The sequence below is a fragment of the Felis catus genome, chromosome A1 (genome assembly GCF_018350175.1).
Source record: "Felis catus isolate Fca126 chromosome A1, F.catus_Fca126_mat1.0, whole genome shotgun sequence".
Lineage (NCBI taxonomy): Eukaryota > Metazoa > Chordata > Mammalia > Carnivora > Felidae > Felis > Felis catus.
In genome coordinates this window covers 95,360,391-95,937,106 of record NC_058368.1, presented here as the reverse complement: position 1 = coordinate 95,937,106, position 576,716 = coordinate 95,360,391, and the positions used below count along the sequence as shown (strand labels likewise).

Below are 576,716 nucleotides of genomic sequence, written 5' to 3'. Positions count from 1 at the left end.
ACATTCCTCAGGAAGTTCTTTATCAAATCAATCATGGGCTTTTCTCCCAGCTGCTTGATCTATATTGTGAGTTCAGTTTCTTGCATTGTATGTCTTACCCAGAGAATTAAATTCTCCTGCTTTTCTGTAATTAGGCACAAAAGAGTAATTCTAATATTTATATTTGCCATAGAATATGAGGCATATTTAAGAATTTTTATGGGGAAGTCATTAAGAACACCCATTTTTACGATTAAGGGAAAAGGCAGTTCCAGGATTTTACATTGTACCTAGAGTGAATTCACAGCAACCTAGCTGAATTCATTTTATAAAGTTTATTGTTTTACATGGTTTCGTGTGAATGAAACACTCACTTATGATTAGTCTACTTCCAATAATTAACATTAAGAATCATCAAAATGTGAAGTACCAATCCATAAAAAATTCACTCAGTAAACAATTTTCAGGCACTATAGAAGAATTTATTTACTTCCAAGTACCTGTCTAACAATGCCTTATTATTTTAAGTATCTTCAGCAATTTATATTTCTTATAATTAACATTATTCCCAATTATGTCTAATTTGTTTTTCCTTTTTCTAAGTAAGTTCTTTATTTTGAGAGAGAGAGAGAGAGACTGAGAAAGCACAGGAGGGGAAGAGAGAGAAAATCCCAAGCAATCTCCAAGCTGTCAGTGCAGGGCCTGATGTGGGGCTTGAACTCATGAACCGTGAGATCATGACCTGAGCGGAAATCAAGAGTTGGAGGCTTAACCGACTGAGCCACTCAGGCGCCCCAGTATGTCTAAGTGTAATAAGGTTTCACTCTTTCTGTTTGTTTTTAACTTTAGCAGTGTATATCTAAGCAAATACCATAGAATACATTTAAAAGAGTTCCCTCGCTATGGCCCTGGAACAAACGCAAAAGTCCTATTTTTCCCGGAGTTGATTGTAGGCAGAATATATTAAGCAATCAATTATTTAGCTGGAAAACATAAACATTTTAGTTTCTTTGGCTTTGGTTAATGCCCCTGTGTTCTTTAACATGCCTGTCTAAAATTGTCCCAGCGAATCTCAAATCTGCACAAAGAAGTGCATACTGAGTGCTGTTCAGCCAAAAGAGACAAATCCAGTAGACAAAATTTGGGTAGAGATTTCTGACTGACTGTTCAAAATAAGCATTCTAAGGGTGCCTGGGTGGCTCAGTCGGTTGAGCATCCGTCTTCGGCTCAGGTCATGATCTCACGGTTGGTGGGTTCAAGCCCTGTATCGGGCTCTGTGCTGACAGCTCAGAGACTGGAGCCTGCTTCAGATTCTGTGTCTCCCTCGCTGCCCCTCCCCTGCTTGTGCTCTGTCTCTCTCTGTCAAAAATAAACATTAAAAAAAATTCAAATTGGGCATTCCAGTCACAGTGTGCTTTGGACACCTAACCTCAGGATGCTCCCTGACTCCAGCATTCTGTGGCAAAGAGCTGGGCGTAGGAGTAAGCTGACATTATGATGCCTCAGCTGCATTCTGTATTTCGCCCTCAACCCTGGGGTTTCTCTGCCACCACTTCACGTCATGTCCTAAAAACATGGTCAGCCATTCTGATGCACATGCCTAACATGACTACCCTTGCCAAGATGATAAAGCAAAACCATGACGCAGGCCGAAGAGTCTATGAAAACATGACATGCACAATATACAAGGAAAGACCCACCGACTTTAAGGTTAATTGGATGATTTACGGTATTTCCTGGGCAAAAAACAATGAGCAGATAGGTTAAGGCTTTATGCAGACCCTGTTAAATCCCTTTTAGTCTAAAAAAAACTGGCATGTACCTCACTGAAATTTCTATTTCCCAAGTGGTTTTTCAAAGGAAGAAAGAAGAGTGAAACCAATTAGAAGGAAGGAACGCTACCAGCATCTTTCCAAAAAGAATTTGCCTGCTCATTTCAATGTGGACACAGAAGAGTAAAAGTTTTCACTTACTTAATGGCTGTTGATTCACTTTGCCATCAGTGAAACAAAAACCTCTTTTGCATGGCCTCAGAGACATCTTATTAATGGGAATTAGCATCTGACCCCTACTAACATTCCCACAACACTATATCCAGCAGATCAAAATATTCAGGCTCTGGTTTTTTTTTGTTTGTTTGTTTTGTTTTGTTTTTACTATGTAACTAGCCCCCAAAGAAGTTGATTTCAGACCTCCGAAGTAACATATGATTTTTATAAGTCGAACACACAGACACGAATACACTTCCCAGCCTTTACACACAAAGGCCCTAATGCTTTCCTGCCGATTATGTTCTCCATGCTCCTCATGAAGGACACTGTTCTGTCTGTAGACTTGAAGGAACCATGAAGCCAACGCCGTGTGCCTGGATTTCACTTTCTTGTAGTGAAGGGGGTAGATTTGTGACTCAAAAGCCTTCCTACTGTGATACTGCTAAAGTCCGGAAGACATATGCTTAGAAAGATAATGGATTCAGGACAAGCAAGAAAAATCTGCAAGGGTAAATATTAAGCCAAAATAACAACTATGAACTTGAATCAGAGAAGGCACCTGTGGTGAGTATGTGATACGTATCTGGTATGTGATGGCCCTAGACACTAATACCTAGAGTGATGCTGAGAGGAGAGCCAAAGTCTTGGGAATGCCACAAAGTGAAGGAGCTATATATAAAATACCTGAATTGGGGCGCCTGGGTGGCTCAGTCGGTTAAGTGTCCGACTTCAACTCAGGTCATGATCTCACGGTTCGTGAGTTCGAGCCCCCCGTCAGGCTCTGTGCCATCGGCTCAGAGCCTGGAGCCTGCTTTGGATTCTGTGTCTCCCTCTCTCTCTGCCCCTCCTCCGCTTGCACTCTCTCTCCTTCTCAAGAATAAATAAAATAAAATAAAATAAAATAAAATAAAATAAAATAAAATAAAATAAAATAAAATAAAATAAAATCAAAATAAAATAAAACCTGAATTACAATGGAAACCCTAAGGCGATTACGGAAGCACCCCATGTTATTAGCAAATTCTGGGCTTCAGCAACAACAAATTAAATTCTCCCCCTACATCAGAACCACAGTCTTATCACAAATTAAGTTCAACCAAATAAAGAAAAACATTTTAATCACAAGAAAACCTATAAAATAGGATAACATGAAGGAAAGTCGGCAGAAACTAAAAGACAACAACTTTAGATCTCCAAGGACTTGAGATAATAGAATTAGAAATTATGAAATAATGTAAAGTGTTCAAGGTTAAAAAATGCAATTTTTAAGAGAATAATTAATAAGAAACTATTACAAGAGTGATTTGGAAAAGAAGTATAATTCTAGAATACAAATTCACAATCCATGGGTAGGTAACAAAACGGTCACAGGCTATCAGAGAACTGTAAGACAGGTCTGAAGGACATACCTACATCATAGTTCAGGCACAGGGAACAGAAAATTTAAACAAGAGAAGTGAGGGATAAATGGGAAGTTCACCTTCTAGTTGTAATTCTAGAAGGAAGAGATAGAGACTGGAGCAGGCTAATGGTCTCTGTGGAAAATAGAATGAAACTTTATTGAAAGATATATATATATTTTTTAAGTTTTTTTTTTAATGTTTATTTATTTCAAGAGAGAGAGCAGAGCAAGGGAGAGGCACAGAGAGAGGGAGACACAGAATCCCAAGCAGGCTCCAGGCTCTGAGCTGTCAGCACGGAGAGACAGGGGGCTCAAACCCACAAACAGTGAGATCATGACCTGAGCTGAAGTCGGATGCTCAATCAACTGAGCCACCCAGGCGCCCCTACTGAGAGATATTTAAAAGACTGAAGTTAGGTGGGGAAATATACCCTATTTATGCACTGGAAGTCTCTTTATTCGAAATCTCTACTGGACCACAATCTAAAATTTATTCCTTAACATGAATCATAGTAGAGTTTGAACACCATGTAATAGAAAGTCTTGCCGATGTGCACCAGAGAAGATATTCACAAAAGGATTGTTCACATAAGGGGGGAAACAAACAAACAAAAAAAACTAGCAACAATGCATAGCCAAGGGTATGGATAACATTTTACCATTGTCATGGTGGCATTTATTAAGGAATAAGAAGAAAGAATTGTGGCAACATAAAACAATGTGGATAGATCTGAGAAACAGAATGAAGGAAAATGGAATCAAAAGTGGATAACATAACGTTTGGTATTTTTATAAACATTTTTATAAATTCAACAAGAAAACTAGATGCCACATTGTTTAGTAGCATTAAACACATAATAATAGCATTAAAAACAACAAAGAAAGGATATGGGTAATGTTGAGAGTAGTGGTTAATTCCAGCAGAGAACCTAGGAGATGCATTTAGGAACAAATATCAATATTCCTGCCATTTTATAATTAATAAGTTTGATAGTGAGCTTATAGCTAATACTTAGGGGCACCTGGCTGGCTTACTTGGAAGAGCATGTGACTCTGGATGTGAGGGCTGTGAGTTCGAGCTCCACGTTGGGAGTAGAGGTTACTGAAAAAAATATATAGTTAGCGTTTAATGCTAAACCTTAAAGTTTACCTAGAGGTTATACACATTACTTCCAATCTATCATATATTACCTTGGAAGTGTATCTTGCAGTTTACAGATATTTCTAAGATTGTTCACTCAAATCTATTCCCTTTATACAAAATTCCAAAAAGCGATGTATTCAGGATCCTAAACCACAACCAATCAGAAGGTAAAAGAAAAAGCTGTTAAGCATGAGCCAAAGTCAAATGCTTAACCAACTGTGCCACCCAAGTGCCCTGTGGAGTGATTTAATATCAAAAGAAATGAGTCAGCAACTTCCAGGCTTTAACACCACCGTGGGGTATACTAATCGAATTCCTTCGGGCAATCATGAGTCATGATGCTCAGAGGACACGGTTACACTAGCAGAGAAAGAGGTGGAACCTATGGAACGAAATCTCAACTCAACTTGATCAAGTAAATGTCATCCCCTCAGTGTCTAGAAGGGATGCCCCCTTCAGACTACACAGAGTAATACTGCCTGCTTCACTTGGGTCACCTGCCGGGTTCCTGAAGGCATTTGTATTTTTGATCCACAGATTAGCAACTCTTACAAAGTTAGCAACAGTCTGTTTTGCTGGTATGGAGAGAGAAAAGAGCGCTGTCTGTGGGCAGTGGCCTTCGACAGGTGGATGGAGGGAGACGGAGGGTTGTCCCCGAATGGGCAGTGGAATTCAACAGGTGGATGGAGAGAGACGGAGGGGTGTCCCCAAAAGAGAAAGCAGTGTGAGTAAAGTCAAACTCGTCACTTCTCATTCTCAACCCCCCACGGTCCTAATGGCTTGTTCTTTATTTGGGACGTTGTCTTTCTGTGTTTCCAATAGCACCACAAGGAGTTAGCGCCAGGTTCCCTGGCAGAGTGAACATGTGGCTCAAGTATCTGTGGTGCCTTTTACATCCTTTTTGGCAGCGTTCCTAGTTTCTGACTTTGCATTTATCTCTAGTCTTGGGGAGCATGGGGTATCATCTTACACCTCTTCCACAGCTGACGCTCATCCGGTTGTATTCTGTACAAATTGCCTGGGGCACCAAAATCAAATCTCTTCCTAAATCCTTCCACTGCACCAACCAAAAATTAATTAATTCAACAATTAATGGTGACCACCACATTTCTATGCCTTCCATGCAATTAAACGCAGCTAGTTATTAACAGGAGAGTAATTGAATTATTCAGCTAAAACAAACCACCCTGAATGGCGAATGACTCATTTATTATTGAGTAATTCTCTCAAGGACTTTCCATAAGGTTTCTGAAAGAATATAGAGACGAGATGTTCTTGAGGGCTCTTTTCCCAAACATGGGCAAAATTGCAAAGTTTTATCATTTATTTATTTATATATTATTTATTTATTATTTTTTACTTTAGGAAGAGAGAGAGCATGCAAGGGAGAGGGACAAAGGGAGAGAAAGAATACTAAGCAGACTCCAGTCCAGCGTGGAGCCCAATGTGGGATTGGATCCCATGACTCTGGGATCATGACCTGAGCTGAAATCAAGAATTGGATGCTCAACCGAGCCACCCAGGTACCCCTTTTTTTCCCCTTAAGTTTATTTATTTATTTTTGAGAGAGAGAGAGAGAGAGAGAGAGAGAGAGAGAGAGAGAGAACACGCATGAGGGGGAGGGGCAGAGAGAGAGGGAAAGAGAGAGAATCTGAAGCAGGCTCCACACTGTCAGCCCAGAGCCTGACGTGGGGCTCGACCTCACAAACTGCGATATCAGGTGCCCCAAAGTTTTATCATTTAAACCATAAAACACTAAATATATTTTTATTGCTTTTATAACATTAGGTTATAATTAGTTAACATTGACTCAATTAGGTAACAGTTACAAGGGTACTTGGCAAATTATACCATGGTGTTGTAATACACCACATTCATACAAATAACGTGAATTTCTTTTTTCTCACGTAGTACCAATGTATCAATGATCCTGAGTCAGGGGATGTGGGTCTCAGTGCTTGCTTTGCCATTAGGTAGATCATCAAGTTCAGCTACCTTGGTTGGTCTAGACCATTTGTTATTTTTTGTCCCATCACTAAGCAGAAATACAGTATTACAGTGTTTAAGAGGTAAATAGGACTCCTTGTCCTGCTACTGACAACCTGTGGGTTGTTAACTTCGTTGGGCCTCAGTTTTTCCACTCACGAAATGGGAGTCACATTAGGAACATCAACTTTCAAGAGTTCTCGAGATGGCTGAAATGAGATTTGCAAAGCCCTTAACACACGGTCTACCTAGAACATTGTAAACGGTTATAACTTTGTCTTTCATGAACTGAGGGGACTCCTCAAGAAATACATACGTGAAACAAGAGACTTAACTATTTTTTTAATCTTCCATGTTTCTTTAGGTTTGATGATTTTACACCTATCATCTTGATTTTCACCAATTTCTCTCTAAATCTTGTCTAAGACATAGATACGGATGCAAAATAGTAAAGTGTATAAAATGTGTCATGTGACTCTAGAAACAAGATACCATAGTTGAGGATAACGTTTCAATACTTACACTGTAGAAGAGAGAGGTCTCTAGCATAAATCCCTTTAGATCTTAGCTTAGTTTATTTCGGGCTGAGTCACATTTCTAATGGTCTGGATAAAATGCCTGCTCTAAAATGGCTAGGGCGAGCCTTGTTCCTAAAAAAGCAGGAGTGATATGGCAATGGTACACATAAGTGGTAGCTTTTGCTTCAAAGTGTTTCTAGAGTTTTCATGCCATGAATAAATAATTGAGGTACTGCACATAACTGATCTTCTAACCAAGGTCCTTGTAGGCCATGGGGAAGGGCTTAGCTTTCTTTTCTATTTTCTGTGAGTTTCATATAAATATCATTTTATGACAAATATGGTTTGGGTTACTAACAGAAAGGATATAGTTCCCTATTTGCCCTGAGAAAACACGGAGTGGAGCCAGAGATGTACATCTGAGAAGAGAAAGCTTCCAGGGGCCTATTAGGGAGTTTCCATCCAGATGCCAAAATTCCTTAAGGGAAACTAACGTGATCTGATGACGCTCAGCATGCACAGTTTCTTGTTTGGGGTTAGCGAGTGTGCTAAGAGATCATCGAGAGGCATGAAAAATAGGGGTGGAGAGGAATATTGGAGGGTGAAAACAGAGCTCATTCACTGTGTAAACAGGAGGGAGGGGGGTTGAGGTTCACGGGCCAGAAGGGGTCGGCAGCCAAAATATTCACAACTTCGCTGCAATCCGGTCCCTTAGCGCAAGTGTGTCGACTCCTCAGTTCCCTCTGTTACTTGGAACTCGTTAACATTGACAAAATTTACGTCATACGCTGGAATCAAAACAGGGTTCTGCACATTTGTCTAAAGGCTGCTCAACATAATCCCTGCTTGTTTGCGCATAGTCCATAAAGAAGTCAATACAGCCCTGTAATTTATTGAGATGTCAACTCCACAAACGTGGTTGGAGCCTGGAAAGCCAGGCTCCAGCCTCTCTCTCTCTCTCTCTGTCTCTCTCTCTCTCTCTCTCTCTCTCTCGCTCGCGTTTTTTAAAGATGCATTGACCTCATGCAGGGAACACTTCAAGGAGTTTTGTCTGGATGATCAATACATTTCTATATTTATAAGCCTAATCAGAGCCCATCTGCTTTTCTGCTCAAGTGCTGCTCAATGAGAGAGTCACAGAATCAAAATTATAAACTTTATTGCATCGATTTTTTTGTTCTACTTGCTAGTCAGACCACAAAAATAATTAAATATCTTCGTTTTAATAACTACAACTTGACACAAAATCATTTCTTTGGGAAATATCTCCCTCACGCCAGGACTATGGCATCTGAAACTCCCCATCCTGCCATTTCTCATTCTAATTATTAGACTTGAACAGGCCCGAGACTTGTTTTAAACGCTCTTGTCTCAAAACTTAACAGCTGTTCCCCGGGCCATATATAGAAAACCAGTCAGCTGCCTCGAAGTGACCTGGATGGTGCAGTCACTGAGAGCCAGACCTCCACCAGAGAGACTCTAGCTTCACATTATAAATCCTGCAGGGTCATCTATAAATACGTGCATTTCACCACATTTCACCTGCTGTTGTTTTGCTGAGCCAAGGGCCTGCCGCCCTTATTCATGTAGCAGCAAGCACCTTTGGAACTTTAAACCACATTTTTTTTTTCCTCGCGAAGTGGGGAGAGCAGAGGTAGTGAAGGTTTAACTGGCTCCATCAAAGCGCCGGCAGGGAGTTCAGAAAAGAGAAAAATGAGGATGGCCGGCATGGAGGAAACGTAACAAGAGATGGCGTCTAGCAATGCAGAGGACAGGCTGCCCGCCCTTTAATTTGCTGATGTGTTGAACCGCGACTTCGTTGTATAGAGCATGGCTAATGATTTCACTTCCCACAGGCCCGTGCAAGTTTATGACGTCGTTTATAGAAAGGATTGGGGGGGTGGGGGGTGGGGCATGTACCCCAATCAATTCTACCACTGCCTCCGCTGCTGGGCATTTTTTTCTATCCAGGCAGTTTTTCCATTTAAGGAGATGAATTAGATCTGAAGACACCTAAATGCTTAGCATTTTCACTCTATGAGTATGCTCTCAGGCTAATTTAGGCCATATGGTGTCTTCACTTTGGCAATAAATATGCCCTTCCTGACTTTTGGGCTTTCTCAGCTATGGGATTTCTGAATTACAACCTGCACTTCTACCTGGCCTTCCTGAACTCTTCAAAGGCACATTCATTTTCTCATGGCCAAATTACCAGACTGGAAGATCAGAAGAGTAGGTGTTAAAACTCAGTGTCTTGATTTTCATCTTTAATAGGCCAAAAAAGTCCTGTGTGCTCTATGACTTCATTGAAGCATCTTTCTCATTTTAGTGGAAATGGCAAAGCAGCTGTTTCCATCTCAAAATTCTCAAAGATTTCCCTCCATATTTTTCTAGCGGACATTCTTTGTGTCTTACGTTACACCGACACGTAAAAATTGTTTTTTAGTACCATATATCAAATTGTAAGCAAACTTATGAATGGCAACCAACCTCATAAAGCTAGAAATTAAGTGTCAACTTTCCAGACGCTGAAAAATATCTCATTCATTTTTCTTTAGAGAATGCCTGTGTTTTTTTGCAAAAATCTCCCCCCACAGTCAGTCTTCGAGGCTCTGAGATGACAAAATAAAGTAAAATCCAACAATGGCATACCACAGCAGTGAATTTCCAGTAAATGTAGCTAAAACTCTAATTAGGAGGACCCGGCTATATCTAGCTAGCTTAGATTTTGAAGCTTCCTATGCAACAGCATCGTCACAAATGAAGGACATTATTTCAGACAGGTGGTTTTTTGAAGCAAACACTCAAGATGTGGCACTGTGTGAACATGGATGGCGACAAAGTTGGGACCTTGGAAGTAATGAGGAGTGTGGATGGTCATTTAGGCCAAAATATACATTTTATTTTCTCTACATACTCTTCACTACTGCAGTGCTTGATTAGCCTATAAGAGGCTATCTGCCATCTTCTAAAGCAGTGCACTTCATATTGAGATCACTGTCAATGTTCTACGTAACACCAATCTAGGATCTACCTCATGGCACTGAGTTATTGGTCCCAGGCACCACACAAACTTCTTGGAGCTAAGTTTACTTCAGTTTCTTGTGAGCAGAAAAACATACTTGCCTCAATTTTGTACGTACGTCCCTAGGTTTCAGACTCAGAAGAATCGTTGGGTTTGGAGAAATACATGTGTGAAGGGGATATACACAGCAGTGGGAGTTGGGGGTCCCCTAAATTAATGAGTTCTCAAAGATAAAGTGTCTCATGGGAATGCAAAATGTCATACTGTCACACTGGAGAATGCTATGTGAGGCAGAAATAAGTATATTTGTATCACTTAATCATCCTGTACATGATACATTTTTATATTAGAAATTTCAAATAGCTTCACTAGGCAAACTGTCTCCATACTTCGTCAGTTTCAATGCTGTTGTAATTTGATGTGTCAATTGCTGGGATGAATCCACATATCCATCTACTCTGTTTGTATCTACTCTTTCATATACATACACAGACGCACGTGAATATATATAAAGAAAACCATACATACATACACACACACACACGTGATATGAAAAAAACAGTAATTCCAGTATTTTTTTTTTAAAGTGCAGAGTCCAATGCAGGGCTTGAATTGACGACCCTAATACCAAGACCTGAGCTGAGATCAAGAGTTGGATGACCAATTGAGTCACCCAGGAGCCCTTCGTTTTATTTTTTAGTTTATTTATTTTTGAGAGAGAGAGAGAGAGAGAGAGAGAGAAAGAGACAGGGAGGAAAGGAGGGAGAATATGTGCTGGGGAGGAGGAGAGAAAGAGAGAGACAGAGAATCCAAAGTAGACTCCTGGCTCTGAGCTCTGAACTGTCAGCACAGAACCTGATGTGAGGCTCAAACTCAGGGACCATGAGATCATGACCTGACCTGAAGTTGGACACTCAACCGACTGAGCCACCCAGGCGTCCCTAATATTTCTAAGAGTAGAGTTTTTCTAGAAAGAGTGTATATATTATACATAATACCTAACACTGGAATAGTGGAATAATACTTTTTCTTTCAGCTGAAAATGTAGCATATATCATTCTCCATGTTCAAAATCCTTAGTCAACTCTTAATATGTAATTGATGGTTAAATCTTAATTGTATTATTTATCATTTTTGTCTGACTTCTCCTGTATTAGAAGATGTTCCTTTAAGCTGCTATAACAATGAGAACAAAGACGATAGCAGCTCAAATACGATCTAAGTATATTTCTCTTTTATGTTAGCAGTATGGCCAGCTCAGTCTGGAAGGATGACTCTGCTTCATGAGGTCATTCAGGGCCCAGGCTCCTTCTATCTTGTTACTCTGTCATAACCTACAGTATATTGCCCTTATCCACATATCGACTGTCTCAACAATACCACATCTCCACTCTTAATTCCAAGGATGGAAAAGGAAAGAAGTGGAGTGCATGGTGTTTTATTTTCAGGGGCATGACCTAGGAACTGAGCACATCAATTTTATTCACATACCATGGTGTTTCAGTACACACAGCGACATATGAACCACATTTCATCTGATGGCCACATTCAGCTGTGGCGTTCGCTAGGAAAAGAAGTTTCTCCTCTGTGGGCCATTGAGTCAGCAAAAGCTGGTGGTGTGAGTGAAGGAAGAAAGGGAGTTTTATTATTTAAATCAAGAGGAGATCATTGTAATGGGGAGAGGTCACAAGCTCTTCCTTTATTCCTGTGGAACAATTAGATTAATTCTAATTTCCTATACTGTTGATAACCGTCCTAAAGCCAGAATTTGTCTCTTTGATTAAAGCACTAATTATATCCAAACCACAATAGAAAATTTAAGATCATGACAAGAACTTTTTTTTTTAAACAAGAAAAAAACATCCATGCTGAAATGAATTATTTTGACCAAACTTTTGTGTACATCCGTCGTCTGTTAATGGTTTCCTTAGGACAAAACTTCAGAAGCGCAATTGATGTGTCAAAGAGAACGTGCTGTTTAGGCCTTTGGTATATGTTACCAAAATTTCCTCCAAAACTCCATATGAATTTATACTCCAATCAAAAATGCACTAGGATGTGTTTGTTTCGATCTCTTTGTAAAGAATTTTATTGAGGTGTAATTTATATGCTATAAAAGTCACCCATTGACATTTATATTTTCAATGACTTTTCGTAGATTTATGCAGTTATGTAACCATCATCGTAATAGTAGAACATTTCCATCACCCTGAAAGATTCACTGCTGGCCATTTGCAGTCAACCCTAGCTCACACCCCCAATCCTGGGCAAACATTGCTTTCTGTCTCTTAGAGATTTGCCCTTTTTAGAAATTTCATATGAATGGAATCATCCAATACCTAGTTTTGTGTGTCTGGTTTCTTTCACTATCGTATAATGTTTTTGAGACCTATCTCTGTCATAGCATGTCTGCAATCTGTTCATTACTATTGCTAAATAGCATTCCATTGTATAAATATGATGCATTTGCTTGCCACTTCACCAGCTGATGGGTATTTGCATTGCTACCAGCTTTTTTTTTTTTGCAATCATGAATAATAAATATCTATGAACATTTTTGGTTTGGTTTGGTCTTTGCGTGGACAGAGGTTTTGACTGTTCCTCTCAATCTTGGTAGAACCACATCAATGCCTGGTTTCAAATGTGAGAATACGCACACTCGCCTGTGATATGGAAAGAAAACCGAATGACTCCAATATTTCTAAGAGTAATGGATTCTTTTGAGAAAGGGTGTTTATTCAAAGTGATGGTTCACCTTCCAAAGCCATTTCTCTACCATACATTTTTCCTGATTTTGTGCTCAGAAGAGGGAAATCTATTGTTTAGATGGAGAAGAGATGGCATCATCTTTCCTAAATTCTGGGCACACACTCCATCATTCAACAATGTGTAAGGAAACATCATATGCTGATTTATATGCACAACTTGCATTTTTTTTTATATTTAAAGTTCATATAAGCATCCAACAAATGTTGATTAGTCATCTACAATGTACCAGACGCTATGGTCAGAACTAAAGGAACAAAACAGAACAGAATATGGCCCTTGTCTACATGAAGCTTTACAAACAAAGGAGACAATTACAGTACACAGCTATTTATAAAAGGATACTTACTATTTACAAAACACACACAAAACACACACACACAAAACTAGTTTTAAAACACTACCTCTACAGTGAAAAAAAAATACAACTTTCAGAGATCTGGAAACCATTGCCAGAAGAAGGAATATCCAAGCTGAGACCCAAAGAAAAGGAGAGTAATCTGAGGAAGACGATGCAAAAACCAGTGGGACAATGGATGGGAGGGAATAACTTATGCAAAGGCCTTGAGTACTAAGAACACAGTTTCTTTGGAGAAATATAGGTAATTTTAATGAGCTAAGCAGAGCTTTTCAAAGGGCAGTAACAACAGAAGAGCTGGAGCAAAATCATGAAAGGATTCGTAAACCACATCAAAGGATTCATAAGCCATAACTGAAGCCCTGTAAGCTACATCTACTTTTACTCAACTCACCAGTGTCCTCTATGTTCATCTCCATTCACATCATCAGGCTCAGCTAAAGCCTAAGGAAACTATTCCTGGGCCTTGAAACTGTGAAGGTTCATGATCTAGGGAATCACTGTTTCACAGTACCCTGAAAACTTTCTTTAGAACTCAAGAGAGTTAGACACAAATAGCGTGTCTGCCTCCCCTGTGAGTATGTAAAATCTTGAAGGCAGTGTATTGCCTGTGCTGGGTCTACCCCCAATGTCAGAAACATCCCACGTGGTCACTTGATTATAGAAAGCCTCTTAATAATAAGTATGTGTTGAATCAGTAAAGGATGGATTTGCTGTTTATCATATAGATATTGAACAGGTCCTGATGACGTTCAGGCATATTTTTGCATTGAGGAGGTCACTGTTTTGTGGAGAATGGCCTGAAGAGAGATGGGAAGACTGGATACAGGAGGACAAGGTAATAGGAGGGACTAGTTGTTCAGAGCCAGACAATGTCCTTAAGTGCTTCCTGTTTAATATACCTCTTAATTATTACAGCTCTGTAAAGTAGATCCTGTCGGTAATCTCCTTTATGTCAGAAAGTAAGACTCAGAGTAGTAAAGAAATTGCCTAAAATCACATAGTTATTATGTAAGCAGTCGAGCCAGGATTCAGATCCTGGAACACTGATTCTACACATTATACTTTTAATCACTATGCTCTACTGCCTCTAATAACTCAGATCAATAGTGAACTAGACCCGAGTTAAGAGATCTTTCCTGTGAAAGTTCTAGACACACAGAAAAGAGCAAAACTTCTGCACTGATAGAGAACATGGTGGATTCAAGTCTCAAAACACAGAGCTGGCTACCTTGGGAGCCCACAAAGCGTCACAAGAACTAGAGTATGATCAGGCTGAAAAGGAGACAAGACAGAATGCGTAGGCTCCTTCCTGTGAATCAGGGTCAAGAGTCAGTCTTCATCTCCAGTGGGAACCTAACGAGGGATTTTTAGCATGACAGTTTAACAACCCAGTGTGAAGTTGAACAAGACCACTGTGAATGAAAATTGGTGAAAGGATTGGGGGGGCAGTAGGAGAAAATGGCACCAGTAAAGATACACAGATCAGCTAGAAGTTGTTCCAATTATCCAGAAAAAGAATGGTGACATCCTGGACAGTAATTGTGGTGGTATAGGTGGAAATAAGTGGATAGATCTGAAAATATTTAGAGGAAATATTTAGATACAAATAGCAATAGGTCACTGTAAAGAGTAGGAGGAGATGTATTTGACTACCCAATAATGTGGGGCGCCTGGGTGGCGCAGTCGGTTAAGCGTCCGACTTCAGCCAGGTCACGATCTCGCGGTCCGTGAGTTCGAGCCCCGCGTCAGGCTCTGGGCTGATGGCTCGGAGCCTGGAGCCTGTTTCCGATTCTGTGTCTCCCTCTCTCTCTGCCCCTCCCCCGTTCATGCTCTGTCTCTCTCTGTCCCCCAAAAAAAATAAACGTTGAAAAAAAAAATTGACTACCCAATAATGCATATCTCAGAAAACAAGACCATTTCTATTTTTGTTATTAAAACATGTGCTTAATGTTTATTTTTTTAGAGAGAGTGAGACAGAGCAGGGGTGGGGGAGTGGCAGTGAGAGAGAGGGAGACAGAGAATCCGAAGCAGGCTCCGGGCTTTCAGCTGTCAGCACAGAGCCCAACGTGGGGCTTGAACCCACGAACCACAAGATCATGACCTGAGCCAAAGTCAGATGCTGAACCAAGTGACCCACCTAGGTGCCCCAAACCACTTCTATTTTTTATGCAAGAGAGGGAGAATGCTTTGATACAGAGGCAAGCAAGAATGTTGCAGTAGATGATTGAAACTGTGTTGGATTTTATTTACTCTGTGAAACAGAGAACAGGTCATCTGCTGACAGTGAAGGAAAGATAAGGTTCAAGGTAAATCAGAAGGGCCAAGAACAGGAATACAATTGTCTTATAATGTGTTTAACACACACATAACCTGCTTTATGATGATGGGGTAAGAAAATAACAGATATATCCTAAAGGATAAACCATTCTACATGCCATTCTTGGAGGAACGTTTATATGCATATTTTGCACTAAATTTCAAATAATAAAGTGACAATAAAAATGCCAACAGGGCTTTGATATTAGATCCAGAAAAATGAAACCTAAATTCGCATGGAAAGTTAAAGATGTAAAACAAAAAAGTACTTTATTGGATTTTAAAACATATTATAAAGCAATAGTAAATAAAGTATGAATAGATTAAAAGAGAACAAAGAGTACAGAAGAGGTTATATAGATGCATTTATATGTTAATACATATGTATGTGAATTTAATATATGTTTGAGAGCAATTTTTCCAGGAAATGGTGAAAAATAATTGTTTGGTAAATGTTTGTTTTTTGTTTTTTTTTTTAGTAGCTGCATGGTTAATGGTGACTTTGGAAAATGAATATATTGAACTACTCACTCTTTTACCCCTTATGCTGAAATAAATCCAGAATGAATGACAAATATAAATGCATGCAAAAATTGTATGTGGACCCAAAATAAAGAAAATTAGAAATATTTTGGAGAATGGATGATTTTCTAAGTATGATATAAAACCCAAATGGCATGAAAGTTTAATCAATTTGATCATGTAAAACTAAAAAATACCTGAGCGGCAAAATAAAACCATAAAATGTATCAAAAGAAAACCAGTAAAACTGAGAAAAAAAAATTATCATACAGGGACGCCTGGCTGCCTTAGTCAGTAGAACATGCCGCCCTCAATCTTGGGGTATAGAGCTCATACCCCATGTTGAGTATAGAGCTTACTTAAAAAACAAAACAAAAACAAAAACAAAATAACATACATATTATCATTGGATATTAGATAAAGCTTAATATATAAAAAGCTACATGAAAATAATACATCCAAAAAATAATAAGCAGTGCACAAAAATGGATAAAGGACACTGAACAGAGTTTTACTTAAAACGTTAATAATTATGAAATGTAAGAAAAGGTATATGATGTCACTCATACACATCATAATGGAAATGAATTTAAAATTACATTATGTGTTTACCGGTAAGATTGTATTGGAAAATGGACACATCTATTATTTTTTTTTAATTTTTTTAACGTTTATTCATTTTTGAGAGACAGAGACAGAGAATAAGCGGGGAAGGGGCAGAGAGAGGGAGACACAGAATCTGAAGCCGGCTCCCGGCTCTGGCTCTGAGCTGTCAGCACAGAGCCCGACGTGGGACTCGAACTCACAAACTGCAAGATCCTGACCTGAGCCAAAGTCAGATACTCAACCGACTGAGCCACCCAGGCGCCTCTGGAAACATCTATTATTGATGAGAATTTAATTTAATATGCAATTTCAATGGAGAGGAATTTGGCAATATCATAATTTTAAGTGTATATATTCTACCTTTTAGGTTTAATTTTAAAATACGTTTTTGCGCTTGAATACACATACACACCCATGATACATAAATGTGTTCATTGTGGCACGTTATAACAGTTTTGTTTTGTTATGTAGTAAAACACTGGAAACAAGCTAAGTGTCCATCATCAGATAACTGGCTAAAAATTTATGGCATATTTCCAGAGTAGAATACTAAAAAGCTACTTTACACTGAGACAGATACCAAAAAAGCTGCAAGGGTTTTCAAGTGAAATCATCTTGCATATATTGTCTTCTCATATGTGTAATGATTTTGTCCACACCTATCATCTCTATCTATCTATCTATCTATCTATCTATCTATCTATCTATCATCTTTGTAAATGAAGGAGTCATTTTTGGAAATGAATACAAAAAAAATTGTTAGTGTTTACTGCCAGGGGAAAAAAATGAATACTTGAGAGATAGAGGTAGAAGACAGAATTCCATTTCCTTACAAACTTTATTCTATTTTTAAAATACGTTGGACCAATTATCAAAGCTGACTTTGCTCTCTGCAAGACATTTTAACAATAAGCAAATCCCAAATCCAAAACATGAAATTGTAAATATTCAGCTGCAAAACTTGTGCACATAGCATGATGTTTGGCTGCCAACGAGGCAGTGTCAGTTAAGGTACAGAGCACAGGGTTTTGAATCATTGTTTTGATAAGATATCTGCAGAAAAAAAGAGGGTGCAATTAAGTTAGAATAATTTAAAAATGTTTAATGAAGAGGTACTTTATAAAGCTGTTGTCAAGATGGAATATCTTAGTATCAGTGAAGTACTCGATAGTTAGAAAGAGAAGGCCTAAGTTACCTCCCTCAGCTTACAAGGGGAAGGGGAGAAAGTGTTGTCAGAAAATGGAGACAGGGGACTGCATGGAGAAGGCCCTTCATTAGGAGGTAAAACCATTTATCAAGTAGCACAGCAAAACCACAGCAACTGTTCAGGGAGGGAGCTGGGAGAATAACCTCCTCACTTTCTTCCTTCCTTCTGGCCTCTTATTAGGGTTTCCTGTCGACTAAGGCAGGACAAAGAAGTTCACTGATACAGCTAGCCTCCTGTGGCACCAAGAAGGACAGAGAGAAATGGAGAGTGAACCCAGAAGGGTAAGTGGATGATAATCTGCACAAAAGTAAAAATGGTTAGGGTCCAAATGAGAGACAGCAACCTCATGAGTCATTTGAACAAGAAATGTGATATAAAGAAGTGTTAACCAGCTAAAATGTGGTTAACTACTAAAGTGAGTAAAAGAAGATTCTACAGGGTACAGAAATGGCTAAAGCAAAGGTTAGAAGATACACTTGCAATGAACAAGCAGAATTTGTAAATAGACAATACCATTTACATTAGCACCCCCAAAATTGGAACACTTAGGTATAAATCTAACAAAATATGTATAAGATCTATATGAAGAAACCAAAAAATTCAACGAGTGAAATAGAGAACAAACAACTAAGTGGAGAAAGAGTCCATGTTCATGGATAGGAAGACACAGCTTTGTCAGGACGTCAGTCCTTGGCAACATGATCTACAGATTCTACGCCACCAATCAAAATTCCATCGAGCTATTTTGTGGATATTAACATAAGGATTTTAAAGTTATACAGAAAAACCAAAGATTCAGAATAGCCAACACAATACTGAAGGAGAGAGAAGCACAAAGTTGGAGGGCTGATAACTATACAAATTTAAGACTTACTATAAAGTGAGAGTCATCAAGACAGTGTGCTATGGGCAAGAAAAAAGACAAATAGCTCAATGGGACAGAACAGTCTGGATACAGACCCACATAAACACAGACAATAGATCTTTGACACAGAAACAAAGGAAATACAATGAAGCAAAGATTCTCTCTTTTTAAACAAATGGTCGTGGAATAACTGGACATCCACATTTGAAAACATGGATGTTCAGATTCTTCACCTTTCACAAAAATGAACTCCACATGGATGATAGACCTAGAAGTAAAACATAAAAATATAGAACACTTGGAAAAAATAATAGCGGAGAAGAATTACTGAGTATCCGTGGGTCTAGTGAGGAGGTCTTACATACAAGGCCGAAAACACAATCCAGAAAAGAAATCATTGAAAAGCTAAACATCATTAACGTTACCAAAAACTTCCACCGTGTGAAAGACAACACTAAGAGAACGAGTCGACAAGCCACAGACGGGGAGAAACTATGTGCAAAAGATCTGTCTGGTGAAGGATTGTTGCCCAAAATAAAGAGCTAGGAAAACTCAGCAATAAGGAAACACCCTAATTAAGATAGGAGCTAAACATCTCGTAAGACTTCTCACCAAAAAAGATCTACTAATGGCAAATAAGCATATGAAAAGAGGCTTCACCTCATTTGTCATTAGGGAGACGCAAATTAACGCAACGATGAGCTACCCCTATGTACCTAGGAGAATGGCCACAGTCTGAAACAGGGACAATACCAAATGTGGAGATGACAGGGAACAACAAGAACTCTCTTTGCTGGTGGGAGGGCAAAGTGCTACAGTCACATTAGAAGGCAGTTTGGTGGTCTCTTACAGAGAAACACACAACCTTGCCACATGATCCAATAACCATGTTCCATGGGCATTACTCAAAGGGGTTTAAAACTTACATTCTGAGGAAAAAAAAACTGCATGTAGTTGGGGTGTGTGTGTGTGTGTGTGCACGCGCGCACACACACACACACATTCACACACACACATATATATATGACAGCTTTTTCCATAAATATGACAGCTTTCTCCATAATTGCCACCACTTGGAAGCAACCAAGGTGTCCTTCAGCAGGTGAATGGATAAACTGTTATACATCCAGACAATGGAATATTTGCCACTACTAAAAAAAAAAAAAAAAAAAAAAAAAGGAAAAAAAAGATCTAACAAGCTATGAAAACACATGGAAGAATCTTACATGCATATTGCTATGGCATATGAAGTAAAAGAAGCCAGTTTGAAATGGCTCCATATAACAACTCTAGAACATTCTGGAAAATGTAAAACTATAGAGACAGTTCAAAGATCAGTGATTGCTGGGTTGGAGGGGATGAATAGGCAGAGCACAGAGGACTTTAGGGCACTGAAAATATTCCGTATGATATTATAATGATGGATACATGCCCTTATACATGTATCCAAATCCAGAGAATGCAAACCAAGGATGAACTCTAATGTCAGCTGTGGACTTTGGGTGATTATGATGTGGCAGTGTAGACTCATGAAGTGTAACAAATGTACTGCCCCAGTGACTGATGTTGATAGTGAGGGAGACTACGGGTGGTGGATGGCAGAGGCTATATGGGAAATCTCTGTACCTTCCTATCAATTTTGTTGTGAAACTAAAACCTAAAAAAAACCTGAAAAACAAAAAAACAATTAAGAGTCAGGCCCAAGCAGTCTGACCTGCCCAAAGGCCTCCAGAAAGAAATGGTAAAAGTTGAAGAGACATACTTAATTCATTGTAGGGGGAGATCAGTTAGTATGTCTCATATGTACAGGACATATATACTATAGAAAACTAGACAGGTGATGAAAGTCTAAATAAAGAATCCAAGCAGTAACACGACTAAATGAATACATGAATGAATGAATAAACAAATGAATGAACAAACAATTCTAAGCGCCCAAGGCTGACATTCAGGCCTCTTTGAGAAAGTGTGGCTGCCATGGGAACAAGAAGTTTGTCTAGAGCAAATAGATTTTCACAGACCACATGGGCCCGAGCAGGTCCATGAGGGCACAGAAGGTGGGTACTACCTTCCTATAGCAGCTCCTACACCAAAAATGACACACTGAAGTAGAAAGGGAATCCCACCCTTGTGGCATCCCTCCCACGGCCTAAATTGACAGAGCTAACATTTAGCCAGATGGCAAAGAAGAAATGTATACAAGGGTCCAGCAACCGTGTCAGAAGCATGGGAAAGAAGGTAGATTTGAATGTGAGAGGTAATAAATTGATAACTTGCATGCGTAGAATAACCCTCATACGAAAAATTTACCAACTATCCTTGAATTATGGAGAGCCACATAAACATTTTGTAAACATTATCTCACTTATTTCTCCTGAAAACAGTGTAATTGCGATTGTTGTACACATTTTAAAGATGAATTAAAAAAATAGTACCCTGCTAGTGTTCTGGTGAAAATTCAGAGATGTTGTACCTAAAATGCACAACAGGCTACCTAGAATATACATGATCAATGAGTGGGGAAGGGAGGAGCCAAGAGAGGGATGGAGACAAAAATGGAAATCACATTATCCAATTTCGTATTTGTATGTTTTACTTTAATTTTTTATATTTGTTCATAAGTTATCTTTAATTGCCTATGCGTCATGGTGACAAATTCAGACCAATTCTTTACATAAGACCCACACGTATTAGGGGCCAGAGAGAGATGATACAATGGAGGCCCAAAGGCAATGTAATAATATGTTTAAAGTGCCATATATAGATATATAGATATATAGATATATACACACACACGAATATATATATATATATATATATATATATATATATATATATATATGTATATATATTTGGATTCAATGAAACTGTATTCAATGAAAGTGTCTTTCAAAAATGAAACTAAAATAAAGACATACTTCAAGAAATATTTACGGAATTTGTGACAAGGCTTGCTCCCTAAGAAAATTAAAGGAAAATAGTGCAAGATGAAAACTCAGATTTAATACAGGAAATATAGAGCATCAGAAATGGTAAATGTGTGGATATTCTTATCTTAATTACTTTGAAAAACACTTACCATATAAAACAAAAACTGTAATGTGAGGCTTGAGGTTTATAAAACCCCCTGAGGAAAAAACATGAGGGGAAAATACTTTATATTGTCACAACTTTCTTACATTTTCAATGAAATGCAACAATATTTACTCTAAGCAGAGTTACAAGATACTAATCTTAGTATTCTAAGTCCCAGAGCAGCATTATATGCAGAATAATAAGAGCTAAAAAATTAAAATTGAATAGCAGAAATTATTCAAGCAAAATACAAGATGGCAGGAAAGAAGTAACCAAGGAACAGAACCAGAATGAACAAATATGAAGCAATTTCAAAACAGTAGACCCAAACCAAAGTATATCAAAAATTATATTAAGAAAAAAGTCCTCAAATTAAAAGGCAGATATTGTCAGAATGGACCTAAGAGTAAGCAACAACTATACATTTCTAGAAGAAATATATTTTCCACAAGTTAAATTTAAAGACCCAGATAAGCTGAAAGTAAAATCATCAGGGAACAAAACCCCACTATTCATTCACTAAATATATGAAATCTCGCGTGAAGAAATTTTTCATTAAAGAAAAGGTAGGTTTCAAGCCAATAAATATTATTGGAGATAAACACGGCAATTTGGGAATGCCACAAAAGTAAGTTTATCACGAAGATCGCAACTATTAATGCATGTGCGCTTAATGATACAGCTTCAGGATACATAAAGCAAAATTGGGTAATATTACAGAGAAAGAAAGACAAATGAACAATCACCCTGGAAATTTCAGTTACTGACAGAATGTAAGAATATATCCTGTTTGAACCACAATATCAATCACTTTGACCTAATGGATTTTTATCAAATGCCCACACTCAACAACTACAGAATAGATATTCTTTTCAAGTGCACATGAAACATTCATCACGTTAGACCACATGCAAGGCCATAAAAATAAATGCCAATACATTTCAAATGATGAAAATATTATAATGTTCTCAGACCAAAATAAAGTTAAATTGGAAATCAGTCATGATATGTTATTTAAAAATTTTCCAATACTTAAAATTTCAATAGCAGACTTCTTAAAAAACTCATAAATCAGAATAAAGTCATTCCAAAAGGAATGATAATAAAAATATAGAGGGTGCAGCTACAACCAAACTTACAAAGAAAATTATGACCTTTAATGCTTAAGTTTCTCCTGAGTAAGCAGAGAAAAGAGAGCAAATTAATCTCAAAGTAAATATAAAGAAAATAATGATAAAAGTAGAAATCAATAAAATGAAAATGCACACAAGAAGAATATTAACAAAGCTAAAAATCAGTTCTTTGTGAAGATTAATAAAATTAATAGGCTTCTAGCAAAATTGAACTGATAAAAGCAAGTAAAAATGCAAATTGCTAATATCGTGTATTAAAGGACACATATTAGTTAGATCATTAATTAAAAGAATAATAAGAGTATTATGAATAATTTATGCTAATGAATATGATAGCTTATAGAAAATGCAAAAAATGTCCTTGAAAACACAATTAATAAAAAACTGATACTAGAGGGAATACAAAACTGAAATATCAACTAAATGAAATTGCATTTCCATGTAGAAAACTCTTGAACTAGATGGCGGCACAATCTCACACTACATTTTCAGAAACTAGAAGAGGAAGTAACAGTCATTGGCTGATTTCCTAAGGCTAGTATAAACTTAACTTCAGAGTCTGACAAGGACATTATCCCTCATGAACAGTGACTCAAAAACTCTTAGTAAATATTAGCAAATTGAGTCAAACGATATGTAAAGGAGGTAATACATCACTAAAAAGTGAGTTGTATTCCAGGAAAGCAAGGGTGGCCCACCTTTTCACAATCAATCCCTATTATTCACTATGTTGACAGAATACAAGGAAATGACATCATCTGGCCATCTCAAAAAATGCTGAGCAAATAATCTGATAAAATTCAATACCTATGCTATTAGTTCTGCTTTAAGATCTTTTTCTCAGAAGTTACTACGAGAAACAGCTAAAAAAATAAATAAATAAAATGAAAGAGGACAGTGATTTTTCCAAACTCATCATTGTTTTCCTATTGAGTTTACCCAGTTTTTGTTTTTTTTTTTCAATTTGGTTTATTTTACTTTTCAGAGTTAGGGTTGTCCATAGTTCTATTCTCTCTAAAATTTTAGGAGTATTGGAGCTTACTCCTCAGAGCAAGGTTTTGATGGTTCCTTCAAAGGTTGTGTCTAGTAACCCCAGCAGTTGGGTAACCTTGGTTTGGGCATATTTTGAATTTTTTTTTTACCCCCTGAGAGTCTTGGCATTTTTTGTGGTCTAGTAACTTTGTATTGGATCTTGGACATCTTGAAGTGTTCTTTGACCCTGTTTCCCATGTGTTCCATCCAAGGTCCACTCTGATGTTCTCAAAGATTTTGGTGTGCTGTTGAGGGTCAGACTCTTGCATGTGCAGTTTGGATGGAGCCCAAGAGTTCCTATCTCATCAACTTTTGGGGTTCAGCTTCTTGAGGTGCCTACTCTCTGCGATCTTCCCAATACTCTCTGGCTCTCCAAGTGCCCCTTTCTGACCATCTACCTAGAGAAGGAGGACTTTACTTTCCTTGCTCTGATGCAAACTTCCAGTAACTATGCCTGCTTCTGAGGCCAAGGGATAGAAGGAGGATTAATGAAGTTATCACTCCATCACCACCAACCTTCAGTAGACCATTCATCTGGTGAGGGGAGTCTCGTCCCTCTGAGTTTTAGTTGCTTGCCTGGCGACGACAGTCATTGCTGCCATAATAGAATTATTGCCTTAAAACTGAGGATGGTCTGGGAGCTGGGGCAGGGGAAATAAAATATACGGACAACTTTTCCCCATTTTCTCTCTTCATAAGCCTCTCTTGATGCCAAGATCAGCAAGAAAGGGCTTCTCTTAGAGCAATTTGTGTCTGCACTCTGTGCACAATTCCAGAATTCAGGTTCCTTTTATATCCAGGATGGGAGGTATGGTAAGAAAACAAAAACAAAAGCAAACAAAACAGAAACAGGAAACTCACCACCAGAGCAATCCCACTTGAAACTCTGGTTTCCTCTCCCCTTTTGCCTGCTATTATTTATTTTTCAAAGTCTTCAGGAAGCCATCCCACACATTCTATACAGGGGAAAGACGTGACCTACAGAACATTGGATGTGCTTTTCCCATCTTAAAAGCAAACACATCTCGTAGCCATATTCCAAAACAAAATCAATACATTTCAAAGTTTCAGATGGTAAAAAAAAAAATTGTATTAAGATTTAAAATTTCTACAGGTGGTCTTGTTTACCATTATGTTTGATTTCCAAGATGTATATATTTTGTATTTATATACTTTTTTATTAAAGTGATGCTTTTTGAGTATTAATCAAGTGAAGCATCTAATTAGGGTTAAGTAATCTCTCTCTCTCTCTCTCTCTCTCTCTCTCTCTCTCTCTCTCTCTCTCTCTCTCTGGATAAGAAAGCTCCACATTAGACTCTGATCAGGACTCATTTATTTTGCTGTGATAGTTTAGTCACTCAATATTTTAGGCTTAAATTTTGGAGATACCTGAAAGAGTTCTCTTTGCCTTTTATAGCAGGTATTTTTGAAGCAGGTTGAATTCCATCAAATGCCATTGGAAATATATTGGTATAAAAGTGGCAGACATGACTCTGAGACAGAGATAAGGAATGTGAGAACCTTAAGCTTTTTGAGTTCCTCTGGTCACCATCCTGTCTTTCACCATAGAGATCAGCAGTGAAAAGCTTGACTGGAAAGTTCTGGAGTGAATTTCATCGGGGGCAGCTATGTGGGTGGGGTTGAGGTTGGGTGTCTGGATAGGTTTTGTCCATCAGTGCTGCAAAACTCAGCTCAGAACTTCCTGAAAGGCAAGTGGGCATGATGGCAAACTGTGACAGAATAGAAATCAAGCTGAGCATTTGTAGCAAGAAAAGGAGAGAAACTAGAGACAGCCTGACAAGAAGGCCTGGGGCTTGCCAGGTAGAAAGATCTCTGTGAGGTTCACTCACCAGTCAATGGTCTAGAAATATATGGTCCTTTCTTAAAATATGTAATTCCATGGGGCACCTGGGTGGCTCAGTCGGTTAAGCACCCGATTTTGGCTCAGGTCATGATCTCACAGTTCGTGAGTTCGAGCCCCACATTGGGCTCTGTGCTGACAGCTCAGAGCCTGGAGCCTGCTTCAGATTCTGTGTCTCCCTCACTTTCTTCCCCTCCCCCACTCATGCTCTGTCTCTTTCTCTCAAAAATAAACATTAATTTTTTTTTTTTAGTTTAACTTCATGGTACTAAAAAAGAAGACACTTTAGCATATAGAAGAACAGAAAATAGGAGGAAAAATCACTTGCTTTTCACTTCACTGGTTTAAAAGTTAACTTATTTTAAACCAACATTATAACACTAGGTTTCTTCTACCGTCTTATTTTAGCTCAAGCATGGTTCTTCCGATGAAAGCTAAAGCCATACAAAATCAAGGGTGGTTTTGACTTTCATAAAACACTAATATATTTTACTTGCAAAGTCAGTGTTTAAAATGACACCTGAGGGGCGCCTGGGTGGCGCAGTCGGTTAAGCGCCCGACTTCAGCCAGGTCACGATCTTGCGGTCCGTGAGTTCGAGCCCCGCGTCAGGCTCTGGGCTGATGGCTCGGAGCCTGGAGCCTGTTTCCGATTCTGTGTCTCCCTCTCTCTCTGGCCCTCCCCCGTTCATGCTCTGTCTCTCTCTGTCCCAAAAATAAAAAATAAAAAAATAAAAATAAAAAAAAAAATAAAATGACACCTGAAACCACTCTATCAGCTTATTGGCTAATTTTAGAGAAAGACACGAAGATCCTTGTTTCTTTCTGAAAAGCCTTCAGTCTGGAGAGTAAACTCATATTTTGATTTTTTAGAGGAGGGCTTTCTTTCTTTCTGTACAATGAACACAATTTTGTTCTTTTGCAAAGCCCTTTGATATTTGTCCAGCCTCTCAAAATGTCCCGAGTGCCCAGTGCCCATCTTAACCATCCTTCCTAAGCTGCATTACCATTCTGTGAATGTTATATAAGGTCTCCTTTCTTCCACCACGTTTTTAATCCGAGGCACCTGGTGGCTCAGCAGATTAAGTGTCTGACTTCCGCTCAGGTCATGATCTCAGTTTGTGAGTTCGAGTCCGTGCTGACAGCTCGGAGCCTGGAGCCTGCTTCAGATTCTGTGTCTTCCTCTCTCTCTGCCCCTCCCCTGCCCGTGCTCTGTGTCTATCTCAAAAAGAAATAACATCAAAAAAATAATCATTTACTCCTTGATATTAGAAAAGATGATATCTTAGTGGTTAATTTTCTAATCTATTACTTTACTGAAATCTGTGTTAAATTCTCTAATGGGCTCAATTATGTGCCCTAAACTTCTTATGTTAAAGTCCTAATCCCCAGTACTTAAGAATGTGACTGTATTTAGGGATAGGTCCTCTAAAAAAGTAATTAGGATTTAAAAATATCATAGGGGCACCTGGGTGGTTCAGTCAATTAAACAGCTCAGGTTGCTTTGTGGGTTCGAGCCCTGTGACCAGCTCTGTGCAGATAGCTATGAGCCTGGAGCCTGCTTGGGTTTCTTTGTGGGTCTCTCCCTCTGCCCCTTCCCCGCTAATGTTCTTTCTTTCTCTCTCTCTCTCTTTCTCTCTCTCAAAAATAAACACTAATTTTTTTTAATATCATAATGGTGAGCTCTAATCCAACATGACTTGTGTTATAAGAAGAGGTGTTTAGGACGGAGACAGAGGGAAAACCATGGGGAGACATTGGAAGAAGGTGGCCATCTACAAACCAAAGATAGAAGTTTCCCAAGATAGCCCTCTGACATCTTGAGGTCAGACTCTTAGTCTCCAAAAATGTGCAGAAATTAAGTTCTGTTTTCAAGCTTCCCGGTATGTGGTACTTTGTCTGGACAGACCCTTGTAGAGTAAAACTGTGACAGTTTTTAATGGAGTTTCTTTGATGTCTAGGCTTTGCATCATACCATCTACAAATTCTTTCCAATTTTTATTCTCTTAGTTATTCTACTGATCTAATTATATTGGCAGTAATTTCAGAACAATGCTAAATAAATGTGATATTAGTGTTTACCCTAGTATTCACTCTGCCTTTATGGGACTCATCTAAACTATTGCAAAAATAATTGAACAGTAATTGAAAGAAATAAAATACAACCATAAAACAACATCAGAGCAGATAGGATTCAGGGGAGGTACATCCACAGCCTAACGCTTTTATAAAGGGTATTCTTGGACAAATTTTTAAATGTCATCGTTAATGATTATCCTACTTTCATTTCTTATCTCTTCTAGGGTTAAGCTGAGTAATGTTATGATTGTCAGTATTCCTTGCATAGAGATGATAAATCTTTTCATTTATAATCCATTTCCTTTTACCCTTTGTCTACGATTATTCTTTGTAAACATTTTTGCTTAAATTTGACTTTTGAATATATTCCCTATTGAATCAGCCATTAATCAATCTCCTTCCCTCCCTCCCTCTCTCTCTCTCTCTCTCTCTCACACCTCAAATAGCCAGCTTTTAAAGTGTCATAAATGATTAGAGTTTTTCTATTTTCCAGTTTATTTTGCATTATTTTACATTATTGCTAATATTAAGAAATTTAGGCTTCTCTGTGTCTTAACTACAACATTTTGCAAATACTTTTTTGAATTTTCAAATTTTGCAAATAAGTTTCACGTATACTTACAGAAGTTGTATCTTCTATTTTCAAAGTAGCACCTTTGATATGTGGTTTTTAGATGCATTTGAAAAAATTTACATCTCTTATCTTCCACATCCTTATTAATTCCACACATCTATTTAATGGTATCTAGCATTTCTTCAAATAATAGCTTTGTTTCTAAGTGTGATGGCCTGTAGTCACAGGAATTTTATTTCAAATCCAAGCTCTATCACTTAAGAGTGCTACTAACCCAAGCAAGTTACTTACTTTCTCGAGCCTCAATTTTCTCACTTATAAAACAGCACAAAACTTTGCTAAGCATCAAGAATCACATACATAAAACTTGGCTCCAAGTTAATGGCAACTGTAATTACTATTTTGTCCATGTGATCCGCCAGTGAACCATAGTGGCATACTAGAATTTTCATTATCTTTTTTTTTTTAATTGTTCATAAGTCACTTTATTTCTAACTGTTTTGCTTTGTGACTTATTACTGCCTTGGTTTGAATAAAGTCAGTGATGTATTTGCGGATCAATTATGCTTTTTCCACGTAATTTGATCCTGTATCATTTACACCATTTTTCCTTACTTACAACATGTGTGATACTACCTCTACCTGCTTTTCTTGCCCTCACATTTATCGGACATGTAATTATCCCAAATTGAGGATTTTTAAAAGGTTTTTTAATGTTTATTTATTTCTGAGACAGAGAGAGACAGAGGATGAGTGGGGGAGGGGCAGAGAGAGAGGGAGACACAGAATACGAAGCAGGCTCCAGGCTCAGAGCTGTCAGCACAGAGCCCAACGAGGGGCTCGAACTCACGAACCCTGAGATCGTGACCTGAGCCGAAGTTGGCCCTCTAATAAATTCTAACTTCATAAACGAGCAATGTCTTGCAACAAGGGTAGTACGTGATGCCGAACATCACATGATCACAACTGAGCCAATGGTTCTTGAAACTCACTTTGATGTGCAAGTGCTTGCCTACAATACACATAGGCACAATTACTGCAACCCGTCATTGCTACACAGCTGCCATCGCCGTAACATATTTGTCTCAAGGGGCTTTTTGTTTTTTTTTTGATCCTATGGCTCAGTTACCTGTTATCATAGACATGAGTTGTGTGAAGTCATATTTTAACTCATTATTTGGAGTTTGGTGATCAATGAAGCTACTGAAACCAAAGATGAATCAAGGTGAATTTTATGGAAAAAAAAAAAGTTCCCTTGGCAACTTTAAGAATATGTTGTGTCATTTTGAAATTATTTGCCATATCGAAATTGAATCGAGATTACCCAAAGGCATGTTGTTTTCTTGTTCTTTAGTTTTGGTGGGCTTGGAGTAGAATGGGGAGATGCTTATGTAATAGGAACAGAGTATATTCAGCTGGGAAGAGACACTTGAATGCATATGGTCCAAAACTTTGCAGTGTCATATTCCTTCAGAGAATGCTATGTGCTTGCCCAGAGGCTGAAAGATAATGGGCATGTTTTTAACACAATCTTTTCTTGTGCACTGTCCTCGTTAATTATGTAACAAGAATTCTTCATTTATTCTTGAAAGGCTCTGCTCACTGGATTTTTGAATTTTCAAAGTCCCCCCCAAAACTTGAAGGTTTGAATACCTGATCCTTCACTTATGTGATTTTAATTAGTCACTGACTCCACGGTAAATATTTATCAGTTTTGTAAACCTTTTGTTGGATTGCCACCATTAAACAGCCTCTGACTGTTGTATTTTTTTAATTGTTTATTTATTTATTTTGAGAAAGAGAGAGCACGTACACGCAAGAGGGTGTGGGGCAAGAGAGAGGGGGAGAGAGAATCCCACATAGGCTCCACACTCAGCACAGAGCCCTGTGCAGGGCTCAGTCTCAAGACCACCAGATCACGACCTGAGCTGAAATCAAAAGCCAGACACTTAACCTACGCTTAACCGAATGAGCCATCCAGGCACCCCCCCCCACCCCGCTCCCCACACGACTGTTGTATTGATGTAAAGATAATATGGGCTGATTGAATTGTTTTCCAGGACATTTATTTTAAGATGTGAAGGTTAATGTCCAGTTGCTGTTCAGATAAAATTCTCTCTATAATTAAAATCAGCATATGCCCCCACATAAATCAGAAGAGATTTTATTTTAGTAAAATTAGATTTGGTTTCGAGGGACAGGATTTTTTTTTCCTCAGTGATGATTACGAGCGGTAGGCAAATTAATATCTGAATGTTACTTGTACAAATTAAAGTAATACTTAACCAATGGGGCTATGAATTTGATCGCTTTACTATTGCAAACATTTGGTGAATTTTAAAAAGACACTAAGGAATAAATGAAAGATCAACCATCAGTGTTCTCCAATCTAATATGTACTACTCTTTCACTAGAGCGTTTAAGTTAGTAAAGTGGAACTTAAATCAGACTAAATCAGACACTATATCAATTACCAGATTAGCTATTCTTTTCCTTTCCTCTTCCTTGGTCACTTATCAATGCTGTATCATAGACACGGATTAAAATTATTTTATGAAATGACTTCAGACATCTGTGTCAGTTCAAATGAGAGAAAGTGGCTTTGAAGCATGTTTCTCATTTAATCTTGTATTTTCAAACCTATTTTTATAGAGGCTTGAAGAAATAGAACATGTGCCGAGTTTAATTGTAGATGCCTTATTTGGAGAGTCTGAAATGCACAACTGCCCTTCATGAGTTTCTAGAGACATTCCTGTCGAACAGGTGAAGGTCAGCTACACATCCTGTCTGTTCTCTTCATGAATGGAGCTAAATGTGGGAAAGCTGCCATTGAGAGGGCTTGTCTTATTTCTCCTTCAAACGTTCAGTTTTACTATCTATACACTGTTTAGATAGTATTTTAATACTTAAGTAGTTTTTCATTAGCAAAAAGTATGTGTATGTTCACCTTTCCTTAATAAACGTTCTGAATAAAAAATTACTATGTAATTAAGTAATTTAAACTGTTATTTTTCTGAGTTGTTATAATTTGTCCTGCAAAAGATTACAACCACGTTACTCCGTAAATGATTACCTTAAGGCAATGGAATAGGCGTCCGTGTATAGATTTCAGAACATTGTTCACGAAGGTAGGATCCTAAGGTTCTTATGAGTTAATGTACACAGAAGTGTTTCATCTACTATATGCTCTAATATGGCAATGCTTTTAAGATTTTAGTTACCAATGTCCACCTTTTATCAAATCTATTTTCTGCAACATTTTTTTTCTTAAAAAAAAAAGTACCTAGAAATAAGAAATAAATCTACTTAAAATACCCTCTTTTTAAAAAAATTTTTTAAAGCAAATAGTGTCTCAATTCCCGGCTCCACTGAAACAGCTCTTACCCCAGTCAACAGTGATCTCCATCTCGCTAAACCTCACGAGTCCACATTGTACTTGAATTTTAAGTACCATCAACATAATAGACCAATTCGTAAAAGAATACCTTTGGCGTTTATTATTTCCCCATCCCTGTGTACCACTCCTTCCATATCTACTTTGTAAACATTTGGTTTGTGTAATAAACATTAACATTCTTCAAATTTCTGTCCTAAAGCCTCTCCTCATGCTATTCTTTTTCCCTCCACTGTCTTGTTTATGTACATGACTTAGGTGAACCATATACAGGTAATTCACAAATGTATATCTAAGTCCACCACCTATCTTCTTTGAGGCACATACTTTTCTACCTATTTGCATTTTGACATCTACTCTTTGATGTCTCAGAGGAGATCCAAAGTCAACAGGTCCCAAAGTGAACTTACAGTCTTCAAACACTGATTCTTTGCTAATGTTCAATATCTCAGAAAAAGTCACTGCTTTCAACTCAGTCCTTCAATCAGAAACCTGAGAGTTTGAATTTGCTTCTACTGCACCCTTACATTCAGTCTATTAGCGAACTCTGTAATTTTCATGATAGATGGATAGATAGATACAGATATATAGAGAGATATATATAGATATAGAGAGATAGATATAAATACAGATCTAGATCTAGATACATGTAAACACACACACACACACACACACACGTGTGTGGACATACACTCCTTAAATCTGAAACATTGGCAGAGTTGATTTCAGAATACACATTAAACAACACTGTTGACTTAACTCTCTCAAAAACAATTGAATGATTACACAAGATTCAAGAGAAGTAAGTTAAGTTGCCAGGCTACCAGATGGGGTATTTAATGCTGAGGTTCCCACCAACTTTGACATTCTTAAATAGTTTACTGATTTTAGACCACAGATTTCTGTGTTCATTTTAAAAGATAGTTTGTCACTGCCACGTAGTATTCCACTGCGTATATAAACCACAGTTTCTTTATTCATTCATCAGCTGAGGGACATTTAGCCTCTTTCCATAATTTGGCTATTGTTGAAAGTGCTACTATAAACATTGGGGTACAAGTGCCCCTATGCATCAGCACTCTTGTATCCCTTGGGTAAATTCCTAGCAGTTGGGATGAGCACTGGGTGTTGTATGGAAACCAATTTAACAATAAATTCCGTATTAAAAAATTAAAATAAAATAAAATAAAATAAAATGTATGGTAAAAAAAAGACAGTTTGTTTCTTTTTAAATATTTAAACACTAATCTTTTAGCCATTTCAGGATAGGCTAGGTGGTGACTGGTTAACCAACTCTAAAATCTCAGTGGTTCAAAATAATAGAGGTTATTTTCAATTTCTACTACATGTCTATTTTAGGTGGGTGAGGATGCTGTTGTGCACCATTCCTATCTTAGAGCCAAGCAGAAGCCAGACATGACTGGATACGATGTCAGAAAGAAAGAAAATCCCGGATTAACAATAAGAGGAAAACCGTTTATCAGCCATATAACATTCTGTCCAAGAAGCAACACATGTCATTCCTGTTCACAACTCATTGGACAAAACTAGGAACATGCCCATCCCCATCACAGGAAGGCCAGGAAGGTGCCTAGTAAGCAATGAGCTGGGAATATTTGTTAACAGTACTAATGACTTTCACATTACTCAAAAAGAACTATTATTTTAAAATATGACTTAAGAGCAAAAGCTGAAACTTTAAATTCTTTGGATGTACCCATTATGGGTAATCCTGCTGATACCCAAACAATTTGTGTACCTGGAATATGGTATTGTGGAAGATAATTTCTACTTTTTCAATTTAATTATAACTTTTAATGATACTTCTATTTTCTTAGTTTTTCAAATAGTAATTTGATTCAATCCATTACTAACTCATCAACCATTTAGACTTATAGTTATGATTATATGAGTACTCAATTACCAGGGCCCACTCATGAGGGAGACTTCATGAAAAGCAGAGCTCATCCAAAAAAACAGACATGTCTTCTTTGGGCTCTGGTCAACCCTTTAGAAGACAGAAAGTCCTACTTCTTTGGGACTAAGCTTTCTTGGAATTCTCCAGTTCTAACTAGTCTGCTTTTATCCATTCTCTTTATTTTTTAAATTTTTTTGAAGCTTCATTTGCCCTTTTCAATGAGTACCTAACACAAGAACTCTATTTCCTCACTGAAGTATTCTTTTCTTAAAAATTGAACAAATCTACGAGAAGAAATGATGCTCATCATTTCAAAAGTAGTTTAGCTGTATTCAAATTTCCCATCCCCTGAGGATAACAAGGAGCAACTAAGTCGAGTATATACCGTTTCTGGCAAAGTCCTAGTGAGACTATGGCTGCATTCATCAGTAACTTGGTTTCCAAACTGTGTCAGAAAAAATTTCCTTTCCATTCAACATCAAGGACCCTTCTCTCCAGCCATGGGAAAGTTTCCTGACAAGAAGATTTTTAATGCTGTCTTTACGTGGAACATTGAGTTACTACAATTCCATTAACAGAATACGGTATGCCTGATTGGCCAAGGCTACAGGAACTTTAGTTAAATTCTTCACCAGGGAAAAAGAAGAACTCAAATCCTTTTCCCATAGCTGTAGCTGAATCATATAATACAACTTGGCAAGTGTAGATGACATCCCATTATAGTATGTCTGGGTTGGAAGCCCTGTAATAAACTGTCATTAGCCCCTTATGTCAATCTGGAAAAGTCCCTGCACGTATAATTCTTTTTAATGAAAGGAAATAACTGTAAATATAGGTGCAAAATTATAAATGTCCAACTTCGGGAGCAATATTATATTTAACTTGACATAAGTGCTTTTACACAAGGCGCGTACCCATTTCCTAAGGCCTGGTAACTATCAATGAGGTCATCAGAAGCTTTTATAAAATGAACCTGGATGTATTTCTTTCTGCGTTGTATATCCTCAAGACATGTTATTTGGAGAGCTACTAAGTTTGACTGATAATCCTAACGGAAAAGGTAAGATTTTCTCCTGGGAATATTCCGAAATAAATTATTTTGGTAAATAAAATGGTAGCCAGAAACAATGGGTTAACAGCTGAGACATAAGAATGTAGTCCATTACCAATGATCAATCACTAACTGGCATGCACAGACTTTATATATAATGTTTGGGTTCTTGCTTTCTTCCTGTTTCTCATGGGTTAAAAAAAAAAACCAGCTTACAAGTCAGTTGTCAAAGGGATTTGGTTCTAAAATAGCAGAGGAAACAATAAGAGTGTCTTCTCTGTTGTATGCTAATAACTACTAATAAAGTGATTATTTGCTATGGGTCTTTCATAGAAATATATAATCATTATTTTGTTCTTATAGATCATCAAGACAGTTATGTGAAAGATTTCATCTCATAGTATGATACAACAGTAAAAAGCAGAGTGGGGAAAATCATACATTTGAAATCCTATGTCTCTAGTTATGTTTGAAAAGTATTACAACTCTGTGAAAACCCTGATTACTGACTCAGATTCTAGGGAGGTCTTGTTATTATTTACTGTCAACATCTGTCTAATCAGAGGATAAAGGCAGAGTGATTTATGCCTTTAGGTAAAATTCTCCTTAAACCCACTATTTCTGTTTCCATTTTCAATGGCTTAGGGCACTGCCCTGGTTTCTGATTTCTTAAAGAAAATACAACAACAACAAAAAAAAAATGTTTACTTATTTTTGAGAGAGAGACAGAGTGCAAGGTGGGGAGGGGTAGAGGGAGAAGGAGACACAGAATCTGAAACAGGCTCTGGGCTCTGAGCTGTCCATAAAGCCCAACGCAGGGTTCAAACCCACAGACCATGAGATCATGACCTGAGCCCAAGTCGGACACTTAACCGACAGCCACCCAAGCGCCCCCGCACCCCCCAACCCCCAGTTTCTGATTTCTTAAAGACTGACAATCTCAAGCTGAAACTCATCTTTTCTGGGCCTCTGTCAGCACCGTGCAAACCTACTATGCCTTATAAACAGTACTCAAGAGGCTTCTATGAGAAACTCTGCTATGGAGCCCATTCTACCCACATGCCCAAATTCTGAGAGCTCTCGCAGCTGCTGACACCATAGACAGCCACTGCATGAGCTTCACAGGTGCTGTGTGTGATATACAAACTCATTATTATTTTTCTTATGAAAATATTATCAGCAATACAATTGCAAAATATTTACAATAGATAGATACGATGGATAGATCTGTATGTCACCTGGAAAGGTCATCAAATCCTCAAAGAGCATTGTATTATTGAAAGAGTTCTTAATGTATTTTTTTACATTTGGGGGATGACTTAGAATGGGACCATTATTGGGGTGCCTGAGTGGCTCTGTCGGTTAAGCATCCAACTTCAGCTCAGGTCATGATCTCACGGTTCGTGAGTTCAAGCCCCACATCAGGCTCTGTGCTAACAGCTCAGAGCCTGGAGCCTGCTTTTGATTCTATATCTCCCTCTCTCTCTCTGCCCTTCCCCCACTCATGCTCTGTCTCTCTCTGGCTCGAAAATAAATAAACATTAAAAAAAAAGAAATTTAAAGAATGGGACCATTATTGTTAACATTTTCTCCAAACGTAACTCTTAACTCTACCATTTATTAACAGTTATACAGACGGTAGAATCCAGAACACTGATTCTAATGTGCGACTCCACATATGGATATTGCAGGAAAATTAGAGACTAAAATGACAACAGACTGAAAGGAGAACATCTATCAATCAGCCATGGAATATAATTTGGGGCTTACATTTTGCCCCCTCCCCCTATAATTAAATGGTGAGTTCAGTCATGCCAACAACAAGTTGTTATCTAATAGTGAACAACTTTTTTCTTGTGCACTGTAACAGATCTTTTAGCAAAAGCAGGCCTATTACCTGAGTTATCTCAGTAATTGTCTGAACAATGTGATTTGTCCATGGAACCCAAGCCAAAACATGGAAATAAGCCTGTGAGGCGTGAGGGACCTTACCCTGCCCATAAGCACAGAGGTTTGGTGCCTACTGCCAAAAAAGGAACAGACAACTGAAGATCTTTATAACAAGTGTCCACCCCACTCTGTAGAGGACTAAGTATCACTGTGTCCAACGTCGGGAATACGAGCAAAGAGCTTTGGGCTCGCTTCTAGCATCATTCTTTCATTTATTCATTTGACAGTTTCTTATCTCACACGTGCTGTAGGAGTCACGCATGCTCTATACAAGGCATGAATGGTATGTAAAGAAAAGATAGAGACTTGGTCTTAAAAGCATTTCCAGGGATTTCAGTAAAGAACTGAGAGGTCAGAAGATAGAGGAATTCACTCAGAAAAGTTTGAGCAAAGGCAAGGCTGGAGTTCAGATGGCCACAGAGAGTCATGCTCAAAGGGCTAGTAAGACAGGGTCGACTGCGGGCAAGTGAAAACCAGGATTTTTTTGTCGTTGTTCATTCCTCCACGCACCCCCAACTCCACCCTTTTTGATGGCAAAGTAACCATGCAGTAAAAATTTGGGAGTTCAAAGGGTGAATAGTTAAAGAATTTTCTGAAAAAATTCTCCCTCTTTTTATTCATGGAAAGATATGTGAACCACAATCATCTGAGGAAATTTGGATTTCTCCATTGTTGTGTTTTGCTTTTGTTTTTGTTTTCAGAAGCCACAGTTTGCAAACATTACAGTTCCATTATTTTTTCTGTGGAGAAATCTCTACAAAGCTTCTCTTTGTAAGTTACTATTTCCTACTCTTTTTCTAGGAATCAAATTAAATTTCAATAAATTATTTTTAAGACTACATGATAAATTCTGATTTTTATGTTATTATGTTGGGCAGGAAAGAAGGGGAAGGTCAGAGTTTCAGTGAAATTTTTCAGTTGTACATCACTATCTCTATTATGGTTCTATAACTGATTATATATCTGAATACATGTTTTTTAATTCACCAAACACTTAGTGAACACCTACTATGTGCCAGTACTAGTCTAAATGCTAAGGATAAAAAAGTAAGAAAAAACAAAAAACAATTCCTTCCTCATGAAGTTCACATTCTTGAATTGGGGAAAGGATAAGGACATAGAAAATGCAAATGAATAAGTAATGCATAATGTACCATATATTTGATCTTGATGATGAGAAAGATTGAGTAACTATTGCAGAATTAAGAAAGTTGCATGGATTCCTTAGTGTGAAGAAAGAAAATATTACTGCTGAAAACATTCAGCTGGTCGTATGAGTTTAGTAAGCTGATTATGTTTAGGAGCACCTGGGTGGTTCAGTAGGTTAAGCATCTGACTTTAGCTCAGGTCATGATCTAAAGTTTGGGAGTTTGATCCCTGCATCAGGCTCTGCACTGAGAGCATGGAGCCTGCTTGGGATCCTCTCTCTTCTCTCCTTCTCTGCCCCTCCCCAACATGTGCATGTTCTCTCCCTCTCTCTCTCAAAATAAATAAATAAACTAAAAAAAAATCACCTATATATAACATTATCATTCAAAATTTACCATGATGGCAAATAAAGAGAGTTTTTTTCATTAATTTTAAGATACTGAAATGTTGCATATTAAATTGAAAGAAGACAACAGTAAATACAGGTCAAAATGAATTAAAATAGTTGTATAAATGAGTTTTACAGTTACTAGAAATCTTAAGAATCATATAGCCCAAACTACTCTTTTTGTATATCCAAAATCAAATACATAAGCAAATAACACAAAAACAAAACCTAAGATCCATACATCATCAGAACAAGGGGACATTAAGAAAGCATTAAAATTAGAGATCATAAAAAGAATTACACACCCTGACCAAGTGAGATTTAACTCAGGTATGCAGGACTCGTTCAAGAAAGTTGATTAATAGAATCCATCACATTAACAGGCTGAAAAAACACCAAATGACCATGTAAATAAAGGCGTAAAGCATTAGACAAAATCCAATGTCCATTCATGATAAACATTCTCAATAACCTTAAAGGGAAAATACCTCAACTTGATAATAAATATCTATAAAAAACTTATAGCTAACATTACACTTAATAGTCAGAAACTCAAAGCTTTCTAAGATCAGGTAAATGGCAAGGATATCTCATCTCACAACTCCTTCCCAATATCATACTAGAGGTACCATCTGATGCAGTAAATAAGAAAAGGAGATACAAGGTATACAGATTGGGAAGAGAAAATAGAAAACTGTCTTTGTTGACAGATGACACGATCATCTATGTAGAAAATTTTTAAAAATCAACAAAACTTCAGGAAGTAATATGTGATCGTAGGAAAGTTGTAGGATATAAGGTTAATGTACAAGTCAATCACTTCCCCATATGCTAGCAATGACCAAGTTGGATTTGTAATTAAAACACAATATAAATTACCATAGCATTTTAACAAATGAAATACTTGGGCACAATCTAACAAAATATAATCTATACCAGGAAAATATGATCTGTAGGAGGAAAACTACAAAAATCTGATGAGTGAAAATAAGTAACTAAATAAATGGAGAGATATTCTATGTTTATAAATAGGAAGGCTCTTGGCCAGTTCTTGTCAACATGATCTATAGATTCAAGACAATCTTAATCAAATTCCACTACTGGCACCCGGGTGGCTCAGTTGGTTGGGGATCTGACTCTTGGTTTCGCCTCAGGACATGATCTCACAGTTTGGTGAGTTTGAGTCCCCTGCATCAGGCTCCATGCTGACAGTGGAGGCTCCATGCCTCCTTGGGATTTTCTGTCTCCCTCTCTCTCTCTCTGCCCCTCCCCGACTCATGCTGTCTCTGTCTCTCTCAAAAAAAATAAATAAAACTTAAAAACAATTTCATGAAGTTATTTTGTGGATATTGGTAAAATGATACTAAAGTTTATACAGGGAGACAAAAGCTTCATAATTGCCAACACAATATTAAAGAAGAAAAGAGTTGGGGTGCCTGGGTGGCTCAGCCGGTTAAGCATCCGACTTCAGCTCAGGTCATGATCTCCCATTTCATGGGTTCAAACCTCATGTCAGGCTCTGTGCTGACAACTCAGACCCTGGAGCGTGCTTCAGGTTCTGTGTCTCCCTCTCTCTCCACACCTCTCCTGCTTTCACTGTCTCTGTCTCTGAAAAATGAATAAATGCTAAAAAAAAAAAAAAATTAAAGAAGAAAAGAGCTGAAGGACTTAGACTACCCAATGTCAAGACTTACTTGTAGTACTGAAGATAGTGTGGTATTTGCAAAAGAATAGATACATAAAGGAATAAAACAGTCCAGAAATAGATGCACATAAAGATAGACAACTAATCTTTGACAAAGGAGCAAATGTGATACAATAGAGCAAAGACAGTCTCTTTAACAGATGGTGTGGAAACAACTGGACATTCAAATGCAAAAAAAAGAAAGCAAAAAGGAAAGAAAAAAAATATATATATATATACAGACCTTGCCCCCTCAGATAAATTAACTCAACATGGATCACAGGCATAAATGTCAAATGCCAAACTGTAAACTTCCTAGAAGATGACATAGGAGAAAATCTAAATGACCATAGGCATAGTGATAGCCTTTAAAAACAGCACCAAAGGCATGATACATAAAATAAATACCTGAAAAGCTGAATTTCCGTAAAATTAAAATGTTTTGCTCTGCACAAGACGACATCAACAGAATAAGACAAGGGCAAGTACCTTAACAGACAAGGGCCAAATACCTTAATGGACATTTTACCAAAAAAGATATAAAGATGGCAAATATGAATAGAAAAGGATATTCCACACCATATGCTGCCAGAGAAATGCAAAATAACACAGTTATGAGATACTACCATACGTCTATTAGCATGGCCACAATCTGAAACAATGACAACACCAAATGTGTGAAAGATGTGGAGCGAAAGGAATTTACTAGTAGGAACGCAAAATGGTACAGACCCTTAGGAAGACAGTTCTTGCACAACTAAGCACGCTCTTTATACAAAGGAAATCGGGATGCCTGGGTGGTTCAGTTGATTAAGCGTCAGAGTTAGGTTTAGGGTGTTATCTCAAAGTTCATGAGTTCGAGCCCTGCATCAAGCTCTCTGCTGTCAACACAGACCCCACTTTGGATTCTCTGTCCCCCTCTCTCTCTGCCCACCCCCTCTCACATATGCACTCACTCTCTCTCAAAAATAAACATTAAAAAAAAGAATATAAAGGAAATCTAAGCCCTGAATCTAGCACTTAACTCATTTATATCTCAGGGCTGAATGTATAAAGTAGAACTATAAAAAAAATTACCAAAAAAATAATAATGGCTACAATTTACTGGGCTCCTGCTGTGTGCCAGTCACTATACAGGACTTTGCTACAATTCTGTGATCCACATATTTTGTCCCCATTTTTACAGATGATAAAACTAAGGCTCTGACAGGGTTATGTTGTCTTAGGTGAACATCTAGTGAGTGGACTGTCCAGATCCAGATCCATGACTGCCTGAAGCCAACACTTGTGTCCTCTTGAGTTCTAGATCAAAATTCATTTGAGTGAAGGCCACTCCATCTCCTCTCCCATGTTGATTTCTGCCTCAAATTCATAAATTACACATAAAAAAATTTAAACAACGACGCCTAAGCACATGAATAAAAATTTACACGATTCAAAGTAGGAAGCTGTGTGCCAGAAGAAAAAAATGTAGAGAAAGTAGACAGAAAAGCACATGAGAAAAAGTACACATATAAATGTGAGTGGAGAAGCATTATGAAATTAAGCAGAAAGGGGAACAGAAAAGGATCATGACGTGAAGAGGGTAATCAGCCTTAAATATGTGTTTCTGGAAGGCAGAAGTAAAAAAGGAAAAGCTTGAGTTTACTATATGAAAGGGGAAAGGTAAGTTGGGGAAAACAGAACAGCAAGCTAAAAGGTGCTGTATTTTAAGAGATACCTGTAAAATGAAAAATACAAAGGGAAGAGGAAAATACAAGGTGGAGAAGAAAGGAGCTAACAAAAAAATGTGTTGGCAAATACCACCAGAAAGACTCAGAATAGACAAAAAATGAAATGTAGTGAGTATAGTTGATTGGATGTAATTTTTAAGATGTCCATAGTGATTGAACACGTGTATGGAATTTTTTAATAAAATAAGTTAAATATGAGAAGCGGACCTAATAATAATAATAATAATAATAATAATAATAATGGGGTTGCTATTTTATACTGGGGCTAGGATGTTTTTGATGAGCAAAACATCCACGGAAGGAATTACACCCTGACAATACTAAATTGTTAACACAATTCAACACCCGATGTTTATTGAATACTTTTCTAAAATTGGCTTATTTTAAGTTTTCCATATTTGTCGACATATTATTGTATGCAGTATTGTGAAAACAGTATGAATCTTTAAATTTATCTGTTTTGGATGTCTTTATATCCCATACAACTGTTTTTTTCTTCTCTCACTGACATAATCGATTAGGAAATTGAAACAAGAAAAATAGTTTAAAAATGAACTATTTATTATTGCAGCAAGAAGAGTTAATAAAGACAGGCAGATGATAGGTGCATGAAGTCTATACACTCTGGAAGCCTGTGTAGATATACTTTAAGAATCTCTACACTCAAGGTAGAAGGCACAGAAGACCACTCTTGAGGAGAGGCTGAGATATTGCTGGGAGAACAGAGGCACTAAGGTAGCAAAGATAATTCTAGTAACTACCAGTGGCACCTCACTTCTGGAGCATGTGCTAGGGTTTAACTTCAGATCTATGATGTTCCTCCTTCTTTTTTTAATCTATTATTGAATTTTTATAGAAGGAGAGGGAGATAGAATTACCTTCAAATAAGTATGGTTGTAACTATTTTGGTGTCTCGGCAAAAATTCTGGAAATGAAACCAAACAACGGGAACACAAAAGAAACATGTCCTCAAGGGGTCTTTGAGTTCCACACCCACAAACCGCCACCATGTGTTAGTCAACTTCCACAACCCGAAAATTTTCAAGGAATATCATTACTATTTGCCACTGAGACATTCTCTGTCCAAGTTAAACGCTGTGCTGAGTAGCTCTACAAAACTATTACGTGGTTTTTATTACCATTATTTCATTAAAAGAAAACATCAACCAAGTGAGTAACTTGCCTGAATCTACCCAAGCAGCAAATTTCACAGCTAGGAATAAATCTAGATACTAATAACTACGGCTGTGTCTTTCAGTTTCCTGAAGCAGACTGTGGGGAAGGGGAGTCCATAATTTTAAGGCCATCCTGATGCACAACCAAGACAAGTGATCGCTACCTTATACCTGCAGTGCACACAAATGTACCTACGGTAACCTAGAGATTTGAGTCATCACCAAAACGATTATGTCTGTTATGTCTAGAAGACAAAAATGAAATGAAACAAAAATCCTCCTTATTAGTTGGGTCCTGAACTCCAGTCAGCCTCTCTGTCAACACCGCTGAAGAACTCAGTTTGTAATTCGTTTGGCCCACCCACACGGTGTCTCCTGAAGCTCAGTCTGAGGTAGATGAGACTCCAGGGAACAGTTAGATAAGAGCCCATTCTCCTCTTGGGGAAATACGCATTTCTCTCCTCCCATCTATTCATTTAAATGCCTCTGTCTTCAGGGCACTTGGGTGGTTCAGCCGGTCAAGCCTCTGACCTTGGCTCAGGTCATGATCTCGCAGTTTGTGGATTGGAGCCCAGCGTCAGGTTCTGTGCTGGTAGATCAGAGCCTGGAGCCTGCTTCAGATTGTGTGTCTTTCTCTGTCTCTGTCTCTGTCCCAAAACTAAATACACATTAAAAAAAGCTAAATGCCTCTGTCTTCAAATCAGAGGCATTAAAGCAATAAACTAGCAGAAAAGAATATCCATTTGAAACCATAATGGGTTGTAATATAAAGAATAAATACAAGGGAGGAATGCGCGTTGTAAGAGTGGAGAGAAGACCCACATTAAATGCAGTTATTTTACAAGGAATTGCAAGTGCACGTCTTGCAACATCGACCTGCACTGCCCTCCTCTTCCTTCGCGTGGCGTCTACGCTTTCGTAAAGCATCTCTAAACCTATCTCTCATTTTGCGCCATAACTGAGAAGTGAATAGCTTCTCAGTGTGTGAGAAATTCTGCCTTATTGGAAAAAAAAAATCATCCGAAAAAGGATCGAAAGAAAATTATAGCAAACCGCCAAAGAGCGAAGATACATTTGGGTTAGAGGGGGAGGAACACATGTGAGTACATAATGAAAGAGAATTCAAGTCAATGATCAGGGCAAATACGCAATTCCAGAGTCAGAAGAAAATGTCGTTTCCTCGAGGTGGTTGAGTACTTTTACTCAAGAGATGCAGTCACCTGTACCGAGGTTAGTGAAACAATAATGAAAGTTAACAACTCCTGTAGGGAGGCACTGTGTTGGATATTTGCATACATTTAATGTTTGCAATAATTCCCTAAAGTAAGTACAACTCCCATTTTCCGGAGGAGGAAACGAAGACTCTGAGAAGTTATTTGTTTTCAATAGCCCATTAACAGGAGCAGAACTAAGACCAGAACCAATTAGACATGCAGGGGCAGAGACATATCAAACCAACAAAGATGTCAGACTCATGGAGGAGTTACCAGAAGAAAGGTAGTGGGTGGAGAGAAGAGAAGCATATTTCATTCGGTGTTCAATAGCACCTGCTGAGCATCTACTGTGTCTCAGGCTCTTGGTAGAAATGATCCCTTTCGGGTCACTAATCTTGATCTAGAATACACTGAGTTAGACACACGGATATGTCAGGGATGCCCTGTAATCCAATCTTTCACCATGATCTAAACACTGTTTTAAATGATGAATGATTTAAAAGACAGGGCAATCTCAGAAGTAGAAACAAAAATTCAAAAGTGGTGGAATTGAATTCAAGATGGAAAAAGAAAAATAGTTTTAGAATTAAAGACTCTGCTAGGAAACATACAGAACTGCTAAGCATAATGGATAATGACTTAAAAAAAACAGAAGGCAAATAGAAATTGTTAAAATCAAAGAGAAATGCAAAGAGATACATCAAAAATATGAGAAAAGACAGCAGATGTAGGAAAAGGACAAAAATGACCCAAAATACATAGATTTGGCATTTCCTAAAAAAGAAGTCTAAATCAGAGAACAAAAAAGTACTAAAAGTTTTAATGGTAAGAAAATGCTCCTGGGATTTTTTTTTTTTTTTAAGGTTTATTCATTTTTCAGAGACAGACAGAGCATGAGCAGGGGAGGGGCAGAGAGAGAGGGAGACACAGAATCCGAAACAGTCTCCAGGCTCTGAGCTGAAGTCGGACGCTTAACCGACTGAGCCACCCAGACACCCCAATGCTCCTGAGATTTTTAAAAAAACACTTGTAACTAGAAATTAAGGAATACAACACCAATGCAGAAAAACAAACCCAAAACTGCCAAGAGTGAGTCATATTCAAGTCAAACTACTGGAATTTAAAGAAAAGGTTCTCTGGACACCCAACAAAAACATGAAAACTCCAGGAAAAGAAATGGGTTCATCTTCAGACTTTTCAGTAATGGTATTTTATATCAATAATACACTTAATACCTATGAAAAGGAAATGTGAGCCTAGGATTTGATCCAGCCACAGTGATTTTCAAGTATAAGGTCTTCAGATAAACCTTTATAACAATCCAAAGCTTAGGACCTTCTGTTCCTGTTAGAACGTGGTAAAGAACTAGAAAATGAACTTCATTAAATTTTTTAAGTTTACTTATGTTGTGAGAGAGAGAGCAAGGGAGGGACAGAGAGAAGGGTGTAAAGAGAGAATCCCAAGCAGGTTTTGCGCTGTTAGCACAGAGCCCAACACGGAGCTTGATCCCACACACTGCAAGATCATGACCTGGGCCAAAGTCAAAAGTGGGACGTTTAACTGACTGAGCCAGCCAGACACCCTAGACAATGAACTTTAGACAGGAGAATAAATGGAGAAACTACAACAAGAAGCCTGGTGATGAGCGCTTAATGTATATTTGCCTATAGGATTGTGAAAAAATATGGTTTTAAGAGACAGCTTATAACATTCAACAGCTATATGTTCTGACAACAGGCATAGAGCAATCTATCCAAAACAGGAGGGGATGAAAAATAAGACATTAAATAAAGACTGGGAAGTTTTTACCAACTGCCTTGTAAGTATTAGCTGAAAATAAAAGGATAGTATTTCAAATAATTTGGGGGAGTGATTAGAAGAAAGTTCTATTCTCCAGGAGAAAAGACTTTCCCAGGGCCTATACCCACCTGGGGGAAGAGAATTCCTGTGACAGTAGTATTTCTCTGGTCTCCTTTCTAGTGTAAGAAAGAAGGAAACACAAACACACAAGCAGTCAAGGAGGACTCAATAATTTAAAAAAATAAATGAATTGAGAATGCTATAGCCAGCAAGGTAGGAAGCAGCATGAAAAAAAAAAGGAAAGAAAAAAAAAACAAAACTATACCACTAGAAAACCAATTTTGAAAAGTCGCAACACTGAGACACATGGCCATTCAAAAATTGAGATGCAATAAAAAAAAACCATAGAATGCTCCCCAAATTGGATTTACAGCACATAGGAGCTATGGGAAGTATATTAGCCATAGTTTTCCAGAGAAATAGAACCAAATATATAAATACGTGTGTGTGTATATATATACACACATATATATTTAAATACATGTATAATATATAAATAATATATTATTTATATATTCTTTATATATATAATATATATTTATTTATATATTATATATAATTTATTTATATACTTATATATTTATTTATATTTATATATTTATATATTTATATATTATTTATATATTATATATAAATGTATAAATTAATTAATAAATTATATAAAATATTAACAAATTATATAAATATGTATCTATAAATATATTATATATATATTTATATATAAATATGCATACATATAAAATACATATTTTTATTTATATATAAATAAAAATAAATATTTATATGTATTTTTATATATGCATTTATATAAAAATATAAATGCATATTTATGTATAAGTATTTATACATATAAATATGTATATATACATATATATGTACATAAATATGTATATGCATATAAATATGTGTAAGTATTTATACATAAATATGCACTTATATTTATATATAAATGCATACATAAAACTATTTATATATACATATTTATTTATATATTTACATAATTTATTAATATTTATATAATTTATTAATTTATACATTATATAAATTATATTTATATATATATATAAACAATGTGTGTGTATATACACATAGGTATATATGTATATAGAGATCACGAGAGACTGACTCATGTGATCATGAGACTGAGAAGTCCCACCATCTGCCATCTACAGGCTGGAAACCCAGGAAAGCTGGTGGTGTAATGCAATCTGAGTGCAAAGGCCCAAGAACTATGGTAGCCAATGGTGTAAATCCCAGTCCAGGGGCAGAAGAGAAGATGAGGTACCCCAGCTCAACCAGTGGGGCAGGAGAAAAGGGGTGAATTCTTCCTCCCTCTGCCTTTTGTTCTGAAGGCCCTCAGTGGATTGAGTGACAACACACATTGAGCAGGATAACCTAACAGTCCATTGATTCAAATGCTGATCTCGTCTGGACACCCATACGTACACCCAGAAATAATGTTTACTCTGGGCCACTCAGAGCCAGTCAAGTTGACACATAAACTTAACCATCACAGAAAAATAAATCAACCACAACAGAAGCTCTCGGCAACATCTGTGTATGTTTCCATAAATGTTAAAACTATCCTAAAATTAGGGGCGCCTGGGTGGCTCTATTGGTTAAGCACATGGCTTCGGCTCAGGACACAACCTCATGGTTCCTGAATTCAAGTTCTGCATCAGGCTGTGAGCTCAGAGTCCACTTTGGATCCTCTGTCCTCCTTTCTCTGCCCCTCCTTTGCTCATTCTTTCTCTCAAGAATAAATACATGTTAAAAAAAATTAAATTAAAAAAACTGCTAAAATTAAGTTTTTTTAAAAAAGAACTCAGAAACATGTCAATTAAAATGCATGGGTTTTAATTTGATTCTGTTATTTTAAAGACCGTTACATTTATAAGGTAATTATAATTGTGAACCCTTATTGGCTGTTTGATGTTATTTAGTACTATTCATTGATCTTTGGGGGATAAGATAGTATTTTGTTTACGTTTTAAAAAGAGAATACATTTGTTATGGCAGTACCAACTGAAATATTTGTTGGTGAAATAATTTAATGTCAGATCTTGCTGTGCACGAGGAGCGAGGGAGATGGAGGGAGGTGAGGCTAGGGGTGAAGCAGTCTGCAGAACATTCCAGTTGCTTGCTTGTACTGGGCCACAGTTGCACGGGGTCCAGGGGACTGTTCTGCTGACTTCTGTGTATGGTAGACATTTATCAAAATGAAAGGTTAAAAAGATCTCCAAAGGAAACACGCATCACTCCGTAACTAGTTGTAAGGAATTAAGAGTAAACAGAATAAAAAACAGATGGACTAAATTGCCAAGGTAAAAATGAACACTTGAGCAAAAACACTCAAATGTTCATAAATCTGGATTCTGCGGTATATAATAATTTCACTCTCCTGAGCAACCAAATAAGATTTCGTTAACAGACCGTCTGGGTGCTGACCTTAACACCGGACCTTGCATTCCCATCTAATTAAGGCACTAAGATAAAAAAAACAAACAAACAACAAAGAACAACAACAAAAAACAAACAACAACAACAAAAAAAAAACAGAAATATGTAAGGATAAAAAAGAAACAGGCTGCCCAAACTTATACTGAATTACAATAGTAGACAGCAAGCAGCAGCTAGATGCACATGCTCGATGCAAAGTGAGGCAGTCCCAGGGTCGGCATTTGGAGGGCGGTCAACCATAGCCTGTCAGGTCCAGAACTTTCTGCCTCTTCAGAAGCATTGTAAATAGTTACGAAAGGGCAGATTTAAAAACAAAAAAAATTAATGTTTATTTATTTTTGAGCAAGACGGAGTGTGAATGTGGGAAGGGCAGAGAGAGAGGGAGACACAGAATCCCAAGCAGGCTTCAGGCTCTGAGCTGTCAGCACAGAGCCCCACATGGGGCTTGAACTCACGAACCATGAGATCATGACCTGAGCTGACGTCAGACGCCCAACTGACTGAGCCACCCAGGTGCCCCAGGAAAGGGCAGATTTTTTTTAAAGAAGAAGACCTGAAAAATAAATTTTAAGAAGTCAAGAATAAAACTTGTAACGCAGGTAAGATCAAAGTTTGAATGAGTCAAACACAAAATTCTATCTTCTCTTTTTGCCCCATCAGCAGTGCCACCCTTTAATTTTTTTTTTTTAATGTTTATTCATTTTTGAGAGAGAGAGAGAGAGAGAATAGGGGAGGAGCAGAAAGAGAGGGAGACAGAATCAGAAGCAGGCTCTAGGCTCTGAGCTGTCAGCACAGAGCCCTATGTGGGGCTCAAACTCACAAACCGCGAGATCATGACCTGAGCTGAAGTTGGGCACTTAACTGACTGAGCCACCCAGGTGCCCCAGCAGCACCACCCTTTAAAGACAGGTGACACTTAGGAACTTGACTATGAAACTAGAGATGGATGGACACATTGCATGCAGGCTCACACACAAAATAAAACTCAAGAAGATCTCATATCCAAGGGATGCATGTTGAGAGAGAAATGATTTAAAAATTTGAGGGGAGGGGTGCCTACGTGGCTTAGACAGTTAAGTGACAGAGTTGGGCTCAGGCTGTGATCTCCTGAGTTTGAGTCCTCCCATCGGGCTCTTTGCAGTCAGCACAGAGCCTGCTTGGGATCCTCTGTCCCCTACTTTCTCTCAAAAATAGATAGATAGATGATAGATAGATAGATAGATAGATAGATAGATAGATAGATAGAGATAGAGATAAAAGAAATTTGGGGGGGAAATGTCTAGAAAACACTAAAGAACACTTTGAGGTAAAAATGAAACTCAAGTTGTTGAGTTAAACTAGTTTAAAACCATTCTGGCTTTAGGCTTTCTACAGGTCATTAACATCTACCAGTTCAAGTCACTTCAGATTAGGCATTCCAACAGTGAGGTTCACATTTTCTCACTTCAAAAAAAAAAGAAGAAGAAGAAGAAGAAGAAGAAGAAGAAGAAGAAGAAGAAGAAGAAGAAGAAGAAGAAGAAGAAAAATGTGAGACAAAAAAAAAAAAAAGGAGCAGGAGGATTCAAATATGGCATTTCAATGCTAAACTATGGTAACACAGGACAAGATACATAAGGTGCTAGGGGAAGACAATGGATGGAAATCCTGTGGCTCTAGAGATGTCACCCCCCCCCCTCTAGAATTTTCAGCTTTGTGGAGATTAGTAAAGGTGGAAGCTGTGTAAAATTGTCAACCATGTGGCACACAGGGGACAAGCCTCTGTCTACTCGTCACGCGGAGTCCAGACAGAGCGATCATTTGCCAATTCTGAGTTGGGGTTTTTGAAGGGAGACATCTCCATGTCCGAGGGGAAACTGGCAGCTCTTAAAGTGATTTATTCTACTGAGATGTTTGGGCAAAGTCTGTAATTTAAATTCATCTGTCACCTATGTTCTATTTTGTTCTGCATTAGAGTATATCCACATAGATTTCTCTGCTGTGTGCTATTATTTATGACTAGGGAAGAATGTGACCACAAGTTCTGATAACCAAAACTGCTTCCAGCCTGAGTTTTCGATCTCAAAAAAAAAATGTATAAATTTGTGGCCAAACGTACAGCAATGGGCAGAGGTCAATGTGAGCTGGGGAGGTTAAGGGAACAGTTTTCTGAAACATCTGGGAATCCAAGATACACTCATAAACATTATTGTGATATAAATCACAGGAATTTATATTATTAGAAAGACACAGGGAGATCTATTTGTGAGTGTCTGGAAAATAATGAAGCAAACAGGAAACAGAATATGGAGAAAGAGGTGAAATTATTTCTTCCATGTTGATTTTGTTGCCATGAGTCTCCATTATCACGTGAAAAAAAATGCACTTGATGTAATGGATTTGGCGATTGCTAAAGTTTGTAACACACTGCACCTCAAGGCATCTTACTGAACACTTAACTCTAATTGGCTTGAAAATGAACAAGAACATCTCATAGAAAGCATAAGCTTGGTCTCGATGAGATAAACTCAGAATGCTGATCAAATCAAGGTACCACTGTGGAGACACAAAATCACTATTTGGTTGATTTTTTCCTTTCACAGAGTCTCTCCTGAGTCTATAAGCTGTCCACATGAGTGGTATTTCCTACCAACTTTAATAAAAAGGTCTTGGAATAAGAGGGAGTATGCAGCTTAATTGTACATAGTAGAGGTCGTCAGAAGGTCCCTCTACTGTGGCGATGCTGAATTTCATAAGGAAGCAAACAGCATGTGCATTTGCAGACAAGGGTAGGAAAGAAAACTCATGCCCAAAATGGCTTATAGACATCATCAGGATAAGTATTCCTCCTTATGTGAGACGTGTCAAAAAGACCTAGGAGTGGAAATAACAGCTCTCCTGTCTTCTCTTCATACATGACAAAATCCAATGTATTTCTAAATTCAAAGATATCTATAATCAAGTATCTGAAATGGCTGAGAATGCCAAAAATCATAGCTGCTTAGAGCATCAGGATTTAGTCCATCTACTAGCGAAGAAATGGAGGAAATAAGAAATGTATCTGAAAGGAGGGAGAAAGCGACATGAGTCCAGTTGACTGAGAAGACTTTTCTAGTTGAAGAAGGGAGCTATACCCTATGAATATTCATGGTCCATAGCACCAAACCCTTTTCTCTTCTTGTGAGCAAGATGCCTAGAGAAAGGGAAGATTTGCCTTCATCCAGTGCAGGCTTACTGAGAACAGTTCAAAAGAGAATGTGGCAAAGGAAGCAAAGTAAGACGCAATTTTTTGGATTGCAATGTGAGAAGGTTTAACAGACATATAACTTCTCTAATAAGGGCAAAAGGGAAATATGGTCAACAGTTAAGCTCCCCTGAAAGGGTTTCTGATACTACTTTGTATTTTTTTAGCATCATAAAAACAAATGAGGGAATAGTAAAAGCTCTATATGGAGTAACTTGCTCTATTTCCTACTCTGAAAGTTAAGCCATAAATAACAATTTTATAATCTACCTCCAGTGTTCCCTGTCTGACTTTATGAAAAAGGTCATAAACTGGCAACTCATGGGTAAGTCGGATCCATGAGGTATGCCACCAAAATTTTGTTTTAGATGATAAATTTTATGGGAATATTTGCAAATTGAGGGGGAAAACATGAATTTTTGTCTTTTCTCTGGCAGAAAGACTAGCAATCTTAGGTACGGCAAAATCGGTTGGACCTGAGTCGCCACAGCCAGCTTTTCATGAAGCAGCCCTGTTTATTTTTCAACATTTCCTGGGTCACTTTTTCCTTCTATTTCTACTGCCTGCCACATAGGTATTGCCATCTTGAGCAACACAACATCATATCCTTAGAGATGTATTATATTCATTAAGTAGTAAATAATTTTTCACTGATATTTGACATGTAATTTTTCACTTTTTAAAGGTTTATTTATTTTTGAGAAAGAGAAAGAGAGAGTGAGCAGGGGAGTGGTGGAGAGACGGAGACACAATCTCAAGGAGGCTCCATGCCTTAAGTACAGAGCCCTATGCAGGACTCGATCTCACAAAACTGTGAGATCATGACCTGAGCCAAAACCAAGAGTCAGATGCTTAACCAGTTGAGCCACTCAGGTGCCGTTGATATGTAATATTTTAAGTAGGTTCTACTTGCATGGAAAGAGGAAATTAGCCACTTAGTTTTCCCAGCGGTCCACATACTACTGGCTGAAGACATTATCTGAATGCATCCACTCGACCTGGAGGTTTAGTGCCACCTAGCAAAAGGCATCTGGGTTCCATTGTCTTTCTAAAATTTAAAAAAGAACAGAAATACCTCATTTAACCAATCAACAAGCCGAATAGCATACTCCTCTCATGGTAGCAATGGGCATAAATCCCCCCCTATGACACCTGCTACTTAAGCTACTCTGCCTGACCAAATTTCCAGTCATTTCTTTTCCTTATGAAACATGAACTTCTTTAAATCCTAAAAGACATCAACAACGAAGCGTTTCCAGTCCAAGGGTAAGACTTTGACAAGAGGCAGAACATGCCCAGAGAATTTAAAGCCGGTGGGTGTAAAAGGACAACAGCCGGGACAGTTAAGTAAGATTCTGAGGATCCATTTTAACAGGAATGTTCTCTAGTTTCTGCTCTGAGATGCAATTGAGCCCTACTCCTCATAGGCCATGAGTCTACACATGGTCTACCTGGCTATGTTTCCTTCCTAGGATGACCTCATGCCCCACTGCTCTGCCTCGCAAAACCCCTCCTGTCCACTCCAAGACTAACCATAACAGAGGAGAAGACCGAGGGAAAGAGACTGATTTGGGTTTCTGTTTCAAGCTGCTGGTGTTTGAACCTCCTGCATTCACTTCTGAGATCACTCAAAGGAGCTTAACTATAAAACAAATCAGTCACTGAGGCTGCCAGAGGGCAATCATAAAAAACTTCAACTGGCTTGATTTCAGGAGCTCCCCGGGGCAATTTTCCATAAGGCTGGGGGCGGGGGGTGGGGGGTGGGGGTGGGGGTCGGGTAACAGGACAGGTGTGACAGAATCACTAGCTAGAAGTTGCCTGTGAAGCTCTGGCCAGGGATTTCAATCAAGCACCCGTGGCGCCCTCCCCGTTTCTGGCCCAAATGCCCTAATTAGGCACTAACAAAGAGCAAGTTGAGCAAATACATCAGTAAAAGGGCTCCCCTGGGAAAGAGGTAAGTTCTGACTGATGCAAGCCCTGGAGCTGTTGAAGTCAAACACTCGGGTACACTCAGCAAGGATTCCTGGAGGAAATGAGGTCTCGCTGGGTATGTGGGAGGGCTGCCAAAGGAATCAAGGCATCAGGTTATTCCAAAGACTCCAGAGGACTGTTGTCTCTGCTCTGCCAGAGGGCCAGGAATTGCTGAGAGCATCACCAGTGACCGGGGGCACTCAGAGGCGGTTTGATAGGGGAAAGAATGAAATCACCCATCATGCAACACCTCTGCTCATTTAAGACCAAGTACAAAATACAGTAACTGGGAAAGTAATGTAACAATGTTCATGAATGCAACTTCAAGTATTATATGTATTTTTTTGTTGTTACAATGAAGTTTTTTTGGTTTTTTTGTTTGCTGTTTTTTTTTTTTTTTTTTTTTTTTTTTTCCATTTGTTCTCACAACATGGCTTCCTATCTTTGGGAAAATACTGTTTTTTGTTAGCCATATATATATATATATATATTTTTTTTTTAGGTTTATTTTTATTTATTTATTTATTTATTTATTTGGAGAAAGGGAGAGAGAGAGAGAGTGGGCAGAGGGGGGAGCAACAGAATCTCTAGCAGGCTCCACACCGCCAGCGCAGAGGCTGATATGGGGCTTAAATTCATGAACCAGGAGATCACGACCCAAGCCAAAGTCAAGAGTTGGATGCTTAACAGACTGAGCCATCTGGGAGCCCCCATAAATATTTTAATATGTAATGAACAGTAACTTTACGGCAAAATCCATTTTTCCTTGTCCAGAGATTTTTCAAGAAATTATTCAATTATCTAATGCTGACTGGAAACATAAAATGTGCTGTATACTTAAAGGGTGGATAAAAGGAGGTATTAGGAAAACTCAAAAGATTTTCTTACAGCAAAACCAATTTGAGTCAAACTTTCCTTTAGGCACTAACCTGTTTGGCTAATTTTTTCTTACTTTGAATTCCTACAATTAATTTGGTCATTACTTGATATTTATAGAGTACTTCGAAATTTCCTAGTGTTTAATACCATTACTTAGTTTTTCTTTACAACATTCCCAAAAGGTGTAAGCAGTAAAATCTTCTCAGGAACAGAACAGGAAATTCTAAACTTCCAGCAGAAAATATATTTTTATAAGGCATTTTGGGTGGTGAACTGAGTAAGGAAGTCAGATGCTTACTCATTTAACCAACTTAATTTCAAATTAATTCTGCCAACATTTATTTGAACTCAGCTGTGACAATAATCTTCCAGGGTTTAATTATGATTAATTACAGCCAATCCTGGCAAGGAACTAGAGTTTAATATAGGGGTCTTAAGATCAAGTCTCAAGTTGGAAGTACCTGGAAAGGTCAGCAATTCCAGAACAGCTCCAAAAGGCAGGCCATCTCCAACAGATGGAAATTGATTTTAAAGTTCTCCCAATACCTCCTTTTTTCAAACCTGTTCCGCTTAAGTCTTTTGGTATAGAAATTTTACTTTCCTAAGTCCAATCAAAATCCAGGCTTAAAGAATAAACCCACTTCATCTGGCTCATACCTCACTGGAAAGAGCGAAATTTGGTTACAAACTACATCAACTTCAGAAAACAATACTGCTGGGGTGCCTGGGTGGCTCAGATGATTAAGTGTCCGACTTTGGCTCAGGTCATGATCTCATGGTTTGAGTTTGGGCCCACCGTCAGGATCTGTGCTGACAGCTCAGAGCCTGGAGACTGCTTCAGATTCTGTGTCTCCTTCTCTCTCTGCACCTTCCCCATTCATGTGCTGTCTCTATCTCAAGAAATAAATACACATCAGAAAAAAAAAATTTTTAAGCAATATTGCCATGTTCCACAATGACTTACTTTTTCAAGTAAGAGAGATGCTTGTTCCTTAAACCCTATGACCTTATTTGAGCATTTTCCTTTCCACTTCCAGGCTCAATTGGGAAGGATTAGAATAGTTTCTAGATCTCATGCCACAGCATAGTCTCTAAAAATTATGGTAACAGTGATAGACAGAAGTTCGATAAATTCTGAGCCCAATAAAAATCACAAAGGCAACATGACAATGGAATTGATTTCAAGAGGCATTTCATGAGAGTCTGTCTACTCTGTGCTTAAAAATGGGCAGTGTGTTATTTACATCCAAAAAAACAAGTAGCTTTTTTTTACAAGAAGATTGAAATAGAGATAAAAGCACATTTAAAGATTCCAAAAAGCACACAATCACAAGAAAAATGCAAACTGTGTAGTTTAGACAAAATCAAGAGACATGTCAATGTGAAATAAGAAATATCCTAACACAAGAGGTAGGACTTGAAATGAAACTTGCAACAGTTATCTCTATAAGAAAAGAAAAAGAAATCACATTCTCAATAAAGGAAGCAACAATTCAAGTAATTACTTGATTAGAATGGCCTATTCTTAGGTTAATGATGGAAAATGTCTACATGGACGAGTTGTTCACACAGTGAGGTAAAGATTAAAACTGAACGACTTAGGGCAAATTATCCTCCGATCTCATGAAAAGAAGGTCTTTGTTCCGTGTGTAAATTCCGATCTGATTTTGAGACTGATTTAAAAACACAAGACAATGAAGAATGATGTGGAAGGTCAGTAATCTAGCGCATAATAAAGACACCAACAGATCTACTGAGAAACAGAGAAGAGATAAGGTGAAAAGGTGGTTTGATGGAAGAATATTTGAAGACACAAGAGAGGAAATTCAGATTAAAGGAAATCCATTAAAGGTAAGTTTTTTAATAAAGAGAAAGGGAGGTAAAGGTTACCACGATGAAGGAATTCTTATTATAGAACAAATATTCCATTTCTCCAACTATTGTAGAACGGACACCTTACGATCCTCCCTAAGATTTCTTGACTTCTTCCCTCTCAGCTACTCTACAAATTCTTCCTGGTTTGGCTTCTATGTCAATGACTTCAACTCTTTCAAGCACGTGTACTTATTAAAACAAGTATGGGCCTCACATCGACTTTTCTGTTGTTGGACTCTGCTGACTGTTGTCTGTAGCTATTTCATAGACCATTCCTCATATCCACTGCATCAAAACCCTAATCCACCATTTTGCTCCAATCCAGACCCTCCACAGCCCAGCACTACGTCCTCCAGTGTAAGACTATCAAATGATATGTCATTATTTTCTCACCAGCTTCCTTACAGCAGCCTCTCACTTCATTTCTCTGCTTCCAACTTCTATCACTAATGTATATTTAAACCATCTGCTTGACAAAGACACTCATTGTTACAAATATGTAATGTGTTTTTTTTTACTGTAGGAAACATCCAAATTATATTGCATAATATCCAAGACATCATTATTTTTTTTCCAGTCTTTCTTTTCAGACACTGTCCAACCCTGGTGTCTTTCCACTTCCAGAATATGTGTTCATTCCAATATGGAGCTGTGGCTATAGCTATCAGACCATATCTGAAAATCCTCCTCAATTCTGTTCCCTTGGAAAATTTTGTATTGCTTTTAAAATAAGCTAGGAAAACATATGTTCCTATGACCACACACCCATAATTAATCAGTATCCCCTCCAAATGACCATTATACTTACATACAGTTCTATTGGTAATTTATGAGTAACTGCTCTATTTATCATTCTACTGGAAGCTTATCTGACTATAAGATAAGCTGGCTCACAGGTTTCAGACACATGCGTGCTCAAAAAATGTTATAAGATTTTACTTGTGGCCTTTCCTGTAACCTAAAGAAAGATGTTAATTGCCTGAGACAGTACTTTCTAAAGTACAAATTTTAAGTACTTGTCCATTTTTTTAAATGAATCTATGTACATTTTTTTTGCTTGTGAGACCCTTTCTGTTCTTCCATTCATACTCTGTATGATGCCAGTCCATTAGGCACAAACACACACACACACACACACACACACACACACACAATTGAGCACCATTGTGGTGGTATAAACATAGCAGCTGCTCTATACATGCTGTTTACATAAATTTCTACTATAGCTAGTTAATACAATGACACCAGAAAGAACATGTGCATAAAGCAGAGACTCCGACATAGGCCAGGGATTTTAAGAAAAGTGGACGTTATGGTTCAGGCACTCGAGTCAGACAGAACAACAGAGATCTAACTTTTAAAGACTCGCATACCTCATATGGCTGTTATAAAGATTAAATAAAACAGTGCATCCAGAAAAAGCTGGCATGTAACTATATGCCTAACCCGATTGTTACTCTGATTGTAATTGCGTTATCTATAAACTGTGGAAGACACCAGAGAGAGCCTGGGCTGGAGAACCAGACAGAATCTAAGTTGAAATATCTGCCAGCTGTGTGACCTGGACGATTATTGAACTTCACGAAACCTCCCTGCATTTTTCTTAACTGTATCTATAATCAACATTAGATACAACCTCATCATTTTAAAATGAGATCTATATTGCAACCATCATGAAAACTGGCATACAGAGAATACCAAATAAAGATGGTTCTTTTCTCTTTCTCTCAGGTATAAAGCCTACCTTTCACTATTTTTAATAGTGTAAGTTTTGAAAGATGTAATAGATTCTCTGCTAATTACATCAGAATTTAAGAGCTTGTTTACATTTAATAATAAATGTAAGTATCTCAGTATTAGCTCTGGTGAGAAGCCCTTTGCTAAAAGGGTGTTTAAGTTCTGATTGTTCTCTAATCAACAATAAACAGGAATGTCCATTTAGGGGACACAGAATTCTGCATTACAATCAGAGATTTTAAAGTAAAGCCTCTGTGGTTATATGTAAGTGGCTCAAAAGCCCGTAAGATTCCAACAATCCCAACAAAATTAAAAACAAAACAAAACAAGACAAAACAAAACCATGGATCCCTATTATCACCAAACTGCTAATGTATGTCCAATACTATCTAGACGTAATTTCAAGAGAGTCTCATCTTGCAAACAAAAAATCTTCATTGTTTTAATCCTATTCTTGAAAATGTAGACATATAGCCCTGGTATTTTTCACCAATTTTGAAAGAATAGAGAGACAAATGTGGAACATTAGGAGCAGCGAAAAAAAGGGAAAGGGAACTATCCTTTTATTAAACTTTACTTGCTTTTACCCAGGTGCTGTTAATTGGCATGACCTACATATTTCTAGTTATCACATTATTCACCGTTGAGCTAAAGCAATACTAACTATACACTTTTTTTTTATGACTTCAAGAATACAGAATGTCTTAAATAATGGACCATATTGCACCTTCTCTCAATGGAATCAGTGTTCCAGGAAGACTTAACAGTGACTTTTTTTTTAAATTCTTTTAAATGTTTTTATTCATTTTTGAAAGACAAAGAGATACAGAGCACTAATGGGGGAGGGGCAGAGAGAGAGAGAGAGAGAGAGAGAGAGAGAGAGAGAGAGAGAGAGAGAGAGAGAATCTGAAGCAGGCTCCAGGCTCCAAGCTGTCCGCACAGAGCCCGACACGGGGCTCAAACCCATGAGCTATGAGATTCTGCCCGGAGCCCAAGTTGGATGCTTAACTGACTGAGCCACCCAGGCACCCTGTGACTTTTTTTTATTAACCAAGTCTGAGGGCATGTAAATATGGAATTGTTAGACAATCTTTCCAGACAGGCTTGACAGAGACCTTTCTCACTCTCGCTGATTCTTCCTTCCCTTAACTCAGGTCAACTGATGATTTTAAGTGAAAAAGGGCATCACGTTTTCCATTTTCCCCATCAGAACCCACTTCCCTCTGTGTCTCCTCTCCTTCAAAGCTCGTTTATTACAGTTGGAAAAATGAGTTTCATTTGTGACCTAATTTGGAGAAAAATGAGTTTGAGTAATCAGCATCTTCCTGTGAAGTGTCAGTGTGGGAGCGAAGTCTCCCTGTGGTAGTTTGTGGGTTCTGATCTCTAAGTACCCGCTAAGCTTCCTAAACGCACCAACTGTATGCCGCAATGCATTGATTTTAAAGTGTTCTGCCAAGTTTTACAGAGGAACCATTTAATGTATCAATAATATTGCTTTTCTCACAAGCTCTAATTTTTGTGAAGTTCAATCAGATTCTGTTTCTCCTAGGAGTATTGAGTATTATTGCATGGGTATGACTGCCATGCTATCGATCTAAGGGATACCATTTATGGTCTAACTGCAAATTCTCGTCCTCTTACGGTTTAAGCTATTGTCTTCGTCTTTGGATTTCAACAGTGTGACTAAGATAGGTCGACTTGTGATCAGATAATGAGTGATCAGAAACTACCTTAAATACTTTGAACTGGTAAGTCTCCCGGGCTTTGTTAAGAGCTTCTCTATGTAGACACATCTTCAATGACCCATCAGGCAGTGGGCAATTCTGCCTTAGCCTTCACTTCCTGCTTGCTCAGAGCTTCAAGGTCAGCCTGAGGGGAAAGATTAGTGTCCTTTTCAAGTCTTTTCCTGGGCATGAGGACAACTGTGCCTTTTCAAGTGTCTCTTAGAATTCCCCAGTATGTGTCAGAAGAACTTTCCCAAGTCCCCTATGAACACTTCATTTGCCAATTTTTCCGTGAAGTTTTGGTCAGCTTCTTATTAGTACCAACGAGTATCACTGCCTTAGGTATCCGCAATATTAACTGATTTCTGCTGATTGGTCTTCACAAACACCCTAAGGACATGGTTGAAGAAAGAATATGGCCACTTGCACAGATCAAGTACTGCGTCAGGTGAAACAGAGATAACAGGGAACTGCCACACAAGTCAAATGGAGACAATTCTCCAGAGTTGAGGCTTTCTAAGTTTGAGCTTCAAACTTGTTCTTTCCCTTCAGTGGCTGCCAGACTACTGGTTTTCACATTGTGTTTGCAAAGCCTTTGCTTTCAAAGGCAAGGTGCATATTGGAAGGGGGTACTGGGCAAAATGTATGTTAAAACAGCACAAAGTTTTCTAGTCTTACTGAGTGAGATTCCACTCTTTTTCTTGAATAAATCCTCCTTGGATTGTTGTGAGCCTGTATTTAATTTCCAGAGTCGCAAAAGCATTAATTTTGACAATATTTGCTACTCCTCATTTTTTAAAAATTTTATTTAAATCCAAGCTAGTTAATATATAGTGTAGTAATTGCTTCAGGAGAATTTAGTGATTCATCACTTACATATAACACCCAGTGCTCATCCCAACAAGCGCCCTCCTTAGTACCCATCACCCATTTTCCCATCCCCCCACCAACACCCCTCCAGCAACCCTCAGTTTGTTCTCTATATTTAAGAGTATCTTATGCTTTGCCTGTCTGTTTTTATCTTATTTTCCCTTCTCTTCCCCTATGTTCATCTGTTTTTTTTTCTTAAATTCCACATACAAGTGAAATCATATGATATTTATCTTTCTCTGACCGACTTATTTTGCTTAGCATTAAACACACTCTAGTTCCATCCACATCATTGCAAATGGCAAAATTTCATTCTTTTTGATCAAAAAAAAAACCACATTCCCCATTGTATATATATAACACGTCTTCTTTATCCATTCATCAGTCAATGGACATTGGGCCCTTTCTATACTTTGGCTATGGTCGATTGCACTGCTATAAACACTATGTTGTGTGTGCCCCTTCGACTCAGCATTTTTGTATCTTTTAGATAAATACCCATAGTGCAATTGCTGGATCATAGGGTAGCTCAATTTTAATTTTTTGAGGAACCTCCACACTGTTCTCCAGAGTGGCTGCACCCGTTTGCATTCCCATCACCAGTCTAAGAGGGTTCCCCTTTCTCCACATCCTTGCCAACAGCTATTGTTTCCTGACTGGTCAATTTTAGCCATTCTGACTGGTGGGACATGATATCTCACTGCTGTTTTGATTTGTATTTCCCTGATGATGAGTGAGGTTGAACATCTTTTCATGTGTCTTTTTAGCCATCTGGATGTCTTCTCTGGAAAAGCATCTGTACATGTCCATTACTTCACTGGATGATTTGAGTTTTTGGTGTTGAGTTTGATAAGCTCTTTATAGATTTTGGATACTAACCCTTTATCTGATATGTCATTTGCAAATATCTTCTCCCATTATGTTGGTTGCCTTTTAGTTTTGTTGTTTCCTGCACTGTGCTGAAGCTTTTTATCTTGATTATGTCCCAATACATCAAGTTCGCTTTAGTTTCCTGGTCTCCAGACACACGTCTAGTAAGAAGTCACTCCGTCTGAGGTCAAAAGGTTACTGTTTGTTTTCTCCTCAAGGATTTTGATGGCTTCCTGTCTTACATTAATGTCTGTCATCCATTTTGAGTTTATTTTTGTGTCTGGTGTAAGAAAGTGGTCCAGGTTCATTCTTCTGCATGTCGCTGTCCAGTTTTCCCAGCACCACTTGCTGAAGAGACTGTCTTTATTCCATTGGATATTCTTTCCTGCTTTGTTGAAAATTAGTTGGCCATTCATTTGTGGGTCTTTCTGGGTTCTCTATTCTGTCTCATTGACTTATGTGTCCATTTTTGTGCCAGTACCATAGTGTTTTGATGACTGCAGGTTTGTAATACAGCTTCAAGTCCTGAATTGCGACACCTCTAGCTTTGGTTTTCTTTTTCAACATTACTTTGCCTATTTGGGGTCTTTTCTGGTTCCATACAAATTTTAGAAATGTTTGTTTTAGCTCTGTGAAGACTGCCAGTGTTATTTTGATAGGGATTGCACTGAATATGTAGATTGCTTTGGGTAGTACTGACCTTTTAATAATATTTGTTCTCCCAATCCAGGAGCATGGAATGTTTTTATCATTTTTTGGTGTGTGTCTTCTTCAATTTCTTTCATAAGTTTTCTATAGTTTTCAGGGTATAGATTTTTCACTTCTTTGATTAGGTTTATTCCTAGGTATTTTATGGGTTTTGGTGCCATTGTGAATGGGATTGATTCCTTGATTTCTCTTTCTGCTGCTTCACTATTGGTGTATAAAAATGCAACCAATTTCTGTACATTGATTTTATATCCTGCAAGCTACCCCTTATTTTTATATTCAAGGTGTGTTTGGGGGACTCTTTTCTCTACAGTCAGAAGTACATCACCATAAATATTAAATTTTTGGCTTTGGGTTTAATGTGTTTCTTCTTTCCTACCTCAAATATTCATGAGAACCTTCTCAACTGTCCTTAGCTTTATGGTCTGGATAAAAAATAAAAAATAAAAGCAAAAAGAAGACATCCCTCAAGTTGCTTATAATCTCATCACGAGTCTCCATGAGGGGTGCTGTTGGCTGCAAAAATATGCCTTAGAAGTTGTGAAAACATAGAAGCAGTAGTGATGTTAATCATCTGTCCCAGGGGTGCCAGGGTGACTCAGTCTGCTAAACCCTCGACTCCTGATTTTGGCTCAGGTCATGATCTCATGGTTTGTGAGATCAAGCCCCACTTCAGGCTCTGTACTATCACCATAGAGCCTTCTTGGGATTCCCTCTCTCTCTCACTCTCTCTCTCTCTCTGCCCCTCACCTGCTCATGAGCGCTCTCTCTCTCTCTCTCTCTCTCTCTCTCTCTCTCTCTCTCTCTCTCTCAAAATATAAATTTCAAAAAATGAAGCAAACAAAAAAAAGTCATCTTTCCCATTTCACATTTTAAGGACGTGAACAGAATGGATTCCATTTTTTTCTGTCCTAATCACCACAAACTGCCAAAGCTGTTAGTAGAAAATGGTATTTCTTTCTCAACCAAATGATTATTCCTCTCCATCTTTCAATCCCAATTTTATTTTATTTTTTTTCAACATTTTTATTTATTTTTGGGACAGAGAGAGACAGAGCATGAACGAGGGAGGGGCAGAGAGAGAGGGAGACACAGAATCAGAAACAGGCTCCAGGCTCCGAGCCATCAGCCCAGAGCCCGACGCGGGGCTCGAACTCCCGGACCGCGAGATCGTGACCTGGCTGAAGTCGGACGCTTAACCGACTGCGCCACCCAGGCGCCCCTCAATCCCAATTTTAAAAGAGGTCAGCACTGTAACACGTTTTCCTAAATGCTATAGACAAATCAACTGTGTTAGAATACATGGAACGTAGATATTACTGGAAAACAATGTAATTTTGCTTATGAATTTATAACCTGCAAAATATTTAGGATTATATGCACAAAAAGAAGAAAGATATGATAAAAATATCCTAATTATATAGGAATTCAACTATTTATACTTGTGGAGTTTACCTCAAGTGATTATAGTCATAACAACGGACTCAGGAAAGAATATGTATGGCTAACTCATGAGTTTGGAATGTGAAGGACGCCTTCATTCTAATGCATGACAGCCATATTGCCCAAAGCAAGCCTTCCCCAAATTCTTCAGCCAGAGTCATGATACCACGGCCCTTTACTCATGTTTCTTGTACCACTTACATAGTACTTAATGTATTTTGTCTCCTTATCTACCTGTCTTTCCCACTAGATTATGCTCACTTCTGAAAAGACACACTTCCATTCTCTATCTTCCACATCAAAAATAGACACACAGTATTTCTCTAACAATTGTTTCTCGAATGGATGGATGAAATAATGATTGAATTTACCTTTCACTCTGCTTGGGCAAATGCAGACTGAGAATGGATATGATCTCACGAACTTCATTCTGCAGGTGGGTGGATCTACACAAAAGATGGGGTTTATTAAAGTTCAGGGGGGAAGCTGAACTCAGCAACGTGAGATAAAGTGACAGCTAAAATTAAAAAATACCGGGAATTTGTTGCTTTAGATAAATGCACGTACCAAAATTATGCCTGGTAGAGTCTGGGAATGAATACATTGTTCACATCAGGTAACTTAACTCTCACCTATGCAAAAATAGGGAGTCCGGAAAAGAGGTATGGATTATGAATGATCTTATTCTCTGTCCTGATGTCACGACACTGGTGTTTTTTTTTTTTTTAATTTTTTTTAATGTTTATTTATTTTTGAGAGAGACAGAGACAGAATGCCAGTGGGTTGGGGCAGAGACAGAGAGGCACATAATCTGAAGCAGGCTCCCGGCTCCAAGCTGTCAGCACAAAGCCTGAAGCAGGGCTCGAACTCAGGAGCTGTGAGATCATGACCTGAGCCGAAGTCAGATGCTCAACCGACTGAGCCACTTAGGCCCCCCTTGTTTTGTTTTTTAAAGTTTATTTATTTTGAGAGAAAGTGAGAGCACATGTGCATGTGAGTGGGGAAGGGGCAGAGAGAGGGAGAGAGAGAATCCCAAGCAAGCTCCACACTGTAATCAGGGAGCCCCATGTGGGGCTCAATCTCAGAAACCCTGATATCATGACCTGAGCTCAAATCCAAGGTTGGAGGCTTAATCAATGAGCCACCCAGGTGCCTGTTTTGTTTTATCTTTAAAGTAGGTTCTATATCCTACAAAGGGCTTGAACTCACAACCCTGAGATAAAGAGTCGCATTCTCTACACAATGAGCCAGCCATGTGCCCCAGGCCATTTGCTTTTGTACTAAAGAGGAACAAGAGTTATTTTCCAGGGATGCTACATAACTGCTTATGACTGGTTTTAAATTTGGTGTTATGAAACTTAACACCAAAAAAATTTTTAAAAATAATAAAAGAACACAAAGTTTGCTAGTCTTACTGGATGAACACAATCCATGAGCAAAAACAAGGCCAAAGGATTTCATTTGTTGTGAATTAGCTACTGAGAAACTTCTCTGTTCATTTCCACAATTTAGCATAATAAAAGAGATCTATCCCAAAGTAAGGAAAGCACACATAAAACATATGAAGTTAGATGTAACAGATATTGTAGAGATACAACGAAATGAAGAGCTTTTTAAAAAGGCTTTTCTAATTAAGAACAGAATTATTCTTTAATGAGCACACCTTAATTAATTTAACTAATGAATTAAACTCACTTTCACACCTGAGGACGAATTGAAACTACAGTATTTTCACTTCTGTGATAAGAATAGTCCTTTAAGAAATTAAAGTTTCTGGTGAAAAATCCATGAGGACTGTACATTCATAAAGCTAAATCACATTATATTATCTATATGTTTCACCTATTATTTCAAAAATATGCCACATCATCTATTTTGAGCCCTAGGCTGCCTCATTAAAACTAGATAGTTATAAATTATTTGATATTGCTTGGGGAACACTCTCCAACCCTTGCTGGCTATTAAATACTATCAAATTGTTTTATTATTATTTTTAGGTCACGAACATTCTGTCTTCAGTCACTCAGTTGTTTTTACTTTAATGTCATCCAATAACTACAGGGGCTCAAGGGGAAAAGTAAGTCCCAAAAGTGTTCTCTGTTGCTCTTTATGCACATTTTGATGAAGAGATAGAGAGAGAGAGTTTGTTGCTTTGCCCTCAGTTAAAACAGCCCTAATTTCTCCTTCAGTGAGGGCTTACAGTCTGTGTGCTTAGCGCATACATGTTTGCACAATTCCTGGAAATGGTAAAGACAGTTGTGCATGTAGTGATGACTAACACTTTGGTACTAACACAGCAAAGTATGAAATCAGAACACGTTCATTTGTTTTTTTGGGTTTTTTTTTTAATCTTTTTTTAACGTTTATTTATTTTTGAGACAGAGAGAGACAGAGCATGAACGGGGGAGGGGCAGAGAGAGAGGGAGACACAGAATCGGAAGCAGGCTCCAGGCTCTGAGCTATCAGCCCAGAGCCCGACGCGGGGCTCGAATCCACCGTCTGTGAGATCGTGACCTGAGCTGAAGTCGGACGCTTAACCGACTGAGCCCCCGAGGCGCCCCAGAACACGTTCATTTGTAATCCATGTTGTCTTATGACCACAGAGGTCCAGCCACAAAATGCTTATCCTTAATTTCCTTCAGCGCCTTGTTTCATTTCAGAGCTATGCTAGAATGCTTTTATCCTTTGATTTCGTTTCTAAATTTTCTCCCCAACGTCTCTCTGAACATAAACGGATGCAAAGTGTCATGTGATCAACCAGTATCTAAAGAAAGCTAAGGCAAAACACAATGTGGTTAGCAGCGTTAAACTACAAATTAGGGAATATCAAAATTAAAGTTTTGCTAAAATGCCATTTGCTGCTTTGAAGTTTTCATTCTTTCCTGACTAAAAATATCTAAATACTTCTTCCCTAATTATCTAAATGATGTTATCTACAGCTGAGATCACCCACACTATACCAGAGCACTCTAGAGAAACACTTTCCTTTAGATAAGGGAGGCACACAGAAGCATGAGAGAAACAGAGTAGGGAAGTGGGAAAAAAAATAACTTCAGGGAACCAGAATAATGAATTTTGGAGTAGTAAATTTTTGTTCTTTATGCTCGTATTGTGCGAAAGTATAATGAGTAACAAAAAATTACTTTTCCAGAAATGCAAGTTTTGAAACACTAATAAGTTAGGCAGACATATTAGCTCTAGTGCATTATATTCTTTCACTTATCTTTTCTTACATACAGAAAACAAACTGATGGTTGCTGGAGGGGAGGTGGTGGGGGGAGGGGCATCAAGGAAGGCACTTGTTGGGATGAGCACTGGGTGTTGTATATAAGTGATGAATCACTAAATTCTAAACCTGAAAATAATATTATGCTGTCAATTAATTTAAATTTAAATAAATAAATATTTTTAAGAGGAAGAAAAACTATAAAAAAAAAGTTATATGCCAGGAACAGAACCCTTCCCTGTACGAACACAACCACCTTTGAGACAATCATGTACCTTTAGGGGACACCTGGAAACAAAGATACAGTCAAGGATTCATGCTACTTAATTATTGCTGTATGTACCTGTAAGCCTGAGGTCAAAATGAAACTTTGAAACATGGAAGAACGGAAATTAATGCAGCCTGTCTGTTTATTACCTGTGTGTGTGTGTGTGTGTGTGTGTGTGTGTGTGTGTGTGCGCGCACACGTGAAGTGTATACACATGTATACAAGAGAGAAAGAGACAGGGAAAGAGAGAAAATGGAATTTCTGAATACTGGGCATCTTAGGTGCAAGTAGCTTTATGTATCTGCCTGCTTATACAGAAAGTAAGAAGCAAATGTATACACTTGGAAAAACAAAATGGAGTGGCTTTCCTAAAACAAGGGACAAGTGTGGAAATTGAGAGTGTTAGAAGAAGCTTTTGCAAAATACAAAGATGTGTCATCTTCCAATTTGTATAAGAGAATTTGCCTTCTCCCCCAGCCCCGAATTTTACTGTGAACCAAGCAAGAAAGTGTATGTAACTTAGCCAGAATAATTTATCTTTCCATTTCTGTTACAGCTTATACTCTTTACCAAAGTCTATTTATCCCTATTCTGTCACCTCTGCACTGATTTCTCTCATTGGAACAAGAACACACCTGATTAGGGAGCAGATATCTTGTCCCTGGGTGGTTGTTTTATTTTTACTTAACTATCATATTTCAGAAAAGAGGTTAAATTTGATAATGAGACAAGTGCACTTCAGTTAAATAGCACTTTAGTTAGATGTATGCACTGGTCTCTTTCACTTCGTACAAAGCTAAGTGTCACGTTCCATATACAAAACCAAAATGATGCCATTACCCAAATCAACTGAGAGATTAACAGGAAACAGCTCTGGCCTCCAACACAAAATCCTCATCAGCTAACAAACCTTGGAAAGCTCCCTTAACTGCTCCCATGTTCATGTTTTTCATCTGTGACACAAGTTTGATAATGCTGACCTCTCAGGATTGCTATGGATGGTGGGCTACACTGGGTTATGGTCACCATGGAAATACTCAACAGTATTTTAATATTGTGATTCACAGTGGCATAGCTTGAGGTAATGATTTCAACTTGGACCCAAGAAGGGAAGGACTCTTCTTGTCCAAAAGGATTGTAAAAACTCCCAACCTTAGGGCCCTCAAGACACACTGGGAGATCACTTTAAAGACTCCAGTGTTGGGATCCATTATTGAATTTAGGAAACAATGGAGTTTTGGTATTGCAGGGCTATTCTTACCTCTAAGTTTATTGATCTAATCAGATGGTCTTAAGGACAGAATGATGTAAGAATAAATGTCTTCTAAATTAGGAGAAAGATAAAACACTCAAGATCTAATGAATGTAAGTTAAATAACTATTGAAGCAAAGACAAAGAATTATTTATGATTTGGAATTTCTTTCCAGAAAGCAAAAAAAAAAAAAAAAAAAAAACCCATCTCATAGTAAAAAATGAAGGAATAAGACAGATACCCTGAGGCTGTATAAACTATACATAATATAGATCTGACCTTCGTCAAATTTAAAAAGTGGTTGTGGAATACAAGGTGGTCAAAGTCAAGTGCCTACTGCATGATGAAAACACATACAGTGGTCTGGAAGGTGAAACATAAGCTTATAAGTAAAAAAGGAAGTTCCATTACCAGAGAGCTAGAAGATATTTTTAATTCCCTAAATGGAGTACCTACTACAAGTAAGAGTTGAGAAGTCTAATGCCATCATAGGAAGGAGGCAGCTATCAGGGCAAGAGAAGAGAGCTGAATAGTTATTCCCCCTATTGGCTTGAGGACCAGAGAAATGCGGTAGGTACCTGTTCTTCATTCAACCTCTACTACCCCCATCACCTCTTCAAAAGTAAAGTGAGCTGTCTGTCAACCATAAAATATCTGTCCTGGAATGTGCACTAGGTATCTAGGTATCACACAGGTAAAGGCACCGTCTGACATACACAATTTTTTTAAGCAAGATAGGAATTGATATTTCACATTTTGGTTTTAAAGTGCACCGGCAGTGTCTTTTAAGTAAATTTTTGAGAATTTTATTTAATGTTTATTTATTTTTGAGAGAGAGAGAGACAGAGAGACAGAGTGCAAGCAGGGGAGGGGCAGAGAGAGAGAGAGAGAGAGGGGGGGAGACACAGAATCCAAAGGGGGCTTGAGGCTCTGAGCTGTCAGCACAGATCCCAATACGGGGCTCGAACTCACAGACTACAAGATCATGATCTGAGCCAAAGTCAAACACTTAACTCACTGAGCCACTCAGGAGCCCTGAGAAGTAAAAAACAAAAAAACAAAAAAACAAAAAAAAAAACACATGTAAGACAAATTATGTCATTTATATAATCAAATATTTGAGGATATCTAATAACTTAAACACATGCATCATATTGATTTGAACTTTAAGTAAGAAGAGTAGCTATTGATTATATTTCCCTCCAACACTGAAAAGTTTTAAAGGTAAAAAAGAAAATGCATCAAAATATAATTTGGATTTTGCTGAACACAAAGCTTTTAAGAAATGTGTGTGAAGTTTCATGAATCCTGAAATTTTCTCCACTCCTAAGAAGAAAGAGTTGAGTCAATGCTAAAAAAGCAATCCCTTCCAAGAGCACCATGCAGATAAATGTTAGAGTCTTAGAAATAATGATGTTAATTTACAAAATGATACTATGGCCTTATAATCTGTCATCATAGCTTTCCCCCTTAAGACAAAAGAAGGCATTTGTGTGTGCAAAACAGAGAGATAAGAGACAAGGTAACCTGCCGCTATGCATCTGTGAGATTTATGCCGGCAGAAAGAAATGGAGCTTTGGAGAACCAGTCCAGAGGCAGACATGCATCACTGACTGAAAATGATTTTGGGGTGGGATGGAAAATGATCCACGGACAGGATAGCAAGAGCTTTCTGACAGAGCTATTACTAAACGTAGAGAACCCTTCTGCACTCTTTAAATTTGAGTTTCTTCATTATGCATAGCAAAATCCAAAATGCTTCATCACATTAAAGATTCATTCTAGAGGGCTTAAATGGTGCCAGGGAAAGGGTGCTTTATGGGTTTATGTACAATGTTTTGACGACTGTACCATTATTTTGGCTTATGAGAATGCACTTTTAAACTAATCCAGAAAGTTGACCTTTTGTGGCTCATTGCGTGTGTGTGTCTGCTTTGAAATAACTTATATGTATCCTGTTTCCTTAGTTAATTGTAATGTTGGTCCACTGCAGTAATAAAACTGTTATATATTGAGTATCTGGGATGGACCACTCTGCAGTGTTATATTATAACTGTTTATAACTTTGTAATGCCTTCATAAATGTGATTCATTACACTAATAAACATGCAAGACAATGGCAGCGTCTTGCTGTTTCTTTGCCCAAGTTGCTTGGGCCTTGATACTCAGACATGACTTTCACCTCCACCTTGAACAGAATCTTTGAACATCTGTGATTTGGTTTCACAGACTAATTTTAGTTTGTATTTTCCCCAACATTATAGAATCTCATAAAAAAGATTATAATAGGATGCATTAGAATTGCTTGTAATTAAGGAAAAATATCTCTTATGGGAGAATATAGACAGATCAAAAGGTGAGAAAGCAGGACCTCCATTTTTTAAAAGCTTTTTACAAAACAGAAATTTATACTGCAGGAAAGAAGACTGATAGTGAATTACTTGCTTTTCAATAAACACGGGGTGTTGGGAGAGGCCGGGTCGAGGAGAGAGCATTTTTACTCTATTTCCAGTAGAGACAGAAATTAAAGAAATGAAATCAAATTGTAGAGTTGTTTTTGTGTGTGTAAGAGAAGAAGGGCATAGTTTCTGCTTCTGTGTTTATGATTACTTGGACTGTTAAAAGCACTACATAAAAAGACACTCTGCAAACATTCTGTGGAAATGTCTAAAAATAAACTAGAGTTCCATTAATAAAAAATTACCTAGCAATTTTTTCCCCTAAAGGAGAGAATAACTGAATGGTCTGTGTCTGATTTCAATAGTCTGTTTTGTGGGGATTTGCAGCTTCCCAAAATCCTGTGTTAAGGTTTTAATGTCCCCAGTTAGTGCCAACCAGTTACAAGAACACATATGAAAAAAGAAAGGAAGATATTGGGACTCATCCACATTCACAAATGAAATTAACCCACAATGTAGTCTTAGCCCTGGGCATTTAAGACTGCTGAGCTGTACCCTTGTCGCATACAACATCTGTCACGTCTATATAGTGGTACGGGGTGAAGTTACACAGGACATCCTAATTTGTCTGCAGTCTAGTCTACTTGACCAGCCTTGATATTCTACTCTGTTTCTATCAATTTCAAATTTAGGGTTTGGACCATACTTCTTATAGTTGCCAGGTGGGGTCCTGCCTAATCATATTGACTATCATAAATCCAATAGTCAGATGTCCTGACATTTTTTTATTTGTGAAACAATGATAAAACTTGCCTTGCACAGTTTTTCTGAAAGATAAATGAAGTTTTATGAAATAAAGCATATAGAGCTGAAATATAGAAGATGCTCTAATCATTGGCTGTTTCCTCCCTGTACTTCCAAACACCATCACAGACCCCACTTAGTCATTGACAATTGCTAAAGAACACTACAGCCCTCTGAACTTAGATATTAGGTCATTTGGTCACTACTGAGGTTCATTTAGTCCTTCCAATTTCAGCTGTTCTTAGTTTTCTCAAACACTTCCGCATAAGCCTGCCACTGAGGTTTCAGGGTGCAATACAACTGAATCAGACTAAGCTAACATTATTCTATAATAATAAAAACATGCACAAAGTTCTGAGTCCAATTAACGTGTGAAAGAATGAGCAAGACCGGCATTACATGAAATGATAAAAGTTGTCCAGTCTATAAAGTAGTAACAGCATGGTGTTGTGGTGTTTTGCCATTTGTAGTTATGACTATATCACAAAAATTGCAAAGAGGATGGGATGCTAAGTCAAACTGTACTGGGTAAGGTTCTTACACTGGTGAGAAATGACATTAAATTATTTCCGAACAGACTACACTTCTTTAAGTATGCATATTCTAGTTGGTAGGGCAACCATTGGCAAAGATAAATGAAATGAAGACGTAAAACCGGGACCCCCAAAAAAAGAAATAAAATAGAATACTTAAAAATATGTGATCAATACAAAAAAAAAAAAAAGCAGGTGGAAATCTCTGGAACAAAGAAGAAATTGTACAGATAAAGACAAATAGCCAGATGGTAGACTTAAACTAAACAATACCGATATTTAACATTAAATGTAAATGGGTTAAATATTCCAAACAGGAAACAGACATTTTTAGAATCAATTATTAAGAGCAATCAAGAAAGACCTAACTAGGGCACCTGGGTGACTCAGTTGGTTGAGTGTCTGACTCTTGATTTCAGCATACAAGCATGTAAAAAAAGTGGAATCATATTATCAACCAACTTAACTTAATAAAAATTATAGAACACTATACTTAGCTGCAGAGCATACATTACTTTCAAGTGTACTTGCAACATACATCAAGGGAGACACTATGGCAGGTCACAGATGTCTCCACATACTTCAAAGAATTTAAATCATAAAGCATACCTAAGCATACAACTAGAAATCAAGAACAACAACAAAATAATCCTTACTTATTTCTAAATTAGGAAACTTAAATCTACATAAACCTATAGTCAAAGAAGAAAGAATGAAAGCATTTAGAAAATATGTTCAGGTGAATAAAAATGAAAGCACAACATAAAATTTGTAGGATGTAAATATAGTAATGGTTATCTTTAAAGGTTTGTGCTAGAAAATCAGTATCTAAAATTAGTAATGTAAGCTAAGGATTGACAAACTTTTTCTTTAAAGACAAGTATTTTAGGCTTACAGAAAATGGTCTATATAACAACTATTTAACTCTGGCATTGTATAAACAATAGAAAAACATACATCTGGCCTGTGGGTTGTAATCTGTGGACGATGATCTAATCTCCCATGTAAAGAAGTTAGGAAAGAAAAAAAAAAAAAAGAAGCAATATCCACAGGAAGTAGAAGAGGATAAATAATGAGTAGAAAATAAAATAAATCAATAAAAATAAAATAACTGAGTAAATCAACAAAACCCAAAATTTGGTTCTTTATATTGTTTAATGTAATTGGTCAACTTAGCAAAATGATCCCGATATAGAGAAAATATTAACTACCAACAACTGAAATGAAAAATTGGTCATTACTACAGATCTTACAGTCACTGAAATGAAAAAGGTATTGACACTTATTTAAAAAAACACAAAAGAAGTAGGAACTAATTAAATTTGTAATAGAAAATTTTCCTCACAAAGATAACTATGGGCACATAGATGAGCATAGTATCTCCTGGGAATACTATTAAACAACTAGTGAACAAATAATGCCAGTATTACACAAACTTTTTCAGAAAGTGGAGGTGGGGAACAGAACACTACAAAACTCATTTTATGAAGTCAGAATAACACAAAAACCAAAGCTGGACCAGGACATTTGAAGAGAAAAAAATTGACAGACCAATATCCCTCATCAATATAGAAAATTCCTTACAAAGTCTAAGAAAATCAAATTTAGCAATACATAAAATGAGATAATAAATCATGGCTAGTAGAGTGTATCCAGAAATGCAAACTTGATCTGCTATTTAAATATCAATAAGTATAATTCATCACATTAATAAAGGAGATAAACTATGCTATCATGTCAGTGGGTATAGAAAAAGTTATTTGACAAAATCTAACACCCATTTGTAATAAAATCACTCAGGCATCTACCAATAGAAGGAAATTTCCTGAATGTGATGAGTACCTGTGAAAAACCTACAACTAACATGTTTAATGGTGAACATGAATACCTTTGCCATAAGGCTATAATCAGGATGACATAAACGTGTCTATTTTCACTTTCTATTGAGTTTTGTGCTAGAGATTTTATTGAGTGAAGTAATTTAAAAAATAAATAAAATGTATAAAGTTTGAAAAAGGAGACATAAAACTCTACTTGCTGAAAACATGCTTGTGATAAAGATCTGAAGGAATCTACAAAAACACTAAACCCAATAAATGAATTCAGAAAGGCCTCAGGATATGAATTCAGCATACAAAATTCTCTTGGAATGCAATGGCAACAAAAATGGGAGAAAATGAAATTAAAAATAAATATCACAGGAGAGGCACCTGGGTGGCTCAGTCGGTTAAACGTGTGACTTTGGCTCAGGTCATGATCTCGTGGTACATGAGTTCTAGCCCCGCGACAGGCTCTGTGCTGACAGCTCAGGGCCTGGCTGAAGCCTGTTTCCGATTCTGTGTCTCCCTCGCTCTCCTCCCCTCACCCACTTTCTGCCTCCCCCTCTCTCTCTCTGTCTCTCACAAATAAAATAGACACTGAAAAAAATGTTTAACAAATAAAAATAAATATCACAGAAACATATAAACCACTTAGAAACAAGTTTAGTAACATGTTAAGAACTCTACACTAGGGGTGCCTGGGTGGCTCAGTCGGTTAAACCTGTGACTTTGGCTCAGGTCATGATCTCACGGTCTGTGAGTTTAAGCCCCGCGTCAGGCTCTGTGCTGACAGCTCAGAGCCTGGAGCCTGCTTCAGATTCTGTGTCTCCCTCTCTCTCTGCCCCTCCCCAACTTGTGCTCTGTCTTTCTAGGTCTCTCAAAAAATAAATAAATGTAATAAAAAATTTAAAAAAAAGAACTCTACACTAAAAACCACTGAACATTGCTGTGAGAATTCAAAGAAAAAAGCAAAAAGAGAGAGATACGACATTTATGTGTAGGGATAAGCAGTATTTTAAATATGGAAATTCTATTTCAATTATTTTTATAAAATAAATGCTTTATCAACCAAACTGCTGTCTGGTTTGGTGTTTGTTTTTGTTTTGTTTTGTTTTGTTTTGTTTTGTTTTGTTTTGTTTTGTTTTCAGGGTGGGAGAGGGAGTAGAAATCAACAAGCTAATAACATTTATATGGAAATATAAAGTATCCAAATTGTCAAAACTCTCCTGGAAAACAAGTACAATTTTGGAGGAATTAAATGACCTGATTTTAAGTCTTACCGTAACACTTAAGCTTTAATGAGTCTGCTGTTAATGTAAATATAAGCAAAAGGAACAAGAGAACACAAGAGAGAGTCCAGAAATGGATTCACACAAACATGGTCAAGTACTACTTCACTTAAGAGTCAAAGGAATCTAAAAGCTTTATGACCATCACTTCAATAGCAACCCATGCCTCACACCATAAACCAAATACTTAAGCATAAAACCTAAAAATATAAAGCTCCTGGAAACAAGCGGGAGAGTATCTTGGCAACACTGTTGTAAATAGACAAAGACTTCCTGAATAAATGCAAAAAACACTAACCTTGAAAGACAACACAGTTAATAATTTAGACTTCATCACAATTAAAAAAAGAAAAAAAAACCCGTAGCTCCTCAAGGAGGTAAACCATTGAATGTACGAGGATCTGCTTCCAGCGATTATCTGCACTAACAACTAGCTAAGTTTGGGGTTTCCTGGACACAAAGACGTGAGAAAAACAATCTATTTGGTAGATAGTATCAGGAAACACGAGAGAGAAAGTAGGGAAATACAATGAGCAAATAAGAGAGTCAATAACGGTTGGGCTGTATCATTAATGCAAGAGCTCGGGGCGCCTGGGTGGCGCAGTCGGTTAAGCGTCCGACTTCAGCCAGGTCACGATCTCGCGGTCCGTGAGTTCGAGCCCCGCGTCAGGCTCCGGGCTGACGGCTCGGAGCCTGGAGCCTGTTTCCGATTCTGTGTCTCCCTCTCACTCTGCCCCTCCCCCGTTCATGCTCTGTCTCTCTCTGTCCCAAAAATAAATAAAAAACGTTGAAAAAAAAAATTAAAAAAATAATAATAATAAATAAATAAGAAAAAAAAAAAAGAATGCAAGAGCTCAATCTCACTGCAATATACCGGGGCAGCATTTAAAATGCCCCTTAGAGATGTCCCAGCTGAGTGACAAAGAAATGATGCTATTCATCCCATGACAATGGGACTCATTGGCTGGAAAGTGTTCCCCGGGATATGAACTCCTGACACTTCCCTGCTTGAGTTGTACTTGTTCCCTCCATCACAAAAAAAGCTCTGAAGAGAAGAGTAGAGCAGTAGAAGTATAGATTCCGAAAAATAATTCCCCTACAGCCCTTTTAGGACTAAAACCTCCTATAAGGCATCAGGGAACAACATGAGATAGAAGCAGAGTTCAGAAGCCAAGGGTGGGAGGCCCCACAGGGTGAAATTTGAAGACTCATGTAGGGATGCTGGCTGTTTGCTTTGTTCCTTCCGCCTTAACGGCTTCCCTGTGTACTCTTCCTCCTCCTACAGAACTCCTGTTACTCAAAACTCACTTTACAAATCTTCCCTCATCATTTCCCAGCACATCACATCCCCAGAAAAAGCACACTTGACATCTTACACGTGGCCTTCAAAGTATCCCTCCCAACTGAAATTAACGACACAATAATATAATTTATTATTCACTTTTGTCTCATAATGAAACATTATTCCTATAAATGTGGGGAATTTTATGCATTTTTTGTTTTATATTTTATATTTATATATGCATATATATATATATATGTTTATACATTAGAAGTTTATACTTTTTTACTTTCCATGGCTTTATCTTTAACCCTTAACACTATGCCTAAAACAGACTAGGCATACAACACATATTTGTTCAACTCATGCATTAATAAAGTGACTAAGAACTACGGAATATTTCAGATTACCTAAGAATGGGTTTCCTTTGTAAATTATGTAAAAGAGATAGCTATCTAAGGACAGCTACTTGCCCAAGGAAACGAACAGACCATGGAATGAATAGACCATTAAGATGTCCATCTTAACAAGTGACAAGGAGAATTCTAATAGGAAACACGTGGACAGAGGTAAAACGTGCACAAACACAAGGAAAATCTACTGATGTTAAACTATACATGTAAGGAATTTGAACAAACTGAAACAAAAACAACAAAACATTCGAAGAGGACTGCATAAGATCCTCAGCACATATAAAATGGACCATTGTTAACTTGAAATGAGAGTAAATGCCATGATACTATATAGAGAAAACCCTGAAGACTCCACCGAGTCAAGTACCAGAATAAGTGAATTTAGTCAAGTTGTAGGATACAAAAATCAAAACGCAGAAATGTGTTGTGTTTCATACACTAAAATGAACTAGAGAACTTAAGGAAACAATTCTGGGGTGCCTGGGTGGCTCAGGTGATTAAAATCCAACTTCTGATTTCAATTCAGGTTATGATCTCATGGTTCATGAGTTCTAGACCCATGTCGAGCTCTGTGCTGATAATGCAGAGCCTGCTTGGGATTCTCTCTCTCCCTCTCTGCCTTTCTCTCTCTCTCTCTCTCTCTCTCTCTCTCTCTCTCTCTCTCTCTCTCTCTCTCACACACACACACACACACACACACACACACACACACACACAAAATAACAAACTTTAAGAGAAAAAGAAGGGGCGCCTGGGTGGCTCAGTCAGTTAAGCGTCCGACTTCGGCTCAGGTCATGATCTCACAGTCCGTGAGTTCGAGCCCCAAGTCGGGCTCTCTGCTGACAGAGCCTGGAGCCTGTTTCCGATTCTGTGTCTCCCTCTCTCTCTGACCCTCCCCCATTCATGTTCTGTCTCTCTCTGTCTCAAAAATAAATAAACATTAAAAAAAAAGAGAGAAAAAGAAAACAATTCCATTTACAATTGCATCAAAAAGAATAAAATATTTAGGAATGAATTATTATTCTGAAGTCTTTTTATTTATCTCTTGATTTGTAAGGTCCATCTCACAACAAAGGGAAGCAGAAATATGGATTATGCTTGATTTTTATTTTCTCCTTTATACACACACACACACACACACACACACACACACATTATCTATAGGGACCCACATAGTATTTGCACAAAAATAATTAAAAAGCAGACACAGCTTATTTACAACAGGAATAAACCATTGTTTATGTCTCTGTGTGCTCATTTCAGTGAACCCGAGTCCTAGGCCACAGCGTTTGCCTTTTGATAGTAGGCAGGTCGCTACTGTGCGTCTAGGTCAAAGTCTGTAGAGAAGTTTTGAGAACTGAATCTTTAGATGAATTATCTACAGAGCACTTCATACACGGAAGTTTGTCAGTCATTTAAAATCCAAGGTAATTTTATTTATTGCGGCACAAAACTAGAGTCTAAGAAGCAAAGTCCAAGAGGGGGGATGAGTGGCCATGAAGAAGTTAAACATACAACAAAGATAAAAAGAAATGTGGTGGCTCCTGGGTGGTTCAGTCAGCTGAGCGTCCGACCTCGGCTCAGGTCATGATCTCACGGTTTGTGGGTTCAAGCCCTGCATCGGGCTCGGTGTTGACAGCTCCCTCTCTTTTTCCTGCCCCTCCCCAATGTGTGCTCTTTCTCCCACAAAAATAAACATTTGTTTTAAGAGTGGAGGAGGAAAAAAGAATAAAAATAAAATGTCACCAAAACAACCACAAAAGCCTTGTCCTTTTCGACTAAATTTGTCAGACAGGGTTACTGAACGCCTTTTCCGTAGTCCTTGTCACTATCTTTATGAAACATCTTTTGACGTTTTCCATCTGAGTCACCCTTTTATGCATGTGCTGGACACGGTCAATGTTGCCCTTTGTCAACAGAGAATTATCCAGATATGGTAGTGACCAACGCAAAGTACCCTAAAGTGCATGTTTGCCTTGGTCTGGACATACATTTTTACAACTGCTGTCCAGATTGTATTAACTCTGAGAAGTTGCATGTGTATTTCTGCCTCACAGTGAGTTTGCAATCAATTTAACTCTAGAGCTATAGCCCAACTAATAAAAATCAGATAAGTTCAGATATTTCTTACATATACTTCTATAACTGATTTTTCAAATTAATTTTACGCATATCAACTTCACAATGTATCTCTGAGATTTCATTATAACCTATCAAGTTAGTGCAATTCTGGGTAATAATACTGCATTGCCTACAGTCTGCCAAATGAGTAAAGCATTTTACTTTTTACATGTCATTTACTACCTTTACCGTAATTAACTCCGTATTTATTTACTCGTTAGAAACTCTACAAGGCTAAGCAATTTAACAGTGACCACACAGGGAATAAATAGCAATGCTAGCAAATGAACTTGGGTCTATCAGATTCAAAAAAACGCTTTTTCTTTCAAAGCATTGTACGGGTTTACAATGCAGTAGAATATTACTTCCTTCTCTCAACATTCTTCTTTTTTTCAGATCATTACCCGAGTTATTTATAAACTAGTTAAGCATGGCAGGTGCCAAGGACAGAGCTCTGTGGCATGTCACCAGAGAACTCTTCTTTTGTGTGCCGGCAATGACCCATTAGTCAATACGCTGAGAACAGTAATTCCACTGGCCACAAGCTGACCTAATTTTGCCAAAGCCCAATCCATACATCATCATCATGTTTACAAGAAGACCTTGAGAGACTTTGTCAAAAAGCTTGCTGAAACGTGAAACATTATGTCTACCTGCAGCATTTCCCAAATTGTGTTACTCTTAGAAAATGTGGGTCACCACTATTTAAGAGATTGTACTCAGTTTTTGTCCTTCAAGACTCGTCAAAGTCCTTACCGTGTTAGGGTCCATCGTTCCTCTAAAAGACTGTATGTCCGCTATAATGTCCTTTGCCAGAGCATTTCTCCCTTTTGGCAAGCGTGTACTGGATCTATTATAAGGAAAATGTCTTACGGAATATACTCTGCTCATATATATGATCACTGGCTCTGTGATCAGTTTCAGTTTGAAGTCTCTGAGACAATGTGAACTCCAGTCAGTTTGGCCTCACTTTATACATCGTTGATGACCTGATTTAAATATAAACATATGCAAACACACATATATGAGTGTCTAACACACACACACACACACACACACACACACACACACACTCATACCGTTAATGCATTCCAGAATTCTGGTAGACACTGCATCAAATTAATCGTGTTTGTTTCCTTCAGGGTGCTCCACAGGTGGGCTGCTTTTGTGTGCCCATTCTCATTTCCGTGCGTTGAAGCTACACGTGAAAAGTGGCAAGCACCCGCCAAGGCTTCAGTGTCAAGTACCCTCCTAAGGACAGCACGTAATAATAAGTCCATGCATCTCCACTCTCTCGAAGTAGCCAGACCACTCAGTAACATATCTTGCTTACTTGGTTTCAGATCCTTCTCACTACTTCAGCAAAATAACTCTGAGAAATAGTCTTCTGTGCCTCTTACTTCCTATAGATTTTCTCCAGTATTTTATGTGCATGTATGATTTATTATTGCTGCCTTCAGATTCATTTTGGATTTTCCTTCAGTATTTCTCCTAGTCTTCGTTTGAGCTATTTGCTTTCCAGAATCAGGGTTGCCTGTGAAATATTAGTCGCGAAGTAACAAAACAGAAATGTCTCTGAGCTACTTATCTCTTACCTGGGCACGGGGGGGAGGGAGAGAACATCAGTTCATGGCAGTGGAAAGAAAGTGCACTGGACACATCTTCTTCCTTTTCACAGGTCCTCTCAAACCATCCTTTATTCTAATTATTGCTATACTAGTTGCACTCACAAAGTTGTACCCTTACCACTAAGCACCTGCGCATCTTGCTTCCTTCTCAGGGCTTCTATCAGTTCACCACAGGACACCCCTGTGGGAACTCTCATGGTGGTCACGTATGCAAAGCTGGGAAGAGAGAGGGAGTTACACACAGGTGACTCCTGACCTACGGGGCACAAGAGCTAATGGATGAATGTTCTTCCTTTATGTTCCTTACTGTTCTGAGGCTCATTCTACATGTCAGAAGGTCCCAACAAGATCAAGCCCCAGTTGCCCACAGTGGGAGTGATTATACACCTTTCTCTTTTTTTAACGTTTTAATGTTTATTTATTTTTGAGAGAGAGAGGGAGACAGAGTGTGAGCAGAGGAGGGACAGAGAGAGAGGGAGACACAGAATCGGAAGCAGGCTCCGGGCTCTGAGCTGTCAGCACAGAGCCCGACGCGGGGCTCGAACTCACCTGAACTGAAGTCGGACTCTTAACCGACTGAGACGCTCTGGCGCCCCAATTGTACATCTTTCTAAAATCACATTCCCCTTCTCTGAAATTACTTTTTACTCCCTTTAGCCTCTTACTTCTGCTCCCTGGGGCTGCCTCACAAATTAACTACCTGGAGGCAAGCCCTGGTCTTTAGCTCTGTCATGGGGAAACCCCAGGCTAGGACAGGAAGCACCATGGCCCTCATGTTTTGTACTATGTGACATTCATTTTTGGCTCTTTTTTTCCAGTAGGAAGTTTTCTTGCCAAAATGGGATTTCAATTCAACCTCAAATGTCCCAATATTCAGTGACCCTTCTGCGCTCATACAGAAGATGCAGCTGTCAACTAGTGTACAAATATAGACAAAGAGGACACTGCGTACTCAAAAGAACAAGATAAAAGCCCAGGATCACAGCTATTACCCAGCGGAGGGCGGGGGACACAGTTTAGAAGAGCAAATCCCCAGAGAGAAATCAATTGATAAACTGTGGGCTGCAATATCACCTTCATCACTTTTATCAGTGCATTAAATCCCGAAGCACCTGTCCCGGTGCATTTTGGGTGGGACAAGTCATTGTGGCACATTGCCCGGGGATGTAGGTTGAGACACAATCCTTCCCTTAGCCACATGGGCCAGGGAACTGGTTGCAAATATTTCTTCTAAACCCGTTCTAGACAAATGCATACAAGTGTCCTTCAGAGCTATTCGCAGAAACCCCTTTCCATCCTTCGTCCTCCTCTAAAATCTAAAATTCGAGCACCCGCCTACCAATCACAACACAGAGTTCGTAACATGGGTCCATGCTACTGATCTATCTTTACCGGGGCGTTTTGGGGTGTAGGTAATAGAAGAATCAACTTACGCGGAATTCATGAGTAAGAAAGTGTTTTATCTCCTGCAAACATAAAAAACGCACACAAAACACAACAAAACAAAACTCAAGGACTTGAGTACCGTGGGTTCTAAGCCGCTAGGTGATGGTGACAAGGGCCCAGGGTCTTTCTGTCTCCAGGCTGTCAGCTACTTCTTTACCCAATTTGCAAGGAAGCTGCCATTGTCCCCGCTCTCATTTTCATACTGCCGACGTTCGTTTGCGGCAAGGGTACCCTGGGACTTTTCTTAGGAGTATGGGTTCTTTATGTCAAAACTCTGGTTTCTCGGTAGCAAGAATTTGGTCATGTGACCCCGACGACACATATTGCTGGCAACAGAAATTAAGTCCTCATGGCTAACTTAGACGAAGAGTCCAAGCTGGCCTCAGTGTCGAGGAGTCAACCACAGTGTCGAGAACACAGATTTTACTTGATATATTAGAATCAAAAGCTCTTAGATCCAGAGTAAACAAAACCGGATAAAGAGCCCCCTTAACCAAATGAAGCTTGTTTGCTGCACACACAGCAACACAAAATTATTTTCACGCCACAGGAAAACCTGGTTCAGAAACATTTCTAGCACAATCCCCCCAGATCAAAGCCTTCGCTGCAAGACCCAGATCATTATCTGAACACTGAGCATAATGAGGTCACTATAAACAACACTTCTTTTTGTTTTTATTGGCTTCCATGTCACAAAGTTACCCACTAGAGAAGTTCTTTGAAGTTCAAAAGAGGACAAATCAATAGCTGATGTAAGGAACCTGTCTCATACCTTTTTCAAATATATCCCCATATAATTTGTGTATTCATGCATCTGATTGGCAATTGTGAAGGTTCTGTCCAGAAGTCCGGTCATGGGGTTGAGGTCAGGCCCAACATGAGTGAACACTTATTAATAGGCCAGTTGCAACTCATACGGTGAGGAAGCTCTCACATTTTTCTGGGGGCTTCTCTCCAGCTTGAATCTTCTGTCATTTTGACAATGGAATCTCATTTGCAAGGCAAGGATAAAAAAGACAAATCTACATCTTGACATCTTCTGACGTCTCTCTGGAGGTGATGAATCCCTGTTTTGGGTAAGGCTCAAAATAATTGAGCAAGTGAAAGTAAATGAGAGAACGGTTTTCACGGGAGCTTTAGTCTTCACAGTCTGTCAAAGCATCTTGTCAGGTTACAAAACAATGATTTAAATCCCAAATGCAACTCGTCTTGCACCCAGGTGAGGTAGTTACACATGCGTGCTCAAGACACATGCAAGTAACAGAAGTATTCTCTCAGGTCATGGAATACGCCATGTTGTATCCTCATAGTGGTAAACGATATGAAAGAAACAGACATGTTCAGAAGTCCAAATCGCTATAGCACAGAAAATACAAAATCACTACATTTATATTATTATTTGAAACAAATTTGATTGACATTCTAGAAAAAAAAAATTGACCTAGAGACTAGTCTGAGTTCCAATCATGCTGCAGATCAGCCAAGAAGACAGGGCATTTGTCTTCAGAGGTTTTAAATCTTTTTCATTTATAATCCGTGTTAATGATTGATTATGTGTCTGTGCTTATGGAATGACCCTTTTCCACGTCAACTCAAAACTAGCTATACCGAGAAGTGAACTTCCGTCAATCTCCGCTGACTGGTATGATAGTTAGTAAACAAAAATTTTATTTTTGACTGAACTCCCTAGAATATGTATGCTCTACTTGTATTTCCCCCTTGAAAACAAAAGTAAGTGTACCATTGATCCGCACTGGTTGAAAAGAAACAGCTACCGTAAAGGCCGCCTTCCATTGGCTTCAATCTTTCACTTAAATTTTATTGACCACTTATTTCTAAACACTGGAGAAAGAGTAATAAACAAGATGGAAAAAGTTCACTGGGCCCAGGAGAACCTACACTCTGGTGGTTGAATTCACTCATAGAAGTTTTGTGAATGGAGACCCTGATCCAAGTGTCCGGGCTCACTGGGGGCGGTGGAGAACTCAATTGGTTGACAACGAAAATTGTTCTCCTGCCTCCAGAATTAACACTGACTGATCAACTCCCAAACTGATGTTTATAGTGAGAAGGTGCACTGGATTGTTACTTTGCAGTTCTTAGAAACTCTCTTTCCCATTGTCTCCCTCTTGGAAACATAGTCAGCTATGCATCCTCAAAACTTCGTTCAGTAATTTGTGGTATTCTACAAAGTACTAGTTAAGAACAGGAAGTCTCAGTACTCAAAATGACACATTTACATAAATGTTGTCACCAATTAATTGCCCTATCTTCATTTAGTCAATGAAGAGAAGGTAAACATCTCTCAGAAGCCTAAAAGCAGCAAAGACAGGTGGATGATAAGGAGCTGGGTTTCATAGAATCTCATCTCTGCTAATTGTCACTGAAAAATGTTTGTTTAACCAGGAATTCAAATCATCCTCCTCATTTAAAGAGAACTACAAGGGGCACCTGGGTGACTCAGTCAGTGGAGTGTCTGACTCTTGGTTTTGGCTCAGGTCATGATCCCATGCTCCTGGATCTAGCCCCGTGTTGGGGTCTGCTTAAGATTCTCTCTCTCTCCCCTCGGTCCCTCTCCCCTGCTTCACTTGCTCTCGCTAAAAAAAATAATAATAGTAATTAAAAATAACTTAGAAAATAAAATTTAAAGAAAACTAGAAATGTGTGCTCTTATTCTTTGCATTGGCTAATAGTGACAAATCCAGGGGCAGTGCAATAAACTTTTGATACTTATTCAATGAGTATTTATTGAGCAGCTACTATGGATAGACATTTTTCCAGGTGCCTGGGATATGGTGATAGGCAAAATAAGACTCTGGAGAAGCTTACGTTCATTTAACACCCTCGCAACCTCTTGAAATGGGTGCCATTATTAATCTCATTTCTTAGAAGATAGTATAATTGGATTTAAAGGTTAATTAATTTGCCTGATGTCATACAGCCATTAAGTTCAAAGACAGGCTGTGAATCCAGGTCCCTATGAGTCTAAAGCTTGAATCTCTAATTACTTTAAATATAAAACCCAATGCATAATACATTCCAGTTGACCACAGACTATCACAATGTCCTTAATCTTAAAGATTATCAAATATAAAGACTAAAAAATACGGAGTTGAATATGTTAAAAAGAATTAGCTTCAGCAAACCAGCTACTTCTTTCTTGAATCCCCATCTCAAAAGCTTACAGCCACAGTAACAAACGTTACAGGCACTATGAAATAAACAGTAAGTGGAGAGGGCTAGGGAGTCAGGAAAACTTCACGTCTGCTTTTTTCTTGCTGCTTTCTACACGGGTGATGTTGAGCAATTACCTAATGCCTCCAAGTTGTGGTTTACTATAAAACGGTGTAGACAATACTACCTACCAAAGCAAGCGGTTATGCCCCTCAGGAAATGAGGCTGTATGTCCACAGCTTAGCACAAGGCCTGACCCAGAGTTCACACTCCAAAGAACTTTGACCTGACTCTTTGTACTCCTAGGTTTGCAAGTAACACATAAGGCAGAAGAACTGCCCATGTTACAGATAAAGGTACCCGGTGCATTTAGCGAGGTTAAACCGTGGTTTTTCATAGCTCTTGTTTTTTTCACAGCCTTAGAAGTTTCACAGGCACATACTCTTGAGAGAAGAGATTTGAGGTCTTCATCTTAAAGACACCTAATTACTTGTCTCATGCTTAATTTATAGGCACAGAAGAGCATGCATTTGCATTACAGGATAGGTACCAAAATTTGTAGAAAATGACCTGAAACTAAAAACACTTTTAACATGAAACTAGTTACACTTCTGATAAATAATGCATTGAAGAAAATTTCAAGTGATAATTTCTTGCTTTTAAACTTAAAAAATAAACCTGATGGTCAGCTTTTTAGCTTTAAAAGGGTGATTCTTTGTATGTGTGTATGGTTTATGTATATATGCATATGTGAGTATGTACGTGTGTGTGTGTGTGTGTGTGTGTGTGTGTGTGTGTATACATAAAATCTCCAGATGTGTCTAGTAATCTCAGAGTGTGGACAGTTTAAGTATATACCAATTGGAAAGCCATAACAAACAAAATTGATGTGTTTGAATTCATAGAAAATCGAAGTCACATGTGAAAAAACAATGGCAACAAACTTTAAAACATACTACAAACCAAAAGGAGAATACTACCACATGTGATATACAAAATTATTTCTATTCTATATAGGTAGGTTTCAAATCAGCAAAGAAAAAGTTATTTCTATCCTATATAGGTAGGTCCCAAATCAGTAAGGAAAAATGACAAATTCTTAGGGAAAAGAATGGGCATTGGATGTAAAAGACATTTCCTATGAGAAAAAACCAAACCACAAATGGCACTGATGTATTTGAAAAATGTTCACATTTACTCACAACTGAAAAACTGCAAACCAAAACCAAAGGTTATTTTTTTTTACTACTGTGATCAGCATCCATCAAAAAGCAAATTAACACCCAGCATTGGCAAAGTGTGGGGAAAGAGGCATTCACTGTTCTTAGGAATATAAATATCTGTAGCCGCTCTGGAGAGAAACTCAACAAAATATTAAGCAAATATATACCACAATACTAAAATCAAGTATCTTTTTAATTAGTATTTCTACTTCTGGATTTTATTTTATAGACATGCAAACTATAGACACAAAATATTTCCATGAAAACTTTTATCATTGTTTATGGAAGCCAAAGACTAGAATCTGCATAGACAGCCATCAAGATTAGACAGGCAAACCAGATTATAAGAGAGCCAGACAATAGTTTAAAAGGTAGATCTATTTATATAGGCTATGATGGAATTATCTCCAAAATATATTAAGAGGAAAAAAAGCCAGCAAGACAGAGAAACTCCTTTACCATAGTAAGCTCCCATGGGGGTAAAAAAGAAGATATATTTGACAGCCAAAGAGAAAAGAGATTTATTTTTCAAGTTTGTGTATTCATTGCATTTTTATTTTTAAGTTGTGAAAATGTATATAACTGGGTACTGCTCAAAGAAGAATGTTAAATCTAAATAGAACAAAGATGATTGAAGAGAGAGTAAGGTTCACAGATACCTCTTTACTATGCGTTCTAGAGAAAGTTCTAAAAAAGATGAACATGAATAATAATCACATAATAAAAATTTCCCAAACCAAAGATCCCAATCTTCACAATGAAAAGACCAAGATCGATGACAAAAATTGCACCACTTAGAATTTGGCATTTCAGAAAACATATGTTAAAAGAATAGGTTCAAAATATTTCAGAGAAAGAGCAGTAAAAATGGTTATTCACCAAGAACTAAAACTGACTTTAGTATGGATACTCTTACCTGCCTTTCTAGTTTCTAAGTATTAAGAATTGAATCCCTCAAAGCTCTGGGCAGAAAGCTAATTATTGACTTGCGATTCTATACCCAGCCAAAATATCATTAAGTCTGAGGGCCAAGTAGGGAAGTAAGGAATTTGTCAGACATGAACAGACTCAGCAATGTTATTTCCTATATATTCTTCCTTTAAGATTCACTCGATGATGGGGGCACCCGGGTGGCTCAGTTAGTCAAGGGTCCGACTTTGGCTCAGATCATGATCTCATGGTACCTGGGTTCAAGCCCTACCTTCGGCTCTGTGCTGACCCAGGGAAGCCTTCTTGGGAGTCTCTCTCTCTCTCCTTCTCTCTCTGCCCCTCCTCCACTTGCACTTTCTCTCTCTTTCAAAAATATATAAATATGTCTTTAAAAAATTCATTCAATGATGTACTTTTGGAGAAAACAATGAAAATAGCACATGTAATTCAAAGAAGAATATTAGCAACACTGGAAACCAAAGAAAATAGTCATGAATAATGGCTATCCAACCACCAAAAAAGAAATCTCCCCAAATTTGGACACAAGTCACAGATTTCCAATCAACTGGAAATTATTGATTATCAATCAATACAAATGATTACACTGAGCAGATGCTATAAGACGTTGAAATATTTTGGTGATAGTAGAGTAATAGTTTATTCTGTTCCTCTGAACTAATATTTGACTCCTAAGATTATTCTTGTATTATGTTCTGTAGTAGAGTAATAGTTTATTCTGTTCCTCTGAACTAATATTTGACTCCTAAGATTATTCTTGTATTATGTTCTGTCTTTGAAACTACTACCTCCTATTCTTAATATTGTATTTCATCATTTTAAAACACATTGTAATGTATCATATTCAATACTGCCCATGGAGTGTTTATTCAATTTAGTAAGCACTTAGCTTGTTACACATATAAGATTACAAGAATGAAAGGGAAAATTCATTTTTTATAAGTGACTTCATGCAGAGCTGTCAAAAACAAACAAACAAACAAAAAAAAAAAAAAAAAAACAAAGAAACAAACACCTAATAGTAAAATCTCCAAGAGGCGGTATAAATAGCAACAGAAACAAAGAGTTGTGCTTTCAATAGCATGTGTCTTGAAAAACCTCATTAATTCCAGAAAACATTCCCCAAGTCTTTATTAATTGGAAAGTGCTTGAAAGCAAGGTGTTTGAAGAAACATGCCACAGTATACTGTGTGAATTCAATTTGAATTAAGAGAAAAAAAAAAACTTGTCTTTGCAGAGACTTAAAAAGGTGTAATCACTGGCATGCTGCTGCAGTCAACCCAACTGACACAGAAGCAGATAAAACATCACGTTGTCATCTGCTTCAGGCTTCAACTCCACTGATGTTTAGAGAAAGAAAATGTTCAATGTGTAGAACTATCTGATGATATCACACTGCTGCACAGAAGTTCTGATAGAAAGAAAACAGTTTGAGTCTCCAGACTCACCATTTGATTCTCACATCCCTCTTTCTTCCCATCTCCAAAGACCTACCCATTTTATTACATTTAAGTTAAAGGCAAATTTAGACTAAAATGGATTCCCATTACCCATGTAAGATCTACGGTTACATACATTAGTTGAGAATAATAATTGAACCTTCTATGAACTTGTGAGCAGCGACATAAATCAATACAGACATAAACATTTCTTGCCCAGAAAAAAAAATCCAGATTATTCTTTAGCTACTGATGAGCAGGAGCATTTGCTTCACCAAGGGAAAGGTCATGAAATTGTGTTAAGACACTAAGCTATGAGCTGAGGAATCTGCTTAGATGGTCTATAGCGCTACCTCTGTCCTGTGGGTAAAAAACTCAACCTATAGATGTTGGACTTAGTGTAGCCAGCTCACAACTTGCCTCCTTTCTTACTCCAGCCCTCAGGAGGGAGACTGTTGCTTACTGATTAACCAAGGCAGCAAATATTTATTGGGATGAGTTAGAGAATGGGATTTACCAGGAGCAAAAGGAAGTATATTAGGGCAGATACCTCTTCTCTCTCTCTCTCTCTCTCTCTCTCTCTCTCTCTCTCTCTTTAAAGTTTATTTATTTATTCTGGGGCACCTGGGTGGCTCAGTCGATTGAATGTCTGACTTCAGCTCAGGTCATGATCTCACAACTCATGGGTTCAAGCCCCATGTCAAGCTCTGTGCTGACAATGCTTAGCCTGGAGCCTGGTTTGGTTTCTGTGTCTCCCTCTCTCTCTCTCAAAAAAAAAAAATAAATAAATGTTAAACAAAATTGAAGTTTATTTATTTTGAGAGAGACAGAAAACACAAGCAGGGGAGGGGCGGGGGTGGGGATGGGTACAGAGGATCTGAATCAGGCTTTGTGCTGAAAGCAGAGTGCCTGATGTGGGGCTTGAACTAACCGTGAGATCATGACCTGAACCGTGAGATCACGACCTGAGCCAAAGTCACTTAAAGGACGGAGTCACCAAGGTGGCCCTGTCTCTCTGTATGCATTTTCTTTCATGAGTCTGGAGAGGCAAGATAGGGCAGCCCTTGGAATCGAAGATCAGTGTGTTAGGGGCCTGGGGTCGTCCCTATTACGTTTCTCTGGCCTCTAGCAATTTTTCCCCTGATTGACAAGACAAGCTACATCTCAGGCCTTTTTGTCAAACTGAGGGGACCAGGCTATTCATAGGTGATCTGATCTAACGCTTTCCTCGACAGACTCAAACTCACTTATTTTTGCCTCACGTAGTCTAGACTGGACATCCTTCGCCACCAAAGCCTTGAGGCCTAAGACAGGAAAGTAAAAAAGGGTGCTCCAACTAATATGGCTATAAATCTAAGCAAATTTGTTTTGTAGATATTCCCACCTGCTACCAAAGAGAGTGCAGTGAGGTTTGAAGTCAAAATGCTTGCTAGTAGTTAAGTGTTCCTCTGTCCGACCTTGTCCCCTATGAATACACATTCTTTAAGAAATCGAGAGGGCAGGAAAGAAAAGAGCTCCTTACAGATGGAGTGGTCCTCATTCACAGCTTGTTAGCTCTGCTTCTGTAATTAAATACGCATTGCAACAGCTTTGGAACTCAGAGCAGAGTGAGTTTTTTTTCTTTTGTTTTTTCTTCCGGATCACATATCCCATATTAGAATTTTAGGTAATATACCCATCTAAAAACTGGGTCTCTCTCCTTATCACATGCTCCTAGAACCAAGATCACTTTGAAAACAAAGTTATTTTCATATAGGTACAGTACAACAAGGTGTGTAAGGTGACACTCAAAAACCAGAGAAATTAACATGTGGGTGGACACAAAAAGAGAACTTTGTGGAATTGATGTGAAACATACAAACAAAATGACTTTTGTAGGATACCCCATGGGAGAGAATGGAGTCTGCTGCAAAAGCAAACATTGGAGAGCTTTTGGCTAACATCTATTGAGGTGGACACATATACACCATTTGGTACATTAGAGAGCTTCATTCTGAACCCCTGGCCACATAAAAGCAAAGAAATGCAATGCCAATTAATATGGACAGATAACACTGATTCATTCGTGGAAAAAATCACCTACAAAAATGAATTTTGAGGAGTTTGAAGTCTTACTCAAAAGCTTATTTTGGGGGCAGCTGGCTGACTCAAGTGGGTAGAGTGTGTGACTCTTGATCTCAAGGTTGTGAGTTCAAGCCCCATACTGGGTGTGGAGCCTACTTAAAAATAAAATCTTTGGGACGCCTGGGTGGCGCAGTCGGTTAAGCGTCCGACTTCAGCCAGGTCACGATCTCGCGGTCCGGGAGTTCGAGCCCCGCGTCGGGCTCTGGGCTGATGGCTCAGAGCCTGGAGCCTGTTTCTGATTCTGTGTCTCCCTCTCCCTCTGCCCCTCCCCCGTTCATGCTCTGTCTTTCTCTGTCCCAAAAATAAATAAACGTTGGAAAAAAAATTTAAAAATAAAATCTTTAGTAAAAAGCATATTTTCTCTCAGAGAATGAGGTTTAAATCATGTCACTATCGTTCAAAAATCCACAATCTTTCTCGTCATATTATATTTAGATGGAAATAGCCCTTTTTTAGCCAGTCATATTCTTACAAAGATCTCTAAATAGTTTAAAAATAGCATCCCAATTCCCTTGGGTATTAATTTATTCCTAATATTAAATATACATCCATGGCTTTGGGAATTACACTGCAATTTCATAAAATGTCTTCCTATAAGAGTTACCCCTGGGAGTTAAGGCCTCAAAATCCCTTTCATGATTGGTCCCCTGATAAGCTCCACCTTGTCACAAAATTCTGCTGTCACAAGGAGATGTGAGGATTCCCTACTGATACAGCACCTGTCCTCCCACAGACCCAGCACCAGAATGCAAGAAATAGCACTGGTCTGTTTCAGGTAATCTTTAGTGATTGATTCCCTTCATGTTTGTTTGTTTTTTAATGTTTTTTTATATTTGAGAGAGAGAGACAAACAGTGTGTGAGCAGGAGAGGGGCAGAAAAAGAACAAATTTTTGGCAGGCTCCATGCTCTGAACTATCAGCACAGGGCCTGATGTGGGGCTTGAACTCATGAACCGTGAGCTCATGACCTGAGACCAAGCTGGATGCTTAACCAACTGAGCTACCCAGGCACCCTGATTCCCTTCAAGTTTAACCAGGGAGAAAGGACAGGGCCACTACTCTTCAGAACCTGGATGGGCTGAGTGATAAAAATCATCTTCATTTTTTGCTTATTCTCGGCTTTCATGCATCACATTGGATGAGATTCACATTGGCGTCAGGAGCCAAATTACCTCTATTAATATCTCATTATGAAAAGCCTCAGAATAAAACTGAATGAATGTGAATTATGCCTGATATACACTAATATTTGAAATGCACTAGATTATATCTTTTATTTTCCTATTGGTTGTTTCTTTTTTTTTAATTCTTTTTTTTTCCTGATTGTGTAATTTGACAGAGCTCTTTGTGGGTGAGGTATTAGTGCACCATGAAAAACATATATTATGGATAAGAACTGTCATTCTGCCCCACCCCGTTCCCATTTATAACTGCTCACGAGATACCCAACTTCACCTTATAAACTGTGCTATGTCTCTGTGCTTAAAGACACAGGCAGATACAACGCAAAGTTTTAAATCCTGTCCAGCTTCATTTAAGGCAAAGCTTCCCACTAACATTAAAGAAATCAAAAATTATTACTGTTTATCACCATTATTTAGTTGTAAAAAGAAAGAGCAGTGCGATTCTGTAGAAACGAAAAAACAATTTCCAAGGGATTTAAGTCACTGATGTTCGATAGTGACTTTCCTGGCTTGAAAATCATGTAAAGAGGGGTGCATGGGTGACGTTGAGCGTCCAACTCTTGATTTCAGCTCAGGTCACGATCTCAAGGCACATGGGATCAAACCCCCCGCGTTCGGCTCTGTGCTGACAGTGTGGAGGCTGCTCACGATTCTCTCCTTCTACCCCTTTCCCCTGCCCCCTCGTGCTCTTTTTCTCTCTCAGAAAAAGAAAAAAAAAAAAAACAGTATAGAAAAATTTCTACTTAGAAGAGAGGTCAACCCTATGATTTCACATGTATGTGGAATCTCAAAAAATAAATAACCAAATAAAAAAGCGGGGGAAGAAAACCCATAAATACAGAGTACACATTGGTGGTTGCCAAAGGGAAACAGTGGGAGCATGGGCGAGATAGGTAAAGGCAATGAAAAGGGGGTAAACTTCCAGTTATAAAGTAAGCAAGTCACGGGAATATAAAGTTCAGCATGGGAAATGCAGTCGATGATATTGTAAGAGCATTGTATGGCGACAGCTGGTAGCTACACTTGTGCGGAGCACAGCACGATGTACAGAACTTTTGAACGGCTACACTGGACACCGGACAGTGATGTAACGTTGTGTGTCAACTAAGCTTCAATAAGAAATAAACAAATAAGTACACCTTCAGGGAGAAACCAGTAAACGCATGTTCATAGTGGGAGGTTTCAACTGTTGATAGACCGAATTAAAAGAAAAAAAAATCATCCAACTACAGAAGAAGGAGGAAGAACAGGAGGAGAAGAGATCACATAAGGTTGAAAAAATTAACTGCCAGTGGTCTAGCTTAAATGCTCTCGTTAAAAATCTACTTCGTGTCCATTTCTAAATACATTCACATCACTGATTAAAATGCAGTACCTGCCTGTTTACACAAAAGTCTGAAACCAAGTGTTCATGGAACTTTATTCACATTAGCTCAAAGCAGGAATCAAGGCGCACCCGGGTGGCTCAGTCGGCGAAGCGCCCGACTTCGGCTCAGGTCATGATCTCAGGGTTTATGGGATGGAGCCCCGCGTCGGGCTCTGCACTGACATTGCAGAGCCTGCTTGGGATTCTCTCTCTCTCCCTCTCTGCCCCTCCCCAACTCACACTTTCTCTGCCGCCCAAAAATGAATAAATAAACTGAAAAAAAACCAGGATGGCAGAGGCCAGGATTAGGAAAGAGCGAAAAGCTTAAGGGGGCAGAAAGCAACTGTTTGTGGTGATGGCGTTGCTTCAGGACTTAGCTGTAATGATCACACAATTCTGAACATGCATGAAAACTCATCAAGCTGTATATTGACACTGGTCCAGTGTGTTGTGTTAAACTATATTTCAATACGGCTGCTTTCGAACATTCAGTCCATATCTATCGAGGTGAAAAAAGACTAAATCAACTAGATAGCGCTGAAAAGGAGGTTAAAAAAAATGGGTAATAAATATGGGCACATTAGCTCCTAAAGGAGCTTGGGCCAAAAGTCACGAGAACAAGGTAAAATGTCAGTTCCACCACAGCCAGGGTGTGCAAAGAGGGATGAAGGACAGCATCTAATCTTTAGAATTTCTGTAAAACTTCAAGCAGTTAAATCTGTAATGAAGAACACTGGTACGTAGCAAGCACGCAAAAAACAGTAACTATTTTATAATCACCAAGGGCAAGTATTTAAGTCAGTGTTGACAGTGTTAACATGCCTTCTTAATTAGCTTTCCTAATATTTGAGGTTAGTCCCAACCTCTGCTTCTTAGCCAAGGATCCCAGTTCATCCAAATGACTCCTTTCAAAGTTTCTGCCATATTTATTGCTTGCTTTCCACGGGCCAGGCACTGTGCAGAGTGCCAGAGATAAAGTATTAAACGCACCCCATGTGGTCTCCTACCCTCATGAGGAGGCAGACATGAAACAAACACATAATGAAATATTTAAGTTCCAGTCATGAAAGGTGCCACCAACTAGAAGAATATGGCATTGTACTACATAATACTGACGGACCAAATTTAGACCAGGGCTACATGGAAGTTTTCCTGTAGAATACCTGAGGTCACACCTAAATCATCAAGAGTTGAGAAAAAGCATTCTATGCATTTTAGGTAGAGACAACAGCAAACACCCTGCAGTATTTAAAAAAAGAAATAAAAGGCTGAAGTGGGGCATCTGGGCGGCTCAGTTGGTTAAGCAACTGATTCTTTTTCTTTTTTTTTTAACGTTCATTTATTTTTGAGACAGAGAGAGACAGAGCATGAATGGGGGAGGGGCAGAAAGAGAGGGAGACACAGAATCCAAAGCAGGCTCCAGGCTCTGAGCCATCAGCCCAGAGCCCAACGTGGGGCTCGAACTCACAGACCGCGAGATCGTGACCCGGGCTGAAGTCGGACGCTCAACCGACTGAGCCACCCAAGTGCCCCAATTAAGCAACTGATTCTTGATGTTGGTTCGGGTCATGATTGCGGGGTCATGAGATTGGGCCCCACATCAGGCTCTGCGCTGACCGCACAGAGCCTGCTTGGGATTCTGTCTGCTTGCGCTCCCCAACCCCCCCCCCCGCCTCTCTCACTCCTTCCCCCCAAAAAAATAAACTTAACAACAACAACAACAACAAAAGATTGAAGAAGCTGAGGAACTAGAAAACAAAAGGACACAATGAGGGTGTCTCACGGGTCATGAGAAAAGAGAAGAGAACAGCAGAAGGAGATAAGCTTAAAGGGGGGGGGGGATATTCGCAGATGGCAGACAGGCTGGTGGGCCATTAATATCATCCTGAAAGTAGAGTTCTGCTTCAGAAAATAGTAGCTAGTATCTATCAAGGCGGTTTCTGTGTAGCCAACAATATTCCAAATGCTTCACTAGAGTTATTTCACTTAATCCTTACAATAGCCCTATGTGGGTAGGTATTTATTATCCTGCCCGTGTTTTAACACAGTCAACTGAGTTTCAGTAATTTGCTGAAGGACCGCAGGTGAGACCAAAACAGCAAAGAGAGGAATGTCTAGCTTCAGGACCCACCCACTTCACCACTGTGCTATGTGGCTTTTCGTTACGTTATACTGTTTCTCAGTTTACGGCTAAAGCATGTTGTCACAGGGTCTATGTTATGAATTGAGACGTTCACCCCATCTGCTGTGGGAAGAGCGCATTCTAGATGAGTAAGGTTGAATGCAGGGAGAACAGTTAGAGAGAATAGTTGCAGAGCCAAGATCAGCTTCATTGGCATGTGAATTGAGCCGGTGCCCCAGACCCCACGCTTACAACTATGCCACTTTTGGTTTGACTCTGTCCTAAGGGTCTCGAAAATCTAAATCTATGAAACAAGGAGCCCTGCATTTTCATTTTGCACCTAACCTCGTAAATGACATAGCTGGCCCCAGCAGTATTCTATTCTAAGAGATTTGAACGGCTTGGGTTTTTAGATTAATTTACTCACATTTGATGACGAGGACGCTGTGTTGCCCTGAGCAATATCCTTCCTTGGGAGCTGAAGAGAATTGCCATTTATTAAGCACTGAGCCAGGCAGGATCCTAGGGCTTTACATACATGATTCAATTAATCTGCACCACCACTTTATGCAGCAGATTCTATTATCAGCATTTTGTGAAATGACAAAACTATGACTCAGAGAGGTTAGAAAGTAATGCTTGTAGATGAAACAGCTAAAGCTATCATTTCAAATCCATTCTACTTAAACCAGATCTTTCTCTAAGCTCCTAGTTTGTATTGCCCACCCTACAATTCTACTGCCCTGCTCTGCCTAGCAGTTGGAGCGCTTTCCTACTGCCGGCAGCTCCAGCACCAAATGTTTATTCCCAACAGTTAGTGGAAACTGCCCTCCCAGAAAAAAAGCCAGTGCCGTGCCTGTCCCCTACGAGTAGGACCAGGACTGACCATTTCCCAAGCCCCAATCACCTGGAAATCAACACATGTCTTTTCTTCACGTTTCTTGTTTAGATATTGACAAAGCTCCATGAAAAGTCCCCACGCATTTGCCAATTTTTTTTTTTTTTTGCAAACCTTCAAATATGTGAGCTCACTGCACCCGGTGGGTGATGCTATGGTAAGGCTGTTGACAACCACACAGCCTTTTTGTTTGCTCATGTTATCTGCTCCCTTAAAAACTCTGTGGATGTTGGAACCCTGCTTCATGGAATCACACACCATCTCATCTTCCGGGATCAGAGAGTTTACCCAGAGCCAGGATAATGCTTAATTTCTACTCCAATTCTCCTGAATATCAGATAAAAGTTCACGTGGTTTAGTTGTACTATCCCCGTGGCAAGCACAGCAGGGCAGCAGGGACAGGGGCACAAAAAAAAAAAAAAAAAAAAAAAAAAAAAATTAGCCTTGATGGGAATGCTGAAGGTTTTCCTTCCTAATGCAAATGTCTCTGCCAAACCTAAAAGTAAAATGGGATCTATTCACTGGGCAACTTTTGGAATGCAGTCACCTACTAAAATGAAGCCAAAATAAAATTGTTACGATCATATTTCTAAAAGCCAATTTTAATGACAAGAAAGCAACTAATTAATCAATGTGGTTTGCTGACCATTTCTGGTTAACCATACAGAATCGAAATCAGTGTCGTAGCTCTTAATTACATGGAAGAATATTCGATATGTGTTCCAATTACTAATGAGAATTTGTTTTTCACAATCTCCATTTCCATTCTGTTACATGCCTCAAAGGAGAAAACCCATTTCTATTACACAATTTTGAATACTGGGGAAGCAGAAGACAAAAACCAAAAACCCAAAACAAAGTTCTATCTTTTGCCGAGAGTAAATTAAAGATGCATCATTTCCCCGTTTACTGGATATTTATTGCTGAGGCCAGATACCCACTTACACGTACAACTTTCTGCCCTTTTCAAGGGCGGAAGTCTCATGGTAACATAGTCGCTTCGTTCATTCAGGGCAGAAAGCTGGTGGCTGTTAAGGGCACCGTACCTAACAGCATTCAAAGTGAGCACTCACCTTTCTGCACGGCTCAGAATGGAATTCAACTTGACACTTTTCATTTCCATGAAGTTGACAGCTTAAGCCTGTTGTAAAGTTTTCTGGAACTTCATGTTCCATCAGAGACACCAATGCCAGCTGGATAACATTAAGTGGGATGCTTTACCAAAAATAGGGTTTTCTTCGTAGTTTATGGTATATTCAGCAATTAACACTGAGGAGAAAGTTTTCCTTTGACTAATAAATATCCTTTATTAGTCCCCAGTTGTACTTTTTTTTTTTTTCCAGACTACTGTAATCATTACCTGGGTGAAAGGAATGAGTCATAGGGGCGCCTGGGTGGCTCAGTCGGTTAAGCGTCCGACTTCGGCTCAGGTCACGATCTCGCGGTATGTGAGTTCGAGCCCCGCGTCGGGCTCTGTGCTGACTGCTCAGAGCCTGGAGCCTGTTTCAGGTTCTGTGTCTCCCTCTCTCTCTGACCCTCCCCCGTTCATGCTCTGTCTCTCTCTGTCTCAAAAATAAATAAACGTTAAAAACAATTTTTTTTAAATATAAAAAAAAAAAAGGAATGAGTCATAAAGATACCCACATTCATCGTCACAAGCCCGAAGTGATGTTAGGATAGCTTACTATTCAACAGAAGAGAAAAAAAAAAATTGAACTGATTTTCTGGAAAAGTAAATAAATTCTGATGGGGTTTGGAACCTGTACTTGGTAAAACAGGAAATTTATCAGAAAATACCAGAGCTGCTAATCCATATTAGCTGCTCCATAAATGACAGATCATCTAAAGGTGTGAAACTTCAGTCTTTGATCCAAAGTCAATAGTCTTTTGATGGATCAGTTACAAAGCCCTGGCTAAACATCTATGTACAGCTTCTTGACTTGTGTCTTTTTCCCTTTGCTTGTTTGTTTTGTTTCTTAAATTCCACATAAGTGAGATCATATGGTGTTTATCCTTCTCTGACTTATTTCACTTAGCATTACACTCTCCAGCTGCATCCACGCTGTTGCAAATGGCAAGATTTCACTTGCTATGGCTGAGTAATATTCCATTGTGTATGTATCTACTTACATATACACTGCCTCTTCTTTATCCAATCATCAAATAATGGACACTTGGGCTGCTTCCAGATCCTGGTTATTATAAATAATGTTGCCATAAACACAGGGGCGTTTCCTTTGAGTAAATATGCATGTATCTCTTTGAATAAGTGTTCTTGTGTTCTTTGGGTGAATACCCAGCAGTGCGATTGCTAGATGGTGGGTAGTTCTGTTGTTTTTTTGTTTTGTTTTAACTCTTTGAGGAACCTCCATATTGTTTTCTACAGACTCTTCATTGTAGAGAACAAACTGAGGGTTACCAGAGGGGAGGTGGGTGGGGGATGGGTAAAATAGGTGATGGGGAGGGAGGGCACTTTTTGTGATGAGCACCAGGTGATGCATGGAATTGTGGAATCACTATATTGTACACCTAAAACTAATATTACACTGTACGTTAACTAACTGGAATGACAATAAAAACTTTAAAACAATTGTTACATAAAAATCTATGTACAGCTTTTAACCATATAATTTATCATCTAAACAGAGGTACTTTTAAAAATAAAAGGAGGGACACCTGGGTGGCTTAGTCAGTTAAGCATCTGACTCTTGATCTCAGCTCAGGTCATGAACTCAAGGTTCATGAGTTCAAGCTCCGTATTGGGATCTGTGCTGACAGCATAGAGTCTGCTTGAGATTCTCTCTCCCTCTCTCTCTGCCCTTCCCTGCTCATGCTCTTTTTCTCTCAAAATAAATAAACTTTAAAAAAAAACACTTTCGGGGCACCTGGGTGGCTCAGTTGGTTAAGCGTCCGACTTTGGCTCAGGTCATGATCTCACGGTTCGTGGGTTCAAGCCTTGCGTTGGGCTCTGTGTTGACAGCTCAGAGCCTGGAGCCTGCTTTGGATTCTGTGTCTCCCTCTCTCTGCTCCTCCCCCACTCATGGTCTGTCTCTCTCTGTCTCAAAAATAAAATAAACCATAAAAAATTAAAAAAAAAAACACAAGTTAAAGGAGGGGTTAATAAATATGCCAAGACATCAGGAATAAAACATGATCATCATGGATAAACCAGGAATATACACTTGAACTACAGATGACATTTGCCCTCAGCACACATCCAATTTAAGGCAGAGCACTCAAGAACAAATAAACACAGTAGGCATGTGACCAGGATACTGGAAAATTTAAATCCAATCAATATAAAACTGCATATAAACAACACAGAGATTTTGCTGTTAGAAGCAGAACTATGAGCTAGGGCAGAAAAAGGTGCTATTAGGCACGTCATCTTTGCTAAAATGAAGAAGATCTAGAAAACGACGGGGGTGGGGGGGGGCAAAAAACGATCTAGGACCATAACCTAGGAGAAACAGCTGAAAAGCCTGAGGAGGTTGAGCCAGGAAAGAGAGTAGATAGCAGTGGGTCATGAAAACTATTTGGAAATTCTTTGTGGATGGTCATGAACAAGAGAGTTACACCTATTTCTTGTGCTTCCAGAGGTCAAAGCTAGGATTAAGGCTTGAAAAAAAAAAGGGAAATGGATCTTTAGCTTAATAATATGTGTGTGTGTGTCTATATATATGTGTGTATATATATATATATATATATATATATATATATATACACACACGTATATATGTATATATATGTATATGTGTATGCATATATATATATATATGTGTATATATATATATATATATATATATATATATATATATATATATCCATCCATCCCTTTGGACAAGGGAGAGTGCTCAATGACAGAAAAGGCTGTCACATTAAGTTAGTGAGTTCCCTGGCACTAGCAGTACACAAGTAGAAAGTGGACAGTCACTTATCATGTTTCCAGAACAGGTAATATACACAAGGCACTATGATAAACAGCTAAGGAGCAACATCCTACCTAAAATTCTCAATAATCTTACATGGTGGTCACTCTTATAATCATCTCTGTCTTATAAACGAGGAAACCAAAACATGTCCAAAGACATAAATCTGGTATATACGACACGGAGTTGAACTACATTGATTTCCAAATTTTCCTCTGTAGTTAAGGTAATTTTCAAAGCCTGGCTTAAGTTGTCTTCCACAATAGCCAAGTATTCCAGATAAGGACAAGTCCAGAGACGGCATGACAACCAACATGCCGCTTGAGTTTTCTCTAATTATCTCAACTCTAACCCTCTCTGTGAGCTGACTTCCTTCCAAGATACTGTAGTAATTCCAGTCACCATACCCAGTAATAAGAGCATACGAAAGCAGAGAAGAGATCTTGAGTGTTTCTTCCTGAAAGGTGGAAAATCTTTCCAGAAGCCTGTAGATTTCCCTTCATACCTCATTGGCCACAACTCTCATGTGATGTCTCCAGCCAATCACTGGCAAGGGGAATGAAACCATCATTTTCAAATTCTATCAATTAGGACTTATCCTTGATTCAAATAGGGAAAACATGAGCACAACAAAACAAAAACAAAAAGAAACCCAAAAAACACCTTTCTGTTAATAAGGAGAAAAGCGTCCAATGGATATTAGTCGGATACTTAAGAGACTATGATCTTTCTACTCAAATTGGGTTTCAGAGAACATCATTATCTACAGCACCTAGGAACATGGTTAGAAATGCAGAAATCCAGGCTCCACCCCATCCCGCCAAATAAATATCTGTGCTTATGTGCTTAGTAATGTGATGTTTAGAGTTTGAAAAGGTCTTCCCTTCAGTGCCTGCCATAGGTGGCCCTGGATGGTGCAATTTTATCACAACATCATACCAAGTAGTAAAATTACAGTGATTTTTTTTTTCAACATTTATTTTTGGGACAGAGAGAGACAGAGCATGAACGGGGGAGGGGCAGAGAGAGAGGGAGACACAGAATCGGAAACAGGCTCCAGGCCCTGAGCCATCAGCCCAGAGCCAGACGCGGGGCTCGAACTCACGGACCGCGAGATCGTGACCTGGCTGAAGTCGGATGCTTAACCGACTGCGCCACCCAGGCGCCCCATACAGTGATTAAACACAGACTGAACTTGGGTCCTGGAGGTGAATTCTGAAGGAAAAAGCATCCCGTCCTGAACTCAGACCAATCACGTGGATCCTGAATTTCTGGTCTCTTCATGTGGCTACAGGAAGGCTACTATCATACGAGTTACCAAGGGGATTCATGAAGACTGTGTATATGGGTGTATGTCTGTACATATAGTTTCATACTTCAGTTGGTATGCAACACCAGAGTGCTCTTTTTGAAGAGTCACACGATCACAAATAGATATGGCAAAGCCACAGCCTTTAATGACTAGAGATGGAGCAAAAGCTTTAGAAATAATTGGGCTTTGAGGGGAAGGAGGGAGAAAGTGGTGATTTCTGTATTTGTATGTGCGGTTGACTCATTGGAATATTACCACAATTTTGAGACAGCTGATATGCCAAAGATAACATGGCTCCACAGAGCTTTTTATGAGATGACACAGTAATGAAATGGTTGCATCACGGCCAAAGGTTATTATCTAAGCAGCCGCTTCTTTACGAAGGCTGCATGATCTGTGGCCAAAGGGTTATGAAAGGAAAAGGAATATTTTTTTTTACTTGTGATAGTATTGGTTCGTTTTATCTAGAAATTAGTTTTTTGCCTTGTGTGCCTTTACTGTGCAGGTCTTTTGGAACCTTTGCCTAGAAATGGGTGAAGGAGCTCGACCAGGTGGCTGAAGTCTGAATACAGAGAGCTAAGCTCTACTTAGGGTTTACTTTTCATCCTGAATATTAGATCTAGATATCCTTCCTTTGGGCGACATAGCACTAGAGGCACCTGTGATTTAATAAATATACTGCATCCTCAAAGATACCACCCCATCATTTCAAAAATCTTTCCTCTGAGCCCTTCAGCTGTATCTTCAGGGGGCCCCTCCAGCATTCTATGTGGCTGGTTGCCTCTTAAAAGCTAATGGCCCACTTTCAACCTCCGTCAGTGTTAAGTAGGTCCTCTAGACAGAGGCTAGAGTCTATGAATCCATGCCTGTATGGATGAGGCCCACAAGCTATCAGACAGTGATGGTGGCCGAAGTTTTGCAGGCAGAAAAGACAATTCCAGAGTTGAAACAGTTATCTTTCTCTGTAAGGATGAGCAGCTGGCCCTTCTAGAATCCCCCAATGGGGTCAATTCTACTAAGTGTCCAGTTGGTCTACCCAAAAACTGGTGCCATCTTGGAGGTTCAGTGTTTGTTTTGTTTTGCATTATTGACAAACTGACATTCCAAGAAAGTAGGAACAGGAACAGCCTTTCTAAGGAAGAGAAAATGCTGTGTGGCCTTTCCATAGCTTCGATCTGTGCCACTACAGCCAAGATATTCATGTTCCCATCATGCCAATTATGGGGTAGGCAATGGCAAATTCCACATGATGTCAACTGGTTGAGTTATTCAATGTGCCTGCCAATAAAGTGAGATACGAAATTCTTCACATTTTGTGCCCCATCTATATGTCTATCCACATTCCATGCCTGCTTATCACTAATCTTCCGGTTCTTTATCTTCTAGGTTAGAAAGCCAGGAATACTAAATATTCTCACCTTCAGCCACCTCTCCTTTTACACAAAGTGTATAACCTAGTGCACTGCTCATAGCATTACTGCTGGGAGTATTTCTTGTCCCTCCATGGTCTTTCAAGATCACTCCTACATGTGGCTATAATGTAGATAATGTCCATCTTTGGCTTGCACAGAGGAACTCAGCTTAACTACCTATAAACTAATGTTAGACATTTCTAACATTGATCATACAGCATTTCCCACATGGCTGTAGTTGAAAGCAAGGTGAGGAGCACTCTTAGTAGGTGGCATGCAGATCTGGCCATGACCTCTGATCTTGCGGGGACTTAGCCTTCGATGTAAAAATCTCCATCTTACAATGGACCGATTGATATTGGACCCATCCAAAGTTTTAGCTTAGTGGGTCCAATGTAATGGAGATCATAGTAAAAAGTTATAGATGCAGGCTCACTTTGTGCCCATGGTTAAGCATTTCATCTCCACCAGAGCTCAGTAAAGACAAGAGCTATTCCTGAAAGTGCATGTAATTATTCGCTTTGAATGGCATCTTCTTATCCCAGGATTCCAGGACCTGTATTGTGAGTGTCCTACTAATGCTTGCCACCAGAGACCCCACCATTTACACTTTTTTTAATGTTTACTTATTTTTGAGAGATAGAGAGAGAATAAGAGTAGGTATGAGTGGGGCGAGGGGCAGAGAGAGAGGGAGGGGGAGAGAGAGAGAATCCCAAGCAGGCTCTGCACTGACAGTGCAGAGCTTGACACAGGGCTTGATCTCACCAACCGTAAGATCATGACCTGAGCCAAAATCATGAATCGGACGCTTAACCGACAGAGCTACCTGGGAACCCCTGACCAATTACACCTTTAAGACCATAGTGCCTGGTGGATCACATACCTGAGTGGCCAGGAATGCTTCACCACAGGCTGGAATTACTGCAGTTCCCTTTCCTGATCCAGGCTCCACACAAGGCTGACAGCCTTCCAGATCACCTGCTATTAAGAGCTCTAGAGCCCAAAGAGGCATGCCAAGCATTACAAGGCTTTTGTTTGGGGTAGAGGGTTTAAGATGTAGCAATGTATCTTTTACTTTGGAGATGATGTCTAATTACACTCTTGAACAATGGACTGCTATCAATTTCACTACTTTGGATGTTCCTTGAATCTTCATAAAATTCATGTTTCATCCTTTGGGAGGGCATGTGTCTTAACAATGCTTCCAGCTCTCCAGTCATGTCTTGCTCGTTTTGTCCCATCAGAATGACATCACCAATGTGATAATGCATCTGTATAACTTTTGGTGGGATATACATGCAGTCCAGATATACTGAGATGATATTGTAACAAAGAGCAGGAGACCCAACATACTTCTGAGGTAAACTCATCAGTGAATACTGGTGTTTGTTTTATATCATTACAAATGGATACTGATCCCCTTGTAGCCGGAAAGGAAAAGAATGCATGTATTACATCTATGTTGACAAAGAATGTATCCAAGATACAATTAATATGCTCAACAGATAAGATCTATACTCTGAAAACTATAAGACACTGATGAAAGAAATTGCAGATGACACATATAAATGCAAAGATATATTACACTCAAGGTTTCAAAAAACACTGTTGACATGTCCATACTACCCAAAGCAATCTACAGATTCAATGTACTCCCTATCAAAATATCAATAGTATTTTTTAAAGAACTAGAATACATAATCCTAAAATTTGTATGGAACCACAAAGACCCTGAATAGCCAAAGAAATCTTCAAAAAGAACAAAGCAGAAGGTATTATAGTCCCAGATTTCAAACAACACTACAAAGCTATAGTAATTAAAACAGTATGGGGATGGTACTGGCACAAAAACAGACATATAGATCAACTGGAACTTAATAGAAAGCCTATGTGTTCATTTAATCTATGACGAAGGAAGCAAGAATATACAATGGAGAAAACAGACTCTTCAATAAATGGTCTTGGGAAAACTGGATACACACGTAAGAAAGAAACAAAGAAAAAAGAGAAAGAAAGAAAGAAAGAAAGAGAAACAAACAAACAAACAAACAAACAAACTGGACCACTTTTTAAAAACATACCCAAAAATAAATTAAGTGGATTAAGCCCCCCATTTAAGACCTGAAACCATAAAACTCCTAAAAGAAAACATCAGTAGTAATATCTTGGACATCGGTCTTAGCAATATTCTTCTAGATCTGTCTTCAAAGACAATGTAAGTGTCCATCCACAGATGAATGGATTGGGAACATGTGGTGTATACATTCACTATTACCCAGCCATAAAAAAAGAATGAGGCCTTGCCTTTTGTGACAACATCCATGTTGTAACACCTACGTGAGGTATTGTGCTAATGATTATACGTGGCATCTCAAAAACAAAACAAATACAAACAGATTCATAAACACAGAGAACAAACTGATGCTTGCCAGAGAAGAGTGATATGGGGGATAAGAGAAATAAGTAAAGGGGATTAAGACACACAAACTTCCAATTATAAAAATAAATGAGCCACGGGGATGAAAAGTACAGCAGAGAGAACACAGTCCGTCATAGTGTCATAAATTCATATGATGACAGATGGTAACTACATTTACGACTGTGAGCATTTCATAATGTACACAGTTGTGGAATCATTACATTGTACACCTGAAACAAATACATTATTATATATCAACTGTACTTCGACTTAAAAAAAAAAAAAAAGAAACACAAGATTTGATCCAGAAGTTCTTTTAATGTCTGCTACTCAAGTAGCATCTGATTGTAGCAGTCATCTACAATCACTCTCCAGAGTACAGCAGATTCCAAAGCTGTCAGACTGCCTAATTAAACAGACATGTGATACGGACCACTGCTCTACAGTGTTTAGGTCTTTAGCTGTGGCATTAATCTCTGCCATCCCCTCTCGGATTTCATACTGTTTTCTGCTTACTCTATCATCCAGGGAAGATAGTTGGAGAGGTTTCCAGTTGGCCATCCTCATAATAATAGCTGCGCTTCCACAGACTAGAGGCAGAATTGTTGATCTCAATGCCAGAGCCATCACTTTTAATTATGCACTTAGGGATTACAGAAATGACCACTGGATGATGCATCTGTAGACCCAGGGTAGTCACAGTGAGCCAGATCTCCATGTATCATCTGGCTCCTTGATGCCTCTGCTCTAACAGGAGGGCTGTGGTGATGGTTGGTTCTGTAGGTACCACTGCCTACTCAGAATCTATGTCCAAAAGTCCTAGAAATGTCTGTATTTAGGTGCCCTGTCCTCCATGGTGTATTCACATGAGTAAATGATTATAGATCTCTTTGAAAAAAATTGAGGAGGTCATTACAGAATATACTTACTATGATGTTGGCAAAGTTCTCCCTCCTTAAAGACTTCTCAAGGTAGAGGCTCCTGGGTGGCACAGTCAGTTGAGTATTCAACTGGTGATTTAGGCTCAGGTTAGGACGTCACACCTCGTGAGTTCAGGCCCTGCGTCGGGCTCTACCCTGACTGCACGTAGCCTGCTTGGGATTCTCTCTTTTCCTCTCTCTCTCTGCCCCTCCCCCACTTGTGCGCGCGCTCCCTCTCTCTCTCTCTCTCTCTCTCTCTCTCTCAAATTAATTAAATAAACATGAAAAAATATGTAAGAGTTCTCAGGGTACATACTGTTTCACATCTAATAACTTAAGCAATGGATTCTGACTTTTGATTGAGGTGACCACTCTCCAACTTTTGCTCCTCAATTCACGCCTCCTTTTAACATTGTATCGCTTAAGCAGAACTTCAGACACCATGCTCTTTAAGATATTATTATCTATTAACCATTTGACAATACCTGACTGGTCACGTTCCCTTGACCTGCCCTCCTATTCTTACAGTCCTATATTAATTGTGGACTCATCACTTCAAGAAGTTAAACACTGCTGCCTGGCCATTCTTACTTCAAGGCCACATCAATCCATGAATAATAATAAGCCTACTTCTGTGACTACATCTTTTACTATCAGCCTTAACAAACAGGGCATTCCCACAGACCCATCCAACTTCTTAGGGATGGCCGTACCCTTCACACAACACATTTCTAGCAGCCTTGGTGAATCTTGTGTTCTCTGGGTCCCGTTATAGAAGGAACATCATGATACTCTGGCCTTACATACTATAACCATTCCAGTGTGCCCACTTTTCTTCTTATTCCTTCCTTTTCTAGGGCAACTCAGTTATTTCCACTTCATCAGCAGTGAGACACTGCTGATTCCAGGCTGCTAAGAGCCAATCCACTGTTCTGTTTGCCCCCTCCCCCGGGATTCTTGCTGGGACATTAAATCCAGAGTCCCAGGACAGTGGTCCCAAACTAAAAGTTCTTGTTCATGCAGAATTACATCCCTGCCCCTTGATCAACCATATTCAAAACCTAACCCCGGTTGTATTCTCCAGGTGCCAGCAGGCATGTGCCAACTACTCCTTGCGATTTTTTAGGTATATAAAGACTCCTTCCTCCCTTATAAAGCTCAGCCGATCCCCAGCAAGGTTTTGTTTCAATGTAACCTTAAATATCATCATCAGAACCAGGAGAGAAGGTGGAGGCAGTTCCTGAGGCGCGGGGGGGTGGGGGGTGTTTATTGCTTTATGGGGAAACAGATTTCTGTAAACTTGATTACTCAAATGTGTTATTATACCTGCCGCAGCATTCGCCTCCACTGTGACATTTTCCTGGGTCATTATTGGAAAATCCTTATTAACTGAACTATGCCATCTACCCATGCCCCATCACACATGCAGGTTGACACCCTCTTCACCTGCCAGGTGGTAAGTGAGCCCATCCTACATTCCCACCCGATTATCTGTTTCCTCAGGCCACTTGGTAATACTTATGTTAATCTACATGAAGCAAAATGGCCAGGAAGGTGGAGAGAGCCACAGAGCATGATGTGTGACTAAGTCAAGAAGAGGAGAGAAAAGTTTGGGTAAAAGAGACTTAGAGTGGTGAGTAGTCTAAGTAATATCTGGTAAGACCATTCAGGACCAAAGTCAGCTGCCAATAGGCTCCCATGTAACTCATGAATGGGCCTGTCTTTGCAGTCCTGCCACGCTCAATCCCTCTCTGGCCACACCCCATGGGAAACATGCCCTTGACCAGAATGTGAAGGTGGATTTCACAGTATAGCACCTGGGTTCAGCCAGCTTTAGGAGTGTGCAGACCTATGGCGGTGTCCCACAGGGAACTGCTCTTGTGTAAGTGCTCTGCTACTGTAGTGAAGTTCTTTTTTTAATTCTTTTTATTATTTTTGTGTTTTAAAGAGAGATAAAGAAAGTGAGGGAGAGGGGCAGAGAGAGAGAGAGACAGGGAGACAGAGAGAGAGAGAGAGAGAGAGAGAGATTGAGGATCCAAGCTGAGCATGGAGTCCAATGGGGGGTTCAATCCCACAACCCCAGAATCACCACCTGAGCTGAAATCAAGAGTTGGATGCTCAACCCACTGAGCCATCCAGGGGACCCACTGTGCCCCACTCTACTGAAATTCTTAAATTTATCTTTAAACTTGTGTTCTGTAAGGATAATGGGGCATGCTAATAGACGAAGCACACCTAATATTCGCGTCAGCCACTCCTTGCGGCCCTGTTCGCGTACAGAGCTCGAGATGTCCCAGCAGCACAGGATTCTGGGAGACCCATAAGGCACAGGCATTCAAGCAAAACTCAAAACCAGTCCAAGGTGAATGTGTTAGGTCTATGACTCGGTAAGCAGGGTTGCTGACAGAGGCCAAGAGGTCGTAAACCAGAACTGGCTTCAAATCAGAGAGAAGGCAGTGTGCTCCAAGAGACGTGAACGATCACAAAACCACAACATAGTTACTTTACTATTCTGTATTACATAATCCCTGATGCTGAAAATGACCTAGAAAGAAAGGAAAAGACAGAGCCATCCATAGTTTGTTCTCCTCTCACTCTTTCCTTACTCATTAGTAAGCTGAAGGTAGAGAATGTTGGTAAAATGTATCAAGAAGTGACAGAAAAACATCTGAGTTACTTTGTGAAGTTTTCATTTCACTGGGAAGACAAAATCCATATGCATGTACAATCTACGAAACAGAATTGTGTAATTCAGGGATCCTCCACATAAGTTAGACGCTCATATGTTTGCACCAAAAACTGGCATTCCACAACATAAAGAACGGTAAGATTCAAGCCAGTAATTTAAAATTTTACATATTCCTTTACTTAGGACAACATTAAGTATCAAATTCAAAAAAAGAATCATGAACAGTCGAGAAAGATTCAAGAACACAAATGTCTATTTCAGCACCCTTCTTGATACCTTTTTTTCTCGCCTTTGGAACCAGGGGCTGCAGATTTTTTTTTGTTTTGAAACAGGCCTTTCAAGTCATAGAGCCAGTCCTGCCTGGGATCTGTGCTCCCTGGAGTTGGAGACCCACAGATTGCAATGTACTTGTTTCCACATGGGTTTTGGTGTAAGGAAAATCCAGGTTGCAAACCTAAGACATCCGAATCACAAGTGTTTGTTTAGCTCACCAATCCCTATGTCCTCTCAGTAAAGATGCCGCCTTCACTCGCTCACTCTCTTTTTTTTTTTCTGTCAAAGCATATTCAAAACTCCTAGGGGGACACTCTTTGCTAACGTTCCACATCCTGAACCAGTGTAACTGACAGATGGTGATGATCACATGTGTCAATCATACTTGGCAAGGGGGTCCACTCTATCACTGCATCGAAGAGTGGCTCACCTGCTCAAGGACGTGGTGTATATTTTCCCTCAGAGTAGATGTTACAACGTTGGGCTCCATAGTCAGAGGGGGGAGGGTGCAGTTCGACTCCACCCTATGGCCTGATGCACTGCTTACCCTCTAAAAGGTTCATTTTCTTGATCTATAAAATGGGACTAATAAGAAGCAATTTGCTAGGGGAAAGAGATGCTTATCAAGATGGAATTAGCATATTTGTCAGTGTTATCTATTATTATCATTCCCTCTCCAGGACTGCTGGTAACACAAATTCTTCAGAAAGCAAAATTCATTTCCCCAGCCCTAAATCTATGAAAACTCACCTTTCTGTTGAAAGACTCTTATTTCTTGGACAATGAAGCTAATGACACATTTAATCTCTCGCACCACTGCCTGCCCAACTCAGCCTTTGCCCAATACATTTTTTTGAAAATGGTCTATTCCCTCCAAGTAAATTCATCAGAACTATTTTCTCTTTCTAGTTCAACAAAGGTTAAATTAGAAGACAACTCAGTTGCTGATCTTTGGGAGATGGAATCTAAACAGAAGAGAACAAAACACAGGCCACTCTCCTGGCCTTTGCCATTATCCTGATGATAAATTATCCAGTGGTCTCTTGGAAATGCACCAATCATTCTCACTGGGCATTTCTTCCCTTTAGAAGTGCTGAGGTTTCACTACAGTCTAAGATCTTTAGAGCGAGGAATAAGTTTCATAGGCTGGTACCTTCAATGACTCTTCCTCAATTCAGTGCTATTCCCAACTATAACTTAAGCTGCATTTTGTCAAAAAACAAGAACAAAACTGTGGTCTTGGGCAACTTGGGCAATACCCAAGGACATTGCTGAGAGTTCTAGTCTGGCATAATACAGTAAACAATATAAATTTTAATGAATGAATGATAAATGATTTTTTTTCATTTTTTTCAACATTTATTCATTTTTCAGAGACAGAGACAGAGAGTGAGTGGGGAAAGGGGAAAGAGAGGAGGGAGATACAGAATCCAAAGCAGGCTCCAGGCTCCTAGCTGTCAGCACAGAGCCTGACACGGGGCTCAAACTCATGGACTGTGTGATCATGACCTGAGCAGAAGCCCGACATCCAACTAAGTGAGTCACACAGGTGCCCCTAAATGAATTTAAAAAGTAAAGAAAGAAAATACTCCTAGAAAAAAACATAGGTAATAATCTCTTTGATGTTGGCCAAAGAAACATTTTTCTACATCTGTCTCCTGAGGCAGGAGGGAAAAAAAGCAAAATTAAACTACTGGGACCATATCAAAATAAAAAAGCATTTGCACAGAGAAAGAAACCATCAACAAACAAAAAGGCAACCTACTAAGTGGGATGAAATATTTCCAAATGATATAGCTGAGGAAAGGCTAATATCCAAAATATATAAAGAACTTATACAACTCAACACCAAAAACAATCCAATTTAACAAAAAAATGGGCAGAGGACCTGAATAGACAATTTACAAAGAAGACATCCAGATGGCCAACAGACCCATGAAAAGATGCTCAGCATCACTAAACACCAGGGAAATGAAAATCAAAATCACAATAAGATTTCACCTTAAACCTGTCAGAATGACTAAAATCGAAATGACAAGAGATGGCAAGTGTAGTGAAGATATGAGGAAAAAGAAACCCTCATGTACTGTTGGTGGGAACGCAAGTTGGTATGGCCACTGTGGAAAACAGGATGAAGATTCTTCAAAAAATCAGAAATACGCTATGATCTAGGAATTCCACTACTGGGTTATGACCCAAAGATGAGAATACTAATTTAAAAAGATACACACACATCTTTAAAAAGATAAACACACATGTTTATTGCAGGGTTACTTACAATAACTAAGATATGGAAACAACCCAAGTATCGATCCACAAACAAATAGATAAGATGCGATACACACACACACACACACACACACACACACGGAATCCTGCTCAGCCTTGAAAAAGAAAGAGATCATGCCACTTGCAACAATATGGATGGAGCTAAAGAGTATTGTGCTAAGGTGAAATAAGTCAGTCAGATAAAGACAGATACCCTATGACTTGACTCATCCATGGAACTTAAGAAACAAAACAAAGGGGCAGCTGAGTGGCTCAGTCAGTTAAGTGTCCTACTCTCGACTTCAGCTCAGGTCATGATCTCACAGTTTGTGGGATCGAGCCCCCTGTTGGAGTCTGCACTGGCAATGCAGAGCCTGCTTGGACTTCTTTCTCTCTTCCCCTTTCTCTGCTCTTCCCCTGCTCATACACTGACTCTCTCTCTCTCTCAAAATAAATTAATTTTAAAAAAGAGAGAGAAAAAAAAGAGAGAGAAACTAACAAAGACTGTTAAACACAGAGAACAAACTGGTGGTTCCTAGAGGAGACGTAGGCAGATGGGTGAGATAAAGGGGATTAAGAGTACACTTAACATGATGAACAGTGAGTGATATAAAGAATTGTTGAACTGTTATACTGTATGCCTAAAACTAATGTAATACTTTACGTTAATTGTACGTCAGTAAGAAAGAAAAAAGCAAATTTAAAAAAGGAAAGAAGGATTTTTAAAAAATGAGGTCTCAACTACTCCATCCTCTGAAAATTCAAACCTCTTTAATAACTGATTTATGTTTTTTTGACTTTTCCATGTGTCACCCCAAATCACAGGCATGTATACACAAGGGAAGACCACTGGAACACATGATTCTGCCTAGGCTGCATCATTCTTACTGAACCTCTTCAAAAACACAAAGACAAGAAAAGACAGCTTTATAGTCTAATTAGTTGTGCTCTTAATGTAATAATTTTGAATTATGGTTCTGTAATGAAGTCAGGTGAGTGTCTGAGAAATTGCTGAATTTCTTCAAATGGAAAACACTACAATACATTCCCTATTAGCACATTCCCTCACTCCAACCAATTATACTCCGGGGAAAAACATGGGCACATATATCATAGCAAAGGGCACAGAATATGTACAGCGACTTTAGGTAAGAACAAAGGAAGATAAGGGGCACTTAGCAAAAATCTGCAATGCCACCTCAGTAGTTCACAGTACCGATAATGAACTGGCTATGAAAAATAGTCAGGAAGCAATTTACAACAAAATATCAAATATCTTTTTTTTATATATAATAACAAGTAATCCTTCTCTATCATATCACTTTTCTTGAGTGCTAAAAAGCTGTAAAAATTGGAGGAAGCAATCTATCAACCAATTAAATGATTTTTTCCCACTTTGTTGTAACTTTTAAAGATCTATAAAATGCCTTAAAAGTGATAGAAGACAAACCTTAAAAGAGCAAATATAGTAATTGAGCTGATCAGACAAATGTAGTAGCAGAGAGAATACAGTCAACTATAGGAGCTTAGTTTTTTGTTTTTTTTTTTTTTTCCTTTCTTCACAACACATAAGAGAGCAACACATAAAGCTGTAACATCCCACATTGTTCCTGGGTCTTAATTAATTAATTAATAGAAGGTTTTTTTCATTGGGAGGGCTCAATGCTTCCACTTTCCCACAATCATGTTACTTATCTAGGCTATTTTGGGGTGTGTGTGTGTGTGTGTGTGTGTGTGTGTGTGTGTGTTTTCCTTTATATTGGGTCACATAGCTAGTCTTATGCAGGTTTTAGAGAAATTATAATTCCTTATAAAAATATCTGGTCTTTACTAATTCCTTATTATTTTAATTTGGGTCAGTGGGCCACGGGCAATTAACTATTTTTGCAAGTGATTGAATATTTTTAAGATTCCATTTGGCATTTTGTGTCCCTTGAAAGAAAACTAAAATTGGACACAAAGCAGAAAAATAAAGGAATGGCATGCTTAATTATAAGCTTAAAAAAAAAAAGCAATTCAGGGGGAAAAAATCCACACAGGGTTTTTGCCTCTATCAGCTATGCAAATGTATACTGTGGCAGTTTTTAACTGGGTCATAACTAATGTGCATCAAAAAGGAAAAGAAAAGAAAGGAATAGAAAAGAAAAAACAAAAGTCAAACTTGGATTGGAACTCCAAACATTATCTAAAATACTCATTCCAGAACACAAATACTTTCATCTTAAGGGAAAAAAATCACCATTTTTTTTTCTAAATTAAGCAAACTTAAACCAAATACAAATTTCTATTCCATACCAAGCAAACAATTCATTCCCTTTTGTTCACTATGGAGATTTACACACTGCCTCAGTTTGGCATAATGTGACAGAAAGTGACTGTACTTGGAGAGAGTGTTTTTTTTTTTTTTTAATTTTTTAATGTTTATTTACCTTTGAGAGAAAGAGAGAAAGAGAAAGAGGGAGGGAGGAGGAGGGGCAGAGAGGGAGACACAGAATCTGAAGCAAGTTCCAGGCTCTGAGCTGTCAGCACAGAGCTCCGTGTGGGGCTTGAACCTACGAATGGTGAGATCATGACCTGAGCCAAATTCGGATGCTTAACTGACTGAGCCACCCAGGCAGTCACTTGGAGAGAGTGTTTTTTAAAGGGATAATTAAACTGAAATGAGTTTCTTAGAGTGGGCCTTCATCTGATACGGTCGCTGTCCTTATAAGAAGAGATATGGACACACACACAGGGCAAAGCCCATGTGAAGACACAGGGAGGAAAAATGATCATTTACAAGCCAAGGAGAGAATCTTCAGAGAAATCAACCCTGCCAATGCCTTGATCTCAGCCTCTACCCTTGGAGATTGTGAGAAATACTTTTTTGTTGCTTACCTCACTCAGTTTCCGGTACTTTGTCATGGGAGCCCTAGCAGACTAACACAGGCTCCTATCCTGACAATCTCCAGGGATGAGATGAGATAGAAATGAGTAATAAGCATTTGTTCTGTACAGAAGGACACAGACATAATGCTGAGAAAAGTTGCCCTTTGGCTTTTCTACACAGAGAAGCGTAGCACAAACCCTTTATGATTTACTGTGAGAGGAAGAAAATACAGCCATTCCTTTACTCCCAGCTGTTGAGACACAACCTAGTAGAACATCCCATCCCAAGGCTTTAGCCCTTTGCCTATCTTGTAAATCAAGTGCTGAGGCACTATCACCAATATGGAGCAAGTCTGTAAGAGTATACTGGAGAAAGTTTCTTGTCAAATGCCAATGCGGCGTCCCAAAGGGTTTTCAGGATGAAGATCAAAACTTCCCAGGGAACAGAAGAATGCATGCCATTTGACATGGATTAATTTCTTCATATTTGATTATAAAGGCTCTGAGATAACAGGTATTTTTTTTTTAAGTTCATTGATTTTATTTTTGACAGAGACAGGGAGTAAGAACAAGGGGCGGGTGGGAACAGAGAGAGAGGGAGAGAGAGAATCCTAGGCAGGCTCAGCACCGTCAGCACAAAGCCTGATGTGGGTGGGGCTCGAACTCACAAACCGGGAGATCATGGTCTGAACCGAAATCAAGAGTTGGATGTTTAGCTGACTGAGCTACCGAGGTGCCCCATAACCTGGTGTTTTTGAAGTACCATTTCCCTGAGTAGAGAGTTCTAACTCAAAAGCCTAATCTTTGCAGTAACCTTGAATATCAATACATTAAGAATTTAGGACAATATTCAGCTTAGAAGAGGTTACATGTAATCTTTGTTTCCTGCTTGGTAGTTAAAAGAAGTTCATAGTTTTATATAACTGTATCATGATATATTCTCAATGATGGCAAAAAGTGTTCTGTAGCTAATCAAAAATGTTTCAGCGGAGGTGCGTCTAAGCACTTGAGCAGTGAGGGATGTTGAGTGGCCGGCATGCAGGGGGATGTTGGAAAAAAGGAAACAAAGCATCAATAGGTACCAAAATATTTTTTTTCATGTACCACTGAAGACCTGTAGCTGGTCAGTTTATTGATTTTGTCAATACAGTTCTGTGATACTCAATATGGGCAGAAAAGAAATGAACTTTAAAAATGCCTTTGCTTGGCTAACAGAAAACCTGGAACCATTTATCTTGTGTCCACAAGACAGTGCGGTCAGTAGGACACAGGCAATACCTGCCACTTGAGAACTAAGAGCAACAAATGGGAAGGCTGAAATTGACAAGGCTGTAACTCACAAGTGTCCAAACCCTGCCCTCAGATACTGTTGGGCAGTTCCCACTGGGGCTCTAGCTGGGAAGTCAATTGAATTGCAGTTGCCTGAAAGGAGCTCTTGGTCTACTGGGAGCAACTATTCTCTGTTGAAATGTGGACAAGGAGTTTTAGCTGATAATCAGACACTCACAGTAACCATCTGGATAAAAACACAAGTGTTCTCTCTCCATTACAACCAGCCTCAGACCTAGGAACATATATAGAGAGGTAACTAAACTAATATGGCATCTTGAGCCTCCATTTTCAATGAGTGAGACAGCACAGAGCCTGCATGAGAGCCTCACTTACTATTCCAGTCAGCGATGGGAGACTTGCAAAGACAGCATGCTCAGTGTGTGAGAATGTGAGCCCTCTGACCCTTGTCACCCAAGAGAAAGGGAAGGACCTGTGTAAGAGATCATGATTACAAAATGAATTATTACGGAGAAAAGTCAATCCCAAATAACCATCTTGTTCAAAACATCTTCTATGGCTCTGTGGCCAGAAGTGGTCCCACAAAATGTCATAGGTATGGAAAGTCTTTAAAAAACAGAGGGGTGGGAGTGAACTCATCCTTCACTTAGGCCATCAGACAATATTAATGATAATCCACCATTTCCACATTTCTACGTTACAGGTGCCCTGGTAAATTATAATAAAGGTCAAAGAGATGATCTTGGAGTTGAAACCTGAATGAAAAACACAAATGAAATCACAAACCCAGATTTCTGTCCCTTTGCGCTACAGGAACCCTGGAAGAGAGGGTGATGGGTATGGACAGGTTTGGGGCAAGATAAATGTTACTCAGACATCTCATAAAAAGCAGGACATAATCAGAGGAAAGAAAGCAAAGTGATATCCTAGGAGACAAATTTGTATGGAGAAGAAATAGCCGAATGTCATTGGCAATTTAACCAGTGAATTTTCTCACAGCAAAACTTCCTCCAGTGCATGAAAAGAAAGAAACACAAGGAGATCACATCACTATTTGGGATTAACAAGGAAGGCAATGGAAGGCTATCCAAGATTTCTTACTATCAAGTGACCTGGTGAAAATAAAGCTTATGGAAGCTAATTGTTTTCCAGAATGAAACTGTATGCATATTAGCATAATATTCCTTAGTTCAAATCTTTTGATTTCTTTTTGTGATAATCTGTACACTCTACCATGTAAATCATCATTTTCTTTTTTTTAAATCATCATTTTCACATCTTGTTGTTGGCACAGTTGAGCCCACATCCTCAGAATCTTGAATCAGGATACGGCCACATACCCTTATAGTAGAAGACATGCTTTCTGCATGTACTTTATTTTGCCTGGTCTCCATGTTTACCCCATAATGAGCCAAATATACAGAACATCCTGAATAATTAGTTGTCATGATAAAACTGTCAATAGTGATACTCAGGTGGTGAATATCTGCTTTGGTGAATTACCTGTGGACAAAAAAAAAAATTATCCACTTACTACAAACACTATAGTTGATTAAACCCTCCCCCAAAATGGATTAGGGAGTCACACTTGGAAGTACTTTGCATGGAGCTAGAGATTGCATTTGGCAGTGTCTCTGAATTCAAAATGAAGAAGCATTTGACATCCTTAATGAAATTTTATGTTGTGGCTTCCAGTATTTAAAGTGCAGAAATTTTGTACCGGATTTCATTTTAAGAGAAAAGAAAGAGAAGGCAAACGGGGGGAGGAGGGAAGCAGTAAGCAAAAGATGTATTTTAAACTTATAGGAATTCACAGAACATCTCCAGAACAGATGATATGAGTTTGTTACTCTCCCAACCCACCCAAAAGCTATCATTTGTCAATAATACTTATGGTTATGGTGAATTCTCTCAATCACGACCACTTAGATATACTGGTGAAGCAAAACAAAGTATCCTAAGCCAAGTTATCTGAATGAAAGAATGTTTTTTCATTGAAAGATAACGCAAAAAAGAAAAAAAAAATAACCAGTATTTGCATCTTATTAAAGGCTGTATCGAGTTGGAAACTGACCCATAAAACTCTACTTTGATGACTTCATAATGAGTAATCATGGAAAGAAAAGTGGAAAGAAAAGAAAATTTAGGAAAACTATTTTTGAAATGGTTTCACAGAAAGTACAATTATTATTTCCTAATTGTATCCTTTTATCCTGGCATCTGAGTTTCCAATTTAAATGATCTCTACTTTCTTTGAATAACCACAGTGACTTTTTCAGTGACATGAACCTTATTATTATTTTTTGTCTCTGTCATACATGGCTAAAAGCATTTGGGGAAGAGGAATACATACTGAATCAAGTCAGTTTATTTCATCCAGTGTCTTATATATAGTCGCCTCTCATTGTTGATAATAAAAGATTACATGATGTTCAAATGAATTAGTTTTATCATCTAAAAATATTTATGTTTCACATAAAGTATTTCACTATAAAGTGTTTCAATAAAATATAAGCCTACATTTAGAAGTAATACCTTCAGAAATGCTACACAATTTTAAATTTCTTTCATATTTAGAATTTTGTTCCATCCTAAATTCAAGTTCATGTTTGCAAGTACTGTCATAGAGATAGGTAAGTAATTTCCAGGTTTTCTAATGAAGTTTCCAAGACTAAAGACATTGACTATTAGCAGTTTCAAGTTTATTTATATTTGAGAGAGAGAGAGAGAGAGAGAGAGAGAGAGAGAGAGAGAGAGACAACAGAGAGTGACCAGGTAAGGGTAAGAGAGAGAGGGAGAGACAATTTCAAGCAGACTCCACAGAACTAGCATGGAGCCCAATGTGGGGCTTGAACTCACGAACTGTGAGATCATGACCTGAGCAGAACCAAGAGTCAGACGCTAAACCCATTGAGCCACCCAGGCATCCCTACTACTAGCAGTTTTAAAAAGCCAACTAACACATGAAGAAACAATTTTTCTGAAATAGACCTTTACTTCTCTTTAGTCATATATGCATCAACTATATATATATATATATATATATATATATATATATGCATCAAATATGTGTGTGTGTGTATATATATATATATATATATATATATATAGTTATAAAAGAAACATCTGCCTTGGAATAGTAGAAATAAAAAATAAAATAAAAATAAAGCACTTTCAGAAATAAAGTTGACTTCTGTAAGTGCCATTCATTATGCAGAGGTATTTCAGCTATGGCTTGATGAGAGTTAATTGTTCGATACTATTTAGTACAAAGGCAGTGGAAGAAAAGGCATCTAATTGATGCATTAGGAGTCATTCCCAACTCCAGAAGTTGCAGGAGGCACTTTTAACAGCCATCATTTTCTTTATAGGGGATCTGCTCAGAACAAAATGAAATAGTCACTGTTTGTTCTATCACACATTTATTTAGCAAAAGCCATTATCACCCGTCCCAAGCTCACACCTTTACAGAGTAAGAGATATATAAAGCAACAAGGTTTTGAATAAGCAGCTCTTATTTCATTAAGTGCTCTTGGTTTTTGCCTTGAGACCTTCTCAATTTAGGATTTTCTTTCTCTGCGGTATACAAATGGCCCTTCTATATTCATTATTATGCATTGTTCACCTACAATGATGGAGAAATCAATGGATTCTTTCTTTTTTCCCTTTCCTGAATAATCTTCCTTTGGGGTTTCACCCTAATAATTAGTTTTGGGGGAAATGAATGAATAGAATTAGAGCACTGTGATTCTGTGGAGTAAAAATACGCCGAATTTCTACCATAAACATCTACCTCTATAATTTTATCCAACCGTTGAAAAAACAATCCCGGGTCTGGAATCTAGTATTTCATCTTACATTTCTTTCCTTTTTTTTTTTTTTTTCCGTGCCCCTCCTTTTAAGCCTTGGGGGGAAAATGGGAATGTATTCTGAAGAAAAATTTCTTTTTCATTGCTAAGAATGGCAAATAGAAAATGACAGTCTGTTAAATGAGAACAAAACTCTTATCAAGGTTAATTGTATTTTTAAGTAATGCGCAAAAAGCAGCTTGCCCTAAAGGAGGTATTTTTTCTCTAACAGTAATAACAAACAAAATAACTGTGTGTATAAAATCTGCCCTTGGAAAAGAGGACTGGACCCTAGTCAAAGTGCTCTGATGCCCCAGATTCTAGAATGTTCTGAGGTAAAATTTAAGAGTAGAATACGAAATCAGAGCTCCTTTTTCTGTATCATTTGCTCCCCCTAACCTACCCATCTAAAGCTTGTGAAAATAAGCACAGAGTTTATGAAAAAAATCAAAGTCTCTGCCATACAGTTCAAACTCTGGTCCAGCCAGAAATTGAGGAAGTTGAATAATCTCTCCTAATCTCAGGTTCCTCTTCTAGAAAAGCAGTTATATGGAAGGACTTTATAAGAATTTATTATAGTACAAAGACTTTAAATATTGACCTAATTAAAAAAAACCAGAAAAATAAATTATAATGCATATATATATCCAGACATGTTCAATCCTAAATATTCCTACAAATTACAAAAATCTTATTGGCCAACCCCATTCAATGATCCTTTCTTTATTAATTTATTCATTCATTTGAGAAATATTGACTATCCAATTTGTACCAGATTACATGATACAGTCACAAAAATAAACTAATTCCTGTCCTTCCTTGAACTTCCAGCTTAACAGAGAAGGCAGATAGTAATTAATTACCGAAAAACTGGGGGCACCTGGGTGGCTCAGTCCATTAAGCATCTAACTCTTGGTTTTGGCTCAGGTCATGATCTCATGGTCTGTAAGTTCCAGGCCCACATAGGGCTCTAGGCTAACAGCGCAGAGCCTGCTTGGGAGTCTCCCTCTCTCCCTCTCTCTGTGCCCCTCCCCTGTGAGCTCTCTGTCTCTCTCAAAATAAGTAAATACATTTAAACAAATTAGATGAATATTATGATAGGGCAAAATGTTTCCCTGGGGATACATATTGACAATGATAGCATTCATTGAGTATGGTATCTTCCACTAATAGTCAATAATGAAATACTCATCTATTCTGATAAACCTTTATGGAAAATTAGGGAAATTCATATAACAAATAATAGCCGCATAGCTTTTCCTCCCCACATATACCTAATGTCTCTGACAATTGCCATGGAAAATATTCAAAACCAACCTGAAATCTCACTTTATTCATGTTTTAGCCACCTCTGCAATATAATTTACTCAACTATACATTAAAGAGAGAAGTTCAACAGTGTGTCCTTCTAAGGGAAACAAGATGATGTTTGGTTAAAAAAAAAAAAATCCAGAATCTGTAATGTTAACCTTTACCTTAACCTTTAACCTTAGTACTTAAGCTTAATTTCCAGAATGCTTTCCTCATTTAGAGGATTTGTTTTGCTTTTTTTTTTCCAGTTATTTTATTTTACCAAGAGTACTGTTATAAATGGCAAAGAAAATGCATTAAGTTGTTCAATTACTTTTTCGCCCAACTTTGTCATAGTTTACCCAAATATAAGTTGTTTTTGCATTCGCTATAAATACCTTTTTATGCCTCACTCATCTCTGTTGTTTACATTGTCTCTTAAGATCTATGGCCTCAAAATAATTCAAATCGATGACCCCTCAAAACATGTAGAGGAAGGACATAGCTATCACATTCTCAAGGGAGCAAGAACTGTGTAACAACCAACTAAGCTTTGACATTCAAAAATATCCCTTACTTTTATCTTACACCTAAAAAATGGAAGTCTGGATGCATCCAGGCTCATATGTTGTTACTGTCCTCATTGTTTTCTCTTTTCTCCTTTATCTGCTGAATGTTACACACGACAGGATGGTAATGTGAAGTCGGTAGGAAGAATTGGTCATAGAAATCCCAACTGAAGAAGTGCTCATGTGTCTAAACTTAGTTGCAAAATAAATGCAGAGGAAGGGATGAAAAGATACATGCACGAGGCATTGTGCTGTGATTAAATTGGTGCCTTGCTAGACACACCTATTTTGGTTTGTAGAAAGGTGCACCTTGAAAAAGCAGTTGCAGAGGGGCGCCTGGGTGGCTCAGGTGGTTAAGCGTCCCACTTTGGCTCAGGTCATGATCTTGCAGTCTGGGGGTTCAAGCCCTGCATCGGGCTGAGTGCGCTGACAGCTCAGAGCCTGGAGCCTGTTTCTGATTCTGTGTCTCCCTCTCTTTCTGCCCCTCCCCCGCTCACACTCCATCTCTCTGTCTCTCTCTCAAAAATAAGTAACCATTAAAAAAAACAGTTGCAGAAATGCTTCCATAAGGTTTTGCATTCTTTCTTGATCTTACCAGCTTTCTTACACATAAAAGTACAAGGGAGGAGCAGGAGGGTAGGCAATTTATTATTTTTCTAAAAGATGCAGCAACAGAAAGAAAAAAAAATCCTTCCAGGTAAAACCTGAGAGTTAACCTGGTTTCCTTTTAGTCGTGTTCCATCCTTGCCTTTATGCGGACAACAGGTTTGCAAATGATTCCAATTTTTAGCCAGAATTTAAATCACAAGTAGTCCATTCACTGAGAAAAGAAACATAAAGGTACAGGAGAATGAACTACCCAACTTTTGCTGGAAGAAACTATTCCTTCGGAAACTAAATTGAATTACTGGTGCATTCTCAACTAGGATTACATAAAATTGTGCATGGGAAGGGTCCAATTCTTGCCAAGACAAAGATGACCTTTGAAATGCATCGTTTCTTTTGTCTACAAAGTAGAATTTGCTTAACGTTATTAAGAGAAAAAGAATTTTTATATGTGAATTATTTATCTTTATAGAAGAGTACTGAACAATTATCAGTAACTTCCACTCAACCATTGTTGCCGATCTCCAAAGGGCAGAGCACTGACCTCATCATTAAAATGCAAAGATAATATGGACAACCTCAAGGAGTTTTTGGGTTAGTAGCAGAGCTTAAAGGACTACCAAGCTATCAAATTCATGAAGAATGTGCACATGAAAATGCATACTTCACAATGGGCAGTTTTAAGTAAGACTTGTCGTTCATTTGGAAGACAGATAGTCAACAATAGTGACGGCAATGATTTTGTAACACTGAATATTCCGTGTGTCTTGGGTAGTGTTGGCTAGGAACTGGCCTCCCAGAACAAAACAGGATAGCTGACTTGGGGGTTTGATTAGGCTGATGGAAGCACGTAGACAGGGAGGCAGCCCAGTGGGTAGGCTAGGGGGACAAGGTATCAGAAGTCCCCTGGGAAAGACTTCTGAAGATTCTTCAGGAGTAAGTGACAATAATACAGTTTGAACTGACTTAGCCAGTTCTGTTGTAATTTACTGAAGACGTATCTATCGGCTTGCATAACTGAAAACTGCAGGCAAGACCAGACTCTCATGAATCGATTTCCCACTTTCCTCCAGGCTCCACACTCCTTTGGGTTAGCTTCTTTTACGGGCAAGCTCAGGGCAGTGGCAGCAACGGACTGTCACATCTCTGAATTTATCATCTATCAGTTTAATAATCCAAAAGAGAAACTTCTTTCTCTAAGTCATCTGGCAATTAAAAATTGGTAAGTCAGAGCACTAGCTGTGACATTCCCCTCTCAGAACCAATCTGTGTGTATCCATTAGGAATTACATTGAGCTGCTATAATGACAATGATTAAAATAATTCTGAAGTTTATTTCTCCCTCACATAAAAGATCAAAGACATGTAGTCTAGGATCAGTATGCAAACTCTCCAAGGATTGGAGAGGGTGACACCAAACTGTCACTATTTGTATCTGACAAAAATTATCTGACTAGAAAACTCAACCTACTCTACAGAGAAATCTTTGTTAGTAATATAATTGGCAAGATTGCTAAATATAAAAGCACTATATAGCCATCAATTGGCTCCTATACAGAGCTGCATGGAGTGATAAAATCTTATTAAATGAAACATAAAATCTTATTACATTTATCATTTTTCTCTAGCAAGAGACATATAAGGCACTAAACAAAATATAAGTGATTTGACTAGTATGAATAGAAAAATTACAAAATTTTTACCTAAGTATGTTTAAACATTAAGAAGATATAGGTGTTCAGGGTGCCTGGGTGGTCCCGTCTGTTGGGCGTGTGACTTCAGCATCATAGTCTCATGGTCCCTGAGTTCGAGCCCCACGGTGGGCTCTGTATTGACACCTCAGAACCTAGAGAGTACTTTGGATTCTGTGTCTCCCTCCCTCTTCCCTCTCTCTGTCACTCACACTCTGTCTTTCAAAAGTGAAAAAATGTTAAAATTTTTTTTTAATTATTTTTAACGTTTATTTATTTATTTATTTATTTATTTTTAATTTTTTTTTTCAACGTTTATTTATTTTTGGGACAGAGAGAGACAGAGCATGAACGGGTTAGGGGCAGAGAGAGAGGGAGACACAGAATCGGAAACAGGCTCCAGGCTCTGAGCCATCAGCCCAGAGCCTGACGCGGGGCTCGAACTCCCGGACCGCGAGATCGTGACCTGGCTGAAGTCGGACGCTTAACCGCCCCAACGTTTATTTATTTTTGAGACAGAGAGAGACAGAGCATGAATGGGGGGGGGAGGGTCAGAGAGAGAGGGAGACACAGAATCGGAAGCAGGCTCCAGGCTCCGAGCTGTTAGCACAGAGCCCGACGCGGGTCTCGAACCCGTGAACCACAAGACCATGACCTGAGCCGAAGTCGGACACTTAGCCGACTGAGCCACCCAGGCGCCCCTAAAAAAGAAAAAAAATTTAAAAGAAGATTCAGACGTTCACGGATAAAAAGATTCAATACATAAAGGTGTCACTATGGTCCAAATTAACCTAACTTAAATGGAGTTCCAATCAAAATCCCCAACAGGGATTTTTTTTTTCCAAGAAATTAAAAAAAAAAAAATGTGTATATAGGAAAGCAAAGAGACCGGAATTTTTTTTCAAGGAATCAGTCGAGAAAATGTATATGGAAAAGCTAACAGGCAAGAATAGGTAAATCACCAACTATGTGTCTTTTAGATATGAGGCTGTCATGAAACTAAAGTGAGTAAGAAATACGGTTGTTGGCATAGAGATAGGGAAGTTGACCAATGAAACAGAAAATAGACACAGGTAAATCTATTTTAAAAATGTACAATGAAAATCATGGGCAAAAGAGACAGACTACTCAATAAAATATACTAGGTAAAATGGTCATTCATAGAGAAAATATTAAATTGTTTTTTAGTGCGTAAGATAAGGATACAAGAATTCATCCTAAATAAATAATAGGTCTGAGTATATGGTTAAAAAAACTCGAAAAGTTTTAGAAGGGAATGTCTTTATGGCATTAATATTGGGAAGTGTTTCTAAAAAAAGACTTAAAGATGAGAGGACAGGGATATACGCTGATAAATTAGATGCTACATCAAATTTTAATTCTTCTGTGCATGGAAAAGCACTGAGACAATGTTGAACCTCAGTCAGTCACTAGAAGGGTGTTTGCGAGTTGAGTAAATGCCAACGGATTATGACCTAAAACATATAAAGAACTGTATAAAATCTGAAAGAAAATGACAAATTATTCAACAGAAAAACCAACAACAGATATAAATGGTCATTCCGCAGAATAAGAATAGACATACAAAAAAAATTAGCACCAGTTTTCCAAGAAATACCGATTCACAGCATAATAAAATGCAATTTTGTGCCCAACACATTTTGAAATCCATTAGAAACCGAACAGTAAGAAATGCACATAAATGAGGAACCTCTTACACACACTAGTAGAGTGCAAATTGCTGGGGTCAAGGCGGAGGATTATCTGGAAGCATAATGAAAAGTGGAAGATGATTTAGCAATTTAATCCTATGTACACATTCTAGATAAATCCCTACATAACATAGGCCAAAGTGTTATATGAACTCATGCATACCCAAAGTGTTTGTAACAGCAAAGAAAGAGAAGAAGAAATAACATCAACTTTTATGGACAGAAGGATTTATATATATTATAGTATATTCATATATTTTACCACAGTGCAAATTAATAGACTCGATCTGTGTGTTTCCACATAGATCTTTCTTAAATAACTTGATATGTAGTGATAAAGCAAACGACAGGATATATGATATTATACCACACACACACACAATTTTATTATAGTCTAATAGTACTCTATTTATTAAGAACATACATAAATTTGGCAGAATTACAAGGCTAAGGGAATGATGGACCGTAAGTGAGGACAGCATTTATGTCTCGGTAGAAGGAAGAGAAAGGAGTCGGGAAACAATATTTAGGACATTTCAGCCCATATTTGCAATATCTTCTATACCCTTTTATCTGCATGGTTGCTACTAGGTATTCGATTCATCATTGGGAATACACTTTTATATCTGATATATTTTCATAGATTTAGAAAGGTATCATGAACCAGTTGCTGATTTTCTGAAGAAAATTAAGAAAGAGGTATGTAGGGGTACCTGGGTGGCTCAGTCGGTTGAGCGTCCGACTTCGGCTCAGGTCATGATCTCACAGTCCCTGAGTTCGAGCCCCGCATCAGGCTCTGTGCTGACAGCTCAGAGACTGGAGCCTGCTTCCGATTCTGTGTCTCCCTCTCTCTCTGTCCCTCCCGCACTTGCACTCTGTCTCTGTCTCTCAAAAATGAATAAACGTTAAGAAAATTTTGGGAGGTGGGGGGGGCGCCTGGGTGTCTCAGTCAATTGAGCGACCGACTTCAGCTCAGGTCATGATCTCACTGTGAGTTCGAGCCCCGCATCAGGCTCTGTGCTGAGAGCTCAGAGCCTGGAGCCTGCTTCTGATTCTGTGTCTCCCTCTCTCTCTGTCCTGCCCCCACTCCTGCTGTGTCTCTCTGTGTCTCAGAAATATACATTAAAAATTTTTTTTAATTTTTTTTAAAAGAATGAGGTATGTAAGTAGACAAAGCAAAATGTAGAGACAGAGGTCTAAATCAGAGGTCTTCAAACTCTAAATCAGAGGTCTTCAGGGGCGCCTGGGTGGCGCAGTCGGTTAAGCGTCCGACTTCAGCCAGGTCACGATCTCGCAGTCCGGGAGTTCGAGCCCCGCGTCAGGCTCAGGGCTGATGGCTCAGAGCCTGGAGCCTGTTTCCGATTCTGTGTCTCCCTCTCTCTCTCTGCCCCTCCCCCGTTCATGCTCTGTCTCTCTCTGTCCCAAAAATAAATAAACGTTGAAAAAAAAAAATAAAATAAAAATAAATAAAATAAATAAATAAATCAGAGGTCTTCAAACTCTAAATCAGAGGTCTTCAAACTCTCAGGCCAAATCCAGCCCACGACCTGTTTTGTTTTGTTTTTTAATAAAGTTTTGCTGGAACACAACCATACTTATTGGTTTATTTGTTGTCTAAGGCTGCTTCTGTGCTACAACAGAAAAGCTGAGTATTTGTGAAAGAGATTATATGACCACCAAAGCCTAACGTGGCCCTTTAGAGGGAAAGAAGTGTGGCACTTCACAGGGAAAGTTTGCTACTGCTCCAAATGGTTGGTGAATACATTTTAGAGGGCTCCTGGGTGGCTTAGTTGGTTCAATTTCTGATTCTTTTTTTTTAGCTCAGGTCATGATCTCAAGGTCATGAGATGGAAGCCCACGTCTGGCTCAGCACTGAATGTGGGATCTGCTTGGGATTCTCTCTCTCCCTCCCTCCTCTCTCTCTCTCTCTCTCTCTCTCTCTCTCTCTCTCTCTCTCTGCTCTTCCCCCACTCACTCACTCTCTCTCAAATATAAACATTTTATATTCCTTTTTTATTTTTTTGTTTATTTTTTTTGAGAGAGAGAGAGTGCCAGCAGGGGAGGGGCAGAGAGAGAGGGAGACACAGAATCCAAAGCAGGTTCCAGGCTCCCTGACAGAGCCTGAAGCAGGGCTCAAACTTGTTAAGCATGAGATCGTGACCTGAGACAAAGTCTGACGCTCAACCGACTGAGCCAGCCAGGTGCCCCAATAAACACTTAAAAAAATAGTAATAATAATAAGACATTTTGGTTTACTGTATACCTATTTAACTTAGGCAGTTCAAATATGTCATCTCAATCATCACTATTTGAGAGAATATTATCTCCTTATCACAGGTGAAGTAATGCCATTTAGAGAATTTAAGTAAATAGCTCAATCTTTCCAAATATTAAGAGACAAAAATAGGTTTCTCTGCCTCAAAGTCACATACTGATTTCAACCCTGCAGAAAATGCAGAAATTGATTACAGAGCGCTTGGTTTTTCAGACTACACTTTTTAAATCTGTTCAAGTAGAGGGTGTTGGATCGATGAGTGGAAAAGAATAAGAAGATGCAATTTATACAGCATCTAAAGTTATAAAGAACCACACATTTTGCCCCCAGTGGTTAGGGGTAAAAAGTTTCCTCAGAAAGGAAATTACACAAACACATCCACGTTCCACCTTTTTGCCATTTCTTATACTAGAACACTGTGTTAACTCAAAAAACCAATTGCGGGACACTAAGAACTAGGTAACTCTGTTGAAGATCTGTTTCACAGAAATCACTGACAAAATGTCTGAAAATCACTGACATACATCGAGATTTTTTAACGTTTAGTTATTTGCGTGAGAGAGAGAACACGCGCAAGCAAGCTGGGGAGGGCAGAGATACAAGGAGAGAGAGAATCCCAAGCAGGTTCCCCGTTGTCAGAGCAGAGGCCGATGCGGGGCTCAAACTCACGAACTGTGAGATCATGACCTCAGCCAGAATCAAGAGTCAGATGCTTAACAAACTGAGCCACCCAGTTACCCATAAATTGAGATTTTTATAATGAAGTTAAGAGATTATACATATATATTATACATATGTATATTATATATGTATAATATATATGTATATATGTATATATATGTACATATATATGTATATATGTATATATATGTACATATATATGTATATATATGTATACTCTCTTAACTTCATTATAAATATAATCTCTTAAACTTCATAATCTCTTAAATTTCATTATAAATATATAAATTCATTATAAATATATAAATTCATTATAAATATAAATACATAAATTCATTATAAATATATAAACTTCATATATATATATATTTATATATATATATATCCCTAATAGACTAGAAATGGCTTGAGGATTGCTACTATGTATATATTCAATACAAATACAATTCCAAGGAATTAATTAATCATATTTAATCAGAGCTGTTCAACCAGTACTTTGAAAAGCACTATGCTTACTACTAAGAGTCTTATCCTAGCTCAGAGGAAGTAGAAAGACAGACTTAGCAAAATCATGGGGGCCTCAAGAAAACATACCAACCGCTCAGAGACTATCTAAAGGGCCAGCCAAGAGGAAGGTATAAAGGAAAGCACAAGAATGATGCAGGCTAGTGATGAGCTCAGTTTAACTATGGGCCTTCACACCTGAAAGCATTGGGATAGGTATACGAAGTTGGTGGGGCGGGGGGGGGCAGGGGGGCCACAAAGGGAAGGAATACATGAAATCTTGGAGATAGAGGAATTTGAAGTGATAATACTGCTCAGGCTGAAGTAAATTTGTCTATGCTCTCATATTTGTATTATATTTCCATTTGGCCTGTGTATTTCTAAACAGAGACCGATCCTCATCACAGGCAAGAAGATAGAAGACACATAAAGTCTCAAAATGAGTCAGATGCTTGAGGCCACCCAAGCTCTTGCTGCTGTATCATAAGAGGGATGGGATTTGAGAGAATCCCAGATTGCACTGTAGGAGAAAATCCCTCAGCATCTTTGTACGGTGCCCTACAATGAAGACCTTTCTCATGCAAAGCCTCTCCTTCCTGCTGTTGTTGAAGAGCACAGAATCAGGGTCAATTATTCCTGACATTACTATCTTTGACACACAGGTTCTGGAAAAACACCAAATTAGCAGACATTACAATTCCTGCAACATGGTTGGTACTCCATTCTTTCTTGGGTATGTACGAGAAAACACGTACTTAAGTTTAGCCCCCAAAACAATTCCTTTAGATGGGCCTTTAGTGAAGAATGTGTGGGAAAACAAAATCTAATTCGGCCAAAGTGATTCCTAAAGATGTTGGCTTTGGACACCCTAGGGAGTTCTATGGTGATGTCCAGACTTTTAGTCATTAAGTACAGTGTGACTTATGCTTCTGGGACATTAAGATATTGAGCTATTACAATTTATTACACAATTTCTTTGATTTCAAAAAAACTCTACATAAAGAAAAGGTCACAGAGCAATCAGTAGCTATATGACCTTCAAATAGTCAATTTACTTGATTGGGCATTGGTTTCTTAATCTGGAAAATGAAGGGATTATAGATGATCTACATTTGCAATATTTTGTTTCTATGAATGGAATAAACTTGTTAATAATGCAAATAGAGCTCAGTACAATTACAAAAAAAGTGTAAAACTTCCGTAATGTAAAATCACCTCAGCCTAGTCCCTCAGGGGGAACTATTGGTTTGTCATTTAATTGCAGTGGCACACAGGGTACACATATTTCAAAGTCTGATTCCGAAGGGCTTTGGGGCAATGTTATGCTAATGTGTGCTCCAGGCATCAAAACCCTTCAAGGGATTATCTTAGAGAAATAGGAGATTTAAATAAAATGTAGAAATAACATTACTTGAAGTGGAAAAGGACTAGGATGTGGGGAAAAAAATACCTTAGGTAGAATTAATTTAACTGTGGGCAAAATCTGCACAAGAGGATAAGAGAAGAGGGCGTAGTGTGGCCCATGACAAAGAATTAATTCTCGTGAATGGTGAAAGAGTTGGCCAAGTACATTTGAATGTACTCTTTCCAAGAGAAAAGGGGTGAAATAAAATTCCAATAAGCATAAGCATTAAAGACTTACTTTTAAAGTATTTTTTAAATATTTATTTTTGAGAGAGCGCCTCCCCTGCTGGAGGAGAGGAGGGGGGCAGAGGATCTGAAGCAGACTCCAAGCTCACAGCAGGAAACCTGATGCAGGGCTCAAACTCACAAACCAGGAGATCATGATCTGAGCCGAAGTCAGAAGCTCAACCAACTGAGCCCCCCAGACGCCCCGAGCATTAAAGATTTATTACATAAAACTACGTTTATTCATAAAACCAACATGCTTTGTATTATGAATTTTGACATATACTTTATCCGGACTATGATTACTAATTTAATAGCTAAATTCACTTTTAAATGTTTTCATGTTATTCCAACCATCTCTAAGAGTCACCTCATTTAAGTTTCCGAAACAAAATTTTGTGAATGCAGAAATCATCCCGTTATTATGAACGTCCACCTTGGTGGACCAACAGCCTAATTCTGAAGATGCCTCACTCTAGGCATCTGAGTGCCCTGAGATTGTAGCCCAAGACCTGCCGAGCAAGCCAGAGAACTGGCTGCTGCTATACATCCTTTAAAAGTGAAAGAGCACATCCAGCCAAAATAGGTATTTCTTCCCAGGCATCAAAGAGACTTTTTCCAAAATGACTTGCTTGCACAAGGCAGTCTTTGAAACTTTAAAAAAAAAAAAAAAAAAAAAAAAAAAAAAAAAAACACACACACACACACACAACAAATCTGCATTAGCCGTGGACCTTATGCAAATTCTACATTCTTCCTGAATTTCCACTGTTTCATTCTGTCAGATAAATGCTGCTTTGTGCCCTGATTCACTTTCTACCCTTGCAGCCTGTCCTCCCAGGATCCAGACCTCCTCTGGGCTATATCCACAGGACCCATTGCCTTCAGACTCTGGCTGGGCACCGCAAAAGGGAAGCTGGTGTACAAGAGGAGAGACTCACGAAGCCAGTGATGTCAGCATCTCTAATTCCCTAATGTCCACTCATCGAGGGCAGCTACGTTACCCAAAATGCTCTTTCTGACACGGCTTTCTCCCTGTTCTGGCAGCTGCTTATTTCCTTCATGCCCTCAGATCAAAGGGAGGTAAGCATTTCCTCTGCTATCTTCAGATCCCAATCGCTGCACCAAATGCAGTTTCCCCATCCCCATAACTGTACAAATACTTCCTCTGTAAAGAAACCCTCTTGAATTTGCCCAGTGTGTGAGAGCCACTGTTTCCTGGTCCTGCACCTCATCTGAAAAGGAGATAGTATCAATAACCATCTCCTAAGGTTGTTAGGAGGATGCCACAACAAAGTACCGGTGATACAGTCTTCAGTTAGTGGCCTTTGATCTCTAGAGAATCAACCATAAGATGAAATTAGACTGAAGTGTTAATGCTTTCTTTGGAGAGGGGTCGTCTCAAGCCACAAAAAGGGGTGGGGGGGGGGGGAAATGGTCCGGAAAAGATGGGAAGTGACTGAGAGATGACGCGTTACCTCACTGGCCGTTTCGTGACAAGGTACAAAGACACAGAGTCAATATTTGGCAGGTCACCCAGTCACACACACAAAAAGTCTCCTCACAGGATATATGGAAGAACTGTATCTTGAGCCATCTGATAGAAGATGGAAAGAATGCATTTTCTCTCTCATCTTCCATTAGTCAACTTGGTCTCAGATAGTATTTAAGTCCCCAGGACTTCAGTTCATACCATCAGCCGCACTAGTGGCTGCTTGGGAAGCAAAATTTCAGGCCCTCTGGTGTGGCTTTCATCCACATCCAGAAAGAGCAAATCAGGAGTTATCACGTCATTGGAGATAGCAGTTGAATCAAAACAAAAAAAAAAAAAGATGAGTCACTGAAAATCTGCGAAGGTACAGAAGATCTACCTGGTTCTTGGATAAGGCCATCATTATCATCATCATCATCATCATCACTATCCATATCTTAGATGCTAATCCTTGCCTTTCTGCCATGCTGCCTTCCTTAGATGGCCTCATGTCACAGCCCTTACTATACAGGTGAACCTAGAAAAGACAGCATACCATGTGATCCCACACAAGTAATGGCTAAGCGGAGAGAGAAGGTAGGAAGAGGCATGACTTGGGGCATCTGAGCAGAATTCTGTCTCCTATGGATTTTGAACTAGAACAGGGGAAGAGTGACTTAAAAAAATGATGGTAGATACCTGGGAAGTTACAAAAGAAATGAACAGGGACTAACTGAACTGAAAGTCAGATGAAAAGCTGAGACATTGAGACAGCGCTCTGAGAAATGGTAGGGATGCTGGTCCACACTCTATGTCACACACAAGGTACAATCTACCCTTATGCAGAAGCAGAGAGGTCACAAGTATCCATACAGAGCTGCTTTGCAAAACGTAACAAGTGAAGCAAATTTTTAGTGAGAAGCAGAGACAAAAGGCCACCAGCTCTGCAAGGAAAGGAGAAGGTAGGCTTGCATCCATCTGTTCTGTGTTACCCAACTGTGTTCTGTCTTCTATGCTTGGATTTTTGGAAGACCTCATGGTATCCCATGTAAGAGTCAAGACGTTTTTAGATTTTTAAGTGACAGACTCTACACAAATACACTTAAACAAAAATGAACAAAAGTAACCTATTGACTCATAAGCTTTGAATGTCTATAGAGTATTTGTCCTCAGGTATGGAATGATCCAGGAATTCAATGATATAATTAGGAAATATATATATATATATATATATATATATATATATATATATATATATATATGTATATATCCACCCCCCCCCCACCTTGGCTCTCCTCTCTCCTGCTAGATTTCATTCCCCGCTGTATTTCTCTGCAGTGTGGCAGCAATGATAATCCTTTATGACCTTCATTGATACTGATCCCTTGAAGAATAACCTTAAATTTCAACAACGTCCACAACAATCCCTCAAAGAATTCTGACTGGCCTGTTTTTGAATCACTTTGCCACGCTGGATTCCATTCATGATTCTAGAGGCCTGGAATACTCTGAGCTGCCTAGTGTAATTGTCAAACACATTAGTACAAAAAAAATGAAGCTATGTGATGGTCAGCCCCATCGTATAAGGAATGGAAAGCTCTAAAACAATTGAAAGATGCTCAACAAACCAAGAAGGTTACAGATTCCCACCACATTCCTCTCTTCTGTTTGGGGGAATCAAATTATCCCAGATCAAGGGATCTTGCCCTTTTTTGTAGCCCCTAACATCTTCAGTCCTGAGAAGCAAACCAACAAACACAAAAGTGAGAAACAAGACATTTCTGAGCATCGAGTAATTTCCAAGTCCACTGCAGGATTTGACAGATACGTTAATAAGCAGATACAAGATTGAAATACGATGCGGGAAGTATGAGGGTAAGGCACATAGGAGATACAGAAACATTACCCAGGACATTGAGGTTTCCACTAATTCCTTTAGTGAACTTGCTTTCAGATGTATGCCATCAATGCCAACTAACACTACAGGTTTTTTAGGATTACATTTTGAGAAGAACCACAACAAACGTGGATGAGCCCATGATGAGACCCACGATATGCATTAATTCCCCAGGAAGATGGTGGATGTTGACAAGAGATAAATATTTGGGAGAAGAGAAAGGTGAGGGAAAGTTTTGGGGACACCTCCTTGATCTTTGCCAGCAGGCCAGATACCCCTGAGATCCGTCCTTATTTCTGTTAAGCAGCATCCTCTTAACAACCAAGGCAGAGATTGAGCAAATGTGAGAGAGATCATGGTATATTTCCATTACCTTGACTGCAGTCTCTCATGGCAGTAGCTGTTTTTATGGACTGTGCTCCCTCAGGCTCTCTGGATTTTTCTGGAAAACAGAAAGACAAATAGGTTCTTTTCTGCATAGTCTTAAGTCTTCCTTCTTCTCCGCTGCTGTTAGCTCTTTGTTGTTTGTTGTTGTTTGTGTAATGTTTATTTGTTTTTGAGAGAGAGGGAGAGAGGGAGAGAGTGGGAGCAGGGGAGGGGCAGAGCTGGAGGGAGACACAGAATCTGAAGCAGGCTCCAAGCTCTGAGCTGTCAGCACAGAGCCTGACACAAGGCTCAAACCCATGAACCGTGAGATCATGACCTGAGCCAAAGTCAGACGCCCAACCGACTGAGCCGCCCAGGTGCTCCTAGCTTTTGGCCCTTTGTATCTTCAGCTTCCCAAGTCAACTTTGCCAAAGGATATTTAAATTCTTTTAAAAATTCGGTGACACAAATCAGAATTTTAACTCTCCTGTCTATTACGAATGTATACTGAAATTGCTTAATAAGCCTGATGTTGGAGGCAGTAACAACTCTTTCTACGTTCATAAGTTTAACATAATATGGCTAATTTCATAATAGATAGTTTTATGGGCATTTTGCAGGCACATGATAGACATCAGTAAAACCTAGTTTCCTCCTGTTCTTGAGAATTATTTAACTTACAGTGTACATGTGAATCTGGGAGTGTGCCTGGGTATGCATTTATTACACAACTTTAATTCTAAAATGGCCGTGCTTTATTTTTTGGAAAGCCAAGCATTTTCCTGTTTCTTTTGATAAGTCTGTTTGGTTTTGAGGGGAAAAGAAATGCACAGAGAAGAAAGCAATCTCATCGCCTGATAATATTTTAGAAAACACAGACGTCTCTTTGTGCATACGTATCACATTATATCACAATTTAATAATGGGTCATTTTAACAAGAGGATTGTTTTTGTGTCTTAGCAGGCAAGAATTAAATTCTACACTCGGATTTAATTTAAGCCGGTACTTGCATTTCATGTCCAAATAATCCTTGAAAGGACCACGAGCTGTACATTCTATTTCATTCTTATCTCTATTTGAAAAATGATGTTTAATTTCTCCACAGAAGCACTACAGTGCATTGAAAGGCCTATGGCTAATACAGAAAGCCATTTGGTGGGAATACAAAAGTTGTCAGATAAACGTCAATTTATGACTCTATCAACATTCGATCTGTCCAGAAAGTGTGCACTGATTGAGTCAGTTTTGACAGATAAAGAGGACTCACTGAATATCCATTCCTGAGAAATATCCTTCATCAATATTTACATTTCTCTTGACAGCCAAATCGTTGCAAGCCTAGGCTGGGTAAATACAGGCTGCATCTGGCCAAAGTACAGTCATAGGCTTCCATTTCTCTAAAACTCCAAATATTTTGGGTGAGAATATGGGCCTATTTCTACAGACTTCCTGGACTTCAGACCTCAGTTACACTAATATAAACAGGGGAGGGGGGAAAAATGCATGACACTGATTTTAAGGCCTGGGTGCATTCATAGGCAGCTAACTTGTTACAGAAAAGGAACAAAGGGTGGTTTGAATTCCCATCCCCTCCCCCATTTTCCCCCCTTCTTCATTTTCTATTCTGCTGTAAGCAGTCACTAAAAATATACCTGGTCAATAAGGGGCAGGTAAAATTGGAGGGGTTGCTATAGGAACACACGAAGTGATGCAGAGAAATAACCACTCTCACTTATCCTGTGTTTTCATGTTGTGTTTCCATTGTAGTTAAATTCCACTTCAAAAGACATTCCTTAAGAAAGAGGCTACTTGAAATGCAGAAGACTTTCTGGGAGGATTTTATGTACTCCCTTTAAAAATAATAAATCCTGTACCCAAGTAGAGCTACAAGCAGAAAACTGGTATTTCTTCTATTCATTCCATTCGATTTTCAGTGCATTTTGAGGAGCCTCATTTTTACGCAATCGGAGACCAGGGAATGCATTTTAATAGCGATGAAAGCATGAATGATGAGTGCTCCCCGCTGAAGCTCTTGGCCCCTCCCCCTCCCCCTACTGCTGTCTCCCCTTTTGGCAGGCTGCACCTATGTTCCAACCCTGAGACCCTCCGCATTCCCAATTCGGTTGAATTATCCCCCTCGGACACTGTGCTCTCCTCAAATCTTGTGTTTTTGTTTTTGTTTTTCCAGAGGTGACATCCTCCTACTGCCTTTGTGCTGACCCTCATTGGAGAAGTCCAGCATACTCACTGGAGACATTTCGGACTGAGAACGCAAATAATTTCACATTGCCCACCCCCATGGCTGAAAGGACAGGGTCACGGCTACCACAGCTGCATAAAAACCTTCTGGAAGGAGGGCTGTGGAGGAAGCTTTCTGCACAACTCCAAGTCTTCTATCAGAGGGAGAGCTGAGCTCCACCAAAGCCTTGCCCATAGCTGTACCTTTTCATATCCCCAACTCCTAAGCTCGGTTAATTTTCTTCCCTCCCCTCCAAAGCTGTGGGTGTAGCCCACAGGCAATTTGTTCTCAAAACCAGGGACCGAGAACAGTTTCTAGGCCACTGATCAAAAAGTCCCATAGATCAGGACTGCTCAGGAAACAAGATCTTTCGCAAAACCACATCAACGGCATGGTGAGACGCTAGCTTCCCTTCCTTCTCTAGCAAGTTGGAGACAAATGTCAATTGTTGATTCTTTCCTTATTAAAACAAACAAACAAAAAGGTTCTATGGTTGACAGGGTAGAAACTGTGGTTCATCGGACAGTCGCCTTACTCCATTTAGTATAGATGAGAAAGTGGTTTTCACCTGGAGCATTTGGTGAAGCATTGGGTTTGAGGAAGGAAAGGAAAGGAAAGGAAAATGAACACCTCCAAATATAAAAGCCACACCAAGAAATTTTTGAAATACATCGAATGACTTAGATCAGTAATATTTATGCAAATTACCAAACAAGCACAAACTACTCACGGTTGGGGGGGGGGGGTGGAGGTGTCAAACACTCAAAACTTTTAGTACCAGTTAACCCTGCCAGATTATTGACATGCATGATGGCTCTTCAAGAGTCTGTAATCACGAGCATATTTCCGTGTGGCTGAGAGGGGGCAGAAAGTGAGCAAAGTAATTTCTCCACCACTGGTTTCTGACCAAACAGCAAAACAGTAAAACTCAAGACTCTCTTTATCAAATCTCCAGGGCCTGCTCCACCAAAGCACCTAGCATGCATTATATCGTTGCCACCTTTTTGATGAGAGTGTACATGATAGCTCTAGAATGTATTTTTAAAGCTTTTTCCCAGACTGAAGGAAAGGGTTTATCAAATCCTCGGACTGAGAAAGAACGTTTTCTGAAACTACAAATGTCTAAATTACCAACACTTCCTCCTCAAGCCCCACAAGAAAACGCATCACCAGGTAAGACAAAAACGTACCATTCCAGAAATGATTTCTAATGTTTGTAAGATGCTGTTTTAAGCGGAGTCATCCTTTTGTTTCAAATTGATGTTGGGGAGAGCTGGACTGGATGAGGACATTTGAGCCTTCCAAGAAAATGGGACCATTTATAAATGATACCGTTCATCTCCAGATCTGTTAGCTGGAGGGCAATGCTGTATGTTTAGCTTAGAACATGAATTTTAATCACCCTATAAAATAAAGTTTGCAGACTTATCTAAATTGCAGTGGATACTTTTCCAATACAACCTATCTTGTCCTTTTTCCAATACAACCTATCTTGTCCTTTTAACTATGCTGAATCTGTCTCATCGCAAAAGACACACGTTTGTTTGTCTTCATAGGAGCATTATTACTTAAAAAAATTTTAATGTTTATTTACTTTGAGAGAGACAGAGAGACAGAGCACGAGAGGGGAAGGGTCAGAGAGAGAAGGAGACAACAGAATCCGAAGCAGGCTCCAGGCACCAAGCTGTCAGCACAGAGCCCGATGTGGGGCTTGAACTCACGAACCCCAAGATCATGACCTGAGCAAAAGTCAGACGCTTAACTGACTGAGCCACCCAGAGTGCCCCGGATGCTGGAGCATTAGCATTTTTAACCTGCATCAGCGCCCACACAGAAAAGGAACTGATTTTAGAATTACCAAATTGGCTTATGTACACGCACAATTATTTACTAATTACAATTTTTTCTTGAGGGCATTCCACTCGGGACTCAACTGTAGGATTTGCAGTCAGTCCCATTTAGGCCAAAAGATATGTTCAGTTCCTCGAGCACTGAGGTACCTTTCGTGTTACCCCTGAGAAACGAAAGACAACTCTGTACGGGTTTCACGCACAGTCTGTCAATAACTACATGTTGTCTCACCTGCCTGTGTTCAGAACCAATTCAGAGTCATGAGAGTCAGACAGATGTAAATGTCCCAATCACCTCTCTACATTATTAAACTGACACTGGCCTCTGTGGCTTAGCTAAACAAGTAGGATTCACCCTTGAAGTACATAGACTCATCCATTCCGGTCCCTGGCTAGTTAGACGGACTCCGGGCCCCACAGCAGGAGCAGGGCATTGACGTTTAGAACCTCCAACACGGAGGCTCAGAGAATAAGGTGGGCATTCCGATGTCAGTGGGCTCCCCCAAAGAAGAAGAGACTCTGAAGAGATTATGATCAACCTCCCCCTCTCCATCCAAGTTCCAATCAGACCATGTCTTCAGAGAGCGGAGTCAATGGCTCAAAAGGCCAGCTGCAGTACTCTTCCTGTGCCCCTTCCAGAAGGAAGCATGGAGCCAAGGGAAAAGGGACCCCCTCCACCCCAGTGCCCGCCTCTCCTCACCTAGTATGCTGCAGAAGCAAGTGTTATAAATGAAAATTCAACCAGCAGAAATAAGTAATTTGCCTTGGTAAGTTCTTAATTTAATATGGAGAAGTGATTGAAATAATAGGGAAACTTCACTCATTATTTTTTTAATGTTTATTTATTTTTGAGGGAGAGAGAGAGAGAGAGAGAGCGCATGAGGGGGAGAGGTAGAGAGAGAGGAGACGCAGAATCCGAAGCAGGCTCCAGGCTCTGAGCTGTCAGCACAAGAGCCGGAGTCAGGGCTTGAACTCACAAACCACTAGATCATGACCGGAGCCGAAGTCAGGTGCTTAACCAACTGAGCCAACCAGGTGCCCTGTCATTAATTTCTAATATTAAGCCATATTTCCACTAGCATGAATCCTTTGATATTGGCTTTACCTATATAATAACAAGCAAACTGGTGTAGGATTTTTAAATTTTCATAGTCTTGATAATCATTTTTGTCTCAGCTAAAAAGCCACATATACACACACATACTATTGAGTTTCTCAGCCCTTTGTGTATTTATCACTGTTTTCAAAAAAAAAAAAATCCTTCCCAATTATCTCACCCCAATACAGTATAGCAAAATTTGCTTTGTTTACATTGAGTATATCGTGTCTGTATAATATCTACCATGCATTACCTCCTTATGCACAAAGGCCCTGGGGTCTTTTTTAGGCTGTGCCAGTATCTTTGAGCCTAATATTTTGATAAAAACTAAAGCTTAGATGAATTATATTTAATACACTGTGCAGAATAAAAATACTTAGAACCCTGCAATATCCTTTTGGTCTTTGACTTCCAAATGCTTGGGGTGAGCTAAAAATTGTGGATATAAAGAAAAGATAACATCCCGGAGGGTGTTCTTCATGAGTTTCAACCATTCTCACATCGGGGTGCCTGGGTAGCTCAGTCGGTTGAGCGCCTGACTTCAGCTCAGGCCATGATCGAACGGTTTGTGAGTTCGAGCCCATGTCAGGCTCTGTGCTGGCAGCTTGGAGCCTGGAGCCTGCTTATTATTCTATGTCTCCCTTTCTGTCCACCCTTCCCCTGCTTGTGCTCTCTCTCTCACTAGCTCTCAAAAATAAATAAATAAAGAATTAAAAAAAAACACTTTCACATCAACACAGAATAACCATACTACAGGAGAAGTGCACCGTCATAATCTCTCACAGGTGCTGCATCCAAAGTTATCTTGTGTCAGTCCGATGAGTGATTAACTTGCACAGAATAAGCAATTAACTCTTCCCTTGCATCATGTGCCATTGGAAAATAATCATCGGACACTTCATGCCAGGTGCTGGGGGACACAAGACAAATAACCCAGGGACTTTAAGGTGTGTATGCATTAGCAAGGAAGGTCAGCTTACACAGTCATCCCCAAGTCTTTCTCATAAGAGAGAAGCCTACTGTGCTCTCCGTTAAATGGAGACATGGAGGTTTCTGAGAGAACAAAGATCATACAGGGCATTCCAGAAAAACGATCCTGGAACAAGTAACAGGTTAACCCTATGTTGAAGAAAGAGTTGTATTTAGATCAACAGGGAGGAGCGCAGGAGTCATCCAAGCAGGAATGTAGAGGAGAATTCTGGAAGCCTAAGGATGAGATGGAAATGAACCTGGCTTCCCCAGAAGTTAGAGCATCAGACTAAGAGCCTAAGTGATATTCTTTTAAGTGGGCATATTCCCTAGGAGACAGGAGTTAAGGATTAAGAGGACTGAAGCTGGCAAGGGCTTCTGCCTTGTTCCTCCTTCCAAGAGGAATATACATTTTCTCACAGGTGCTGCAAAATAAAACCTAGTGCTCCATCTTTGGGAAGACTTCCCCAAAGGCCCAACTTCATTTCAAGATCAACGGTCAATGGATGGAGAAAGGCAGGCAAAGTGGGAACATTTTCATACTGGCTTCCAAATCCCACTGGCCCAAAGTCCTCTGCACGTGACACTAACTCCCCCCCACACTTCCAGGCTGGACTTGTGCAAGTGTGGACACCCAAAGGGCTCCCACTGAAGCATCGACAGTAAAGCCCCTGGCCAATTATCTTTAATGTTAACTTCTTAGGAAGCTTCCTCTAATGAAATGAGCAAGTGACTGGGAGATGAAGTTGAGAAAAGTGGACTCGAAACAGCAATGTATGTGGTCATGCTTTTGTAATCAATTCAGCAAAGAGGTCACATGGGCACGGACCATGGCCGTCACAATGGGGTTGGTAAAGTGCTGGGCCAGGGATCAGGGGACTGGGGTTCTGGTCCATATGCCGCTCATGAGTCACGCTCAGAGCTCAGACATGTGAAATCACTTCTCTGGGCCTCAATATTCTTGCCTATAAAATGATATCACTGAACCTGTCCCGCTTACCTCATCAAGTTAAGAGACAAAAGACATGTTGGAAATTCTTTAGAAAAACCTGAGAGATCACTGTAATCAGCAGAATGTAGGAACAAGGACAGTCGCATTATCCTTTACTGGTGCTTCATCTAGGCTTAGAGACACTGCAAGTCAAAAACCAGGAAGAAAACTTAGGTTTATCTTCCCAGCTTCATGTAAATAGGGTCCGCTTATTGGAAAAAATTCGGTAGAGTTGAGGCAATTACCTAGATGATTAGACATTCCAACAAATAAAACGAGTCACAATGGAACCAACAGATTTCTGTGGAGAAGGAACAATATTGTTCTCAACTGAGCTCACCAGATTGCTTACAAGAAATAACTTCCCTCAATTCTAAGCTCTCAGTCATAGCTTGCTTTGTAAGCACAAAGCATCTTAATTTGTCACTGCAGAAATTTAATAACTATTGCTTTGTCTCCACTAGCAAAACTAATTTTTTTAAATAAGATAATTATCTAGAAAATAAAATCTTTAAAACCGCATTAGATGAATTCATCTTAATTTTAGGCAAAAAAATAAAAGATAAAATAAAGATCCTGTACCTAGACTATCAAGATAATTACTTCAGTGTGTATTTTACAAACAAGCACACATCTCCCTGTAGCTCCATTAGCTACCTCAAATCACTAAGGCCATAATGTCATAGCTCTGTCATTAAACTGCCCCTACTACCCTCTGTTCCAATCTTACCTGCAGCCCACCTCACCTTCAGGCAATGGAAGCAACACAGATTATGAGTGGAATTTTAAGGAACCAATAATCCCAGTAGCTTTTTCTCTGGTTTTAGCATCTAGAGGATATAGGACTCAGTCTGTAAAGAAAATGGCAGAAAAGCCTTCGATGTGTGTGGGGGAGGGGGACTTTAAAAAGTCGAACATTCTAAGTTCCTGCTGGTAAGTCAGAATCAAGTGACGTCTGTCCTTCTGGTTCCACTAACTTGTTGTGACCTTAAGCAAGTAACAAAGCTTACCTGAGCCCTAGTTGCAGCAAGTATTAATAAATACATTAGTCTGAATGTTCTAGAAGATATTCTCTAGCTCTGATACTCAGTGGTTACTGACCCAGCAATATGAAATGGTTTCCTTATGAACATGACCTGTGATAGTTAAGGTTTAACTGGTCAAACCTGGTATTATCAAACATCATAGAAACAGCAGGAACCACAACTAAAGGAGTCCATGCTGCAGTGGACAAACCTTACCTCTGTTGATTGCTTAATTTATCTAAGTTTGAGTCTGGTACTCTGAGTTGCAGATATAACATTTGTAATGAAAACAGTACAGCTGATATTATCGAAGTCAGATGCAGCAGAGCAACCGGGAGGCTCAACCAGTTAAGCACCTGACTTCAGCTCAGGTCACGATCTCCTGGTTCATGAGTTCGAGCCTGGCATCGGGCTCTGTGCTGACAGCTCAGAGCTTGGAGCCTGCTTTGGATTCTGTGTCTCCCTCTTTCCTCTGCCCCTCCCCACTTACTCTCTGTCTCTCTCTGTCTCTCTGTCTCAAAAATAAATATTAAAAAAAAAAATCAGACGTGGTAACTATATGCCCCGTCTCCATTTCCCAGTGCAAAATAATTCGATACATGCAGGGCTACGCAGCTTTGGCATGTTTTCTAGAACTACTTCCATTTCCTCCAAGTCTTTTTCTACCTTCCGGTATGGGGTAGTCCAAGCCAATCACAGGATTCTCATATTCAGCTCAGCCTCCACGTCAAGGACGTAGCGAAGTCTATTCTTGTGCCAAAGTTCTGCCAGTTCTCTTTACACTATTTCCTATCTCACCCCACTTTATCATCTCACTCACCTTCTCTGGATTCTTTGGCGGTCTGGGCTGAAGCCTCTCGATTTAGTCTTTAGCGAATACTCATGTTTAAACACACAAGCACGCACAACACCCAACTATGTGTCTTGCCTCGCTTCAGAAACACAGGGCGACTCGTGAAGAAACACGTAGGATAGAAAAATGAAATATGTTCTCAGTCTGCAAGAAAGTTGAGGCAATGAAAAAGTAAGGGTAATAAATGTGAAGGTGCCAGGAGATAAGTTAACAACATTTATGCCATAAAATCCTATGCACATAGTAAAGGGAGAGCTCAAATTTGTTACTCCCTTTCTATCTGTCAGCAGGAAGAGGAAATATGACTAGTTATGTAATTTAGTGTGTTCATAAGATAAAGATATACCAATCGCTCTGAAGAAGCACAGAGAAATACCTCTTCCAGACTCCTACAAGAAAGCTACTCTGTCATGTGCTGAACCAGCAACTTCATCCTTCTAGGAAATAAGCCACAGAGCTCCATAGTTTGGTTTCTGATGACATCCTTCAATATAAGCTGATGACAAGCCTAAGGGGCAATACCACAAAAGCAAGAGTACAGGATGTTGATAAAGATGTGGTCATCTGGTTGAATCCAATGACAGATCTTACATCACTGAGAATATTGTGTCTCTCAACCAAATTTTTTCATGGCTATCGTGGGGCCGTGCGGTCAAGGTCATCTCCTCCAAAGTGTATCTGAATTGCAGGGCGATGGTTAAGTGACCAGCCACATGCTTTAGCAGCTCGCCAAGGCAGGGCCAGAATGGCCATTCTTCCATGAAAAGTGAGTTGGTTGACAAAAGCAATTGCCTACACAAGAGGGCCAAGCCACACACGTTCTGAGGTGATTCAGGGGAGACCCCAGTGGGTCTCTTCCCAGACAGCTGTTACCACAACACACAAATGACAGGGCAGGAGAGGGCCTCAAATGCTATGCCACAAAATGCAACAGTGTTCAAGTCTTTCAAAATCCTAAGGCAACTTCGGGGCACCTGGGTGGTGCAGTTAAGCGTCCAACTCTTGAGCTCGGCCCAGGTCATGACCTCACGGTTCTTGAGGTCGAGCCCTGCCTCTGCACCATCAGCGCAGAGCCTGTTTGAAATTCTGTCTCTCCCTCTCTCTGCCCCTCCTCTGCTTGTGCTCTCTCTGTCTCAAAATAAGTAAGTAAACTTAATAAAATTTTTTTTAAATCCTAAAGCAACTTCAGCAGTCTACCTTGCCCATTAAATAATAAATCAAATATCTACAAAGCATCCATTTGAGGTCTAGAGCCTCTTGAGGGGTAATTTCCTGCTATGCCCTAGAAAGATAAAATTGCCACAAGCTGGTCCGTAGTCATCAACTGGATGAAATAACCTGTCACCGAGCAGTGTTATTATTTATAGACCAGTTAGAAACTGGATGCCTGTTGAAACAAACGTGAGACCTCAGTTTTGGAAGAGGTGATATGTGATCCCTTTGACTATGAAGACCATTTCCAGTCTGGTATTACAACCTTTCCATCTCTACAGACGAAAAGGCTTGGCTTCCAATATTTTAGAGTATGTGTCTGGGGTGGGGGGTGGGGGATGGTGAGGGCATCATCTTTTTTGTAAATATTAAGTTGTTTATTCTGACAGGCCTAAACTGGGAAAACACCTAAACTTCTTTATTTATTTATTTATTTTATTTTTAATTTTGAGAGAGAGAGAGAACTTGAGCAGGGGACAGACAGAGAGAAAGAGGGAGACACAGAATGTGAAGCAGGCTCCAGGCTCTGAGCTGTCAGCACAGAGCCCGACGCGGGGCTCGAACTCACGGACCACGAGATCATGACTGAGCCGAAGTCGGACACTCAACCGACTGAGCCATCCAGGCGCCCCAACCCTAAACTTCTTAATTCAGTTTCACCTTTACATTCTTCCACAACTACAACAGTTTGGCATACATTGTGCACTGTCAACAAATACTTACTGAATGATAAATTTGTGCCCAAATAAGACATTAACTCACTCCACTGAAAATAATTATTAGATAAGAGTCTTTCTAGATTAATGATACTTTTTTTTTTAATTTTTAGTTATTGAGAGGGAGAGGGAGGGAGGGGCAGAGAGAGAAGAGAGAGGATCTCAAGCAGGCTCTGTCTTGTCAGTGTGGACCCAGATGCGGGGCTCCAACTCACAAGCCCACAAGATCATGCCCTGGGCCAAAATCAAGAGTCAGAGGCTCAACTGACTGAGCCCCCCAGGCACCCCTTGGATACATGTGATTCAGGACTCCAGGTGTGAAAAAACACTGCAGTCCAAGCTAATGCAAGTTTTCAACGAACATCATCAACCCAAGGTCTTTGCCCCGATCTAGTTTTATTCCTGACTGAAAGACTATGGAAGTCAACAAGAGCTGTGAACAATCACATAAATACAAACAACTACTCAAGTTGGTAAGGTATAAAACAGTCAATAATGGAACGCCGTGTTCAACAATGCTTCTTTTGTAGAAACTTGCCTGAAAAACTCAAGCCTGTGGCGTATCAAGTAAGTGTTTCAGAAGGCATAGATGTGAAGCTAGGAAGTCTGTAATTTTGGATACATAAAGGTATACCCAACTAAGAAGGAAGCTTAGCTACATTCAGGATTGATAAGCAAGTATTACAAAAATCCAGCAAAAAGGTTGCGTGGGAACCATACATTTCAGGGCATGAACAGACCTTTCAGCCAAATTCGAATGTCTTGCGTAGATTTATTGTTCCCAAGATTTTATTTTGTTTTGTTTTGCTTCTTAATTTAATTCTCAAATAGCCTCTGGGGTTATCTAATGGTTCTAATATAAACACTGTTAGGGCAGAAACCGGAATGCCTTTCAATTTTAGGGGCCAGATACAAAGATCTGGCAATGCTATTAGTTATAGGTGGTTCTTTATAAGAAGGGAACGGGTGTCTTTGGAAAGGTGACTCTCAGGCAATGAATTTTCCAGTACAGCAATTGTAAGAAAGTAAACTTTTCTGCCTGGTGACATCAATGCGTTCAAATGATTATTGAGCTTCTATTAAATTTCACCAACTCTGATGGGTGTGGAGAATGCAAAGGTAAATTCACCCAAGTCTCTGTTATCAAAAGCTCACATTCTGTGGGTGCCTGGGTGGCTCAGTAGGTTAAGCTTCTCACTTCAGTTCAGGTGATGATCTCACAGATCGTGGATTCGAGAAACACATCAGGCCCTGCACTGACAGTGCAGAGCCTTTCTGGGATTCTATCTTTTCTCGAGCTCTTTCTCACTCTAAATAAATAAATGAACAAATGAACAACAACAAAAAAAGCTCACCTTTTGTGACTCAGTTGTCATAACAATGATAGAAGCACAGGGAGAAAGGGACAAAATATCATAGAATATCTCTGGAAGAGGTGACGCCTCAATTAACTCTTAAAGGGTAATTAAGAGTTAGGTGGGGGAACAGGAAGACAATGCAAGGATTTCAGGCAGGAAACAGATGAACCCAGTGAGGAACCACAGGGAAAAGCCATAGAACTCCATCAGTGTTACATGATGGGAACATAACTTGAGAGTAAATGAGTTGTATGACTGGAGGCTGGAAAGTCACAAAGGGGTCAGATCAGAGAGTAGTTTTTCTTCTAAACCTTTGAAGTGTTAGAGCCAGCCAATGGAATTCTCCATGGAACGGGGAATCACTGCAAGGACAATATACTGGGAATGAAGCCTATTTTAATCAGGAAAGAATGACTTATGAGTATTCTTTTCATTTAAGGAATGTTGGCCCCAAGAGAGGGAGATAATTAAGCCAAAAGGATTTTATGGCTAAAATGTACGATTACATCAGAAAAACATTGACCCTTAGCGGAATATGACAGAATCATAAAGTGGGATGATCACTCTTGGTTCTCATTCCTAGTCCCCTAAGATAAATGAATACGTAGCTACAATAAATGGTTATCAGTCACCTTTTTTCTAGGACTTCTTAGATCCGATGGAAAAAAAAATCAGTAGCCTACGATGAGAGTAATTTTATTTCAAGGATGATGGAGTCGAACCTAGAAAAAAAGAAATTGCTTCTCATAGCCCTTGCATGACCTTTAGGCGTCTGAAATGTGCCAGAGACAATACGTTAGGATTATATGACTTTCTAGCCTCTTCCATTCCTGTGGCTTTGAAACTGTGTACTTCAGCTGCATCCTGGGCTACTACCCCACTAGTTTTCCTGCCTTTTTCAACATTTCTAGTCCCATTAGAACTAAAAACATCTTACATTGAAGAATATCTTTCCACAGAACCATTCATTTTTAGAGGAAATTAGGTGGAGACAACCCACAATTAGAGAAGCAATAGGTATGCATTAAAGGGCATTTGTCCTCCAGATTTATGCTTCACTCATGAATGACCTCATCACAGAAAGAAATTAGCATAATTTATATCAATAATTTGCTTCTGTGATGTGTGAAGAAAAGAATACCCCACAATAAATTAAAGATGCCTTTATGACTGCGTTTTATCAGCTTATTTACCCTTATTTACATTTAGAAATGCAATGTCCTATTAATAGAGTTATGAAAATGGTCCCACGGGCTGCAGGCCTCCTCATTTATGGTCTAATAGGAATAGTCACGTGTAATCGGGTTGAGTGGGAACGTTTTGCTGAGTTTGACTTGTTCATCACGATGCTGCACTGATGGCTGAAAGCCACTTCTAATTTTCTGGTTTTCCAGATGTGAGCTCAGCCTAAGCAGAGATGCTGTCTTTTGTGCAAACTAGTCAATCACTTGGCCCAACTCATTTGATTTGCCTTTTACAGTGACCTTTTGACTTGTAATCATCCACATTCTCTTCATGCTTTATTTCATTTTACTTTATGGGGAGAGCATTTTAGAATGTGTGTCATGAAAAGAGCTACATAAATATTAATGTATTGATGGTGTTAGGGCTTTTCAAACCTATATTTCACTTCCTGGGTTTTAAGAGCTCCAAAATTTACTGACCGCACAGAAAATACAGGTATAATGGACTTAGTGAAATGCCCCAAATGTGATAAAATGTATGAATTATTAATCCCACGAAAGTCAGTATGGTCCGGTGTAAATGCCAAATTTTCTGAACCAATCTTGGATGGATGGATGGATGGATGGATGGATGGATGGATTTATTTATTTACTTATTTTACTAACAGAGATAAAAATTTGGGATGGCACATCAATCTAATGAGTACTGTAATTTGGGGAGTTTCAAGTTAATTTATAAATAAATACAATAAAGTAAACAAAAGCATAAACTAGGACCTAACATAGAGTGATTAAGAAAACATTGTAACTTAAGGTTACATAGTCCTAACTCAATTCCTCTGGCTGTGCTGTCTTACTCCAAATCCTACATGGGGCTATGAGGGTAAAAGTCAACAGATTAACAATTGCTTTACAAGCTGTAAAGCTTCTCCCAAACAAACATTTCAGATAAAAAAAATCACCTTCATGGAACTCTTTACTTGTTATAACATACAGGCAAATTTAAGGAATGGAAAGGTCTGTACAAGGGTTCTATTTAAATACAGAATTATGGGGGGCACCTGGGTGGCTCAGTTGGTTAAGTGTTGGACTCTTGATTTCAGCTCAGGTTATGATCTCACAGTTCGTGGGTTCAAGCCCCTTGTCAGGCTCTGCGCAGTCAGCACAGAGGTTATGATCTCAGCACAGAGGTTATGATCTCACAGTTCGTGGGTTCAAGCCCCTTGTCAGGCTCTGTGCTGACTGCGCAGAGCCTGCTTGGGATTCTCTGTCTCCCTCTCTCTCTGTCCTTCCCTGCACATGCTCTCTTCCTCTCTCTCTCTCTCTCTCTCCAAAAAATAAAGAAATAAACAGTTAAATAAATAAATACACAATTTTTATATTTAACTATATCAATCTGCACAAAACGGACAATTCACTCAGGGCCTTCACTGTATAGCTAGTGAGAGGGCCAAGTCCATGGGGAAGACAGGAGATAAACCAACTATTCCTTCTTCTTGAAACGTTTGCCAAGTACGGACAAGAGAGATCGCTTTATATGAGGCAACGGAAGGGACGCAACACAAGAATAGAGATTCTACTCTAAGCGTGGCGGAGACGAAGCAAATATGAAAATGCACACCTAGAAAACAGGAAAAGGTTAATATTCTCCAAGGCAGTAATATACACTGCATGAGCTTCAAGGTAAGTCATGGAAGTTTCCTGATGTAGGGTCTTCTAGACTATGGGTTGATGGAAATGATATTCATGCATTACTGAAGAAGAACCTGAACGGTACACTAGACAGGACAATACAGGAAGAGGAAACAGAAGTCTGAGAAGTAGCGAGACACATTTGAGAGGCCAAAGTGACCTGTCCCACGTATATAAAGGACTGAATAAGGCTTTCATTTTTGCCTCACAAGGGTGGGCTACTCATGTGTTGGATGTGGCACCTGCTTGGGATTCTCTCCCTCTCTGTCTCTCTCCCTCCCTCCCTCCCTCTACCCCTTCCCCCTCGTGCTCTGTCTTTCTCTAAAAATAAATAAATAAGCTTAAAAATTATAAAATAAATAAATAAGGATACCCCAAAGAAAAAAAAACTATATCCTTAGCACCCTAAAAATAATTATTTCAACCAACGATAGCATGATGTTTCATGGTGAAAGAAGACTATTCTATTCAAGTCAAGAAAAAAAACAAATAGGTGCACCTGGGTGCCTCAGTTGGTTAAGTGACCGACTCTTGATTTCAGCTCAGGCCATGATCTCACAGTTCATTGCTTCAAGCCCCCTCACTGGGCTCTGTGCTGACAGTGGGGAGCCCGCTTGGGATTCTCTCTCTCCCTCTCTCTCTCTCTCCTCCTGCTTGTGAACTTTCTCTCTCTCCCTCTCCCTCTCTCTCTTAAAATAAATAGACTTCAAAAAAAGAAGGAAAAAAGAAAAAACACATAAATAACAACAAAGGGTAAAGCAGTTCTAACCCTCCCACCACCACCACCCCCCTTGTTACCACAATTAGCAAGCACCAATCCAGCAGTACGAACTTCCCAGGCACCTGACACTTGTTTCAGTTCCCCAGAATCTGATGACACACAGCTGACAGGACCGCCAGAGCCAGTTCCTGGCTTAGCTAGTCCTCCTGACCAATAGGAAACAGGCAAATGACCTTGGCAGGAGCACGCCGTGCACAGAACCAAGGAAAGTGGAAAAGAATGCAAGGAGTGGAAAATGAAGCAGCGAGCCACAGCAGGCTGGCCACTCTCAGCCGTGAGGTGCTGTGCCAAGCTCTTGGTGATACTGACGTTTCAAGCCATGGCGTTCCCATCCAGCGGCAGCAAGAGGCTCTCACCAAGAGGATTGCATGACATGATTTTGCTTTGGCTCTATGCTGGCAGTCCTCTGCTCGTCTTCCATTTAATTGGCTGTCTAAACCCCTCCTCGGATTCATGGAACCATGATCGGTAGCTTCTGCTTGACCCAAGAACCCTGACTGATACAGGTAGCCGGCGCTAACTGACAAGAGAAAATGTTGCAGTTGACGAATAGCGAATTGGAGGACACAGACTTCTAAGATGATACAATTGCCTACCTAACCAACTTAGACGTCAACTGAAAAAAACATGAGAAAAAAATAGGAGTTATTAAAATGTCACCATATTCATATCCAAAAATCGACCACATGAGCACTAATAGAAAGTAATACCTCATTTACAAGGTCACACCCCCCCACACACACACACAAAATACAACACACTGAAATGAAGATAGCAACGTGTAAAGAGACGTGGAGAAAAGTAGAAAATACACTAAATGACAAATTCTATTTAAATAAATGGAGACATCATGTGTTCTTGGCTAGGGAGACTATAAAAGCTGTAATTCACTCCAAACTAATATGTAAATGAAATGTGATTAAAATTAAATAACATAGGGCAAAACGTTACCAAGTTCCCAGGTGAATAACAGGAAATTTTGAAAACAGCTCTGAGGAAAAAAAGGCTGGTGACAAGGGACTAATCCTGCTAGATATTCAAATATCGACAAATATTAAAACATTCGATGTATTAACATATTAAACCCATATGATATCAGCATATTAAAACACTTTGGAGCAGGGCGCCTGGGTGGCTCAGTCGGTTGAGCGGCCGACTTCGGCTCAGGTCGCGATCTCACGGTCCCTGAGTTCAAGCCCCGCGTCGGGCTCTGTGCTGACAGCTCGGAGCCTGGAGCCTGTTTCGGATTCTGTGTCTCCCTCTCTCTGACCCTCCCCCGTTCATGCTCTGTCTCTCTCTGTCTCAAAAATAAATAAACGTTAAAAAAAATTTTTTTTTAAATAAAAAAAAATAAAACACTTTGGAGCTCTAGAAGTAAAAAGTGGTTCAGTATACCCTAAGAGAGACCAAGATGTATTCTAATAAATATGGGACTTGGGTCAACTATAATGATGGTACTGCAAACCACTGGGTAAATGTAGGACAGAGAATAACTACTCATTGCTATCTGGATAATAGGCTGCCATAATGAGCTGTGTAAACAGCATCTTTTCCTCAATTTCTTTAATGTTTATTTATTTTTGAGAGAGAGAGAGGGAGAGAGAGAGCAAGTGGGGGAGGGGCAGAGAGAGAGGGAGACACAGAATCCTAAGCAGGCTCCAGGCTCCCAGCTGTCAGCACAGAGCCTGACGCAGGGCTCGAACCCATGAACGCTGAGATCATGACCTGAGCCTAAATCAAGAGTTGGACACTTAGCTGACTGAACCACCCAGGTGCCCCCCTCCACAACATTTTTTAACTCATCTTGGCAACAAAGATAAACAAGTGGGACTGTAGCAAACTTGTAAAAAGCTTCTGCACAACAAAGGAAACTGTCAATCAACTGAAAAGGCAATCAGTAGAATGGCGTTTGCAAACCATATATTTGATAATGAATTAATATCTAAAATAAAGAAAGAACTCACACATTTTGATGGCAAATAAAACCCTGCAGATACTCCAATTAAAAATGGGCAAAGGACCTTAACAGCTATTTTTTTCCAACAAGACATACAAACGGCCAAAAGTATGTAAAAAGGTGCTCGACATCACTAATCACCAGGGAAATGCAAATCAAAACCACAATGAGTTATCACCCCATACTTGTTAGGATGTCTATTATGAAAAAAGAGATAAGTAATCTCCTGTTATTAGAGCTCACCTTAATGACTTCATTTTACCTTAATTACTTTCTTTTAAGAGAGAGCAAGAGAGGGAAAGAAAGAGAGTGCACAGGTGTGTGAGTGGGGAGGGCAGAGGGAAGGGAAACTCTTAAGCAGCCTCTACACTAATGTGGGGCTCAGTCTCACAACTGTGAAATCATGACCTGAGCCAAAATCAGGAGTCAGACATTTAAGTAACTAAGCCACCCAGATGTCCTTTTAATTACTTCTTTTAAAGGTCCTATCACCAAATATTCTGAAGCCTGGGCAGGGAGGTGGGGGGGGGGGGGGGGTTTACAATTTCAACACATGAATTTTGGAAGGACCCAGTTCAGCCCATAACAAGTTACCCAAGTGGGAACAGACCAGCAGCGACCTCAAACTTCTATTCAGAATCACAAATTCTGCAGTTGAGATTTGACTATCTATATTTTCAAAAATACTCAAGGTGATTCTGAAGTATGATAGTTTTTTTTATAAATATTTATTTATTTTGAGAGAGACAGATAGTGTGTGTGTTCACACAGACACAAGCAGAGAAGAGGGCCAGATAGAGAGGGAGAGAGAGAAAGTCTCCAGCAGGCTCCACACTCTCAGCATGGAGCCCGACACAGGTCTTGGTCCCACGACTCTGGAATCATGACCTGAGCTGAAATCAAGAGTTGGACTCTTAACCGACTGGGCCACCCAGGTGCCCCAGAAGTATGATAAAGTTTGAAAAACACGGTCTTAGACTGAAACAATGTGTTCAAGAACTAAAATGAGAAAAGTAAAGTGAGAGTTTGTATTGGGATGAAGAGCATCCCCTCAAAATTCCATGTGCACCCAGAATGTCAGACTTCAACCTTGTATGAAAATAAGGTCTTTGCAGATACAGTTAAATCAAGATGAGGTCATACTCGATTAGGGTGGGTCCTATCCAGTGACTGGTGTTTTAGATGAGAAAAAATAAAGGCACAGGCAGACACACCGCAAGAGTGGCATGGGAAGGAAGGACGCAGAGATTAGAGTGGTATCTCTACAAGCCAAGAACATCAAGGATTGTCTGGAAATCATCAGAAGCTGGAACCAACAACTATAAGGATGCTGTAGGGAAGGCAAAGCCCAGCCAACAACTTCATTTCAGATGTCTAGACCCCTGATTTCTGTTGGCTTAGGCCTCCAAGTTTATGGCTTGTTATGGTGGCCCTGGGGAACGAATAGGGAGTTCTATTAAAAACTGAGTTGATTTAATATTTTTGAATAAAGGTTTTTTTTTCCTAAATGGATTACAGGTCTGTTTATCACCTTGATTGTGGAGATGGTTTCATGGGTACATGCCTATGTCTAAACTCATCAAATCATATACACTGAATATGTCCAGTTTTTTGGTATATCCATTATATTGCAGTGTACCTCAGCTTTTTTAATCTGTAAAATAAGTATCTTACATATACAATAAAAACAATACAATAAGTTGTATTGTAAAACCAAATACAATAAAAAGATTAATTGAGAAGCTGGAAAAAAAATATCAGCAATGCTTTATGACATTGCTCAATTTCTTTAGTTGACAAAAAGCCCATAAAAATGAGTAAGGGAAATATGGATAACACCAAAAGGGGGAAAGATAGTGAAAATTAGAGAAGACATTTTACAGGACAAAGATAAACGTAAGCCAAAAAATGTTTTAAAATGTGGTCCATGGCATTATTACACGAAACTAAAATAAGATGATTCTTTTCAACCATCAGAATGACACATTAAGTTACAATGTTTAAGGCTAACAAGTTGTACAAAAACAGGCAATTTTCTGCGTTCTGGGTGGAAATTAAATTGTACACTTTTGGTAAAGCAATTTGACAATATCTATTAGATGTTAACAGGCACGCAGCATCACACCCAATTACATACACAATTATTTCAAGATAGAAGTGAAAGGATATTCCTCACAGCATATTTTGCCAAGGAAAAAGACAAAAAGCTACAGACAACCTAAAAATGTATGATATATGTAAATCATATAAACCACATATATGATACTAATCTATTATGAAATATCTGAACTAAAGAAAAAATATGCAGACATTTAAAAGATTGAGGTACATTTCTATTTATTAATATGGGAGGTGTTTGTTTAATTATTTTTTTCTAAGAATTTATTTGGAAGTAATCTCTACAACCAACATGGGACCTGAACTCACAACCCCGAGATCAAGAGTTGCATGCTTCACCGCCTGAGCCAATCAAGTGAGTGCTCCAACATGGAAAATTTCTGGCATTTTCTTTTTTCTTTTTTTTAAATAAGTTTATTTATTTATTTAGTGTGAGAAAGAGACAGAGAAAGAGAGCAGGGGAGAGGCAGTGAGAGAGGGAGAGAGAATCCCAAGCAGGGTCCATACTGTCAGCACAGAGCCCAACATGGGGCTCCAACCCATGAACTCCAAGATCATGATCTGAGCCAAAACCAAGAGTCGGACCAACCAATTGAGCCATCCAGGTGCCGTGTGGTATTTTAATAAACATAAACATTCAGGAGCAGAAAAATGAAGCTTGTTTACTTATTTTTCAAATTCACAAATATTTTTTTTTTCCTAGAAGGGATTATAAGGAATGATTACCAGTGGGTATCTTTGTAAAGGGGGCTTCAGGGTGTAAGAAAAGAGGCCTCTCTCTTCACATATCACCCCTCTGTATGGTTTACCTATTCTTAGCATAGGTATTTAGAGATATACATAAAAACAGGCATAAATATCATGCCAATTTATATCACTTGGACGGGGACATTGGGTTTTTTTTTTAAATGTTTTTTTATTGTAGTTTTCTGTGCTGAAACCACTCACTCTTTAAAGTTTCAAAAAAGGCAGGCGACAATTAACTTTCCACTTAAATGATTTACACACTGGGAAAAACAAAAACAATATGCACATCTTTCCTACTACGCTTCTTTGCACTCATGAGCACACGCTGAGTGTTATAACACAGAAGCCTGGGATTTTAACTCCTCCTTAGCTGGGCCCTCCTTCCTAAGTTTTGGCCATCACCAAGTAATCAACCGGTCTCTGGTGGGTCCTTCCACATCACCACTCATTGAGATGACAGCACTTAAGCTGAAGAAATAGGACTTCCACCTAAAACTCTGTTTTAAAAACTGACTTTATAAATCAAGGGACAAGAACACTGCATGACATAAATAGTCAGCAGCCCCGACACCTGTCTGAGAATTTAGAAAGATCCACTCTGTAATGCTGCGGTTGGTGACCTATGACAGCCAACAACTCTGGGTAATTTGGTTTCCTGACCCTTCAGATTTGGTCCTTCTCATCATTCACTCGAATGCCTCCGCCAGGCAAGGCGGGAAGACAAGTGAGGAAGGATGGATGTTTAGAGAATTCAAGGTTAACAGTTTACTCCATATCAGTCGTGACAGAGGGTGGGTAAGAGCTCAAGTTGTGGGGTGGAAGGCAGGGGGGTTTGGCTTTTTTTAATATATTGGCCATTAAAAAATATTACACTGGAGGGGTACCTGGATGACTCAGTCGGTTAAGTGTCCTACATTGTATTTTGGCTCAGGTGACGATCTCACGGTTCATGAGATTGAGCCCCACATCAGCCTCTATGCTGACAGCAGGGAATCTCCTTGAGATTCTCTCTCTCTCTCTCTGCCCCTCCCCCACTTGGGTTCTTGGCCTCTCAAAGTAAATAAACTTTTAAAAATATACTGTAAACATACGTGGAATCCAGGTTTTTACTGTATCAGCTATGATAAATGGAAGAGACACCATGAACAAGTCACAAGGATCAGGCATACAAATTTCATTGTAGGTGATTGCAGCTTTGGGACAAAAGTAATTACCTTAAAAGGAACGGACATGCACATTTCAGTGAAGTGAGATATAAATTATGTGCCATGTTTTTTTTTTTTTCCATCCTGGACCCACTTCCACTCTGTAAAGCACATTTTAACTTTTGATTCAGATTATTTGAGACCAAAACCAGTAAGAGTCAGCGAGATAGAAAATAAACCTGGTCCCGTAGTTCAACAAGCGGGTTGGCTTTTTCACTGATAAGTGAGTCATGGTTACATATAAGGTGCTCTAGGAATGATCTGGACAAGGTAAAGGTGGGTACCTTTCCTAATACCAGTTTCCCTGCTTGCTTACATATATGCCTTGTGACCCCTGGTGATATTGTGCTCCTAAAGGAGGTGAGGTCCTGATAATCCACTTTCTTTAGAAAAGTCATTGTGTTTTTGCAGAACTAGCAACGTGAAATACTGGAAACAAAAAGTCTTTATAAAATGAGTTTTAATTTATACAGCTAAATGCTTAAAAAGCAGAAAAGACTTACTTGTTTTTACCTGTTTCTCAAATACATTTTTTAAATGTTTGTTTATTTTTGAGAGAGAGACAGAAAGACAGAGCACAAGCAGGGGAGGGGCAGAGAGAGAGGGAGACACAGAATCCAAAGCAGGCTTTAGGCTCTGAGCTATCAGCACATAGCCTGATGTGGGGCTCAAACTTACAAACTGTGAGATCGTGACCTGAGCCAAAGTCTGACGCTTAACCAACTGAGCCACCCAGGTGCCCCTCATATACATTCTTTCAGACATTAAAGGGACCTATTAGGGGCGACTAGGTGGCTCCAGTAGGTTGAGTGCCTGACTCCTGATTTCAATGCAGGTCATGATCTTGCAATTCCTGGGATTAAGTCTTGCATTGGAGTCCACGCTGACAGTGTGGAGCTTGCTTGGGATTCTCTCTCTCCTTCTCTCTTTGCCCCTCACCCACTGAATGAACGAACGAATGAACGAACGAATGAACGAATGAACAAATGAATATTTTGGGTCAGGGCTATCACATTATCTAAGTAGAACTGCAGAGTGAGGTGCTGTGTGCCCACTGAGTTACCCAAACACACACCATGTGTTCCCTGGAGCAGGTCTATGAACCCCTCTCAACTGGTATGTGAACTCTTATGGGTCTGTACATCACTTTTATAAGTTATCCAGAGGTGTTCTTGATACCTAAACTGATTGAAAAATGCAGTCCTATGGAACACACAAACCCCTATATTGTTTTTAGAGCCTTTAAACACATGAAGCCTGGCCATGCTCATCAGTCAGTCACAGGACAGACCCGAGCGATGGTAACCCACCAAGTAAGCTCTCCAAGGATACAGTTTGTGTTTAGAATGAACAGTGTGATCATCTACATGGGGGGTAAATGAAACCCCCATTTTACGTCCAGTTCGCTGTGAGGCTATTTGCGGATGAGGTCCTAGTCTTGCCCTACTCACAGGGCTTACTCAAGAACATGGTCACTAAACATACTGTCATCAACCTGACCATTTATGTTTCCTTCTTATTTTACCTTTTGCTTTCCTTCTTAGTTTTCTTTAAGTCTCACAAACAGCAACTACTCTGAACATCTAAGCCATGAAGCCTGTCTTAATTCTACTTAGGAGAATCTCAATTGCGCTTTTGATAAAGGGAGGGAAATTGAAGTGTAACTGTACTTAAGTTTATAATACCTTCATATTTGTAGCCAGATTCAAGTCTCTCTTATACAAGGGGTAAAGTGGGTTCAAAATTGTTTAAAGGAAAAACAAAAAAAAAAAAAACATTGTTGAAAGAAAACAGTTATCAAATGCTAAAGAGGCAGGGGATATATAAAAGTCAGTCATGTGGGTATTTCCCCCCGATTATACTTACATGGGTGTAATTGGAAAAGACACTGAAAAATAAACCGTTTGTCTTATTGTTACGACAGTGCATCATGAAGAAAATATTTGTGGGTTGGCTCCAAAAGGTTTGGGGGTTATTAATAAATTTTTTCTTCTCTGTAATAAAAACTTGGAATCATCATTCAAGATGTTATGGAATCTGAGAGTATATTCAAAAGTTTTCTCTGCGGGTCTGTTACAGAAAAAAATTGGAGAACTCCGTCTATTCAGGTTTAAATTATGCATGTTTTGACTCTTTGGGGCATAGGAGGCAAATTACAGATCCTGGTCAAGACACTCCTTCTGGGGTGGGGCTGCCTGTTTCTATGATTGTCTATATAGTCCTAAAAAAAGGAGGACATCTTTCCCAATAAAAGATTTTAAGTATACAATTTACAGCTTTGAGTATAAAATGCCCCCAAAATAATGTGGATAGACAAAGGATCTGAAAGTCCCTTCTGATTAGAGGCCATAAAATACGAACAAGCTATTTAAATACCATCTAAGAAGAAAAACCAGAAACAGACTAAATTTTCTTCTGGTGCAAATGTTCAGTCTTCCACACACATCTGGAGAGAAAAAAATAAGGCATCTGAACCAAAAACATGGTAGAAGTAGATTCCAATAAATTGTACCCTCTTCTCGGACACATAGGCCTCATCTTCCACTTCTTGGATGCATCTGGTTTAGGAAGAACACATATCTGATTTGTCTTCTGAAGATACCTTCATCTGTCTTGGCTTCGCCTCAGCTCCTTTTCCACTTGACGATCATTGCGGAGGAAAATTGTGTATTCACCCAATCATCACTCATACCTGTCTATTCATATTCTTTCCAATTAAAACAGCTTAAAAAATGATTTAAAACAACCATCAGTATATTGATCACCTAGCTAGCAGTCTGTGAGATAAAATTCCAGTTCCCTCTTATCAAAGTCCACCATTTCTGAGGATGTGCCTTTTTATCTTAAATCTAGCACTGTTTTGTGGAGAGGTAATACATTCCAGTTAAGTAGACACCCATGCAGAATATAAGGTTTAATAATCTCCCTCAACAGGTAATCAACCTGAATGGGCAGAATAAGACAATGTGAGTCCGATCTCCAGAATTTATAAACAATAAAAACATAACCAAAATCAGTCTCATTATTTTTGCTGTGCATCAGACTTTTTAAATATCAGTGACAAGATGCTCTTTCTTTTTTTTTAATTTATTTTTTACATTTATTAATTTTTGAGAGACAGAGAGAGACAGAGTGTGAGCAGGGGAGGGGTGGGGAGAGAGGGAGGCACAGAATCTGAAGCAGGCTCCAGGATCTGAGCTGTCAGCACAGAGCCCAACGTGGGGCTTGAACGCACGAACCGTGAGATCATGACCTGAGCTGAAGTTGGATGCTTAACCGACTGAGCCACCCAGGCGCCCCAAGATGCTCTTTCTCAAAAAGACATTTTGTTAGTCCAAGTTCTAAGTGATTGTTTTGATTACCACTGAGCTTTTGTAATATTCATATAGCTTTCAAACTGGTACATTTTCATCACTCACCCTTTGGAGAAAAGTGTGTGACACATAGGAGTCTATTTGGACAACCCCTCTTATCCTGTAAGCTCTGACAGATGACAGATGTGGACTCAGGTACACACATTTGTACATGGCAGGTAAATGTGTCATGATTCAAAACGGCTCAACCTTGTGTTGACAAGTTGGTACACAAGGTGACAATTACCATCTACACCTCTGTGACATTACATAGTCCTGTATTTACACAGCTGATTCTAAATAAAAATTATTGCAACACGGATGAAGATGAAGAAGCTGAACTTGACTATGCCAGTTCTGACCTCGTAACACTTAGGGTTTTAATTATGTTTACAATTTGAAATTGCAAAAAACCGGGGGGGAAGAGGGAAAGGGGAAGACTAGGCAAATCCTGATCTCCCTCCCTCCCACAGACACACCAAGGCTGCAACTACACATGGGGCAACCCTTTCCAAAAACAGCCTGAAGGCCAGTAGAATAGCTACTCCAATAAAACACACAAAGAAGGTCAGGAAGTGAGAGGGGTAATACGGGCTCTGAGAGAACACTTGACGAGTAAGGAATTCAAACCCCACATCAGACATCCCCTACTCTGGGGATCTGCACCAGGAACATGAGCCCCACCCCCAACATATGTAACATCTGGTTTTGAAAATCAGGAGCACTTAACTCCAGGAGAGCTAGAGGGTGAGAGGAGACCCAGCCTCTCCTCTTAAAGGACCCTCTCATAAACACACTTGCTCCAAGACTCGGCAAGGAGCCAACAGTTTGAAAAGCACCCAAGGGGTGGGGGGGAGGCAGTGGTATGTGAAGGAGGTTTATGAACTAATTTTAAGGCATATGCAAAAGGCCAGGGATCTGTAGGAACTTGCTCTGGGAAGAGAAGCACAGGAAGGCACCTTTTTCCTTGATCTTCAGCAAACTATCTTTCCTGGGGGCCAGGTTGGACACTCTCCATCTACCCAACCAGCATCTCTTGCCTGGCTATGGCAATCCATCTCCTGGAGACCCAGCCCAGCCGATCCACCTACCCTGGCAGGTGCCCTTGCAAAGGACCTAGTACACCATTACATCCAGCAGGTTGTATTGGCACCTCCAGCCCTGGTAAGAAGAGACCAACACCACCCACCAGTGTGCCTATGATAGTCATGGCCCATTTATCACAGGAAGGTACATTCAGCCCACACGGGGTTCATCCTCGGGGCACGCGGTTCTGGGGACCAGAATTCTGGGAACCGGGGAGATTGTGCTTGTGGGCTCCATAGGTCTCACAGAGGCAGGCAAAATGAGGAGACAAAGGACGATGTTTCAAACAAAAGAAGAAGACAAAACCTCAGAAAGAGAACAAAAGGTAGCTAAGCAATCTATCTCGGAAAAAAATCCAAAGGGAGAGTCCTAAAGCCAGTCCTCCAACTTGGGAGAAGAAGAGAGGTACACAGTGGGAAGTTCAACAAAGAGATGGAAAATACTGAAAAGGACCAGTCAGAGCTGAAGAAAGCAGTAACTGAAATCAACAGCACTACAGGGCATCAACAGCAGATGAGAGGCTGTGGAAGAAGGGATCAGGGATCTGGAAGACAGCAGGAGAAATCATAAAAGCTAAGCAGCAAAAAGAAAAAAAAAGAATCAACAACATTCACACTGTAGGAGTCACAGAAGGAGAAGTGAGACAGAAAGGGGCAGAAAACTTTCTAGTCTCAGGAAAAAATCAGGTGTTCAGGTCCAGAAAGCACAGAGAGCTTCGAATAACATAAACCCAAAATGGTCCACGTCAAGACACATAATGAAAATGGAAAAAATTAAACAGAGAATCTTAAAAGCAGCAAGCAACAAGCAAATAGTTACAGAGAAGAGAAACCCTAGAAAACTATCGGCTGTCTTTTCTGCAGAAACTCCGAAGGGAGTCGCATGATGCATTCAGAATGCTGAAGGAAACAAACCCACAACCAAGAATACTTTACCCAGGGGCACCTGGGTGACTCTGTCGGTTAGGCATCAGACTTCCACTCAGGCCATGATTTCATGGTTCATGAGTTCAAACCCCACACTGGGTTCACTGCAGTCAGCACAGAACCCACTTCAGATCTTCTGTCCCCGTCTCTGTCCCTCCCTGGTTCACACTCTCTCAAAAATAAATAAACATTAAAAAAAAAGAATACTCTACCCGACTAGATGATCATTCAAAATTGATGAAGAGTTTCCCACAGAAACAAAATGATTTCATCACCACTAAACTGGCCTTAATAGAAATGTGAAAAGAGGGGTGCCTGGGTGGCTCAGTCGGTTAAGCATCCAACTCTTGATTTGATTTAAAAAAAAAAAGAAAGAAGGGGCGCCTGGGTGGCTCATTCGGTTAAGCGTCCGACTTCGGCTCAGATCACGATCTCACGGTCTGTGAGTTCGAGCCCCGCATTGGGCTCTGTGCTGACAGCTCAGAGCCTGGAGCCCGTTTCAGATTCTGTGTCTCCCTCTCTCTCTGCCCCTCCTGTGTTCATGCTCTGTCTCTTTCTGTCTCAAAAATAAATAAGTGTTATATAAAAAAAAAGAAATGTGAAAGGAACATATTCAGGTGGAAAAGATAAGACCATAAGTAGAAGAGAATTAGGAAAGAAAAAATTTCTCTTTCAAACACATAGTAAAGGTAATAGATAAATCACTTATAAAGCCAGTAAAGTTAAAAGACAAAAGTAGTAAAATCAACTGTATCTGGGAGTTAGTTAAGGGATGTACAAAATAAAAATGATGTCAAATATGACATCATCTGCATAAAATGAGGAGAAAGAATTAAAGACAATACTTTTACAGTGTGAAATTGAGCAACCACCAACTTAAAAGAGACTATTATAGGGGTGCCTGGATGGCTCAGTCAGTTATGTATCCAAATCTTGATTTTGGTTCAGGTTATGCTCCCAGGGTCATGGGATCGAGCCCCATGTCGGGCTCTGCACTGACTGAGCAAGGAGCCGGCTTAAGATTCTCTCTCTCAACCTCTCCCTCTGCCCCTCTTCCCCACTCACTTTCTCTCTCTCTAAAATTAAAAAAAAAAATTATAAAAAAAGAATGCTGCATACATAGGCTTTTGTATGGCAACCATAAACCAAAAAGTGTTAATAGATACAAAAGTACAAAAAATAAAGAGAAAGGAATCCAAATATAACACTCAGGAGAAAGTATTCAAGTAATAAGGACAGAGAATAACAGATAAGACAAGAACTACAATAAAACAATCAGAAAACAGTTAACAAACTGGCAGTAAGTACAAGCCTATCAATAATTACTTCAAATGTAAATGGACCAAATGCTAAAGACATAGGGTGATGGAACAGATTAAAAAACAAGACTGATGTATATCATAACTAGAAAAGACTTACTTCAGACTTAGTAAGGAAATTCAAAGAACGGAAAAAGATACTCCATACAGATGGAAACGAAAAAAAAAATAAATAAAGCTGGGGTAGTGATACTGACATAAGAAAAAAAGAGAGTTTAAAATAAAGAGTGTAACAAAAGATTAAAAAGGGCATTACATAATGAAGAAGGATGAATTCAGTGAGAAAATAAAACATAGGAAAATACAACACATACAGCAAGTGTTAACAAAGGGAGATAACGAAACCAATAGAATAATAGTAGAGGACTTTGACATCCCACTTATATCGACGGACATATCGTCCCGACAGAAAACCAGTACAGAAAGTGTAGCTTTGAATGAAACATTAGACCAGATGGACTTAACAGACATATAGAGAACATTCCACCAAAAACAGCAGAATACACATTCTTTCCCAGCGCACACGGGACATTCCCCAGAACAGATCACATGTTAGGCCACAAGACAAGTCTTCATAAATTTAAGAAGACTGAAATCATATCAAGCATCTTTTATGACCACAAATGAATGAAACTAGAAATCAATTGTAAGGAAAAAAGCACTGGAAAAAACACAAACAGGTGGAAGCTAACCCCTACGCTAGTAAGAAGAAAAAGGCCAATGAAGAAATCAAAAAATACCTTCACACAATGGAAAATGGACATAAACTGGTCAAAATTTGGGGGAAGCAGCAGAAGCATTTGTAAGAGGAAAGTACATGGCGATAGAGGTCTACGTCAACAAACAAGCAAAGTCTCAAATAAACAACCTACCCTTACACCTTAAGGAATTAGAACAAGAAAAACAAACAAAGTTAGTCAAAGGAAGGAAATAATAAAGAGCAGAATGCAAATAAATGAAGCAGAGAATCAAAAAAAAAAAAAAAACAGAAAAGATGAATGAAACTAAGAGCTGGTTCTCTGAAAACACAAACAAAATTGATAAGCCCTTAGCCAACTATTCAAGAGGAAAAGAGAGAGAAGCCAAAATCAGAAATCAAAGAGGAGTTCACAACTGACACCACAGAATAACAAAGGATTATAAAAGACTACAACTGGCCCTTGAACAATTGGGGGGCTAAGGGTGCCAACTCCCTGCATTGTCGAAAATTCACGTATAACTTGCGACTCCCCCAGAACTTAAGTACTAACAACCAGAACTGCAAGGGGTCACTTTGTACTGCAATATGCAATTTACTGAAGATACAAACTGCTCGGGTGGAAATGATTAGCGTCACGTGACGCTTTAAGTGCATATTTACAATTTGAGCTCACCGTTATAGCAAACACGAGACAGGAGTTAGCTGCAAAATTATTAGAGCAGTATAGTATGCTCTCCAATTAATTTTATGCAATGATAATTTAATACTGCATCTCTACTTTGTTTACATTTTTCTCAACAGTGAATGGAGTCATGTACAATATGTAAGAATTTATGTGCATCATTTTGATAAATTAAAAATTTTATACTATACTTGGGTATACTGTACAGGAGAAAATAGTAAACTATATATATATTAATGCATTCATGACATACTCAACCTTTTCTTAGTTTTTACAAGTATTTATAAGCTAGTTTATCAGCCATTTTTTTCAAATTGTCATAAAAGTCCAAAAAGCTTCCAGCTTATTTATTGAAAAACATCCACATATAGGTGAATCCCCATAGTTCAAACTGCTGTTTTTCAAGGGTCAAATGTACTATGAAAAATTATATGCCACAAAATTGGACAACCTAGAAGAAATGGATAAATTCCTACCAAGATATAATCTTCTAAGAGTGAATCACAAAGAAATAGAAAATCTGACCAAATTACTAATAATAAAATGGAGTCAGTATCAAAGCACGCCCAACAAACAAAAAGATAGAATGAGATGGCTTTACCGATGAAATCTACCAAACATTGTTTAAAAAGTCAATATCTATCCTTCTCAAACTATTTCACAAAATAGAAGAGGAAGAAGTACTTCCACAATTTTTAATGTTTATTTATTTTTGAAAGTAAGAGTGAGCGAGGGAGGTGCAGAAGGAGGGGGACAGAGGGTCTGAAGCTGGCTCTGCACTGACAGCAGAAAGCCGGAAGCGGGGCCCAAACTCACGAACCTTGAGATCATGACCTGAGCTGAAGTTGGATGCTCACTCGACTGAGCATCTCAGGCACCCCAGGAGTACTTCCCAAATTGTCCTACAAGGTTACATTACTCTGATGCCAAAACCAGAGAAAGACACTACGAAAACTGAAAATTATAAGCCAATATTCCTGATGAACTCAGATCCAAAAATCCTCAACAAAATATTAGCAAACCAAACTCAAAAATACATCTGAAAGATCATTCACCCCAATAACATTGGATTAATTCTAGAAATGCAAGGATGGGTCACCATCTGCAAGTCAATCAATATGATACACATCAACAAAATGCAGGATAAAAACCGTATTATCATCACAGTAGATGCAGAGCAAGCATTTGACAAAATTCAACACCAGATGATAAAGGCTCTCAACTGATTGAATTTAGAGGGAATATACCTTAACATAATAAAGGTCAAAAAATAGGCACGTGGGTGACTCCGTCAGCTAAATGTCCAACTTCACCTCAGGTCATGATCTCACGGTTCACAAGTTCAAGCCCCACATCCTGTTCTGTGCTGACAGAGGCTGGAGCTCAGAGCCTGGAGCCTGCTTTGGATTCTGTGTCTCCCTCTCTCTCTGCCCCTCCCCCGCTCGCGCACGCACGCACGTGCTTGCTCTCTCTCTTTCAAAAATAAACATTGAAAAATTAAAAACAAAATAAATGAAGGTTAAAAAGGAAATTAACATCATATTAGAACTGATAAATGAATTCAGTCAAGTTGCAGGACGTAAAATCAATATACAGACATGGGCTGCATTTCTATATACTAATAATGAAGTAAGAGTAGAAGAAATGAAGAAAATGATCTCATTTATAACCGCATCAACAGGAGTATGACAGCTAGGAATAAATTTAACCAAGGAAGCCAAACACCTATACTTTGAAAACTATACAAATCTGATGAAAGAAAGTGAATACAATGCAAATGGAAAGATATTCCACACTAATGGATTAGAAGAATTCATAATGTCCATACTATCCACAACAATTCACAAATTTGATACAATCCCCAGCAAAATACTAATAGCATTTGTCACAGAACTAGAACAAATAACCTTACTTTGTATGGATCCACAAAAGACCCCTAAGAGCCAAAACAATCTTGAGAAAGCACAAAGCAGAGAGCGTCACACTATCTGATTTCAAACTGTACTACAAAGCTACAGTAGGCAAAACAATATGATACTGACACAAAAAAAGACACAGAGACCAACAGAACAGAAAGCCCAAGAATAAACCCATGCTTATATGATTAACTAACGTATGGCAAAGGAGGAGAGAATATACAATGGGGAAAACATAGAATCTTCAATAAATGGTGTTGGGAAAACTGGACAGTGACGTGCCAAAGAATGAAAATAGACAACTTTCTAACACCATACACAAAAATAAACTCAAAATGGATTAAGCACCTATATCTAAAACCTGAAATCATAAAACTCCTAAAAGAAAACAGACATCACTCTCATTATTTTTTGGATACTTCTTCTCGGGCAAGACACACAAAAGCAAAAATGAACAACTGGGACTATGCCAAACTAAAAAGGTTTTGTACAGCAAAGAAAAACATCAACAAACTAAAAAGGCAACCTACTGAGTGTGAGAAGATATTTGCCAATGACAGATCCAATAAGGGGTTAATATCCAAACTACGTTAAAAAATCCTAAACTCAATACCAAAAAACCACAAACAATCCAACTGAAAAAAAGAGGAGAGACATTATATAAATCCTTCAGTGCTCTGAGGAATACAATATTAGATTGATCATGAGAATCACAAGATAGTTAGCTTATTATCTACTACTTTTATATGAATATGGGAATAGACATTTCTCCAAAGAAGATATACAGACGACCAACAGAAGCTTGAAAAGATGCTCAATATCATTAATCACCAGGCAAATACAAATCAAAACCACAATGAGAGATTACCTCACCCCACTCAGAATGACGAGTACCAAAAAGACAAAAAATAACAAGTGTTGGCAAAGATGGGGAGAAAAAGGAACCCCCATGCCCTACTGCTAAGAATGTAAGATGGCACAGCCACTATGTAAAACAGTATGGGGTTTTCTCAAAAAATTAACAAAAAAAATACCTTATAATCCAGTAATCCCACTTCTGGGTACCCCACACCCCTGCCCCCAAAAGAAACACTAGAAACACTAATTCAAAAATATATAGACACCTCCATGTTCACTGCAACATTATTTATAACAGCCAAGGTATGAAAGCACTCTTAGTGTCCATCAAGAAATAAATGGATAAAGTTGTGTTTGGTTGATTTTACTTTATTCTTTCTTTCTTTATTATGGAAAACTACTCGGCCATTAAAAAGAATAAAATTTTACTGTTAGCAGCAGCATGGATGGACCCAGCAGAGGGTATTATGCTAAGTGAAATAAATCAAACAGAGAAAGACAAATGCCATACGATTTCACTTAAATGTGGAATCTAAACAAGAAACAACTGAAACAAAACACACATAGTCATAAACACAGAGAACAAATTGGCGGTTGCTACAAGGGAGGGGGATAGGGGATTGGACAAAGTAAAGGTGATTAAGAGAGACTTCAACTTGTAAGATAAATAAGACAGGCATGAAAAATACAGCATAGGGAATATAGTCAATAGTATTGTAATAACTTCATATTTTGCCAGATGGCATTGTGGTTAGCATTTTGTTATGTAAATAAAAGTTGAATCAGTGTTTTGTACATTTGAAATGAATGTGATATTGTATGTCAACTATACTTCAATGAAAATTAAATAGTAAACTAGACTATAAACTGTGAAATGCAATACTTTTCTTTAAAATGGCAAATTTTATTTCACACATTAAAAATTTTACATAAATTCACTAATACTTATAAAGTTGAAAATCATCCTTCTCTAATTGTAAATTCAAAAATTAAAAAAAAATAACGTTTATTTATTTTTGAGAGAGACAGAGAGAGACAGAGCTTGAGTGGGGGAGGGGCAGAGAGAGAGGGAGACACGGAATCTGAAACAGGCTCCAGGCTCTGCGTGAGCACAGAGCCTGACTCGGGGCTTGAACCAGGAGATTATGACCTGAGCTGAAGTCGGACGCTTACCCGCTTAACCCTTAACCAACTGAGACAACCAGGTGCCCCCTAAATTCGAAAATTTGAAAATGAATCCACGAAATTTCTGTAATATTGATTATAACATGATTATAAAAATATTTCCAGACAAATCAAGGTTATTGTTGGCATATATGTTAATCATGACACTGGTTGTAAATTTAATCCCATATTCATTATAAAAGTGGTAGATCATAACCTAAGTATCTTGTAATTCTCATGATCAATCTAATATTGTATTCGTCAAAGTACTGAAGGATTTACATAATGTAAAATAGCAAAACTAAAACTAAAACTCTCGGTTTCCCATAATCTGTGCACTTAGGCATTTTTGAGATGAACAGTTCTTCCGAGGCTGTTGAGTTTGGAGAGGTCAACTTTTGAGAATATTTGGCTTAGGGAGGCATATCTGGAGAATTTTACTCCTCTGGGCCATGCACACACACACACACACACACACACACACACACACGCACACCCCGCCCAGACAGAATGATACAAGCTTCCCAGACCCACGTGTTTTAGAGTCCCACCTTTGGTCAGCTCTAACACAATGAATAAAAGGATTCTGTTTTGTATCTGCTTCAACTTCTTTTAAGTTGGACTTTTAGCTCTCATCTCTTGGTTATCTGCATTTTTCTTCTGTCCTGCAGCATCTACACCCTTAACGCCCTAAAGTTATCTCAGTGGTCACTGATACAAATTTGAAAGTGAAAGGAGGTCAAGTGCCCACTGCATAAAAGTCCATGCAAGTCTATCTACCCAGATGTATACAGACTATCCAGCCAAATAATTCTTGAGTCAACAGTTTATGTCAAACTGAGAAAGCTCTAGCAATCTCTCTTTACGGCAAAAAGCACAAAGGTCATTTTGCCCTTTGAAGCTATTTTATCAAAGATGGCGCTCTTCTGCTGTCAGTGACCAGATTTCTCATCTACTTCTATCAACCCCAGGAAATAAGAAAACTACATGTATCAAGGTTAGACGCTTTCTGATGTGACGTTTCTGCACAACATCTCAAGGGATTGTCACACTGCCATTTAAACCGTGTTTTATATAATATATAATCTGCTGTTAGTAATGGGATATGAGATAAGAACATCTACTTTGTTTGTCGCTAGAGCTTATCACTCCAAATAGGGTCATCCATAGTTCTTCTCCAAAGTACGCATGCAAGATATTCTGCTAAAACGTGGGCGATCTGACCAAAGCCCTTTTAAAATTGGGCATGTTCACGCCCAAGTAAAACACTTACAAGAGAATGTTTGGCCTTTGAAACCTGTTAAAATTCCATTACTGCCAAGAATGTGATGGATGGGGATAATTGGCTATTGTATTCACCATGGATGCTGTAGGCTGTATTCTGGAATGTTACAGAAGCAAGTCTTCTCAGCATATTTGACATAATTGAGCAATCTTCTCAATGAGCAGTTCTAAAAAAAGTAGGCCACAAATCAACACAATAAAAAACATGTTTAAAATAATTTCTGGTTCTCTCATTGTTAAATCTCTTCATTCTCCACCAGTTTTAGACCATGATGTGTGTGTGTGTGTGTGTGTGTTTCTTTTGAGCCCGAATAGGAAAAAAAAACCTCTCTCTTCTCAAGAAACTGATGTTTCAATCATTTAAAGCTCTTGATTTGCTCAATTTCTATTTATCACTGATTTGGGAAACTGAGTAAGCAAAATATACTTCACTGGATTTTGAGGACATTATTCCAGAAAACACTGACATTTTCCTATGACCACCTGTCATCATATTTTCCTTAATTAAACCCCAAGTATCTATAAATGACCTTTGTAAAATTTTTTTACGCTTATTTATTTATTTTTGAGAGACAGAGAGAGACACAACACAAGCAGGGGATGGGCAGAAAGAGAAGGGGACACAGAATCCGAAGCAGGCTCCAGGCTCTGAGCCTTCAGCATAGAGCCCGACACGGGGCTCGGATTCACAAACCGCAAGATCACAACCTGAGCCAAAGTCAGACACTCAACCAACTGAGCCACCCAGGCACCCCTGTAAATTATCTTTTTAAATAATACTAACATGATCTCTCTTTGTCAAAGTTAGGGTGGTATTTTTTTCATTAGAAGCAAGTAGTTAATTCAAACATCCATTAAACTACAGTTGGCAAACTACAGTTCATGGGCTACTCTGGCCCACCTTCTATATGTGTAAATAAAGTTTTATTAGAACACAGCCACTGCCAATTGTTGATGTATTGTCTTTGGCTGCTTTCTGAACGCAAAGGCAGAGGTGAGTAATTATGACAGAGACCATGCAACACCTAAAATATTTAAAAGTGGCCTTTACAGAAAATGTTTGCCAACCCTTATGTTAAACAGGTATTTATTGAAAACCCATCTTATACTAAGCACTATAAGGGGCACTGAATATACAACTGCGATATAAGTTCCCTAAAATTTATAATTAGACCCTGATGTATATGGTGACAGAAAACATAGAAATAATAAGGATACACATTCGATATATTATCAGAGGGACAATACAAGATCAGAAGAGGATGGCATTCTCCATTAATGAGAAAGGTATTGAAGAAACCTATTAAGTATTCTTGAGCAGAGAAATAAAAGGCACAAAAACTTTAACCTACTCTTTACTTCTTAGGACTCCAGGTTATTATTGTCCTCAAGGACCACATGACTAGAGAAACAATCTATCAATATTCTACCAGGGGATCATATTTCAAAGTGGTATCTGACAAAGGAGTGAAAAGAATCAATTTTTTGTGGGATTCTCTAAGGTTTTTGTTTTACCTGATGATTATTTTATATATTTCTTCTACAGTGGTAAATCAGAATATCCGATTTTCCTCTGAACTGCGAAGGTTAAGCACAGAGATGAGCACGACATCGTCAACATTTATGTACAATTTATTTTTATTTGGTTTCTTTGAAACAATGACACTTACAGTTTATGTGGCTATGTCCAGATAACCCTTTTCCATGACAGGAAGTTGGTCACCTTGTAACTGGGCTGAACCTAACTCCTTTAGACCTTGACTTTAATATTCACCCATACAGTTAAATTAAGCAAGGCATCACAGTCTACTTTCAGAAATATACATGTGAAATATACATAAATGGCTCAAGTGTGTCTAAGGGGATACCATATATTCTAAATACTGTTTTCACAGTTTCTTTTCTAACCTCTAATGTATCCCCAAGAAAGGCTTCCTTTTCAACCTGAGATATTCTTTTCTACATTGCATAAATTGCTGTAGGGACTCGTCAACACACAGGAGCACTTAACTTTATTGGTCTTAATAAGGCTTCGTTTTCATTTTATTATTTATTTCTTTAATCCTGATTCGTTTTGATATTCAATGAAGCTTTCATTAAAACCTTCCAAGAGGTCAAGAGGTCTACTATTTACGCAAGTGTTATTTGATGTTAATAACAATCATTAAATAATAGTTTAATTGTAACTTCATTATACCCTCCCCTCCCCTCCTCCAAAACTATTGTGAAGTGATTTACAATAAAAACATGGCTACAAGATGTCTGCAAGCAATTATGAGAAGACTGAAGGCAGGGATTCATAAATAACAGGGAAGAGAAGGAGATAGCCAATGTCTGCACACATTTTTAGCAAGCAAATTAGCTACACATTGGTGAATAAGTTCATCAGAGGAAAACGATGAAAATATAATTTCAGATTTAATGAAGACATATTGTTTCTATAATCAAAAAGTTATTTGTAATTATTTTGAAATAATACAAGGCTTGTGATGGAGTTCATAATACATTATGTAGCACACAGTCGGTAGGTCTTTAAATATTTGTCAAACAAAAAGAAAGATTGGTGTGATGCTGGTATTGATGGAGCCTAGTGTGTAAGTTAAACACTAGTTGACTTGTCTATGGTTGACTCATGAAGACATAATGTTGACAATGTGATCTTGTGTCAATTTTATTTCAAACTTCATATTTCCTATTTCAAAATTATGTGGTCCTTTTTGTTTTCATTACCATAGGATTATATTCTTTTATTTTCTCAATTATCTTAAACTGATTATGTCTTCATAAGAAATCCATGAGAGGGGGCACCTAGGTGGCTCAGCTGGTTAATTGTCTGACTTCAGCTCAGGTCATGATCTCACAGTTCATGAGTTCAAGCCCTGTGTCAGGCTCTGTGATGACAGCTCAGAGCCTGGAGCCTGCTTCAGACTCTGTGTCTCCCTCTCTCTCTCTCTGCCCTCCCCTTCTTGCACTCTCTCTCTCTGAATAAATAACCATCAAAAAAATTTTTTAAGTAAAGAAATACATGAGAGGGTCAGTTAAATCAACATCAAGGTACTAAATAAAGATCTCCGTAAGTAAATTAACGGCCTCACCTTCATGCAATCTGTTGAGACATACGCACCCAGTTTCTGGGGTCCCTCTCTTTCTTACATTTCCCTAACTTTAACATAAGAGATAGTGCAAGGATGTGAACTCAATTTATAATATAATTCAACCACCTGCAGTGCCAGATTCTGTGTTTGGATTTTTTGAAATCTCAAACCTGTAAGTAAAGGGAGAAGGTATTTTCAGTGAAGTCATCGAAGCTTCAAACACAATTTATTGCCTAATTTAGTTGGTTTACCCCTTGCTATTAATGGAATCATAAAAATGTGTTCTCTTATAGCTTGTTTTTATAGCTCAATATTCTACTTTAAGATTTATTCTTATTGATGCAATGGTATTGATATCATTTTTATTTATAATATTCCATTGTATAGATACCTAGCATTTATTTATGCATCTGATTATAGACATGTGGAGTATTTTGCTTAGTTTTGCCACTTTGATGAACGGTGTTACCAGTAGCTTCTGACTGTAGTGTTCTTTACTAAAAGTTTCTCTAGTGTAGAGCTATGTGAACTGAGATTGGAGAACTATTAATGGAGTAAGAAATCAAATGATTACTACATAACCAAAGTCTTATGCAAACAGTAGAGGCTGAAAAAACATTCAAGCAGTAGAGGCAATATGAGTAATGATTGTTTCCTTGCTTCTTCTCTCCATGCATGTGTGTGTACATGGTCACAATGTAAAACTCACAAGGGGATTTGAAGAAGCTCTACATAAAATATATAGCTGAGCATGTAATTGCACGACTTGTGTGAAATGAACGCATTAATGTATACTTCCAATAACCAGTGTAAATAGTCTCCATTTCTCCGCATCCTCACCAATACGTGTCAGAATTACATTTTGGGCATCGAGATTATACTGGCAACATAGAATGCACCTGGGGTATTCACTCCATTTATACTTTTGGAAGAATTAGTAATAACTTGTTTTTAAGATCTTTACATTCTTTGTTGCTTTATTGGAAGTTTTAAATGATGCATATGGAATTTCCTTTTTTTGGGGGGGTGGGAATCAGCGTTGATAAAATGTTATGTTCTTCTAGGAATGTATGCGTTTCATCCATGTTTTCAAATTTATTGACCTACAAATTTTCATGAAAGCATTCATAACTTCCACTTTTTCTTTTCTTTGTAACTTCTGCATCCTCTTTACCTACTAATTTCTCATTTTTTTACATATGAATCCTTTTTCTCTTTGAGTCATCTTTCTGGAGCTATGTCTGTTTTATTAGCTTTTTAAATAACCAGCTTCTGCTATGTTGAACCTATTTCATTACTGGTTTATATTTCATTAAGTTCCTCTTTTATTTTTATTTCCTGATGGTACGTACCCACGCCCATGCAAAGTTTACAGAGCTTGGTGGCTCTGACAACATTCAACTTACGGCGAGCAGTTTGGCTCACCTGAAGGTGGATATAACAAAACCCAGATAGTCAAAACAGCGATTCTAAGGAGAAGCAGCCAGAAACGAGAAGAAATAATAAAAATAGAGGTATACAGAACCTATCAGCGTTAAAAATTTCAAAGAACATTGAGTAAGTTGAGACACTATTTTTAAAAGGGTTGCACACTAATATTGAGTGAATATATATAGTGTATTTGGTTCATAAAATGGGGAGTGGTCTTACAGTGCACAAAGTTCTCATGACCAATGAAGATTTGGTTCAACTTGGTATTACATCTGCTGTTAATAGTAGACTAGGAAACTGGGATGAGCTTCTCACTAAGCATAACTATAAAAGTTGGGCACAACTGAAACCACTTTATTTACAGCTTCAGAAAACTACCAAGTTTGCAAAGAATGACTGGCCCAGAACTAGGAAAGCTTCCAGCTGAAGAACATGAGCCATGCTTTCAAGGTCACTCTTGCCCCTGCTTCTGAGATACGGAGAGTCTAGATGTCACTTTTCAATCACGGCTGTACAAGACCAAGAGGAAAGACATTTGAGTCTAGGGCCTGTGAGAGATGAGGGGCTACTAAAACTTCTTCTCTTTAGGTGGGAGACCACCAGGGTTGTCCCTATAATTAAAGAACAACCAAATGTAAGGGACACCTGGGTGGCTCAGTCGGTTAAGTGTCTGACTCTTGATTTTGGCTCAGATCATGATCTCATCGTTCATGAGATTGAGTGCCACATCAGGCTCTGTGCTGACATCTCAAAGCCTGCTTGATATTCTCTCTCTCTCTCTCTCTCTCTCTCTCTCTGTCCCTCCCCTGCTTGCTGTTGCGCTCTCTCTCTCTCTCTCTCTGTCTTTCTCTCTCAAAATAAATAAATAAACTTTACAAAAAAATAACCAAATGTAGACAGGTATTTGTAAGCACTACAGCTCAGGTCAAATAATTTCAATTCCTAAATTTTAATTAAGTAATTCCAGCATACTAGGATTCCCAGTTAAATGGAGCAAACAGACATTATTTACAGTGGAAGATAATACTGTCCTGAGCTTTAAATTATTTCTACCAACAATTTTGAAAATAAAGTATCTGGCACAGAGTGATATCACCAACTTTGAAAAATAAAGCCAGCAAAAATAGGAGACCATATAAACAGTCCCATATGGGAATATAATTATAGGAATTGTCTTACAGGCTTAACTTAAAAAAAAATTAATGTTTTTATTTATTTTTGAAACAGAGTACTAGTGAGGTAGGGGCAAATAGAGAGGGAGATGCAGAATCCAAAACAGACTCCAGGCTCTGAGCTGTCAGCTTGGAGCCAGATGCGGGGCTTAAACTTGTAAACTAAGAGATCATGACCTGATTCAAAGTCAAATGCTTAACCAACTGAGTCACCCAGGTGCCCCTGACAGACTTTAAAATAGCTTCTCTATGCAAAAAGACAAGAGACACTCATGCAAATGCTTTGGTAAAAAACAACCATCCAATGATACACTAAAAATAAATGCAAGAGCCTAAATTAAGAATTCAGGAGAGGAGTTTAATAGTTGATTAAGCACAGTTGAAGAGAGAATTAGCACACTGAAAAATTAGTTAGAAGAAACTATCTAGCATAATGAATGAAGAACAGGACACTGGAAACTGCCAAAGAAAAAAATGAAATACTTACAGCGTAATAGTGACAAAGTTTTAAATATATGTAACTTGTGGAAAAATGAAGGAGAAATAATGGAGAAGTTCCCCATCAGGAAACAGTGGCTGAGAACTTTCTAAAACTCTCTCTAACTCATGATTGGACCTTACTTCACACATTCAAAAGGCCTCAGGAACCACCAGCATCCACATACATCCTAGAATAACTGCTGAAAACACAACAGAGTACCAGAGTTTAAAAAATCCAGAGTATGGAAATCAATTTCAAGAGACCTTTAAGGGGCAACAGCCTATTTCCCAAAAGAAACCATCCATGTTTGAAGACAATAAAATATATCCTTAAACTGCTGCACCCGTCCCTATCCTGCTGTTTCAAAAACTATAAAATGGTGAGTTAATTTTTTTTCATCTTTATTTATTTTTGAGAGAGAGACAGAGTGTGAGCAGGGGAGGAGCAGAGACAGAGGGAGACACAGAATCCGAAGCAGGCTCCAGGCTCCGAGCTGTCAGCACAGAGCCGGACGTGGGGCTTGAACTCACAGACCGTGAGATCATGACCTGAGCCAAAGTCAGACGGACGCTCAATCGGCTGAGCCACTGAGGTGCCCCTGAGTTAATTTTATCTAAAGACTGAAAGACAATTTGTTTAGAAGGGGTCTTTGGTTATAGACCAAACCCTGTGTTCTCCAGGATTTAAAGCAACCACCGTATCTCTGAAGCCTGCTTGTTTTGTTAATATCTGCATTCTGGACACAAGACCTATGAGCAGGCTGTATTTATTCACACCACATAGGGCAATCAATGTTTCCCTTCATTATCAATAATGCAGCGGACTTAGCTATGTCTCCGCAAGACCAGTGATAGACGACAAGCCTAAGCTCCACCTGAAGGCATGTCTGGTCTCAGTACTAAGGGAGTTGTAGAAAGAAGGGTACTAGCCACATGGAATAAAAAGAGAAAACATGTGCAAGTGACCATGGTATTTCATGTGATTTCACTCATGTGGAACTGAGGAAGCAACACAAATGAACATAGGGGAAGGGAAGGAAAAAGAAGGTAAAAACAGAGAGGGAGGCAAACCATAAGAAACTCTTAGAGACGGGGAATAAACTGAGGGTTGCTGGAGTGGAGCAGGGTAGAGGGAATGGGCTAGATTGGTGATGGGTATTAAGAAGGACACTTGGGATGAGCACTGGGTGTTATGCGTAAGTGATGAATCACTAAATTCTACTCCTGAAACCATTATTACACTATATGTTAACTAACTTGTACTTAAATAAAATTAAGGCACACTGGGGGGCTCAGTCAGTTAAGTGTCCAACTTCAACTCAGGTCATGATCTCATGGTTCGTGGGTTCAAGCCCCATGTTGGGCTCTGTGCTGACAGCTCGGAGCCTGGAGCCTGCTTCGGATTCTGTGTCTCCCTCTCTCTCTGTCCCTCCTGTCTGTCAAAAATAAACATTTAAAAAATATAAAGGGGCGCCTGGGTGGCCCAGTCAGTTAAGCGTCCGACTTCAGCTCAGGTCACGATCTCGCGGTCCGTGAGTTCGAGCCCCGCGTCGGGCTCTGGGCTGATGGCTCAGAGCCTGGAGCCTGCCTCTGATTCTGTGTCTCCCTCTCTCTCTGCCCCTCCCCCGTTCATGCTCCGTCTCTCTCTATCTCAAAAATAAATAAACGTTAAAAAAAATTTAAAAAAATGTTAAAAAATATATAAACATTCAAAACATTAAATAAAATTTAAAAAGAAAAAAATAAAGTCACCATGGTATTTCGACACAGAAATTTCGCTTAGTTGCATGATTTAGTAAGAAAACCAAAATGACTTAGTGGAACACTTAAATTACAGAGTATTTTTAGTGAAATGGCCTTACTATGTGGTCAATATACAATAAAACGGCTGCCACATAGAGATGTGACAGGTCTCTTAAAGAAAACAAATCAATCATTTATCATTAACATGCTAGACATGGATGGCTGACTGATTCTGAGTCCTAAAAGCTTTGTCCATTACCTACTTTCTTGGGAATGTGTTGATACTAGTAAGTTGCTTGACAAACTTTTCATGTTTTGAGTAAAATTTTTAATTTGGGCCCACATATTTCAACAGAAATAACACTCATGATCAGTAATATACAAATAAATGTATTTATGCTATCACATCAAAACTGCTTGAAATGCATCCCTTTGTCTAACAAATTCTGTGTTCAAGCTACTGACAAACAACTTCCTTCAATGTAGTCATTTGCATACCCCTAAAAATAGAAATAGAGCACAATACAGCAGCAGGCAGATATTCTTGGCTAAGAGGTCTTGTTTTTATTTTGAAAAATCCATTTTTCTCTAGTGGCTTGCTGTTTATACCATAGGACAATTTTATCCCCTGGAATAATCCATATTTCCCTATTGACTCTCTAGGCAGGTGACCCAACTCCTTTGGAAAAAAAAAAAAATGCTTTTAAATGATGGCCAACTTGTCCCTGTAGCAGGGATCACAGCTAACACTCATTGAGGAGAAACACTGCCAAATATTTCAAACTTCCGAGGACACCTAAAACATACTGTTCAGTGCTTTCTTGGAACACCTTGATGAATACTTGATTTCACTGTAAAGAAGCTGCTTGCAGTGTCTGATCTGGAAACAAAGAATGATTGCCCAGGGCTCAGTCTTGAAAGAGATTTTTTTTTGTCTAATCCACTCAGCGAAATTGTCACGGAAGCACTCAGAAATTAATCTGGGAGGTTTCTTGGGTTTTTTGCGTGTGTGTGTGTGTTGTTGTGTTTTTTGTTTTGTTGTGTTGCGTTGTGTTTTTGCAGGACAGCGAGCAAACATCAACATATTCCTCGTTTACCATCCTCCTAAAATTGCTGTCATAATGCAATTATGTAAATGAGGGCTTGCAATCACACTGGGCATTTGTTCCGGTTTTGAGGCAAATCCTTATTAGATCAGCGCAGTTTAAAGAAAACAAGAACTCACCACCAACAGGATTCAGAGAACGTGAAAGAGCATGAGAAATTCCCATTGGAACTGTTCCCAACGTGTTGCATAAATAGAGGTAGGGCTCCTTGAAGCTTTCCTCCTCCCCCCCCCCCCCCCCCTCCACTTTCTGAGAAAGAAGCAGGCTTAGTTTGAGGAACGAAGCACGGCTGGGCCAATCACGACCACCTCCTCTAGCCTGAGATCTGGTGTGCGGTTCCCCACCCCCCCTTTTATACCCACCAGCTTTCTCTCGCCTTCTCCTGCCCCTCATACCCCTCCACAAAGGATTCCCAGCAGAGAGCAGCTGGCGTCCCATACTGGCTGCTTTCCCCAGATTCGGGGGGGGGGGGGGGTCTTTCACAGGAAATCAATGGCTACTTATTTTCCCCGGTACCGCGGTTTTATGTGGGGACTGACACGGCCCCAACCATACCGATCCGTTCTGCAGAGCTATTTCCATTCAGATGTGCCTCTTTACAAATAGCGGAAATTAGTGCAGGGCCGGTGTCAAACCGCTTGTCACATCTTGTTTTCAATCTGTGGAAATCACGTTTATAGTGTCCTATTCAGAAACCTAGCCTCCCTTGGATCAACACAATGCATTTCAGGAGTTCTATCAGGCGATAAATGCAGAACTTCACATTGCTATTAAAAAATCATCAAAATGATTAGGCTTTTGAGGGTTTTTTTTTTTGTTGTTTCTTTCTTTTCTTTCTTTTTTTTTTTTCCAGGAACGTAGTTGCATGGAATTTGTTGTCTTAATTGCACAACGTCATTTATTCCCGGCCATTCCTCTCTCTGCTGAGTTAAAGCGTTCCTAGTTCATTTGTCACTATTAGAGCTGCATAGTGTGCATGCGTTCTGGTGATTTAGTCGCGATGAATAAATGACTAACCAAGTAGTGCAAACATGAATACAGTCAATACCACACCATGCACCCTGCTAGTATCCCCAAGCCTTCAAACAAATGATAATTAACACGTACTGAATACAGACCATGTGGCAAGACCACTAAATGCCAACGACTCAGGGAAACCTCACAACAAACTTTTGACGCAGTTACTATTATGATGCCCATTTTAGAGAGGAGGGCACTGAGGCTTAAAGTGATGAAGTAATTTGCTCCCAGAGTCACAGTGTGTTAGGGGCTGAGCCAGATGGTGTAACTAACTGCAGAGCCCACAAAGTAACCTCTGCGCAAAACACAGTTGGCCTGGCTTCAGGGTCACTTATATTCAACGGGTGCCGGACCTATGTACCCAGAACGCAAAGCACAGCCTAGATGTGAGCCTGCTTTTACCATCGACCATCGTCCATGAAGAGAAATGTAAAGGAAAACCTGGTGCCTCTGTTTAGTCCCTTAGATGCTGCCGTGTGGGGTCTGGCAAGAGAAAATGGCAGGTTTTATAACAGGGCGCTCACCTGTGAGGGAGGAGGGGGTCAGTTCAGGCTTGAAGTAAGACAGAGAGAAAACCAACATACTCCCCATAACAGGGCAAAGCAGCAGTGTGCATGGCGACAACCCCGCTGGGATCAAGGGTGCAGATAACAAAGATATGCCTACCACGTGCAATGGTCCCATGGAACCCCAGCCAGGCAGCGCTCCTGGATGCTGCCAGCTCCACTGTCACCCATGACGATACTCAGATTGTTAGGCTGAAGAGGGCTGACTGCTTTGTAATCTAAGGCTTGCCTTCGCATCCAATGTGACACAATTTTCCTTTCTTTTCTTTTTTCATTGTTTTAATGTTTCGTTTCTTTTTGAGATAGAGACAAAGCGTAAACAGGGGAGGGGCAGCGAGGGAGACACAGAATCCGAAGCGGGGTCCAGGCTCTGAGCTGTCAGCACGGAGCCCAACATGGGGCTCGAACTCATGAACTGAGAAATCAATGACCTGAGCCGAAGTTGGATGCTTAACCGACTGAGCCCCTCAGGTGCACCATTTTTCCTTTTTTTTTTTTTTAATTAAAAATACTTAAAGAATAAAAAAGTAGTATTAGGAAAGAATATTACCTTTCTGACAGAGGTTTTGTTTTTGTTTTGTTTTTGTTTATTTGTTGTTGTTGTTGTTGTTGTTGTTGTTTTCCCCTGGTGCGGGGAATGGCAGTGAAGAAGGTATTACAGACAAACCAGCGGCCTCCCATCATCTCCTCCTTTTCTCCTCTGAGACAAATATCTCCATCAACAATGTCAATAACTACTACTTTGTATACAAACTAAATTGGTATACTTTCACTGCATATGTATCTAGAAACATTGTACACAACTGTTTCAGGGGTGCCTGGGTGGCTCAGTCAGTTGAATGTCCGACTTCAGCTCAGGTCATGATCTCCTTGTTCGTGAGTTCGAGCCCCAAGTCAGGCTCTGTGCTGACAGCTCAGAGCCTGGAGCCTGCTTCCGATTCTGTGTCTCCCTCTCTGTCTCTGTCCCTCCCAGGCTCACCCTCTGTGTCTCTCTCTCAAAAACAAAGATTAAAAAAAAATTTCTTTAAACTGTTTCACATGGTGTGTGAAAATTACAAATGCTTTCATACTATACTAAAAATGTACTTACAAAATGTAGCACTATAAAGTGTACCTACTTTATGTTTTGGAAATCTAGGTTGACTATTACAGATACATTCTAGAACACTTACTATAACTGCGGTATATGAGATCCTGCTTAAGGAATCTACCATAATTTATCACTTTGTTTGCTGAAGGATATTTGTATGCTTTCCAAGTTTCTCTATTGTAAACACTACATTGTAGCTCTCTGTACATGTCTCCTTGTACAAAGGTATCGAAGCTTCTTTGGGGAATATCTTTAAGAATGCAAATGCCCTATGGTGAGGTATGTGCATGTTCAACTTCAGTGTATTTGCCATATTGTTTCCCCAAGTAGCTGGAACAACGTATACAACTTCCAAGAGTTATTAAAAGTTGTTTCCCAGAGCCTTTTCAACATGCATTATTGCAATTAAAAAAAAACTGCCAATGAAAAAATATTATCTTATAGATTTCATTTTAATTTTCAGAATTACCAGTGAGGTTAAAAATATTTTACTATAGGGGCACCTGGGTGACTCAGTCGGGTGAGCGTCCGACTTCAGCTCAGGTCACGATGTTGTATTCATGAGTTCGAGCCCCGCGTTGGGCTCTGTGCTGACAGCTCAGACCCTGGAGCCTGCTTCAGATTCTCTTTCTGCCTCCCTCTCTCTGCCCCTCCCCTGATCGTGCTCTGTCTCTCTGTCTCTCAAAACTAAATAAACACTAAAAAAAAATTAAAACAAAATATTTTACTGTAATTCTAGCCATCCACTTTAAATCTTCTGCCCATTTTTGTAAGTTAAGTTGTGGAAATTCTTGACACTAATTTATCATCATTTATACCCACATCAAATTCATTCTCTCAATCAGTTGTCTTTTTGTCTCATTTGTGGAAATTTGATACTTATTTAGTGTCATTTATACCCACAGCAAATACATTGTCTGAATCAGTTGTCTTGTTTTCTTTTTAATGTCGCCTCTTAATTATATGAACATTTCAAATTAAAATGTAGTGTATGCCATAAATGGTTTCCTTTTTGATATGTGTTTTTTCTACATCTAAGACATTCTTGTGGCCATGATGGAAATCTCTTCCTAGATCCTGAGTGCATCTGTGACTGTTTTGCATTACTACTCTATTTCACTTTAATAAGGTGATTAGTAAGAAAAATATGATCTTTGAAAATCTCATAATTATGAAATTAGTTTTTGGAAATTACAAAAAAAAAAAGCCACCCCAAGAAAACTCTGTAAATCCGTGTATGCATAGGCTCAAAGACAAGTAAACTTTGTTCTAGCCCCAGAATTCATAAAGATAAGTTGGCTCTGAGAGGACCTGTAAAGCCCATCCCAAGTACTCTGCTTTCCATTATGCCTGCCTGTAAGGGTAGAAACTCAAAGTCGTTGTTCCCTTAGTCTATTTGCACGGTCACAAAGCTGGGCACTCAATTGTCACATCATTATTTCATAGGAGTATGAGTTTATTGGTTTTGTCTCTGGGGCTGAGACAGCAACACCCACAGTAATCATAAACCAGTCAAGTGGGAGCCAATAAAGTGGGTCCTACCTCCAGGGTTCGCACTAACAAGCTAAGTGACCTTGAGCGAGTCTGCTAACCCCTTTTTAAAGTCCTAATTGTACCTTGCCCTGACGAAGGAGCTGTCCACAGGAACAAAATAAATGTCTTGAAAAATTCTAGGCCATAAGCAAAGTCCTAACATAACTATTTGATTCATCAGTACCTTTTATTTCTCTTCTTTACATCAAGATAGATTTTAAGTTACAACACCCATACATGTACTTGTATATATATAAAGATTATCAAGTGTCTCAATCTCTCATGAATAAAGATTACGTACTATATATATAGTAGATATAACTGTTATATTTAACAGTCTGCTTACCATTCTAACCGTTAACATTTATTTATACATAGTCTGTTTTGGCTTTCTGACTTCTCACTTCACTTTTTTCCACTGAATGCCATCAATATTTCTTCCATTTTCCCTTTTTAGCAGCTCACATGGCTACCAACCAAAAATGAATCTATTTGACTTACACTTTCTTAAAATCACTCCCAGCAACAACATACTAAATACTCATTTTCTCTGACCAACTGTGAATTTTTCAACGTGTATAATTGGGAAAAGTTCCATTTGCCTAGATTTTTATGGTTCATTCTCTTACAGAGAATGGTAAAGTATATAAAAGAAGAAGGTTCAGGAAGAAAAAAAAAATGCCCTATCAAAAGTAATCATTTGGTTTCTTTCACTGAGAATCCTCAGGAATATCCCAAATGCAGTTTCCTAAAACGCCATGGGTTGGTCTTCACTGCAGTAACAGAATAAACCAGATAAATCTCCTATGTCATAAATCTCCTAACTCTGATTACCATGATGGTTTTATTGTTAAAAATCTCTTCCCAGAAGGTTCATTTATTCGTGTCCATCTTTCCCTGAATAAAGAAAACGTTCGGTTGTAGGGAATTTTGAGGGAAAGCATGCCTTTTCCTCCTGCAGAAGCTGAAATATTTTATATGTCACATGTTTTCATGGAACTCTGTGTGCAGAGACCAAAGAAATGTGCAACAAAGACCAAAGATACCAAATCCCTTCTAAGAAGCCAATTAACTTGCTCAGTGAGTTAAGCAATTGACATATCCTGTTTGCTTTCAGGACCCAATAGTGACTTAACAAGATAATTTACCAAAGGGCATAAAAAGGACAGCATTTGTTTGATTCGTCCTTATCACATCAACAACTATGGTAACTGGCACATGACAGGGTTTGCCAAATGAGAAGGTATTCAAGGTCGAACACCACCTGAGCTGTAGGCAAAGCAAAGCATGATGGTTCTAAAATTGAAGGACCAGGCATAATCAAGATTGGCTACTGGAAGAAAAGATAACCGGAATATTAATCTCTAGTGAAAATGATTTGGATCTGGAATTTTCATCCCATTATTTAATCCAATATGAGGAGAAAAAAATTATTAGACATACAAGGACCCAGGAAACTTACTACCCAAACCCCCCACCTTTTTTTTAATGTTGGTTTATTTTTGAGAGAGAGAGAGAGAGAGAGAGAGAGAGAGAGAGCGCACAAGAGGGGAGGGTCAGAGAGAGAGGGAAACACAGAATCCTAGGCAGGCTGGAGGCTCTGAGCTGTCAGCACAGAGCCTGACATGGGGCTCAAACCCACGAACCGTGAGATCATGACCTGAGCCGAAATCGGACGCTTAACTGACTGAACCCCCTGGGCGCCCCCAAAAACCCTTTCTAAAGCAATTTCATAAGAATGTTTTGCAGCAAAATCAAGAAGGAAAGAGGAAGACACACAATGAGCTTAAAAGGTAAAACAGAAACTCTCAGAAATAAAAAAGACAACTAATCTCAGGATGTGGGCTGTGCATCACATCAGTAAATAAAATCTCAATTTAGAAGAGAAAGCCATAGATTATCTAGAATAATGTATAACAGGTTAAGAGCCAGATTCTCCTTTAAATTTATGTTAATAATCATTCTTCATTAACCAAAGCAAGTCTTTGGCAAAGGAGTGAGTATCTATCACTTTAAATCACTTACACTACTTTATAACTAAGAATATTTATGCAATCATAATATTATGTTGGTTCTTGACCTCAGTATTACACTCAAACTATACAAGCAAAGCTTGGAACACTCAATTTTGTGTGTCTGTGTGCATTACAAACGTAGATTATCTCAGGGCACCTGGGTGGCTCAGTTCGGTAAGCGTCCGACTTTGGTTCAGGTCACGATCTCACGGATCATGGGTTTGAGTCCCGTGTCAGGCTCTAAATTGACAGCTAGGAGCCTGGAGCCTGCTTCAGATTCTGTGCCTCCCTTTCTCTCTGCCCCTCCCCTGCTCACACTCTGTCTCTATCTCTCAAAAATAAGCAAACATTAAAAAAACTAACATAAAAACAAATGTAGATTTATCTAAAACAGTAATATGGTGTGTATCAGGTTTGTGAGATACCGAAGGAAGAGAAGTGGAAGGAAATGGAGGGGCATATATTTTCTCATCAAATATAGGAATAAGTAAGGGATATCTTGAGCAAATAAAATTATTATTACATTAGAATATTAGATTACTTGATGACGACAGTATTTTTAAAGCGATATGACACATAACTTGAGAGGGGTGGGAAGAGTGAACCAAACATATAATTATTATATGTCAGAGTCTATAACTACTATTTGAATTTGGTAAGTCAAGAAGTATATGGAAAGGGGATCAACAATTGTGGAGGAGGCCAACCTCGCTAGACATATTATAAACAAAGAACAATGTTAGACAACAGAAGACACCAAAGGATTTGTTTTGTATTATCCCAGTGAGTACTGTTTCAATTTCCATCATCCCTTATACTATTATACTTTTATAATTAAAAATATAGACAGCAAAAAAGCTTTTTTTAACGTATATATTTTAAGAAACTCTGGTCTATACCAAATGTTGTTCTTCAATGCTACCCAATAAAGTTTCCTACATATTCTAGGTCCACACTGCCCCCCATTACCACGAGCCAGAAGTGGCTACTGCGTACTTGAAATGCGGCTAGTGTGATGGAGGACGGACATTTTTAATCCATGAATCTTAATTTCAAAGTCAATAGCTACATGTGTCTCATGTCTAGCATATTGGTCAGTGCAGCTCTAGAGAAACAATTCCCAATCTTTTACCATGAAATTTACCTTTTTTTTTTTCCTCCACAAACCCCACCTCCGCCCCACCGTGCTTTAAAGGATTTTACCCACCACATTTCAGTAGTAACTTACTTGTTGACCACTCTTAACCACAAACGCACAACTGCTAATTTGGAGCTTTGCAGATGCTGGAGCTCTGTCACGTCACCAAGCCTAACCAAAACCAAAGCATCTGGATGTTTCAGAGGGTAGGAGTTTATTCCTAATGGGGATGCAATTTTTAATTTCCTTTTTTTTTTTTAAATAGTCAAGCAATTCACAAAGCCTCTGCTAGGGTTACAAGAGTCCCAAAGGACCTGGCCATTTCTGCTGGATCTTAATGTTCTTCTGAAATCCTATCAATCTGTTCTCTTTCGGGTCCCGGATGGAATTATGAAGGATGGTGAATCAATAATGGACCTCCACATCCTCTTTCCAGCTGTAAAATCCTGTTTCTCCTTGGAGAGCTCAGCTGTTCTTTGACTGATGTCCCAGAAATCAATGCAGTCCTCTAAGGCACCAGGACCTGCTCCGCCTTGAGGCACAGTGGTCATTAGCAGGTCTCAGACACTGCCAACAGCGAGCAGCGAAGATGCTGGAGAGAGCAGAGTTACCTCTTATTCCAACGCCAGACCCGTCCCAAGGAAGCATCCCCCATGTTCAGTTCCACTGTGAAGGCAAAAAATTGCTATGCTTTCTTCTCTTACAGTTGCCACTAAGGGGAACAAGGCATTCTCCAGAGCAAATTTCCCTGCCTTTCCATTCGCATTCAGCTCTGTGCAGTCACTGAGAGGTCACTTCAGTAAAACTAATAAACAGAATGCAGAGCAAGTAAGAGTAACGTGCCCACACAGCCTTGCTGTCACGTGGGGTAGGGGTAGCTCAGCTTCAGCGAGCCAGGAACTGAACCTATGTCCATCTATGGCCGATACTATTAAAAGTCGCTATATAATGCAAAAGTGAAGGGCACGGTTTATTGTTTCAACGCTTGTGCACTGATGGAGGCAGGAGTTGGAGAAGGGCTCCTTTTTCAACCCAGGTCCATGCAAGTGGCACCGTCTAAAAGCAGGTTTACAATGAGAAGGATAGGATGCTCAGGACCTAGTGAGAGGTGATGGGAGCTCATGGTTGTGGCCCAGGCATATGTATACCCATCTCTAAAGCAATTACTATGGCGCCTGGGTGGCTCAGTCAGTCAACGTCCGACTTCAGCTCAGGTCACGATCTCACGGTTGTGAGTTCAAGCCCCGTGTCAGGCTCTGTGCTGACAGCTCAGAGCCTGAAACCTGCTTCATGTTCTGTGTCTCCTTTTCTCTCTGCCCGTCTCCTGCCCGCTCTCTGTTTCTCCCTCTCAAAGTTAAATAAACACTAAAAAAATAAAAAAGATAAAGGAATTATTTAAAAAGCATTGATTTTTACTTGAAAAAAATAGGGAATCATTTACTGTGACTTGAGATTGTAAACAATGCTTTTGTGGTCAAGGCAGAGAAGGGGAAAAATAAGCACGATTCTCAACACTAATAAACAACAGATGCCGTCCTTATCATTTCTCTATTATGACATTTGTACTATTTTAGTATAATTGTAAGGTAATCATTTCCTTATATCCTTATCATTCTATTAGACTAGGAGGTGTTTAAAAATAGAAATTCTGTCTTCTAATTTTTATGCTCCTAGCATCAAGTTTAGTCTATGGCATCGAGTGAATTCTTTTCTCTTTTTTCTTGAAGTGTATTTATGTTGAGAGACAGAGAGAGTACACAGGAGTGGGAGGAGAGGCAGAGACGGAGGGAGAGAGAGAATCCCATGCAGGCTCCATGCTGGCAGCGCAGAGCCAGAAGAGGGCTCCATCTCACGAACCCTGAGATCATGACTTCAGCCAAATTCAAGGGGCCATGGCTCAACTGACTTAGCCACCCAGGTGCCCCCTGGCATTGAGTAAATTGTTATTAATTTGTTTAAGTATTTGTTCAAAGAATAAGTGACTAATAATCTGTGGCCTTTGTACGCAAAATGCTTAAGAACATTTTATTCTTAAAGCTGGAGACCACATTTTATTATCTTTTATTCCTTACTAACCTGAAGGGACCCCCTTCTCCATTAGCACTGATTCCACTGCCCTTCACCCTGATCCAGCCCTACATCCTACAGATTTCTGTCGCTCAAACAGTATGATCATCTCTCCTTTCATTTCTATTTTCAGGGACACTCAGTCCACACAGCTTCAGCCTATTTCTTGAGGGTTATTATAAGGATTTCTACCTGGTTTCTATCACCAAATTTGCTTGTGTTTTAGCCCAACCTATCAGACTAGTGTCTCTGGTCACTAATCAAGGTAGAGGTGACAATGAATCTCAGTGATGAGAAGGATAATTTAGTCCATTGCCACATTAAAATGAGGGAACTTTGTCCCCATTTGAACACTCTCAATTATTTTAGACATACTGCGTATCAAAAGGAGGGATAGTGCCGATGAATCATTAAATATGAAAATATTATAGTATGAAAACATAAACATTGCTTGAAATAACGATACAGTATTATTTCTGAGGTGATGCAACTATATTTGTATCCTCCTTTAAGGCAGTTCAATTTTATGACCCTAAATACACTGGACAATTCCTGAAGGGAAGGATCTATCTCATGTTCATTTGGTTCCTTTATTGTGCCTGGAACACATTAGATGTTCACTCTACATGAAACTCTTTATTACTTGATAGGAAAAAAATGGGAATCCAACAAAGGTAGTAGGCAACACACTTGACTACAGCTACGGTTTAATTTGGGATACTATCTCCGGTATTCACAGCCTTAATATCAGTGAAGCCATTTTTTCCCCCCTAAACTGAAGACCTGTGTATTGGAAATGCACCTGGTGGTAGTCATGGAACTTAAACTTTGTTTTATCGTAGCTACACCTAATCCATTCTGCTTCTTGTTAACAAGACTACAGCTGTATCAAAAACAAGTTATTTGCTGGAAATGGTGAGGGGTCCGCAAAAGTCAGAAGGGAGTGGATTTTTACGTAGTATTGCCTTACAGAACCTAAGTAATTCCCATTTGAGCCCCAAGATCATGAGGCTGTAAAAAAAAAATGTTTAAAAAAAGGGAAGAAGCAGCACAGTGGAGGGGAGAGTGGGGGAATGGAGAACACTGACCTGAACTTCCTGTTTGCTAAACAGCTGTAAAAATAGATGGTATTTCCATAGAACTGTTGCTGTAAATAAATGTGCCTATCAACCAGCATAGAGAGCCAGCCGTAAAATATCGAGCACCAAATCAAGTTCCAATTTCCATCTAATAAAATAGCTATGTCCCTACTTTTTCATGGACTGTTGTTTTTGTTTGTTTTCATTGGACTCAAATATCAAATTATAAAATGACACACACTAAAGAGTCTGACGCTCACCGCTACACAATCTACCCATCTCCATGATACAGAGTCTCTGGAGAATTCTTCCACCGTTTCTGTATTCAAATACATACCAAAAAAACCCCACATATTTCTATTTTCCCCCTTCCTTACCAAAAGGAAGCATTGATTCTGTACCATTCTGCTTTTTTTTTCATGTAACAATTTTTTTTTCAGACATCTTTTTACATAATACATAAATAGCTCCTTCAATCTTTTTCTGGCCACATAGTATTCTACTGCATATGCATGTATATAAATTATTTAACCAGAGCTCATCAGTGACTATTTAGGACATTTTCAACATTTTCCCAGCGCAAGTGAGATAATTAATAATACAGAATATATCTCATTTTGTACATATGCAGGTATAAATGTGGGATACGTTCCCAGGCAACTAAGGAAGCAATCTAAAGCATTGAAAAAGAGTAAAAATTAAGACAGGTTTCGTATTTCTACTCAGCAACTGACAATGACAGAATACAGTGGGAACAGTCTTGTCACCCAAGATAATTATACTCAGCCAACATGTTTTTAAGTACAGTGGCAACAGGCTGAAAATCTCAAATACATGCTACTTTGAATCCTTCCTGGAACCACCATTTGCACATGAAATCAAATCAATAACTTAGGAGTAAGAAAAACAAACAAACATTGAAAACTTGAAAGGTGAGATCTAAATATTTTTAAACATGAAACTAATCACAGGGCACCTGGGTGGCTCAGTTGGTTAAGCGTCTGACTTTGGCTCAGGTCACGATCTCACCTTCAGTTCGAGCCCCGAGTCAGGCTCTGTGCTAACCACTCTGTGCTAACCACCTGGAGCCTGTTTCCAATTCTATGTCTCCCTCTCTCTCTGCCCCTCTCCGCCTCTCTCTCTCTCTCTCTCTCTCTCTCTCTCTCTCTCTCTCTCTCTCTCTCTCTCTCAAAAATAAATAAACATTAAAAAAATAAACATGAAACTAATGGAAATACTAAATGTTATATGAGTTACAGTTAACAGCACAATATAAATACAGATTATATATATATAATCAAAATGATAAGATGAATGATGGCAGTAGTCTGGGAAGGTAGTTTGGGGTTCTGATCCTTATATTTTCATATCAAGGCATCAATCAGAATTGTGTAGGGGTGCCTGGGTAGCTGTCGGTTAAGCATCCAACTGTTGATTCAGCTAACAGTTTCATGAGTTCAAGCCCCACATCAGACTCTGCCCTGACAGTGTGGAACCTGTTTGGGACTCTCTCGCTCTCCCTCTCTCTCTGCCCCGCCACCACTCGCACTGTCTCTCTCAAAATAAATAAGACAGAGAAAAAAAAAAAGAATTGTCTCAAGTTTATATGTAGGAGTTTTGAAAACCTGAGGATTCTAATTTCAATGTTGCTTTTCCTAATCACTTTCTTTTGGTTAGAATAATCTTTCAAAAAGTTAAACCCTATGGTAAATACTTATTTGAAATATAGTAGTTCCTTGAATCCCCTTTGTTTTTCCATTATTTAAAACAAAAAACTATGCAACAATTTTATTACAGATTATATCTAAATATTAGGTTTTAATAGCATCAACTTATGATCCTGTATGGTAAAAGCAAAAAATACCACAAAGCAAAAAAATCTCTCTACTTATCTATTTACATTATGCACATACACAAAAAAGTTCGATGTCTGGTATTAAGATGACATAATATAAACAATGGTTAGTTGTGAGTGTTGGCATGTGGTTATTTATTTATTATTTATTTATTTATTTATTTTTCAACGTTTATTTATTTTTGGGACAGAGAGAGACGGAGCATAAACGGGGGAGGGGCAGAGAGAGAGGGAGACACAGAATCGGAAACAGGCTCCAGGCTCTGAGCCATCAGCCCAGAGCCTGACGCGGGGCTCGAACTCACGGACCGCGAGATCGTGACCTGGCTGAAGTCGGACGCTTAACCGACTGCGCCACCCAGGCGCCCCTATTTTTATTTTTTTAGCTGGTTTGTTGCCTATTTCCTTTCTATGTACTTTCTTGGGTTGCTGGAGCCCTTTATAAAAGGCAAGGATTTTTTTTTAAGTGTCATTTTAAAAATATAATGTATTAAGTGCATATCTTAAGTAATATAAGGGAAGTATATGCACTGTAACCTTTCCAATAATTATAGTGGTTACAAATGAATAGCTCATTAGGGAATTGTTAAGTAAAGAAAGCATTATTAAGCAAATTGAACACCATACAAAACTTACATGATAATTTTGAGGCACATGGGTTAGCAAGGAACAATGTTCACATACAATGTTAAATGAAAAAAAAAGTCAGAAAAAATATAGGTGCATAGGCGCATTATAATGCAACTACTTAAAATATATCAATAGTGAATATATATGAATTAAAAGTTATCTTTTAATGTTTATTTATATGAGAGAGAGAGAGCGCGCGCACAAGCAGGGGAGGTGCAGAGAGAGAGGGAGAGACAGAATCCGCAGCAGGCTCCAGGCTCTGATCTATCAGCTCAGAGCCTGACACAGGTCTCAAACCCATGATCATGACCTGAGCTGAAGTTGGACGGCAAGTGACGGAGCCACCCAGGTGCCCCTGGAAGTTATTTTGAAATGGGGTAGTGGTGATGTGGTTGTCTGTTTTCTTCTTTCTAATGTTTCGTTATTTGGCTAGTAGTTTATTGTGGGGTTTTGTTTTTTTATTTTTCAGAATAAAAAAGCACTTATAGCACTATTCAAATGCCTGAACTATCCCGACCATCGCCTATGGCTTTCCCAGAATTAACGATATGAATTTATGTAGCTACCTCCAGTCGAACAGTTCTGATGTAAATGAATCCAACAAGGCAGCTCTGAAATCATTTAGCGCAGGTCAGGTGTTTGCTCAAAGGAATCCACAAGCCCCTTTTACTTTCCATGTAACTTATGAACATAGCATCCTAGAGACTAAGAGCACATGAAAAATCCTCACCGAGATCCGTCCCTAAACTTCATATGGACAACGCTGGAAATGTGAGAATGTGTGCTTTTGATTCGGAATCGATTCTAATTTTCGACTTTTTATTGAGACTTTTTAAGCAACCTGATATTTGAGAATGTAATTAATCGAGATGGATCCTTCACTGAAGATATTGAAAAAGCATGGCTGATTTTAAATGACTCTCTATTTTCTAGATTACAGTCAGTAGACAGGAGAGGGAGAAATCTTCGCCTTTCTATCACCTGCATGGCGCTCACACCACACACAGGCTGCCTAGCGGGTCATTTTCTACTCAGCTTTGAATCTTGAATTGTTTGGTTAAGATTGAATGCAACCTATTATTTCCCATAAAACAGTGAGGCTGTTAGCTCCATACTATACTTGCTTTTTTGTGTGTGTTTGTTTCATCTCTGGTGTGTGGGTTTTTCTTTCACAAGCAAAAACAATTCTTCCAATGGTGCTTTTTGAACAATGGAAGTTATTGACTTTGTTCTCCCTTTGCCGGTTACTGTACAATAAAAGGTTGCTGAGACATTTACTCTGCCCTCTGTGGACCCCCCCAGGCAATGTGTAGATACCTGTCATAATACTTGAGGCTTTCTGGCTGGCAGCTTGATACCCATAAAGACCATAAGCTCTAACTTGTTACATTTGAGAATAAAAATGGGACTGAACGTAACTGCTATGCACCCATTATATTTACCTTTACAAGGGCGAAAAGGAGAAAGCCAAGAGACTGGCTAAAATGTGTTATCAACACTAGCACATCCGTGTCGGGTGTCCCCAAAGGGCCCTGTTATTCCAGAACCCTGGCAGAAGTGAGAAATGGAACCACATCAGATGTTTTTCTTTAGTGGACTGCCTTCGGGCTATATTCCTATAGAATTTAGCAAATGAAAAATAGCATTTTTCAACAAGCCCTTTGTGTCCCACTCTCCGGCTTCACAAAGACCGCATTGATAAGCCACACCAGCACAGGGGGAGGGGGAAGGAGGGCAGGGAATGGGTGGGAAATCTTATACTCCACATTTCAAAGAAAACTTCTCCGTGTTTGCTCTGTTTAAACCATTGCCTTATTTTTAAAAATTAGCAAGCTCAGCCCTGGCAGATACCAACTTTTTACATCATGGAATTTGACTGCCATCTTTCCACATGAGAAAGAGCAGGATTTTCAAAAGCAATTTTCACAGAATGAAACACGGGCATGCATGAGGGAGGAATCTAAAACTATTTTATGTAACATGGGAAAAGATGCTGGTGGTAAGGTAAATTTTGATGATGATTTCCCGGAATATTTAAAGGGGAAATCCTGGCTTTTTATTGGCACACTACTGAGAAGTCAAACCTTCTGGACTTCTGATTCTTTTTTTTTTTCTTAACATGTATTTATTTTTGAGAGACAGAGAGACAGAGCTTGAAGTGGGGAAGGGGCAAAGAGAGGGAGACACAGAATCTGAAGCAGGCTCCAGGCTGTGAAGGGTCAGCATAGAGCCCGACACGGGGCTCGAACTCACAAACCGTGAGCTAAAGTCGGACGTTTAACCGACTGAGCCACTCAAATGCCCCAAGCCTATCTGGCCATGTGAACTATAGAACTATAAACTCATAAATGTCTATTGTTTTAAGCTGCTAAGTTTGTGATAATTGCATGGTACTAGCAAACAGCCATAAGTAATATCCTTTTCTCCTTCCAGAAGCATCCTAAGGGGAGACATTGAGGTATCCACAGCCTTATCCTCAGCACCTAGCAGAGTGGCTGGGGTACAAAGGAGATGCTCAGGGACAATCTGCTGAATGAATGAGCTCAGGAAAGCGGTTCCTGAAGGCTGCCAAGTAACTCTGTCATTCATTGTACGAGTGAAGAAGAAAGTTCATTCAAATGGCCGTGGTTCGAGTATCCAAATACTCAAGGTAGACTTCAAAAGGTTGCTGGCCGTTCGAACAGAAAGCTCTGTGAGACCGGAACCAAAGTAACAGCAAACGTAAATAATCAGGATTTCACACACAAACACGCCTTGCATTCCACTTTCAGCAGAAAGAGAAAGACATAAAGACTTACCTGGTTTCAATCAATCAGAGAAACCAACCCTAAACTATCACAGCTGCATCAGTAAGACGGACAGCCAAGTGCAGTCGTTGAAAATCATTCCAGCCAGACTGGGAAACTTGGTTTCTATGCTAAGCCCTGTCCCCAGTGAGGTCAATAATTCAGGTAAACTTTAAGTGCCTGACGATGTATGTCTTTAAAAAAATGAGGAAGGGGTGCCTGGGTGGCTCAGTCATTTGAGCCTCCGACTGTGGCTCAGGTCATGATCTCACAGCTCGTGGGTTCTAGCCCCACATTGGGTTCCGTGCTGACAGCTCGGAGCTTGGATCCTGCTTCGGATTCTGTGTCTCCCTCTCTCTCTCTCTGCCCTCCCCCACTTGCACATGTGCTCGCTCTCTCTCTCTCTCTCTCTCTCTCTCTCTAATATGAATAAACATTTAAAAATTTTTTTAATCAAAAATGAGGAAGATCATGAACACTGCCTTGTGGAGTCAGACAGCATGTTTCTCTAGCCTAGGGCCTGCTCACATTAAGCAGCACTGATACCCCAGGCTGTCCAAGTCACCGGACTTGTTCCATTTGGCCAGGGCCACGTGCTTACAAGTTCTTTGCTTTCCAACTATAGCCCTTCCATCACCAGATGGGCCACTCCAATAAGTTTACTAACAATGCAGAATCCTAGGCCCCCGCACCAAACTACTGAATCCGAATCTCAAATTTTAACCAGATCCCTGGGCGACTGTGCACACGTTCCAATTTGAAAAGTGTTAATGAATTCGTCCAGGGGCCTTCTACTTTCCATTCTATTCCACCTAGCCAAGCCACATGAATTCATTTGAAGGGCCCAAGTAGATACTTTATTTTGTAATGCCCTAAAGGAGGTTTTGAAATTAATCAGACCTAGGGAGGACATTTGTTGACAATGACACACCGTGTCATTAGCATTTTATATAGCCTCAGTGAACTCTGTATCCTTGCCTAGAAAATGGGGATAACAAAAACCGCAAAGTACAGCCAATGTGGCAATTAAACCAAACTACTCAGGGGCGCCTGGGTGGCTCAGGCAGTTAAGCGTCTCACTTCCGCTCACGTCATGATCTCAAAGTGCATGAGTTTGAGCCCCGTGTCAGCTCTGTGCTGACAGCTCAGAGCCTGGAGACTGCTTTGGATTCTGTCTCCCTCTCTCTCTGTCCCCACCCCTGCTCTTGCTCTGTCTCTGGTTCTCAAAATAAGTAAACAGTGAAGCAATTTAATTATTCGTATAGAGAACTGACCGTAGAATCTGTCATATAGAATGTTCTCAATAGGTGGTAAATGACTGTCACCACCACCACTGTCATCATTATGATTGTTATCCAGTGAGAGGCAGTCACTACCATCAAACACGTAATAGGGCCCTTATCATCAAATGAATTCTGATTATATTCATCCAGAATATTCCTGACACAGTCTAGATAATACTGAGTTGTACTATCATTTGGGTTCACACAGAGAAATTACTTGACTCATAAAAAAGCCTTTTCTTATCCTCAGGGACACTACAGAGATTTTTACATGAGGTATGTGACAGCTTCTTCGAAGAGATCCCAGTTGCTGGAGGATATATTTAGGAACAAATCAAATGGCTCTTTGTTAAGGACGAGGCAACAAGTTTGGAAAAAGTGACATCTCCACTGGGTTCATATGGAGAATAGCTTTTGGTCATAAAGACAACATTCCAAATTGAGAGAAACCCCAGTGAATTAGTCACTGAGGAAAAATTCCTCTATGAGGAATGATTTCAGCCAGTAATTCTGGACAAGAAAATGACAATAAGGTTCTTGATATACAATGTGATATCATTAGCTACAGTTAGCTCACATACTGCTGATTACTTCAGTGAATTCATACACAATAATTCTGCCTCCTGGAGGATATAAATGAAAAACAGATACACATGTTCAAATAATTCCTTCCACTCCATCTACTGATGCTGCTTTACAGAGAGTCGTTTGCTCACGGGAATTCAAAGGCAAAGGAGCTGTATAAAGCAGGTATCTCTGTCTCAAGTTTCAGAACGTGATGGAGTTGACAATATTTAGTTCCAGACACTAATGTCCATGGAAGTCCATAGTAATTAAGTGTCATTTTAAAATCAATCGTGATCAACGACCTCGTCCATTCTTCTCATGTGACACTTCATCGGCTTGTTTAGCAGAACTGGTATTACATCTGCTATTGTCATTTGGTATCCCAACCAGTCGTGAGCTAGCTATGAAAAGCTCATAAATACTTCTCTCCACTGCCAAACACAGGAGTCTCAGGACTGGGAGCAGAGTGAGTCTTTCAGATCAACAAATCAATCACGGGAAGGCTCTGAACTTGAGTAAACCATTTCTACCCAGCCGCAGGCCAACAGCAAGTCAGGAAGGAAAGTCAACTAAGTGGGGGAACCCAGAGCCAAAAGGCGAAAGCAGCAAAAAAATACCTGCCAAGGACACTCCAGGTCTGAAACCCCCAACTAAAATCGGAACTCTGGGTTCTGTCTTCATGGCAAGGATTTCTATGCCTCCTGAAGGCCCGCTGTGGCAGACTAAAGGCAAGCTTATTCATCAAACCCAAAAAATGAGTAATAGACCCAAAATTGAGAGCCATTTTCTTGTCATTTTTCGATCTTCTGTTGAGGGCAAACTCAAAAGGCATTCATTTCCCTTACTTCTTTGTATCACAGTAGAATCCGAGCCCACCGAACATCAAGCACTTCTTTGCCACATTTATCCAACTATCTGAAACCTCACAATGGATGACAAAGCTACTATGTGTCGTCCCTCTCTAAGGAAGAGCTTCACACACCTGAACAGCTAGAACGGCCCTTTATTTCTGATGGTGGGCCCATCACAGATGTCACTTAATAGAAACCATCTCAGTTCTGGTGTACATTGCCGCCATTATAAAAGACCACCCTCAGAGAGAGGACCCTTTTACACTCCCATGGTTTCATCGCCAATATTTTAGAAGGGGATCCAAGTTGGAGGTTAAGAGTCGGTGGGGGAGGAGTGGGAGGGAGTAAGGCAAGTGGCTTCACCCAAGACTTTTCAGTTCACAACAATCAAAATACTACTCAAACTGGGGCGCCTGGGTGGCTCAGTCAGTTAAGCATCCAACCAACTCCTGATTTCAGCTCAGATCATGTTCTCGTCGTTTATGGGAATGAGCCCCACGTCAGGATCTGCATTGACAGTGTGGAGCCTGCTCTCTCTGCCCCTCCCCTGCTCGCTCACTCTCTCAAAATAAATACACCTAAAAAAAAAAAAAAGCAAACAAAAAGAAAAGAAAAAGAAAAAACCACTACCCAAACCAAAATTATCTCATTTTATTCCTGATCTTGTAATAGTTTTTCTAAAGAAAGCTTGCAATGATCTGTGGCTCTTGTCCTTTGTAGGCGGGAGCATTTAGATGCACAGAGAAAAATGGAATCTCTGTGCCAAGAAGCTCTTATCACTTCTCAAAGTGCTCCCTCCCTTCCTCAGTCTCTCCCAGCCCCTTCTCGCTGTGCCTGATGTACACCACTCTACTCAGTGTGCGTGTGTGCACAACACAGCTCCCTATGCGTCTGCCCCCAGACACCTGCTTGCAGCCCCTCTCTCCTACTGCCTCGAGTCTCCATTTCTCAAGTCAACTGCCCAGAGCATCAGCGTGCATTAGACAATGAAGGAAAAGTCCCTGGACTAAAACCCCTGGGGGGGTGAGCAAGAAGTTGGAATGGTAACTTGAAAAATATTTCCCAGAACAGACTCCTCTCACTAAATACAATTGCTGTCAGTATACTCCGTTTTCCTTATCTTTTGTTGCTGTAAACTTGAACAGACCACGGGCTTTAAGCAGCACACTTGTTATAATTTCCGTCTGCCCGTCACACTACAGTTTCCATTTTCATCCCTTTGGCGATCTTTTTTTTTCCCCCCATTAAGTGGGCCCCATTCTCTTGGCTCTATTTCTTCTTCTTCTCCCTTCCCCCTTCCCTCCTCCTGCGCACTCCTCCTTTTCTCCCATCTCTTCCTCCCCCTTTTCTTTCCGTGAATTGCAACACAGTTCTTCATGCTTGGCAGGCCTGCACACAGCTTGATGTACCACTTGATGTCTGAATCGTGTCTTAGCTTTCCACTTGGCCGGCAACTAAGTGTATCTACATTCTCCTACTCTTTTATTCCAAATTACATGTTTTTACTAATTATTAGAGCAGAGGATGCAGATGATCCTTTATGCATGTGTGATATATTTTATGCATGCGCTAGCTACAGGAGACAGTGAATTCTTACGATTTGTAGCAGTTCTGTTCTGTAAAGTCACAGGGAACCCTGAAACGTGGCTCCCAAGGGAAATACGGAGGTTCCTGGAAGGCTGCGGTCACAATATCTTCATCTCACCAAATGATCAAGGCCTAACCTTGTTTTACATGCATTTAAAGACACCTGATTTCATATATATTGGTGATGCATTAACAACTTACTCCTGACCAAAGCACTCTAACTGACGAATGTAGGAAGTATTTTCTCCCTAAGGTACATCACAGCCTCCTTTTTTTTTTAAGTTTATTTAAGATAGAGTATGTGCACGTGCATGCAGGTGCATGCATGCATGCACATGGGCACAAGCAGGAAAAGGGCAGAGAGAGAGGAAGAGAGAGCGAGAATTCCAAGCAAGCTGCACACTGTCAGTGTGAAGCCTGATGTGGGGCTCAAACTCACCAACAACGAGATCACGACCTGCACTGAATCAAGAGTCGGACACCTAACCGACTGAGCCAGCCAAGCACCCTGGCCCTTCTTGAGCTTAGAAACACAAGACACACATCAGCATTACACATACACTGTTTTAAACAGTAAAAACACCACCACCAACAACAAAAATATCACAGAAATGTAAAAACAGCAGCACTAAATAGATGATGAATAGGACGTTATGTATAGCGTCAGAGGAGGTGAAGGAGCTGTTCCAGTGTGTTGGAGCTCAAATAGGAAGGCGAGTCACGTGATTCAAACTTACTGCCAGTCTGCACCTGTCCAGGAATGAGCACCAAAGAAGTACCAGCATTGATTTGGGCTGAAAAATAAAGTTTAGCCAGTATGTAAATTTACAAACGCAGAATCCACAAATGATGAGGAACAACTGTGGTATCTTGTGGACAGAGTGTACCTATGCCTGAAACAGACACGGTGCTATGTCTGTGTCACTTGACATTGTGGCTCATCAGATTGTGGATCAGCGCGAAGTGAGGGGTGAATAGATGAATCATTACTTGTGTTGCATCCCCTTAATTAAGGGCTGTTGGTGAAAAATTGAGACGGATTTTAGCCTATTTTTTTGCAACAGGGTGGCTACCATTTTTGTACCGCAGGGATCTAGTCCTTGTTGCTGCATTTGCTGTTATTTTTCTCCCAAAGAGAGAAGAAGCAGTGAAGGATTGATTCCGAAACATACATTACTGGAAGCAGAAGGCAGGCGGGTGGGGGGGTGGTCTTGAAACAAGAAAGACCAAAAGTGTTGGGTCAAGTGAGCCCCCGAGGCACGCAGAAGAGTGGTCTAGGAGTGTTTATTGTAGGAAAGGAGGCAAACTAGTGAGTTCTAACAGATGGAAAGAAGGAGTGTCAAATCTAGTGAAATCATTACAGGGCAGTCAGGTAACAGAGAGTTTTGAGTTAGATGAAATCAGCACAGCAGAAGTTTTTGCAGAGCTTTTAACTAAGGCCATATGCGGAGCATAATGTTAAGGGACGTTCCCATTCCCGGCCAGATGCATGAATGCAGAGAAGACCAGAGACCAGACTTGACCACCAGAAGTCTACAGCAGTAACCAAGAGAGGTCAAGAGGGGGAAATCAAGTAACAGAGCAAGTTTTAAGAGGCATTTTGAATGCATTTCTGAATGAAAGAGGTAGATGACGAACCTGAATACAAATTAAAAAAAAATAATAATAAAATTAAAATTAAATAGAAAAGCGGTAGATGAAAAAGATTAATTGAAAATGAACTTTTAAAAAGATTTTTTAATGTTTATTTATATTTGAGAGACAGAGCACAAGCACGAGTTGGGGAGGGACAGAGAGAGAATGCCAAGAAGGCTCTGCACTGTCAGGGCAGAGCCCGAGGGGGAGCTCGATCTGATGAGCCTGAGCTGAGATCAAGAGTCAGACACTGTGCCGACTGAGCCATCCAGGCGCCCTGAAAATGACTCGTAAGTTTGGAGTTAGTTCAACAGGAAAATGGTCACACTATTCAAAGAATGAGGGGAAAGTGAAAGGATTTGAGCGGCAAAGGATTCCAGAAGTAATCTCATTCACAGTTGGATTCAATGTAGCATCCACGAGCGAGGAGTTTCTTCGCTCTCATTTCAGGAAAATGAAGACTTTTTTCCCCCACAAAGCAATCGGTGTGGAGTAGACAGGCTTAATTATCATTCAGCGCTTCTTTATTTAAATCTTTTCTTTCACAAGTTTTACCCACTTGCACTGCTACATTCACTTGGAGGAGAATGGCAAAGTAAGTCTTCCTTCTTTTCCAAGTGTCACTCATGTATATAAACCCGTGAAGTCAGTCATCAAGAATATCCTTGGGGGACGCCTGGGCGGCTCAGCCAGTTAAGCTTTGTGTTAGGTCATGATCTCATGGTTTGTGAGTTTGAGCCCGGAACTGGGCTTTGCAATGACAGTGTAGAGCCTGCCTGGGATTCTCTCTCCCCATCTCGTTCTGTCCCTCCTCCTCTAATTAAATAAATACACTTAAAAAAAAGAATATCCTTACTCTTCTGTTCCCAAGGTAAATATTCCTCCTTTTCACTTGTTCCTGTCACTATATAGGCTCTAAATCCTCATCTTTCTGGATTCTCTCCTCTGTGTCTCTCAGGTTTAGGGTTACCATTAATCTGTTTTGGTTAGAAATTAACTTAAGTGGAAAGATACACAATGACAAGTGTGGGGTACAGCAGGATTGCCTCAGCTCTCAAACACAAAGATATTTAACATTTAAGCCCCTCAGATATCTACCAACAGAGAGACTGAATCCAATCCCATCTACATTCACCCTGTCCTTAAGCAATTGGCCTTTAGGACCCAACTCTGGAACAGGACAGAGGAAAAGTGGACCAAGCAAAACAAATGGAGAGATAATAGAAAAGAGGCAGAGCTAGAATAGTCAAGGACCAAAAAATTAAGTGAAATGAATTTCAAAATGAAAGACTGTATAAGCACATCAAAGGCTTAAAAAAAATTGGGGCGCCTGGGTGGCTCAGTCGGTTGGGTGTCCGACTTCGGCTCAGGTCATGATCTCGCGGTTCGTGGGTTCGAGCCCCGCGTCAGGCTCTGTGCTGACAGCTCAGATCCTGGAGCCTGCTTCCGATTCTGTGTCTCCCTCTCTCTCTGCCCCTTCCCTACTCGCACCCTGTCTCTCTCTGTCTCAAAAATAAATAAACATTAAAAGAATTAAAAAAAAATTGAATGTGAAGGCTTAAGAACATCCTTTATATTTGGCAGTAAAATGGTCTGCTCTTGTAGTGCCTGGGTGGCTCAGTCGGTTAAGCATTTGACTCTTGATTTTGACTCGGGTCATGATATCATGGTCATGGGAACGAGCCTCGTGTCAGGCTCTGTGCTGAGCATGGAACCTGGCCTGGGATTCTCTCTCTCCCTCTCTTTCTCTCTCTGCCCCTCCCCTTACTTGTGCTTTCTCTCAAAATTAATAAACATTAAGAAAAAACAGTGTGCTCTTGAAGATAGCAAGTTTGGAACCATACTAGGGACAGAGTTAGATTTCAGGGATTGGGAAGAGGTTAGTAGGGAAGGTGATCCAAATCCAGGAATCACACAACATGGGTATCAAAGAAAATAGGAAAATCCAACAGTCAGTAGAGTGTTACACGTGTTCACGTAAGTCATGTCCTCTAACTTCATATTTTTTTCTAATTATGTTAGGGCATTCCAGATCCCAAATCTCTGATACAAGTGAATCAAAAATAAAAATGTCCCTCAGGGAGCCATATAATTATTCCTGGATAAAAAATCAAAATGTCATTAATTATGTTTTCAGTGAATGAGAAAGAGCAAATGAATTTTTACTACAAATTACCTAGCGAATTCACAATGAACTGTGGTTTCGATTATAAAACACCTTTTCTGATATAAATAAATAAATAAATAAATAAATAAATAAATAAATAAATAAAACACCTTTTCTGAAACTTAAGAAATGACAGAGACATCATCACCCATTTGGGTCAGTTATTTAAAAATTTTCCCTAAAATGTGCACCTGTTATATAATGATAGCATTTCCCCATCAATTTTGGGCTTGCATTTTCAAAGTCAAATTAAGGAACAGAACTTAGCTGTCCATCTTGCCTCGTTATCGATGCTGTTTTGGTGCTTTTCTGTTCTAAACATATATGCTAATATCAATTGCATAAAGGGTCAGAAACCACAAAAAGCTTACGTTAATATTGCCAGAACTATGTCTCTTTAAACAGGACTCTGTCTCTTTAAACACAGCTCAAAAATTAAAATGTCCCGGTCACCCTTTTTTCTCATCAATTACTCAAGATAAAATATGAGAATTTTCAATGGGGATCTTTATGTACTTCTGTTGAGAATACAAAGTTGTAAAACTGTACCGGGGAGCAACGTGATGGAACATAGGTCAGGTGCATTCATAAAGAGCCTCTGTTCGATCATTCTACCCCAGTGTTACCCGACAGCAAAGCTCACAATTCCGTCACGGGTTGTGCATGAATACTTTTGCTTCAGGGTTGTCTTAACAGCAGGGAATCACGGGTAACCTAGGTATTCAGCTCTGGAAGACTGGGTATGTAAAACAAGGTGGTTGTGTACAATATAGATTACCACGGAACAGTAAGAAGGAAAGACACAGCAATGTTTATGAGTATGAATACGTTTCAAAAATACTGTTAGATAAGAATGTAAAAAAATAAACTTAGTATAAGGAATGAAATCTGCACCTAAGAAAGTAAAACATATACATATATAAATCATTATGGGTGTATCTCTCAAGGCTATGGCGAGTGTGGTGGAAACTGAAGTAGGATGGGAAATGAAAGAAAAACTAATAGAGTAAAACCAAGTATCAGGAGTTGAGAAGTCTGATGAAATTCATGCTCCAACTGGTTACAATTTTACAAATTTAGAAGTCACTGTGGGGGGACAAAATGTTGAGTGATATGCAAAAACAGGAACGGACAGAAGATGAAAATACGTAACAAAATAATCTATTTGTTTTATTACCCTATAAAATATTTAGAGTAACTTTTAGGAACACAGAAACATTATATATTATGTATATAATAAGTTACGAATAAGCAAATGTATTATTAATTCAAACAATATTTACCTTGGCAACCAGTCAAGAAATGTATCCTTCTCTATGCCTGGATTGTGCAGTTATTGTCAACCATTTAAGATAAAGAGGAAACGATCAGCTTTTGATTTTAAATAGCTGATTATACCTGGTTATAGCTGATTATGCCAATTATTGAGACTAAAGTGTAGGAACTAAACCCCTAACACCATTCATACTTATAATACACGGTGAGGCCCGTGCCTGGCAACGTTAGTATTTTTCAGTATCTACTATGGGGACCTTTGTGTTCATAATCTCACTTTATCCTCCTAACAATCCTATGAAATAGTTACTGTTAGAAGCAATTCAGGGGCCCCTGGGTGGCTCAGAGGGTCAAGCATCTAACTTTGGCTCAGTCGTGATCTCACAGTTCGTGAATTCAAGCCCTGCATCAGGCTCTCTGCTATCAGCAGCAAGCAGCCAGCTTTGGATCTTCTGTCTGTCTCTCTCTGCCTCTCCCCTATGCTGGCTCATGTGCACACGTGCTTTCTCTCTAAAAAAAGTAAGTGTTGAAAAAGGAAGGAAGGAAGGATGGACGGATCTGGGTTAGGGACTCAGGAGCAGGGATAAGAGTAATGAGTCCTCTCCCGTGCCTTTTCTTTCCACTTTCCTTTATGACTTCTGCCTTCCCCTTTGCTTCCCATTCTTCCCTCTCTTAATCCCCTGGCCTCATGGCTTAAAATTGGGAGCCCAATCTACCTACTCTGAACCGTTTCTGTTTACTGTCATCAACAACCAGCGCGGCCCATCCAAACTGGTAGTCGAAGTGTCAAAACAAATGGATCCATTGCCCACGCCCCAGCTCACACGATCGGGCGAATGAATAATTGAGCAGCGGTAAGAGTGTCCGTTTTATGGAAACCTGCTTGCTTTGGCTCCTATAAAAGCCTCAAAGATAATCCAACAATTTGGCAAAGTTACAAAAAATATATATGGAGGAAAGTAACTTCAAGGATGGGTGACATTATGAAAGTCTAGGGTTGCATTAAGGAAAATACACGCTGTGGGGCACCTGGGTGGCTCAGTCAGTTAAACGTCTGACTTCGGTTCAGATCATGATCTCCCAGTTCTTGAGTTCTAGCCCCGCATCAGGCTCTCTGCGGTCAGCACGGAGCCTGCTTCAGATCCTCTGCACCCCCCGCCCCCCACCTCTCACATTCTCTCTCTCAAAAATAAACATTATTTTTTTTTTTAATTTTAAAATAAGCAGTTTAAATAAAGAGAAAATGAGCATTGTGGGGGTGGGAAAGTTTCCAACTATAACAATGGCAACGTAGCTATCAAACCCTGGTGTGTAAGAGCCTCCATGGTATTATACTGCCCTTGTGATTGACTGCTTCTATACTGATTCAATTCCTTTTGAATCCTTATCATTTTTGGTCCTTAATTCAATGGCCAATGGAGCCAGCGCCTTTGCCCTTCCAGAACAGTCCCCTCCATTAAGCCAGCACTCTTGAGACCAAACACCCTACTCTCTCCAACATTTTCTACAGAGAAAACACCCACGAGCTAGCCAAGTTTAACTTTTTGAAAACTACTTGACATTCTTCACCAACAGACTTCTGAAACATAGCAGCAAGAGCACTGTGGCCAAGACCAGGATCACAGCACTTAGATCACTAAAACACATTTCATTAGCAGGGATATAAAGTACGTCACCAAGATTTACACAGGCTCTTTCTCCACAATCAGGAAATTGCATTTCCTTGCTTAGAACAGTTACAACCACTGATAAGATTTTTTTTTTCCCCTCAGTACCTCAACTCCTGCTTTGTTGTTCACATTCAATTAGCCGGAATCAGGTAAATCCATTTGAGATCAGGGCTGGGGTGCATGTAAGCCCAAGCTGCTATCACTTTTTCTGTCAACTTTTAATGGTGCTACGAATTGCCTCTAGACCTACCTTTGCCGTTCCATAGCTTTGGGAATGAATGCATTTTTCTTACACTACATGTTCTATTTTTCTGACATGGGTCTAGTCCTTTCATGGGTTCAAGAGTTTGGTGCCATTACAGTGTCTGTAATATAAACTGGCCAGAGCAGGAGAGAACACTCTGTTAGAGAATTAGAACCATGAGCATGCTGGAAAAATTCCGGGTGGCATATGGCAATCCAAAGGAAATGATCTTCCAGAAAGAAGACTCTGTATTAGCTCAAGTAAAAGAGAATCGGTCATCTGGGTGCATCATCAAGCTTTCCAATAAAAGGATCAGGACTAAGAGCCAGTATCAACACAACCGTGCTGGAACAGAGCTCTCCAAATCTAGGCTCTGGCTGGATAATCTTTCGAGGGCCATTTGCTTATGGCTACCAATTATTTCATTAGTTCTTTTCTTTGACTTCCTTTTTAACTTCTTGCAGCTTAAGGCTATTTGTTTCCCAGGATCTGGGCAGCACCTTTGGAAAAAAAGATAAATACCTTCTCAACAGTTTTACAGCCAGGGCTGGATCAGAGGCTGTAAAAATGCAGGAGAGACGTGGAACGTTGAGCTCACCCAACTTTCTTTGCCGAAGTCCAGATGGAAAACAAAGAAATGCAAAAATAATCCAGGTCAGGGCCTCGTCCACAGTCCCCCTTAAAGAAAAATGATTTCTTTGCAAAGGAAATTTAATGCTATCAACTTATTTCAGAGCCAGTGGCCCAGTAGAATAGCTTTTAAACCTCCATCATCACTGTTTAGTTAAGGTACTGGTATTAAAATTAACAACAAGAGGGCTGCCTGGCTGGCTCTGTCAGGTGAGCGTCCCGCTTCGGCTCAAGTCATGATCTCTCAGTCCATGAGTTCGAGCCCCGCGTCGGGTTCTGTGCTGACCGTGTGGAGCCTGGAGCCCGCTTCCAATTCTGTGTCTCCTTCTCCTTCTGTCCCTTCCCTGCTCAGACTCTGTCTCTCTTTCGCTCTCTTGAAAGTAAATAAATGTTAAAATTTTTTTTTAATTAACAAGAAAACCGTAACAGAATCAGGAAATCTTACTCATTTAACATCTATGTATCTATCTATCTATCTATCTATCTATCCATCCACACACACACACACACACACACACACACACACACACATAATGCAGTGTATAATGTAATTGTATATTGTATAATATAGAAGATATATGTAATGTATACACATATAAAAATATATGCAATCTAATATATATAGATAAATATATATGTAAAAATATAATTAATCAGGAAAATCAAGCAAGAACAATCATGACTAACATTTGTACAAGTTGGCATATCTATTTCTGTATTAATATAGAAAGCATGGATAATACCTAGGAATTGAATAAACATCTTAACTTAGAAATGATTAATATTTTGTTACCAAGATTTTATTCTGGAAAGGAGGGTTATATTGAGGGTAATAGTTTGCATAGTTGAGTTTGCTTTGTGCAAAGAATTCAGGATTTATAAAACCTGAAAGTCAAACATAGGTATTAACAGACTATACTCTGTAAGGTCCGCAGGAACAGTATAAAACTTTAAATAGTATTTTAATGGAAAAACTTGGTAACAATAGGGCTTCTTTTTCTTGTTTATCATCAATCAATTCTCTTTGTTGCTTTAAAACTTTATCTTTAATTAAAATCATACTTATCACACTGATAACCTTGAGAAAAAATAATTCTAAAAGAACTTTAAGCAAGAATTATGCTTAATTGGCCATATATACATACAGATACAGCCAGTGGTCCCAATACAACTTAAAGACATCCAGCCCTGCCTGAGTATTTCGGAGAACTGTCTTCACTCCTATGGCAGAGACTGCCAGTTGTTTCTACTTTCTTTCTCCTCTTTTTCCTTTAAAAATAGAATGCCAAAACTTTAGCAGGCGTGTGACCACTCCAATAAAAACTGTATGGCCTGAGCTCCTTTAGAGTCTCCGGTTGCCATGTAACTAAGTTTTGGCCAACAGAGGGTAGAAGGGATAACAGTGTGGAAGCAGGGCGTCCAATCTCTGTGTAGCGTCATGACCAAAAAGAGGGTGTATCTTCTCACCCTTTCCTTGATTGCACTAATTAGACTGCACACAACATGGTTGCAGCTAGGGTAGCAGTCTACGTACACAGACTCTTCTTTCTATTGGAGCATTAAAAAAAATCTCATTGAAACACAAAATTATGCTGGTTTGGGTCATCTGGTAAAATCTAAATCATAGCAAATGTGTATCTTAGATGATGAGAAATTACTAAGAGATTCAAGGTGTTTCCCCCCAATCTACCAGACTGTCACTAGCACCCAGAAGGAATGAATCATTCTACAGAATCTGACCCTCACTTTCTCTGATCATGACATGTGCAAGCAAAATGCAGGAGTCCCAATCATTATGCAGCATCATCCTCACTTCCGCCACCAGCCCCATCACCGTGTTGCCAATGCCCAAATTCTCTCCCGCTTAACCGACTTATTAGGCCGAATTATGATTAAATGGTTATTGCATTTGTTCTCTTTTAAAGTATTGGAAGTACACAGCACAGCCCTAGCTGAGTCCTTCTTTGCCGGTTCCCTGCTTCCCTTAGCCTTTTGTACTTATTCTACCCTTCCTTCCCATTATAAGAAAATGGTAGAGCTAGAAGAATCCACAGATTCTAGATTACAAATCAACTTGGCCGACAATGATTTAGAGACAAAATCAACCTGGAAAGGTCAAATTAGCCAAGTCCATAAAGTAAACGTTCACCGTTTAGAGTAGAAGATAGCTCTCAGGGGGTCCTTGGGGTGGCTCAGTTGAGGGTCCCATATCGGGTCATGTGATGATCTTGTGGTTCATGATTTCGAGCCCTGCGTTGAGCTCTGCGCTGACAGCTTCGGATTCTGTGTCTACCTCTCTCTCTGCTCCTCCTCTGCTCACACTCTCTCTCTCAAAAATAAATAAACATTAACAAAAAAAAAGGACAGCTCTCAAGAGCCAGACAACTACTACCTTCCTTTCACTAGATGGCTGCCCATTTTTCTATGTCCTGCCCTCCTCTCTCTATGTCCTTCTGTAATTCTGTCTTGTGACAGAAAAGGAGTAATGGTAGAAAGACAATAGAGTATACATGTGGGACAGGAGCCATCTGTAAAATGTTTTCCTAGACTTTTTTTGGCATTTTTATTATCCTCTTAAATGAATCTCTTCAAAGAATTAGACTTCCGTTTTTGACAAACTGACTTTTGTCAGGCTGTTTTCCCAGAATTCTTTAGGATGTATTCTACCAGAGTAGAGTGCCATCTTTTCCAAGCCCCACCCGACGCCGCCTATACTCCCAGTGTCAGTAACTAGTACCATATCCAAGAGAGAAATCCAAGCATTATGCTTTACTTCCCTCTGTGGCTTGTCCTTCGCATCCAATTAATTAACAACTGCTATCAATTCTACTGCATTAATATTCCTTGAATTCACTCTGTTACCTTTATCACTGTTCCTGTTCACACAGACCTTCCTTAGATTATGAAAACAAGTTTCTAACTGGCCGCCAGTCTCCAGTCCTGTCCCTATTCAATGCCTTCTGTATCTTACAGCTAGAGGGATCATTCTAAAATCCAAATCTGGGGAAGGGGGGCAGTGCCTGGGTGGCCCAGTTGGTTGAGCATGTAACTCTTGATCTTGGGGCTCTAAGTTGGAGTATTACATTAGTTGTAGAGATTACTTAAAAATAAGTTCTTTAAAATAAAATAAAATAAAATAAAATAAAATAAAATAAAATAAAATAAAATAAAATAAAATAAAATAAAATAAAAAATAAAAATAAATGCCAATCTGGCCATAGTGATATTAATTTCCTCTGTCAGTGACCTCAACTTTAGGGTATCAATTTTCAGTAGGACATCCAAACCTCCAAATGGTCCAGCCATGGATGGAACTCGAGTTATACCTCTTAGTCCATTTCTCTCCCACTCGGCAGCTCTCTGTGCCATTTCTAGCTCCTTCAATGGGACATGCATACTTTTCACTTATGTTATTTCCTCTGGGCTTAAGATCATCAGTAATCAACTCTTTAAGAATGATCTCTCAAGTCTCCAGTTTAAAACTGATACCCATTCCGTGCACTGCTATGATGACATCACCGTAAGGTCATACAAGAGAAAGAAATGTTCCAACTCTTATCTTCCCTGGTGAAGTCTTCAAGAAGAGATGTTTTTTTCATCTTTTGATTACGATTACATACCAAATGTATGAGCTGAGTATTCAAGAGAAATTGTGTAAATTAAAATAAAATGAATACATTAACAAAGGCCATGATTTGTGCGTCCGGCCATGCTACTATTTATGATTAAATGCTTTTCAATTTTGACCTTGCTTTTAACTAACAAGTTCAGGTTAAGCTACCTGTCTATAGCCTACTCATCTCACGCCACCCCTTCCCCACACTACCTGCACATAAACACACATGCTCATAATGAGACAGAAAACAAATGAATAAAGCCCGACTCTGACATCTTGCCTGGAGCTTTCCTTCCTCTAGCTGCTACCACAGACTTGTCTTCTCATGATGAGAGTGGTTCCAAGTAGACGGGTTACCCTAACAGTCAAACTTACCTGTCCTATTTTCCATCCTTATAGTGCATATCTCTAGCCCTCCCCAAATGAGAGCATGATGAATTAACTCATGCCAACAAAGTTACTGTCCAAATCGTGAACACAGATTTATCTGAACATCTCCCCACTCTATCCCAGACCTAATTTAAAGGGAAGAAACTAGGTGGAAATGGAGGGGTAGGACACAATTAGGCATTTTCTCCAGATGGCATCTGGGCACAGTGTTACTAGAACTACAGTAGATACAAAGGCCAATTATATTAAAATATATCCAATCACAAGATAAAAAAAAAAAAGAGAAACAAGTTTGCCAAAGAGTGTGAAAATTTTTAGGCTGATAATTGATTACAGAGGCATTCTGAGTTTCATTATAGCAAGAGAATGTTATGTAGAAATGTTCGTTTTTCCCATTCTTCGGCTGCTGAAATGCATGCATCCCATTGATCCCTTTGAAACTGCTGGGTATAGACTCCTAAACTACCTATTAATCTCCAACAAAAGGAAACATTAACAAATGACAAAAAAGTCTTTAAGAATTCCAGCTGTCTCCCTTCTGTCTAAAGTACATCTACAATGTGCTAATGTGACCCTATTAGAAAGATATAATGAGTAACTGAAGCTAGAAATTAACTGCCTCCTTCTGAAAACTATAGATTTTAAAGAAGTGCGTGTTGCTGATTTATGTTATTACCAGGATACCTCAATACATCTTAAAATATATATATATATATATACACATATATATACATATATATACACATATATATATACATATATACATACATACATACATATATATATGTATATATATATATATATAATTTTTCTCATGGGAAGTGGTGTTTGTAACTAACTTCACAGACCCCAGTTCAAGTGATTCTCGCCTCAGTGTGCATGGGTCACATTATCATCGCTAGCAGAAGCACCATTGTCAAAGAGTCCATTGGTTTCCTATGCCTGAGTGTAAACCATACATATGATACTCTGTAGGTTAACTAATCCGCATTTTCTACTTTGCAAACTACTTAACACATTTCTAGGCACTAAACTATGGCAACTATCAGGGAAGACCTTGAATGCTGGGAGAAGATCTTACATTAGAGACCCACAGGGATCATTGGTAAGGGTAAGTGTTCATCATGACAGGCATGATAAGAATTTTTCATGGAGCAGTGAGAAACTGCAAGAGGAGGCCAGGACAGACATAGAATCAGGGAGTCTGTCACCATGGGAAACCCAGGGACCGTTAATTAGATTCACTGCCTGGGGACTTTTACTCCAGTAGCCACACCTCTCTGTGAAGGTACTACGCTGAAGTATTTCACTATTAACAACAACAAACGAATCACTCCTATGCAACCCACTTAACAACCTTTCTATAGATTAATTGTTGAGGGCAATTTAATTTTCATGAGCAAGTGATTGAGCTGGTCACAAAACAGAAGAGAAATAGGGTCATGTATTTTTACATGATTCAAAGTTTTACTTTTAAAACAGCAAATAGATATCTCACTTAGTCTAACCAGTTCTCATTCCGTAATATTTTTATGGGCATAGCTAAAGATGACCTTTAAAATCATGTTACTATTAAGTTCAAATATGGCACTCTACTGAAATTGATGGTCATGGTGTTAATACAGTGTGAAATGGAACACAGAATCTACCCAAATTTGCCCTTTATCAAAAGCAATACAGCATTTGGACACTGATCAAACCTGTAGGTGAGATATTCAGTCATATGCTATTATTAAACATAATTTACTGCAATGAACTATTTCACACTTGTAACCATTTCAAATAATGGGCACAGGTATTTTTTCTTACATCCTCTGAGCAGATCAATTTTATTACCCTTGATATATAAATAGCATCTATTTTATGAAATACAGAAAGAATAATTTGTGATGTAATGAGTTATTAAGACTTTCGGCTCTAATTGTTTGAGTGTCTTTTTTTTTCTTTTTGGATCATGTGAAGTAAAAGATTTGGCACCTGCATTATTTTTTTTAGTTTCAAGTTTTTGCTTAAATTCAAGTCAGTTAACACACCGTGTAGTATGAGTTTCAGGTTTAGAATTTAGTGATTCATCACTTATATACACTACCCAGGGCTCACTGGCACCTGCATTGTATTTTATTATTTTATTTTATTTTATTTTATTTTATTTTATTTTATTTTATTTTATTTTATTTTATTTTTTTGACAGAAAGCGTGAGCCAGGGAGAGAGGCAAAGAGGGGAGAGGAGAGAGGGGAGAGAAGAGAAAGAGAGAGAGAAAGAATCTGAAGAAGACTCCATGCTTAGCATAGAGCCAAACACGGGGCTCAATCTCATGACCCTGTGATCATGACCTGAGCCCAAATCAAGAGTTGGATGCTTAGTTGACTGAGCCACCCAGGCACCCCTCTGGCACTGCCTGCATGGCTCAGCCAGTTAAGCGTTTGACTCTTGATTTCAGCCCAGGTCATCATCTCTCTGTCCCTAGATCGAGCCCCACATTAGGCTCTGTGCTGACAGCATGGAGCCTGCTTGAGATTCTCTCTTCCTCTTCATCTCTTTCTGCCCTGCCCCTGTGCTCACTCTTACTCTCTCTCAAAAATAAGTAAATAAACATTGAAAAAAATAAAAATAAACAAAACCAAAACAACATAGCTATGTATCCTCAAATGTAGTTATTATAGTGTATCAGTGGGTCTGAAGAAACCACTCACAATTGGATGCAAACTGGCAGGAGAGGTTAGCGAGAGTTCTAACAACTCTAATATTCTTTCTTAATTATAAAGCATCATAAGTTTTAACAAGTTTTAGTCATTAGGAACTATTTCTGGAAATCATTACTAAATACTAATTGCAGCCTAATGGTTCTTCCTAAATACAGAAGGCATGAAGTACATGTGCATACTTGATTTTCCGTGAACAAAGAAATTCAGCACTCACCATGAGAGTCAGAGCTTAAAATAAAACTGACAATTAAAGGACACTGGTGGGGGGGGGGCAATCTAATCTAATGAAAACATTCGAACAAATAGTATTACTACCCTCAGAGTCTAATCCTTGTTTTTATAGTGCCCTTGAGCAACCCAATTTTGAATCTTTGGGCATTACTACCTATCCATATGTATCTATGAATAGACTGGGCTTCGAGATTGTATACACATGTAATCCTATGTAATAGCTCTTTTTTAGCTTGCAGAATAGACATCGAAATGTAGGAGTATCTATTTCGTAATAAAAATGTACTTATAAAGCACTGTATTAATCTGAAGGATAATTCTATAGCTGTTTCCAAAAATTGGGGGGAGGTCACAAAGGGTGACGTTCCCCTTGACAACGTCACAGACACTTTGAAACCCCTTCCAGAGTTTAAATATAATTTCAAAGGGTTTACAGATGTACTGACACGCAGCCCAGGCTCCCACGCCATCCAGATTGGTAAATACTATTGTACTGAAAGCTAAACTCTTATGGGCATTTTCCTTTTTTGTTTGTGTCAGGTAATATTTGTACACTTTACTTACACCAGTTATAAATAGATCATTTGGCACATTTTGATGCATGTATACAACTAAGTAATCCAAACTGCTTCAAGATGGAAGCATTACCGTCACCCCAGAAAGTTCCCTCATCCTTTTTCCAAGTCGGTCTGTTTTACTCCCTGACCCGCACCAGAAACAACCACAATTCTGACTGTTTTCTCACCAAGATTAGCATTGCTTGTAGTGAAGCTTCATATAAATGGAACTATACAGTATGTCCTCTTTTATGTAAGGCTTTCTCTACGCATAATGTTTTTGAGACCCAGCCATATTTTTCCCTGAATCTATTCAGTCTTCTTTACTGCTGAACTGTGTTCCAGGATATGCATTTATCACCCATTGATGAAGCCCTGAGCTGTTTACTGATTTTGGCGGCTATGAATACAGCTGCTGTGAACATTCTTGGAGAAATTGTTTTGTGGGTACAAGCACTTATCACTCTTAGAAAAATACTGAAGAACGGAACTGCATGATAAGCTACACGTATACTTATCTTTTTTTTTAATTTTTTTAAGTTTATTTATTTTGAGAGAGGGAGACAGAGAGAGACCACACATGTGCACGTGGGAGTGAAAAGGAAAACGAGAGGGAGAGAGAATCCTAAGCCTGCTCCTCACTGGGAGCACAGAGCCTGATGCAGGGCTCGAACTCATGAGCTGTGAGATCATGACCCGAGCTGAAGTCAAGAGTTGGAGGCTCAGCCGACTGAGCCACCCAGGTGCCCCTGTATTTAGTTTTGTAAGTTACTGGCAGACTGTTTTGCCTAGTCATATTATTTTACACCCCTACAAACAACCTACATAATTCTGCTTGCTTCACATCCTCTCCAATACGCGGTGTGGTCTTTAGTCGTACACATTTGATGGATATGGTAATTAGTGGTCTCTCATGGTTTTGACTTGCACTTCCCCGAAGATGAATGAAGATCGATGTCCTCACATGTTTTTTGGCCATCTGCACGTGTTCCTTGGCGAAGTGTTCTGGTCGCTTGCCCAATTTTATTGGGTCGTATGGCCTTGTGTTACTGAATTATAGGCATTTTTAACATGCACTGAACACCAGTCATTTTCAGCACGACGTTTTGCCCATGTGTGGACTGAGTTGCCATTTTCTCAATTTTGTACTTTGGCAAGAAGTTTTACATTTGTGATGGATTCTAATTTATTGAATTTTTCTTTTGTGATTACTGTTCAAAAAAATTTTACCTACACATAATTCCTAAAGATATTCTACTAGCTTTTGTTTGTTTGTTTGTTCGTGTGTGTGTGTTCATATAGGTCAATGATCTATTCCCAATTAATCGTGTGTGCCAGAGAGGTAGGAGTTGAGGACCATTTACTCCATTTATTCATATCCAGTTGTTCCAGAACCATTGGGTAAGAAGATTCTCCACTGGATTTCTTTGCTCTCTTCATTAAAACTGGACCAGATCAATGGGGGTCTATTTCTGAGCTCTCTAGTCTCACATATGGAGCTATCTGTACATCCTCAGGCCAGTACCTTACCTTTTGGTAATGTGGCTTCATGGTAACTCTTGGATTTAGGTAGTGATGGTCCTCAAATTTCATTTTGCATTTTCAAGACTGTTTTACATGTTCTAGTTCCTTATGTTTTTTTAGTAAGTTGTAAAATTAGCCTGCCCATTTCTACAAAAGAAGAAGAAGAGGAAGAGGAAGAGGAAGAGGAAGAGGAAGAGGAAGAAGAAGAAGAGGAGGAGGAGGAGGAGGAGAGGGAGGAGGAGGAGGAGGAAGTCGCCTAGATGGAACTGGGTCCAGTCCTTACAACAATTTGCAAAATGTCATAACCATCTCACCAACATGCCTACCTAACGTTTGAAACATTCTTTAAAAAGCCATTACCAATATGTCCCGTTTATCATCAGGGGCGCCTGGGTGGCTCAGTCGGTTGAGCGTCCGACTTTGGCTCATGTCATGATCTCACAGTCTGTGAGTTCAAGCCCTGCATCGGGCTCTGGGCTGACAGCTCAGAGCCTGGAGCCTGCTTCCGATTCTGTGTCTCCCTCTCTCTCTGCCCCTCCCCCACTCATGCTCTGTCTCTCTCTGTCTCAGAAATAAATACATATTAAAAAAAATTTATCATCAAACTGTAGGTCCGCTTTGATCTAGTCTGGATTCCATATTGACCTCTACTATCCTGGCCTTTAATGGCTTTCTCTCTCCCTGCTTTTTTAGGGACTGGTACCAGAGATGTAACCAAGACTAAAACAAATGCCCAGCCTGGTTCTGAGACTGCTAACTGTATAGGTTTCCAGAGAGTGTTTTGAAATAACTCATTAACTAAGGCCATGTTCTTCTCCTGCAGAAACGTCCACTGCCTCTTGATTATATTTCCTAAGACACCAGATCGACTTTCAAAAAAAAAAAAAATGTTTACTATTTTTTATACCTTAATTGACAAAATTATGCTTTCCCCTTCGGAGGTCTTAATTGTTGTTGTTCTTTCCTGAATGATCTTTAAGGAAGATTGCAATTAGTAATATTGAAAGCAAAATTGACTAAAGTGTTCAATTCCCCTTGAAGAAGCAAACAGCTCGTTCCCACTTAATTCAGATAAAAGCCTTACTATCTGACCTCCCCCATACATTTGTACCAAAACACAGCTTTTTTTCTAATTAATTCGGAAAGAAAGAAAGAACAGACATTACACATAGACATTCCCTTAGAATTATCTGATTTATGTATTGAAAAGTAGGGAGAGCAAACATTTTTGGCTTCTTGATGATCAGCTGCTCCTAAGGAAGTGGCCATTTAATGAACACCAAAAAAATAACTCTAATAATTTCAAGATTCACAGACACATCTGGAGCTCACTTTCAGTTTAGTGTTACTGGGATAAGAAAGGTTTGCTGCTGTGACCCCATGAGGTGATAAGGGTAACATAGGCTTTTCAAAATGCAATTCCCATTCACCATCAGCCATCTTTTTAGATATTTTGACACTCTTCCTAAAAATAGCAAGTAGCCAAAAGCACAACCTCACACCTACGGAGTTTATTTATCACACTTTCCAATAAATCTGAGCAGTCCATCTAAGCCAGACACTGGGCTAGACTCTGAGGTTTAAAAAATAGAAACATACATGTTGGGGTCCCTGGGTGGCTCAGTTGGTTGAGCGTCCAACTTTGACTCAGGTCACAATCTCATGGTCTGTGAGTTTGAGCCCCATATCGGGCTCCATGCTGACAGCACAGAGCCTGCTTGGAATTCTCTCTCTCCTTCTCTCTTTCTGCCCCTTCCCCACTCACTCTATCTCTTTCTCAAAATAAATAGATAAACTTAAAAAAAAATTAAATAGATTCTCTCCTTCCCTCTGCCCCTCTTCCCCACTCACATTCTCACTCTTTGAAATAAACATAATGATAATTAATGAATTTAAAAACCACATGTTCACTGCCTTCATGGAGTTTACGTTATTCAGAAAGAGACAAACAATAAGCAAGTCAATAAAGAAAAACAACCACTCTAATAACTGCTTTGAAGGAAGTAGCAAGAGAAGTAGAGGTGGACAAAGACGTTAGTGGGTGGGCAACAGGTTAGGCAGGGAAGGAGTATTTGGAGAGAAAAAAATGACACGGGAGCTGTAAATCTACAGGAGATATGTCTGACCACGAGGGTACCTTCGGGAAGCCAATTCTTGTATTGTGTATTCTTCTTAGTTTGAATGAACATTTCAAGAGTCTGCTTTGAAAAACTTCAAGGTTCCTGACAGTGGTAAAGTCTGGGGAGTGGGGGGCGAGCGGGGTAGAATGATTATAGGGAACAAGGAAGTTTTTTGCCTTGAAGCTAAACTATGAAGCCCTGTGGCCTTTTCTCCAGCCACAAGCATCCATAGAACCCGCATGAGACACCCTGTGCTAGGTCGGTGTGCAGGAAAGTGGGTCATTTCCATCCACCTGAAGTCAGAGAGACATGACATGGTGTTTCCAGTTCACAACTCCCATTGTGTGAGTGTTATACAAAGCGACGTCCGCCAGCAACTCGAATGAGTCTCAAGGATCTTATTCGGATGGTGCTGTTAAGTGGCTTATGCAATGAACAAACAGGGAGATTGAGCGGAAAACACAAGCAGATGATAAATCCTATTTCAAATCTCTTCCAAACAATGATGCAAATCAAAATGCAGACTCACTGATCTGACTTCAGAGTACAAAGGGACGGACTCACTTAAAAATGATAAATTTAATAACAACCCATGGTAATGGGTTTTCATGCTTAATACATTACCCGGCTTTCATACTTTATAGAGAAATAAACTGGAGAATAATTCTCTTTGCATTTTTATTTATTTTAGCTCAGAATAATGAATTTTTATGTAGCTGAATGCTGGCCTGGACATGTATACATTTTAGTTGTATTATCATCTTGTTACAAAAAGCAAGATGGCAAGGTTTTGGAGACAGAGCAGATATAGAGATTTCCAAGCATCATAAATATATATTCACTTTCTAGTTTATATTTAATACAGTCACAGTCTGCAAAGTCTGTTTTCCCTTTAATTACATTAGATGTTAGGTAGATTCATCTTAACCTTGAGGCAATCCTCACTCTGATTTTTTTTTTTTTAATCATGACATGCTCACAAAAATAGTATCCTATATGCCAGTACTTTATAAACTCAAATTAAGGTGAGAGATCCTTAGGCCACCCGGGTGGCTCAGTCAGTTAAGCATCCAACTCTTGATTTCAGCTCAGGTCATGATCTCACAGTCATGGGATCAAGCCCCGCACCAGGCTCCACGTTGATCGTGGAGCCTGCTTGAGATTCTCTATCTCTCCCTCTCACTCTGCCCCTCCCTTGCTCCTGTGCTCGCTCGCTCTCTCTCTCCATTTCTCTCAAAAATAAATAAACTTAAAAAAAAAGATTAGAGATCCATACTGGGTCTTAAGTTACTCACAACTAAGTAATGACTTGGTAATATTTTGGGGATAAGAAAAAGGGAGCATAGAAATTGATTAATGTAACTTATTATTCCACCGTCTACACATCTTTGTCTTTTGATTTAATGGTATTAAAACATTAAAATTAACGTTTCCAATTCACAAGACGGTGGCTGCTGCTGGCAGATCTAATGAGAAATTCACGAAGCACTCCAAAAGCTAAGAGTCAATGTCCTGGCTAACATTTCTACATGCCTGTAGAGCTGAAAAGTTATACTGTGTGGACAAGAAAAGCTAAGTAAGGGGGGGAGGTGAACTCTCAGTGCTGGCCCAGCCTCCTGTGAAAGATAAAGGATAGTTAAGCTACGAGAATGCTCTCCAACAGCAGTGTTACCCCAAGTTCTATACCTGGAACCATGTGTTGCCAGTTCGTGATATTAAGGAGCTTGTGTCAGAATATAAGTCAACACTATTTCTGAGCATTTTGTTCAGCTGCTATTTTTTCCACAGCCTAAGTGTGTCAGTGAAGGAAGCAGTGGACTGGTTTAGATCCTGGTGTAGGCTCATCATCTCATTATTAAATAATAATCTCTGTCCACAGACCACACTTTTCATAGCATTGGTCTATAGGAAAACACAAAATGAGTGGGGTGTAGACTGGTGGCTACAATGCAGAAGCCTATGCATCGGGAACATTCTCATGTATGAACTACACTCGCTCTAGGCAGGAGTTAATAAGGTTGGGACTATCTCTGGATCTTCGAAGACATCAAACCTAAGTCCCAAGAGAAATAGAACTGATGTAACGCTGAGGGACACAACCCCTGCGATGACAGGTTATCAGGAAAGAGCAAGTCCATGTCTCTGGTGCCCACACATGCATGCATGTACACACATAACCACGGACAGGCACACATACAGCAACAAAAAATATACACACGGCCACAGACAAAAAGTCTTCAAGTTCCCAAAAGATAGATCTCCACCAATTCTATAGTTGGGAGCAGCAGAAAAAACTTCATCCAGAACCAGGCACTGTTGGTAGGGTTGTTAGTTGAGGCTTCGACCCACCCACTTCAGTATGAGAACCCGAGCTTGCCAGCAAAGCCCAGATCTGATGACGGGGGCCCTGGACTCCTTCCTGCGACCCTCAGAGCCAAGAGGCAGTTGGAGGTGATGGATGCCTTGAGGAACCAGGAGCTCGTCAGGAAGGAAAGTGGAGTGGAGTTTTTCCTCAACAGAGGGAAGACAGAGGTGGTTTATCAACAGCCACCAACATGAGGCACTTGGGCAGGTGGGGATTGAAGGCTATGAGAGCTGCTGTGCTGATGGGAAAAGCCAGACTAGGAGAGAGGCTGGCTCCATGGTGGAAGCAAAGTCGACAACGTGTAACTTGGGCTTCTCCATAGCTTTTGCAAATAATCTCATGTCGTTAAGGACAGACAGGTGTTTAGTTGAGGATGAAGCACAGGATGAAGCAATTTTGAGCCCTCTATTTTCTATCTCAAACTTCACTGAAGTCTGGTGGCTTCCCTAGTTTATACTGCACATATTCCCAGATAATTTTCTCTCTTCCTTAGGCTACCCTTTGAAGCTCTGATTATATTTACTATCAAAGGGGAATCACTAAAGAGACTCAAGAAAAAGGCTGAGTTTAAGTAATCAACTTCGCAAGACTGTTTAGGCTTTATTACAAACAATGGTCTCTAGGAATGAGATGGGTCTGATGTGAGAGAGACAAAGTGAGGGCACTCATCCAAAATAGGAGTTAGTCTTACCAAATGGGATTAAGGAAGTCAGCATTCAATTCAATTATGTAAAGTCCCTAATTATCATATTGGTGGCATTAACTTATTGCATAATTCTAAAAGAAATTAGATGAAAATTACATTTTTCTTCTCATCCTCATACTTGCTTTTCATCTACATTCCTTTCCCCAACCAAAGAGAGAGAGAGAGAGAGAGAGACATTCAAAATATCCTAAACTGATTAGGTTCCGGTTGGTTCCTCCATATTGCTCCTAATATTTTCCCTTTCAGGAAAGACCTGCCCAAAATTACCCTCATAATTACCCTGATTCGAGGGACATATTCTTACAGAGCACCAGGGGAAGAAATATTTCCCATAAACAATCTCACTCTGGCCTCAAACTCATCCCATTAGCTCTGAAGGATGAGGCAACTAATTATACAAGAGGCTGTTGCCAGAATTTTCGACATGCTATAAACCCGCTAAATGTAGAGACTGACAAACTGAATAATAAATTATTTCTCTACTTCACATATGGCCTGTGCTTGTGTTGCCAAATATTTCAAAACAATAGTGCAGTGCAAACTCAAATAGACCAGTAGCACACGGGTTCTTCTGGGTAAATGGAACTGAGGATGCCACAGATTGGAATCATCAGGCTCGGTAGTGCTCCATTCCCAGGGCTGTTTCAGGTCCATGGTGAGAGGTAGTCCTAACCCGATTTCTACCTGGAAAGGGGCTTAAGATGTGTCATGTCTGCAAGGGCAGTCAGATGTTTAATTGTGTCCCTACACTTTACCACACTGGTTTTTATTTTTGATCAGTTGAACTTGAAGGCTAAAGAAATGAGCATTGAGGTCTATTTCCTGCCTCTCAACTAATTTTTATAAATCTGTCATTCCCCGTGTTTTGTTCTAAGTTAAAAACAAAAGTCACCCTATTTGCTATAAAGGCAGCATTGCACTCCCGGATCTTCTAAACCAACCAACCAACCAACTCATTAAAAAGATCATGAGTCATAGAGACACCATCAAAGGTCTTGCTGAAAGAACAATGAACTAGTGACAAAAAAGTGTTTGTTGTAGTTGGGGTGACTTCTTCTTTGAAGGAAGCATTTTCTATTATTGGGAAGGGTTATTATTACTATAGACCATAAATGGGAATTAGCAATTCAACAATAAAATATTTACAGTGTTCTCAAAAAGGACAAATGTCTTCGGGTGAAAAGAATGATAAATACGTATCTAAAGGAACTAGAGTATCATTTTAAGCGTATTCCGAAATGTTCAGATGAGCGGAAACAATCATAACTCAAGGTGAATCAACATTTTTAGAGACAGCTCATTTTTCTGAGTATGTGCGGTGCTGAGTTTGGAGATTTTCACTCACACCAAATGGTCATGTGGTTGCCTGTGATGTCAGAGAGCTGGGGTTCTACTAAGGTTAGTCGGGAAGAGAGACAGTGTACCCCTAGGGGAAATTGTAACACGAGATCAAAATAACTGTAGACCTCCAGGTCTGGTTCAGCTTGGGCTGAGATTGACAGATTTATCACCTTTCTAGTGTCATCACCTCCTGTATCGTGGAATTCTTTTGAATACCTTTAGCAACAGCGAACACAACAGCTTACAAGGCCATCTCGCCGTAGTCAGTCATCAATCAAGTTGTTTCTAAATTACATCAACACAGGGAGTCGAGTCAAAATCTCTACTCTCGTTTGCCTGAGGTCAGTATCTTTCCAGATTCTCTGTGATTATTTATTATCTATGTGGGTGTGAGGATATGAATTTTCTTCTTGAATTATGCATTTTATTATGGGAAAACATCCCTCGTTCTTGTTTATTAAAATTCCCATCAGTAAAAGAGAAGAACCTATGAGGTTGTTTTGTTTGTGGTCAAAGGTTGAGCATTTGTTTGTAAAATTAATTAGGTTCATTGTCACCACCTAGAAGGGGTGCAAAAGTCTTCTCAAAAGGCAGCAGTCTTGGGAATTAAGACCCTTTCAGTGGCTGGATTATAGATACCCTGGCTTTTATATTTTCCTCTTATAAAAAGCCTATCGGTTTGATTTGTTTTGTTCAGTTACTGCTGCTTAAAATACCATCTCGAAAGGTAATCCCCAGAATGGTGCTTTTATTGTCTGAAACTCGGGAAAACAGTAATATGATCTCCCAGCCTGTGTGTGCAGCAAGAGCTAGGTCATCTTCTTGAGGTTGAAGGTCATTTTCTCTTTATGTTAAATCCCTGTCTCTAAATGGAGAAGAAAGGCACAGAAACGAAACGGAGGCTTTGACCCATAGAGACAACCTCTGCAGTTAACCAGGGGACCCGACTCTGCTTAAACTGAGAAGGCAGACATCAATCACATTCTGCTTCTTCCCTAGAACATTTTTAAGCATAAAGAGAAAGCTAGGAAGGAAAGGGAACAATAGAGGCAGAGATAAAGATCCTGCAGAAACATGAAACTTGGTCAAACAGGGGCCAATGTGAGCCGAGTTTGCCTTCCCATCCCAGGAAGAGCGGTGTTGCTGGTCCATTCTAAGGATACAAAACCCAAGGGTGTGACATAAAGGAGAGACATCTGACAGCAACATTTGAAATGAAGCAGTGAATCCAAACAGGGAGTGCAGAAAAGGCTCATTTAGGAGAGGGGAGGGATCGTCAGCTAGATCGTCAACACGGATTTTCCGAGGTACGACAATTAACTTGAGAGCAGAAAATGTTGGAGATTGGCCAAACAGGATCACCAGGGCCTCCTGAACAGAGCATGTGTGCCTCAGCCAACATTAATTTGGAGAACAGTATTATGGGTTTGGTTTGGTTAAAAACATTAGTATGTCTACTCTGTACATAACAGTAGTATAGTATTTTGCGTGTTGGACATAAAGAAGAAAAATGTGTGGCCACTACCCTGGGGAAGTGACATGCCCAGGACGACCCGACCACATACAGTTAATTTCAACTTGACGTGCTCTGTGCAGAAACAGCACCAGGATGGGACTTCAGGTCAGACCACGGGATCAAGAATGATTTCCTAGAAGAGATAATGCTGGAATTGTCTTTTTCTTCAGATCAAAGCTCAGCACTAGTTAGCTGTGTGCTACAGGGCAACTCACATAAATCCCCGTGAGCATGTTTCCTCATTAATTAAAAATGGGCGCAATACAACCAATCTCTCAGGTTTGTTATGAGGATTAAGAGATTAAACACATAAAGTGCTTTGCATGATGTAAATGTTCAATACATGTTTTCCTTCCCGCTGCCTGTAAAATGCTAGTGTCAGGAGCCTGGAGTACAAATGGACTCTGTTGTCATTCTATAAATGGTCACGAAGATGATACAACTGGCCCAGAGTGATGCCAGCCAGTCACAGAACCCAGCCTCTCACTCCTAGCCTGGAACCGTCTCTACAATACCCACCACATCATAATGAACATGGACAACTGCCTGTGATAACAAGTGCTCCAGAGGGAAGCATCTGTGCGGTAAAATGGAGACACTAGGAAAAAGAAGATAGATCATAAAATAAGTAGATAGGTAGGTAGGTAGGTAAACAGTCTGTGAAACAGCTGGGCAATGCATTTTATTTATGTATTTTTTTTAATGTTTTATTTATTTTTTTTTTTGAGAGAGAGAGAGAGCAGGGGAGGGGCAGAGAGAAAGGAAGACACAGAACCCAAAGCAGGCTCCAGGATCCGAGCTGTTAGCACAGAGCCCGACGCGGGGCTCAAACCCCTGAACCACGAAATCATGACCTGAGCCGAAGACAGACGCTCAGCTGACTGAGCCACCCAGGCACCACAGCAATACATTTTAAAACTAACATAATGGAAACTTATGATAGAAATAACAAGCAGACTTCAAATTTACATTTATTTGTTAAGTTTTTTTATTTTGAGAAAAAGCGTGAGAGGGGGAGAGGGAGAGAGAATCCCAAGCAAACTCTATGTGTCAGTGCAGAGCCCGACACAGGGCTAGAACTCACGAACTGTGAGATCACAACCTGAGCTGAAACCAAGATTCAGATGCTTACCTGACCGAGCCACCCAGGAGCCCCTAGAATCTTGCACTTAAAACAACACAAACCAATGATGTCAAGATTTAACCAAAGGTCGTGTCAAACAAGCTTAGATACGGACACAACTGGTAGCAAGAGACAAAGGACAAACTCAAATTTAAAAATCTATGTTCTTTGAAGCTTCTTTAAATTGCTTAGATGTAAAGTAGAACGTCAAAATTTCCATCTTTAAAAAGCTTTTAAAAAATGTAAAAGCAATGACTCTACTTTTTGGGAGCATCTGTAAGTGGTGCTCTCATTCAGAGCCTGTCAGTCTAGATACCATTTGCATTTGGGGCTGGATAGTTCTTGGAATTCTTTGTCATGGAAGCTGCGATGTAGGATGTCCACCCATAAATGTCATAGCAACTCCAGAGCTGGAACAACTAAGCGTGTTTCCAAGCACTACCCGATGTCCCCTGTGGGACAAAATCAACCTGGCTGACAATCACTGATTTACAGGAAAGTTTTATCCACTGTAGGAACTGATCCTTTCAGGTCCAGACCATTTCCAGGCTTAGAAAAACTCTGCACTTGAGATGCCTGGGTGGCTCAGTCGGTTAAGCGTCCGACTTCAGCACAGGTCATAATCTCACAGCTTGTGGGTTCGTGTCCCTCATCGGGCTCTGTGCTGACAGCTCAGAGCCTGGAGCCTGCTTGGGATTCTGTGTCTCCCTCTCTCTCTGGCCCTCTCCCACTCACACTCACTCTTTCTCTTTCTGAAAGAAAGAAAGAAAGAAAGAAGGAAAGGAAAGGAAAGGAAAGGAAAGGAAAGGAAAGGAAAGGAAAGGAAAGGAAAGGAAAGGAAAGGAAAGGAAAGGAAAGGAAAAGTCTGCATTTTGAGGCACTCAATCTCCTATCTGAACAGCCCTCATCATTTGCCACAGTATTTTATGGAGTTGGAATCTGTTCTTTCCTCTTTTCCCACCAACCAGGTACAATTTTCCCTCTTAAGAGATGTGCAAACCTTTTCATCCCTTTTCTGCTTTCAATTATTTGTGGATGCCCACCACATACACTTTCATTGTCTCTTCTCCACCTTCAAATTTCTCAATCCCTTTTTTTTTAACACCATTCCTAGGTTTCTCATCTTTGTCCTCAGCTTCCAGGTGCTTTGTAATCGGTGGGTCCCCCTCCTATCAGTGTTACTTCCCTTCCAGGTAAGAAAATTGTGAAGCAGGGTGGTCACTGGATTTGTTCAAGTTCACATCAGTAGCGAGTGCAAAGGCTGGGACCAGGGCCGTGTCTCCTAATTCCTGGTGGAGAATCCCTTCACCCACACTCCGCTGCTTGCACTGCTCAACCTAAGCACTGGTTCTGGCTTCCTCAGCCAGAGGTTACTCCGAAACCAATGTGACATTGGACAGGTAGAAATGGCACCCATCTTCCTTTAAGATTCTCTCTGAATGGTAAACACCTAGTACCTGGGTCAAGTTGCATCAATAAAGTACATAAAGCCAATCACATAAACTATTCCTCAAGTTCCTCACCTCTACATTAGATACAGCTGTGGCACCAGGATCTCAGTGTGGCAGTGAAAACTAAGATCAATGTTAAATAAAGGTTATTACTTAATTCTAATTACGGATCTAAAATATTCTTTTTCAAATTTCGTCTCAGCCACTACACTGTGTGCCATGGGCATACCATGAATGACTGAAGGGTCAGAATGAACACGATATATTCAAATAAGTCCAAGGTGACTGGAAGCCAAGATTTCCCTGATGCACACACCCGGTGGAACTCAAGTCTTTCCCTTAAAAGGTTGTCAAAGAGAAGCAAGGAATTTAGGCAAATTTTTAATACAACGGGAACCATGTGTCCCCTAGCAGCCATTTCTACTGTTGTTATTTTCTCAATCCCAAGTGTGTAGGGTGGGAAGGGTAAGTCACAATCTCCCCCAAACGAGAGAACAAGGACAAGCAGCCTGTGCTCGCAATCACTTCATTTTATCTCCGACTTGGGAATCTTCTTTATGAGACTGTCTGGATTCACCAAGTATGGCACTATTTCTGAGGATCGCTGATAGCTGTTTTTAAACCTGTTTGCTTCGTTTCAAATTTTCACACACTTACACAGAAGCTTCTCCAGGGTCACCGTCTCCTCTGCAGTCCTTGTCATAGGGAAATATTTTTGTTCCCTACCGGGATTGAATTGGTTGATGCATGATTTTTTTTTTTAATGCTTATTCATTTTTGAGAGAGAAAGACCGAGCACGAATGGGGGAGGAGCAGAGAGAGAAAGAGGGAGACATAGAATCCGAAGCAGGCTCCAGGCGCTGAGCTGTCGGCACAGAGACCGACGCGGGGCTCGAAATTATCAACTGTGAGATCACGACCAGAATATGCAGGAACCTCTTAAGACACCCTGGGCCCAAGGGCCTTGAGAATTTTTTCTCAAGGTTTCTTTCTCTGTGTTTTGGTACACTGTCTTATTTTAAAGCCTCCAACGCGCCGCGAAGGCAGTCCTTGATTCCTCCAGCTTGGGTTATCAACAGCATGCTTTCTGATGGCCCCTGGAAAGCAGCAGCGTGACCGCCGCATACCGGCACCGCAACAGGACGTGTGTCTGGAGGCACGTGACACAATCAAGAGACAGACACATCAAAGGACTAGACGTGCACAAGTTTCACTGCCCCTTTGAGAACCCCCTTCTGACTTGCATTGATCCCCCATTTCTGGAGTGTTGGCAGGAGGCAGGGTCTTGACTCCCTATTTATCTCTGACAGCTGTGACACAGACGTGTGGCCTGGAATCAACCAAGGAGGAGCTCCTGATCAGTACTTAGGACTAGAGAGCCTGCTGCAAATATAGAAATCGTTCACAGGAAAAGCAACAGAGCGGAGAAGTCAGCCATGGGGATGAACGACGTCCGAGGGCAGCGAAGCCACGTGTGTCACTTAAAACAGTCTTGCCTAACGGGGCGCCTAGGTGGCTCAGGCGGTTGAGCGTCCGACTTCAGCTCAGGTCATGGTCTTGCAGTTCGTGAGTTCGAGCTCCGCGTCGGGCTCTGGGCTAACAAGCAGCTCAGAGTCTGGTGCCTGCTTCGGATTCTGTGTGTCTCTCTTTCTCTCCCCCTCCCCTGCTCATGCTCTGCCTCTCTCTGTCTCTCGAAAATAAATAAATGCTAAAACAATCTTTCCTGGGACCTGACCCTGGCAGTGTTTTTCAGCTGTATAGAAACGCTCAATCTTGCTACCAGCCTCCTTCTCTCATCTTCTGTGAATTTTGTGAATGTTTCAATATCGTTCCAATAAAGACCCACCTCCAGCCGGCTGTGGGTACTTGATCAAGTCATCAACCCATCCTCATTAACGAACTGGGACAGTAACAGTGTACCTACCCGTGAAATTCACCCTAAGAATGAAACGAGACGCTTCTAAAGTGCTAGGCACAGTGTCTGAGACACAGTACCTACTAAATGTTACCTGCGGTCATTTTTAAAAAAATATTTTTTATTACTCAAGCCCTCAATTTTTATTTACATACACAGGGTTTTTCTTTTGTCAACAGACGTCAACAAAAAGCTATTGAGAGAGATCATGCACCCCTTAAACGTAGTCATACATCCAGTTACACAATAAACATTGATTTGAGAAGCATCAGGCTTTACAAGCACATACCAAAGTAAGCAAGAGACACCACAGTTCCTTTCCTCCAGGCAAAATTAGGTGTCAATTCAAAAAATCTCACCTATTGATGCAGGGCTGAGAAGCGAAAAGAAAAAGAAAAAAGAAAAGCAGGAGTCCTCAGAGAACAAAGCAGAGAGATCAGACTTAAGCAGGTCAGAAAGGGCATCCACAAGGCAGAGAGGAATCATTGAGCTGGGATCCCAAGAAGGAATGAATAAACCAGCAAGGATGGAAAAGCAGGGCGTGCCAGGCCCAAAGACCTCACGGCCACAGGCCTGGTGCTAAGAGGGAACGTGGCATGTGTGAGGACAAGGAAGCACCAAGGGGACAGCGGTGATGCAGAGGGCTGGCAGGGGACAGGGTCCTGCAGGTGAGGTCAGTGTAGTTGAAATATCCCAAGAGCTATAAGAAAGCCTTGAAGGAGCCAAGCAGTTTTGCTTTGAGTTTTGCCTCTGGGAGGAGTGTGGGTGGCTCAGTCGGTTAAGCGAACTGTTGATTTCAGCCCGGGTCATAATCTCACAGTTCGTGAGTTTGAGCCCTGCGTCGGGTTTTCTACTATCAGTGCACAGCCTGCTTTGGATTCTCTCCCTCTCTGTTCCTCCCTCTCCCCTCTCTCTCAAAAATAAACAAACATTAAACAAATGATAAAGTTTAGGGGTGCCTGGGCGGCTCAGTCGGTTAAATGTCCATCTTCAGCTTAGTCGTGATCTCGCGGCTCGTGGGTTCAAGCCCCGCGTCCGGCTCTGTGCTGACAGCTCAGAGCCTGAAGCCTGCTTCGGTTCTGTGCCTCCCTCTCTCTCTGCCCCTCCGCCACTGGAGCTCAGTCTCTTGTCTCTCAAAAATCAAGGTTAAAAAAAAATAAAAAAGAAATAATCAAATAATAAAAAAATAACAAAGGTGAAAAAAGAAAAAAAGAAAAGAATTGTGCCCTCTGGCTACCGTCAGAAAAAATAGATTGGAGGGAAAAACAAATGGCTGCAAGAGGACGACTTAGGAGGCGAGGAAAGGGTTCCAGTTGTAAGCTAGCCAGCTGAATTAGGGACAGGGTGTGGAGAGAGAGAGAGAACTGGAATTCACGATGTGAAGTTGACCAGAATTCTGGGCAGGCTGATCATAAGGAGCGAAGGAAGGTGAGAGGAGAATGTTCATCTCTCCCCCCAGGATTTCCCGTTTTCAGAATGGAGGACTGCTGTGCTTGAGGACGGAAGCCAGTACATTTTACGCTCAGGTACTCGTGAGATAACAAGGCTCCTAAGACATTAATGTGTTGCATGCTTTAGCATTGACCTAGTATGTTCGTATTCATTTTCTATTGTATCCTTCCAGAGCCACAAGAGAGCAAGATAAAGGGCCTGTGTCTAGATGGCAAAGCTAGTATGTTAGGGAAAGGCGATGAAAGCCTCAAGTCTGTGCCCCCGGGTCCAGGCATGTTCTGTTACACACATCTGACATTTGCCCCCACGAATGCCTCAAAGCATCTTAACAGACGACTGGGGCAGTTTCTCCTCTGGCCATGTTTGGCTTTCCACCAAGTGGATTATATTCACTGAGCATCCGTGTTATCTGAAATTCACCAGATTTCCTGATACCAGAGAGAGCCTCGGCAGATTCCAAGTTCTGTATTCCCCCTGCTAAATGAAGAGAAAGAAAGAACTCGCAAAGTACATAACCCCCAAACAGCAGTTTTTGCAATGAGTCCTAACCCACCGTCTTCCTTTAAATACCATAAAGATCACTGTCCACCAGGGCAGCAAGTAACACAACAGACTTTGGGATCAGAGCAATCTCCATCGATTCCAGCTTTGCCACTTACTAGTAGCTGAATGACGCACAGCTATTGGGAGTTTTCCTTTCAGCTGGAAAAATGAGAACTCTAGCAGCCATCTCTTAAGCGTATTTTAAGGATTAAGTTTGATTATACACGCATAGCTCGTTACACTGGCTGCCAAAGACCGAAGTCTCAAGAGATGGCAGCTGAAGTGAGGGCTGACATCTTTTGTGGGAAACCAGCGTTTAGTCAAAACCTGAATGTCACATGGACAAAGGACAAGGAAGGGGAGAGAACATATCTAGTCATTTTGAAAGAATTTGAGGCGGGGGGGGGGGGGGTTTCAGGATCAGTTATGAGACAGAGAAAGAGGCCCAGGAATTTGTGAGGGAACCAGAGTTACCTGATAGGGTCTCCCCTTTCTTCACGTACCAATTATTACTCAGGGCTCTTGTGGAGACACAGAGCCAGAATCCCCAGTCTGTGTAAAAGAATGCAATTCACCACAATGTAACCTCTAAACTGAACCGCCTACATAGAGACCAAAAGATGATCTGGGGTAGGTCTCACTTTTTTTATAATTACACCATGTCAACCTAGGCTTCCCTATCTGTGTGGAAGAGACATGGCCTTCAGAACTTTAAAGAACCTGGAACCACCACTGTCTTTTTTTTGTTTTTAATGTTTATTTATTTCTTTTGAGAGGTGGTGCGACAGAGAGAGATTGAGGGAGAAAGAATCCCGAGCAGGCCCCACACTGTCAGCGTGGAACCCAATGTGGGGCTCGAACTCCCAAACCGTGAGATCATGACCTGAGCTGAAACCAAGAGTTGGACACTGAACCAACGGAGCCACCCAAGTGTCCCTCAACATTCGTGGCATTTTTAATCTACTGATTAGTAATCTCAAAGACTCTGGCACAACAATCTATCCTGTCACTGATGGAATTAATTCATCAATGGAGAAGTAAAAACCTGTATTCTCACTTGTCTGTTATATTCATTATCTAGAAAGTAGGTGGATGCAAAAGCACATAAAACTATAATATTAAGTTTTCTTTAATCATTCAGGATCCAAGCTTTCAAGATTTATTCATGAATTCATTTCCACAAAATATTTAATGAGCATAAAGACACCAGGAATTGTGCTAATACCAATTAACACAAATTGTGATAATACAGAAGAGTAAGACATTCTTTTTCCCATCAAGGAGCTCCCAATCTAGCAGATAAAATAGAGACTTGGAAATGATTAGTTACAATACAACTCATCTGAAATTTTGCTTTTGGTTTTTTCTATGTCTGACTCTGTGCTCTCCAACTACCTTGTGAGCACTTTGTAAATAAATGAGTTAAGAGTAACTTCATCTCCAGGGTGCCTGGGTGGCTCAGTTGGTTAAGCATCCCACTTTGGTTCAGGTCATGATCTCGTGTCCTTGAGTTCTAGCCCCACATCAGGTTCTGGTCTAACAGCTCAGAGCCTGGAGACTGCTTCGGATTCTGTCTCTCTCTCTCTCTCTCTCTCTGCCCCTCCCCCAATCATGCTCGCTCGCTCTCTCTCTCTCTCTCTCTCTGTCTCTCAAAAATAAATAAATGTTAAAAAAATAATAAAGAAAAAAAAAGAGTAACTTTATCTCATCCTTTAGCTCCCGCTATCTATTCTAGGCTAATGGTTTCCAAACCTAGGTCTCCCGATTGAAAAAATAATAAAAGCAATCCCCCAAGCTTGAAGCAATGTGAGAACAGGAAACATTTTTTTGTCTCTCCAAAGTTCCACAGAGTACAGCCCATACAGCGTATTCTCAATACAAGGGTAGTGAATGAATACATCCATTAATAAATGAAACGCAGTGATTGGGGCACCAGGGGAAAACAATGCATAATGGGTCTAAGACTTCAGGACCACAGACTATAAGGTCTAAGAAGTTTTGTCGGGGTTAGAGCCCATTGACTCCAGGGTTATTTCTACTAAGTTGATTTGCTGGTGCCTTTCTAGATATTGGCAAAAAAAAAAAAAAATCACCAAAACACCACTGTCCTCTCCACATCTAGACAATGCACCACCATTTCTACCCACTGAGTAAAACGTGTGGCCAACAGCCTGGAGGAGGGGGTCTTGTCACCTGGTGCCTCCTAACGCAAATAGAGGATAGTTATCTGTGGAAACTAGACAAAATGTATGGTACTAAAAATTTGCCTTTTAATATGGAATAATTTCTCTAGCATCCAACTAGCTCACTCAATAGAGCATGAGACTCTTACTATTGGGTAATTCCTTTACATCACTAAAAATATATATATGGGGTGCCTGGATGGTTCAGTCATTTAGGGGTCAGACTGACTCCGATCATGATCTCACAGTTCTTGAGTTCGAGGCCCACGTCGGCTTTCTGCTGTCAGCTCAGAGCCCACTTTGGGTCCTGCACACCTCTTTCTATCCCTACCCTGCTCATGTTCTTTCTCTTCTCTCTTTCTCTCTCTCTTTCTCTCAACAATAAGCATTAAAAAAATTTAAAATAAAGGGACGCCTGGGTGGCTCAGTCGGTTAAGCATCTGACTTTGGCTCAGGTCATGATCTCACAGTTCGTGGGTTCGAGCCCCGCGTCAGGCTCTGTGCTGACAGCTCGGGGCCTGGAGCCTGCTTCAGATTCTGTGTCCCCCTCTCTCTCTGCCCCTCCCCTGCTCATGCTCTGTCTCTCTCTGTCTCAAAAATAAATAAAAACATTAAATTTTTTTTAAATTTAAAATACACACACACACACACACACACACACACACACACACACATTTGGGCCATATTGAGCCTGGCCTAATTTTCCATCTTGAAGGGAAAAGAAAATGGTCACCTTTTCAAACCAAGAGAGGCAGAAAGCAGACGTGAGACCCAACTTTATACTGTCAACGTTAAGTCTTTTCTGTCTATTATACTGCTTGTGACACTGAGGACAGTCTCCTTAATATAATGAAGATGAAAACAATCAATGAATACAAGAAGGAATACAGGAAGGAGCCCTGGGTGTTTGAGCCAAGTTTCGCACAGGAGGTCACTTCTCCAGTACATGAGAGCAAATTTTAACTCCCGATACCATCAGGCTCACTAAAATAAGAGCAGATCTTTTTCCGGCTATCTTGGTTTTCTGTGTTGAGGAGATTACGCATAAAACCACCATGGATACAAGAAAAGTTCCATTCCAAGTTGTCATGTGTACTGGGTGCTTAATTTTTCTGATAGTAGATGTATTAGAGTAGCCTGAAGCCAACGTTCATTTTCAAGCCCAGGGGCAAACTCAAATACACCTTCTGTGTGGTCCTGCCCTTTTTGCCCTAGATAAAAATAAATTCTACCTGCTCCAGTTACATCAGATACAGATGGCACCTTTCCTTAACCCAGGCTGCACAGAACAATCACCTAATGAGGTTTTAAAGATTGCTTTATAATAATTGATATATTGTAATATGTCATATATATTATAGGTTATTTATATATTATTATATTACATCGTATTATATTATTACTGTGATAAAAATATAATAATTATTGCCTGGGCCCCATCCCAGACAAATGAAATTAGATTCTCACAGAATAGGACCTAGTCACAGTTTTGGTTTTTTTTTTGTTCTTTTGTTTTTTTTTTTTAATGCTTCCTGGGGCTTCCAATCTGTGGTCTGCATTAAGAACCACTAAACTCATCTACACCTCCTGGCCAGCCTGGATGTAGGTGCTAAGCGATGCTTCTCACCCTTCAGTGAGGGCACAGATACCCAGGGATCTTGTTAGAATGCAGATTCTGAGTCTGTAGGTCTGCGCTCCAGCCTGAGGTTCTGTTGTGCTAACGAGCTCTACATGGTGCTAATGACATCGCCGGTGGGTTTACAAGCCACACTTGGAGGAGCTAGGTGCTGGCCCACCCATGGCCTTCTGCAAGCAGCCAAGGAAGGAACAGTCTCCGCAAAGACATCATTAGGGGGACATATGGCCGGCACATACTGAAATGCAGGGCCATTTCAGCTGTTAGAGAATGAAAGCCTTTTGTCCAGATTGCAAAAGAGCCGTAGCTGTGAGCTCCCCACTCCAGTTAGCCTGCACCTTCTCTGAGGAAGCTTGACATGCCGCTATCAATTCAGCAACTCAAATGCTCACACCTGGCACGTGAGGGGACCTCGAGGACTCTGCTTCACCAGTGATGGCTTCTCTTCCATTCTGACTGGCCAGGGCTTTTGCTCAGTTGGCTACTGAATCTCTCAAACAGCACTCTTGAGCACCATACCAAGATATAACCCCTAGATGGGTCAGATGCAGAAAACTGTCCAACTGCTGTCTTGAAGTCGTGTTAAGTTGAAAGATGACCCACGAGTCACTAACGTGGGTGATTTCTCATAAAAGAAGACATGAGATCAGGAAGGCCCCGGGACAAAAGACAGGTTAGGTGAAACAAAACATGAGTTGGGGTGAGAAAAGGATCTAAGAAATATGCAAAAATAACAGAGATGCATTATAGAAGCTCATAATGAACAAGTAGACTGAACCAAAGGAAAATCTTGGTTTTGTTAGAGGTTCCGGGGAACTGAAAATAATAGAAAAGACTTGCTTTGCTATCCTCAACATAAATCAGAGGCCCACTAAAAAATTATGACAGATGATTCATAACCTATTATTATAAGGCTTTGCCTTGCTTTGAAAAGTAAGTCATTACAAAACACCATAAGTACTGCAATACTCAGTTCCTATAAATCAAAGCAGAATATTTAAACATATGTTATGTTGATAATCATGTTCATCTATTTAAAAAAAACAATTTTCCACATTAGTGATAAAACTCAGTGTCTCTAATGTGTAGAGATGGGTAGCTCAGTTGGTTGAGTGGCCGATTCTTGATTGTGGCTCAGGTCATGATCTCACTGGTCATGAGATCAAGCCCCGCATTGGGTTCCATGCTCGGCATGGAGTCTGCTTGAGAATTTTAAGAGAAATTGGACAAACTCCTCGATTTTTACTTTCTCTATCTGTTCTTCTCCGTCCAATCAAGAAAGAAATTGTTAACAGCAAGAAAACATGAAGCTAATGAAAGATGTGTGCCTGTGTTCTTACAAGATGTATCTGAGGACAAAAATTTTGAGATTCCTTGACAATTCTACAAGGCCACTTTAATAGAATAAACCTACTTTATAGGTCCCCTGTCCTAATGCTGAGTATTCTTGCCAGTTTTAATCTCTAATGTACCTATGGGACCGCTAAGTCACCACAACATATTATGTGCAAGTTGTGTGTTTGGTTATTTTTTTTTAATGTTTATCTGAGAGAGAAAGAGAGAGCGAGTGAGAGCACACAAGTGGGGAAGGGACAGAGAGAGAGAGAGAATTCCAAGCAGGCTCCGTGCTGTCAGAGAAGAGCCCAATGTGGGACTTGAACTCACCAACTGTGAGATCATGACCTGAGCTAAAATCAAGAGTCAGACGGTCAACCGACTGAGCCACCCAGGTGCCCCAGAAGGTTGTGGGTTATTAAAACAGATTGAAATCTCAGAGGCCTTAGCGTTGATAATGTCCACTTGCAGCCAGTACCCTAACACTCCCAAGCGTAAAGCCTTAACAACTGCATCTGCCATATGCATTCTTCTGACTCATCTTTGTTTTACTTACATGTACCTCAGGGTGTACTTTCTCTCCACTTTCTGAAGCACGGCAGAATTGCCAATGTGATTTCTGACTCCACTGTTCCCATTTCCTTTGCATCTCAATCAAATACCGTGTTTTTTTTAATGGCATTGACAAAGGAGGCTTTTGAAGCTCAGAAACACATACGGCCAATGATCTGTAACCCAAAAACTATTTTCCACATCTTTCTCCCGTCTCCTGCAATGGGCATCCCTCCACCACCCCCCCCCCCTTTGCTAGCCCTTCTAATATCAGGACCTGAAAATCCCTCCTACCATATGTCAGAGATATTTGATCTTTTTCTGTCTAAGCCTGCGGTAGGGCTTATGGTTCACACTGTGTGCTATGTCTGATTCCTCCTTAGGGGAGTCTGATTTCACATTCTAACCGCCCTAAATAGACTTCAGAAAGTGGGCCTCCTTCCTAGACTCAGAAAAGAACCACCACGAGGAATAAAAATACACGAGCAGTGTCCCCGTAAGTAACAGACATGGATCTCTAGGTGGCCAGCTCTGCTCTTAGACCAATGCTACAGCACTTCTACTGCATGTGTGATAACCAGCCTCAAATACGAGCGAAATACAGTATCAGTCTTGCCAAGCGTGGACAGATGGGGCCCAGAAGCAGGTATTTCCAGCCAGCCCTCTGCTTCTTGTAGACAGACATTTCTGCGAAGCCTAAAAATGGGAAGCGTTTCTAGCAAAGCTAATAGCAAAATGTTTTTTAACAATGGAATGCAGCAGAAAAAAACAAATTCCTTCTGTTTGATTGAGGATCCAGATTCCAAAGACATACAACATCCGTGCAACATGTCAAATGGTCATTTTCTTTTTTCCCCTCCACTTGGCTGATGACTGATGTCTCCTCTTGTGGGGGTAGGGGTGGGGGGGACTGGCAGGTGGTGTCCCTCCTACTGCCATGTGCAATGAATGACCCCGTGATGGCAGATGAGATCTTTGTGGAAACTGGTGAAGTGTTCTTGCTAGGCCTTCGCCCTCGCAGAGGTGAATTTAACCATATCTTGCCATCTTGAAATTGTACCTCACGGGACATCTAGTGAATAAAATCCCTTTCGTGCACATCAGGAAGCCCAACTACCTCCCTGTGCAAATTTTAAAGGGTATATTTTCATCCCCAGGCAGAAGAAATAGACTGACCAAGGTAGTATTCAGGATAGACCAGGGATGTACAAGAGAAAAGGCCTCCATTCAAGCCAAAGGGCTCTCTGCCAGCACAGAGATGAGAACATGTCAGAGATAATAAAGAAAATAGCTGGGTCTTAAGGACAGATGGTTAAGTATAATTATGGGGGGGGGGAGGGGCAGGGGGAGGTGGGTACTGGAGAGGCTAGTTGGACCTGCCCTCAACTAGGCTTTTGGAGGCAAGGTCACTTTGCACCCTACCTCCTTCTTCCTCCCCTTCCCTTCCCCCTCACCAGCCACCCCTTCAGCACTGACAGGGGCAAAATATATGACCAGGCATTTTCACGTAGATGAGGCTTCTGTTGTTCACAAAGAAGAGACAGCAAAGAAGGAAGGCACATGACTGACCCTTCCTCGGAGAACTCTTGCATTATGTATTCTTGATCTGTGTCTTAGAAGTTTTACCTGTTATAATAAAATAACCTTTTTCACAGTAAACAAGAAGAAATGAGAAATGAGCTGACCGTGCTGCAAAGCTACCCTCTCTAGTCACCCTGAATGTGGCCCCTGGGGAGCCAGAAGTAACAAGAGCAACATCAATGCTCAGCATTTTCTGTCTTAATTGGTGTTGAACCTCCTCCCTTTGTCCAAGTTACATCTCTTGGAGAAGCGATGGATGTCAGAGCAATGTGTCCAATCCCCTTACCCATGGGGTCCAACTGGGGTAAAATGTTGGAAAGTAAGTAAAGTGAAATTCCTGGATATAAGAAATGATTTAGAAGAGCAGAGAGATCAAGAAGAAATGGAAAAGTAAGAGATACTGTGCCTGATCCCTGTCACACACACAGATCAAAGGAACGAGACTTTATACGGACTCCCCCAGAGGGACATACAGGCACGTTTGAAGCCAAAATACACCTGCATTACTGTATTGTTTTTCTGTTTGCTACACTCTCACCTTAAGACCTCCTTTGGTGGGTACAGGTGGTGATAACAAAGGAAATTTTGGTGGGTCAAGAGATGACTCTATCACATCAATCTCCAGTTCTTGAATTGCCATGTCAGTTACTGAATATTATAAAGCAATTGGCATTTGTAATGCGATACAGCATCCCCAACATCTCTAGGAAGACATTGGGCTGTCCCGTAAATGAGGTATTCTAATTCCTTTGACAGTTTTCTCTCTCATCGTATCATAACCGGATGAACCTGTTACATGCTGTATTCTTAAACTCTGGATTATATAATGAAATATATATATCTGCTCTCTATTTGCCAGAAAAAAATATAGGAGGACTTGCGACTCCAAGGACAGAACCAGGTCATTCTAGGCAAGTGGTCACTTGGTGCAGCCTCTTGAAAAACATTCCTCTAGCCTTCCTCCTTGGCGATCATTCCCTGGGACTGACTGTGGTTTCACACAGCATTCTGCGCTCACATTTTTGGCCTAGTATTTGCCATGGGCTTAACATGGCAAGTCCAGACAATGCACAGATATATACAGCAAGGGTCAGATTAAAATGGCTTTGGAGACCAGGCAAGCAACATAAATATGTGAAGCAAGTCAGCTGGTGAGGGTCCTTCCAGCTCTTGGATAACATGCAAAGCCTCAGGGCTTCGAATTTCAATTCAGCAACCCAAGTGACCATGTACAGATGAATGGATAAAGAAAATGTGGTATGTACACACAAGGGGGATTACTCAGCCATAAAAAGAATGAGATCTTGGGGCACCTGGGTGGCTCAGTCGGTTAAGTGTCCGACTTTGGCTCAGGTCAGAATCTCATGGCTCATGGGTTCGAGCCCCATGTTGGGCTCTGTACTGACAGCTCAGAGCCTGAAGCCTGCTTCAGATTCTGTCGTCTGTCTGTCTCTCTCTCTCTCTCTCTCTCTCCCCCTCCCTCCCTCTCTCTCCCCAAAATAAACAAACATTAAAAAAAATGTTTTTAAAAGAATGAGATCTTACCATTTGTAAGAACAATGGATGGACCTAGGGGTATTATGCTAAGTGAAATAAGTCAGAGCAAGATGAATACTATGTGATTTCACTTGTACATAAAATCTAAAATGCAAATTAACAAAAGAACAGACACAGATGCAAAAATACATAGAACAAAATGGTGGTTATAAGATGGGGAATACAGGTACGAGGGATTAAGATGCATACAATTCCCGTTCTAAACACATAAATCATGGGGATTGAAAAGTACAGTGTCATGAATACAGTCAGTGACATTAGAATAACACTGTACAGGGGCGCCTGGGTGGCACAGTCGGTTAAGCATCCGACTTCAGCCAGGTCACGATCTCGCGGTCCGTGAGTTCGAGCCCCACGTCGGGCTCTGGGCTGATGGCTCGGAGCCTGGAGCCTGTTTCCGATTCTGTGTCTCCCTCTCTCTCTGCCCCTCCCCCGTTCATGCTCTGTCTCTCTCTGTCCCAAAAATAAATAAAAACGTTGAAAAGAAAATTAAAAAAAAAAAAAAAAAGAATAACATTGTACAGTGACAGATGGTAACTATACTTATCCTGGTGAGCATTCCTAATGTACGGAATTGTTGAATCACTGGGTTGTACCCCTGACCTAATTGAACATCGTATGCCAAGTAAACTTCCATTAAAATGTCAAAAGTAACAAAATACTGAAAGAAGTATTTTGCTCTCACATGAAAGCACTGAAAATGAGCCAAATCTTAAAAAAAAAAAAAAAAAAGTGACACAGCAGCGACATCACTTTTGCCCAAACTGTGTCTAAGAAGCCACAAACTATCAATCCCAGCAAAATAACGGGGATCTCCTTCACGTCCCCGCCCACAACTGCACATTACATCATTTCAGAACATTATCTGTTCACTCTGTATATGTCCACATGATGTGTGTGTCTATGCTACCTCTGTGTTTGCCCAGACAACATTAGGCCGCTCAAAAGATATCAGGCATTAAGAAATAAATAGCAGGACAGCATTTAAGAGAGCGTTCGCATGGAGAAAACGAACTGATTAAGACTTAAGTAGGTTGGCAAATATCACAATGACTCTGGGCATTAAATATGGACATATGTAGGAACTAGAGCTTGAATCAGACATATGTGCCCCCAAAAGGCAGCAGCAAGCTGTTGGGGAAGGTGGCTCAGATGCTGGCGTGCCTTTCGGTGGGGCAGAGAATTTTGGACAGAGTCAGGCCAACGAAAGCGAATGGACTCTTTCTAAAAGAGAAATTCATCATGGCGCAAAGGCCCTAAGATGAGAGAGAATCACTGATTTTCTGTTCTAGGACGACAGCGCATCGAAGTAAGAGAAGGAGAGAGCAAAGCAAATTCTGATGTTAAATCAAGACGACGGAATTGAATTTATGAGCAAGAAAGACAGAAACTTTAGAAGTGGATGCTTTCCGAAAAGAAGTAAATCCTAAGGAAAAGCCAAACTATTCAACAGCTCAAGAGCGGGTGGCTTCAGACAATCTTAGATACTCTTTAAATCATATGCCTTATGAATATTCAGATATATATACTCCAACCCCATATAAAAAAGTTATTTTTTTCCATTTCCACAGGAAGCTCTTTCTCTCTCTCTCTCTCTCTCTCTCTCTCTCTCTCTCTTTCTCTCCCCCTCCCTTTCCAAGAAACATATGCTGATATCCACTAATAAAAAGAGTTCACTGTTCCCAAAGCATGTCAGCCATGGAGCTGGGCTTAATAGAGATCTTCCTACTGGTTCCCCATCAGAGGCAAAGGAGGCATATGGAAAGATCTGAATCTACTCCCTGCACTGAAAAAATCCATAGAGTTCTAGTAAATGGCAGGCTCATTGCAATCCTTATACCGGAGAGCTTTAGTCTTCCTTTAGATACGTGGGGGGAGAAAATCATCTTCTTCACCTTTGCCCTAACTATCCCAAGATTAACATGTCGGAACCTCCCCGGAAGCAAAGGGCTGATCCGGTTTTGTCTCCAACCCCTGCTTGGGAGGGCTGTTTCCAGTACCTCCTAAAGCTCGGGTTAATCTGTAATTGAGTCTAGAGCCATTTTGTAACTTCATAGGTTGGGCTGCCTTTAAAGTGATCCATGAATCCATGTTTGAACCATGAACCTTAAATGTTGTACGTCTGCATTCTAATCTAAAGCAGCTTTAAATACCGCAGCTGGCGGCAGCCTGTACTTTACAACGCCTGCCAACGAAGCCAGTCACTGGTGTGTTCACAGCCATGGAATTATTGCTGCTTCTAACAACTGAATTCACGGCGCTTCTTAACTTCAAGCTGATTGGTTTACTTGGCTGCCCTCATGTTTATTTCTTTCCTAGCTCTTGTTGTATTTATTTGACAGCCTCTTCTTTGGCATTTGCTCCAAGGAGCCAACAAGTCAGCATGCAGAATTTCATAGGCTCATTCTGACTTTCTGTAGAGCATCAATATAAAAGGCAAACTGCATCTGGGTAGTATTTAGAACTGTGATATGTCACTTAAGGACAGGGAATTAAGTTAGGGTAATCACTCAGCTCTAACACACTTGGCTGTGTTTAGGTAGCGAAGCACAAAACACAAGGCATTTTGGTCCTCGCGACTCTCTCTTCTCTCCTTATCTTTTCCTCTCGTTGCTTTCCATGGTTAACTAGACTCCGTGTTGCCCTAATAGGCAAATCATCTCACAGATCTGTTCTCCCTTCCATCTCCGTTTCCTCTTGTTACACAAAGAGCTCCCTCCCTGCGTTGTTTCTTCTCCAATATATCCCACACGATTCCGTCCAACTCATTTTCCCAACCTCTGTTTTGAAATCCTCTGCTTGAGAACTTCCAGGGGCTCCTGACTTGCCCGCAAAGCAGCTCCTTCCACAGTCTTCCCCATCCCACCAAGCAGGTCCCATCCGTGTTGAGATACGTTCCAGCTGCACCCAGACCCTGACTCTTGGCTCACTTTGTCTTCAATTCCTTTTTTTTTTTTTTTGCTAATTCAGTGCAGCCTCACTTCAAGGATGAGCTCACCTCATCTTCTTCTCCCAAGGGTCTCCAAGATCTTCAGAGATAAGTATATGAGCCAAGAGTCTCTCTCGTATTCATGTTCAATAACATTATCTAAGCACGTTGTACACTGTACCTCGTGTAGGCATCACAAAATACCTATGAGGAAAGCACTATCCACCACCATACTAGATGGATGAGGAAACTGCCTTATTTGCATGATTAACTCACTTGTCCATTGTTATATGGCTATTAGGTGGGGGAGCCAGTGTTTAAGCCTCATGTCTTCATTTTACCACCTTCCTCCTCAAGCTTTCTTAGAGATGCCCCTAGTTCACTAACTTGGCCAGTTTCCACTTGTTTATAATTTGCATAGAATTTCCATTACCTTGTACTCAGCCCTTTAAAGGCTGATACCATTTCTGACTGCCTTACCTGTAAAAAGTAGGTGGGATAGGGGCACCTGGGTGGCTCAGTCGGTTAAGCGTCCGACTTCAGTTCAGGTCATGATCTCGCAGTTCATGAGTTCGAGCCCCGCATCGGGCTCTGGGCTGACATCTCGGAGCCTGGAACCTGCTTCCGATTCCGTGTCTCCCTCTCTCTTTACCTCTCCCCATGCTTGCGTGCTGTCTCTCAAAAATAAACATTAGAAATTTTTTTAATTAAAAAAAAAAAGGAGTAGGTGGATGGATAGGTATTTGTACCATACTCTCCACCCAAGACATCTAGTTTTCTTGAGTGCATAGGACAATTACCTCACAACTCCTTGGCATTTTGGCAGGACTAATTGAGGCCAGTAACATAAGAGAGGAAGTGATTATTCTTCTACATGGATTATTTTAAGAAGTAGAATGCAGTTCACCACTGCCTCTCTTTCCCTTTGCTGTCATCTTTGGAGAAGATGCACACAAAGGCCATTCCAGGAGCCTGGGTCCTAGAGCAAAGACCACACAGAGGAGAGTACCCAGTGGACCCATGCGAGACCAAAGAGAAAACACCAAACTTTGATTTTTAGCTTGGGGTTTGAGGAAGCTGTTTGTCACTGTAGCACAACCAGCCAATCTAAGAGTGACAGACAACAGGCATCAGTGGAGAATCAGGACAGTGACTATTGTATAAGCACAAATCACAGAGACCTCACCAATTAGCTATGAAACAGCCAGAAAATGTCCGCATGAAAGATGAGAAAGCACAGAAGCTTTTTTACCCAGGAAAGTTTGATCCTTAAGAACTTTCAGCTCAAATGTGGTCCCAGACTGGTGCTGTATCATAAAAGAAGATCCTAAAAGGCCAGTTTTCTTTCTTTCTCTCTTTTTTTCTCTCTCTCTAAGCAGGCTTGACACCTAGTGCCTATCTCAAAACAGGGCTTGAACTCATGACCCTGAAATCAAGACCTGAGCCGAGATCAAGAGTTGGATGCTCAAGGGACTGAGCCACCCAGGTGCCCACTCCAACAAGGCCAGTTTTGATTTCAAACTCTTTTTAAAAGTTGTGTCTGTATCACCGTTCTCCCAAGGAGAGCACCTCTTACTTTTCTATTTTTCCTTTAGCCTAACAACCGTTCTCCACTCTTACATCAGTTCTTCTTTCCTTTGAGATGTTTTACTCTTTGTGTTTTAAGAGTCTCTAAGAAAGTACAATGAACTTTCCCATCACTAAGACTATACCCAGAGCAGTCTTCTCTATCACATTTCAATCCTCAGTCTCTCCAGCTATTAAAAATAATAATGATGGGGGCGCCTGGGTGGCGCAGTCGGTTAAGCGTCCGACTTCAGCCAGGTCACGATCTCGCGGTCTGTGAGTTCGAGCCCCGCGTCAGGCTCTGGGCTGATGGCTCAGAGCCTGGAGCCTGTTTCCGATTCTGTGTCTCCCTCTCTCTCTGCCCCTCCCCCGTTCATGCTCTGTCTCTCTCTGTCCCAAAAATAAATAAACGTTGAAAAAAAAATTAAAAAAAAAATAATAATGATGATGATGATGATGATGATGATGATGATAGAAAAAAGTACAGGGTACTCAGCCCCAGTTTAACCGAGGAGAGTGGGATTCTCAAAATAACTGCATTTTCTCACTTAAGGATAGAGATGATGGGCTCTCATTTCAATGTAGGTCCAAAAGGTATTGTTTCACTTCCTGACTTTAGCTTGTAGTCTGTGGTTAATCATGTACCCATTGGTTTTTCATATCGTCAAAAGGTCTCCAGATCACTGCTGCACATCACTGAATATTGTATAGTGCTCTCTCTATGGGTCCAAATAGTATAGACAAGTACTTGAATCTATCTTTTGATTTCGTGGCATTCCTCGAAAAGCAAAGATAAAAACTCAGATATGAAATACAGTCTATAATTTACAGATTAGAGAGTAGGTAGAATCCACAATAAAACAGCACTGCTGAGGGGCGCCTGGGTGGCTCAGCTGGTTGAGTGTCCGACTTTGGCTCAGGCCATGGTCTCGCGGTGTGTGGGTTCAAATCCCGTGTAGGGCTCTGTGCTGACAGCTCAGAGCCTGAAGCCTGCTTCAGATTCTGTGTCTCCCTCTCTCTCTGCCCCTCCCCTGCTCATAGTCTCTCTCTCTCTCTCTCTCTCTCTCTCTCTCTCAAAAATAAAAACAAAATACTAAGAAAAAAAACAGCATTACTGAAAAGTCTTAATGTTAAGAGTCCTACTTAAAGGGCACCTGGGTGGCTCAGTCAATTAAGCATCCAACTCTTGGTTTTGGCTCAGGCTGTGATCTCATGGCTTCGTGGGTTTGAGCCCTGCATCAGGCTCAGGGCTGACAGGGCAGAGCCTGCTTGGGATTCTCTCTCTCCTCTCTCTTGCTGCCCCTTCCTCACTTGTGCTGTGTCTCTCTGAAAAAAATACACTTAAAAAAATATTTTTAAAGAAGTCCTACTTAACGGAGGCCCTCTTGTATTCATGTTGAGACAGGCATTCGCTAAATACTGGCTCATCAAAAAGTTCATGGAACTCGTCTAGTAATGACTTACAAGGCCCCTTCTACAAGAGACATGTAGGCAAACTGGACACTTCAGAACACGAGACAAATTCATTCCACAATTAAACGCCTGCAGATGACAATGCCTGGGTGAGTGGTAAGAAAAAGAAGGAAGAAGCCCTTAAGTGGTTCCTGGGAGAAAACAATAAATACCCCTGAAAAGTACATTCCAGAGGTAAGAACATGAATGCCTTTGTCTTTCTCTTGCTGAGAACCCACAGCTGATTTGAAACCTTCTGAGCTAAGGGTCACTACCTACTAGAAGTGACCCTTGTTACTAACCAATTTAATTTGGACTATCTCAGCCGGCCTTATTCAATTCTCCCCAAGCTCCCAGAGGCAAAAAAAGATACTGCTGTACTTAGCTTTTCAATCAGGTTTACTTTTAGGGCTCGCTGGTACAGCCTGGTTGTACATTCAGCATCATCTAGTTTAAACATATTGAGCAATCAATTTCAACTTGTTATTGTCATTGGAGTCTGAAAATTTAATAAGCAATTACCTGAACACATTCCTTTATGTTTTTAATTTCTACGGAGATGTTGTTCCATTTTCGGGCCTAAAGCAATCATGCCCTCCAGAATGTTTAATTGAATGAGTCCATAACGCAAGCCTTTCTCTTGACTGGATTTTCCTAGTGTGATTGATGAATATGAATGAAGCAGTGTCTTCATAAGGACGGAGCCAAGAGTAAGTGCAAATTTCAACGATCTGACATGGATGGATGACACAACTCATCTTTTAGACGCAGAAGGAAAGCCACAGACCCTCCTTGACACAGAAATGCCTTCCCCATAAGGCAAATAAGCGAAATCCTTCTCATTTTCTGAAGCATTGCTGAAGAAATGCACACACACACACACACAATTACCTATGTGTGCATATATTTGATATAGAAATAATTACATGTGCATCTATAAGCCTATACAACATATAACATAATATATATGCTTACAAATATATATATATATTTTAATTGATCCTACCACACATCAAGTGGTGGCCTTTCATTTACACTAGTCTTCATTTAAGATCTTTTGTAGAAGATTATCCTGCAAGTGTATGCAGAAAGTTCCTTTTATCTATTATTTCTATTTCCTCTTGTTTATCTCTTGAACAGGGGTCGGCATACTTTTTCTGTAAAGGACCAGATGGTAAATATTTTAGGGTTTGCAGCCATACGGTCCCTGTCTCAACTATCCAACTCTGCGTGTTTTAGTGAAAGAACAGCCATAGACAATACATAAACGAGCGGGTGTGGCTTTGTTCCAGTCCAACTGTATTTCTAAAAACAGATGGCAGGCCAGATAGAGCTCACAGGCCATAGTTTGCAAACCTCTGGCCTAGAAGAGTCAAGAGAACAGATATTTTTCTAGGTGTGCTTTTGTTGTTTCATTGGTTGGTTGGGGTGTTTGGTTGGTTTGTCTTTTCCAAAAACATGAATTCCTTTCCAGGCATCCCTAGAATATTTTCTTCCATCTGCCCCCATAAATGCTTATATTTCAAAGGGGTTTCTCCCTTGGCCTACTTGGGGGAGAGGGGGTCAATTTTTTTTAAGGCTTCTCCATGATGTCGTTTATCAATTAGGAAATAGGATCTCTCTCAAAAAAAAAAAAAAAAAAAAAAAAAAAGAAAGCAACATCTCTCAAAATTCACCTTTAGTCTAGATCTTTCCCCTACATGCCAGAGCACCATACCAAAGTGTATATAAAATCTTCTACCCGACACCCATCAATAGACATCTTAAAGGTACATCAACCTAAATATGTTCCCATCAGAACTTGTTTTCTGTCCTACCCGTTTGCCATACCTCCTATTTAGCTAGGAGTAAAGCCTCTCTGAGATACCCTGCTTCTGTCCTTTCCTTCCAATCTCCTATCAGCTTGTGGGTTCCACCTCATCAATGTATCTCTGTTTTTGGCGTTCCCCTCTACCTCCACTATCTGTACCCATTGTTTTTAAGTCTCATAGCCTCCTTCCTGAAATTTTCTGGAAAAGAGGGCCAATGATTGCTCCACTCTCCAGTCCTTTTCCTTCTTCACAAGTACATCGTACCACTCTCAGCTACGGTTCTAAAATATTACCTTTCTACCGAACGCCTGAAATTACGTCTTTTCCTCGACGAAGATCATCATAGAATAAAAAAGCCTTCCCGGCATCGACCTACCCACCCTGTGTTGCTTCCATTTACCTCTACTCACTCCAACCCTACCTTTGCTGGAATTCTGTTTCGGGGTCATACAGGGTAGCACCTCTCCTTCCAAGACTGCCCAACATTTAGATATTTTTATATATTAGATTGTACCTTTTCTTTTTTTAATCCCCCTTTTTAAATGTTTATTTATTTATTTTTGAGAGAGAATGTATGACTTGGGGGAGGACAACGGGGGGGGGGGGGGGCGGGGAGAGAATCCCAAGCAGGATCCTCATTGTCAGCTCAGAGCTCAACCCGGGGCTCGATCCCATGACCCTGAGATCATGACTGCAGTCAAAAATCAAGAATTGGACACTTAACCAACTGAGCCACCGAGGAGGCCCTACATTGGACCTTTTCTACACTCTACCTACTCTGTCCTATCCTGAGCCTACTAACATAAAAAGCCAAAACTCTTTCAAGATTACAGTCTAACTGGGACAACCAAACCAGATAAACGATTATAAAGAGATGATTTGAGAAGCAACAAAGTATAGTGATGTAAACACGGACTATGGAACGACATCTGAATTTGAATCCCGGCGTGTCACTTAGCTGAGATAACTTCCACAGGCTGCCTCGCTTCCCTGTGTCGTCGTAGTAACGCCATCAGTAAAGAGTGATGTACAACAACCTACCTTAGAAAATTACTGCAAAGACTGAACAAGTGAATAGTTTCCTGGAAGGGGCCTAGGACTGTAGGACCTCCACACGGTGGTGTTCTGTCGGCCTCAAGGTTGACGACAGTGTTCAACTATACAAAAAGCTTTTTACAGCCTGGGATCCCCAGCGTGGTGGCATCAACCCCTGTGTTGGGCTCCACACTGAGCAAGGAGCCAGCTTAAGACTCTCTTTCTGCCTCTCTCCCCTGCGTGCACATGTTCTCTCTAAAAAAAAAAAATGAATCAGACCAAAAAAATAGTGTACGATTCACTTATGACAACACCTGGCGCGTATATGTATACATATGTACACCCGATATACATACATAGATATACATACCCACAAATATGTATGCATGTGTGTATATATGTATATCTCTAGCCACATATACACACCTATGCCCATAAATATATCTTATTGTGTGTATATATATTTATGCATGTATGCACATATCTATTTACAATTTTTTCAATTTTTTCAAAGTTTATTTATTTATTTTGAGAGAGAGAGAGGGAGAGAGAGCATGCAAGCGGGGAAGGGACAGGGAGAGAGAAAATCCCTAGCAGGCTCCCTTCTGTCAGTGCAGAGCCCAATGTGGGGCTCGAACTCATGAACCATGAGATCATGACCTGAGCCTAAAACAAGAGTCTGACACTTAACTGACTGAACCACCCAAGTGCCCCGGTATCCATATATAATTATTAACCAACAAATCTATGGTAGGAAAACCGAGGAGGAATGAGATTGTTACGTATGCAGTAGTGAAGACAAGTCAAAGAATAAAAGGGGACATTCCCATGGAACTTGAGAAAGAAAGAGACAATGACGAAGCAAAACCAGGCTTTAAACTCAAGTTGCTCTGTCTCCTACTACTATAAACTCTAAACATTTACTGTGTGCACTACTGAGTGTGAGGCAATCCTTCATAATAAGGCTTTGACTTTTCTTATATAACTGTTTTATAATTTAATAGTTTATACATGTGTAATTTTTTACCCAAGTGGCCTCAGAACATCTGGATGATACACACTGTAGGTATATGTATGTATGGGGGGGGGGGTCCCACTGTTTCAAAGACTGTGTCAAGCATATAGTAAAGTCAATAAATATTAATAAAAGGATTGCATGACACCAAAGATGTAGTCTCAAATGTGATCTTAACTCTTAAACGTAAATGTAACCTTAAAATAATGAAACACATCTATCAGATCAAATTAATGTTGGATCTATTCTTCATTATTGCAAGATCTACACCAAGCTATCTTATTTTCTTGTTTATAGAAACCATTAGTCACTATATGAATTCTGGAATCAAAACTGGTGAGCACTTACTGGGTGCCAATACTGAGGTTTAGAAGAGCGAACAAGGTGACAGGCTTTGGAATTCAGGAAGACAATGACTCAGGCGACCCTAGCCTTAGCCCAAAGCCCATCTCCTTTATTAAATCCGCTCTCTGTAGGCAAGAGTGAGGAGCTGGAAGCCTAAAGAAACACCTAACACACAACAGGTACTTGGTTGATAAAGGTGTTTAATATCATGTACACCACGTAGGAAAGGGCAGTCAGGAGTCAGAGGACGATAGAATTACTGGATACAGAGAGCAAACTGGAATTGGGTAGGAAATTGAGCTCACGTAATATTCCCTTAAAGACTATGATTCAGAGAAAGGATATTGACACTGAAAAGACAGAAAAAAAATCTGAAGTTCACACCTAGGCAAGACGTCTCTAGCAAAAGTTTTCACCCAGGGCTTTCCGTGTATTTCTACGGCACTTGTCAAGTCGTGCTTAAACACTATCATTATACATTCAGATGTGAGCTAAGCACACCCTCTCCCCCATATCACTTCCTTGTAAGACCGAGACTTTTTCTCACATTACTATTTTGATAAAGTAGGAGTTTTTATTTTCTTTCCCCGGATGCACTTTAATTTTCATGAAAATAGAAATCATGGGCCTTCACAGAAAACATAAATAGGTCGTGTCTTAAAAAAAAAGGAAATGGAGATTTATTTGGTTTAATTATGAACCTAGTAAGTGTATACAGTACGTGGCCAGACTATTTACAGCTATGCTTTTAACTCATTCTATACATGGCTAACCGTCCAACTCACTGGAAGGTGGCTGGGATTGTAGAACTCCCAAACAGTGGTGTTCTGTCAGCCTCAAGGTTGACAACAATGCTCAACTATACAAAGAACTTTGTAAACCCTGGGATCCCCAGACTGGTGGAATCAAGCCCTGTGTTAGGCTCTACACTGAGCATGAGGCCAGCTTAAGAGCCTTTTTCTCTCTGCCCTTCTCCCCTGTTTGCACACGCTCTCTCTCACGCGTGCGTGCTCGCTCTCTCTCTCCAAAAAATAAACAAACAAAACTAAAAACGGGGCACCTGGGTGGCTCAGTGAGTTAAAAGACTGACTCTTGATTTAAGCTCAGGTCATGATCACATGGCTCATGATTTCTAGCCCCGAGAGGGGCTTTGCACTGACAGCTCAGAGCCTGCTTGAGATTCTGTCTCCACCCCTCTCTCAAAATAAATAAACAAACATTCATAAAGTTAAAAGAAAAAAAGACTGGGGTCCCCAGGGTGGTGGGACTGAACCTCATGTTTTCTCTCCCTATGCCCATTTCCCCTTGCACACATGCTCTGTCTCTAAAAAAAATAAATAAAATAAAATAAAATAAAATAAAATAAAATAAAATAAAATAAAAAAGTAAAATAAGAAAATTAAAATAAAATAAAATAAAATAACAAAATAAAATAATAAAATAAAGAAGCAAACAAACAATTAAATAAATAAAACTAAAAAGGGGGCACCTGGGTGGCTCAGTCGGTCAAGCATCCAACTCTTGATTTTGGTTCAGGTCAAGATCTCATGGTTCGTGGGATTGAACCCTGCATCAGGCTCTGCACTGACAGTGTGGAGCCTGCTTGGGATTCTCTGTCCCTCCATATCTTTGTGTCCCTCTTTCCTTCTCAATTTCTCTGTCTCAAAATACATACATACATACATAAACTTTTTTTTAAATGGGGGGAAAATTTTTTAACATCTACCCTTCCACCCACTTTTTAATCTAAAAGTGCACGTTGCTATAAAAAGCAAATACTCATGGAGAGATTTCAAAAATGCAAGAGCTCTGCTCATCTTTCTCAGCTCTCTGTTCCTTCCACTCTTTTATTGCCTTAGATATTTGTACTGCAGAAGGGTGATCAATTAGATGAATAGGTCCCATTACTTTGTGGTTAATAAAAGATTTTATATTCTGAGATACACACAAAAATAAGTCAGAGTCAGCAGTGGATTTATGGGATGGGGAACAGAAGGAAAACTGTTTATCTAACAGATCACAGTCTTGAAAAAGCTTTCATTGTTTTGGCAGGCTTGATTCCATTGCCTTCTCCTGAACCACAGAGAACCTGTCCCAGTTACAGATGTGGAGGCCAAAAGGTAGTTACCACCTAGGCCCACCTCCTCCTTGCAATGCTATTTTCAACTAGGTGGCATCTTGGAAATGGCTCTTTCAGTGACAAGAAAGATGCTATCCAGAGATTAGAACCTCCACTTAAGGCCAGCTTGGTTTTACTTGTGCTCTGAGCAATGCTGGGTTAGCAAATCTAAGCCCACCCACTGTTTGCTCTACATATAGCCCATCTCCACGCCTGATTACCCCTATAATAAATCCTTTTCCTTCAACATAAAGCTCCAAAAAACCTGCAAGTCAATCTTTTTACTGCTCCTTATGTGGTGTTTATTTTTCTCTACTTGCCAATTGAAATGGCTCTAATATGCCCCAAAGGGCACTGTTCCCGTCAAGCTCTGAGGTACATCAGTTCTGATACAGGCAGGTGAGCTCAAAGAGCCCTGGAGACTCAGAGAGACCTGAAATGTGTAAAGGAGAGAGCAGAGTGCCCTCGGGAGGCAATTCTATTCAGACGGAACTAAAGAACCTTGAACTAATAGCAGAGGAATGAAGGAAGACATCTGAAGGCAAAGATGGCAGCCTGGCCGTGCTGCTGTACAATCAAGGGAAGATCCTTCAGCACCCAACAAACTGCCCCCCTTTGGAGCCAAGGAATGTGGTGGCAACACTCCCTGACTTCCTCTTCCAATAATGAGGACCTGAATTAATGTGAGATTTTATTGCACAGCACTGGGAGAAAAGCTAATGAGCCAATTCCCATCCTGACCCTCTGTTTACTGTCACTGCTTCTCAGAGAGTCCCAAGTGTCCACTTGGGCGCTACCAAGCATTCGTATGTCAGTTTCCTCCCCAGTCATGCCCTGTGACGGGGCTAATTTTGTAACCTATATTGGTATCCGTTTACAAAAACGCAAATTCCTCTCAGCCCCCAATCGAAACTTCTTTTCTGAAAAGAAACCAGGAGAAAGCCCAAGGGTTCCCTCACTTGTGAGGGGAAGCGCAAGTCCAGGGTGAGGCTGCGCATCTTCATGCAAAAAGGACTTCCAGCAGTTAGAAGGCGAATCGCTCAAATGGGAAATCTCAAAACAAAGCAAGGAAAGGGAAAGAGAAAAGGACGATAGAAAAATATAGGCAGACATAAACACCTTCAAAGAAGACTCTCAAGTCTGGTACTTCAGTTTTGTTTTGTTTTTAAATTTTTTTTTTTAATGTTGATTTATTTGGGAGAGAGAGACAGACAAAGCATGAGTAGGGGAGGGGCGGAGGGAGAGGGAGGCACAGAATCGGAAGCAAGCTCCAGGCTCTGAGCCTTCGGCACAGAGCCAGATGTGGAGCTGAAACTCATGAGCTGTAAGATCATGACCTGAGCCAAAGTCAGATGCTTAACCAACTGACCAACCCAGGCGCCCCTCAAGACTGGTGCTTTTTTATTTTATTATTTTTTTAATTTTATTTTTTATTTTTAAAACTTTACATCCAAATTAGCGTATAGTGCAACAATGATTTCAGGAGTAGCTTCCTTAGTGCCCCTTACCCATTTAGCTCATCCCCCCTTCCACACCCCCTCCAATAACCCTCAGATTGTTCTCCATATTTATGAGTCTCTTCTGTTTTGTTCCCCTCCCTGTTTTTATATTATTTTTGTTTCCCTTCCCTTATGTTCATCTGGTTTGTCTCTTAAAGTCCTCATCTGAGTGAAGCCATATGATTTTTGTCTTTCTCTAATTTCACTTAGCATCATACCCTCCGGTTCCATCCATGTGGATGCAAATGGAAAGATTTCATTCTTTTTTGATTGCCAAGTAACACTCCATTGTATATACATACCACATCTTCTTTATCCATTCATCCATCGATGGACATTTGGGCTCTTTCCATTCTTTGGCTATTGTCGATAGTGCTGCTCTAAACATGGGGGTGCACATGTCCCTTTGCAACAGCACACGTGTATCCCATGGAAAAATGCCCAGTGGTGCAGTTGCTGGTAATTTTTAAGGAGATTTCAAGTCGTTCATTAGCTTTAAACTTCCTGGCTCTGTCAAGGAAGAGAAAAGGAGCCGGCCTTTTATGTGTACCAAATGTCCTATGCATTCGTATCTGTGTCGTTATATGAGTAAAGTGAGGAGAGAAACCCAACTGTCCCTGTATTACAACACTGGAGGCTTGTCCATACAGGTCTTCCCACCTCAACCCACACTTAGCAGATTTGAGTCTGTGACCTGATAATTATCTTTATGGCAAAAGTGTGCCCCCAAAACGAATGTAATGCTTTCTCCTTCTACTTAATGCCTTCAGATCCCAGCATGCCTATGGTCCACTCATGTGGACGCTCTTTCCAAGCTGTTCAAGCAAACAGAAGTTAAAGGGACAGAATTCCACTCATCTTGTCCTTCCTCTCAGTAATCCAAAAGACAGGTACTTTATCCCTGCACGAATCCTTCTCTCAAAGTATTTCCTAAATGTGAACTCTTTTAAATGAATAACCATGAAGCAGTCTTTCATTCTGAAATATAACCAAAATAAATAACCTCAGTTAATGTTCACATATTAACATTCCAGACTATCAGTCTCAACAATCTCTCATAGTTGAACGCTAAGCGTTCCCATTAAAATCTATCTAGCCTCCGGATTTTGTTTTGCAAGATCCTGAGCTGAGCCATGAAAAACTTTCTAGGAACATCAATATTCTCTTCTTCCGGTGTAGCTTCCAGCACTATGGGGAACTCACTGTAAATACAGAAGGAGGAAGCTCGCAGTGCGTGCTGCCTTTTCTCTGAGGCCTGGGATCTGTATCTGCAAAAATGATTAAGATGACAGTGGGGAGTCAAGTCAAAAGTTAATGACAAAAGGTAAGCAGGTCTTCATGAGCAGTATTATGGTCACTCTGGCCCCTGGATCTTTGGAATATAATGCAAGCCTGCGACAATGAGCAAAAGACTTGAAGGAGCTCAAAAGGAATAAGCTAAGCTAGACTTACTATAGTTCTTTTTTTTTTTTTTTTCATAGATGTCAACAAGGACCTTCTTAAGTAGTGGAAGGACTTAGAAGAATACACTGATTCTCTGCTGCTCTGGCCCAGAACTGGAAACAAGATGACAGACAGAGGGAAGGGGGCTGATTCTGGCTGACCATGGAAAGAGACGCTTTTTGACAACTGCAGCCAACCATCCAAGAGCAAAAATAGCAACTTGGGGGAACTCATCATTAGAAAGATTGAACCAGAGGCAGATGTCTGTCATTCACAATACCATTGGAGGGATTCCAACCACCTGTAAAGCGGGACCACCATAATGTCATTTATGCACTAGCCAGAGCAGAAGGAACCTCGGTGCCTCCTCAATTCATTTCCACCAGCCAGCACCCGCTACTACAACTCCTGTAGTAAGAGAATGATCGATACTTCCTCTGGTTTCCTTAGAACCCACGTATGCATCAAGAAAGCACCATCAATGGAATCAATTTAATACAACATCAATAGCTTTACTTGTTAGAATGGGGAAAGATCAGCCAGCTCGGGATATATCCTTGAATGTGGTGCTTTCCTTTGAATAATACAAAAATATTTTTTCCAAAGATAAACTTGAATGAACAGAGCTGCTCTCCAGTTTGGAAACCAGTGGTAATGATGGGATACACCAGGAGCACCAGATGTCTCAGTGTGGTCTGGTTAATTGAAAGCTATAGACCCCACATCTACAATCAGCTTCACACATGGTCTGTTAATTTGATTGTCATATTGGTTTGCTCATTCATGTTCCTGGAGCTTTGCATATTCCCTTTGTCTTCACGCCCTGCAATTAAACATCTTTTTTTTCTGTCTCCAAAGGCATGCAAATCTGTAGGATCTCTAGTAAACTGGGTCTCTTAACAAAGACTGACCTGAAAACTTCCAGAAGTTTCCATGTTTAAGTTTCTTTAATTTGTCAAAGATGGAGCAGACGTGATGAATAATGGATAATATCAGTTTGTTGAGAAGATAATCTTTCTACTCACAAATGGTCTTATTTCTAAACTATTTCAATGGAGTTATGTATTACAAAGGGTCTAGAAGAAATGAACATGACACTAGTATACATAAATGCATGTGCGTGCACACACACACACACACACACACACACACACACACAGCTCTCAGCACCTGGAGTGTCAGTCATGAGGACTCACAAATAAGTCATTAATGCGATGCCCCGAAAGACTTAGTCTCTCATCTAAATTAATGAAACTCTCAAACATTCAATTCCAACATGGCTGTGCATCTGGTTTCCCAGCCCTAAGTGAATTAGAACGAACCAACTAACACGGTATGGGAGGATTTCAGAAGGTTATTAGAGGCAAACAGCAAAAGAAAAAGAACAGAGAGAAGTCAATTGGCATTGCCTGACTAAGCAGAAGAGAGAAAATCTGAACAGCATGAGCAGAATCATAAAAATGTTATAGCACAGAAGACTCATGAATGTTCAATAATTTTACAATAATTTGTTTGACAAGGATGACATCATTGAACTAGCAAACCAACATTTGGTTCATCACGGTGGCCCCCTTTGCAACAGTACCTTTTGAGTCAGTGCTATCCATTGCGTCAAGGAGCAGCCGTACTCAGCCAAGTTCAGGATGGTCAATGCTTGGCTTCAAGTCAGAATTTGTAGACCAATACACGGCATTAGGTTGAAACTGACATTATTTTTTTAATTTCACAGGAGCTAGGCTTTTTTGAAAGAGAAAATCATTTTCTTAATAATACAGAGATAAGTTTTTTGAACACATGGTATCATGCCATAGGGGAATTAAGATCACAGGATTTCTTTTCTACATCACAGAGCAAAGCACAAGAAAGATTTGCTACAAGGATGGCTCCTGAAAGAAAGTGAAAAGCCCTTCAGGCGCCAGGATAACTGAAAAAGAGTTCGGAGAAGGAGAAAGGGTGGGTGTTAGTGACATTGTCTAAAACCTTAGGGTTGAACATCAAGGGTAGTGAAATCCTAGAAACATCCAGATAGGTTTGAGGGAATGTAAAAACACTGGGTGCTGGAAACTTGCTTTCCTGGGGATAGTGTTCAAGCCACTCAGAGGGATCCACAGTGGCTTTTCTTGGTGTCCCATTCAGACTTTCTCTGATTTCTTTCGCTGCTTTCCTGTCTCCTACACTGTGTGTGCTTTGCTGCACTCAGTTTCCTTCAGAGGGTTGTCCCAGGGGAGAGAGACGAGTGCCTGAACGCTTATAAACCCTTAAGGATGATTAGGGGCAGATGACGATAGCCAGTGGAAGAGCACACAAGTCCAGTTCTCCTGCCCAAAGATGAAATAAATTCCAGGGTCAAATGTGTATTGCCTCATAGGAACAGGTTGAGCCTTGAAGTTCACTGAGATTTCCTACCTCTCTTACTCGCTTCTTTTCACATATTCAAATTTTCCCAATTCCTCATTGTTCTCTCCAAGAAACTTTTTTTTTAAATAAATCACTTGCATGCCAATCCTTGATTCGGGATTTGCTTCTCAGAAACCTAACCTAAAACATTTGGTACATGAAGTGATTTTAGAAATTAGACTCTATGTATGGGATTCTAGAGTCAGGTCACATACAGGACAGGTATCAATGAGGATCTTATCACAGTAGTTTATGGAATGTCAATGAAACATGGCAGGGTGCAATTATGTTCTTCCTTTCTTCCTTCCCTCCCTCCCTCCCTTTTCCTTCCTTCCTTCCTTCCTTCCTTCCTTCCTTCCTTCCTTCCTTCTTTCCTTCCCTTCCCTTCCCTTCCCTTCCCTTCCCTTCCCTTCCCTTTCCTTTCCTTTCCTTTCCTTTCCTTTCCTTCCTTCCTTCCTTCCTTCCTTCCTTCCTACCTTTTGAGAGAATGAGGCCCTGAGAGAAGCAGGCCCTGAGCTGTCAGCACAGAGCCCGACACAGGGTTCAAACCCACAAACTGTGTGATCGTGACCCGAGCCAAAATCAAGAGTCGGATGCTTAACCAACTGAGCCAGCCAGGCGCCCCTCCGCAATTATGTTCTTTTTGCACAAGCACCTGTGGTGAACTGGGAAGGCATACAAGTAGGAGGAAATGTAATGGCTTTTGCAATATCCTTGGCCTATGAGAGGTAGAAGGGAAAGAGTACTTTATAAGTACTGTGAAATCGGTTGTTGCTAAGTGGCAGTAAGGCACTGAGAAGACAAAATGACAGGTTCCAGATAGCCAGTTAGCAACCTAAAGCATATTGCGAAAACCTCAGGGCATCCAAGGCAGTATTTGAAAAAAAACAGAAAACAAAAAAAACCTCTTATCAACTATACCCAGAGAGGAAACCAAACTGATGGCCAGGTGTAAGACTTAACTGTAAAGTAGCAGAACTTCAGAGGAGAATGAATTAATAAACTGGCAAGTCTCCTACTCTAAAGTCAGGTGCCTGACAGGAAAACAGGGGCAGCCTGAGACGTGATGTAAGAATATGCACAGAATGTCCTAGTACCCACAGATTCGTTAACAACTTCTAGACCTGTTAGAGATCAGAACAAACACCCTCATGCTTAAAAACTTATGCTGATGCCTCAATCAAAACAGAAATCTTACAGGAAAGTGCTCTTTGCCTCAAAATTCCCCCCCATCTCCCACCCTGGACACTAAACCAAGAACTAAGAGCAAGGATGACCCAAATGAACAAAGTTATCCAGTTAAAGGAAGAAAAGGAATATACACTGAATGACCTTCAGGGCATAATGTGTACCAGTAGAAAATGGAAGAGTAGGCCTTGGAGTGAATCTGGAAGGTCTTAGATGGAGAAAGAGGTAAAGTTAGAACAGAGAGCTGGATAAGGGAAAGTTTGCTCATACAGGGACAACTTCCTCTGACTCTGGATTTAACTTCCCAGAAAACCTCAGGCTGGATCTCATGTGCAGCTTGAATTGCTTTTGCAGGTTTATAAAAAGAACAATGGGCCTCTAGCAAATGCAGTAAGGCAAGGAAGTAAAAGGTAGCCAGATTAAGAAGGGAGAAATACTAATCTGTTGTTTACAGATTACATGATCATCTCTATCAAAAATCTGAAAGAACAGACATAAAATCCTCCTAGAACTATTAAGTAATCATAGCAAGGTTGCATACTAGAAGATTGATATATACAATTCAACCACTTTTCTGTATACCAACAATAATCAAGTGGAATTGAAATTGAAAAGGCAATAGCATTTACATGCCAAAAATTAAATACTTAGATATAAATCTAACAAAATATGTACATGATCTGCATAAAGAAAACTACATAACTTTGATGATCAAAATCAAAGATCTAAATAAATAGAGTGATAGCAGCACCTGGGTGGCTCAGGGAAGCGTTCGACTCTAGATTTCAGCTGAAATCATGAACTCACAGTTTATGGGGTCAAGTCCCACAATGGGCTCTGCACTGTGTGGAGCCTGCTTAGGATTCTCTCACTCCCTCTGCCCCTCCCCCATTCACTCATGTGATTTCTCCTTCTCTCTCAAAATAAATAAACTTTTTAAAATACATACATACATACATACATACATAATAAAGAGATATCCTATGTTCATAAACAAGAAGACCCAATATTGCCACAAAGTCAGCCCTTTCCATCTTGACTTACAGATTCAATGCAATCCCAATCAAAATCCCAGTAAGTTATTTTGTGGGTACAACAAATTCATTCTCAAATTTATGTGGGGAGGCAAAAGACCCAGAATAGCCAACACAATACAGAGGAACCAAGTTGGAAAAGTGACATTTTCCTGATTTAAAGACTTACCATAAAGCTACATTAATCAAGATTGAGTGATATTGGCAAAAGAAGGGAAAAACACATGAATGCAACGTAATAGATAGCCCAAAAATAAACCCTTTAAAAATACAGTCAACTGACCTTTGACAAAGAAGTAAAGGCAACACAATGGAGCCACGAGGTTCTTTTCAACAAATGATGTAAAAACAACTGGACATTCACATGCAAAAAAAAAAATGTATCTAGACATAGACTTTATACCTGTCACATAAAATAACTCAAAATAGATCACAGACCTGAACGTAAAACGCAAAACTATAAAATATCTTCCTAGAAGATATTAGGGAAAAAACTAAATGATATTAGGTATAATGATGACTTTTTAGATATAACACCAAAGGCATAATCTGTGAAACAACTGATAAACCAGACTTCATTAAAATTATAAAACTTTCTGCCTTGTGAAATCCAAGGTCAAGAGAGTAAAAAGATAATCCACTGACTACGAGAAAAAAAATTGCAAAACACGTATCTGATAAAGGACTGCTAACCAAAATATACAAAGGATTCCTAAAGTCAACAAGAAAACATTTTCTTAGAGAAAAATTACTTTCTCTAATAAGAAAACAAACAACCTAATTAAAAAATGGCCAAAGACCTTAAAAGACACCTCACCAGACAAGATATACAAAGGACAATTAAGTGTACGAAAAGAAGATCAATGCCACGTGTCATCAAGGAAATGCAAATTACGATGCAATACCATCCTATAACTATTAGAATGGTTGAAATTGGGATCATTGAAACATTAAGTGCTAATGAGCACCGTGGAGCAACAGTACCACTCATTCCTCGCTAGCGACAATGCAACATAGTACAGCCACCTTCAAAGACACTTTGGTGGGGTCTTACAAAACCAAACGCAGGCTTAGTATATGACCTAGCAATCATATGGCTTGAAATTTACCCAAAAGAGTTTCAAAATAAATCCACACTAAAAGCCGTACACAAATGATTATAGCAACTTTACTCATAAACTTTATTCATCAACTTTACCCAAACTTAAAGACAACCAGGAAGTCCTTCAGCAGGTGAATAGATCAACTTTGGTACACCTGGGCAGTTAAATACTACTTAGCAGTGAATAAAAAATGAGCTACCAAGTCATTAAAAGTCATGGAGAAATCTTAAATGCATACCAGCGTGTCAAAGAAGCCAATCTAAGAAGGCTGTACTCTAAAACGGTTTATCATTCCCACTATACGACATTCTGAGAAAAGTAAAATCATAGAGACAGTAAAAATATCAGTAGTTTCCAGGGAGATGAGAAGGGATGAAAAAGCAGAGTGGAGTGGATTCTTAGGGCAGTAAAAATAGTCTAGGTGATATCACACGGTGGCTACTGGTCATTATAGGTTTGTTCAAATCCATAACAAGTCCCATGCAGAGAGCGGACGATCAAGTCACGGGCTTTGGGTGAACATGACATGTCAACACAGCATGACCCACTGTAGTTCACTCTGGTGGGGAATGTTAGTAATAAGGAGATTATACATATGTGAGGGCAGAGAGGATGTGAGTAATCTCTGTACCTTTCTCCTTCATTTTGCTGTGAACTTTCATTTGCTCTAAAAATTGTCTTAATTTTTTTACAAGCCTCCATTAAACCAAGTAAAAATGCTAGACCTGACCTGACACAGTGAGAGAACAAAAGGCTCAGAGAAGGGAGCGTGTGAGGATACATCTAATATATAAAATGACATGACCAAAACACTACTATATAAGACAATAAAAAATGAATTGGCAGGGGTCACTGGTATCACTGAGAAGCTTATAATGACTGTGTTCTGAAGGGTTGGACTCCTAGTATAAGATGCTCTTAGGGAACTGGGCTTCCTAGTAACCAAAGGTATCAAAAATTCCAGCAGCAGGCTTTCACCATCAGAGGCAAAGTAAGTCTGATTACCATCATGGGTAGTAAGGTGGGAATAATAACCAGGGGCAGTAGCTCAGAGAGATTTATGTCAATGGCTAAAAGATAGGGAAAGCCTAGGGCCAACAGAGATGGGTAACTAACATGAGTGTGTGTGTGTGTGTGTGTGTGTGTGTGTGTGTGCGCGCGCGCGCGCACACGTGCAGGCACATGTGCATGCAGGCATACATCACGAACATTGCTATCAACCACCTCAACTAAAAGTTATGATCTCCTGCTCAGTTTCTATACCTGAATAATTTTTACACCTAGAATCCAAAGATGAAAAGACATTAGGTTCCTGAGAAAGGAAGAGGCATTGCCACAACAGCTTGTAACAATAGTGATCTTCTTTGTCCTTTCCCCATGGGACTTGTAGCCATTCACCTCATTACCTGCATATTCAAGAAAGAAAACCATGTAGGTATTTTGAAGCGGAATGAGTCTGACTGATCCTGTTACCTGGGATGGAAATTATTATCCTGACCCTCTGTTACTGTATGGGCAGGTGTATATCTAGTGGTAAATAGAGAGCTGGCTTATGTTCAACATGTATAGTGTCCCATGGATCCACAGACTCATCCAATGGTGATTACTCTGGTTCTTGAATGTGTACATGGAATGTACAGACTAGCGATCTGATAAAACCCGAACTCTGCTTCTTTGATCTGTGGAGTAAGAGCAACCATAGGAGAAAAGGATATCTGCATCACATTTTAATACCCACGATAAAGCACCCATTGCAGAAGGTGTACTAAATAATACGGTGACCAGGACACCTCATCAAATCACTATCAGGCAGCATGTGTCCTTGGTTCCCCAAGGGCTTACACGATGGATTGGTAAACCGATTAGTCATGGTGTTAGATATGGAAGCTACTCATAGACCTCTCTCCCATCAAACACGATGTTGTTTTTGACACTAACTCATTTTGTCCAATATGTCAACAAAAGAAACCAAGACATAGTACTTGGTCAACTCTCATCTCTTGAAGAGACAAACGTGCTACTGCTGTGGCAAGTTGATTACACTGCACCCTGTTCATCGTGGAAAGCAAAGTAACTTCCCTTTACCAAGATGAGAAAAGAGATTGCCTCCCTTGACAGTAGTTCCTTGGCATGTACCCTATCCAAGGGCTTACAGAATGTCATATTTACTAATACAGTCTCCTTAAAAAATTGCCTTGGACCAACGGACCTACTTTATTTGGAAGGATGCCCAACAGTAGGTGTATGACCAGAACATTTCTTGGTTTAAACTCATACCACACAATTTAGAATCTGCTCACCTAGCAGAGCTCTAGAATAACCTCTGAAATGTCATCTAAGAGACGAGCCTCTGTAAAGGTAGGGGATTATTCTTCAAGATACAATGGAAACATTAAATTTACAGCCATTATGTGGTGCTGAGTCCCCACCTAGTGTAATTTATGGGTCTCAGACCTAGGGGTGGACAGACAGTGTCCTCGCTTACTAATTGTAGCCAATGATATATGTAAACAATCAACGCTTCTCAGCTCTGTATCTTAAAGCTCCGTGTGTCTAAAGCTCCTAGTTCCCAGAGAGAAATGAATCCAGGAAGACCTAGAGTGGAGCCCTACTAAATGTAAAGCTTTGATTGCCATTGGGTCTCTTGGACTCCTCACACCAATACCAACAGGCAAAGGACGGAATTACCATCTTGACAGGTAACATTGATACCGATCGTCAAGAAGATTTAGTGTTACTATTACATATTAGAGCTAGGGTTGGCATCTCAGCAATGCTCAGTGTTTCAATGACCAGCTTTATTTCAGATGTGGTACATTTCAATTTTAGTGTTTCCATTTGGTTCTTTATTATAGTTTCTAACTTTTTGCTGAATTTTCCAATTTTTTCATTCACCGTGAGCATATTTTCCTACCATTATTATAATAGCTTCCATAAAACCTTTGCCTGCGAATTCCAGACTTTGTTCCATCTCAGGAATGGTCTCTACTGATTGTCTTTGGTCAGGATAATGGGGCACATTTTCCTGTTTCTCCGTATGCCAAGCTATTCTGGACTGTATCACGGACATTTGGAATCCTGTGTTGTGAACACTCTGAACTGTTATACAGGTCCAAAAAATGAGGATCTTCGCTGTTTGTTTTATCAGGTAATTAACCGGACTGAACTAAAACTAGAAATTCTGTCAGCTGGGTAACAGCTCAAATATCAGTTCCGTTGTTTTTTGTTTTTTAATCTTTAACATGGTAGCTTAAATGATACTTTTCCTAATGTATCTGGCTCCTGCGTTATCTAAAAGAGTGTTAGAGCTTACACACAAAATTTGTGGAAAATGGGAGGTTTGCTCTCTCTGGTTCCCTTTGTTCTGTGTTCCCCCATACATGACCAGCTATTACAGCTGCCTTCAATCTTGTCCTCTGGTTCTTCAGGACAGAGAAAATGCAGGGTTTTCTATGACCGGTTTGTATGCTACATATTGCACCTGACGAGGCTTGTCCTTAAGCTAGAAGCTAATGAAAAAGAGAAAATCCTTTTCTACCCCCCACTACCCCTTCTACCCAACTGGTGACTCCTCTCCACCACCTTCAGTCTTTAAGTTTCCTCCAATGTCTTCAAGTGGCTGTCTTTGGTTTTTGTTTCCTTTTTTCTATTTTGTCCAGAGTATATATACTTGTCATGTGTGAGAGTATTGCCTAATATCAGCTTACTTGGTCACACATGGCAGTGACTCCCAAGAGGAATTTTAACTGTGGAAGATGAATGCCAGTGACCAGAGCTCAGACTCCTCAGACGTTGGTGTAGTTCATCCCACCAGGCTATCTTCTAGAACAGCAGAGGTGTTAGCCAAGGGTAAGTTTGGTACGGGTGTAGCGGGAAGATTAGGACCATCACTGCGGGTCTTGGGACCAACTCTAGCAATGGAGATTAAAGCTCATCACACCAAGCCATCTTATAAAGTTTGTCTGCAGAAGTTGTGACCCACCGGATTTTTGAAAAAGCTGCAAACTTAATGGAAAAGTTGCACAAGATCAGCTGTAATAGACACTCCTGGCTCCCTGCCCAAATACCTTCATGTTCCATCAAGGTCTGTATATCCACCCGTCAGCCTCTGCTGTTCTGCCCAAGACTTGCATCAGTGACGTTTTTTACTGAGGAATGCCATTGGGTGGCAGGAACCACCATGGCGAAGTTCCAGGAAGCTTATGACCAACCACCCCCCCCCCACCACAGCCTTAATAAGCCACTGAGTTAAACTAAAGCAGAAGAAGTGAAAAACCTTAACCCCCTGAGTGCAAGATGAAAGACGATAGGAGGTATACTTGCTGCTACAGAATCTGGCTGATACTAGAACTTTCCCTGACCTTGAATCCTTGCTTGCCTTTTTCCCCTTCCATACCGGCTTCCTCCACTTCTCCATCAGTTTCTTCTTTGAATATTTCCTTAAGAATTCACATGCACTCAAATCCCAGCTCTTGGAGACCTCACCCTGAAACACTCTCCTGATTCACTGTGTTGCTTCCCCAAACAGGACATGAGCCCGGCAGGGTATTGAACACTGAGGGGGGATCTGAGGACAGGCTCATCGAGCCTTACACCTGCATGACAGCAAGTGCCACACGCCAGCACGATGCCCCAAAGACAAGGTGGGAGCAGCCTCTCTTCAACAGATACAAGAAGGCGTCCACATCCGCAGATCCAGCCTGCCAAACTGAGGCAGACAGAGCAATGTTATGAAGAAGACTCAGAGAGGAGCCAGCCCTGACCAACTGTCCACACTGCTCCAGAAGCTTCTCTCATTCAAGACAACCCCTGAAAAAAAAGTAGAAGAAAGAAGGAAACAAACCATGATGGTTGATAAGTTTCCTCAAAGTGACTGTGTTTTGAACCCCACAGCGCCAGAGATGATATATAAATGCGAACAGGCAATGGTGAGATCAGACAGAATGTACTAAAATCCGAGAAAGAAGTTATTTACTCTTGGAAGATTTCTATCTTCAAAGCAAAGGCAAGTTCAGTCATATAAAACTCATTAATATTTTAGATTTCTGCATGTCGACCTGTTAGGGCTTAAATTTCTGATCCACTTAAACTTCTGTTAAAGTACAGTTTTGAAAATGATTTCTCCTACCTAATGAGAAAGAAGGAATTTTTCTCTCATTAATAAAAAAGGAAACAAAATGACGTTTAAAGGTTAAATGCCTTGCCTAATGTCACAAACAAACTAGCTCCCATGGAACAAATATTCAAAATGGTTTTCTGACCTTGGAGTCCAATTCAGTTTTTTTTTTTTTTAAACCTTGCAAGCAGCCTAGGACTTGGTATTTGAAGCCTAGCCAAGACAGTTAATCATTGTGAGTCAGCCAAATTTTATCATCTAGATGGTTGCAGGCATATTCATGAGAAGTAACACTTGCTTCTTCAGAGAACAACTTCACAATTCACCCAACATACCGGAGAGTTCTGGGCGTTCCCAACGTCAAAGTTTTCTATGCATCAGAATTACCTAGAGATTTTTAGTAACACCAGCAGCTAGGACCTGGATCATCCCAGAGTTCAGATTTAATGGATCAGAGGTAGAATGCTGGCTTATGTATCTTTAACACTTGCTGGAGATGATTCTCATGCAAAGCCAAGTTTGAAAACTCCCCCTCCTTCCTGACTTGGCCTAGTTCTTAAAACTCTGGTGTCAGTGTTTTGAGCTCTTCCTTGGCCCAGGGAAGCTTGTTTGACTTCTCCTTCCCTCGACTCCCATAATCCTGTCTCAGTGAGTCTTCCTTGCTAGCGCCATATTACTTGTGATTATGCGCAGCCTCCTGTAACTCTCCGGGTGGTTTGTATTAATTCAGGTGCTTGGATCTCCTTAGCATCCCACCATAAAGGCATCTTGCTTTCTTCTTCACCCTCAGGGGCAAAAATGACTGTCTGCAACTAAAATAAGGTAGCCTGTGTCAGGATCATTTAACCTCTGGTTGGCTTTGATTCTCAAACTCCGTACAATTCTGATGTAACTTTTCTACATTGTTAAATAATCTGATGTTAATCCATGTTCCAAAAAGTTCTTCTCCTTAATATAGGGGGGCACAGAGATAGTACAGTATTGCCGTGAGTAACACCCTTCCTCTTTGAATCTTAAGTGTAGATAAGCTCCTGTAAAACCAGGAAAATGGCCTCTTGAAAATGCTGTCAATCTCCAATTTGTGGTCATATTTGGTCTCTTCCATTTTGATAGTTCTGGAGATTTTCTTATTTATCAGAAAAGTAAGTAAGAATGCCATATTAATGCTCTATTCCCAAAACACAAAAGAATGATCAAGTTAAAAATAATTCCATCATAAACCAACAACTATTTGATGGGTAACTTTATGACAGCTATGTAACCTACAGGCCATTTCAGACAGGAGGCAGGCATTCTGGGACAGAAGGCAGAGACATGGGTCCAGTCTTCCAAACACTCATCATTTCTGACAGCTCAATCTATGAACCTTTCATACCAGGTATGTTTCTCTTATTCCTATATGCAATCACCATAGTCCCTCTATTTGTGTGTGATGTAGGGAAGGCTAAGCTGTGCTTATAAATGAGTCCCAGAGTAAACCAGAAACCTTTGTGTATCACTGCTAGGAAGAGGGCACAAGTCAAAGAATACCAGCTCTGCTGTGGGCGCTGAAAAAAAACACATCTATACACTCACAACAGTAATTTCATACCTGGTGTCAAGTTTAATGTCATGATATCTTTACGACATTACCTCCAAAGTGCATTTGAATAGTTCTTCATAAAAGATTCCCTTAAGGGATAAAATAAAGAATAGACTCAGAATATATACCAAACACCCTGATTCTTCAGGCATTGACCAAGGTCTCGGATCTATTAAAATAATAGTTCTACCTCAGCTAAACAAAATGTACTGAACAGATCTACATGCACCCTTAATTCAGTATAGATTCAAAGACTGAAAATAAAAGGAACTCCACGGATGCGGAGATCACTACCATGATCTTATCATAAGACACAGGGAAGGTAATTTAACAGACCTGCTTCCCCTGAGAAGCCAGCAACATGATACCACTAAATGGAAGCACAGCATTGGAAAATATTTTCAGATTTTATATGTATAGTTTCTTTAAAGGTGACTCTTGTAAAGAAGCAAATTTTATGACTGCAGTTCTTGAAGTGCTAACGTTTAGAGGTGCTGGCTGGACAGGTAGTGACTCAATAACAGTGGATACGGTCAGAGGTATAGGAATGGACCGTCAGGAAGAGTCACTGACTTTAGGAAGGATGACATCAAGGTATCACAAAATTCTCATCGGCACACAACTTTCTGCAAGACTGCCATTTACCAATGGAATGGGTTACGCTTCAAGGCAGCTTTGTGGCCCGGAGCCTTGGGCTAATGATTTGTGAACACACCATTTTCTACCCTCCTCTTCAGCAGAAATGGGTAACTCTTAAATCTCAAGAAGTTAAAAGTCCAGTATTGTGTGAAATCGGAAACTGCCCCAGATACAATTCAGTGATGCTTCTATGTAATTATGAGGCTTCCAAGACAATTCAGGGTCCGTTCAAGTTCTTCAGAATTTTACCCAATAGGATCCAGTCTTCACCCTACACCTCGTGGTGTGATGAGAACATATCATGTAAATATGTCTGTAGCTTGTCTGCCATAAATAGAGCTTAATGGTTTCTAAAAGGATGGTTGTCAATAACCAGGCCACTTGATTGAAAGGTGTTTATGGCTTCCTATTCTGTATTTGACAAAGTATTTTGAACTTGGAGTAACTGAAAAAAAAAAAAAAACAGAAGATAGCCTTCTGGGTATAATTTGTTTATTCGTGGTGCCTTGTCCCCAAACACTTGGTAGTGTCTTAAAAGAGGTAAGTTTTACCCAGTGGAGTCTGTATGCATAGTAGAGAGAAGACGCAAAGACCTCTTATTCTGGGGTCAAGATCTGTCTGTGGTTCTACAGTTTCAATGTTACACTTCTTGTCTGAATTTCTTGATAATATCAGCAACAAGGAATTCTGAGTGAGACAGAATAATGTGAAACAATGCCTGTTCTGTGAAATAAAGTTGACCACTTACTTTGGAGTTCCTGGTTCTTTCTGTTATGGCACTCATTAGTGCCTGGATGTACAGCGAGAAGGCAAAACCACAAAGAAGTAAAATTTTATGACGACTAATATCCTTGTATTAGAACATTGAAAATATGACTCACATCTCTGAAAATTAAAATAAAGAACAAAAGAAGTCCAGGTGGTTCCAATCCTCCTGTCAGCACTACAAGGTGGAAGAATTAAATAGGACATGGGGTGGGGAGTGGGGGGGGGGGGGAAGCAGCATCAAAGGATGTCACTTCCCCACTCAATCTCCACATACAAGTACAAATTTGTGACGTAGAGTATCAGTCCACCAAGTCAAAGGTAAAAGAAAACTAGCTTTTGAAAGTGCTCTATTGGGGCGCCTGGGTGGCGCAGTCGGTTAAGCGTCCGACTTCAGCCAGGTCACGATCTCGCGCTCCGTGAGTTCGAGCCCCGCGTCAGGCTCTGGGCTGATGGCTCGGAGCCTGGAGCCTGTTTCCGATTCTGTGTCTCCCTCTCTCTCTGCCCCTCCCCCGTTCATGCTCTGTCTCTCTCTGTCCCAAAAATAAATAAAAACGTTAAAAAAAAAATTTTGAAAGTGCTCTATTAATTCTTAGTTTCTATTCTTATGTTCCTTTTCCACCAACTAGCACAGATCAGTCTACGGTGAGTCTCCTGCCCCATTTTCTCTGGGCTTCCGTCAAGTGCGTGGTACCAAAGTACAAGGTGAGATGGGGAGTGGACACTGGTCCTCCTTTTATTTACCTATTTGGGGGGCTGCCTACTGAAGTGCTACTCAAGATACTCCTTGCATCTATCCAGAGAGCAACTTCAAGTCCTGTGGCTCTCTCTGCTATTTATCAAAGCAGAGCATTCTTTCCTCCCATACTGTCCTCAAACCAGGAACTTCACTTTCTATAGAGTCTACTCACCTGATTCAAACATATATGGCTGGTACCCTCCCCTAAGTTTTTGCTACCGCTGTAAGGACAACATGGAAGGCAGGCTCAGAGCAGGGTTCAGGAATGAATACAGAAGACAAGGCCTGGGGCAGGTCTTGAAAGAGTGTGAGAATTGGCCAAAGGAGGAGGAGACATGAAGATCAGAAGGCATCCTAAGCAGATTAGCACGAGGAAAGGCTCATGGGAGTAACGAAGGTTGGCGGTGTGTGGGAAACTAGAAGACATAACAGGAAATGAACGCTGAAGGATGAAGCGTGAAGTCTTAAAAGACATCTAAGGAGTTTATGCTTGGTTAGCATCAGGGTACCTCAAAAATGGTGCACATAGTGGGAAGAAGGCGGACCATAAATGGGGAGTAAGCAAGGCAGATCTAGAGGAATGGATTCCATTGTCCTGTCAACACGGCCTTGGCTAGAGAGCACCACTGTAACCTACACAAATTTCAACTCTGTATTGAAAAGGAAGACTTTCTTCAAGTGTCCTCTTGCGTCTGTAGGTCAACAATCATACTCATCATAAGTTTTTGGAGTTGCCTTGCTACTATATCTTAATTATGGTCTATAACCACTTCAATATTCTCTAAGAAGACTCCATTATACATTTCCTTACTAAACAAAAGTGGCTGTGAATATACAAAAATATATAGGTTTTTTTTTTTTACTTTTAAGTAAAAAACTCCATTTATAACACCATTACAATACATGAAGTGAAAAAAGTAAGTGGAACTTAAAGAAGTATAAAACTTAGTGATGCAGTTAGCATCTGACTGACAGGAGAAAAGGCAACATTAAAGAAAACTATGACATCAGGAAATAAGAAATCATGAATCATTTTTGTTACAAAACATTTCTTTTTTTTTAATTTTTTTTTAACGTTTTATTTATTTTTGAGACAGAGACAGAGCATGAACGGGGGAGAGGCACAGAGAGAGGGAGACACAGAATCGGAAGCAGGCTCCAGGCTCTGAGCCATCAGCCCAGAGCCCGACGCGGGGCTCGAACTCAGGGACCGCGAGATCGTGACCTGAGCCGAAGTCGGACGCTTAACCGACTGAGCCACCCAGGTGCCCCTGTTACAAAACATTTCTAAAGTACGGATGAGTGGGACAAATAAAAGACTTATTTATTTACCATGCAGATTTGATAAATGTTACTTTTCTAACAAATGTAACTTTTGTCAACAAATGACGATTTCATCATCTCTACATTTTTTAAGGAACTACATCTTCCAGGTATACCTGAACCCCCATTTCTAGAAGTGCTTCCTCAAGTTCATGTGTACTTTCTAGTTCACATTTTTCTGCCAATATGTGTATCTAATAAGCATATATAGCATCCTGCTATTTACATATATACCATCATATTGTAGTTCATGTTTTCCCTAAAAATTGTTTTGAAATTAATCCACGGTGACATATATCATCTGTTTAGTCATTATCTAAATAACTCATCATTTATTCATCCACTGCTCTGTTGATAGATTGTTTGTACTTTTTTTTGCCAGTGCACACAATGCTGCAAAACATCCGTCTGCAGGGTTTTTTTTCCAATCTGTTTTCAGGAGCTACTCCTAGGTCTACACCAAAAATAGGAATTGGTAAAGCAATCCTGTTGCTTGGTCAGTTTTACCAAAAAATTACTAAATGACTGTTTAAAATTATTGCAAAATTCATACTCGCTTGGATAGAATATGAGGCTTAATATTTCCTTACGTTCTCATAAATGTTGGTAATAGCAGTCTTATTTTTTGCCAATCTCATGGGTCACAATACATCTCACTATGATTCCAATACACCTTTCCTTCATTATTATTCCTTTACATGTATGAATTGGTGATCCTTTCGTCTGTGAATTGCCTGTTCATACCTTTCACTGCTATTTCAATGAGTTGTTTCTACTTTTCTTTTTTGGATGCTCCTTATCAATTTTGGATTCTCTCTCTTTGTTCAGTTGTATGTTCTACAAGTATTTGCTCCAGCCTCTGGCTTTATTTTTCATGAAAATTAGTGATGTGCTCCCATCATCAATATTTTTCTTTCTTTTGTGCTTTTTGTAACTTAAGAATTTTTTACTGACCAAGTATCATTAAAAATGTCTCTTTCTTTTCTGTAAAAATTTTATAGTAATGTTTTTCAAATTCTTATCATTTCTTCTTTTTGATTTTACTTTTGCACATCATGTCAGGTAAAGGTCAAATCTTATTGCTTCCAAATGAATAAGTAATTGCCCCAGTGCCTTTCAGGTAGTCCTTTTAGACTTTTTAGAATAATCAGTCCTGGGGCGCCTGGGTGGCTCAGTCAGTTGAGCATCCGACTTTGACTCAGGTCATGATCTCATGGTTTGTGGGTTCGAGCTCCGCGTTGGGCTCTGTGCTGACAGCTCGGTCCTGGAGCCTGCTTCAAATTCTGTGTCTCCCTCTCTGTCTCTGCCCCTCCCCTGCTCACACTCTGTCTCTGTCTCAAAAATAAACATTTAAAAAAAAAGAATCATCAGTCCTTTTGCCATTGTTTTGTGAAGGCCTGCTTGCTATGTGTCAAGCCCTCACATGCTTCTATCTGGTCTCTGCTGTTTTATTGTTACATTGTTCTCTGTGAGCTAATGATGCAGATGATGGTTATTCTAAATTATAAGAAGAAGGTTTTAAAAATTGGTTTAGCCCAGGGCACCTGGGTGGCTTAGTTAGTAAGGCATCCGACTTCTGTTCAGGTCATAATCTTGCAGTTTGTGGGTTTGAGTCCCACTATCAGTGGAGAGCCTTCTGGGGACTTTTTCTCTCTTTCTCTGTCCCTCCCCCCAGTTGCTCTCTCTCTCTCTAAATAAATAAATAAGAAATAAACTTTAAAAATAATAAAAATTGACTTAGCCAAACTCCTTACATCAGAATTCAGTTGCCACACGAGTAAATAGTCACTGAATTCTCTTTGGCCTCAGCCTACAGTAGAGGGACACATGTGGCCTTCAGACTTTAATAGCTGGCTAATCTCAGCTGGCCAGGGGCCATTAACATGTGGTTAACTATTCTCTGCTCTCATGCCTTTGTGTATAAAATGGAGAACAAAAACAATCCCCCACTGGCTTATCATCTATTATTCTGCTGATGTCCTCCTTTCACAGCCCTTGTCATAAGCCATAATAATTTTCCTGACTTGTTTACTCATTTATTTCTCCACAGAAACAAGAATATAGAACAACTCTAGTCATTTACTATCAGGTTCCCAGGACCCTACGATAGTGCCCAATACATGATATATAGTTCATAAGTAGATGGCAAATGGTGAATGAATGAATCAAGTACTAGATTTAAAGGAAGAAGTTTAAAACAGAAACCTTTGAAAAAGTGAGTAGGATGTAGCAATGTAGAAAGCACCAGCAGAGACATTACCAATAAAGGAGAAGCAAGACAATAAGCTTTCAACTGGGAATGAACAAAGAATGGCTAAAATGAGAACCTTTAAAAAAAAATGTTTATTGATTTTGAGAGAGGGAGAAAGGGAGGAAGAGAGTGAGGGAGGAACAGAGAGGGAGGGAGACAGAGAATCCCAAGCAGGTTTCACACTGTCAGTGCAGAACCCAATGCAGGGCTCAACCTCATGAACCATGGGATCATGACCTGAGCTAAAATTAAGAGTTGGATGCTTAACCGACTAAGTCACCCAGGTGTCCCTAAAATGAGAATCTAACTAAAAAGATCAGGGGATATGGAAAGATATAAAGTGAAATTCATCATCTCGCCCACTAAAATCCCTCCCATTTTGCTGCTGAACAAAACAGCAAGACTGTCCTCAAAATTTTTCTTGATGGTACACCAATTAGGTGAGAAGTTGCAATTTCGTATTCCTCCAGGAGCAGGATACAGACACAACATTAAAACCTAGTTGACCAGCAGTGTTAGGGAAACCAGCCCTTCTGGTGGATATCCGCTATTTCCACTTCCTGAGAGAGTGTGTTCTGAGTATTGTAACAGGGCTATCAAAATAAAGGGATAATTGGATTTTTCTTATTGTTGTAACACTTTAATTACTACAGTAAAATAACACGGATTTTAACTATCAAATTAAATTAGCCTAATAGGGTAAAATTTTAGGAAAGCAAAAATTTACTTCCAAGCCTAAGGCTCCCTAAATGGAGTCTGATTTTCACAAAAATCCCTCTGTTAGGTTAACACTTGGCTCTTAAAAAAAAAAAAATTAAGTGTTTATTCATCTTTGAGAGAGAAAGAGACCAAGTGTGAGCAGGCGAGGTGCAGAGACAGAGGGAGACACAGAATCCGAAGCAGGGTCCAGGCTCTGAGCTGTCAGCAGAGCCCGATGCAGCGCTCAAACCAATGAACCATAAGATCAGGACCTGAGCCCAAATCATGTTCAGTAGACTGAGCCACCCAGGGGCCTCCAAAACTTAGCTCTTTATTCAATGCAACATCAACCTAAACTTTATTTGTGCTCAATATTAAGAACACTGTGGTATTTCATCCAGTTAAGGGAATGAAGTGTGTAATCTTCATACTGTCACCTGATTCATTAGCAATTTGTCAATATCATCAGCAGTTGCATTTTTGCTGACAACACAAGTCCAATCACTTTTTTTTTGTTTTTCTTTTTCTTTTGTTAATTTAGAGAGAAAGAGAGTGAGAGCATGGGTGGGGAAGAGGGGCAGTGGGGAAGAGGGAGAGTAAGAGAATGAGATCCCTGAGTAGTCTCCATGCTCAGTGAGGCAGTTGACATGGGGCTTGCTCCCACGACTCTGAGATCATGACCCGAGCCAAAACCAAGAGTTGGGCATTCAACCGACTGAATCACGCAGGTGTCCCACGTCCAGCTACTGGCCAGTTGAAACTGGCCTTTCTGGGTTCTCCCTGTATCATTAGTGGTCACACGACTAAAGGCTTTTGCTGACACCAAAACAATAGTTTGCCACAAGATCAAATTAAAAAAAAAATTAACAAAGACCTATTGAAGGAGGCAAAGAAACTTTACTTTTGTTATGTGTTGTTAAGAATTTTGATTCTAGCAATATTTTGAAGAATCTTACGATGTTAATAAAAGGTCAATTCTTGAAAAACCCATCTAACCCATCTAAAATACAGTCAACCAATAAAATGCCAGTAGAGGGCAATGAAAAAGACTTAAGCAGAAAATATAGTCAGACTAAAGTTCTCCTCTCTATATACTGAAAATATTTTCATTATCAGGCATATTTAAGTAAAATTTTTATGACATGTATCAGTTTTCTTGTTTTAGGAAATGAAATAAAAATAAAAAACTAATTTTAAATGCTATCCAAAAATAGTAAGGTTAGAGCAAATCCCCAATGAATAACTCAAGAAAGAACTTTCTGGAAACAATCTTATTATAGTCAAATTTGATCAATACAATCAGTATGTTGACTGGCTATCAAGCCAGCTGATTTTGTATCAGCTTCTACCCTTCAGGGTAAAACTTTCTCACAAATTTCTTTTCTGATTTTCTTACATATTTGTCAAACTTATCATTAATTCTATCTACATAAGCAGAGAACCCCCAACACTCAGCCCACACAAGGTGTGTTCTAGAATCTTGAAAAGTGGTATGCCAATGGACTGGTTTGGAGGGGGGGCTGCGAAGAGAAGGGGAGGAAAATATTTTGTATACCATCGCTAGAGATAGGACTCTGTGTGAAGTGGAGATAAGACTCCCCTCATGGCTACTTATCTTCCCCACCCTCTTACCAAGGCTCTGGTAAGGACTAGAACACCACTCTCCTGACCACATTTCATGCTCTTTCCACTATACCAGAAAGCATTTGTATCTCTGACTGAAGTGGTCACTTCATTTTCTATTAATGTATCTAGGGTGTTCAAAGTCAAAAAGTAGTTGGGAATATGACTCAAAGATGTTTAGATGATAGAAGCAAGGCTTTCAGGAGGCACCTGGGTGGCTCAGTCAGGTAAGGGTCTGACTCTTGATTTTGGCTCAGGTCATGATCTCAAGGTCCTGAGATGGAGCCTTGCAATGGGCTCTGTGCTAAGAGTGCAAAGCCTGCCTGGAATTCTCTCTCCTGCCCCTCCCCACTCGTGTTCTTCCTTTCCCTCTCTCTCTCACTCTCTCTCTCAAAATACCCACTCTAGGAAAATACTTTAAGTATTTCCAAAATTAGCCATAGATGAATGACTGACACTTGTGGAGTCTAACATTTGTTCTCTTTAGAAATCAACAGCGTTTTTTTAGTTTTTGTCTCCAACGAGGTATTCAGAGATACAGTGACATGTATGCTTTCAGCTGGCTGAGGTTATTAATTAGCAAAGTGCTTCCATATTTATTAAATCATTTTGGCGTTCCAACAACTTTAAGAACTGGTATGGATGACACACAGCAATGCTCACACAGCCTCCCTGAAAACAGCCAGGACAACAATAACAACAAGACCACCTTGATTTGCCGGATGCGTCACGTGCCATGGTGTACAAACTCCCACCATGACCGAATGCAAGTTACCATAACCGTGAGGTCATCCAGTGTGGAGGTGGAGGAGACGCCCACAGTCAGCTACGTCTTAAGATCAAGCTCCAGGACATAACAGCCTTACAAATAGGAAGACCTGAGAGCCTAAGCACTTTGTGCAAAGTCACACAACTGGCGACAGATCAGGGCTCAGAGCCACATTTTCTGGATTGAAGTTCAGGGGTTATTCCCTTATAGCAAATCCGCCTCAGGTGCCTTAATCCTCTCACTGCTGTACAGTGTATAAACTAAAGTTTTAAATTGAGGGTACATCTTCTTCCTAAGCTAACAGATAGCAGTGTTTTACGTCTCTCTGTCTCATCTCAGCATCAAGTTTCAACGGTTCCCCTACAGCAAGATTTTAATTTCTTTAAAAAATTTAAATTTTATTACGGTTTTAAAGGTTATTTTAGAACAACATGGAAAATGAACGAGTAAGATACACTTTCTGACATATGCCTCCGTTATTGCTAACGCTTTCTTATTATTCAGTCCTGAAGCCTCCTAGCTCCTTCTCAACGTTCAGCACTGTGACTGTCCAATTGTCCTACTCTGCTTGTCTCTTATTGATTAGCTGCTCCGTCTCATCTCAGGGGTTTTCTGTTTCCTCTTAATGAGAATTATCTCAACTAACCTCACATTAGTCTTAGCCTTTGAAAAACCTTAGTGTTATCCAAGATCTTGCTTTCTCTTAACTTAAACAAAGGGAAGGAAATGAAAAGATGAGGAAAGAAAAGAAAAAAAATAAACCTCAGCCAACTTCTGTCCTGCGGAAGCACCGGAAATTTCATGACTTATTTTCCCCTTGCGACTGAATGAAGTAAAATGTCTGTTGGGGGAGACATGTGCAAACTGGGAAATCTCTTTGATTCCGAAAAAGGACACTAACAAGCAAGGACATGGCTTACCAAATGATAAAACAGATTATAAAGGTACATGCATTAAAAGATTGTGGCACTAGCCAATGCATAGACAGATCACTAAAAATAAATGGATTGGGGGGTGCCTGGGTATATCAGACAGATAAGCGTCTGACTGTTGACTCTAGCTCAGGTCATGATCTCACAGTTTGTGAGTTCGAGCCCCGCATAGGGCTCTGTGCTGACAGTGCAGAGCCTGCTTGGGATTCTCCCTGTGCCTCTCCCCTGCTTGCTCTCTTTCTCTCAAAATAAATAAACTTTACAAAATAATACTAACAAAAAGAATGGATCAGGTTTGCCAAAGTATGCACAACTGAAATGCTTCCCAAAAGTATTTCCATGGACAAATACTCATTATCAAAAATGGAAACTTCGTTCTTTGTGTCTACCCCTTAGAGACTTATCATCTATTTTAGCATATTAAAGAATCCGAAAGTACCATTCTATAGAAATCTGTCTAAACTTACACAATCTTAAGCTTCTCAGACTTATGTGACCATGAAATCATTCCCAAGAGAATTCCTAAAATTGTCTTCCCAAGAACACTCTTTAGAATGTATTGAAATAGAGAATCAGCCAATGGATCCAGGTATGTATGGGAATACAGAATGTGGAAAAAAAATTGTGAGAAGTGGTCAGTTAAGGATGGTAGGAAGAAAAGTTATACTAGAAAAAATGCTATTTTTAGAAGTTAAAAAAAAAAGAAGGTAATTCTCTACCTTATTTCGATACTGAAATGAATGACAGAGAAATAAAACTTTAAACATGAAGACTGAAGCTTTAAAAAAAAAAATACAGCAAAACATTAGTTAATGTGTTTAAAGTATCAGGAAGGGAAAATGCTTTCTAGAGCTAACAATGAAGAAAGTCACCAAAGAAAACTGTAAATAATACCAGATAAAAATGTCAACTTCTATAGAGCACACAAACAGTAGTTAATAAAAATTAAATAAAAATGAAAAGTGGCTGAAAATAGGGGCACCTGGGTGTCTCCACCAATTAAGCATCCAACTCTTGGTTTCTGCTCAGGTCATGATCTCATGGTTGATAGGTTCAAGCCCTTCATCGGGCTCTGCACTGACAGTGTGGAACCTGCTTAGGATTTTCTCTCTCCCTCTCTTTCACTCTCTCTGTCTGTCTGTCTGTCTGTCTCTCTCTCAAAATAAATAGACTTTACAAAAAAGTGGCTGAAAATAATAAATTTTTAAAAAGAAAATAATAAATTAAAAATGTGGCTGAAATTATTTGCAATACCTGTAAGGCCTCTCGCTTATCAATAGTGAGAAAAAAAATGCACCCGTACCCACAGGCTCACACACAAGAATAGGCACCATAATTTAACAGAGAATCCATAAAAGAAGAAACGTTAATGGCATTTAAATTTCAGAATGATGTTCAATTTAACTGCTAATGAAGTAATCACAAACTCAAACCATAATGAAATACCATTTTTCACCTTTCAGATCAGCAAAATTGAAAAAAAATTAACAACTCCCACGGTTGATGAGAGAACAGTGGAATGGGAATTCTCATTCACTCTTGGTAAGCAGTAAGTCTCTAAGAGCCAATTATTCAAAGCCTATCAGAAGTTAAGTGTGAGTACCTTTTGACTGAATTCCACATCTAGAAGTGTAATTCAAAGAAAATGTGCAAAGATGCGTGCAGTGTCCAATAGGGCATGTTGGCCAAATGGTGCCTGTTCGAGTGTGATGGCATGAAATTTTCCTGTTTGGATGCGTTTGATTGTGACTAACATTCACCAAGTACCTTTGAGTACAGATATAATTAAGACGGGCAAGGCACTTGACTCATGGAACCCCTATTCTCGCATAAAATAAAATAACTACATGTGTAAGAAAAATTATCAGGAGTAGTAGTAATCTTCAAGTAACAGGGTGCCTACTTTTACACTGTATGGTTCCCTGAAGGTCACTCAAGCCTTAGTTTGATAACAAGTATCACTCAGACAAAAAGGTAATGAAAAAGGAGTTTTTATTTTATCCTAAGTGTTATGGGAATCTACTGCAGATTTATTTTATAAAGTAATTTTCATTCTAGAAGCATCACTGTAACTGCTGGGTTGCCAGTGGACCGCATAGGGGCAGTAATGGAATCAGGGAGACCTATGTGAAGCCTCCTGCTGTAGACCAGGTAAATTACAATGGAAACTTGGACTATGGTGTCAATACTAAATATGGAGAAAGGTGAGAGGATTTGGAATATACTGTAGGGGTAAAACTGACAGTGTTTATTGACTGATTAAACAGAGGGATGTGAAAAAGACAGGAATGAAAAGAGATCCATAATTTTGATTTGAACAATTAGGAGGAAGATTGTGATATTGACTCAGAAAGAAGTTCATTACAGGACATGGGATATTAGTAATCAATTCATCTACTTTGACTAGTTATGTTTGAGATGTCTACTTCTATATCCAAGTAAAGATTATTAACCAGACAAGTACATATACGGTGTCAGAATTCCAGGAGAGGTTAAATCTGGAAAATAAATTTTGGAACCACATGATTCATATTTAGAGCAAGAAGTCTGAATGATTATCAAGGGAGCAGGGCAAAGGTGATGGACCTCCATCTCGGGCAGGCCCAACATTAGAGACAGAACAAGAGTCTGAACCCTAGTTCTGTAATCTTCCAGCTATACAACTATACACACATTAGCATCTCTGCTTCTCAGTTTTATCATCTGTAAAATGGACATAATCGTAATAAAAATCCCCTGGGTCTGTCGGAGGATTAGTGGAAGCAATCATAATTCAAGTACATCTCCAGCACACAGTAAGGGGCTTAGCAATTGTTTTGCGTTTCACTGCAAAAAATGTATTGTTTCCTAAATTATGAACTAGTACAAGTGTTTCACCATCAGTGAAAACAAAGTTCTATGCAAGGTGATGTAAAGAAAACATACAAATACAGATGGTCCCCAATGTATGCTGGTTTGACTTATGACTTTTTGACTTCGTGATGGTACATATTCAGTAGACACATACTTCAAATTTTGCATTTTCATCTTTTCCCAGGCTATCTGTTTGTGTCCCTTGCTGGGCAGCAGCATCGAGGGGCATCTTCTCGGCAGCCATGCAGTCGCGAGGGTCAACAACCAATACGCTTTCCACCATTTTGGTTTTCGCTCTCAGTAATTAATTGCCTGGGATGTTCAACACATTATAATAAAGGAAGTTTTATGTTAGCTTATATTGCCCAACTGTAGGCTAATGCAGGCCTTCTGAGGACATTTATGGTAGGCGAGGCTAAGCTGTGCTGTAGAGTAGGCTGGGTGTATTAAATGCATTTTTGAGTCAGGATTACTTTCAACTCACACTAGGTTTATTGACATGTAACCCCACAGTGAATGAACGCACATCTCTATAACTGTGAGATGGTACAACATGAGCAGTAAGAAAAATAAATCTACTAGGAAAAGTAAAGTCACATTGGTTTGGTTCAAACTGAAGAAACGAAGACAATGATAAAGGAGTAAACGTAAACACAGTTCAGGGTGAAAAGGACATCAGAATATAAGTAGGAAGTATCTTGAAGGTTTCTAATCATTGGACAGTAGAGATGCTAGCAAATTATGCTAGAATTGTTTTACCTGTGTCACACTCTCCACCACATGTTTGCCAAGTAGCTCCCAAATTCAGGCAGGAGGCTCATTTTTACAATGTCCACTGAATTCCTTTTTTTTTATTTTTTTTTAACTTTTATTTATTTTTGAGATAGAGAGAGACAGAGCATGAACAGGGGAGGGTCAGAGAGAGGGAGACACAGAATCTGAAACAGGCTCCAAGCTCTGAGCTGTCAGCACAGAGCCCGACACGGGGCCCGAACTCACGGACCACGAGATCATGACCTGAGCCGAAGTCGGCCGCCCAACCGACTGAGCCACCCAGGCGCCCCTGAATTCCTTTTTAATTAAAGCATTCCTTTACTACCTCTTAATGTTTAACACTACTAGTTTTTCACATTAGTTAAAAACACCTATTTTTAACACTACAGGAAAGAAAGCACTGTTTACGTCAAACACAGGAGAAAAATCTTAAGTTTTATTAAAATTCAAAATTATCTTAAAGGTCATTCATTCCATAATGACCTAATCATTGCGAGGTCACTGGAGGGAAAAATAAGGACTCACAACTGGTTTTTTTGGGTTTGTTTTTTTCCCCCCACTATCTATGCAACTTAAGGCCATTTAAAAAATGCAGGGATGGAGTATTCTCAATGGTGTTAATGAGACAGGTGTAATTAACTGCACCTTGAATCCACATTTCAACAAAAGGACGTGGAGAAGGGGTTGAATTCTCACGCTTCCTTGGTTTGTCTAAACCTTTCAGGAAAACATGGTCTTTCCTCCCTCCATTCAAGGGTGAAATAATATCCCCCACTACCCAGAGTCACATAAGAATTGCAGAAAAGACAATAAAATTCCATATCTGTGTAGGCACTTCTGTGCAGCTGCTGTAGTCTGCAAACAACAGCTGGGCAATTATGACTATCACCCTTGTATTCTCCAACAGTCTGAAAATCATTTGTATTGAAGTTAAAGCTTTAATGCTTCTGCTATGTTTTCATTCTCTCTGCTGCTCATCGCCCCTTCCCCCGTGGCTTCCCTTGCTTCCCTATTTCTCCATATAAAATTCTATCAAACGCACTCAGCATAATCTTCCCTGAGGGAAAAACAACGCTCAAGTTTATTGCCGGTACCATTATTGTGGCAACTTGGAAAAACTTTCAGCCTCGGTTTTTCTATCAAAAATGGATTTTGGAGGCAGTTAATCCAAGGCTTAATGTGTTTCGAGGAAAACTGGGGATTCAATTCTCCCTCTGTATTTTCTAACTTCCTTCCACACCTATTTCTTATAAATATTAAAGTGATTGAACATACGGTTCTGAATTGTCTGTACCCAGGGAAATGGCAAACTTCGTTAAGAGTTATTTGAAAACTGTATATGACTATCTATGAATTTATTCGCATGGATTTTATATTCCTGTCATTTGAAATCAATTTGTAGTGTATGCCATCCTGTCCTTTTATCTTGAAACTCTATCCTCTATAGATTAAATGGGACCGACCTCCTTTTCCTGTGCACCTCTCCAATCATCACAATCTGTCCAAACAAACTCACAAGGCTCCTGACTCCAGTGAAGGCATGGGAATTTTTGTGTTTGGGGCCCATCGAGGGTAGGTGATTGGCTATTAAAGCACAATGGTACCCTCACTCCCCTCCTGGCATCCCGCATTCATTTCATGCACCCATATACCTAGACAGCTTTCTGCTTCTACTCCCCAACAATGGAACAAAGGAAGGGGAAGGAGGGAAGGAGAGAAACACAAGGAAAGAGAAAGAAAACAAAAAAGAAGAGAGAAAAGAAAAAGGAAAAGCACACATTGCACACCTTCTTGTAAAACGAACAAGTAGGTAAAAGAAGAGAGCTAGAGACCTTTATTGGAATACCATGTTTCATTTAATTCTCATGTCAATCCTTTGACCTTTCTTATTCACACGATTCACATGATTGCCAGAGAGTTTGTCCAATATACCAAAGATCACATACCTAGAAAGCAGGAAGCATAAGGACCAGAGCTGAAAGTCACATTTGATAGATTCCAAGTCCCCAACATTTTTAGTTTGTCTTCCTTGGGATGTTTCCATTGCAAACAAAGGTAAGAATTCTCTCTCATTTACACAATCGTATAGGCCACACCTTGGCAAGTTTGTGTGACACAGCTATCCACCAGAGGAGCAGCCAAGACCATTAGTGGGGGGACCAAGGAACATTCCAGAACTATCTGGCTAGAATCTCACCCACATCCACCCCCTCCAATGTTGCCAAGAGTTTTGGTCATCAGGCAAGAAAATCCCAGTAACAACAAACTCTCAAGAGTCAGCCATGGGTGGGAGCTGAAAGGGACAGAAGTGAAACATGGAGTCAGAAGAACTGGGGGGTGGTAAAATCCTGTAGACGCAGCGAAAACCATGCAGGAGAACCTGCTGAGAAGGCAAATATTTGGCTGTCACAATGAGGACAGTGATGGTGGTCAACTGGTTTTAGCCAGGGAAAGAGCCTGAGAAGGACACTCCAAAGCCAAAATAGGTACTAGTTGGTTTTTGCCCTAATCCTTTCTCCCTGCTGCCACACTGGACTAATAAAAGTGCAAACCACCCCTCATCATTTTCCAAGACCTGAAGTTTTCACTGAAGTTTTAAAATGAACTATCCTGACATTTTTAGAGGAAACTAGCCACAGAGGAATAAAAAAGGCCTCAAATGTTAAGGAGACAAAGATTCAGCCTAGCACAGGCGGGAGTAGAGAATGGAGAAACAATACACCTTGTATTTGTCCCCACACAACTTCTACTTCTACAAGACACAGTGTATTACTCTCGAATCCTCAGGAAAAGTCAGTAAAGTGGGTACAGTGTTGTCACTTTTCAGGGTGGAAAGGTGACATTCAGAGACATAGAAGATTTTGGCAGACTCACCATTAATATACACCATAATATCAAGCTTAAAATACACACACACACAATGAATTGAAGGAATTACACTATTGGGTCAAAACGTTTAACAATGGGAAGTGGAATAAGAAATAGGAGTCAGAGTCAACATTTTTCCGATTCTTTCAATTAATCCTTTTATAAATTCCCTAACATGATCTTGAATAACTTTATAATTATGACCCACTTTGTACATACTGTGTAAGAGCTTTATTTATTGATTCGGCTAATTTTGACATTACTCAAAGCAGACAAATGCTTCACAACGTAGATGTTTGTAGAACCCGTAACTGAATCCACTAAGCAGATTCAAAAAGGCAGCTGGGTGATTTCCAGTTGTTTGAGACTTTTGAGCTTTCCTTCCACCCCTTAAAAACACAATGCCATTTCTGAACATTTCCCTGACGCCAAATTCTCATTATGTGTGTTTATTTCAGTTAGTAGTGAAGAAGGTTCAGAAATAATCTTACTGTACGGACGGGGTTCTAGGAGAATCCAAAAAAGCGTCAGCTCTATCAGTAGCTTTTTCTAAAGTTACAAAGCACAAAAGCCAACCTTCCAAAATTGCCCGCGTCCCACAAAAGCACAGCCTTCCGTGGGTGTGGAGGGAGCACACATCTCAGGCACAGAATGAAGCCAGCATTTACTCACACATGTCACAGCCACACAGTCATGCTACCGGGGCCTCCTGCAGCTGTCTGGAAGCCACCGAACGGCGATTACAAGTCAGAAGGCAACGGGAGGCCCTGACCTTGTTTTCACGCCGCATTCCTTTCCAGGGGCTCTCAGATTCATTCTCCCCCACACTGTATTGTGGGTAATGATCCCTCTGTGTATAATACCCCTCTGAGGCCAGCAAAGCAACAGAATAATAACCATTTGGGCAACCGTCCTATTACAAATTCCCCCCATGAAACTCTGCCACCAGACAGACCAGAACATCTGGCAAGATCATGTCAATTAGTAGGACTCGGACAGACAGAATGTACCTCAGGAAGACACGGGGCTTGGGGGGGTCCCTGCACATTTGGACAGTGCCAGGGAGGCAAGTACTCATCTGACAAGCTTCTCCTTCCAGCTGCTTTTCATGTGACAGTGACTTGGCTTCCCTCTGTGCAAAATGAGAAAACAAAGAGAAACATCACCCTAAGAGGAACATGGAAGGATCATCACAGTATTTGCCTGAGCATTGTTGACAGATCTGACATCATAGGATTAACGGACAGAGAAGGGTCTCAAAATTTTAAATTCTACATAATGGAGATAATAGTATTATTGTTATTATTATTATTACTATTATCATTATTATATGCTAGGACCACCTTCATACTGATCTTATATGCAACAGTAACTACAGATTAAGTTTAAGCATGGGCCCAGAAGCGGTTTTATTCCAACAGCAGTTGTCTGAAATACGATTCTTGGGGGAATTTTCTCTCCATGACCCATGCTCCATTTCCCTTGACCTCGCTATAGTCTTTGCTCCTTACAGTTTTATGGTTTCATTGATGACAGCATTCTGTGGTGGGTTTTTTTTTTCTTCCCTTCCTCTAAAGAGTTTTTAATTTAATTATTCTACTTTTTACCTAACCTCGGTGTTTCAAGATAGGGAAAATATGAATGCTAACTCCAGAAATTTACGGTCCTACGTTGCAAATGACCCAACATCGTTGAGATCTGAGGCACTCATTTTACTAATGGGTAACACATGATATATTTTATCCTCCCTTTAAGATACAGCTCTTGCTGAATTTCAAGTTGAAAAGGTATTCGAGACAACCAAAGTCTGATTTAGACGAAGATAAAGGAAAGATTGGGAGAAAGAGAACAGAGAGGGAGCCCGCAGTTTGTGAGTAGTGAAAATAAGAGCTTTGAGGAATCTTTGTTCTAGAAGATGTCACAGCAAAGGCTCCTTCATCCCACATATGATTAAGGGTGAGAACGAAAAGAAGTGTACTTTTGTAGAGTGGAATCTAGAGGCCAAACATGAAGCAGTCTGCAAGATGAAAAGTCAGTAGTAAAATTGGCACACTAGGCTATGTTAAATGGATAAGTGTTTTTTTTTAGATGCTACACTGCAGCACTGCTCACCGAATAATAAAAATAAACACTTTGAGCTTGCGCTCTTCAACAATTCAATAGTCAGTCATAACAAAGACAAAGAAAAGCTGGTTGACCTGGTATGATGACAACTTTTTCTAGATGATTAAAGAAACAAACACCCACTAAACATAAAACATTTCTCAGAACAGCTGGGTAAGTTTATGGCCCTCTGTAACTCACCTCTTTGAACCTGAAGACTTACCAAAAAACGATCAATAGGCTAAAAATACAACTGTGAACATGGCCTAGTCTTGTAGCCAATCAGACCATTCATCGATAAAGTACTTTATGATCCATGCGAACAATTTGGGTTCATCCAGGCTCTCAGATTTTAACTAAGAGCAGCTAACTGAAACCTCGAAGACTCTCCAATATTCTGGCTCTGAAACTTTGAAGGTTCAGTTCAAGCCTATGTCGTATTTTAACCTTAAGTTGAAATCTTCAGTTGCTGTCTGTCGACTATTTCCATCCCTTCCATACCATCTAGTTTCCTGGAATTATTTTTTTTTATTTGTTTTCTAGCCATGTTTTCACCAATGAATTAGACACTGTTAAAAACTTTCCTTTTTGTTCTTCCCCTGTGAAAGCAATCCCAACTGGGGTCCTATCAGGTTTCCTTATAGATGATCTCTCAAGTTTGTGGCTCATTTGTGCTCTGTTTTACAACTATCTGCTTTCCTCACAAATATTTTCTTTCCTCCATAGGACAGATGGATTAGTTTATTTTTTTTACATAATAAGGGAGAGCACTTCAAGCCTATGATGAAGAAATTAAATCAATTCAGGTAATAGCCTAACGTATATCTACATTTTTTTTTAATTTCAACACTGAAAAGCCCGGTGCTGGTTGGAGGTGGGGGGAGGGTGGGGAGGAGGAGACATGACATTAGACACAAAACTCCATCCACAAGCAAGGTATCAACGGCAAAAGATGGCTTAGCATTTAGTTTTAAAAGGATTATCTAGTTCTTCCATAAAAGGCTATTTTTTAATGTGTATCTGAAAAATAAGAGGCTGAGGAAAGAGAGAGGTGAGTGATGACAGAGTTACTGCCCGGACACCGGAAAGTTTGGGGATGGGAATTTAAGTGCCAAAATACGTCTGGACCACCCACCATCCACTCCCATCCACCAAGAATAAAGCAGCCTCTGAGGAGGACACAAAGCCCACGATGACTAGGTTCTAAGAGGAGAAGTCCACTGGGATGACCCAGACGTGAACTTGGAGGAGATAAAAGGAAAGCTGCAATAGCTCCATTCAACCCATTCAATAAAAAGTTAAAAATAGAACTACCCTATGATCCAGCAATGGCACCACTAGGTATTTACCCAAAGGATAGAAAAATACTAATTCAAAAGGAGACATGCACACTGCTGTTTACAGCAGCATGATCTACAAGAGCCAAATTACAGAAACAGTCCAAGTGTCCTCCTGTCGACTCATGAATGGATAAAGAAGATGTGATGGGTGTCTGTGTGTGTATTTATATGAGAGAGAGAGAGAACAAACACATAGAGATATAGATATACACAAACACACACAATAGAGTATTACTCAGCCATAAAAAAGAATGAAATCTTGAAATTTCCAATGATGTGAATGGAGCTAGAGAGTAGAATGCTAAGCAAAGTAAGTCAGAGAAAACAAATATCATATGATCTAACTCATATGTGGAATTTAAGAAACAAAATAAACGAATATATGGGGGAAACAGAGGAAAACCAAGAAACAGACTCTTTAAAAAGAAAACAAGTTTATTTTTGAAAGAGAGAGAGAGACTAAGGGAGAGTCAGAGAGAGAGAGGGAGAGAGAATCCCAAGCAGTCTCCATGCTGTCAGTGCAGAGTCCAATGCGGGGCTTGACCTCACAAACCCTGAGATCATGACCTGAGCTGAAATCAAGAGTTAGATGCTCAACTGACTGAGCCGTCCAGGCACCCCACGACATAGACTCTTAACCACAGAGAACAAAATGATGGCTACCAGAGGAGAGGTAGAAGGGAAGATGGGATAAATAGGTGATGGGGATTAAGGAGGGCCCTAATCATGATGAGCAACCATGGTTGCAGGTAAGTGTTAAACCAGTCAATTGTACACCTAAACAGTACACTGTATGTTCACTAACTAGAATTTAAATTAAAACTTTTTTAAACATCCATTTGATAACGCCAACTCTACAGAACAAAATTGACAGAAAGCATCTTCAAAGTCAGGTTCCCTCAAGAGTTTTTACAACCACGTTCCTATGAACAGTGAACCGTCTTCAGAACGGAAGGCGATCTCTGACTGGTTAGCAGGTTGGTGCCAATATGGCTGTGTCAACTCAACAAACAAAAGTGAGTAAGGGAACATATGGCAAGAATAGCCTACATGAGAAAGTATGAGGAAAGTGTAGAAGGGTAAGAAATATAGCCGAGAAAAAAAAAAGACAAATAGGAGAGAAGTAAGGATGAAAGATGAATTGTGATACAATTCGAATGGAACAAAAACGAAAGAAATGTAACAAAACTGAACATCCGTTCTTATCATGTTTTTAAAGTTTATTTACTTTTGAGACAGAGTGAGAGAGAGAGACAGAGACAGAGACAAAGTGCGAGCAGGGGAGGGGCAGAGAAAGAGGGAGACACAGAATCCGAAGCAGGCTCCAGGATCTAAGCTGTCAGCACAGAGCCCAACGAGGGGCTTGAACTCACGAACAGGGAGATCATGACCTGAGCCGAAGTCGGACACTCAACCGACTGAGCCACCCAGGTGTCCCGAAAGTGAATGTCTGTTCTTAAGGCAAGTTAAGAAAAAGTGTCATCTTTGATCAACTGTAACATTAATCTAATCTAACCCCCAAGTATTTATGAGCAGAAATGTCTACAACCCTTTCTCCTATTCTCACCAGCTCACATTACCATTTCATAGTCTCACTCTGCGGTTCCATCGGTTAAGGAATTTCCAAATTCTGATCTCTACTGCTTTAGTTTCTTAAGGAGAAGCTGAGTGAAATCCAAGCTTCTTTTGCACACAGATATATGTGAAAAGAAAGAATAGGAGTTTTCTCAGAGTAAGCACTCCAGGTGTCTTTGACAGGAATTGCTATAGAGCTTGCTGGGTTTTCTTACTCAAGAATGAGGTGCTAACACATTTTTGTCGGTTTCCTTAAGCTTCACAGTTGTGCAGTGGCCCCTTAAGCACACAGTTTTATGTACGATAGCGGTCACCATCATCAAAATTAGCATGAGCTTATGTCTGAGCTCAAGGGATCAGGGGCGTCTCTTGTGATGTAGAAAGTTAAGTGTCTGACTTTCAGCAACTATCCACCTCTTAGACCTTATTGCCTGTCAACTGAAGACAAGTTTGATGACTCAAACTCATCCAGTCGAAGTAATCCCTGAGCTGCCTTGTGAAAGTTCAGTTTCTTGGTCCCATTCACAAATTGATAATCCTGTAAAAAAAAACAAAAAAAAACAAAAAAACAAAAACAAACTTAAAAAAAAAGAATAATTCTGAATCTAGAGTGGAAGAAGAATTTGTTTTTTGGGGTTTTTTTTTGTTTTTTTTAGGAAAGGTTCCAGGTGATTCTCATTTCTGGCACTTGTAAGAAACACTGCAATCAGGAACAGTCCTTAGAATATAAACTATATCTGATTTTATTTCTCCATTTTGAGTGATGTAGGACAGAAAATAACTATCATGACACGGGAACTATTGCCAAAGACTTGCAAAACTTTCACTAAGAGACTTGTTTAAAATTATGTACCAAAGTGTCATTTGATCACCTTCAAAAAACCTACAGAGGAGCCAAATACTATCTCGTGGGAGTAAGTTGTCTTGGGAAGAAAAAAAAACAAAAAACAAAAAACCCTGAAACCCTGATTACTTATTAATCTAAGAGCCAAATATTCACTCCAGCCACCTGTGAACAATCTGTGTTTGACAGGTGACATGGAAAGTGGTCATGTGTTTTAGACTCCATGGCCAGCACCTATGTCGATTTATGGTAATAGACATAGAAATTCATTTCCTTAGTTTTTAGTCCACTAGAAGTTAAATTCTCAATTTATTACTTTATGACCTTTGCCCAGGAAACTATTTGAACACAATAAACAGAAAATTCTTTCTTTGGGGGTTCAGTATGCAGCCACAGAAGAAGAAGGACTTGAAGAAACAAAAAGTGTTTTCAATACAGTGTCTCATGTGGCCTAAGGAAATAAAAAAAAAAATAAAATCTTAGATAATCTGAGAATTGATTCAAGTGTTTTCTAAATTCTTCTCAAGCTCACAGCTACTCTCTAAAGCTTTTTAGATTGGCACCATCAGAGCTAATTGGCTTAATTCTTTGTAAAGTTCATCACCTATAATTAATGGACTAAAAGACTGGGAGCAGGAAGATTTTTAGGTCTCCAAGTATATAATCCTTGGATTTTAGAAGTACTTGACCTCTATCCCCTCCTTCCCTTGAAACATCACATGCATGAAGAAATGGTAGAAAACCTGCTACTCCTTGTATTGATTAGCTCTGAATTCCAGTAAATAGTTGAAATAGTGTCTCCCTCTCTCTCTGCCCCTAACCCATTCGCATTCTGTCTCTGCCTCTCTCAAAAATAAATTAACATTAAAAAAAATTTTTTTTTAATTAACGTCTACATGTGGCTCTGACCTAAACACTTGAAGACACTCCTAAGTTAGAAAATTTCTGTTTACCTTTATACTATATTTATTCATTTATTTATTTATTCATTCATTTATTCTTATTTTTTTTAATTTTTTTGAGCGATAGAGAGTGCGAACGCATGCACATGAGCAGGGGAGAGGAGCAGAAGGAAAAGAGAGAGAATCTCAAGCAGGCCCCTCCCTCAGCATGGAGCCCATTGCTAGGCTCGATCCCACAACCCTGAGACCATGACCTGCAATGAAATCAAGAGTCAGACGCCCAACTGAATGAGCCACCCAGATGCCCCATACTTTCTAATTTTAGTAGGAAATAAAATCTAGGGCTATTAGTTTTTAGAATGCCGTGATAGTCTTAAGTATGATGTAATATGTAAGACATTAATATCATCTGCCTACAGTAACAATATTTATGTAAACTAGTTTTGGATTACTCTTGTAGAAATGAGTAAAAAATATAATTTAAGTAAGAAACTTAACATAAAAATAAAATCATTTAGCGAGTACACGCTACGTGCCAAACAGTGTTTTACACCTTCATACATACGATCTTACTTTACGCTGTTTTTTTACAGATGGAACCCTTGCTTTGAGCGGTTCAGTCATTTGCCCAAGGTTATCAGGCTAGGTAGTGAAACTCAAATACAACTCTGACAGCAAAGCTCACGTCCTTAAATAGTACACAAACTCCCCTATTCCTTAACGTTGACCGACTCTGTTGAACATGTCCTACTGGATTAGAATGAATTTATCCAAGAAAAACTACTGGCGTATCTCCATTTATGGTAGAGGGAAAAGAAGTTGTATTCGTAGCCAGAAGGCCTACCTTATTTGGACACTGCGCTTGACTCTATTTTGTGACCTGGCGAGTCACTTGATGCCTGTCAGGTTTAGCTTCCTCTTTTATAAGGTCATAAGCATAAGCATGCACTGGAAGATCCATCCACAGGAACGCCCACCCCAAACCACCCAAAGCCAAACTCAACTGTTAAAACCACCGCTATCTGACATCAAGTCTGGGGCAGGACGAACTTAACTGTTGACCTCACAGTTAACAGAGAAGGAGAGAGATTGGAGTGCATCAGCCCCTGGAACATGAGCTGTTGTCATGCCACAGAATGATGGCTGATACCAGGAAAACAACCACACCAGGAATTTTCACGAGGAGAGGAAACCGTCCTCAACATTTCGGAGAATTAAGACAACTTGGATTGTGTGGTCTTAGAAGACAAAACAAAAAATGGATATAATCTCCATTCATCACAGGGACTAAGAATTAAACAATTCTCATGGTATTTGGTTCAGATCTATTCAAATTTGTCTGCTGGTACCATGCAACTAAAGTGCTGTCTGTCCTAAACTTGCGGGATGGTTACAGCTATATAAAATTTAGCTGGGCTACCACTTTGACCTTAAAACATACCCTCAATTTACAGCATGCATGTGCACTCTGATCTGATATTTAATGTGCCATGAAAATCTGGCTGCCTTAATTTGCTATCAGAAACGTTTCCAGGGGCGCCTGGGTGGCTCAGTCGGTTAAATGTCAGACTTTGGCTCAGGTTATGATCTCTCAGTTCATGGGTTTGAGCCCCGTGTAGGGCTCTGTGCTGAAAGCTCAGAGCCTGGAGCCCGCTTCAGATTCCATGGCTCCCTCTCTCTGACCCTTCTGTCCTGTGCTCTGACTCTCTACCTCTTGGTCTCTGTCTCTGTCTCTCTCTCTCTCTCTCTCTCTCTCTCTCTCTCTCTCTCTCACACACACACACACACACACACACACACACAAATAAAGAAACGTTTAAAAATATTTTTAAAGAAACATCTCCAAAAGGAAACTGTCATTATTTGTCAAAGCTGTTGGGTTAGGTCATCTATTAGTAAATGTCGCAAAAGACAAGCTTTTCAGGTTTTATATCAAAGAAAATGTCTACTTTGGCTTCTCTATAACAAGGTACCAACCAGTCAGTATGATTACATGCTCAGGAAGGGAAAACAAACAAACAAGCAAACAAACAAACAAACATGGCAAAAACATCTCCAATTTCACAATTTAAAAACTTTCCAGATCACTCTTACATGCTACTGGTAGGAATGTAAATCTGTCAACTTTTAAAAAACAATTTAGTGTGTGCTAGGAGCCTTTAAAAAATGTCAATTCCCTTTGATCCCACAATGCCACTCTTCAGAACTTAGCCTAAGAAAATAATCTCTAAGATAAAAAAGAAAGAAAAAGAATGAGGGGGTGAAGAAAGAAGCAGAGAAGTAAAGAGCAAGAGAGATGGAGAGAAAAAGATACTTTAAAAGGCAAAGCATGGTGTGGTTTTTTGCAGTATTAAAAAATAATTTACGACATAAAAAAAACATGTATACAAGTTCAATATTCATAGGATAATAGCCGTATAATCTATGGCACAGGCACTCAAAACACTTGACTCAAAACACTAACTGCCTAGTGAGTGAAGGTGTCTCTATAAAAAGTTTATGAGAAAACAGAAAAGCATTTGCTACAAAGTTCAGTTTGTTAAACCAGGTATCAAATCAAATCAAATAAAATATAAAGAATACATGCAAAAAACAAATACTTGGAAAAGCCTAGGCTAGAACTCATTATCCTTGCTGATTTGCTGATATGGTTGTTTTTCTTATTTCTCCCAAATTTTCAAATAACCCAAAATAATGATGTATTCTTTTTTAAAAAACCCGTTTGCAGGTTAACATTTCGGTTGTTCAGAAGCTAGCAATTTTCCAAATTCTAAATGTAGGCTGTCCAGTTAACATCGTGTTTCCTGAATTAAGAAAAAGAGCAAGAGATTATTTTTTCTCCCTAATTTAATTCTGAAATTAAGGTGGCCTTTAAAATAATGAATTTTACGTCTTCATCTAAGGATAGTATGTCTTTAGTAAAGAACTGATAAAAATACAGAATATAAAAAGAAAGGAAAAAAATCAAGAGTACCTCTAGTGAAAGACAACTATTTTTAATAACATCTACATTCGCTTTTTTTTTCTATGTATTTTTCCTCTTTTATTATAACGTTATAATCACACTATAGGTATAATTTCACTTTTGTGTGTTTTTCTCTATAAAACCCTCTTTGTTCCTTTGTAGGGATCATCACATCTTTTTAATGAAAGTGTATATGACATACAGGAACCGACTGGTTTCAGGCGTACATCATAGTTACAAGTCATTTTTAAAGAGCTCCAAATTCAGCCCAACAATAGATACATAATCTAAAATTATGCAAGTTCCCAGAATCGAAATGTAAGAAATACTAAAAAAAAAAAAAAAAAGAACTTGAATCATACTGAATCCAATACTAGCTGCTCTCTGAAAATATGACCCTACTAATTAATAGGCGGGTATTGCTACAGAACATGTTTTGACACACAGTGGAGTACTCCACATATGAAAGCATCAACTAATTCCTAAGCAGTCCAACAATGATGTCACTTGAGTGCTGGAATGTTTCGGCTGTCTGTGGAGCCTGGGTGGACAGAGCTGGGGCTGCCATTTTTCTCACCTTCACTTTAAGTCAAGCTTGGGAATATGGATATGAAAATATGTAGAAGTAAACAGAGGGAAAGACAAGGACAAAGAGGAAGAGGAAAGGAACAAGTTGGCCATCTAAATGGTGCTACAGAATGGACTTTAGTTGTCGGAATGAGAATTTAATGAATGGGTCTCAAACTTTGTTGGGTATGATAATCATCCAGGAGAGTGGTTCGAAGACAGATTCCTGGACCTTGTCACCAACAAGTGATACTCATCTGCGGCAGGGGAGGGGGGCTCCTTATGAACACTCAGGTTGCTATTCAAGACAGCAAGTTGGTACTCAGACTAGTTTTCAAGAAACACTGATTTAGGATTGTGGAATAATTTCCTATTAAAAAAAAAGTGCACTTTCAATGGCAATAGAGCATGTTTAAGAGGGGTCTGACCAGTTGCATCCAAAGACTTAAAATAAAAATTGAGAAAGAAGAAATAAGACTAAGGCTGTAAATCAAGATAGCATCAAGGTAGAAAAATCTAGGAGTCCTTTTGAGAATCCAAGATGGGGACCCAGGAACAATTGTTACAGCATTACATACTTGCCTTCGTGGTCACCAGACAGCATATTAATGTCAGAAAACCCAAATTTCATTATTACTAATAACATGCCATATGTATCATTCAGATATGTTTTGAGTGGCCTGGGGCATATAATTAGAATATGGTTCCAGAAAATTGTGCTTTGTACAAATAATAACTATCTCATAGAATAAGTAAAGCACTGGTATTGTGTATCATGTAAGCGTCTGTCTGTCTATCTCTCGGTCTTTATCACATAGGGATGGATGGATGGATAGATGAAGAGGCAAAGAGTGGGAGAGAGAAAGACAGAAAAAGATAGCCTATATAACCGAAATCAACATCAGAAATGACGTGTTCAGGAAAATGTAAATGACTCAATTTGACCTGAGACGTGCTAAACACTCAAATCAAGCAACAAACATAGGCAAAACTGACAATCTCATTTAAAACTCTATCTCTGATGATGTTAAATCATAGTTGCCTACGCTGGCATTGATTGGACTAAGAGTAAGGAGTAATTATGAAGAAAATATTTTCATAGTCTAATAAGGGTAATTTTGATTACATCATTTATGATGTTAATGGATTTACTTGATTGCTTCTGTAATAAAGAAATCAAAAACAAAAAATTCCCAGCAATCCTATCTTAAGGTAACATGGATAAAAGTACATACATCACTCCTGATCGCTCATTTCTATATTAGCACATCCAATAAACATTTTGGTGTCTTGCCCTCTTTTAATTATTTGACTTTGCGTAATTTTCTTTCATTATATGTTATTACATTATTTAAACATTTTCATAAATATTTTAACGTTTGCATAACATTCTATCATGTATGTATGTTCAATATGTAATATATCTTCCCTCATTTTGAGATTTCATAAATTATTAAATTTCTTTCTAATGATGTGCCATTTTACAAAGTGAAGAAATCACTGGGGCACATGTACCGTTGTACTAGTTAAGATGAAAAAGAGATAACGCAGAGAAATTTTTAACGATGACTCCAATACCTTAGAAATGAAAATAGTGCGGGGAGTCTGAGTGGCTCAGTCAGTTAAGGGTCCGACTTCGGCTCAGGTCATGATCTCAAGGTTTGTGAGTTCAAGCCCCATGTCAGGCTCTGTGTTGACAGCTCAGAGCCTAGAGTCTGCTTCGGATTCTGCGTCTCCCTCTTTCTCTGCCCCTGCTCTACTCAGTCTCTGTCTCTGTCTCTCAAAAAACGAATAAATGTAAAAAAAAAAAAAATTAAAATAGTACTAGGGAAATTCTTGGCCCAGTCTGAATTTTGTTAAAATTTTACAAAAGTTAATGTTCAAATAAATTGATTAATCGAATCCCTTTTCTGGAGATTCAGAGTCATGACTTAGTAGGGACAGAATGCTGAATATAATAAACATAACATTAATACAACCACAACTGTCTACCAAAAGATGAATTTGGCAACACAGCAAGCGATTTCTACAACTCTGGTGGTTCCTGTTTTGTTTGGCTTGGGTTGGCGTGATAGATAGTAATAATGATAGGACACCCAGGAAAAAGAAAAACCATAGTGTCGCAAATATTGCCATGACACTCAAAGACAAATAAGAAGACAAAGAATGCTGTTTTTCTTAAACTAAGGTTGGAGATAATAACCAGTGAGACTTTCCATCCATGTTAAGAGCCTGACTCTAAGGAGGAGCGGGGGAGGATTTGGCCCACTGCTTGGGGTCAATGATCAAACACTAACAGGAAGCACAGTTACCTTTTTCCAGGTGGGCTATCAAAGAGCATAATCTTTGCACTTCACAGTGTACAGGAGACATGGTTAAAAGGAAATTGGAGCCAAAGATAAGGAAAACGATAGTAGGGAAATACCCTTTGCATGAAGCTGAGTCTCTAGGCCCATTCAAATTACTTCTTCGCATATAGACAGAACTTTGAAGGTGGGTTTGGCTGTTCTCCTCTTAGTGATCTTTGAAGAATCAAGTGAGAGAGCTTCTGTTGGGCAAACGTTTCCTAGTTCCAAGAGTCATTTCTAGACCCACTAATGAACTCTACTATGACTAAGGATTGGAATTTAGAAACTACGATTACTGATGTAGCAAGGCAAAGCAGTAGACACAGGGCAATGTATTTCAAAACAAGAATCTGAGAGTATCTGTAACTACATTCTTCTTTACAGGGCGAGGAGACATTGCTGAGATGACATGGGAGTCACTCACATGTTCAGTCTTAATAAGTCAAGGTAGAGCAAAAACTCCAGTTATACACCGTGCGATGCTGCTATTGACCTCATCTTGATCAATATTCATACTCAAAATGCCAGAAAAGAAACCTGGGACTTTGACCCCATCGAATTGATAGATGATACAACTGCTGGTGACATATCTGATCCAATTACAAAAGACTAATCCAAGAGATAATCAGGCTGGCATCATATAAGACTATGTTTTTAACAATTTTTTTTAATGTTTATTCAGTTTTGAAAGAAAGAGACAGAGCACAAGCAGGGGTGGGGCAGAGAGAGAGGGAGACACAGAATCCAAAGCAGGCTCCAGGCTCTGAGCCATCAGCACAGAGCCCAACGCAGGGCTCAAACCCACAAACCGTGAGATCATGACCTGAGTCAAAATCAGACACTCAACAGACTGAGCCGCCCAGGCACCCCCAAGACTATGTTTTTTAAAGGAAATCTAGATATACCTAGAATCTTCCACTAGATTTATAAAATTAGTTGCTTCATGAAAAGATAAAGGAAAAAATAAAAGACAGGGAAACCTGGTTTAAGGGCAGTTTGAGTAAAAAGTACGTAAGAAAAATAGTTGACTAAGGATGCCTGGGTGGTTCAGTCAGTTAAGCGTCTGATTTTGGCTCAGGTCATGATCTCACAGTTCATGGGTTTGAGCCCTGTGTCAGGATCTGCACTGACAGCTCAGAGCCTGGAGCCTGCTTCCGATTGTGTGTCTCCCTCTCTCTCTCTGTCCCTCCCCTGCTCACACACTTTCTGTGTCTCTCAAAAATAAACAAACATGAAAAATTAAAAAAAAAAGAAAAATAGTAGACTATTAGTTTATATTCTAGATAATACCATCTGTACCATCTGATCTCTCAATAAAGCTGATATTTTCTTCCTGGTATATATCTGTATTGGTTTCTCAGCTGGATCAGAAGTTATGGGAGGAGAAGTGTGATCAAACCAAAACAAATGGTTTTTAGGTCTGATTATCTTTTCTCTCTTTGTATTCTCATTGTATAATTGAGGGTACCGAGACTTAGAGACTTTCCCTACTTCCCAAAGCCAGCCCATACTAATGGTAGTTTTTGAGCCTGGATCTGAATGGCTTTAAAACCCTTGCCATTAACCACACTCCCCCAACCCCTCCTGGAGGCAGGAGGTTAGGGTCCTTCCTACACTTGGTGGAATTCTTTATAAGAGGAGCATGGACCTTGCCATTTGCAACAGCATGGCTGGAACCGGAGGGTATTATGCTAAGTGAAACAAGTCAGTCAGAGAAAGACAAATAGCCTAAGACTTCACACATATGTGAAATTTAAGATACAAAACAGATGAACCGAAGGGAAGGGAAGCAAAATTAACATAAGCCCAGGGAGGGGGACCAAACATAAGAGACTCTTAAATACAAAGAACAAAGTGAAGATGACTGGAGGGGTTGTGGGTAGGGGGATGGGCTAAATGGGTAAGGGGCATTGAGGAAGACACTTGTTGGGTTGAGCACTGGGTGTTATATGTAGGGGATGAATTCATGGATTCTACTCCTGAAATCATTATTGCACTAGATGCTAGCTAACTTGGGTGTAAATTTAAATAATTAATTAATTAATTAAAAATCTGAGGATCATGGACTGACTCAAGTCCACTGGAAGAGGAAGTGGGCGGGGGGAGGTCAGGGTGATGGGGATTTGAAAAATTATGCAATATGAGTCATAGCAAAATGAAATGGAAAAGGTTAACTCTGAACAGAGGACACATGGCAAGGACAAGGACACTACTGTCCATCATTTCAATGGATGCAGAGTGGAAGCAAGATTAGATGTATTTGATCCATAAGCAGAAAGCTGACCTCTGCTGGGGGGTTGAATGAAAAAATGGGGGTGGCTGATTTTCATTAATATGTAAACAGGCATTATAATTTAAACTACTGAAAAATATTCTTGGCTTTCTCAATTCCAGCTCCAACAGTGGCTGGGTGGTCACTTTTCGGGAATCTGTGTAAGAAGTAGGTGTCCTCGATTTATTCATCCATTTAGTAAAGATGAACTGAGCATCTACTGTGAGTGAGGCATGCTTCTCAATGCTCAGAATGCCCTGGTGACCAAGAGACATGGACATATTTATAAAATAAATTACAATTATAATAGACAACTAAAACACACAGTGTTGAATAAGTGATAGGATACTTCTCTCAGAGTTCCATTCTGGCAAGAGGGTGAGGAAGAAAAAAACCCAAGTAAGCAAATAATAAATAACTTAATTTTTGGTGATAATAACTGCCATGAAAAACAAATCATGATGTGAAAGAGTATGACCAAGGATGTGGGTCAACTTTAGATAGCTGTTCAAAAAAGTCTTCTCTAAGCTGACACCTACTGAACTGAGTACTTAATGACAAAACAGAGCTTACAAAATCTAGGGTACGGAATTTGAGCTGGGGTAATAGCAACGACAAACCATCTTAGGTTTTTTTGTGTTTTTTTTTTAATTTATTTATTTGGAGAGAGAAACCAGGATCATCAACAGAGAAGGGACAAAGAGAGAGAGACACAGAATCCCAAGCTGGCTCCAGGCACTGAGTTGTCAGCACAGAGCTTGATGCGGGGCTTGAACCCACAAACTGCAAGGTCATAACCTGAGCCAAAGTCAGACACTTCACTGACCGAGCCACCCAGGTGCCCCAAAGCATCTTAGGTTTGAGTGGGCTTCTTGTATAGAAGGAAATTCACTACAAGTGGAGAATCACTAGCTTAACTGAGAAGTTAGATTCACCTGTTAATGTAATATTCCTGACTTGAAAATATTTCATCAAGTCTAAATTCATGAAATAGATTATATTTCATAATATAGGTATAAAGGTATACGTGTGAAATATCCATGAGGTCTGCTGTCAATAGAGAAATACATTCTGTGGCAAGCTTTCGAGACCTACAGATAAAGACTTTGACACTTGTAAATCTATAGAGGGGTATTGGCCTCAGTTTCCCTCTCGCTTTCCCTAAGGGAAAATCCTCTGCACCTTTGTTGATTATAATGATGAACCCTTTTTCACAGCAGTTGAAGACCTTGCATTCCAACATGACTCCCAGCCTCGGCTCAGGGACCAAGCACAACACAGACAGCTGGGAGCCCCAGCTCTTGTCTCCTGCCATCATTGACCAAGTGTGTAATTTTAATCAAGGGGTCATGTCTCAGAGCCTCCAGTCTCTCCATCTGTAAACAGAGAGGATTACACTTGCCTAACCAGTTCGATGTCATCTCCAAGATCAAGGCAGACAACGACATAAAAGAGAATTTGAGAAGGTTTATATTATCAGACAGCAACCTTAAGAGAAACTTGGAGCACGCTCCTTCAGTGGAGGAGAAGGACATCTTTGTCATTATTCTACAACTTGCAGAGGATATGAAGCCCACAGCACGCTCCTAACCAAGATATAGGAAGAGAAGCAACTTGAACACAAGGGAAATACCCAAAGGAGAGGGAGGAGTGAAGGACGGTGATCTGGAGGAGTAGGGAAGAGCGAGATTTGAACCTGAGAGGCGAGATGGTGGTAAAGAAATTATGAATGAGAGCTTTGCAAAATAGACAAAAGGAAAAACTCAGGTAAAAATGCAGGCACACATAAGGAAGGAATGTACCCCAGCACTAGATCCCTTAACACGTCTTCTGTTTTTATTAAAAGGCAAAAACTATCTTGACACATACCCTTCGGGGGCAACCCTCCCCCAGTTGACTCATCTGAGGAAATGGAAAATCTGTGAATTTTTATGGGTTTCCTCATATTTATTCTTTACCAGAATGATACTATTATTTAACTTCCTTTCCTCTAACAACTTTATACTATAATGTTGCAGATATAGATTGGGATCCTTACTGCCTCATTGGGGCTGGGGTGGGGGCAGGGTGCAATGGACACTAACAATAGCAAAAAACAAAAACAAAAAAACAAAAACCACACCTTCTCTCACAGAGAAAAGGGTATCTATAGAGTTTATGAAAATATTTTGCCATTTTCCAGGCTCTCTACATACCGAAGAGTGAAAACGACCAACTATGAAGTGTCAGCAGACAGACAATTCCATCAACCGAGTAAAGATCCTGGTAACAGACACTTATGAAAGTTCAATGCAAATGAGACTTTCCAAGGCAACAAGTTTCCAAAGGGTGGCTGGTGGAGATTCGTGACTGACTTCAGGGAGCTCATCTGTAGCTATTACTTGACTGTGGACACACGTCATGTCCCCCAAACATGTATCCCAAAGCCTAGGTGAAAAATTCGTCAGAAAAGACTTCTCCATACCAAATTTTCTGCCCCTCTCTCCATCTCATCACCCCCACCCCCATAAACTGCCTGAAATTCCAGCATCTAAGAGTCTTTAGGGCTCATACTTTGTATATTTTTTAAGAACTATCACAGGAGATGATATGTATCATGTTCTGGAAAGTCCAACTCTAAAGTCTTTATCAGTGCCATGTCTTATGAAATGAATGAAAATGAGATACAGGCAATTTGTTGGGGGTTTTCTGGCGGGGGGGAGGGTGGGAAGGGGGCTCGTAGAAGACAAGGATTGTCTTTTCTGTCTAGGAAAACAGTCTGAGTGAAGCTGCATTGAGGCTTCTGTATGAGCTTTGAAAAGACCTCTTTGAAGAGAGCCAACATAACGGAAAGGTGCTGTCAGGAGGTATAAGTCTATCAAAGCTTAACCTGTTCAACATCCTAATTATTCTCTGACATTTGGCAAGGCTACCATACCCTCATACCATAAAGAAAATAATAATTACAAAATTCTCATCATACAGCACTGGTAACAGATATGACATAGTTGAATTTGAAGGGAGACAGTAAAACTTAAGACAAATGTATGATAAATCAGGTGTCTTTAAAGGTCAGAAAAAGATTATCCTATAAACTACCTCATTAATTTACAAGTCATGATTTGCCAGTTGGTGGAGGGAGAGGGTATGACTACTGTTCATTCTTTCTTCAGATTTGAGGTTTTCTCTTTTAGCTGTTGCTTTTAAGATAAAAGAGAAGAAAAAGAATGAGTCAACAGAAAGCCAAGTATTTCTGTTCTGGTTTTGGAGAACGGGTAGGGAGAGAGGCGAAGTCCTAGAACGGGAGAGAGTGAATATAAAATGAAAAGCCGCAGAATTTCAGCGTCGGGGGAGAGCATGCATCTAAAAACCAGTCTAGGGGCGCCTGGGTGGCTCAGTTGGTTAAGCGTCCGACCTCGGCTCAGGTCACGATCTCGCGGTCTGTGAGTTCGAGCCCCGCGTGGGACTCTGTGCTGACAGCTCTGAGCCTGGAGCTTGTTTTGGATTCTGTGTCTCCCTCTCTCTCTGCCCCGCCCCCGTTCATGCTCTGTCTCTCTGTGTCTCAAAAATAAAATAAACGTTAAAAAAAAAATTAAAAAAAAAAACAGTCTAGAGCCATTTAACAAATTATAGGTGAGGGTCAGGGGTGCCTTAATGATTCTGGCCACATTTGCTGGAGCATTCCAGACTTCATCCTCAGTATCTGTGCTTTCTCCCCACCCCCCACTCCACTAATCTGCTTTGAGACCTTCTTTCCTAAGCTATAGTGTATGGGTTCCTGACATTAAGGCACAAGGAAAAAAAACAATCAACACAGACCAAGATTTTTAAGTTAGACTGCACAATAATTAACCTTGAAATATCTCCGGGAGGTGAGGGTGAGGTTTGGGAGTGGAGCCTGGGCTTCCCAGTGGGGCTGTTGACATTCGTCACATAGGAAGCCTGGGAACATTATTACCTTTGTAAAGGATATTAGGAAATGAGTGGAGAGATTTGATTCCCAATTCTACAATTCTATGTAAAGTTTGATAAGCATATTTGTAAGCGATTTTCCAGCTTCCTCGGACTAATTGCTTGAAAGTCACTGCCACACTCTTAACTTAAATATGCAAGTTCATCTTATTCCAATGTGAGAAAGAAACGAGCATAGAGCTGTCTTTTCATCCCCAGATACTGAAGTGTTGCAGTAACGGTCCAAGCCCAAGATGGAGCTGGTGCTGCTGGGGGTGCAGCTAACAGAAACTATGAGAACTTTTCGTGTCCCTTGGAAAGCTCTGCTTGACCAGAAACTCACTGTAACTAGTTAGCCAATCTCCAAACGTGAGGCAATATGGGCCTTCTCACCCTTAACACATTGACTTTGTGACCCCAGCCAATCAGATCATTTCTATTTGTCGATCCTTGTTATTTACTCTCTACCCTATAAAGGCATCTTGCCTTCTAGGCCATTTCACAGTTCTCTGAAAGGAGACTGCCTACTTCCTAAAGTGTGAAACCAAGTTTGTTTGTATCACCTAAATTGCCTTCCTTAATCCTTTTTGTAACAAAAGCTCTGGGAGACAAGTTGCTGGATGTTTTATGCAATCCTTACCACCCTGCTGTATTTGAAAAACCGAAAATAGTATTAAATGGTGTTGCCATTTCTTCGAACCTTATTAGTATGGCATTTTATGGGGCTGGTCTCATTTCCCCCATTTACTGTCACAAACAACACTGAAAAAAGAAATCATGGAATCTTTCTACTTTGATTTGTAAAAAACATTCCCTTGACTCCATTCAAATGGAGAAACAAACTTCTAATGGCATCCATTTACAACGTTGCTCAAGACAACTACCAAACTTTTCACAGCACATACAGGACTACTATATATTTAAACAAACTTAATATGCTCCAGAGAATTTCTAAAGCATTTCTGTTTGGAGGCGTCTATGACTTCCCCACCACATACTTATGATTTCTCAACATTTGTTTTTTTTTTTTGGTTTTCTCTCCCTCAAGTTGTTGTCCCACAGCATTTTTGTAGCAGGGTATCTCTGTTAACTATAAACTTTTACAAGTTTATTTTTAACCCTTGCATTTGCACCCTTCTGCATTTATAGAACAGAAATCTGTCTTCTAAACAAACCCCCTCTTTTAAGTTCCACACTGGCATTTCAGACTGACCAGCTGGACAGACACTTCATTCAGTCACTGACAATTCATTCCAGCCTCACAAGTGCAGCTGGGGGATTAGAACTTTTTCAGTCACCGAGTAGTTTTTACTGAAGAAAGATTTGCGGTCCTCAAGATGGCCTAATTTATTCCATACATCCCTAAAGTGCCATAAACAATCTAAGAATTGCCCAATCAGTACTTTGTTCTTGTTACATAGGAAAAAAATTAGCAAGAAGAACAAAGGAAAAGAAAAGAAAAGGAAAAAAAAAACCTTGGGAAAAAATATCCACAGTGATTTATGTGTGCCATATTTTTTGAAGATACTTGCACAATTTTTATTCTGGGATAATTGCTTTAAGACAAGTCAAATATGCTCTATTTGGCTAGAATTCACATAACTTCAACAGTTATTTACACTGGAACTAATCAATGGGAATACACATACAACAAGATAATGTTCTCATTCTCAATATCCTTACCAGCGGTTCGTAGACAACAGATAACTCTAGCTGCAGTTTCCCCAGAGTGCTATGGAAGCAGGGAAAAGAAACGAATCCAGTTTGGGATATGTCGGGAAGGAGGGCAGGTCACGAAACTACTGCCTGAAGTAACTGGTAAACTGAGTCGTAAAGAATGAACAGATTTTATCAAGGTAAATCAAATGGAGAAAGAATATTCCAGAGAAAGAACAGCTGGCACAAAATACTGGGTTGTGAAACAGCCTAATGTTTACAGTCAACAATAATGGATCAGCATTTGTGGAATTTGGAGCAATGGAGTATAGATTCCAGGCAAGCAGTGGAACTCAGGACATGAGAGAGTCCTCCTAGGAAAGGGCCAAGGACATCATGGTAAGGAACCAGAAACTTAATCTGCAGAAAGAGAAATCATAGTATAAATAGATGGGCATTGGGGGTAGATTGCATTAATGATACAGACAAATTTTAGGGTAGCAAGATTGAAGGCAAAGACATGTAGGGGAGACAAAAAAAAAACCTTTTCCTCAACCCATTTTAGATTCAGGGGCTAGGTCCTTGCAAATTAGACAAAGGACAGATTAACAAGGGAGTAACAAAGAAGTTCACTAATATGTATATTGTTGATATACACAGAGGTACTCAGTGATGAGTAACTCAAAGGGGTGTTTGGAACTTGAACTTGTATAACATAGTAGCTAAGAACAAAAATGTTGCCGAGAATTGACAAAGCCAAATGGAAGGACTTTGAGCCTCTAGGGATGAAAGTTGCAGAAATGTTAATAAATGGGGGGAAATGGTAGATAATAGCTAGTTAGAAAGGGTTGTGTTGGCTTCTTCTAGGTGCTATCTCTGGGTTGAGAAAAGTCTAGAGTTCTCTTGTGATTAAATTCTCTCTCCTCATAGAAAGGAAGGGAGAGACAGCTTTACAAATTTATGTCCTGCTTTTAGGCAAATAGGAGGAGGACAGATATCTTTTCTTGTATCTGCTTCTTCTCAATTGTCTTCAGCTCAAAATAATCCCTAAGCAAAAGCAGCATATTTTGGAATCACACATCCTGGAGTAGCAACATAGATGTTTGATGCAGAGAGTATCATAAATAATGGGTGAAGGATGATGGGGATTTAAATAATAAAGAGGTAGTAGGGATGAACAGAGGAAGACTGAGTCGATGCAAATTTAGAAGACAAAAACGAAAAGATCCACATAATTATACTGACTGATTGTACAGTGAAAAAAAGGAGGTGGGGGGGGTGTAATGGCATGCAACTAAGGAGAACATGGGAGAAAAAGAAAATAAAAAGATGCAGCCTTGAAGATGACTCTACTTTTAGATGAGAGATGCCCAGGAGGAACTTGGGCTTCTTGGTATAGATCTCACAGAATGCAAGCAAGCCTGCATTAGGAGTCACTGATGTAAAGTGGTTAAAATGACAAACGTGACTGAACTCAAAGAATGGGTGTTGAGCAGACCTGAAACCAGAAAAGGTCAGCAATATGAAACTTTGACACCAGCCAAGCTAAAGGACACTGAGGAAGATTGTCTCAGAAGTGACAAGGGATACCAGAGAAACTGAAGCCATAGAAGCTGAAGGACAGTGGGAGTTTTAAGGACAAGAGTGGGCAAAATTGTCCCAAGAGTGGCTCTCTCCTGTCAAGTATAAACCAGAACCATTTTCTTGACTAATATAGAGGTCGCTGGGGAACCCTGGGGTTGTAGTGGAGGGTGGGGCCCTTTTAGGGCAGTGAAATGGATCGACAGAACTAGAGAAATCAAATAATTGGGACTCGTTTGAAATACATATATGTTATTTTTGTGAGGAACCTCCACACTGTTTTCCAGAGCGGCTGCACCAGTTTGCATTCCCCCCAGCAGTGCACGAGGGTTCCCATTTCTCCACATCCTTAACCAGCATGGGTTGTCTCCCGAGTTGTTCATGTTAGCCACTCGGACTGGTGTGGGGTGGAAAATGGGTGGTGGGCATCGACGAGGGCACTGGTTGGGATGAGCACTGGGGGTTCTATGGAAGAGATGAACCACGGGAATCTACCCCCCAAACCAAGAGCACACTGTATACACTGTATGTTAGCCAACCTGACAATAAAATAATAAATAAATAAATAAATAAATAAATAAATAAATAAATAAATAAAAAAAATGTACATTCTCTGGTCGGAATATGTAACGCAAGAATCCCACCTCCATCCTCCCCCAGTGGCACACGCTTTATTCATGTGTATTTGAATGGGACAGATGCACTATGTTCACAAGGTGAGAGCCTGTAGAGAAAAACGTTGATGCTACCAATGACCGCAGGTAACTGAGAATCAAGGGAAGGGAGGCAATCAATTCAAGGGCAAATCTAGAGCGGTTTTGCCTTCCACAGGAGGAAGCCCACCACTGTCTTTCCAAAACTGCAGGCAAGGACTATGGCCTGCACTTCGGTGGATGCATTTGGTGAATTAACCTATTCCAAATCAGTCTGGACCTGTTGCTACACACCTACAAATGGATCCAAGCTATACGTCTTCATGTTACCACTTTTGGGGCTCCTCTCAAGAACTTAGGCACAGACATGAAATGCCAGGGTAAAACTGGGCTCACACAGTAGACATGTGCAAACCAGCTGAAGTGACAGCCTGAGAGCGTGAACATAGAGTGGCCTGGTGGTAAATATTAAGTACTTCCTATGGTCAAGATACCGCGACAAACATTTTGCAGACAGAAAGTAATCATCCTCATTTATTATTGAGAATAATCAAATTTATTTAGTCCTCTTCTTCGCTTCTCATAGATGAGACAACTGGGTCACTCACGCCAAGCTACACAGAAAAAGCTCTACAGAAAAATTACTTGGTAGAAAAGGAAGGAATGGGGACAGGGCCTAAGCACATACTATCCCGCTTCAGAATCTGTGAACCTGGATTCTAAAACAAAAATTTTCAGGGGCGCCTGGGTGGCTCAGTCAGTTAAATGTCTAACCACAGCTCAGGTCATGGTCTCACGGTTTGTGGGTTCGAGCCCCACGTCGGGCTCTGCGCTGACCGCTCGGAGCCAGGAGCCTGCTTTGGATTCTGTGTCTCCCTCTCTCTCTGCCCCTCCCCAGCTCCAACTCTGTCTCTGTCGCTGTCTGTCAAAAATAAACATTTAAAAATAAATAAATGAAAGCAAAATCTTCACCAACAGTGCATTTCTTTTTATGCACTATTGTTGCCAGAATTTTTTTTTTTTTTTACTCATCACCAGCTAGTGGTTAGCTTGACACTGTTGAATTTCCACCAAGTCTAATTTGAGAAGCCTCTTTCAAAAGAGAGTAAGCAAAAGAGAGTTTTAGATCTTCAACAATACGAGGTGTGAGATACTTCAGTTAGTTCTGAAGGGCTCGGTGACATCTTAGCTTTAATTTGAACGGATAGATTCTTTTCCAGGTTTCACGTGAGTCTTCCCTGATGAGAAAGAGAGGGAAAAATGAGCTTTCAAGACCTTTTGATTTTTATAAAGGTAAGTCGTCACTCAAGTTGAAGAACGTGTTATTCTCAACATCTTGAAAATAATTTCCCAGACAGCATTGCAGCTCTGCAACTTTTAGCCTAGTGAATCAGCCAGGTCTTTTCATATAGCCTTGTTACTAACGCTCTAAATTTAAAAAAAAAAAAAAAAAAAAGGACACAATTTTATCTTTTTGCTCTTGAAATCTTCTCCCTCCTCCATTTCCACCACTATTTTTAAAAACAAAATTCTACAGAACCACTGTGAGAAGAAGCTTGAATGGTTGAGCAGGTTTTTCTCTGCAAGTCACATTTAGAATTTTTTCCTAATGTTTTATTATTTACTTTTGAGAGAGACAAAGCACAAACAGGAGAGGGGCAGAGAGAGAGGGAGACACAGCATCTGAAGCAGGCTTCTGGAAGTCACATTTAACCCAATTGCTTGATTCTTTCATACGTCATTGGGAGGGGTGTGGTTCTGACAGAACTATGTATTGCCATTTTTGTTTGGAATTTTTTAAAGTTCATTTATTTATTTTGAGAGAGACAGAATGTGTGAGCAGGGGAAGAGCAGAGAGAGAAGGGGAGAGAGAGACTCTCAACTAGGCTCCACGCTCCCAGCCCAGAGCCAGATGTGGGGCTCTAACTCACGAACCTCAAGATCATGACCTGAGCTGAGATCAGAAAGGAGCTAGATGCTTAACTGACTGAGCCACGAGACACCCCGAATTATGGCCATTTCTTGTCAGAGAGACTCCATTCGAAACCTGCCCGACAATGGAATTTTATAAGTTAAACTATGTGGTTCCAATAAAAATCTTAACCACAACTTACACGAGATGGCAAACATTTATTAAATTATAATTCACCAAATCAAGTACATGCGCTTATCTGAGATCATCTCGTTTATAGATCAGGAAGGGGTCATTGTACTTATGGTATACCCATGGGTAATAATCCTCCTTGGAATTAGATGCTAAATGAACCCTATTTTATTGGTTTGCAGACACAATTACGTTTAGTTTAGAGTCATGTGTACGCTTTTGCAGTGCATAGACATTAAAAAATAATGAGAGCAAATTGATTGGTTCCTATTAAATTTATGTGAGGCAATACTGTGGTTTATGAAGGGCTTTCTAGGATAGCTGCACATTTGGCTATATTTATTTTCCTGATAATTGTCCTACAGAGATTGATGTTTGCTATCTATTCTCTTTCTTCTCTTCTTTTATACTTTTAATGAAACAACTTTCCAAAACTTGTCTCACTCCTAAAAGATACCACCACAGGAAAAGGAACACATAAAATTATGAAAGGCAGAAAAGACATTTAAAAAGGCAGAAATTAATTGATTTTAGGTATCAGATTAAACGAATTAAATTTCTACCACCTGAGAACATAATAAGTGAGCTACTCTCTTTGCACTCAAAGTGAAATAAAGGACAGAGGTGAGTTTATTTGCATAATAAAAGCCAAAAATGTCATTTTCACCTAAATATTCAGATTAATGCTGTGATGTTCCTATATTGCATTATGCAAATAATTACTCCGAGCCTGTCACTTACAATGAATCTCTCAATTGTCTTCCAGCGCCACACCTCCATGACATTATTTGAAAACACACACTGAACCTGTTTTTGAGAAGGGAAACATAGTATACCCTGGTTGTCTATAAACATAGAAATGCGGTTTTAGGATAAGATGTTGGAAAATTAGATTATTCGCTGAAGAAAATTTAGTACGTTGGTTTCTAAGGGACTAGCAAAGAAACAAGATGATGATGCACCCATCTTTACTCTGAATGACATAGGGACCATCATAATTGGTAGATGGATATGACCCTTATGTAGGCTCTGAGGCAAGTGGACTGGGAACTATCTCCCATCCTGATAGAAGGACGTCAAAGTCCTTTGCCTGGGTTCGTAGTGATCATGGTCTTGTTTTGGCTGGTTCCTCGATTCTCTATACCTAATTCTTCAATCCTGCTGACCCTCTGCTTCTCAAGTTGTTACAGCACCTTGGATTATTAAGATTATTCACTCCTTACAGGCAAGAGCTCTACCTTGAACTACTTGGTCTCCTCTATATTGATGACCTAGCTTGGTACACACAAGCCCTCACCTATTTTCTGCCAGCTCGTATGGTATCTTTGAACAAACAGCTGCATAGGGTGACTATAGGCACTTTCCGTAATGGACTTCAGCTAGATGCTCTATTATACTGAAAACAGGGCTTGACAACAGCTACACTGGGTACGACTTTTTTTGTTAGTCGTCACTGGGCAGGGGAGGTGGGGGGCACTGTTGTTTTAAGTATGTATGCCTGATTTCCATCACTTATCCTTAAAAGGTTCTCATACTGATTGAAAAACATGGTGGCCTGTGCCCAAAACTGTACGTAGGTATTTATCAGAATTCATGAACCAGCATTTGCGTGACTTTGAGGTGTTAGACGCTCAGGCCAGAGAATGCTTATTTAATGATGCTTAACAACTAAGATTGTAACTAATGGGAGTTTAAATAGGTAGCGTAGCAATTGTACACCTCATTGAACTAGTAATACTTATAGATCTCGCTGGGTAAAAGGGAAAAAAAAAGGCTGGGTGTGAATCCTTGAGCTTCTAGAAAGGTCACGAGAAAAAGAAAACAATTCAAGATTCTAGGAAGTTACCGAAGGGGACTGGAATGAACAAAATAGGAGGGAAAAAATGATTATCTCTCCCTTTCATAGAATATGGAAACAAGACAAAGTAAAACAGAGGTAGGCTATAGTTAGTGGAAAGGTTTTTAGATTGACACAGGTTTGGTGAGCACTTTTAAACAAGCTTTCCTAATTCCTGCCCACCGCAGGGCTGTGATGCTGTTATAGCCATTGAGAGACATTTCCTTAACTAGACCCATGCCGAGAGCTCACAGACCATCTAACCAGGAAACACTGTTTCTCTAAAACATGCTATTTGGAAGGAACATTGCTTTCCTAATGAAGGAAAGCTGACTGAGGCTACCAACACTTTCCTTGAGGAGTTTTTAGACTATGAAAACCTAAGAAAATCACAGGGCAAGCATGTTCACAGGGTCAGCTTTTTTGGTCTTGAAACATGAGTGTCCTTTTTTTTTCATGTTGATTTTTTGAGAGAGGGAGAGGGAGAGAGACAGAGAGAGAGAGAGAGAGAGTGTGTGTGCATGAGTGGGGGAGGGGCAGGGAGAGAAGAAAACAGAGGATCCAGAGCCGGCTCTGTCCTGACAGCAGAAAGCCAGATGTGGGGCTCGAACTCAAGAACTGTGAGATCATGATCTGAGCCCAAGTCGGACGTTTAACAGACTGAGCCACCCAGGCGTCCCCAACAGTGTCCATTTTTAAAGCTTGCTTTTATTTTCTGGTGTGTTTCAAAGATGAGGAGGGAACACCATTATGACGTATATCACTGACAATATAATTTGTTTTACCATATAATATGTATTCAAAGTTAAGCTATCAGAGATATGTGTTTGAATATATACAAGTATGAATGTGTATATATACAGATATACATTTATAGATACCTATGTGTGTCGCACATACACAATTACACACACACACACACACACACACACATACACACGATCCTTGAACAACACAGGTTTGAACTGGCCTGGTCTGCTCACCTGTGGATTTGGTTTTGATAAAAACCGTCAAGTACCGTAAATGTTTTTCTTCTTCGTTATGGTGTCCTCTTCCTTAATGTTTTCTCTCAGCTAGCTTACTTTATTGTAAAAATACACTATCTAATACATATAACATACAAAATGTATGTTCATTGTCTATATTATTGCTAAGGCTTCTGGTCAACAGGAGGCTCCTATTAAGTTATGGGGGAGCCCAAAGTTCCAGGTACATTTTCAATCGTGCAGGGGGGTGGGCGCCTCATCGTCTGCATTGTTCAAGGGTCAAATGGATGTATCCGCCTTTAATTAACTCTCTCTCCTGTTTTACTATCTCATCAACCTCAGCAGCCACATAAGCATCTGCAGTATTTTTCTTAATGAGAATCCTCGAGCCCCTCCTATAAAATGAGCAGAGACTCTATTTTTCTTTTTTAACATTTATTTATTTTTGAGAGCGAGAGAGAGAGAAAACACACGCAGGGGAGGAGCAGAGAGAGAAGGGAGCCAAAGAATCCGAAGCAAGCTCCAGGCTCTGAGGGGTCAGCAAGCGAGGACAAGTTCACTGTAGACTGAGGCACTGCCCTGTTCTGACATTAGTTACAGCCGTGCCCTACTGTGTTCTCCACTTACAGATGAGACCAAAAGGTCCAGGGAGGAGACACTCTTAATCTTTCTTACAATCTCTTTGTGTGCCAGGCTCCTGGTCCCCTGCCCACCAACACTCAGAATCACTCCCACGTGGCCCAGAATGAGGTTGTGGCAGACTATTCTGAGGACAACATCCTAACATGGAAACGAGCAAATGTAGCAACGTTTCCCAAGTGACAGCGTTCCACAATGCACATTTCTAATCTGACCAGAATCTGTGTAGACAGCTTCACATATGTATTTATAAGCTATATGAAAGAGTGATCTATTCCAAACCACTTGTTCTTTTAATTTCTCTTTCTCCTCGAGGACAAAGAGTTGCTCGGGCCTCATGGTTGACCAGATGGACCAGACAATGGTGTGCTGATACCATTTGTGCAGTGAATGAAGCTCGTGATTTCAGAGCTCTCCCTGTTCTCCAAGGATCCAGGCTTCAGTCTGTTGGAAATGGCCAGATTCAATGCTAAGAGTCCAGTGTGGACACTAAATTCACTCAGTTATTTAGCGATTTCTCTCGCCAGTGCCAGCCTTTGACTCGTTCCCGATTTTCTACCACAATCCAGAGCCCCAAGTGTGCCAGGTGGTTAAGTTACAAAGGAAAACAGAGGACAGAGGTGTCCAAGTAAGGACAGCACTTTAGCTCTCTTAGACAAGGAAAGGCAAAGAGGCGCACTGTGGTGAACTATTTTGCTTATGTGAGAAATCAGCACAGAGCCAGGAAGAGGGCACCACTTTCTAGCTCTCACCTCTGACAATGCCAAGCAGTCACACAAAGGAGAAGTTTTATTACTTATGACAGCAGCCAAGTAAAATAAGACAGAGCAGGAATCAGCGGCGTATGTTTTCACCATTACCAACACCCTTCCCACCATTGTTTTAAGCAAGATCATTCCGTGTTAACTCCTTAAAAGCCACCCATCTCTTTCTAGGGAGGTGATTGTCTATTCTCCTCCAGGAACAAGTCCTAGCACTGCCTGTTAGGCTGGAATTAAGGAGGAGCTGTAGATCTTCTCGCCAAAACCCCGACTGTGAAAGTTGTCATTGAGAAGAGCCAGCAGTGAACTCACAGCCCTGCCAGCTCGTTCGAAAGAGAATCTTTGTGTTGGCTGATGCTCTCATGAGGAAATGAGGCTAAAGATGGAGACAGGGCCAGTTGGAATACACATCCATGGGAGAGTTGGAATCCAAACGAAAAGAGGGTTACTCCCTGACAGCTGGGATCTATCCACCGCCATAACTAGGGCGGGGCACTGAGCACTGTTGGTTTTTTTTCCCCTTGCTTCCCCAATTTAGAGGATTGTGCTAGAAGGACGGAATTTTAGACCTTGAAGGGAGCTGCTCTCCAGCTCTGCTAAATAGATCTTTCTGTGAAATGGAGTCAGGTAGACTCCTAGCTGTAGACACCACCACCATGATTTGTAATCTTTGTAAGGGTGAAGCCAGTAGGACTGGGGAGAAGTGAAATGCACAAGGAAAGGACGGAGTAACGAAGTCTACCTGAGCTGCAAGGGAATTTACTCTTAGGTCCCTCCACGTGGATACAAATAGGTTGTCCTTCTACCAATTGTTGCATCTGACTACTAACTCGGGCATATTTGGGGATTATCACAACAACACCTCTGTGGAATGGGCACGCTTCCATCACACGGAACTCTGTATGTCAAGGACAGAATGTATGGGACAAAGTTAGGAGGCGAGATTCCATGGCCTTGCTGCCTGCATGCACATCTCTTGTTTGCCACTTCCAGTCCTAGAACCTCGGCAAGTTACCCCATCCTCCAGGATCACCACATAGGACTCCTCTGAGACACACATGAGTGTTCATGCACCCCAAGGGTTGATATCATGACTTTCCGCGCAATTCCATCCTTCCTCCATTACCAGCAATCCAATGTTCTATTGAAAAGAGGTCTTCAAGACATTTCTTACCAAACTGCACTCAACATTTACTGACAGCTCCCTTTGTCGTAAAGGCTAGAATTTAGGAGGCCTGTGTGGCTTTGGAATCAGAGAGCCTGGGTTCAAAATCTGGCTTGGCTACCTGCCCCGTGTAATCTGGCTAAGCTTCATTTCTTTTGCATGTAAAATAGAGATGAGAAGGCCTAATTCTGCATTGTTTGGCCTGCCACGAAGGATCCCCTAGTGTGCAGACTCCCTATTCCTCAGGGATCAGGTAAGAGTGGCTCCATATAGCCCATTCTCCTACTTTCGGAGCTCACAACTATTTCCAAGATGACAAGGGAGTGCAAAGAAGAAAACTTGGCTTCTCACGGGTCTCTTTAACCTCTTGAATAACTGGTCCTCACTGTGCATTGTGAAAGCTGGCATTAAACCAAGGAGCAAAACTGACAGGATAGCGCTCAGACTTTGGAATTTCCTAAAAACTGCTGGTTATAAGATGGGGGACACAAAGCCAAAAAATCCAAAATCCACATCATACATGTCTCTTCCCTGAAGTTTTTATTTGTATGGATTTGGGCTTGCCTCTTCTTACCTCCATTTTTCCTCTCCTGACCCTTCTCCCCTCTCCACCCCTGACCCCCACCCATGCAGATTTTAGTCTCACATCCCATAGCTGAGGGCTGTCTCCCGCCTCCCACATTGCCCTTCAAATGCCAAGTGCAGAACAGTTTAGCTCTTCCCCAAGGTAACTCCTCAACTCTCACGCCTTTCCACTCAACAAGGTTCTTCCTCCTCACGAAACCATTTTGTCAGTGGAATTTGCAGATTATTCTGAATATAATGTTCGTCCCATATTAAAGACTTACTCTATGGTAAGTATAGAAACAAATAAAGTTAGATAGAAAATACTGCCTAGAGTCTCTTAATCTCAAACAAGTCCTGTCCGGTAAGTCTCAGTATGCTAGGTCCATGTTCAAGGGTTTATGAAAATATGCATCCATGTGGATAAACAGGTGGCCATGTGTGACAAGTAATCCTCTTTAATTCTATTGATGCCATATGCTATTACTTCTTTGCAGAAGGGCACAGACTTAAGCAAAATGCTCTACATTTTTACAGAGCACACGTACTGTCTTCAATTGAGGTGCAGTCCATCTTCCAAAAATGCAATAAAAAGGACACTCGGGGTGAAACCTGACTTTTCAGAGCGTTTGCAATTAGGATCGATGCCTTTCACTTCTGAAGCAGCTTCACGGAGGGGATACAATAGGTTTGCAAACAACCCCCAGTCCTCAAGTTATCACTGGTATGGAGGTATGCACCAGTTCAGTCCAAAATGAAGTTGGCAAAAGCTACTTGCAAATGCATTTGCCCAAAGAATGGAGACGAAAATTGGCTCTCTTTGGTTTAATCCTTTGACAAACATTTATCCAGATGTACTTACTCCGCCCTGTCACAGGAAGGAACTAGTAATTGTTTCTGTGTACTGATATGCTCTTATAATTAAGGCTTTGGGGAAGTGGGTAAAAAGCTGCTGGGCGTATTTAATTAAAGTTAGTAGGAAATTTAAAACCAAGCAAGCATTGTCAGAAGTACTTAGTATTTAACACAAAGAAACCCAGGTGCTGAGAAACGTATGCCAGGGCAAAGGAGAAAGCTGTGATATTCAGAAAGGAACGTCAGACAACCAGGTCTTAAATTATTCAAAAAGGACTAAAAAATCCTATGATTTCATGAAACAATACACCCATTAACAATACCGGAATAACCCGAGTCCCTACTCTGAGTTCAATCTGGAGATTCAATACCTAATCTTGAAAAGAAAGAGAAAATTCAAGAGACGTAAGAAATCATTCCTGGTCTGGAAGATGAGACAAGAGGATAAAGAAATATTAATAGTTACATGAAATTACAGAAAAGTAAGGGCTAGAATGTGGTACTAGCTTCAGTGTATGGTATGAACTCAGGAAGAGACAGCAAAGTAGGAGCAGAGTCATTAAGGAAAGCTTTCGCGATCAAGACGTGGCCAGACTTCAAGAATGGGGGCCAGGAGCCCCTGAGTGACTCAGTCGGTTGAGCATCAGACTTTGGCTCAGGTCATGATCTCATGGTTTGTGAGTTTGAGCCCCGCGTCGGGCTCTGTGCTGACAGCTCAGAGCCTGGAACCTGCTTCAGATTCTGCATCCGGCTCCCCCACCCTCCGCCCCACCCCTGCTTGTGTTCTGTCTTACTCTGTCTTTCAAAAATAAACATAAAAAAAAAAAGAATGGGGGCCAAATTAAAAGGTTTCCAGTGACCAAATCTGGGACTATTAAAAAAATATAACACACACACACACACACACACACACACACACATATGCAATAAATGGACACACACACACACACATATATATGTGGGTGTGTGTGTGTGTGTGTGTATGTATATATATAGTAGTAATGGGTTATAATCTATAAACCTAATAGCAACCAGTGAGACCATACTAATCCAAAAAAAATTATTTAAAATATGCATACATGGAAGAAAAGAGACAGTTTTTTTATGGTAGAATTCTAATTGATAAGTCTAGAAGAAATGGTAGAGAATGAAATTCATCGTTTTGCAAACACCACAGCGGTCAATGATGCAAGCAAGAATCACTCGGGGATTCTAAAATGAATGGGCCAAAGTCTATGGAGAAAATGGATCTGTGCACAATCTCAAAGTAACTCCCCTACAAAGCACTTAAGGTACAAAAGGAGTAAGAGTAACCCAACTGAACAGGACAGTCTGCCCCAAAATTCACGTTCATGTTCTTCCTGTGCCCTTAATCCAATTTAACTGGCTTCCTTATAAGAAGAGAAGGACATAGACAGAAACAAGGAGAACGCCATGTGTCCATGGAGACCAAGTTTGGAATTACGCTGCCAGAAGCCAAGAAATGCCTGGGGCTTCCAGAATCTGGCAGAGACGAGGAAAGATTCTTTCCTGGAGGCTCCGGTGGGAGCATGGCCCTCAGATGTCTAGCCTCCAGAATTATGAGGAAATAAGTATCTACTGCCTCAAGCCAGTCAGCCTGTGGTCCTTTGTCATGTAACCCTAGCAAACCAACGCAGTAAGTTCACAGTAGCAGAACACAGAAGACCCCACTTTTTAGTCAGTGACTGAAGGAAATATCAACAGGGAAAAGATGTATCAACATCAAGTTCTTCCTGACACAAGGCAGGGAGACGGGCACAATTTCACTTCTGCAGCGCTCTTGACAAAATTTTTAACATCGGTGGAGAGGCAAGCAGAGAAATTCAAACTGAGAAACATTCGGGGAAGTGATTGGCTGATACCCTGTAATAGTGTCAAGGATGTGAAGAGACAAAAAAAAAAAAAAAAAAAAAAAAAAGGGAGAGAGATGATTAACTGTCCCAAGACTGGAGGAAACAACGCAGAGATAACAAAATGAAATATGGGATCCTGGATTATAAACTAGGAAGAACAAAAAGAAACATTAGGAGGGACAAAGGGCAACATTTAAATAATGTCTTTAGAGTCGTTTATTTCCTGGTTCGGAATACTGTACGATGCTTACGTAAGATGTTATCATTGGGAGAAGCTGAAGGAGGGACATTCAGGAACCCAGTGTACTATTTATACAGCTTATTTCAAGTCTCCAAGTATTTCCAAATAGAATAATTTCAAATTTTATTTTAATGTTTATTTATTTATTTATTTATTTATTTATTTTTGAGAAAGAGAGAGACAGAGAGACAGAGAGAGAGAGAGAGTGAATATGTGAGCAGGAGCATGGGAGGGGCAGAGAGAGGGAGACACAGAATCCGAAGCAGGTTCCAGGCTCTGAGCTGGCAGCCCTGAGCACCACGTGGGGCTCGAACTCATGAGCCACAAGAGCAAGTCGGACTCCCAACCAACTGAGCCACCCAGTCACCCCAAGCACCAGACTCTTGATTTCAGCTCAGATCATGATCTCCTACTTTGTGAGATCAAGCCCCACATTGGGCTCTGTGCTGACAGTGGAAGAGCCTACTTGGGCTTCTCCCTCCCTCCTTCTCTGCCCCTCCCCTTCTCGCTCACGCGCGTTCTCTCTCTCAAAATAAACAAACGTTTGAAAAACCTAAAAATACAAAAAATGATAAATAAATAAATAAATAAATAAATAGCTTTCCATGGACCAGGTATGCCCGAAAAAGAAAAGCAATAATGTTGGAGTAAGTAAGACTCACACTTCACTGCTGACTATTTCAAAGCTCAGCTTTCATTTGTTTTTGAAGGTGTTTCTGTTGAGGAAATTGATGTTAAATCTCACCATGTAAAATATCAACGTTTCCTTTGACTATCCCTCTCGTCTGTCCCCAGAGAACTCAAAATCACAAAACACTAAAACCTTCTGGAAGCCATTTCAGCGTTTGTTTTTTGTTTTTTGTTTTTTGTTTTCCACCTCTTGGTCATCTGTCTCTGAGGAGTCTACTTCCCACAAATTAAGCAGTAATATCTCAACATGCCAACATCCATAGAGATTTGTTGGGGGGGGGGGGGGCAAGTGTTTAGGGATCTGTGTAAGAAGCAGGTGGCCTATCCTTTCTAAGTTAACAAGAGAAAATATTTCTGATATCTGAGTAATAACTGAGGTCCCAGGGATGTTTTCCAGAAAAGAGAAAGGGAAAGGAAAGAAAAAGAAAAGAAAGGAAGAAATCCTAGAACAGTAAACACAGACGGCCTCTATCCAAGATCTCACATCAAACTATAAAAGAACTATCCCACTGGGGGGAAAAAAAATCACAAGAGTTATCTTATCCTTTTCTTTCCTTCATTTCCTAATTTAGCAAAATCCTTCCCTGCTCTCTCCACTACCCATAACCAGCACTTTCAGCAGAGCTTACCCCACCCCCCCACCCCTCCCACCCCACCCTGGCCTTCCCACTTTGTATACTTGGTTCCGGGGGAGAGAGTAAGTCACCGCAGCTGGGTCAAACCTTACTCTCCTGTGGCTCAGTTCCCTCGTTGTCCCCAAGAAAGGCTTGCCATTTGCACAGATGTGTCAGAGTCCCTGCAAAGCCAAGCGACCCACCTTCCATGCTCTGCTCCCAAAACTTCAGAAGCACGAGCAAGCACAATACACAGTATCAAGACACTTTAAAAATATCCCACCGTACACTCTAAGCCTACAATTTCTCCTTTTCTTTTTTTTTTTTAATTTTTTTTAACATTTTATTTATTTTTGAGACAGGGAGAGACAGAGCATGAACAGGGGAGGATCAGAGAGAGGGAGACACAGAATCTGAAACAGGCTCCGGGCTCTGAGCTGTGAGCACAGAGCCCGACGTGGGGCTCAAACTCAGACCGTGAGATCGTGACCTGAGCCGAAGTCGGCCGCTTAACCGACTGAGCCACCCAGGCACCCCTACAATTTCTCCTTTTCCCTGTGATCCCTACAGGAGACAACTCAAGCTTGTTCAAAAATATGCCTGCTGCTCGGTAGGAATCCTGACTTAGAGCTTCTCTGTTCCCTCAGGTGTTTGTGTTTGGAGTTCTTGGTAGTAACGAAGGCTCAGGAGAAGGTTTTAGATGATTCCTGGCTTTTGCTGCTAGAGGGCAACAGTCTGGCTGACAAGGGATCTTTGTAATTGGGTGTCCCTAGGAAGGACCTAAGTACCTGGTTTTAGGAAGCACATGCTTCCCCCACCTGGGTATGAATGCGGCGAGGTTCTGCCTGGGAGAAACAGACATGAGACAAAGAATCATGATCTCTAAACAGTGATGAGGCTACCATCGCATCATCTTCTACACGAATTCCTAATTCCAACGACCTTTAAAGCTCTCAGGCAGATTAGCAACTGGTGCGTCTTAACGATTCAAGGAGCGCTAGATCAACTTCTGACCGGGGAGTAATGTTATTGTGTGATACCTATGTTAGATGAGATATCTGACTTACACATTTTTTGGAAAATTAACATGAATGCACTTATTTCCCAGGGAACTTTTTTTTTTAGTTTCAAGGGGCAGAGGTTCAACCCAAATTGGCCAGGCGCAAGAAATGGAAGGTCTATGTGCACAGAAGTAGGTTGGATATGGGGAGAGATGTACTCCCTCAGATAAATGACCACCCTATACTGTTGCCAGTAGTGGTCACCGCTGGGTCCTACCAAATGGTCTTACGTAGAACCATCTCTCTCCCTTCTCCACATTCTTCTTTCTTGACTTTATTTTCCCATAGTGTTCCTCAAATAGTAGCAAAACTGGCATCTGGCATTTCTAGGCTTACATCCTCTTATCTCATCCATCATGCAACAAAAAGAGCATCCCTTTTCACATAGTTCCAGCAACAGTTTCCCAGTTTAAATCTCAATGGAACACAGGGGAGGGGAAGAGGGGGAAAAAAAAGTTACAAGCAGAGAGGGAGGGAGGCAAACCATAAGAGACTCGTGAATACAGAGAACAAACTGAGAGTGTATGGGGGTGGGGGACAGGGGAAAGTGGGCGATGGGCACTGAGTAGGGCACCTGTTGGGATGAGCACTGGGTGTTGTATGGAAACCAATTTGACAATAAATTGTATGAAAAAGAATCTCAATGGAAAACACACATATGCATACATATATGGAAGCAAACCACACTACTACAACTACCATTGACAACACCAACACTCTTTGTCCACATTTAAGTCATACAACTATCACTGGGCCAAGGGTAATAGGCTGTCCTTCCATGGCTGACTCATGCGCCAACATCTGCAACTTGGAGCCAAACAGCGTGGAGTTCATCGTGCACCCCATGCACAGAGAATGAGGGTCGAGTCCCTTCCCAAAGGAAAACCAACTTTCAATTATCTAAAGAGAAGAGAATGCACATTGGCAATGTCAACACTAAGATTTCGTCCAACCCATAGACTTCAAGCTTCTGATCATCATAGCCAACCTCAGGTATGTTTCTCCCCACAATACCCTTCAATGTGTGATGAGAGGTAGAATTTGCTAAGACCCCTTTAAAAACTTCCTTCTGTCAGATACTTCTATCAACCACTAGGATAAAATAGCATCCATTTTTAGAACCCACCGTTGAAATAACACTTTTACACACGAATGCATGTATACCTATTGGCAGCCAGGGGTCATTACCTTATGACTGTTCTGCTTTGAATTGGGTTTACGTGATGCTGAGTTTATTAAAATTATTGAGTTCCAGGTCCCCAAAAGGGACAGAAAATATAAACTGAAAACCCTTCCAAAAATAGTTGAAAATGTTAGATTAAAAACTTTTACATGTTGAATCACTAAATTGTACATCTGAAACTAATAGTACACTGTATGTTAACTAACTGGAATTTAAATAAAATCTTTTTTTTTAATGTTTCTGGAATGGCAATGGAGGAGATCTGCCACCTCTTTTTGACCAGCAATCGTAACTAGTAAAATTAGTTACAAGGGAAAAACATTTCAAGTCTGGAGAAACTGTCCTAAGGGCATCAAGCATGTGGTAGGCTGGATAATGGCGACCCAGAGACCCCATGTCCTCAGCTTCAGAATTTGTAACTGTTATCTTTTTTAAATCATTTTTTAATGTTTATTTTTCAGAGAGAGAGACAGAGTATGAGCAGGGTAGGGGCCGACAGAGAGGGAGACACAAAATCCAAAGCAGGCTCCAGGCTCCAAGATGTCAGCATAGAGCCCAATGTGGGGCTTCAACCTACGAACCATGAGGTCATAACCTGAGCCAAAGTCAGACGCTTAACTGACAGAGCCACCCAGGCACTCCCATAACTGTTCACATTTAAGAAAAAGTTTTTTTTTGCAGATGTGATTATGTTAAAATCAAAAGGTTAACCTGGATTATCTTGTTTAGCTGTTAATTCAATTGGAAGTATCTTTACAAGAGTGAACCAAAAGATTTGGTAAGACAAAGTCCGAGAAGATATTATGACCTATGGGCACCGAGGTTAAAGTGATGTGGCTACAAACCAAGGGAAGCTAGTAGCCACCAGAAGCTGGAGTAGGCAAGGAACGGATCCTTCCCGAGAAACCCCAACACAGCACAACTCAGTGCTAACATTGTAATTTTAGTCCAATGATACCGATTTAGGACTTCTGGCCTCCAGAATCGCAACACAATAACTTTCTTTGTTTTAAGCCACAAGGTGTGTGGTCATCTGCTACATCTGCCACAGGAAACAAATACACAGCAAATAAAGGAAAACTTACTTAAGAAAAGTGACTGAATGTCAGAATAGGCAGAGTCTGTGGTCCCTACGCCGTGATGGAGGGTTACTCTGCTATCCAAAACAAAACATCACGAGGCAAAGCATCTATAGACCAAGAACTCTTATGAATATAGATCTAAAAAACCTCACCACAAAGTGATTGTATACCTTGACAAGTGGGATCTATCCCACAAGGGTAAAGTAGGTGTAACATTCAGGTCAGAAACAAGATAAGGATGTCTGATCTCATCAATTCCAACTAGCATTGTATTGGAAGTGCAGTTAGGCAATAAATAAATAAACAAACAGACAACCATCAGATCTCAAAGATGTAAGCCTCTATCTCTATTTGTAGGTGACATAACCTTGTATATAGAAAATCCTAAGAAATTCACTGAAAATTATTAGAATGAAAACAACTGGCTCAGCAAGGTTACAGCATACAAGTGTTTTTAAATGTCTTTTTAATTAAATTAATAAAGTATAGAAAAATCTGTTTTATTCCTATACTTTTGCAGTGTATAATAGTAAAAAGCACCAGTAAAACAATCTCATTTAAAATGCTATCAACAGTTTAATGAAACAAGAGAAACTGTTGCTCTGAAAACTACACGACACTGAGAGAAAGTCAAGATCTAAGTAAATGCCACAACATTCCATGTTCATTAATTTAAAGACTCACAGGTGTTAAGATGGCAACATTCGCCAAATTAATCTACAGATTCAATACAATCCAGGTAAGATCTCACCCACTCAATTAATTAAGAAGGCAAAAATATACTACTGATAAAAGACAGTCTCATCTACAAACGATGTTGGAAAAACTGGACAACGACATGCAAAACAATGAACGTAGACCACCATCTCATACCATACAGAAAAATAAACTCAAGATGGATTAAAGACCCAAATGTGAAACTTGAAACCATAAAACTCCTAAAAGAAAATATAGGTGTAATTTCTGTGACAGCAGTCACAGAAATCTTTTTTTCTAGAGGTGTCTCCTCAGGCAAGGGAAATAAAAGCAAAGTTAAACTGTTGAGACTACCCCCCAAAATGAAAAGGTTTTGCACCACCAAGAAACCAACAACAGAACAAAAATGCAACCTACTGAATGGGACAAGATTTTTGCAAACAATATATCTGGTTAAGGGGTTAACATTCAAAATATATGAAGAGCTTCCACAACTCAACACCACCCCCACCACCACCACCAACAGCAAAAACCCACAAATAACCTGATTTAAAAATGGGTGTAGGACCTGAATAGGCAATTTTCCAAAGAAGACATACAGATGTCCAACAGACAAAGGAGAAGATGCACAGTCTAATCATCAGGGAAGTAGAAATGAAAACCATTAGGAGTTATCGCTGCACCCCAGTCAGAATGGTTAGAATCAAAAGCACAAAGAAATAAGAAGTGTTGGCAAGGTTGTAGACAACAAGGAACCTTGACACACTGTTGGTCGGAAGGCAAACTGGTACAGCCCCTGTGGAAGACAGGATGGGGATTCCTCCAACAACTAAAAATAGAATTACTGTAAGATCCAGTGATTCCATGACTAGATACCTATGCAGAGAAAATGAAAACACTAGTTCAAAAACATATAAGCACCCCTCTGCGTACCGCATCATTATTTTACAATAGCCAGGCTATGGAAGCAACCCAAGTATCCATGGATATGGATAAAGAAGCTGTGGTATGTACACACACACACACACACACACACACACGCACACACACATACAACACACACACACACACACTGGAACATTACTCAGCCATAACGAAGAGTGAGGTCTTGCTATTTCCAACAACATGAATGGACCTAGAGGGTATCATGCTAAGCAAACTAAGTTAGAGAAAGACAGACCATATGATTTACTCGTACGGGGAATTTAAAAACAGAACGAATGAACAAAGGTGAAAACAAGACCAAAAAACACTCTTAAATATAGAGAACTGAGGCTTCCCAGAGGGGTAAGTAGGCAAGAGGATGTGTGAAATCGATCAAAGAGATTAAGATTACACTTCTCTTGATGAGCACTGAGGAATGTATAGAATTGTTGAATCATTATAGTATACACCTATAACTATTAACACTAAGTTATTTTACTTTGACTTAAACAATAAAAAAAATCATGCCACCCCAAGAAAAAAATCACCCCCAAAAAATAATCACCTATTTTTTTCATCTTTTTTTGTATTAACTGACAATCTGATCCTAAAGATCGTACAAAAATTCAAAGGACCCAAATCAGAACAACCTTGAAAAGGAACAAAGTTGGAAAACTCATACTTTTCCATCTCAAAGCTTACTACAAAGCCCCAATGGGGCACCTGGGTGGCTCAGTTGGTTGAGTGTCTGACTTCGGCTCAAGTCATGATCTCACGGTTCATGAGTTTGAGCCCCATGTCAGGCTCTGTGCTGACAGCTCAGAGCCCGAGGCCTGCTTCAGATTATGTGTCTCCCTCTCTCTGCCCCTCCCCTGCTCATGCTCTGTCTCTGTCTCTCAAAAATAAATAAAAATGTTAAAAAAAATTTTTTTAAAAAGCCCCAGTAAGCATGCATCACAGTGTGGCACTGGATTGAGTACAGATATATTGATAAATAGAAGAAAACTGTGAGTCCAAATCTACACCTTCACATTCATGGTCAAATGATTTTTATCAAGGGTACCAAGATCATTCTAAGGGAAAAGAATGGCCTTTTCAACAAATGGTGATGGGAAGACTCGATATGTAAATGCCAAAGAATTCATTTCTACCTCTACCTCACATCATATACAAAAATTCTGAAACTATATTCAATACTCAAATGCAAAAGCTAAACATACAACATTCTTAGAAGAAAACATGTGCTCTTGGATTAGGCAATGGTTTCTTAGAAATGGCACAAGAAACAGAAAGGTAAATTTGACACCAAACTTAGAAAATTTGGGGTTTCAAGGAATCATAAGTGAAGAGTCAACCCAAAGAATATGGGGGAGAATTTGTACAAATCAAATATTTTATAATGAACTTGTATCTAGAAAACATAGCAACTCTTAGAACTCAATTATGAGACAGACAAATATCCATATCCCTATATGAACAAAAGATATCAACAGGTATTTCTCCAAAAATGGCCAATAAGTACAAGAAAAAAATGCTCAATGATTAGCTATTAGGATAAGGCAAATCTGGGGCACCTGGATGGCTCAGTCAGTTAAACATTCAACTTCAGCTCACGTCATGACGTCACGGTTCATGAGCTCGAGCCCCACATAGGGCTCTGTGCTGACAGCTCAAAGCCTGGATCCTGCTTCAGATTCTGTCTCCCTCTCTCTCTGCCCCTCCCTAGCTTGCACTCTGTCTCTCTCTCTCAAAAAATAAATAAACATTAAAAAAAATTTTTTTAAGGATGAGGTAAATCAAAACTATAATGAGATATTACTTTACATTTTCTGAGGTTAAACACAGAGGTGCTCTAAGATCCACCAATGTTACTCCTACATATATACCATGAGAAATAAAAACATATGTCCTCACAAAAATTTGTGTGTGACTGGTCATAACAGCATTATTTATAATAGCCAAAAAGTGCTAATTCCCTAAACACCCATTAACTGAAAAATGGATAATTACCATGTGGTGTATCTATGCAATGGAATATTATTTGGCAACACAAAAGAATATACTGAAACATGGTACAAATGGGTGAACCTTGACAATGCTGTGCTAAGGGAAAGAAACCAGTCACAAATGACTATATATGGTAGGATTCTATCTACATGAAATATTCTGAAAAGGAAAATCCATAGAGATAGAAGGGAGATTAGTGGCTCAGGGTGATGAACCCTGAGGGACATCAGGAGAGTCCACTAAATGATAAGGGGTTTATTTTTTAGGTGATGACAATATTCTAAACTTACTTGTGGTCAAAGCTGAAAACTGAACATACAAAAACCCATTGAAATGTGTGCATTAAATGGGTGAATTTATGGTAGGTGAAGTTTATCTAAACAGCTCTTAAAAAGCAGAAATAAAGTAACAATTAGAAATAAGAGCAGCGGGGGTGCCTGGGGGGCTCAGTTGGTTGAGCATCTGATTCTTGATTTCAGCTCAGGTCATGATCTCACAGTTCATGAGATCGAGCCCAGTGTTGGGCTCTGTGCTAACAGTGCAGAGCCTGGTTGGGATTCTCTCTCTCCCTCTCACTCTCTATCTCAAAAAAACTTTAAGAACTAAGAGCAATGAATGTGTGAGGGAGCCAATTCCCTAGATAGGATTTTTGGTCTCATCTCAGCACTGGAGTTGAAGCACCAAGAAGAAGAGACCATGGACCTAGGGAAAGCAAAATCAAAGGGAGGCATCTCTGCATTAAATTAGACCCTGTTCGGGCTTCTCCATGAAGACACCAACAAGAACAAACCACCTGCCAATACATGGTCATCAGCCAATCCTATCCAGGACTGAGGGTCACCTAACAGTGACCGATACTTCTTGGCAGTTTGGAATTCCAGTTTATGCCTTTCACATGCTTTATTTGTCTCCAAACTGAGAAATCACATAAAAAATTGTCACGAGAACCCTGGACTCCTGGCATAAGCCAACACCTGATAGGCCTCACAGGAGTTCCCACATCAAAATCACCACCGAGGAGAACACCAATTCTCAAATTACAAATTACAACATGGCAGAAGTTCCATGAGAAAGAATCTGCAGCAAAATAAATCCTAGCATAGACACCTTCAGAAAAATCGAGGGATGTAACAGCAACTAATTTTTTGACAAAAGCGTATTTTAAATGTTCCAAGAGGGGCTCCTGGGTGGCTCAGTTGGTTAAGCATCTGACTTCGGCTCAGGTCATGATCTCCTGGTTCACGGGTTTGAGCCCCACATCAGGCTCTGTGCTGACAGCTCAGAGCCTAGAGCCTGCTTCGGGTTCTGTGTCACCTTCTCTCTCTGCCCCTTCCCTGCTCACGCTTTGTGTCTCAAAAAATAAATAAATGTTGGGGCGCCTGGGTGGCGCAGTCGGTTAAGCATCCGACTTCAGCCAGGTCACGATCTCGCGGACCGGGAGTTCGAGCCCCGCGTCAGGCTCTGGGCTGATGGCTCAGAACCTGGAGCCTGTTTCCGATTCTGTGTCTCCCTCTCTCTCTCTGCCCCTCCCCCGTTCATGCTCTGTCTCTCTCTGTCCCAAAAATAAATAAACGTTGAAAAAAAAAATTAAAAATAAATAAATAAATAAATGTTAAAAACAATTTTAATTAATTAATTAATTAATTAATTAAATGTTCACATGAGTCAAGTTAGATTTTAAAAGAAACCAAAAAGAAATTCTGAGTAAGAAAAGCAGTCATGAAAAGTTTAAATGCAGTGATGGGTTCAAAAGCAAATTAAACCTGAAATGAAAACCAGTGAACTGCAAATATATAGGAGAATATGTTCTAGAATGAAGTGCAGAGAAATCAGGCCAAAATACAAAAAAAAAAAAAAAAAAAAAAAAAAAGCTGTTAAGAGACCCAAAGAAGAGCATGAAAAAATCTAAACTCTTTTTTTTTTTTTTTGAGAGAGAGAGAGAGAGAGCACGCACAAGAAAGGGAGGAGCAGAGAGAGAGAGAGAGAGAGAGAGGAACAGAGGATCTGAAGTAGGATCTGTACAGCCAGCAAAGAGCCCAATGCAGGGCTCAAACCCATGAACCATAAGATCATGACCTGAGCCAAAGGCGGCCGCTTAAGACTGAGCTACCCAGGTGCCCCCCAAACTCTTTCTAAAAGGAGATGTTCAAGAGAACAGCGAGACCCGATATTAAAAGAGAAAATATCTGGAATTTTTTAGAGTGCTGATTCTAGAAGGTGAACAAATCCTCAACAAGATACATTTTCAAACTATACCTAGACACATCAGAGACGGCAGAACAATAAGGACAATGCAAGTATTTGGACTCATCCAGAGTAAAGAGTTCTGCCTTTACTCACAATCTCTCAAAAAATTAAATCATCTTTAATGATGACCCTACGTGAAAAATAGCTAATCTCACTCTGCATCCCCCCTTCACCTATAGGCAAGCTCTCCTCATGGGCCAAACTCACCTAGAAACCACAAAAAAAAAAAAAAAAAAAAAAAAAAAAAAGAACCTAGGGCTTCCAGATATATAGGTTGGGCTCTGGAGGCAGACAGTAGGCAGAACAGAATGGAAGATACAGAACAACTTCCTCCTCCAAGTTGCATAGAATCTTGTGGCCAAGTTTAAATTATTAAGTTTTGGAACAACCATGGTACGCACAATATTTCCTAATGCCTGGATACTTTAACCCTCAAAACAAAATAATGACAGTAATAGATTAGAGTCTACTCAATAAAATAAATTAGTGGGGCGCCTGGGTGGCTCAGTCAGTTAAGCATCTGACTTTGGCTCAGGTCATGATCTGGTGGTTGGTGAGTTTGAGCCCCACATCAGGCTCTGTGCTGACGGCTCAGCTCGGAGCTTAGAACCTGCTTTGGGTTCTGTGTTTCCCTCTCTCTCTGCCCCTCCCCCCACCTTGCTCACACTCTGTCTCTCTCTGTTTCTGTCTCCCAAAAACAAATAAATGTTAAAAAAAAATTTTTTAATACAATAAAAAAATTAGAATGTATTGATAAAAATAAGGAAAATTAAAAAGCCAGCCGAAGGCCAACTAATAAATATAAGATGACAGAATTTAAAAATCACTGAATTTTTGCAACTAACATTGTAACACTTGATTCAGGCAAGAATCCTCAAAAGACACCAGGGCTAATGAGTCAACGCTTTGTCAGGTACAGCATATTTACATAGTCAAAATGTATCTCTTCTCAAATTACCTTTAAATTATAAAAGTAGAACATTCATTTTAGAGTTGAGAAATCTAGTGCAAACTACCTGACCCAAGTGATCTAAGTTAACAGAAAAGGTGACCACCTTCGCAGCATAACACACTGAAAATAACACATCATTTATGCAGTAAATCCGTGACTTGAAGGTAATTAAAAGGAAACTGGAGACAAATTCAAATTAAGGGGTAATGTATGAAGTAAATTACTTGTACTCTTCAAAAATGTCAATTTCATTCAGAACAAAGGCTGGGAAAGTTCTTTAGGTGGAAGATCAAAGTGGCATGACAACAAAATGCAATGCATAATATTGAAATTACATCCTGGACTGCAAAGAAAAAGAAAAAGAAAAAGAAAGAAAAGAAATTCTCCAAAGGGTCCTATCTGTCGAATTGGCAAAATGTGAACAGATGCTAGTGGTTGGTGGCGAGCAATGCCTGAAAGTATGGAGGGCAAGAAGAGGGTCAACGGCAATTCACTTTCTAGTGGAAAGAAAAGAGGTGTTATTTATAGGTGGAGAGAGTGCGACTATGAGAAAGCAAATGGGGCAGGGGTGTCTGGGTGGCTCAGTCAGGTGAGCGCCCAACTGTTGATTTCACCTCAGATCATGATCTCATGGTTCGGGGTGAAATCGACCTCCATGTTGGGCTCTGCACTGACAGATTCTCTCTCTCTCTCTCTCTCTCTCTCTCTCTCTCTCTCTCTCTCTCTCCCCCCGCCTCCTACTCATGCGTGTTCTCTCTCTCTCTCTCTCAAAATAAAGAAGAACTTAAAAAAAAGGAAAGAAAGAAAGAAATCAAATGGGGCTAAATGTTCTCAACTGACGAATTTGGATCAAGGATACATTAGAGTGTTTATAGTACTTCTTGCAAATTTATATTAAGAGTTATTTCACAATAAAAATATTAACCCAAAGCATACAAATCAACTTTACAGGTATAAACACTGTGAACTTAACCATGCTGATCTCGAGAATTTTTACCATCCTTCGAAATAAATGTACTGACGTAAGGTAAATTTTTCTATTTGTAGTATATGTGTGGAATTAACTGTGGATGATCCAAAACTTGGTTGGAAAGTCACATGTAGCAGAGCCAAGTTTAGCCGGCAGGCCATTTCCTTTTATGGGATATGTAGCTTTGTCTCTGCAAATAAATAATGGAGCTTTGAATAGAATTGTCTGAAGTCTAGTGTCTGTTTCAATCTTTTCAGTAAACCTGTAAAGGCTTTCCATTATCACCGTCGTGTTAAACTCTTGCAATGAGATAGTTTCAACAACGAACATGAAATTAGTTTTCCTTTTTCCCCACCACACTATGCTTTCATTTCTTCAACTATTTATAGACTTAAAAATCTTTGGTGTCCCTTGTAGCTTCTGTTCACTTCGTAGGAATCAAGGAGAAAAGAAAAATGGTGGCCCTCTTTCAGTCTGTGAATGAAATAGCCCAGCTTAGCATATTAGGCTATCCTGGGAACTAAGAGCATCACAGCAGAGGAGGACAAGATAAGCCAGGGAGAGCCTAAGCGTAGTTTGAGAACATCAGCTTCCCTGGCCATGGTCATTGGCTGGAGTGCCATGATGTCCACTCATTTACTACTGAGTTCTATTCATTGCTCTTTTTTCTTTGTTCCTATTTCCACAAGCAAATTTAAATCTCATCGAAGAGCTACATTAGCCTACCACTGCCTCTTCTTTACTCCATAAAGCATAGAGACTAATGACTCCTTTTGAGTTCATCTTAGAAAGTACCTTGAAGGAGTTTTACTTCTTCCTAAATCCATACTCACAGTAGCCATGTTGGAATAATATGGTTGTCCTGAAAAATAAACTGGAACTTAGATTCCTGCTTTCCTACTATTAAAGACTTCCTTGGGCCCAACAAATCTTCCAGACGACTTCCACTGGTCTTACCACCTAGAAAAAATGCCATGCTCATAGTTCATGCATTAGAAAGGGATTCAGATGCGATGGGATGGGGCAGGGTGGCATGGCATGAAAGAGAATGACTCAAATAGAATGGAATTCATGTCTCGGGGAAGGACAAAGGGGGGCTGTCCTCAGTCAATTAAGCTCCATGGCATATATGACCTCTAGCTCTATAGTACTTCTGTTAAATAATAAACCACATCATTGTTCAGAAATACCCCTTCACCAGTTTCTATCAGATTACCACCACCCATCTTTCCCAAAGCTTACATTTAGCAAATACAAAGGTTTGTTTTAGAAAGGTTAATTTTGGGTTTGACTGACAGGCAAATTCAGTTCGGTGGGAAGATGTCGGTCACCGAAGGCAGTTATAGTTAAAAAAAAAAATGCTATCAAGTGGATTGGAAAGAACAATGATTTTATCCAAGGAAAAAGGAAATGTGCCCAAAAGAGAAAGAGAGAAAGAGAGAGAGAGAGAGAGAGAGAGAGAGAGAGAGAGAGGTAGAAAGTAACAGCTTAGAGTAGGGAGTTTTTCTCACACAGCGTTGAGGGCAGTTCACAAAATGGCAAACATTTGCTCAGGATAATGTGTCTGTAAAAGAGTGAAACTTTCATCTGATATCACAAGGTTATACCTGCAACTGAGAGAAAAGGGCAAGATTCCACAGAGATGTAAGTGAACACCGATGATGAATGTAGGGAACCAGGCCATTAAGATTTATCAAATCAGATTCAGCGGATACTCTTTGAACTTACATATTATCTACCTGGACATATGTGACACTCAATGTTCTCAAACTTAAACTCCATGCTTTCACTCTCTAAATGAATAACTAGAAATAGAATGTATTCAGGATCTGTGGCAAAGAAGGGACAAAGTCTTAGAAGATTTCAAGGTTATATTTCAATCCTACTTTGACAAATTTAAGAGGAGGAAAAGGCTGGCATAACACCATTGTGGATTATAAAAATGCTTATATTCATACATTACTGATGGCATAAAGTTTCATCAATCGGATTAAACCTTCCAAAAATTCTTGGGTCAAAATGAGAAATATCCACAGGTTTTGATGCTGTTTATTTTATTTTTAAAAATAAAATTGAGGTGCGCCTGGGTGGCTCAGTTGGTGGGGCGTCCGACTTCGGTTCAGGTCATGATCTCATTGTTTGTGGGTTCGAGCCCCATGTCGGGCTCTGTGCTGACAGCTCAGAGCCTGGAGCCTGCTTCCGATTCTGTGTCTCCCTCTCTCTCTGCCCCTCCCCCACTTGTGCTCTGTCTCTCTCTCAAAAATAAATAAATTTTTAAAAATATTAATTAATTAATTAATTAATTAATTAATTAAATAAAATTGATGTAGCCCTGGATGCAGGGCTCAATCTTGCAAACCCAGAGATCATGACCTGAGCTGAAACCGAGAGTCACAGGCTCAACCAACTGAGGCACCCAGGTGACCCGATACTGTTTCTTTTTGACAAAGGAAGTAAGCAGATGACTTGACTCACAAATGAGTTATTGAGGTCTAGAATGCACAACTACTGACACTAGATCAAAAGAGAAGTCCCTAATCATGTGTCACAGCTACTGAAACCTATTCGACACAAAATCCCCAAATCCTCCTGTTTATTGGTATTATCATCTTCCTAATGGTAATAGCTACTCTATGGAGCATCGATGACTTGGAAGTTATTATAACAAGATTTTCATATATCCCTCATGCAACTCAATGAGTCAACTATTAGTATATCCATTTACTCAAGAGAAAACTCAAGGAGTGCCTTATTCAAGCTCACAATGCTAATCAGCATCAAATCTCACATATAAATTCAGGTTGGTTTGGTTTCAAAGCCAGTAGCTTGAACTACTAAGCTATACTGTGCCTTTGCCAATTTATTTCATGTTACTCTCCATTCAACATGGCCAGTAGCTTGTACTGCCATTCAGGACAATGTAGGTAGTTGTACACGGAGCTGAAGATGTTTTGTAGCCACACTAGTACTCTTAAAACTGTGTTTTTATGGGGCGCCTGGGGGGCTCAGGTGGTTAAGCGTCCACCTTCAGCTCAGGTCATGAGTTTGTGGGTTCAAGCCCAGCAGAGGGCTCTGTGCTGACATCTCAGAGCCTGGAGCCCGCTTCAGATTCTGTCTGTCTGTCTGTCTGTCTGTCTCTCTCTCTCTCTCTCTCTCTCTCCCTCTGCCCCTCCTCCACTTGCACGCACTCTCTCTTTCTCTCTCTCTCTCTCTCTCTCTCTCAAAAATAAATACACATTAAAAACATTTTTTAGACAAATAAATAGAACAGAATAGAATAACACTGTGTTTTTGTGATCAACCATCAAAGTCCAAAGTAGACATGTACTGGTTGTATGCAAGTAAGACCAAAAACAAAACAAAACAAAACTGCCCTACACCTGTCTCCTCTGTATTCACCATTTTTACTGTATCCACCCGGGCTCCCTGCCACCACTATACTATCCTCAACTCCTGCCAAGGTCAAACAGAGGGAATTTCCAGAAATGGACATGGCCCTAGGGGCAGCCCTCAAAAGACAGGCAGGAATCTGTGTGTCAACACCCAGTTTCCACATCCCTAGCGTTAGAGAGCTCTGAGGCCGTCTCAAAGCCCTTCCACCAGGTCTCCCCAGTGGGAAAGAGCTCCCACTGTCCACATAGAACCCGGTCATCAATGATCCCTGAATTAGCAGCCGGGTCTTCTCCATTTCCTTCCATTTTCCTTCTCCTACTGACACTTCCTGGGATCACTTCCCTGCCTCCCCACCAAAAAAAAAAAAAAAAAAAAAAAAAAAAAAAGTTGCATCTACTTACCCCACAAGATGAAATCACTTATTTGGGAATAAATGTGGTTCAACACATAAAGAGAAAGTAGCAACTGCTTTTCCGTATTCTACAGAAATATATGATTTGCTCTCCCCACCCCTTAGAATAAATATACCCCCAGAAGATAATAAAGTAAATCATTAATGTTATTTATTATTCAAAGTTAGTATTATGGGCTGAAGGCGTTGCTTCCCTTGAAAAAAACAAACAAGCAAACAAAAAACAAACATCAAAACACACACACACACACACACACACACACACACACACACAAACAAACAGAAACAAATTCCTATGCTAAAGTCAAGCCCCATCATCTCAGAAAGTGACTACATTTGGAGACCAGATCTTTCAAGAGGTGAGGAAGTGAAAATGCAGTCATTCGGGTGGCCTTTAGTACAACATGGCTGGTGTCCTTTATGAAAAGAGATTTGGATGTAAAGTTGTATAGAGCCAGGGCCAGGGGAAGACAAAGGGAGAAAATGGCCAAGGACAAGCCAAGGACAAGGCCTGAGCCAGGGCTTCAGAAGGAATCAGCACTGCTATGCCTCCAGACCCGTGAGAAAATATTTATCTGCTGCGTAAGCCACCCAGCCTGTGATACCTTGTGGAAGCAGCCCTAGCGAACGAACACATTCGAGAGGCCCAGACAGTATCAGCCACTGCCAAGACACTGCCATCTATAAAATGCCTGCTCTGTGCAGCAACCAGGCCAGGCAATTGAAGCGCATCAGTGATGGTCAGGCTAACAAATTTCTATTTGAGAGACGTGTTACCGTCCCTGTGTTACCGATGAGAAAACTCCCAAGTTAAGGAAGGTAGGTAACTTGCGTGGTCTCACGGCTTCTGTAAGAAAGGCCAGGATAGGAAGATTCTATCTTAGGTTTGTGATAGGAGCCTCTTAAAATAAAATCGGCCTATCCTAGTCCATTTTTACGCTATTAGCGATGTACAATGAAGGACCAGTCCTTTCGTTTCTCCATGATGTAGTTTCTCTATTTGTTAAAAACAAGGAAGCGTAACTCTGGGTACAAGAGTAGGTCATAGCCTTACAAAATGGTACCTTCAGAATGGATTTAAAAGACATTGTGGTAGATCTGAAAAAAAAAAAAAACATTAGCCGAACCTAATTCTTCAAGCCACTGTGGTAATTACATGGCAGTGACACAGCGGCCTTCCTACATGAAGTTTCATCCGTTGTCAGCATTCCCTTTTTCTCTTTGACTACAGGTGGTGAGCCATCCGCGTTCCATCTCTCCAGGCAAAGCCAACCTAATCAGCCAACAACAGAGAGTTCACAAGTGTACAGGGGCCCATTATTCATCACTTCTGCAGCTACTGTAGCCCTAGTTAGTGATTAAATATTTAGTGTCAGTAATATAGGCAACAGAGAAAAGAAAATACTGCACTTCTTAAATGCCTTGGAAAGCATATTGAAGGCAGCCAGTCAATCACTTGAGTGGCAGGCTCAGAGTACCTCATTAAAGGTGCTAAAAAATAAAATGTGCTCCAGATCCTTCCCACTTGCTCTCTTTCCCTATTAGGCACTATTTGGGACATTCTTGTTTGAATTTTAGAACTAGCTTGAAGCAAAACTCACTACCAAGGACAACGAAGGAGAGATATTATAAATTATTTGCTTTACCACCAACTCGAGGTGAACTTGATATATCGCCTGAGGCATTACAATGCCAGGAAACTGGGAGCTGTCCCCCTTTCCAGAGCACAGAACGGCAGACTCGTGGCATGACAAAACAGAAAAATCTGCCTCAGTTCCACCATGCCTGCCCCCTCCACAAAACCCTAATGTATTACTGCGCTGGCCTCCAGATGTTTCTAAACCAGACGCAGGCATAACTACAACGCATCGGGAAACTATTTGTATCTTTGCTCCCTGAAGCTAGCAGTGCCGTCCATTTTGAACTTGGGTTACAAAATGGGGGTTCTTGTATCCAAATGAGACCTCTTCAGGGTCTAGCAAGGGCAGACATGACTCTGACACTCAGAAACTCAAATATGATGGATTTACCGATTCAAGTCCAGCACGTATGCTCCAGCTGGCACACTAGGCACTGGTCAGATCTTTCATACTTGGGACTTAAGCCACCTCAGTTGGAATCACTTTGTAGTTGTGAGGGTACGCTGATTGTGACACAGGCCAGAAGTCACTATGTATACCCAGGCAGTAGAATTTTTTGCTTTAACTGCTGTGTTCATGTGCTACTCTCTCAGAACTTGTCTTTGAACTAGCTACATCTTCTTGCAGGGACATGTGGTTCCAAGCATCAGCAGCCACGGGGAACCCCATTCTATACCCAGGTGAAAGTTGACTGCACTCAATCAGCTCCAGACTCTTTCCAGAGCAAAGCAGTCGTCTCTGCTCCTCTCTTGGCTTTCAAAGTCATTCCTTGCCTTTTACTGTTGGTCTCAACACGTGTCAGGCATCCCGGTTGGACAAGGAGACCCAGCAGAAGTGGATACTTCCATGAGCACAGGGCTTGAGGTCAAGAATCCATTATTCATGGATTCCTGGGACATTCCCCTTCAGAGGTTACCCTGAGTTAGGTCCCATTACCAGTGATGACCTCATCTCAACCACTCCACTCTCCGTACCTTTCTATGGCTTAATGATTCCTACAGCTTGCATTTATTAACTAATCCTGCTGAACAGATTACTTCTTTTTTCCCTGGCCTCAACAACCAGTCCCATTTCTTAGAAACAAAGCAACTGCTTTCAGTCCACTAAAAATACAGCACCCTTGGAAAATAAGTTTTAACTCTTAACTTTTCTACACTGCTTCTGGAGACTTCCAACCATCGTTGCATCCCTGAAGGCCATGTACAGCAGAGATCCTGAGTTCATACACCTGTCATCTGGGCCTGCAAGTCTCTGTTACTACTCCATCAAGTCCCAATGGGGTAATCAGCGATTTGACATATAGTCCCATTGACTATTAGCCATATTTTTAAATCATGTGTACAGTTCATTCTGAAATAAAACTATAGCCTTGCACACTGACCAAGACAAATAATCATCCAACTTTTTATAATTTTTGTGCATATGACAAGAACGGTTTCAAGTTTGTGGCAAGCATCATTAAATGTGCTTTTAATGTTTGCCTAGAAATCCACCTTTAAAAAAAAAAATGTGCAGACTGCAGGGAAAGAACCTTTTCATTGAAGGATCATTAATACATTTACATTTTAAAATTACACCCCTAAGGGGGCCGGGGAAACTAGTTATTTTTTATTTTAAGTGTCACTTGGTATTCCCTTTATTGCTATTCCTTTGTAGGTCAGGACAATGTAAGGAAATTGAGCTGAAAACCACCGGATGGCCAAGATCTAAAAGTCAAAATGTCACAGTAAGGATACAGATATGTAACATAATTGTTGCCTTAAGAGAAAAACAGAATGGTCACTGATCCTTTGCCTTGAGACTTCCATTACCTACAAACTAGCCTTAGACTTTCTTCTCTGTGCTGTGAAACACAGGTGGTCAAGTATAAATGATATACTACAGTCAAAATGAAAATCCCTCACCCCTTCAAGGACCTAATTTCTTTACTCATTTTTTTCAAATTGTGCTGAGTTGCATTTGCAAATGGAGCCTGCCTGCCTTGTCCCTTGAAACACAAGCCCTATTTCAGAAACAGACAGTAAAAAAAAAAAAAAAAAAAAAGTATTTAATATGACCATTGCTTGGGTCGACTTGCTTTAGCCTCAGGGTCCAACTTGGGACTTGAATAGAGTCTGTGTGACTGCTTTCCATGGTCTGCTGCATCATCATATAGCAAAACTGAATTGTTTTGACGAGAGCTGGTGAATAGGCTATGTTTGGACAGACCGGGTCTGTTTTTAGCCATTAAAAAGGGCTATTAGAACTGCTGAGCTGTCATTAGAGCACATTGTGAGGTGCCCAAGACAAAGCAGCGAGAAGCAAATTGGCTTTCTGCATCCAGAGGCCCAGAGTCTGGGAGGACAGTATGCTGTCAGGCCCCCTCCTCTTAACAGTGCCAATTGGGAACCAACGGTTGCACCAGGTGTGAGCGAAAGGAGCCCAGCTTGAATCGGACTCTGGAAAAGGGCTTTGGGTTAAAAAGAAACAAAGAAAAAAGACAAAGAGAGCTTCAAGTTTTTCTAGTACTGGTCAGCAAACCGGGCAATGTTTTCCAAATTCCCTTCTATGTGTGGCAGCGAAAGCTCATTAGTTTGGAATAATTGGAAGAAGGCAGGCGTTGGGCTTTCCAAGTTAAAATAAGGAATTACACAATATTTTTGGAATACGGCCATTGTATTACTTTATAGCCCCAGGCTAACGATTGCTATTAACCAAAGAGCCTATTTAATAATCCGTAGTCCAAAAGAGCAATTTGTAATTAGCACACCATTGCTGGTATGCAAATAGAATGCTTTAGGTTCTTGCCTTGGCTGTTTTCTTTAAGATTTCTTCAGTGGCACAAACATCCTTCTCAAATTCTCTTTACTATTTACTATTGATTTCATTGGTAAAGCCAATTATAATATAGTTATAAAACATGTCACAAAGCTACAGACTTGTAGCTCTGCCCCCCAATAGAATACTCCAAATTCTGATGGCGTCTGCATTAGAAATTAGTGAGCTCCAGATATACAAAATCTTACTGTGTATCGAAACACAAAACGCTTTTCATTTTAGTCCTCTGTTGAAGACCAGAAAATCAGCACGTCCCTCTCTTTTGGCCCCTTTTCTTCCCTCCTTCTTAGGCACCTGAGAGTTTAGCATGTCTCTATCCTTTATCTTTATATCTCCTCCCCTACTGCCTCCTCCTTACTCATAGTTTAATGTATCTCACTCTTTCCTACCTCAGTGTTGCGATCTCCCTAAACTTCATGCCCACCTCAAGGGACCACCTCATCTCGGTCCTCTTTCTCAAAGTCAAATTTCTTGCAAGGACTGTCCACCCTCACACACCCATTCATTCCTCAGCCTGCTGGAATCTCACTTCCTGCTCCATCCCCGCCACAGCAGCCACTCTGCCTCACAGGGACCCCGGACATCCAGTCCTTATCTTATTTGATCTTTCTTCTCGAGGCAGAGACGATAAGACAACGTTGTGTCGAAGTTGGAGGAGCAGACTTTATAGCCTTCATTCCTGCCATCGTGGCCACCGTCTATGTGCCCACTGTGCTATGGAGGTGACTGAAGAGAGAAGCTGGATCGAATGAGTCATCCCATACACTTGGTCTCTGTCTTGACCAGCTGGACCAACTTTTTGCCACTGGCCAGCCTTTCAGTGCATGTTCCCATCTCTAGACAATTCTGTTTCCAAAGTGAATGACTAAGTGTATTGTTCACATGTCTGCCTAATAAAAGAATTTAATTTACAATGCCCTGCAGGGCTAGCCTTGAGGGGAACGATAACGTAACAGTGGTTCACTGCAGACTGGTGGTTCGCTCACCTCTACCACCAAGACCCGTCTGTGAACCCTTCCTGAATTTTGCATGTTCTTGAGTTGGTTGTAGAGAAACCCTTCCAAACCCTCCCAAAAGAGCTGATGAAGGGGCTGATGTAATAGGAGACACACAGGTCTGGGTCGCCTATTTACATAACTTGTTAGTGTCCTCTGATTCTACCCAGGCCTGATCCCAAGTACGCCATGTTCATCACACAACAGATTACTATTGCCTTGTCAGATCTCATGACTTGGTACATCTGGTAACACACGGCTCTTGATGGGTAGCTCTAGATGCATCAACAATGGGTATCTTCTAATCAGGCCCTCGGTCTCTATTATGGTACAGCGTCCCAGGAACTGTGTTTTAAATCAAGTACTGAGCAGCAGAGAAACAACCTGCAGCTGCTGCAGAAACCTCTTAATTTAGACCCGCCTCTAAGAATCACTCAAGAATGCATGAGACCGCTCATCTCAAGTACGGTATAAGCTGACTTCGACGCCAAAAAGGTCCAAGAGGTAGAGTAACAACCGTCTTCTACTTCATAGGGGATGTCCCAGTGTGACCATACTACTGGCATAAACACTATCAGTGTGAATATATTCACTTGCCATTGCTGCATAATATGGTGCCACCAGCTAAGGGGCTTAAAACCACCTATTTTTATTGTCTCTCAGTGTCCAAGGTTCAGGATTCCAGGCATGGTTCTATGGAGTTATCTGCTTGGGAGTCTGACCAGGCTGCGATCCTGGTGTGACTAGACCAAAGTCTTACCAAAGGCTTGAAGAGAAAATCCACTTCCAGTCCAATCCCTCGGATGGTAGAATTCCTCTCCGTGCAGCTCCATTGCCAACTTCTTACCTCAGTAGGTGTCAGCTAGAATCCCCCCGCCCTTAGGTCTCAAGGCTGCTCACAGTTCCCTGAAAAATGGAGCTCTCAACATGGCCATTTGCTTTTCCAAGGCCAGCAGAAGAACAGCTCTGTCTGTAAGGCATGACCACTTCTTCTTATGGGCTTTCAACTAATTAAGTTTGGTCCAATCAGGATAAACTCCTTTTTTTTTTTTTTTATCAATTCAAAGCAAGTGATTTGGAATCTGAATTCTATCCCCAAAAGCCCTTCATGAGTGTCATGCAAGATTCTATTACCATTAGTCAAGAGTCTGTGTTCTTTATCTAAAGAAGTATCTAAAGAGTATCTAAAGAGTATCTAAAGCATTGTGGACAATCTGATTTCTCTGACTTGTCGATTTTTTATAAAGGTTTGGAAAATTTGAAACCTATGTTTGCTAGTCTCAAGTTTTTTCAAATGTCTACATTTACATCTTTAGCAGAAGTTAAGTATCTAGAGCTACCTGTGCTTGAAAGATTCAAAAGGTTATTATTTTGAACATTCAACAACCACAAGTAGTAAGGAATACCCCACTCCACACAAGAAAACCAGTGGAACATTAAAAATATGAACGATCTTTCAATTATCCATGAATTTTTAAAATTTCAGGGTCTTTTGCGTGTTTCTACAAGTTCCTTTTGGATCTTTACAGTTATGTTTTGCCACCAATAGATTCCAATTCTTTCATTGTAGGTTCTATTCCTACTTTTATCTCCTTTATCACTTTTCATTTTTGTATTTTACAGACTCATATTGCTAATTCAAGTTTTTCAGATCCTAGGTCTCGTCTTCTGATTCTTGATTGCATACGTTCCCTAACATTGTTTGTGAGTGTGTACCTTTTCTTCCCCATTATGAGCTCATCTTCACTGTTATGTGCTCTTCAACTCATACTTCTGGAAATTCTTATGTGCCCTATGTTGTTGAAATGTCCTTCCAGAGGAGTTCTGTTTCCTTTTTATCATGGGGGACTAGATTTTGCACTCATGTTTCCATTTCAGTTCCAAATATCATAACTAAAATACATGCAAATTTTGTATCTATACTTATTTAATCAAGTTCAGGTTTTGATTTCTAATGGGGTATTTTTTTTTTTTACCTGCAGCTTTCTTGTCCCTTCCCTTAAAAGTTGGAGATATGTTTCTTGCGTCGAAAGGGGCAGGTCTTCTAGGATCTCATCTTCAAAAAAGGGCCTCAGTCAATCTCCCTGCCTCCTGAAGATACAGGACCACATCTGTTGCCTCTCTTAGAACTCCTATTTAGACTTAATATACTCCCAGTTTCCCTAGCATCCAATCACATGCTCATTGCCCTGGCCCTCAAGCCCATTAGGTCTTTCAAACATGACTATTTTTGAAAATAGAATTTCTGCTTTTCAGTGAGATGGTATTCAACATTACCTCAATCTGCCATGCTACCAGAACTACAAACACAGATAATATACTTCAAAGTAATATATTTAGAAGATTATACATGTGAAAGTAATAATGCATGCAGACACAAATAAAATCATGAAGGTTATATTAAAATGACTCGTTTCTGAGAAGCATTCCTCTATTTCATGGTTACATCTGTCACTATGGCCTATACCTGTGTGACTCAGAAGTGGGAAACCCACCATCATGCATGGATTGAAAATCTCCATACACGTGGGCATGGACACTTCATGTGAATGAGTTCCACAACAGAAACAGGACCATAACCACACTTTACCAAAAAGGAAGGGACCCATACACTACATCAAAGTATCTTTAGTATCTCCCCAAAGGTAAACAAGTGGCTTGACACTTTAAATTATAGGAGACATAGCCAAAAGCTCCATGTGTCACATCATGGTCAGTTTTAGGTCAGCTCAGTAAAGCTACAGTGCCCAATCAATCAAACACTAATCTGGGGCTGCTGTTAAGGCACATTGTAATGTGATTAACTGTGATTTAATCACACTTTGTTAAGTGGGATTAAAGTTTATCTTCAGTTGACTTTATGTAAGGAAGATTCATCTAGATCACCACCTACATTCAATCATTCCAAGGATTTAGGGGAAGAACTGAAGCTTCCTTGAAGAAGAAGAAATTTTATCTGTGCATCACAGCTTCAGCATATGCCTGAGTTTCCAGCCTGTCCTTCCAGACAGCCTGCCTTGTGGATTCCAGACTTGCCTAGCCAACCACCGCTATCACATAAGCCAATTCCTTGCATTTGTTTCCTTATATGTATCTTTTACTTGTTTCTCTGGTCAACTCCTGACTAATATAGATGACATTTTGTACTAGCGTTTATTTTATATATGTACAAGTATCTGAAAAGTTTGAACCTTGTTTGTTTACTCCCTTATTCAAAATAACATGAGAGAGATTTTAAGACCCAAAGGAATCTTAGCGGAGACGCAGTCCATAAAATAGATGTCTTTGGGTACACAGAGTCTACCATGTGCTTTATGGGAGTATGAACAATGAATGTGAGTAGCACTCAGGGGCTGGGCTGCAAAAAGAGGCCAGAGCTGTATCCACTCAATTACTGCCCCATTTCCTGCTGTGCCTCAGATCCCTGGGAAATAGTCCTTCCAAGGACTAAATCAGCACCATCTCTCAATTATACATAACCTTCTCTTCACTTTGCCCACCCCCAATTTAGGGAGGAAACAGCAAACCAGCATAAAAATACATGAAGGCTTGAACACACATAACAAGGGCTAGGAATATAAAGCAAGAAAGTATAAAGTCGGAGACTATGTCTTTATGGCCTAGAAAAGAGGAGGCTCAGCAGGAAACATGATTACAGTCCATAAATGTCTTCAAGTAACCATGTACATGAAACAGGGACTTACTTACCATGGGAGAAAATGCTTACTCAAGGCGAAATCACATGAAGTTCTGTAATGAACACTTTAGATAGGAAGAAGCACATTTTCGAAGGTAGGAACTAAGGAACTAAGTTCTCTAGGAACTAAGAGAAGATGAGTTATTGGCTACCTAAGACATTCATAGAACTGGTAAGATGGGCTGTGTCAATTGTTTTGGCATATAACAAGTCTGGTGTAAGGGATACAGACACATTTTGAAGGAAGTCATCTATTATGACAACACAACGTGTGAAAACACAACAAAATTGCTGTCGAAGACTTCGTTTTTAACCATCTACTTAAAACAGACGCTAAGTTTCCATGGGCAACATGGAAGGGGCTAGCTGAGAAGATAGTAGTCAGTCCCCCCCAGAAAGCTCAGGACACTGTCACTACCAGCCTGGCCCTTCAATCAGCAGCCAAAGCAGTGGCCATACCCAGAGGCTTGTTACAAATGTAGCTCTCGGGCCCTATCCCAGACCTACTTGTCCAGCTTTCTATTTCAACCGATCCCTTGGTGATATTACCCATTTCAAGGTTTGAAAGCAATTCAAAGAAAATACAAATGCTTACATGCTTTTGCAACCCTGAATAAACCTACAGGAAAAAATAATAAGCTTCTTTATTAGAAGATCTTATCGTTTACTTCTTTGCCAAAATGATACAATGATATGTTAACTATAAAGAAGCCCCCTAATCGATGACAGTAATGTCAGTGTTGATGCTCATGTAATTTCCTTGTCATACATTCTGTGAAATATTAGTAAAGTTACAGTCTGTCATGGATTGACTCTGCTGTTGATCATCTAATTTTTAATTTTGTACCCTGCCAGTGGACACATGTGGTCACTGTTGTCAAAAAAAGTGATTTCTCTAGGAAAATACTAATCTTTAAAAAGTGTCTCTGGCGTGGGGCACCTGGATGGCTCAGTCTGTTAAGCATCTGACTTTGGCGCAAGCCATGATTTCACTGCTCGTGAGTTCGAGCCCCGCATTGGGCTCTGTGCTGACAGCTCAAGGCCTGGAACCTGCTTCGGACTATGCCTCCCTTTCTCTGCCCCTCCCCTGCTCGTGCACTCCCTCTCTGTCTCTCTCTCAAAAATAAACAAACGTTAAAAATTTTTTAGCAAATAGATAAGTATCTGGAGCTATGACACTGAATCGTTTCCCTCTGCATGGCCTAGTGGGAGATTAGCGAAAGAGAGCTAGGCCATGTGTGTCCAGGAAGACAGAAAGACGTTAATTTGATTGAAAGCCCCTTGGCTTTCCATGTCACTGCTTGTCAGCCATGTGAACTTCCTTCATCAGTTCACTTTTGTGAGCCTCAGTTTACTTACTTGTAATAGAGAGATAATGATGCCTCCCCTTCTAGAGGAAAACCTAACAGGCAAACCAATGCCCATGGAAGAATTTGGTGAATTATTGAGGTCATGGAAGGGTAGGGGTTCATTAGCATCTCAGGGGAAGATTGGCAGTCTATGATTACTTGTCACTTGTCAAACTCGGGTTCTGGAAGCTGGTCACTTCACTGCAGAAGCCTTTGGTCCCCAATTTCTCAGACATTTAAAAGACTTCTTGTGGTCTAAAATTCTACTTAGGAAACTAACATAACTTTAGCTGTTAAGCCACCTGGCTCCTTGCCTGAAATCCAAGCCAGAAGGAATAGCAAGTGAATTTTTTACACCAGCACCTTTTGTCCAAGGACAGTGGAGACTTTGACCTTTAGGTAATCCTTGAAGACCAGGTATTTGGTTCCATTAAGTATAAGTTTCCAGAAGATAGCTACTAATATTATAAACATATCTGAATTCTTAAACCAAGTTTGCAACTTGGCATTTCATCTATGTCTTTTATTTGTGCCACAATGATGTCTTTTAAAAAAAAATCATGGCTAACATAGAATAATGCAGAGAGTCACATAAAAACATGTGGACTTTTGATTTTGATTATTTACATTTTTCCCTTCCTCAGTTCTACCCCGTGAAATAAAATCAGATAGTCATCTTTTTGTTGGCATACAGTAATTTTTACAACAAAAGTAAGAAATTGACCAGAAAGGACCAACTAGGATGAAGTTCATCAAGTAGGTGCAGTGAATGAGACACCTAAAATGGGATATTTCCACCCTTTCCCCCCAAAATTTAATCAATGACATTGGAGTCAAGATAACTGTATGGGGATTTATTCTTGATTTAATTAATTAAAGTCGGTGAGCTATTATCAGAGTTGACAATAACAACTCGGATTTGTTCCAGCTGCTATAAACCTGAGGGGAGAGCATGGCTTTATTTGACTCTTTGGGCCCACACAGAAAAGCTTATGAGGAATGAATTCTGGATTAGCCACCGGCTCTGTGGATGTGTTCAGGAGTTGATGGAATGTGACAGGGAAAGTGTGATCTATGCCAACTACCATATCATTGATTGTCTTATTACTACTAGCAAGAATCTAAATAAAGAGACTTTACATGCTCTAAATCAAAGGAAAAATACTCCAGGTGTATCCAAGTCAACATACCATTTTGCAATGCATAGCCCTAGGCTAGGCACTGAGGACACATGTACCTTGTTTTCTAAGACCTGGCAATAGAGTTAAAAGAGATAGATACTCGATACTCTCTTGGCCCTGTAACCCGTGCCATGAACATCTATAATCCAACAAAGCAGGAATTGTTGTGTCCCCAAATCAAGCACAGTGCCTGACATATGACAAATGTTTCATAAATATGTGTTTGTTGAATGAATGAGTGGATGGATGGATATGTGAATAAGCTACTGACTATGGACCTATATGCTAACAACATAGGGGGAGACAGCTTTTCATTTACAAAGGTTGAAACCCAAAGGGATTTATCAATTAACTCACAGACCCTATATCCTTTATTGTGAGGCTCAAATTGATTATCCTTGACCGCACCCCTACTTAGGGTCATGTGTAAAATTATCCATCTTTTCCTTTTATTCACTGACTTAGAGCGTCAGTCATAATCCTTATCCTCTGATGGCCTTATGAATTCAGAAAAAGGAAAATTACATTCTATTCTAAAGAAGATGAGGTTCTTAGAGTAGAATCACAGTGGGTCTAATGTTGAAAATGTCTGAAGATCTACAAAGGGGGCAATATGAATTACGTTACATCCCAGGGAAGTATGCCAGGAGTTTCCTCCACTCGGTTTTAAATTTCATATCCACCTAGGGACAGTGAGGAAGAAATCTCCAAAATGGATTTTTATATATGTGAACTGGTTACTCATCCCTTGATCTGCCCACCTCCTTCTGAATAAGGTGTCCTACCTTCCTCTCCTGGTATCCAGAAAATAGCCCAACGGTTCCACCAAACACTTTCCCAAACATTGCACAAAAAACAAATCCTAGTGCAGCAACCCAGGTGAGAAGTACAGTTGCACAACAGCATGAGGATCCTCACTCTGGCCATCACGGCCAAGCTGCTACCCAGGTTAACAAATTCCCCCGGTCCCAAATGATTGGTCTAATGGTTCAAATAAAGCCCAAGGATACAGGAAACAAACTGATGGGTGACAGACTAGGAGGGTTGGGGGGATGTGGACAAAATGAGTGAAGGGGAGTGGGAGACACAGGCTTCCAGGTCTGAGATGAGTCAGTCACAGCAATGAAAGGCACAACACAGGGAACATCATCAATATCGTAATAGCTTTGTACAGCGACACAAAACAGCCGCATGTACACCTGAAAGTGATGGAACACTGTGTGTCAACTGAACGCAAATGAAATGAAGATGAAAACAATTGGGCAATTTGAAGGAGGAAAAAAAAAAGCACAAGGAGCCATTGTTCTCAGCCATTGTCTGAGCCAATGAAGTTCAGACATTTATGTTCCTGAAGCTACATGGTTAACCCAAATCCCTCCACGGTCTTTTTCTAACATGGTTTAAGAGTCTGCAGTTCAGAATATAGTTTCTCCCTCATATTTGCTTCTTAGTGCTGCACACTACATGCACAAAATATATTCACCTTTTAAATGGAACACTGACAGAGAAATAGGGTTTGTACCTCTTTTTCAAAGTAAACATCTGTTAATTACTCTGGGGCTGGGGCTGGAAAAATTCAGGTTGCATTGAGGATTTTACCAGTTTAATAAAACAGGACCGAAAAACAGCCAACATGACAACACCATTAGACTGATTGTTTTCTGTAGATACACAGAATATATGAATAATAATTTTCTCTTCGTAACTCTTGCTGACTTGAAGGCATGATCGAATAGTACATTTCTGATTAATCCAGGACCCAGTCCACATAGGCACATGTGCAGAGTTCTGATAAGGTGAAGAAAGATGTGTTTCCATGTCAACAATTTAAAGGTTGGAACTATTTTGAGTTGTTAATATAAACTTTGATATTAGCTCATTGACTTTGATGGCTTTGCGAAGAATAAACTCTAACACAATTACAATGACTGCCGAAATGTACGAAATCTCTAGAGAAGCTGGAAAAATGTGTATGCCTGACAGGTTTGTCAATCACCTCTGGTCCTGATTATGTGACATTACCATGTGATTTTTCTTAACTGGAAAAATGACATTATAGTATCTCCTAACAGCCTAACACTAAAATACTGTATCACTCTTTACAGTTTCCTCCTCTGTCTTTATAGAACAGCCCTAAATAAATAAATACACAAATAAATAAATAAATAAACAAAGCCAGAGACTCTATCCTGAGGCATCATACTATCTCATCAGCTTGTTAATACTTCAAAAACTACAACATCATTATCCTAACTACAGGCGGTAATATCACTGGCAGTAATTGGAGAGTCGTGATGACTCTGGTCCCTGGGTATTAACCCAATCAGCTTTTCTATTTTCTGTCTCTGGGATTCTCTTACTCAGAGACAAAATTATGTTTATGTTACATCAGAACTCCTATAATCTCAATAAAAAGAACGAAAAACAAAACCAAAATAAAAAGAGACTGCTAATCAATGATTATTAAAATCCCAGTGTCATTCTTCAGGGCCTAGAAAGCTCCAAGAATGTAAAGGGGAAGAGAAGCCAAAAGACAAGGGATCCAAGTCGTGACCAAGAACAGGGCCAGAGTCAAGTCAGTCCGGATTTCACTATGAGGGGAATGTGGAGGCAAATATTGACGAGATGCCATAAATAATGCTGAAAAAATTTAAATTATCCATTTTCCAAATCCTGATCATTCCCAAATTCTAATTTCAATCTTGCTAAAAATAAGGAGGAACACACTGCACTGGTTAATGTCTGGAATTCACAAATGGTGGCCAGAAGAACGTGCCCCTCCGATTTCTGCCGGGGAAGCTCCAGGAGCTACCCTCTGAGAATCCCACCGGTTTCTGTGCTCCAGGGAACATTGCTGCCTCCAGGGAACAATTGACCCTAGTAGAGAGATCAAGGCAACCCGGTGCCTGTGTGACACAGGACTCCCCTTTGCTGATAGCCTTGACAGACTTCCCTCAGAACTGTACAGTGGTCTAAGACACTTGACCCCAACCTTGCCTTCTTCTCTTTCTCCTTCAGTCAAGACCAGACCTCCAACACAGTCTGACAGTTTCCCTGGCCTTTCCTGAATCGATCCCCCTTCTCCCTGAAAATCATTCCTCCCAAAAAATTTCTTGCCCCTTTAATCCATCTTGGCCTTTGCTTCTGTGAGGATCCACACTCACACATCCCCTAAGGGTATTGTGTATTCCCAATGGAGATGTCAGGGTAAGGGATTAATATTTGTCAAACATCTACCATACACTAAGTATTTTACAAATATTATCTGATTTTACCATATGTTTTCACTCTTATGTGGATCCTGAGAAACTTAACAAAAGACCATAGGGGAGGGGAAGGAAAATTAAAAAAGTAAGAGAGGGAGGGAGCCAAACCATAAGAGACTCTTCAAAACAGAATAAACTGAAGGTTGATGGGGGTGGGAGGGAGGGGAAAGTGAGTGATGGGCATTGAGGAAGGCATCTGTTGGGATGAACACTGGGTGTTGTATGGAAACCAATTTGACAAAAATTTCATATTAAAAAAATAATAAAGTTAAATAAGTAATATAAAAAAATAAATATTATCTGATTTAATTCCAACATCAATTCTGTTAGATAGTAGCATTCTACATTTAATAGTTAAGGAAGCTATACTCAGAGAGTTGAAGATTCAGACTGAACCAGAGGAAATCACCATTTTTCAGTCAAAAAGGATTAGATGTTGGCAGTTTCATGTGATTAAACCTATTTAATTTGCCGAGATCACACAACCACCAAGTGTAAAAACTCAAATTTTAGCCATTTCTGTCCTATTCCAAAACTCATGTTCTTTCCACTGTACGACAAGGCTGCAGAGTATTCGGTGAAGAGTGATACGCATAAATCGCCCCCTCCCCCCAGAGTTTATTCAAAGTCTTCTTTGATATAAGATATAGCAAAAGTATCATAGAATATCAAATATACTAGGGACGTTGCGATCATTTCCAAGAATATTCTAGTTCTAGATATTTCCTCAATGTTCGCAATAATGTGAGGGTTACAATACAACATGAATAATATGTATGTGTAGAGTAAACCTTGATTTGAGAGCATAATTATTTCCAGAAACATGCTTATAATCCCAAGCACTTGTATATCAAAGTGAATTTCAAGAACCATTGGCTCAGTTGTGATCATGTGACATTCGGCATCAGGTACTACTCATATTGCAAGACGTGGCTTGTTTATCAAGTTAAAATTTATTAGAAATGTTTGCTTGTCGGGGCACCTGAGTGGCTCAGTTGGTGAAGCATCCAACAATGGCTCAGGACATGATCTCACAGTGCGTGGGGTGGAGCCCCGCATCGGGCTCTGTGCTGACAGCTCAGAGCCTAGAGCCTGCTTCAGAATCTGTGTCTCTGTCTCTCTCTGCCCCTCCCCTACTCAAACTCTGTCTCTCTCTCTTTCAAAAATAAATAAACATTAAAAACCTATAAAAAAATGTTTGCTTATCTTGCTAAACGCTTGCAGAACAAGTTACTGGCAATCCAAGGTTTTATCATATATGCAAAGAAAGTACCTAGAAACCACTAGAGGTAGAAAATAGGTAATTTTTATGTTTTTGTTCATCTACAGTTGTTTGCCACAACAGGCATGCATTACTCGTGTAACAAAAAAGTTACTAGATTAAAACTTAAAACTGTATTGCTAGCACATCATCCTTCAAATGCATCCACGATCACAGTGTCATTTGTCATACACTCTAGGCATATGGTTGACGACTGGTCAACAGGAAAGACCATGCTTCCTTGGAAAATCCTCTCTGCTCTGTCCCCAACTTGTTCTGCCCATGGACCTTTGTGGCTGTGTATCTCTGGGTTTGTTCTGAAGACCTTGTCTTCGGCCTAGCAGTGAGAGTTTGCCCCAATGACAAGAGGTCAGGAAAAGGGAGGCCACTGTCACATGAAGATCTGAAGGAATTCTAACAGCTTTCTTTGGAGGACAGTAAACCTGGGCTCTCACAGATTCCTCCATGAATTCCCAACCTGACGTACAACGAACGTAGTCTACCCATAGCAAAATTCAAAAGATAAAGTCCAAGCTTATGTAACAGCTATTTGTCACTATGATGTTAAAAATGGACGTTTTGTAATGACAGCCAAGCAACGGAGCCACATGGGGTAAGTATCGACCAAAGTCAAACCCAAACCAGTATTTTAGCTTAGGTAATAAACTATAATATTCAGGAAATGCAGATTTTGTATTATGCTGCAAGCATTAATTTTTTTAATGTTTATTTATTTATTTTGAGAGGGAGAGAGCAGGGGAGAGGGAGAGAGAGAATCCCTGACATGGGGCTCAATCCCACAAACTGTGAGACCATGACTTGAGCTCAAATCAAGAGACAATGCCTGGACCACCCAGGCGTCCTTCCATTATTAATAATTTTAGCAAGATATGATAACCTCCCCATCCTGACCTTGAAATCTCATTGAAGGAAATTTTAGATTGTGGATTCTTCTAAAGAGGAAGGAAAGGGTATTTCAACAACAATAACATCATTTGTCACTTTCTCCTATTTCCATACTGCTCTGTAGATCCCTGCACGATGGCACATTTGATTATAAAGTTTCATGTACTTGTCTGTCATCTGTCACTAGACTTAATGTTGCCTGGTGGCAGAACCTATGACTACACCATGGTACACGTTCAAGTACCACGCCAGTCCTTAACCAAGTGTAGGGTATCTGATCAACACTTGATACACCTATAGCAAATGCGGAAACAAATGGGTGCATTTGTAATAGAACATTACAGGTAACGAAGAATCTTTTCCATACCTTATCTCATTTAGTCACTATGGGAAATCATGGAGCTAAGCCAAAGGAGCATAACACCTATTAAATCCACTTATGCACCTTACAACATGCTGATGGTAAGCAGTTGATGGTTTCTTACTTGCATTACAGCTTACAAACCCCCACCTTGATGTTCGAAGAACGAAAACATTATCAACATGTAGGTCAGCTTCTGGAAGCCTCCTACACTTGTTCTCACAATTCTTGGCTTTTCATATTGGATGCCTTAACAAAAGTCATTAATCAAATAGGGTGTTCCCTCTTTGTTTTCTGCCCCAAGACAGTATCTGTTGAGTATGGTCCTATGTGGGGCAATTTACAGATTTTTTTTTTTCATCTCACCATTTTAACAGCTCTATCAAATATGGACCATCACACTCTTATTTTATAGGTAAGGCAACTGAGGCCACAGAAATGAGGTGTAATATCCCCACATGGCAGAGCTGACAGGGGTTATCTTCACGATTTACCCCTAGACAATCTGCCTCCTGAGCCGCTAAGCACATGTGATTACCAGTTTGACTACACTGAAACTTGCCTTTGGCTTTGCCTTGATTTTCAATCCATCTAGAAATAAATAGGCAAACAGGTGGTAAAAATAACCATGCTAAATAAATGCAAATAAATGCCATAAGGCTGGTAAAAATTTCCCTTCAACTTTTGTTCTTATAGAAGAAGAAAACAATTATACAGTGGGGGGTTAATTATTAATCTAATTATTCAGGAGCTGACATGCAAAATATGGCTTATCCAGACGCTACTGATTCCCTATTTCTGAAAGACTTTCTCTCTCCTTGAAGTACTTACCTCCAAAAGTGTGTTTAAACTGGTAAGAACAGATACTATACTTGATCTTAGCCAAAAGGCTGAGAAGCGATCCAAAAACGTGTTTAAAAGTAAGGTAAGGCTTGGGCGCCTGGGTGGCTCAGTCAGTTGAGCGTCTGACTTCAGCTCAGGTCATGATCTCACAGTCCGTGAGTTTGAGCCCTGCGTTGAGTTCTGTGCTGACAGCTCAGTGTCTGGAGCCTGCTTCAGATTCTGGGTCTCCCCCTCTCTCTCTGCCCCTCCCCTGCTCATACTCTGTCTCTGTCTCAAAAATAAATAAAAAAAATTTAAAAATTAAAAACAAAAAAGTAAGGTAAGACTTAGATGGCTAGTGGCATGTTTTCTACTTGGGTACAAGGTGGAAAAAAATAGTCCTTGTAGAGGTAAATTATAAAAAGTTCCACATCATTAAGGTAAAGCCAACTGCTGCAATAAAGAAACCCTGGCTTAACACCAAAGAAATCTGGGTCTTGCTCAGAAATACCAATTACTGGAAAAGAAAGTTCAGGGTAGAAAGAGTGAAAGTCTTCCTTACACACAATCATCCAGGGGCCCAAAGATGGTTGTGTCATCTTCAACGTAAGGCTTCCAGAGCTATCCATGGCACAGAATCCCAGTCCACGGACGAGGGAAGGAATACAGGCACACCAGCTTCTTACCCCTCCTTTGTCTCTCAACAGATTGACATCATTGTCGCTCACATTCTCCTGCCAAGATGTGGGTGAATGGCCCCACCTTTCTGAAAGAGCCTGGGAAGGTCTATCCTTGCGCTGTCACTTTCTGGCAATTGCTTCACCTTGTGGAAGGGGAGCAAATATCTTTGATTTATGCCCAGGATTCTCTACCACACCATACAACCAGTCGCTAGGCCTTTTTGGCCTTTCTCTCCCTCTGTCAGTTGTGGATATTGAGCTAGACGATCTGTAGTCTCTCCCAGGTCATGAAAAGGTATAGGACTCAAAGCTTTATTTCATAAACATTTTTATTTTAGAATCTGACTTTCTCTGAGCATTTTAAGAATTGTGTACTATTATTTTACCATATATATGTTGGAGAAAAACATCTCTCCACTGTCACTGAAATTGACTGACTATTGACTGTTCCTGGCATTCCGGGCCTGGTTGGGAGTTCCATGGGCTCTAACCTGAGACCAATATGCCCATCAATTGCATGCCACATTCTAAGTGTAAGGAAAATGAGTGGCTGTCAGCTGAAATATCAATACTGAGATCGAGTATGGGGCGCCTATGTGGCTCAGTTAGTTGAGCGTCCGACTTCGGCTCAGGTCATGGTCTTGCAGTTCCTGAGTTCAAGCCCCACGTCAGGCTCTGTGCTAACAAACAGCTCAGAGCCTGGAGCCTGCTTTGGATTCTGTATCTCCCTCTCTTTCTCTCTCCCCCTCCCCTGCTCATGTTCTGCCTCCCTCTGTTTCTCAAAAATAGGTAAATGTTAAAAAATTTTTCAAAAAAAAAAAATAATGAGATCGGGTATCACTCTATGAAAACAAGATCCGGTGTTTCATATTTAACTTACATAATCTTCCTAACAACCTGGAGAAGACCCTTGAGACAAGAAACCGTCTATAAGGATCAGAGCGAATACTTAACATTCAGGATTCCTTCCTCTCAATGCTGCTCTCTGGGGTGCCTGGGTGGCTCAGTCAGTTGAGTGTCCGACTCTTGGTTTCAGCTCAGGTCACCATCTCAGTTCATGAGTTCAAGCCCCCCATCGGACTCTGTGCTGACAGTGCAGAGCCTGCTAGGGATTTCTCTCTCCCTCTCTCTCTGCCCCTCCCCACCTTGCTCTCTCTCTTAATAGTAATAATAATGATAATATTAATAATAATAAATAAAATGCTTCTCTAATAAATCAAGATTCTTCTTATTGCACCCGGCCTCCACCTTTCATAAGCTCCTTTCCCATTTTATCTCCTCTGACCTGGTGAGTGCTTCCCTCATTCCCATTTGCTGTATGCTTTGCAGCTGCCTCCCCAATACATGGTTAATTTCCCATCATTTTCTGTGAGCAGATGTTCCCGAGGAGCGGAGCCGCTTGGCCATCCCCAGCACTATCTCCTGCAGATTACTGGATTGAACACAGTAGCCGCTGGCCATCCTTTTGATCCGAAAAGAAAAGATCTCCCCACTGGGATATTCCTCATGATGATGTAATTAGTCTCCTAGACATACCTAACAAATTTATTTCTAATCACCAGGGATGAGGGAAGAGGAGAAAGAACCATTCATCTTGGATTGTGCGCGATTGTCGCAGTTAATATGCACCATTTCCACCCCCCTCGTGCAATGTCTTCTTTGGTGATTGTTCAAAGATTCGGGGGCAAGAGCCACTCTTCAAAAGCAGTGGGGAACCACACATTCATAAAGAGGTCCCAGGCACTATTAAATTGCTTTTTCAAACCTGGCAAAGACATTAGAGCTGAAAATCCTGTCAGCTTCCAACTGGCCCTGGCATTAAGAACAGGTGAAGCTCTTAATAACTTTTCTGACACTATGTTTGACTCCAAGACACAACATGGAACATTCGGGACAAACAAATCCAGCTGTTCAAAATTTCCAGTTCTGCAGGGTAGAGCAGCAGTGTAATATTTTTGCCCAGGATTGAGTCTTGAGGTACTTGTTAGGGATAGTGTCTTATTAAACTCACGTACCATCCATGGGGAAAAAATCTTCAGTATATTATATTAATAATCAATCACAGGTAGAATCTGAGGTCTATCAGTGGCAATGAATGCAAAAGCTATTAAATGGTATAAGCAAATGAAGAATGAAGATCAGGGTTAAGACCATGACGTTTTGTGTTGGTGCATTTTGCCAGAGAAGAGGGCTGGGAAGTCCAAGAGGGAAAAAGCTGGTTTAAGAGAGTTTATCTATGAACCACTCAACCACCCATTTGAGACCTAACAAGCATGCAACCCCACCTGCTTTTAAAGACATGCTTCAAACAAACATTTCACCAGAATAGAAGCAAAACTCTCCAGGTCATCCTTGTTATCAGTGAAGGCACTGAGAAAGACAGGGCGTGTCACACCCTGTCTTTTCCACATCTCTTTGCATGGAACATTTGCCCTACTGGCATAACTAAGAACTCACTGGGTGGAAAGAGGGGAAGAGGCTAGAAGACATTTTAAGTTACTGCCCCAACAGTTCTGGGTCTTGGTCTTGACGTTCTGAATTGCTTTTCTTGAGACACATTTTTTAAAGTCCCCAGAACAAATTGTAGAACTGGTTACGTGGACAGTTGTGCACCTGAGGGACCGGAGGAACAGGAAGAAGTCATAAAACCCAATGCTACGGTTTCCAGACGACAAAAGTCAGTCACAACCCTCCTCCATCCTAGGGACACTTAATCTGGTAAGCTGTATCTAGTAGATGTGTCTGTTTTTCTCTTCCTAAATGATCACCATGAGTTCTTACACTTGCACCAACCATGCCCGCTAGTGTCTTTTTAAAAAGTCCCATTCATCACAGTGCATTTCTTCTCACAATGTTTTAAGTCTCTAAATAGCTATTCTTGGTTCCTCATTTGATCATGGAGCTATAGATAAAATTAAATAAGACAGCACCCGTAAAGCGACTCAGTGCTTTGCGGGACACCTAATAGAAGCTCAATCGAGAGAATATTTAGATATAACAGATAGAAGCTTCCCCACCTTTTTCTCTTGGTCACTTTGTCCATTTCTGTACACCGTTAAGTAGGTCAGACCCATTGTCAGGCTAATGTGTCAAGATCCCAATAAAAATCGACACTGGAGGGTGTCTCTCAGCAGTGAAGATGTTCAAGAGGGGACACTGGTCACTTTCCCTTTGGCTTTCCCCTCCATCTTATTGCTTTTCTTCTCTAGCTTAAGAAATCCTTCATATCCCACGTGTTTCTGGCCCTCCAAGGATCTCTCTGCGCCCTATGGCAGATTTTACCATGGCACATAATGCGAGCATATTATAGTATTTGTGACACCCATTTTTAGCATGTTTAGTAATTCCTTCTAAATGAGAAATATTTTCCACTAGGGTGATGGACCGTATGTTAATTTGATTAGTAAAAATTGTCAGTGTGTGAGGAGACCCTGGGAATCAATTGTGTGATCAAAAGGACCCATTCTCCTGCCAGGCAGGGTACCCAGAGGACACTCTGGAGCCATTCATGAGAAGAACGCTGTGTAAGAAAATCAGGGCAGGGGTGCAAAGGTCGATGTGTTCAGTTCTATTTAAATCATAAGGCTGCTTCCAAAATAACAAGTGTAGCACTGAAATATCAGGGCCATGATTGCTCAGTTCCTTTCCTAACATTCAAAGAATAAATTGAATGAAAATGTATGAGATTGTTGCTATAGAGTTTTCTCCAGAGAACAGACACTCTGGGGTTGAACTGACATGAAATTGTCTAGAAAACCTGGCCCATGTCCAACTCTGTGGACCTATGTGGACAAAGCAAAGGTAGAAATGGTAACAAAGGAGTGATGTGTGCAAATATACTAGAAGTTATACCTGCACAAAACCAAATGAATTACCAAGCAATATGTCAATAATTTGAGCAGAGGCAGACCTCCACCAAGCCACCATTTCCCCTTCAAAGTCTAGAGTGGGGGTCAGAAACAGGCAGTTCTGTCGCGGCTTAATGCCGTAAACCTGGGCAGAACCCACCAGGTGAAGGTAAAGAATGGGTTATGGGATAGCAAAACCCGAGAATATGCAGTCAAAGTTCAGTCAATCATAAAAGCATTTTACCTTTGTGTAGACAAGCAGAAGTTATCCTTTCAAATAGTAATGGTTTTTACCCAAAGGTAAGCCCCATCTGATCTTGTCACTATCTGCATTTGTAGGAGATGCCTTTTGTGTGAACAAGGAACACACTGAAAGTCCCCTGAGTATTTGGTGACTTAGTAGAAACTCCTAGCATCCCTGTGTCAAATTCTACAATATACTTTCTACAATAAATTATCTCTGCAATGAATTCCTTATTAAGTAAATCCCATTTGAATTGACGTCTGCTAGCTGAGACAGCGACTATCAATCTAACATTCATTATAGAAGATAAATACAGTTTTCATTCTAAATACTGCACACAGGTGTCTGCTGTGACAATGTACCTGTAACTTTCTACTGTGAAGAGAAAATCAGATCTTAAAAAAAAAAAAAATTTAACGTTTATTCATTTTTGAGAGACAGAGAGAGAGAGACGGAGCGTGAGTGGGGGAGGGGAAGACAGAGGGAGACACAGAATCTGAAGCAGGTTCCAGGCTCTGGGCTGTCAGCACAGAGGCTGATGCGGGGCTCGAACTCTGGAACTGTGAGATCATGACCTGAGCTGAAGTCGGACCCTTAACCGACTGAGCCACCCAGGTGCCCCAAGAAGATCAGATCTTAACCGAAAATGAATTAAGAATTGAAAAGTATTCTCCAAAGTCTATGTATCTTTGGCATGATTGTGATGCACATTTGAGTGGTAATAGCATGAGGTAACATCCTGGACCCAGCTAAAGACCAGTTTGGACCCAATTGCGCATTTCTATGTGTTATCTCCATTTTCTGAAAAGTTACTACTAACTTATTGAGTGATTTCAATATACTCAATGTATACCCTTAATGAAATAAAGTGGTCCCGAGCATATATGAGAAATACCACCTTTTGAGGAATGTTTGTCACAACACAACTGTTGAAGAATAAAATCTGTACTGCCCTAGTTTGGAACCTCCTTACTACTTTATTCACCAGGGACCTAGCTATAGCATATTCTCCTAGCTTCCAGTCTGTCTCTTTATTCTAACCCACTTTATACTTCTACCTAAAGATCTCACCTCTTTTATTTCCCTGTGATTTGTTTTGTGGGTTGGTAGAAAGGGACTAAGGTCCAGAAACTATGGTCGCTGGTAGATAGTCACACAAAGCAAATGCCCAGTGAAGGAACGGGACCACTCAAAGATACAGGGATATTGTCATGAAGGAGAGGCAAAGCTGAGAGCCAAACACTAGTTAGTAATTCAAAGAGGTTCCTAAATATAGGAATCCAGAGGGAGAAATCCAAAGCAAGAAGGCTGAGTTTGAAGAAGCAACTTCTCAGCGCAATTCACAGGAGAACAGGAGGTAAAAAGAACGAATACTCAAGCAAGCTACTATTTAATACACATGCCTGGGGGTGCCTGGGGGCTCAGTCGGTTGAGCGTCCAACTTTGACTCAGGTCATGATCTCACTGTTTGTGGGCTCAAGCCCGCATCAGTCTCTGTGCTGACAGCTCAGAGCCTGGAGCCTGCTTCAGATTCTATGTCTCCCTCTCTCTGTGCCTCCCCCACTAGCACTGTGTCTCTCTCTCTCTCTCTCAAAAATAAATAAATATCAAAAAAAATTTAATATACATGCCTGGCTTTTAGGCACACCACAGGATGGTGAAATGGGGAAAGTCAACTCCATGTGAAGGACTTGGTACAAAGCAAATATGTTTCCTAAAACATGCTAGTCAACACGTGAGCTTACTAATGTTTAAAACTTTCTCATCTACTGAAGAAACTTACTATCCTTTCACTAAACTATCACTCCGACATTCTGTTACATAAGGATTCTTCTTAATGGAGCTCTCTGAACTTGTTCATGATGTTCTTTGTGCCTGAAGTAAAAGAAACAAATAGTTTTTCAGATTAAAAGGGCCCACCAAGGGCCCCCAAGATGAATATAAAAAGGGCACACCAAAAATACATTGCTAGAATTTCCAAACACTCAGAAGAAATAAAACACTACTAGTGTCCACTGATTCTCCTGCATGATGGTTTTTTAAGTTCTCAGTCAATCAAAAGCTCAAATCCTCTTCCTCAACATTCATTTGCGGATGATGATCTGGCTTCACTTCACCAAGGAAGCAGAAGCAGTCAGAAGACAATATTCCCATCCTCTACCAACCACATCAACTAACTGTCAGCATCTAACCCCACAACTTCTGCTTGCTAACTTTTTAGCAAAACAATCTCTCCATGCACTCAACTTTACCCAATCTCTCTGTGTTGATGAACATACTCAAGGACACTGGTCAAGAAACTGTGACTCTTTTCCTTTCCTGATCAGCATTCCCTTCTCTCTTTGATCATACCCATCAGCATACCAGTACACCCTCATCCCTTCCATTTAAAGAAAAAAAATGCTTTCTCTTGGGGCCCTTGGGGGGCCCAGTCACTTGAGTGTCTGACTCTTCATTTCAACTCAGGTCATGATCCCAGAGCCATGCATTGGGTTCCATGCTCAGCATGGAGCCTACTTAAGATTTTCTTGCCCTCTCCCTCTGCCCCTCTCTCTTGCTCACGCTCTCCCAGATAAATTTTAAAGTAAATAAAAATTGTAAAAATAAAAAAAATAAATCGTCTCATGACCTCGCTTTACCCATTAGCTATCACCATCTTGCCATTTCTTTCCTCCCTTTTTCAGCAAATCTACTTGGAAAGATTAGCTCTACACCTTGCCTCCAATTTCCCCATCCGTTCTTAATCATATACCACTCTGACTTCCCTCTTGCCATTACATCTGCACCAAAATGACTCTCATCGAGGACATCAATTCCAGGCGGCTAAACCCAAAGGTCTAGTCTCAAGTGTCATTTGATTTGACCTATCAGTAGCATTTGACCAAGAACATTCATTTCACTTCCTTCAGAGATTTGGTTCACCTGCCTTCCAGACAATACACATCCTTCATTCTCTTTCTCTTTAAATAGTTATTCCTCCCAAATCCCTTACTTTCTTCCTTTTCCTCTAGATCTTTAATTATAGCAAGATGCTGGAGCTCAGGTTTGTTTGTTTGTTTTCTTATTCTCTTTTCTATTTATACTTGTTCCATGCAAGGAAATTCATCCATCTCATCCCTTTATATACCATCTCTAGGGGGTAATTTCCAAACGTCTATCTTCTGTCCAAAACCCTTTCATGAGTTACATCGACCATAAGTGAATTGCATTTATGACATCTCCATAAGTGAACTCAATTTCTCCCCCCCACTGAAACAACTGCATCTGATTGTTTTCCCTTCTCACTTAATGACAACTCCAAATTTTCCATTTCAGAAATCAAAAATCTGAGAGTCCTTCCTAACTTTTCTCTTTTTTTCATGTTCCACATCCAACCCATCTGAAAATCTTATTGGCATTACTAACAAAATCTGTAAGCAATTCAAACAGTAGTCGCCACATCCTGATTTGAGACACCAATATCTCTTGCCTGGATCATTGCACCTACATGCTATGTGGCCTCCCTGCTTCTACCCTTAAGCGATTACAGTTTGTTTGTTTGTTTGTTTGTTTGTTTGTTTGTTTATTAACAGGAGACAAAGAGAAACACAGTGCAAGCAGAGGAGAGACACAGAGAGAGGGAGATACAGAACCCAAAGCAGCCTCCATCTCTGAGCTGTCAGTGCAGAGTCCAACGCGGGGCTCGAACCCACGAACTTGAGATCATGACCTGAACTGAAGTTGGATGCCCAACCCACTGAGCCACCCAGGCGCCCCCCAGTTTATTGTTGACATAGCAGCATTTTTATATGATTTTGCCAATCCTTCTGCTGAGAACTTGTCGAGTCTCATTTCTCCCACCTTAAATGCCACAATCCTCACAATGGACTACAAAGCCCTACATGGTCTGGCTCCCTGCCCGCTATCTATATCACCTGTTAATATTCTCCTCTGGCTTACTTCTGTTCACCATCATGATGTTTTTGTATAAAAATATGCATACTACACAGAGAAATAGAATGAAATTACACACAGCCAGTAAGTGAAAAAAGTTACTTGTAGGAAAAGCAATGGGAGGTAAAAGAAAATAAAGGTCTGATATCTGGGCATTAGTGGCGTTTCCAATATAAATGAAAGTAATATATATGACAATATTAAGGGTGGTGATAAAGGTACTGTTGTTATTATTAACTGTTTATATTTTCCATGGATACAAGATTAACCCTAAGTAGATTGTGGTAAGTTCGTTATATATGTTATAACCACTACAACAACTCCAAAAAAACACAAACACGAAACAAAACAAAAACCCCCACACACAAAGGATAGCCAAAAGCCAACAGATATTTTTTTTTAATTTTTTTTTCAACATTTTTATTTATTTTTGGGACAGAGAGAGACAGAGCATGAACGGGGGAGGGGCAGAGAGAGAGGGAGACACAGAATCGGAAACAGGCTCCAGGCTCCGAGCCATCAGCCCAGAGCCCAACGTGGGGCTCGAACTCCCGGACCGCGAGATCATGACCTGGCTGAAGTCGGACGCTTAACCGACTGCGCCACCCAGGCGCCCCTTAAGTGGAATACAAAAATAATGAAAACATCTAAATGCAGGCCCAAAGGATAGACATGAGAACATGTAACAGTAAAGACAAACGGCCGATAGGTAATCAAGTTTCAGACCAAATGCCTATCATAACAATAATCACAGTAAATGGTATGGGTCTAAACACCACAACCAAAGGCAGAGATTATCAGCATGGGTGAAAACATTAAGATTTGAATCTAAAAATGAAGCAACAGGCTTAACAACCAGCGGGTCAAAAGAGAAAGGAAAATTTTAAAATGTCTCAAAACATTAAAAATGGAAACATACCAAAATCTACACGATGCTGCAAAAGCAGTTCTGAGAAAAAAGTTTACAGTGATGAAGGTATATACTAAGAAATTTGAGAGATCCTAGAAAAACAACCTAACTCTATACCACAAAGAACTAGAAAAAGAAGAACAAACTAAGTCCAAAGTTAGAAGAAGGAAGGAAATAATAAAGATCAGAGTAGAAATAAATGAAATAGAGACAGTAAAAATAAAAGAGGGAAAAAATCAATGAAACTAAGAGCTGGTCTTTCCAAGAGATAAACAAAACTGACAAACCTTTAGCTAAACTAAGAAGGAAGAGATAAAACTCAAATAAAACCAGAAAGGAACGAGGAGACACTATAACTGATAGTATAGAAACATGACCTTAAGAGACTATGATGAACAATTCTATGCCAGCAAATTAGACACCCTAGAAAAAATGGATAAATTCCTGGAAACACACAACCTACCAAGACTGAATCAGGAAGAAATAGAAAATCTGCACAGAACAATAATAAGTAGAGATTGATCAATTATCAAAAACCTCCCAGCACAAAAAATGCCAGAAATATATGGCTGCCCTGGAGAATTCGACCAAACATTGAAAGAAGAATTAATACCGATTCTTCTGAAACTCTTCCTAAAAAACTAAAATTAAGAAAAAAAAAAAAGATGGCTTGATTACATGCTTTCTACAAGATAGACAAATTGAAAATAAATTGATAGTGGGGCATCTAGTTGGCTCAGTTGGTTAAGCATCCAGCTTCAGCTCAGGTCATGATCTCATGGTTCATGAGTTTGAGCCCCACATCAGGCTCTCTGCTGATGGCTTGGAGCCTGAAGCCTGCTTCGGACTCTGTGTCTCCCTCTCTCGCTGCCCTTCCCTCATTCATGCTTTGTCACCCTTTCTCTCTCTCTCTGTCTCTCTCAAGAATAAACATTTAAAAAAAATTTTAAGAAGGAAAATAACTTGAAAGAAAAAGATATATAACACAAGAAGCATAAAAACTGTTGAGTTACAATAATGCAAACTTCAAGGAAACTAGTATTACTAAGAGGGATACTTCGTAATGGTAAGAAGGATAATTCATCAAAAAGAATAAAAATTATAAATGTATGCACCCAATAATAGAACTTTGAAATACATGAAGCAGAAATGGACAAAATTAAAGGAGAAATAAGCAATTACACACTCACTTAACAGTAGCAATTGGTAGAACATGTTGGCAAAAATAATCAGTACAGACTTGCATGGTCAGAACAACACTACTAACCACCTGGATCTAACTGGCATTTAAGGGACATAATATCTGACAACTGCAAAATAAATATTTTCATTGCACATTCATATGGTGAATGTAATCTACCTTGTGCACTATAAAAGAGTATGTACTGTCATAAAACAAGCATCGATATATTTAAAAAACTGAAATGATATGGGGCATTCTCTTTGGCCACACCGATATTAAATTAAAAATCATCAGTCAGATAACTAGGGAAACTCCAAATATCTGCAATTTAAACAGACTTATGAATAAGTATTGAAAACAAAACTCGTAGGAAAAAATTCTAAATATTTTGAACTGAATGACAATGAAAATACAACCACTATTTTTTTTTTCCTCAAATGAGTAAACTGAGGTTCAGAGGGGTGGACTAAGTTCCAAGTTACACAGCTAACATCGCAAGTGGATACCTTAGGACGTTTAAGGAGCAGTTCCCTAGGTTCATGCTTATAAATCATAATGTGCTTTTTATGGTTTTTGGTATAGATTCACATCACAGTATTTAAGCAGCTCTCCTACACACTGTTATGGCCAGCTGACTTTGAAAACACAAAAATGTCCCATGTTCTTTTGGGCCGTTTACTTTATTTGGCATTACGAGACTCGCAGGAAAATTTAATTACGCTAGTAGAATGTACTGGACAATTAGTACGTAGGAGATCTAGTTAAAAATTGAAAATCGGTATTCGGACTCTGGAATTTGCTCTAAATCTTGGGAAACTCCTGCAGAATTGGAAATGTAGGACCTTAGAGCCTGTGTAGCTGTGTAAGTGCAGGACAAGTGCTCAGTTAGGGGGAGCTGCTTTTCTTTTCCTAAGAACTATTCTTTCCCTGGTTGCTGGGACCTCCTATGATCCGAGGTATCACCTCAGAAATGAGGTTAGCTGGCCCTCAGTCGCCTGAGGAACAGAGGTAGTCGCAGGTTCTTTGAAGGCAGAAGCTTCGATTCAGCTGGCCCATGGCACCCGCACTTATTGCCTTCAGGGTCAGACCTCTCCCCATGCACGCAAAGGTTTCCGGGCCAACACGATGCTCACCAGTTTGCCTTTGCCCAGAATCTGTCTGATATTTTTCCAGGCAAACCTCCACTCTTCTCCTGGAGAGTGTTCCAAGAAAGGCAACATTTGAATTGACAGTCATTCGTATTTGATTATAAGTTTGTACATGTATTTTCTTAGAGCTGAATGTAATGGAAAGATCAGAGAGGGGTCCGCAGGTCATGAATGACCCAGCAAGGTATCGCTCCAGAAAAAAAGAAAAATATATATATTAAAGCCAGAGATCACAACAAATATAGAGTAGAATTGAACTGAATTAAAAACAGCAGAAATAGCATACACAGACATGAACTGTTCTATGAAACTAATGCCTTGGCTATACACCTTCAATCTTGGGGATTTGTGTCATAAATAGTCAGATAACATTTACTACTTATTATGAAAAGCAGTTTACAAATTGTGAAATATCTAATACAATCTATAAATACAAGTATTTTTATTCTTTCTAGTCTTTAGAAGACTTGACCAGTTACCTTAGCAATATTGCATATTAAACTCTCAAAATTTCCTGCCAACTGTAAGCATGTATACAAGACTATTAGAAGTTCTACTCTCTGGTTTATAAAATTGATATTTTCTAACAAAAGATTAACTAGAACTTAACCCCTCAGTTAAACATGGGGGAATTATTACAGTCAAGGTTTACATTGATGTGATTTCAGGCATTTGGTATCAGTGATTTTCCTAAAGACAAGTGCACCTGTATTCTGCATTGGATTTTTACGTTTATATCCTAAATAGTTCAACGTCAGAAAATTTTTCTGTTTCAGAGTTTTCATTTCAACTCCTTTTAATGGCATACCCTTTAACTCAGTTCACTGCATTAGCTCTCCATTTAACTCCAAGGAAAAACCAAAGTCCTTTATGTGGTCTCCAACACCCATCCAAAAAAAGAAAAAAAAAGAAAGGTCCCCTGTTACTTTTCTGATCCCCTCTCTCGCTACTGCCTTGACTCACTTTGCTCTAGGCACACTTTGTTGTCCCTTCAACACAAGGATGCTTCCAGCCTACAGTCTTTAATTGTCCCTCATGCAGGCACTCCTTTCAGGAAACATCCCCTTAGACCAAAACCAGACAAGGAGAATATAAGAAAATTATAGACTAATATCCCTAATAAACAGGAACGCAAAAATCCTCAACAATACATTAACAAACTGAATTCAACAATACATTAAAAAGTTCTGGGGCTCCTGGGTGGGTCAGTCGGTTGAGCGTCCGACTTTGACTCAGGTCACGATCTCGCGGTCGGTGGGTTCAAGCCCCCGTCAGGCTCTGTGCTGACAGCTCAGAGCCCGGAGCCTTCTTCAGATTCTGTTGTCTCCCTCTCTCTCTGACCCTCCCCCACTCATGCTCTGTCTCTCTCTCTGTCAAAAATAAATAAACATAAAAAAAAAAGTTCATACACCATGATCAAATGAGACATATTCCAGTGTTGGAAGGATGGCTCTAGGTCTGCAAACCAATATGATGCAACACATTAACAAAATTAAAAGTAAAAATCATACGATCAGAAAAAGCATTTGACAAAATTCAACACCCTTTCATTACCAAAAGTCTCAACATCACTCAACATAATGAAAGGTCATGTAAGGAAAGCATCAGAGTCACTAATGAAAAGCTGAAAGCTTTTACTCTCAGATCAGGAACAACACAAGGATACTCACTCTTACTATTTTCTCAACATAGTACTAGCAGTCCTAGCCAGAGTAATTAGGGAAGGAAAATAAAAGGTAGCCAAAGCATAAAGGAGAAAGCAAAATCTGTCATTAGTGACAGATCACATATTACATATAGAAAGCCCTAAAAATTCTACCCAAAATCTATTAGAATAAATGAATTCAGTAATTTTTCAGGATAGAAAATCAATATACAAAAATCACTGATATTTCTCTAAACTAATAATGAAGTATCAGAAAGAGAGATTAAGAAAAAAAAAATTCTCCTTTACAATTACATCAAAAAGACAAAACACCAAGGACTAAATTTCACCAAGGAGATAAAACATCCATACACTGAAAACTGTAACACTGATGAATTAAACTGAAGAAGACACAAACAAATGTTTAAATACATCCTGGAACTGGAATACTCAGTACTGTTTAAATGTCTGTACTGGGGTGCCTGGGTGGCGCAGTCGGTTAAGCCTCTGACTTCAGCCAGGTCACGATCTCACGGTCCGTGAGTTTGAGCCCTGCGTCAGGCTCTGGGCTGATGGCTCGGAGCCTGGAGCCTGTTTCCGATTCTGTGTCTCCCTCTCTCTCTGCCCCTCCCCCGTTCGTGCTCTGTCTCTCTCTGTCCCAAAAATAAATTAAAAAACGTTGAAAAAAAAATTAAAAAAAAATAAATAAATGTCTGTACTATCCAAAACAATCTACAAATTCAAGGCAATTCTAGTGGTATTTTCCACATATACAAACACAATTCTACCATTTGTATGGAATAAAAGACCCCAATTAGTCACAGCAATCTTGAGAAAGAAGAACAAAGCTGGAGGCGTCACACTTCTTGATTTCAAACTCTATTACAGATGTTATGGTCATCTACACAGTAGAGTATTGGCATAAAAACTGTGACACAGGTCAATGCAACTGAATATAAAGCCACGAATAAGTCCATGCATATATGGTCAATTAACTTATGACAAAGGAGCCAAGAAGATACCAAAGTATCCATTGATGGATGAATGGATAAAGAAAATGTGGCATATATACGCAACAGAATACTATTCAGCCATAAAAAGAAGGAAATCCTGCCAATTGTGACAACATGGATGGACCTTGTTGGCATCATGCTAAGTGAAGTCAGTCAGAGAAAGACACATAGATGGGAAAAGGGCAGTCTGCTTAATAAACGGTGTTGGCAAAACTCAACAGCCATATCAACAGCCTGGATGAAAATGGACCACTATTTTCCACAACATACAAAGATCAACTCAAAGTATTTTATTTCGGGCTCCTCAGTGGCTCAGTTGGTTAAGCATCCAACTTTGGCTCAGGTTGTGGTCTCATGGTTTGTGAGTTTGAGTCTTATATCGGGCTCTGCACTGATGGTGTAGAAACTTCTTGGGATTCTCTTTCTCCCCCATTCTCTCTCTGCCCCTCCCCTATATACATAATTAAATTTTATTGTGAGAGAGAGAGAGAGCAGGGTGGGGGGAGCAAAGGGAGAAGGAGGAGAGAGAGAAAGAGACAGAATCTTCAGTTGGCTCCAGGCTCAGCAAAGAGCCCGACATGGGACTCGATCCCATGACCCTAGGATCACATCCTGAACCGAAATCAAGAGTCAGACACTTAGCTGAGTCATCCAGGAGCCCCCAAATATCAACTCAAAATAAATTAAACATTTAAATGTGACACCTGAATCCATGAAACTCATGGAAGAAAACATAGGAGTTAAGCTCTTTGACACAGTCTTGTTGTTGTATTTTGGATCTGACATCAAAAGCAAAGGCAACTGAAGTAAAATAAACACGTAGGACTGTATCAAGCTAAAGAGCTTCTGTGCAGTCTAAATACACCATCAACAAAATTTAAACAAAAACAACTTTGGAAGAAAATAGTTGTACATCATCTCTCTAATAAGGTGCTACTATCCAACGTATAAACAGCACAACCAACTCAATGGGAAAAATTCTAATTAAAAAAATGGGCAGAGGACCCGAATACATCTTTTTCCACGCAAGACCTACAGGTGCTCAACAACATGGAAAATCCAAATCAAAACCACAATATCACCTCACCTCTGTTATAATGGCTATTATCAGAAGGGTAAGAAATGATTCCTTTTGCCAGGGTGTGCAGAAAAAGGAATACTTGTGCCCCATCAGAGAGGATGTAAATTGGTGTACCCACCATGGAACACAGTGTGGACGTGCCTCAAAAAACCCGAAGTAGAACTACCATTTGATCCAGTAATTCTACCTGTATTTATTCAAAGGAAATGAAATTGTTGCCTTAAATATCAGCACCCCCATTTTTACTGCCATGTACAACAGTCAAGACATGAAAAAAACTGAAGTATCTAGGGATGGATGCACGAGTAAAGAAAATAGGGCATACATATTCAACAGAATGTTAATCAGCCATAAACAGAATGAAATCCTGCCAATTTTTGACATCATGGATGGACCCTGGTGGCACTATGCTATGAAAAATCCATCAGGAAAAGCCCAACACCCTATGACCACACTTATATGTGAAGTCTATGAGAAATTAAAAAAAAAACCTCATAGATATAAAAAACAGATCGGGGGTTAGCAGAGGCAGGGGTAGAGGGTGGGCTAAATGGGTAATGGTGGTCAAAAGATAACCTAGGCTAAATCATCATGTCATACCCTTAACACTAATACTATGTCATATGCCACTTATATCTCAATTGAAAAAAAATAACAACTCCCCCTTGGCCAGCTCTTTCCAGCTCTTAAATTTGTGCTTAAATTCTGCTTCTCAGTATAGCCCACCCCGGCTGCTTGATTTTATATCGTTCACATACTCGGCACACCCCTGATGCTGCTCTCATTTTTTCATTTTTTTCATAGCACTTGTTACTTTCTAACATATGTTATGATTCTTTATTCTGCTCATTATTTATCTTTCTGGAATGTAAATTCCACAAAGCATGAACTTGTTTTGTACTCTGCTATATCCCCGTTGACCCATTACAATGACTGACACATACAAGTTGCTCAGGAAATACCTGTTAAATGAATGTTGCTGATGCCTATATTGCACACGCACGCGTGCGCACACACACACACAAAACCAGAAAAAAAAACACCTTTCTATGTTCTCTCCTAACACTCTTACTACAACTGTATTTATAATCACATGTATCCTTTGTTGTATTCAACAGGCATCTAATATTTATGGTGGGAATAACAAAGTAAACAAGGCAGATAAAGCATTGTATTGTAGGGAAGTGAATCGTCAACCAAATACAATGTAACACCAAGAAAATTTATGAAGAAAACTCCATCAGGGGAAATCAGAAGACAATGAGCAGTAGAGGAGGTGACACTAGAGGAAAGATCTGGAAGAAATGAGGGAACAAGCCATACAGGTATTTTAAGAGAGGAGAGCCAGGGCGACAAGTACAAAGCCGCAGGCAGAAATATTTTGATAGTCAAAGATGAAGGAGATCACTGTGGCTGAAGTGTTATGAGTCATTCAAGGGGCAGAAGCTGACGACATCAGAGGGTAATCAGACTACATAACATGTAGTGTTTTGAAGGCTCCAGTAAGGCTGTATTTTGTTCTTTGATGATAGAAAACCATTTGAGGATCATGAACAAAGGAATGACAAGATCATTTTTATACGTTATCTGTGCATTGCTTGACTTTTTATAACCAAAATATATTTTTGTACTTTTTCCCAAAGTCACCAACAAAAAGTATGACGCAAAAAAAAATTATGACGTAAAAAGCTAAGAGGCATACACAGGAAATACACGGTGGGGAAATGGTTGATATTGAATCACCCAAATCTGTGCACCATTGTTAACATTTAACCCCTTGGTTTGATCCTATAGCACTCCACTCTGTTCATTATATTAGAGTCGGAGGGACATTTGGTTGATTTCCAAGTTTTCACTGAACAAATGTATTTTCAACACAATCCCATCTTTTAAGGAATTGTGAAAACAGTGAACATAAATCAACAATAAACAGGCAGTAAGTTAAGAATGTCTTAAGAAATTATGTACATTGGAGCCTGTGTGCCTCATTCGGTTGAGTGTCTGACTCTTGATCTCAGCTCAAGTCATGATCTCATGGTTCTTGGGATCAAAACCCACAAGGGGCTCTGCACTGACAGTGAGGAGCCTGCTTCATATTCTCTCTCTCCTCCTCTATCTGTCCCTGCCTCGCTCATGTGGTCTCTCTCAAATAAAAAATAAATAAATAAACTAAAAAAGAAAGAAAGAAAGAAAGAAAGAAAGAAAGAAAGAAAGAAAGAAAGAAAGAAAGAAAGAAAAGAAAAGAAAAGAAAAGAAAAGAAAAGAAAAGAAAAGAAAAGAAAAGAAAAGAAAAGAAAAGAAAAGAAAAGAAAAGAAAAGAAAAGAAATTAAGCATGTTACAAAGAAAAATCTAACAGCTTAAGGGTTGAAAGGTATATAGGGTGAAGGCACAACTTCCTTCTAGATGGCCACAATACACATGACCAAATATAACCTTTTTTTTAAAGTGACATCAAAGCGGAACTCTAAGGGAATGGTGAAACGAGACATACAGGTATTTGTGTGGGAAGAACATCCCAGGCAGGTGGAACAGAAAATATTAATGCATTGGGATTGCACTGGGTACCTATTTCTTAACATCTCCATCAATATTATGATTTTTTTAAACCAGTATTTAAACTGTTTATTAGCTATATCAAAGTTTTCGTATGGGTTTATATTGTCTACCCTTTTATTTGCAAGTAAAGCAATGAGCCAAAATTTGGAAAATCCTTGAGGAGATTTTCTCTTGAGTGGAAAAGTACTAAATTCACTAAATAAACACACATGCACACAACAAAATGGGTAAGGAATATGAACAACAAAAATGTACCAAGTTCTCAAAAGCCCTCTCTACCCTTTCACGCAGTTTCCTCTATTATTAACTTACTGCATCTGCGCAGTTCATTTGTTATAACTGTTGGGCTGATATTGCCACACTGTTATTAGCTAAAGTTCACAGTTTACATTAGGTGTCACCCTTTGTGTGGTAGACTTCCCTGAGCTTTGACAAATACATAATGTTCTGTATCCACTGATACCATACAAAATAGTTTCTCCAGCTGTAAAAATGGGGGAAAATGGGGTTATGAACAACTTCCTAGGTATGTTCTGTTGAACTCTTTCAAACTGGTAGAAGCCATACATATGTGAAGTTCTAGGAAACCTTTCTTTGGCACATTTTGATCTGAGAAAAAGCTGAACACAGCTAATACTTGTCGATCGTTTCTTGTAAGTCAGGGATTCATCCAAACTTGTGCAGTCCAATATGGTGGCCACTATCTCCATGTGACTGCTGAAATATGTTTATTTATTTTGAGAGAGAGAGAGAGAGTGTGTGTGTGTGTGTGTGTGTACATGTGCAAGAGAGCAGGGGAGGGGCAGACAAAGAGGGAGAAGAGAGAATTCCAAGCAGGCTCCGCACAGTCAGTGTCAAGCCTGATGCAGGGCTTGATCTCATGACCATGAGATCATGACCTGAAATGAAATCAAGAGTCAGACACTTAACCTACTGAACCACCCAGGCCCCCTAATTTTAACTATGTTAAATTCAATTATAGATCTGTTCCTAAACCAGATTAACCACATTTCATTTGCTTCGTAGGTTCATGTAGCTAGTGGCTACATTATGGCACAATTCCATCATCAGACAGTTCTATAGCAACCCTTTAATCCTCTCAACAACCGTAAAGCATAGTTATTAGCATTATCCTTACTTCAGAGATGAGGAAAATGAGATAGAGAGGTTAAGTAACTTATCCAATATATTTTATACACTCAGAGCAGTTAAGTCAATTAATCTACTTATCATTTCCCGGATCTCAAGTAAGTCAACACCAAATCTACTGTATTTTACTGTATAAATGAATTTTACCTGAATATAGGAATTTTACCACTATGGAACAAAGCAGTGAGAGCATCTCAGACCTGATGTAAGATCACCTAATAATGCTTTATGCTATTTCAATTCCAGAATCAAAGTCAGCCTTCAAGAATGCCAATTTATGGTGAAATGCTGTCCTAATAAAGGAATGAGGAGAATAAGCTTTACTCATTTCTTTCACTGGGGCATTCAATGCAAGTGACATTGTGAGTATTTTATAGGATGTGTTTGCTTTTAATCTACATACTTGTGAATTTTTGAGTTATAAACTGGAAATGTCTTTTTTGGATTCTCTGCTGTCATGACAGATTTACAGCCAGAAACAGACGTTGCACACTCATAATGGCTATGAAGGCGTTAGGGGTGGCATGGCGATAGAGTTCTATGCACTCTTCATAGGCGTTATCACATCCTTCATGATTACATCTAGGGATGAGTCCATGGTCTTTGTGGTCTCAATTAATGACTTTATTGCTGAAAATCCCTGCCATGTTTTAAGCAGTAGACTAGCCACACTATGTCCACTCCAGAAGGCTCACGTGGTCACGTTCAGCCTCCAACCAATTTCTCACAACCTCAAAATCTCCCCGGCCAGATTTAGTTAACCTGCTCTTGCCCTCAAAGCACTCATTACTCTCATCTTTGGAGAAGAATAGTTTCGTTTTCATAAAACCTAAATCCAGAAAACAACGACTGGTAAGTCCAGGCATTTGCAACATCTCACCATTGGGTGAGCCTTGTTTTTCTGGATTACATTCAATGAGAAATTCGCATTCCTTTTTTTTCAGTTGTAGACAACTGATTCCTTCTAGAGGATACTGTGAGGAAGTTAAACCCAATGGGGTGGTAGAATTATCAAAAAAGCTGAGAAAAACACAAGTGTCCTACTTCCTAGAAACCACCCAAATTGAAACCCTAGGGTTCATTTAATTCTTAGATATTTAACATACTTCCTCAGGAAGTAACTATTAAACATAAAGTATGAAGTCTGGGGCTTGCTGCTTCAGGAAGGAGGGGTGCAAAATCAATTACAGGCTCTTCCTTCGAGAAGCTGACCATCTGACACAAGAGATAAAGAATATACTAAAAACTGTGTTGTTAGGTAAGGAGGAGATCACTTGGCATTCAGTAACAAAGGGCAGAATTATTAAAAAGCTTAGATTGAAGTTAGGCCTATAAGGATGGGTCTGATTTTAACAGGGAGCAAAGAAGAAAGGGTATTTTATAGGGTAAAAAACTGCCAAAAAAGAAAAATGGACTATAGCAACCAGTTGGCTGTGGCTATCATGTGGGTGCAAGGAAATAGTGGGAAATTAAGCTAAAAATTGAGTAGAGCTGGAGCACGGTGGGTGGGTCTTGAGGGTATGGAGCAGATACTATTGGTTGTCTGCCCTCTCCTGCATGACTCAGTGATATTAATGTCATCCTCAAACCCAACAGCAATTCTCAGTATCCTAGGACAGTCATGGTAGCCTTAGCCACCTATAATTAGGAATTGGTTCTTGAGAAGCCCACGGTCAATTGGATGAGAAGACTGTCTGATGTGGGCCTTCTGGCAAATGCCACTTAACTCTTACACAAGCAAGAAATGGTCCCTCTTCCTCTACTGATGGATCTGCAAACTTCTACAGGGGTCATATCATCAACCTCAAGATGGAACCAACAAGAGCGCAAACACAGGCTCAAAAGAACTGCTAAGGAGCAAAAGCTGGATCACAGCTATGAATTTCTTAAATCATTTCCTGTATTGCCTAACCCACCGAGAATTGTTTTTTCTAATGGTTTTGCATCTGAAAGCATCTTCACCAGGACACCCGAGCTATGGAATGTGGACTCGCTCATAATAGAGAGGACGTTGAGAATCAACCCGAAATAACTGTCAGGACAGGATGTGTATAAAATTAATCTGAGCATGGTATATGGGATGAATTTAGTCAGGAGAAAAGTGAATACAAGTTAGGAGATCGGTACAATTGTCAAAGGAAAAGGGAACACAGCTCTGAACCAGGCCAAGACAATGCTTTGAATAGATAGGAGACAGCGCTGAAATAAAAGTGGGCCAGCAAAGAACATTTGCCAGTGGAAAAGAAAAATAGCCCTTAAGGAGAGAAAGAGGAGATGGTGGTTAAACTGGACCATCAACGTGTTCCTGTCCATCTGTCACCAGAATTGACTGTCAGCAGCCACAGTTCACATGGATTCCTGGAGGAGATTTCTACAGAATGGAGCCCTCAGATGCACCTAACTGCCTCCAGCTTGACAACGTATTCTCACATCTCCTCCTGCTTCAACATCCCCTTCTTCCCTCCCTCTGTGTCCTAGGATCAAACCCTCTGGTAAAGGAGAAGTACAAGCCTTTGCCTCAGGCAAAGTCCAAATCCCAGGCACAGTCTTCACAGGAAGGCTAGACCAAATAAGACTAAATTAGCTTCCACATTTAAAATTCTGTGGTTCTAAGCACAAAATAACGTGCTTTCCATAAGCAACTGCCCCAAAGCAAAGAGAAGCTATTACTACCAGACCTATTACTTTTATCAAGAATATGTTATCAAGCAGTTATCAACAGTATGATTAGAAGCTAACTCCTATTGTTATGGACAAACACAGGGCCTTCCAAGTTCCCTTGTTTTACTGATGTTTTGTTGGGGTTAGCGCTTTTTGATTGCCCTATGTTACTGGTCTGACAGTGGAAAAAGCTTTTCCATCCTGGGATGTTTGTTCTGATCGGTTCATTGTGTTCAGATATATTCTGTAATAATTCTGGCACATTACAAAAAGATTCCTCAGAAACATCCAACTGGATCGGCTAATAAGAACACTGTAAATAGGACTACCTGAGGGGCTTGGTCGGAGAAGCATCCAAATCTTGATTTCGGCTCAGGTGATGATTTCACGGTTCAGGGGTTCAAGCCCCGCATAGGACACTGTGCTGATAGCACAGTCGGGTTGGGATTCTCTTTCTTCCTATCTCTCTCTCCCCTCCCCCACTCATGCTGAATCTCTCTCTCAAAAATAAATAAAATAAAACAAAACAAAAAAGAATGTAAATGAAGCCACAAAGGAACAGGAAACAATATTGAGATTTTAACTTACCAGCCATGGATGTAGTTAGGGTTCAAAGAACAGATAAACAGTTTACAATCTGATCTACATGCCTATCAGGGCCATCGTTTCACTCCTTGAAGAAGTAAGGTGGTGAATCACTAATCATATGATGATAACTAAATCCTAAACTCAGCAATTGCGTAGGAAAAACCGGAGACTCTCAGCCACCACAAGCAACTGAGCACCACACATGCTAATTCCTTGTAGAGAACAGAAGTTATGAGAAAAGTAACTCTAAGATGATAAATACTCCAAATATCCTGAGGCTTGAAAAAAATCAATCTCTGAGGGAATTTTCTCTGAGGATTTTTCTGTCCTTGAACATCAGACACAAGACGGTCCATCAAATCTGATAACGAAACCTCCTGACTTAAACTGATTGAGAAATAATTTACCTGTTTCTAGAGCATGGGAATGTTCCAGAGTAGCTATGAAATGGAAGGCACGCACTTGATTCACTCACCCAGAATTAAAGAGTTAATGTCATTATCTCTACCACTTGGTGAACAGCTTTCCAGAGAGTGGAGACAAACATCAGTGTATTTACGAGGACTTACATACTCAACACCCACATAGCCCGTCACTTTGCCATTAGGGGACATTGGCTGAGCTGGCAAGGGACATTAAGTAGTGCAGCATTCTTTTGGATACATAGAAGTCACTATTAAGGAAGCTTCCCTTTCTCTGTATAAGCATTTGTTCCTCTTGTACAAGACCCTCCTTTCTTACCACTCTATGATCAAAGATCTGGTCAGTTTGTTCATAGTGATCTCCCTCTATTACAAATGTATTGTACCATGGGTAATTTTTTTTTTTACTTCTTCCTGGGATATTTGCCTTTTTTTTCTATTCAATGGGGAAAAATATCAATGCCACCACTTGCCTCCAAAGTAACACCAAGGAATCTTTCTCTCCAGCCATCATGAACAATACAATTCATTTTCCTACCTTCTTTGAATGCAAAGACCTAACTGTTTTTGCAAAGAACTGCCACAAAAGATTCATAAAAAGAGGATGGACGTTTTTCACCCTGCCCTAAGGGGGTCCTCACACGAGAAGGAAGGAGAGAAATTAAGCGATTAATCCACCGCCAGGCAATATCCCCTTTTGTTAATAGAAACTTCCGATAAGAGCTTCCTCCGTTCCCGCTCTACTTGTCTTGTGTGCTACAAGGGATCAGGAAGCCAAGTGACAGGAAGCCAAGCTAATGCGAGGTCAGAATCTGGGCAAGGGGCCGAAGATGAGCAGGGGGCACCAACAGACCATGAAGAAGGAGTTGAGGATGGTAACAGGCCAACAGTCTATTGAGCCAGAAGCTCCCTATGGACTCATTCAGGCATGGCCCATTCAACACTTATTAAGCCCTTATAAACTGGGGAACGGGGAACACAAAAATGGAAAGATGTAATACTTGCGGCATCTCAAAGCTTCATGGAGTTGCTCATCAGCAACCTAGGGCTACAGCTAGAGGAGAGAATGGTTGGGCCCCCGTAAGAGATGGAGAGAAAAGCGCTAACTGGTATTGGCAGGGCGGGGGAGGAAACAGCCCTGGAACTCTTGCTACCCACTGTACCTTCACTTTAAGTGAAGTGGGTTTTGATACTCCTTTCAATCGTGTTACTCCGTTTTACGTACAACTCCACGGCATATTAAGGAAATACTTGGGGGGAGAGGGTATTTGAAGTTGAACCTAATACCCTCGTTGCAATTTCAATCCCTCCCATTGCTTTCTGCCTTTTTTCAAGTCCAACGTGCTTCACTTTTTAAAGGCAAATGCATTTTTCTCTTTTTTATCCTGCTGCCTCCAATTCATTTCACAAAATGTGAACGTTCCTTCATTATGCTGCACACCGGCTCCAAGAAATGTCATCAGAATTGCAAAGTTATTCAGTGTCTTGGGAGTGCTCGGCGGTATTTACCCAAGGATCCTTGCAGATCTATTCATGAATAAATTTTGCATGCTCTATAAAGCTAACTGCCTTCTCAGATATTGCCATTCATAGTTTTATGAGACACTAATTGTAAGGAGTTGATGTTTTCCCTGTCGCATATACGTCCTTGTTGATTCTAGAGTATTTTACGTCAGAAAACAGCTAAATAGGGATGAAAACAGCACGTCAACCAAGCAGTTGCCAGCAGGGAACGACATGCTTAATTACTGCTGGCTGTGGTCCTTTAAATTGAAGAGGTAACCTTTGAGTCATTAGGAGCAAAACACACACATATTCATTCTTTCGCACACAAATCATTCCTAAAATGCAAGAAAGTTAACAATCCTCCCCCAGTTCTATCAACTCAATGATCCTTTTATTTCCGGTCTAACTCTGGGAGACAGTTCAGGTTTTATGTTTAAGCTCAGTGCTAATGCCTTCTGATCCGTACTCTTGACTCATGGAAATGACCAGGAGCGGTTGCCATGTAAGTACTGGGCCCATCAGCCCGCCTAACTGGCATGCTTCCCAGATGCCTCCTGCCATCTGTTGGAAGCGCAGCCCAGTGGAAGCAGAAGGTAGACTAAAAACTGCACTTTTTCTCATGTCTTTGAAAAAAAAAATGTGTTTATCACGTTTTAATAATTAGCCAGGTAAACAGGCTTTAAATCATGGCCTCAGTCACTCGAAGAAACATCGCTTGCTTAGTTTTGTTTTGTTCCTGCCAAGCTTTGTGTTATGCTCTATGTAAGGAAAGCTTCCGGTCTCTTTGTCTCCCAGCCCCCTCAAGGACAATGCCGTCCAATCAAAGCAGAAGTCAAAGAAAGCAAAATGTGAGGTAAGAGACTATTTTCTGCTGAAGGAAGAGGTCTGCGAAGAGCGAAGGAGTGAGAGAACAAGCAGGTTGTGAGCAGGACAGGAGCTATTTTATTTCTGTTACTACCAGGTAAGTAGCCCTTCGAAGAGTCACTGCACATGTGTATCATAGGATACGGGTCTATTCAGTATTATGCATACACACTTAGTAAGTTAATGGACTTTTGCTCAGCCCTCATTATACTTGCTGTACTACAGTAGACATAAATTATATTAGATTTCATTCCCCTCAAAATAGGTTTTAAAAAATAGAAATCATCAGAACCCTAGACCAACTATTCTCCAGGCAGTATGCATCAGTATCAGCAGCAGGTGTCGGTCCCACTCCAGAGTTAAGGTTCAGTAGGTCTGGGGCAGGTACTCAAGAATTTAGATTTCTGACAAGTTCCCCGATGAGGCCAATGTTTCTGTTGTAGACTCTGAAGTATCATTAGTAAGAAAGAAGGTCTTAGCGACATTTTTTTCTAGGTATGTCTCCTCAGGCAAGGGAAACAAAAGCAAAATTCAACTACATCGGGAACACATCAGAATAAAAAGCTTTTGTACAAGAAAGGAAACCACCCCCCAAACAAAAAGGTAACCACCGGAAAGAAGGTATTCATAAATGATGTGTCCATTCAGGGGTTAATATTCAAAGTGTGTCAAGAATTTATACAACTCAACACCAACAAAATAAAAAAAAATAAAGAAATAAAAAAATAAAAATAATCTGATCAAGAGATGGGCTCAGGACCTGAATAGACATTTTTACAAAGGAGACGTACAGATGGCTAACAGATACATGAAAAGATATTCAACATCATTAATCATCTGGGAAATGCAAATCAAAACCACAATGAGATACCACCTCTCGCCGGTCAGAAAGACAAGAAAAACCAGTGTTGGTAAGGATATAGAGGAAAAGGAATGCTCGTGCACTATTAGTGGAAATGTAAATTCTTGCAGCCACTATGGAAAACAGTATAGAAATTCCTCAAAAAAATTAAAATAAACCTACCATGGGGCGCCTGGGTGGCTCAGTGGGTTAAGCGTCCAACTTTGGCAGGGGTCCTGATCTCACAGTTTGTGAGTTCGGGCCCCACGTTGGGCTCTGTGCTGACAGCACGGAGCCTGGAGCCCGCTTTGAGTTCTGTGACTCCCTCTCTCTCTGCCCCTCCCCCTCCCCTGTTCACCCTCCCCCCCATCTCTCTCAAAAATAAATAAAAATAAAAATAAATAAAATAAAACAAAATAAAATAAAATAGAACTACCATATGATCTAGGAATTCTGCTACTGGCCATTTACCCAAAGAAAATAAACACACTAATTCAAAAACATATATGCAGCCCTATGTAGACTGAAGCATTATTTATGATAGCCAAGTATGGAAGCAACCTAAGCATCTATCAATAGATAAATGGATAAGATGTGGTGTGTGTGTGTGTGTGTGTGTGTGAATTATATAATGTGTATATATAATGAAATATTACTCAGCCATAAGAAAAAGGAGGGGATCTTGCCATGTGTGACACCCTAGATGGGCCTTGAGGATATTATCATAAGTTAACCAAGTCGGAAAAACACAAACGCCATATAGTTTCATTTATGTGTGGAAACTAAAAAACAAGATAAATGAATCATCAAACAAGAAGCTGAAGCAGACCTTTAAGAGAAAAAACTGATTGTTGCCATATTGGAAGGGGTGGGGGATGAGCCAAATGGGTGAAGGGGAATGGGAGACAGAGGCTTCCAGTTAGGAATGCGTAAGTCACAGGGATGAAAAGACACAGCATAGGGAATATAATCAATGGGACTGTAACAGTGTTGTATGGTGACAGATTAGTAGCTACCCTTGTGGAGAGCAAGCCTAACATATAGACTTGTCAAATCAGTGTATTGTACACCTGAAATTAGTGTAATATTGTGTGTCAATGACACTTTAATTTTTAAAAAAGCAAGCAAAAATTCAGACAAGGGAAATCAGAAGGCTTGAGATCCAAACAGGACATTAGTATTAATGGTCTTTAAAACCAACTCCCTTCAGGGGTGCCTGGGTGGGTCAGTGGGTTAAGCGTCTGACTTCGGCTCAGTTCATGATGTCACCATTTGTGGGTTCTAGCCCCACATCGGGTTCTGTGCTGATGGCTCAGAGCCTGCTTTGGATTCTCTGTATCCCTGTCTCTGCCCCTCCCCTTCTCACGCTCTCTCTCAGAAATAAACATTTAAAAAAAAAAAAAAACTCCCTTCAATTAACAAGGTCTAAAACTGAAGCCCTAGGAATCACCTCATTTGCCTCAAGTCATTTCATGGGCCAGTCCAAAAGATGGGCAGGTGAAAAACTTGGCCGCTTTCACCACGACTCTTGGAACTGAAAACGTATTTGCAGAATTTGTATTCTAGTTGTGCTATCTGTGGATGTTTCTCCCTTTAGAGAAATTTAGGACAATGCACAAAGGGAAGAAAAAAAAAAAGCCCTGTCCCTTGACTTCTGTAAGGTCATGTCTCTTTGGACAGGAGAGAATAAATATCCCAGGTCCACCTGGTGAGAGGAAGGCTTCAGACAAAAGATTGGCAGGAGGGAGATTCTAATGGACCCGCTTCATCCCCCAGTTTTTTCAATGCCACTCTGAACCTGGATTGCCTTTTCACAAGCAAGCTGTTCAAGGGCAAAGCCCATCCCTGCTGTAATTTGCATAGGGTCTGGTGCGCTGACTGTCCCACAGAACTGGTAGAATCATTCCAACGGCAATCCATTCCGATTTGAGCGGCGGACATGGATGCTGAGTGAGGTGCCCAGGAACCATCACTGTCATCCTGCAAAAGTGCTTGCAGTAGCTTTTTTTCATTTTTTTCAACGTTTGTTTATTTTTGAGAGAGACAGACACACAGAGTGTGAGCAGGGGAGGGGCAGAGAGAGAGGGAGACAATGAGTCCAAAGCAGGCTCCAAGCCATGAGCCCCACACGGGGCTGGAACTCATGAACCGCGAGATCATGACCTGAGCTGAGTTGTAGGCTTAGCCGACTGAGCCACCAGGTGCCCCATCTTGCAGTATCTGTATAAAAGCCATTTCCTGAATTTTACTACACCAAGATACTGCTTTTTAATGGTAACATGTTTGCTGCCTAGAAGCCCAGAAGCTGTCATGTGGATGAGTCAAAGCTTGACCAAAGGCCCCGAGCCTTGCAAAGTAAGAAATCCCCTCTAGTTCCAAACACAAGGATTCATTCACATAGGAGGAATTCCTTAACAGTCAAGGCTCATTTTCCCACTAATCAACCATTACTTACATTTTGGTTCTGCACGAACCACATGCCTCTCGTGTAACTCTGAACAGCAAAGGTTGAGGAGAGGCAGTCATAAAATTCCCTCTTGCTGTGCACCTCACAGGCAGCCCAAGCAAACCGAACGACAAGAAACGGGCCAAGACCACCGCAGAGGCTACCAGAGTTCAGCCATTTTCTAAGTTGATTCCATTTGAAAACACTTAAATGTCTGAGAGGTAATCAGCCCCCGTCGCTGGTTGCTATTTCTGTGAGGTTCTGCGAGGCCCGGGCTCTCGGAGGGCACATTCTGGTCACACTAATGGCTCTCCCAGGCAGGGAATTGCACTATCTGCCAGGGCCTGTGGAGACAGGGGCAGGGCACCTCTTGCCCACCACCCCTGCCCCCCCCCCCCAGAGGTTCCCGGCTCATGGAACAGCCTTCTGTGGTCCTGGCCATTTGCCTATGCAGAGAAGGGCACCGGAGCAGAGGCGAGCACTGTAGGTCAGCCCAAGGCATGGATTTAATGAAAGGGCTGCTGGAAGCCACATCAAACAGCAGCGTGAGTCCACAAATCCGCTCAGCAAGGTAACTTGGAGGGCATCTGTCACACTCCTTTCCCCTGATGGTGAGCACTTGATATGCCCAGAGAGAATGCTTTGCAGCATTTTAAAGTATTTACTGTGTGACTCTCATATCGCCCATGAACCCCTCTGAAACCCTAACGCCGGACTGGTCTCCCTCCTCTCTTGGGCATCCACATGACAAGTGTCCAGGCCCACCCGGACTCCCAGAGCAATGGTGAGGATGCCTCATGATGACACGGTTGGGTTGACCAAATAGTTCCCCTGGCATTCCTGTGACAATGGTAAACTTTCTTCCATCTGCTTTGTAGAATCACTGTGTGGCCACAACAGCCCAGGCAGAAAATTTAAGTACCCAACTTATGTTTATATATTGCAACACCCAACTTACATTTATGTTGCAATTTCCAGAAGTAAGAGTGTCACCTTTCCTGGATAAATTGTAAGATATTAGCTGCTTCTAAAAATGCATTAATATTCCCCCATCTGTCCCACTCCTTATTAAGTCTCCTTTATTTTTTTTCTTTTATTTATTTAGAGAGAGAGAAACACACACACATCATGTGAGCAGCGGAGGAGCAGAGAGTGAGAGAGATCAAGAACAAGAATCCCAAGCAGGCTCTGAGACATCAGCACGGATCCCGATCCCAAGCAGGCTCCCAGCCATCAGCATGGATCCCGACACAGGACTCGAACTCACGAAACAGGAGATCACGACCTGAGCCGAAACCAAGAGTCAGACACTCAACTGACTGGGCCACCTGGGTGCCCCTCAAAGCTTCCTTTAAAGGGAAGCGTATGTTTAAATCACTTTTTAGGCCACTGACTAAAGTGTATTTTATGCCTCAGCAGATGTCCACTTTGCCACCAAGGGAAGGAAACAAAACCAACTCAAAAATAATTTATATCAAATTCTCACATCGAAAATGTACTAACTCAGAGATAGCCAGTGCTCCCAGTACCTCAAATGATTTAGGTGTTAAACCACTATCAAGATGAACCAGAGAACACAGGCCAGCAGATTTTCAGGCACAAACAGCTCTTCCGTTCAGTATTGTCCCCAAGAACAAGAGGAAGCTCACCTTATGCCAATGACTCACCCACCTCCTATCAGAGCTACCGAGCCCCCCAAGAAGGTTCATGCAGGCTACCCAGAAACCACTTCTTCTAGATAAGCCAGAATTTGCACGTAGATTTACATTCTTATTTATACCTTCTCAGGGTGCGTCTACATGATTCATTTATTCAAGTCAATGTTAATTAAGTGCCCGTACTGTGCAGGTTACTGGATGACAGACAGTGAGAGATGGAAAGAATGACCACTGTATTATTAGTTACCAGAGTACAAATGTGTCCTAGCAGGCAAATAGGTGAGGACATCTGTGCCCACTACCTCCTGGCCAGTTCTGCCCACTGTGGTCACCTGATGCCCATACCTGTCCCCCTCCAGGGGTCCTGGGGTGACCTTTCCCTTTACCTCCTCTCTATACAGTATTCATGGTCCCTGCTTGGAGATGAAAGATAGGTAGAAAGATAGGAAGGAAAGAAGGAAGGAAGGAAGGAAGGAAGGAAGGAAGGAAGGAAGGAAGGAAGGAAGGGGAAAGAAAGAAAAAGGAGGGAGAGAGGGAAGGAAAGAAGAAAAGAGAAAGAAGGAAGGAAAGAGGAAGGAAGGAAGGGAAGGAGGGAGAGGGAGAAAGGAAGAAAGAAAAAGAAAAGGAGGGAGAAAGAAAGAAAGAAAGAAAGAAAGAAAGAAAGAAAGAAAGAAAGAAAGTAAGTAAGTAACTGCAGGCAGCCCAGGACACACATTGCCATCATTCAACACTTCAAACAATCAAGATAAGTGGTGTGTACCTCAGCCTAGGAAAAGCACAGCTCAGAAGCTTATGCACCCAAGCTCTGCAGGACAATGCTCGGATCCACATGCTGCTCATACCACGTACTGGCTGAGGGACCCGGACACAGCAATAACCACCACTTTCTGTTCCCCGGGCTTCACGCGTCTAAGTAATGGCCCCAACTACACAAAGACCCGGTGAGAATGAAGCAGAATGATCCAGGCGACGCAGATCAATAAATTCTCACTAAGTATGAGCCATTATCATTGCTGCAAAATACTCTGCATGGGGTCTATCTCTCTTACAGGAGAACCAATGGACTCTTCTGGCGTGTGGGCGAAAGAGGTACATCAATCTTCTTGATTCCCTGTAGTTAACGCTTTGTGCGGCAAGTCCTTCCTGGGCAGAGGCTATGTGGGCAATGCTCACTCGATTTCACACCACTGCATGGCATGACGCACCAGATGCAGGCACAGCCAACCAGCCAGCAACACACGGTGCTGAACCAAGTGTTCTTTGAATAGGAGCAAAAAGGTGGGGGGGGGGGGGGCACATTACACAGAATATGGAAGAAGCCCCCCCCCCCAGAGATCCTGTGTGGAGATCGAACGATTGGAGTTAGCACTTACTGAAATTGCTTTGCCATCACCCAGATAAGAAGTCGTCACCAAGCTTCAAGGATCCAAGTTAAACGTCTATATTAACTCCTGAGCTAAGGTCTCGTACTTAGAGGGAAATCTCACCTCTCTTTTTTGGAAGAGGAAATTAATATATGTTTGTTGAGTACTTTGATCATGTAAATTACACTCTTGCCTCTCAACCAAAAGACCATTGATCGCCAAGTGGTGATGGTGAGTAAATCTCTGTAGAGGGCTGTCATTTTCAACTCAGTGGGTCTCACTGAGGCTAAAAGCTTTACATTAAATGAAGCCAAAGGCAAAGGCAGAAAATCTGTTTTTTAAATAAATTTCAAACTGGATAGGATAATAGATGAAGTAATAATTTCATAAATCTGTCTACAAAGAAATCTAGCTAGTTTATGACTTTTCAAATGGGAAAAGATTGGAAATTCTCCAACATTTATGCACATAATGCTTTTTTTTTTTTTTTTGCTTCTAAAAATTAAAAATGAATGGAACAACTTTTCCTTAGAAGAAAAAAACTTTTCAGGCTCCAATCAGGAGTTTGAAGCCTCTATCTAGAAGGAATTTTAATATCACCACAATTGAGAATGATTCAAAAATATTTTAATCATGCCTACTTTAAAACAGGAACGTGCTCTAATGGCAAAAGCACGTTAAGTATCTAATTGGATCTTGTTCCTGTCTCCAAAGTGGCGATTTTTCAAGCCCTGGAGAAGAGTTAAATGAGGGCTGTTACAGAATTTCACACAGGATGATAAACAATATAAATGCAGAAAAGAATCTCATAATTACCGAAAGAAACTTCCAGCTGTGGGCAATTAAAGATTTAACATATTTAACAATGAGAATCTTCCAAATGTTGGGGGTGGGGGGGTGGGGGGAGGAGACAAATCACAGAACTTACAGTCACAATGAGAACAATACATAATCAAACTTCTGACCCAGAGACATCACTCAAAGTTGTGTTGAATTATCGGATGCTCTTGACTCCGAATCAAATGCCACAAAAACTCCAACACTAAGGTAAGTACGCGAATGGTTGGTTCTCTTCAAGTTTTCATAACCATGGGATATTTAGAAAGGCTCACTGCTTGTATGATGTCCAAAAGTACGGGTGGGAAAATGTTCCACTCCCCTCCCTACAGCTCACGTAAAGGTGAGTAAAATGCAATTCACTAGGCAAATGGCCTCCAACTCTTGCTGCCTCAAGGAATTCAGGCTAAGATTTGCATTTCCCTTCCTTTCTTTATGGCAACATTCCCATTTAAGTGACTATCATAAAAAGCACTTTTTCTGAGCTTATGTGTATATATTTTTGTACCCAGTCACTCATTAACACCGGTAAAATAAAAGCCATAGCAATTGCAAATACTTTCAGGCTTGAGCTATTGAACCAAATAAAAGTCTAAGATGTACGATTTGGGATCAGTGATTTTGAATGAAAATCCATGTGTATTACAAGTAACTTTCAAAGGACAATTTCTCTGTATATTTAAGTGGAGTGGGGTCCAAAATTCATTCACACCGCAATTTTCCAGTCGTTTTTTGGCGGTGCCTGGGTGGCTCAGGCAGTTGAGCATCTGACTGTTGACTTCGGCTCAGGTCATGATCTCATGGTTCTTGAGTTGGATCCCTGCATTGGGCTCCGCACTGACAGTATGGTATCTGCTTGGGATTCTTTTCCTCCCTTTCTGTCTGCCCCTCCCCTACTCACCCTCTCTCTGCCTCTGTCAGATAAATAAACGTTTTTTAAAAAATAGGTTTTTTTGTAACTGAGCCCCTGATGGCTGGTTAGAGGCATATTTTTAGCTCAGAGAGCTGTTCAATTGTAAATACAGTTTGGTCCATTTAAAAAAAAAATATATATATATATATATATACACACACACACACACACACACACACACACATACATATATCTCCTTCAAGATAATATGATTCAATCTATTTTTTAAAAAATTTTTACTGTTTATTATTGAGAGATGGAGAGACACAGAGCATGAGCAGGGGAGGGGTAGAGGGAGGGGGAGACACAGAATCCAAAGCAGGCTCTAGGCTCTGGGCTGTCAGTACAGAGCCAGACGCGGGGCTCAAACTCACAAACTGTGAGACCATGACCTGAGCTGCAGTTGGTCGCTGTACCAACTGACCCACCCAGGCACCCCCAATCTATTTGGAAAATCTTATGGATTTGGCCCCATCTTCACAAGTGCCAGACACATGTGAGGTCTGACTTCTAAAGACTTCCTATGACCCTCAGGCAAAGTCCTTTGCTCCTCTCCTCTCCAGGACAATGGTAATTAGTGGTATTGCCTCGTCCTCTTGTCTTGGTTAGGGTCTGGTAGCTGGCTTTGGGAAAGGGGGGTCTAACCTTGGCTCTCCTGTCCGGAGACTCGCAGTCTTTGATTCACGTCCACATCGTCTCAGCTGACTGCAGCACTTTGTTGGCTAAAGAATCACACTCCTTCAAACCAAGTCTCCATGACAGCCCCTTTGCTTTCAACTCCGCTGTATTCCTGGACAAGCTCACTTGATATCCGGCTTCTCCAGGACTCCAGCTCCACGGCTAAGCCTTAAGATGGTAAGTAAGCGTGTTCTCTCAACACCTTGGGAGATGTCTACAGTCTGATTCTTTCACATTAACCTTTGAAACGCTACAGAAGAGCTCAAAATAACATACCAAATCCTTTCCTTAAACCCCGTGTCCCTCCTCAATACCCCATTCCACTCCCACCTAGATTTCAAGTGCATCACCTTGCTCAAAAGTTTAAGTGATCACTACCCTCCCCTTCCCGTCACAGGATGCGAAGCCTCTGCACCATGTAAGTAAATCCTTCTACTTTTCCCCCCACTCCGATATGGTTGACCTTTTGGCATAAGGACAGCTTAGACATAATGCTCACAAGATCAAGCAGGGCTACGGCAGGAGACTATGAATCAGAAGTATCAGATTCCAGATATGGCGGTTCTTATTTTGGGCCTGATTTTATTTTCCACTGTCAAATAACTTTCTAATGGTATGACCCCAGATAAGTCACTGGACACTTGCTAAGCCTTTGTTTCTCTCTGTAAAAAGGAGAGGATTTATGCTTTTTTGTGTTTGTGTGTGTAGTTTTGGTTTTTGGGTTGTTTTTTACATCTTAGTGTCCTTGTGGGAACAGTATGATTTCCTGAGGTACAAGGCGATTTGGAGACGACAAATACAGCACGTATTTGTAAAATGTAACATTGCAGCATTTCACACAGGACATGTGTAAAAGCTAGTTGTGTGACACATGCATTTAGGACCTCACTCTATTTGCAGTATTCCCTCCAGAATTATGTCTTTGCTTAAAAGCACTTCATACAGTCACATGATCATCGAGTATCTTGCGCCAGGACATTCAAGGAACTACTGCTTTACTAGGTAGGAACTTGGCTTCCTAGAAGACACTGAAATAATTTTTCTATGCCTTCCAGTCACCAGAAAAGGAGAAATGGACAATCAAGTCCTTGTCCCTGATGACTCTATTCAGGTAGTAATGGTCATGTGGGCCTTAAACAAAGTAAGAGTAAATAATTTACAAAGGATGGATGTTTGACAAGACCTATGCTCTACACAGTAAAAAGTCACAGTTCTTAAATTGTTTTTAATGTTTATTTATTTCTGAGAGAGAGACAGAGTGTGAGCAGGGGAGGGGCAGAGAGAGAGGGAGACACAGAATCCAAAGCAGGCTCCAGGCTCTGAGCTGTCAGCACAGAGCCTGATGCGGGGATCGAACTCACGAACCGTGAGATCATGACCTGAGCCGAAGTTGGACACTTACTGACTGAGCTACCCAGGTGCCCCAAGAGTCACAGTTCTAACCTGCGAGATTCTTTATCCCCCAACATAACCAACGCTTTGAGATCCACCATTCTGGCTGCTCCTGAATTGCTATGAAGATAAAGAACACAAATTATTCAGTTCTGGATTTTTCCTTCCAGTTAATCTTCACATCACTCAATATGCTAAATGTAACAAAGACTTGGGGGGAATTTTTCCAATTTTCAACACACAAATAGACTTGAGCTGTTTCTAAGTTTTCCCGTGTAAAAATGATTATCCGACAACTGTGATATATAATTTCCTAGGTAAATTATTACCTACTAGTGTTAAGAAGACTTACCAAGATCAACATTTTTACCATATATTTGCTTGTCAGAAACACAAAAAAGAAAAGCAAATCATTGCTTAATTATCTAAGCCCATGTCTTATTGTCTAACTAAAAAAAAAAAAAAAAAAAAGAATTTGAGAGAGGGATATTTTGTTGTGATATCTTGTCTACTGAAAGCAATACTTTCTTCATCCACGGCTACATTCTATTCGACAATTACCTAAAAGCCATCGTCACATTTCTTCAATGCTCACGAAGAGATCTTACCAAGTGCATCCATGGCCTTTCTTGGATAATAATTCATCTCAGTTTATAGAATGGAAAATACTTGTCATTTACATTTTAAACGCAGAGACTCGAGGATGAGAACACAAGGGTAGTCATTCTTTTTCTTCTCATGGCAATATCTATGTCTTTCTGCCTAGCTTTCCTTTACAGATTTAATGAGTGCCTTGACATTTTTCCAGTTTTAAAAAAAATTATTAGTAGAAAGACGATCTTTTGTTCCTCTTTTCTGAACAAGAAAAAATAATTTTGTCAACTAAATTTCTCCAGGTAGTTCTAGTAATCAGGCAAGCTTAAGAACTCTCTTCCTCTTACCTGAGTATTCCTGGCAAGTCCGAATCTCTTCTCACAGGCTCTGCCCCATGCCCCTCCCACAGCCTCCAGCTCCTTGACAGCTTAATCCAGGGTCAAATAATCCACCTCACCCTTTTCACGTTGAGTTTGGGCGTATCATCTTAACTCTCCCTGAATATTTATCTTTTAATAGAAGACCCCAGAAGAATAGAACAGTTTTCATAACCAAAGTAATGAACCCCTGGTTTAAGTTGAAACACCTTGATCAGTTAATTCTGGCCATTCCCTAATGGCTATATAACATTCCACTTATAAGACTGTGTATTTTCATCCCAAATGTAAGGGAAGGTAAAGCAACAGTACCGACAGCACCAAGAACCTGAAGACTGACATTTCAGGAATTAGCATTCTTGCCCAGAAAACAGTTCCCAGTCAGGAGACCAACATCTGGAATAACACAATTTTTAGTTTAATTTACAATGGAATTCAAAACATTTTTTGGTCCATTTTTATTGAGAGGACCAGATGCAAGGCATTACAAATCGTTGGCCTAATTCAAACCATAAAGAAAATGATCTCCCTTCCATCTGACATCAAATTCAGATGAGAGAGGTTGGGTGTGCAACGGTGACACCAATTTCTGCTTTTCGAAGACTGTGAGCCGTACTCAGCAATTCCTTCAGGGTTACTTGAAGATTCTGGACTGTTTTTCTGCAAGTTAAGCTTTCGCTTTTTCTGTTTCTGTAGAATACATTATGACATACATCTCAGGTTTTACTCATAAGAAGGCTACAATATACATAAAATAACATAAAATATGTCCTCTTAAATGAGAAGCTACTTCCATAAATTTAGTTAGCAGCACTTTGGGGGGGCATAAGAAACTTTTTGTGATGTCGACATCAAGGCATCATTTATACCCGAAGTCGATCTTTCTCAAATGAGTTTTATTATACGTTCCAAAAAGGTGCTATTGAAGGGTTTAGGGGTGTCAGTCTGGCTGGGTTGGTTAAGCATAACTTCGGCTCCGGTCATGATCTCACGGTAAGATCTTGAGTTCAAGCCCCATGTCGGGCTCTGTGCTGACAGCACAGAGCCTGGAGCCTGCTTTGGATTCTGTGTCTCCCTCTCTCTCTGCCCTTCCCCTGCCTCCTCTCTCCCTCAAAAATGAACAAAATTTTTTTTAAAAATCTTTTTAAAGAGTTCTTTATACAGATTGGGTTTAAATGACTTAAACACGTGAAATACAACTGAGACACTTCTACTATGAAGTTATGTTTAATAGGCTCACTCTCCCTACCACGTTCTTCACTGACTTTGTAAATTCTTCCTCTGGCTGACTTGACCATGTAAGAGAAAACTAAACCCACATGAATCTTTGAGTTTCAGCAATGCAAGGCAGCATTTGACCAACTCAGAGAAGGAATCTGTAAGAGTTTTCATCAAGTGAAACGAAGTCTAAGAATTAGATACTGAGCTCTCTTTTGCCAGACCTATTACTTAGTCTCTTATTGCTAGACTAGCAAAGGAAGCCATCGTTTGATAAAAACAGTACTATTCATATTAATATTTTTAGGTATCTTCATCCATTTTGTTCTATTCTGGTAATTGTTGCAAGAGTGTAAATATCAATAGAAAACCCAAGTTCCATCACTCTCTTGATAGAGACAACTGAAAACAACCTCAAAATAAAAATAGGAGGTGAACATGATATAATATTGAACAACTTGGTATATGCTACTGAAATTCAGATTAATAGGTGTGAACAAGAGGTGACAAATTATTTGATAAAAGATGTGAAACATGACAGTGATGGTTATGTTGCTAATAAATAGAAGAGTTGGGGGAGGGGCCTATTTTGGCAAAGCCCTATTTTTCTAAGACTAGGATCTTATGTTGTGTTTTTTTTTTAACTTTTTATTTTTATTTTTTTTTCAACGTTTATTTATTTTTGGGACAGAGAGAGACAGAGCATGAACAGGGGAGGGGCAGAGAGAGAGGGAGACACAGAATCGGAAACAGGCTCCAGGCTCCGAGCCATCAGCCCAGAGCCCGACGTGGGGCTCGAACTCACGGACCGCGAGATCGTGACCTGGCTGAAGTCGGATGCTCAACCGACTGTGCCACCCAGGCGCCCCATCTTATGTTGTGTTTTTATGGGAAGCTGGACAAGAGTTTATCTGATAACTCGTGGTCCAAGTGTTCAAGGTGATTTGGCATGCCAGAAATATAGCCCTCGTAAAAGCACTAATTATGGTTAGAGACTATGCACAGTTTATGATCCTGGGAAAAATGAATTCTGATAAGCTTAGCCAAAGATTATGATTATTTTCCACAGGAAAATCCATGTAAAAATTGCTTTACTGAGCATCGCCAAGTTACTTCAGCTCTCTGAGGGCAGGCAGACAGGTAGGTTCACCCAGATGAAACTCGAGAAACAAGGTTCTAATACCTTCTTCAACTTCTTCAGCTTGAGTCTCATACTGTTTCATACAAGACCCTGGAAGCCACTCGCAGCTTGATGGCCTTCACAGCCATCTTGCCAATGTGACAGGTGCAGCTTGGGAGGCCCAAGACTGCCTGAGAATGAAAAGTACTTCTTTGTCCTCACCTAACACCAATGCACAGCCTCTACTACCCCATTTCAGACACTTAGAAAAGGTGAGGACATCCCTCCTTCTGTGTGGCACCAACGGTACCTACTTGACTACAGAATTCTTTCTAATTCAACTGAGACACAGCCTGGCTTCAACCCTTAACCCAGGGCTCCAGGTGGCCACCCACTTTTATTCCTAGTTGATATAGGACATGGGACCTCTTTGGCTTTGCTGGCACTTTCAGGGATGGAGGGGAACAGGGGAGAGACCGAGGACAGACAGACTTGCAAACAGTCAGATGGAAACTCAGGGTTTCTAAGGGTCTACATTTACCAAATGTTAATCAAAACTGCCTAAGTTGTTGGAGTTAACAGTCACAGCTGAGATCAAGCATAGATTTTTAAGCAGTAACAATAGAAGATGAGAAAGTTAGGCTTGAGGCTATGATTTGTGAACTGCAGAAAACAGCAAAACACACACACACACACACACACACACAATTCAAAAAAAGTCATAAGGCACCCACAGATGGACTTCACCATCAAAATTCTGGAAGGCTGCTTAGCTGTCATGGGGATGGGGGTCTTGTCAAAGTCACCGGTAGAGTCCAGAGTCTGGCCTGGAACTCACAATCTGGGACCATAAGACAACGGAATGTGGTGCAGTGAGATCCCCACCCCCCAACCCCCACCCCCAAGTCAGCTCCTGTCTCAGCCTCAACCTCCTCTCCCTTTAGGGAATCAATCCTTTGAAGACCTCTTTTCAGCACATGAGAGTTAACAAGAAACCTTCTAACCTGATCAGAAATGCTCTTTAAGGAGAGTTGAATTGGCTGGGAAAATTCAGCCGTTTTGCCTTTAATTCATTTAATCACAAATAGCTAAATCTCCAGATGCAGCCAACCATGGCTAAATGTGGCTTCTGTTCTCATTGATCGTCAGCAGCCTTGTCATTGTCAATGTTCTGAACAGCATGCGCTGGGAGGAGGGGAGGTGCCCAGGGCCCATTGCGGCAGGTATAAATAAAATCAATCTCCTCATTTGGGCAAATGTCTTATTGATCAGAGCTGTTAAAAGTATGTTTCCTTTCCTCCTCCACCTTCATCCAGAATGTGGATACCTTTATGCTTAAACATTAAGTATCAAGCAGTCTGTCTACACTCCTGTCAGAATGGCCACAAGGACCCGTAATAATACATTTAACAAATACATTTAGATGTGTTCAGGTGAGAAACCAATTGGTTGTGTGGGGATAAAAAGGAGGAGAGCAGGAGGCATGATGAGTCAAAGGCTAGAAACACAACTGCATCACAAATGACACCGGTGCCCTTGCACATGGCTTCCCGCGTCAGGCCACCCTGTATCGAAGCAGAATGAGAGTCAAGTTTGGGGACTCTCCCCATGGCCGTCAACCTCGACTTCCCCTGCCCAATCCTTACCCATGAGGATTGCTTCAGGATTCAATGAGAGGATCTGTGGAATGCTCCTAAGGCACCAGGCACTTCATGAGTATTTGTTTCCCTTGTGCTCTTAAGTGTCTTTACCTCTGGAAAAAGAGGGCACACCATCCAGGGGAGATGGTGCTGGGACCCAAGGTCTCCCATGAGTCAGAACTTCTTCCCCTTTGGAGACAACACCAGTGCCCACAGGCTTAAATAATTAATACATATATGGCTCCTGTAAGCACCGATTCCTGGAGTAATGCTGGTTTCAGGCAAGTTTTGGACAAATGTTATCATCGGAAATCTGCTCTTTCTGTCTCTTCCTCCTGCCTCCCAGCCTCAGCTTTATCTTAAAATCCCCACAAGAGAGGTCCCAGGAGCTTCAGGCTCCCCCCTCATGCAGCAGCAGAAGGGACTCACCTTCCAGGCACACAGCCTGTCACCTCACGGCTATCTGGGTGCCTCTTGCGCTAGGTCACACACCAAGCCTAACGTTCATTTTACAGTATGCACAGCCATGTCTTAACTAATTTCCACAAAGGGATGGGAAAGAGCACACCCAAACAAACCGAAGGTCTGAACAACAGAGATTCAGGGACACTCAGGAGATCAGTTACCACTGGCAAAAATGAAAGAAATGTACCCTGTGCTTGTCAATTACCCACCAGAACTGACAGGTTCTAAAGGCTGACCTGCCCACCTGTAGACATAAGAAGAAATCTTTGCTATACCAGCTGAGCATAGGTAATGGTGCGTTGCCATAGCCTTGTTGTAGTAATAGCTGACCAGCACGGTCAACAGTGGGTGACTAGTACACGGGAAATGTGACTTGGATGAGATGTGATTCACAGCCATGTAGGAGAGGAGACGCTATCAGATTTAGACTGAATCTGGCAGGTAGAACGCTCACCATTTGCTTATTAACTGATTGAATAGGTGGGTGAGAGAAACAGAAGAAACCAAGGCAAATCCTGTTTGGGGCCTCAGCAATTCGGTGAACAGCGGCATCATTCATCAAGAAGTTAAAATCTGCTTTGTCAAAGATTAGTTGGCCATGCTTTTGTGGGTCACAGATACCATATGTTTTCACTCTTATGTGGCTCCTGAGAAACTTAACAGAAGACCATGGGGGAGGGGAAGGGGGGAAAAAAGTTAGAGAGGGAGGGAGCGAAGCCATAAGAGACTCTTAAAAACTGAGAATAAACTGAGGGTTGATGGGGGGTGGGAGGGAGGGGCAGGCAGGTGATGGGTATTGAGGAGGGCACCTTTTGGGATGAGCACTGGGTGTTGTATGGAAACCAACTTGACAATAAATTTCAGGAAAAGAAAAGGAAAGAAAGGTAAAGAAAAGAAAGGAAAGGAAAGGAAAAGAAAGGAAAAGAAAAGAAAAGAAAAAAAGAAAAGTTAAAATCTGCAGAAGGGACAGGTTCTTGGGAAAGGGGATAGGAACTACAAATCCAGTTTTAGCCATTTTAATTTTCAGCCAGAAATGTCTTTAGATTTCCAAACAGACATAGAACAGGTGGTGTTGGATATATGTGCTACCTGTAAAATGGCCGGTTACCCAGTCCCTCAACTCCTTTGCTAGGGTTACCATTTTGAAAATCCTTACTACAGCCACCATCTTCAGATTTTCCCTGTTTCAACAGTGATGGTTTCCATTTATGAGGCTTTAGGCTGAGGATACTACTTTTAATTGAACCAGACAGAAAGCCAGGACTAAGAATCTTGAGGGGCACCTGGGTGGCACAGTCGGTTGAGTGTCCGACTTCAGCTCAGATCATGATCTCATGGTACATGAGCTCGAGCCCTGTGTCAGGCTCTGTGCTGATGGCTCGGAGCCTGGACCCTGCTTCTGATTCTGTGTCTCCCTCTCTCTCTCTGCCCCTCCCCTGCTCATGCTCTCTGTCAAAAATTAAATAAACATTAAAAAAAAATTTTAAAAAAAGAATCTTGACAGATTATCATGTCTCCTAGACAACCTCTCAATGAGCCTATGCAGATTAGGGATTAACCACCGCCCCCCCACTTGCCTTCAACAGATAAATGCCTGTCTGCCCATTGTGTTTCCCATACCCCCAAAGGAGGGTGACATACTTCCCTCTGGACCTGTCAATTGGCACAAAAAAATAGAGGCGCAATTCAAAGGATTGAACTTTCAGAAAGGACTAGCCCTTCTTGCTTCAAAACCTAAACGTGTATTATGTATAGGGTTTAGGCTGCCATTCAAGCTTGGCCAGTAATCTTGCTGAGTCTCAGATGCTGATTTGTTCTCTGTGGGCTTCAAATCCAACAGTCTTGGAAACTCTCAACAGCCAGCCGTTGGAAGCCCTTCTGTCCCCTAACCAAGTACAAGAAGTCCACACGACCCTAACTGGTGAAGACTCCATCTGACAATCACAGCACACATCACAGATCTGTCGTCTGCTAAGCAGTACCCTTCCCACGTTCCCAATTGAGAGGGAACAGGGAAAGAACTAAGGAACAGAGAAACAAAGTCTGAAGCGGCAGCAGAAAGCTTCAAGTGGAAATAGCCCAACAAATGCCATAAGGAAGAGCCTACATGTCATAATTAGACCTTTCAGAACTAAGAGAGACTGGAGTTTCCTAGAGAGCTCTAAATGCTCGAGTGCCATGGGTCCCCACCCTCCCCACCGGGTGATCTCACCCCAGGTTGCTCCTTTAAATATCATTATGTCAATGACTCCCAAATTTATATTGCCCTGACCTTTCCCCTGATTTATACATCAAATCGCCCGCCTGACATCTCTGTTTAGAAGTCTAAAAGGTGACTCAAATCTCATGTATCTTAAACAAAACTCTGGATTTCCACCACCCTGACCTCTTTGCCTTCCAACCCCTGTCATTTCAGGAACATCATCCCATGTATCCAGGGGCTCAACTACAAAACTACACTTCCTCCTTGACCCCTGTCCCTTACCCCACATATTTACTCCATCAGTAAGTCCTGTTGCATTCATCCACAAAGGAACTCCTTTCCCCCAGCCCCCAACTTCTTTGCATCTACACTGTCATATTCTCCCTGGACTCCAGGAAAACCCTTTTAACTGGCCTCCGTGCTTCTGTCCTCTCTCAGCAGCTACAGGAACGATGCTAATGCATATGGAATCTTGCCAATCCCAGCTTGAAGTCATCAAGCACAATTCCACTTGTTTCCATGATTGAGTTCGAACTTGGTGGCACCAAGGCTCCAGCCGGCGGGGTCCCTGCGTTTCCTCTGTAATCTCACCTTCCCCCTCACTGACCTTCTAGCAACATCTGTTTCTATAAAAAGTGGTTCCTCCACCTACATCTTTCAGGACCCAGTTTAAAAGTCAACTTAGCAGGGTGCCTGGGTGGCTCAGTTGGTTAAGCGTCCAATTTCGGCTCAGGTCATGATCTCACGGTTGGGTTCATGAGTTCGAGCCCCGCATTGGACTCTGTGCTGACAACTCAGAGCCTGGAGCCTGCTTCGGATTGTGTGTGTGTCTCTCTCTGCGCCCCCCTGCTGGCGCACTCTCTCTCTCTCTCTCTCCTAAAAATAAACATTAAAGAAAAAGTCAACTTAGTGACACTACTTGTCTACCCTCACTGGATAGGGAGATCTGAGGTATACCAAAAGCTTTCACAGCTCTCTCTTCATGTCTTCCTACCTTCATCAGTTCCCAGAATCATCTTGCTTAATTATTTATTTGCCTTTTTCTGTCTCCCTACCGGGACGTAAACTTCAGGAGAGCAATGACTTTTTATGTTCCCATAACAGAATGCCCAGTGATTGCTATCTCCTAGATACTCAATGAGTATTTCCTAAATGAATCCTCTATTTCGGGGGGTTTCTAAATACCTTCTGTCGAGTCCTGGGGTTCTGCCAAAGTTCTTCAGTGACCAAGTGAGGGGAAAGAGGCAGACAGAAAGAGGCAAGAGTGCCGACTGAGTTTTGAGCCTTTCACGGGGTCAACTAGAATGCTTCTGCTTTTTTCTGTTTATGCAATGGCTTCCATATCAGATTTTGTTTGTGGTATGCAAACTATCTGACAACCAATAGTCCCTTGCTACAATCTCATTTGATACGTGACCCACTTGCCTATGGCTTCAAAGTATGTTGGGACAAACTCCGACCCAAAAATCCATGTTCCACTGAAGAGAGCCTGCTTGGTAGTCTTTCTCTCCCTTTCTCTCTGCCTCTCTCTCTCTCTCACAAAAAAAAAAAAAAAATTAAAATTAATGACAACAGTTTGACCCAAGTCCTCATGAGCTATTTAACCATTGTTTTCCAAGCAAATAGTTGAGATGAAAGAAATAAATCAAGAGAGATTTTCTTCACCTTTAATGTCTTTCTATGCACATCAAGCTGCCAAGCAACAGAATATACCTCAGAGCTACAATGGAGAATAAATATCAAACAGATTGTAAATTATGATAATCATTTTATAAACCAATATATAATGATTAATTCGAAAGTACTAAGTTTAGCTGAATTCATCAAGACATTTATGAATATAAGATAATAAGATATATATCCCCTGATCCGGAATACTCAGGAGTTTTGAAAGGGTTTATTACAATAGGAAAAGCCAAATTATCAGTTTCTCCTGGCCTATTAAGGATTAAGATTTACTACATTTCCTAATATACCACAAATGGAGTGAATGCCACAAGCTCTTTCTGCACAAGGCAGATTTGAAATAATGTTTACATTTGGAAAACTCAATTTATGGTCAACCAAACTCAGCTCCAGGAAAATATACGTAACATTCAAATACAGGAATGAACCCCCATAGGAATGTTAGAAAGTATAATAAATAAACTATAAAAAGAGATAATATTGGGGCAGCTGGGTGGCTCAGTCCATTAAGAGTCTGACTTCGGCTCAGGTCATGATCTCACCGTTCATGAGTTCGAGCCCCGCATCGGGCTCTGTGCTGACAGCTCAGAACCTGGAGCCTGCTCCAGATTCTTTGTCTCCCTCTCTCTCTGCCCCTCTTCCACTCACACTCTGTTGGTCTCTCTCTCTCAAAATAAACAAACACAATTAAAAAAAATTTTTTTAAGATGTAATATGAAGGAAAGAGAGAAATTGTAGTATAGTGAAAGGAACATTTCCGTCCAAGTTCAAAGTCCTGCATTGGGGGAATATCTGTAATCAATGCACAAGACATTTGATGTCTACGTACTTCAATTTCCCCACCTGCAGTTTAATTGCATATTGAACCTTTTCTGGTTGTTTTGTCATCCATTTTCTTCTTCTTTTCAATGAGGAACAACCCAACCCCATTCTCTGCACTGAGTTATAGATGGGACAGACCCTGTGTGAACTCCAGGGGTGGGGCCCCTGATACTTAGGCCAATCAGCACATTCCATCCCTAGCCACTGCTATTGGCCTAAGAATGGGTATAAACTTCAGTTAAAGCTAAAACGTCACGATGAGACATTTTCTAGAGTTTCAGCGATCTAAACTTCCTTTCTCTTCTCTAATGGCCAGACGGAAGCCCTCTCTTCCTGTAGACAGCATGGCCTAAGAATATAAAATTGAAACTATGGCATTCAATGTTGCTCCCAAGGAGCCAGCCTGAAGACAAAGAGGACGTGTACCTACCGAAGTGAGCTGAGGGCTGAAGGTCCCAGACAACCAGGGCTGAAACCATGGTCATCTCCTAAACCTCTCGCCTGTAACGATGCCGAAGAGCAGGGTAGATCTGGGCCTTTCAGTTAGTGAGCCAATACAATTCTTTGATTGATTAAGCCAGTTGAGGTCAGGTATTGCTTTGCTTAAAATGTAAAGTATGCTGACATAAACAGAACTGACTGTACCTGAGGGTGTTCTCAGAAGCACCTGTTGGTTGCTATCCAAGTGTCAGCAGCCCCGTCTGGGTCCGGCACTGAAAACTGCACAGTCATAGGACACAAAAAGGCTGACCCCCATTCCTAGTTGCAGGTAGAGGGCAAACTTGTTTCTGTAAACCAGTCTCTGCAATCCTGCCAGTGGTTGGCTTAAGAAGGGAAATCCATGAAGAGAATTCTGTTGCGTACAAGATTAAGATTTCAGGTAACAGCCTTTGTTTTTTTATCTTAACAAGTGGCTCAAGGATGCTGCTGTGTGGGGCATCTTCTATGGAGGCAATGTTTCCAATGGTGTTCCAGAATATACGAGCAAACAATTTGGACTCTTGCACGAGTAGGTACTTACTTTCCTCCAGTTACATTTCCATGTGACTGTCCGCCTTGCAGGCAAATGCTGTATCAAATTTTGGTTCTGCCACCATGTATATGCAGGCAGAAATGAAGAAGAGGGGCGCCTGGGTGGCGCAGTCGGTTAAGCGTCCGACTTCAGCCAGGTCACAATCTCGCGGTCCGTGAGTTCGAACCCCGCGTCAGGCTCTGGGCTGATGGCTCAGAGCCTGGAGCCTGTTTCCGATTCTGTGTCTCCCTCTCTCTCTGCCCCTCCCCCATTCATGCTCTGTCTCTCTCTGTCCCAAAAAGAAGGAAGGAAGGAAGGAAGGAAGGAAGGAAGGAAGGAAGGAAGGAAGGAAGGAAGGAAGGAAGGAAGGAAGGAAGGAAAAAGAAAAGAAAAGAAAAGAAAAGAAAAAGAAAGAAAGAAATGAAGAATAAAGCATTGCACAGGGCAGCATGAAGAAGCCAAAGAAGTCAGTCAACTCTTTAGGCTTTCCACGTAGAGTAAAAAAAAAAAAAATGTTTTCTGAGGTCATTAGTTGGCATAAAATCAAGATGTACCTCCTTGGTGCATGGACATGATGTCCACCAATGCCATAGGCATGTACTACACCATCCTTATTCATCTGACAACAAACCCGTTTTCTTCATGGGGGTTATTGAGTACCTATATAAACTCTTCATTCAAGACTTACTACACGATTCCAGGTTCTTATTTTCCGGGATTCATTGACTGAATTTAACTTTTCCCTACTACAGTCCTTTTCAAGCAGACATTGGAACTCCCCAGCTTAGGGTATCATGGGCTTTGCAAACCTTCTACTTCTGACAAATATTAAAGAGCTTTTTGGCCAGAAGAGCTAATTCATAGTTTTACTTACACTACTTCTTTGAAAGTATAGTTTGAAATACAAACACCAGTTACTATTTTTTTGAAGGTGTATTGTGCACCATTTTCAAAAGCCCTAAATTATCCAACAAGATCTTCAGAATAAATTTACTGCCTTGAACCTCACGGGAAAAGTGAAAGGCATTTTTGGTTTTCTTACAAATCCTCTGCTCCTTGTGCTTTCGACAATAGCCAAAGTAGAGAAAGAGCGCAAATATCCATTGACAGATAAATGGATAAAGATGATGTGGTATATGTTACAATGGAGTATGACTCAGCAATCAGAAAGAATGAAATCTTGCCATTTGCAACATGGATGGAACTAGAGTTTATCACGCTAAGAGACATTCATTGGAGAAAGACAAGTATCACAGGACTTCACTCACATGTGGAATTTAAGATACGAAACAAATGAACCAAAGGGAAGGGAAACAAAAATAATGTAACAACAGGGAGGGGAACAAAACATAAGAGACTCTTAAATATAGAAAACTGAGAGTTGCTGGAGGAGTTGTGGGTGGAGGGATGGGCTAAATGGGCAAGGGGCACTAAGGTAGACACTTGTTGGGACGAGCACTGGGTGTTATACGTAGGGGATCAATCACCAGACTCTAGTCCTGAAATCATTATTGCACTATATGCTAACTAGCTTGGATGTAAATTTAAAAATAACTAAATAAATCAGAATGCACACACATAAAAAAAGAATGGGGCGGTAGAGGATGCAGGGATGGTCAGTTTTTGTTTTGTGTTCTTGCTTACTAAAATTAACTGCATATGTTAAAAAAAAAAAGGAAGAATATTGCCCATGGTCATGTGGTGTCGTAGATTGATATCATTAAACCCAAGAATGTTGTTTAAAATAAAATAAAAAATGAAAGAAGGAAATGCTCTTTTAGGATGAGGGAAGGTGAGACATTCAGGGTGAACTCACAGTAACATATAATTCAGACAGGGGGCTGAAGCCCAGAGAAAGTCACTAAATTCATTAATTAATTAATATAAATATAAATAAATAACCACACACTGAATCTTGAACACACTGCTTTTCTTCCCCTTCACTTTTGATCACCTTCTACTTGCATATCAGAGTTCATCTCAAAATTTATCATCTACTCTGTCTCATTCATATGTCCTGAGATAGAATCTGCACCAACATTACTGCCTTCTGAAAACTGACCTAATTGTCAGGATGCCTGATGGAAATAGTCTATTTCAGAATGCACTATTTATCACCAAAGAGATGGTGAGTGTTTTACAGGACAAAGAACAGAGTGCGTCTATTATAAAAAATGAAAAGTATAAAATATTGGTTAATAGGGGATCTACATATACAAAAATCTATGTGTAAGTGTAATTAACTGCCATATGTATAGTAATACATATGTAAGACTGTATGTATATTTCAATATATTGTATATTTGCACATAAATACATATATATTCTACAGAAAGCTGTACATACATGCTCTTAAGATGGTTAGTCTCCAAATCCCACGTAATGGTGTACAATCCACCGAATAATACTAGAGTCAGGCATCCATATGAAGAGGAGAGAAAGTGAATAAATCTTTCATTCAGTAAATTGACTCAAAGTGATTTTAACCAGTAATTACTTCACACATGCGTGCGTGCGCACACACACACACACACACACACACACACACACACACACACACTAGCCCCATCTTTGTTCATTTAATCGATCAGTGATGTTATCAACAACCCAGATTGTCTTCCTCTTTCTGATCTGCCTTTAACAGGATCAGCTAGGTCCGTTTTTGATTGTGTGATTTTGATTGAGGCTAGCAGCCACCAGAGCAGTGTCCAGTGGGAGAGACGAGAGTTCCACAGTTGTGCTATTCAAGTTCTTTCCTTCACATTGATCAGACCAATTTACACCAATATCCATGACCTCCCTAAGAAGAGTTCTAATTAGCTGATTAGCTCTCACTTGGGCTCCTGAGTCCATTGTTGATAGGGGAGCTGGAGATCACCAGGATTAAACCAATCAGAAGCCACCCCTGCCATCAGACTTGGACTTAGCATTCCCCTCCCCCCCGCCACGCCCTCCCATCAAAAGGGTTGACTGGAAAAGGGTTAATACCTAAAAAAAAAAATGAGGTTCTATTAGAATTAAAAAGGTCCAAGTATTGGAATGCATACTGAGTAAGAAACAGAGAAGCTTTCTATACTTCTATTTAAACAAAGACTAAGTATGTCATGTGTCTTAACATTTAATTATCATAAAACATCACAGGGGCACCTGGGTGGCTCAGTTGGTTAGGCATCTGACTTCAGCTCAGGTCACGATCTCACATTTTGTGGGCTCAAGCCCCATGTCAGACTCTGTGCTGACAGCTCAGAGCCTGGAGCCTGCTCTGGATTCTTTGTCTCCCTCTCTCTCTCTCTGCCCCTCCCCTGGAGCACTCTCTCTCTCTCACTCCAAAATAAACATTAAAAATATTTGTAAAAAAAAATCTTCACAGTGCCCAACCTCTTCACCATCAGTATTTAAATCATAGTTTTTTGAACCATGACCTGGGAAAAGAGACTGGGGTTCTCTTCCCATTGCTCAATATGTAAATCTGCTCTGTCTCCGAATAGACCAGGTGCAGAACTCAGTTGGGAGTTACTGAGATGAGATGGAAAATCCCACCATGGAGAGGACTGATTGCCTCTGGAGCCGTATCAAGCTCAGTTAAAATCATGGATCTCATGATCGATGGCCAATGCCTGCTAGATGCCAGTATTGCCTTACAGTTTGGAGCCAACTAAACTATCTGCCCCACCCCCACCCCAACACATACATACACACGTACACACAAGCAACATATCTCAGGCCGGGCAGCAATGTTACCCCAGGCAGAAGTGTTGCTCTCTACCAGTACAATCGTTGTCACCAAGATGAAGCGAGTGACATGGCCCCACACACAATTCAGTGAAGCATTTGGGCAACTCTGACAGTTGTCCTGGCCTCTTGCTTTGCCCTCCTTCCTAGCCGTGGTGGGCCCCCATTTCCCTCAAATCCACGTTCAACCACTGGCTCATCATTGAGTTCAGTAAGTTTTAGATCCTGTTGAGTTACGCTCAGTATTTTCAACCCTTTCTTACCTAAGAAGATTTCCTTTGGTGAGTATTAATTTCTCTTTCTGAACGTGAAGAACACATAATTGTTCCCCTTCACCCCACCCCCACGCCCATCGAGAAGGGGGCCGGTGATTATGCTGAACGTGTGAGGTTATTTTCTTTTTGAAGTGTTTTGCGCTTTGTGGATGAAAGGTGTTTCTTGAGTTCAAAGCATTCCCATTATTATTTGTCAACTATTCAGGACAATCAGGGTAATTTGGCAACAGCTTTTCTCCTTGGCAGAAGAAAAGGCTGACTGGCAGGAGTGGGGGTAGGGGGATTATGCTCAGTTTATGAGAGGTTAAGGTCACAGGCAATGCAAGATAAAAAAGCTCTTTGTTTTATGAATAAATAAAAGATTTCTGATTTATCCCCTCGTTTCAGAACACCGGCATACACTCATTTTTTAAATGTTGCAAATACCCTTTTCCCACAGCATGAGAAGGAAACTTCCTCAACTTACAAATTTATTATCCACAGTTTATATTTTGCAACCGTGAATCCTCACCGTCCAAGCAAACTTTGATGCAGATTTTGATAGTCACCATACATCATGTTACCTTTGGTGATCCATTGCTTTGCAATGTGTCCGTGGCTTAGAATAATGTCGTGACTGATAACCCTCACTTAATGCAGGGACACTGGACATCACCAGCAAGAGAGGCAGCCAAATCTCAGGACTATCTACTTCTAGCAGAAAATTAAGTAGAAATCAGTCACTGAAGAACATGATTTATTTAATTCACATCCTAGAGGTATGTGTCGTAATTCTTCAGCTGGCTCTAGTAATTGAAATTCTCGGCCACTTTTGGAAATTTAGCTCTCATTTTCCCCACTGGGGGGAAAAAGTTTCCAAGGAGATAAATTTTACTCACATATAAATCTAGGAGCTTTATCATTCACAAGGAACTTTCCTCATTGGTTATTTTAAGGTATCTTATTACCCATCTCTGTCTTAATGAGTTTGAATCTAGATCTCTTTCTCATGCACAGCTTTCTAGTTTTGAGTTGGTAAGTCTTTTCTGTTCAGAAATGGGGGCGACTTCACACTTAGAAAAAACGCCCTGATTTCACCAACATCTGGTCTAACCGCCACGAGTTGTGCTAACAGACATTCACACATGGGCCTCCAAGTTGTCAGTGTGCTATCTGATGCTGTGTACCTACTCATGCACCAACAAGTATAATGAGAAGATGAGGGGGGTTTTTACCAAGCTAAAGCCAATTGAATTTCCACTTTGTCTAAAGAAAGTCAAGTAAGTTTTCTAACAAGGTTACATGACCTTAAGTACCATCGACGTAATTAAATGGGGTTTTCCACCCTTATACAACTAGTGCCTGGATTGAAACTACAACAATGCATTCCTTTTAGAACACTTCTACAGATGGGGCGCCTAGGTGGCTCAGTCAGTTAAGCGTCCAACTTCGGCTCAGGTCATGATCTCACGGTTTGTGGGTTCGGCCCCGCATCAGGTTCTGTGTTGACAGCCCAGAGCCCGTTTCAGATTCTGTGTCTCCCTCTCTCTGCCCCTCCCCCACTCTCACTCTGTCCCTCAAAAATAAATAAATGGAAAAAAAAAGAACACTTCTATAGAAAATAATATGTTATTGATTTGGCATAATTAGGGTGGTATTTCCAGGGCACATGGGGGCTCAATTGGTTAAGCATCTGATTCTAGATATCAGCTCAGGTTATCATCTTGCAGTTCCTGAGATCAAGCCCCACATTGAGCTCTGCATTTACAGCACAGAGCTTGCTTGAGTTTCTCTCTCACCTTCTCTCTCTGCCCCTCCCCTGCCTCTCTCTGAAAATAAAGTTAAAAAAAAAAAAAGGATAGTATTCCCTCACTCTCTTTACATATCTTTCTCTTGTTCATCTCTTTCACACACATACTCATATACACACACTATATCCTGACCCATCACATTATTTTCTCTCTCCCAAGAAGCCTAACACCTTGCTCTTAAAAAAAAAAAATACTCCAATCTCCTCCATGCTTAAAACTGTGTTTGCATTCTGTCTCGTTTCAATGAGAAAGTAAAAATCTCTGCATTCACAGAGTGATCTCAGCTCCTTCCCAAAGAGGAAACCACTCTTCATTCATCTTCAAAGTAGGCTCCAGGGTCCACATCCTTTTCATTCTGGGCTCTTATTTGCCGGAAGCCTCCATGTTCATTGACCTCCCACAATTTGTCTTGGATTCATTTTCCCTTTACGGTAGAATATGGTCCCCAATCTCAAAGGAGACCCATAAAGACAATATGATTTATAAGCAATCTCGATTTTCAAGGTGAGATTTAACGGTGGCATTTCATTTTGACACGTTTCTGCATCCACTCTGTTCTCTTCTCTCCCATGCCAGGGCAGGGCCGGATTCAAGATTCCATGACTGTAAGCAAGGTATGTGCTTCATGGACAATATTAAAGAAAGACGATTTCCCAGTACACCACCCTACAGTATCTTGACTCTTGAGTAAAAACTCAAGAAAATGACAACAAATCAAGTAGGTATTGCTACTTCCCTTCCACTTCGAACTACTTGACATCAAGGAGACGGGAAAATGACCAATGAGTGTCAGCAATTGTGAAAGCCGTGACTCAACTTTAATTGTAAAAGCTAATAATCTGACTATGGTAACTTGTTCATCTCATTAATCGATTACTAGACCTTGAGGGTGGGCTTTAATTAATAAGTTCATTTAGGAGGCATCTGGGTGGCTCAGTTGGGTAAGCCACCAAATCTCACAGTTGGAGAGATCGAGCCCCACATCAGGGGGCTCCCTGCTCACAGCACCTGACAGCACAGAGCCTGCTTGGGATTCTTCCCCTCCCCCTCTCTGCCCCTCCCCATTTCGTGCACTCTGGCTCTGTCTCAAAATAAATGAACTTAAATATTTTTCTTCATTTTTATTCTTTAAAGAGTGGAGATGGGTTTCTTGTTACCGCTAGTCGGAAATATTTTTCCCCAGAACAAAATAGTTGGAATCTTCCTTTGCATTCTAAAATTGGAGCCCGTCATTAGCATCTCTCTCCGCCTGACAGCAAATGTAAACTCCCTTTTTTAACAAGGTTTGACTATGCCTGCTACAGACTAGTGACCTCCTTTGCCAGCACAAATACTGGGGCCTTCTATCCAGGCACCTATCCATTTAAGAGTCGCCAATTTTCATAAAAGGACACCAAACCTTCCGTAAATTCAATGCAGATTCATGGCTGTGCCTTAACTGAGTGAACCTGTTTAAGTATACTTTAGCTATGTGTTATAAAAAGGAGTTTTCTTTATTCACAAGGAAAACTGGAAATTTAGTTTTGGTTTAACACGTATTGTTATTTTTATTAAATTCGTTAATTAAAACTTCTCATTCTTTCTTTAGCTTGTGATTTCAGGCGACCCATCATACCCTCTACTTATAATATACCAGACTTTAGCAATTCTTTCTCAATTACAGCTAAAACTGGCTAAAATTGGCTAAAAACATTTTAACATGTTTAACAACCATTCGTTAAAGTGTGACTTTCGCTTCCTTCTTCAAGTTCTTATCTCTGACCATACAAATTGCCAAAGTGCAACTCCTCAACATAATTAAGTTTATAAATATGGTGAATCTAGTATTAATATCCCCACACTGTTTATGCACTTGGTACAATTCTTAAATTTGTAAGACTGAATCCATCACTCGCCCATTTTCTATAGAGATGTAAGGCTGCCAGGGTATACCATATTCTCTTACATATTTATATCTACTTAAAACCTCCAATATACGAAATTCTTTATTAACGCTGGAAGATTAATACTATGATTTTTTGGTTTTTCAGTTTCTAAGGGCATCGCATTATTTAATACTTAATATTTCAGCAGCATAGATGTGACAAATATCTCAGTTGTAAAGCATAGTCACAAAAACGAATCCCTGTGAACATCTCACCCGAGTCAGAAATAGAAGACCGTGGTCATATTACCACTCCAACTACCTAGGAGTTCTGTCCCCATCCCATTACCCTACTTCAGCCTAGACATGACCCACTGTCTACTCAAATATGTTTTTAGTTGATCACCCCTTGCCCAATTTTGTGTATATATATTTTGTCATTTAGGTATAGATCCCCAAACAAGGTATTATCTACTTCGTCTTTTGGGGGCTTGGTGCCCTTTTCAAAATTATTTGTACCTAACTCTTCAACACCCCATAATTCTAAGAGGCATCCTCGTGAAAGAATACCCCAGGGAACCATGCCTACTCAATTCTTAGTCTTCTCACACCTAGGGAGACTCTTATTTTCCCAACTGCTATTCTGAAATCCTTTTTTTTTTCTCTATATCATGGGTTTCCAAACGTTAAGAGGTATTAGCATCTTGGGGTGCATGTTCAGTTCTCTGCTCAGAGAAGTTCGTGGCTCTCACCAATATGAACTATTTAATTACCTTTTACTTTTCACCTGGACTTCATCATAGCCTAAAAGATGAAAAACTTCTATTTAGGGACTCTTGAAATTTATGAGATTATGCTTTATTTCAAAGTTAGGGGTCTGCAGTCCAAAAAAATATGTATCTTCTTAAAGGGGCTTTTTATTTACTCGAGCATTTTTCTTTTTTGAGAGAGAGAGAGACAAGGGAGGGGCAGAGAGAGAGGGCAAGAAAGAATCATACGCAGGCTCCATAGTGTCACCCCAATGCAGGGCATGAACACACGAACCATGAGATCATGATCTGAGCTCAGACCAAGAGTCGGATGCTTAACCAACAGAGCCACCCAGGTGCCCCTAATTTACTCTGGCTTTAAATCATAAACCATTTTCATTATATACCAATCCTCATAAGTTAAGACTCCACTATTTCCTTTAATCCTCACAAGAATAAAGTAATCTATTTACATGTGTTCCGGCTATAGGTGTTTGCTCTCTACCTCCAGGTCTCCAAAAGGCATTTCTACCTTTCCCCTATTTAAAATAGGAAATGAAAATCTTAGACTGGGGATATTTTTGGAAGCCCAAACATCTATACCTAGATATTCTCTGTGTTCCTTTTAGACTCAATGGCTCTCAAATTTCAGCATGTTGAAGAATTACAGCCTAGGATTCAATATACAAACATGCATATTTCACTTGACCAAAGATTTAAGAGAATTTCAAAAGTAAATCTAACAGAACATAATTTTGGCTACAGACCTTGACTACAGAACCCAGCCCTTGCTTCAAGATGCAGTTCTTTTTATTTTTAATTCATTTTTAAGAAACGCCTTTCAAGCGCTCAGCTTAAAGAAACAACACTTGTCAAGGGACGGTCCACCTCTTTTCCACTCACGTAAACAGCAATCCTTCACTGAGAACTGTTCCACCAACAGTTTTCAGGTCGAAAGTGTCCCAAAATTCCATGTAAAATTGGATTTCGGTCAACATTTTTCAGACAAGCAGATTGTATAAGTCAGCATTTCCCAGCATTTCTTATGCTATGGTACAAAAAAAAAAAAAAAAAAATTATGGTATTTGCATAACACACCGGGGAAAACTGGATGGGTCTGAGGAAAACTAAGTGAGGAGGGATTTTAAAATTCATTACATTTTCTTGTTATGTAATTATAACTGTGAAATGCAAAGCTTTAGAGAAGAAAATTATCATCAAATATACACAAAACATCCAAATAAAATCCTTTCAGAAACATTTAATAAAAAGATCTTGCTTGCTTTTGTGAACTTAACCTTTCAATATCAAGTTTAATTCTTAAAATGGCTAGATGTATTTCTCAAGGAAGGCTTTTCCAGAATGAGGTATTCAAAATCTCCACAGCCACCGTGAGGGAGAAAATTGTTTCGGCACAGGTACCAAGAAGTGTAAAGTCAGCTCAAGATCAAGTAACAGGGACCAGATCTACATTGTCACTTCATACACGCAATTCCACACAAAATATATGAACGAATGATATCCTAGACACTGGACATCCAACAACCAAAGACGGTGGGCTCTGAAAGGCAAAATAAATGAGGCAAGTCCTATACTTGGCCCAAGCCTGCAGGTGTGAAACACTTACAGCAAGGGGTATATAGCAGGAGAATGAAGCAGAACCCAGAGGATCACATGAGTTAATGGGAAGGACATAAGAACTCGGGGCTCTCATGGCAGCTGGAGTTCATAGGGTGCCGGCGAGAAAAGAACTGCACCGAGTAGCTTGTGACTCTCACTAATATTAATTGGAGACGTGCACAAGTCCCACACAAGTATTTAGCAAAGCACTGATCAATGAGTGCACATGAGGAAAAAACACCCAAAGCCAGGTAGAAAGCCACGTCAAAGAATAAAAGAAAACTAAGAGCTCATGGTCCATTGGGTAGAATCATGAAGATCTTGGCCCACTAAGAGGCAACAGTCAGCCTTAAGCTGAGCCACTGTTCTGGACCCACGTAGGGAATCCTAAAACCATGACTCAAGAGCATCAAACAACTTCCCAGAAGAAAAGCACAATGATATTTATAGGAATATAAAAATAGCATTCCAAAATTAAAACTTATAAGTTTGGGCATCCAATGAAAGATTACCAGGCATGCAGAGAACACATCAAAAGGAGGACAATAATTAATAAAATCACACCGAGTACTGCCACATATGTCAGGACTTGTTGGCAAGAATATTAGAATGGTTTTCATTGTATTCCATGTATTTTTAAAAGTTAAGCACAGATGTGGAATACATAAAAAACCCTCAAATCAAGCCACCAATGATAAAAAAAAAAAAAAAAAAACTACTCTAAGACAAAAAATACAGTAGATGGTGGGTGGGTGGGGGGGCCACCTGGGTGGCTAAGTCAGCCAAGCATTTGACTTTGGTTCAGGTCATGATCTCACCGCTCTTGAGTTCGAGCCTCGCATCAGGCTCTGTCCTGACAGTTCAGACCTGGAGCCTAGTTCAAATTCTGTGTCTCCCTCTCTCTCTGCCCTTCCCCTGCTCATGCTCTGTCTGTCTCTCTCTCTCTCAAAAATAAATAAACATTAAAAATTGTTTTAAGAAAAATAAAGTAGATGGGATTAGTGGCAGATTAAGCATTACCAAAGCAAAGATTAGTCAACTCTTACATACAGCAATGGAATCTGTTCAAAACAAAACACGAAGAGAAAAAAATCAACTTAAAAAATGCAAAGACCATCAGTGAGATAGGGAGAGATTTTAAGTAATCCAATATACATGTAATTGGAGTCTCTGAAAGACAACAGACAGATGGTAGACAGAAAAAATATTTAATGAGATTTTTTTTTCAAAATTTGACAACTCTAAACCCCTAAGTGTAGTAAGTTCAACTAGCTCCAAGCACTTAAATCACGAAGACAGATACACCAAGAAAAATACAATCAAATTGCTCACAGCCATTTTCTTTTTAATATATTCATTTATCTTGAGAGAGAGAGAGAGAGAGAGAGAGAGAGAGGGAAGTAGAGAAAGAATCACAAGCAGGCTCTATGCTATCAACACAGAGCCTGACGCTGGGCTCAAATTCACCAACTGTGAGATCATGACCTGAGCCGAGACCAAGGGTTGGATGCTTAACCAACAGAACCACCCAGGCGATCTGCTCACAACCAGCTTTAATGAGAGTTTCAAAAGCAGCCAGACAGAAGATATTTACTAGAGAGGAACAAAAATCAGCATGATGATGGATACCTTATTAGAAATAATTCAAGTATAAAACACAGTAGAATAACATTTTCCAGTACCAAAAGGGTTGGAAAAAAAAAAAAAAAAAAAAACCTGTCCACAGAGAATTCTATATTCAGCTAAGATGACTTTCATTAAGACAAATGAAAAACATTCTCTCACAGAGGGGCACCTGGGTGGCTCAGTCTGTTAAGTGTTTGACTCTTGATTTCAGCTCAGGTCATGATCTCTCAGTTCATGAGATCAAGCCCCGCATGGGGCTCTGCACTGCCAGCATGGAACCTGCTTGGAATTCTCTCTCTCTCTCTCTCTCTCTCTCTCTCTCTCTCTCTCTGTCTGCCCCTCTCCCACTCACGCTATCAACATCTCTCACAAAATATATCAACTTTAAATTAAAAATTAAAAAGTCTCTGAAAACTTGAGAGGTATCATCACTTGCATCACATAATATAAATGGGATAAAAAATGAAAGCAGCTTGACTGTCAATGTAAACAAACAAGAGAAGAGTACAAGAAATTGTAACCACACGGGTACATATAGAAGATCATTTCTTTTGTTTTCAAAAGTTAACTGTTTAAACATAAAGGTCATGATGGAAATCCAACTTGTTATGGTAAGATTCTTCTACAGTACCTGCAGTGAGGTAATATTGCTTAAAGGTAACATGAGACCAAGATGTAGACTATATATCACCAAGGCCCATAACTAAAAGGGCCAAGTATGTATAGCTAATAACCCCCAAAGGGATATAGGGATATAAAATATATTTGAACAATCCAGAATACAACACAAAAAGAATTAACAAAGAATGGACGGGACGAATGGAAAACCAGTATCAGGAAAGTGACATGAAATCTTAGCTTATGGGTAATCAAATTAAGTGTAAATGACCTAAACATCCCAATTAAAAGTCAGATTGTAAGACTGAATAGAAAAAAGAAGGCCACTATATGCTGTCTACAAGACCAAGCACTTACAATGTCAAGATAGATTAAATCAGGTTAAAAAGTCAACGGATGGAAAAATGTCCACTGTATTAATACCAATAAAAAGAAAGTGGGGGTGACTACATTATTACTGAAGTACAACCAAGAGTTAAGAATATTATCAGAGACAAAAAAAGTCACTTTATAAATGACGAAGGGTCAGTTCATCAAGGAGACAGAGTAATCCTGAACGTTTAAGCACTTAGATCTCCAAAATCCCCAGAATTAATCAAGTAAAAATTGAAAGACTCGCCAGGAGAAATATACTGATTCAACATTTATAGTCAGAGGTTTTGATCATCCTCCCAATAATGGACAGAAAAAGTGGACAGAAAATCAGTAGCAAACTCCTACCCATTAATTTGACCCAAGTGACACTCACAAAACACTCTACACAAAAAGAGCACGATAGATTTTTTTTTTATATGTTGTTTTCAAGTGCATACAGAAACAATTACTAAGACAGACCATAATCTAAACTGAAAAGCAAATTTCAATAAATGTCAAAGAATTTAAGTTACGTTCTTTATGCACAGTGGAATTAGAATAGAAGTTCACAGCATGATTATCTCGGGGAATCCCTAAATATTTGTAAAGTAACACTCCCCCAAATTCAATGGGTTGAAATCAAAAAGCGACATAGAAAATGTTTTGTTCTGAGTACAAGTCAAAGCGCAACATGGATCAATTTGTGGGACGCCGCTAAAAAAAATACTTAGTGGGGGACATGATGACACAAGCCTGCACTAGAAAAGAGGAAAGATCTCACAGTTATGACCTTGGTCTCCACGTTAAGTCACCAGAAAAGAGGAAATTAGACCCAAAGCAAGAAGAACAAAGAAAATAATACAAGTTACAGTAGGAATCAACACAAGAGGAAAGAGGAAAGCAACCATAAGCTTTTGTTTATCAAATTTTATTGAGAATAGATAAATAGAGTAGATAAAACTCTAGCCACACTGACCAGGTGGAAAAAGACAGAGGATGTAGACTTCTGTCAGGAAAGAGAATTTCAGCACACATCATACAAATAATGAAAGGATAGTCAATGAATATTATTAACAACTTTATGTCAATCAGTTTGAACACTTCAATCAGTCAACAAAATTCTGGAAAGATGCCAACTACAACAGCTCACTCAAGAAGAAATAGGGGTCACCTGGGTAGCTCAGTCGGTTGAGTGACCAACTTTGGCTCAGGTCATGATCTAGCAGTTTGTGGGTTCGAGCCTCGCATTGGGCTCTGTGCTGACAGCTCAGAGCCTGGAGCCTGCTTCGGATTCTGTGTCTCCCTCTCTCTCTGCCCCTCCCCCGCTCATGCTGTCTCTCTCTGTCAAAAATAAATAAACATTAAAAAGAATAAATGATAACCTTACATAGACTTGTATCTAATAAAATAAATGGATACATAGTAACAACATTGGCACCAAGAGAAATGTAGACCCAGAGAACTTCACTGGCAATACAATCAAATATTTCAGAAAAAAATAATATCAATTTATTTTGTTTCAGCAAATTGACCAGGAGGGCACCCACCTCAACTCATTCTGTGCAGCCAGCATTAACCTCCTATCAATAGCGGATCAAGACATTCCAAGAAAAGAATATCACAGACCAAGAGATCTCATGTACCCAGATGCAGAAATTCTGAGCAACACTCTAGTAACTCAAATCTGTCTATAAAAAACATAAAACATCATGACAAACTGAGGTTTACCCCAAGAATGCATTTGGTTTAACTTTAAAAAAAAATCAATGCATCTCAATGTATTTTTTTTATTTTTATTTTTTAACATTTATTTATCTTTGGAGAGAGAGAGACAGATCACGAGCGGGAGAGGGAGACACAGAATCTGAAGCAGGCTCCAGGCTCTGAGCTGTCAGCACAGAGCCCGACACGGGGCTCAAACCCACAAACCATGCAATCATGACCTGAGCCGGTCAGATGCTTAACCGACTGATCCACCCAAGGCAACCCTCAACGTATTAAAGTAGTAGAAAAAGCAACACTCATTTGTGATGAAAACTGAACAAGCTAGGAGTAGAGAAGCATTTCCTCAAAACCTGTAAATGGCATGAAAGAAAAAAGAGCAAGACAGAAAGAAAAAAAGAAAGAGAAGAAAGAAAGGAAAATACAGAGAGAGAGACGAAAGAAAAAAAAACTGAAAGAGAAAGAAAGAAAGAAAAGGAAAGAAAGTAAGAGAAAAAGAGGAAGGGAGGAAAGGAAAGGAAGAAAGAGAGAGAGGAAGGGAGGGAAACAAAATCTATAGCTAATTTAACACATAATGGTGAAAAGCTAAATTATTTCCTCCCAAGATCGGGACAAGGGCAAGGATGTGTGGTCTTACTACTGCCATTCAACACTGTACTCCAAGTTCCAGCAAGTGCAGTCAGGTGAGACAGATACATAAAATATATCCAGAACAGAGACTTAAAAATTAAACCATCTTCATTCACAGATCATATCGACCTCTACCTAGCAAGTCTGTTGGAATCTACAAAAAGCTCCTAGCACCACTAAGTTCATGGTAGATTCAAGATCCACAGACAAAAATGAATGGTATTTCTATATATTAACAACAGAGATTAAAATTATAAAATATAATATAGCATCAGAAATGATGAAATACTTAAGAATAAATCTGATTTTAAAATGTAAAATGGAAAGTATATGGAAAATTATGAAACACTGGTGAGGGAAATTAAGTCAGATCTAAATAGATGGAGTCATAGGTCTAAAGAGTCAATGTTGTTAAAATTTCTCTTCTCAACATTTTGATCTATAGAGTCCGTGAAAGCCCAACAAAATGGATCAGGTTTTTTTTTTTTAAATCTAAAAACAGACAAGCTAATTTTAACATTCAGATGGAAATACAAATGACACTGAATACTCAAAACGATTTTCAAAATGTACGAAGCCAGAGGGTCAGTGCTTCTTTGTTTTAAGATTTAAAAATCTAGAGGCGGGGCCCCCGGGTGGCTCAGTTGGTTGAGCGTCCGACTTCAACTCAGGTCATGATCTCTCTGTCCATGAGTTCAAGCCCCGCATCGGGCTCTGTGCTGACAGCTCAGAGCCTGGAGCCTGTTTCAGATTCTGTGTCTCCCTCTCTCTGTGACCCTTCCCCATTCATGCTCTGTCTCTCTCTGTCTCAAAAATAAATAAACGATAAAAAAAAAATCTAGAGGCACCTGGGTAGGTCAGTGGGTTAAGTGCCTTGACTCTTGATTTCTGCTCAGGTCATGATGTCACAGTTCGTGAGTTCAAGTCCCGTGATGGGCTCTGCTCAGGCAGTGAGAAGCCTCTTGGGACCCTTTGTCTCTCCCTCTTTCTCTGCCCTTTCCTCCCACACTCAAAATAAATAAACTTAAAAATATATATTTAAAAAAATGTAAAAACCTAGAGTCATCAAGGCATCTGTGAAAAAAATAGGTAAGTGGAGAAGAGAGGGTCAGAAATGCTCCCACACACATAGACCACTGATTTTTTTTTTTTAAAGATGATAAAGATCTTCCAGAAGATTATGTTTTCAACCAATGTTACAGGAGCAATTGAATATCTGTATGCAGAAAAAAAGGAAAAAGAAAAGAAAGACCAAAAATACTATCCCCACTTCTCACTATATGCAAAAATTTACTCAAAATGAGTCACAGATCTAAATGTAAACTCTAAAATTATGTAACTGCTTTAAGAAAGAATAAGAGAGTAACTCTGCGACCTTGAGCTAGGTAAAGATTTCTTAAATATAACTTCAGAGCTATGATCCATCAAGAGTAAATTGATAAATTGAATTTACCAACTTCAGAAACTCCTGCCTTCAAAAGATACTTTTAAGAGAAAAAAAAAGATAAGCTATAGGCAGAAAGAGGGTATTTGCAAAGTATTTATTTGGTAAAGGACTTGTATCCAGAGCACAGAAAGAACCCTCAAGCCCAATAATAAGAAAGTTAACAACAAAAGTAAAGCTGACAAGCCAATCAAGTGAGCAAAACATTTCAATTTTTCTAATGTTTATTTATTTTTGAGAGAGAGCATCAAACCGAGGGGCAGACCGAAAGGGAGACACAGAATCTGAAGTAGGCTCCAGGCTCCGAGCTGTCAGCACAGAGCCTGATGTGGGGCTTGAACTCATGAACCAAGAGATCACGACCTGAGCCAAAGTCAGAAGCTTAACCGACTGAGCCACCCAGGCGCCCCAAGCAAAATATTTCAGTAGACACTTGACACACACACACACACACACACACACACACACACACGGCAAAAATGCACAAGAAATTTGATCATTAGTAATTAACAAAATGCAAATTAAAACTATGAGATACTGCTACATATGGTCATGTGTGGAACCGTGGAAATTTTAAAAACTGATCATAGCGAGTGTGGTGAGAATGCGAGGGACAAAGTCTTATACACTGCTGGTGGAAATAGAAAAATGGCACCACCACTTGGAAAACATTTAACAGTTTCTTACTAAGTTAAACGTGTATGTATTATAGGATCCAATCATTCCTCTCCTATGTTTTTATCCGAAAACAAAGCGTATGACCACACAATGTCTTATATATGGAAGGTCCCTGCAGCTTTATCTATAATAGCCCCAAACTGGAAATAACTCAAATATGCATAAATATATAGATGAATAAATGTCTTGGTACATCCCTAAAATGGATTACACAGTAATACAAAAAAATATATATTATATATGCTACAACACGCACGAATCTCAAACTAAGTAGGCTAATCAAAGAAGCCAGACCAACAAATGGACATATCCTAAGATTCTATTCATCAAGAACTCTAGACTAGGGGTTCAACTTTTTCTGTAAAGACCCTCATGGTGAATATTTGCACATCATGGGGTTTTCTGTTGCAACTACTCAGCTCTGATATTATCGAGCCAAAGCAGTCCTGGACAATGCATAAATGAATAAGCATGGCTGTGTAACAATACAATTTATTTACCAAAACAGGCGGTTGATTCCGAGACCATGTAGTTCAACAACACCTGCTCTAGAAAATGCAAACTGAACTTACAGGACAGAAAGCAGATTAGTGGTAGCCAGGGGAGATAGGAGGATTGAGGAGCAGGAAGGAAGGATTCCAAGGGGACAGGAAGAAACTTCTGGGTGTGATCCATATGTTCACACTTAACTCCAGGATGGTTTCACAGGGCATATGTCAAACTTATCAAATTATACACACTTTAAATATATGCAGTTGATGATGTCAATTACATCTCAATAAAGCTGTTAACAGCAAGCAAAAAAAAAAAAGTGTAAGACTTTTTCATATCCTTCAAGAAATTTACAACAGTTGACGTTTTCAGTTCAAAAAGCTAACAGCTCTTGTTTTTCTTCCATTATCCAAAGTAATGCTGAATTTCAAATGCAATCACACTTTTCCACAACAAGTTTTTGTTTTTAATGAAGTTCTCATTTGCAGTATGTGAGAGTCACCATCCTGCTAGTTAGAAGGACACGTCAATGACAAAGACAAGTATTTGTTTTGTGGGAAGAAAAATATTTAGGTACTCATCTCTCTGTACTTGCCAGAAATCCCTGCCCGGTCCTAGTCCTCCCTCACCTCTCCCTATATTTGGGTGGCCACAACTGGGCTGTGTTCGGCAGCACCAACACCTCTGACAATTCCATGGAGTTCTCATTATGCAGTCAGTGATCGCCTGTTCTCCAACTGGATGCCAAAGCACATGGCAAGGGGGTAGCATCACTTAAAGCAGGCTCAAGGAGTTTGGGACAAATAGCGACAGCTGACGCCCTCGATTTCTGCCATCCATGTAGGTACACACTAGATGCCCCTCTCCTCATCACTATCATCCATTCACATTGAAAGAGAATGGCCGGCCACCTGTGAAGCTCCATCCTGAGGCACTGGTGCAACACGAGTTCAGCACAAGCAATCCATTTTTCACTCCTGCCACGCTGGCGGCCACTGGGATTGTTTTAGCACAATTCTGCCTCAACTGATTTCATCGTACCCTACTAAAGGGAGCTGTGAGAAAGCACAAGGTTTCCTTTTCAATGTATTCCACCGTATACAACACGGAAGTTAGCAAGAATGCATGTGACTTGGTCATCAAAAGCGTGGGCTGGCGACCCAGAATAGACCTGGTGTGGAATCCCAGGTCCGCTACTCACAAGCAGTGCAATGTTAAGCTGTTTAACTTAACTCTTCTTCACCTCAACTTTCCCATATTCCAGTTTAGGCTAACTCCCAATTTCCTATGATGATGAAATGGGGTAATGGAAGCCAAGTGCTGGATTGATTAAATGTTGGCGATTAATACTATTATTATTCGTGAGGTCCCTTAGAGGAATTTCTTTCTGTTCTCAGTACCCGTAGCAGTCAACTTTTTCCAAATGTTGCTCTATTTTTATACTTTATGGACTCTCTGAATCTCGTAAGTTATTTTCTTCCTCGATATTAGTTGCTAATGTGGCCCATTTTTAACAAATGCACTTATTGTACTGCTTTTATTTTGTGCGCTCTCCTCTCTCCGGCTTCTATTTTCATAACATATGATCACTTTTCCTTCATTTTCCTTGTTTTAAATGTTTTATTATGCTGTATTTCATCCATCTTTCTGTGAGCAATCTTCGATGGTTGCTTTTGCTGTTGTTATTGATTGACGTAGCCTAGGGTGTATGTAATCTAACTGAAGTATCTAAAATCGTGGGCTACATAATTAAATATAAGGACATCAATTTAACCTGCCTTTGTCTTTACATGTTTTCTCATTTCGGGGCACCTGGGTGGCTCAGTCAGTGCAACATCGGACTCCTGATTTCAGCTCACGTCATGATCCCAGGGTCACGGGATCGAGCCCTGCATCAGGCTCCACGCTGAACATGGAGCCTGTTTAATATTCTCTTTCCCTGTACCCCTGCCCACAAGCATACACTCTTATTCTAAAACAAAATTTAAAAAAATGTTTTCTTTTTAAAACTGAAATAATGACATTACCTCTATCACATGATAACAATGAGGATTAAATAACGCACATGAAGCACTGTGTTGCCTGGCATTGAACTAGCAGTCCATAAATGTCCGCTATTATTATCCTGAGGTATAGGTTCTATTTTTCTGACTCTATCGTTTCTTTTTCCCCATGAAATTGTCTAAGCCACGCAATAGACTAACATCCTCATTTTGGTGCCTGCTCTCTTTGTTTCTGTCACCCTTCTTTTTAAACTCTTATCTCTGTATCTATAAATCATATGCATTTCATTTAAAACACGTGAATATCTGACTTACAGCAACATACATTCATCAGAGCCAAAAATAAAAACAGCTCATGATGAGAACCACCAACCTTTCATATATTGCAAGCATAGTTTGAATTATTCTGAATTTGCGGACTAGAACACAATACTGATTGGTACAGGTACGTCCTTCTTAACTATGGACAGATTATATCCCAAAGTCCATTATAAGGGATATTTGGACATGAGTAGACAGGCATTCCATTAATAAAATGAGCTAGAAAAACAGACCAAGGAAAAACCACGATTGTACCTGTAATGTCCCTTACATTAATTTTGTGGATTTAATTGACATATTTAAACTCTATCAAGACTCGGTTTCTTTTGGGGGGCTAGGTAGCTCAATCAGTTAAGTACACAACTCTTGATTTCAGCTCAGGTCAGGATCTCACGGTTGGTGGGCTCAAGCCCCACATCAGGCTCTGCCTTAACAGCATGGAAGCTGCTTGGTATTCTCTCTTTCTCTCCCTGCTCTCTCTCCCTCAAAAATAAATACATGAACATTGAAAAGAAAAAGCCTTGTTTTTTGTTTTTTGGGTTTTTTTAATGTATAATGAGGAGATTGGCCTACATTTAAGGTTGCTTTTCCAACTTCAGAAATCTCTCGATCTCCTGCAACAGTACTCCTCAACCCTGAGTGTGCAGAGAATACATGAAGATTTTGTTAAAACAAATTCCTGGGCGCCAGACCCAGATAGTCCCACCCCAGAGGTGTGAAATGAGCCCAGAAAATTTGCATTTCTAACAGCTTCTCAAGTGAGTCCCATGCTGCCTGACCAAAAACCACACTTTGAAGGGCTCTTGTCCTACAAAAGACCTCTCCCACTGCATCGTCGTCCTCACTGGACTCTTCTCTTCTCTTGGTTTCCAGAGAGCTCTCACTAATACAATTATCCTCTCCTGATTAACATCTTCTTACCCATGCAACAACACACTATCAAGCGGATTTCTAGAACCCTCCAATTGCCATCTTGATCACTGTTACAAGCAACGTGTTACGTATCGTTTCTCTTCGATGTCTAGCAAACCTTCTTTCCTTTGGGATACATGTGTCAGGAGCAGGGCGACTCTAGTCCCCCTCTTGCCCACAGTTCTGGCTCATGCCTGGTGTCCCAGTGTCATTCTGAATGGTCTCTGCTTTCCTTTCAAAAGCTCCCTGGCTCGGATGATAGATTACATGGTCACCCTAACCAGAAAGAACCACTCCAAGTTGTTTTGTTAATAGCTCGCTATTTCTTACGCATTTAGAAACTGGGCAAAATGCTTTTCACATCTACTCTGACTTAATACTTACCAACCCTAAAAGCAAAGTTTCATTATGACCATTTTCACATGAGGAAACATTTTAAAAGCTGACCATAATTGCAAAGCTAGGTCTGTCTGACACCAAAGCTCACCAGTATATCCTATTGATTAGAGTCAAAATGTGATTAATGTATACTGCCACCTATTAACTGACTTGAGGGCAATATCAAAGTTCACTGTTGACCATAAAAAAGATAGAGGCTGGGAAATAAGTTGAATTATAAAGACCTAAAATGAAAGGCTTTATGACATTTTCCCTTTTATGATAAACCTCCTCTAACCCATCAATTTCAATACGCCTTTACTTATTTTTAAATTCCCAACACTCCTGTTGATATGGAGTAATTATTCACATAGTTCATGATTTCCTGGAGTTTCCTGCACTGGCTGAACGATGATTTTCTCCAAACATTTCTTTCACCAAGAGGAACAAGAGACTGGGGCGCCTGGGTGGCTCAGTCCGTGAAGCATCTAACTCCTGTTTTCGGCTCAGGTCGTGATCTCACAGTTCATGAGTTCAAGCCATGAACCAGGCTCTGTGCTGACTGCGTGGAGCTTGCTTGGGATTCTCTCTCTCCTTTTGTCTGACCTTCTCTCCTGCTCATTCTCTCGCTCTCAAATCAGTTTTTAAAAAATTAATTAATTAAAAATAAATAGAAATTTTAAAAAAAGAGGAACAAAATATTAGCTAACGTGTAACCATCAGAACATTGAAATACACAGCCAACGGATAAAAAGCCTTCCTGCTCATGACCAGGATCTTATCTAGTTTTCCACTGGTGTTATGGTACCTTTTTCCTTCTGTGCCTTCACTCATTCCAGAACCATGACTGAGTGCCTATTTTATGCCAGGTAGCTTCGCAAAGCACTTAACATTGTGGAAAGCTTTTTCATTAATGTCTCTATTGTTAAAATCTACCTGGTTGGAAGCCAGAGAAACCTGCCCTTTACAAGAGAGGCATCTGAAGTAAGTGTGAATGTAGCAAAGCCTGTTTCCAACTTTCATCAACAAACGCTAGTGTAAGCCTAAATCATGTGTAGACTAAGACAACAGTTTTCCTGATATTATTAGCTTTTTAGTGTTTTCCATCAGCAGAAATATTGTGGGGGAAATACCTTAGTTTCTATTGCAAAACAAAGACCCACAACGACACCATAAGAGAAAGCGACATTGGCTAGCATGCATTTTGATTTGAAGAAAAAGGTATTTATGGGACAATCCTTCTGCTCACCTTGAATCCCTTACAACATCCAGCTCTTTCTTCTTAATTGAAAGTTGTAACAGAAAATGCTATCTGATTTACATTTCAAATTTCCACGTAACTACAAACTTTTATAGTGGTGAACAGATGTTGATGGGAGTTTTACAAAGCGGGGAAATGCTTTTCAAATTCATGTCAGAGGAATGTCAAGTTGAAACCAGGAAAAGAAATACTCAAAGACCAGCACAACTGCCATGTTTACTGCCATTCGCTTTGGGTGACCATGTCTCTTCCCAGAGAAAATCCTAGGTGACCAACAGTGGAAAGAAGTCTTCATCGATGTGCACAGTCTCTGAACAAACCCTGCTGGATTGTGCTTCTTATAAATCCGACCAAGTTTAAAAAAAAAAAATGGACATGACTGAGCTGCCGTGAACTCACAAGTGACCCCTTAGACTCCTTTCTACCCCCCAGCCTGGCATTTATTTGACTTAATCCTCAATTCATAAGCCACAACTCCTCAGAAGATAGGCGCTAAGCAAAGAGATAAACAAGGAATTTATCTGCAGAGCCTCCTGTGAATAGGAAAATAGTCTCCGCCAAGCGTGCGAAATACTTAAAGTCATTTCATAGGTCATGTTGAAAACACCAAAAGGAAATTGAGGACAAGATGAGGAATATATTACCCCTTGGCCTCTCAAGTCTGAGAACTTGTGTTTGGGTAACAGAGCAAGTTCCCGATTTTCCTCCTTCACTATATTCCTTCCAAAGCTGAGATTTATTGTGGTGCGTTACTGCTGTGTCTTGCTGATATTTAAAGAATAAGATAAGGGCACCGGATATTGCATGGAGAGTATCATCTGGTAATTCACAGATCCTTAAGATCTAATAACAGGCTAGACTCTCTTAATTACGTTTGTCACAGTCCGCTAAGACGTATGTTACACCAAACTGTTTTCTCTAGCTGGGCAGTCACAGAGGTTCTTGTGGAGGGTTTGAACTTCCATCTCCAGTCTCTCCACAAATTTCCAAATGAGGAGGATAATTAAGTCAGCCTTGCACCAACTCCATACTTTCATGCCGTTTTATTGGGGGTTCTATTTCACTTCCACTTGTGGTTTCATGATTTCCTGTTCTCTCCGCTCACATCTAAGGAGTCATCTCACGGTATTTACCAGGCATTCAGTGGTCCTGAAGGGTTGCCATAGTCCTGACGCACAAGTCATAAAGCATCTACGCGGAAGCAAATGGGAGTCTGACTGCTGCTGTTTTACATACAGCAAGAATCACCCAAGAGGCTTAGAACAAACATAGCATTGTCCAACCCAGGGCAGCTGCTCGGCTAAATGTGGCCCCCAGCTGTCAATGAGACCACTGATGATAATTAATTACTAGAGACTCAGAAAGATTCTGCATGTGTTTAAGCCCCCAGTCGTATGGCAGACTCTCTAGGAAGATCTGTTTTCATTTTTTTCAGACCACTAGGGGAAGTGTGGGGCTGGGAGGCTGAGCCACAGATCCACCGACAGTGCGGATTTACCTTGAAACTGATGTGGTAAGATTTATGGAATGCGAATTACAGAGTTCAGGGAGACCTGCGTGAGCTTGTGTTATTGTAATTGGTGTTTAGCTGTACTTGTTTCCCGTGCCTGCACTTGGTATTTACTTATAAAAGTTTTTAAGTGCATAAAGTCACCAATGGAACGTGGGGAAAATCTTTGGTGTAAGCGTGAAAAAAAGTATAGCTCAACAACTCTTGTCATGAAATTTAGAAAGTCTCGAACACTGGGAAAAAATTTATACCGCTCTCAGCAGAATCCCTCAGTAGTGTTTCTCTTAAGAATGGTTTATCCTTAAACAAACACACAAACCAACAAAACCAAAAAAGAATGGCTTATCCTTTGGGAGGGGGAATTGTGCCCTGTGCTAATGTTGAGGCTCTCCATCCCATGTCCTGGGGCCAATCGAGTCACCTCTGACACCTCTGGGCACCCTTAGATCTGGCTGTGTGACCACTGAGATTGTTACTGGGGTTTGCAGTCACCATATTGTAAATCAGTTGATGCAACAAAGTGTTCTTTCCAGTCATGTCTCCATCTGACTCGTGTTTACCTATGCTCACCTGTTGTGTGCAACTTTCGTATGTGAATTACTCCTGGTCTCAGCACAGAAAACCCAAGACTGCCTTTTCAGTTTATAGGAAATACACTTGTCCCTACTGTTAGGACACAAGGATCATCCATCATGATATAGGTCACATTACATTCATTGTACCTTTTCATTCCCAGTCTCAAATGGGTGAAGTGAGATCTTTGCAAATAACTAAGTATTAATTAGAAAACTACAACTTTAAGAGAGGAAGGAAGTTTTAAAGCGTCCTATTTTTGGGGCGCCTGGGCGGCTCAGTCAGTTGAGCGTCCGACTTCAGCTCAGGTCATGACCTCACAGTCCATGAGTTCGAGCCCTGTGTCAGGCTCTGTGTCTCCCTCTCTCTCTGCCCCTCCCATCCTCATGCTCTGTCTCTGCCTCAAAAATAAATAAAAACATTTAAAAAATCCTTAAAAAATAAATAAATAAAATAAAATATCCTATTTTTTCAACCAGGTAACAAAAGTGGAATAACGGTTTTGTGTATTTTGCGTCGATTTTTAGCTTATCTAGCTATGATTTTGTCAAGTCATGGTTTAAATCAGAGAACAATTTTAAAAAAGCCAAAAATAACAAGTCTTTTAAAAAAATTTTTAAGGTGCATTCATTTTTTCAGAGATAGACAGAGCGTGAGCAGGGTAGGGACAGAAAGACAGGGAGACACAGAATCTGAAACAGGCTCCAGACTCTGAGCCATCAGCACAGAGCCTGACGCGGGGCCGAACTCAGGGATGTTGAGATCACTACCTGAGCTGAAGTCTGATGCTTCACTGACTGAGCCACCCAAGGGGCCCCCCAAAATAAGAAGTCTTTATAGCTATTCCCATTAGATTGTAAGCTTTCTTGAGCAAGGGTTATCTCTCTTCACACTCATCAAATTATGTCCTGCCATACTTGACTCTCAGAGTTATCAGGCTATGAAATATCAGAGACTCAAAACAGAAAAATTTCCTTATGAAGTGTCCCATAACATCAGGAAAGGTTAAATACCTTGTATACACAATGAAGTGCTCTCAAGTTCCCACCAAAACCATTACAAGGGGCATCATCACAGCATCTCAGCAGTGGTATTTGGTTCAATTCCTACTTCCCCTTCCTTACTGCAGAAAGAGTAGGACAAACTATAATTGTAGTTTGAGCTGAAGCTCACTTTGCCTTCTTCTTTTAACACACATCTACCTTTACCATACCTTTGCAGAGAGGCACATTAATATGAAACAATTTAAGATTAGTAAGCCAAGTGTTTTGGGGTTTTTGTTGTTGTTAGCAACTATGACACCTCTTATAGTTACAGATGAAATAATTTTCCCGTTTTTCTTCATGGAACAACCCAGTGTTGAATAGATGATAAATGGACATTAATTAAGAAAAAAGAGAGAGACAGACAGAGCTGATCAAGAATACTGCAGCATAACCTTTACCTGACTAACAAACATTCAAGTGGGTTAGGGGAAAAAGTCAAATCATTTGATTTTATTTAGATTTGCTCTAATACCAGAAAAGTTAATTTTTCATTCTGTATTTATTTTGGTATTGGCAAATAAACAATTCATAACTTCTTACTTTGCTACAAAATCACACTGAAATTCATCCCATTTTGGAGTTATTTGGGGTCAATATTTGCCTGGAGTGTAATTTTCATAAAGAAGGTTGTGTTCTGTTTTTTTCTAGGATATAAAAAAAATGCTATCCCCAGAAATGTCATATTGGAAAAAAATTATTTTTCATATATTTATTGTGAGATTTAAAAAACCATCAAGGAGGTACTCATGAAAAACTTCCACACTAACTTGTCTTATTTGGATTCTGTTTCTAGAAAGAACTTAGCAATACATATTTTCCACTCACTCAGGATGATCTCAGTATATCGTGAACACAGAAATAACATAAATTTTAGTAATTTCCATCCCGAACAATCTCTTAGGGACTGGTTAAAAACTGTCGTGTTTCCCTATCAAGATTCTGATGGCATTTTTTGTTTAAGTGTTTATTTACTTTGAGAGAGAGAAACAGCAGGGAAGGAGCAGACAGAGAAGACATGAATCTAAAGCAGGGTCCAGACTCTGAGCTATCAGCACAGAGCCCAAGGTGGGACTCAGACCCATGAACCGTGAGATCATGACCTGAGCAGAAGTTGGACACTCAACCAACTGAGCCACCCAGACACCCCCAATGGCATTTTTTAAAGAAGTACAAAAAAAAACCCACAATTTTTTATGAAACCTAGGAAGACCCTAAATGAGCAAAGCAATCCTGAGAAAGCAAGAAACATCACACTTCTTGATGTCAAGCTATCCTACCAAGCTACAGTAAACAAACAACATGATCCTGGCACAAAATGGACAAAAAGATCAACGGAACAGAATCAAAAACCCAGAACCAGATCTTAGCATATACCATCAACAAATAACTGGCAAGGAAGTCAAGAATACTTCACGGAGGAAAAACAGTCTGTTTAATAAATGGTGCTAGAAAAATTGAACAGTCACATGTAAAAGAATGAAACTGGACTCCGATCTTACACCACTCACAAAAATTAACCCACAATCTAAAATCTGAGACCATGAAACTCCTAGAAGAAACAAAGCATCATGATGGCATAGGTCTTGGCAATGATATTTTGGATAGCATACCAAAAGCACAAGCAATGAAATAAAAAAGTAAACAAGTGGGACTCCATCAATGCAGAACGCTTCTGTACAGCAAAAGAAAATCAACCAAGTGGAAAGACAACTGATGGCATGGGAAAGAGTATTTTCAAATCTTAAATCGGGTAAGGAGTTTATATCCAAAATATATAAAGAACCCCTACAACTCAAGAGCAAAATAAACTTTAAAAGCCACTAATAATCCAATTTTTAAAATAGGCAAAATGCCTGAGTAAACATTTTTCCCAGGAAACGCAAACAGGTGTGTGACAAGATATTCAACTAGCCATTAGGAAAATGCAAATCAAATGATCTTGTTTCTTCAGGCAAGATCCACTAAAGCAAAACTAAATTGGGATGACATCAGACGAAAAAGCTTTTGCCCACCAACCAAATGAAAAGGCAACCTGTCGAATGGCACAAGTTACTTGTAAATAGTGCATCTGATAAGGTGTTTATATCCAAAAATTTAAGAACTCATACAATGCAACACCAAATACACCAACAGTCCAATTAAGAAACAAGCCAAGAATCTGAGTAGACATTTTTCCAAAGAAGACCTACAGGTGGCTAAAAGACACGGTGAAAAATGTTGAGCATCACTGGTTATCAGGGAAATGCAAATCATGACCATAGTAAGGTATCACCTCGTGCCTGTTCGAATGATCATGATCAGAAAGACAGGAGGTAACAAGTCCTCATGACGATGTCAAGAAAAGGGAACCTGTGTGTACTGTTGGTGAGGCTGTTAACTGGTTCAGCCACTGTGGAATACTGACTACGGAGGATCTTCAGAAAATGAGAAACGGAGCTAACATGTGCTCCAACAGGTCCATTTCTGGGAAGACTTCCAAAGCAAACAAAAACACACACTTGAAAAGCTATCTTCACTCATATGGTCATAGCCGCATGATTTACCAGAGCCAGAACAGGGATACGATCTAAGTGTCCATCAAGAGATGAATGGATAAAGAATTTGTGACAGTATATATACACATACACAATGGCATATTATTTGGCCATTAAAAAAAAAACCCACAAGGAAACTCTATCATTTCCATCAACATGGATGAACCTTGAAGGCATTATGCTCACTGAAATAAGTCAGACAGACAAAGGCAAATATTGGATGATCTCATTTATGTGTGGGATGAAAAACTACAAACAAAAGGGAAAACTCAGAAAAAGAGATCCAGAGGTGGGAGCCGGGGAGGGGGGGCTTATGGGGGGGCAGGGTATGGAATTGAGAGAAGGTGGTCAAAAGGCAAGAACTTCCAGTTACAAGTAAGTAAGTACTAGAGATATAATACACAGCACGACGACTATAGGTAACACTGCCGTATGATCCACAGGCAAGTTCTTCAAAGAATAAATCCCAAGAGCTCTCATCACAAGTCAAAAAAATTTTTTTCTTCCTTTTTTTGGCCTTCTCTTTCTATCTCTAGGAAATGGTGGATGCTAATTAACTCTGTTACAATGATTATTTCCTAATATACATAAGTCAACCATTATGTTATATGCTTTGTACTTTTACACTGATGGGTATTCATAAATCTCAATACAACTAGTAAAAAATTAAAAAGCACAGGTTTTAAAGGTCTTTTATGAAAATGTTACTTGCAGGATACACAAAGCCAAGTGTTCCAGTAATTTAAGAGACGGCTTTTCTACACTCTCTTGCAAGAAGTGTAAAAAAGCACATGTTAAAAAGATGCTTATGAATGTAAAAAAACCAAAGTGTGATCCAATAGAATGTAATTATAATGCTGATTAACTCAAGAATTGGAGAAGGAATGTTAGAAAAGGTGATGAGTGGGGAGGTAAAGACATCAAGATAGGGACAAGAAGAAGGGTACCTGGGTGGCTCAGTTAGTTAAGCGTGGACTCTTAATCTCAGCTCAGGGTCGTGAGTTCAAACCCTGAATTGGGCTCTGCACGGAGCATGGAGCCTTCTTAAGAAGAAAGAGACAAGAAAAATGATAATGCATTGGGACAAAGGTGAAAGAGACGAATATCAGGACAAGTTGGAACCAAGTTCAAAACTTGCAGAGTTTTACTTCACCCATCACCCATCCACAAAAATGAAATATCCCAAGGAATGGCCCAATGTATCTTCAGAACAACATGACATAAATATATGCATACATACAACATTCACAGACCTTCATGGAACCATGACTGGACCATGGAGTAGTATGTCTTGCCACCAGAAACCAATCTATCTAGCGGCCTTATTTTGTTTCAGTGTAATCAATTATTAAAGGGAATTATTAAATCAATTCCCCAAATTCAGCTTTTCAATTTCATTGGGCGATGGGAGGGGAAAGAGGAGGGTAAGGATGACTGTCCTTCCATTCAATTTTAGCCCATTTTGTCTGTAGATTCCTATCCCCTGGGATTTGAGTATTCACATAAATGAAACATATAGGGCAAAAAATAAGTGTGTACAGACCTTTGAAACAACCTCAGAATTACCAGCATATACTTCAGGGGAATGAGATCTCTCAGTGCTTCCAGAATGCAGAGTAAAGATGGCAAGTTTCTGAAAGGATTGGTGGGGTGTAATATACTAAGCGCAAAGGAAAAAGCAGGGAGAAATGTGCAAGTAAGAAAATCCTGTCATAATCATATCTGCTTTACTGACTAGAGCAGCAGGCCCAACAAGGATAATCTTATGAACATTATAGTGGACATCTGTTGTTTGTGACTGTCCAGATTTCCCTTTCTCTATTTTCTAACAGCATCGGGATTTTCCCATGGACAAAACCCACCCCCCTTCTACTTCTAATCCACCTGGTTTGGGTAAGGCTAAGGCTCCGAGAATGAGCACGTGACTCAGACCTGGCCAATAAGAACAACACAACCTCACCATTGCAAGGATTAGCTTAGGGATAAGCATGTGACTGAAACCAACCAATCAGAATAATAACAAGGAACTATTAGGAAAATCTGGGGGGAGAGATACTTTCTTTCATCTGTTTCTACATAAACCTGCAGCTTTCCGTGGTTAACATATACCACCACATGGGAACTGCCTGCTTGAGAAAGTTGCCAATACAGATAAAAATAACAGCCATACAGAGGAGACAGATACCCGATAACTTTGAATGCCCTGGATCCAACCATGCCTGAATTTGAATAGCCCTGAGATCTTTCAGTTATGTGAGCCCATAAACTGCCTTTTTTGCTAAAGCCCATTTTAGTTGAGTTTCTGTTACTAAGGAATCTTGACTGACACAAGGAAATACATGTGATTGGGGAAAAAATGATTTTGAGCTCTAAACTGAGACACTAGGCTACAAAACCCAGGAGTATAGGTTAAGGCTCACCTGTTGATAGGAAAAGGATCCAGAGTTCAAGGATGTCCAAGTTTGGCACAATTTTTCATTCAAAGCAGGTACTTTAATTAGCAATATAACCTTGAGCAAATAATTCAACCTTTTGGAGCCTCAATGTTCTTGTCACCTGTAAGTAGGGATAATAATATCTACTCTAGCAGATTTTTTTTTTTTTTTTTTTGCTATAAACTGAGGTAATATGTATCTACCAGTATGGAAGGGGCTCAGTATGAACGACATCTTTTTCACATTCCGGACTGGAAATACTGTGGCCAATATTCTTACACAGCCTCTGGAAACTCAAGTGGTTCTGTGAACGTCCCCGGGTAGCACCTCTTTCCACGCTCACGCTGAAGCTCAAAACTTATATTCCTTCCCATCACAGTCCTCCCTATCTCTTCTCCATGCAGCGTTACTCACAAGACATTTCATCAATCAAGGAAGTCTGTATCCTAAGGAGGGTCACATAAAATGGCAACATCTAAACACGTAAGAATGACTTCCTCAATGTAACTCTGCAAGTATGTTAGGGCAAGTCTGTTGAGACAGGGGATTAAGTTCACCTAGCTCTTAAGAGCACCTATTTAAAAAAGAAAAAAAAAATGGCGGACCAGTAACTCCAGGTTCAGAAAAATCAGCTATCAGGAAGTACTTGGCTGCATGAAATAATTAAAGTTGCCGGTCTCAGAATTACAGAATCTAGTATGCTGTATATTTAGACTTGAAAAGTGTACTGTACCAGTGAAAAGTATACTACAACACTGAGGGCAATACTGAAAACAACTAAACCATCTAGAAAGTGTCAGTCCGTCTCCCTTTTCCCTCACACTTTCAACCCAAGACTGACCTCTGGTAGCTGAGGTAAGTATGCTTCACAGCCTCTGGAAAAAGTCCCAGCCATCAGACTGCTGATTTCGCGACCTCTCCCAAGCTCTTACACCCCCTTGCTTTTAACATCCCGCAACTTCGTCCATCTTGATTTCCCTGTTTTGTTCTGACCTGATTCTCTTCCTTGCTCTGGATTCTTTGATGCTCAGGCTACTTCAATGCCTTCTCTTCCCTGCAGGAGCTAATTGAGCTCACACTTCTATTGCTACCTAATTGCAGCTAAGTGTGGAATCTCTATATCCAGACCCTTAAATAATATCAAGGGAATCTCCACCTGGATTTCCCAAGGATGTTTCACACACAGATTCTTCTAGTCCTGGCATTTCTACTGATTTCCTTTCTTCTTGAATAGCACTTCTATCCACATATTCCCCGGATATCAAGGAATCTTCCTGCTCTTTCTCAGGCTGACGCGCAAGCAGTCCGTGTTGAACAAGTCTTCTAAGTTTCTACGTCCTCCACCTTTTTCTTATCTGGCTTCATGTTCCTGTGCATGTTTTCTTTTTCATCTTTTCAATGTTTATTTAATTTTGAGAGCAAGAGACAGAGCATGAGCGAAGGAGAGGCAGAGTGTGAGGGAGATAAAGAATCTGAAGCAGACTCCAGGCTCTGAGCTTTCAGCACAGAGCCTGACATGGGGCTCAAACTCATAAACCATGAGATCGTGACCTGAGTTGAAGTCGGACACTCAACCGACTGAGCCACCCAGGCGCCCCTCCTAAGCATGTTTATTTTTTATATAAAACATGGTCTTTCACTAAGAAATAGATCCTAATATGATCTACCGCCTCTAATCTCCTGTTCCTCTAATTCCTTCTCCATATCACAGCCATGGTATTTTGTTTTTCTAAAATAAAAAGCTGTTCCCGACTCCTACATCCATTTGCTTCATGTCACCGTGAGTTACCTCCTTGTATCTCAAATACCCTAGCCACACCGCAACCATGGGATGGGTCTCCTTTCTCTCCAAGCCTCATTTTCTGTCATCCCCACTATTAATTTTTGGTAACCATTCCTCTTCCCTACTGTGCCAATTCACACTGACCTGACTTCGCTCACTGTGCTTTTAACACTCCACTAGATTGGTTCAGCTAGCTCTTTTTCCTACTTCATTTGTTATGTTGTAGACATTCTGAGGCCATGAAATGTTTATTATTCACCTCTGAAGCTCCAAGGGCTAGGTGCATAGTAGGTGCTTCATCAATACAGAGAAATGTATTTCATTTATACAATTGGTATACGTGATATAGCAGAAGAAAATGTGGAGAAACTTGGAACACAATACAATGACATTTTGCAGCTGTAATACAGTTGGGTAACACAGGTGGCATGTAGTTAGAGGGTGGGGTAAAAACTTTAGTTTTTAGTATTTAGTTTAGATAGTATTTTCCAAAAATGCCACTGCAGTATCAACCCACCCCCATGGTCTTCAACATGATCTTGCCACTCCACCATCAAACATTAGAGTCTCTACCTCTTTAAACCCAGGTGAGTCGTGTCACTGCTTTGACCCAAAGAACATGGAACAGGTCACACTACTGCCATTCTGGGAATCGCCCTGAACTGGCCTGTCAATTTCCATTTCCTCCTTCTTGGAAGCTAGCTACCATGCAAGGAAGCACAACCATCGGGCCACCATTCTTGAGGAAGGCTAATCTCCATGAAAAGGAGATGAATAGTGTGCAATCAGTTAACACAGAGGCACCGGACACGTGAATGAAGACTTCATTTTACAGAACAGCCCAGTCGAGCCTTCGGATGACTACAGCCCCAGGCACCATCTCCCTACGCAGCATGGCGATCCCAAGTTAGAACCACCCACCAGTGCCCAGACAACCCACAGAACCTGAGAAAGAATAACAAGTTGTTTTTAAGACCCTCAGGTTTGGGGTGATTTGTTATACCACAATAGGTAACTGGAACACATCGTTAGGTGTTCCTTTTTTTTTTTTTTCCTAACATGGTTAGAATTTCTAAATTGGTTTGTAACAATACAGGCTACTTTTTGAGTACCAAGTTATCTATCAACTTCATGTAAAGAAAGCAAGAACGCAAAGGCAATAGCAGTAAAATTGAGTAATACCTGACAGAATAGAGACTAAAGACTCGAAAGATGGTCTCTAAACAGCAAAGATACAGGATAACAATTCAATATCCACTTATGCTTGAATTAGTTAAAATAATTATGGTATGTTCCCCCCCAATGGAACATCATACACTGTACAAGGACTATTTCAGCCCTGTATAAATTGTTACCAAATGATGTCAGTGCAATATGTTATGTAACAGCGTGCACAATATGGACTCCTTTTTTTTTAAAGGTATGTGTCCTTACAAGTTTCGAGAAAAAAAATACTGAAATATGTACCTCCAAGGACATGATTACCTCTGGGAAAGTGATCGAAGATAAGGATTTAACTTTACTGTATTTATGCCATGATAGATACTTTTATAAAGATGGATCACTTTTTTTTTTGAGAGAGAAATGCAAATCTAGAGGAAATAAATAGATGTTTATCAAATCTCTGATTTTCTCTCTTTTGTCACCCTTCCCTCATTCTGGCAACAACTGGCTCTATCTTCATAATCCATGTTCACATTTGTTCATCTTTGGCTTAACATTACCAGAGAATTTCGGGGCATATGTCCTGTCATTCTTATCAGGAGTCCTATTATTTGACAAATGCAAATCCAGACTCCTGAACCTGGAGACCAAGGCATCCACATTTTGCTTTCAACTATCAACACATTTCCCTCCACCCCCAATTTTTGCATGCTTGATTCCAAAACTACATCTGTTCCTGGAATGATAGCCTGGATTTGCTTTTTTGTTTTCTTTTCCCTGCATCTGGAGAGGTTGTGCTGATCTCTTCATTAACGTCACGCACTCAGTGGCACCCCCATAACCCCGCATGGCACCCATGCTTTGAGACCAAGGCTTCAGCGGTGTTTTCTTCCAGTAGGAGTCCCATAGCACTGTATCTGTTCTGTCTTTGCCTTTGTCGCTTTTTACCTAGTACTTTTTTTTTTTTTTGCAATTCTAATTTTTACCTGGTATTTTCGATAGGTAATTGCTAGAGTTTTCAGTTCAGATGTATTTGAAAACATACAGTGCATGAACACTCTCTCCAGCCACCCTCCTCGTCATCCTACATTCCACAAGTGATGTGTTTTGTGATCCTTTCTAGGGATGTTTTAATGTACGTAAGAGCACATGCATGTCTATTCTTTTCCTTATCTTTCACATACATCATGGAGTACGGCTCACGCTGCTCTGGGCATCGCAGTTCCTAGGTCTACCCATGCTGCCACGAAAATTTATGGAGCAGCTACTACCTCCCAGGAATAGTTCTAGACAGTGGAGAAACAGAAATAAACCAACAAGTTCCACCAGTCATGGAGCTAACATTCTTAGAGAAAAGAGAGACAAGGAACAGAGTAACTACAATATATAGTGTCAGACAATAAACACTAACTGTAAAATAATAGCAACGATAAAGCAGGACAGAGAAATATTATGGAGCTTAACATTTCAGACAGGGCGACCTATAAAGTCCTCACTAAAGTGGTACTTTGTAAATACATTCTGAACACAATTAGAGTATTAACCATGTGGACCTGTGAGGAAACAGCATTTCAGACAGAGGCAAAGGGCTAAGTGAGAGTCTACCCGGTGAATTCTAGAAAGAGCAAAATGTCTGCTGTGGTGGTAACAGACTCAACAAGTGACTTGCTAGTCTTTGAAATACGTTTACTCATCTTTTGCTTACTTGAATAATCATGTAACTTGGTAAAATTAGTATGCATGGTTTACCTTAATTTCTTCTAGTACTTAAGTCAAAGCTTTATGAATAGTAAGTGGTCAAGAGTTGCTCAGTGGTGAGCAGGTATATAAATGAATGAATGAACCAACAAAGAAAGGATACATAATCTAAGGTCAATGGTATTTACTGATTCAAGGCCCTCTTCTTGCTCCTTCTTTGGTGTAGAACACTGTTCTCCTACATACCCATGCGACTAGAACTCTCAGTTCTCCAAGATCCTTACTCATATATCACTGCTTGGTGGGGCCCTTGATATCTTATTAATGAACCAAACAATAAAAGTAAGCAGAGAAAGACCAGAAGGCTGATTAGTAACTCTACTTATGCAGCGGGGCACTTGGCTGGCTCAGTGTGTTAAGCATCTGACTCCTGATTTCAGCTCACGTCATGATCTCATGGTTCATAGGATCGAGCCCCATGTTGGGCTCTGCAAGGAGAGCACAGAGCCTGCTTGGGATTCTCTCTCTCCCTCTCTCTCTCTCTCCCTCTCTCTCTCTCTCTGCCTCTCTCTCTCCACCACCCCCCTCTCTCTCTCAAGATAAAAAAATAAAAATGAAAAAAAGATTTTTTTTAAATAACTCTACTTATGCTGCTGAACCAGAGAACCTTGGCATTGCTGCCTATTTTCCTAGCAAGCCGACCTTGAGGAAGAAGGTTCAAGTGAAAACTGACATAACACGAATTCCCATCCTTCCACCCTGCAGGTCATGTAGATATGTTTCGTCCATTAGTGGGAACTATAGAATATTTATTAGATGGTGGGTTCATATCCGTAATATACTGACAGGCCTGATCCAATTTTCTCGAATACAGGCCTGTCATCTCATGACAAAAAAAATGGGCTTGGACGGATTTTCTCAGTGTGACTGAAGATGTATACACTCAACTTTTCCAATTTGTCTCTTACTTGCCACATGCATGCATTTCCAGCTCTCAAATGAGATATGTACCTATTAAACTGAGTGAAGCTAGGTCTCTCTCCAGATGACATTTCAGAAAAAGGAACAACTACCGTATTCATAAAGCAAAAAGATGATTGGCAAAGAATATGAAATTCTTAATGAAACCTCAATTCCAATACTCCTGCACTAGGTCTCCCCCAAAAGCAGAGTTAGCTCTCCTTTGCTGAATGGCTGCCACATCTGACTCTGTTTTTATCTTATTGAAATGGATGCTTCGTGCAACAAAGATCTACATTCTGGAAATTGTTTTCCATACAACGTGCATTAAGGAAAGTTGTTCCATAAACACATCTGGTCCCGTCTCAGCACGCTGTGAGGAGAATCTATACGCCATCTCAATGCCCCAACGTTCAAACTCGCAGGAGCATTTTGCTTCACTGAACACATTCAAGGACAGCTCGTTGTCAATATTTTCAAGCCCTTTAAGCCATCGTGTTATCCTAGCATGCATATTATATTGTCGTTCTTGTGGTTTCTCATCAAGGCGAACAAGAACACTGCTCCAATGTCTTCAGGATGTCTCAAGTACAGCACATCATTTTTCAACAGATGCTACAAAAGCAGTTATTGATCTCCTAGGCATTTAATACCTAGATCAAAGCCCCAATTGTGCCAGAACTCGTACATTTTTCAAATCATGAGTTTACGTAGCTGTTTACAGGCTCTTCCATTTTACTGCCCTAAGAAGTGTCTTTCTCAATTGCCAAACCTTGTCCAAGGAAAATTATGGGCTAGAAACTTCAGTGTAAGAGCCCTCTATATACTCTACATAACATAGCATATTCTAGCCCTTCATGTGGAAGTCTTCTGTGACTAAAAGTTGCTTCCAGTGTCTTCCATATTTACAATTCATACAAATACGTAACATGAGCTAAAATGACCCATCTTTTGGGGAGCCTGGGGGCGCTCAGTCGGTTGAGCGTCTGACTTCGGCTCAGGTCATGAACTTGCGGTTCAGGGGTTTGAGCCCCGTGTCCGGTGCTGTGCTGACAGCTCAGAGCCTGGAGCCTGCTTCACATTCTGTGTCTCCCTCTCTCTCTCTCAAAAACAAATAAAGATTACACAAAGATTGCACTCTGTCTCTCAAAAACAAAAATTACACAAAAATATTTTTTAAAAATTTTTTAACATTTATCTTTGAGAGAGAAACAGAGTGCGAGGAAGGAAAGGGCAGAGAGAGAGAGACGGAGACACAGAATCCAAAGCAGGTTCCAGGCTCTGAGCTGTCAGCACAGAGCCCGATGCAGGGCTTGAACTCCCAGACTGCAAGATTGTGACCTGAGCCAAAGTGGGATGCTTAATCAGCTGAGTCACCCAGATGCCCCTAAACAAAAAAAGTTTAAATGATGCATCTTTTTGGCAGTTTTTGTTCATTGCAAGTACTTAGTCGTAACAGACAGAAGTGAATCTGATAAATACACATGAAATATTTGTGCCTCCTTAGGTATACAAGTTATTTGAAGCAGGAAAATAACATCATTTGGAAAGAACACCGAAATGACAGAGAAGGAAATGCAATCTATGACTTCATGGAGGAGTCAATTAGCAATTTTGAAAAGCGTCAAATAGTTTTTTTTTACTTCCATTGCTAAGTAACGTGTAATGGCAGGACACCTTAAAATTTTTAAATTGTGTCTACATTTTCAGCTTTTCAAGTTTCTCCATCTTGTCTCCTTATTCTTTCAACTCTAAAAGTTTCACAAACACCGTTAATTTTGTCAAATGTTAATTCCCAAATTGCCAAGCATTCATTGAGAATGCCGATATACTCGTTAAATCACGTGGAAGTCTTAAAATTTCTAATATGTCCAGTTACAAAACATGGTTTTCAGATATCTTATTTATTTTCACAAAAGTGCCATTAAAATGTGATTCACTCAATGAAATACAATGAAGTAAACGGAGGGTAAGTATTCTAGGTTCAATTTTTTTTCAAGCCGAGGTAAAGTACCTTTTCCCCAGTATCACAGACGAGGGTATAAGACAAGCTCGCAAAGATTCTGGGTTTAGTAGCCTACGCCTACTTCAGGTGAACTGCCCAGAGCACCTCAGCCAATACCATCCAGTTAATTCAGGGTTTCGAGACCAGTGCAACTTTCTTGTGTCTCTGTTCATCTTACCACTATTCCAGAAGCACCTTTCAGTGCCAGTCACCGGGCTGGCTCTGGGATTGGAGCACTGAAATAGAATGAGAAGATCACAGCCCCCAAGGAGTTTACATTCTAGCAAGCAAGGGAGACAGTGAACAAGTACAGGAATAAACCAACGAGGTCATGTCAGGTGGTAATGAAAGAGATGAAGAAAAGAAAACAGAGTATTGAACTACAGATGTACTGAAAGGGCTCAGGGTATTTTAGATCCAAAGATCACAGAAGGTGACATTTGAACAGACACCCGAATGATAAGGAGCCAGCCAAGGAAAGAGACAGAAGCCAGAACACCCTAGAAATAATAAATATTAGTGAAAGGGACTTCATGCAAATTTAGCATCTTCCAAGAAAGTAATTTAGCAACCTCCAACTTTGACTATAATGGTGTAATTCTCAGCAGCGTTATATGTATAAAAAACTCCCATTGTAAGTGTAAGAGTGGGATCAAGCCTATAATGGTTTTCAGTCATGGCACGATGGACAGCACTTGTCTGGGACCCTGGAGGGCTGGAAAATCTGTGCTTGGTGCTCCATAATCATGTGGGGCATGCTTCAAATCCCAACACTGAGCAGGAGTGCTCCAACGGACAAGGATGGTCTGGCTCCACAGAGGACATAGAGTCAGGGTTCGGGGCTACTGGAAAGGCTGCAACTGGTGAGATTGGACACTGAAGAGGAAGAAGCTGCACAGCAATGAGTGCTAGAGTCCGCCAGGGTCTCAGGCTAAATACGAAGCTACGCATACAGCTTCAGGAAATATTCCATACGGCATAACACAAAACAACTACTGGGGTTGAGGAGCTTAAAGAGATTCTGGAAGGTTCACCGTGCTGTACAATGGGGGAGCACTGACCAGCCTCAGACAGAAAACCTCGCTGGGCGTGCCACACATTTAAGAGAGGTCTCAGTACAGATGGAGCTGTTGAATGGAGCTACACTCAACCCGGCCTCAAAGTGACTCTGGAATTGCCCTAACAAAGTCAAAATCAACCCCTGACAAGTTCAAGCTGAGCCTCTCGTAAGTTGACAGCCAATCAGAAGCAGATCCAACCATCATTAAGTCAAGATGGTACAATCAAGATTTTTAATAACACAGTACCCACAGCAAACAGCTTATGTAAAAATAACATCATTAGAGAGGCAGAAATGTGACCACAGGCAATCCGTCCATGGAAACACTTGTAAAGATGACACAGATGTGGAAATGAGCAGGTAAAGTTTTTTTTAACAACTAAGTATGTTGAAGGATTTAAAGGAAAAAATGGACATGGTAAAGGAACAGATAAGGGCTCTCAAAAAACGCCTATAAGCTATCTTTAAAAAATAAAGCAAATGCAAATTCTAAGAATGAAGAGTAAGAAAATTTTCCTTTTAGATGTTTTAAACATGACAGGAAGACACCAGAAGAAAACATCAGTGAATTTGGAGGCAGATCAGTAAACGCTCTCCAAAAGGAAGTGCAGAAGGAAAAAAACTTCCTGAAAACAAGAAAATGAACAGAGCTTCAATCACATCAAGCACAATTTCAAGTTCTGTAACATACATACAATCGAAATACAGCAGGAGAGAAAGAAAAGGAGGCCAAAAACATTTTTGACCAAAAAAAAAGAAAAATTCTCATACAATTTTAAAAAATATCAGTGCAGAGGGTTTAAGAAGCCCAGGGAACCAAAAGCCAAATAATCACAAAGAAGGCCACGTGGAAATGCTCTATTGGATGCTGAACAGTCAATTTTGTGTTTTTGGTTGACTTTATTGTATTACTTTCAACAGTGTTAGAATTATTCTGGCATGCAAGTAAGTTAAAGTACGTTGGATCCTTTGTACGCTTTTTATTCTTTAAGAGGGTCTGAAGAAGTCTTTAGTCTAGAGCTAATATATTCCTACTTCATAGAATTAGTCTCTGGCAGATGTTTAAATAACACATGTTAACTGTTATTATATCATTACTTGTTCCTTTAAAATAGCATGTTCTCAGATATTCCCTATTCAAATTTAAATAAAGTTCATTATCAACCTCTGACACACTAGCAGATAATACACCATGCAGTTACCTGTATTTTTGAGATAGGAAGAAAAAGATTTAAGTCCTAGAGAGAATGTGCAAAGACTTGAAAAGCACATTTTAACTTCTGTTGAAATTTTTAAACAGTGTGTTGCTCGTGCTTTGTAAAATATTGTCAGTTTATGATATGAACCCCCCCCCATTAATTCCAAAATATACCACCTCTTGCTATGTCCAAATGCATGATTAACAGGACAGCCAAAGCCAAATGTGAATAAACGTAAATAAAATCTGTAAACTTTTGGGGCGCCTGTGTGGCTTAGTTGCTGAAGCGATGGACGCAGTTTCAGCTCAGGTCATGATCTCACGGTTCTTGAGATCGAGCCCCACTTGGGGCTCTGCACTGACAACATGGAACCTGCTTGGGATTCCCTCCCTCCCTCCATCCCTCCATCTCTCCAAATAAACATTAAAAAAAAAAAAAAGTAGGCTTTTATAAAAGTAACTTAAAATATACGGTCTTGGGTTTAGGGGTTTTTTTTGATAGTTAGAAAATAAATTATCATTGTGTCCAGTATAAAATTAATATACACTGACTGCATTCAGAAAAATCAAAACAGAATTTTGACATCTACCCTAGTGCTTTTCTTCTCTCTCTCCTTCCTCCTCTCCCTCCTTTCTTCTTTTTCTCTGTGTGTGTACCTACTTTCAAGAACTGGATTATGCTGCACAGAATGTATCTTTTTTTTTAATTGAGCATCACTGCAAAGAATAAAGCCTCAATAATGCAACTCTGACATAAGTAGAGAACAAATTTTCATATATATATACGAATATATACTGTTTAGCTGTAAAAAGGAACGGAGTACTGATACATGCTACAACTTGGATGAAACTCTAAAACATCAAATTCAGTGAAATAAGCCAAATACAAAGGTCACATACTATATGGTTTCTTACATTTGAAATACCCACAATAGGCAAATCCGTAGAAACATGAGACACATTAGTGTTGCCTCAAGATGGGAAAAGAGGACACGGGGATTGATTACTTGAAGGGCACTGGGTGTTCTTCTGGGTTGAGAGAAGAGTTTTGAAACCAGAGAGGGGGCAGTTACACAGCATCGTCAATGTTCTAAATGCCACGGAATATTACACTTGCAAAAGGTTCATTGTAGGTTATGTGAATTTCACTTCAATTTCAAAAGTCAGAATCACAACCATGGTCCCTGTTTTCTTTGCCAGTACACCACATCCATGAGCCAAGATACATTTCTTAAAAATAGTAAGGGGGCTGTGCATAAAGTCACTGACGATAAAACCCATGACCCTGAGTCATCTCACTGGGCACTGGCTCTGTTGGTGGACCAAGAACATCCCATATCACCTAAAGCAGCTTATGACCTATAGAGGCATCAAAAAAGGAATAGTGCTCCTGAAGAGGTCTGTAGACCAGTTTGACGTTTTTAATAGAACGTAAGTAAATATCTAAAATGCTTGCCTCAAGAACTTTGCTCTTCATGATGGAGGTTGTTTTCATCGCCAGGTTCTCTCTGAAAATCACTTTTGATATGGGGACTTGTGTGCACCTTTGACTCTTGAGAAACTTGAACTCAATCCCATGGAATTACATCTTTTCCCTCTCATTAGAATTCCAGGGCCAGACATTCCAGAGCAGGCAGATTGCAGCGACATACCTGTTAATCCTAACACTCCCCACCCTAAGTTAGGTGAGTTCAGTGGCTATATTGGTTTGTTAAATGGGAAACAAATTTTAATGCTAGACATGGCCATGAAATCATTATTTTTCGTTTGCCTCTTTCATTGTTTTCCCTTGTTTTGACCTATTCTAGAGGATTCTCAGAGCATCAGGTAAGGCTTTTTATTGCTAGGAGAACCTAAACTTTTCAGTGCAAAGGGCCAGGCACTTAATAATTTCTCAATAAAAATAACAAATAGTAACTGTTGATAGAGCTGGTTCCAGATCCAACCCAAAGTGAGTTCATGTTACAATCTCATTTTCAATGTCTTCAAATTCCTAAGTGTGAGGCCAAAGGGTTTCCTCAGAGAATGTACCCGGAAGCATCAAAACATGTGATGGGAATAAACTACAAATACAGACATCCTGGATTTAATATATTTGGGGTCATTTTTATTTGGATAGAAAATTAGACCACAATTCTAAAAGGAGCAAGGTGAATTTCCAAGAGAAATCTTCGGCTTGGGCCCAAGGATAAACATGGAAAAATCCATTTCACTTTCTACCAGGTACAGGAAGCTAAAGAACTAATCTCCAGATTTATAGCTGATTTTTTTTAAAGTGTATTTATAGGTTTTGAGAGTGACAGACACAGCCTGAGTGGGGGAGAGGCAGAGATGGACGGAGGGAGGGAGGGAGGGAGGGAGGGAGAGAGAGAGAGAATCCCAAGTAGGCTCCACAGTGTCAACACAGTGTCCAACGCGGGACTCGAAATCACGAAACAGCGAGATCATGACCTGAGTCGAAACCAAGAGTCAGACACTCAACCAAATGAGCCACCCAGGTGGTCCTAGTTGATCTCCTTTTGAAGAAAAACATTCATAGGACAGTAGCAGAGGCTACTGTTTCCACCTTCTACCTTAATAGGATTATGTGCAGAACACATGGCTAGACTACATTTCCCAGCCTCTCTTTAGTTATGCTGGTCACATGACCCAGTCTTCTCCAAAGGAATTCACGTTTAAATCCTGTGCACCACTTCCTGGCAGGGGCTTTTGAGAATGAATGTACTTCTCAGCCAGTTACCAATTTTAAGCAGGCTCTAGCAGATGGGAGTGACCCAAGTTGGAAGGAACTCAAGATTCCTCAGTGACTGTGAGGACAAAAACCACCTATGAACCACCAACACCATCCTTGGAAAGGAGCAAGAATGCAGCTCCGATTGTGAAGAACGAAATTTCTATTCATTTGGGGACTTATTAGTTAGAACAGTTTAACCAGTGAGATTTTTCTTTAAAGCTCAGAAATATTAACAGTAGAGATGAGAGAACTCGAACAATTTGGCCAGACCTCAGAACTTGGGTCAAAACACAAGCCATTACAAAATACCATCTGGTAATAAAAATTGTAACACTATGGCTTACTCTAGCACTAACAATGAACGAATGATTCAGAAAAGTGGATTCATCATTCCACTGGCAACAGTGTGGAGGACGTGATTTCCTGAGAGCCAAAGTGTTTTTGAGTTTGACTACCTAAACACCGTAAAATATAAAGCATGTTGTTCTGCATAACGTAAATAGTTATTTTCTTTCCAAAACACTCCGCCAAGCACCTAACAATTATTTTATCTTCTTCTAATAGGAGTAGATGTGCAAAACAAATCAATTTTCAGCAAGTGCCCATTCAGAGGCAGTTACTCGTGCTGATGAAATCTACATTTACCTGAAGTGATCTTCATGAAGAGAGAAAATTCTAGGACGACCTTTTTGAGTAGCCCAAGCTTCCTGTCAAGTAGTGCCACTTTAGTTAAGTGATGTTCCGTGACCGTTTACGAGTCACAATTTCATTTTCTGCCCTTTTCTCTCCTTGTCTCTCCTCCTAGCTACCGGTTCTTCCTTATTTCCCCCCCCCCCCCCCCCCGCCTTTGGTCTGCTTGCTGAGCACTTAATTAGGTGCAAATGTTAAGTACCACGAGACAGAAGAATACTCGGACCCCACAAATCTTCCAGAGTAAAAGAATAAAGACACTAAAACTGTAATATGCCAAAACACAAGAAAGGCAATGAGAAAGTGGTACTTCTGTACTCTCCTATGCCATTCCTCGAGACTATCGGATACGGACAGGGGCAGTGGGGGGAGGTGGGTAGTGTATATTAATTTTACACTCAACACAATGAATAATTTATTCTCTATCAAAAAATAAACTAAACCCAAGGCCATGTATTTTAAGTTACTTTTATAAAAGTCTACAGTTTTTTTTTCATGTTTATTTAGAGTGAGAGAGGGAGGGAGGGAGGGAGGGAGGGACAAAGTCCCAAGCAGGCTCCATGCTGTCAGGGCAGAGCCCCACGTGGGGCTGGATCTCATGAACCATGAGATCATGACCTGAGCTCCCAGTTCTAGGTTCCTGGCTCAGTAACAAACTCTGAGAAGCAGGACTGCTGTGACCATTAAAGAAAAATAGTGTTCAGTTTTAAAAAAAATAAACAAAAACAAAAACGTACTTTTGTCAGAATTGGAAGAAAGGAAATGGTGTTAGAGACCCCAAAATTAAGAAGAAACTGTGGCTTTAAAAATCGCCTTCTGGGGTAGGTACTGATTTGTAGAGACACCAAACAGAAAACGAGCAGTTCTAAGAATAGGAAACACATGTTAGTAGATTGGAAGGAGCCAGCTAACTAGAATACGAGCCGCTGTCACCAGGAAATGACGCTGGTTTGTCACAAAACACAGCAGAAAAGAGATGAACTGCTCAAGGGGAGTAGGAAAGTCTTGAAGGAAAGGATGGTATTGAAGGAAGTCGTACAGGGGTTATCCAGAGAAAAACGAAACTGGCAACCGTAACAATGTAAAAGTATGTGTTATTTCTGTTACCTGTCTAGTAAGAATATGTAAGTGATCCACTTCAAAATCATCTAAAATATAGAGCTCACAAGCTGAGTATGTCCTTGAGGGTCACCAGGGACCAATAATGATGCACGCATCGGTCATGGAGGAAGAGACAAGAAAGCCAGGAAAATTTCGGCAGTAGGAGGAAGTCACAACAGAAACACTTGTAGGCTACCCTGAATGACGTGAAGATTCTTCCAAAGACTGGAATGTTGCCAGCCAGGGGCATTTTTAGATTCCATATGCCATCATCTGACATGAAATTGTATGTTATTTTTTTATGTTAATTTTTTTCCATTTAATCTTCTGGTAAAAGGTGTAAAAAAAAAAAATCCAGAGATCTTACCTTGTCCATGTAGCTGATTGGCCCAGGATTGCTTGGATGGAGCCCATGTAGAGGGAGAGTTTAGAGGTTTTGAAAGGACCTCTCCCCAAAAAGAATGGTTGGTACTAACGTTGTTACTGTGGTTACTGTGTTTTGTTTAAGGGTTCCTGTTCTCCTACCAGACTCTGAGCTCCGTGAGTCCTGATCGGCTTCTTATTTACCCTTACATCCTCTCACCTAACCTAACACCCAATACAGACCTGGAACTCAATAAATGCGTGTTAGTTGGGTGCTTGAAGGAATCAAACTAATTACTCAATTATTTCCTAGAAAGTTCAATGTGAAAGTTAAAAATGTATGAGGGACTTTCAATTCCAGAATAAGTGAATATATTTACCTTATCCTACCCCCAAAGTATAACTCGAAGACCTATAGTTTGCACAGGAAACAAATACAGAGAACGGGCTGTCTGGGTGGCTCAGTCAGTGAAGCATCTAACTCTTGGTTCATGGGATTGAGCCCTGCATCAGTCTGTGTGCTCACAGTGTGGAGCCTGTTTGGGATTCTCTCTGCCCCTCCCCTGCTCTCCTTCTCTCTCAAAATAAGTATTAAAAAGAAATAAGGAAAACAAATACAGGCAAACACTGTAAGTAGACAGAAGATGGAATACCTAGATAACTCAAGAGTCCAAGGAAAATTGTGGTGGAGATTTCCAGGTTTTTCTTTTTTTTGGGGGGGGGGGGGAGGGTGGGTCTCATTTCTTTTAGACCCCATAGCTGAAGAAGCCAAATACCTGGTAACATCAAGAGGCAGAGATGAAGTCCAAAGAAAGCTTGCTCTTTCCAGCTGAAGGACCAGGAAAGAGACACCCCAGAAATATAGAAGCTTCTAGACAGTAATGGTTCTACTTTAGTCCAACACCACAGCCAAGTGTGTCCCAAACCACACCCGTGCCAGAAAAGGCCAAGTGGGGTGCTGAGACCCCTCTCTTACCAGGCTATCACAAAGTACCCTAGCCCTGCTCCCCCTACCCTGAGCATGGTATCTGAGAAGGTTCAGCAGAGAGCTTGGATTTCCACCCTGCCCCACAGTAATAAGATAGATGCTCATCCTTCTCCCTGCTTGGGTGGTCCTGAGGAAGCCTCATGAGGAATAAAGACTTATATCACTAATTGGTAGCAATGAGGCCACCACACCGCACCCCATGTCCATGGTGGTCATAAGGGGAAGTATGAGGTACTCATATCCCTATCCATAAGGGATTTATCAGTGGAGAGTCTGCACTCCAAACCCCCTGACCAGTTAAGAGGAAGTGGACCACTCACATGGTTGGTCAGACAGTTCAATGGTACAGCCACCATAACAAAGAGTTTGAGTGTCTTGAAAAGCTAAACACACTCTTACCATACGATGAAGCAATTGTACTCCTGTCCCTTTAGCCCATTGAAGTGAAAACTTACATTCATGCAATAAGTTGTATACAAACGTTTTAGGTGCTTTGTATAACGGTAGCCAACGAAGTGAAAACACTCCCAGTGGCCGTTCATTCTGGTTGACATATGATGTGATTTCCTATCATGGACTACTGCTCAGTAACAAAAGGGAATCAACTATTGATACACCAGACAACCTGAGTGAATTTCCAAAAAGTTTAAGTGTAATAGAAAAAAAAGGCTCTATCAAAAGTTACACACTCTGTGATTCCATTTGCGTAACATTCTTGAAATGACAAAATTATAGATATGAGAAGAGTCCAGTGACTTCCGGTGGTTAAGGAGGCGGCAAGGTCGAGGGGAAAATTCTTTTGTGTATAAAAGGGCAGTATGGGGGAGTCTTGGTGATGGAAATGGCTTTTATCTTGAACAGATTAATGTCATCATCTGGTCATGACACTGTACCATAGGTTTACAAGGTATTACGTTACGGCAAACCGTGAAGAGTACGGAGGATTTCTCTGCATTATTTCTCAGGCCTGCATGTCACTCCAGTGATCTCAAGATAAAAAGTTTAGTGAAAAAAATTGTACTTTCTAAGATAGAACAAACCTATGAGGCCAGGTAACCAGAAACGCCATGGTCAATTGCACACAAGCCACATATTTTACATTCAGCGAGCCTTCCACAAATCAGGGTATTTCTTTTGGTGTCATTTTGTCCTTCACCACATGGGTTATGTATTCTTACTTCTGCTTTTTTTTTGTTTTACAAAAACTTTACATGTATCAAGTCTCTATTAACTGGAAATGGAGCTATAATTGAAATTTATAGCCGAGTCAGTACAGAAGAGTGACAAACAGTAGGACATAAAATGCCAAAAATCTTTTGCTGGGAGCATTAAAATCTACTGTAAATCAATTTTTCAATCCAAGATACAACAGTTTTCCACTATTAAAATCTCCAGTCTCTAGCTCTGTTAAATGGTCTTCTGAATGAGAACTAGAGTTTCTATTGAATTCTCTCATTGAGTTCATAGGGTCATATGAATTTCTTGACAGCTAGAGTCCCAGTCTGAGAAACAACAAGTTTTTGAACTTTTTACTCCAAGATCTGACATTGACTTGATGGGTAACTTTGAACAAGATACAGTGCACCTTTAGGATTTGCTTTTCCTGTCAGATTTTTAAGAATTGCATGTGCTCACTTTCCTCAGTATCTCATTTTACCTTTTTATCCTCCCCTTGGCCAGGCTCATGAACAACTGGAGAATCCAAACTAGAGTCACGGCCACGGCTGACAAAGAAACACCACCACACACATCTACTGGGAGAATCAATCCATGGCCGTCACTCAAGTGAAAAATACATGCTTCCTGTCTGTAAAATCAATTTCAGTTCCTGTCCTCTCCTCTTCCTTTACCTTCCATCATTTGATATAAGCTCCTGAGGACTACAAGGTCTCAAACAATCTGCACAAAGTGAGGGATACGCTGTGCCCCATTTCCTCTGGGGCTTTGGAAGGACATAATGGAATCCCGAACTGATCTACGCCTCTACTCACTGTTTTTTTGTCTACAGGGAGAAAAGAGAACATTAGGGGAGGATGGGTCTGTAAAATATTTCACTATATTTAATTTACTGTTAGCGCTCAGAGGAGAACATCTCTAAATTGAGCAAAACACGTGTCACCTGCTCAGTGAGGAAGTGCTTTGCCTTACAAATACTCTGCGAGGTCTCAGATGATGGCCTACTAGGACTGTTAAGGAATAATTTAGCAGTTCCCTGGAGTCTACATATGTGTATTTGGGATATTCGATGTTGAGGCCACACCTGGCTGAAAGAGGTGCCACAGTATTGCCGGCCATGAATTATCCAAAGCTCCAGGAATCATGGTCTCTGCTCTGCTTTCCTTCCAAGTGCAAGTAAGCAGAGGTTAGCAATGTTGGGAGCTCAGGCTCAAGACAGAACTCTTGATTGATCTTCCCCTACTAATACTGATCTCTAGAATATATATACACAGTAAGCAGAACTATATCAAAATTATTAAATTATGGCATTCACACTCAAATTTTCCCAACTCCTCTATCAGAAGTCTGTAACAAAGGATCTTTTCTAACACCAGGAGTCTTGAATTACAATCACTGTTTCGCAAAACACAACTAGACTCACTGAACGTAAAGTTTGTGAGGAAATGCAGCCTACCCATGGTTTACCAGTGTTATCTTTTCCAGAAGGTAATTTTTGCATCAATGTATTTAGTAAGGGAAGTAATTTTACCTCAAGTGATCTGTTCTAGTGATGGAAACCACAAGAACATTATTAAGGCTACAAAAGGGGCCAAACTTTTTCAATTTTTTCATCTGATCCTCCAATAGATATTTCCATGTTTATGTGGATATACATACATGTACACATTGCATATACATGTGTGTACGTACATACATATGGCTATTACATGTGTCTATCACATCTAGTCAAGAAAATTCTAGTACAGAATTATCTCAAGTCCATGTTCCCAAAGAATAGTCTAGGAGTCATCTCATTAGAATTACCTGGGGGCACTAATTAAACATTTCAAGTTCCTGGGCCCCAGTCTATCTAGGTCCACTAGGTAAGAGTCTCTGATGACAGAAACCAAGGATCTACATTTTAGACATGATGCTACAGTGACTGCCATATGCACTAAAGCTTAAGAAATCATGTTGCTGACATATTACCTTTTTTACTGATTGGGCTCGATCTCCTCTGTCATTCTTTGAAGGTAAATATAGTCTTCAGCTTCCAGGGAGACAGAACTCTTGATTGATCTTCCCCTACTAATACTGATCTCTAGAATATGCACATTAAGCAGAACTATATCAAAATCTATTAAATTATGGCACTCACACTCTAATTTTCCAAACTATTCTATCATTTACAAGCTTCCATGAAATCTAGCAGAAAATTCCACTTTCTAGTAAGATGTTTGTCTATAAGGGTTTTTTCAAGAAACATTGGCTTTTCCTTACCCTTTGCTTTGTCACTATACTAATGGACTTGTCTAGCTCAAGTTGAAAAGTGATGTACCAATTTACTTGCTTGAAACACATGATTTCTCAGACAACTTATGTGTGGCTACCAAAGTCTTCACAAATGGGATAATGAGATTCATTTAGGTCAGGATGTTTTTCTTTTGAGAACCAAACACAATCAGTAGTTTTGTGAACATCATGCTATTCTTTCCCCAGCTTACAGTAAGGTAAGAATGCGACAAACACATGATTTTTAAATAAAGGGGATTTCAAATTAAATATAATGTGGCTGTTACAGATGATCGTGTGTCTTATACAACCTGGAACAGATAAAGCTGTTTTGTATTTACACTATACATTGCACGGGCACAAAAAAAGGTGGAAATTTCAAAAATTCAGTCTGATTTAGTCAACTTCGATGTGTGTTTGGAGACACAGGAGGGACCCTTGATGATTTCTCTCACCAGTGATACAGGTTTAAGAGGGACAACACTCCATTAATAACATAGATGAGAAAACTTTCAAAGATAGAAGAAGCCATCCGTCAAGCTAAGGATTAGCATCCAAAAGGATTTCAACCCAGTTTTTTGTATCTTTGAGAATTCTCTCATCTCAAGAGTTGGGAGGGGCATGGTAGGTTCCTGTAAAATAAAATACCAAATTCCACAATAAATACAAACGATCAGCAAGCTTAGGTGGTGAAAATACAGAATACAGGAAAATACAGAAATACAGGAAAATACAGAAATACAGGAGTAAGCAGGCACTTGGTCATGTGAAGATTCTCTCTTTGCTCCTACAATATAAAGGCACACAGGCTTTTGTCACATCTCTGATAAATAATGTACAAGTTAAATCTTCTAAGAGTCGGGTTGACTCTTTGCTATAAAAAGCAAATAGCTAGGAGTTTTGCAAACAAGTGGAACTACAGCCCTCTCAGTTTGTCCTTCAGCGTTTGAGAAAGTTCAAGTTTGAGACCTAAGTAACAGACTGAAATGGAACTGCCCTGGGCCCTAAAATGCCTTTTTGATGAGTGACAATGCAAATGCGGTTGCTTCTCTTTGTATGAGGTGGTTGGATTCACACACATGGGTTATTTTACAAAAGAGTTTGGTAAATGTTTGCCCTTTGACTTCGTCAGATGGGAAGAAGGCAACTAAAGCTTAGTTACGAAGTCTAAAATCAAAGAATTTCTCCCATGGATGCTGAAAATTATTTCAGCAATTCTACTCAAAGAAAGACAGGAACCCCCATACCCCAAATATAAATTACCTTAGTAGCCACATCCAATGAAATAAAATAAATTATAGAGGTTTGGCAGCTTTATCTCATCCCTCAACATGGTGATGATGGGATTGTGTTTTTATAAACCCACAGTGACACTATGGGAAAGATCCATGCTATTCCCGGGCCCAGGAGAGCAATGCCAAGCCTTGCATGAAGAGTGCTGTAGAGCTGGCTAGAAGCTGAGAGCAGTGTGACCCAACTAATGAGATAGTTCGAGTGTAACTGTCCAGGATTCAGTGAGAAAGTGATTGTGGTAACACCAGTACCCAAGTGCACTGCACTGTCAGGCTGAAACTTTGAGAATTTGTTATGTTTTTCCAACGTGCCCCAACTTACTCTCATTGGTTTCTGATTTCACTTCTCCCCTGGGGACAGAGAAGCTTCTAAAAAGAGCAATATTTATGCAGAAGAATTCAGGAGTGAAGCTTTCGGGGAATGAAATATGTATGTTGGCCAGTGAAAAGGAAACTGTTCCTCTTCCCCAGACTCATGAATAATCTTTGTTTACCCCCTAATAGCTATGAATTTGTCTAATGCCCGTGTGCAAACACACACACACACACACACACACAAAGTATTTGCAGCGATCATGACTGAGGAGCCCAGAGTTGCATCTTGCTGGAAAAATTAACTAATATGATTTGTGTTTCAAAACACTGTTTGATAGCCTAGAATTATCAAAATTAAGGATGGTAATAATCTGGTAATTAACAGCAATTTCTTTTATCACCACAGAAATGGCATGATACAAACAGCACTGACCTATAATTTCTCTCACATGAGATTTGCATATATTATCACTGTGTTGGTGAGTACCCCCGCAGTCACCCAAAATATCACTTATCATTTGCTCTTAAGATGTCAGGGATATTAAAGTAGGCTGGATCGCCTTATTTTCCAGAGCCGTTGAACAAAAGGTCATTGCCAAAGGGAAAGCTAAACATGATGTGACAAGTACAGCAAAAAGGTAATTAGTGCCATTATCTCTTTCCAGCAAACTCTTTGGTCGTGGCCAAGCACGTGTGTGAGTGTGTGTGTATAATTCTTTTAAAGCTAATTTATTTTGCTTTTTTTTTTATTTCCCCTGTAATTAACACTGAAATTAAAGAGCAGTGGGTTACAAAGTTAAACAAAATCAACGGTAGCTGACTTTTAAGGGAGTTTCATTCCCGTCTGGATCCATGCCTCCTCCTTCCATTAGCGGGGAAGTGATTTGTGAATGGACACCTTGCCGCCACAGAACTTTGTCTCTCAGTCTCCAGGAATCAGATCTCCAAGCTCTTCAAGGACCCTATGCTCCCAGTTTTTATTCAACAGCCATTCTATCACTCTTCCAATGGAGTAACAGAGTACAGGGCTATCTGATCCTGAGACACAACTCACAGCCTCATTTTTACCTGTTGTGCCCACTTCTAGGGCACCCACCCTACTGCCCTTAAGATATAATCGGTACTGATGCATAGGGGCACTTGTACCCCAATGTTTATAGCAGCACTCTCAACAATAGCCAAATTATGGAAAGATCCTAAATGTCCATCAACTGATGAATGGATAAAGAAATTGTGGTTTATAGACACAATGGAGTACTACGTGGCAATGAGAAAGAATGACATATGGCCCTTTGTAGCAACGTGGATAGAACTGGAGAGTGTGATGCTAAGTGAAATAAGCCACACAGAGAAAGACAGATACCATATGGTTTCACTCTTATGTGGATCCTGAGAAACTTAACAGAAACCCATGAGGGAGGGGAAGGAAAAAAAAAAAAGAGGTTAGAGTGAGAGAGAGCCAAAACATAAGAGACTCTTAAAGACTGAGAACAAACTGAGGGTTGATGGGGGGTGGGAGGGCAGGGAGGGTGGGTGATGGGTATTGAGGAGGGTACCTTTTGGGATGAGCACTGGGTATTATATGGAAACCAATTGGACAATAAATTTCATATATTGAAAATAAATAAATAAATAAATAAATATATATATATATATATATATATATATATATATATATATATAATCAGTACCTCGTCCTTTCATTGAAATAGAGAGCCCCTCCATATAGGTGTCTATCCCCTTTGACAGAAATGCACACATGAATCCCGTGAGGTGGCAGAGGCTTCCATGCCTACCTTAGACATGAGAAGCCGATAACAACCTGCATGATAGGCTGACATTAAGAGCTGGCAAAGGGTGTGTTCACAGATGTTGGGAAACACCCTGGTGCTATCTCAACAGCCCCTTACACCATTTCATGGCTTTTATTTGTCCATGCTATTTCTTTTATCAAAGAACTGAGTCTAAAGGACAAAATTTGACAAAGATTCTATCATGATGAATTTCATGACCTCCCTCACGAAACAAACGTAGGTATCACCGTGTATGGAAAGTTCACGAAAGCCACACTGCCCACACGAAGGTGTATTTACGTTAATTTTGTTTGCTCATATGCCTTCACCAATGCGAAACACACTGTGTTTGACTAGCTGGTTGGTCCAATCTTCAAAAGTATTTTCCGTGGCCCAAAAATGCACACAATAGAAAAAAAGCAAAATAAAGTACATCTCTCTGATTTTCATTCAACTCTCATCAGAGCAATGCCTCATTATCAGTGACCTATACATCATTCCCCCAGAGTAAAACCGCACACACACACACACTCCCCACGCTGTCTGCAAGCAGGGAGGGCATAATTTTAAACAAAAGGTAGCACACTATGCACTCTCTTCTTCACTTGTTTTTTCCCCCACAAAGCAATGTAACCTTGATACATTTCATTTACGCGCATACACCGGCTTCGTTCCTCAAAGTTCTGCCAGATGTCCATTTTAGGGTTCTACTAGGCTTTACTTCACCTGTGGCCAACAAAGGAACATTTGTGGTATTTCTGTCATGGAGCTCTTACAAATAATTCATCGATAAATATCCTAAGAGACCTCTTTGTCTGAGTACGCACATATCTGTGAATTACCCTGCTGAACTCGATGCTAAAAATCAGCGTTCGTCAAGATGTAAATCCAAGGAATTGTCATCTTGAAATATAGCATTTATGGACATTTCTTGGAATCTACGGGAAGTAGTGTTTTTAAAAAAAGACGTCACCTTCCAGAGCGCCTGAGTGGCTCAGTCAGTTAAGGGTCCGACTTTGGCTCAGGTCAGGATCTCACGGTTCGTCGGTTTGAGCCCCACATCAGGCTCTGTGTTACAGCTGGAGCCTACTTCAGATTCTGTGTCTCCCTCTGTGCCCTTCCCCTGCTTGTGCTCTGTCTCTCTTTCTTTCTTAAAAATAAACAAATATTTAAAAAATTTAAAAAAAAAGTCATCTTCCTAGAGACAAGCAGGTAGAAAGGTGTTGCCAGGGCCTAGAGGTGTGGGGAAATGGAAGATGCTATTCCAAGGACACAAGCAGTCAGTTATAAGAGGGCCACATTTCGGGAATCTAAGGCACAGCATAGCAACTCAAACTAATAGTACTGTATTGTGCACCTGAAATTTGCTAAGAGAATACAGCTTAAGTATTATCACCACACACACCAAAATAATGGTAACCACGTGACATGAGGGGTATGTTAATTAACATGACTTTGGTCGTCATTTTACCACCATGCCTATTAGCATTCGGTACACTCTAAATATGTCTAGAATTCCATCAATGTCACCTCAGTAAAGCTGGGAAATCAACCCCAAGAAAATGCTCAGGGAGAAAGGAGATTCAGGATTTGGAGAGTTCAATCGATCTCAAGGCAATTTTTCAGTTTCTATTTTCACCTTTTACTTTCTTCCTATTTCCCTTTTGTATTTGAAAAATAACGTCGGAAGAAGTTTGTAGTGGTTGTTTCATAGACATATGAACGTTTAAATTTCATTTGTTAAATATGGAGAAGCACAAAAAAAAATATTACCACAGAAGCTTCGGTGTGACATAAAAAATTAGTTCATACGGGGGTGCCTGGGTGACTCAGTTGGTTAAACATCTGACTCTTGATTTGGGCTCCCATCATGATCTCAGGGTCATGAGGTCAAGCACTGCATCAGCCTCTGTGCTGACAGTGTGGAGCCTGCTTGGGATTCTCTCTCTCCCTCTTTCTCTCTGTCCTTCCCCTGCTTGTGGTCTCTCAAAAAAAAATAAAAATAAAAAAGTTCACACATATGGTTAGTAAAATCTATTTAAAAAAAAGGAAAATCTTCACCGCCCACAGAAACATCCCATAGGACCTTCTCCCAGTCACTCCTATTAAGGTTCTTTGAATTCTTTCTAAGTTAAAAGGCAAGGAAATATACAGAGACAAATCTTTCACCTATCTATTAAATATATGTACACATATTTAAGCAAAATATTATTCATCATCTTCCGTAAAATCGGGTTTCCATGTAATAATGTCGTTTTACGTTATTTACATACCAGCGTGTACACATCTACTTCCTTTTTAGAACAACTATCTGATACATTGATACATGAATACAGTAAAGTGTATTTCATTCATCCCATTCCCTCTGAGTGACGTTTTATCAGTCTTGTTCATACCACGGACTTCAATAAGCATTGTCCACTGGGAAAATTTTTACAAATATGTCCACAGGGTAAATTCCTAACAACTCTATCAATACATGCACTTTTATTTCTTATATAAATAAAGAGGGGCACCTGGGCGGCTCTGTCAGTTAAGCATCCAACTTCGTCTCAGGTCATGACCTCACGGTTTATGGGTTCAAGCCCATGTCAGGCTCTGGGCTGACAGTGTGGAGCCTGCTTGCGATTCTCTCTCTCTCCCTCTGTCTCTGCCCTTCCCCCCAATTGTGCTTCTTCATCCTCTCTCAAAAATAAACAAATAAAAATATAAACAGAAATGTTTTTACCAATGTATACACCCAACAATGATATGTGAATGTACCTGTGTCTCCCAATACTCACTGGTACTTTATCTCCAACTTTCCATGTTTTTTGAAAAGGGAAAAGAAAGCTATTTTATTCTTGTTTTGATTTGAACCACCAATGAGTTTAACATTGGCCCTCTGTGGTTTTGTCTTCCAAGTTGCCTGTTGCTACCTCATCCATTTCTCTTATGTAATCCCTCTTTTTCTCTATGAATTCTGTGTCCTGCTTACAAAGACTTCTGTCCTCCCATGGTTAGAATGTGTCCTTTCTTCCTTCAAGAAACTCCTTTCTTTTCCATTTTTTTCCCATTTGCAATTTTTCATTGGTACAGGAGGAAGGAATATTGCCACCTTCTCTTCCTGCAGCACCGGCACTTAACGTTTTCCGACCAAAACCACTGAGTGGTATCCCTTCTCCCTAGAAATCTGAGTGGCACCTATATCACCAACATTATTCCCATGTGTAATTGGATGTATGTGTGACCCTCTATCATAGACTTTCCTAGTATCTCCTGAGTGTATGAAAGTCAGGGTTTCCCAGTCTCTGCACTTAGGCAAGGCCACATGTGCCCTAAGTACTCCATTTTCAGAATGAAAGGAGGAAAGTAAACATGCACCATTGCCCAAGGTTTTCACCCTGCTGCTAGGACCTATGGGAGCCAGGATCAGATTGAGTCCGTGACAGACTACCTAGGCATCCACTGACACAAAATAAACACTGAGAAAGAGCAAGAAAGAAACTTCTTCATGTTGATACCTCAGGATTTCAGAGTTAACTTTTTTAGTATCGACCCTATTTCAGTTAACATTCTCTATTTTATTTCTTTGATCTCTTCATTTCTTCCATAATGTCAATTCTACTTGTCATCCTTACTCTCTGAAATATCTTTTAGGTGGGGCGCCTGGGTGGCTCAGTTAGTTCAGTGTCCGACTTCAGCTCAGGTCATGATCTCGCGGTTCATGAATTTGGGCTGTGCGTTGGGCTGTGCACTGACAGCTCAGAGCCTAGAGCCTGCTTTGGATTCTGTCTCCCTCTCTCTCTGTCCCTCCCGTGCTCATGCTCTGTCCCTCTCTGTCTCAGAAATAAACATTAAAAAAAAAAATTTTAAATAAGTAAAATATCTTTTATTCTCTGGTATTTTATCCCCAGAATTTCTCTGGCTGGTGTTGCCTCTTTTACTTTCCAAGATGAATTGAAGCATTTTTTTTTCAGGTTCTGGGAAAAAAGACGGAAAGAAGTTTTATAGGGATTGGTTGAATGTATAGATACGTTTGGACAAAGTAGACACTCTTCAAGTTTAAAGCAGGTTTTTCATAGCTCTTCACCACTTTCGTCAAGTCTATATATAAATATTTCACCTCTGGTTGTTTTTAGAAGACTTTCCTTCAGTTATATTTTCTAAGGGATCATTGATTGTATGCAGGATACCTACTGGTTTCTATAGACTGCTTTGTAGAACCTGCTAATTTACTAAATTCTCCTGATCTTTTACATAGTTTGCCACTCAATGATTTGGAGTGTTCTATGAATAATATTATCTCTGCCAATAGTCATTTTTTCCTCATTTCAACTATTTTTACACCCTATTTCTTCCTCTTATCTAGCAATAGTGGTTACGCTTTTCCTCATCAGCGGGGGAAAATGGTAGTAATGGAAACAAGCTGAAAGGGAAGACCTGGGAAAGTGGCAAACAGAAGCAAAGAATAGGCTAATGAAATCCACATATGCAACAAAAAAGTGTTAGCATGGAAATCTGTAGCGAAGAGGAGGGCTTGATTTAAAGCTAACGGCAACAGCCCTGAAGATCATGAATTATCCAGTAATACATTACTTTTAATTGATACACACTGAGAAAGAGGTAAGAGGGTGTCATAGAGTCAATGAAAAACAGAAGGACCAAACCAGTGCCCTTGCTGTTAAAGCAACTCTCGTAAAACCCTTTCTAAAAAGTTCCGTTCCACTCATGTGATCCAAATTATTTAATAACATCTCTAACTTTTTCCCCTATCTCCTGACTCTCCTGCTGCATCCCCTTTCCTTTCTGTCCATCTCCCTCTCTGCTTTCTCTACAAATCTTGGTGCTATTTCCACTTGCCTACAATTAGCTGCCATTTCTTTAACGCTACGCCTTTTTTGGCCAAGAAGAGTCCCTGCTTTTATTTTATTACTTCTAATGCTTCCATTTTGCAACTTCCACCAATGTGGCTTTAGGCAGACTCTACTCCCATAGAGGCGGTCGCATCCTGATTGAGAGCATTTCAGCCCTAGCCAGTGGTGTGCCCATGGTAACTGGGAGTCATTGTATCCTAGGAAACTATGGCAACCAACAGAGACAAACTGAAAACAGGCCCATTGTCATCATTTATAATGAGTAAAAGATGTGAGTACCTCTACAATGAATCCAACTGCCATTTGCCAAGGAGAAGATGCAATTGGAGTCGGCTTCAGTAATTACAACAAGCATTTGAAAGCATACACATAGGATCTATCTTATCCCCATTACTTTTTAACAATGAACTCTTATTAAGTTGGTTCCTGAAATAACCAAGAAAATGAACAGATATAATCAGCTGTTAGGAGCAACTTCTTACACAGTATTATTATGTATGTTGCACCCTCTAATGTTCTAGCAAATTCTCCATGCACACAGATAAGTGGTTGTTATCAGAGCACAAAGACGCCCAAAGATAATTCTGATTTCTTCTGTAGCTCTATATATCTGAAATTATTTCAGTAAACTTAGATTCTTAGCACTCACGTTTGATCGCTCCACACGCATCGTTTAAGCCCCCGATTTTATTTACAATCTTCCTCACAGTCTACAAAATAGTTTAGCTGTCTAATCAAACCAAGTTAATGACAGGCCACATAGGTCATCCACACAGACAGAGCATCTATTATTTTGACAAATGAGTTTACAGCATGAAAGCAGAACTCCCACTGCATTGCACTTTGTGGGAGTTCACTCATTTTGCATATCCTATAAAGTTTGCCTCTGAAGATTTTAAAGAAAACCTGGGTCGTACCTTTCATTTTTTCCCTACTAACTGATAGCTGGGAAAAAGTAATACTCAACAAGTCTCCCTGTGGATGTGTGTGTCTATAAGCAAGTGCACCTGTGCATGCATCATCTTAACCTACACTTTCTTTCTTTACGATAGGTCATGTGACATTTATGAAGCTCTCCCAAGTGCCAGAAGATGAAAGGCAGAGAATAGAGTGGTCGATCAGTAGTAGGGCTTTGCAAATCTTGACATTAAACCCCACAAACAAAATGCTACACAAAGGATAAGACAAAGAGATGCTTAGTAGAAGCTAATGATAGCAACCAGCTATTATGTGCAGAGGCTCCTGCATTTGGTAAAATCTGGTCTATTCTTTGGTGAAAGCAGAAAACCAGCAGAGTGAAACGTCTATTAAAGCATTTCACCTTGAACAGAAAGAATTCACAAATACCTGTATATTGATATGGTAACACCAAGGCTTTCCTTTGGTCACGAGTCCACTGATTCAAGTTCCTTCTCATGTTTCTTAGAATGATTTCATCAACTGTTTTCTCACTTTTTAGTTCTTTAAGGAACATTCTAAAAGTCAGTGTTCTCGCAAAAGCAACATGTTACCATCTTTCACAGGGCTGTTGTTGAGATCTATTTGGCAGTATTATTCATCAGCAATTTACCTTTCCAAACATATATCTCATAGGAAATATTCTATTTCCAAACATATTTATCACTTTGTAAGGTAGTCGATTAGATTACATAATTTTAATCACAAATAATTGGAATTAACTGGTTTTAGAACAAGCACAACTGATTAGTACTAGGTATAATCAGCAGGTGGGAGCAGAATTATGCAGGCAAACCAGGGAGTAGCCTATTATCTCTGAACACTTGGAGCAGCATGAGCAATAATGTGTATGTTTTATAAAGAAAATCAAATGTATGAGGTGGCTATTTTGACACGGGCAAAAAAAAATTTTTTTCCTCCTGTACATACCAGTGTTGACGTGGGAGAGAGAAGAGAACACGCTCTATAGCTTGTACCTCCATGGTATACAAGTTCCCAGGTGAAGTAGGCACGGGACCAGAAGTTGTACCATTCAACCTGTCCCCCAACAGGGTGCTTCCTAACTTTAGAACATCACAAATAAGAATGGCGTTAAGCCACACTTGCTGTCTGTTGACACAGTAAAATCTGTATTTTCTTCAAATGTAGCTAAAGGACAAAATCAAGCATTGGACCTCTTCAAATCTAGTACAAAGCAAAGAAGAAATAATCTGAATCTGGAGATGAAAAAAGTGCTTTGAAAAATATTCTGCAGCACGGAGATGACAATTTCAACAAACCAGCATGCTCCCAATAATGCTACTAAAAAATAATAAAGCTGAGGGGACACATTTTAAGAGATGTAAATGACCAATGAAAAAAGAAAGCTTTCCTGAGGAACTCATGTCTCAAAGGGGAAACACTTAGAATCATTTTGGAGTCAACAAATAGAGGAACGTGATGTTAAAAATCAAATCCAAGACATATATGAAGTACTCCAAGTTAATTTCCCAAAATGCTTAAGAGAATCAAGAGAGAAAATGTCACAAATATGAAAGATAGAAAAATAAAAGTGAGGGCCACCTAGGTGGCTCAGTTAAGCATCTGACTCTTGATTTCTGCTCAGATCATTATCTCAAGATCATGAGATTGAGCCATGCATGGGTCTCTGTGATGATCATGGAGCCTGCTTAAGATTCTCTATCTCTCTCTCTCTCTCTCTCTCTCTCTGCCCCTCTCCCCAACTAGTATGCACTGTCTCTCAAAAAAAAAAAAAAAAGAGAGAGACAGAGAGGAAGGAAGGAAGGAAGAAAGGAAATTCAACATCTGGATAATATGGGTTCCTCAAGAGTATAATGGAACAGGTGCAACAAAAACAATATTCACAGATACAGTAGAAGAAAACTTCCTAAGGTGACTAAAAGACCCATGGGATAAAAAGCTTATTACACTTTTTGGGAAAAAATAAACATTTTAATATTGTCTTCACCTTCTTTCCATTATTCTAGTCCATTTATAAATCTACGCTTTGTTCACACCCAAATCTGTTCCATGGTTTGTTTTTTAATAATGTTCCATACCCTTACTGCAGCCAGACCTAATTACTCTCTCAGTGATCAGAGTTTGAAATCTTTTCCTTAGCTTTACAGAATGGAGAGATTAATCATTACTTGTATAATTTGTTATCAGTAAATCTGATATTTGGTACCATTCATGCAGAGAATATTTTTTGCCATTATTTTAAAAAATAAATAAAATAAAATCTCACAAAATAAAACTTCAATAAATCCCTCATGGTAAAAATAGAATAGTCCATGTGCCTTAATAAAAAATGCAGTAGGGGCACCCACGTGGCCTATTTGGATAAGTGTCCGACTTAGGCTCAGGTCATGATCTCACAGTCCGTATGCCCCACATCAGGCTCCGTGCTGACAGCTCAGAGCCTAGAGCCTGCTTCAGATTCTGTGTCCTTCCCCCTCTTGTGCTCTCCTACTCTTTCTCTATCAAAAATAAATAAACATTAAAAATCTTTTTTTTAATGCAGTAAAGTTAGAAAAAACAAACATACTAAAGAAGTTGAAAATTAAAACAAACACCAATCCCTCAAAACTATTATTTTAAGTAATTATTAAACCAGAAAGCAAATTAAAACTTTGATTATAGACCGTTAACTTTAATGTTAACCCACAAAAATAAACTTGTAGGGTGTGGGTGAATGCACACTCAGAGAAAAGCAAATGGCCTTAAACTAGTATGGACCTCAAACGTTTGCTTTAATGAGCTATTAAAGTCCAATAGGGCAATTAGTATGCTTAAAACAGGACACAGTAATAATCATTGTTATTTTTTGAGCACTAACCATGCAACCAAATGTGTTCAAAACTATATTCACAATCTCATCAAAGCCTCATGACAGTACTATGGGTTCAATACTATTACCTTCAGCTTACATCTGACCAAGTCTCAAGTTACAATAGAATACATTAATCAACTTCAGAGTTATATGTTTGAAAAAAAATGCATATTTAGAAAAGACAAATTGTAGCAAGAATTTATCAAGGTAAAATAGGAAGGAGAAAGGAAATAAAGCCAGAGAAATATAGATTTTATATTCTCTAGAGAATATTACATAAAATGGCAAATTGCACATCAAGATATTTAAAAACTTTAACAACAAGATTTTCTAGGTCAGAAGTATAAATTATCCAAAATAGCTCGGGAAGAATTAAAATACCTGAAGATACCAATAACCTTTCAAGAAGTTAAGAATGCTAACCAAGAGCTATCCCTCAAATGGACTCTCAGTCTTCTGTTTTCTTAATCAGTTAATTGCTACAGTAATTAATTGGTTCCCCAACATAACAAGGAGTGAATAACTTTTCAATGCATTAAAAACTGCAGATGGGGCCCCTGGGTGGCTCAGTTGGTTGAGCATCCGACTTCGGCTCAGGTCGTGATCTCACAGCTCGTGGGTTCAAGCTCTGCATCAGGCTCCGTGCCGATGGCTCAGAGCCTGGAGACTGCTTTGGAATGTCTCTCTCTCTCTCAGCCCCTCCCCACTCACACTCTCTCTCTTTCAAAATAAATAAACATTAAAAAATTTTTTTAAACAGCAGGAAATTTCTGATATCAAACCTGTCAAATTTGCAGCAAAAAAATACAAACAATAAAATTCTCTTATGAAACTGAGTGGAAAACAAAACTAACAAGAATTATCAAATCCAACAATTTTTAAAATAATCACTGACAATCAAATGGAGTTACAGCAGAAATTCCACAATCTTTTCATCATAAAAAATCTAGTCAAACACTATAAAAATATTAACTCACCAAACCAAAAATAAGATTATCCAATAGACACAGGATAAACATTTAATGAAATTTAAGACCCATTCTTGATTTATTGCAAATCATGAGGAATAAACACTTTTTTTTATTTTTTTAATGTTTATTTATTTTTGACAGAGAGAGACAGAGGCAGAGAGAGAGGGAGACACAGAATCTGAAGCAGACTCCAGGCTCTGAGCTGTCAGCACAGAACCCGACGTGGGGTTTGAACTCACAAACTTTGAGATCATGACCTGTGCTGAAGTCAGATGCTTAACTGACTGAGCCACCCAGGCACCCCAACACTTTAATAGTGTTTAAAATTCTGTTTAAAATCTAGAGCTAATATCATACCTAATGGTAAAAATCTACAGGTATTGGCAATAAAAAAGGGACAAAGAATCTGCATCATTACCACTATGATTTCATGTAATTCTTGAAGTCTAACAAATAGAGTCTGAGATCAAGAGAATTGTAGTATTATAATGTTATAAAATTTAGTGTTTTCAGATATGACTAGCCTTGAAAAACTCTGCAAATTAATCATCATAAAATACTAGGACAAATGGGGGTGCCTGTTAAGTGTCCAATTCTTGATTTCAGCTCAGGTCATGAACTCACAGTTCTTGAGTTCGAGCCCCACATCTAACTCTGTGCTGACATATAGAGCCTGCTTGGGATTCAAGCTCTACCTCTCTCTCAGTCCTTCCCCTGTGTGTGCTCTCTGTCTCAAAATAAATAAACTAAAAAAAAAAAAAAAAAGAACAGGTGATTAAGAGTATCACACTAGGGGTGCCTGGGTAGCTCAGCTGGTTAAGAGTCCAACTCTTGCTTTTGGCTCAGGTCACGATCTCATGGTTTGTGAGTCGGAGCCCCACTTTGGACTCTGCACTGACAGCATGAAGCCTGCTTGGTATTCTCTCTCTGTTCCTCCCCTGCTGGTGCTCTATAAATAAACAAACAAATTTAAAAAAATTATCATACTGAAGTCAGACTGCGTTTTCAAATTCACAGTCTGACACATATTCGTGTATAACATCACACAATTTATTTGTTCCTAACTTTAGTTTCTTTATATGTAAAATAGGCCCAAATTCATACCAAATCTCCAAGAGTGTTACCAGAATTAAATGATATCATTATGCAAAATTCTTGGCTCTGGAACTTGGCCTGTGAAATGAACTGCTGTAAAATTTAAACCCATTGCCACCAAAATTCCAATAGGAACCTCGGAAACACTTGAAAGACAATGATAGAGGGGGGAAAAAAAGCCAAGAGTAAACCAGATCTTTTTTCCTTTAAAGTCGAGTAATGAGGGTAGAATTATCCCATTGGTTAAAACATATTCTAAAGCTGCAGTAATTAAAACTGAGTGGCACTGTGAAAAAACAGAAGACAGGGCAATCTATCAGAATAGAAAATCCATACACAGAAATAAGAAACAAAAAGAAAGTTAAGTATACGATGACGGAACAATTTCAAGTAAAAATGAAAAGGGTGGATTAAATAATAAATTGGGTTTAAAAACTAATCATTTAGGGAGAAAAGCAGCTCATCTTCTTTAAATCTTACCTTAGGGTAAATTCCATATACATTAAAGATCTAACTATGAAAAGTGATTAAATAAATTTAAAACGTAGGGATGAATATTCATATAGTATTTGGTGAGGAAATTTTCTTTCCTAAAAATGTAGCCATAAAGCAGAACCTATAAAAGGGAAAAAATGGATTCATTTGACTATGTACAAACTAAAAATAGGGAGACTGTTTCATCTACACTGAGAAGACAGAAATCTGTAAGTGAACACCTTAACAATAAGAAAAAAGACAGATAACCTAGCAAATCCTAACTTCACCAGAGCTGACCACACTAGGCAACAATGGGAACAAGAATCTCAACAGTGGCATGCTCTTCCAAGAAAGGTCAAGAAGGTTCACTCTTGACAGAGCTTGGCAGGAAGAAGTAACCAGAAAACAAGCACCTAAGAAGGAATCAGCTGACTTGTTTTTTTAATGTTCATTTTTGAGACAGAGGGCAACAGAGTACGAGCAGGGAGGCTGACACAGAATGTGAAGCAGGCTCCAGGCTCGGAGCTGCCAGCACAGAGCCCGACACGAGGCTCAAACCCATGAACCACGACTTCATGACCTGAGCCCAAGTTGAACATTTAACTGACTGAGCCACCCAGGCGCCCCAAAATCAGCTGACATTTTAGAGAAATTCATCAAGGCCAAGTATAGGCTAGAGTGTCCGTATGGAACAGCCAGAAACCCCACACTCATGCCAAGTATGCAGTCCCTGGCAAGACCCTTTCCCACAAGCAAGCCTGGAGGAAGGGTACAAACAAAACAACTTCCATCACCATTATGGGGAGGCCATCAACAGCTAGCAGGGGGGACACACAGAACATAGCCAGCCCACAGCCCCAGACCCGACCTGTCTCTCATATAAAGCAAACGCCATCAGGGGTGCCCGGGTGGCTCAGTCAGTTAAGCGTCTGACATCAGCTCACGTCATGATCTCAAGGTTTGGGAGTTTGAGCCCTTCATCAGACTGTCTGCTGTCAGCAAAGAGCCCATTTTAGAATCTCTATCCCCCTCCTGCCCCTCCCCTGCCCATTCATTCTCTCTCTCTCTCTCTCTCTCTCTCTCTCTCTCTCTCTAATAAATAAAACATTTAAAAATTAAATAAAACAAATGGCATCAGAGGGCACCAATGCCCCTGCCCTACCTGGAGCCCAGGTGTTCGTCTCTGGCTCTCCAGGAGAAGAGGAAGGCGTAGAAAGCTCTCTTTGCCACAGCACAGAGGCAAGAATCCATTGCTATTGGACAAGGGACAGAAACAAAAATATTCTGCCCTGGGGAAGGCACAAGAAACTCAATTCTCTCCCTACCACGCTCACATATACCTACTCCAGCCCTTCTTGTACACGCAGCAAGCTGATAGTGACCTTGGCATATTTTTTTAATTGACCTCATGTGAACATAAAATTAACCATTTTAATGCATACGATTCAGTGACAGAGTACATTCCCAATGTTCTGTATCACCCTTATCCAGCTCCACAATATTTCTATCACCCCCAGATTAAGCATGGTACCCATTTAAGCAGTCACTCCAACCCCTTAGCCCCTGATAACCACTAACAGGTTTTCAGTCTCTACCGATTTATCTGTTCTGGGTATTTCCTATAAATGGTATTATACAATACATCACCTTCGCTGTCTGGCTTCTTTCACTTTAGCCACACGTTTTCCAGTTTCATCCCCGGGGCAGCTTGTATTGGCACCTTTCCGTAAACATTTTTCAACGTTTTATTTATTTTTGAGAGAGACAGAGCATGAGCAGGGGAGGCCAAGAGAAAGAGGGAGACACAGGATCCTAAGCTGTCTCCAGGCTCTGAGCTGTCAGCACAGAGCCCAGTGCAGGGATTGAACTCACAAACTGTGAGATCAAGACCTGAGCCGAAGTCAGACGCTTACCAGACTGAGCTGCCCAGGCACCCCTACCTCTTTTCTTTTCTACTTAGTGAGTAGTGCTTCCTAGCGTGGGATATCCCCATTTCTTTATCCATTCACCAGGTGATACACACCTGAATTGCTTCCACCTTCCGGCTATTGTGACTAGTGCTGCCGTGAACTTGATCTCAGCACTTTAGCACTAGTCATTCTCTCTACATGGACCACGCTTCTCCAGGATGGCCACAAGGCCGCCTCCTGGCCATGGGGGTCTCTTTGAACTGCCCCTTCACGACCACCTTTCCAATACAGCTTCTGGGTCACTCACTGGCTTCTTCGATCTCCGCATACAAATCCTGTCTGGAATTACTTTGCAAACCGGTCCCCCACTCTAGAATGTGATCCTTGTCTCATCAGATAAGGACACTTCAGTCTTGTTTTCCTCTGAGCTCCACCATCCCTTGAACCATTCCTGGCACATAGTAGGTCGAAGTGTGTATTAAATGAACAAATTTACATCAGTAACACAAGACACCATGTGTTTTGCCTGTCACTTGAACAAAGATTTAGAAGAATGGCACACATCCCAGTAACTCCAAGATGTAACAGAAACAGCAGCTCTGCACAGCCCTGGATGGAAGATAAAATGACACCAACTTTCTTCAGGGCGCTTGGACGGTAAGAATCTAAAAGCCGAGAACTGTGTGTTCCTTTGTCCAGCCGCCTAGTTCTATTTATTTATACCAAGGAACACCTCAAAGATGTGGGCTGAAGGATATTTTTGCAGCTTTTTAAAAATAGCAAAGAGCACAAAGACAGGTCCCTACAGTATATAATCCCAGGAGACTTGTCCTCCAGCAGGAGATTAATGTCCCTAACTCTTTATGTCCATTAGAAGGGAGGATATAGATACCTCTTCCTTGGCACGACAGTATGTTGGTGGATTTTTGTAACTTAAAAAAGCTAGTTACAAAAAGTATCTTGAGAAGGATATAATCACTATGGTAAAAATGACCTACAGGGTTATATATAGGGAACACAAAAGCAAAATGATAATTATCTTTAGGTGATGTGATTATAGGTCATCTTTTTTTTTTTTTTTTTTTTTTTGCTTTTTCCTCGTCCCTTTTTTTAAGTTTTCTACAAGATGCATTTTTCCTTTTTATTTTTTTTTTAAGGTTTATTTATTTCTGAGAGAGAGAGAGCAGAAGCAGGGGAGGGGCAGAGAGAGAGGGAGACACAATCCGAAGCAGGCTCCAGGCTCTGAGCTGTCACCACAGAGCCTGATGCAGGGCTTGAACTCATGAACCATAAGACCATGACCTGAGCTGAAGTTGGACACTTAACCAACTGAGCCACCCAGGCGCACCGATACATTTTTCTGATAGTTGTACAAATAAATGTAAGTCAACAGAAATCATCACAGGTGCATAATATAGTTCTTTTCCAAACATGAAGTGCAAGTAAGGCATTTATCTGGGGCGTGTATGTAATTTAAGCAAACAGCAAGTTGTATGGGAATTTTCTGAATTTCCGAATAGAATCTATTGACTCACCATTATTAGCATACTAAGCCTGACCAATAATTATTCTCTCTAAAAATTTCCAGCACTATTAATAGCATATGAGAGCAGATTTTCCCAGATTACACACAATTCCCTATTGCCAGAGACCTTTGAATATTGTAAGACGGACTAATGGTTTTACAAATCAGTTTCTTCTGGATTCAGTCATGAAGCCCTAGAAAACCAGGACATTTTCACGGTGTTCTGTGTATCCCATCTCCAGGCCAAACTGAATTTCTAATATTTTTAGGCAGACAACAGTCCGCTAAAGGCTACACAGGGGGAAGTTCATGAATACCCTTGGAAGACAAAACTCTAGAAGCCTTAAAGAGTTAAGTAGCTCCTAAAAACACTAATCTTTCGATCAAGACATGGTCCAATGGAAGCAAAGCCTCTGAATGCATGGTGTCCAGCTGGCCAGAGTTGGACGAGTCTTCGTGTTCAGGTTAAGTATGGACGGCAGAGGGAAGTGGGTGGACAGCAGCCAGGCAAGGTAGGGAAGGAATTACAGTGATTCCGGGCCAGCAGGTAATTCATTAGGTCCCTTGGAAAACAATCAAGACAGGAACCCAGGTACCAAGTAGGAATCAACACTCCAGGACAGGCCAAGCCTGTTGCCTGGGGACAAGTGCCTGGCTGAGACCCATCTCAGGCACACCATCTGCCTGACTTAAGACAGTTGAACTTGCAGCCCTAATCTCAGAGAGGCTGGTAGCAGCTACCCTCATCAAGATTAGCAAGGCAAGCAGAATGGGCTAATGTGTGGTCAGTGGACAGAGGGGGGCCTAAGTCATTCTTCCTGGGAGGGGCGAAGGCAGGTGATCGATATTATAAATGATCTAAAGGTAGGTAACACACTTCCCTGGCCACAAGGTGATCACAGTCTTATTGAAAGAGAAAGACACACATGGCAGAAATCAAGAGCCTTGCATGTAGTAAACATGGGGTGAGATGCCTTTTGGTTTAGGGAGCAAGATTAGCTGGGGACAAGTCCTGGAGGCCCAAATGCAGTGTGCAGACTTGATTCTCCAGACTAGGGGCATCACTGAAGTTTTTGAGCAAGGGAGTGACTTGGTAAGTGTAGTGTTTTAAATCAATGGGTCTGATTGTGTAGGTTTGGACCAGGTTTTCTTAAAGGTATGGTTTTTTTTCTCTTTTTCTTTTTTTAATGTTTATTTTTGAGAGAGAGAGAGAGAGAGAGAGAGAGACAGAGAGAGAGAGCGCAAACTGGGGGAGGGGGCAGAGCAAGAGGGGAACAGAGGATCCAACGCCAGGCTTGAACACAGGAACCCTAAGACCTGAGCCAAACTCGGACGCTTAACTAAGCCACTCAGGCACCCCATAAAGATATGTTTTTCAAGCCTAATTTCTCTTTACCTTTTTGAGTTGTTTTTTTCTCTTTCCCTTGGTGTCATCTTAGAGATTCTAGGCTCCACCTCGTCATAAGCACATGCACTGTAGCATTCCAGGGCGTTAACCTTCCAGAAAGGAATACGTTAACGATGACAGAGGGAGGGTACCTGGGTGGCTCAGTCAGTTAGGCGTCCGACTTCGGCTCAGGTCATGATCTCACGGTTCGTGAGTTCAAGCCCCACATCGGGCTCTGGGCTGACAGCTCAGAGCCTGGAGCCTGCTTCGGATTCTGTGTCTCCTTTGCTCTCTGTCCTTGCCCCCTGCTCATGCTCACTCGCTCTCTCTCTCTCTCTCAAAAATAAACATTAAAAAAAAAAATTAAAAAAAAAAAAACAACAATGTCAGAGGGTGGGATGGTAGCAGTTACAGCCAAGTAGAGCTGTGTTTGAAAATAAACCTCAAATCAACTCAGTCACCTTATTCAGGGATTTTGCTACAGATAGACAGCAATTCTGGAGGTCAACTGTCATTCTTTACACCTCATTTTCAAAGCTCAGGGATCCTACCCGCTAATGAGCAAATGCCCACATGTTACTTTAAAATCTTACTCTTTTGTGTTGTTTTGTTTTTTTGTTCCAAGCATAAGAGAACTCCAAGAAATACTTTGGTTAACTTGGCTTCACTGCTTAGAATCTGAGTCAACTAACCTCTAAGTAGGATAATTCTGAGAATAATTCAGAGGAGCTCCTGGGTGGCTCAGTAGGTTAAGCATCCAACTTCAGCCCAGATCATGATCTCAGGATTAGTGAGTTTAAGCCCCACATCAGGCTCACTGATGTCAGTGCAGAGCCCGGATCTTCTATGCCCCCCTCTCTCTCTGTCCTTTCCCTGCCCATGCTCGCTTGCTCTCTCTTTCTCTCTCTCAAAACTTAACATTAAAAAAAAAAAAAAGTCCTGGGGCACCCGGGTGGCTCAGCCAGCTAATCATCTGACTCGTGGTTTTGGCTTAGGTCACAATCTCATGGTCCGTGGGTTCAAGCCCTGTGTCAGACTCTGTACTGAGAGTGCAGAGCCTGCGTGGGATTCTCTCTCTCCCCCCCCCCTCTCTGCCTCTTCCTCGCTCACACTCTCTCTCTCAAAAATAAATGAACATTTAAAACAGAATTCAGAGAACATCAGACTCACAAAATGTAATGTCACTGGCCATACTATTCCCCACCTGAGTCTGAAAATTCTTTGACCTTCCAGAACTATAAACTCATCTCTGCCCTGCATGCTGCAGCTGATCATCACCTGTGAGATCACTATCCGGTCCCCAACTTCTTTTTCCCTCCCTTTGCGATTATGTCCCTCTTCCCCGTTATTGTAATTGTCTTTCAGATTCCTAGTCTTGTTCTGTCCTGAACCCAGGACACTTCAGAGTCTTAGGGTTCTAAAAAGTACTAACAGTATCAGCAAGGTGACAAGAGCATCAGTCATCAGTCATGACAACATTCGGTACACATTCTGTCACTACATCGCTAATTGCAACATGACCACAAAGCTCGGGGGGCTTGGAGGAGGCAAGAGATGATGAGGTCATCCAGACCATGAGTCAGTCTCCCTAACTGCTAACATACAGTTCCAAGGTTTCCGATAGAAACCCTTATTTTCATGATTTTATAACTTGGCATTTCCAATCTACTGTCGACTTAAACTTGACATGAAACGCCCCAGGCATAGGAACAGTATCAGTTCATTCTGAGTTCTATAAAAAGGTGGGGGCAGGGGAGAGCAACCAACATAAACTCCAATCATTCACAAATAGCTGTGTTTAAAAATGACATTTTAGAAGCGGCCATTCCTCAGGTGGCCATTCTGCCATTGGTGCTATGGCCACTGCCATCCATCACCCATAGAGAATTCTAGAAGGCAGGAGCCACACATACCATCAAATTACCTCCTGGGCTCTTGGAGGAGAATACATCATTTGAAGCCAGGTCTCTGTGTTCGCTGTTTGCAGCCCATGAAAATGTTCTCTGCATATTAAGGATTTTATCACCAGTTCAACTTCTTAAATGTGTATTTATACCAAAAATGGGACCTACAATCCGTTTTGCAGCGTTTTCGGCCCTTTGCGTCCCTCATCAGCACTGGTCTCCTGGTGATGACCGGAGGCCACAATTAACCAAGCAGCTGCCCTTGGCTAGCCTCTGCTCAGGGCATTCAAAGCCCATCAGACAATTCTCACCATGTCATTATTATTGCTAAGCAACCACTGGCTAGCACTGACCCTGACTGAGTGAAGCAAATGGTGTTTCAGAAATTCTACAGTTTTTAACGGATCATCGTACAAAGACCTAGGTGACCACCTGGGGAAAGCAAGCAGTAGTAATAAACCAATTCTGATCAAAGTCATGACTGCGGTGTTTAGGATATCCCCATGAATAAGAAGGTCTGCAACTCCCCACTCCCGGGTGCCAGGCGGGTTCTCTTTGCCTGTGCATATTTATTCATTATTTTACACACAGCCAAAACTGTCCCAGGTCAAGATTCAATTCCCACCTAGAGGGGTCTGTCATCTAGTCCTCAAGATACTGAGATGCATCCAGCAATGAGGTGGGGGGAGATCAACACAATTCTTAAGTGTGAAATTTTAAGAGGGGAAGGAGCAGAAAATGGGGAGAATAGACCTTCCAACAGCAGGATTCTAAATGACAGTCTCTGTGCTGGAAAAGGGAAGCGATGGAATACGTGTCAGGGGTGGTGGGGGGGACGTGAATCTTCAGGTCGCTGTCACACGGATGAAGGGCTGGCAAATTCTGACATCTGAGAGCTGGCTAGAAATGGAGGCTCTTGGGAGCTGCCCCAGACCTACCCAGTCAGAGTCCACATTTCCACCAAAGCCACAGGAGACTTTTACATGGATTGAAGTCTGGGAGGTGCCACTATAGACAGGGAGAGAGGGTACGGAGCTGGGAGGACGGGACTGAGAGCTGAGTTCACCGCCACACTTTGGCCACCTATCTGCAGAGACAACTTGACAAATCATTCAATTTGATAGGACCTCCATTTCCTCACCTATCAAGGGGGGTTAGAAACGCTTCTCAACATTCTGTGTCAGAGGAAGGCTTTTTGTCCTTTAAATTCTTGCGTGAAAGCTTATGTGTAAGTCACATACAAGTCAAGTGCCCAGTATCACACATACAGTCCGACTTCAAGCCCAGGCAAGAGGACGGTGGGTGTGATTCTGCTGGGCACCCTTCTTGCTGCTTCCGAAGCATTGTCTTAGCATTCCTGTTAACTACCGAAAAGCAGACACAGAATAATCCACGGAGGAAATGCCAGGCGCAGCTCTCTACAGTGTTGGGGTCCCTCCAGCCCCTTTTACCACCTGCTAGTGGGCACGGACTTTATTATCTACTTTAGATCTGCACATATTTATTGCATTTTTCTTTTGCCTAGAGCATGCATTACCCCCATCCTAGGAATGAGTTCCTTTAAATACATGTTCAGCAAGAGTTTGAACTGTATGGATCCATGTAAGTAGAGCTTTCTTCCATACGATACAGTCAATGTATCTTTTTTCTTCCTCATGATACCCTCAACATTTTCTTTCCTCAGGCTTACTTAATGTAGTGTATAGGGGGGCCTGGGTGGCTCAGTCAGTTAAGCGTCCGCCTTCGACTCAAGTCATGACCTCAGAGTTCATGAGTTCAAGCCCCACATTGGCCTCTGTGCTGACAGCTCAGAGCCTGGAGCCTGCTCTGGATTCTGTGTCTCCTTCTCTTTCTGCCCACTCACACTCTGTCTGTCTCTCTCTCTCAAGAATACATAAACATTTTTAAAAATTAAAAATAAATGAAAAAAAGACTGTATTATATTCTTTTAAGATTATATTCTTATACTATACACATACATTTACTGTATTCTTACACTATTCACATACTACATGTAATTTACAAAATATGTGTTAATCAATTGTTACTATTTATGCTATCGTTAAGGCCTCCAGGGCACAATAGGTTTTTATTAGTTGAGCTTTTGGAGAGTCCAAAATTATACTTTTAGAATTTTTACTGCATGGCTGCGGCAGGGTAGGTCAGCATCCCTAACCACCACTTTGTTCAAGGGTCAAGTGTACGCGTGCATACACACACACACACACACACACACACACACACGTGTTTTAGGATGTGGCTGATCTAAACGACTTCCTATAAAGTATCTTATTTAGTTTATCAGCAACCCTTCAGGAAGGGGCAATTATCCCTTGTAAATAGGACACCCAAACACCGAAGTTAAATCCTTTCCTCAAAGTCACACAGGTAAGGAGGTAATGGGGACAGCTTTGGATCCCAGTTTCTTTTTCTCGGGAAGCCTTTCGCCTTGGTCCAAACTCTTGCTGAAGTCAACAAACCTGAGGATCCAGAGGGGGAACATTACCTCTTTCCCCACCAACAGGGCATCCTGATCACCAAGAATTCTTTCTAAACCAATGATTCTGCAACCTGGCTGTACATTAGAACCACTTGGGGGGCCTCTGACAATCCAGATGGCTAGGCTAAACCCCCGACCCATTAAATGCGACTCTCTCCTGCCTCTCCTGTTTGAACAGATTCCAGGTTTGGTCGTCCAAGTTCTAGCTGAAATACCATGGAAGCTGAGGATCTTGAAGACTGGTTTACTTTCTGACCAGGCGAACTTCCCCCACGAAGAGCTCTACCAGGATCAACGGCTACATAGACAATTACATGCGCCACAGGGACCGGCACGTTGGCCAGCTCTCCCTTTTAAATCCAGGCCATCAGATCAAAATAGTACTTTCTCAACTTTTTCCAAGACTTCTTAATTCAAGTACACATTTATTGTGTTTTTCACTGAGCCACAAACTACCCACTGACTAGGCCTGTGAGCTGGGTGGCTGAGCCTCACTTGAAAAGCGATGTCAAAATGAACTCCGTCTACTCCAGCTGTTGCCCCATCTGCTCTGTCCTGTTTATTCCCCTGCCAGCTGCCACCAAGCCACATGGCTCTGGGTCTGGGATCAAGCGGGTGCCCACTGGATTCTGAAACGCCAAGGGGAGGAATTAGTGAAGGATGGAGGGCAGAGATTATATACTCGAAAACCCGAGCACTTACAAGGGATGAGCTCTTTTTATCCATTAATGCCAAGCGATGCTCTAATTGGGACAAAGCAAATCTCAGCCTGAGATTGTGGGCTGTCCTGAAAAATAGGCATTTAGCCTATTACTTGAACTTCTGGTAGGGGCACGGATTCTACCGCCACCACCATGCGGACAGAGTTGCCAATTCGCCCGGTGGGTTCTCCTCGCCTGTTCTGATCCCCACTCAGCAGGAAGTCTAGGCTTTTATCTTTACTTTGACGAGTTTTTTATTCAGGGTTAGAGAACCAGCTTCTATTTTTTTATCACTTGAATCTACTTTTTTCAACCAGAGTTCTAAGATTTCTCATTGAATTCTGTGATTCTACTGACAGTAAGTAGTTCAATTCTCTGTGTCTTAACACTGGTTTCCATGAACACAGCCCGACTTTGAAAACAGGACACTATGTTCCTGTGTTTTTCTTTTCATCAGCGGAATCTGCCTTCAAGTACTACTGTTGGAAGGTCTCCTGATAATCTGTACTTTCATCTTTCACTCTCAGTCTTTTTTTTTTTTAAGTTTATTTATTTTGAGGGAGGAGGGAGAAGGGGGGGGTGGAGACAGAATCCCAAGCAGGCTCTGCACTGTCAGTGCAGACCCCGACGCAGGGCTCGAACTCACAAACTGTGAGATCATGGCCTGAGCAGAAATCAAGAGTCAGACAGTTAACTGAATGAGCCACCCAGGTACCCCTGATCTGAGTCTTGACACAGGGATACCATCCATCCTGATTTTAAGCAGCCAACTCTATGTTCATCCAACCCCTCTTAGATTGATTCAAATATCACCAGACAGTGAATCAAAGAGTTCCCTACTTCTATCAAGAACCTCCAAAACAGGTAAAAATGCATGTAAGATCAACTAGCAGGGAGGCCTTGCCCAATTCAGAGAGAAGGAAATTTTCCAAGCATCAGACAAGAAAATAGCCAAGCATTTCTGACTCTGATGGGCTTTCTGCCCCAGGAGTCACAGATCTCTCCCTTTAGAACCCCTCCAGTTCAAGCCCTGGCTCTAACACTTACCAATTACGTGGTCCCTGCAACTTTCTCAACCACTTCTGGACTCTCAGTCTCATTTTAAATGGCGCAGTGATTGTTCCTACATCATATTGTTGCTGGGAGATATGGCTTATGACAGGGCCTGGCATATAGTACATTCTCCATAAAGGGTAGCTATTGTTATTTCTGTCAGCATGCTCCCAACAATTCATCTGCGTCTGGTCTATGTAGATACCAGAAATTAAGGTGCCGGTGGTCTACTTACTCCCAGTTGTCCCTGGAAGCTCATGAGCCAGTGAGTTCCTTAAGAAACAAGCACTACCTTGAACATCGCTCTTGTCCTAAGCATATGCTCTGATTTCATCGTCTTCACCTCAAGATACACCTTTTGGCCAAATCGATGGGCATCTTCAAACAAGAACCCCCAGGTTAAAAATATGGCACAGACATGCTTTTACCAGCAGCACTCATGTCTTTGAGCCTCACAGCTTAATCAGATACTTACTTTTTGACAAGTGATCCAGCAAGAGACTCATGTGCTCGGTCCAATATTGGGTTACTGGACCCCAATGATGAGCAAAACAGCATCAGGACTTGGTTTTATCACAGTATCCACAGCGATTAAAAAAAAATTCCACTTAGCCTTTTATTAAAGTATAAGATTATAATGGCACACAACAACCAAACCATAGACTGATGGAGGTCTTCCCTGAATAATACTGATCATGTGTTTCAAGACGGTCCATCGCTAATATACAAAGAAAGGAAACGTGAGGGTCACCAATTTGTCATTGAAAAGTAACTTTTTATGAAAGACTTTCAGTCACAACTCACAGAATGTTCAGGAGAGGAACTAGTGTACTGGTTAGGAGTGGTGGCCTAGGTTCATAGCCCAGTGCTGCCACTTACTCCTATATGACTTTAGCCAACAACGTGAATTCCTCTGTAGCTTCTCCCCAAAATGGGGTTAAAACTAGTAATACCCAATCAACGGTTTTAGGAGTTAAAAGATTCAAGGGCATCTGGGTGGCTCAGTCAGTTGAGCACCTGACTCTTGATTTCAGCTCGGGTCGTGATCTCACAGTTCGGGGGTTCGGGCCCCATAGCAGGCTCTGCCCTGACAGCATGGAGCCTGCTTGGGATTTTCTCTCTGCGCTCTTCCCCCCCTGCTCCCATGTGCACTCTCAAAATAAAAAACAGTTTTTAAAAGACATTTAATATATTCAAAGCCCTTAAATTGGTGCTCAGCACATAATTAATCCAATTAAAGTACTTGCTGTCACTGCCACTAATATTTCATTAAAACCTGACAACATCTTTTTTGAAGGGAGGTATTGGTATGGAATCAAGTTGGGGTGGCGGTGGTAGCTCCTTCGCAAGACATACATCAACACATAACCACACAAAGAATTCCTTCCGAGGTTGGGGTTCATTGCTCCTATTTTCTTCTGTCCGTTCCAAGAGCATCTATCATTTGCTGCTTCTGTATGTTTTCATTTCAACATTTAGGTATCGATGACACTCCAAACTTTAAGAAAGCTTTTTGGTTTCCCCATTACTTTAATATTTAACACCTAGTAAGTGCTCAGTAAATCTTTGGAGGACTAAAAGAATGAGCTGTATTTCCTACTGATTAATTCGTTTCTAGTCAATGAATGTGAATGAGCCCATGGGTTTACTAATACCAATTCATTGATGATCTAAGATGGTTAGCTTCTTGAGGGCAATTTGGGCAACTCAGAGGACAGAGGTCCTTCCTAGGTACATAGGAACCTCCGTTACCCATCACCTTAATACTTTCTATACTTCTTTATCATTTCAGTATTACTGAAACATACCAGCATGTGTACATCCCTGGACTTTTGCTCTGTTTCCTTTGACCTTCTTTTATGGAAAACTCAGTCATTCTCCAATTCAAAGTAAGTGACCTGCTTATCTATAAGAAGAATGTATTATTTTTTTTTCTTTTTTTCAATGTTTATTTTTGGGACAGAGAGAGACAGAGCATGAACGGGGGAGGGGCAGAGAGAGAGGGAGACACAGAATCAGAAACAGGCTCCAGGCTCTGAGCCATCAGCCCAGAGCCTGACGCAGGGCTCGAACTCACGGACTGCGAGATCGTGACCTGGCTGAAGTCGGATGCTTAACCGACTGTGCCACCCAGGCGCCCCTAAGAAGAATGTATTATTAAATAACATCCTTCTAACTCTAAGAAACATCCCCCTAAGGGCACCTGGATGGCTCAGTTGGTTGAGAAACCAACACTAGATTTTGGCTCAGGTCATGATCTCATGGTTTGTGGGATCGAGCCCCTTATCGGGCCCTGTGCTAACAGTGCTAAGCCTGCTTGGAATTCTCTCTCTCTCCTCACTTCTCTCTGCCCCTCCCCTCCTGAAAATAAATAATCATTTAAAAAAAAAAAAAAGAAACCGTCCCTAAAACTCAAACAAGTGGTCCCATTATCAACTTCAGCCCAACAAACCCACTAAAACACTTTGTGGTTTAAAACAAGATTGTTTTACTATGTCTCATGGTTCTGCAGGTTGACTAGTCTAGTTGTGTAGTTCACATGTGGGGGTTCCCATAAGGTTGCAGGGAGACCTCATCTGGAACAGCAGTCACTGAAAAGCTTGGCTGGAATGGATCCCCAAAAATAGCGTGTTCCCATGGCTCACAGCTGATTCTGGCTGTCTGGTGGGGATTCAACCACGGCTGTTGATGGGAGCATCTACATGGGACCACACCAGGTGACGTGAGATGCTCACATCATGGCGGATGAGTTACCCAGAGGAAAGGTTACAAATGTTAGCACTTGCAAGGACAGGAAATGGAAGCTGCCAGGACCTGAGTCACAGAGCCAAACCAAAACACATGGCAGGGAACACACATACACCTCTATGAGAGGAGCATCACAGAATTTCAAGCTTTTATCCTATATGTGCTCCCTTAGCAATCCACATATACCTATTTTTAAAATTATGTTGCGGGGCACCTGGGTGGCTTAGTCGGTTAAGCATCTCACTCCGGCTCAGGTCATGATCTCACAATTTGTTGGTTCGAGGCCCACATTGTGCTCTGTGCTGACAGCTCAGAGCCTAGAGCCTGCTTCGGATTCTGTGTCTCACTCTGTCTCTGCTCCTCCCCAACTTGCACACTCTCTCTCTCTCAAAAATAAACATTAAAAAAAAATGTTGTTAATTGTAATACTGAGATTTTCACTATAAGCTTATATATATTATAGTCTACATGGCTAGCACCGACTGGGACACAAATTGGAAACCGACTATATGTAAACTGACCTCAACTGACAACTTGGGAGCAATAACTATTTTGGAAGAGACACACGATTCGAAAATCTTCCAAGATTAGTATGGACCAAAACCCATTTTAATGTTTAATTCTCTAAAATTGTGTGCAGTTCTCCTAACAATACTTTAAGTACTCAAGACTTGTAGTAGACCAACTTAATAATCATAAATACTTCAAATTTCATCTCTCATGGCAAACCCACTGAACTCTCCATACCCCCTCACCTACCACATCCACAGGGTTTAGTTTTTCCCCTAATACACCATTTCCATGCGTGCCCAACCAGACTTCCAATAGTCAATCCCTGTAGCTCGAAGGAAGGTATGTATGTGAGGACTGCCAGAAGTCCTTACCCACTGACAGACAGCTGTGGGGAAACAGATACCCCAGCTCCTTTGCAGGAGAATTCTAAGGGCTGTGTTTTCAAGTACTTTCCCGTATTTCTGGGTGCAGTTTACACCACTATGGAAGGCCATTTACTAATGCACCTTATTTTCAGTCTCTCCTGTATCAGCTCACTTTCTTAGGCCAATATTCCTTGCCCTCTCAAGAACCTCTTGGCCTCACAACACTGACTCAAGTAGGTGTCTTAGAGAACCAAATGGAGATAAATAATTAAACTCTTGAGAAAGCAGCATTAAGAGTCTGTGATGAAAACTTTAGAAGCCCAACCTGATCCAAGTCTGTCCCTGTGACAGACTTAAAAAGAATATCCCATCAATAGGTCCCTATGTGGTTGTCACCTTTTAGTGTCAGTATTTGCAAGAAAGAAGCAGAATTTTGTCCAGTCACTGAATGCTTCTAGGTTCATACACTGAAGAGATCATGTGAATATTAATATAAATGAAACTCTAATATAAGGGGTTTTTTTTCAATCTTTTTTAATGTTTATTTAGTTTCTTTTTTTTTTTTTTTTGACGAGACAGAGACAGAGCGCAAGCAGGGATGGGCAGAGAGAGAGAGGGAGACACAGAATCTGAAGCAGGATCCAGGCTCTGAGCTGCCAGCACAAAGCCCGATGTGGGGCTTGAACCCACGATCTGCGAGATCATGACCTTAGCTGAAGTCAGATGCTTAACTGACTGAGCCACCCTGAGACCCAAAAAATAAGGTTGTTGTTTTTTTTTTTTAATGATAGCATAAAATGGAGGCACCTGGGTGGTTCAGTTGCTTAAGCGTCTGACTCTTGATTTTAGCTCAGATCATGATCTCACAGTTGTGAAATCGAGCCACGGATCCTGCTTGCTCTCTTTCTGTCTCTCTCTCTCTCTCTCCCCTCCCCCTGCCCTTCCCCTGCTTGCTCTTTCTTAAAATAAACTTTAAAAGAAGAAAAAGCATATTATAAAATAAAATAGAAAATGGCCCCCTAAGGGCTCCATGCTTTGTTATTAATGTCTTTACTAAAACACCTCCACAGGAACCTGCATAGGACCATGTGTTGACATGAAATAGTCAGGAGGCCTCCAAAGATGGTCAGAGTCTGATGACTTGGGTTTAACATACTTGGCTTAGATGCACCCAGTAGTCTGTTGGTCAAGTCTGTAAGGATAGCAGGAAGGAACAGAATGGAGCAGTCAGTACATCAGAATTGTAATCTGTCTTTAGTCAGCTCGAGGTGACAGCCATAGAGGTTTTCTTCTTCACATGCTCTCTGGGAAAAAAACTGAGGCTCTGGTTTGGAGTATTGAAGTGAAATGAACACGAAGGTCAGGATGGGGGCCTTTACACCTACTGGCTTCCATTGCATTACCCGTCTTTGCAGCCCAGCCACTTGGCCTCTTCAAGGAACCGCCCTCCATCTGATTTACCTCCTGTATTCAGGAGGCTCTGTGTCAAGGAGAAGGAGCAAAGCCAACAGTGGAAAAGACCCATCCTCCCTGGGTTTGCCCAGCCCGAACACCAAGTGATATGGGTAACAAAGGACACACCCCCCCAGCTCTCACCCCACACTAGGCCTATCAGCAGCCTAAGAACTGACCCTTAAATCCCAACAGCTACCATGACCATTGTCAAGTCCTTGTTCTGTAAGGGCCCTGTGTGCTAGCACAGAGAGAGAGGTTACCAAGAGATAGGTTAGCTCAAGGGCCAAAGAACCTAGTGTGCAATCTCCTTGCCTCTTTCTTCCTGGCAATCACCAAAGTCCTGTCACTTCATTACTTTGAGCCTCAAGTTCTTGTAAATTTTATAAATAATTGAGTTTATACCTAGTCTGATGCCAGGCATTGAGGCAACGTTTGATAAATGGTATTACCTTCTGCTAAAATGCTTAGCAGGTTTTCTCAAGACTCAGCTAGGCCTGATCATGTATTTCGTAACGAGCTGTGTCCACAGTCCTAAATTCCGGCCTGTGCCCCAGGTAGAAGGGGCCCTACTTCTTCCTCACTAATACTTTTTAGAAAATACTGCTGCCCAGCCCCCATCCCTAATCAGCTAAAACATAGTGTCTGCAAATTAAGTGAAATTCTTCAAAGTTTCCCAGGTGTTTCAGATGCATCCATAGGGCTAAGGACCACATAATTCAAGGTGATTCTACCTAACTGAAGCTAAGTAGAACATTAGAGACACAGAGAAGAGAGAGAGAGAGAGAGAGAGAGAGAGAGAGAGAGAGAGAGATAGAGAGAGAGAGAGACTGTCATTGTGTCTAGAAGAAGTTAGTCTGGTGAAACCCTGAAAACATTGGCCTATGAGAAATGTTTGGAGGAACCAAATGGGTTGAATCCTGGAGGGAAGTCTGAGAGCAAGATGTCTGTGAGGACCAATCTTTATACAAATATTGGAAGAGGCCTAAAATAACTTCTATTTTATGTGATATGATTACTCCTCTCTTTGTATTGCCCTGACATGTAGAAATTATAGGTGTGCAGATTGCAGATTTAATCTCAAGACAAGAAAGAACTTCCAGTAATTTCCCCAAAGAGAAAGACTCTCTAAAACATAATGAGTTTCTCATCACTGGAAATGTGCTAGTGAGGCCAAATGATTATCTTCAGGAAGACATTGAACTGATGATCTAAAAGTCACTACCAGCCTAAGATTCCATAAATGAGGATTAAAGCCTTTCAATGTATTCCCTTTTGGAATAGGACCATTCCTTCCCATGCACCCTGGTCAAATGAATACTTTCAAATGAAGCAAAGCATTTTCAAAAGCCATTTGAAGTAACCTAGAAATAGATCCAAAGTAAGAATTGGTTTTTTTTTTTATTTAACTTGACCTTTGTACTCGTAGATTTCCAAGAGATTTGACCAAAAAATGAGACTTTTTTCTTTGAAAAATCAACTTTATCACCATGTCTGGGCGTTTTAAGTATAAATTTTATGGAAACACATGTCTATACAAATCCTGCACAACCTTGTCTTTGTGAGCTAAATCCCTTACCACACACACTTACCTGATAGCATCTTTCTATTGAGAAGCTCGCACAAAAGCAGACAAATGCAGGGGCAAAACCCTGAATTCACAAGAAGTTACTTACAAGGAAAGGATCAGGCAGTTTGGGTCAGACATCATTCAACTCTTAAGACAAAAAAGATTCTATTCTAGATCTTCTTTGAATGTAAATATAGCAGTGTTTTTTGTTTTTTGTTTTTTGTTTTTTTGTATTATTTACCATTGTGTTTAAGAAATCTTAAATATCCAATATGGCTCCTACCAAACTAGCCTTCCAACGTGGCATGTTATACGCCACATGTCGTATGTTTTTATTAAGTTCCCTTTGGAGGTCACTTTTTTATTCAGGAGCACTTTGGTTCAGTCAGCTCCTTAGGGAGGAGCATCTGCCTGTCAGGATTTATTCCTCTTGGACAAGAGAATAAAGCAGAAAAAAAATTCTAAAATACGTCACAATCCCTTCCAAGGCTTGATACTAAGAGGCAAAGCTTCCATGTGCAGTTTTCAGAGAAGACTTAAAAGCATCAAAAATTGGGATGCCTGCATGGCTCTGTCGGTTAAGCATCCAACTCCTGGTTTCATCTCAGGTCATGATCTTGAAGTTCAGGAGTTCAAGCCCCAAGTCAGGCTCTGCATGGATGGTGTAGAGCCTGCTTGGGATTCTCTCACTCTTCCTCTCTGTCTGCCCCTCCCCTGCTCATTCTCTCTCTCTCTCTCTCTCTCTCTCTCTCTCTCTCAAAATAAACAAACATAAACATAAAACACACTGAGTTTCTTCCCATGCATTTGACTTCAAACTCAGAGAAAAAGATAAACACGAAATGTATTTTCTCCCTTCTTGATGGCTAGCTTTACTTATTTATGTGCCTTAATTTTGCTGAGTGAATTAAATTTCTGAGTTCTACCTTGTCTCTTCTTCTTTGCTTAGAGCTTACTTTAGTCAGAGAGTTTAGAGATAGAGATTGTGACTGTCCCCGGCACTGCATCAAATCCTATTAGATACTTAGGAATAGTCAGGGAAAACACAAAAACCTGCCTTTTCACTTTGTTCATACGCTGTGCTCTCCTCCAATCCCGGTGTGCGTGTGCTGGTCTCGTTTGCCCTCCTGACAGAAGGTTCATAAAAAGCCCTACTTACAGTGATAAACCTCTGTGGAAACTTATTCTTATAAGAAAAAGAAAAACACAGCCTCAGATTTCTATTATTAGACAGAACAGACTTAAATAACATCGCAAGGAAGACAATGGCACTAACACACCTTTTGATTGAGGTAATTGTAGGACTGTACCTAAAATAAACCCTTATTCTTGTGAAAATAAATCTCTCTTCCCAATTGGAGTCCGATGTCTTGTTATAGATGGCTGGTGTTATGCCTCCAGGAGAGCTGATCACAGGCCTGTGTGAGGCTGTTTGGTGAATGAACCATTGAATGTACTCTCCAGGGAAGAAATAGGCATACTCCCAAAGATGCCCATACAGAAACCTTGTAGCTTCCAGCCTTTCTTTGCAATTCCGAAGGTACCATTAATTGGTACAGAAAATAAAGAGAGACTCTTTAAGCACCTTTTTAATTCCATGACCTATTTCAGTAAATAGAATCTGTGCTAACTGTATACTCAGCTCAAAATGTATCACTTATGGTCCTTCCAATTTTTGGATATACCTATGAAATCATTTTAAGACATAAAATGCTTGGGACGCCTGGATGGCTCAGTTGGTTAAACATCAGACTTCAGCTCAGGTCATGATCTCACCGTTCATGGGTTGGAGCCCCGCGTCGGTCTCTCCGCTCTCCACATGAGGCCTGCTTCAGATCCCCTGTCTCCCCCTCTCTCTACCCCTCCCCCACTTGTGCACGCTCTCTCTTTCTCTCAAAAACAAACATTTAAAAAAAATTTTTTTAAGAGATAAATCTCTTAACACTGGAGAGAAAATTAAGAAATAAGAACAAAGAGTTACAAAATTTATGTTTAAATTATTGTCTAAATTACTGACGACTTACACAGGCTTCAGTAGTGGAGAGCCAATTGACTCACCGGTTTGAAAGAAGATACAGAGACTCTTGATTGGGCTACTCTTTCGCCTGCCTCCTCAGCTCAGTAACCTGGCTCTGTACCAGTCAGAAGGTTAGCCACAGTCCCACTGCTCCGAGGTCACAGGAGGCAGAGATCCTGACAGAAATCTTTCTTATCGACACTGGACAGTTTTATCGCTGCCGTCACAGTAAAATGGGAAGCCGAAGGAAGAAGGGGTCGTGTTCCCTTCTATCTGGGTAGGTTTAATTCCTTCAGGTCAGTGAAAACATTGAAAAGGGAGGTGGTTTTCTCAAAGTCTCAAAGCAGTACACTCACTCTTCAGAGGATGTGTTTTCATCAACTCTGCTAGATCAGACTGTCCAAGAAATAGGATGTACACAGGAAAAGAACTTTTTTACTGTGCGCACTGGTGAACACTGAGTCTGCAGAGATGGTCTCTCAATCCAGGACAAGTAAGGAAGTAGCACCACGAGGGGCGCCTGGGGGCCTCAGTCAGTTAAGCATCGGACTCTTCATTTTGGTTCAGGTCACTATCTCACGGTTCGTGAGTTTGAGCCTCACATGGGGTTGCTTGCCATTCTCTCTCTGCCCCTTCTCCTGCTCTCCCTCTCTCTTAAAATAAATAAACAGTAAAATAATTATCAACTCCTTTAAAAAAAAGAAAACAGAACAAAAAAGCAAGATAGTTATGAAAATGCACATCAGAACAACAAGAGAACTATCACCCCAACAACTCCGAAGAATGTTGTATAATGAATACTGGTTGGGTTTGACTGCCGAAGATTTATTGCTCTTCACAATAGCTTCGCTTTAAATCTCAGGAATTAATACCTTCCCGATAAAGCCTGTATATGGGGGCCCCGCAGGTTCCTAGCAAAGTTAGGCAGTTATCAGACTCTACTGAGATCACCTAGGTACTCTTGCCTGGTATTTCATCCTTGAAGGGGAGCTGGAGTTTCCATCCCTGCCATCGGTGAATGGCTCCTGCCTGCCATCGACCCGTTATTGTAGCTCCTTCTGGTCCAACTGCTTTGTGAGCCTCCTGCAGCCCTGAATGTGTTCCCTGCTCCTTAATTCATCAGGAATCTGTTTCTTTTGTGTATACCAAAAGCACCCCAACTGATGCAAAGAACATTCTGACAATTATTTCTGAAGGTAACCAGAAGAGAATGCCATTAGTCTCATATCTACAAGCACATAGAATACCTTTCATACATCGCTGGTGGGGATTTTAAATTGCTTCGACAACTTGGAAACAATCTCTGGCAATTTCTTATGAAGTTAACAGCGTTCTGTGACTCCTAATTCCACTCCCAGGTATGGACCCAAGAGAAATGAAAACTCATGTCCACAAAAAGGGCTGGTAATAGAATTTTTACAGCAGCTTTTTTTTTTCCTTGTAATGGCAAAAAAAACTGGAAATCACCCAAACGTCTGTCAATAAAAGATCAGATAACTGCTTTGTGGTACCTTCACATAAAGACATACTACCTGGCAATAAAAATAAACTCTTTATATACACCACAATATGGCTCGTGCTTTTAAACATGATGCTGATCAAAAGAAACCATACCAACAAGAATATTTTCTGTGCGATTCTACTTATATAAAGTTCAAAAAAAAAAGACAAAGCTAATTCGAAGAAGTAGACTATGAATTTGGGGATCAAGCAGTAGGGAAAATGAAGGTAAACTCTGTGATGATTAATAAGCTCTACATCTCGATTAAGAAGGTGGCTACACAGGTACATACCTTTTGAAAACTTGTAAGAGCTGTAACAGCCATGAAAATTCCTATTCTGAATAATTCAACCTCAACATAAAAGAACAAAGAGAAACCCAAGACCTAGAAAGAAAAGCAATTGTTATGGATGTCTTTAGCAGATCCCTATACATCCTCCATTTGAGAGACCTAGTAGGTCATCATTTTAATAATTTTACATCTTGAATTCGTATATTATATGCTTAGTTTGCCAAGAGAACCAGCAAATGAAATTTTCTATTAAATAGGAATCTGTTTTAAATGGGTGTTTTTTAAAATAATGGTAAACGGCAGTGAAAACGACATGATATCATGACATCAAAGTCACACCTCTATGAAAAAATAAAGTAGATAAATCGCACTTCATTGAAATGGGAAACCCGTGCTCTGTCAAAGACCCTGCGAAGAGAATGAAAAGACCAGCTACATACACTTGCAGAAAAGACTTGCTTATCACCTATCTGATAGAATACTTGTATCCAAATAAAGGGCTGTGTAAATTCAACAGCAAAGGAACAAAAAGTACAATTAGAAAATGGACCCAAAATGCGGCTGGATATTTCACTGAAGTGGAAGTACACAAATGGCCAACAAGCACATAGAGGGATATTCAACATCATTAGCCATTAGGGATATGCAAATTAAAGCTGAGATACCACTGCACAAGGACTGGAACAGCTAAAAGAAAGGAACACCGGTAACACGCAGTGCTTTCGGGGATGTGCACCAAGCGCGCCTCTAGTCCATCGCTGGAATTTAAAATGGGTCAGTTACTCTGGAAAACATGTGAGCCGTTTCTTAAAAATTAAACATACACTTTCTGTATAATACGCCACATGCTTTCCTAGGTATTTATTCTCCAGAAATGCAAACTTAGGTTCACACAGAGAAAGGTGTATATGAGTATTGATAGCAGATTTGTAAATTGACACAACCTGGGGTGACCGGGGAACGGGGGGGGGGGGGGGGGGGGGAGGGGGGGGAGGTGGATGATCCTTCAAGGTTGAATGGACTCATAAACTCGAGTGCATTTATACAATGGCCTAATATTCAGCAGCAATGAAAAGGAACTCTTCATACACTCAACAAGTTGTGAGAACCCCAAAGCATTACACTTAGCGCAAAAAAAAAAAAAAAAAAAAAGGCCATTCTCCACGGTTACACACTCTAGGAGTGCATTTAAGTAACATTCTCTAGATGACAGAAGTTGAGTGAGGGAGAATCTACCAGTAGTTGAAAACGGTCAGGGTTGGGGCTAGTGTATCTGTAAAAGAATAACATGAGGCGAGGGCACCTGAGTGTTTCGGTCGATTGAGTGTCTGACTCTTGGTGTCAGCTCAGGCCATGATTTCATCGTTCGTGGGAGCGAGCTAGCTGTCGAAATCTGTGCTGAAAGCACGGAGCCTGGTGGAGAGTCTCTCTCTGCCCCTCCCCCACTCATGATCTGTCTCTCAAAATAAATATTTTAAATAGATGTATTTTTTTTTTTTAAAGAATAGCATAAGGGAACTGATTTCTCCAAGTGGGAGAGTGCCGTATTCCGAGTGTGGCGAATTTGATACAAATGTATACATGTTAAAAAATTCCGCGGATGAGGGGTGCCTGAGTGGCTCAGTCTGTTACATGTTCAACCTCAGCTCAGGCCATGATCTAGTGGTTCTGGGTTCGAGCCCCTCATCGGACTCTATGCTGATAAAGGCCTAGAGCCTATTTTGGATTCTTTGTCTTCCTCTCTCTCTGCCCCTCCCCTGCTCATGTTCTGTGTGTGTGTGTGTGTGTGTGTGTGTGTGTGTGTGTGTGTGTCTCAGAAATAAACATTAAAAAAATAATTTCACAGATGTAACAAATAGACCAGACAATGCTGACGTATGCAGACACAGATGTGCCTCTTCCCAAAGACACCCCCAATCTACTGCTACCTATGGAACAACTTCTGAGAGAAATCCCCTCGCTGGCAGAACAACTCCTACGTATGAGATGAACAGGGAGAAAAAAACCAACATCAAAAGGAATAGGAAAGGCTAAAACACAATCTTGCCATAAAACCCGCCCCTGGCACAATGACCCACAACGGGGACAAACTCAAAACTCTGAGTATCTCCCTGTGGCACAAAGGATTGGAACTTCACATCTGGCACCTCTGCTTTTTAAGACCTGCACCTGAGAGGCAAGCTGCCAAAACATCTAGCTTTGAAAGCCAAGAGAGCTTGCACTCATGAGACGCACAACAGCAAGAGTGAGCTGAGAAATAGTTCTTAAAGAGCCTGCATAGACTCACTTCCCACCTACCCACCAGGGCCCAGCACGGAGGAAGCCAATTGAAATGCATGCCATTTTGCAGTGAAAAGGGCCTGTGTGCTTACCTTAAAACTTCTGTCTGAGTGGCAGGTATCTAATTTAACACATATCCAGGGGCCTACTGAAATACTCTCCCAAAACCACAGAAGCTCATAGGCATCTTTTTTACAATCTTCCTCTGCCCCATGCGAAGCGACTGGGATCTCCCAGAGAGAAGCCTGGGTAGAGGTCTCACAAGACAGCTTTTGTGGCCATCACCTACAGCAGACATCCCTTGGATAGCCTGGCTCTGGTGGCCAGAGCATTTATGTTCTCAAGTTCAAGGGGGGATGTCAGGAAACAAATCAACAGATTTTAATTAGCCAGGGATCTTCTCAGGGATGATCAGTGCAGAGAGAAACACCCATGTCCCAGTCTTCTGCTGAAAGAGATTTATTTGCATGTTTTAAAAGCTCTTGCCTCAGTGTCCCGCTTCCCATCAGCCAAATTCTAGATGCCAACTGAGATCCTTCCCTGTGGAAAACTGACAAGTCTTGGCACATCCTCAACTATGGGAGCCACTGAGGACAAAGTAGGCTGCTTGGGCCATCACAAAGTTTTAGGAGACAACAAGAGCTGGACAGGGTTCAGTAAGTTTCAATTTCTCAATTGTTGAATCATCAACTCAACCATCCATTAAATGGATTACACAGTAATCAGATGGGATTTATTCCAAGGATGCAAGAATGGTTTAATACCTGCAAATGGATAAGATATACCATCCAACAAATAAAGGGTAAAAATCCTATGATCACTTTATAGATGCAGAAGATGTCAACAGAACTCAACATTCATTTTTGATAAAAATCTTCAACACAGTGGGTATATGGAGAATGTCCCTCAACCTAATAAAGGCCACATATAACAAGCTCACAGCTATTATCATACTCAACAGTGAAAGGCTGAAAACTCTTCCTGGAAAATCAGCAAGAACACGGTACCCACTCTTACTACTTTTATTTAACAAAACATTGGAAGGCCTAGCCAGAGCCATTTAATTAAAAAGCATCCCAATTATAAATAACAAGTAAAACTTCATTTGTAGATGACATCATCTTATAGAAAACCCTCAAGAGCCCCCAAATAAAACTGTTAGAATAAATGAATGTAGTAAAGTTGGATATAAAAATCAACATGCAAAAATCAATTTTCTTTCTCTACATTAACAGCAAATTATACAAAAAATTATGAAAACAATCCCATTTGCAACGGCATTAAAAAAAAAAAAAAGCACTTAGGAATAAACTTAACCAAAGAGGTAACAGATCTCTACGCTCAAATCTTTAAGCCAATGATGCAAGAAATTAAAGACCATGCAAATAAATGGAAAGACATCCCATGTGCATGGACTAGAAGAATATTGTTAAGATGTCCTTGTTACCTAAAGTCATCTACAGATTCAATTCAATCTCTATCAAAATTCTAATGCATCCTTCACAGAAGTAGGAAAACAATCCTAAAATACATAAGGAAGGACAGAAGACCGCAAATTACCAAAGCAATCTTGAACAAAAAGGACAAAGCTGAGGTCAACACACTACCTCCTTTCAAAACATACTATAAAGCTATAATCATCACAACAGCAAGGTAGTAATGTAAAAACAGACATATAAACCCATGGAACTGAGTAGAGAGCCCAGACATAAGCAGACACATTTTAGGTAAATTAGTTTACAACAAAAAAAATCCAAGAATACACAATGAGGAAAAGTCAATCTCCAGAGCAGTGCTGGAAAATTTAGACAGCCACATGGAAAAACAAAAACAAAAACAAAAACAACAAAACAAAAACAAAAACAAAACAAAAACCAAGCAACAGTCTTTTTTACTATACACAAAAATCAACTCAAAATGGGTTAAAGACTTGAAAGCATTAAAATTTCTACAAGAAAACATAGGTAATAAGCTCCTTGATACCTGTCTTGGCAGTCCTTTTTTGGATTGGACAGTAAAAGTAAAAATCAACACAGAACCACAAAGTAACTACCTTCTGCACAGCGAAGGAAACCAACAAAATGAAAAGGCAACCCATCAAATGGGAGTAGATCCTCTCCAATCACTTATCCAATAAAAGGTTATTATCTAAAACCTATTAAGAACTCCTACAACTTAAGAGCCAAAAAAAGTGATTAAAAAACAGTTGATGATTTGAATCAGTATTTTCCCAAACACATACAGATAGTCAAGAGGGGCATCAAAAAAAAAAAAAAAAAAAAGGAGCAAATATCAAGGAAATGCAAACCAAAACCACAATAAGACAAAACCCCATACCTGCTAGGATGGCTAGGATCAAAAAGACAAGAAATTACAAGTGTTGGTGACAATGTGGCAAAAAGGGAACCCTGCTCACTGTTACTAGAAACAGAAACTGATATAGCCACTCTGGAAAACAGTATGGGATTTTCTTGAAAATATTAAAAGTTGAACTACCTTATGAACCAGCAGTTCCAATTCTGGGTATTTAACCAAAACAAACGACACAACTCAAAAAACCAAAAACAGTAATTTGAAAAGGTATCTGTTTCCCCTATGTTTACTATAGCACTATTTATAATAGCCAAGACATGGAAACAATTTAAGTATCCATCAATGGATAAAATTGTTGTGTTATATATATCCAAGGGAGTATCATCCAGCCATGATAAAGAGGAAAATTGTCATTTTCATCAATATGCATAGATCTTGAGGGCATTATGCTAAATGAATGAAGTCCCACAGAGAAAATTGAATACCACATAGTCTCACTTATATGTGATACTGAAAAACAAAGAACTCCTAGCATTAGTAGAAAATTGACTGCCAGGGGCTCAGAGGTAGAGGGAATGAAGAGATGCTGGTCAAAAGATACAAACTTTGTTATAATGTAACTAAGTTCCAGGGATCTCATTTATCCTATAGTGATTACAGTTAACCATACTGTATTATAGAGGTGTGGGGGTGGCTCAGTTGGCTAAGCTTCCAACTCTCGATTTTGGTTCAGGTCTCATCATCTCACAGTTCGTGAGATCAAGCCCCGGATCTGGCTCTGCACTGCCAGGGCTGAGCCTCCTTGGACTTCTCTGTCTCCCTCTCTACCCCTCTGCCACTCTTATCTCTCTCTTTAAAAATTTAAAAAAAATTTAAATTAAAAAGTACTATAGTATATATTTCCAAGTTTCTAGGAGTCAATCTCTTAGGTTTTCATCACAAGCAAAAATAGTTCTAATATGTACAGTCATAGATATTAACTAGACATTGTGGTGATCATTTGACAATATATACATACATGGAATCATTGTGTTAGTTTCAGATGTACAACCTCAAGTTTTAGGTAAATTATATCTCAATTTTTAAGAAGGGTAAGAAGGAGGTGAGAAATATAAAATTTAGGATATCCATCACCTCAGAGAAGGCAGAACAGGCTATGGTGAGAAGGGGCATACAGGATTTTCAACAGAATGTTGGTTTTCATTATTCTTTCTATTTTCATCTGAGCAATATTTTTCACTCATCATTCACTGCTTTCTAAGAACCTTTTTAAAAAGCTGGAGAGGTGTTATCATTTTACTTGGAGAAATATAGAAACACCTAATGGTGTTCCACACCCAAGCTTTTCTCAAACTCTAATTCAGATATTCTTTTTCAGAGCCTTACGGTCTACTCACACTTTAAATACATGTATTATGACCCTCCTTTATCATCGTGGTTGAGAAAATATCCTCACCTCCCTCACTGTGTGTATACTTTAAATGTGGTCTGTCAAAGTAAACGGATATTGAAGTAAAGAATGTCTGTTGGAAAATTAAATTCAACGTTGCCTGTCTGGAACGTTTGTTCATTTGTAAACAAAGATTTTGAGTTCATTATCCGTTAGTTGTAATAGACATTCAGAAGCAGATTCAGTGTGACTGGCTGATAGGAACACTCAAACCAAAACTGTTCCCATAAAGTCCATCTCAAGAGAGGCAGAAAAAACGTTTGATCAACTGACATATGCGTTGTTGATGAAACATCTCAACAAGATGTTAGAAATCTTGTTAGAAATCTAAATCTTAACAAGATTTAGAAGGCACACACCTCAAAATAAGAAAAACCACCTATGAAAAACCCACAGTTAACCTCACACTCAATGGTGAAAAATGGAGTTTTTTTCCCTGGTGTCAGGAAGAAGACAAGAACACGTCCACTGTCACCACTTCTACTCAACACAATACTGGAAGCCCTAGCCATGGTAATTAGACAAGAAAAGGAAATAAAAGGCATCCAAATTCTAACAGGTTTTTCAGTTTGTACATGATGAATAATATAGAGAAAACCCCCAAGACTTCACCAAACCACTACAACTAATCAATGAATCCAGTGAAGTCATGGGATACAAAATAGACAGCAATCTGTTGCGTTCCTATACTACTAATGAAGTATGGCATCAGGAATAGTCAAATACCTAGAAATAAACTTAACCAAGGAGTTCAAAGACCTGTACCCTGAAAACTATACAACACTGATAAAATTGTTCCCATAAAGTGTCCAGGTAGATTGCCACTATTTTCAGTTTTTACACACATACGCAGACACCATTTTAAATGGAAAATACGCAACTGCTCTCGTGAACCTCTTGGCCATGAGACCTATTCGAGATGAAAAACAAAGAACCAGATCCATCATGTCAGGCATACAAAGCAATATAGTTTTGCCTCCTCTAATTACAGAAAATAAAATACTGAGGCACTTCGGTGGCTCAGCTGATGAAACATCCAGTACTTGGTTTCAGCTCAGAGCGTGACCTCACAGTTTGTGAGTTCGAGCCCCACAATGGGCTCCAAGCTTAAGGATGCTCTTTCTCTCCCTCTCTCTCTGCCCCTTCTTGCTTGCTCTCTCTCTCAAAATAAATACATAAACTTTAAAAAAAAATACTTATTTCAAGATTATGCCACTTAAATTGGGAAGATACTGCTTTGTCATGCACATTTATAAAAAAATAATGTGAACAAACTTCTTGTAGGCTTGTCACTTGTTAGAAAGATATCTCATGTAAATGAAGCTAAACCAGCCATCAGCGAACTTTTTCCATAAGGAGCCAGATAGTAAATATTCTGAGTGTTGCAGGTCCTAAGGAATCCACAGCAACTATTCAACTCTGCATTTTTAATGCCAAGTCACCATAGATACCACAAAACGTTGTGAGGTTGTTTCAATAAAACTTTATGTACAAAAACAGGCTGTAGGTCAGACTTGGCCCAAGGGTCATCATCTGCCAACCTCTGCTCTAAAATATTCTATTTTCGGGGCGCCTGGGTGGCGCAGTCGGTTAAGCGTCCGACTTCAGCCAGGTCACGATCTCGCAGTCCGTGAGTTCGAGCCCCGCGTCAGGCTCTGGGCTGATGGCTCAGAGCCTGGAGCCTGTTTCCGATTCTGTGTCTCCCTCTCTCTCTGCCCCTCCCCCGTTCATGCTCTGTCTCTCTCTGTCCCAAAAATAAATAAACATTGAAAAAAAAATTTAAAAAAATAAAATAAAATATTCTATTTTCAACAGCTGGTTTGTGTGTGCATGAACGCATATACACACATGATGACTTATATGCATCTATCTCTGTACGCTTCCTAAAACTAGAATGACTCAATATAAATTCATCATCCCGAATGGGTGTCTACTTCTGTGGACATACAGAACATCGCACTTTGGTGACATACCCCTAAATCTAAATGGATAATAACTATGACGAACAAGACCACAGAAGTTTGGAATCAAAAAATTTCACTTAAGGAGGCAATGACTAGATTGATTTTCCAAAATGCAAACTATTCCCCTCATATCCCTTCCCTACCCTACCCCATCCCACAGAACTAGGTCTCAAAATCTGGTTTATTCTACCTTCATTTTCCTTTTTCATTATGCTTGCTGGAATGTGAAAAGCCACATGCAGACCAAGGAAACCTGGTTAAGCAGATTATACTTTAGTTACTATTCTATTTAATAAAGTATTGAAGTACTACTCAAAAGCTTGTTTTTAAGATGAATGATTTGGGAAAGGATTTCTTCTAATTACATATTTACATTTTTAAAAAAGAAATTGTGTTTTCTCAATCTCATACCTCCTGCAAATCCTTTGTTAGCTCTTTTTCCTCAGTTGAAGTGGAATTATAAAGTCTCCCTCATAAAATTAAGTCTGAAACGTGCTACCACCTCTTTTTATTGGAATGGACTTTTCCAGTGACTTTTCAAGTACTGAACACATGACTTCAACATGGGAGTAGGAGAGATGGCCAGCTTCACGGCGTGGTCAGCAAAGTACACGGCGTGTACTTTGTTTAATGCTCTGCTCTCACCATTAGCTTGCAATTCTTAACGATTTTCACCGTGAGCTCCCAGTATTCATTTTGCAGCAGACCTTGAAAATCACATAGCCGGTCGTCTGAATCGAGATTAGAACTCAACAAAGGGGGACACACTTCCCCAACAAGGCAGATTCAGAAGGTTCAGTTTCTGTAATCTCAAGAAGAGACTCCTTGGCTTGACTTCAAAGTTCTCTGCTGTTATCAACTCTCCAGAAGGTGGAGAAGGCAAGAAGGTGACTGAATAAACGGAAACTTCTACTTTCATTTCTGAAAAATAGGCAGTGGAGTCATTTGGTTTCCGCGGAGAGCATCACAAAGAGCCAGCTTTTCAAAATGGACTTTTCTTCCTCTACTCTAAGTGGTTTGCCTAATAAGGTGAATGGAGAACAGGTGGACAGTATCATTAATGCCAACACCAACAGGATAAAGAAGTTGTCCTTTTCTTCCACAAGGCTTTGGAGTAGGTATGATGATGCAGCTAACACATCAACACACGAGTTTCTCGTCGTCATAACTGAGTATTTTTTCTAGATGCCAAGTATCCAAAACCCTGTGCTTGTACCAAGTGTCCTATCAATTCTCATTAGCCGAGGCAGCAATCCTGAAACCAGGAGCATGGGGACATCTGACAATATTTGGGATTCTAGAGGAGCAGATCAGAGGGCACATCACAAGACATCTTACCTAAGATCAGCAGGGCTGGAATGGGTGAGAACATCCTTCTGAAAACTGAAACCCATTCTCCCCATCCCTCCTTGCTTGCTCCTTTCAACGCCCATCATACTTTGCAAACTCCACAAAGGCAGGAATCTTTCTTGGTGGTATCCGATGCTCCCACAACAATCCTTGCCTCATACCCAGTGCCCGTTAAATACTGAATGGGGGACGCCTGTGTGGTGCCGTCGGTGAAGCCTCCGTGTCTTGATCTTGTCTCAGGTCACGATCTCAAGGGTCATGAGCCTGCTTGGCATTCTGTCTCTCCCTCTCTCTGCCCCTCCCCCGCTGTGCTCACTCACTCATTCTCAAAGTAAATAAACGTTAAAAACAATGAAATAAAATATTGAATGAATGACCACAGTAACCTGAGCGTTTTCTACTGTACTTGGCCTGACATACCCCAGACCTCTTCCTGCCGAGACAAAGCAGCTATGAATCAAAAGCTTCGAGAGGAAAACAGGCTATCCCAAGAAGAGGGTAGTGACTAACAATTATACTGTTAAAAAAAAAAAAATGAAAAGACTTTGAGCTAGGTTTGAAAATGCGGAGGCTGACAGGAATTTCAGGGGACCTCCCTGATGCTCCTCATCGGTGCTCCCAAATTCCTTTTCAAATGTGCGAACCCACAATGTGTCACCACAAAGCCCGCTGTCTACCTACAGTCAACTGGTATAGGTCAGCGCAGGAGTTAAATTAAAACTGTCTTCTAAAAGCCAAATACTTCTAAGCTCACAGGTTCACTAATGGTGCTTAATCCTTGCTGGATGCCTCAGGCTTATGTCTGGCTTTGTTGGTTTATTTGTGACTGCTCCTCACATCAGGGGCCCAATTACCTCTTCAGGGCTCTGTGTCATCCTTTCTGGGACCAAGGGCTCTTAATAGCTCTCTGCTGGGGCTATTCTCAGTGTTCCTCCAACCCCCTCCTTCTTGCTGCCTGGCCAGAATGGAGTCACAAAACACACGTTACCCATCATCCCTTCTGCTCAGAACCTTCTATGCTTAAGCTTTCATAACCCAGACCCCGCTGGGTTGTTTAGTTTAGCTCTGGGCGTTTGTTTTACACAACATAAGAGGGCTGAACAGAATGCACCAGGAATCCAGAGCTGCTAGCATTGTCTCCTAAATTCGGTGTCTTCATAGGTCACGTGCAGGTCAAAGCTTCTGCCCCCCAGTGCCACAAAGGTCCTTATTTCATGCAAAGTTGGCTTGAGATAATGGAATGGAAGAGCTCCGTGGCTCTCAAGGGCTAGAGCGCAAGGACCCAGCATGGACCTCACTGCTTCTAGCCATGACTGGTGTGGCCAAGGGTTGGGTCTGCCAACACATAGGACTCTTCTAGCACAAATAGTATCACTTAACCCAAGCTTATGTAAGCAAAAAAAAAAAAAAAAAAAAAAAGCCAACCTGCCACATTCATGACTGGGAACATGAGCCAAACTGCAGACCAAAAAGAAACAGCCTTGGGGACAGTTCTTTCTCGTATCTATGAGCCCCTTTTTCTTCTCTCTCTGCAGGTGCACTTCCTTTGTGCCTCAGTGTACCCCCATGAAATGCAGCCATACACGCTTCCGATTTTTACATCTGACCTCCGCATCTGTCCACCGCTCTGGGTTCCAATACCACCATCTGAGTGTGACAGCTAAGTGTGTCAACTGTCCACTTCAGAACTTCCCTAGTAAGGCAAGGGTACATGAGTGAGGCTTCTAAGGACCCACCTCCAGCACAGACCAGACAGCCAGAGTCGATTACAAGTTTTAGCAAAGTCTAGGAGGAGACCATCAATCCCACGAGCCAATTTGAACCTCAAGGAAGAAGAAACAGAGACACACAGTGGGGTTCAGGGTCCAAGAGTCGGCATCTGCTTGTGACAGACTCCATCAGTCCTCACAGGATGTCCTGACCTCAATCCTCAGGAATTGATTGGAGAATCTTCAGGCCAAGAGGTTGAAATCAAGAAAGACTGAAACGTCCATCTGTATTATTTTCCTAGGGCTGCCCTGACAATAAATTACCCCCAACTCAGTAGCTTAAAACAACACGAATTCATTCAGCTCTGGAGGCCAGAACCGTGAATTGACGGGCTGGTAATATCACATTGGCTCCAAAAACTCTCAAGAAGCAGCTTTCCCAGGCTCTTCCAAATTCTGACGGCTCTCCAATGTCACTCGGTTCGTGGATGTAAAGTTTCAACCTCTGCCTCTATCTTCACAGGGCCTTTCGCTTTTTTGTCTGTGCCTTTTCTTCTCCTATTTTAAGGTGACCATTGTCATCAGATTTAGGGCCCACTTGGTTATCAGAATAGTCTCCTCTGGAGACCCTGAACTTTTCCAAAATAAGGTCACATTCACAGGTTCCAGGAGTCAGGACGAGGACCTATCTTTTAGAAAGGTCACCATTCAACTCACGACAGAGTCTGTTTCACTTAAGAACACTGCCTCAAAGCTCAGAATCTATACATTCATGTGAGTAACAAGTGACCACTCTGGCCTGGGCTTTGTGATTGGAGCATGTGATGATCCATGGTGGGCTAAACACCACCAATATCAGGGCGATATAAAGGTACTGGGCTCCCCCCCCCCCCCCCCGAGAACCTCAGTGGCTCTAGGAAGAGCATTCATAACCTGGGCAGTAGCAGGCCCAATGGCCATGAGGAAACATGGACAGGAAAGATTCCTCTGAGGAACCCCAAAATCATGGAGGACAAAGTTGACCAGGCCAAGTACTCCCCTACTGGCCTATCATCCTCCACACGCTGGTGAGTTCTGAGGCATTTTTTCCTTTGGAATACATACGTATGAAATTCAACTTCAGTTGCCTTCTTTACCCAATAGCTTAATGCCACAAGCAACATCACTGTTTTACAAAGGACAGAAAAGTTTTCTCCTAAGGGAAACAACTTACTGGCCCCCTAATACCTCAATGTAGATTAGTTTCATTGGATGAATTTTTTTTCCCTGAATAGCAATAAAAGACAAATCAATAGGCCAGGGATAAGCAGGCTTCGATGTGACCATCATTTATTGCTAGCATCCTGCTCTTTAAAATCCCTGTGCAAACAAATATAGGGTATGAAAAAAACGAAATCCATTAACTTTGATCCACGGCATCCCTACCCTACAGAAACAGCTCAAGAACATTTGCATCTGAGGAAACATGAACCTAAAAGCAAAGATAAAAGCAGGGGAGGTGAATGTCTGGAGACTATTTTTCTATCTCTCACCATATTGGTTGGCCTCAAGTTTAAACATCAAGGTATGAAATAGAACCAGCAATAATTCTTAGTTGGATGAAGAGAAGAAATCTAGAAAAATTCTACTGCCTTCTTCGTGGAGGAAAAAAAATTACTGATATTCATAATGAATAGTAATATTTCCATTAAGTGAAAATGGAACTTCTCAATTTATTATTTTCTTTTGCATTATATTCGTACAAACAACTGTGGACTTTTTTCATTTTTTTCTTTTTTAACAGAAGTCTGGTAAGTATATGCAAATACCGGGCTATAAACCTCAGCTTGGAAACAGTCAAGACTGTCTACACCTTTTCATCTTTGTCAAGGGGGCTGGGCATATATTCAAATTACATCCTTATTTTAGTCACAACCCCGTCCCGTCTCCAATAAGCATTCTGTTAAAAACCATACATTTCTCTCACGCCTTCTCATTTTTAAAATATGTTGTCTCACTTGTAAAAATCTCTTCTGACTTGAGAAGGCATTTTCCAACATTCCTTCCCATTGGAATGCCTGTGCTGGTAACTTCCAAATGACACGGTTCATTGTCTGGGATCGCAGGCTGTAATCCCAATACAACACTGAGCCCATACAGCTGCCCTATCTCGTCACACAGAGAACCAGGAAGGGGACTGTGTAGCTGAGTGATGGAGACGGGGAACAGCCAGCATGTGGGAGAGAGGTGGGGGAATCATCAGGGGAGCACTGCAGGGCATGGTGGGGAGCCCAGTCAGGCAGGCAGGGACACAGAGAGCATGATCCCAGTGGCCAGGAAGACGCCCTCAGACAAGGGTCACCTAGGAACATGCAACAGAGCAGGATGTAGGGACTCACTTAGCACTGCCTTTGACACAAGTCATCTGCTCACAGGCCTCCCTCACAATTTGGTCCTAATCACACACATGCTCTTCCATTTTAAGTATTTCATGTGCCTTGAAATTGATTTATCTGTAATGTATACAAACTACCATTACATAGATAAGTGGGACAACAGGATCTCCTGCCATCAATAGCGTGTAACCCAAACAATTCCAACAATGCAATTAAATGGTAGCCAGTCCTGTTTATCCACAGAAGACCTATAGCCGAGGTACGTGCTTTTTGTTACAAAGAGCACTCAGTAAGTGTTAGACAGTGTTCAAGCACTTGGCAGAAACTTCCTTCCAGATTTATGTGGAAATATGAACATGTATTGAAAGGGATGATGCCCATTCACCATCAGTATAGTGCCCGAACCACACAAGGAAAAAAATCCCAATTTAGCCTTAAGGGGTAGGTCAGGAAATAGCAAGTTTCAAACACCCCAAGTGAGTAACAGGGCTCCAGGTGTGAGGAGAAGGAGGGGTCAGAGACAAGAAACGGGCCTGGTTCGCAAAGGAAATCCAAGAATATATACCAGACCTCGGGTATAATTCACTGTTGCTTTACATCATATACATTACTCTGCTACAGTACAGAGAGAGTCTAAGGTCATAATGAAGAGCTTGGATACTAGAACTTAATGCACAGGATTGAATCCCAATGCCACCACTTCCTGTCTCTATAAATTTGGATGAATGAACCTCTTTGAACCACTGTTTCTTCATCTATAAACTCTTTTGATGGGGCTCCTGGGTGGCTGAGTTGGTTAAGCGTCCAGTTTCATCTCGGGTCATGATCTCACATTTTTTGAATTCAAGCCCTGGGTCGGGCTCTCTGCTGCCAGCGCAGAGCCCCCTTAGGATCCTCTGTCTCCCTCTCTCTCTCTGCCCCTCGTGTGTACACACACATGCACATGCTCGCTCTCTCTCTCTCTCACACAAGTAAGCACTAAAAAATAAATTTAAAACCCTTCTGCAAATAGCTTTAAGATTAGGATCTATTTCACAGGAATGACACAAAGATGAAATGAGCAAACATATATAAGGAGCATGAAACAGAACCTTCTAGATGATAAGTACTATACAAGTGCTCACTAGGAGTGGTGGGCAAAATAACGCCTCTCCAAAGGTAGGCACATCTTCATCCTTGGCACCTGTTCAGTGTTACCTTACCCAGAAAAAGTGACTTTGATAATGTTCCTGAGGTTAAGGACCTTGATATGGGAAGATTATCCCATATTACCTCATCATAGAGGTCCTTAAAAGAGCCTTTCCCAACTGAGGTCGGGTGGGAAGGAGATGTGAGGTTGGAAAAAAGGTCTGAATTTCAAGACAGAAGGGGTCACCAGCCAAGCAATCTGAGCGCCCTCTGTAAGGCGGAAAAAGCAAGGGAGCTTGTTCTGTTCAAGAAGCCCAGAAAAGGGAGCCCTGCCAACAACTGGTTTTAGACTTGCAGTGTGATCGGTGTTAGACATCCCCCCTTGCACAAGTGTCAAGCGATACATTTGTGTTAATCTAAGCCACTCAGTTGGTGGCAATTTGTCACATACATTCTGATTACTACAAGGTGAGGATATACACTCAAGCTGTGTGGCAGGAGGGTCTCAACTGGAAATTTAACAGGTCAGAGATGAGCTTCAGGCTGGATACCTTGAGTTCAGACTCCAACTTCTCCATTCTCCACTGACTTGGATGGTAGTAGGTCCCAAACCCAGAGTGAAGACCTAGTTCTCCCGGAGAGGTCAATGGGCTTTGGTTGTATGCTAAGAGTCAACACTAGGTGTTCTATTATTTTCTTTGCCTCCTGAGTACAGGGGAAAAACAAAACCAACCAAAAACAACAACAACAACAACAACAAAACTGTGTTCTACCTGCATTGCATCTAAGGAGACCATATTGGTCAATGAAACATGGAAAGACATCAAGTTGTCACTTCCAGACCTCACCCCTAAAATATCCCAGATGATGTTCTCTGATCTCTTGGTCCAAAACGTTGTAACCACACAAAGGCAACAGCGTTAAGATCCCTGAGGCAGCCATAGGAAAACACATACTGCACAGGACCTCTCAACGTACTTACAACTAAGACTTGAAAAAATAATAATAATCTTTAATTGTGTGGGTGGGTATATTGCTCTTTCATTGCAGTTGGCATTGCTTATCCTCATTCATGCATAGATCCAGAGAGCAAGAGCCAGCCCCATAAACCTTAGTCCAGCAACACCTGGAGAAGACAAGGACATGGTAGCCATCAAAGTGACACGTGCTGATTTGTGAGCCGTCTACCTCTCCCATGGCATCTAGGCCACCCCCATCCCAGCCTCCTATCCTGTCAGTTATGAATGTTCACATGAGGGACAAGGCGACTTCTCTCCAGCCCTGCTCAGATCATCCCAGACCCCAGATCTACATACTGCATAGAAACCAAGAGAAGGATCAATATTAGCAAACCTATTTAGCTTCCTTCTATGACGGCATGACAGACTCCATAAACCATATTTGTAGTCTTCTTCTACCTTTCATAGGACCCTTTCAATCACAATATATCTAAGGATGGTCCATGTAGAGTCTTGTTGGTGTGGCTAACTGACCTGCACTACATGAGTAAATATCAAGGCAAGCAGATCTGTCTGAGTCTCTCCTGTGTCCATGGAGCGTGTTGGCAATCCTTCCACCCAGGGCACATTTGACCTTAAATTTTTCGGGTGAGTAACAGTAAGAAGAGATGTGTACATGGCATCAAGTTTTGACGATGTTGCATATGAACGACCAAAACAGAGACTACGGTATTTCCCCCATCGTCCGGCAATGCCAATAGAAAACCATGAAATCAAGGCAAGGCACTAGAAATGGAACAAGTCACGTGGCCCTAAATCACAAGAATACCAAGAAGCATAGGTACTCAAAGTTCCCTTTATGTGGACACTTAAGCAGCTCGTTCCTGACCCCTTGCCCGCAGCACTTTAAGAGGCAATGTTGATATCCACATCAAGTATTCAAGATGGGGCCTGGAAAGTTCAGGCCACCAAGGTCCACTGAAGAAAACTGAAAACTGGAAATCCCTGAGTGGCTCTGGGCACAATTTCTTACCGTTTTCAACCAAAGTCGATGGAGAGGAAAAATGGCAGCCAGTGACGTGTGGTGGAGGATACCCCTCAGGACACTGGTAGAGGCAGAACAAAGATAGTGGATACTCAGTCCCAGAGAAGCCTCGGCAGTTGGCACCACGTCCCCATGTGTGTAAAACCAGTAACTAACTGGGGTCCAGAAGATGGCAGCTGAGCATTGACCAGGGGTACTAAGACCCTCCTCCTAAGAGTAACACTGGCAAGTGAGTAAAGGCAGGAGACAAAAATTTTCCCTAGGACCATCCACCTGGGTGGCTCAGTCGGTTAAGCAATCAACTCTTGATTTTGGCTCAGGTCACAGTCTCACAGTTCCTGAGTTCAAGCCCCGTGTTGGGCTCTGTGCTGACAGTGCAGAGCCTGCATGGGATTTGCTCTCTCCCTCTTTCTCTGACCCTCCCCAACCACCTCTTTCAAAATAAGTAAGCTTAAAAAAAAAAAAAAATTACCCACGGTTTAAAAACTAATTTACTCCAGGGGCGCCTGGGTGGCTCAGTCGGTTAAGCGCCCGACTTCAGCTCAGGTCATGATCTCACAGTTCATGGGTTCGAGCCCCACATCAGGCCCTGTGCTGATGGCTTGTGCTGATGGCTCGGAGCCTGGAGCCTGCTTTGGATTCTGTGTCTCCCTCTCTCTCTGCCCCTCCCCCACTCATGCTCTGTCTCTCTCTCAAAAGTAAATAAACATTTAAAAATTTAAATAAATAAATAATTCACTCCAGGATTAAAGAGCACACTTGTTATTTTAAGTCCTGAGTGCTACATGGAAGTATTACATCACCAAATTGTACACCCGAAACAAGTATTACACTGTATGTTAACTAAGTGGAATTTAAATAAAACCTTCAGCAAAATTACCCCAGGGAGGGGGGCTGACTGACACGGTAATGGTGGGGGTCGAATGGGGATACAGCCTTTTCCCTGATGATGCACAGAAAAGAAATAAAACTGTAACATGACTGCGTCCCTTCATCATGAGGAGTTTCATGGTCCCATCTAGAGAAAACAGTTACCACTGAGATATAGTAGGCATTTAACAGAACGAGGGAACAAGTGGTCCTTCCTTTAGAATATTCTCACAATGTTTTCCCCATATCATTTGTATACCCCATTATGAACTATTAATGGGATTTTTCAGTCAATTAAATACTGTATGCAATGCCATCAAAACGTAATTAGTGGTGAATTAAAAGTGGCCATGAAATGGAAATTGGTGTGAGAATAACCTATCCCCTAATGACGAGGTAATAGCTACCATTTGTTGAGTGCTTACTAAGTACCAGGCAGGGTGCCAAGGACTTAGAGGCATTCCCTTATGGCATCTAGTCCTCAAAACAACCACAAGAGGTAGATGCTAGGTTCTCCTGATTTGTAAATAAAAGCACCGAAGCACAGAAAAACCTAAGCAAGCTGTCCCCCCATTAGTGAACCAGTGAACAGCAGGGTAGATCCAATCCAAGTACATCTGGCTCCAAACTCCAGCAGTTAATCACTGCCCTGGCTGCTTCCCCTAGTCCCGTCACTATGGTGTCAGGCAGGCAGAGAGGCCCCTTCCATTCTCCCCGGAGCTCCCTTGCTCTTGGATGGGCTCTCGAGTATTCCCAGAAAAGGCATATGCTGACAGAACAAAGGTCCCACATTCAACCCATGAACGCTCTACCAACTTCCACAGCAAGAGAGCACAGCGTTACAAGCATGGGTCTATCAACTCTATCACGGGAGTCAAAGGAACTTTCTGGTTTTCTGCATTCCGTCTGTAAAATAGGAATGGTGAGAAAAATAACAAGCCTCAGAGGGTGTTAAGAGGATTCAAAGAGTTGATGCACAGAAAATCCAAGATACTATGTGACACATGAAAAACGCTAAATGCAGTCATTAATGTTTTTATAATCTTCAAAGCCATGCTCAGGGCTGCTCAAAGATACAGATTATATTTAGCTGACTTGGAATTCATTCAGAAGGTATACTTCCCTCAATGCTATTACCTTCTCTCTCAGGTGAAGGAAAACTAAGTCCTGGGCCTTTGTGTCTCCCAAGAGTCATTTTCAAATAGGTCCCTACTGATTCTAAAAGTTCCAGGGTGGCTCAGTCAGTTAAGTGTCCGACTTCAGCTCAGGTCACGGTTTGTGGGTTCAAGCCCCTCATCGGGCTCTGTGCTGACAGGTCAGAGCCTGGAGCCTGCTTCGAATTCTGTGTCTGCCTGTCTGCCCCTTCCCCATTCACACTGTCTCTCTCGTGCTCTTTCTCTCAAAAATTAATAAACATTAAAAAACAAATTAATAAAAAGAGAGAGATTTGGAAAGTGAGGCCCAAGAAATGCATCTCATTCTCAAAAGGCAACCAGCCAGTAAGGGGAAGACCAGGACAATGTTTATGCTGCCTATAGACCTTTGGTCTTGAGATTTTTCCCTATTTTTAGTACAGGAACTGGCTGCTTTGCTTGTTTTCTTCTTTCAGAGTCTGAGAGTGACTGTGCAGAACTTTCTTAGGTCACCTGATATTTAAAAAGGGAGTCAAGAATACCCAATGTGGCAAAGGATGGCCTCTTCAAGAAATGGTGATGGGCCAACTGGATCACCACGTGCAGAAGAATGAACTCAGACCCCTATCTTAAACCACTCACAAGAACAAACTCCCAACAGCTTCAACTTAAATGTAAGACCGAAGTATGAAACCCCTAGAAGAAAACATAAGGCGGAAGTTCCTTGACATTAGTCTCCACAGTGATTTCCTACACAGAACATCAAAAGCACGAGCAATCAAAGGACAAATTTAGCAGGACTGCATCCAATTAAAATGCTTCTGTGCAGCAAAACAAACCATCAACAAAATGAAACCAACAGGCTGAATAAACAAACGTATAAACAAATGTAGACGGCGGATGAACAAACTGAATCCTCCTTTTAAAAATAAAAAAAAATTTTAAGAAAGGCCTTTCTGGAGTTTCCAGTGTGATGCCAACTACTCTGAACACAGCAATTGTGAGCTGCTTCCAAAACGTTGCTAGCAGAGAAACTTCTGGAGCTTTCTCTCACCTTCACTAGACTCCTTTCTTTCGGTCTTAGCAGATGCATTCCTTTAATTCTCTTAGCCGTGCTTCCACTTGGTTCTTTTTAACTCTGGTTCTGAATGCATGCAATACAGTCACTGTGTGTGCGAGGGTGTGTTTGAAAGCATGAATGAATGTGTGTAGGCGTGAATGTCTGCACATGTGTTTTCAAGTCTCATTTTATTTCTGGATTACTAGTGCTGGTCATGCTAATCAGAAAAACATACTGTTGTTTTTGAGCTCAAGTCCCCGGAGAAAGCACCACCTACAGCTAAAAATGCATTCCAACCGGCATCCAAAGGTCTACTCTAAATAACCATGCATCTGTCTGCAGATGGCTTTAAATCATGCGACAGAACTTGTACCTTCTGCCCCTTGTCTGATGGAAAGTCATATTTAATATTATCTCCCTGAGCTTCAATTACAAATGAATCTTTTTTAATTTCAAGTCTTGAATAAATAAGCAATGCAGCTGGGCCGGTAATAAATCACCAGATAAATGTGCAGAAGTGGTTTAGACCAAGCAAGTAGACAGGCACAGCTGCCATCATCACTGGGACATTCTCTTCTCTGCCACTAAGGCTGAAGGGAGACACCCCCTCGCCATGAACAGTGCTTCTCAGTTCAATGGATCCTGAAAGATCTACTTACACAGACCAAGGTGATCCCAAATCAGAAGGCAATTGCTATTCTGGAAGCCCAGTCAAACAACGTTTGGTATTTCTCTGGCTTGTTAAGCTGGACTTCCGTCTTCAGTTAAAATAAAACACACTGTTAAAAATCTCTGGTTTTTAACAGCTATTGACACTGTGGAGTCCGTCTTAAAAGACATAATGACCTCAAACAGATTCGTTGGGGATTGTTTTCATAAACAGCACCCAGTAAGATGTTCTCAGATACAGACTAAGACCTTACAGACCTGAGTTTATGCCACACTATTCCCGCAGGGGATCACTGCCACCATCTTTATGGTGACTGTCCCCGAGCCCTCCGAGGACTTCTGTTGGACAATGGAGAGGTGACACTTGCCAAGAGAAGATGGAGAGTCATGGCTGCTAGTTCACGTCTCCTCTTTTCTTCCGATCAATTTCAAGCCCGTTATGAAATTGGCGTTTCCTAACTTGTACTCTCAACATGTTTAAAGGGTCATTGTTCTCTATACCCAGAAGGGTTAGGAACTAAGCATGTAAGATCCAAGACAGAAGAATTTCGCTGCAAAGTCAAGTCACTGAGGCCACACGCTAATGCCTTTCATTCCATATCCTCCCTAACCTGACGTGAGTCTCTCATCATAAAAAGAAGGCAGTTTGCAGATAACATTAGGCAGGTTGCTGAAATCCAGATAAGCTTAGCACCGAGAAAATATGCTAAGGATGAAAAGTATCAGTTCAGTTAAATGCTGCATTTGACATATATGTATCCATTCTCTTAATTCTTACTAAAACCTGTTAACATGGGAAACTTAAATTGAGCAACCTAGGTTTGTGTTGTCAAGTAGCAACTAAGACATTACTTATTACATTTGATTAATATAGTCAATTAGGATAATCAAAACACATGAGCATACACACACCTTTTCTACCATAGCCTTAACCCTTTTAGGGTCAGAAACCACATAGGCAGAGTGGAGCTATGGGCCAAAATGGGGCTTTGAGTGTGGAGAGATTAATGCTCATGGAGGGTTTCAGTCACTAAAAACAAAACAAAACAAAACAAAAAAAACAATAACAAAAACAAAACACCTGGTTCTTTAAGCTTTTATAAATTATTGGTATGCTGATTTGAAAATGATCCTCCCCCACCCCCACCCCACACTTATGTACCCTCAGCATTTTCCTTCCTGCATGTGGTTAGTGGCTCAGAGCCCCGCGACACCAGAGCATCCCTGAGATGTCAGAGGATGGTCAGCCACAGCTGGGCATACCTTTTCCTAGGCTGGCAATGGTGATGCAAAGGAGAAAAAGGGGTTGGGTGAGAAATTTCAAGCAAACAGGTGTTCTTTTAAGAGGGTCATTAGCCAGAAGGAAGTTAAGGTCAAACTGCATTTAAAAACATCAACCAGGGGAGCCTGGGTGGTGCAACTGGTTAAGCATCCGACTTTATTCTCAAGTCATGATCTCATGGGTTCGTGGGCTTGAGCCCCACATCGGGCTCTGTGCTGACAGCGCGGAGCCTAGAACCTGCTCCAGATTTTGTGTCTCCCTCTCTACCCCTCCCCCGTTCGCACTCTGTCTCTGTTTCTCTCTCTTCCAAAAATAAGTAAACGTTAAAAAAAAAATGATTTTAATATCACCCAGTCTTTGAAGGACAGATAGCATGCCAGTCAGAGGGAAGTGGTCTTTTCTTGTCTTCAGTAGAATCCTAAATGAATTCTTCCAAAATAAGTGTTGCTATTAAGGCTTACCACCCCCAAACCAAGCCCTCAAACACTATTAACTTCATTTCTTGCCCAGCAAACCCTGTTGCTAGTGAGGTCATCTAGAGCCATTGCTCTCATGACCTTCCACCTCTTGGGTTGGTCTGACTGATTTGTTCTATTATGTTGTCCATGCCCAAAACTACCGCATCCAACCTGCTACTCGCAAGAGTCACGGAAACACTCTCATGTGACTTTTTTAATTTGGGAGGAAAGAAGAGCATGCGAGTCAGGAAGGGGCAGAAAGAGGGAGGGAGGGGGAGAGGGAGGGAGGGAGGGAGGGAGGGAGAAAGAGAGAGAGAGAGAGAGAGAGATAAAGAGAGAGAGGAAGGGAGAGAGAGGAAGAGAGAAATCCTAAGCAGGCTCTATGCTCAGTGCAGAGCCCCATGTGAAGCTGGATCCCACCACCCAGGGATCATGACCTAAGCCAAAATCAAGAATTCAGCCACTCAAAAACTAAGCGACCCAGGCAGCCCAGGACTTCTATTTTGACTTGTGCTTGATTAAGCTCCTTTCAAGGCAGAAAGTTCTCAAGAGCTGTGTTCAGCTTCCTACATGTTCAGTAACAAGGGAGCTCGGACAGATCAGACATCATCCTAACACTCTAAGAAGATTAAGACATCAAACCATTTGGTCACAATTTGACCTCGATCAAATCAATGAGAAAGAAATACTGAACTGAAAAAAACAAAAACAAAAAAACAAAACAAAAAAAAAAAACCTGTATTTGTGTTTTCCTTTTAGTATACACAGAATCCCATCTAAATTTTGGCAGAGAGATAATGAGGACCCATGTGCATGAGCTCTAGTTATCCAGAACAAAGTCAACCTGGGAGCCTCAGTTTACTCCACTGTACATAGTGTGACGCCAAGTTTGGGCAACAAACCTTCAGTGTTATTCCATGTGTTGTTTCTACACTACACATAATTGGGGCAACTTAGGATTTCTACAATGTGATCTCCAAATCAGTGACTGGAAAATTACAAGTCCCAGATCTCTCCCTCACTATCCCTTCTGCCAAGTGTTTAGACTTGTATGAAAGAAGATCTTGAAGCCTTGAAAGTACTAAGCAAAATGGTTCAGATCACTCATGCAGTACAGGTCACTGATGTATATTCCACTTAACGACCACTATTCCAAGCATCACTCAGGACACTGAACCTGATTGTTCAAGGCTTGATTTTTAAATACTCTTAAAAACTAACACAAGTTCACAGAAAATATTTACTCCACAACCCAGGTTATGATGACACTGCATTCTGTGGAAATTCCAATTTAGAAAAACAGGGTCAATGGGGGCAGGGAGAGAGGGGAAAATGGGTGATGGGCACTGAGGAGGGCACTCGTTGAGAGGAGTACTGGGTGTTGTGTGTAAGCGATGAATCATGAGAATCTTCCCCAAGACCAAGAGCACACTGGGTACACTGTATGTTAGCCAACATGACAATCTATTAAAAAAAAAAAAAAAAAAAAAAGCGCAAGATGCAAAAAAAAAAAAAAAAGAGAAATTGGCATTGAAAGGCTTAGCAAGCATTTGAAATGAACATGAAAGACAAAGGGGGAAAATAGGAGTTTACCTATATTGCTGAATCACACGGCAGTTCTGTTTCTAGTTTTTAAAGATTAGTTTGATACAGACCCACTGGTCTATTTTTGCTTACGTTGTTGGCATCAAGTTTCAAAAGAAAAAACATCACCAGGGCGTATCTCGAGAAGCTCACTTCCCCATTTTCTTCTGGGTGTTTTATGGTTTCAGGTCTAATGTTCAAGTCTTTAATCTATTTTGAGTTGATTTTGGGGTATGCTGGAAGATAGTGTCCAGTTTTCTGAACACTGTTTATTCAAGGGATGGTCAGTCACCATGGTATGTTCTTGCTTCCTTTGTCATAAATTGACCATGCAAGAGGGTTTTTATTTCTGGGCTATCATGTTTCACTGATCTGTGTTTCTATTTCTATGTCAGTACCTTCATGTTTTCATTATTTTAGCTTTGCAATAGAGTTTGACCAAAGTGTGAGGCCTCCAATTTTTTTTCCTCAATATTATTTTGACCATTTACTATCTTTCATGGTCCTACACAAGTTTTAAGATTCTTCGATTTCGGTGAAAAGTGCTACTACAGTTTTGTTAGGAATGACCTTGAAGCTGTCAATTGCTCTGGGTGGTAGAAACATTTCCCTGGTATCAACTTTTCCACTCCAAGACACCAGGATATCTTTCTATTTATTTTTGTGTTCAATTTCATCTGCAGCTTACAGTTCAGAGTACAGATCTTTCACCTCCTTAGGTATTTTTTCCTTTCCTCCAGGCATTTTATTCTTTCTCAGGCGATTTTAAATGGGATTGTTTCCTCGATTTCTCCAATAATTATTGGTGTATAGAAACAGTAAATGTTTGCCCATTGATTTTATACCTTCATTTTTCTGAGAGGAAGACAGACTAATAATTTAATGGATGGACTTTAAAAGTTCGAATATTTTCAGATGAGAACAGACAATAGTGAGCTTTCATAAAGGATACTTGAAATAGAAATTCTATAGAGCCATTCTATAGAGCCAAATTCTCTGTGCCATATACTAGCCTTTCATTGAGTTCCAGTAATACACATTTGGGGAGAAATTTAACCTTTATGTTGTGATTTGTTCCTATACAAATCATAGGAAAAAAAAAAAAAACATTGTTGAGTGTTTGATGTATTTTCCAGACTATTTAATGAGTTTTTAGATTTCTTTGTACAGCCACAGGAGGCGGCACCTTGCCAAGTGGATGAGAATTTCTATGTGGCGTCTCTAACTACTGCTCCCCTACTGAGAGGGTGGGAAGTTTGTGGGCTACTGGGCAAGGCTGGCTCGAAGGAATAACGATGTAGCTATGGATACACTTTGAAGTTTGCAGCATTTTGAACTCATGGGACTAATGGTGTTGAAAATCTTACCACGTAAAAAAAATTACGCTGGTTGATTCCTGGATACTAATGTACACCAAGGTGACCAAAATTTATAAAAGGAAATAGTTTACCCATGAGAAGTGACGGGACTCAGCTTTATGAATTATTTCTTCAACTCGACGTTAACGATGCCTTTGTTCTTGGTCTGTTTTCATTCTACTTTTAAGTCAGACTTTTATTCCTGGAGGGGCTGTGCTCACCCAACCTCAGAAGAGGTCTATCCAGGTTAATTTTTCTCAAGGGCTTCTCCAGAGTGGGAGAGCCCTCGGCTCCGCAATCCAAGAAGCTTAGTAAGAAAACTGATGGCGCAGAATCCTTTCAAGAGCCTCAACTGACTTAGCCTCAGTTGCTAAGTCACCTTTACTTTTCTAAGTAGAGAAGGTATAAAGCTATAGTCTGTAATCCAGAATGTTCCATCTACTGGTCTGACTCCATGGTGATGAGGAAGACTTTTTTATACCACAGTATCCTACCATACAGGTGGCAATAGTGCTGAGGGTAGAGGGGAACAGGAAGAGAGCTTTGTGATCAACGGCAGAGTAAGGGAGGGTGGAAGAGGTCCATCAAGGAAGATAATCCCTAGCATTGTCATTTGGCAGTTCAACGACATTTCCAATCTGAACCCATATACTCTAGAAAGGTCCACAATTTAATTAAACAAGTGAATCACTGCCTTCTGCTCCAGATTTTCATACTAAATCCAAAAGCCCTCTCTGGCTCTTAGGAAGCCCAGGAAAATGCCACCTTGAGTCAGTGAGAAGGCAGCAGCAAGGATCACCGCACTGAAGGAGGGTCAGTAGAACACCAAGGATAAACCCAGGGCCTCAAGGGAGCTCTCTGCCAGCAGCATAACCCGTGTGGGAAACTGGGGACCTTTTGTCAGTCCCCATGGAGATCTGAAACATGGAGTCCGATCTGGGAGAGGTGTCGTTGGCAGGGAAATTTTCTAACTGAGGGATTAACCCATGCTAGCGGTTGACCATTTCCCACATCTGAAATTCAATGTCATTTTCAAAGCGTGTTCACATATTACAGCTACTAGCCAATGTGATCACAAGTGTTTTTGGAACAGTGTGTATTCCAAATGAAAATGGTCAGAAGTGAGACATTGCTTTACTGTGGACATTTTTTCTTAAGTGTCTCTGATACTTGCCTTAGAAAATATCTTCTATTGTACTCTCCTATTTGCTTCCAAATTCAGTTTGTGTCATCAAGTTGTTTTGGTGGAAGGAGAGGAAGATACACACACGCTTATGAGAAGTTTTAATTGGAAATGCAGTCTATTAATACCTTGAAGTGTGGTTTTTTTTTTTTGATTCCCCTGTAAAAGCACACAAGGGATCATTTCCATACAATAATTTCTATGGTTTTAAGCTTCCAAATTAGAATTTAATTTGTCATGCTCTCTTACACACACACACACACACACACACACACACACACACACACACACAAATCCTTTGGTTGATCTTACACTTTGAAATAAACTCGGCAGACGCCTGACATTCTCTAAGTCATGCACTGGCTTCTTGGAAAGTATTAAATCCCTGAGTTCCAATGCAAACCTCAGCATTGACCTTTTACATTACCCATTATCAGTAAAGGTGCACTGGTTAGTAGTACTACCCGTCTCCTAGAACAGAGTATTTGGAAACAAGCTCACAGTGACAGATTCCAGTTTAAAAAAAAAAATTGTGCATATATATATATATATATATATATATATATGATCTTCATTTGAAAGCTTAAGTTTTATCATTGGCAACCAATACTGTCAGATGTTTTTCTTGAAGTGATAGGCTTATTTCATTCAATGTTGATACAATTCCTGCCAAAAACCCAGGTCCCAATTACCATGGTTAGTCATATTCAATAAAAATGGCATTTGATGAAAAAAGCAGCTAGTTCAGCTCACAACTCAAAAAAAAAAAAAAAGCCACACTCTCACCAAAAAAAAAAAAAAAAAAAAAAAAACTGTTTCCTTCAGGAAATCCGTTACACTTTACATGCAGTATAAATGTTCATGTGCCCTTTGCACTTTGTCACACAATACGGAATATATTTACTTATGTGTCTAGATTTCATCCAATTCAGCATTCAAACTGCATTCTCAGAACAGTCTTAAGTGAAAATAGCCATTTCTTAGATGTTGAGTACATACTAGTGTGATTGTGTTAGCCACTTTTCTAATGTTTTATTAATTTTTCAGGGAGAGGGAAAGAGAGAAACAGAGTGCAAGTGAGGGAGGGGCAAAAGAGAGGGAGACACAGAATCTGAAGCAGGCTCCAGGTTCCAATCTGTCAGCACAGAGCCTGACACAGGGCTCAAAAATGTGAACTGCAAGATCATGACCTGAGCCAAAGTTGGACACTTAACCGACTGAGCCACCCAGGCGCCCCTATGTTAGCCATTTTTATACACCCTCACTTTTGTACCATTAGTGCAAATTGCAAACAAGGCCTTAGTATTACTTTGTCAAGTGTTCAGATCCCTGTCCAAGTGTCCTGACATACCCCAGGGCTCTGGAAACCACACACTGAGTATCTCTAGCTTGTATGAAGACTTTGGGATAAGTAAGACGTCAGTGAAATGGGACAACTGTTACAAGATCCAACAAACTTTCATTTGATCCTTTCATTTGACATAGCCATCACTTTTCTCTCCACACAGATCACCTGTCTGGTCGTTATAGTATCTAAGCACGTTAGCAACCATCCCCAGAACACTTGTAAGTCACGGCGCTAATCACAAACTGTCTTCTCAGGCTACTTACTGTCACCACTAAGCTCCATGCTACACATTAGTTTGAGATGCCTATTTTTTTTAATGATGAATTCTTCAGTTAATATTTCAATTAAAAATGCTTTGAAAATGGACATTCCATTAGGTTATATGCATTCCTGACATCGAAAGAACTGGTCTACTTGTTCTCTTCTGAACGATCACTACATTAAAATCATAATAAACTTTTAATAATATGGAACCACACTTTCATTCCTCGAATGAACCTTAGGTAAGAGACCCAGAGTGATGACTCACCAGCATTCCTTTCTTTGAGGGGTTACGTGACCCCCATTCCATGTTACTTCAGTGGCACACTCAATCATCGGCAAGATTCAAGGGCACAGAGACCAACTTCAAAAGACAATTGAGGGCATCCAACCAGACAGAAGTGAGCATTCAACACACCAAGACCAGTGTGCTTTCCTGGGATTGCTGCACAAGTGGCTCAAACAAAGGTCTCTTGTACCTGGCATTACTCAGCTTGGAATAAACTGGCCTCAAGATGGCTTCAGTTATCATTCTTCCTTCTCAGAGGAAGAGATCATCAAACGCTCAAAGATAAAGTCAAAGACTTAATGTGCTTCAGTGTATTCTTCAATTCATGGGTTGCAGGGCTACACCTCAGGTGGTCAGGAGCCCTCCACGGACCTGAGTAAGAGAGACGTTTTCAATGGGGAAGAGGTAGAAACAAACCACCTGAATTCTCTGACTGCCTATAGGTTCACCGGTTGCCTTATTTGGAAGAGGTCTCATTGGCTCTCTGTGATACGTCGTTCTTCAGTGGACTTTTCTCCAGGTAGGGTGAACAGACTCTGGTTTAGGCTGTGGTTTGCTTCTATTAGGGTACCAAGTCTACAGAGCCACCCCAGCCTAAGGGCCTCCTTGTTCAGTTACTTTAACTGTACGCAGCCGAGTCCAATTGGTAAATTACACATAGTGATTTCATTTAATTTATGGATACTGTTATGTTGTACAAAGACTTCAAATGGAGCCAGCAAACCTAGCTACGGGTCCTTTTTAAAATATGATTGGGAGACCCTAAGAAAGGAGCAATTTGTACATGTCCTCATCAGAGACACGTCTCAACATTATGAGCTTACCCCGCCCCCTGCGGCCATCAGCCTGGACTGGACCCCCTCCTCACCATAGCAACTAGATTACCCACCTTCTTCACAAGAAGCCTATCCAGTTTAACAAGTTTTAATCCTCATTTGCATACTAACTCAGCCAATCCCAGTTCACATACCTTCCATCCCTATTTTGTACAGAGGACCTATATAAGACGTGCACTCATGACCTTTCACCTCTGTATCTCTGACCCCTCTTTGTCTCCCGGGGAATATTATTGAGATTTCTATCTCAACCTGTTTTCTCTGGAATTTCAATTCTAATTGCCCAAGTCAATGCTTGTTTGCTTCAAATTTCAGTTTATTTTCTTGGTCAACAAGGCTTCCAGCCACATTCGAGCCTGTGCCTGTTCAGTCCATAAACTGATAGGAACTCTGGAAGCTTCTTGGTGGAGTGTTTACACATGGAACCACTCAAGTTGCAACACACTGTACTTGATTAGGATTGGCATTTTTTTCCTCCAATTCTAGTTAAAAGTTTCCTATTTAGACTTACTTTATAGATTATTCTTAAGCCTGAACATTGGTTTTGTGTGTGAAAAGACAGTTCTTCATTTTATCAAGATAAAGCCTAGCTTGGTGGAAATAAGGTGTGGAGGGGAAGGGGAGGGGTGGGAGGGAGTGGGAGTGTGGGAAGGGAGGGGAGGAAACCAACCCAAGTAAAACCCTAAGAGTAGAATTAAGATTTTGTTGTTCAAAGGTTCACAAGAATTTCTCTGAAATGCAGTGTATTCTGGTCGTTAAGGGTTTTAGTGTTTTCATCCCTTTCATTATTATTGGTCTCTTCAGGCTTAACTGTTCTTGATTTTTCTTAATTCCTGTCTTCCTAGAAAAGGAGTCTTTCAGCCAAGTTCATATAAATTAGCCCACTCGTGTTTCCATTTTTCACCTCTGCTCCAGCTGTAGGTATTACACATTTCTCATTCCTAATTACTTATTTGGGAGTTTTCTCATTCTTGGATAGAGGACCTAGTGCATCTGAAGAGGGCATTCTTCTTTCGTATCATTGTTTTCTCATAGTATTGTACCCATTGCTGAATTGTTTTTCCTCAAATTCGTCCATTCTTGCATGTAGAGTTTATTCTGCTTATTCCTTCTTCCTGCTGTAACTTGTCCCCCCCCCCCCCCCCCACCACACACACACACCATTTCTTTGAACTTGCTAATTCTTGTATATACATTTAACTTCCTATCTAGGGATTCCTTTCTCTGACTTCTTAGCCACACTCCCCACCCCAACACCCGCGCCCCCCCCCCACCTTCATCATTTCATTCTCCCTATTCCGCTGTTTCCTAACTTGTCCTCTCAATAGGGAAAAAATGGTTCTTTCAGCTGGAACAGGGAATGCTTTTGTTTCCATTTGTGTCTGTGTGTGTGTGGTCAGAAAGAGCATTTCTTCACATTTTTCAGAAAGCCCTTCAGCCAGGCACAGACCTTAACAGAAACAAAGATGGATCAAATAGGCCACCTTGGATACCAAGGGATCTACAAATAATTTCGTCCGAAGAGAAGCCAATTCGGAGCTTGGGAGAAGAGCAGGAAAGGCAAGACCCTTGCCCGCAGCACCTCACTTCGGATATTGGGTTTAATCCTATGCGGTTTATTGAATTAAACTTCCATTCATCTCCCTTTAATGCTGAAATACCCAAAACGCTTGAACCTGTTAACGGAAAAAATTACACAAACACATCACAGAAAACCCAGGACCTGTCCAAAGGCAAGTTGTTTTTCTAAGATTTTAATGTAAAGCAGTTGGTCATTTCTAGGAGGTACTAGAAAAGCCCAGAAAAAGGAAAAAAGAAAAGAAAAAAGGAAGCAAGTCTTCTGGTTTTAGCTCTTCAACAAGAATATTCACAATAGCTAGTGTCTTCCCAATGAGGTGTCACAAGAGACACGTCTCTCATGCATGCTCAGGGCTCTCTTCAAGTTCTGGGGGTGGGGTGGGGAGGGACAAACTATTCTGCAGCATCATACTATTTTCTGTTCCCTGAAATAATTTTTCATCTCTGTCAGAGAAGTTTATCATCAGGTGAGCTGGGATTGCTACAGCATGGGACCTCTGTAATAATAATATATTCAGATGATTTCTTAAGAACCGTTTCCAGGATATTGTGCTATCAACACAGGATGAAAGTGTCCCCAGAAGGCCTGGGACAGGATAGAGCCTAACTGCTCCAAAAGGGCCATTATCTTCTCATCTGTTGGTGATTCAGAGTCTCAGCGCCACGGCCCCAAGGATGAGTAGCCAGGAGACCAGGACCGTGACCGAATTGAATTTCTTTTGTCGTGGCATGGGTAGGAGTTGTTAATCTGTTTTTGCTTTTCTGTTTTGAATCAAGGAAAGGAAATTAGCCTCCTCTGGAAAAATTTCTACCCACCCTTCAACTCCCCAGGGATTACAGTCAAACAAAAATCTGTCCTCCCTTTCACAATACAAGACTGTGGTCTCCTGTTCTTGAACAGCTGTTGTCTGCTATGCCAGGGGAGGGGGCTGCAGTTGAGAGATTCCTTGAAATAATCTCCCAAGAAACAGTAGAACTTGTGTGACTGAGTCACTTCATGACGACCAGATGAACTCTGTAACATCCAACCCAGCCGTCATTTACTCGTGGTAGAATCTCAAAAAGCTTCCGACCAAGGGTGGCTCTTGGTCATGTTTTCATGGCGCATTTCCAAGCCATGTTTGATTCTTACTGAGTTACTCTTCCCAGGTTACATGCAAGAAATCAGCACTCCCCAAGTTCAATGCATATGCTCAAAGTCACTTTTTGTTAGAGGTATGGCCAACAGTAGGCCTCCTTGTATCAAAGCACATATTCTTTTTCAAAGTCATCAAAATGGCAGAGCTACATAGATGAGCACCAAGAGAGAAAGCATACCAACTGGGACAGTCTTCTCTCCATTAGCTCATACAAGATAGGCCTTTTCTTTTCATCCCCTTCTTGGTGTATCCTTCAAATTCATTTCATCTTTTGCCCAGCTCCAGCTTCTTCTATACAAAATGACATCACAGCCAAACAACGCTATAGTTTCCCACTTAAACAGAAGTCTATTTGAAGAGGGGCGCCTGGGTGGCTCAGTCAGTTAAGCTTCTGACTTCGGCTCTGGTCATGATCTCACAGTTCTTGGGTTCACCCCCTGCGTCGGGCTGTATGCTGTCAACTCAGATCCTGGAGCCTGCTTCCGATTCTGTGTCTCCCTCTCTCTCTCTGACCCTTCCTTGCTCATGCTCTGTCTCTGTCTGTCTGTCTGTCTCTCTCTCTCAAAACCATTAAAAATTTAAAAAGAAAAAAGTCTATTTGAAGAATTATCAAAGCTAGCCTCTGAATATTTTACTAAGCATTCTAAGCATTTTCTATGTATTATTGGTTTTAAGTTCCCCAACAGTGCTAAGTGACTAGGGACTGTTATGATCCACCAATGTTAGGAAAGCAAGGTACAAAGACTCAACAACTTGCCATATTGACAAACATGGAAAGTAGTAAAGCTCCTATTGGAACTTCTAGTAGGTATGGACTCAACTTTTTCTCTTCAGCTTCTGGGTATCTAATTTTTAGCACTGGGGGGCATGGGGTCCATTTAGGAATAAAAGGAGGGAGAAATCAGAGGGTTTGTTAGACAAGACAAGGTTAGGTAGAAATCACAGCAGTAACACTCATCCATTATTTTTTGAGTCATTATTGGGCACTTTGGAAAATAAGGTTTAAGTATCATTTTTTCTTACTTGAACACATTCAGTTTATTCTTATGGTCATTGTCTAGTCTTCGAATATGGAAACCAAGATTCAGATGCTATCAGTAAATAAAACCACTTAGCCATTATCTAAAAGGTATAAGAGATTTGTGCAAGATTTTACAAAGAACATTTTTAAATAAGTAATTAATTTGTAGACGTGATGACACAAGAAATTAATAGCACCATCTACAAAAACAGCAAGAACCCAGGAATGTGGAAAAATTCAGAATGGGTTTTCAAAGCTCAGCAGCTGTATACATTAAGATGCATTCCATCTTGCTTCCAAGAAGGCCACATCTTTATTTTTATTCGGTTAGAAGCATGAAATACCCACCACCCCAAGTGGCCTTCTTCCCAAGAAACGGACAAGAGCAGATCAAGGTTGGCAGCACAAAGGTGTTGCCCAGAAGCACCCAGGGCTACGAGTCTGAGAAATTATGATCAGTATGAATACTCAACATTTGGGAGCCAGAAGTCCTCGGCCAATGCAGGTAATATGATGGAATCATCATCGGGCAGCTACTAAGTCACATAGGAGTCAACTACATGCCAGCTCAACCCTCTAAGCCCAAGAGCACTGGGCTTTGTTTCCATGGATGCCCTTCCCCTTTCCCCTCTGGGCTCATGTTTCTGGTGCTACATTAGTTTTTATCACATTCCTCTCAAGACTTGTGGCTACTTCTCACACTCTTCTCTACTAGCAGATTTTCACTATTGTCTTCATTCTCACACATACGAATGTGTCTATGTCCATGCTTACACACACCCCAGACAGTATAAGCATTTCCATGCAATACAGGTTACTGGGAGCTTCGTGAAGCATGGATTTACTTCTCTGCAATCCAAGTAACATAAAATCTTAAGAGTTACCCACTCGCCATATCCTGTTCTTCAGTCAGCTACTACTCTCCACTTACTCCCAAATCCCCTCGCTGAGATTTTCCCAATCCCTCCAAACTCCTAATCCACTTTTATCCACTAGCAGAACACCCAGTCTATTTTTTCTAATTTCTCCACTTAGGGACCCAGCCTGGGAATTGTTTTACAATCTTAGGTGTTTTGTAACCAAACTCTCCTGTAAGTGTGGCAGCCATCCTTAGCATCATCATCTTTATTCATCTGCTCTGAGGTCAAGTACGCTCCTGGTTTCTGTCCTGTGTACTGAATCTTGATCCTTCTGACCTCCAAATGTCCCAAAGCCACCAGGGTTCATTGGTGACTTCATTGACCAGTTCATTCTGGTCAATGAAGTTCATTCTGACTTCATTGACCAGTATACTGGGGTCTAAGGTCATCTTATGAAGTCCCACGACCTTTTATGACCAATATACTATCGTGCTTCCAAATTTTTTTACCTCTACTTTTGCCTTCTCCCAAACCACAGACTTCTATATCCAGTTAGGTTCTTTGCATCTCCCATGGCTATCAAATGGGCATCTAAAATGCAACAAATAAAAATAATACTAATAATAAAAAAGACCAGCTCAGTTGGTACAGCATGCACTCTTGATCTCAGGGTCTACAGTTCAAGCCCCACATTGGGTATAGGGATCATTTAAATAAAAATGAAAATACAACTCAACAAGTCCAGAACAGGTGGTCGTAAGCCTCAACCCTGTTTTTCCTCCAGTGTTGTCCATCCTATTAAATAGGACCATCATTCATTCACTTGTTAAAGCCAAAGCGTTTAAGATTTTCAGTTGTTCAAGCCTGAGCATGCTAGTTTTGTCTAATTCTTTTTCAACCAGGCTTTATCCAACCCACCAGAAAATCCAGTGGATTCTTCCTTCAAACTATGTCTCCTTCTCATCACTTATCTGTGCCTTCGGCACTAAATGTATCCCCTTCATCTGTCTCCTGGACATTGCAATGTCCTCTTACTAGTTACTGTTCTTTACTCCCTCAGTCTTATCTCCCCACAGAAGCCCAAGGGGTTCTTTCAAAACCTAACCATGTGCCAGTCCTCCTCGAAACCCAACAATCCCATCACTTTATGAAAAGTAAAATCCAGAGTTCTTGCCAACCCTTTGAAGGCCACACATGGCATCATTTCCATGTACCCTACTGACTTTCCATGTACACGTGAGGCACTAACTGCACTTTGGCCCCACACAGTCTTCTTTAAAATGTTTGCAATTGAAGATAACAGTGTCTCCCTCTGGAGCAAAGAGCCCGCATGCTTACAACCCCTTGTGCGAGTAGATGTCCCCTGTTCACGATACCCTGTGGGAATTGCAATGTAGGGAACGTGCACCAGAAAAGGCTGATATTCTGGCTAAGACCACCGCCGTGCATAATAAATTATCCTTTATCTAGGACACAGGAGTATTAGGTCTTCAACTAGCATCCATGAAACTAGATGAATACTTTGTTAGCTTACAAGTAAAAGGAAAATCTCTGCCCCTCTGTCATTTTTAAGAAGTAAACCCACCACATCAAGAAATTAGCATCAATTCCAAGAAATATTATTGCAGATTTAAGTAAAATGGAGACCCAAATTAAAGAAAAAAAAAAGTGGTCTAAGATGTTTTGAACCAAACAAGTTTTTAGTTACAGACACGCACCAAGAGGGTAAGAAAAAGGGTTTAATTATTAAAACTGGGGATTGAAATAGGGCCACTACTACTAATCTTTTGCACTATGACTCAAGCAGAAATAAACAATCTGAATACAATCTATAGTCAATGAATAGATTTTGATCAGAAATCAAAAACAAAACAAAACAAACAAACAACAACAACAAAAAACAGAACCAGATGGCTTCACTAGTAAATTCTACAAAATGTTTGAAGAGGGGCCCTGGGTGGCTCAGTCTGTTAAGTGTCTGACTCTTCTTTTTGGCTCAGGTCATGATCTCACAATCCTGGGATCAAGCCCTGCATTAGGCTCCAAACTGAATGCCCAAGGTCTGCCAGGGATTCTCTCTCTCCCTTTTTCTCTGCCCCTGCCTCACACACTCTCTCTTGCTCTTAAAAATAAATAAACTAAAAAAAAAATGTTTGGGGACACCTGGGTGATACAGTCAGTTAAGCATATGACTCTCCATCTCTGCTCAGGTCCCGATCTCACAGTTCTTGAGTTCGAGCTCCTTATCAGGTTCTGTGCTGATGGCAGGGAGCCTGCTTGGGATTCTGTCTCTCCTGCTCTCTGCCCCTCCCCCACTTGTGCACATACACTCTCTTTCAAAATAAACAAACTTAAATTAATTCTTTAAAATGTTTGAAGATGAACAAAAATGCTTCGCAAACTCTTCCAAAGTAAAAAATTAATAAAAGAAAGAAAAATTTTTAAAAAACACAAAAAAATGCTTCTCAAACTCTTCCAAAGTAAAAAAAATAAAATTAAATAAATAAATAAATAAATAAAAATAAATAAATAAATAAACAAACAAACAAACACGTGAACACTTTAGAACTCATTTTAAGTGTTTAGTAATACCCTGGTAAGAAAACCAGGTAAGATATCACAAAAGAAAACTAGATTATCACTTCTAAACACTAATGTAAAAAATCCAAATGCTATTCAAATCCAACAGCACAGTAAAAGGATTGTACATTATCATCAAGTAGAATTTACCCCAGAAACACAAGGTAGGGTCAAAGTTAAAAAATAATAGTAATAATAATATAATAAACCATATTAACAAAGGAAAAATCCACATGATAATCTTAATGGATGTGAAAAAAAATTTTACTAAAATCAAATGCCATTTCATGATACAAATACCAAACTGGCATAAAAGGCAACTTTTTCAACCCATTAAAGCTCATCAATGAAAAATTCACAGCTAACATCCTCTTTGTGGTGAAAACTTGAAGATTTTCACCCTAAAGATCAGGAACAAGAAAGGAAGTTAGCTTTTTCCAATTCTATTCACTATTTCAGTGAAATTAGGGCAATTAAGAGAAAGCTTAAGAGGCATCCAGATTAGAAACAAAGCAGTTAAACTACCCCTATTTGCAAATGTCTCTCTGTTCTAGTTGTAAAGCCCTAAAACACAACACTCGCACACGCACACCCAATACCCAATAAACAAGTTCAGCACAGTGGCAGAATTTTAATACACAAAAACTTCTTAGACATGAGGAGTCAACAATCTAAAATTGGTATTAAGCAAGTACTGTCACTTAAATTAGCATGAAACATCGAAATATTTAATAATCAATTTGACAAATGAAGTCTAAGACTTGTATACCGACAACTCAAAGTCCTCCAAAAAACTGAAGCCCCAAAACAAATCAGCAAACCAACCCCACACAATGCAAAGACCTCCTGTGACCTGATAAAAGACAACTTTAGCTTAGAACATGGTGGGCTCGATCCCTGGGTTCTCTGGGAAGCTAAACGTTTCCACTTTTTACCAAGGTCAGAAGGACTTGGCCTACCTTCAAAGCATGGGCTCGATTTCTGCCCTGAGCACGCATCGTACACCTGCTTCATTAACAAACAACCTAAAAGAAACATTTCAAACATGAAAAGTAATAATCTCCCTAAGTTCCCCTATCATTGCAGCCCGCAACCTTGCACACACTAAAAGCACACATAAAGTCTTCAACTTTCTGGAATGTCTTCCATCATGATTTTTTTAAAGGATGTTTTAATTTTTTTTTTTAACATTTGTCTCTCCAACCTGAAACGCAGTCCGATGATTAACTTACTGAGCCACCCCGGCACCCTGATTGTTAACTCCTAATAGAAAAGTCATTTCAAACCCTATACTAAATGTTCCTTTCCAAGAGCACGCTCTTCTTTTTTGAAGATTGTGCATCCCAAGCAGCTGTCCTAACTTGGTTCAGATAAAACTTCATATAATGAAAATGCTAAAAATTCTGTTCATTTTTTGTAAGTTTTTTGCAATGTTTATTTTTGAGAGAGAAAGAGACACACAGAGCATGAGCAAGGGAGGTACAGAGAGACAGGCTGTACCTGGCAGGCTCCAGGCTCTGAGCTGTCACACAAAGCCCGACACGGGGCTCAAACCCACAAGCTGTGAAATCATGACCTGAGCCCAAGTCAGACATTTCACCGACTGAGCCACCCAGGTGCCCCCAAGTATTGTTCATTCTGCATTGACTGTTCACGGATTGAATGACTTCCCAAATCCATGGAGATTGAACATAAACCCTATCAATACCCCAATTGCCTTCTTTGCCAAGATGGACCATTTGATCATAACATGCAGAGAGAAATTCAAGGAATTCTGAGTATAGTCTTTGCACTAAAGGATACTGGGACAACTTGAAAGCCACATGCCCAAGAATGAAGCTGGACCCTTAACTTACACCAGATAACAAAAGTAACTGAAAACGATCAAATACCTTCACTGGACAGCTACAACTGGACAGTCTTAAAAGGAAACTCCAGGGTCAATCTTCAAACTTCAATTAGACAATGGTTTTGGAAACAGGACCCCCAAAGCAAAAGCAATAGATGAATAAAAAACAGAAATGGGACATGAAATGTTACCTTTTGTACCAAAGACATTATCAAGAAACTGAAAAAACAACCTCTATCGTGGTACTAAGTATTTGTAAGTCGTCTATTTGTTAACTCTGAGATCCAAAATGTATTTTAAAAACCCTTAAAACCAATAGACAAAATCTATCTAAAAATGGGCAAAGGATTTGAACAGACCTTTCTCCCAAGAAGATGTACTAGTAGCCAATAGGCACATAAAAAAAAAAAAGATCATTAAGCATTAGGGAGATAAACATCAAAACCACAATACCACTTTATACCCACTAGAATGGCGGTGTTTTTTAAGTTGGAAAAATAAAGCATGTTGACAAAGATATACTAAAACTGTAACCTTAACTGATTTCAAGCAGAAATGTAGGGGCACCTGGGTTACTCAGTCAGCTGGGCATCCGACTTCGGCTCAGGTCATGATCTCACAGTTCAGAAGTTCGAGCCCCACATCAGGCTCTATGGTGACAGCTCAGAGCTGGGAGACTGCTTCAGATTCTGTGTCTCCCTCTCTCTCTGCCCCTCCTTGGCTTGTTCTGTCTGTCTCTTTCTATCTCTCAAATAACTAATAGCTTAAAAAAAATTTAATTCAAGCAGAAAGGCATACGAAATGTAGACACGGTAGAAAATAGCTTGCATTTTTCTAAAATATTTAGCATTAAATTACCCTAATACCCAGCCATTCTATTCCCATGTATGTACCCAAAAGTATTAACTTGTTTTGATACAAAAAGGTGTACATGAATGTTAATCGCAGCAGTATTTCTAATAGCCAGATATTGGAAAGGGCCTATATGTCCATAATTCATGAATCGTTAAGTAATATTCAGTGAAATATTATACAAGCATAAAAAGGAATGATACAAGTTTTGTTCATTTTATCTCATCGTTGTATTTTATCCCTGGAACCCAGCACACTGACCTAGTATACGTTCACATACAGATTAAATGGTGCATCAACCACAGCTATCAAGTCTAAACAAGCAGAATAATGGAGTCTGATTTGCACAGAAACGGAAGTTCTGTAATGTCACAGGTAACTCCTGGGAGATCAGGTTAGTCTGAAAAGATCCAGCGGTGTGCTATTAAGTATTTAACAACCAGTCCTTTTCCCGGGAGAGTTCTGATTTGTCAATACCCCCTCACTGGTTGGTTACAAGTCACTTAAGATCCCGGAGCACTAAATACAGAAAAGAGGTCCTCAAGAGTGGTTCTCGTCAGGACAAGCAAGCTCCAACGTACCACTAGAAAAATTCAAAGTCTGGGGGTGTAGAGAAAAGCACTGGTGAGGTGTGGTGAGGTTATTTCTTAGAGCAGAAGCACTTGGCTGTCCGCAACTGTGTGAATTGCAATGAGGAAACCATCAGACTCCTTCAAGAGTCTAGGATTTCCTCACAAGGAGGGCAGAGAGCAGGGGTGGGGGAAAAACAGCCAGTGCCTTTGGTCACCTTTGTCTTGATCCATATAGGCATCTGCTGCCTGTCACATACAGATACATCACAGACAGTCAATACAAATTACAACTCTGCTTTCCAAAGCACAACTCCCTTGCAGGAACAGCGTGGAAGCTGTTCGGGTGCCTGAGGAAAAAAAAACACACACACACACACACACACAATTTCTCGATTGTATTTCCCAAGTTCATCCAATACTGTCTGTCCTGCACCAGAGGACTCAGCCTGCCTATTCCACACCTGCTTGTTTATGGCTCCAGGTGGTTCAGCTTCCAGATCGCCATCTGAAGTAGCTTGGAGAAAGCCGTTTAAATGCCCAGGTAACATTTTCTCAATGTATTCAATTATCAGAGACAGTATTAATTTTACATCTCATAAATGTCTCCAGAATCCATCAAATCTGAATGGCGAGCTGTTGGCTCAGAGCAGGGGGGTCACGAGTTTATCCCAGAACCACTGAAAGAATCAGCGGTTTGAGATTGATCAGTCTGGGCAGTACAATTGCAGTTCCAAGCGTAGTAAGTGATTTGTGTCTACGGAAAAAAAAGTAAGCCATCAATAACAGAAGCCCCCATAGTCATCAAAACAAACAAAAAAGCCCACACAGTTCAAGCACCTTGCCCGAGCTTATTTATTAGGAATTCATCTTACTGGTAAATTGCAACAAAGCTCCTAACAAAGTCAGATACACTGCCTGGGGGGTTAAGCTTCGGCTCCACATATCCATCGTACAACCAACTCCACCCCAGCACCCAATGGGAGGTGAAACCCAAAAGGGAGGGCCTTGCACGCAGTAACCTAATATTTTTTTTCGATTTTATGTTAAACAAGATCACAAACCCCACAGCTGCCAACAGCACCAAGTTCTTCCTTGGTTATTCATGAACTAACCAACTTTGACAACGGGATACAATGGGAAGAGGGACAGGGTAAGCCACAAGACATGTTAATTAATGGCGTGTCTTCCTCAGGATGCATTGCTTTTCTGCATCAGTATCTTAAATAATTGAGCAACCTCTGGAGGCAGTCTTTAGCGGCTGTTTTAACAACAGTGTTTAGAACAATTAGAATGAACAGTTCTCATCACTGGAATGATGTGAATATAGACTTTGAAGCCACAAATTAATCGTGTTTCAACTAGGTGAGCCGAGTTGTAACCAAAGAGATACCATTTCCTGACCCAAATGCCAGACAAATCATGATTACTTAGTATTTCCTACAATACTGTAGGGGGGAGGCGAGGAAATCAAGGAAATGATTTAGGCCAGCATTTCCACGCCCATGCTCTGCACACCATCACTCTTATTCAAAAACGACTTTGGTTAATTATGTTTAGAAAACACTCCATGGTCTATGTATTTGTTTTTCAGAGATGGAACATATCCAGTCTCTCAAAGATTCCATTCAATTACAGGAACTTACCTTTGTCCCATCATTTACCAAATTTTTCTTTGCAAAAGACAGAGGTATCTCAATGTTACATCATTTTTTCAGTATACAGTTTAGAAAACCCTGGAATGTATGACTTTTTTCAAGATATTTACCATGGTCAGTTTTTCTAACCTACTGCATATGTACTTGAAATATAGCTCCCCCAGGGTCTCGTAGGTGACTCAGCAGGTTAAGCAACTGACTTCAGCTCAGGTCACGATCTCAAAGTTCCTGAGTACTCCCTCTCATGAGTACTCCCTCTCATGAGTACTCCCTCTCTCTGTCCCTCTCCCACTCATGCTAGTGCTCACAAACACTCTCAAAATAAATAAAACAAAAAAACTTCTCCTCCATACTTCATACTTATACACAAGGGAATACAGCCAAGTCCCAGCCAATGACGTATCCTAATCCTCTCAAAAAGGCTCACAAGAAATATAATATCCACAGGCAAAAATTTCTGCACTTGCTGTTTTTTTTCCATGTGGTCTATGTCCTCAGAAATGGCCCATCTTATAGTTTAGGGCCAGTGTAGGCACACATCTGTCCAAGGCCACAGGGGATTTATTTCAGGCTTCGTGGACCACACAGCCTTCATGTTAACTACTCTGACTCTGTAGCATAAAAGCCATTCTAGAGGTTACGTACACAAAGGAGCATGAGCTGTTGTTTTGATAAAACTTTATTTATAATAACAGGTGGGGGCCTGGCTTGGCCTCTAAGTGATACCAAGGAGGCCCATTATTAGCTGCTGCTATGGACTGAATTATATTCCACCCCTGCCCCCAAAATTCTGACAAAGGATTTTCTGATTAAGGGCATTTTCACCATTTAATGTTTGAGGGCCCTGCTCCTGGGCTCCCAGAAAAGCTGCTTTATAACATTTACCAAGGCCAAAAATGACCAGCCAAACCTCCAAGCATGGGCTCTATTTCTGCCCTGAGCTACACTGTGCAACTGCTTCACTCAAGAAAATAACCAAATAGGAGCATTCTGAACACAAGGTAAGAAAAAGAAAGTTCCCTGGGACCCTTAAGACTGAAGTCCTGTGGCCTTGCACATACTAAAATTCTAAGATCAAGTCTAACTTTCTGGAAGGTCCTTCATCATGCAGCTTTGTAACTCTTCATGGAAAACAAAGAAAACATCTCTAACCCTTTACCTTCCCTGGAGCACCATCTTCTTTGTCAAGATGGTGTATCCCAGGTAGCATTCTCAATTTGGCTCTTGTAAAACTCTTTCCCTTTATCTTTAAAATTGAAGAAAAATAATTCTTTTCCAACAACACACCCAATTTGATGGTATTAAGTGATAGGCCCTCAGGAGGTAATTAAGTCATGAGAATAGTCCCAAGAGACTTGTGCCTTTTTTAAGAAGGAACAGCCAGGAAGAGAGTCATCACTACTGACTGAAGCGGCCACAATCTTCATCTTGGACTTGCCAGCCTCTAGAACGGGGAGAAATCGGTACCCGCTGCTAAAGCCACCCAGTGTATAGTACTTGCTATGGGAGCCTGAATGGACCAATGCAGTTCAGAAACCATCCATTCTGCTTACTATGGTCAAGAACCCCGTCTTCTTTCTCACTCTTTAGCCTTGTAAAATGGCAGCGAACTAATGGATAGATCCTTCGGTTTAGAGAACTGGCACAGCTCCAGGTAGAAGCATTGGTTACTATGTCATTACATAGGGATAATGGCTGGTACTAACAGGAAATGGGAACTGGGTAATTCAGAACGTAACCATTCTATCAGAAATGGAACTTACTGTAGACTGTCCTTTGATTTTTTTTTTATTCTATGTAATATAAAGTATAATACACACAGAAGACATTTTTTGGCTGATAGGTAATACAGTTTATTAAGAACTGGGCCACATACAACCATGTTATTCTACCTCAACAGTAAAAACTCATTAGTTAACATGTATGGAGTACTTAATGGCACTCTACATGACCAAGCCTAAGAGGGGTCCTTATGAAAAAGAGAGCTGCCTATCTCCAAGTTATGCTTCCTGCAGAATCCACAGTCTTTACCCTTGTGTACCACAGAAAACACAGGAGGATCAAGAACTCCTAAGTAGCACAGGACATTCAGGTAAGATGAGAAGTTTTGAGAGCCAGGAAGAAGCAAAAGCTATTTCTAGGGTTCATGTACCAGTATTTTATGAAGTCGAGCCTTAGCCCCACCTGTACTCAAAATCAACTTGGGACATTTTTTTTTCATGTTTATTTATTTATTTTTGAGACAGAGACAGAATGTGAGCAGGGGAGAGGCAGAGAGAGAGGGAGACACAGAATCTGAAGCAGGCTCCAGGCTCTGAGCTGTCAGCACAAAGCCCAACACGGGGCTCGAACTCAGACTGTGAGATCATGACCTGAGCTGAAGTCGGACGCTTCACCGACTGAGCCACCCAGGCACCCCAACTTGGGATATTTTCAATTACAAAAATCACAGCAAATAATTTTTCTCCAAGTGTGGTCCACAGATCCCATGCATTCAAATGATCCAGGCAGGTTTATTAAAAAAACCACGGCCAGGTGGACCTCATCGTTGACCTACTGAATCTCCATCTCTCAGGATGGGCCAGGAAGCTACAATTTCTTTCTTTCCCAACCAACAGGTCTAGATAATTCCAGTAAACACTATCCTATAAGAACCTAACAGAGAAGCAGTGAGGAAGGAGCTATAGATTACAGGAAAACAGCAACTCTGTCCCTTGCCACCTTAGCTAGACGTTTCTGAAAACCCTATGACGACCAGAGGTTAATCAATATCCACCACTCAATGTGAGTGGATTTTATCTATGTATACATGAAGTAGGACTTTGGTGCATACTAGGCCTATGTCGATGCCCTATAAAATGTACACTGTAGAGTTTGGACCTTCTTAAGAATTCCTTTGTCATCTTCCAAAAGTTCTCAACCAAAGTGAGCCAGAATATTCCCACTCCTGATAGATGCCTGGACTGAGGACCTGACCCAGAATCCAGGATCCACTGCCTCAGATGGACCTGTCGTGCCCAGGGCCTGGCTAAGTACTCCAAATGTCACAGGGTACAGGCGGGAACTACAAGCAGAAGGGCCAGCAAGTTGCTGTCTCTCAGGTGGGGACAAGCAACCTGGGCCAGGCACCTGCATACACAGAGCTGTTTGAGAATGCCAGCTGCTAAACTTGGTGAACACTTGGTACAAAGTTGGGGTAGGCTGTTGTCCTTCCCACGTGGGGGAAGAAAAGCAACTTGTGCTGTGGAAAGGTGCCGCCCCTCCCTGAGGGCTGGGGTCAGCCTCTGTTCCCAGCTGTCCGATCACTCGACCCATGGAAAGACGCAACTCTTCCTTCCCACTTTGGGTCATTCATTGGTCAGTGACTCTCTCCACAGAGCCAAGTCCAATAAATCAACTCTTCTAGATTTCTGTGTCAACAGGAAATCATTCTAGCTCAAGGTTAGATACATGTTCAGAAGCATACACATGTGCTTACTCACACACTCTTACGCCTGTTGGGTTTTGAATAAATGAGGTTGAGGGGAGACCTGGCCTTCTATTGTCCAAGTTTAAGATGTGGTGGTAGTTGTTTCATCAACAGGAAGAAGCAGGAACCCAAGGTCAAGCAACCAAAAGGAGCGTCCTGTTCTACCCTTGACGGCACCCAGCCTCGGGGCAGCAGGCAAATGACTTTGCTGGCCCTTACAGCTCAGTTTCCTCCTCTGGCAGTGGGGATGATGGGACGGATGATAACCATTAATTAATGTTTGGGAAGCCTTTTGAGTCCCTCTGATGAAAGGGACAGAGTATTTTTCTCAGCATGGGTGAACAAACATCTGGTACCCATCCAGCTCAAGCAGGCCGAGTTAATTACCTGCAAGACTTGAAACTGTTGCCTCAAATCTGTTCCCCACTTTCCCGCCCCCGGGCAGATGAGCACCTGTTGTGTCTTACTGTGAATCACCAAGGGGAGTGGGCAGACATACTGAGTCCAAAGACAGGGTTGTGGTTCCTGGTGACTCGTGTTTTTCTGAGATAACTACTCAAAGACTCACAAAATATCCGCATTTCTAGTGTGGGAGTAACATGGGGTCATACAGGCACCGGTCAACAGCGACAGGGAAACACGTTGTTTCAAATCACGAATGAAAACTACGATGTCCCAACACAGAAAAAAAATAATAATAAAACGTAGCTGTATACTTGCCTTTCTTTCGTTTATCCCCAAAGACTGTTATGTTACCAGCTTTAAAACAGAGCTGGTAATGTAATAGTCTTTGGGGATAAACGAAAGAACGGCAGGTGTTAAAGACTAGCTACGCATTTGATACAGAAAACACAACTTCACTTTCTGAGAAAATAGGTTGTTCCTAAGGGACACCATGCACCCTTTCAGTTAGACTGTTTGAATATCCTATGTGAGCCAGAGGACAGGCACCACCAGAAATGGCACTGTGAGACAAGAAAAACCAACAAAAACCAAGCAGGGGAAAAAAAAAAAAAAATATATATATATATATATATATATGTGTGTGTATATATAACATATATATTATATATGTATAAAATACAACAAGGGAAGTGTATTATGTATACTATAGTGTAGTATATATATTATATATGAAATAATATATATAATATATAATTTTTTTTCAAAAAGAATAATGGAATAATGAATAAGAAGCATAAGCATCACCCTTCAGAGCTGCAGTAGAGCAAATCACTGGAAATTCTCCCAAATAAATTTGGTCAGAGAGAACAATTCTAGACGAAAACATTTGACCAAAACGACTTACCAGCTCAAACAGGACTATGGCTTCACCAGACAGAAGAGGGAGCAGACATCTTCAAATCCGTGGGCGGGGGGGAGTGGGGGGGTGCGGTTAGAGAAGGCTGGCTTTGACGAGAAACAGCAACGAGGGCCCAAACAGGGAAGAATCAAACCAGCCACAGCCTCGAGCAGTGGTTTTTAAAGCATGTGGACCCAGAGGAGGAATCAGTATTACCTGAAGCTTGTTAGGAATGAGTACAATCAGGTCCCACTCCAGACCTACTAAATCAGAAAATCTGAGGAGTGAGGCCTCCCCATTTGTATTAAGAAGCCCTGCAGGTGAATCTGATCTGAAGTTGAAATGTTTTTATTCGAACCTGCTAACATTTGAGAATCACAGATTAATAACTGCAAAACGGTCTCACCCTGAATGCGTATGAAAAATATCATTTAGTGGGTGTAAGTCATAGGAAAGCTAATAAAGGTAAAAATGTAAGTCAAGAAATGTAAGGGGTGCCTGGGTGGCTTAGTCGGTTAAACATCTGACTTCAGCTCAGGTCATGATCTCACAGTTGACTAGTTCGAGCCCCGCATTGGGTTCTGTGCTGACAGCTTGGAGCCTGAAGCCTGCTTTGGATTCTGTGCCCCTTTCTCTCTCTCTCCCTCAAAAATAAGTTAAAAACATGTTTTTTTAAAAAAAAAGAAAGAAATGTAAGTCAAGCCAGTCAGCTGATTACTAAGTTGGGGTGCTTGATGTTTCCAGAGTACATTTGGTACACAGAATTTATAGTTAAAAGAGGAAAGTGCGTTTTGCATTCATTCATCGGCCTATTAAAAATAAATAAAAAATAGGGGCACCTGGGTGGCTCAGTCGGTTAAGCATCCGACTTCGGCTCAGGTCACAATCTCACGGTCCGTGAGTTTGAGCCCCGCGTCAGGCTCTGTGCAGACAGCTCAGAGCCTGGAGCCTGTTTCAGATCCTGTGTGTCCCTCTCTCTCTGCCTCTCCCTTGCTCATGCTCTGTCTCTCTCTCTCTCTCTGTCTCAGAAATAAATAAACGTTAAAAAAATTTTTTTTTAATAAATAAATAAATAAATAAATAATAAAATTAAAAAGGTGTTACCAGCTAAGATAAAGACCCCTAGCTGTCCTGCAAAATACATTCTCTCCTGGTTTGGTCATACAACTACATTTCCCAGCCTCCCTTGCGATTAGGCGTGGCGTGTGACCGAGCTCTCTCACTGGGCATGTTAGCAGAAGTGATGTGTGCCACTTTCAGACGTGTTTATTCAGATAAACAATAGCCAAGTGGGCTTTTCCACGCTCTTTCCCCATTCGGCTTGGCCGTGCTGGCAATACTCAGAATGACACGCTCATTAAAGATGCCAAAGCAGCCAGCAGCCTTGATTTGTAAATCACAGCATGAAGGACGGCTTCCTTAGACTTGAATTCTCAGCCCGAACCTTATATGAGAAAGAGATCAACTCTTTTTTGTTGTCGTTGGAGGGACTGAATTTTAAACACCTATTATTCTAACCTCGTTTTACCTGCCCTAAAGAATATACTGGTACTCAGGTCCATGATTCCCCCCCCACTAATGCCAAACACGAGCATGTTCTCATACCCTTAAAAAGTATATTTGGAAAGTTTGATGCTTTTATAAATATTTCCCTGGAACATACGCACAAAAGAAAAGGAAAAAAAAATAGAAAACCAGTAAGGAGGGTTTAAATATTGCAGGACTCAACTTTAAACTCATGTGTATTTGGGGCCCCTGGGGGGCTCAGTCAGGTAAGCATCTGACTCTTGATTTGGACTCAGGTCATGATCTCACAGTTTGGGAGTTCGATCCCCGTGTTGGGCTCTGCACTGATTGCACGGAGCCTGCTTGGGATTCTCTCTCTCTCTCTCTGCCCTCTCTCTTTCTCAGTCTCTCTCAAAAAAAAGTAATAAATAAGTAAATTTAAGAACTGAAATGTTCTTCCAGCAGTAAGCAAGACTCTTTATGATCTGACCCCCAATCCACCTTTCCATCCCATCAACCCCCAGTCCCCTTCAGGCACCAGGCAAAGCACCTGTTGCCCCCTGGATACACAACGCTCCCACTGAGCTGGGCCTGTGCCTTCTGTCGCCCTCCCTGTCAATCCGAGAACTCAAACCTCCTATGTTTAAAAAAAAGGAGTGAAAACATCACCACCTCCTCAGCAAGGCACTTCCAAATGCCTGTGGGCCCTCGGTTCCTTTGCTTCTGTGCGATCACACCGGGCACACACCTCCTGAAAAGTCATTACCCTCTACTGCAATTATTTATAATTACTTTGTTTGTTTGGTTAGCTTTTTTTTTTTTTAACCACAAGAGTTGTGAACTCCTGGAAAGCAGAGTCCTTCTTTACTTCACCTTGGTTAAGAGCTTTGCACCGGCGGCTCCTCTCACCTGGAACATTCTTCCCCAGGATCGATGCACGGGGCTCACTCTGTCCTTCCCTGACATCTTGGCACAAATGTCAGCTTCTCGCTGGGGCCTCATCTGAGCTCCCTATTTGAAGGTGTAGACTGACCCTCCCCCATTCCACGAGCCCCGTGCCCAGGCCCCTCAACCTGTCGTTTCCCCATTTCAATTAACGCCTTTAAAAACACAACATATTGGGGCGCCCGGGTGGCTCAGTTGGTTGAGCATCCAACTCTTGGTTTCAGCTCAGGTCATGATCTCATGGTAAATGAGTTCAAGCCCTACGTCAGGCTCTGCCCTGACAGTGCAGAGTCGGCTTGGGACTCTCTCTTTCTCCCTCTCTCTCTCTCTCTCTCTGTTCCTCCTCCCACTCACACTCACTCTCTCAAAATAAATGCATAAACTTAAAAAAAAAAACAGCATAATTTACTTATTAGTTACCTTGCTTATGATTATGGGTTGTCTCCCTATCTAAAATATAAGGCTTCGTGAGAGTACGAATCTTTGTTACTGATAAATTATAAGCCCCTGCACGGTGCCTGGCACATAAAGGGTATTCAGAAACTATTTGGGGATCAGGTGAATGAGTGAATATTGACATTCCAAAGGGCCTAGAGGTTCAATACCTACTGATTGATTAAGTGAATGAATAAATGTCTTCTCTGGAGTTGTTTTGGTGCACAAGAAAGATCATCAAATTAAATCGGTCAGAAAAAGAACTAGCCCTGAGTTTTATTTCCTTTCTCTTTTCCTTGACAGAGGCACGGGCTGAGAGTGTGTACTCTTACAGACCGAACTGGGTTCAAATCCCACCAGGGATACTCCAGTGCCATTTAGCCTCCCATCACCCTGAGTCCCCTCCATGTACCACGGGTTCAAGAATAATATCTACCTCTTAAGGCTGTCATTCAGAATCAAGAGATTATACCGCACAAGCACTTAACCACAGCAGGTGGCACATTGAAACTGCTCTGTGGTGGGGGCCTGGGTAGCTCCGTGGGTGAAGCGTCCGACTCTCGATCTCAGCTCGGGTCGGGATCTCAGGGTCTTGAGTTCAAGCCCTGTGTTGAACTTAAAAAAATAATCGATCAAACAAACAAAGTACCCTTGAGTGGAAAGAATATGCAGAAAGTGCTCTGTGGACAGTAGATATCTTACACACTTGACCCCCCAAGAGCTACCGTTGAAAACCAGAAGCCTGAGACCAGGTCACGTAGTCTCGCTCTCTGCTCCTCAAAGTTGGACTTGTACCTTAGAGATGACTCAGCACCCAGACACACGGGCTAGCTGAGAACAAGGGTGGTCACACACATTCCTTTACCATCAACTTCCCTGATGGCTCTCTTTCCTTCCATCTAATCTACCACCTCCCAAATAACAATTAAAAAAAAAAAAACAACCCTACATCAAATGCTTTCCTTCTAACACACCCAATCAGGCTAAAATTCTGTACTTTTACTCCTGCTGTGATGTTTATTTATTCCTTCTTTCTTTTACTCATTCCTTTAGCTAACCATTCAACAGTATGTATAGAGGCTGACCTCTGTGCTATGTGCTGGGTATGTATCAGCGGGTAAATCGGCTCAAGGCACCTGCCACTAGAGCTTACGACCTAATGGGCAGAGAAGGTAATAAACAAGTGTACAAATATAGAATCACAAGCTGTGATGGATGCTCTGAAGGATATGGTGAAAGATAATGACAGACAGTGAGGTTAGACCTAATTAAAGTAGGGTGGAGGGAGGTAAATAACCTTTCATAGTGAGAAATGAGGCATATAATATAAGGCTAGATTTGTAGTTGGCTGTTACCTACCAGTCTCTCTGCTTCTCCGGCAGACTGCAAGCTTTTCGATGGCATCATGAGATCTTTTTTTTTCCCTTAGGTTTATGTGTTTATTTTGAGGGAGAGGGAGCACAAGCAGGAGAGGGGCAGAGAAAGAGGGAAAGAGAGAATCCCCAGCAGGCTCTGTGCTGTCAGCACAGAGTGCAACGCTGGGCTCAATTTCCTAAACTGTGAGATCACAACTTGAGCCGAAAGCCAGAGTAGGACGCTTAACAGACCGAGCCACCCAGACGCCCCAGCAACAAAGGATCTTAAATGACATATATAAGCTCTACACCCCACCTGGCCAGGTGCACAAATATCTTAGGTTAAATAGGGTTTACCTCGTTGGCTCTTACTGACCTGGGGTGTGTTCAGGAGAGAATGGGAAAAATGGGATTCCTAACAGCTGTAATTTTGTGAAAGCTACAATTTTTAAATCAGATATCATATCTGATGGATTTTCTTCAAAATCTCTTCATTTTTTTTTAACCTCTGTTAGTATAGACGAATTTTCTCCTCATACTGAGTTTAGAACCATCGTTTCTTTTACTTTTCTGATTGGGGTTAGCTACTAAGAGTATTATGTAGATCGAACCAGCAAGAACGGACTCCAAAAGAAATAGAAAACTTGTAAGCTTGGAGGAAACTGATCTTAAATGCAGTTGACAGAATAAAATAGAGTACTTTTCTGTGACTATTGTTATTTTATGTAACAGATAGCCTTGCATTTATCGTTGATGCTTTCTGAAAAGAGACAGGGATCTTGGCATGGTTTGACCACGTTTTCAGGATGAGCTTACATAAAAAGAAGAGAAAAGAACAAAGCCCAAGAAATAGTACAATATGACCACTGGCATATTCCTTTTTTTTTTTTTCCCCCTCTCCTGAGAATAAAGGCAAAGACAATCGAGATCCTCTGGAAGAGAAAGCTGCCTCCCACCGTTCATTCATGAGCTTTCAGCTGTAATTAAACATCTAATGCTCCAGATGGCTAAGTATTCAAAATTAGTACATTTCCGCTCCACTGAAACAGTTTATTTTCGAATGTTCAAAATACTATCCAGTGGCGCTCAACAAGTGAGCAAGGGAAGCTTCCATAATTCCGAAAGGGAGATTAGAGTAGATGTCTCGTGGACAAAGTCACGATTCAATAATACTTTTTTACATCTTCTTTTTTTCAATTGACCTATAGGAGAATTCTTAAAACTTAGATGGTACATGTATTTGTGTTGCATGTAATGCCCATCCTGCTTTAGGAGAGAATCCCTCCTCTTCGCTGGATGAGAATGCAATCCCTTGCTCTCTAGAAGCAGAGTGTACTTCTTTGCCTCTTGACTTTGGGTCTGGTTATGTGATTTGTTTTAGCCATTGGCCTGTGGGCAGAAGTGATAGCATGCCAGGGCTAGCCTAGGCTTCTAGAGCATCATGTATCTCTACCTGCCTGATGACACTCTCATGCCTCTACAATGGTCATGAAAAGCATCTCTCACTATGTAGCTGATACCCTTCTACCCGGTGCCCAAAATGAAACACACGTGCCACAAAACTGAGCACAAGCCATATCAAAAGGTCAAGTTCAGCTGGACCCTCATCGTGGAGCACAGCTGCCTAGCTGGGCTCAACCCACATCAACAGACCCCCTGGTTGGACAGCAGACACATGAGGAGGAAGAAATAATTGCTCTGTCACCGAGTTTTGGGATTGTCAGGCAGCAATAGGTAACTGATACACTATGCCACTGCCCCACTCCCTGAGGTTGTTGGGGGAAGGAAGTGGGAGGGACAGACAATGCAAGCTACCTAAAGGAAATATCAAAAACTATTATTTTAGCCTTATTTATCTTACACACACCCCCCCAACCGATTTTGAACTTCTCAGGTCCATGGGAATGTAAGGTGGTGCAGCCACTCTGGAAAACAGGATGGAGGTTCCTCAAAAAACAAAAAATAGAACTACCCTACGACCCAGCAACTGCACTGCTAGGCATTTATCCAAATGATACAGGTGTGCTGTTTCGAAGGGACACATGCACCCCCATGTTTATAGCAGCACTATCAACAATAGCCAAAGTATGGAAAGAGCCCAAATGTCCATTGATAGATGAATGGATAAAGAAGATGTGGTATATATATATATATATATATATATATATATATATATATATATAATGGAGTATTCCTCCTCAATCAAAAAGAATGAAATCTTGCCATTTGCAACTACGTGGATGGAACTAGAGGGTAGTATGCTAAGTGAAATTAGTCAGAGAAAGACAAAAATCATATGACTGCACTCATATGAGGACTTTAAGACACAGAACAGATGAACGTAAGGGAAGGGAAACAAAAATAATATAAAAACAGGGAGGGGGACAAAACAGAAGAGACTCATAAATACAGAGAACTGAAGGTTATGGGAGGGGTTTTGGGAGGGGGGATGGGCTAAATGAGTAAGGGGCACTAAGAAATCTACTCCTGAAATCATTGTTGCACTATATACTAATTTGGATGTAAAATTTAAAAAATAAAAAATAAAACAATAAGAAAAAAACCTTCTTAGGTCCATAAAATTATGTTATTCCTCTTCAACACATCAACAGTAACCACTCAGAATTCTGTCGACCTGACTTTACTAAAAATTCTTTGGGGTGAAAGCATCAGTACAACTATTTTCTTGAACAAAGACTCACAGTTTGACATCTTTCTCTTCCCTACAAATTCACTTCAGGGCACAAACTGTAGAAAGAGATACTTTTAAATTTTTCTGCTAAATGAAAATTTGATTACACATCTAAGCACCGTGGCTGCTTCATCAAAGATTTACTTATTAGATTATATGCCGTGTTTCTACTGGGCACTCTTCCTAAATGATTTCATTGAGTATTTAGAACAACACTGCAAGGTAGTTAGTGTGAATTAGCAAATGGATTCAGAAACGTTAAATAATATACTCAAGGCAACACGGCTAGGTGGTAAGGATTCATGCCAGGAGAATCTGATCCCAAATTTTACCCCAAGTATCTTCCAAGGAATGAAATCACTAACGAAATAATTTAAATTTCTAATATATATTAAAATATATAACAGTGTCTGCGTGGCTCAGTCAATTGAGCGTACAACTCCCGGTTTAGGCTTAGGTCATAATCTTGCAGGTTGTGAGATTGAGCCCCACGTGGGGCTCTGTGCTGGCAGCATGGAGCCTGTTTGGGATTCCCTCTCTCTCTCTCTCTCTCTCTCTCTCTCTCTCTCTCTCTCTCCTTCTGCTCCTCCCCCACTCGTGCTGTCTCTGTCTCTCTCAACATAAACTTAAAAAATGTTTTTAAATATATAAAGTAGGGTTGAGAAACAGAAGTACTCTACTGAATAATATGGCATTTAAAAAAAATTTTTTTAGGGGCGCCTGGGTGGCGCAGCTGGTTAAGCGTCCGACTTCAGCCAGGTCACGATCTCGCGGTCCGTGAGTTCGAGCCCCGCGTCGGGCTCTGGGCTGATGGCTCAGAGCCTGGAGCCTGTTTCCGATTCTGTGTCTCCCTCTCTCTCTGCCCTTCCCCCGTTCATGCTCTGTCTCTCTCTGTCCCAAAAATAAATAAACGTTGAAAAAAAATTTAAAAAAAAAATTTTTAATGTTTATTCATTTTTGAGAGAGAGACAGAGCATGAGTGGGGGAGGAGCAGAGAGAGAGGGAGACACAGAATCTGAAGCAGGCTCCAGGCCCCGAGCTGTCAGCACAGAGCCCAATGCGGGGCTCAAACCCACAAACCGTGAGATCATGACCTGAGCCGAACTTGGATGCTTAACCAACTGACCCACCCAGACACCCCTAATATGGCATTTTAGTGTTAATATAAAAAGCAACAGAAACCTTTTCATGTCTTTCAGAGAGAAGTAAAGTTCTTTGAGATGTATATTGTCTTCCAAGGGCTCTGATTCACTCTTAATGTGCAGAGTGAACAATTCTATAATCACATACTTTATATAATCTCTGTCTTCCCTACCAAAAGGTAAGCTCCAGAGGGCAGGGCTGTGTCTGTCACATGTCCTATGGTTTTGTCCAGTACAGTCCTGACACAGTAATTCAGTGAGTTAGCGACACAGGTGAAAATTCAGTGAATATTGGTTGAATAAAAACAAAATGAGTGGGTTCTTAAAGAGTGCACTTGCCGGCACCTGGGTGGCTGAGTCAGTTAAGAGTCTGACTCTTGGTTTCGGCTCAGGTCATGATCTCACGATTTGTGAGTTCAAGCCCCACACCAGGCTCTGCACTGACACTATGGAGCCTGCTTGGGATTCTCTCTCTCTCTCTCTCTCTCTCTCTCTCTCTCTCTCTCTCTCTCTCTGTGTCCCTTCCCTGCTCATGCACTCTCTCACTCAAAAATACAAATTAAAAAAAAAAAAAAGGAGTAAACCTAATTCTCTTCTTTTCTGCTTCGAACCATTCCCTAACACCCCACAGATATATAAATACTGCCCTACCCACTTAGTCTAGTATATTCCAACCTAATTGAAGATTCCTTTTCTTTACTGACAATATCCCACTTTGAACCTGCACATTGCTTTCTCTGTCCAATTCACTTATTCTGAGCTGATGCTGTTTCTACCTCTCAGTTTACGTCAAGGAAATGTATTTCCCTGAATGCTTGCAACCGGCCCTCAATCGAATCAACCGTCAAGATGGCCTATAAAAGCGATACATGGGAATCCAAAGTAGAAACCACTATGGAGTTGCAACTTGCAAAGAACCGTGTGCCATGGAAACAAATAAAAAGAAAGGGAAAGTGAGAAATGGAGTGAGATAAGGAGTCCACCTGCCTCTTTGGTTTAAGAATAAAAGGCAACCAGACATTAGGACAGGAAAGGACATGGAAGGTGGTTAGAAAAAATAGAGCTAAAGTAGGCATTCTTGAATAGAAAGGAGGCTGGCTTGCAGAATTAGGTGAAGAGCAACGTTGGGAAGAATCACGAGGGGCCCAAGTGCTCCATGGGAGAGAATTCGTGGGCAGAATCTGAACGATCTCTGTGGCGATTACACACAGGAACAATGGGAAGAAAAGGAGGACAAGAATCGAGGCTTCTATTATTTTGTCACCTTTAATACGTAGATTCTGTTGTTCATCCTCCTTTGGGGACTCAACTACTCCCTGGCTATGCCTTGTCTTTTCTGTGTCTACAGATTCTCGCTATCTCATTCTGTAGGGACACAGGTGTCTGGGTGAACTACATATGTAGGTCGCTGCGAAGGATGGTCAGCAGGACCAACCTCCTGGATTAGAGGTGAGGACGGGAGGGTGGCAGGCCCTCACTGATCTGCCCGATCCTGGGATGGAGAACCACCACAGGCCTTCTCCAGGATAGAAAACAAGGTAGATATGCTGGGGAAGGAGGCAAGGTTGGAAGAAATACTGGAAATGACAAATTATTGTTTTTAATGTTTATTTTTGAGAGAGAGAGAAAGAGAGAGCATGAGCAGGGGAGGGGCAGAGAGAAAGGGGGACAAAGAATTCGAGTCAGGTTCCAGGCTCCGAGCTGTCAGCACAGAGCCCAAAGCGGGACTCAAACTCACACGGTGCGAGAACATGACCTGAGCCAAAGTCAGAAGCCCAACCAACTGAGCCACCCAGGTGCCCCTGGAAATCACACATTAATTTGAGCACTGCATTTGAGGGTATCTAGCCAGACATCTTCATTTTATTGATATGGAAGGATAAAAGGGGAGGGAATGCTAAATGTAAAACACCACTTTGAAATGTTATTTTTCAAGGAAGAGCTTGAGACCCCTGAAGTAAAGCAATGAAGGAAATACATCTTTACATTCTTCACATGGTAGCAGCAAACAATTTTAATTATATTAGGTCAGATCTGATGTGGTTTTCTTAAAGCAGATTCTTGCTTAGAGCGGCTGTGCATTAAATCCATTAAATATGTGAAAACACTGTGCATTCGGGAAAAATTAATTTGAAATTTGTCATGTCGCTTTCCTCTGTTTTGACTTTGGCTACTCATTTACATTTAGAAATAGCGCGTCAAGGATGGGTGAGTTCTTCCAGTGTTCAGATCATTTAATCTGCAACAACTCTGTTTTAAAAGTAAGATAATCTTCATCCATGTGATTAACAGACTGCTGATTTGAACGTAAACACCTTGGGATAAGTCGCCGATCAGTCTCATGAAAATGACGCAGGGGAGTCAGACTATTTTCTCTTTGGAAGTAACAACCATTCTACCCCAGCACAATCCTCTGTTTCGCCCCGCGTTCTGAAGTGCGTAAGCATATTGTTTTTACTGTGAGCTGCTGCAAATCTTCTCTGGGAGTGAGAAGGGTATAAATCCATAAATAGAGTCGAAGTGAGTCATGGATTAGTCAATAGGGAAATGGTCAAAGGGCTGTGCTTATCTATATGGCCAGAACAGTCCTTCTGGTTAGGCTCTGGCATGAAATACAATACCACCACCCACTTCATAGTGGGTGAGGATATGGAGAAGTTATAACACCTGGTAGCCACCCAATCTAAAAGAGAAGCAAGCCAGTCATGCCTTTCCCATTTTGACTCACAAAACCCAAAGACCAGAGTGGGCTTTCTGGGTCATCCAGATCTACTCTTCCCTCTGATGCTGGAATGCCCTAGATTCTGTGCTCAATCTCTAGGTGAGCAGGTTCAAGGACAGAGACCCTGAATCCTGCTCATGACAGGGTATCCTATCACTCTCTGGCTCAGATCTTCCCAAGACTTTTCGGAATAAGGGGTCAAAATATCGCTCCCCTCCTTTGTCATCCATTGGTCGGGCAAGTCACATTTTCTGTTACAAACTAAAACCCAATGATGCATGTCGGCTCTCAGACACTTCCTGCCTTAAGACGAGTTCTGGCATAAAAGGAATCTACTTCCAATAGTTAATAAGCTATTAACTAGCCTTACTTTAACGATTCAGGCATCTCAGCCTTTTTTGTTCTTCTGTTTTTCTCTTACTTTTCTCTTGTAACAAAACTACACAAAGCATACCGAGACAGAAAGCTCCTATAAATTATCTGTAGTCATTTTCTCAGCCCCTAGTTACAGGATTAAAGGCTTTCTTCTCTTCAGACCTCGACCTTGGAATAAAAGTCAGACCATTTCAACTGAAGCCTTTAGAGCTGCTCTGTTAACATAGTAGTTGCTAGCCACACGTGGCTACTGAACACTTACAATACGGTCAGCGTGGGGGCACCTGGGTGGCTCAGTCGGTCGAGCCTCCGACTTCGGCTCAGGTCATGATCTCACAGTTCATGAGTTCCTGCTTCGAATTCTGTCTCTTTCTCTCTCTCTCTCTCTCTCTGCCCCTCCCCAACTCACACTCTGCCTCTCTCTCTCTCTCTCTCTCTCTCTCTCTCTCTCTCTCAAAAAACAACAACAGGGGCACCTGGGTGGCTCAGTCGGTTAAGCGGCCGACTTCGGCTCAGGTCATGATCTCGCGGTCCGTGAGTTCGAGCCCTGCGTTGGGCTCTGTGCTGACAGCTCAGAACCTGGAGCCCATTTCAGATTCTGTGTCTTCCTCTCTCTCTGCTCCTCCCCTGTTCATGCTCTGTCTCTCTCTGTCTCAAAAATAAATAAACGTTAAGAAAAAAATTTTTTTACAACAACAAAACAATATGGTCACTGTGATTGAAGAACAGAATGTTTCATTAAAGGTTTAATTCGTTAAAATTTTCAAATTAAAGCAGTGTAAACTATGTTTCCATTAAATATTACTTTATTGCCCTAGCAGATTATATTTTCCTTGTACCAGGGCATTGTGTAAGATATAATTATTGTGTTATAGTGTGGTTCTGGTCCTCACATCATTTCCAGAGCACACATACATGCACGACCAATCTACTATTGCCAATGCTCGATTCAGCTTGAATGATTTTTTTTTCTGTGCGCGGAGGTAATATCACAATATGTTTATTTGCATATTTTATATACACAGAAGTTACAGTGATACTTATAGAAGCCATACTCGAAAACTAAGTTGAAATACTTATTCTATAGTTTTGCAATGTTTATACACACACACACACACAGGAGAGGGGGTGAGGGGAGAGACACAGAATCCAAAGCGGGCTCCACATTGACAGCAGACAACCTGATGCGGGGCTCAAACCCATGAACCGTGAGATCATGACCTGAGCCAAAGTCGGACACTTCACTGACTGAGCCACCCAGACGCCCTGAAATACTTATTTTAATCTAATAGATTTAAATTCTATTTCTACTACAAAAAGTAAATACGGACAATTTTTTAAATTTGAAACAAAGACACGCTACTTAGGCAGAATCAAATGGAAATCAGAAGCCAGTGTTATAACCATAACAGTAATGAAGAAAAGAAGGAGACTGAGAGAAAATATCAGAGTTTTCACAAAGAATGACAGGTGCAATTTGCTGGGCCAGCGCAGAAGACAAAAGCTGTTTCTTTGTGTGAAAAAAAAAAAAATCATACAAAATTAAGCAAAGCCGAGACATTTTCAGCAAATATATTATGAATGTGATAACAAGCTTAAACAGTCAAAAGCAATCAGTGGAATTAGTTTACTGAAATCAGATTTTACATCCAATAAAACTTTAAATAATTTTTCAGTGGGGTCTGACTTTGTAACTCTGGGCAACTGTCTATTGCTTTGGATCCTTACACAAAATAGAACCCCATGTTTATTTATGTTTTCAGAATGCCATTTTTAATGCAGACATGGTAACATAAGTCATTATCATCATTATTGATATTTTATTGGAAATTTTATTAAAAATTTCAATAGGAAAAAATTTAAAAGACATTTTAAGATCTTTGGTTAATCCACCAAATGACTGCATAGAAAATCCAAGATCTTAAGATATTAAACAGTAATTGATTAAAAATTTGAAGGGGCACCTGGGTGGCTCAGTCCGTTGAGCGTCCGACTTCCATTCAGGTCATGGTTGTGCAGTTCATGTGTTCGAGCCCCCCATCGGGCTGCTACTGTCAGTGTGGAGCCCGCTTTGGATCCTCTGTCTCCCTCTCTCTCTGCCCACTCCCCCACTCTCTTTCTGTCTCTCAAAAATTAATAAAAATTTAAACATAAAAAATTGGGAACATTGCAAATATTTTTTGTTAGTTTTAGTTGAGTTGTGTGATAAAGTCACTGCCTGATGAATACTTTACTTACCTTTTGTTTCCATGGACTTCCAAAATTACATAGAAATGTCAGTTCCCAGCCTTAAAAATCAAATTCACGGCATCAGTATTTTTCAATCTGCTAAATCAAAGAATTTTAGCTAGATATGGGAAAAACAGCCCTTATTATGACAGACATTGCTGTAGCCGTATTAGGCCCCCCAAAATCTGGATTTATTGGAATTTTAAAGCAAAAGAGTGATGTTTTCTCTATTGTTTTATACAATATGTACGATACATATTGATGGTATCTGCGATCAGTTTTTGGGGGCAGGCTCTATGAAAAATGTCACGGATAGAGGTGTCAAAATCATTGTGTACAAACCAAGTGCTATGAAAAATCATCCATTTATGAAACTCTTAAGAGAAGACAATTTAATGATCTTGTATTCTTTGCAAACACTTGCCGGTTGAACTGCAGAAGGGTTTTAAAAAAATTTACTGTAAACTCTAGCTCAAGATTTTCTTAAAAGAAATGCTTGCCAAATGTTCAATAACCAAAGACAGAAAAAGTGGCAGTATGATTCGTGTCACAAAAAAATGACAGTGTGATTTATGGTTTCTCACTGATGTGACACTGCATATAAATAAGTTACATTTGATGCTCTTTGATGCTCCCAGGAAAGTAAAAACTTATTTGTGGCCTAGCGATACCGTCTGGGAATGTATGTTGAAATAGAAACTTTCCTTGATAAAATTCAATAACAATTATTTTGCCATTATTTCTAGTATGAATCAATATGTCAAAGATTTTATTTTTTAATGTTTTTTCAATGTTTTTATTTCTTTTTGAGAGAGAGAAAATGAATGAGCGGGGGAGGGGCAGAGAGAAGGGGCGACAGAGGATATGAAGCAGGCTCTGTGCTGACAGCAGTGAGCACGACATAGGGCTCAAACTCGCAAACCGTGAGGTCGTGACCTGAGCTGACCTCGGGCGTTCAACCCATGGAGGCACCCAGGCGCCCCAATATGTCAAAGATTTTAATTGTAACAAACGCTTTTATATAAATTGCTGCCAACACTAAAAGAAAAACATGAATAATGCTATGTTAATTTTAATAAATTTAAAGGGGCTTTTCATTTTACACAATACCACTTCGAATTTGATGGCAGTAATACTGAGTTGACACAAGAGTTGGTGAATTCACTCAACTCAGTTTTAAAACTATGTCAGATCAGTTCTAAAAACAATAAGCCAATTTGTCAAATGGATGCAAATATTAAAGGAAAATGACTTTTTAGGAACCGCTTCTATTACTGGAAACACTTTTAAGTACGGATTAAACTTACCCGCACGTGTGAACTTACTTTTTTCAATGGCAGATCCTGCAAAATCTAAATACACACCAAGCACTCCTGATGCAAGTTTAAGATCCCAATTAAGATGTGCTATGTGTAGATTACGTGTCAGGTTTTGAAGACATTCTCTGAAAACAAAATTTAAAACATCTCATAAACAATGTTTTAAATGGAACCTATTTGAAATGGTAAGAGCCTTGATCTATAGGGTTAAACAAAATATATATCCACGTTATTTTTATCAGGCATGAGTCTATAGTGATCTAAATAAATGATGGTTTTATTTATCTTCAGTAAATACATAAATGAAGGAGAATAGGTAAATCTCCCACACAGAATTCCAAATGATTTATGGAGATGCTCTCCTGTTAAGGAAGTCGAACATAACTATCCTACCCCTTAAGTCTTCCTTCCAAGAGGTACAATACAGAAAGGGCTGAGGGAGTAACTTGGCAGTGGAGATACGCGAAAAATACCACCTCAGGTGATCAAGGTTAACCTCTGCGGTGAGTCCTGTTGAGAGCATGTACCCTTGATATGAAGTGATGACATTGGCAACATACTTCAGTGGTCTTCCTCCCAGACATCCCGAACCTCTACGGTATGTGTGTTTGTCAACATTAACACCGAACAATTAATTCAATTCTCATACAATTTACCTGGAGATAGCATCAGATCCCACAGAGTGAGGTCCTACAGGACTGACCGCTCCCCTGCCCCACGTCAGACACCAATCTCACATCCTCGCTGTCACCAGTGCTTTGGACCAACAACTATAGACCCCCTTCTCAGGTTCTACTGATTCGGTAGAATGGTTCATAGAACTCAGAGAAATAGTGTACGTACTAGATTACCAGCTTATTACAAAGTATATTAATGGATGGGAATGAAGAGCTAGATGTATCTGTCCCCCTAGGGAGTCTGGGGGTCTGCACACAGAGCTGATCTGGTTCACCATCGTGAAAGCTCTCTGAATCGCATCCTTTTGGGTTTTTATGGAGACTCGTTATATAGGCATGATGAAGTCATTGGACATTAGCAGCTGGTTCAACCTCCAGCCCCTCCCTCCTCCCTCAGAGGTGGGGAGGGGTGGGGTACTGAAAGGTCCAAACCTTCAATCACATGACTGGTTCCCCTGGCAACCGGCCCCCATCCTTAGGTACTTACCAAAAGTCACCTCACTAACATAAACTCAGGTGTGGTTGAAAGGTTTTTGGTTTTTGGTTTTTGGTTTTTGCTTTTAAAGAATATCAAGACACCTTTCTGGCTGTCTTCACTTAGGAAATTCTAAGAGTTTTAGGGGCTCTGCACCAAAGCTGGGGATGAAGGCCAAACATGCATTTCTTACTACAAATCACAACATCACAACCCCTGTATAATCATGAGAAAAACATGAGACATGTTCAGTCCAGTTCAGGGACCTCCTCCAAAATACTGACCAATACCCTCCAAATGTCAAAATCATCAAAGCAAAAAGTCTCAGAAACCATCACAGTGAAAAGAAGCTAAAAAGACAGGGTGGATGTCCTAGGTGGGGTCCTGGAGCAGAAAGAAAGGCATTAGGTAAAAAGAAAGGAAATCTGTGTAAAGCATGGATGTTAAAAATAACGAATCATTATGGGCTTATTCATTATGACAGACACACCATACTAGGAAAATTAGGCATAGGGCACACAGGAATCTGTCTACTACAGCCACAACTTTTCTGTAAATCTAAAGCTATTCTAAAATAAAAATGTATGGCTCAGTCGATTGAGTGTCTGACTCTTGATTTCAGCTAAGGTCATGATCCCAGGGTCATAGATCAAGCCCCACATCAGGCTCCATGTCAGGCTCTGCATTCAGCATGGAGCCTGCTTGGAATTGTCTTTCTCTCTCTCTACTACTGCCCCCCCACCCCGTCCCTTTCCCCGACTCACACGTTCTCTCTAAAATTTAAAAAAAAATTAAGAATAAAATGAAATAAAAATATTATCATAAGCATTTAATCTCATTTGTTTTTTTTTTCATTTTTTAATGCAGCTAAGAAAAATTTTTAAATTTCATCTATGGCTACATGATGATCCTTTTATAAAGATCCTTTTATAAAGGATCCGGTTATAAGGAACTGCACTAGAGGGGCACTGGGGTAGCTCAGTCAGTTAAGCGTCCAACTTCAGCTCAGGTCATGATCTCATGGTTTGTGAGTTCGAGCCCCATTTCAGGCTCTGTGCTGACAGCTCAGAGCCTGGAGCCTGTTTCAGATTCTGTGTCTCATTCTCCCTCTATCCCTTCACCACTTGCACCGTCTCTCTCTCTCTCTCTCTCTCTCAAAAAATAAACATTAAAAATTTTTGAAAAAAAAAAGAAGAAAAAGAACTGGGCTAGAGAATAGGGTTGCCATGGAGTAAACAGCAATAAACCCGTTGTTGGGAAAATTCTGGTTTTTAAGCCTGCCTTTGCCACTTACCACGTGTATCGCATGCTCTCTTAGCCTGAGGTTCTCAAACACGCAATGAGAATAAAAGGGTTGTTGCAAAGATCACATAAGACAGTTCGTTTGAAGGACGCCAGCATAGTTCCCGTCCAGTAAGGAACAAACACTTGTTGACTGCTAACATGGGCTGGTTTCTTGCTCTTGCAAAAGGAGGCAAATCATTGCAATGCAGTCTGAAGCTCTGGGGAATTACAGAGAAAGGAATAATTACATGTTGGGAAGGTTTCCCAGAGAGAACAACATGTGACCTGGATCTTCGAAGATTGACTACAGGTCCAGGAAAACTGTTGATTCCCACTTGGATATCTCTAGTCTCGATGTTAAACACACGAGATAGAATGATTTTGTTCTCCCACCCTTAGCGTTCCATTCCCATCCTCTTGGTCATTACTTTCTTGGCTGCCAAGCCACCATGTTCTCCTTGGGTCTGTCCTGAGACAACGTAAAAGTGATACTCTAAAATTTCCACATCTGGGGCACCTGGGTGGCTCAGTCGGTTAAGTGTCCGACTTTGGCTTAGGTCATTATCTCGAGGTCTCTGAGTTCAAGCCCTGTGTCGGGCTCTGTGCTAACAGCTCAGAGCCTGGAACCTGCTTCGGATTCTGTGTCTCCCTTTTTCTTAGCCCCTGCCCACTTGTTTTCTCTCTCTCTCTTAAAAATAATAAACACTAATATTTTTTTTAATTTCCACATTTTATAATTCATTCATTTATAATTATCATATGCACCAACTTATCTTTGCTTGGAGCTTAAAAGAGTATTTTTTTGTATTGAAGTGTAGTTACAACATACTAGTATACTGTATACATATATATAGTGTATATTGTATATAGTATACTAGCATTAGGATACTGTATATATTATATAGCATCAGTATACTGGATATAGTATAACTAACTACGTTAGTTACATTAGTTAACCCAACATCCACGAGTATTTCATTAGTTTCAGGTGTACAACATAGTGATGTCACAACTCTACACACTATGCTTCGCTCACCTCAAGCGTAGTCACCATCTGTCACCATCACAATGCTATTACGATACCACTGCCTATATTCCCTATGCTGATTTTAATGCGTTGGAATAAAGGGGCTTAGTCACCATCCACTACCTAATCGATTGACATAACCCTTAAGTTGTTCAAATTTGGCTGTAGCGCTAAGAAAACTGGCCCATGGTTTGCTTCCCAGTGGAAGATGGACGATTAACTCCACCTCCAGCCGAATCCCTCAGGGATGACGATCTCTTCTCCTGAAGGACTTGGCTTTCAAGCCACCCATCCATCTTGTATCTACCCTCTATCATTCTCTCACTTCACCAATATTGTCTCAGTGCTTACCACGTACCAAGTACTGGTGACACATTCTTCGGAATGAATGTGTTCTCATGTCTTTCTCACAGGTGTCCGTCATATTTTCCGAGGAAGGTGTAAACAACTTCAAGACTCAGTTTATGGTTTCCTCTCTCTTCTGCCACTTTCTTGGGCTCCTAGCCACTTCCGTCACGCCCTGCGCACACACCCACCTCCCATCGCTACCCACCGCCATACTATCAAGGGGCAGGAATTCCTGTCCCCTTCTGGTGGTCCTTCAAAGTGGACTAAGAATGGAATTGACTTGAGACAGATTAACAGGAGAAAATCAAACTTAACTGCATGAGTAACAGGGAATCCACACCAACACGGAAACGCCAAAGACCGCCAGGCAAAATGAGGTACACGTCACCCTGAACTAAGGAGAATGGGGTGGGGGTCCGAGACTTCACAGGGAGCGAATGCACTTCATAGGAGAGTAAGAAGAGTGGATGTCAGGGTAATTAGATGTTTGTCCTGCCTGATAGCTGGGACACTCAGATAAAATTTATCTCCAATCATGACCTTTATGCTGGGAAAGAGCCCCAATCTAGATGCTTCTCTGTAGTTAAGGGAGGGGTTGAGGTTTCCCTTGAGCCTACAGGGTCTCGATTGCTTTAGCTCAAAATAATCTTCATGCTATCTATCTTGGGGCGGCCTGCCCTCAGCCCCTACAACACCTGCTTTACTTTCCTACCTACAAGGGAGGCAGGGATGGGCTTCGAAGGGCATTGTGTATAAAGGAGAAAACCAGTGAAGGATGTGAGCGCCTTATTTTATTTGCAGATAGGAAGTTATCTGGCCCTCTACTCCAAACTTCCCTGACCCTACAGGGCAACTTCCTCAGTATTATCATGAAATCTGCTTTCCAGTGATTGTGATTCAATTCAGGTTTATCTCTTGGCCAGCCCCCCTCCTTTCCGTGATAAGTCACCAAAAGTTGGTTTTAAGTATCAGCAGCCCCTGACCTTACCAATGGGGTGGGGGTGGGGGTGAAGACTCGCATTCTCACAGGAAATGAGGATGGAGGGAGGGGGGCGTTGGGGGAGTAGTTCGGGATCTCCCCCATGCAGCTCTTTCCCTTGGTACAAACCCAGTATGAGCGGGAGCGGGAGTTCACGGCACGGATGCACCGACCTGAACCAGCAGTGGATTGGAGTCTGACACAGACCAGATCTCAGGCTCTGAAAGCTATTCAACTTAATTACTCTCCCAGCACGGAGCAAAATGGGAAACTGGGCGCTATAATCAGCGCCAGTCTTCTTGACTGGTCCGATTGTTAAGGCTGCAGGGGGAACCAGTTGCGGCGGGGGATGGGGGGGCTCCCGGGTTTCCTTCCTACCCCTTAGTTGTTATTCCGAGGAATGCATTTAATTAGAGGGAGAACTCGGCTGTTTGCTTTCTAGGAGTTGGCTCTTTCTTAGGTGTTCCTACCGGCGCCTTTGCTTTGCTGAAAAACAACAACAAAAACAAAAACACAGCAAAAAGCAAAGGCCTGTTTACAAGGAGACCACATCTTTGGCTTCCGTCTCCCAGCATTCTCCCACACCAAAGGAAAGCAAGGTAGTGTGATGCAAATAGCCCCACAGTAGGCCACCTTTGCCAACCCCGGGACCTGTTTTCAACTGCATTCAAACTAGAACCCTCCAAAGACCCGTGAACTGTAAATAACTTGGGCTGTGAAAGGGGTCAGCTTGGTTTAATTTGGAGTTTCACAGAGCTTTTCTATAGCAATTCAAACACCGGTGAACAGACCCCTCCGGGGCCTTTAAAAAAAAAAAAATTCCAGGGCCAGCACCTCTATTTACGCTTTAGACTCCTGCCTGTCTGGTGGAGGTCTGCTCTTAAAAGCTAATGAGCTCTGGCTGCCCCGGGCGCTCAGTGGCGGACTGCCTCCTCCGCGCAGGCCTAAAATCTGAGCCGCTGAGCCCAGTGCCCACTGAAGAATCCAGTGGAGAGAAAGCAGGTGCAAAAAAGCCACGCAGAGGTTAACGGGGAGGCTGGGGACCCTTGGACAGTGGCCAAGCTGAGCAGACCTTGTGGTCACTGAGTGAGGCTCTCTCCTTCTGCAGGGGAGGAAGGCTCCCAGTCTGGCCCTGTCACGCTAGGGTCCTCTCAGGAGTATCTTCATTGCCTTCTTTTCTTCTAAAATACAACCTCAAAGGGGCGCCTGGGTGGTTCAGTCGGTTAAGCGTCCAACTGCGGCTCCGGTCATGATCTCACTGTGGGTTCAAGCCCCGCGTCTGGCTCTGTGCTGACTGCTCAGAGCCTGGAGCCTGCTTCGGATTGTGTCTCCCTCTCTCTCTGCTCCTCCCCCACTCATGCTTTGTCTCTCTCTCAATCAAAAATAAACATTAAAAAAAAATTTTTAATATATACTCAAATCTACAGTGGCCAGAAAAGTCAGAGGGAATACTGTCTTTACTCTCTGTCCCTTCAGAAGTCATTGATGGAAAGATCCAGAATCCCAAAGGATCACAAGGGGGAAGTGGTCCAGATGGAAAGATGTCGCGGCCAGAAGGGTTCTAAGGACACTTTGTATCCTGCTAACCAGTCTCTGTAGACATATTGGCCTCCCTTGGTCTGTAGAAATGATTTCAATTTCTCAGACTCGCGCTTTAGCCTCTCAGAAAACAGCTTAAATCGTGGCAAAAAAGATTCAAGTTAGCTCTTAGGAGGGACATTTTTCCTGCCAGAACGTGAGGCGTGGAATACTAAATACGGTTTTAGCATGTCTGGCTCTGAGGATATTGAAGAGAGAGCAGAGATTTTGAATGTTTTTTTTTCCCGAGGTTATAAGAACTCTTCTGCTTTGAACCAGATGACTCCTCAAAAGTGGCAAACTTTGCAAGATTTATTGGTAAAGACAGCTGCCTCCTCTGGCAAGGAGAATGAAAAATATCCCGGCATACACCATAAAGCAAGTTAATATCCCATTATGATCACAACCTAGAACGGCTCTCCCAGAAAGGAAGCTGAACTCCTCGGTGGACACGATACACTTCCGTGATCTTCCTTTATCGATTTATACGGCAAGGAGCTACCGCGGCAGGTTTCTGAGCATCCGTGCGGATTCACGGGCGAGGGCAGTAGGTCCCATAGAGTTCAGAGCAGTGTGCTCTCATCCTGGAGCAGGCAGGTCGGCTCAGCTCACTTCAGTCATGGACCAGCGAGGTTTTGTAGGGGTGTATCACCAGCCCCGGAAAGGCTGTCTCAGATGTCTGCTGTCTCCGATCCCAGTACGCTATGGCAGCAGATTTCCTCTTAATTTTTTCTTAGGTATATTTATTTATTTTCAGAGAGAGAGAGAGAGAGGGAGCACAAGTGGGGGAGAGGCAGAGAGAAGGAGAGACAGAATCCCAAGCCACCTCTGCACCATCAGCACAGAGCCCGACGCTAGGCTCGAACTCACAAACCGTGAGATGGTGACCTGAGCCGAGATAGGGTGGGATGCTTAACGGACGGCCACCCAGGTGCCCCAGAGTTTTTTTTATCAATCCATACTTGCACCAGCCTTTGGTTATGACATTGTATCTCCAGTTATGTAAATATAGTACCTGGAAAGGGTAAAGTGTCATCTGTCTGTCCCTAACCCATCTGTTTGGATCTATCCACAAGTTACACAGGAAGTTCCTACCTTACAGCGCGACCTAGGACTAGCTAGCAGAAATGAAGGCTCCAGGGGCACCTGAGTGGCTCAATCGGTTAAGCATCTATTGACCTTAGCTCGTTGCTTTTTTTAAAAATTTTTTTCATGTTTATTTATTTATTTTGAAGGAGAGTGTGCAGGAGAGGGGCAGAGAGAGAGGGAGAAAGGGAATCCCTAGCAGGCTCTGTGCTGTCAGCACAGAGCACGACCCGGAGCTCGAACTCACAATCTGTGAGATCACGACTTGCGCCAAAATCAAGAGTCAGACGCTTGACCGACTGAGCCACCCAGGTGCCCCTCAGCTCAGTTCTTGATCTCAGGTCGTGAGTTCAAGTCCTGCTGGGCATCGAGCCTCCTTAAAAAAAAAAAAAAAAAGAAGGAAAGAAAGAAAGAAGGAAGAAAGAAAGAAAGAAAGACAGAAAGAGAAAAGAAAGAAAGAAAGAAAGAAAGAAAGAAAGAAAGCCTCCCGAATACTCAACTGGGAAGAGGGGCATGTATGTGTGGGAGCACAAACAAGAGAGGAAGAGGAAGGACAGGACACTGATGAGGAACATGAAGACAGTGAAGAGAATGGATGTAGCCAGACCACACCCCAAAACACACTTCTCCCGTGTTGCACTTTTCTTTGGGTTGGGGCAACCTCGTGCCCATGGTGCCCTGCTGTGCCATGTATTCATTTCTGACTTTTGCAAGAGGAAGGTCTAGACCCCTCCTGAGCTTCCAGAAAACGAACGTGGCCCGCAACCAGAAAAAACATCGCGGTTTAGGGACCCTGGAAGGAGAGGGAGGCAGGGTCAAATACTTCTCTAAGGAGGATCACAGAAAGTTGTCACCAGTGTGACTGAAAGAAACAGGAAGCTTTGAAAAGCAGCTGTTCCGTCACTGCGACATGAACAGCCCCGCACATGTGATGCCCGCAAAAGAATGCCTGCCCACACAAAAATGACAGTACTCACAAGAATGTATACATGTGTGTGCACATAGTCACAGTCAATGCAATTAGCCAGGAGAGCGATGAGGGCAATCAGTGGGCTTTTTTCCACTGAAAAGAGAAAAAGAAGGGGTGCCTGGGCGGTTGAGTCGGTTAAGCATCCGACTGCGGCTCAGGTCAGGGTTTGTGGGTTCAAGCCCCAACGCGGGCTCTGTGCTGACAGCTCAGAGCATGAAGCCTGCTTTGGATTCTGTGTTTCCCTCTCTCTCTCTGCCCCTTCCCCAGCTCATGCACTCTCTCTCTCTCTCTCAAAAATGAATAAACAATTGTTTTTTAAAAAAAGACCAAAAGAGGGGCACCTGGGTGGCTCAGTCGGTTAAGCGGCCGACTTCGGCTCAGGTCATGATCTCGCGCGGTCCGTGAGTTCGAGCCCCGCGTCGGGCTCTGTGCTGACAGCTCAGAGCCTGGAGCCTGCTTCAGATTCTGTGTCTCCCTCTCTCTGACCCTCCCCCGTTCATGCTCTCTCTCTGTCTCAAAAATAAATGAACGTTAAAAAAAGACCAAAAGAATATACATAGTCAAAAAGGAAAAAAAAGGGGGAATTCCAAATGACTTCTGGAAATTTCTAATCTCACTATTTTCATGATTCCTTTCTCCTGGTGAGTTTGGCTTCCTTTGGTTGGTTTCACAGCCTCCGGATTTAATTCCTAGGAGGTAAAGGCTGCCAGGTGCCAACAGCTGAGCCCTGTTTACCTTGGTCTCACGGTATTGGCACCCCCACCACCCGTGTAAGAATTTGAGCCACGGCAGGGAAACCAGAGATTTGGAGGCTGGGCCCCATTTGCTTTATAGGCGTCTCATAAGACCTTATGGATCCTGCCCACCAGGAACAGGGGAGTCATTCTAATTCAGCAATTAGCCGATTGCCTGAATTATGTAACCCTCTTGAGGACCCGTAATGACTACAGACTCCATGCCTGCATTTTATCCATGAGACTACGTTGGCTCTCAAGTCTAACCTCACTGGCAGCTCGATATGAACCAGGCTCTTTCTTAAATGTCATCTATTCTGAATGCATATCCAATTCCCAATTCCTCTCTTTTAGTCCCAATGGTTTGATCCCCTTTGATGCCACTCACAGTCTTGCCCTTTCTCCATTCTTTGTCCCAGTGGATGCTTTGGGCCAAAGTACCACCAGCAGACAGCAGACAGCTTCTCTGCTTTTAGATTCTCCTCCCTCAGGGTGCCTGGGTGCCTGGGTCAGTTAACTGCCCAACTTTTGATTTTTCATTCAGGTCATGATCTCATGGCCCATGAGTCTGAACTATCAGCGCAGACCCCGCTTGGGACTCTCTCCCTCTCTCTCAGTCCCTCTCCCATTTGTACTCTCTCTCTCTCTCTCAAAATTAAGTAAATATACATTTAAAAAAGAAGAAGATTCTCCTCCCTCTATGAGGACTTGACCTTGCAGTATTCTTGACTGTCCTGGGCAAGACGCTGATCTTGCCCATCTCTGCTCCTCTGAAAGCAGAGAGTAAGCCAAAGAAAGTAGATCAAGATTATCTGGACACGTAGAACACACCAAGAGGTGTGGCTGAGTGAAGTGGCCTTCAGGAGAACCGAGTGCGGGCCTCAAAGAGGGGAAGGCTTCGGGAATGAAGGAAAGTGGGTATGAAACGTGGGGGAGGATGGGCAGCTAAACCACTTAAAAGGTTATTCAAAGAGAGGTCACATACAAGGGAATATGAACAAGGAGTCTGGAGAGAAATAAAATTTCCTAAATGCCAAGAAAAAAAAAAAAGGAAAGGAGAGGGTCTGAAGACCATCAGTGGGAAAAGCCGTGATGGGGAAAGATGGGGAAAATATGTGGATCTGTTTCGGAGCGATGGCACTCATCCAAACCTGCACAGGGCACAGCCCCTTCGCAACGATCCCTTCGCAGGTCATCCATCACTCATTAAAAGTGCGCCAAATGAGCCTTAAGAGAGATCGATGACCTTTCATATTTTTTCATGAATAATGTTAGCAATGGTGCCTTTCATCTTCACAGAAGTGCTCAGGGCCTCCAAAACTTTCCAGGCTTCTCTGCCCTTCACACAGACTGAAGTGCGAGGCCCTACGGCAGGAGCCTGGGAATGCTAAGCATCCGTGTAGTATTTAATTTTACCAGAGGGCACAGGGCTTACAAGTCGGTGTCTACTGTAAAATCCCTTTGGCGAGTCAGCGTGTTGCTAAATTCTGATTGTAAGCCTTAGCACAGCTGTGGCACAGACATAAAAATACAGCCTCTGAAACTATGGGAATAGGGTCCAGGCTCCTCCTGAGAAATAACTCAAGAGGCTAAGATTTTTTTCTCGCTCTCTGCCATATCCGAATAGCGTCGGTAAAATGGAACATGAGTTCCTAAAAAGATTCTTGGAACTGGACAGTGAGCACATGGGATTTGAAAAGTGAGGAAGGGGCATAGCTCAGATGATTAGGAAGCTCTGGGCAATACCGTGCTACAAAGATACTCAGTGTTAATACCGTAATGGAATTTTAAGTTAATTTCAAGTTCAGATTTCCTAGAGCTGGTTCGGGCTATATTCAGTATGCTCTTTCTGATTAGTTTTCAGTAAAGTCACTTTCTCTGCTTAAGCTAAGACTTATGGAAGGTGTTGGTTGGGTTCATTTTTCTTTTAAACCCACTGTGAAAAGCAAACATCTGGAACTTGAAATCATACACTTACATCCATTATAATTATTCTTTGTCTTTTTACGCAGAGATCCCATCTTCCTTCGACAATGAGCACTTACCTTGAGTTTATCAACCTAAAAGCGTCTGCATTAACGAATTTGCTATGGCTGAGAAGATTCCACCCAGGAACAAAACATATTTTTATAAGAAGTAATTTAAAAACCTGGGCACCTGGGTGGCTCCGTAGGTTAAGCGTCCAACTCTTGATCTCAGCTCAAGTCATGATTCATCTCATGGTTCGTGGGATCGAGCCCCACATTGCTATGTTTTGCAGCGTGGAGCCTGCTTGGGATTCTTTCTCTCTCTCTCTCTCTCTCTCTCTCTCTCTCTGCTCCCCCTCTCACTCAGGCTCTCTCAAAATAGATAAATAAACAACAACTACAACAACAAAACCAGCTATCCAACTTTGCATTGCCTCATTCCTCAATCTGACAATGATTTCTGAGTGTGCATGTAGAAAAAACTAATGAAGCCAACCCAAAAGAAAAAAAGAAATAAAGGAAACAAGATGGAAGAAATGAAGAAAGAGGAGAGAAGAACCAAAGAATGGAAAGATGGAGGGAGGAATTAAAAGAAAATAAGTCTGAGGCCTGTATTTATGATCCATTTCATGCATTCTCCTCCTGGAGTCAATCTCTAAAGTATTTTGTGTTCCTATTGACTGCAGCGTGTACACAGTGGATTTTCAAGGACAAGGACAGAAGTAATACATCGGTCTCCATCAGGAAGACACCTATCCATATCTTTCATCTAATCGTAAGTCTGTCCAGAAACACTTTTTCTTTCATGAGTACAAGCGAGGAGATAAAAAGAGAAGTCTAGAAGAGATCTATGACAGTAGGCAAGGACTAGCCACGTTTCTGTTAGACATAAAAGGAGATAACCCAAAGACAGGGCAACTTCTGTCTCCGTTCTCCACAGATCTCCACACCTATGCCCAGATTTCCTTTCTATCTTCAGAAATTTCTCTGCCTCTTAGACATTTCTTTGTAAAGACTTTTTTTTAATGTTTATTTACTTTGGGGGAGGGGTGGGCAGAGAGAGAAAATCTTCAGTAGGCTCTGCACTGTCAGTGCAGAGCCCTACACTGGGCTCGACCTCACAAAGCATGAGATCATGACCTGATCTGAAACCAAGAGTCAGATGCTCAACTGACTGAGTCACGCAAGATGCCCCTGTAAAGACTTCTTTACGCACTTTTTAAAAGTAGGTTTATTAATGGGGCACCGGGGTGGCTCAGTCGGTTCAGCGTCCGAGTTCGGCTCAGGTCATGATCTCACAGTTTGTGGGTTCGAGCCCCGCATCAGACTCTGTGCTGACATCTTGCTCAGAGCCTGGAGCCTGCTTCAGATTCTGTCTCCTTCTCTCTCTGCCCCTCCCCCACTCATGCTTTGTCTCACTCTGTTTCTCAAAAATAAATAAATGTAAAAAAAAATTTTTTAAGTAGGTTTAAGATATAATTGAACTACAAAACCAAAAAACAAAAACCCTATACATATGTAAGTGTATAAGTTGATAAGATTTAATATATGGGTACATCTGTGAAACCTTGGCTACAATTAAGATAATGAACATCCAACACTCTAAAGAGTTTTCTTGTGCTCTTTTGTTGTTTTTTTTTAACGTTTATTTATTTTTGAGAGACAGAGAGAGACAGAGCATGAGCAGGGGAGGGGCAGAGAGAGAGGGAGACACAGAATCCGAAGCAGGCTCCAGGCTCTGAGCTGTCAGCACAGAGCCCGACGCGGGTCTCAAACTCACGGACCACGAGATCATGACCCAAGCTGAAGTCGGACACTTAACTGACTGAGCCACCCAGGCACCCCTACATTCACTGATTTTTGAGTGGTGAACCAAAATGTTACATTCCTACTACTCATAATGTACCTCTTTTTACATACTGAATTCAATTTCTTAAAATTTTATTTAGAATTTTTGCATCTGTGCTCATGAGGGATATTGTTTTGTAGTTTTATTTTCTTATGACACCTTTATTTGGTAATGCTCATCTCGCCGAACGACTGGAAAGTGTATTAGTCAAGGTATAATGAGAAGTCATTAGTAATTGAACAGGGAAGTTTAATATTAAGAATGATTAACTAGGGGTGTCTGGGTGGCTCAGTCAGTTAAGCATCTGGCTCTTGATATTGGCTCAGGTCATGATCTCATGGTCATGAGATTGAGGCCCTCATGGGGCTCCACGCTGAGCACGGAGCCTGCTTGGGATTCTCTCTCTCTCCCTCTCTCTCTCTGCCCCTCCCCCACTTATACTCACTCTCTCTTTCAAAATAAATAAGATAAACACTTTTGTAAAAAATGAACGCTTAAAACAGAGGATGGAAGCAATGAGGTCCTGGCTAATAAGTACGGAGAAGTGTAAATAAAACACGAATAGCAACCACAACTCCTAGGGCTGAAATCCAGACCTTGGCGGAGACAGCATGGTTGTGGCTTCTCCACGATGGACTAGTCACCAATGTATGCACTAGAAGGAGTTCATGGAAATCTACCTTCCAGGGAAAACTGTTCATGGGGACACGTCTCACTCTGACTGTTCAAGTGGACTCATCTTCTCTTCCATGGTATTTATCTTCCATTGATCTTGATCTGGTCTATTTTTCATCATGCACCTTCTAGTTTTCACTGGGAAATTCAACTTTGGTCTTGTGAAGTATCTTCTATGCCTGAACTTAGCTTCTGAACACAGGGACTATAGGACGGGAACGTCAATCTAGTGTGTCCATCATCTGTTCCGTGTCTGAGTCCGTTTGGACGGACTTTTCTTCTTATGATGGGTTGCATGTTCTTGCCTCTTTGCTTACCTGGTGACTTTTGATTGGCTGCTATGACTTGTGAATTTCATGGTTTTAGGCATTGGAAAACAGCTGTTTTCCCATAAATATTCTTGAACTTTGTTCTGGGATCAAGTTAAGCTACTTGGTAACAGTTTGACCCTTTCAGGTCTTGCTTTTTGAGCTTTGCTGGACAGGACCAGATAGATGCGTGTTTAGTCAAAAACCATTTTTGTTCCCCTACTGAGACAAAACCCTTCTAAGTACTCACTCTTGAAGCCCCGTGCATGATGAGATTTTCGGCTCCATCTAGCGGCAACGGGAGTTAGAAGCCCTGCCCCATGTGAGCACCAGAGATTTTCCCCCCTCCGCCTTTCCTACGTCTCTTTCCCAGGCAGGCACTGACTGAGAGTCAACTGAAGGCTCAAGTTGGATTTTCCACTGTTCCCCAAAAGATCTCTTTCTGTGTAGTGCTCCCCTCCGAGGTACTCTGCCTTGCAAACTCTACCTGCTTTGGCCTCCCTGGACTTCCAGCTGGGTCTCCTCAAATCAAGGAAACTACCAGGCTCTACCTCTATTCCCCTGGTCTCTACTATGTCCAGTCAACAATACAGGCACTGAGCTGGGGCCATTATAAGGTTTCTTTCATCTGTCTTTCATTGCTTGCTACCCTGTTGTCTGATAGATTGCACGTGTATTTTTAGTTGTTCTGGGCAGGACTGTAAATTGAATCCCCGCTCTTCCATCTGGATCAGAAACACACATAGCAACGTGTCCCTTCTTACAATGTGAGTATCTATGTGGTAACACCCAAAGCCTCCAGCAACCAACGTTTAATATAGTCGAGAAAAGCATCATTAAGATCAAGACTCTACTGCAATGAGACCCAGAATTAAGCACTCACTGGTATGTGGTGTTGGGGGTCAGGCAAGATGAGTTCCAGCAAGAAAAGAGACAGTGGCGTGGGAGGTAAGACAGAGGTTGTACCCGAACCCGCTGTGCGTTTAAAATCTTCTTTCTTGGGGCGCCTGGGTGGCTTGGTCAGTTAAGCGTCCGACTTCGGCTCAGGTCATGATCTCATGGTCCGTGAGTTCGAGCCCCACGTCGGGCTCTGTGCTGACAGCTCAGAGCCTGGAGCCTGTTTCGGATTCTGTGTCTCCCTCTCTCTCTGCCCCTCCCCTGTTCATGCTCTGTCTCTCTCTGTCTCAAAAATAAATAAACGTTAAAAAAATAAAATAAAATAAAATAAAATAAAATAAAATAAAATAAAATAAAATAAAATCTTCTTTCTTTGCCAAGTTGCACACAGTCTTGCACTCTTCTTTGCAATCGGAAACTGGCAGCATATTTTTACACGGCCGTCCCGCCGTCCTCCTGCTTCCTGTGACACCATGGCATGAAGCAGCCCCAGGAGCTCGGCCAGCCCTCACACATGTGCAACCCAGAACTACCTTCAGAAAGACCCTTTCCCTTTTTTACCCCTCCACAGATGGTTCCCAGGCACCTTCCGTCCAGCTCTCAGGAGGCCCTGTAGAATTTCACACCAACCGCTCGCAGCAGTGGCCAACTGAGGAACAGATTGTCACAGTGAATTTCTCTCCTTTACTGTTTTGCTCCCTGTGGGAGATCGAACTGTTGGTCACAAGTCGTCACTCCTCTTAAGTTGTATTGTACATCACATCCACGCTGGTCCTCGTGGCGGGCAGACTCTACTTTCCCAGACTCAGATTTGCAACCTGGCCATGTGACCGGGTTCGGCCCGTGGGATGTTCTTAGACCCGACACAATCAGAAGCTCGAGATCGTCCCTGTCATGCTTTACCCATCCTCACAAGAGGAAAACATACCCACTTACCTGCTGCCCCTTCACCTTCTTTATTTCCTGAAATAAAGCCTAAAATATGGGGAACTGGTTTTAAGCTGGGATAGGGAAGGCAACAAAGGTAGTGTTCTAGAAGCCTTATCTGGCAATCACAGTGCGTGGGCATGTGAGTGATCACAGCCGGCCAAGCCTGACAAGGCCAAGGCCGCTAAGGCCTCACACCCACAGGGAGGAAGTTCTGGGTCCATCCCGCAGATGAGCAACTTAGCCCAGCAAAATGCTGGTGAAGAGTAGAATGAGAGCAAAGAAGCAGAGACTATAGTCATTTCCCCTGTTTTAAGGCTCTGTCAACGTTGTGCCCGGTCACCACATCTAAGGGACGTGTTGTGGAGCATGGTGGATTCGAGAGAGTGGCCGGTATTGAAGGCTTCTTGGGGGTCACTTCAAACCCTCCTGGCCTTACCTCTTATTCCATCCACCGCTGCAGCAATGAGTTCCGGGCTTCAACCAAGTCTGTGCGTGCGTAACGTGACAGCACCCCACTTTGGCCCGTGCCGTGCGCTTCTGGCTTTCCACCTCAGACCGTGTCTGATGCCATCGTGCAGAACTCTTAGTTTCCCGCTTGGCACTCACTTGGCACTCGAACGTAAACAACCTAGAAGTCCAGGAGAGTTAACACCCCAGGAGACCGCCCGGAACCAGTTGGAGAGGGACCTTACTCAGAAGGTTCTGTGGGACCATACCATGAGATGCTGGCAACAGTGGTTAAATCACCCTTACAATGGCTTTCTCTCCTTCACCACTTAGCCCCCCCATCCCTCACTCTTGCCCCCAACATCTCATTCCAAGTAGGTTACCTATACACGGTCTTTGTCTGAGATTCTGCGTTGGAAGGAACTCGGACTAAGACTGTTTCACAGTTTCAGAATATGGAGTACCAGTGGCCAACTACCAACGCCTCTGAGAAGAAGTATGTAAATTCTTCAGCTGGTCAGGCAGTCACTGGACAAATATTTATCAACAGGCTACTGTGTCACTAATACAGTAGTAAACAGACTTCTTTTGTCAAATAGACATTCTAGTAAGAAAAGTCTGATAATACACACACACACACACACATACACACACACACATTATGCCAAGTAGTACTAAGTGCTAAGAGTAAAGCCCAGTAAGAAGGAAAAAAGAGAGATGAGAGATTGATTTTTTAAATTTGTTTCTATGTTTATTTTATTTTTGAAAGAAAGAGAGACAGAGCATGAGCATGAGAGGAGACACAGAATTTGAAGCAGGCTTCAGGCTCTGAGCTGTCAGCACAGAGCCCGCCATGGAGCTCAAACTCACAAGCGGTGAGATCGTGACTTAAGCTGAAACCGAGAGTCAGACACTCAACCAACTCAGCCACCCAGGCACGGTTGATTTTTTAATGTTTATTTATTTATTTTAAGAGAGAGAGCACATGCAGGGGAGGAACAGAGAGAGAGGGAGAGTGAATCCCAAGCAGGCTCCACTCACAGAGTGGAGCCCAACTCGGGCCTTGATCTCATGAATCGTGCCACCACAATCTAAGCCAAAATCAAAAGGCAGACACTTAACTGACTGAGTCACCCAGGCGCCCTGAGAGATTGATTTTTATTTTTTTTTAATTTTTTTTTTAATTTTTTTTTCAACGTTTATTTATTTTTGGGACAGAGAGAGACAGAGCATGAACGGGGGAGGGGCAGAGAGAGAGGGAGACACAGAATCGGAAACAGGCTCCAGGCTCCGAGCCATCAGCCCAGAGCCCGACGCGGGGCTCGAACTCACAGACCGCGAGATCGTGACCTGGCTGAAGTCGGACGCTTAACCGACTGCGCCACCCAGGCGCCCCGAGAGATTGATTTTTAAAAGAGTGGTCAAGGAAGTCCTCGTCAGCAAGGCCATATTTGAGCAGAGAAGCAAGTGAGAAAATTGGCCCTGAATATTTACAGATGAAAAACATTCCAGGAAGATGGGCTGGCAAGCAACAAGGCTCTGAGGTTGAGGCATATGTGGCATAGTTTAGGACACAGAGGGAAAGCCCTCGGGGCAGGTTGGAAACAACAGAGTGAGGTGGAAAAGGAAAGGAGAGAACTGAGGAAGACAGGACAGGGCCATAGTTCACAGTACCTTCTGGGCTTTTATGAGATGGGAGGGCTTGGAGTCTAAGAATTCTATTTAGAAGCAAGACGGGCACCTGGGTGGCTCAGTCGGTTAAGCATCCGACTTCGGCTCAGGTCATGATCTCGCGGTTCATGAGTTCAAGCCCCACACAGGGCTCTGCGCTGACGGCTCAGAGCCTGAAGCCTGCCTCAGATTCTGTGTCTCCCTCTCTCTCTGCCCCTTCCCCGCTTGTGCTCCATTTTTCTCTCTCAAAAATAAATTAAAACATTAAAAATAAAATAAAAATAGAAGGGAGAAAAGGGGAGACCCCTCAGTCATGGCAATAATGTGGGTAAGTGGGGTTGGAGACATGTTCTGTGGTGAGAGAGGCACAGCTAGTAAGAGATGGCTGAATTCTAGAAATATTTCAAGGAGGAGTCTACATTTCCTGGCAGAGTGGATGAGAAATGTGGGAGAAAGAGAAAACGGCCATGAAACCTCTCCGGGTTTGGCTCGATCAACTTGAAAAAAATGTTGTCTTTCAGTGAGACCAAAGTGGGCAATTTCTTTTCAACTCTTTACTTCTTTCTTCACCTTCCTTTTTTTTTTTAATGTTTATATATTTATTTTGAGAGAGAGAGAGAGAGAGCAGGGGAGGGGCAGACAGACAGGGAGAATCCCAAGCAGAGCTCAAAGCAGGGTTCAATCTCAGAAACAGTGAGGCCCTGACCCGAGCAGAAACCAAGAGTTGGATGCCTAACCAAGTGAGCCATCCAGACTTCACCCTTCTTAATAAGGCCTTCCCTCAAAGGAAAGTTCTACCACAACTTAACTGACCAGGGAGAAGGGAAGTACCCAGTTCAGGGATTCTCAGCCTGAGACTCCTGGGACTGCTTTCTTCCGTTCCACATCTTTCTACCCCATCAACAGGCCTTCTTTATCATAACACAGGATCACAGCTAAAAGAACATCAAGACACAGGCTGGATGCAAGGTATCTCTAGGTTACCCCAAGGCGAAGAAGACAAAACCAACCACACTGGGGGAAATTGTAACCTGTGACACCATCCTCACAGTGAACAATAAATACAGCCTAACTCCTAGCCAGATCACATCTAGCTCTCCAAAAAATTACAGGTTGCACCTGGGTGGCTCAGTCAGGTTAAACATCCTACTCTTGGTTGCAGCTCAGGTCATGATCTCACAGTTCTTGGGGTCGAGCCCCACATCAGGCTCTGCACGGACAGTGCACAGCCTGCTTGGGATTCTCTCTCTCTCTCTCTCTCTCTCCCTCTCTCTCTGCCCCCTCCCCTTCTTTCTCTCACTCTCTCAAAATAAATAAATAAATAAACTTTTTTTTAAAAAAATCGCAAAATAGTTGGGGCGCCTGGGTGGCTCGTTGGTTAAGCATCAGACTTTGGCTCAGGTCATGATGTCATGGTTCATGGGTTCGAGCCCCGTATCAGGCTCTGTGCTGACAGCTCAGAGCCTGGAGCCTGCTTCGAATTCTGCGTCTCCCTCTCTCTCTGCCCCTCCCCCACTCACACTGTCTCTCGCTCTCAAAAATAAACAAAACATTAAAAAAATTTTAAAAATCACAAAATATGCTAAAAGGCAAGGCAAAACAAAACAAACAAACAAAACACAGACTAAGGAGTCAGAGCAAGCATTAGAACCAGACTCAGATATGACCGAAGTACTGGAATGATCAGATTAGGAATTTTAAATAACCATGATTAATATGCCAAGGGCCCTAATCAGAAAAAAAAAAAAAAATGGACACCATACAAGATGAAATGAATAATGGAAGCACAGAGATGGAAACATCAAGAAAGAATCAAAAGGAAAGGCTAGAGATCAAAAATGCTGTAACAAGAATGAAGAAAGCCTTCGATATGCTCATCGGTAGATTCAACATGGCTGGGGACATGTAAATCTGATCACGTCCTTTTCAACTTGAAATGAGCTAATGGTTCCCTTCTCACTCAGAGTAGAAGTGGGAGGTTTACGATGGCCTGTGAGCCATACCTGATTTGTACACCTTCTCTGTACACCTTCTATCTCTTCCTCGTCCCCTACTCTCCTTCACATACTCACTCCACCACACAAGCCTGCGTGCTATTTCGCAAACACACCAAGCATGCCTCAAGCTAGGATGCCGCTACCTCTGTCTGGAAAGCTCGTCCCCCTGATATCGGCATGGCCGCCCCTCACTTCATTTTAATACGCTACATAACGTACTTGCTAATTTTGTCTGGGGCTTATCGTCTCTTTCTCCAATTCCCTGCCAAGCCCACTTTCCCACCAGAACATAAACTCTACTTGAGAGTGGATCTGTGCTTTTATGCTTTGTTCTTCAATGCATCCCAAGAACCTAAAGTATTATCAGACACATGGTAGAACCTTAATATATATTTCATTGAAAGAATAATGCGTCAGAGTATCTAAAGATACAGAGCCATTCTTAACAGAAAATAAGGGAGGAATACAATAATAGAAGAAGACTTCAGCAACCCACTTCCAACACTGGATAGACCATCCAGACACAAAATCAGTAAGGAAACAGTAGACTTGAACAGCACTACAGAGCAAATGGGCCCAACAGACATATATAGAACATTCCATGCAACTGCAACAGAATACCCATCCTTTTCAAGTACACATGGAATATTCCCCAGGATGGATCATAGGTTAAGCCACAAAACAAACCTTATCAAATTTAAGAAAACTGAAATCATATCAAGTACCTTTCCGCACTACAATGGTGTGAAGTAGAAATCAATAACAGGGGGAAAACAATGAAATCCACAAATGTGTAAAAATTAAAAAAAAACACTCCTAAACTACCAGTAGGTCAAAGACGTAATCAAAAGGGGGATCAAAAAGTATCTTGAGACAAATGAAAATGGAAATGCAACATATCAGGAAGTCTTTCCGCTGAAATCAGGAGGAAGATAAGGATGCCCACTCTGACTACATCTATTCAACAGAGTACTGGAAGTCCTAGCCAAAGCAATTAGGCAATAAAAAGAAATAAAAAGACATCCCAACTGGAAAGGAAGCAGTAAAACTTTGTCTGCAACTATATGATCTTATATAAACAGGAAAGCATAAAGATTCCACCAAAAAAGTATTAGAAATAGTGAACAAACTCACTAAAGTTGATTGGCACACCTGACTGGCTCAGTCCGTTACATGTCCGACTTTGGCTCAGGTCATGATTTCATGGCTTGTGAGTTCGAGCCCTGCGTCGGGCTCTGTGCTGACAGCTCAGAGACTGGAGCCTGCTTTGGATTCTGCGTCTCCCTCTCTCTGTCCCTCCCTTGCTCACAGTCTGTCTCTGTCTCTGTCTCTGTCTCTCTCTCTCCAAAATAAATAAACATGAAAAAAAATTCAGTAATTTGCAGGATACAAGATCAACATGCAAAAATCGGTGCATTTCTATACACTGGCAACAAACTATACAAAAAAGAAATTAAGAGAACAATTCCATTTACAAAACTGTAGCATCCAAAAACAACAAGTGCTTAGGAATTAAATTTAACCCAGGAGGTTGAAAAATCTGTACACCAAAAACTAGAAAACTCAGGTCATGAAAGAAAGAAACTGATGAAAGAAACTGAAGAAGACACATAAAAACTGAAGATAACCCATATTAATGGATTAGAAGAAATAATATCGTTAAAATATCCATACTACCCAAAACAATCTATAGACTCAATACAATCCCTATTAAGATTCCAATGCATTTTTCACAGAAATAGAAAAAAAAGTCCTGAACTTTATATGGAACCATGAAAGACTGCAAATAGCCAAAGCAATCTTGAGCAAAAAAGACAAAGTTGGAGGCATCATGCTACCTGCCTTCAAAATCTACTGCAAACCTATAGTACTTAAAACTGCATGAAATTGGCATAAAATACAGATATATATAAAGCAATAGAGCAGAATAAAGAACCCAATAAATCCACACATTTCTGGTCAATTGCTCTTTACCAAAGTTGCCAAGAAACACGCAATAGGGAAAGGACAGGCTCTTCAATAAATAGTGTTGGGAAAATTGTTTTCCACACACAAAGAAGGAAATTGAACATTTATCTCACTCCATATACAAAAATCCACTCAAAGGATTAAAGACTTAAATGTAAGGCCTGAGAGGTGCCTGGGTGGCTCAGTTGGTTGAGTGTCTGGCTCTTGGTTTCTGCTCAGGTTATGATCTCATGGTTCATGGGTTTGAGCCCCGCATTGGGCTCTGCACGACAGCGTGGGGCCTGCTTGTGATTCTGTCTCCCTCTCTCTCTGCCCCTCCCCCACTCGTTCTCTCCTCTCTCTCTCTCAAAATTAAATAAATAAACTTTTTTTTTTTTTTAAGTGTAAGGCCTGGGGCGCCTGGGTGGCTTAGTTGGTTAAGCGTCCAACTTTGGCTCAGGTCATGATCTCCCTGTTCATGAGTTGGAGCCCCGAGTTGGGCTCTGTGCTGACAGCTCAGAGCCTGGAACCTGCTTTGGATTCTGTGTCTCCCTCTCTCTATGCCCCTCCCCTACTCATGCTCTGTCTCTCTCTGTCTCTCAAAATAAATAAACATTAAAAAATCTTTTTAAATAAATAAGTAAATACGTAAAAATGTAAGACCTGAACTCATAAAACCATTAGAAGAAAACGTAGGGGAAAACACTTCTTGACGTTGGTCTGGGCAATCATTTTTTGGACATGAGCACAAAAGCATAGGTAACAAAGAACAAAAACAGACAAATGGGCTTTCAACTAGCAAAAAAGCTGCACATTAAAGTAAACAACCAACAGAGTGAAGAGACTACATATGGAACAGGAGAAAATACGTACAAACCATACATCTGATAAGGGGTTTATGTCCAAAATGCATAAAGAACTCAAATCAATGGCAGGAAAACAAATTACCCAATTAAAAAATGGACAAAGGATCTGAACAGACATTTCTCAAAAGAAAAAAGACAAGTGGCCAACAGATATATGAAAAGATGATCAATACCACTAGTCATCGGAGAAATGCAAATCAAAACGACAAGGAGATAGCACTTCACACCTGTCAGAAAGGCCAATAACAAAAAGACAAAAGATAACAAGCGTTGGTGAGGACGTGGAGGAAAAGGCAACCCTTGTACACTGTTAATGGGAATGTAAAGTGCATTAGCCATCATGAAAAACAGTAAGGGGGATCCCTCAAAAGACTAAAAATAGAACTGGCCCTGTGATCCAGCCAGCTCACTTCAGGGCATTTATCAGGAAGAAATGAAATCAGTATCTTGGAATGCTTCCTCCCTTCCCATGTTTGTTGCAGGATTATTCATAATAGCAAAATATGGAAACAAACTACGTGTCTGTCAATGAATGAGTGGATAAAGAAAATGTGGTACACATATGCAATGGAATATTACTCAGCCACAAGAAAGAAATGTTGCCATTTGCAATAACATGGATGAACCTGGAGGACATTAATGAAGCAAGCCAGACAGAGGACGAGAAATACTGTAAGATCTCACTTACAGGTGGAATCTTTAAGAAAAAAAAAAATTGTTGCATACATAGAAGCACAGAGTAGAATGTTGGTTACCAGGAGTTGGGGAGGTGGAGGAAATGGGGAGATATTGGTCAAAAGGTACAAAGTTGCAGCTACATAGAATGAATACATCTAGAGATCTCACGTACACCCATGATGGCTACAGTTAATAAAACTATATCAAGGGGCATGTGGGTGGCTCAGCCGGTTAAGCGACTGACTTCAGTCGCTCAGGTCATGGTCTCGAGGTTCAGGAGTTCGAGACCCGCATTAGGGTCTGTACCAATGGCTTAGAACCCGGAGTCTGTTTCAGATTCTGTGTCACCCTCTCTCTCTGCCCGTCCCCTGCACATGTTCTGTTTCTTTCTCTCTCAAAAATAAATCAATATTTTAAAAAATTGATTTTTAATTTTTTTAATAAATAAATAATAAAACTGTAGCAAACACTGGAAATATGCTAAGTGAGTAGATCTCAATACCAAAAAAAAACCTGATGTGCAAGGAGATATATTCATTAGCTTGACAAGAATAAGCCTTTCACTACATATATCATGTTATACACCTTAAATACACGATTTTTATTTAAAAAAAAAGAAAAATGTGGAGGTCAAAGTGGAAACTGACCTATCGAACATGGTGAGACAGAGAGGGGGTGAGTTTCAAGGAAGCAAAGTCAATGATCTTTCCCTTTGCAAAACCAGTAATAAGGGCTCATTGCAATACGCAGATGATAAGGTAGATAATAAGGCAGTGTGTCCACTGGAGTCTTCAGGGTCCCATAAAGCAAAGAAAGGTGGGTCACAGAAGAATGAGCAAAAGGGCAAATACACAAGTCAACAGCAAGAGAAATGGAAGACCACCATTTTGAGGACGGTTGAGTACAAGGCTTCTCCCCAACACACATACCTTATCCATAGGCATCCACAGCAATAGGCATCAAGGAACACACCCAGGATCAGAAATTTGGCCTCCCAGAAAGAGCAGAGGGAAAGCGTGGTTGGTTTTATGCACCCACAGCTGAGTTGGTATGTTTAAAACAACTGCTAATGTAATCTAGATCTGAGGTCACAGATGCTGCCCCGTTTATCTAATATTTGCCAAGCGTTAGGTGAGAAATTACATTTGCCACCTCAATAGATTCTATGCGGTTAATTACATGAGTCACTTGTAAAAGCATAACCCGCCTCCCGTGTTCAGCAAAACTCAGTGGTGTTCATACCGTATGAGGTTTAGTGGTACTGAAAAGATCAATATAGAAACAGTCGTAACCACACGGCATCAACAAAAACCCCCAAAGCAATTTGTTCTGAGTCCACAATGGGGGTTACATGTTCCCAGTCTCCATAGAACACTTTTCTTTAATAATTTTTCTACCAAATTCAGACAGCAAATTATATATAAATCAACTCCATTATACAGCGGAGACCTAGAGACCTCGTAGGAGAGGGGCGAAGGGAATAGTAACTCTTAGCCCAAACAATTGCGCTCCTGACTCCATATATACAAGTCATCCCTTAGTTTAGAAAGAACGTTACCACGTATAGGACAAAGCGATCTTTTATTCAGTAAGGAATAAAGTAGCAAGCACAGTATAGCTGAGCAATCTCTGACCTACGAATTAGAATATCCGTGTTCTAGTCCTCCGTCTACACCTCAGAAACGGTGTCCTTGGGGGAAGTGGTTTGCCCATTTGGGCCTCCTCTTCCTCTTCTGCAGGATATTTCAAATTGTGCTATTACAATCGACTGATATCATGCACATGTTGGGGAAACCATCCATTATCATTGATATTTTACTATTTTTGCCATACATTCCGGAGCCATTATTACATTTAATTAGGAAACCACCATGATTACACAAGTTATGGTCCAAGTTACCATGTTACATGGTCTTAGACACTGTGGACAGAAGTCACGGCATGATTCAATATATTCCATGTGACTGGAGCATAAAACCCCCAACACATGGAATATAGTTATTTGGGCTGCTTTTAAGGAAAACCATATTTTGAGGCATAATTTTATTTTTCTCTTCAAAGAAGACATCCAATGGGGTGCCTGGGTGGCTCAGTCGGTTAAGCGGCTGGCTTCAGCTCAGGTCACGATCTCGCGGTCCGTGAGTTCGAGCCCCGTGTCAGGCTCTGGGCTGATGGCTCAGAGCCTGGAGCCTGCTTCTGTTTCTGTGTCTCCCTCTCTCTCTGCCCCTCCCCTGTTCATGCTCTGTCTCTTTCTGTCTCAAAAATAAATAAAACGTTAAAAAAAAAAAATTCAAAGAAGACATCCAAAATGGCCTTAGAAACACAGTAAGCAAGGAATAAATAGAGGTAAGAGAGTAAAATTGTTTCAGATTTACACTTCATAGGATTCTAATGTCATGTAGTGAAATCATAAGTAGGGCATATATTTTCTCGAGCTATCTACACGGCTATAAAGACACAGTGAAATATATCTTTATCTTGTTTGATAGCACTTGGTAAATATTGTTCACTTAACAGACGTTATAAATTACTCACTGCCAAACAGGAAAAAGAAAGTCAGCCTTAACAACTATGAAGTGATCAAAAGGCTATATTTAAAAACTTGGAGGCCATAGTCATAAAATGTGATTTAACTGAAGATTTTATGGTATGCTCATGAACAAGTAAATCAGACTCTTCAGTGTTTATCTCTGATAACTGCTGGTTTCACAAGCCATCACCCAAGAATGAGGTGCTATAATTAACCCCTAACACAAGATTCCATAAGCAGCACACAGATAATAAAAATGACAATGGTTTCCCCATCTTTTGGTGTCGGCAAGGGGGCACCTTTTAACTTTCTTTCCTTGATCAAATATCAGATCTCAAATCTTGAAGGAGAAAAAAAGGGGAGCAGGGAACAATAGCTGAAATATGATGAGAGTTTTTTAAGGTAAACCTCGTCCAGAAAAATTAATTTTCAAAAAAAAGCTGTCAAAATGTATTCATGGAACCAAAGTACAAATAAATCTTGATCTACTTAGGGTTCTGCTTTGAAATAAAAAATAAGCACATTATCTAAGGAATATTCTAAAACAACTGTCAGCAAACTTTTTCCGTAAAGGGCCACATAGTAAATAGTTCAGGCTTGTGTGCCATACGGTCTCAGTTGCAAATACTTAACTCTGCAGTAATAGCTCAAAAGCAGCCATAAACAATATGTAAATGAGTGAACATGGCTGTGTGCCAATAAAACTTTATTTACGGGCACTGAAATTTGAATGTCATAGACTTCTCGCATGCTATGAAATGTTTTTGTTTTGATATTTATCCGCCATTGAAATGTGTAAAAGCCACACAGTTCTCAGGCTGTTACAAAGACAGGTGCAATGCAGGATGTGGCCTGAGGGCTATAGGTCGACAACCCCTATCCTAAGACATCACGGACAGTATCACCCTAACAGACAAAGGTCGTTTTTTCCAGAAGGCTGTGGGTTTTTCTCCATTTATCTAATTTTTGGAAGCCAAGAAAGGAAAATCTATGCCCTACTTCTAACACAAGCTCTGACTATGGAATCATCATTGAGGCTGACCTACCCCATCTGGTGAAAGCATGGAAAAAGCCCAGGACACAGAAGAATCCCATCACCCCCAACACCTGTCCCTTCTATCCTTTTATACACTAAACTCTCTCCACGCAATATACACATACCACTGTCCTGTCCTCTGTCACTGTAGGGCTGTCTTTTCAAGACTGTCATAAAAATGGAATCATATAGTGGGTAACCTTTTGAGACTCACTTTTTTCACCAAGCAAGATGCCTTTGAAATTCATACAGGGCGTTGTGTGCATCGACCGTCTCTTCCTGTTTCCTGCTGAGGTATTTGCTGTCCCATCATGTGAAGGCACCACGGTGTCTCTATCCGTTCACCCACTGAAGGACATTTGGGTTGTTTCCAGTTATTCGTGATTACAAAGAGAGCTTCTATAAATACTCACATATAGGTTCTTGCGTGAACATAAGCTTACAGTCCACCTGAGAAATTAGCTAGGGAAAGGCTTTCTGGGTCACATGATAAGTATATGTTCAATGTCACGAGGAACTGCTAAAACAGCAGCTGGACCCTTTTGTATTCTAGTTACTTCACATCCTCACCAGCACTTGCTATCAGTATTTTTCTTGAGTTTGGTCACCGTAGCCGGTGTGCATTGATTTGAATTTGCGTTTCCCCAGTGGTGAATGATGTTGCATATCTTTTCATGTGCTTACTTACCACCCGTATTTCCTCTTCAGTGAAGTGTCTGTTCAACTCTCAGACCCACTTTTAAGCTGGGTTGTTTGTTTTCTTACTGTTGAGCTTGGAGTGTTCTTTATATACTCTGTACAAGCTGTTCGTCGGGTATGTGATGTGCAAATACTTCCTCTCAGTCTGTAGCCTGTCTTTTCATACTCTTAACACTGTTTATTTATCAAGAACATTTTTAAGTTTGATCAACTTCAATTTATCAGTATTTTTTTTTATTTTAGGGATCTGCTTCCGGTATCGTGCCTAAGAACTCTCTAACCCCAATTCCTAAAGACTGCTAATGTTTTCTTCAAAATACTACATGGTTTTATATTTTGCATTTAGATGTTCTATCCTTTTTCTGTCAAATTTTTAATTTTTTTTTTCAACGTTTATTTATTTTTGGGACAGAGAGAGACAGAGCATTTACGGGGGAGGGGCAGAGAGAGAGGGAGACACAGAATCGGAAACAGGCTCCAGGCTCTGAGCCATCAGCCCAGAGCCTGACTCGGGGCTCGAACTCACGGACCGCGAGATCGTGACCTGGCCGAAGTCGGACGCTTAACCGACTGCACCACCCAGGCGCCCCTCTGTCAAATGTTTAATAAAACGTGTGGTTTAGATTAAATCGGACTGTAGGATTCTTCCTTCCACAGTTCTCTGAGACTCTGTTCTTTTTTTCTTTTCTTAATAGCATTTCTCAGGGCACCTGGGTGGCTCAGTCCTTTAAGCGTCGGGCTTTGGCTCAGGTCATGATCTCACAGTTTGTAGGTTCGAGCCCCGGGTCAGGCTCTGTGCTGACAGCTCAGGGCCTGGAGCCTGCCTCGGATTCTGTGTCTCCCTCTCTCTCTGCCCCTCCCCCACTCATGCTCTGTGTCTCTCTCTCAAAAATAAATGGACATCAAAAAAAAAAAAAAAAAATCTAACAGAGAGCATTTCTCTCTGTTGTTCCAAATGGGCAATTTTCTCCATCTTCCAGTCCGCTGATTTCCCTGCCATCTCCCTTCTGCTATTTTGCCAACATGTAAGCTTTTGACTCCGGTTCTCGTTATTTTTCAGTTTAAAATTTTTCATTTGGTTCTTAATTGTATCTTCTACTCGCGCTACCCGTTCGTTCTTTTTGAGAGTATTCACCCTTACGTACTGGAGCGTTTTATAACAGCCGCTTCAAAGTCGATCCCTGGCAATTCCACCATCAGTACCATCGAGGCCTCGGCAACTATACTGTCTTCTCCCACGTGAGCTGTAATTTTCCTGGCTATTTCTGTGCCAAGTCATCTTTTTGTTTTTAAGTTTATTTATTAGAGAGAGAGAGAGCACGAAGGGAAGAAGGGCAGAGAGAGAGGGAAAGAGAGAAAATCCCAAGCAGGCTCCACTCTGTCAGCACAGAGGCCAACGTGGGGCTTGAACCCGTAACCTGCGAGAGCATGACCTGAGCCGAAATCAAGAGTTGGGCGCTTAACCGACTGAGCCACCCACGTACTCCAAGTAATCTTGAATATGGTAAGACTGCAGCTCTTACTTAAATCCTATGGAAAATGTTGAAGCTTTGTTTTAGGAGGCAAACAACACGGCTGGACTCAATTCTCAAGTTTTAATCAGCCTGCCACAGGTTGTGATTCCACTGCCAGCACCATTTCAAAGCCTCTGTGATGCTATTTGGATCTAGATGTCTGCTACCCAGTGACCAACCTGAAATCTAAGCAGTGTTCTGTTCTGTCATTCAGTTGTCAAAACTTACTGTTTAAGGTCAGATATTCACATGAGTAGCTCGGATGCGATCCCAGGAGTTCACAAACAAATTCCTGGAGCTACTTGGGCCAACTCCTCCCTCTCTGACATTTGTTCACTTTTCTTTGGTTCGCTGAAAATCCCCTTCTGGATCCGTTAATCAGAAAACTGCAGCTTTACTTCCCCTGCTCTACACTTCTGGAGAATGTGCTATCAGGGATGGGCAGCAGGAAGACAGAGAGAGACAGAAAATCAATTAGGTCTTTGTCCCACCCTCTGGAGGCCACAGGAGGGAGGCTCCCCTCAGAGTCCCACTGGGAGAAGACGGCTGGAATTTCCACGTTTGGAATTCTCCCAGACTTGACTTCATGCATCTCTCCACACAGCTGACTGTGATCTTTCACTAGAATAAAACAGAACCGTGAGGGCTCCTGGGGAGCTCAGTCGGTTAGGCGTTGGGCTCTTGATTTCCCCTCAAGTCATGATCTCAAGGTTTGTGAGATTGAGCCTCTTGTCAGACTCTGCACTGACAGCATGGGTCCTGCTTGGCATTCTCTCTCTCTCTCCCTCTCCCTTTGCCCCCCTCTCTCTCTCTCAAAATAAATATATAAACATTTAAAAAATAAAAAGAGGGCCCCTGGTGGCTCAGTTGGTTGAGTGTCCAACTCTTTTTGTTTGTTTGTTTCTGAGAGAGAGAGAGAGAGAGAGAGAGAGAGAGAGAGAGCCAGAGAGGGGCAGAGAGAGAGGGAGACACAGAACTCTAAGCAGACTCCAGGATCTGAGCTGTCAGCACAGAGACCGACATGGACTAGAACCCACAAACCACGAGATCGTGACCTGAGCCGAAGTCGGACACTTAACCAAATGAGCCACCCAGATGCCCCTGAGTGTCCAACTCTTGATTTAGGCTCAGGTCGTAATCCCACGGTCATGGGATCGAGCCCCACATTGGGCTCTGCACTGAGCATGGAGCCTCCTTGGTGGGATTCTCTCTCTCTCTCTCTCTCTCTCTCTCTCTCTCCCCCCCCCCACCCTTCTCCCTACTGTGCTCTCTCACTCTCTCAAAATTTTTTTAATTAAAATTTTTTTTTAAAAATAGAACTGTAAGTATCACAGACTTTAGTGAGTTCTTGAAAGAGGACCCAGTTGTTCCCTTAATTACCTCCATTTTGACCTCCATGTGTACTTTCCAATGGATTAAATCCTTCCTTCCAGTTTATGTCTTAACTCCAACCAAAGACTCAACAGGCAAAAAGTCCCCATGATGGGAACCCAAAGTAACCCCTCAAGCAATCAGGACTACCATGACACCAGCAACACCCAACATAACCGATCCCCAAGACAATGACTGACCCAACCTTTATGGCCTAGCTGCACAGATCTGTCAACCTTTGTCTCACATTTTCCTTACATAAACCTAGAGGTCTTTTTTGCACTTTAGAGCTAGTTCTTGGGACATTAGTCCTCTGTCTTCTCAGCGTCGGCCTCAGTGAGATCAATTTCTTGTTTCACCACCCCTGTCTCTCTGCCTTTGGATTTACTAGTGGCAAGTGGCCCAAACTGGCCCAACTGGGACCCCTGGAGCTCAGGTGCCCTTGGGCCTCTGCACCCCTGTTCCATTCTCTGAGTCCTTTCTAGTGAATTATCAAAATGGAGGGGGGTTGGGACGCCTAGGTGGCTTAGGTGGTTGAGTGTCCAACTCTTGGTTTCGGCTCAGGTCATGATCTTATGGTTCATGGGTTCAAGCCCCACATCGGGCTCTGCCCTGATGTTGCAGAGACTGCTTGGGATTCTCTCCCTGTCTCTCTGCCCCTCCTGTAATCTCTCTCTGTCTCTCAAAATAAATAAATAAACTTAAAAAAATGGAGGGTGGTCTTTGGGAACCCCTAAATTTGAAACTGGTGTCAAAAGTGGGGGTGGTCTTGTAGACTGTTCCCTAACTTCACGTTCTGTGTCCCTTACTCAGATGTATTAAAATTAGGGTAGGCCAGAGGAGGGGGGGCTGTCTTTGAATCCAGCTCGTGAAACTATCCAGGCTTCTTCAAGACTCTGGCGTAATCCCAGAACCAGAGAAAGAAAGTGTAATTGAAAAGCCTTCCCAGGGAATCCTGATAGGCTCCTGGATTTAAAACTACTTCCGCTGAGAATTCTTGATATTTTCTAAATATGTAACAAAACAGAAGATAGCCAGGAGTTGGACAGAGTTTATAAGTTGATTGCTTTATCCCTGTCCTGTTTAAAAGCCTTCCCTGGCCTGCCATTACCCAAGTAATAAATCAAATAAGCTTCACATTCCATATTCCCTGCAATCTAACCCCAAACCAGCTTTATTTTCTGCTGCTTTCTTCTACACTATCCCAGCGAGTCCTATCCCAAACCTCTGATTTAATTAGTGGTTTAGGGTGGGGCTCTGGCATCAATATATTTTGAAAGCTTCCCAAATGGTTCTACTATGGATCCAGGAGAGATAAGCTCCTAATGTTTTATTTTATAGCCAAGTAGATCACTACTTATTATATAAACCTAGGATAACATCGTATTTTTACCTCTAGAAATCCACACATTCTTGAAGGTCCAGCACAAATGAAAAACGTTCCAGGAAGTCTTCTCTGATCACACTAGACCAGAATCAATGTCTGTTTCTCTAGGGTCCCTCTGTGTTTTGTATGCAACACTCCATAGGCCCTTCCACATTCCACATTACCTCATGCTTAAGAGGCTGCAATGAAGAAAAAGTATGATCCAAATATCAGCTCTGTGAATTACCCTATTTTTTAATTTATTTTTTTTAAATTTTTTATAAGTTTATTTCTTTATTTTGAGAGAGAGAGACTGAGAGCATGCAGGCAGAGAGAGAGAGAGAGAGAGAGAGAGAGAGAGAGAATCCCAAGCAGCCTCCACCCTGTCAGCACAGAGCCCAACGTGGGACTTGAATTCACAAACCATGAGACCATGCCCTAAGCCGAAATCAAGAGTCAGACGTTCAACCGACTGAGTCACCCAGGTGCCCCTACCCTGTGATTTTAATACAGTGTTTAATTCCCAAAGATTTAAAGACTTGATCTATAAAATTTGAAAACCAAATGGTTATCTTCCTGTGTTGCTCTAAGGTGTAAATGAGACCCTTCTGTGCTCCCCCCACCTTCTTCACATCACAGGGCATAGAAAAGACTATTCTAACAGCTTCCTGGT

At 40.5% G+C, this 576,716-nt stretch overlaps 3 long non-coding RNA genes and 1 other non-coding gene across 4 annotated transcripts in view; all 4 read right to left on the bottom strand.

The window, feature by feature from the left end:
• Window positions 1-117,247: 117,247 nt before the first annotated feature.
• LOC123385477 lies at window positions 117,248-529,629 on the bottom strand. Its single transcript, XR_006598062.1, has 4 exons — window positions 529,424-529,629; window positions 283,872-283,993; window positions 134,599-134,667; window positions 117,248-117,555 (listed from the first exon to the last, which is right to left on the bottom strand). It is a non-coding gene; the product is annotated as an uncharacterized LOC123385477 (long non-coding RNA).
• Window positions 351,046-351,229, bottom strand: LOC111557061. Its single transcript, XR_002736826.1, has one exon. It is a non-coding gene; the product is annotated as a U2 spliceosomal RNA (small nuclear RNA).
• A 14,228-nt stretch (window positions 529,630-543,857) lies between the features above and the next one.
• LOC123385475 lies at window positions 543,858-561,062 on the bottom strand. The gene is made up of 3 exons (XR_006598056.1): window positions 560,358-561,062; window positions 546,584-546,791; window positions 543,858-544,262 (listed from the first exon to the last, which is right to left on the bottom strand). It is a non-coding gene; the product is annotated as an uncharacterized LOC123385475 (long non-coding RNA).
• A 9,496-nt stretch (window positions 561,063-570,558) lies between these two features.
• LOC123384587 overlaps window positions 570,559-576,716 on the bottom strand; it is an 8,853-nt gene continuing 2,695 nt past the window's right edge. The window contains exons 2-3 of the long non-coding RNA XR_006595921.1: window positions 576,071-576,243; window positions 570,559-571,441 (exon numbers count right to left, since the gene is read on the bottom strand). This is a non-coding gene — a long non-coding RNA (uncharacterized LOC123384587). The remainder of the gene's footprint in view (window positions 571,442-576,070; window positions 576,244-576,716) is intronic.